At 37.9% G+C, this 415,454-nt stretch overlaps 5 protein-coding genes and 3 long non-coding RNA genes across 11 annotated transcripts; 4 read left to right on the forward strand and 4 right to left on the reverse strand.

Moving 5' to 3' along the window:
* The first annotated feature begins 19,247 nt into the window (after nt 1–19,247).
* On the forward strand, nt 19,248–290,753 carry LOC135084437 (nephrin-like). The gene is made up of 18 exons (XM_063979220.1): nt 19,248–19,259; nt 22,307–22,518; nt 208,784–208,916; nt 223,315–223,428; nt 227,598–227,683; nt 231,215–231,328; nt 236,542–236,663; nt 237,940–237,997; nt 256,491–256,642; nt 268,418–268,562; nt 271,250–271,380; nt 272,048–272,201; nt 272,731–272,825; nt 282,928–283,021; nt 283,521–283,634; nt 287,015–287,127; nt 290,407–290,590; nt 290,725–290,753. Exons 2-18 carry the CDS (start codon nt 22,419–22,421, stop codon nt 290,751–290,753), a joined length of 1,938 nt encoding a protein of 645 aa, XP_063835290.1. The 5' UTR covers nt 19,248–19,259; nt 22,307–22,418.
* On the reverse strand, nt 187,397–189,437 carry LOC135084498 (uncharacterized). The gene is made up of 3 exons (XR_010259861.1): nt 188,569–189,437; nt 188,366–188,466; nt 187,397–187,644 (listed from the first exon to the last, which is right to left on the reverse strand). It is a non-coding gene; the product is annotated as an uncharacterized LOC135084498 (long non-coding RNA).
* On the forward strand, nt 241,583–245,259 carry LOC135084455 (uncharacterized). Of its 2 annotated transcripts, XR_010259843.1 has the most exons (4): nt 241,583–241,981; nt 242,086–242,221; nt 242,308–242,469; nt 243,562–245,259. It is a non-coding gene; the product is annotated as an uncharacterized LOC135084455 (long non-coding RNA). The 2 variants fall into 2 exon arrangements; XR_010259842.1 differs by having other exon boundaries at nt 242,308–245,259.
* A 2,336-nt stretch (nt 290,754–293,089) lies between the features above and the next one.
* LOC135084622 (uncharacterized) lies at nt 293,090–293,701 on the forward strand. The gene is made up of 2 exons (XR_010259907.1): nt 293,090–293,215; nt 293,612–293,701. It is a non-coding gene; the product is annotated as an uncharacterized LOC135084622 (long non-coding RNA).
* A 78,725-nt stretch (nt 293,702–372,426) lies between these two features.
* Nucleotides 372,427–378,803, forward strand: LOC135084687 (uncharacterized). 2 transcript variants are annotated; one of them, XM_063979459.1, is made up of 2 exons: nt 372,427–372,542; nt 376,436–378,803. In XM_063979459.1, the coding sequence occupies exon 2, from the start codon at nt 376,454–376,456 to the stop codon at nt 378,785–378,787; it is 2,334 nt and encodes a 777-aa protein (XP_063835529.1). In that variant the 5' UTR covers nt 372,427–372,542; nt 376,436–376,453; the 3' UTR covers nt 378,788–378,803. The 2 variants fall into 2 exon arrangements, with proteins under 2 accessions (XP_063835529.1, XP_063835528.1); XM_063979458.1 differs by lacking the exon at nt 376,436–378,803 and adding an exon at nt 373,217–376,279.
* Nucleotides 378,804–380,362: 1,559 nt separating this feature from the next.
* Nucleotides 380,363–386,461, reverse strand: LOC135084684 (uncharacterized). Of its 2 annotated transcripts, none has more exons than XM_063979456.1 (7): nt 386,415–386,461; nt 385,676–385,789; nt 384,945–385,085; nt 383,212–384,608; nt 382,550–382,640; nt 381,999–382,072; nt 380,363–380,702 (listed from the first exon to the last, which is right to left on the reverse strand). In XM_063979456.1, exons 1-7 carry the CDS (start codon nt 386,418–386,420, stop codon nt 380,630–380,632), a joined length of 1,896 nt encoding a protein of 631 aa, XP_063835526.1. In that variant the 5' UTR covers nt 386,421–386,461; the 3' UTR covers nt 380,363–380,629. The 2 variants fall into 2 exon arrangements, with proteins under 2 accessions (XP_063835526.1, XP_063835525.1); XM_063979455.1 differs by having other exon boundaries at nt 384,858–385,085.
* Nucleotides 386,462–395,691: 9,230 nt separating this feature from the next.
* On the reverse strand, nt 395,692–399,562 carry LOC135084655 (uncharacterized). Its single transcript, XM_063979430.1, has 5 exons — nt 399,522–399,562; nt 396,941–397,063; nt 396,235–396,501; nt 396,076–396,110; nt 395,692–395,824 (listed from the first exon to the last, which is right to left on the reverse strand). Exons 1-5 carry the CDS (start codon nt 399,522–399,524, stop codon nt 395,692–395,694), a joined length of 561 nt encoding a protein of 186 aa, XP_063835500.1. The 5' UTR covers nt 399,525–399,562.
* A 5,220-nt stretch (nt 399,563–404,782) lies between these two features.
* LOC135084614 (prostamide/prostaglandin F synthase-like) lies at nt 404,783–413,868 on the reverse strand. The gene is made up of 7 exons (XM_063979384.1): nt 413,688–413,868; nt 411,266–411,361; nt 409,906–410,014; nt 409,072–409,200; nt 407,895–408,028; nt 407,515–407,589; nt 404,783–406,578 (listed from the first exon to the last, which is right to left on the reverse strand). The coding sequence occupies exons 1-7, from the start codon at nt 413,850–413,852 to the stop codon at nt 406,561–406,563; spliced, it is 726 nt and encodes a 241-aa protein (XP_063835454.1). The 5' UTR covers nt 413,853–413,868; the 3' UTR covers nt 404,783–406,560.
* Between the last annotated feature and the right edge of the window lie 1,586 nt (nt 413,869–415,454).

The following is a 415,454-nucleotide window of genomic DNA, read 5'->3' on the forward strand; positions in this document are numbered from 1 at the left end:
AGTTGTAGCGGCAACGAGAGGTGGGAATAGAGCCGTAACTAACTTTTAATAAAAAATGGATAGGTATATTATGACCTATTTCCGTGGCCGTCACTGTAACAATATATTTCGTATCACGAATTTTTTCGCCCTTTTTTACTATGAAACTTTACCTCCAGTTGCGAACTTCACAGTATCTTCCATAATGAGTTCTATCATTGTTTCGGTAAAGTATATTTTTTGTTGAAACTTTTTGGGCAAAAGTTGGGCAAAAATACACCGTCTTGTTTCTTTTTGGTACATGTTTTGGGAATACTTGCTTTATGAACAAAAGTTGAAATAATTCTAAGGAAGTAGTGGGCGGAATTACAATAAGGTTATAAAAGGGTTCTATAAAGGTTTTGGTAACTTTTGTAAAAAAATATTATGGTAAAAGCAGTCAAATACTGATAAGATCACACTGAAAGTAAAGTTAAAGTTATGAAAGTTAAGTTTCGTTTTTGTTTCTGTGTTACAACTTTAGTCGGTCGCGTCGCTCCGAAAATCGAAATCTCTTAAGTTAATAGTGATTCATCCAATTACAACACTATTTTGATACTTATCTGTATTTTTTACCTTTACATAGAGTTATAGATCACTCACACTTGTGAGAGATCACTCTTACCTTTTCAAAAGTAACAGTGATGTAGTTACAAACTACCGTGGTCGTTATCCTAGGAGGTTAGTACTGCCAAGTATGTCTACAACTCTGCAAAGTAAAAGCCGTTATCCCATGGCAGTCCGAATTTTTAATAAGCTGCCAAATCACATCAAGAACCTCCCAATTAATATATTTAAGAACCGTGTATTAAATCTTTTACTTTGCAAATGCTACTACACCGTACAGGAATATTTGACGGACAAAACTTTATAACCGAATTGACATTTTATCTTGCTGAATTTTGTATGGCCTGACTTATTATGTGAATTTATTCTCTTAGACATGGTAAATAATTGTAATTTAATTTCTCTTTGACATATACTAACTATAATTTTATATGACATCTAATACTTAATATTTAATTGATTTTTGTTAACTCTCAATTCTATGAAATTTGTTTCTGAATTGTATTTAAATTTGCATGTCTGAAAGGACTAAAAGTGCGATTATAATATTGTTCATGTTTTCATCCTTTGTTACCACTTTTTAAGCAAATAAATTATTTCTATTTCTATTTCTATAGTTTTTGCAACTCACAAAGGCGAGTACTTACTTATGTGTGTACGTGTACATGCACATAACGATGATAATGTAATGTCTATCAAAACTTTTGAATAACTTTTTAAAAAAATAAAACCGACTTCAAATGCGTGAACACAAAAAAAAAACTAAAAATTAAAAATATTGCGTATAAAAAAGTTCATCCCCAATTTTCCACCCTTGGGGGTGAAATATTTTCTTCAAATTCCACCCTTGGGGTTGTTTTTTCTATTATTAAATTTAAATGGGACCACCCTTGAGGGTTAATATTACCTTTACGCCGAAAAAAGATTTGTTCAAATCGGTTCATAATTGGCGGAGTTATCGCGTAACAAACATAGAAAAAATAAAAACATACGGGTCGAATTGAGAACCTTCTCCTTTTTTGAAGTCGGTTGAAAACCAACAGTAGCGAGCCACCACACATGTAAAGCTCACTCGCCTCCGTGAATTGTTAACTATACCAACTATATCTTAAATCGCGGTATCACCAAACAAAATCTAAATCAAAACTTCCCCATAAAATACCTAATAAAAAAATAAAAAACAACCGTTAAAAATTGAAAACAGAACGCTCAGCTTTCCAATCTCCTAAAAATCAGTTGTGCCAACCGCAAACAGCGAATATTGCACAATGGCCGCCTAACGTGTTATTTACGATGCGCACAGATTAAAAAAGCTGAAAACGGGGGATTTAGGGTTTAACCTTCGCCGCCGGATTTGCTCGGTTTAAAGTAGGATTTAATGTTAAGGAATGCGTAAATAAAATTTCAGAATTTATTATGCTAATAATCTCTAAATTATACGAGCAGAGAACACGATTTTTGCCTTTTTTTTCTCCTACTTTATAGTATTAGTTAAACAATGATAGATTCATTTTCTCTAAAAAAAAGACAGCAAGTATTTAACTGAAACTTGACGGATTTTCAACTTGTATTCACGCTTCTTTTTATCTCTAGGTAGACTTTATAATTCTGTGAAATTAATCAAAAATTTTAGACACCGCGGTTCAGAAAACTTATTAATTAGAATACCGCCATCTTACTAGATGTACGTCATCTTACTTTGTAACAAATACCTAAATATCGCGAGTAAGAAAATTAAAACTTATTTTTTATAATAGCTGTTAGTTTTCAACAAAGATGAACTCTTGAAATGCTGGTACAGATTAATAAAACAAATCTGTGCAAACATTTAAGAATAAAATAAATAAAACATTTCGTATTTTACATTTCTTTAACAAACGTTATCCATTTTCATGTAAATGGATTGTCAGTAGGGGAGACCGGGTACAATAGTACCACGGGTCAATAGTACCATCGGCGATATTTCTTCATACAAGCGACGTTAGATTGTGTGCATAGCGTCAGAATATGCGTTTTTTGTGTTTCCATCCGCTCACTAGTCGGCGGCGCTTGTGCTGAGAAACGAAGGTGTACAGGAAGGATTTTTGTTTTTTGCCCAGCCGCAGTAAGTTTTTATGTCAAATATATGAGCCCATAAGTTGCCTAATATGCTATTTGTTACCAAAGTATTGTTGTCAATAGTTTATCCAGGCTCTAAACTTTGTATCGACAGCGAATTATTGGCATTCACTGTGAAAATGACTGAATTTTAGGTGAGTTCTCTTGACTACCTACTTGGAACAATTGTACCAGTCTCCATGGGGTCAATTGTAGCGGTACAATCAACCCCGTGGTACAATTAACCCCCGGAACCTTATTTTATACTTACTACATAATATTTTAAATTGGTTTTAAAGTACCTATACTTATAATAAGATAAGTTATTATAAAACATTCACGTGGTTATTTTACATTTTTACAATTACAGGCATACCTACCTACTGAAAATATAGTCTAGGCTCATTCATAGTTGCATGCATTAAGCATTAATTAGATACATACTTAATGTGTTTTATTAAATAAGTAGATAAAAAGGTGATATAAGTACCTAAATGCCTACTTAAAATGTTTTAATATAGGTTTCTAAAACCCTTCTGAATATGTACATTTTAGCTTAATTCAGTAAGTAACTAAGTATTTGAACATTTTGTTTTAGATGCCTCGGCGTAGAGTCAAAAGTACGGATCGCGGATCAACGGATCTATTCCTTTATGAACAGGCTTATGAAAAAATCTTAAAAGGTCGAAGCAGTAGTAGGTATAAATAATCAGGGTCAATTGTACCAGGGGTCAATTGTACCCTCATACAAAAATAGATTTTTCAGTTTTGATATTTCTATCATTGTTATTATGCTTATTGTTGTTTCAGATGCAATATCCGAGCCAAATAGATGGCATATAATGTAGAAACTGTTAGTTTTTTCGTTTTTATGGAAGAAAAGTTATTGTGTAGTTTTTAAACTTAAGTGTTGATTTTTCATACTTGTTCCTAAATATTTTCGATCTCAATTAATAAAGACTTTAATAAAATAATTAATAATAATTCTATACTTTTAATAAAACCCATTCATCTATCGAATCGATTGTGAAAATAAACAAAAAAAAAAAAAAAAAAAAAAAAAAAAAAAAAAAATAAAGACTGATGATTGTAGGAGATTAAGAGAACAGAATACCAATAAAGGTGATGATTAGATAAACATAACTACTTTTACTGCCTCATATATTATTGGTACAATTGACCCGTTGTAGGGGTCAATTGTAACATGAGACATCGTACAGTTCAAATTCGTTTTTCATTAAGTATTCGAAATAATAGTTCAACTCTGCATGCTTAAATTTGTAGCTTAAGAGTCTAGTTTTTACAGCATCCTAACAGAATAAGTTACATTTCATTAGATTTCTCAATATTGAACAATTTCCAAAAAATGGTACTATTGTCCCCGGTCTACCCTAAAAATAATTCAGTTTAAAGTTTAACAATTTCTTTTGTCTGAAGGTCGTTTAACCTTTCAGTCTAAAATCTAAAATCTAGATTCAAGAATTCAGCTGAAAGCCTTTTTCAGACGCCTCGGGCCCTATACTAATGGTTTTGAAATCTTATATTGTATTCAAAATCAAATATGAATATGCAATATAGGGTCCTATATGGACAAGACGGGATTGAAAATTGAAATGTTGCCAATATTTGTGGGGTATCAAGTTTTGAATGTTAGTTTTATAATACTGCCAAAGTGTATTGTGAACGTAGATTTTGACTAAAATCTTAATAACTGAGGTTAACAATAAACTAAAACTAGCGGCCGCCCGCGACATCGTACGTGTGAATCCCGTTTTACCCCTTAGGGGTGAAGTTTCGTAAAATCCGTTCATAGTGAGCACCTACGCTACATTCTGAAAGAAACTTGACTTACTGACTTTATAAATATAGAAAATATCTATTAAATAGGTACTTTATCTTCTGAGCCTTAGTTAGGTTTTGACGAAAAAGTATTCACAAACATTACTATAAGGTCTCACAGGAGGTGGACGCACAGGGTGGCACACGAACCAATCACAGAGCTCTATTCAACTGTGCGTTGGATTTGCTGCTTCATTTAAGCAAGCATCGTTTGTGAATACGGGCGTAAAAGATTCTTCTTAACTATTCAAATAATGGAATGCCGTTTTTGCATTCGTTGAGATAAAACCGGCTAAAACTGCAAAGAACCGGTTTTTCCGAGTCATCAGCACAAACGTCTTGATCTAAGAATGTATAAGTTGGAAGATTTTTACAAGAGCCAATAGTCCTTTCATCAAACCGAGAGAACTTACAGATTCAATAAAATGCGCTTTTCGCCGCAAAAGATTTTATTTTTCTTGGAAACACACGGTTTTCTATTGGGAACTTGGACGCACGGACTCTTTCATACTCAATACTCAATTCTTTATTGCATCCATAATGTTACAGAGGTGGTATGTATGGTTTTATAAGATACAATTATGGACCCTGTCGGGCACAGCATTCTAAGAGAAGGGAAGAATTTATAAACATTTAATTAATTAATTCAATTATAATTTTAATTATTATATTATTAGTTATTAATTATTTATCATAATAGGTATAAAATTAATTTAATAATTGGTATTCATAAATCATATATCATGACAAATTGGTATTTGGTTTCCAATCTAGTTTTGCGAATAATAATGCAGGATTCTGCAAAACAGTGTACCTACCATGAGTTTACGTTAGGTGTGCTCGCTAGCGAAATCTCTATGAAGATTTTGTTTCTTGAAAGTAGCCGCTAGGGGCGCTGCACAATATGTCATACAATTAAATGTCATTTTTTTAACGCAGTCGCTAGCGAGCACACCTAACGTAAACTCATGGTAAGCACACTGGACAGTCATGGTGAACACAAGTGTGTTTGAATTTTGAATTCCAAATTCTAACGGATCGGTTTTTTGCGGGACACTGCAAACGGAACAGGCATATCAATTATTAATACACGATTATTACTATACATGATCCTGCAAAAACGGATGTCTCCGTGGGAAAGAGCCCAAACATAGCTTCGTCAAATTCAACGAAAAAACTTTTAGATTTTTCCTATAATAACAAATAATATATTAAAAATACTTGTAATTAAACTGGATCCTGTTTTTACTGGTCCAGTTTCATGACAGAACTGAATTCCAAATTCAACCGAATCGGTTTTTCGGGGTTTACAGTGTAAACGGGTTGTTTTTTCTCGTGAATATACATTTTTTTAACCCGGCGTTCCCGTCCCGATTCCACTCCCGTCCGTCCCCAAGTCGTTCGGTTTCCGCAATGAGTCAGCTCTTCTGAATAGGTAAGCTGACTGCTCCGTCGAGACGGCCATTATGGAGCCGTTTGTGACATATTGTTGCCGTCAGAAGCTGGACTTCCACGGCTTCTGCTATTAGAGAACTCAGTTTCCCATCCAGTTTTGCGGGATCCTGCATAACTGGACTGTCGTGTGAACACAGAAGTGTGTTTGAATTCCAAATTCGAATGGATCGGTTTTTTGCCGGATGTTCAAGGAATATTAATATTGTTACTAACTCTACTAATATAGTCTCTAAGTTCAAATTGTTACTAACCAAACTATGTACTGCTTTTGTCTGAAAATAAATGATTTTTATTTTATTATTATTTAATATGATGAATCCTGCAAAATACATTTCTTCCTGCATAAAATGGGATCCAGTAAGGATGTAGGAAAGGGCCATATCGACCAAGAGGCAAAATTAGTTAGTCTTTTATCACAATATTTTTCTCAATAGTTGATAGCTTTATTCTTCTTCTTGACGTGTCGACAACAAACCCATAAAGTGTCAGCCCAAAACTTTACTACAAGAGAGGCGTTGTCAGTAGCATTAATTAAATCTTTGTTTATTCTAGTGCATTCAGCAGACCCTAGCCAATGAGGGTTTTCGCGATTGAAAAATCCGCCAGATGGCAATACGTAGACGGGAGGTCCAAATGCTGCATGATTGGTTATTTTTGACATGACATTGACAGATATGTCAAAATCCACCAATCACGCAGCATTTGGACCCCTCATTCAATCCAAACGATCCTTCACAATTTGACCTTGCTAAGAATCGAACCCTGGATGCCATCTTGCCACCGTGTTGTCTCCGAATAAAAGTTTATAAGAACAAATCACCCTATCAAAACAAAGTGCGAGTTACAAGAAAATCGGTGGGAAGGGTGAGATATTGCATATGAGCTCCCGGTATTCCGGTATCAAGGATGGAATACCTCAACGTTTCCCAAACTGTTATTATCCTGAGGGCTGAGTATGAGTTTACATCAAACGTCCTCACTAGCGAGCGCGTTAAAAATATATGAAAATTACAGTTCTTGAAAGTTTCCGCTGTACAATCCGTCATACATTAAATGGCCTGCCACCACATTATTCTCCGCTTCAAGTAGAGACAATTTTAATTTTAATTAAAATGCTAAATGGTTTCCAAATAATTAGTAGCTTAGGGTAATCCTGTGCCTTATTCCACAAGGCTCATATTTACATACTTTAAGTATGTCGTGGAGTTACACCTTCCAGTTTGGGAACCGCTGGAATATATTACACGGGCACGTGATGTGGGATGAGATAGCTGTGAAGGAAGGGTTGGTATAATACTTAAGTTTGTGGTGGACAAGGATAACATTATCTTGGCGGAAATTCCGACACCTTAGGTAGGTGTAGCCTACCACAGAGTACCTAAGGCTTAGAGTAGAACGAATCCTAGACTGCATCCCACTTAACATCAGGTGCGAGTGTGGTCAAACAACTGCCTTGTTTTGTTATGCATAAAAAAAAAGACTAACGCCCGTATTCACAAACATTACTATGAGGTCTCACAGTGCGCATGGACGCACAGGGTGACACACGAACCAATTACAGAGCTCTATTCAACACAGCGTTCCATTTGCTGCGTCACTTAAGCAAGCATCGTTTGTGAATACGGGCGTAATTTGAAATGATTCAGTTTTCTACAGAAGTGCGACAAAATTGAAAGTTTTCTAAATAGACATTCTTCTGTTCTATAATACACAGGTAGGGTACTTGTACGAGTATGTGTCCTACCTAACCTGTCGCACACGTAACACCCTAGGTAACAACCACAATATGACTGACTTTTCAAATTTAAAATCAAAATTCTAATTTCATAATCGAAAAGTACGTATAAACTGTTAACTTTTCAAATAATCATCAAACTCGAAAGTGATAATAATATGAGTAAACTTAACTTTGATTACAAATTGAAGCTAAATTGTAAATCTAATTCAAAATCAAAGTCTACAAACAAATCGTCTAATCTATAAAGAAAAAATATAACCCTCCATCTAGCGCAGTCGAGTAAAAAATAAAATAAAAAACAAAATAATACAATTTTGCCCTTAAGGTGCCTTCTTTACATGTCTCCTAATCTTTTTGCCTTACCAGCGCTTCAAGACCAAAATTTGGCACGTGCTGATCAGAAACTATCCTGCTGATAAAAATCTAATGAATGAAAGGGTCATTCATTAGATTTTTATCAAACTCTATTCCCAAAATATTTTTCACATTTCTGTTGCCAATTTAGTTTATTCAAAACTCTATCCTGACAACCACAAACAAACAATTCATAGCTAATTCCAATTCTGGCTTGATTTTGTGTGTGACAGGTAAATTTATTTGTCGTTACGCTGTATTGTGGTGGGTAAATCTAGTTTAGTTCACAGTGCATGGTGAAATATGATTTGGTATGATTTACTTGCTTTTCGCGGTTGTTGTGAGTAGGAGTGGTAAATTAATTAGTAAGGTTGTGTATTTTAGTGATGATCGTACTCCTGCATGAGACTAAAAGCCCGTATTACAAACTTGCTGACCTGGCGAACTTCGTACACACCATTAGAATTCTACATTAATCATCATCATCATCATTTTCAGCCATAGAACGTCCACTGCTGAACATGATTTCCACAATGGCCGGTTGGTGGCGGAAATCTACATTATTTCTGATGAATGCAAGCGTTTATCAGAAATAATGTGAGGATTCTAATGGTGTAAGATTTTTAAATCGGTCCTGTACTCGTCAGTATCAGAGGCACAGAGCCTATTGTAAAACTAATTTTTGCCTGTATAATATTGGCGTAGAAGAACACTTCAGACTTATAATAATATAATTAAATCTTAGCCATATATTCTGTCCGGTCTAAAATAATTAATTGATTGAACTCAAAAGCCTCAATATACTTGAAATTCATTCGAGTTTTGAGCTTAGATCTCTAATCCTATTTCCCTAAAGAAGCTGTTTAAATCTTTTGACACAGTTTTCTCACTTCTTTAGTCTACAAACCTGATCTGAGCCTCATTCCTCAACCATCACTGCCCACCCAAACACAATGCAACCAAAATTTACAATGTCAATACTAAACGTCACAAAAGTTATAAAAGTCAACTTCTTTCTAAATGTCAAGTTTCCACAACCAATTTTGAACATAATTTTTAAGCAATAGAGTTCAATATTGCTTGTCAAGTTTTATTAACACGTTGACCGCCACCGCGGATTCCATACACTCATCTATATTAAGTTGTAGCTTAATTTATGTGCGGTGTGGGACGAACGCCCACGTCTGGACATAATAAAATTAGACTTATCTTGTAATTTATACGGTGTTCTCTCTATCGGATATTCGGTTGACTGTACTTAAGTGATGTTGACTCAATATTATGATCGGTGTTTGGTGGGTTAAATAGGCAAGGAAGAATCGTGGGTAATTTTGAATAGTCGGTCATTACAAACCACTGCTATACGACATGTTCTATTTGGACACCATCCCGCTATGTTACCCTAATAAAATAACTAAATAAAAGTTTTGTCGCGCCAACTTTTTACATTTTATAAATTTTGTGTCGATTAGAAAAAAAATGAAATTACTTAAGATCCCGCAAAACTGGACCACAACTGGACTGTCGTGTGAGGACGCTTTTTTTGTAATTCAAACGGATCCGTTTCTTGTGAACGTTAATATTAAAACACGTATACTGCTAAAAGGGATCCTGCAAAAAAACGATTCCTGCAAAAAATGGGACGTATCCGTGGGAACGTACAAGTCCTTATTACCTACTTATCCATGAGCCCGCTTCAAAATTAGCTACGTAATATTATGACGTCACTATAAAAGTCCCACACAGTAACGTCATGATTGTGATACTTCTATTGGTAGCTGAGTTCAAACGAAATAAGGCTCATATCAAACGATATTTTTTCTCTATCAGAATAGAAGTATCTCAATCAAGCATACTATCCAATTTCCTTGTCACTGAACTAAAATCAAAGCTGTGTTACCTGTCAAAACCTATCACCGTTACAAAGATCACACAGTACGTTAAAAGTCAATAATATACAAAGAAAATGCGTTAGACAAAAGAAGACGGGATATTTCCATTTAGTTACAAAAATAGAAATTAATCTGCTTCAGAAACGAGTTATGTTTCAATTTGTCATCGTAGCATTTGCTTTTGATAAGTTAGAGGGGGTCGAGATGATGTATAATGATGTCATCATACAGCATAAAATCTATACAAATATTATAGAGGTAAAGTTTGTGTGTTTGTATATTTGTTTAATTGTAAGGGGTAATCTCGGGATCTACTGAACCGATTTTAAAAATTCTTTCACCAATAGAAAGCCACATTATTGCTGTGTGTCATAGGTTATATAAAAAACCGAAAAATTCCACGTGGGCGATGCCGCGGGCGGAAAGCTAGTTCAAATATAAACCGGGAAAAAGCATCAAAATATTCTTCTCCTAATTTAAGGTTTTAACTAGCTCACATTCATTCAAATTTAATTTTAAAGTAGTTTTATCGTTATTTACTCCTTATTAAATAAAATAAATAAAAACCGTATTAGTAGATACTTATTAGGATTGTATTGACTATAAAAATATAGCTTCAGCATTTATCGAGCTTAAAGTGAAAGTGAATTGAACCTGTTTCCGTTAAAAGGAATTTCAAATCTCCACACACATTGAATAACCATATTCACATAGCATTTACGTTTATTCGTCTAATAACGGATAAATACGCCATTTTACTTATCCAACCCAAAGCGTAAAGTTACGGATTTTTGTTGAACTAATCTTGTAGACCGTATTGCGATTGAATAAAGTCGATTTTAGAATGACAGGCGACGCCAGCGCCGCTCCTGACACACTTTTTGTTTGGGACATAGCATAAAACGTGCTAAAAATGGTTTTGCCAAGATTTATAATGCATTTTACGATCTGCCAAAGTGCTTAAAAATACTCGTTTAAGGCGACTCGAATTTACGAAGGCACGGATGTTAAAAATGGGTGAGTACTTAGAGCAATATGAACGGTTCCGTACAATTTATTTTTGTTAAGTGACATGGTAGTTAAGGGTTATTGTCGATTTGTAACAAAGACACAAAGTCGATTTGACACTTTTGTAAGTTCCATTATATTGAAAGTAAATTCGTCATAAATAGGTATAATAATATTATGGCAATACTCTAAAATAATTTAGTACAAATTAATACAAGTGTGGTATTCGCCACACTTGTATTTTTTTCGTAAAACGCAAGACCTTCTATAATGTGTGTCAATACTGTCGTATTATAAGCACGCACTGATGATACAACAGTGCTTCAACTCAAAATGTGTCATTTTTATAATCGATTTCAAATTGATCATTGAAATAAAATATTTAACGGGAATTAAACGATTTAAAGCTAACAGACAGCGTTGCTTTATAAATATTAAAGGATTCTTAATTTTTTCTTAATTCCTGCGGATCCCCAAAATTCGGGAATGTCGCGAAGTCAAAAGTCGTTTGATGTCATGCCGTCTCATTAAATATTTTATAATCCTAAGCTTTTAACCCAAAAGCACCCCGTATGATTTACAGCGGAATTAGTAATACTCTTTCGTGATTTTTTTGAAGTTTGGAAATTAAAAACTTCTGTGGAAGTTAAAAAGGAGCATGCCGAAAATTCCTTTGCAGTGAGTTAGGACGAAAAAAAGGAAAAAAAGTTAAAAAACTAAGTGTAGACAAATACATTTACGAGTACATTAACAACCAAAGAATAAAACAAGTGAACTTTTTTTTTATGCATAACAAGGCAGGTATTTGACCACAATCTGAACAATAAACAATGAACTGAACAAGAAATAGAGATGAAAGAGAGAATCAGCTAATACACTGACTGATCAACGTTCGACTTAAACTTTTGGACCTAGATTGCTGATTTTTTTTAAAGATGTTTTTACTCTGGCCTCTTCAAGGCAAGAGTAAATAGGCCTGTAGTACCTATGTACTCGCATCATCCTAAACTGATTGATCATTCATCATCAGGTGTAATTGCACTCAATTACCTACCTGCTTTGTTCTGCATAAAAAAGACGAATAAGAAATTATTTTAAAAGAAATGATTAAGAAACGATATCGATTTTTAAAAGCTTTTTTAAACAAACTGCCAAAACCCATAAAATAAATTCATAAAATTAAATATTATATCAATTGATAAAAATAAATGGTTTATACAACATCATAGTACGAGAGTAAATAATAAACTAGTAGTGGATTGAAATATCGAGTTGATATTTGTTCCACAAAGCCAATATTTTAGCTAGAATATGCGTTGCAATGAAATTTGCAGATAAATCAAATAATGTATGTCTGTGGTTATTCTAAGAATAATGTAGTTGTATCAATATGGCTTTATTGGAGTTGTTGGGTAATATATTTTATGATAGAAAGTTTCCTAAGTAATATTATTGTGTGCAGTGTAACAATATTAGATAGTCAATGATGTAGAAGAAGTTTCGTTACAAAACAACGCTCAAAACTGGATTTAATCTCTAATAGATCCATTCATTCGTTCGTTTCAGCCAAATGACGTCCACTGCTGGACAAAGGCCTCCCCCAATTCCTTAACAAACGGTCCAACGACGCCGTATCCTAATAAATGTACGATAGAACCGTAAACGAACTAAAGTCGCTGACATGGCCCGACGGATTAGCTGAAGTGGCAATAGGTGGGGCACATAGCAAGTAGAACTGACGACCGATGGGGCAGCAGGGTTCTGGAGTGAAGGCCACGTATTGCCAAAGTACCAGCCAATCTGGAAATCATTGGGGGAGGCCTATGTCCAGCAGTGGACGTCCTATGGCTGAAATGATGATGATGATGAACAAACTTGTCTAAATATTGACAAATCTTTCGCCAAAAATTAAACAAAATTGTCAACAGAAAATATATTATTTGTGAGAGAAAATCAGAAAAATGATTTTGCTTACGAGTACGTACTTGAGACCGTTATTAGGTCGCAAAGTGAAGCTCAAGTCTAAGTGGTCTTATCAAGACTGGAGTGATTTGTTCACTGAATAAATACGAGATAAATTATTTGATATTTTATGGAACGAAATTAATTTTTATGTACTTTTATAAACACTGTAAGGAGGCTCTTAGTACCCAAGTACCCATAGTCCCTATTCACTCAAGTTTTGCTTGGTTTAGGATTAGACGGCGTAGTTGAATAAAATCCGAGGATAGTCATGATTTTAAGGATAGGACTTCAAGATAAAACGTAACAATGACTATTGGAAATAAAGTAACAAAAGAATTAAATAATTTAGAACGCAGTTTATTGAAGAAGTCCATACGGACAAAATAGAATCGCGTACAGTGCTAAAAAAACTTTTTAAACTGAACAAACATTACATTCTTCCTATACTAAGAATTTATTATCATAATGACTATTAAATAATATTCCACTTTCCAGTTTTAAAGACAATAATAAAGCTTGACAAATAAACAAATTCCCGCAAAAGAAAAAAAAATCTTTACCGCTTTCTTAGACGACAATACAAAAAAATTCGGCGACAAAAATACAAAAAAGTCGGCAGAAACCGAACAATCTTATTACTTTTATTGTGTCATTGTGGTTTGTATTTATTTATGTTTGACGTAAAGGAATGTTAAGTCGTCGGAAGTATGAATGAGTCGTGGAATTACAGGTTTTTGTGCCATTACAATAAGGGTACAACTCGAAAAAAGCCGATTTTGGGCAAAGTTTTTTCCTGTTGCTAAAAATTTGAGGTTGCATTAATATTACATACATGTTAAAACCTGCAAAATAAAACCATTTTGCAACTTGACTTACTTGACTTATGGTCCTATGTCCCCTAGATGGGGCAGAGGGCGTCCACAACAGTCCTCCATCTCGTTCTGTCTTGAGCTTCTCGCTTGATCTCGCTCCAGGTCTTGCCGATCTTCTTCGCCTCGTCCGCTACAGTGCGCCGCCAAGTTTGCCTGGGTCGACCACGTTTGCGTTTTCCTTGGGGATTCCAATCCAGAGCCTGCTTAGGGATGTGATCGGAGTCCCTTCGGAGAGTGTGGCCAATCCAGTTCCACTTGCGGCGCTTGATCTGCTGGTCGATCGGAATTTCGTGGCAGCGTTCCAATAGCTCGACGTTGGAGATTTTCTCGGGCCAGTATATGCCGAGAATTCGGCGAAGGCAGCGGTTGATGAAGACCTGCAGCTGGTGCGAGATAACCTTGGTGACCTTCCACGTTTCACACCCATAGAGCAGAACGGATTTAACGTAAACCATTTTGCAAAGAATTGTATTATTTCACGTAAGAAAAATATGTTTATTTTGCCTTTTACTTTTGTAATTAAAATCGGGTCTTCTCAAAGCAATCAGAAACATTAGTTAATTAATAACAAGCAATCATCGGAATGGGCTAATATTAATTCATACATATTTGTAATTAAAAAACAAATATGGTGGTATAGAAAAATTGAGTTGTGTGGTACAAGTAATAAGTATAATAACGTTTTGATATAGTTGGTAAAAAATGCATTGTTATTGTTACTTTCTTTCTACCACGGTCTCTAAAGAGTAAAAGTCATGACAGTAGTAGACAGACAGACATTTTTTTATGTATAGCAAGGCAGGTATTTGATCGCAATCGCAACTGGCGTTAAGTGAGATGCAGTCTAGGATGGTACATATCTGCCCTGTAAGTGCCTATTCACTCACGCCTTGAAAAGGCCCAGATTACAGTGTTCGAGAAAGACAGCAGGCAGATTTACGATACAATTACGAAATACTGAAACTTATTGATAGTTTAGCCACACGTGTGAAGCCAGGGTGACCTCTACGATTTATTTATAGAACTAACAGCGTTACAAAATTTTAATCACAATAGTATTATAAAAGGGCGTTATTCTGATCATAAAATAGAATACGGAGGTAACTCAAAAAACTCAAAATCGCTGCCGCTCGCACAAAGCACCAAACGTGATAAACGACGTGTTCCAGTAAACGCTGCGATCGTTAGTACCGTAAAAATAAATCATACGCCGCTTGTAAGTGAGCTAACATTTTGAAAATGAAAAATATTACCCCGCACCTTAATGATCAAAACATGGAAAATTTTATTGAAATTTACGCGCGCATAAGAAAATGTACGCCATGGATGTAATCAGAGGAGAGTGCTGAAATTATGGATTTTTTGTACAGGCAAAAGTGCAAGTAATAAAAGAACTTTTAAAAAGCATTTATTTTTATTTCTTATGGGCAATAATGAGGGCAAATGCTAGAAGTTAAGTAACTTTTTTACTTTTTGTGAAAAACTTTTTTAAAGGTTTACCAGTATTTTTTTTATCCACGACGAGGAAGCTCTTGGCCTGTATCTCACCTGATGGTAAGTGATGATCAGGCCGAAGGTGGAAGCGAGCTTCACCCGGAATCCTCAACCACGGAGGAACTGGCTATCTTACCTCTAACTGCCGGAACACAATAATGCTGTTAACATTGTTGTTATAGCGACAGACTTAGGTAAGATGGTGGTAGCTAGCCAGGCGGACTTAAAACAAGCCCTACCACCAACCAAACCGATCAGAAAAATCTGCCCCCACTGGGAATCGAACCCGGGACCTCTGCGTCTGAAGCAGGTGGTCTTACCACTAGACCACAGAGGCGGTTGAATGAATTACTGGTGTGTCTAGTCATTTTACTTAATGGCCATACTATTTTTACCCGACTGCGCCAGCCTTTGTTATACATACTTATACGTACTCTCTGACTATAGCCAATAGCTCTCATTGTAAAGGAGACGCGCAAAGTTTCATAACGGAATCATAAATTTGTCAAGCGTATGGCTGTATGAAGATACACATAACCTAGTAACACCATTTAATAAAATCACACTAGCAACACCATTCAAGACTTGACCACGCTTCGCCATTCTGTCTAAATTACTCTCAAACGTCTCTAAATCATTTTGAACTTCACAAAAAGACGCCATTTTTTTAAGCATTGACTCCGCTTCTTTTGTGGTTTACTGACCCTCTTGAAGTATAGAAACGTCACATCTAAATATAAAGGGAATCTTTTCTAGTTGTTATACGTGCGATTTTTCAACAAAAATTATGTTGTACCGACTATACTACAATCTACAATGCCATTTGGTGCGACACGTTACTACTAAAGGAACTTAAAGGCAATTTTGAGATATAAGTTGGTACTGTAGACACAACAGACTATACATTTTATTGAGAAAACGCTCCGTTTTACAACAAAACTGTGTAAAATCTCATAGTGATTAACGTGACGTTGTCTGTACTTGGTACAAATCTTGGACACAGTTGACAGAAATATTGTATTGCAATTCATTGGTAGTTTACTAGACCTAAATATTTAATGAAATGATTACCCAAAAAACACACTCTAATTAAAAACCTCCTTTTTTGAAGTCGGTTAAAAAGGTTTTTTAACGACTGACACGGGTCTCTAGCCGGATCGATAATGAAGCAATCGGATCCCAATCGATACAAGTGTCAATCATTAACAGTAGATGGCATTGTTGTCGCGGTGGTCGCCATTCGAGCTGCGCACGAGTGGAACGACTGTAATTGAGAAGCGCATTTTTGTTTTGTCTGTGTGGGTGTGATGTCTTATTCTTTTGTTAAAAAGCTGGCTAAAGCCCGGTCTGTGAGCACATAGAATTTTGTCCAATGACCCCAAGCTACCCATCCTTATCGCTCGCGCGTAGCAATATAATTATTGCTGTCGCGACTGTGCGACGGGCGCCCGCAGTGAGTGTGCGAGCTGTGGCCATAAGAACAATGTTAACAGCATTGTTGTGTTCCGGCAGTTAGAGGTAAGGTAGCCAGTTCCTCGGTGGTTGAGGATTCCGGGAGATGCTCGCTTCCACCTTCGGCCTGATCATCATTTACTATCAGTATCAGGTGAGATACAGGCCAAGAGCTTCCTCGTTGTGGATAAAAAAAATTAAATAAAAAATCTAAAACATCCAGTTTTTTGCAGGAACTACTTTTTGCAGGACCCCGTTTGGTAGTATACGTGTTTTAATAACGTTCATGCGAACATCCCGTTTGCAGTGTCCCTCAAAAAACCGATCCGTTCGATTTTGGATTTCGAATTTCAAACACACACGTGTATTCACACGATAGTCCAGATTTGCGGGATCCTGCAAAATTGGATTGCCGTGGGAACAAGCTCTTACTGACACACTGTGTTCTCTCCAGATCATCATCATCATTATCATCATCATCATCATCATCATCATCTCAGCCATAGGACGTCCACTGTTGAACATAGGCCTCCCCCAATGCTTTCCATGTTGCCCGGTCTCTCCAGATATCGAACCTATAACTTCTAAGTCCAACTATCCAACCACTGGGCCACTCAGCTAAATTTCCCGATAGCCATTAAACGAATGATCCGATAGCCATTAAACGAAACACTAAACAGCGGTAGTGTAAAACACTCGAGTCAATCACGCCGTTATAGACCCAATTGGACTTGAGCCGTTGTTGTCAACCGGTTTGATTCGCGTTTAGAACAGTTTTATTCAGTCTTTTCTTCAAGTGATAGGTCTTAATTATAGGCACTTAAATATACGTACTTAGTCGAGTTTTGTATAATTAATGATAGTAAGTAGGTACCTACTTAGAACGGCTGAGTAAAAAGCATGGTTGAAGTATGTCATTGAAGAACAGCAGCTCTTATAATTTTGCGATAGTAATGCCTTATTCTTAATGTTGTAATAATAATCGGGTGTAAATTAGTTTAAAATTCAAGTAATGTAGGTAGGGGTCTGACGCAGAATGTGCACTTCGCAAAATTCGCACTTTTCTACACAAACGTAGGGCTAAAGAGTTTTTGTTCTTCATTCTGCGACAGACCCTCTAAAACTTTAAGTTAAAAATATATTTATTTATCCCCTAATTTATACCTATAATGAGTACCTACCTATCGTATGATTCCGTTACAATAGTTTATGATTACCATCATAGTTATGTCCTACCTACCTACCTATACCACATAACTGCAACAGTGCCTAAATGCACCGCACGCGCTTGAGTTAATCGAGTTGATTGAGTTAAAAGCGCATTCAACTCTGCACCCTAATCGAAACCAATATCCTGCGCGATATAACTAATTAGGTACGAGTATAATGTTAGCTAGGTGTATGTGATAGCCTTTAGATTAGAACCCTATTGTTTATTAACATAGTTGTTTAGTTTAGCATTATGAATGCTATGAACACCTCTGTTTTTTAGGTAAAGCTAGGTAAGTATTTTGCTAATTTATTGGTAGGTAGGTTTCTAGGTAGGTAGGTAGGTACCTACATACAAAACGACTGCTAAACGCCATTGGTTGCTTAATAATAAAGCAGTTCTTTAAACATGTTACACGACTCTACTCAACTAAAAACTATTTAATTACGGGCTGTCAATGATTACACTTTCTTTAATTATGTCTAGTATCTGCCTAATTAATCCGTTATTTAAGTTTATCAGATAGGTAGGTACCTACCTACCTACCTATAAATACCTTCGGACTATCTCACCACATCAGAATAGTTTTTAACTTTAACCCATTATACATTTTTATGAATCCATTTCCAGTTCCTAATTTAGTAATTTCCAACATTAAAATTTGCTCATCGCACAGCATCAACAAACCATCTTAACCGTTTTTTCCTGGAGATAATAAACGCAATGCAATCCAACATCCAACTACACAAACAGAAAATGAACATAAAACGAAACGCTTAATTGACGAACCAATTGCACAACGAGTGAATAACCGCAGCGAACTTAGCTTTTTGTTTACGAAAACCAAAATAAAGCTAAAATCAGCTGACGAGATAAACGATGGCACACTGAGCACTCCATCTCTTTCTGTTTCTCTTCAAAACACATCTTGTGTCTCGCTCGCACATGTAAACAATCGTACGCGCATCCCAATTTGAAATTCGAACGAAAAGTTCTAAGTTCTAACAGTCCCAGCCGAGCGCTTGAGAAGGAAGGGTGTGTCGCGCTCTTCCAAAAAAATTACGATGTTCGCGTGAATGAAAAGTCGTTAGATGTTTAATTATCGAATTTTAAGTTGTGTGTTTAGTGTACTGTAGCACGAAAGTGCAGGATAACTTTTGGGTGGTGATTTAGAATGAAAAAAGTTGGATTTTTAGTGAAAAATAGAAGTGATTTTATGGTGAAATGTCCAAGGATTGATCTCAGTGATTGAAGTTGCATACCTATTTACCTACCTGTATAAAATACTTTTTGATAAGGTGAGGATATAAATGATTATACTTCCATTGTTTAAATGTAGCAATGTTAACCTACGGAATTCGTGATTCATTTCAAATTAAAATAGTTTTAAAATTTACGTTGGCAAGTTACAATAAAATATGGAATATGGCTGCGTCCGGCATTATAATTAAAATAATAAATTCCACTGTTGTTTCTGTAATAAGACCGTTGGTCGAAGTCCTTGTTTAATGTGAAAACACATTTTGTTACAATTCTCTTCGTTAAAATGTTTGATCCTACTTATTCCTGATATTTTAATCATAATGAATAGATTTAATAAATTAACGATTGCGTCACGAAGGTCACCTACTAGTGGTCTATAGCGCTTCCTTAGTCAGTGCCTGAGATATGGAAGCGGCAAGAGCCTTCAGGTTCAGAATGTCCAATTCCCAAAATGTCCAACGGTTTCAAAATGTCCAATTCCCAGAATGTCCAATTCCCAAAATGTCCAATTCCCGAAATGTCCAATTCCCGAAATGTCCAATTCCTGAAATGTCCAGTTCCCGAAACGTCCAATTCCCAAAATGTCCAATCTACTATTATGATGGGTTGGTTAAATAAGTCCTCATAGCCTTTCTTAAAAATTAGTAATTAATATATTTCTGTACGAATGCGTTTAGTTTTTGCAAAATCGGCATATAAACATAGAAAATTTGTATTATTTGCAAAAAGTACGTAGAAAAAAATTGTACCTACTGCACTTTGTACTCGTACAAGTATGTATAGCTATTTATATTTTTTCTTTTGACCTAAAAAGGAAAGAATAATTTGTAAATAAATAAATGATTATTTAAATTTAAGTATGGTTATTTATTAAATATTTTTAAGAAAGTCTATGAGAACTTATTTAACAAACCCATCATAATAGTAGATTGGACATTTTGGGAATTGGACGTTTCGGGAACTGGACATTTCAGGAATTGGACATTTCGGGAATTGGACATTTTGAGAATTGGACATTTTGAGAATTGGACATTCCGGGAATTGGACGTTTTGAAACCGTTGGACATTTTGGGAATTGGACATTCTGAACCTGAAGGGGCAAGAGGGTTGACTTTGGCATAAATTTTTTTTTCACGTGACAGAGCATACAAATCTGCCCTCCTAGACAAAACGCACTTTTTGATCGAATCGAAAATCGAATCCGTTAAAACTCCATACAAAAAAGGGGCTTTTCGACCACTTTTTGACTGGTTTGCGATTATAATTTGCACTTTGTCTAGACCCACTGAAGGACAATTTAAGTCACGCTGACGTTTGACGTTCCAAAACACCCTCCCGTGCCGTTCCCAAACCCCAGGCACTGACTGAGTTAAAGACCAACGTCTCGTCGAAATAAAATAATTTTCATTAATATTATTAAATGCAAATAGGTATTTCTCTTCTCATGAAATGCAAACTTCACAATAAGAGATTGATGCGGTGTCGTTCACCTTTCAAACCAGACATTCGTAAGACTTCATTATTCTTACTATTTTGTCTCGAATCCGTTGACATAAACGGGAATTCATCTAAGTGATGGACGCGAAATGAACTCCAGAGGTACCGAAATACCCTTTCGGTTATTCGCAATAGAATAATTCTGATTAAACTCCTAGTTAGGTACTATTATAGCTTACTCGATTCAAAATCGCACACACAACGGCACGTCAAGCTTGACACTGTGGCCTCTTATTTACTTGTAATAGGGGCGATTTCCCAGCAAATATGTTGATGTAGACCTACGCCAATTTTGAAAAACAAAATTAAATAAAACTTATGATGTATTGAGAAAGAAGTGTCTCATAACGTGTGGTTTACTAACTAGGTAGGTAAACGTGTGGTTTAAGTAGGTATCTGAGTGTCCAAACGTCTGGGAACAGCTCATACCCTGAGTTTGGGGCCCTTTTTGGCACAAACTCTGTTAAGTCTAGCAAATTGGAGAATAGTTGTCATTATCACTTATACCTACTACATAGATAGAGTGATTCTAGCTAGATGAAGGTTTATGTAAGTAGGTATACTTAGCACACAGTAGATAAATTATATATACTGTGCTTAGCACCACAGTAGATAAATCATACTGTGCTTAGCACCCGTGCGTAGTTACCTAGTAGGTACTTTACTATGATAATTATGATGAACTGTTTAATAAACCTACCTATTCGTATTTGAATGTACCTACCTAATTATTTGGAACATTTTCCCTTCACTAGTTCATTCATAGCTTTATGCCTATATCTAGGGGAGCAATTTTCGCCCTGTGTTTTGATAATTAATGTTAGTAGGGGGAGGGGGGGTTATAGTTCTTTGTTTTCGTGTATGGTACGAGTTTGATGGATTTATTTATTAATTTATGGTGGAGACCCTTTTATGGGAAATAATTTTGATGTGGCGTTGACAATACACAGAGTGATTAAATATTTAAGGGGGTTTTGTTTATTTACATCTTTCCCATACACGTGTTGAACACTAGTTAAATTAAAGTAACGCATTTAGTAATTATTGTAAATGACATTTTAATCCAGTGTTCAACGTGCGTGTAACTTTTTACTAGTAATTTATTATGTACTGTCATCCATTTTATAATTAACTAGCTTTTGCCCGCAGCTTCGCCTGCGTTATTTTCGGCTTGTCAAAATGTCTTTATTCATCCCTTTTCTAGCCTATGTTCATCAGGAATAATGTAGAATTCTTGTGGTGAAAGAATGTTTCAAATCGGTTCAGTAGTTTCGGAGCTTATTCAATACAAACAAACAAAAAAATGTTTTCTCTTATAATCTAGAAAGACTATTTAATAATAATAAAAATATTCGTTTTCCTTTGTATTCATCAAAGCATTGGTCTATGCATGCTTTTATATTAATTAATCAACTCACAGGAGTCGAGGCTTCAATTTCATTGTTTTTAGTGCAAAACGTCAAAAACACAAAATTTTACGTGGATCACAAAAAATATAGAGAGCATCATTTTCCATTACGAAAAATGTCATTTTATATTTAAAAGCACATTGTTACTTTTATAAATTAAATCTCTTTTGTTCCAGGCACTCACAAAACAAGTGAATATTAAGTGAAACATAAGTGAAGTGATAGTGCTAGTGATGTGCGCGCGCGCTGTGTTTACCGATATCGATACCGCGCGGTAGTGAATCGACAATGTTGCCGTCGTGGTGGCATGTGCTACCAAGTTTACTGGTTGGTCTACTCCTGCAATACTGTGTGGAGAGCCAGCAGGAGATCTTGATCGAGGAATCAGGTGAGTTTAGATTTACTATGATAATTTTAAAATACAGCAGAGTAGGTTATGGTTTACAAATAGCAAACGTTAAAAAGGGTAGCGTAGGAATTCCACCCACAAGGTGGACCGACCTCATAAAGGTAGCGCGAAGGCGCTGGATGCAGGCCGCTACCAAACGGTCATTGTGGAAATCATTAGGGGAGGCCTATGTTCAGCAGTGGACGTCCTGTGGCTGAAATGATGATGATGAAAGCCTCTGAAACCGAAACAACCAAAAGCAGAGCGAGTGTCTAGATTAAACTAAGATGTTAATTTTTCTGTCGATAAAAAAAATGTGGCTTTTTTTCCTGCAGCCTGTGTATTTATCTTGGTAATTTTGATTGAACAAATGGAGCCTTCCAGTGACTTTGCTCACTTTTACCTTAGTCCAAGGGCCAAGTCGCTGGGTTGAACTTTTATTTTTTCTTCCAATAACTGGGCCCACTAGGATTCTAGAGCAGATTTATGTTGTTATTGAAAATATCAATCCAGCGACTTGGCCCGTGGACCAAGTTAAAAGTGGGCCAAGTCACTGGAAGACTCACTAATGCGCGTTACTTAACAAACATAAAGATTTTGGAAAGGTCTTGACGTAATAATAAACTAGCAGAGTTAATATTTGATTATCTACTTTAAATAAATGTAATTTTAAGGCAACGCGGTTCAAAATTCGTTTTAAACTTGAGCATAAAAAAGCTTTTGATGGTTGTATTTCAATATTAAGGCTAATCACATACAGTACTAATCTTAAGTGTTACCTACCCTACATACATCATACATGTCCTACAAATTGAGATTTACGCGAATATTCTATAATGTTTTACGACATGGAAATAATTTCGACAGCAAATAATATTCGTGATTGTTAAATATAATTTTATAATTAACGTTACATTAATATTAAACCTAAATATTTCACATCAATTACGTTAAATGTGTCAAGATATAAATATCGTTAATAATAATTATTGTTATCTGCTCATTGAAATTAGACAGGAGGAGTTATGATATGTCTAGCTATTAATTAATTAACATCAAACTTCGTTCGCGGCGCCAATGATTTGCAAATTGAGATAGTCTTAATTATTTCTGGGTAAGTGGGTATTTATGTATCCTATGTATTATAAATTCAAGAGTTTAAAGGTCTGGAAAACGTAGTGTGGGCAGGCCCCCCACTAGGTGGACCGACGATCTGGTGAAGGTCGCGGGAGGTCTAATTTTGACGTACATTGTATAGAGTAAGCAACTTAGGACATCACTAATTTTAGTATAGCCTACAGCGCCAAAATGGCGAAACTCAAATAGGCACAGAAATATTATGAGAGCAGCCAGTCCAGTGTGTATAAATACAGGTCAGTGAGATGTACCCAGCAGAAATTGGGTTTGATCCAGAATCACCAGCCAATCAACCCATCCGTTTTGTATGTGGATTGTCTTCTGTTCACTTCTATTTTATGCTTATACTATGCTACCTCAGCAAACGTCATTCTAGCTCAGAAATATTCCAATTACTTCATTTCAAATTACGCCAGAATAAGCCGAAGGGAAGGGATTCCTGGAATTTAAAGGGAAACTTTTCATATTAGCTAGGGCTGACAACCTTCTGTTCCCGGCTTTTTGGAATTAATTCCTGTTAACGTTGAATTACGTTTGCCAACATTAATTTGTAAGTATTACGCTTTACTTTGTGTAATTCAGTTTTTATGAGATTCCGACAAGTCGCCAAAAAGGTAATATCGTTACCTATTGAGCAGTATAAAAATGAGATGAAATAGCTAGCTTTAGTTAAAGATGTATAATGTATATATGTATGTATAATGTTTTATTTAAAACTAGCTTTCCGCCCGCGGCTTTGCCCGCGTGGAATTTTGTCTGTCACAGAAAAACTTTATCGCGCGCGTCCCTGTTTCAAAAACTCAAACTATCTCTATGCTAAATTTCATCGAAATCGGTTCAGTGATTTAGGCGTGAAAGCAAGAAAGACAGAGTTAATTTCGCATTTATAATATTAGTATAGATAATGTACCTATAACCAAATTGAACTATTGAAAAATCTCACCTATCACGGTTTTACCTTTAAAGTTAAGTATGTTTGCGCCGTCAACGGATTTTAAAGAAGTTGTTTATTTATTTGCGAACCAGTGTTTTGACCAAAATGTGCTAAGTAGCAGCAGCCAGCCCTGTAAGTGACGTAATCTTTGCTTTGTAGGCGTGACGTCAGCAGACATCTAAAACGATCAAAAGTGCCGCTAGTTAAAAATAATCAGAAGGACTGTTTCAAAGTATTTATGTTTTCTTCCTTCTCTTTATTTCGTGTTTCTTAACTTTCTTATACAAACTGCACATCAAGCTAAATAATACTATGGCACTATAGAGTTATAATAGCTGTGATTTCGCCATAAACACAAGGTAAACCGACCACCTGATAAAGGTAGCAGGAAGGCGCTGGATGCAGGCCGCTACCAACCGTGCGATGTGGAAGTCATTGTGGGAGGCCTATGTTCAGCCGTGGACGTCCTGTAGCTGAAATGTTGATGATGATGATGCTGTAGTCATGTGCTGTTGTCTGTAAATTTTCAATTGTTACTAAGCACCACTGGGAAATTAAATAATGTATGTATTAGAGACATGTAATCAATCATAGCCTTCTGCCCTTTTCCTTGCACTTCGAACCAGCGTTCCCTGGATCGCGAGTTCGACACCTTCAATAACTACAGGCCAATGCAGTCTAGGATGGTATGTCTGCCCTGTAAGTTCCTATTCACCCTCGTTATGAAAAGTCCCAGATTACAGTGTTCGCATTGTCTTATACAATGCTTTGTTAAAGCTGGTGAAGCTTAGTTTGAATTCTCAGGTTCCTTGGTCAGTTATTGGTCCTACTATATCTATTTTTATTGTGTATACCCATTGAAATGTACCCTCTCAGGAATTATTCCTGTTACAAAATATGTTTTGATTGTTTATTTGTTACAGTAGATTAGGTTAATGGAAGACAGTGTTAAGTGCGAAGGCTCACCGATATTATAAAATGTATAGTTGCTTCTAATTCAGGCATCAACTTTATATACACGTGCTTGGAAAGTTTCCCGTTTTATTATTCATGGTTTGGATTAGTAGGACTGCTTTTATACAAGGAAGGGTTATTTGAATACTGTTTAGCTATCATCAGATTGTCAATCAACTGGGTAGTTGTTACCAATAATTATAAAAAACTGGAAGCATTCAATTTGCTGTCGATTTTAGTGGCGTTGAAATTAATAAATATGTACTTATTGACTTTGTGAATTGCTGTGAATAAGTTATTTACTGAACAAAGCCTCATTAAATCACCACCAGGCGAAATTGATGCCAATTGCAGACTAAGTTCAAAATAAATGAATTCTTAGTCTAATGATCAAAACCCTATAGAAACTCAAATATATGTATACTCAACCTTGAGACTAAAGAATTTTGTATGATGCGGGCTGCGTTCATTCGGACTTGACCGCAGAACGCAAGAAGTGTGGCATAGGAATTTTTAGCACCAATAATCCATAGCATTCTTTAGTACTTTGAGCCTCGTTTCACTATAAATACTAACAACCGTATTCACAAACGATGCTTGCTTAAGTGAATCAGCAAATCTAACGCACAGCATTGAATAGAGCTCTGTGATTGATTCCTGTCGTGTGTCACCCTGTGCGTCCACGCGCACTGTGAGAACTCATAGTAATGTTTGTGAATACAGGCGTCTGGCTGAGTTGCACCATCTTACTTTAACTTTGATAAACGTCAAAAAACTGTCAAACTCCATACAAAATGCACCGGTTATTGTTACGGTTAAAATAAGGTGGTGCAAATCAGCCTAAGAGGATTAAGCAATTCCAACCAAACCCGCGGCCGTATACTAGTCTGCCCATAAACCTATTCCCCAAACAATACAAAACTCACGGAAACACATTCAACATCATATGGAGCGGTTCTAAATAATTAGTATTGCAATGCGGGCTATAAACTGGTTTTTATTGCTGAAGCCATAAAGCTCAATTTAGGTATAAATAACTAACGCAAGTGAGTGTATAATAGTGCGGTCGAAGCGTCGAAAGTTTCAATATCGACATTGATTTGATGTGGGAAAACTTTTTTATAACGGCATTTTAGTTACTAGACTAGTATCTTTGTCTCCTACTATAGCTTTTAATCAAGATTCATTAAATTACATGCAAATTAAAGTATCAACTAGTAGTCTTACTACATTAGTTACTCTATAGAGAGCGTGTCAAATAGGTATATTTATATGTCACTGCACTGAACTAACTTACTTGAAACTCTAGTAAGATAAAAAGATAATATTGATTTAAATACCAATAACTGAGTTAATTACAATTGAAAACCTATAAACGAAATAAAATTGGTGAAATTAGCTAACAACTTTTAACAAACATCGATATCGATACATTATCGTGAAATTATCGACACTGTCCCAACACTACCGTGTAGGGGATTATGAAACTGGTTGTAAATGGAAATAATGGTTGAATAAAACACTAGTTATTTCGGGCAATCCAGCCGAGAGGCTTTAAATTCGGCAATTTGACCTAAATAATAAAATTAAGTGCTACCTATTTTCATTAGGGGTAACTTACCTAAGTACTGAGTAGTTGATGCGCCTATAAATTTTATTTAGGTAACGGGATGTCGCCGTAAGAACAAGACTAATTTTGACACCTCAAAAAGTACCTACTCACATAAGGTACACGGGCGCACTGGCACCGACACGCGTCTGTATTCACAAACGATGCTTGCTTAACTGAAACAGTAAATCGAACGCACAGCGTTGAATAGAGCTTTGTGATTGGTTCGTGTGTCACCCTGTGCGTCCACGCGCTCTGTGAGACCTCATAGTAATGTTTGTGAATACGGGCGTGAGTTTCTTGCGCTGCGTCTTCTCAGCACTGGCCCGGTTATTGTCCTGAAGCAGTGCTAGGGTTAAAACTGGGACGTTTGCATAAATCGTTCGTTTCAGCCGAAAGACGTCCACTGCTGGACAAAGGCCTCCCCCAAGGATTTCCACGAAGACCAATCCTGCGCCGGTCGCATCCAGGCACCTCCCGCGTCCTTGCATAAATAAATGAGTTTTATTGAAATAACTCTTCTTTAGAGTAGGCGCACACCGTTGATTTTTCGTCGGCCGATAGTTTAGTCGGGCAGTTGATCAGTATGGGAGTGCGCACACTACGCCGATTCGATTTGGCCGATTCTTCATACAATTTAAAATCGGGCACAACTATCGGCCAACTAAAAATCAACGGTGTGCGCCTACTCTTATAATAAAAAAGACATACAAAAACGAATATTAAATAAAAATTCGATTACCGTACCTCTCGCATTGTTCTATAAATAAATATTCCGTGTCCACCCCAAAAATTGGGTATTAAAACTCATTCCGAGCGTTATTACTTTCCCGCCTGCTTAATCCCGGTATTTGTACCGAAATAACTCCAATCGGTATTGTTACCGATTCAGACATATTTTGCAGACTTGTCAACCCTTATAAGCGATTGTAGAACACAAAGCATTCATTGACGTTTATTGACAAATAGCTTTTGCCCGCGGCTTCACCTGCGTGAAATTTAGTTTGTCACATATCGTCATAAATTATAGCCTATGTGTTATTCTGGGTTATAAACAATAATACTGTAAAGTTTCATCAAAATCCGTTCAGTAGTTTTTGCGTGAAAGAGTAACAAACGTCCATTGAATCTCTCCTTTCGCAGTTTAATCAGTCAATCAATAATATTAGTGTATTTAAATGTATTGTGGTGACATTAGTAGAATGTAGGTGGGTATGATATTAATGTAGGAGGGAGAACCACATATGTATAATTTATTGTTATAGCTTCTTTTGACTTATATCATCGTAATTATCATACGTTTTTACGGAATGTATTTGTAACCAGTAGTTACCGTCCACAGTGCAAAAAATATTGTGACGTCACTTTTTTCACATTCAAATAAATCCAGCTCTATTACAATACAAGTGCCATTGAAACCAAATTAATTAACCAATCACAAAAATCCATACAAATCTGGCGGGCTCGGCAAAAACTGGCGGCGAGATAATTATTCCACAAAAACGGAATCAATTTCAGAGGCAATTCAGTTGATCCGTCCATCTAAAGCGGCGGACGAAAAACTGACACCCTGTATAATGTTACTAATATGTGGCAGCCATTGCAGGGTTAAACTAGCTGGCTCGGCGAACTTCGTACCGCCTAAGGTGTCAAATGTGTAAAGTGGCGGAGTAAATACCTAATTTATTTAAACACTAGCTTTTACCCGCGGCTTCACCCGCGTGAAATTTAGTTTGTCACAGATCGTCATAAACTATAGCCTCTATGTTACTCTGGGTTATAAACAATAATACTGTAAGGTTTCATCAAAATCCGTTCAGTAGTTTTTGAGTGAAAGAGTAACAAACATCCAGAAATACAGACATCAAGACATCCAAACTTTCGCATTTATAATATTATAGTAGTCAAAACATTTTCATATCGGTCCAGTAGAAGTACTAATAATTAACTTTAAAAAAAAAAACCGACTTCAAATGCGTGAACACAAAAAAAAACTAAAAATTAAAAAAAAGTTCTATCTACCCTTGGGGGTGAAATATTTTCTTCAAATTCGCATGAAACCACCCTTTTGATAATAAGCACCTATTCAACAAAAAAATAATCGTTCAAATTGGTTCATAATCGGCGGAGATATTGCGTATAAAAACGTCATCCCCAATTTTCCACCCTTGGGGGTGAAATATTTTCTTCAAATTCGCATAAAACCACCCTTTTGATAATACCTATTCAACAAAAAAATAATCGTTCAAATTGATTTATAATCGGCGGAGATATTGCGTATAAAAAAGTTCATCACCAATTTTCCACCCTTGGGGGTTGTTTTTTCTATTATTCAATTTAAATGGGACCACCCTTGAGGTATTAGCTATACGCCGAAAAAAGATTTGTTCAAATCGGTTCATAATTGGCGGAGTTATCGCGTAACGAACCAGTGTCTCCACATTTCCCCCACCACAGCTCCCACACACACATTCAACTGTGTAAAAACAAAGCGACTGTGAGTCTACGATAACATGTGCAACCGGCTTAAAAGTGCTGTGATTGGCCAGAAGGCGTGCCTTATGGCCAATCAATGGCCGCGTTACGTGACGCACACTAAGAAAATGCTAGTGAGAGAACAAAGATAAAATGGAGTCGACAAGATATCGATACTTTAAATCGCTAGGGGCAAGGCTCGAAACTGGTTTCACAAAATGCTTATGTACGAAACCCTTTTTATTATTATACGTTATTATTAACTACTATCACGCATTTACTTTTTAATTATGGCGATCTGCGTACCGCATAATTATGTTTATCAAAAATAATGCCTATATTAGGCTTTCAACTAGCTCTTATAGTAATTACATAGTTGACAGTTACTAATTACTTCTACTGTTATTATTTTTTTTGTAAAATCTTATAATCGCAAGTAACACATCATTTTTTTATTTAAAATTACAAAATAGAAAATTATAATTTACTTCTATTTATCGATAATAGGAAACCGCATTAGAACACGAGCACGGCACTATGTTACGACCGGCACATGCGGCCGTACTGTGTATTTTCACACGACAGTGGATATCGGAAGAAATTAAATACATTGCGCAGTAGTTGAGCATGACATAAAGTGGTTGCTAACTAAATCGTCAATGTACAAGTGTGTTAGAATTTTTATCACCACTGATTTCGATATCGCAGTAACTGTTACGGCACTGAATTCGTTCGTAAAAATGTTTAGTTTTTTTTATTTATAAGCAAAATACCAATGGATTTGCAATACTGACATGTAGTAAATGACTCCATTGTTCCTGTAGTTCTTCGTTTCACTTGTTTTATTGCACGTAACGACGCATTATCCAAAATATCGGAGAACATTTCCTTAGTACGACTGAATCGCGACTAACCTAGCTACGCGGCCGATGTTCGTTTCTGGGCATATCGTGGAGACACGCGCCACGCCCCCGTTTCACATCTAAGCGCGTAACAAACATAGAAAAAAAAAACATACGGGTCGAATTGAGAACCTCCTCCTTTTTTTAAGTCGATTGAAAAGGTACTAAAATTTCACTACTTAAGCTTACACAAACTCACAATATACCTACCTACTTAACTGTTCGTTGTCCCAAAGAAAGAGGTAAAAAGCTAGATGGTTCGCTTTGTTTTGGAGATAAAATTTTCATACCAACCTGTAAATTATCATAAAACTACCTTAATATGCCAAACAATTATTTCCAGCCACCTGGCACTAAGAAAATAGTCCCACCTTAGATTAATAAAACCTAGATGGATAGTCTTCATACAAACGCTTCGTCAAGAGTGAGGCAAAAATCTTATGTCATTAGTGTCAATTTTGTTGGGGAGTGTAGACAGTGAAGGCGATTTTCCCGAAAGTAGGGAAATTTTTAATACGTTTTTAATTATTTTATAACTAACAAAAACAAAACGCATCATGTACTTACTTATTTATTGAATTCAAAGTACCTACCTAATTACAATAAGATAAATCGACTGAAAAGTCTCGATTTCATAAAAAAGGAAGTGTATTTGTACGGCGAACAATTGGGAAATAAATTTTCTTGTTACTGGTATCATTCCCGTATTTAATTTTTGAAAGCCAAATTCAAGCAAAATACGCGTCGAATCGTAGTACTTACTTATGAAATGTAACACTGGTCACTTTCTTTAGTTTTTCTGATGTATTTAGACACCCTTTCACAGCACAAACCGTCTTAATTAATTAAAAGTCGTCGGACGTGTTTACCAATTTTTCACTTTGACAGTTCATGTGACGTTTACGAGTAAGCCATTCTGGCTTACTAAAATCTGCCTCACCTTTCGTGCACTGACTATCTATCTAGGTTTTATTAATCTAAGAGTCCCACAGTATCCTAGCCAGCTCTGTATAAGCTTTAACACTTTTCACGTTATATTTCATAGGATTTCCCAGACAAAACCCTGGATTTTCGTCTCTAAGAAAGCCTTACACCCTCTATTCAGTATAAAACACAAACGATATTCAACCCTCGTCGCTTGCAATAAGATTTATAATTGTGTACGAAGTTTAAGAGTTCGTAATAGGTTAATCCGTTGGAATACCGCCAGGGGGCGCTCTTTCAAAATGGCGCCGATCATTATTCATAAGAACAAACAATCTTAATTCGATTGAATGTTGTTAAAGTAGTCAGGCGCTTTGAATTTTCAAGTGACAGGTTGTATTGTATTAATTCGGAGAACTTAAGCTTTTGGAATTCAAGAAACTACTTAGCTTCTGATGCGGGTTTGCTTGACTTTAGACAAGGGACTATTCCTATCTCTCGAAGATACCTACTCACTTTAGCGTAAAGGGCTCACCTAAAGTTATGAGGAAGACGCCGAATGCAACGCTACCAACTGGTCATTATGGATATAGATAGGGGAGTCCTATGTTCAGCAGTGGATGTCCTATGGCTGAAATGACGATGAATTGATCACTCACTGTGTCAACGGCATGTACAGCTTGATTAATTTTACACTAATCATACAGGGAAATGTTTTGATTGTTTGTTTGTATTGACTAGGCTCCGAAACTACTGAACCGATTTGGAAAATTCTTTTACCATTAGAATCCTATGTACGAGTATTATTGTGACAAACATAGACGGTACTAAGTCAGGTCAGCATCCTGTATTACTGGATCCCGCAAAACTGGATTGCCTTCTAAACGAGCCCTTAAGCTCCCGTTGACATCGCAGCAACTCTTATGTAGCCAGGATCAATATCTTGACCACTGGCCAACAAAAACTCGTCCAGTGAAAAGATAAAGATAAAAAAAAGATAAAAGATCATTTATTCACCGAGACAAGGTAATACAACAAGGTAGATGTTACAATAGTTTAATACAGTTCAGCTTATCTCACCAGCAAGCTAGTGTGTGATTATTACATTTTTTTCTTATTGACCCATGCATAGTTAAAAAAAAATCATGAAGGCAAAACTATTCAATAAATTATTTAAATACTAGCTTTCCACCCGCGGCTTCGCCCGCGTGAAATTTTGTGTCACAGAAAGAGTTTATCGCGCCCGTCCCTGTTTCAAAAACTGGGATAAAAACTATCCTATGTCCTTTCCCGGGACTCAAACTATCTCTATGCCAAATTTCATCGAGACAGACAGACAGAGTTACTTTCGCATTTATAATATTAGTATAGATGATGTTACACACTTAAACACGGGTATAAAACTACCGAAACTAATAGCTACGAGTCGAATCGTAATATTTTATCTTTGATGTTGCCTAAACTCCGATACTTGCGTGCCAAGTAGCAATTATATCGAATAAATGTATTTAATAATCGCATTTAGATGATTTTATCATGCGTTAATAGCTTTTATGACATTAGCTGTATGTATGTTAATCGGAATCGTTAAGAGTCGTACGTAGATTTGTCAAAACTTCGTTCGTTCGTTTCAGCCGAATGACACCACTGCTGGACAAAGGCCTCCCCCAAGGATTTCCACAAAGACCGGTCCTGCGCCGCCCGCATCCAGGCATCTCCCGCGATCTTCACCAGATCGTCGGTCTATCTAGCGGAAGACCTCCTGCCCACACTACGTCTTCCGAAAGTTCCGAACTTCCGACTCGTGGTCGCCACTTTGTCAAAAGTATCGGAAGTTTGTTTATACTTAAATTGTTTATACCATGAATTTTTTGATTGCTTTAGACTTTAGAGTTTCCGATGACTACTGGCACATTTTTGTGTGCATTGATCACAGGTGGACTTCAGTCCTCAAGCAGAATAGATGACTCTTATTAAATTAAACTATGCCAATATATCAGTAACTGAATAATTATTAAAAAAAATAGAACATTTTAACTGGCTGCTTTGTTTGGCTGATATTAGAAATTGGCATTGGTATTTTGCGAAAAAAGTTTGCAGTACGTAAGAGCCTTAATCAAAGTGTTAAAATATGTTCGAAATTGATGAATGACGTTGTTTATAACTTACTTGACATCAGTGTCAATGTTTAATGGAAGATAAGTGGGCAGATTTAAAATTTATGTAGTTTAAACCTACTTCACACAGACCGCATAAATGTAGCATGTGCTATTTACCATACGATACGTCTTAGTAGCTATTTCTCTACACTTCTCAGTAGGCTGACAAACACTATTGTTCCGATTTATTGATTTTGATTGGTATTGATTGTTGTATTGACGCAATAGTAGGACTGGAATACATTCATGAGCAATGTTCATCATCATCATCTTTTCAGCCATAGGACGTCCACTCCTGAACATAGCCTCCCCCAATGATTTCCACGTTGATCGGTTGTATGCGGCCTGCGTCCAGCGCCTTCCTGCTACCTTTATGATGTCGTCGGTCCACCTTGTGAGTGGACGTCTCACGCTGCGTTTTCCGGTAGGCGGCCTCAACTCCAGAACCTTGCTGCCCAAGGTACACAAAAGTTCTAATTCTTTTTTTTGCATGAAAACAATCCAGAATTTCAATTCTGAATCTTTCAAACGAATTTTAGTCAAATCCTCAACACATTTTCATAGAACATAGTCAAGGCTCCCGAACTTTATTAAAGTTGCCAGATTTCGCGAAGCTCTGGTGAAGTTTTAATTAAATTACCAATTGTGAAGTTCTCGGGTCCAATTTTTTGTAATTTATCACTAAAAATCATAGTGGAATAGACCTAATTTTCCCTTTTGTAATTAACGTCGTTCCTTATGATTAATTTTGTCAGAAGATATTGCGAAAGTTGAGGGACATTCGAATAATGGAAGGTATATATATTCTGATCGGTGAGTTTGGGAACATTAACCGTGTGGTAATGGTTCCAGCAGAATTATAATAGGACCACGCCCACTCTTCCCGTGGATTTCGTAAAAGGGACAAATAAAATATGTAAATCGGTCAAAACCACTTTTGACTGCAAAAATCAGTCAAGTGGTTTTGACTGATGCCCTTGGTCAACATCACTGACGGATTTTTTCAGTCAAAAGTGGTTTTGGACGATTAAGAGATTTGACTGTAACATGAACGTCAGACTTCCAAAACTCTTCTAATCAGTGTGGAGTGTAGGTCAAATATTCCATTTGCCTTTGGTGAATTTGAGGGAGTCTTGTTACTACAGAATACCAAAATAAATTACCTGATTATTATTTACGCGAATAATAAAGAGTAGGTACATTACGATGTGTAAGGTACTGTGGGATATGTTGCTCAACCACAATAAGGAAGCTAGATGTTAGTGCTTCCTTCCGAGCGGGTGTTATGCTCGGGGACCAAGTAGGTACAAGGTCCAATTTACACCATCTTGGTTTGTCTATATACTATACTTGGCAGGATATAAAACTCCGTCACCGCGATGCAGGTTTGTATGAGCGGCGGAGTGTGCCATAGTGTAGTAGTGACAGCGCCATCTGTTGGTACACAGTTTGTAGTGGCGTATCGTCGATGTCGCCACAGTACTTTTAGTTTGTTTCAACCAAAAGACATCCATGATCCACTGCTGGACAAAGGTCTCCCCCAAGAATTTCCAAAACGACCGCTCCTGCGCTGGCCGCATCCAGGCTCTTCCCGCGACCTTAACCAGATCGTCGGTCCACCGGCACTACGCCTTTCTATCTTTGGTCATCTCTCAAGAACTTCTCTGCCTCAATGGCCATCAGTTCTACGAGATATGTGATCACTGCAACAAAGTATGGAATGCTACAATGCGAACTGCCGTCGTATAACGTTTACTTTTAGTTAGTCTATATTTACGTTACGTCAAAAAACTTTCTCCCTTTAAAATCGAACTGATTTAATAGTTCCATTCGATGATTTATTACCGTACTCAAGTGAGTAACGAAAATAAATAACGACGTTACGTTTTACGCGCGTATTTAGTGGTTATAAATAATAAATATGGCTTTCCGGTCGAAGCGCAGATGGGTTTTGACGCACATCTTGATTTAGTTTTAAGTTATTGTAAAATCTGTACTAACAAATCTATACTTCTATACTAATATTATAAATGCGAAATTAACTCTGTCTGTCTGTATCTGTCTGTCTTGTTTTCACGCCTAAACCACTGAACCGATTTTGATGAAATTTGGCATAGAGATAGTTTGAGTCCTAGGAAAGGACATGATAGTTTTTATTCCGGTTTTTGTAACAGGAATGCGCGCGATAAAGTTTTTCTGTGTGACAGATAAAATTCCACGCGGGCGAATCCGCGGGCGGAAAGCTAGTGTGTTAATAACTCTGTCTGTCTTAAGTTAAACCACTGAACCAGTTTTGATGAAATTTTGTACAGAGATAGTTTGAGTTTCAAGGAAACACATATTAGTTGATGTCTCGGTTTTTGAACGAGAACACGCGAGATTCATGCAAGGGTGAAGTTGAAGGCATATAAGCTACTTAGTAACAAAACTTTCACAATTTTGTGACTGATTTGAAAGATTTAGTCTCATACTAAAAGTATATTAAACCGCCTCTGTGGTCTAGTGGTAAGACCACCTGCTTCAGACCCAGAAGTCCCGGGTTCGATTCCCAGTGGGGGCAAATTTTTCTGTTCGGTTTGGTTGGTGGTAGGGCTTGTTCGAAGTCCGCCTGGCTAGCTACCACCATCTTACTTAAGTCTGTCGCCATAACAACAATGTTAACAGCATTATTGTGTTCCGGCAGTTGGAGGTAAGATAGCCAGTTCCTCTGCGCTCTGTGGTTGAGGATTCCGGGTGAAGCTCGCTTCTACCTTCGGCCTGATCGTCACTTACCATCAGGCGAGATACAGGCCAAGAGCTTCCTTATTGTGGATAAAAAAAATATATTTGAAAGCGTGTAAGCTTATTCCCGAAAAAAGCCTAAGATGTATGCTTGTGTTACGAGTGAGTTCACCCCCATAGTCCAGTTGCGGCGAGATTCAAACCCATGTTCTTTGGTTTTCGACTCATCCAGTCCGAAATCTTTCACCGTTGGGCTATCGTGGCTTCAAAATTGTAGAAAATTCACTTATATGTATGTAATTACTAATTATGTACTTACTTTACTTGAACTAGCTAGAAATTTAGTTTGACACAGATCGTCATAAATATAGCCTATAATGTATTGTATTACTCTGGGTTACTGTGTAAGTTTCATCAAAATCCGTTCAGTAGTTTTTGCGTGACAGAGTAACAAACACCCAGACATCCATACAAACTTTCGCATTTACCTATAATATTAGTACATTGTAATACGTATAGCAAAGGTAACACTTCATCTAAACGTATACAATTACCCAGGATTTTCATAATCTTCATTACCCTTATCGAAACGGTCAAATTCCCAAAAAGGTCTAACCCGCTTAACGAACTAAAAATATCCCAGCCTTTAAATTATATGCCTTATTATTAAGGAAATAAGGAACCTCATTATGCAATAATGTGTTGACTGTACCCCCAAACCTGGTTTAAATTTAACTGAATTTGGACTCTGGGTGTTTGGAGAAGAGATGAAATTTGAGTGTAGATTAGGTTCATTTACGTTTCAAAATTGAAATTGTCGCTATCAACAAGCTGGGTAGGAAATTAAATTCATTGTTTTCGTGTTCGTAGACTGTGATTTTTTAGGGTTCCGTACCCATACCCATAGGGTGAAAACGGGACCCTATTACTAAGACTTCGCTGTAGTTTGTGAACCGTGATATGTATTGTAACTTTCTACTTTTCTCTATTTTTAAACCGGCAGATAGTGGTGACTGAGTTTCTTGCGGCGCTTCTTCTCAGCACTTGCCAAATGTTTGTCTCGAAGCGCTGGTAGGTAGGGCAAAAAAAGAATGAGACATGTAAATTATAGGCTCCTTAATATGAGCATTTGACGATTTGTAAGTACATGTTAATTTAATTACTCTATACGAATAAACAATTTTGATTTTGATTCAGCTTTATATTTTCGCAGATGATTTTTTTTTGTTGCCGCTATAACAACAAATACTTACCTACTAAAAATAATAAAAGTCTCCCGTACAACAAAAACGACAACGCTTGAAGTATTCATAGAATATATAGTTTTATGTTCACTTTAAAATTAAACAATTAAAATAAATATTAAAGATATTTTTTTGTACGGAACCCTTCGCGCGCGATTCCGATTCGCACTTTATAACGCGGTCTCGAATGTTGACAGAAAGGACATTTTATGGTATGATTATTATAATTATTATCTGAATGAAGCAGGAACCTTTCAAATGTTTGGGATGTATTATCAGGTGAAAGTCATTTTAAATGAATTTTCTCGGAAACGTTTTGGTTCTTTTTGTTTGTTTAGAAATAATACGGCTTAGATTTTTCTTGCCTTTTTGGATGAAGCATAATTTTTCATCTAAAATTTTATTTTAGTCTATTCTAAACGCAGCGTGGGACGTCCACCCACAAGGTGGACCGACGACCTGATAAAGGTAGCAGGAAGGCGCTGGATGCAGGCCGCTAGTCTACCAACCGTGCGATGTGGAAGTCATTGGGGGAGGCCTATGTTTAGCAGTGGACGTCCTGTGGCTGAAATGATGATGATGATGATGAAACCAATTAGGTACCTAAGTACCTTAATGTTAAATTCTACATCTTTTTTATTAATTTACCCAGGTTTTTTAACGCGATACGCGGATAGGTAATATTGAAATATTAGGTAGGTACCTGTATTTGTTTGACGTTATCACCTATCCGAGTATTGCGTTAAAACCTGTTTAAATTAATTCAATTATGCAACGCGAAAGTTTAAAATTAATTACCTACTTCTTTTTAAGTTAAAATTTAAAATTGGGTTTTTTCTTATGCTCTTCGATGCTATGTTGAATTTCTACGAGTAAAGTTACAATGTTGTTAGGTTTTCCAACAGAAAATAAAATAAAGCGCGAGCTTGTAAATACTTCTTGACTTAAGTATTGTCACAGTGACACAAAGAAAGGCTAAGTCCGCTTTAAAGTGCTGCGTTTAGCACAATAAGCTACTTACATGACAACATTGAAAATAATGTAAGAACTAACTCACAACTTAAGGACAGGATATTATTCTTTAAACTGTAATGTAAGAGAACTACTCACAACACAACTTAAGGATAGAATATTATTCTTTAAACTGTGAAGATAATATGCAATCGGTAAGAAGAAACTTTAAGGCTGAGTTGCACCATCTAACTTTGACCGTAACTATAACGTTAACCGGTGATTTGTATAGAGTTTGACATATTTTTAACGTTTGTTAAAGTCAAAGTAAGATGGTGCAACCCAGCGTAAATTTATTATATTGTACATTTCAAATTTATTTTAAACTAAATAACAACCTTTCAAAAGTCAAGTCAAAAGTGTTGGCTCCAAAATAAAATGGTTCGTGTAACACACGGTGCTCGCCAGTTCTGTTACTTGAACTTGGATTGACACGCTACCGTGTGTCTTGATTAATGGAATCGTACAAGCAGAATAAGTTGGTCTATTTATCTATCTTACTAGCTAAGGTAATCATTATCAAATAAATAATTAATGAAAGAAAATTATTGTTCAATAGTTACACAAGATAATAATCTACAGGCATCATTACATCAGGCTAACATTTCATGTTGTTGTAATAAGTATTTTGCAAAAAATATATGTAGAATATTGCCTGTGCTTGTCTGTACAGAAGATATTATGTAAATAACGTCTATGTACTCTCAAAACACAGCACTACATTATACTTGTGTCTTTAATTATCCTGCCATTGTCAAATTGATTTCCACCCCATCACATCCGAATGCGGGTAATAACACAATTTTGATACGCACCCGTTCCAGCCCTGTAACTAAGCCCTTTGAGATTCTGAGCACATACTGGAGACAGAATATACATTCCTTAGGTCATGTGATACATATGGAGGCGAGGAATGGCGAATGTTGGTAGATTTCAGTGATTATTCGTTGAGGTTTGAAGTTCAACAAGTTTTAACTGTATGCGAATACGGAGCTAGAACCTTTCGTTCCCACCGCTGCAACTCCTGTGTAGTTAGGATCTACCTTCAGCTAACTCAACCAGTGAAGACCAACTTTGTCCCAAGCCGTATGTAAATAGCACACAGAACTGACGGCAGATCGAGCAGCAAGGTTCTGGAGCGGAGGCCACGTTCTGGCAAACGCAGCATGTTGTTGTGACGTCCATCCACAAGGTGGACAGTCGACCTCATAAAGGTTAACGGGACTATTCCCACCTCTCGTTCCCACCACTGCAACTCCTGTGAAGCCAGGATCTACAGCTTGACCGCCACAAAAACCCAACCAATGAAGGTCAAGTTTGTCCCGGGGGAAAGTTAAACTGTCATTGGACCCGTAACGAAATTAATCAGAAGAACATAGGAGTTCGAAATTAAGGTTCGAATTCCCTCCATTGCAAAGCTCATAAAGGTTGTAAGAAGGCGCTGCAGCTGCCGCTACCAATCGGCCAATATGGAAATCATCCTTTCATCCACTAGGATCCTCTAACCCGATCCCCCGGGGGATTCCCGTGAACTCATCTGTTCATCAGAATCCATTTTAAATGAAAGTACATTAAGTCAATGTCCCACTGAATATTTTCCATTAGAAGCATATTGGGGACTTTGTTTTATGTTGGTTTTATGATGATGGATAATGATGAATGGCGAATGGATTCTGAAACTCTCACAAGACAGAGTGAAAGCTTTAAGTAGTCAAAGGTGTAATTGTCTTTATGGTCATAGGTAAGTATCCTTCACATATTGGCACTTACGTTTTATTTTTGGTAATTTTGCGAACTTTGTTCAACGAACTGCCTGTCCGTGTGTACGAAATAGATTAATTCCCCTATTTACTACCGTACGACGTCTCCAAATGATTGCCACCGCGTTACTAATTATGACTGTTGGAGCTCTTGAATCAAACATTTAAAATAAAGGTGACGACACACATCCCTATTAGTGTGCTTAGTCTTACCTAGGGTTGCCAACTTTTCTTTCAAAATATAAAGTACTAGCTTTCCGCCCGCGGCTTCGCCCGCGTGGAATTTTGTCTGTCACAGAAAAACTTTATCGCGCGCGTCCCTGTTTCAAAAACCGGGATGAAAACTATCCTATGTTCTTTCCCGGGACTCAAACTATCTCTATGCCAAATTTCATCAAAATCGGTTGCGAGGTTTAAGCGGGAAAGCGTAACAGACAGACAGACAGACAGACAGACAGACAGAGTTACTTTCGCATTTATAATATTAGTTGGGATATCAGAGGTCGGAGAAGGAAAACAGACAGTATTAAAAAAAAAAAACAGTATAGCTCTACATCGCGTACTTAAATGTGGTGTTGGGCATTTACTTTTAAAAATATATATGGATACTAGTGATGCTAGCTGAAAACAGTATTTTGTATACTTTATTTTTGTTCAACAGTAAAAAGTATAATTTAGTGAAAAACAGTATAATACTGTTCAAAACAGTATAGTTGGCAACCCTAGTCTTACCATGAGTTTACTCGCTAGCGACTGCGTAAAAAATTACAAGAAATGTACGACAGATTGTATGGCGCTTACTTTCAAGAACTAAAATCATTATAGACTTTTTGACGCACTTGTTAGCGATGGAGTTTAATACAACTCTTGGTAAAGCTACAGTTCCTTGCACGTGCAAACTATCATGTATACGCTAACTGGCTTTCCTGTATCCTGCAAGCGATTTGATCTTTCAGCATTTGATTTTTTAGTTGGAAATGTACACTTAGTGTGGGCAACCCACCACCACCCATGGCCATTCAAACCTTCCGGTTATAACTGGCCCAATCGCGAGAGATGCGTGCGGAACTGCGTCTTGGTGACAGGTTGCACTCTGCCGCTCGCAATGCTTGACTCCCTACAAGTTCTTTGGTCTATTCCTTTTCCCTATGAGCTACTCTCCCCGTTCTGGGGCTGCTACTATCACAAAAACGGGTGGCACCCTATGGCTCCGAACTGTTCTTAGTGTGGGCAGTGGACTGATGATCTGGTGAAGGTCGCAGGAAGAACCTGGATGCAGGCAGCGCAGGACCGGTTGTTGTGGAAATCCTTGGGGGAGGCCTTTGTCCAGCAGTGGACGTCATTTGGCTAAAATTAACGAACGAATGAATTGGAAATACAGGCATGCGAGGACACAAATTAGGGCACTTCAAGGCGCTGGATACAGGCCGCTGCCAACCGGTCATCATGAAAGTCTTCAGGGGAGGCCTATGTGGACGTCCTGTGGCTGAAATGATGATGACGAAGACGCAAATTGCATGTATCTAAATCGAAAAATCAAAATCAAAAGTATTTATTCAGTTTAGACCACAAGTGGCACTTATGAACGTCAAAATATTATTACAGAAAATAATAAAAAAAGAAAAGGTAGCCCTTATGGGGCACTTTACATGTCTCCTTATCTTTTGGGCCCTACCAGCGCTTCGAGACAAACATATGGCAAGTGCTGAGAAGAAACGCCGGAACAAAATCAGTCACTCATCTTCAATGCATATGCCATTGACAAGAATACAAGCTACTATTCTGTTTTACTCTGTGTGTCGCCACCTCTTTCCCTTATGGTACCAGGAATTTAATATTTCATTTCCACGCTGGACATTAATACAATATTAACTATACCCGACCATTTCCAGTTTTAGCGTACACTAAACCGACTAAAATCGCAACTACACTCGGCATCAAATAAATCGCACCTCCCGCAACAAGCACTTTTCAAAAGTATGCATCCTCACTTCCCACCAACATTGGTACCATTTGAAAGCCTAGTTCTAAGTTTAATTTCATTAAAGGAAAGGTTTTTACCCCAAAAATGTGTCTTTACAAGGACCCAGAGTCACTTCTTCAAAAAATAGGTAGTTACGCTTGAGCCAACTTTTATGGCTATAAAATTGTTAAGTTGGGATTAATCGCTATCCATCTGTTAAAGAGGACACGTGAGGTCATTATTTGGTTTTATAACCATAAAAATTGGTCTAATTGATCCCACAGGTGAGCCCAAAGTGAGGTCATTTTTCAAGTCACATTTATGGTATATGTTCATCATTTATTAAGAAATTAAATATGTTTTTCTTTAAGGATATTTATTGGGCTTTCAAATAACACCAATATTGTTGGAGCACCATGATTGTGTCAGAAGAAAATCTTTAAAGTTCGCGTCGCGGAAGGTGCGATTTATTTGACGTTGAGTATATATTGCATTTAACTAGTTGAATTTCAAATGAGATTTTGCATATGAAATGCGACATTAGAGCTGTAGCCAATTGTTTGTGGATTCGCGTAAATATTATTAGCGATGAATTGTTAATAATCTTCTATGATGCTGCTAAATGTACACGAAATTAAATGGGTGCTATTTGTAATGTTAAAATGCACTAACATAACCTATGTCCTATAGATAGTGTTTATTTCAACATCACTTTTATTGGTTGATGTAATAAGTTGTGTCCTAGGCCATTTTTGCACTAATAGGCTATTTTATGAGGTTCTTTTAATAGAAAAGCAACCCCATAAACGATCACTTCGTTTTTTTAAATCAGCAATAATTTGAAGGTACAACTTTTCTTAACGTTTTTTTTAATAGCTGAAAAGTCAGTCTATTGAGTTGAAAAAGTTTTGAAAACAAAGTTAAATCCATTAAAAAATTATGACGATTTTTGGCAAAAAAGTAGGTGAGAAGAATGGTTATCAACATTCCACCAGCTCGCACTAAGCGTTTCGATAACTCTTTCATAATGCGAACAGCTAGGGACTGAAATTCGCTGTCTGCTGCTGTCTTTCCTGAACACTATAATCCGGGGCTTTTCAAGGCGAGAGTGAATAGCACTTACACAGGGCAGATATGTACCGTCCTAGACTGCATCTCACATAACATCAGGTGCAATTGCGGTCAAATTTTCAAGTCTTTTATAAAAGCGAAAGGTCACTAATTGACTGACTCACTCACTCATTACGAAAACTCAGAAACTACAAGTGCTAGAAGTCTCAAATTTGGCATGGGAGTTTCTTTTAAAACGTAGATGCTCAGTAAGAACGGACTTTACGAAACTCCACCCCTAAGAGGGTAAAACGGCATCCACGCGTACGAAGTAGCGGGCGACCACTAGTTCTGCATAAAAAAATAGTTATTCTTCTTTCGAGAAGCGTTGTCACCTTCATTTTAAAGCTTGTTACAACGCTATATTACACGTCTTGTTTATTCGAGTTTAAGACCTCTTAAACTCTAAGTTTGTATCATAATTCTTCACACTTTTCTCTAAACTATATTTTGCACATTACACTGTACTTTTCGCTGCAAAGTCGCCCTTATTCCGACTACATAAGAGCCAAGATTTAGCTCAGCTCGATGGGCCACACCTTCGCTATGTTACAGCCAAAACTCATAATCGGTCAAAACCACTTTTGACTGCAAAAATCAGTCAAAAGTAGTTTTAACTGATGCCCTTGGTCAATATCACTTTTGACTGATTTTTCCAGTCAAAAGTGGTTTTGACCAAGCGCGTTAGTCAATATCACTTTTGAGTGCAAATATACAAAGTGTAATGATTAGTGAAAATTACTTAATGATAAAAATGTGTTATAAAACCATTTTAAAGTGTGACATTTTTGTGATTTGTGCATACAAAATGATCACACCTACCTTAGGTACTACTTTTATTAAATCAGGTAAAAGATAAGTAAATTATCAATTTGTCCGGTCGGATGAATAAATTTTTTTCACTCAAAAGTGGTTTTGACTAACGCGCTTGGTCAAAACCACTTTTGACTGGAAAAATCAGTCAAAAGTGGTTTTGACCGATTATGAGTTTTGACTGTAACAGCTATACAGCTCTAACTCTCAAGCCACGTTAGTTATACAGCTTAAAGCTGTATAAGACAGCAAAGCAGCAAGTTTAGTGGGCAGGTATATCGTAAACTGAAAGCTGTAGAAGTAAGAACACCCTATATGTTTGTTAGCAGCACTGCAGTGAAGCAATTTGTAACTAGGATAGTGGGTTTTGCAGAAAAGTAAAAATGGATTCTTAGGAACGTAGGAGTACAAGCAATCCAAGAAAGCAAATAGAGTTTTTTTAACCGACTTCAAAAAGGAAGAGGTTTTCAATTCGGTTGTTTTTTTAAACATAAAATATTAATAAAGACCCTCTTTTTGATCGTCGTTCAGAAGAACATACTTAAAAGTTTGTTTTGTACACAACAAAAATGTTATTTCCAAAATTGTGTTTCTTTTTTAAATATATTTATAATCTTTCAAATGCCATAAGTATTACAGATAGAGATATTTTTTTCCTGCAGTGGAGAACTGGAGTCGAAATGATCTGACCATAAATTTTATTCTTATGAAGATCATTTTAAAGTCATAGTTATAAAATCTTTTTTTAAACTGCTATGCGAGTAACCTGTGATTCAGCAAAAATGAGACAATTATCTACTCAAAATGCAAACTAGCGACCAAGCTACTCACTCACTAAAGTTTCTTCTAAATCAGGAAAAACCAAATCCCTCCAATCCCGGTTGAAACGGGGAAATCCCTAAAAATCTTACAACGCCACTAGTTTGCGCTAACTTAATTTACTGCGACACAGTTGTAAGTCCGATCACGATTGTACTCAGAACTACAGTTGTAGAACCAAATCACAATAAGACAGTGTACAATGCTGTCTGAATAAATGTATGGTTTCGAGCAACTTCAATTCTGTTTTTGTTCCGGCTTTGGTCGGTTCAAAGAAATGTAGTTCGCCAGTAGTTTATTGTGACTGTTCCCAATTTCTTCAGATTATTTATACATTGATGAATTGATGGATTTTATTTTTAGTTTATCTTCATAGAAAATGACCTTCCATGGGAAAAACATCGACAGAGTCGCTAAAAGTAGGCGCACACCGTTGATTTTTCGTCGGCCGATAGTTTAGTCGGGCAGTTGATCAGTATGGGCATGTATGGGAGTGCGCACACTACGCCGATTCGATTTGGCCGATTCTTCATACAAATTAAAATCGGGCACAACTATCGGCCAACTAAAAATCAACGGTGTGCGCCTACTCTAAAACGCGCGATTCCGATTATGCGATCGAACGCAGTCGCTAAAACGTGATTCAGCATTGATAGAGTCACAAAATCGCCGATGATAGAAGTAGCGTCTGTTGTGTGGCCCTAAGATACTCCCCTACTTGAAGGACAGACGACCTGAAGAAAATGCTGGCTAGAAAAAGCTGTAGATTTCGTGATGTCTTTAGGAAAAGCTGTCCAGCGTGATCTGCCATAGCCTGATATAGATCGTTTCATCCACGAAGACGCGCCCCACCATTCTTCTGCTAATGTTTGTGTTATCGGTACACGCTAAATTATCTATGAGTGCACACGCACACTACAGTAATGACGCTCGGATTGCTCGGATCAAACACCCCGCGCCCTGCGCTTCCCTCGACTAAAAATTGGTGGAGCGCGTCTTCGAGGATGAAACGATCTATAATTATAATGATATGCGAATATCCACACCCTTTAAAGGGTGGCATATAAATAAATCACTACAAGAACACCTATTAAACACTACTCTCTTTAAACAGTCGGATAAAAGGTACTAATAAAACAAAACCAGTCATACCCAGGGTCATATTTACCTAAACTATTGTTCTCTGAAAATGCCACCGCAGAATTCGTGATATCCACCAAGGGTCATCCCAAAGTGATACTACGTTACGTCACAACGTCCTAAGTCAATATTGTCTGTGCCATAAGGGTTGGGATGCTTCTGCCCTTTGATACAAGCGAAACTACATTCGTGGAATTTTGATAAATCGCTTTATGTACAGTCGGTAACATTTATCATTTTTAAAATCTTTCCCGAGCACTATCACTCCAAGCCTCTTCATCATCTCAGCCATAGGACGTCCACTGCTGAACATACGCCTCCCCCAATGCTTTCCATTTTGCCCGGTTGGTAGCGGACCTTTATGATGTCGTCGGTCCACCTTGTCGGTGGACGTCCCTCGCTGCGTTTTCCGGTACGCGGCCTCCTCTCCAGAACCTTGCTGCCCCATCGGCCGTCAGTTCTGCGTATTATGCCTCTTCATGGTGATAGTGAATAAGCATTTTCTGGGCAGGTATAAACCAATATAATCCAGTATAAGCCAGTATAATCCTAGACTTCATATCACTTAGTTTTAGATCTACGGTGCTACCTTGTTTTGCAAAAAATAATATAATAATATGGAAACGTTAATAAATCCGTTGATTTCAAGAAATACTGACATCATAACGCTGTCTCCCTCCACACGAAGGTTTCCCATGATTCACCCTACAATAAAAAAAGTTTTGAAAGACATATAGATATTAAACATACTCTCGTTCATATGTAGTTAGCACTTTTGTGCAGTTATGCATTGCTCTTGTTCGTACTAGTGCATACCATACTAAATTAACAAATTGAATCGGTCCAATTTAGCCTGTCTTAGGGCTTGTCCAGGGCGAATTCGCCGCGAATGTCTTCGCTCGTAGAATCATACGCGCGTTGGCGAGATATAGCAGCCAATAAATTGCGTCCACAAGACACGCGCGAGTTGAAAATACGCGCGTAAATCGCGTCATTCATACGCTCGAATTCGCGCGAAGACGTTTGCGGCGAATTCGCCCTCCTGGACAAGGCCTTATCTCAAACAAGCGATCGCATCAGGAAAACCCAGGGAAGAGGCAATTTTATAATATTTTATGGTATTTTGTTACTTTTGCGACTGACTGTACCGGTCCCAATTTATACAGACGTGTGCCAGCTATATTACAAGCATGCCCGTGGTTTCGGCCATTGTCAGTAGGTGCTTTGTTTCCAAGTTTCTAGAACATATTAGATGTACGGGTATCAACGGGCTTCATAAATTAATTTCTATCATCGCTTAAAGCTTTAACCACACCAACGCGTGCAGATCGCCATCGGCCAATGACAGGTCGCGCGACCCATGACAGTCCGCGCGACCCATGACAGTCCGCGCGACCCATGACAGTCCGCGCGACCCATGACAGTCCGCGCGACCTATCATTGCCCTTTGATCGCGCCGGCGATGGCGATCTGCACGCGTTGGTGTGGTTGAAGCTTAAGATCGGACACTAGTGGACACTCTAAATGGGACTATTCTATTCCCACCTCTCGTTCCCACCGCTGCAACTCTTGTGTAGACTAGTCAAGTGACATACTTTTTATCTGTCAAAATGCGACTCTCCCATGGATGGCTATAATATCACAAAATCTGTTTTTTTATACACAAAGAGGAAGATCTTAACCTGCGGAAACTGATGATCAGGCCGAAGGGGAATGCGAGCTTCACCCAGAATCCTCAACCACAGAGGAACTGGCTATCTTAACTCCTACTGTTGGAACACAACAAAGCGAACTAAAATGACTGAAATTTTTTTTTTTATTCAATTATTGATTTCAAATAAAATCTAATCAAAATAAGAAAATCCACACTTTTATCTCTTGACATTATTCATCACATTGTACAGTCAATGTTTTTATTTTAAGTATTTTTGAATTCAAGTTTGAATCGCAAAGATTTTAAAGATATGCAAAAATGTTACATTGTTACACATTTGATACGTTCCCACGTTGTCCGTCTTTGTTTTTTTTTACAATAACACATCCTCCTTTTGTGTCGAATTCAATCCAACAGTAAAATGTAAAAGAACTGCAACAGCACGTATTGTTTTATAAAGGAACCGGGTTTTTTCGGCTTGTTATGATGTTTTCTGAAAACACTGGAACAACAAAGAACTGAGTGAGTGACACTAGAGCAGTGGTTCTTAACCGGTGGTCCGCGGACCACTGGTGGTCCCTGGAGGCATTCCAAGTGGTCCACGAACACATCGTAATATATAAGTGACGTGACGTGATGAGTCGAGTCAACACAACGCAAACGGCGCACAGTGGGCGAGAAATCGACCTCCCCTTTCATAGGATTTTGAAAAAAAAAAGTGGTCCCTGACAAGACAGAAAGGTAAAATGGTCCCTCGTGACTAAGGTTAAGAACCACTGCACTAGAGTCACTAGCAGCAACACTGTGTGATAAAAAGAGTTGCGTGATATTATCGCCGTCACGTCTTTTTTTGCAACTATTTGACAGTTCGGACACAAAATAAGATCATCGGAGGCACTTATTGTCACGCTAAAAATGTGAACTCATGAGATATTTTCAGATTTTACGTGAGTAAAATCGTGAATGTTTATGAGAAGTAGTGCTTCAGGAACGTGGTGACTGGTTCAGTGATTGATTTATTGTACAAAACAGTGAAATAATCCTGACCCTGACACACAAATGATATCCAGTGTCATCCAAAACCGGTTTCGTTTGACAGCTCGTGGTTGTTGCTCTATTTTGAAGGAATAATAACTTTATGGTGTAGGTAGGTATTTTATGTACACGCGGGTCTCTTTGTGGACTCTAGCTGGTGTTTACAAGACTATTGGGTTTCCTAAACATGGTCTAATCCACGAATGTCATCTAACGTACTTGGCGGTCTTTACACTGTACGATTTTAACTTGTTACATGATGAAGATGACGTGCGTGTATAATAATATAAGTACTTAAATTACAGATTATTATTTACTAGCTTATACCCGCGCCGCGGCTTCACCCGCGTGAAATTTAGTTTGTCACAGATCGTCATAAATTATAGCACATTCTGGGTTATAAACAATAATACTGTAAAGTTTCATCAAAATCCGTTCAGTAGTTATTGCATGAAGGAGTAATAAAAATCCAGACATCCATACAAACTTTCGCATTTATAATATTAGTAGGAAGTAGGATAGTGGGATTCGAGCGAAGCGGAGGGCATAAGCGTCCAAAAAAAAATCTTATCGATGATTTTTAGACTACAAATTTATGGGCTTATCCTAGGCCTACTGGTACAGTCAGCGTCAAATAGTCAGTGAATCTTCTTCTTAGTCGGGCTCTCTTGCCAGAGTGGTCGTGGTGGCGCTGACGAGTTACACGGTGGGGTGTTCAATGTCATCTCCGAGGGTAGCTCTCCTGGCGATGTGCTTCCATTATTTCTGACGGCTAGAGGCGTCTCGAGTACACTGGACTCAGGTGTGATGACTATGGTGGACTCAGTGGCCTTTGTGATGGCATCTATCCAGCGGGTTGGCGATCGACCGCGTGCTCTCTTGCCTTCCACCTGGCCCTGAACTACCAGTCTCTCCATCGAGTTCTCATTTCTAGAAACGTGACCAAAGAACTTCAGTATTCGGAGTTTATTCAGCAAATCATGACACCCAAAATGCCCAAAATGGCCAAAAAGTTGACAACAGACTCTTTTTTTCTACTTTGGGTGTTGCGAACTATTTGACGGTGATTGTAAGTACGTGCCATGTAAATCCCACTATACAAAGCAAATAACGGCAAGTGTAAAGACCAAGCAACAGTATACGGTTACAATACACACATGTCAAATGTTATGTCAATTGAACTGTCACGCGTAGGCCGAATTACCGCGTCGTTAGCGCTAGTGTTGTGTTTAATTAATAATATGTTAATTCGATATCGATTTCGTTTGATGTATGCCAAATTAGCTTTTGGTTAATGTCTTAACCGAATTCAATTAGAGATTAACCCCCTTCCTAATAATGGTTAAACGCTTGTTGAACGTGACGTGATAGTGACGTTTAGTTTAATGTCATTTTACGAGTAAAGGTGGCGGTTCGCATCGCGACAGAGACAGGAGACCGAGACACGAGACCGAGGACCGCGACCGTTATTTGACTACTGACTGAACTGTCACTTATACATTGTCTAAAGTCAAGTAACGTTCGCGGTCTCGCGTCTCGGCATCCTGTCTCTGGCGAGATGCGAACCGCCACCTTAAAACGGTGTTCAACACGCGTGTAGGTAACTTTTTATTAGTAGGTAACTCTCAGACATTACATCAGGAGAATAATTAATTATGTCGAAACTGTCGAAAGTCTTGTTTTGCTAATTTATTATGTTTTTCTTTTCAGGTACTGTTTTAATGAGTATTTTGTGGAACGTATTTGGTGAGTTTGTCGCTATTTATCTATTTAACGCGGCATTTTAAACGTATAGTTGTAATAGCTGCTATTTCGCAAGAAATATAAATTTTGATGTGCTGTCGACTAGTTACTTAATTAAGTTGAGTTATTTTGAATGATCCACTTGTTTTTAACGTGATTACTATTGACAAACTGAGGCCACTATTTGGTGTCAGACTTTTTCAAACTGTCATAATATTGACTCAATTAAACCATGCAACACATCATATTTTTGCTTAAAACTTGCAAAACCAAACTAATAACTTCACAAAGACAAAAAAATCAGCAGCATCCTTATGAAACTATCACTTTATAAATATCGATATTAAACAAAAAGTGACATCACTACATCACCCTTTCTTCCACACGGATATCGTGTTACAAAGCAAAATTCCCGCCATTTCGCGCACGCTAAAATCTCCACCCGTCTCGCTCGCACTTACCATTATACCATACGTGTAAAAGAGACCGATATAGTAAGGATATATCGAAAGCTGACAAGTGTGTGCCCTGATTTAAAGGATATGGGAGGTTGATTTCTTTTTGTGTGACTAAAATGTTATTAATTTGATGTCAGATTGTTGTGTAATGGTTTTATAAGGCATATATGTTTTAAAAAGATACAAAGATTAATGAGAAATGTTTTGAAGTGATTAATTAGATAAAATAGGTCTGTGTATCTAGTAAAACTCCTATGTTCTTCTGATTAATTTCGTTGTGGGTTCAATGACAGCTTAACTTTCTCCCGGGACAAACTTGACCTTCACTAGTTGGTTTTTTATTGGCGGTCAAGCTGTAGATCCTGGCTACACAAGAGTTGCAGCAGTGGGAACGAGAGGTAGGTCGTAGGAATAGTCCCGTATTTTAGTTAAAAAAAACTAGTCGGTAATATTATTTCTTCTAGAAATCTGTCCCCTTAAAATTTCTAGAAGAGATCACTCCCTAGTGAGTGACAGGACACATTATTAAAAGAGGAACGCATCAAAAAAGCTAGATTAAAAAAAACTAGAGCACTATAGGCCTTATACAGAAGCTCAAAGTTGTACAGCGTGCTATGGAGAGGGCTATGCTCGGTGTTTCTTTACGAGATCGAATCAGAAATGAGGAGATCCGTAAACGAACTAAGTCGCTGACATAGCCCGACGGATTAGCAAGCTGAAGTGGCAATGGGCAGGGCACATAGTACGCAGAACTGACGGCCGATGGGGCAGCAAGGTTCTGGAGTGGAGATTATCTTAATTCGTTTAATCTAAATTAGATTTTTTGTTGATGTCATTTGGTTCCTAATAAATATTTTTTCTGTCTTTCTTTCTTTCGCAAAGAAGCTGCTAATCTAACTTCTTATGCGCTTTAATAAATTATTTTCATTCTCTTTGGACATTATTCAACACCGGACGAACAAACAAGTCGGAAATTTCATTAGATCCAATTAAATACAATGAACTTACAAACTGGGTAAGGGCCGAGCCACATCAACTGTTCTAAGCGTAAGAATTAATGAAATTAGGTTTGGAAAAAAATGCTTGAATTTGGTGGAGAACGATCCCGTAACCTCTGGCACAGAATAAATACAGTACTAGTTATCTCTGGCAAAATTAGCAATAAAAATACTATTCCCACATCTCGTTCCCTCCGCTGCAACTCCTGTGTAGCAGTTCTACAGCTAAACCGCTAATAAAAACCCAACCAGTGAAGGTCAAGCTTGTCCCCGGGGGAACGTTAAACTGTCATTGGACCCGCAAAGAAATTAATCAGAGGAACATAGGAGTTCGAAGTTATGGTTCGACTTCGACCTCCAGTGCAAAGCGGATGACAGGTGACAAAACAAAGGTGTAACCTGAAAAAATCTATACTATAATAATATTATAAATGCGAAAGTAACTCTGTCTGTATGTCTGTCTTGCTTTCACGTCTAAACCACTGAACCGATTTTGATGAAATTTGGCATAGAGATAGTTTGAGTCCCGGGAAAGGACATAGGATAGTTTTTGTCTCGGTGTTTGAAATAGGGACGCGCGCGATATAGTTTTTCTGTGACAGACAAAATTCTAGGGTGACAGGGCGAAGCCGCGGGCGGAAAGCTAGTAAGCAATAAAGCCAAGTTTTAAAGCAAACAGTGTAATCTGACCCTAACCAACGCTTTAAAATCCCCCCAAATAAGTTTGTAATCAAAGTATCTCTAAGATTGATTCACTTCCGTCAACTTCGGGGACAATTGATTATTCTAACCAATTTCGCAAAGAAGTTCTATTAGAGAGACAATAAGGAACTGCTGGGAACAGTAATTGATTTATAGGAAGTATTAAGGTTTGTCTACACGATGCGTATAACTGTCATTATTTGATAGTAACTGTCAAAAAGCTGGATTGACAAAGAACTTTTTTTGGCATTAAAATATGTATTACTGAGTCTCTTCATAAGAACCTGGAGAATGGATTATGCAAATAGGTCGTAGATTTGGTGGTAGGTACTTAGGTAGGTCCCAAAATTGTTGTACCGACGATCTGATGAAGGGAGTGGTTTTGGAAATACTGAGGGAGGCCTTTGTCCAGCAGTGGACTTCTTTAGGTTGAAAAGTCCTTTAAGTCGAACCTTTATCGAATTGCGGCTTTTTTATGAATCATAATCATCATCTTCATCTCGGCCACAGGACGTCCACTGCTGAAAATAGGCCTCCCCCAATGACTTCCACATCGATCGGTTGGTAGCGGCCTAGCGCCTTCTTGCTTCCTTTATCAGGTCGTCTATCCACCTTGTGGGTGTACGTCCCACGCTGCGTTTTCCGGTACGTGGCCTCCACTCCAGAACATTGCTGCCCCATAAATAATAATTCTTAATTTCATCATTCTGCTACAGCCTTAGGTCATTACTCTTTCAAACAACTTTGCGTCCTCATTTCCAAAAATACCCTCAAAAGTCTCTGAAATAGTATAATCTCTTTGAATAGCTAATCTCACAGATAAAAAATTTCCAACCTTGAATTTCTCCCCATTTTCATCGCTAATTTTAACTTCTGGCAACAAAGTGAGGGATTGATGACTGGGGAACTCGCCATGGCTATATTGAAGCAATATCTAATAAAAACTTTTTCAAAGTGCCGAAGTTCTTTCTTTTTTAGGATTAGTCTATTTTTGGGTTAACACGATTGACTTCTGAAAGTTCCGTTCATAGCCCTTGCATAGATAAAATCAAATCAAGGTGAACTGTGGCTTTTTATTGACATGATTTTAATTATTAGATCTAATAATAATAATAAATAATCTAAGAATCCGAATTACACGCACTTCTAATTCTTGTATCATCATGAAACTTGTCAATTATATGTAGATTAGATGACAATACAATATTATGGTACCATTGAGCTGGTCTGATGATGGGACTGGAAGGTGGCCATAGGAACTCCTAAACGAAACGGCGGAATCGCATCGAGTTTGGGTTCGTTCGTTGGGTTTGTCTTTTCGAGCACTTTAGTGCTAGATGATCTAAATTTTGTCCAGGGTCCTGATGATGCAGTCGAGAGATGGCCATAGGAACTCTAAACTAAGAGCGTGTTTTTAGTTTTTTAAACTATTAATTATGTAGTTTTAATAAAAGCTATTTTGCTACCAGTAGGCCTAGGATACTTTTATAGCGCCATTTTATCGATTTTACGCGATAACCCATACATTTGTCATCTAAAATCATCGATAAGATTCATCATCATCAGCCGTCCTACCCCGGCTGATGATCTGTCAGTCCACAAGGTGAAAAAATCTATCTGGTCTGAAACAATTTTTTTGTGTAGCATAAGTAACATCGAAAACTTTAAGCAAATGCTTCTTATTCATAATCTATCAGCTGCAACAACTTGTATTGAGAATTTAAGAAGAGAATTTATGTTTTTATATTGCGATGTTTGTTACAAATGTATAAGGAACTTTACAATGTTGTCTTTGTCACAATAGCACTTAATGTATATTTATGTATTTACTTGATGACCAACTTTAAGGGTAACTTCTGATACAAAACTAACGAGGCTTGACCTTAACTTGACCTAGAAATCCAATCACCCAAAAAACCACTTAATGCCCCAATAAAAACACCCACCCCCATTTCGTACATACATAAACTTTCCAGCACAATGTAGCGTGGTATGATGCAAGCAATGTACCGTGAAGCGAATATTGCTGGAAGTTTCCATATTCCCAATAGGACGCCGTTTTTTCCGAAATAGAGCAAACGGCGATAGTGATGGGCGTTGTACTTTTATTTATCGATAGATGACTATTTAAGTCTGTCACTGAAATGAAATTAGACACGATTATACATCTAATCGTGTCTAGCCAAGTCCAAGAAATAGAACTGGCGAGCAGCGCCGTGTTTAATAAGTATTACACTAACCATTTGGAGCCACTTTTGACCCCTTCATAACTCAAAGGTAGGCAGGTATTTGTACACTTTCCAAGAAAAATACGTATTTGTTTTAAAATATATTTACTAAAAAGTTCTATGTAAAAGTAACCGTAGAAGAAGCAGACAACCAAAGTTATGCCCACTCACAATAATGTATTGTAAGTTATTATGATTTTCCGTCGATAGACGTCATCATAAATTTTCATAGTATTGACTCCAAAAATACGGCGTAAATATTTAAACTTACTGCTCGTAAACTCGATAGGTAAATATCAAGTCGGTACTTTTATCGACGTTTTATCGATATTGCACGTCCCTATCTTCATGAGCACTAAGTATTGCTACTTAATCAAATTGACGTCTAATTTGTACTAAAAGACCTTCCATTTTGTTCATAACTAAAGACACAAGTTATAGGAAAACAATCGAATGAAAGTGGTATTCGATTGTGATTCGATTAGCGATGAACAATCGAGTTGGTTACTATGACAAATATTGCTTTTATAGCCAACTTCTTTGTAAAGTATCGTATGAAAGTTTTTTTCAACACAACGGTTAAAATTCGAGTCACGTATTATTTACTTTTTAGTCTAAATAAATCTTATGCTTTTTATTCGAGTTTTCAGTGTTCTGAAACTTACTTAATAAAATTAAAATTGTGAAATTCTCCAGAAAGATCTATGAAGAAGTGAAAAAACATAACCCTCCTTCTGACGCAGTCGGGTAAAAAAAATAAGAATACGTGCTAATTTTTTCTTAATTGCTATTTAGCATAAGTACAAAATTCACGAAATAACTTTTCTAAAACAGCGCATGCGGAATCCGATTCGAGTGCTTCAGAAATACACCCCGAGAACTAATTACGTGGTTTCCAGACCGCACTACGTCATCGTCACGCCCTCTAGCCGTCTCTAAATGAACTATTCCCTCTCTAATACTATTACTTAGCTTTAATAATTAAAACGTTTTTCTCACTTAATAATTCAATTCTTTCTACAGGCTAATTTGTACTAAGTAACGGCTAATATTAGTCATAGTTTCTAGTTCAAAGGTATTTTAAAGTTTATAATCCACTGCTGAACATAGGCCTCCCCCAATGCTTTCTATGTTGCCCGGTTGGTAGCGGCCGGCGTCCAGCGCCTTCCTGCTACCTTTATGATGTCGTCGGTCCACCTTGTGGGTGGACGTCCCACGCTGCGTTTTTTGGTACGCGGCCTCCACTCCAAAACCTTGCTGCCGCAACGGCCGTCAGTTCTGCGTACTTTGTGCCATGTTCAGCAGTGGACTGGACATCCTACCTATGGCTGAAATGATGATGATGATGATTTTTAATCAGCTGGTCGAAGCCCAAAGGAAACTACGTAAAAGCATTCGGAAGAAATTGGCCTACTTTACGCCGATGACTCGCGGAAAGTAATGGGAGATACGGGAGGATTTTGCGAACTAGAACGCAGCTTTTATATACCATTTAATAATGTTAGAAAAACATCTTCATTTCTTACCTTCGTTTGCGAGCAATGAGCTGATGGCAGCTGCGGCAGAAAAGTTCTAGAGTTGCGACCACGAGCCGGAAAACGTAGTGTGGGCAGGCCTCTCACTAGGTGGATCGACGATCTGGTGAAGGTCGCGGAAGGTGCCTGGGTGCGAGTGGCGCAGGACCGATCTTTGTGGAAATCCTTGGGGGAGGCCTTCTTGAATTACCTGCATTTTCTTGACTTCACCGCGCGAACATTCGCCCCTATGTTTCTTCCCAAACCCACTAAAGTCAGTAGGCATAATAATTTCTCATTATAATACCCCCATTCCGCGGGCATTGTTAGGCAATCTTTCTTTTTTATTTGCAACTAATGCCTTTTTGTTCAGGCCCAGTTTTTTGATCCATTTACCATCTTTTTTGCTGAGTGAAACTAACGAGAGAGGACGTTTTGCGTAGGCTACTCACTGCTTAGATTTCTAGAAAGACTTATATTGGCATAGATCTTTTTATAATTGAATAAAATTGCTGTTTTGGCTAAGGGTGAGGCAGTAATTGACCATGACTGTAATGTGTTGTGATTTCTTACTAAAAATAAACAGCAATAAACAAAATCACACTTGACTGCATTGAAGAATAATGGTGCGGTTAATTATAATCAATTACTGGGTATTATAAAGAATGAGTTAGCTTTTATTATATCGGCCAAAATAAATCCTTACTTATTTTCAGTTCTTTTAATGAATTTTTGCGACTTGCACATAGGGACTGTCAAGTACCATAATAAAAGTAATAGTATTTGTCGTATAATTATGCTTATCCACATAGTTAAATTATACATTTCCTTGGTTAATAACTTCTTCAAAAATATCCAACAAACCCGTATTCTATTACAAATGCACATAAGAACATCACTAAAACCACCCACCACTATCGACAATGCACACGACATGAGCACACCCCTAAAACCCAAAAAAATCTTGAAACCAAATCGGAGTAATCTATCCAACTAAACATAAAAGGGAATGCGTGTACAAACCTACAAACCTATACCTCCACAAATTCATAGAGTTGCCTGGAGGGCATCATTTTGAGAGAGGTTTTTCTTGTACGCACCAGCCTGCTTCAAATTGGAAAAAATGTGCGCAAGATATATCCTCCTGAGGTGTCCTGAGTTCCCTGCATACTTTGCGGAACCCTAAAGTTTGGTAGGGTGACCAAGTGATTGGTGTAATCGGGGAAAGTTGAGACATTTTTGGGAATGTGTGTAATAATCTTGATTCATTTTTGGGCTAAAAATTGCACTATACTACTTGGTACTAGTCGACGCTAAGAGGGTCTTTGTGTGCTTTGGGTTTCTGTTTAAAGGACGTCGCACATTTATCAACCCGGAAAGGGATCGTTATCGTGTCAACTCGTGGCGGTCAGTACTATTCTTTGTATGAAACTCCATACTGCAACACCACATTTATCCGCACCGTAACGTAAACGAAAGCTTTGACAGCGCGCGAAAGGCGATGACAGTTCCGAAAAGCGATACGGTGTTGATCCCTTTCCGAGTTGATAAGTTTGCTATGAGCTTATATCTATCTTAAGTTAAGCAGTGATAAAAGCCTTTTATCTGACTCTGATATTATGAATATCGTGTTAAATATCCGCTAAGTATTTCTTGACATACCAAGTCTTGTCGACAAAACAAATAATAATTTTCCAAAGTTATTAGTGAAATCGTCGTCCAAGAATATTTTCGTAGTCCCAGAAGCATGGTCACCCTACAGGCTAGGACGAAGGTGTGATGCGTTGTAAGTTGACGTTTTATTAGCAAGTGATGGCAGCCACGCTGGGACCTGGAGGGCTACTCTGAAACGCTGTTTACGTACTTTGTGATCTATCTGTCACCTTCGCTCATGCAGGCATCTCGCTTTGCGTGAGAGGGATGGCAACATTGGAAACTTCGGATTACGTTTTTCAGAGTAACCCCGCTGGTTTGGTTATTTAGGTCACACGGTATTCGGGCTATTTCGTTTGCGTATCAGTGTCAAATGTCAATAGATGGCGCTATTTAGATATTTACAGAAAAAGATTAAAAGTAGGGTTAGCTAGCGCTTATGTATTATTGTTTTACATCAGAACAATGTATAGTATACTGTACCTATTTTTGGACCGGAAAACACTTACCAAATGTTGACCTCGATGCGCCAGTAGGGCAAAAACAATAGATAATAAGTAATAATGAAAATTGAGGATATTTAAGAGAAAAATTGCCGATTTTCAAGCATTAATTAAATTATTCCAAACAAATAAACATTTTTGGTTTGGATCCACGCGGACAAAGGCGGGCAAAAACTAGTTACATGTTCCCTTGATACATCTATACCTTTGTTCTCAAGAAAGGGTAAATATTTCTAAATAAATACATCCCAGCGTTATCCATCGCCTTTAATTATAGCTCTTAATACATGTTTTGTCAATAATAATCCACACCTTGATAGGAAATAATAGGATGTTGTTAATAAATATCCTTTATCCAAGCATTAATGGATTCTGCTCGCACGTCTGCTACGGTTGGTCAGTCAGATCTATCGATATCGATACATTGACAGCTCGTAGCGAAATACCAAGGGATTATAAGGTTACTTCTCAGGTAAGTTGCTTCTTAGGGATGTCGTAATAGGCGAATAAGGTACAAATATGTGACATTATAATATGTGACGTACTGTGACGAACTAGTCGCTGACATAGCCCGACGGATTAGCATGCTGAAGTGGCAATGGGCAGGGCACATAGTACGCAGAACTGACGGCCGATGGGGCAGCACGGTTCTGGAGTGGAGGCCGCGTACCGGAAAACGCAGCGTGGGACGTCCACCTACAAGGTGGACCGACGACATCATAATGGTAGTAGGAAAGCGCTGGACGCAGGGCGCTACCGACAGGGTAACATGGAAAGCATTGGGGGAGGCCTATGTTCAGCAGTGGACGTCCTATAGCTGAGATGATGATGATGATGATAATGTGACTATCAGGTCCCCAACCCGTCTGGCCAGCGTGGGAAGTATAGGCCAATTCCCCATTTAAAAGTGCTTTTTTAAAGCCTACTTACAGAAATAAATGAGTTTTACTGAGTTTTATTTGCTTCTGGTAAATCAGAGGGTCGAGATCCTGTGGACTGAATGATCTGATGAGGATAATGACAAATTAGATAAATTGGTCATTAGATTCTCAATTATTGTGATCTCAAAATACATACAGCTTTTTAGAAGAATTCTTGTAAATTAATGACAAAGAATGAACACAAAAATTGCGGCGGAAAAATTTTGTGTAATTTTATGGATAAATTCTCTCTCGATATCGACACTTGCACATCACTCAACTCGTGTCATATTTCCCTGGAGAGTTCCCGATAATTTTTCCAATTAAAGTGAATGTTAAATGTGTTGCTTTATTTCTTTTGCGCAGTTGGTGAAATGCGGGAAATTGTTTACCATTAAATCGCACGTTGGGAATTATATTGCCTTCGTTTACAGTTTTCGGCAAATAAAATGGAATATTTGGGAGTGAAATGGATTTCATTAATTTTTTATGCTAAAATAATAAATATTATTAAATATGGTGTTGGCAAATTTATCTATAGCAGTTGGTTTTTGGGTGTGTCAGTACGAAAAAAATACTTTTAATAAAATGACATCTTCATCATTTCAGCCATAGGACGTCAACTGCTGAACATATGCCTCCCCCAATGATTTCCATAATGACGGAATGACCGGTTGGTAGCGGCCTGCATCTAGCGCCATCCTGCCACCTTTATGAGGTCGTCGGTCCACCGTGTGGGTGGATATGATAGTCTGTGCAAAATGTCAAAGAATATTTTGTGATTTATAAAAAAAATCTGTTATTCTCATTGTAATTTGGTTTAAAAACGTTTTTTTTTAAACTTATTACCCCTTCAGTGCTTGACAGAAAAGCTACGGAATATGCCTGAGGTATGGGAGCGGCACGGGAGGGGTGTCATTGACAGTTTGACACCCATGACAGAGCATCCGAATGAAATCTGAAGTCTCGCTGACGTTTGATGTCTCATACCTCAGGCATTGACTGAGTTAAACCATAGATCTATAGTATCTATTACATTGCTCCGTTACAATAGAGATTGGTCTTGCGGTTTAAATTACAAACCTAATAGACGCAGGATCAAATCCCGCTACGGGTTTGTACGCTATCCGGTAGCCACAATACAAGGCTTACAATATTGATTGTAGTTTAGTTCAGATATTTGGTTAATTGTTACAGTTGCGTACTCAATAATGTGAATATTGCGTAGTTAAATATTAGCTGAGTATTTATAAGGCTGATTTGCACCTCACTTTAACCGTAACTAAAACCATAACCGGTGTGATTTTTGATGTTTGCTAGTGTTGCCTGTTGTGAATTTTATTAAACTTAATTTCTGTCTACTTCAAGTAGGGTGAAAGTGCCGGTTGTGGCCGTCTTTACAATGTTTTTCCAATGTTGGAAACTTTTTTTTAACTAATGGTAAAGCATTATGAAATAAATAATATTTTTTTATGATTTATTTTTATGTTAATTATCTAGTTTTAACTAATTTATGGTCATCATTTTAAATATTACATTATTTTTTAATCTGTGCAAAAAACTTACAGTGACCACAAACGGGTTCTTTACCCTACTAAACTTAATTATTATCATCTAATCATTAACTGGCAATGCTACTAGCATTTTACCCATGAAGCCATGGCATTATAGAACTAAATTACCCCCATAATTCAATACAACTTCATCCAACTCCATTATTAATATTAGTGAACCATTGCAGTGAAATATTATTATTACTTCCTAAATTTCACTTTTGGCTAAAACTAAATCAATTATTAACTTTTGGTTTTGTGCATGCAATTTTGATCCCTATTATAATGGTGTGAAGGTGAATTTGGGATGCTAATTATCCGAGAGTGGAGGTTTCAGAACCTGAATTTGGCAAAAAGTTCATTTGGAAATTGTACAAACTTTTGAAACTAGTAATACTGAAAAATAAACATTTTTTTGTTAAAACAAATTAATTTGGTTAAAGCTGTAGATGATGACCTTTTTGACGACATTTTTTTTTATCTCTTTAATGTAATTAATGTATTTTTTTTGCCAATGATTTTTTTTACTTCTTTCTATTTAATATGAGCTCAATTTTTATACTTTAATTCAAATTCAATAATTTATTTGCTAGAATACATATCACATGATCTAATAATACATATCTTATCATTGGTTGTAATATATATACCTAAGTAAAGGTAACGTCATAAAAATAATGACTAACTCTACTGTACGAGTACTCTAACTAACGGTAACCCATCCAATGTAAAACCTAATATAAGCCATTTTTTATTTACTTTAAAATAATATGCATCTAATAGAATAATACCTGAGTTCTTAAAAAAAACATTCCAAAACTAGTCGCGAAGGAATTTGACCGAGTCATCTTATTTTCCGAGTAAAAAATCTTATATCGAATCCTGAATATTAAGCGTTAGATTCTTGGAATACATTTACAGTTCGCGTTCTAAGACCTCCCCTCCTATTCTTGGGTAACCAATTATAAACTCTATTCCTTTACCTTAAGATCGGATTTGCAGAATATATAATAACCGAAAAGTAATTGAAATTCATTGTTTGTATAGGAAAATTCGTTTTTGTTATTTGCAGTACCTACTTTTGGTTATAGAAGTGTGCGTGTTTCGTTTTCTCTTGAGTGTTGCCGTAATTTCGAGTGGTGTACTTAAAGTACAGACACCAGGCTACCTGTTTCTGGAGCAAATTTGCCCGTATAAGGTCTTGTTCCCATGGAGACAGCCTGTTTTTTCTATACAGGATGTCCCAGAATGGGTGAATTAAATTGCTAGCTAGGGGAGGTAGCTCTACTAATGTACTATCCCTAAAAAATATGAAAAAAAAAATTTGAGTTCGGATTTTTTTAAAATAAAGTGCTCAAAATCGAAATCTAGTAATTGTTTTCAAAAGTTTGTTTACAGATAAACGAAGCGATCGTGTACAATTAACATTAGTAAGAAAAAAGTACAAATAAACTCCAAACGCAGCAATTATAGCCAGATACTTAGGCAAAGAGGATTTATTTTCACTTAAAAAAAAATGTCCTTATGCGTTTTATTTTATTTTTTTCATATTTTTTAGGGATAGTACATTAGTAGAGCTACCTCCCCTATCAATTTGATTCACCCATTCTGCGACACCCTGTATATTTATATTAACCGGCAGACAGTGGTGACTGAGTTTGTTGCGGCGCATCTTCTCAGCACTTGCCAAATGTAGGTCTCGAAGCGCTGGTAGGGCAAAAATATTATGAGAAATGAAGATAGAGGCTTTGAGAGCAAAATTTTTGACTATTTGGAAGTACTATTTAAATAGTCTAAGATACAAATAAAGAAATGTTGACTTTGACTTCACGTAAGTAGACTTTGGCGTTCGTTTTGTATTTTACCAAATTTTGAATCCACATGTTAAAAAACGTAAAGTAAAAGGGACGGTAAAATGGGAATATATTTTTTAATTATTACCAAAACAGATACAGGTGAAATACGTCCCGGGAATTTCCTGGAACTCGCATAATCGGAGTTTAATTAGAACAATGGAATCCTTTGTTTGTTGCCCCCGTTTGTATAACGTATACAATGTAAATAAGGCTAGTAGAATCTCTTCTTCATCACAAAGTAGGTCGGAAAATCGTCAGAAATAAAAAATCGTGTGATTCTCACCCAGTGGACAGACGACCTCTTAAGGTAGCAGGAAGGCGCTGGATGCAGGCTGTTGCAATATGGATTTCATCACCAACAGGGCAATATGGAATTGGAGGTGGCCTATGTTCAGCAGTGGACGTCCTGTTGCTGAAATCATGATGTATATCATCAAAGTAATCTTACCTAAGTCTGTTCCGGCAGTTGGAGGTAGTTAGTTCCTCTGTGGGTCAAGATTCCAAGCGAACCTCTTTTCACTTTCGGGCTGATCATCACTTTCCAATAAGTGAGATGCATGCCAATACAAATATTATAAACTACTTAGCGGCCGCCCGCGACATCGTACGCGTGGATCCCGTTTTACCCCCTTATAGGGGCCCGTTCCCGTGGGAATTTCGGGAATTCCTTTCTTAGTGCACCTCTACGGTACCTAAGCTATGTCCCTTCCAAATTTCAAGTGCCTACGTTTAGCTGTTTAGGCTGTGCGTTGATATGTCAGTGAGTCAGTTTCTCCTTTTATATATTTAGATAAGAAAGTTTGTGAGAATGTATGAATGTTTCTTATCTTTCACTCAAAAACCAATGAAAGGATTTTGATGAAACTTTACAGTAGGTAAGTATTATATAGCTACAACAGAGTTGGTATTACTGTGACTAACTCAATTTAACGCTAAGCCGCGAGCAAAACCTAGGTCATATTAATATCTGATTGAGAGTCAGTGTACAGTACGAGTCTAAGTTTCTTACCTTTTATACAATTTCATAATCATCATAGTTTCCGCCACAAGACGTCCACTGCTGGACATAGGCCTCCCCCAATGACTTCCAGATTGGTCGGTTGGTAGCGGCCTGCATCCCAACTCCTTCTTGCAACCTTAGTGTGGTTATCCAACTTATCTAGGCTCTAGATTGGAACCCCCAAGGAAAACGCAAACGTGGTCGCCCCAAGCAAACTGGTGGCGCACTGTAGCAGACGAGGCGAAGAAGATCGGCAAGACTTGGAGCGAGATCAAACACGAAGCTCAAGACCGAACGCGATGGAGGACTGTTGTGGACGCCCTCTGCCCCATCTAGGGGACATAGGACCTTATGTCAAAGTCATACAATGTATCTTCCTTTTACTCATGTTTTCAAGTTTGGAGAGAGTCTGCTGGACTCTTTTTGCATTATGTTAATAAGATAAATAATAATTACTTATGAAAGAACAGATTAGAGACAGTAGCAACAGTATTATAAACTTTAAGGTATGTAAGTCGTGATTGACAAGATTTTATAAACAAAGTCAAAGCCAAAGCTTAATTTGAATTTGAATCTTAACTAATATAAAAAAAGTAACTTTGTATATCTGTTTGTATGAGTTTAATCACGTTCTAAAAATAAATGAAAAATAAAAATTATTTGTTTTCAGTCAAAGCAGTCCATATTTTGGTTAGTGACAATTTGATCTTTAAGACTGTGTGTGAGTTAGTAACAATGTTCTTAGAAGTATGTTTGTGGTAGGTACATAATAATGGGTTTGATAAACTATAATGACTGTATCCTACTTATTATTATAAATGATAAAGTTTGGATGTCTGGATGTTTGTTACTCTTTTACGCAAAAGCTACTGAACGGATTTTGATGAAACTTTGCAGTATTATTGTTTACAACCCAGAATAACATATAGGCTATAATTCATGACGACAATGATTTCATGTGACAAACAAAATTTCACGCGGGTGAAGCCGCGGGCAAAAGCTAGTTTATAAATACGGAACAAGCCCTACCACAAACCAAAAAGTAAAAAACTTTGCTCCCACTGGGAAGCGAACCCGAGAACTATGTATCTAAAGCAGGTGGTCTTACCATTAGATCAAATAGGTAATTAAATTACGTCGTCGAATAGAAAGACATCTGCCAAACTAATTTACCAACTTTTTACCTTATCAAAAACCGAAAAAATCTAAAAAACAGTGAAAAGAATAAATCAACACCCACGCGAGCGAGGGCCGGGTGTACAAAGGTGCTATTGTTCTATTCGTACTTTTTTGATAAAACCCGGGGTCACACAATATAAGGACCCCCCGGAGTGTGGAAGATATGGAGCCAGGAACATTTGGTTCTTTGTGAAACTGAGCTTTGGGGTTCGGTAAGAGAATTTGAGAAAATATTAAAGAATTTCTGTATTTTGTGCTTGTATTTTTTTTCAGTTATAAGACAGGTAACATCTCAAACGTATTTTTAGAAATGCCAAAGTGATCATTTTTATTGTTAGTATGGTGATAGATTGGACTTAGGAATAAAACAAGTTATCCTACTAATATTATAAATACGAAAGTTTGTATGGATGTCTGGATGTTTGTTAACTCTTTTACGCAAAAACTACTGAACGGATGTCGATGAAACTTTGCAGTATTATTGTTTATAACTCAGAATAACATATTATTACAGGCTATAATTTATGACGATCGGTCACAAACAAAATATCACCCGGGTGAAGCCGCGGGCAAAAGCTAGTTTTTAATAAAATTACAAATAGGTAGTAGTTACCTTTTAATCCAAATCAAAAAGAATAAATATTTATCTTGCAGATAAGGGATAATTTCAAGCTTTGCAAGAAAACTAACAATAGTCTACGGAACCATATAATACAACCACCTGCTTAAAAACTCTTTGACAACATTCACACTTCAAAAATAACGTCATTTATTTGTGATTTTAATAAAGAATTTAGCCAAAAATGTGAAAGAATGTATTATGATATTTATAAAAAGTTACAAGTTAATATAACATTTGGAAGAAACTTTTTTTGTGGTGTCCAACTAGTGTTGCTCGACTGTCGACAGTCCGATGTCGACACCGCTTGGCGATTGTCAGTGAAATGTACAGCGCTGTTTTACAGCTTGTAAATGTAAAGCCTGGTCCGTGAGCACGTAGAATTTTGTCCGATGACCCCAAACTACCCATCCTTATCGCTCGCGCGTAATTATTATGCTGTCGCGACACTCGCGACTGTGCGACGGGCGCCCCGCCCGCAGTGAGTGCGCGAGCGCGACAGCAACATAATTACGCGCGAGCGATAAGGATGGGTAGCTTGGGGTCATTGGACAAAATTCTACGTGCTCACAGATCAGGCTTTAGACAAATCCAATCGCTAGGCTGTATTGACATAAATACAGCCATTGTTTTCTTCCAGTCGTTTATCTTAAGTCGTTAGTCGTTAAGCTTCTGCTGCTATGTTGTGTCGTGTACAGATGACAGCATAATATCAAGCTATCTGCAACTTTTTATTCAGTTCCTTAAAACTATTTTTCTATATTAATGTGTTTAAAATAAAAAATAAGTAAGATAAAGTATAAACTCCATTGAAACAATATAAAACTTTTGTTTTACTTTTAGTAAGATTAAAATCTTTGTTTTTTAGATAAAATGTGTGTGTGATAAAAATTTACATTGAAATACTTTTAGATACTCCCATCCTATTCCTACTTATTATACTCCTAATACGAAATTAACTCTACCTGGCTCGTGCTCCTGCAGTGGACTCTAAAGGACGTCGCACATTTATCAACCCCGAAACGGATCGTAACCGTATCAACTCGAGGCGGTTAGTATTCTTTGTATGAAACTCCATACTGCAACGCACACTTATCCGCACCAAAACGCAATTGCCTCGCGGTTGACAGCGCGCGAAAGCCGATGACAGCTCGCGAAAGGCGATAAGTACCTACGGTGTTGATCCCTTTCCGAGTTGATAAGTCTGCTATCATCATCATCATCATCATCATGTCAGCCATAGGACGTCCACTTCTGAACATAGGCCTCCCCTAATGCTTTCCACGTTGATCGATTGGTAGCGGCCTGCGTCCAGCGTTTCCCTGCTACCTTTACGATGTCGTCGGTCCACCTTGTAGGTGGACGTCCCACGCTGCGCCTTCCAGTACGCGGCCTCCATTCCAGAACCTTGCTGCCCCATCGGCCGTCAGTTCTGCGTACTATGTGCCCTGCCCATTGCCACTTCAGCTGCCAAGTCTGCTATGCGTACCGGAAAACGCAGCGTGGGACATCCACCCACAAGGTGGACCGACGACGCTGGACGCAGGCCGCTACCAATCGATCAACATGGAAATTGGGGGAGGCCTGTGTTCAGCAGTGGACGTCCTATGGCTGAAATGATGATGATGAGGATGATGAAGTCTTCTATGAGCTTTACTCTACCTAATGATATTGAAGTTTGTGTTTGTTTCTAGATGGCGCTTGACTTCCAAAGATATTTATTATTATGACTTATTTGACGACCAACAGACAAAAGAAGGTAAATAACTCGTTATGTCACAATCGTCATTTGTTAAACGTAAATATTTCTTTGACCGGCACCCTACCGATCCAAAGGCCCATTACTCGCAAGTTTACCTTATTCGGAAGCTTTTGTGGGCAATTATTAATTTTTACCCCACTTATCAAGTAGCTGGGCATAAATTAAACCGTATGGGGCTATAAATAAAGACGATAACAGCTTGCAATTAGTGCGTCGTTTCTGTAAAGACGCAAATGGTGTGACAAGACAAATTGAGGTGCTCGTATTTGTTTTGGTTGAGATATAAACTATTTTGTGCATTTATGAACTAGCTTATGGCTGTGGTTTTGCTCACATTTTGGTCTGTCACAGTAGTTCTGTCACTTATGGTCTTATAGGTATCTATGCTAATGTTTTAAAGGGCAAAATTACAAAGGTTTGCATGAAAAATTAACATTAGTTGACAATACGGATTTTTCTGTGTAATTTTGTCTATCACAGAAAAACATTGTGGCGCGCATCCCTGTTTCAAAAACTGGGATAAAAACTATCCTATGTCCTTTCCCGGGACTCAAACTATATCTATGCCAAATTTCATCAAAATCGGTTCAATGGTTTAGGCGTGAAAGCAAGACAGACAGAGTTACTTTCGCATTTTATAGATTTCTCCAAAACTCAGCTTGGGCCTGAAAATGTAACAGACAGACAGTCTTACTTTTGCATATACGAGTACATTTTTGTATTTTTTTTAATGTTTTACTTACCATATTTAGTGGTTACTAATGGGGGTCTATATGAGTGGACATGTAATTTAAATAAGTGACATTTTATTAAACGATCTAAAGAAAGTAAAAAGTATAAATTAAACAGAGGCGCCTCGAAACGCCCACAAGTCTGCCATTTAATAAACTAGTTTTGTTAATTAATAAATAATAAATATAATAATAAAAATATTTATTTTCTTCACAATGGGCTTAGGTATTGAGACAATATTTGACAAGATATTAGGTACACACGACAGCACATAGTAAAGATACAAATTGACCAAACTCAGTACTTTTGTAGTATCCCACTTGATGAACCGACGACCTGGTGAAGGTGGCGCCTCGAAACGCCCACAAGTCTGCCATTTAATAAACTAGTTTTGTTAATTGACCAAACTCAGTACTTCTGTAGTATCCCACTTGATGAACCGATGACCTGGTGAAGGTCGCGGGAAGCACCTGGATGCGACCGGTCGTTATGGAAATCCTTGGGGGAGGCCTTTGTCCAGTAGTGGACGTCTTTTGGCTAAAATGAAGACTTGAGATCTTCACAAAAACATTAAAAGCTTGTTCACGGAGACATCCTGTTTTTTGCAGGAACCATTTTGCAGGATCCCCTTTAGTAGTAGGTAACTGTTCGCGATCGCGAGTGATACCCTATATAAAAATTGTGACATTGACAGTGGTGCCAACCGTCGTACACCCTATATTTTTAAGTTTCTCTCTCTGCCTTGTGGAACCGATCAGTACACAACTACACACGTCTGTTGAAATTATTTCGCATTTTTACTTCAAAATATACCTGGCCCCCCTTTGCAGCGTCCTACAAAAAATCGATCTGTTTGAATTTCAAACACACTCGCCCGTATTCACAAACATTACTATGAGGTCTCACAGTGCGCGTGAACGCACAGGGCGACACACGAACAAATCACAGAGCTCTATTCAATGCTGTGTGTTCGATTTGCTGCTTCACTTAAGCAAGCATCATTTGTAAATACGGGCGTTTGTTCTTTTGTTTACACAATACTTAGTCCAGTTTTGTAATCTTGCATTACTGGATACCGCAAAACTGGAGTGCTGTGGAAACAAACCCTTAGATGACGTCAATGTATTGGTGACGACGATCAAACTAAAACATATCTTATGTACTGCTAATAAGATTAATTTTCCAACAAACTATTCTATCCTGTACATAAGCTACTATTTACTTACATAAAACAATACCTAAGATCCACGTCAGCTGAATAAAGGTATTTGCTTGATTGCAAGTTGGTCTCATCAATATTTCAGGGTTTATTTACTTAGGATTAAACTTGTCCCGGCATTCCGCGAGATTGGCGGCAGTGTTGAAGAAACGTGTAAAGACAAAAAACAATTTTTTAGGATCAAGAAGTCGGATATGAGGACCTCTTTCTTCATAAACATCAGTTAAAATACCTTACGTATTTAAAAATGTAACAATGTTCTGTGAAAGAATAAATAAAAGTTGTAATTAAAAGATTTTTGTACAATTTAGTTAGTCTAGTATTAATGGTTCTAAATCAGGTCTCTAGTCTCTACTTACCTATTTTGATTTTGCTTCATGACGGGATTGTGTCAATAAAGTTAAATTAAGATACCTACTTTATTATTTTAACATCACTATAAACTTCATCTTTCTATTTTCACATATTTCCGTAATTTCTTTTTTTAATTTCATAGCTAACACAGACGCGCATTTAGAACATAATAATGTCTGCAAAGAGAAGCATGAAAGACTTCGTACAAATGTCTTCTAAGATCTGTAGAACATAAAGGAGAATTTCGAACTTACCTCATTTCTCACCGCTGCCGTTGCCATAAGGATATCAGATTCGGAATCGAGTCGGGACTCGAGGATATTGTGTACTTGCTTGTTCAGAGTTGGAAGTTATTCCGGAACTGTTCCAGGTCTGTTCCAAGCTCTGGAGTTACTTTGATTGAAATCTGATATTTTAGTTCAAAGTGAAGTTTCAATTGCAATAATTGTGGTTGTAACTTTATACGTGATATCGGTTTTCATTAACCAATTAAGGCCCGATTCGACCAAACATTTATGCGAGAATAACTCCTGGTATAACTGGCACATTGACAGTTTCAGTATGGGAAATATTATATACCTATTACTAAATTGGATCCTACAAAAACACAGTCCCTGCAAAAAACGGGATGTCTAAAGTAAAAGAGCCCTAAGGTGTTTTTATCACTTGGAAGTGATTGGGGAGGTGTTAAACATTTAAAAAATATTTTCGCATTTCATAAATCCTTTCATTAATTTATTTTTATTGCTTTCAATGAGCGATTTTCATTAAGAACGCAAAGATAAATTAATTAAAATCCATTTTATTGCATAAATCCGTGTAGGTACTGTACGAAGAAACAAAAGCAAAATAGATAATTTCCGAGCTCTTTTATGAACGTAAAGTGTAGCAGTGTGTGAAAATGGAATGAACAAACAATCGCTTTATCGAAAACGTATGTACAGGGTGGAATTTTTTAATGCCCCCTGGAGGGAAAGTACTCTTAATATTGTAGATAGATTTTTTTTCTCAAAGAAAGAAAACATTCCTTTATTTTTGAAAAGAAATAGAACTGCATGCAAAGATTTCCAAAAATTTGCTTGCCACACCCGGGATTCGAACCAACTAAAATCTTTTAAAAATTACATCCTGTATTTTTATTACATCGATCGTTAGGGTTAACTATAAGGATGACATTTTTCTAACAAACTTGATAAATGAAATGAAAGGAAAACCATAAAATCTTAAATTATTTTAATTACACGATCATGCGTTGGTACGATTGCATCCTAGATATCACGATAGTGAGCTGATATATTTGTCGTAAAATTCGGTAGTTACTAAGAATATATAAGAAATTGATAGTTATTCAGATGCATCATACACTTAAAATCTATATCTATACTTATAATAAATCTGTAGAGAGGTCAATTCTGTACATGAAATATATTTTCAAAATAACTATCAGGGGGTGGTTAGTGATCGATACTGATGCCAAAAATGCAATCAGTAAAATGTTTGTCTGTCTGTCTGTCTGTCTGTCTGTCCGTCTGTATGTTCCTTATAGAAACAAAAACTACTTGACGGATTTTAACGAAACTTGGTACAATTATTCTTCATACTCCTGGGCAGGTTATAGTATACTTAGGAATTCCCACGAGAACAGGAATTAGCGGGAAAATACTTTTGTATGAAAAATCTAAACCGCTTAAGTTAGACGCTTGAAATTTGGCATGTAGGTACCTTAGTAAACTTAAAGCTTAGTTACAACAAGTGATTCCCGAAATTCCCACGAGATCGGGAATTAGCGGGAAAATCCTTTTGTATGAAAAATCTAAACCGCTTAAGTTAGACGCTTGTAATTTGGCACGTAGGTACCTTAATAAACTTAAAGCTTAGTTACAACAAGGAATTCCCGAAATTCCCACGGGAACCGGAATAAGCGGGAAAATCCTTTTATATGAAAAATCTAAACCGTTTAAGATAGACGCTTGAAATTTGGCATGCATGTACCTTAGTAAACTTAAAGCTTAAAACTTAAAACTTAAAGCAGGATATTTCAAAAATCCCACGGGAACGGGAGTTAGCGGGAAAAAACATTTGTATGAAAAAATCTAAACCGCGTAAGATAGATGAAGGGGGTAAAACGGGATCCACGCGTACGAAGTCGCGGGCGGCCGCTAGTGATGTAATAAAATCAAAATATCAATGAATTCTTATGAAAATTGCAATAAAATAAATATTACTTATGACGTCCAGTGACGGGGTCAAGAACCACAGCCATATTGCCGGTGCGCATACTGCTACTGATTCATTTAGCCGCCAAAACAGTTTTTTATTGGTTAGATCGATAAGCGCACGATCAAGAGACGTCGGATTGGCGTGGAGAAACGATTTTGGCGCTAACTTATAATTTTTCAAAGAAGAAACTCACGATCGTTTCATTCAGGTGCGAAAGGGATATTGGACTTTGCCCACGGCTTTTCCCGCGTGAGGTTGAGTGTGTCACGAATCGTTGTGAATTGTAGCCCATATGTTATTCTGATGTATAAATAATAACACTGTAAAGTTTCATCAAAATCTATTTATAACTTCTTGCACTTTTAATTAATTAAGTGAAAATTTAATTAATTTATAATTATTTCACTTTTGTGTAGCATAACAGTTTGGCACTATTGTCTTGTATTTGTTATATTAATACGTAACACTAGTAGATTGTCACTGCTTTGGTTTTTGTTTTCCTTTTTTGAAAATTACTTTGCGAACAATGTTATTGGTTACATAATTAGTAATATTAATAATAGTCATTAATACTGGTATAAGCTATATTATATAATTGTTTGTTGTTCTGAATAAAATAAAATAAAATTATGTTCAGGAAATTGTATAGTATGGTAGAGAATTTGCAAAAATTTTCGAAAATCTTTGAATGCAGTTCTCTTTCTTTTCAAAAATAAAGGAATGTTTTCTTTCAGTAAAATTTTCTATCTACAGTATTGAGTATTTTCCCTCCAGGTGGCATTACAAAATTCCACCCTGTATTTATAAGGACGTTCGTTATAAATACATGTTGTATTCTTTGCATCGTTTGTTTTCTGCTACATTGATAAATGACAATATTTCTTGACACAGAAACAAACTAGGGCGGTTACTATATATTTTTGGAATAGCCTGGCTGTCTATGGCCTCGGATGATACATCGAGTAAAATACTAGGTGTAGGTACCATTTTTTTATTCTAGGAGGTTTATTTTGTGAAAATATCAATGAGGGACGGACTTACAAGGTAGACCGACGACCTCATAAAGGTAGCAAGAAGGCGCTGGATGTAGGCCGCTGCCCGCTACCAACCGGTCATCATGGAAGTCATTGGGAGCGGCCTATGTTCAGCAGTGGACGTCCTGTGGCTGAAATGATGATGACTCGATGCACGCTCGAATTAAAATCGTGATTGTCCATGCCGTCAGTTCCACTATCTTCCACGGAATTTCCATGCAATTTTGAACCAAAAAATGTGCAGTCATCTACTATCATCATCATCATCTCACTGCTGAACATAGGCCTCCCCCAATGCGTTCCAGTTGTCCAGCGCTTTCCTGCTACCTTTATGATGTCGTCGGTTCACCTTGTGGGTGGACGTACCACGCTGCGTTTTCCGTCTACCGTCACTGTGTCTTAAGTGAATGATAAAGGTGCTTCAGAGTGAAGAGTTACACGTCACCCCGAAATAGGTCAACGCTTGGAAGTGAATACAAAGAAATCCGGGCACCTGCGCGCTGGAAATTAACCTCCCACTTTAATAGCTGTAAGACAGTCTATATTAAGTAGGTTCGTTTTGAACCTACTTTTAGCAGAGCAGAAATAGGACCACCCACTCCCACTCATGGACATCGAAATGTGTATGTAACTACGCACTAGATTTCACGGTAGCAGAAAGGCGCTGGACGCAGCATGACCGGGCAACATGGAAAGCATTGGGGGAGGCCTATGTTCAGCAGTGGACGTCCTATGGCTGAGATGATGATGATGATGATTAGATTTCACGATCCGAACATTAGCTTTGTTCAACTGTACTGCAAATCATACACCTCACTTTAGTGCGACTTTGACATACAACTATACTCTGTAAGCGATCTAATGCTGCATGTTTTAATAGTTTGGTTCATCATCATCATCATTTCAGCTATAGGACGTCCACTGCTGAACATAGGCCTTCCCCAATGATTTCCACAATGGCCGGTTGGTGGCGGCCTGCATCTAGCTGCACAGTTTGGTTAGACGACAGAAATGTTTTAACACTGCAGCGAATTTTTTTTTATTTCTTTCCAAAATGGAGCATGAACTTTGTCTATGATAGCTTCTCTATCCTTTTTAACTATGGTTACATAAGTTATTTTATGAAAATACTTTCTGTCCCTTTTTTCATTGTACCCATATTCAAGCCCCGAGATGAATTCCCCTTAGATTTAATGCGAGAATTTCAACGATTGTTTTGGAAGGGAATTATTGGAGCGAAATCTTTTTTGATTTGGGCTGACAGCTGGCGTGACAACTCAATTTTGCTTAAAAAAGGGTTTGGGATCTTTGTTACTGCTCACTTAAAGACTTTTCCGCACTTTTCTTTTAATTTGCTTTATTGTTTTTTACTTTAGGTACCTTTTCGGATTTGTACTAATTGAAAAGCCTTCTTAAATATGAACTTAATGATTTTTTTACTATAGTTTTACCTCACCAGTTAATGTTGCTATAACCAGTATTAGTGGTATAAAAAGTCTATACACATTATTATTGTTGGTATACCTAGTTGACCACGCCTATACGAGTATATTATCGCCAGTATTCACAAATATTACTATGAGGTCTCACAGTGCGCGTGGACGAACAGGGTGACATATGAACCAATCACAGACCTCTATTCAATGCTGTGCGTTCGATTTGCTGCTTCACATAAGCACCGTTTGTGAATACGGGCGTATTCTACACTTGCTAGTGAACATCATAATACATATTTGCCCTTACCAGGAGTCGAACTTGCAACCGCTGCTGACAATGTCATCACGTATATTGCCAATCGAATTCGCCTCTACCAACTATTCTATCACCTGTATTCACAAACAATGCTTGCTTAAGTGAAGCTGCAAATCGAGCGCACAGCGTTGAATAGATCTCTGTGTTTGGTTCGTGTGTAACCCTGTGCGTCCACGCGCACTGTGAGGCCTCATAGTAATGTTTGTGAATAGGTACGAGTATGACCAATATTCATTTCTAAAATCGCTTGAAAAATGACGATTATTTAAACTAAATTCCAAAATCGAGTAATAGTTTCACTGGCAATTGAACCTATTGACTAAATTTGGCTCCCTTTAAAATTGGGGTAGAGCAAATTAATACCCATAATTTATTACATCAATTTTAGTCGATCCTGATATAGTTAGGTAAAAGTGGCCCAGATATCGATATGTTATGGTAGAGATCCACTAAATGGCAATTGCTATAAAATATATTAAATCTACCAAGATTTAAACTTTCACGTTCCATGTAGTACTTATTATTATTCAGTGGTTCCATTTCGACTAAAATAGAAAGACGGGTCTTAACACGACATTTATTAATGAGTTGCATTATGTACTCACGGCTTGACGACGCCGCGAGCCGCCAGTCTGCTTGTGACCACGGCTGCAGCATAGTAGAGATGGGTTATACTAGGTAAATTTGATACTAGGTGTACCTATTCCTAGTATTTATTAATACTCGATCCAAATACCTATTCCACCTAGTACGTAGTAATTTAGCATACTTGACGCGACTAGTGCGGACTAATCCACGTAATATGACTTTAAAATACATTTTTTTTTTAAAGATACAACCGTATGAATAATGCAATTAGAAATTGAATAATAATTCCTCCCTTCATACTTCAACAGGCTTAGGACTGTCAACTTAAAAGTTGGCGTATTTAAAAGATAAATATTTAAATTTCATAAAAATATTTACATATTTTTTCTTTTACATGAATATGGTTTGACTACGTTTGTGTGCGTTTGCTTCGTCGCGCTCAAATTTGTTTGGTCAGACAGAGACGGAGTGAATCTCTACGTTCGCACATAAGCTTAGTGAGAAATACTAGGTGCGCGTAGTACACGACTACGAATTACGCAATAATAACCTCTATTACTTTGATGGTAGGGTCGGAAATCGTGTAATTTATAAAATACTAGGTGGATCAAGTATTTTAAAAAATGGAATAGATGCCGCCTAGTACTGTAAAATACCTAGTGTGTGGATCTGTTCTAGTAAATACGTCTCATCTCTACAGCATAGCAGCCGAAACGTCAAGCCGTGAGTACATAAGGTAACTCATTATTAAATGTCGCATTAAGACCCGTGTCTTTCTATTTTAAATCTACCAAGATTCAACTGAGGTTCGATCCCCGCATAACACTATCGGTAACTTAAAACACTACATCATCATCATCATATCAGCCATAGGACGTCCACTGCTGAACATAGGCCTCCCGCAATGCTTTCCATGTTGTCCGGTTGGTAGCGGCCTGCGTCCAGCGCCTTCCTGCTACCTTTATGATATCGTCGGTCCACCTTGTGGGTGGACGTCCCACGCTGCGTTTTCCGGTACGCGGCTTCCACTCCAGAACTTTGCTGCAACACATATGAAGTTTAAACATTGAACACATTATGAGCCAGCCAGGGTGGGTCGATTCATCAGTGCATATCAGGCACTTAAACTTAAGCTTCCTTACTTCAAGACTAGATGGCGCTGTATAAACCGGCCAATAATACATATTATATCTTTTACTACACCACTGTCCTAATCCCCACATATCAAATTATCAGTCAGCTCAGACCTCAATAAATCTCCACAGACCAGTTCTACCCCGCATAATTATAAGGGATGTGTCCCTAGAGGAGGGTGAGGATAATCTCATGGTGATACAGTGAAGTTCGGGACAGTTCAGGAATAGTGACAAATTGCGGTTTGAACGGTCGTAAAATTACTGCTACCGATTAGTTATAAAAGTTCGGTTATTCGTTTACCGATTAATAATAAAAGTAATTTATTTAGCGATTAGTAAAGAGTCATCATCATCATTTCAGCCACAGGACATCCACTGCTGAACATAGGCCTCAGTTTGATTATGAATGTAACATTTAATTACATTTTAACGATATTTCTGTTTTTATACAAAACATGAAGGTATGTATTATAACCTCAAAGTTACAAAGCTCAAAACGGATTTTCTATAATTTGTACCAATCACAAGACATGATCTATGACTGAGGCTAAATAAATTCTTTTCGTATTATGAATCTGTCTTTATAACAACACATGTATTTTCTTTTATAACCGAGTTCGGTATTTCTATTTTACCAATAAATTCATAAACAAAACTCCTAAAAATGGACTCGCATTTGTCCAAAGCATTGTTCGTTATCAAATAAAACAAAAGAAAGATAAATCCAACATGGCGCCCCGCAGCGAACTAGTTCAAACCGAAAATATCCAGTTGAAAGCTATTAATCACGGCTAATTTGTTTTGATTGTAAAGTGCGATGTTAAATCGATGATTTATCGAGCTATCTAGAACTACAATCGATTAATTTTGTTATTATAATCGAGAGTAAAAAGAAGAAACAGATATTATGTGGTTTACTCTGAGTTTTAAAAGAGGTTTACTTTTATGTGATCAATTACTTAGAGTAGGCGCACACCGTTGATTTTTAGTTGGCCGATAGTTGTGCCCGATTTCAAATTGTATGAAGAATCGGCCAAATCAAATCGGCGTAGTGTGCGCACTCCCATACATGCCCATACTGATCAACTGCCCGACTAAACTATCGGCCGACGAAAAATCAACGGTGTGCGCTTACTCTTACTCGTATCATACCTAGGCTTATTTTGTTTTTTTTTTTCTATGAGTCGGACAAACCTTTTTAAATTAAAAGGAATTAATTTGAAAATTCTCGAGGCGACCACAGACTGGACAAGGCAAAGGCTTCAGCACTCGCTAGATAGACCGACGATCTAGTTAAGATAGTGAAATACGCTTGGACTCGGGCAGCGCAGGACCGGTCATTGTGGAAATCCTCGCTAGGAATTTTTGTCCCACAGTGGCCGTCCTTTGGCTGAAATGATGTTGATGATGATGATGATGATGACTATCAGAAAAGAAACGATAATATCTAGGCTAGTTTCCTAAAAAAAATTTTTTAGTCCGTCAATTTTAATATAAAAAAAATATTGGACACGTAAATTTTTAATTGTCAATCAAACAAATAATTACAAAGTTATATCCCACCAAAAACATTCTGTAAAAAACTAGCCAAGTCTCGATGGAGCTGCTTGTTTATCTCTAAAAAGTAATGAAATCTAGACAAAGTCGTGCCAAGTCTATGGTTCCTTACTGCGATTTCTTTATTATTATAGTTAATGTTGTGTGACTTGCTTTTATCGCCATTTAAATTTAATAATAAAAAAACAACCCCCAATGGTGGAAAATTGGGGATGAATTTTTTTATACGCAATATCTCCGCCGATTATAAACCAATTTGAACGATTATTTTTTTGTTGAATAGGTATTATCAAAAGGGTGGTTTCATGCGAATTTGAAGAAAATATTTCACCCCCAAGGGTGGAAAATTGGGGATGAACTTTTTTATACGCAATATCTCCGCCGATTATGAACCAATTTTTTTTGGTCTCAGTGTACTGCCTACCTTCAGTGGTAACATCAAGGTAATAATAGTTAACTAAAAAGCAAGAAATAAGTAAAATTTTATAAAAAAAAATAAAACCGACTCCAAAAAACCTACACTAAAACGTAGAAAAATAATTACTAATTACCTACTTATTTATTAGGACGAATTATTAATATTTATGTAGGTATACCATGATTGATACTTTTGGAGTCGGTGCAGGCAAACTTTACATGTTTCATAATCTTGGCACCGACTCCAGAAGTATCAATCATGTTATACCTACATAAATATTAATAATTCGTCCTAATAAATAAGTAGGTAATTAGTAATTATTTTTCTACGTTTTAGTGTAGGTTTTTTGGAGTCGGTTTTTTTTTTTTTATAATGATAAAGACAAGTTAGATTTCAAATAAAAACAAAAGATTTCGAAGTAAAATAATCATTTTAGTTAAAATTAAAATTGTCTCTACCTGTAGCGGAGAATAATGTTGTGGCAGGCCTTTGTTCAAACGATCATAGCAAATGTTGTGATATGGATAGAGACATGCGATTTTTGGTTTTACAAAGGTAATACGATAGAAAATTATACAAAGTAATAAAAACTACCTGTTATAGGGGCATTTTTTGGAGAAATTTATCAAATAACCAAAAAAACACGAATTTAAAAGCAGATTTTTTTCAAAAAGTATCATTTTTAATTATTTGTTGGCCTTTTTGGTGTATTTTATGTATTTTTTTAGTATCGCCTGTTATTTAGCATTATTACTGTTTTTATTTTATCAGGATATACCGCTTAGTTCAAAAGTTATTACGTTTTCTTTACAATAAGTAATTGGAAGAAAAAAAATTCTATAATTTTTTTTTAAAAAATCTCAAAAATTTTTTGACCTCTTTTTTGTCGATAAAAATAGGTCTAGTTTCATCTATTTTCATATGTACACTTTAACGTGACTCACACTGTATAATAAACGAAATCAACGAAATGCAAATTACACAACATTCAACTTAATCGACGACTTTCTCTAGAAAGGAAAAAAGTCTGGACACCGCTTGCTAGGGCTAGCGCCATCTAGCGGTGAGCGATACAGGCGAACACCACGGTGCCGGAGTAGTATTGATTATGAATGTGGTGTTACTCCAGATCTTCGATTTTCCTAGTTTTTATAGTTTTCCCTTTATGTGGCCATTAAACCCTAACTCTGTACCAAATTTCAGCTCTCTGAGTTTATGGGAAGTACTAGTTCTATTTTGATGATCATCAGTGAGTGAGTGAGTGAGTGTCGTAAATGCGAAACTTTGCTTTCGCTTAACTTCGGAACTAAATGACCTACAGACTTGAAATTTTGGATTTTAAGTATGTGATTATAGCTTACTAGATGACGAAAATTTCTGTGTTCTGGTCTTATCCAGAGGTTCTCAAATAGGGGCCTGAAAATGCGGCGAAATGGTTCCAGTAAAGGATGGTACGGCAGTGTTTGCTTCGCGCTCGACTTGGCGGGGGCACTGCCGTGCCCCCAGATTGCGTTGAAGTTCCGCACGACGTCACAAAGTGCTGCACTTTTACGCACTCACTGACGTCACGGCCCTTTTCTTTAGAACCTTGGCACGGTTTATCTCTTTACATTTTCATTAGTTTTAAAAAGTCAAAAATACGTGTCGAGTAGTTTTTGATAAGCTAACTGACGGACTAATTAAAACTCTTGCTTTTTTTCCCAGGAAACATCCCTTGGCGTCAAAAAATATTTCTGTTCTTGAGCAGTTTTCCATAGAAAAGGTCTTCAAATTCTCAACTTCAGTAAAATAAACTATTACAATATTCAACAATAAAACTTCCCAGTCGGAATAGTAGGAATAAACTGGAGGGTACCCGTGCAGAAACTTGATTTAAGTTATCTGGGGCAGGTAGGATAAGTTCTAGAACTTTTGAGACCCGCTCTGTGCTTAAGAGATTTGTTTAAGAACAGGCTTTGACATGCTAAAATATGAATGGGAAACCTTAAAGGATTGGATTTTAATGGTTTGATTCTGATAAGTATACAAGATGTCGGTTATTATTATTATTTTTTATGCATAACAAGGCAGGTATTTGACCACAATCGCACCTGATGTTAAGTGGGATGCAGTCTAGGATGGTACATATCTGCCCTGACTACCATACGGGACTATTCCCACCTCTCTTCCCCACCGCTGCAACTCCTGTGTAGCCAGGATCTGCAGCTTGACCGCCATTAAAACCCAACCAGTGAAGGTCAAGATAGTCCCGGGGAAAAGTTAACTGTCATTGGACCCGCAACGAAATTAATCAGAAGAACCTAAGAGGAGTTCGAAGAGAACTCCACGAGAAGATAATGATGTAAGAATTATCAAAATCTAGTTTGGTTTAAGAGTGACTAACGATTTAAGAGTGAATAACGATGCTTACTTAAGTGAAGCAGCAAATCGAACGCACAGCGTTGAATAGAGGTCTATGATTGGTTCGTTAATCACCCTGTGCGTCCACTGCACGTGCACTGTGAGACCTCATAGTAATGTTTGAGAATACGGGCGTAAGAACAAACATAGGTACATAGGCTGATAATGATATTATCCTCCTTTGTCTCAGTCGGGTAGAAAGGTCGCTAAAAATGTTAGCTTCGTGAATTAAAATCCTTCGTTTTCATAAAGAAATATTTCCTCAAAACCCACCAATTCTCAGTTGAAAACACAATAATCTTGAAAAATCGGCGATAAAAAGGGATTTCTTTATTCTTTTAACACGCAGTGTACGGTTCGTTAGTCACATTATAAGGGACATCTTAGATTTTTTTTTTGATCAAAGAGTGTTTTGACAAAAACCTTGAAAAGATTGAAGTGGAAAACCTTTGGACTGTTTTGTTGAATTGATCTATCTATGCTTTAAATTATTGGTTAGTATCGCAGAATAAGACAAGACAAGTACTAGTATTTCTTATAATATGCCCTTTTCAGAGTACAATACACGTCACAAATAAATTCAAATAATGCTTGCTCTACTACCTTTGGAACAACATACCGGCTGGTAGCGAGAAGAAGTGGCCGAAGAAATGCATGCCCGTTTTTACCATCGATCCCTATTTTTTAAGTGATCCCTATGAAAACATAATTCCTGCTATGTGTTACGATAGGGGTCACTTAAAAATTAGGAATTGATGGTGAAATCGGGCATCAGACATTTTTGCCAGCCATGAACGATTAAATCTTAAATTCTTTTCATTATTTATAGAAAATTTTGTAGTAAAGTGGTGAATTTTGGAAAAAAAATCGGAAATCTTTGAATGCCATTTTCTTTGAGTAACATTTTATATCTACAGTATTAAGAGTAGGTGGCATTACAAAATTCCATCCTGTATACAGACAGATACAAATCTTTGCTTAATGTTGATCGCCTCAACTCTTGCTGCGCCACCTATAATTTTCAAATAATATTTTTTTACTTCCCAGGAGGAGCCCAGAAACGTTTTTATCTACCTATCAAGCCCAATTTATTTTAACTTGACAAACAGTTGAAAATTGATGACACTGGATAAAATTATCCAGCTATCTTATTACATTGGCCACTTATTTAAGCCCTCAAAAAAAGGGAATTTCACAAATTCCGATGGCAGACCTAAAGGTCCTTGTAGATCCCCTCATTTTAATTAATGAAGAAGGGTCCTGTAATTCCTTTTTAATTTTATTAGTTATTCTGTTTCAATTTCCCTGAGCTATGTTTTTAAGGGTGTTACAGATTAAGCGGGTTTCGGGTAATCGCTGGGAAAGACATGCGTCTAACTTAATCAAGCCATTTTTAATACGATATCACGAAAAACCGCGTGAATGACTAATACTCAATTTTAAGATAAATTTTTTTTTGCAGTTTTACCTAATTATTTGAACAATATGATTATAATCAGACCACAGCACAGCAAGTTAAATACTGTGGGACCTTATGTGTCTAAATTAGGACTGATTTTGCAAATAAAATGTGTAACCGTAGTAAATTTCATGGACAAAATTGATCAACCGAATTAGAAATCCCTTCTTTCAAAATCTAAGTAATATGTATGTAAATAATAAAATCTTCGTGCGGTCCACACAGCTTATGACCGCAGTCGATGGAGGAACACTAATATGTGGTCGCGATCCTCATTAGTGAGGGGCCGAGGAAGAAGAAGAAATAAAAACTTACTTGCGTGTGTGGCGTGTAAAAAACCGCCCAATCTGTCAACTCTCACGAAAACTAGGGACGTGCTCATTTTAATTGGCGTCGGAATAATTTTTAATCTTTCCAAAGGGAAGTGGCTTCGAAAAGCATTTTCAAAGTTTCGTTCATTACGCTAAGCTGGGAATGTATTTTTAGTAAAAAATTGTAGTAAGATCTTTAGCTTCTTTTCATTAATTTTTGCTCCTCATTTATTCTTTTCTATTGTTTGGGTATAATTAAAGGTCTTTTAAACGAAAATAGCTCCTGTTTTTGTCTTTACAACATTTTCTTTTAAGGCGATTAGAGTCCTCAATCCGCGCCAAATGGGCATTTTGTAAAGCCTACTCCTCTTTTACTGCTGGATAGAAATAGTTGAAAAAAATATATGTTATACAACAGTTCAAGGACTACATTTGTGACGTTTGAATTTTCGCTACGTCTCTTTGTTTTGGATTAAAAAAATAAATACGGGACATCGATTTTTTACTTAAATTCCCTACTCCTCCAAAACGGCTATGTTAATTTAAAAGATTTTTGCACGAATAGATTAGGAATTCTTTAGTCTTTAAATGACACGTTGCGTTTTTCAATCGAACATTACTTTCATTCATAAATTTTACTTTTGATAAATTCCGAACGTTTTGCTGTTGAGGGGGCCTTCGCGGGGTGCGGGCGGCAGTCGGCCGCTGGCCTTCAGACGGGGAGGTTGTGTCACTCGCTGCAAACTGACATTAGCGATCAAAATGAATTTTTTCTTTGGCTGAGTTGCACCACCTGACGTGACCTAACTTTGACCGTAGCTTTGGCGATAACCGGTGTTTTTTGTATGGAGTTAGACAGACTTTTGACGCTTGTCAAAGTTGAAGTAAGATGGTGCAACCCAGCTTTTGTTCCACAATAGATTTTATGTCAGAATTGTTCATAGAGTACGTGCAGTCAGACGATACAATTGAATTATGACGCGCTCAGACGCTATTTTCTACCTGAATAGAATCTATTAGTGTAAAAAAACTATAATTGACTCCAAAACAACTGCACTAGATAAATACAAGTAGAAAAATTATTACGTTATTTATTTACTAGGCCTTTGCAATCAGTATCCAAATTAGGAGCTAGTCAGAATCTGTAACTTAATCGATTTACGTGAAGAAAACAATTTATATTTTTCATACTTATTAGAATTAGATTTTCAATATGTTTCTTCGCGAAAATACCACAATTAAAAATAACACCTGTAACGCCCCTGGGTCTGCGGGTGTCTATGGGCGACGGTAATCATTTACCAATAGGTGATCCGTTTGCTCGTTTGCCTCCTGTCACATTAAAAAAAATTAAGATAAAGTGGTATTGAATTGTTCTATAGAGCTTATTAAAAAATTTGGATACTGATTACAAAATTAGCCATTTTCGGAGTCGGTGGCAGCCTACCTTTTGGTGAAAACTGAAATCCTCTTATAAGGTGATGAATTTTAGGAGCATGTCATGAAACCAAAATTATTAGCATACAAGAGCTTGTTTTAAAAAAAAATATTTTTATTTATGATGGGGAATTTACTGCGGCGTAGTAGCAGAGATTTTCCGTTTGTAGATCGTAATAATTTCGAAGAATAGGGATGTTTCGTGGATAAAGCAAGAAAGTAGCAAGAGTTTGAATTAGTCCGTCGGTGAACTTACCAAAAAAAAACTCTAAATGTATTTTTCACTTTTTTAAACTTATGAAAATTTAAAGAGATGAAGCGCACCTAAGTTCATAAGATGAGGCACATGACGTCAAGGCATGCTTTTAAAATGTGGCGATTTGTGTCGTCACGCGGAATTTCATTGCATCATATCTTCGTAATTACTTGTTTAATTGACAAATAAAAATATCCTGTGTCCAATATTTTTTGATAATATAAAATTGACGGACCAAAAGTCTTTTTTTAAGAAACTAGCCTATTCCTATGGCCACATTCCAGCTCCATCATCAGACCCTGCAGTTTACCTTAGAGAATTGAAGACTCATGATTTTCAAAGTAGCGTACTTACATAACATTAGGTACTTGCTTATACAGGGTGTCCCAAAAACAATGGATAACCCTTCAACCATCGATAGGCCTCGCCATGGTCTCCCTAACGTCCAATTTGGACCCCAGTAAAAATATCACCGTTTTCAAGATTTTTAAGTTTTTGTGCATTTTTAGAAAATTGTAATGAAATTATTTAGGTATAATAATAAATAAATAACAAATCAAACGAGCCTAAACTCGATGGAATCGTTTAATCCCGGAGTTGCTATGGGGCCACTGGCATTCCAGCTCTACCATCAGATCAGCTCCATGTCATCACAATATTGCATTGTCACCCGAATTACATGTATATCCGAAATTTTAACTCAATCAATTGATGAAGGATTTCTATTAAAAAGACGTCACATTTTAGTAAAAATTCTACTCAAGCGTGGCGTATCGCGCCATTTCAACTCGATGTAGCACTGTTATTATTTAATTATGAAAGAAAATAAAAAATATGAGTCTAATATTTTCTAATTATCTGTCTGACGGACAAATAATTGAAATTTTGTCATCTAGCCTAGTTGTCGTCAGGAAGTTGGTCTAACTAATTCAGCTTGCAAGATTCCACCCGAACAAACATTTATGTAATTACCTACATACATCATAATTGCAAGCTAAATAAAAGCTTGTAATAAAGTCGGGTTTGTTCAAATTTCGAGAACGACTGAACCGACAAAAGCATTAGAAAATTTACGAAAAATAAAATAAAATTTTATCCCGTACAAAATGTTCATGGATTTTGTTATTTTTATTAAATACCTTTACGCCTGAGTTAAATGACACCGACATCAAGGTTCATCAATTTAAGTTTAAAATAATAGGCAGTAATGTATGAAGAAAGAGCTTCTATTCTGTATTTACCTATGCCCGTGTATTTTTGATCGGTGTCAAATCGGAGTTTTTGGTGCGGGGTACGCGGGTGTTGCTCGCGGCGTGAAGGTCAAACGCCCAAGGTCATTGAGGACTCTAATCGCCTTAAGATCATTTTCTTTATTGATACGATATAAGCCGTTTACTTACGCTCGTCTTCACAAACGATGCTTGCTTAAGTGAAGGAAGCATCGTTTGTGAATATGGGTAAATCGAACGCACAGCGTTGAATAGAGGTCTGTGATTGGTTCGTGTGTGACCTTGTGCGTCCACGCGCACTGTAAGACCTCATAGTAATGTTTGTGAATACGGGTGTACGTATGATTTGATCCCCTTACCTGGAAGTCTTTAAATAGACTTCGGACGCAGGTCGGCCGTAGTAAGGACAATCTGTTCAATGGGGATTCTTGGATGGCTCAAACTTGGAGTGCAGGTGTTGTTTTGTTCCCCCGTTGACGAAGCACATGATGTCGTGCCCTGCGTGCCCAAACAACTGCACGCAGGAAGATTTAATGAAGGCTACTGACATCGCCACTCTTGTAGCGGAGTTTTGGGCTGACACTGTGTAGGTTTGTTGTCGTCACGACAAGAAGAAGAATGACTTGATTATGATGATGATTAAGTAAAAGTAGTTTTTATTATGTCTAAGTAGGTCACAACTCACAGACTATATTTTGCATGTTCAAAAGCCTAAACATATTTCAGAGCGCTACGAAGCTTCGGAAATGTAATTATTCATCTTGATAAACGGCTTCAAGTGTTGAGATTCATGTGATTACTATTATGATTTAGGTGGCAATGTGCAACAGTTTATGGAGTGAAAAAAGTTATGAGTAGACTATGCAATTTGCATTAAAGATTGCTGAAATTGTTTCAAAATAACAAGACTATTTTAAGAAATGGTAAGACTATTTTGTAGTAAACTCTAAATAGTACTTATTTAAGACTAGCTTTCCGCCCGCGACTTCGCCCGCGTGGAATTTTATCTGTCACAGAAAAACTTTATGCCGCGTGTCGTGTTTCAAAAACCGGGATAAAAACTATCCTATGTCCTTTCCCGAGACTCAAACTATCTCTATGCCAAATTTCATTAAAATCGGTTTAGTGGTTTAGGCGTGAAAGCAAGACAGACAGACAGAGATACTTTCGCATTTATAATATTACTATAGATTTAAATTATTTACATACAGCTATTTTCTGTTTATTTTTTTCAGTGGGGGAAAAATTTTTGCTCGGTTTGGTTGGTGGTACCTACCTATGACTTTTTCTAAATGTGCCTATCTACCTTAGTTAGTACTACTAACTTACTTTAATACTGTCGCCATAACAACAATTTTAACAGCATTGATGTGATCCGGCAGTTGGAGGTAAGATAGCCAGTTCCTACGTGGTTGAGGATTCCGGGTGAAGCTCGCTTCCACCTTCGGCCTGATCATCACTTACCGTCAGATGAGATACCTACAGAGCTTTATCAGAGAGGATAAAAAAATGTCTTTATGAAAACTGCCTATTTGTGATGTCCTCATAGTACGCAGAACTGACGGCCGATGGGGCAGCAAGGTTCTGGAGTGGAGGCCACGTACCGGAAAACGCAGTGTGGGACGTCCACCCACAAGGTGAACCCGACATCATAAAGGTAGCAGGAAGGCGCTGGACGCAGGCCGCTACCATGGCAACATGGAAAGCATTGCGGGAAGCCTATGTTCAGCTGTGGACGTGCTATGGCTGAGATGATGATGAATGTCATCATGTTGAAAGATTAATTATTTTGAGTGAATTCAGCATAAGTTGCTGTAATCGTGACTTAACTGAATGTACAGTCGCAGAATGAAAAGGTTCGTCACCTTAGTGTCGGTTTTCGCTTGCACTAGGTACTGTAAGAGTCAAACCTGCCAACATAACAGTGCAAGAAACAGTGCTGCTAACATTTAAATAAATATGACGTTTGCTAACAAATAAGGTTTTGCTTGTTTATTTTTCTATCCCATCAGTGCAATGCAATGATGACATTGACCAATTGACAATAGTTTTTTTTATTTAATAGAAATAATAATGGCAGGTTGAACCAACAAGAAGGTTTTAGTTTATCAATCATAATAATCTTCTTGACAAGATAAATCGTCAAACAACTTTGATCTGGATAATTTTGAACTTTACTGACGAACAGTTAAAGATTATTTTCTCTAACTCGAGATTATTCTGTAACATAGTTTCAAACGGTAATATGTGCTCGCGATTCGTTGAAGGAATCAATTTGAAAACTGACGAACCTTTTCATTCCGTGACTGTACATTTTAATATGAACATAATGAGACGTTGGGATTACGTATTATGTCACACATCCTTATATTATAATGCATCGTTTCGCGTCATATCGGGGTATTTAGCGGGATAAGTCCTAAGAAACAAGCGGGGACTTTAGTAAACTTATTAATAGAATGAAAGAGAGAATAAGAACATTATTTGGCATCAACATAAATAAACTGAAACTCTGTATCTACCTACATAAATAATAAATATCCTTGGACATTTTACACTGCGCTTCTAGTCCCAAACTAAGCAAAGCTTGTACTATGGGTACTAGACAACGGATATAAACATACTTAAATACTTTTTTTTTGTAAATTCATATCTACTTATTATACATAGAAAACACCCAGTCCAATACAATCAAATATGTTTATGCACACGAATGTTTGTACTGTGCGGGAATCGAACCCGCTACCTCCGGAATAGTAGTCCGTTTCGAACCACTACACCAAACGGCCGACATAGGTTCTAGTATGGCACTAAGTTTTGACAGCCAGCAAGTAGAATGTGTATGAAATACAATACTCAATTTTCTGGACCTTCGGCGCAGGACCGGTCGTTGTGGAAATCCTTGGGGGAGGCCTTTGTCCAGCAGTGGACGTCATTTGGCAGACCCCCCACTCGATTGACCGACGATCTAGTAAAGTTCTTGGGAAGCACCTGGATGTAGGCAGTACAGGAGTGGTCGCAGAGAGATCCTTATTCAGCAGTGGACGTCTTACTTACCAACATTATAAAGAGGAAAAATTGTGTATGTTTGTAATGAATAAACTCAAAAACTACGGCACCGATTTCAAAAATTATTTAACCATAAGAAAGCTACACTATCCCCGAGTAACATAGGCTATATCTAACTTAATTTGCGCGAACAAAACCGCGGGCAAAAGCTAGTTACCCATATGCTACCCTCATAACGCAGCGTAATGGTATCCCGCGATTTTAATCAGATATTCCACCCATTTTCACACTTACACCATACATTTGCGTATTATTGAATTTTCTCCCATTCGCATAGGCTTTTAAAGCGTCTGGCGCAGAATTACTTACAGTAATTCACTTTCAACAATTACAAAGTTAATTTTTGGAAGAAACTGTGGAAGGGTTGTTAAGGACCTAAAAGGGAGAGTTTCGGATTTAATATTTTAGACGTGGTTATTATATTCAAAATGTTAAGACTGCTAATCGCTTAAAAAAATCTTAGTTTTTCCAAAATTCACTCATAATAGGAATTAATTTGAAAATCCATTATTTATTTTTGACCTTAATCGTTATCAATTAAATGAGACACCGATTTAATGCTTCATGTGACTTTCGCCAGGTCGTCGGTCCAACGAGTGGGAGGTCTGCCTGCACTTACGTCTTCTGGTCCGTGGTCACCACTCGAGAACTTTTCTGCCTCAACGGCTACTTATGCCAAGTACTAATTCCAAAACCCTTGCGTACCTACTTCTTACCATGTTACGTTATGTCACACAAAACTGACAGATGAATCAAAATTGTCGGTTAAGTTCTATCACCACGTAAGTAATTTTTTGGCAGTTATGATATTTTGATGACATTCGATAGAGAATCGAAAGACACGTCGTTTCATCTAATCTCCTGAAAAGTTGCTAAAAATGACTTACGTGGTGATAGAACTTACACGACGAAATAGGAAACCCTTTGTGAAAAGTGCCATTAAGTTATCGGAATAAGCTTGGGTTAATTGTAAACTGTCTTATAAATAATGCAAACTAACTTCGGTTCGTAGCTTTATCTGAAAATTATGAGAGAAAACTGTATAAAAAAGATACTTCGCAGTTCGTTTGGACGTAGTTTAAGAATAAAATTGATACATGCCAACATATTGGTATATTTATAGCCAATACCCTAACAAAAAAATATTGAAACCTATTTTGATTCCAGAATATCGCAATTTTCGCTACTTTACAGATGAAATAAACTGGAAATACGCTATAAATGTCAAGATACGGGTCCTTTATCTGACCTTACTGTCAAAATGAGACAATAAGATAATGTTTAAGTTCATTTGATTCAGACAATGGCCTTTAGGCAACCCGCGCACGATTCTAAGATAAGTAGGGTGGCTATGCTTTAGGATTATCCGGGATAATTTTTGAAAAAAAAGATGCCAGTTTTTGTCAGAAATTAAAAGTATTTATTTGTCAACCATAGGTAACAATATGTAGGTATTATAAATATCACTTAACACCAGGTGCAATTGCGGTCAAATACCTGTCTTGTTATGCATAAAAAACCTACACATTATAATATTTAAGAAATACTTGCTTTCGTAAATGGGACCAGACATAAAAAAATCAAAATGAAAATGCCTTTTTGTTCTTGTAGTGGCAATAGAAACAATGCCCGCTGACAGAGAAACATCTGAGGCACATTAATCGCGTCCTCATTAAGCCCGAATTTTCCAAAACCCTGGTCACCCTAAAAGTAAAGTTGAGTCCCACTCCCTATCGTCTTAACAGCTGTTTAAATAATCATTTTATTCACAATTGCTACGTTTTACACTCATTTTACTGGCAACAAATCGTGGAGTCAAGGGTCTCTTATTAAGTGGAGCGTGATGCTGAGATTTTAGATTTTGGATTACGTGCTCTAGTTAAGTCTTTATTTGTTAGTGAAATTTAATGACTCAAATAATTTAGGGGCACGAAAACTTATTTTGTGTTATTTAGTTTAAATACAATGTTGTTGAAAGAATAATGTATTGTTTATCTAAAACTTTCGTTGATTTTTAAAATCGAGATTTTAAATTGTGCTCGCTTGATGTGCTGCCAAGCCAATTTAATTAATAATTACTGCGACAGCTTCTTATTATTTGGTATCCCCAAGTGACTTGGCCCACTTTTAGCTTGGTCCACGGCTTAAGTCGCTGGATTTAATTTTTAAGTATTTTTTCTTCCAGTAACTGGGCCCAGTCTTAAGATTCTAGAGTAGATTTTTTTATTTGGTGTTTAATTTATTAATAAAACATTGAATGTGGACCCAGTTCGTTCGTTTGTTCGTTTCAGCCAAATGACGTCCACTGCTGGCCTCAAAGGCCTCCTCCAAGATTTTCCACAATGCACGGTCCTGCGCTGCCCGCATCCAGGCTCTTCCCGCGACCTTTACCAGATCGTCGGTCCACCTAGTAGGAGGCCTGCCCACGCTACGTCTTCCAGCCCGTGGTCGCCACTCGAGAACTTTTCTGCCCCAGTGGACCCAGTTACTGGAAGAAAAAATATTTAAAAATTTAATCCAATGACCAAGCCAAAAGTGGGCCAAGTCACTGGAAGACTCGTGCTGCCAACGTTATAAATAATGACCGCCACAGCTGCTTATAATTTATCCCAAAAAGTCTCAAACTAGGGACATCCCACAAATAGCGTATAAAACTACAATTCACTAAACACACTTTGTATTTAAACTGCTTAGTAAAACCTCCAAATACATTGTTATGAACCCAGCAATATACTTATATCTACTTAAAATTCAAATGTGACTTTAATAGTGGACAGGCCGCGTAAAATTAAATTATAATGCGATCAAAAAACAACACGAGACTTAACGAGAGTCGTAAGTTTGTGGCGGCCCTAATATAAGACACAGAGCAAAGAGAACAGATAGCCAATTCCGAAATTAGAAAAATAGATTTTTATTTTTTTTTCTACAACGAGGAAGCTCTTGACCTGAATCTCACCTGATGGTAAGTGATGATCAGGCCGAAGGTGGAAGCGACATTATGATGACAATTTCAAGTAAAATATCCCAACTGTTTTGGTGTTGAACTGCCAACTCGAGGGTCGCTAGTTTGATTTTAGTTGAACGTTAACTGTTGTGGTGAACCTACTCTTAACTATGAGTTACTAACAATACTTTCACAAGAGAGGGAGGAACTCCTCCAATGTTCTTTTGATTAATTTCGTTGTGGGTCCAATGACTGTTTACCTTTCCCCGGGACAAAGTTGACCTTCATTGGTTGGGTTTTATGGCGGTCAAGCTGTAGATCCTGGCTAAACAGGAGTTGCAGTGGTGGGAACGAGAGGTGGGAATAGTCCCGTAGAGAGGGAGGATTAATATGAAAAATACTATACATATTACAATACCTCGAAAACTCACTTGGTTGAAGGAATTATTTATTTTATTTATTTATTTATTTATTTAAGGATAGTACACAGCACAATATCAATCTGTATCTAATAACAATGTTTTTTAGTAGATTTTGTAGGCCAATTATGACTATCCAACATTAAACATTTCTACGAGTATATACCTTCTCGAGTGACAACCATTATGAATTTAAATATCCTACTGAAGGGAAGCTAAAACATTAATATAATTTAAACAATGATCCATCACACACTGCACCATGCATACCACAAGTTTTTTTTTTTTTTTTTTTTTTTTTTTTTTTTTTTTTTTTTTTTTTTTGCATCCTTAATGGCTGTATCGTGCGCTGCCAATGTGCTGAAGATAATTCTTGCATGGACAGCGCCCAACACAACCTAGTCTTGCTCACACATAAAGACCACCCAACACCACTAAAATATAAACATTATACCCACGCAATGCACAACCCAATATCTCCCTCATTCCTCACCATTATTAAAACATTGTTTAATATTATTTTGAAATTTATGTTTGGAGCCAACGAAAATGTCAATATGATTGAACCTATCATTATAAGTGCGTGGTATTCTAGCGAAAACGGAGTTCCGTCCATAGTTAGTGCGATGGTGCGGGACATGAAGCAAGCGAGTTTGCCTCGTGCGACGCGGGGGGGCTTTCAAAGAGATAAGCTCAACAAGCTCGGGACAGTCCAGACGCCCGCGAATGATATCGTATAGCAAGCTCATATCTAATACTGATCGACGTTCGGCTAAAGTTAAAATGTTGTAAATTCGACAAATCTCCTCGTATTCGGCGCCTATTTCAATTTTCTTACATTTAAAATTAAGATAACGAACAAATTTTTTTTGTATGTTTTCGATGCCTTTGATGTAAACATTGTAACATGGCGACCACACAGGTGCGGCATACTCTAAAATGCTACGTACATATGCAAAATACACCACCTTCAAACTGAGTGGATCTCTGAAAGGTTGACATGTACGCATGACAAAACCGAGGTTCCTGTACGCCCTACCCCTAATTATGTCTATATGGGTAGACATGAGCATTCTGCTATCAAAATAGACACCCAGATCACGGACCACCTCAGTCCTCTCTATCACAACGCCGTCCAATTGGTATGCATAGACTATAGGAGTTTTTTTTCGGGTAAAACTTATACATTGACACTTTTGAATGCTCACTGTTATTTTATTATTAGTGTAGTATTTTTGTAAGTTATTGAGATCGTATTGTAACTTTTCACAGTCTTCGATAGTTTGTATTTTCATATAAATTTTCTTATCATCAGCGTATAATACACTCGACATCAAATAAATCGCACCTCCCGCGACAAGCATTTTCAAACGTATGCTTCCCCACTTCCCACCAATATTGGCACCATTTGAAAGCCTAGTTCTAACCTTCATTTCATTAAAGGAAAGGTTTTTACCCCAAAAATGTGTCTTTAGAAGGCTCCAGAGTCACTTCTTAAAAAAATAGGTAGTTACGCTAGAGCCAACTTTTATGGCTATAAAACTGTTAAGTTGGGATTAATTGCTATCCATCTGTTAAAGAGGACACGTGAGATCATTATTTGGTTTTATAACCATAAAAATTGGTCTAATTGATCCCATAGGTGGGCGGGCCCAAAGTGAGGTATTTTTTCAAGTCACATTTATGGTATATGTTAATCATTTATTAAGAAATTAAATGTGTTTTTCTTTAAGGATATTTATTGGGCTTTCAAATAACACCAATATTGTTGGGGCACCATGATTGTGTCAGAAGAAAATCGTTAAAGTTCGCGTCGCGGAAGGTGCGGTTTATTTGATGTTGAGTATAGATGCTTCGAGTTTTTGAGAATACTGCTCATGTCATAAATGTATGCGTTGTAGAAGAGAGGGCCAAGATGAGATCCTTGGGGAATTCCAGAGGGGACAGAAACACAGTCCGATCTATAACCACCCAGAACAACCAATTGTGAACGGTTTGTAAGGTAAGAGTTAACCCAGCGCAACAAGTCGCCATGTATTCCAAGATTTTGAAGCTTCTGAAGAAGGATGCCGTGGTCCACTCGGTCAAAGGCTTTTTCAAAATCCGTATAGACCACGTCAACCTGCCCACCACCTTCCATCGCTCCAAGAACAAAGTCAGTAAACAAAGCTAAGTTAGACGTAGTAGACCGACCGCGCAGGAAGCCGTGTTGTGTCTGTGGGATGCTCTTAGCAATAGTCGAGTAAATAAATTCATATACAAGCTTCTCAAATAGTTTGCCAATGGTGTTAAGGATTGAAATAGGGCGATAATTTGTGATCAAAGACAATGATCCCTTTTTATGGATTGGGACAATCTGTGCCTTTTTCCACAAATCAGGGTAAACACATTCCCTCAGCGATCTTTTAAATAGAATTGCAATCGGAGAACAAAGACTTAATTAAATTAGAGATTATACGTCGAAGAACAAAGTAACAAATTAGTTTTTTTCCGCAGTTGCACACAAAATTAAATGTGACAAAGTTCACTATGATTAATATACAGTTTGGCAGAAGGTTAGACAAACTTCGTGGGTGTATAGGTAAGGTCATTTTAAGAATACAAGTTCGCCTATTTGACCGTAAGTGAGCTACTTTTTTTAAATTGAAGTAACACCCTGTATTTTATTAAGTTAATTAAAAATGGTAGGTGATTTCAGTGTACTTGCCTCTGAAAATGTTGGCATGGTTCCAACTATTTGTAGCCTAGTTAAAGCTGGCGTTCTTCGCTAGATTGTGTCAATGTATGCAAATCGCAAGTTTTATTACAAATTCGTTGGGATACAGGCTGTAGTCATTACGGGGATTGAATTTCACACTATCAGTGTGGAATGAGACGTCCAATTTGTTCTGTTTATTTGACTTTCGCCCTTTTTTAACGGGCGAGTGTAAATTGTAGATGCAAATGGGTTTGCTGTTTATGTTATGGCTGTGGCGAAGATTGATAATTTTGATTAATTTACTGATTGAAATACGGATTGACAATTTAGCTCCCTTAGCAAGATTTGAACTCATCATCACTTGCAATCAGCCGTTATTGGAGTAAACGTAAACGTAAAAATAATATTAGTTGTCCTATTATATGGTATTTATTTATTTATATTTATATTAGGAAGACCAGGGTTTACATAATTGTAATTTTACAATTAATAACACTTGATAACCACTTAAGAGCTAGCTCAGTATTATAAAAAATGATTATTTTAGTTTTCTCTCGAGTCTAGTGTTTTCATATTACCTACTATTGTTTGTAACATAAAGTGGTACTACGAATAATAGAGCGAGATTGCCTGCCTTTGAATACTTATTGAATCATTTCTATTTCGCTAAGTATTCTGAAGTTAATCTATTAAATACTAGCTTTCCGCCCGCGGCTTCGCCCGCGTGGAATTTCGTCTGTCACAAAAAACTTGATCGCGCGCGTCTGTCTCAAAAACCGGGAAAAATACAATCCTATGTCCTTTCCCGGGACACAAACTATCTCTATGCCAAATTTCATCAAAATCTGTTCAGTGGTTTAGACGTGAAAGTAAGACAGACAGACAAACAGAGTTACTTTCGCATTTATAATATTAGTATAGATATAGATTGTTTCAATAGTTTATTGTTACTTTTGTACCAAATAAACGTTACCTACTTTATTATACAAATTGAAACATCACAACGAATTACCTCGTCTTAGAGAAAACCCCTTTTTACCTACACCAACGATTTATTCCACCCACATGGGATCTATTTGTCTGTTTGTTTATAAATAAAGATACTATCAGATTAGCATACGGACCCCGACCGAGCTTCGTTACATTTTACATTACTTTAGTTTTATTGTGATGTAGGAAAGTAACTCTAATTTCTAAATCCATAGTAAAATTGGTCAATTAATTTTGGACTTAATGCCAAAGGATTAAAGTTCAAAGTTTAATAGATGTTTAGTTTATGGTAAGTTGACGTGCGTTATAGTGTAGGCAGTAAAGTAATTGAATGCATTCTGTAATTTAATCTTTGGTTGTTAAACTTTAAAGTTTTAGACATGAGCTTGAATAGGTAGATTGGTTTTTTGTAACATTGATAGAAAAAAACCGCACTGTAATCCCGTTTGCAGCGTCCCGCAAAATATCGAATTACAAACTCGTGTGCTCAAACGATAGTCCAAGTTTTGCCGTAGATTGCCGTTGGGACGGGCCTTCACTTATTTAGAATTTTGAAAGTGCTTTTAGAATTCAAAGTTAGTTCCTGAATTAGCCTCAGGAGGTCAGTTGCAAAACAAATAAGCATAGTATTAACGAACCTGTAAACGTACAGTAACAAAACTGTGTAAACTAGTTAGCGTTGTTAGTAACTGACCTACAAAGGTATAAGCGGCTTACATCTGGGTTTAACTACAGAATGCAATTTGTAAGCGAATTTTTCGCTTTGTTTCAGCTTTCAGTTTAAACTTTGAGAAAACTACAAAATTAATTCAATTTACTACGCAAATATGCAGCCGTAACGCGGTTCGATTGGTTTTCACTCGTACGAACGTTAGGACAGTGTTTCTCAAAGTAAGGGGTCTATTCCCACCTCTACCGCCAATAAAAACCCAACCAGTGAAGGTCAAGTTTGTCCTGTGAGAAAGTTAAACTGTCATTGGACCCGCAACGAAATTAATTAGAAGAACATTAGAAGTTCGAAACTGAGGAACGACTTCATAAGTGCGAAGCGGATGACAGATGACAGGTGACTAAGCAAAGGTAAAAAATAGGTAGTCGAATTATATACAAGATCGTTTCATCCAAAAAGACGCGCCCCACCTATTTTTGGTCGAGGGAAGCGCGGATTGCGGGCAGTTTGATCCGAGCAATCCGAGCGTCATTATTGTAGTGTGCGTGTGCACTCATGGATATTTAGCGTGTACCGATAACACTCAAACATTAGCGGAAGAATGGTGGGGCGCGTCTTCGTGGATGAAACGATCTATACCATGTAATCGTATAGGTACTATATTCGATTATAGTAGGTTCATACAGAACAATTATAAAGATTGCACATTCTCCCGGTAACTTGTTCCCACAAATTGCGAATACATTGAACTCCATCAATTAAATCGTAAAAATTAATTGTTTTCAAACGAGCTGCGCCTTAACGAAGCAATTTTAGTTTATAAAACGGTTAAGTTACGATACGGTTTTATTCCTTTTTATTGGACCGCTTTTTATTGTTCAAGTTTCTTTTTATAATGCGCCTACTGTTTTTTGTATTACACTTTACATATGTCTGAATGGACAAACATTTACCTTAATATTATCTGTGCCTTAGGTATATGTTCTTCTTCTGCCCTTTATAATGTAATATTTGAATGACAATGTCCTAGTAGAAATTCCTTGATAGATCTTGCCCATATATTTACAGGCGTATGGGAAAACAACAGCACGTTCGAATCCAGTAGAGGCATTTTAGTTTATAGATGAAACAAAAAACACTTCACCATCTGTAGTTAAATTTAATAACGACAACGCCATCTATTATCAGCATCTGGTACTTACTGTGGTATCGCGTATAACATGCCAACTTCGGCTGTCGGACATGCATGCGGCTCACCACAACCTCCGATACGTTACAACTTTATTACAAGTTCATGTAAATACGGGTCAAAGTGACCCGAAATTGTACTAATTTAATGCGGGGTTTCTATGCGGAAATCGGGAATAGTTCAATTGGGGTCAGGGGTAAATATTCGGGGCAAAATAGCACTTAAGACGACTACTTAAGATGCAATAAATAGTTTGTATAAGTTTGGGGAATATCAGGATTTTGAGGGACTTCATGTTGTGTCACAAAATTTAGATAAATTCTTCTACCGTGAACAATTTTTCAGTATAACATGACGTCCTTAGATGACATTCTTCCAATGTGTTTTTTCCTATTTAAAATAATTAACTAGTCCCAAACTTAATTGAGTAGATGACTATTTATCTACTAAAGATTTTTCTCATCATCACCTCTTTGTTTTAATAGCCTGCATATATTTAATGTGTCCTTGTTGTTTTTTTACTGTATTGTGTCTTTTTTATTGTGTCAATTACAACCTATTCTATTCTATTTTGTTTGTAATAAAACGGGTCCGTCACCTTACTGGACCGATTTAAAAAAATATTTTACCATTAGAACCCAACATTATTTCTAATGAACATAGGCGATACGAAGTTCACTGGGTCAGTTAGTAGAAAATAAACGAAAAACAAGCAGAACTAGTGATTCCTATGAACTATCGGTTTTGCTTGTTTAACTATAAAGTTTCAGGGCGTACCGATTTCAGAACTGTTTTTGAGCAAATATAATACAATGAATTTAATGTATTACTTTTATTTTTGTTGCAGGTAATGAACCAATCTCTCTCCCATCATAGAGTTTATTTAAGTGAGTAAATATAATTTATAATTACTAGTCAACGAGACTAGCTTTCCCAAGGTGGACCGACGACCTCATAAAGGTAGCAGAAAGGCGGCCGGTACCAACCGGTCATTATGGAAATCATTGGAGGAGGCCTATGTTCAGCAGTGGACGTCCTGTGGCTGAAATGATAATGATGATGACTTACTTGACTTATGGTCCTATGTCCCCTAGATGGGGCAGAGGGCGTCCACAACAGTCCTCCATCGCGTTCGGTCTTGAGCTAAGTGTTTGATCTCGCTCCAAGTCTTGCCGATCTTCTTCGCCTCGTCTGCCACAGTGCGCCGCCAAGTTTGCTAGGGGCGACCACGTTTGCGCTTTCCTTGGGGGTTCCAATCCAGAGCCTGTTTGGGGATGTGATCGGGATCCCTTCGGAGAGTGTGGCCAATCCAGTTCCACTTACGGCGCTTGATCTGCTGGTCGATCGGAATTTCGTGGCAGCGTTCCAATAGCTCGACGTTGGAGATTTTTACCTGACTGCACCAGAAGGCGTCTTTTTTATTAATATAAATTAAGTAATTAAGTAAAGAGAATGATACAGCAATGGCTCCTTTGGAAGACCAGCTTCTTGACATGCTCGTAAGGGCAGGTCAAGATATGTATTATGTTGACGCAGTGGCTTTGTAATTGTTCTTTGATTTTATTTTTTTTTACTCTCGTTGTATAGTTGTTGTCTAATATGTATTGTACTGTGTCGACAAAGTTTTTTTTATCTATGTATGTAATGATGAGTTATGCCAATATTTTCGTTATAAATAATGTGGAAAAAAATAAATGAATTGCTATCAAAATATTTGTGTTGTACCTATAATAATACATAGTCCCAGTTTCTGAAGACATTCTAAAAGATTCAGTCTCGAAAATAAACATCTCTAATAAAATCTAACATCAAAGATTTCTTTAGACCTAGTCGGTAAAAAATACAAACTGATTCTTTATAATAAACATGGCATTTAAAGTAAAAACATTTATGATAACTTTTGCAAGAAGCTCACCTTTACAATAAGATAAACTCCGAAAGTTATCTAGACAATCTCAAGTTTAGATTGACTGAAACAGATTGTCTACAGCTTTGGATCAGTCAGGCACAGCACAAATAGGTCAGCCAGCTCGACAGGTTTAAACTACATGTCTTTACGTAGCCTTTTAGAGATATATTTTTGAAGCTTAAAGGACAAAGCATACTACCCGCTTGCGCTAAGTTTGCCGGTCCGTGGAATGCGCGTCCCCTCCCTCAACCGCGATTAAACGCAATTAGTTAGTGATTAAACGCAATTAATGTGTCTTATTTCACGCAAAATACACAATTTTTATCCATAATAATAAATAAAAAATATTTTGAATATAGTTTGATAAAGTTGTAGACGCTTCCCTTCGAGTGACGTCATATTGCCAGCGGCAAACTTAAAGCGACGAACGGATAGTACTTATCAACCCGGAAAGTGATCGAAACCGTACCAACTTGAGGCAGTCAGTATTCTTTGTATGAAACTCCATACTGCAACCCACGCTTATCCGCACCGTAACGTAAACGCCTCGCCTCGCGGTTGACAGCGCGCGAAAGGCGATGACAGCTCGCGAAAGGCAATCAATACGGTGTTGATCCCTTTCCGAGTTGATAAGTCTGCTATGACTCTTACACCCGTATTCACAAACATTACTATGAGGTCTCACAGTGCGCGTGGACGCACAGGGTGACACATGAACCAATCACAGAGCTCTATTCAACGCTGTGCGTTCGATTTACTGCTTCACTTAAGCAAGCATCGTTTGTGAATACGGGCGTTAACCTGTTTATTGAGGAACTGATGTTATGTAGGTAGGTACTTATAGAGCAAAAATTCGTACAAATAGATCTGGCTGTTTTCCTCTTGCTTGTAGCAGGTCAACTTTCTAACTCGGTTTAACCTAAACTTTGAATACAAGACGAGGGCACGCCTTAATTGGCAAGTTGTAGAATAATAAAACAGGTTTCATAAACAAAACTTAATTACGACTTTTCAAAGTTAAACATATAGCCTAAGATTTATGAGTTTAATTAATTATTTAACACAACATCTGTCACGATTGGGATTATTAAGTCTAGATTCTATTTAGTCTGTCAGACAGACAATAAAAAATATTGAACACGTATTTTTTTATTTTTTTCATAATCGAATTACAGTGTTTTATTGAGTTTAAATGTCGCTTCTAAGTAAAAATTCTACATAGGCGTGACGTAACGCGTCATTTTAACTCGATGTAGCACTGTTATCATTTAATTATGAAAGAAAATAAAAAATATGAGTCTAACATTTTCTAATTATCTATCTGACGGAGAAATAATAAGTGTCATTTAGCCTATTTTTATTAATATGACCATCCGACAACTGCACGTCAAACTTAACACTGTAGCATCTTAAAAAATGCCAGTTTTCATCAACTGCGTTACCTGTAATTAAAAAATGGTAAGACTGCATCAAAAATATTACAGCTTGATGCGATTGCACTGTACAGTCAGTGTTAAATAATTTGTGACACCCAAAGTGACCAAAAAGTTTACAACACAACCTTATTCTAATTAGTACTTAAAAAAGTTTTGCGAACTTTTTGTGATGATGATGATTATTTTATTTATTATTATTTATAAACTTCCAACCCCCGTTTTACCTCCTTAAGGCTTGGTATTTCTGCTAAAGTAGGTATTTCGCGCTGTCAAAATCTGCGCGCGCAATACTTCGCCGAAGACAGCGCGCCAAAGAGCTCTCGCGGCTACACAGTATAGAAATACGCAGTTTAGAAATACGCAGTTGGTTAGGTTAGGTTGACTTCCTTCCGTTCAAGCGTCACACTCATAGCACTTTCTAATACAAATCATATCCAAGTGATACAAATTAAAACAACTTTCAAAATTTTTGGGAATATATTTTAGAATCGAATAAATTTAGAATATAACTGCCAAAGTAAACACGGTTCAAAGAGGCGTGGCGTCACCCGACCTTCCGGAAGTTCCGCGCCGGCTAAAAGAATTTCAAGATTACGTCACCCGACCTATCGGTAGATCCTCGGGAGCTTGAACGATTGGAAAAACATTTTATGATCAGTTACTCGTAGTAGCGATTATTTAGAGCTTGGCTAATAAATTATAGTTGTTGCAATTCACGAAACTTTGCATGAGGTTAATTACATTAATCAGTACACGCATCAATTTTGTTCAGTCTTTTTGTTTATTAATAAATAAAAATATCATACTAAAATTGCATACATATTTGTTTGTATTGGTCTGGGTGTTTTCTTTCCATAATTTATGTATAACGTATGTACGGGGCTCTGTATCAAAAATCACTATGAGCAATGAGCATCACACACGGTTACCTGGAGTGCATTACCGCAGCAAATTTTTTATAAATGTTGTGCTTTAGAGAGTCGAGAGTATAGCAGATAATTAGTCCATCGTGAGCAGAAATTTGTCCACTAATAGCAAAATTCGTTCAAATTATAGTTTAGGAAAAAACAGATTTTGCTGGGGTAACGTTTCAAACATTACCCTGGCAAATTTTTTTTTTTTGAAAGTCGTTCTATCCCAGAACCAAATACATGGATAGATAGCTCTTGTTGCGTAGTAATTTGTCCACGAATAGCAAAATTTGTTCGTGTTCCGGTTCTCAAGTTATTTAGAATTTTGCTGGGGTGATGTTTAGTGATGTCCCAGATCTCGTAAATAGCTCAACGCAGAAGTTTGAAAAAAATACCAATGATAGACCTTGATATGTCTAAATTAGTTCAAACATTAGTCATTGATTTGAATGATAAACACCAGTGTAATTAAAAGATTTCGAAATTCAGATAAAACGGATTTGTGAGTAAACCAGTACTCTTACAATCGAATAAAAAGGTGTAGCATGTACCCTTGGTACACCTTTATAACCACAGTAAATATAAATGATGTGGCTTTGCGCAAAAGAGAGATTTCAAGAAATCTAATTTATTTTAACAGTCTTACTTTCGTGGCCGAATACGCGATTCCCTTATAACAAGGGAACATGGCATACAATGGACAAATTAAAATGTTCCTTGAATAAGCTATCCTGTTAACTTCAGCTTTATATTACGACTTATAATAAAGTTATCGAACTGCAAAAAAATATCAGGAATTCTTCTATAAGCCGACCAAATTATAAAGGTTACAAAAAAGCGACCGTTCCATACATCTACTCCAGTTTTAAATCCGTTGACATCTGCTGCATCTGCCATATTTTTGGTTAGAAGATTCTTCCATCTTGCAGCGTAGACCTTTAGCTACAGACCTTAGACAGTATTTTTGTGAAAATTCTTACGCATGGTGGAGGAAGGGACGCTCTAGACACTCAAGTCTACAAGGAGTCACATGAACTCCAGTTTTAAATCCGTTGACATCTGCTGCATCTGCCATCTTTTTGGCTAGAAGATTCTTCTATCTTGCAGCTTAGACCTTTAGCTACAGACCTTAGACAGTATTTTTGAAACATTCTTACGCATGGTGGAGGAAGGGACGCTCTAGAGACTCAAGTCTACAAGGAGTCATATGAACTCCAGTTTTAAATCCGTTGATATCTGCTGCATCTGCCATCTTTTTGGCTAGAAGATTCTTCTATCTTACAGCTTAGACCTTTAGCTACAGACCTTAGACAGTATTTTTTATTATTTATTTGTGTCAGTGTGCTCTTCTAAAGAGTGTAAGACGATTGTATGTATGTACTATTAAAATGAAATTTTAACTCATTGGTTTTGTCTCATATTTGAGGAATGTACTATGTATCATGAGTAGAGTCTTCGTTTAACACCTTTGCTGCGGCAGTAACTTTCTAATACTTTCCATTCCTTCGGTACAAGGTCAGTAAACCTGGTATTAAAACTTACATTGTGGCGGCACAAGGCTTAAAGACCTTGTAATATTTAAGATATATTAATTTTATTTTTGGCTTCATGTTAATAGATATTGTGTTTTTTTTCTTTGAATATTAATAATAATGCATTTATTGACATACACCTGAAGGCGTTCGTGAATAACTTGTTTAGTATAAAAATTATAGCTATATTCAAAATACAAGGCTTATGCACCCTGTGCCGCACTGAAGTAGGGAAGTCTGGTGGGTATTCTAGGGATGTGAAATACAAATATCGATAGTTTAAATTAAGTTTTAATAAAAATTTAAAAAAGTAACAAACAAAGATGTTTTAATAATTTAGTCTAAATATTTTACAAATAAGACATACGTGCATAAATACTTAAATAAGCTATATTTAAAGAAAACATATTAGTTACAACTTCAAATGTTTGTCACGAAAAACATTATTTAAATTAGCAATAAATCGTGTAGCAAATTAAATTATAATCAATTTGCAGTTTTGATTTTGTTTGTTTCTCTTGACGCCATGTCGACATGTGCGTTTCTTACGAATGCGAGGCAACACTGGCTGCACGAAGCTAGCGTGGGGTACGGTACCAGGTGCGCAGGGTACAAGGTGCTTCGACCTGGTTTCGCATTGTGAAGACATTTTATTACTTCCGTGCGGTACCAGGTCTAAAAACCTGGTATTAAGGTAGGTACATCATTGGATTCTATTTTAAGAATACATCATAGATATATATTCATCACTTTCCTACACCGGACCCAATTGAAGTTATGCCTTTCGCACGACAAGGAAGACTATAATTTTCTTAGCCGCACGGTAAGCGAGACGTACACAAGGTCTATAGACCTGGTTTCGCACTCAACGTGTTAAAAGGATGCGAACGATTTAAATTTCAATAGGTAGACAAAATTGATAATTCTTAATTATCAAAAATTTAAGCTTTCTCCAGTAACACTGATATTATTATACTGTGACTCATCAAAGTCATCATTGTCAAAAATATTGACAAATCGCGAACTGTCACGGCCAAAAAACTGACACGCGTCCGTCCTCCGTAAGCGCCACCGCGCGACTGATTGAGATTGTTCAAGCCGTCATGGACGATTTTTTCCACATTTTTTAACATTGTAACTAAATAAGAAGCAAAATAAAAATTTCATCCGTTAAAAGCCCTCAAGTTATTTCTGAACTTTAGTTTAGTAAAAGATTTAGAATCTCAAATCGCTTAATTTAAAAATAAAACCATAAATAGAAAACGAATAGAGGTAACTTTGGGAATTTTTTCTATCGAGTCAACTTCATCAAATCGTGTTTCCATCCGTTAATAGCCCTAGAAAATATCTTCAACTATGCCCAATAAAAATCTTAGCCTTTAATTTTACTGTTCAGTACCTCAAAAATGAAAAATGAAAACCTCATTTTCGCCATTTTCGCTGCTACCCGGCCTTAAGGGTTAAATTTCGCAAAATCCCGACTTAGTGAGCACCTACTTTCCAAAAGGAATCAAACAAATTTTAAGACTCCTAGCTCAGTGACCTTTCGCTTTTATAATTGTGACTAAACACGTCATTTTGCTGCAATATCCAACGCGGTTTCACCTCACACGACTCTTTATCAAAAGTTTTTTGAAGAAAAAATTCAAAATGTTATTATAACCAACTGACTCCTACAAAAACACGAACCAAAAACAAAACGAAAGGAACTAAACGCTTTGTGCGAACTTTGTGTTTATTTTTCAGTGGCGTTCGCGCGATATTGCAGTAACGAAACGCAAAAAGTTATGGCCGCAAATATTTTGAGCACACTGGTCGAAATTGAGATCTATTAGGTACTGGGGATTTTTAAAAGAAGCGTTGATTATTTGCGATATGATTATACGAGTATTTGACACTCGTTTCAGCCAAATGACGTCCAGTGCTGGACAGAGGCCTCCCCCAAGGTTTTTCATAATGAACGGTCCTGCGCTGCCCGCATTCAGGTTCTTCCCGCGACCTTTACCAGATCGTTGGGCCACCTAGTAGGAGGCCTGCCCACGCTACGTCTTCCAGCCCGTGGTCGCCGCTCGAGAACTTTTCTGTGCCAGCGGCCATCAGCTAGCGAGCTATGTGCTCCGCCCACTGCCACTTGATTTTAATGATTCTGCGGGCTGTGTCAGTCACTTTGGTTCTCCTGCGGATCATTTCTAATTCGATTACGCAGAGAAATTCCGAGCATAGCACGCTCCATCGCCCGTTGGGTGACCTTGAGCCTTCCTTTGTTTGTTCAGTTTTAGCCCAGTGAATTCATTGGCTAAAATGATAATTATAAAAGAATGTAGGTACTCAGTAAGGGTCGAAATAATTGAAAGTATTAGTGTATCGTTTACCCGATATTTTAATAAAACTGGTATCGTTATCTTTAGATAATTATCTTTAATCCTGTACCATCGTTGTAATGCTCTCCCAAGCATAATTTCTAAAACAAAGTAATTATACCCTTATAATTAAAACGCGAATTTGCTTCACTTAACTTCTACCAATTAAAACCTCGTTACGAAACTTAATCAAATATTAAATTTCGATTTGGGGAAATCACAAAATTAATAAACGCCCTTTAAGAAGCGAAGTGTTATGATTTGATTAAAACAGATTTTAAATATCACTTTTATGTTTAAATTGGACCGATTGTTGAAAAGTCCTGTAAACGAGATAATCGCACGCTTTAAAGGAAAATTGATAATTTAATTAAAATCTTGAAGATCAAAAGCACATGTGGATTTAATTAATTTGTTTATGAATTTTGAGCGGAGTAATTAAGTACGGGTTGCACAATGTTTTGTGTGTGTACTGTGTACTGTGCAGATGTATACATATATGAAAGTAAACACTGTACCTTTTTGTATTTTATTAGAGTCTTCCAGTGACTTGGCCCACACACGGGCCAAGTCGTTTTATTGAATTTTTGAATACCTACTTTTTCTTCCAGTAACTGGGCCCACTAAGATTCTAGAGTAGATTATTACCTAGTGCATTTATTTATGGACTAAAAAAAATAGGTCGTGACGAAACCCAAAGTGGCCAAAAATTTGACACCAAAACCTTATTTCCAATAGGGATGTTTCCTGGGAAAAAAGCAAGAGTTTTAAATAGTCCGTCGGTTATTAAAAAATAACACGTATTTTTCACTTTTTCAAAGTAGGTACCCTAATGAAAATTGAAAGAGATTGTGCCAAAGTTCAAAAGAAGTGGCTCGTGACGACAAGGTGTGCTTAAAAGTGTAGCACTTTGGGACATCATGCGGAACTTCAACCCATCATAACTTCGTAATTACTTGATTGACAAACAAAAATATTCGCGTCCAATATTTTTTAATAAGTAATGTAATAGGGATGATGACTGGGTAATAAAATCAAAATTATATTAAAAAAAATTTTGGACACGTATTTTTTATGTCTTTTCATAATCGAATAATTACAGTATGGTATTATAATAATAATAATAATAATTTTTTTATTTATCTCTCACACACATAACATCAATTACATTGATTGATATTTACATTTAAGATGTTACACAATATTTATATTTAATTAATTAATCCTTAATTATGCTACACTGTGTGTGAGAGACTGGAGCCTGAGATAGGTTTCCGAAGAAACCCGTATTACAGGTCTCCAGAGCTCCCACCTCCAATTAGTGAAATTATATTGAGTTGAAATGTCGCGTGACGTCACTTTTTTGAGTAAAAAATCTACTCAAGCGTGACGTAACGTGCCATTTCAACTACATGTAGCACTGTTGTTATTTAATTATGAAAGAAAATAAAAAATATGAGTCTAATATTTTCTAATTATCTGTCTGACAGATAAATAATTGAAATGTCATCTAACCTATTGACGGACTAAAAGCTTTTTTTTAGGAAACTAGCCTATTGTAACAATGACGTGTTGCTAATTTTGATACTTTGGGTGTCTCCAACTATTTGACGCTGACTGTACCTACCTACTTACTTAGAAGGATCTATACTAAAATGTATCCCCAAAAGTGCTACACTTCAAACCGTGTAAAATATCAGAATGGCAGTACGTTACAGCTTCATGCAATTTCTCTACGGTTCCCGTGGGATTACATATGTATGCAATATGCTAATGCATACAAATGCAGTGTTACGGGAGTTTCTGGATATTCTGTGTTCCCTAGCTATGCGCGGTGAGATGATGAAAATATGCAATCGGAAGTTGTTAATTTATACGCTTTATAGACGGTGGACCGACGACATTATAGAGGTAGCAGGAAGGCGCTGGACGCAGGCCGCTACCAACCAGTCAGTATGGAAATCATTGGCGGAGGCCTATGTTCAGCAGTGGACGTCATGTGGCTGAAATGATGACGATGATGAAGAAGAAATGTTTTATGTGGTTTTAACGCAGTCTAGAAAGTTCTGGGGTCAATTCCCAGATGGTACAAAATCGTTTTAACAGAATGCCGATTTTTAAATCAAATTGTGTTAATCTGTACATTAAAGGGCATTCAATTTGTAATAATAAAAAAAACAATATAAAGGTGTATTCACATCACTACACTGGCCTCACGTTCCAAATGTCACACACCACGCTCGCTTCATTTATCTGAATCTATCTTAACTTTTATTCGCTTACCTCATACTGTGAAACTCGACTTTTTCTGTCCTATAAAAACTTAATGTTCCAGATAACCTGTTCAAAAATGGCTTTATCTAATAGATATGTGATCTATTATTATTATTGTTCGTACTATACTCCCAGCGGGGTCTGGACAGTCATTATAAAGGATCTATACCAGTGGTTCCCAATCTGTAGATCGCAGGAGTCAAAATATGGCACATTTATTGTCCCGAAGCAGTGGTAGGGTTATTATAGCAATACCCCAGTATGTGAAAGCGCTTTTTATCTATGAACCTACTAGCTTTTGCCCGCGGCTTCACCCGTGTGAGCCGTGTGAAATTTAGTTTGTCACATATCGTCATAAATTATAGCCTATGTTATTCTGGGTTATAAACAATACTTAATACTGTAAAGTTTCATCAAAATCCGTTCAGTAATTTTTACGTGAAAAAGTAACAAACATCCAGACAAACTTATACGGAAGACGCAAGCTCACAAACTACACTAATTCAAAAAATGTATTATCTAAAAAAACCGACTCCAAAAAAGTGCACTAAGTAGAAAAAATATTACGTTTTTTATTTATTACAAAATCCTACAATGATCGACATTCTGGAGTCGTAATTACTACTGTAATATTTGATTTGATTTTAACGGTGGAACATAGATCTTTCTCCTTTTTAGGGTTCCGTACCTCAAAAGGAAAAAACGGAACCCTTATAGGATCACTTTGTTGTCCGTCTGTCCGTCCGTCTGTCAAGACCCTTTATCTCAAGAACGCGTGAACGTATCAAGCTGAAATTCACATGAAATACTCAGGTCTATTGTCCCTTTAAGCTGTGAAAATATCAAACTTCTAAGCCAAGCCAATCAAAAGATACAGCCGATTATGTCGATATTTTCAACAAATTTTCGACACTCGCAAAGGAATCAAAACCTACAGGATACTTCCCGTAAACTCAGAATCTTGAAATTTGGCATAAAGCATTGTCATATAATGCAAATATAGGAAAAATTGCGAAAATTACATTTTTTTAGTTATATAATATAATAAAAATATTTTAATAAAATGAAACTTACTACCTTATTTCTCACGAACGAATAAAGGTATCAAATTGAAATTTATACCAAATACCTAGATCTATTGTCCCTTTAAGAAGTAAAAAAATCAAACTTCTAAGTTAACGCGATCAAAAGATACAGCAGTTTATACCGACACCTTAGACGAATTTCCGTCACACGCTAGGGAATCAAAACCTACAAGGTACTTCCTGTGAACTCAGAATCTTGAAATTCGGCACGAAGCAACGTTATATAGGTAGTACAGATAAAGTAAAAATTGCGAAAATGATAAATTTGAAGTTATATACAATTTAAAATATTATTTTTGCTTACATGACATAAAATATTTTTTTAATAATTATAAACTTACTACCTACCCTTTTTCACATGAACGCGTAGAGATATTAAAGTTGAAATTCATATCAAACACTTCTTAAATCTAATTGCCTCTAAAGAATCTCTAATTGAGAAATTCTAAATCAACGCAAAAATTCAAAACGCTGAGGTAGGTACCTACCTATAATGCAAATATAGGAAAAATAAATAAATAAAAAATAATCATACCGCATATTTTGAAATTCGCCACTACTCGCAACGGAATCAAGTAAGTAATTTGATTTAATACGTCATAAATTGTAAACCGCTACGTTTGTACGGCGGAACCCTCGGTGTGCGAGCCCGACTCGCACTTGGCCGGTTTTTTCAAGTCGGTTAGAAAGGTTTCCTATTAAAATAATAAATATACCTACAAAAAAAATTAAAATGTAAGAATTTGGCCCTTAATCCACAAAAGGTTGGGAAACCCTGATCTATACGGACGATATAGCAATAAAAAGGAACTATGGCATGAGATAGAGAAGTTTATAGGAATGTTATTGCTTTACAATTACAATAATAAGACAATACGAGGATTCCGGATTAGATTGCAAGAATGTTGGACTATAACTTTTGTTATTATGAATTAAATAATAATATCTAAGTATATTAATGTAATGGAAGGCGCTGGATGCAGGCCGCTACCAACCGTGCGATGTGGAAGTCATTGGGGGAGGCCTATGTTCAGCAGTGGACGTCCTGTGGCTGAAATAATGATGATGATGATGATGATTAATGTATTAAACGAGAAAGAGTGAGGACGGACGTTTGTTACTAATACAGGGTGGCCCAGAAGAAAGTTCACTTTTGAAAATTCAAGGAAACGAAAACTGTTCATTTTTGTAGAACTTTAACTATTGCAATTTAAAGGAAATTTAATGCAATTTATTTTAAAATTTACTTTCTTTCATAAATTTTATCGTACATGTGATTCCCTTGACGTTTACAACATTCGGTCAACATACGAAAGAGAGAGAGAAAGAGTTAGAGTTACCTCGAAATGGATTCAGGATGGATGAATGCTGCAGAGTTTTTGGATTATTAGAGTATACTCTGCTCATAAGGTAACCCCACAAAAAGTAGTCTGCTGGAATGAGATTAGCGCTTCTTAGAGGCAGTGAGATTTCACCCCTGCTTAATTGGTTTGTTGCATTGAAAGGACGATTAATTTTTGAGAGCGCTATACTGATAGGCTGAAAAGCTTTTTGATTTCAAAGCTGCAAGATTCGCAAGGCTATGACCGGAGCACTTGGTTTCATCAAGATGGGGCTACGTGTCACACTTCAAATGAGAGCATTTAGATGGTAAGAGACATGTTCCAACAAAAAAATAATTTCAGGCAGTGGTGACATCTCCTGGCCCCCAGGAAGCCCTGATCTCATTCCAGAAAATTCTTTTTTGTGGTGTTACATTAAGAATAGAGTGTACTTTTATAATCCAACAACCATGCAGCAACTGAAGCTGAGCATTCGGAAAAAAATTGAAAATGGGTTTCGAGGTAATTCTAACGAACGCATTTCAAGATTTTGAGGTATGTTGATCGAATGTTGTAAGCATCAAGGAAATCTCCTGGGCGATGTAATTAAATAAAGTTAAATTTTAAAATAAATTGCATTAAATTTCCTTTAAATTGCAATAGTAAAAGTTCTAATAAAATATACAGTTTTCGTTTCCTTGAATTTTCAAAAGTGAACTTTCTTCTGGGCCACCCTGTACCTAATACACATAATAATTGCTGGGAGGAATTCGATGATACTTTAGAATGTCTTATTATTTGAAATTCTTATATAAAAAAATTACGATTAATTTGTTAAGAAAGAGCTCAATCATATTCTAAATCCAATAGTAATATAAATGTTACTTTATTACTTTATCCTAGAGTTTAGAAAAGTCTTTCAGTATAAAAATGGTGGTAGATTTTAATATGAGGTTATTAAAAATTATAAATAATACTATAACATCAAAGGTGGACTGAGTGATCTATCAACGCACAGCCCAAACCACTGGACGGATCGGGGTGAAATTTGGCATGCTGGTAGATGTTATGACGTAAGCATCCGCTAAGAAAGTATTTTACGAAACTCCACCCCTAAGGGGGGAAAACGACATCCACGCGTACGAAGTCGCCGGCGGCCGCTAAGTAGTTAAAAATATTACCAGACTATAATAATATCATTAAATTTTAGTGTTCACCTTCACGCGATATAATCTACCAAAGTTCATAAATTTTCGGCTCTATATTCATAAATTGCGCTGAAACCCTTGAAACTTAATACTGCTTATCTCTTTATCCCGAGCTTGGCGCTGCACGCTTCCGTGCACCTTTACGGAGGATATAAACGTGTTACTTTATAGCGCTATAGTGTGTAGTTTACTATGATTAAGGCCCGGTTCCCACCAAGTCGGAGCGGAGAGGTGTTTTGAATAACCAATCCGATTCTATTATTTGCACATTCCGCTCCGCTTCTGTTCAGTGTCAATGGATCGAGCGGAGAAGTGTCGAACGCACTTGTTTTTCTATAGAATTTGACAGCGGCGGCGATGAGGCACCGCGTGGTGCGGAGCGGTGTGCTTACCATGAGTTTACGTTATGTGTGCTCGCTAGCGACTACGTAAAAAATTACATTAAATGTACGACAATATTGTGCAGCGCCCCTAGCGGCTACTTTCAAGAAATAATATCTTCATAGATTTTTTTTACGTAATCGCTAGCGTCGCACACCTAACGTAAACTCATGGAAAGCACGGTACGGTGTTTTATAGATAGCAATAGACTGACAGCTGACAGCTACGCACAGCTCACATATCTCCTCTCATCTCCTCTCCGCTCTTCTACACTCTTCTCCGCTCCGCTTTGGTGGAAATAGCCTGCCATATTCGCCGCACACTTCTCGTCTACACAACACTCCGCCTTGGTGGCTACCAGGGATATTATGGATATCTGTAACCGTAACCGAAACTTTCGGATATCCGAAATAAAAAAATATCCGAAACCGTAACCGATTCAAAAGTTTCGGATAGTTTCGGATGTAGGCAGTTTCAATTGTTTTTTGTATAGCATTTTATGTAAAGGCATAACAGCCTGATTTACCTTTATTATGCCATCTAGTATCAATTTGTATTACTTTTTATTCGATGTAGGTAATGTGTGCGGCCATGAATGAACCGTGTTGGACAACTATTGCAAATTGCATTCTAAAGGACAGATATCCGTAACCGTAACCGAAACTTTCTGATATCCGAAATAAAACAATATCCGTAGGTACCGTATCCATAACATCCCTAGTGGAAACCACGCCTTACTTTATAGCACTATAGTGTGTAGTTTACTATGATTTAGAATGGGCTATCCAGTGTAATCTTTGTTGATTAGGTCCGCCGACAAATTGGATGCATTTTTTAGTATTTTGTTGAACGAAATCGCTGTGGAATTTATTTTTATTATTAGTAAATCTTGGGTTCAAAGGATTAGTAAATTATAGTTATTACTTTGATAGTTTAGGCTGGAGATTAAGTTTTGTAGCGATATAATTTGATTATGTATATTTGATATCAAATTTTACATTTTTGTTAAAATACAACTAAAGTACAAAATGCCACGGTGTTTAGGTTAATTTGCTTGCTTAACAAGGCTCTTAAATGTTAAACTTTAGCTTATACAATTAGCTTTAGTTAGTGCCTTGGTAGTCCTATTTGGATTTTTATATAACAGATTGAAGCATGTCTAATTGTATAGGTACTTTTTGTTGTAATCGTCAATCTGTAGGTACCTAGTTGTTCACGTAGAGCCGTAGACTATAAAAATAGAGGTAGAAGGATTCGACTCCTGTAAGGAGCAAATAATTGTGAAACGAACCCAACGTACCTGATTAACGCCCGTATTCACAAACGTCACTAACTTACTATGAGGTCTCATAGTGTGCGTGGACGCACAGGGTAACACACGAACAGAGCTCTATTCAACACTGTGCGTTCGATTTGCTGCATAACTTAAGCAAGCATCGTTTGTGAATACGGGCGTAAGGTTTTTACTGAATGAAATATAAAAGTATGTCAGTCAGTTGCTTATACTAAACGCTTTTGTGTTATAGTTTCTCAAAGTTAAGTTCGTTTTTAATAAATTAATGCCTAAAATATTCATTTTCCGATATTCCAACAAAAATTCCAAGTACATTTCCAACATTAATGAAACATACTCACATCACTACGTATATTTACTGTTAAATAAAACCTTTGTTTGTATTTCTGTTCAAATGGATCGCGGATGCCGATACAAAACCCTTAGGAATAAGCCTGATTAATTATTGAGATCAGACTAGTGATGTAACGTGACCCTAAAATACCGATATCGACAATTTTACCATATTAAAATGTCGATAGTGACCATCAATATTAGTATTTCGGCGTAGCTCTCGTCATGGAATTAGCTCATTATTGGTATTTGTAGTAATAAATGAAATTTACAATGTATTTTATTGTTACTTTTAAGATCATAAACAAAATGTAGATATAGGATAACAATAAATTCCCACAGAACGCTGTTGTAACTCCTGTGCAGTCAAGCTAAAGTGACCCTTAAAACCAACTAGTGAAAGGATGAGTTTTTTAATCCAATAAACGGGACTATTCCCACCTCTCGTTCCCACCACTGCAACTCCTGTGTAGCCAGGATCTACAGCTTGACCGCCACAAAAACCCAACCAATGAAGGTCAAGTTTGTCCCGGGGGAAAGTTAAACTGTCATTGGACCCGCAACGAAATTAATCAGAAGAACATAGGAGGAGTTCGAAATTAAGGTTCGACTTCCCTCCATTGCAAAGCGGATGACAGGTGACAAACAAAGGTTTAAAAACCTTTAAGAAAAAGATTATGCACCACGGACAATAAATTAAATTAAGGGGGCCTATCTTATGAGCAATTAGCAACTACCTGCCAATAATATTTTTCACAAAATCGCTTAAAAGCACGGAAATTTTTCCTTGTCGCGACAAGATCGGTGTAATAAATTGCGGAAACAGATGTATGTTGTATTGAATTAAGCATTATATCACGTTCATGTTTCCAAAGATCACACTCCCACAAGATATGATGGGCAGACTGCTCATGACAGACATCATCAGTGGAACACTCGCAAAAAGGAGACGGAACTAGTTTGAATTCGTGAAGTTTATGTTTAAAGTTGCCATGTCCCGTGAGGAACTGCGACGAGCAATGGTCGATTTCTAACCATCGCCTAGTTAGACGTTCGCGTACATTCGGGAAGAATTTATATAAGTGACGTCCTTTGACTGACGTATCCCATCTTTTTTGCCATTCATTAAGTAAATCTTCTTCAACGACTTCTCGGGAATCAAATAATCGACTTATTTTAGAACGATCGCGGCTATTTAAGAAATCGGAGGTTATATTTTCCCTTGATGTGAAGTACATAGCCGCACGCTTTTGTACCTCTAAGTCGACCGGCAGTACACCAGCCAGGACTGGCAGAGCCTCCGTGCTCACAGTTCTGTAAGCTTTGCAAAAATCTTACAGAACTGTGAGCAGTCTTTAATCCAATAAAGTCAAAAGTCAAAGTCATACACCCCCATCATCCGTGATTTTAATCCTTAAAGTTAAATGTAATTTCCTGTAAAAATGTAATCTAATCTAAGATGCTGATTTCAATAATAACCAATAAGATTTCAATAATAACAAACAATTTCAATAATAAGTTAAGTCATTGCTTAACTCCATCCTACGTTGATACCGGTTGGCGTTGTGACATGTCCATTTCTGTGTTTAAAAAACTAACGACAGAACTTTTTACTAAAATAACATCACATCGATATCGATATTTCAAATTATATCTCATCACTACATCATATACGTTCGTCTCACTCCAACCGCTTTTCTCTTTTCGTACAATAGATTGAAAATTTTGTCCATTCCGTATATTGTTTGATGTTTTCCGATATTTGCTCATGTGAAACTTTTGTTGTATACGTATTATGTACTCGTATTTGTTATGTACAGACACATCAAGGTAAATAGTAATGTATCATAATCAATGGTGATAGGTGCGATTTTTCAGCAAATTGTTTATTAGAAATGTACTATTAGTTACTAGTTTTAGCTATTGATGACCTCATAAAGGTAGGAAGGCGCTGGATGCAGGCCGTTACCAACCGGGCGACATGGAAATCATTTGGGGAGGCCTATGTTCAGCAGTGGATGTCCTGTGGTTGAAATGATGATGAAGATGATGATGAAGATATTTATGCTGTCTTGACACCTGACATCATAGGTGAAAAAACGACATCATAAGTAGCAGGAGAGCGCTGGATGCAGGCCGCTACCAACTGGTCTATCTGGAAATCATTGCAGGAAGCCTATGTTCAGCAGTGGACGTCCTGTGTCTGAAATGACATCATTATCATTGATGAATCTGCTATTGTACTTTTCCCTTACTTTTAAGTTTATTTTACTACGATCAGGTAGTGAAAAACTCAAAACTCTAAGGTATAATTTTCGAATTGGATTCTTCGTTGAAAAAACATCAAAGGCAACGAAAAGGTACCTAATTAGCAGAATTCAATCTAACTAAACAAACGGAACGGAATTTACGAGCCATCTGACAATACCAATTAACGATTGATGGAATGAAAACAAAAAATAAAGATGTTTGTAGTGTTGGGACTTTGTCGATATAATTGAGGTAGTAATTCTGATGTAGATAATCTGATGCATTGAAAAGCTACGATAAAATCCGTTCCATTGTTTTAGCGTGAAAGAGTCACAATGTCATCAAAAACTTTCACATCTATAAATAGGTACTAGTAGGAACATAATGTAGGATTTTATCGTATTTTGTAACGCTATCTTATACCTATCACCAAAAAAAAACAAAAATAATTTATCATCATCATCATCATTTCAGCCATAGGACGTCCACTGCTGAACTTAGGCCTCCCCCAATGCTTTCCATGTTGATCGATTGGTAGCGGCCTGCGTCCAGCGCTTCCCTGCTACCTTTATGATTAATTACAATTGATAGAGAGTAACTATTCTTTTTTTAAACACGAATAGACCAGTGGACGTCAACAGGCGACGCGACCCTACCTCCATTGTAGCGACAATATTTTACTGTCCATACATTTGTCGGACAGACGCGTACAAAAGTGTTGTCGAAAATATTTTTGCGTGAAACTGTACCAAGGTTTTGTTTTTCATTTTTTAGAGCAATAGCTGGAATTTTTCGTTTGAATAGAACGAACGTACATATTTATTCAGTAGGGAAGAATTATTTGCATTTCCTTTTGTTGTATGTTAGATAGATCCATGTTTGGCACACAATAGTTGAAATAAAAATAAGCATGTTTCATAGGAGTGTGCTGAACATTATACTACATTATAAAAATATTACTCTTTTTTTTTAAAGATGTCATTTAAAAATCTGACGTCTCAATCGGACCTACCGATTTTTTAATAAAACTATTTTTAGGAATCGAACACGGGACAATTTAGATTGAGATCTCCTCCATGACAATGGTAATTTTTTCCTTAAATCATGTTAGGTGGAAAATATCAATAAAAATATTAAATGTCGTAAGAAAAGATTCGATAGGATTTCGCCCCTTAGATTCTACGTTAAATTCTCTTCATTCTCGAAATCAACAATATTGAAATTGCGAATTATTTTGTCAATTAAGAAATTCCGAGATTTCACCTAAAATATTCCGCCATCTTGATTTGTAAATCCGAAATTTATATTTACTTTAATTCTGCCAACTCGGCGTTTACATACCTAACTAACCAAATCCATGATAGTGTTAGAATTTGCGATCCAAATCAAATCCTGATAGGGTTGCCAGATGGTCGGGATTCGGGGAATTCTCCCGATTTTTTGTATAAAAAACTTATAAAACTCATTTTAGTTTTGCAAATAGGCTTCTAAAAGTAGCCTTTTTAATCTCTATGTCCTTACCGACTATGTCCTCTCGCCTCCTGAGACGTCCACTGCTGGACAAAGGCCTCCCCAAGGATTCCATAATCGGTCCAGCGCTGCCCGCATCTAGGTACTTCCCTCGACCCTCACCAGATCGTCGGTCCACGTAGTGAAAGACCAGCTCACACTACGTCTTCCGGCTGGTGGTAGTAATAAATGTGTTTAAATATTAACGTTCACACGAATATCCCATTTGAAACTGCATAATAGTCCCGAATTTTTGATTCGAATTTCAAACACACATTGTGTGCCCACTGCTGAACATAGGCCTCCCCCAATGACTTCCACATCGCACGGTTGGTAGCGGCCTGCGGTTGCAGCACTGGACGTTCTGAGGCTGAAATGATGATGAAGATGAGTGTTTACTGCATTACCAGATCCCGCAAAACTGGATTGCCGAGGGTCATTCGTTATGACAACCCTAGATACTGATATTTAACTTATCTGGCCTACCTCACAGGCAGGATAATCCGATATTGCTGTTTACTCGAGTTTACACGTGTCGATCAAACTAAGGATCATTTCTGAAAATAGACTGATATTGATCTGTCTGTTGGATTCTTGACTTGTATTTGAAGATATGAATGTCAATTGCGATAAATTGGCCGATGGTTGAGTCGGGCTGTTAATCAGTATGGAGATGTATGAAAGTGCGCACATTGGATCGGCCGATTCTTCATACAAATTAGAATCGGACCCAACTATCGGCCGACTAAAAGTCTGTAGTCTGCGCCTACGCTTATTTGGACCATAAAACAAATAACAATCATAATAATTACCCGTTAAGTAGATAATTTTGTCACGAAGTGATGGTAGAGCAAGATAAATTGGGGATTTGTATATGTGTAATTTGGACAGGAATAAACTAATCAACAACAACTTAAACAACGTTGACGATATACAAGTTTAGTCTTCAGAAATCGGCCAGTTTAAACCGGCCTTCCCCAAGGAACGATCTTTGGTACACCTTAGTAATCCCACGCCTTGAGATTGAGACCTACCTATTGCGGTATAGGTGACTGTTAGCTACATAAATGGAAAATGCTCAGCTCAAAATACGAAACTGTATTCAGATCACACAAAAAGCACAAAAGGCAAGGCAACAGAATAGTATCCAAAAAACAAGATGGCTAACACCGTTGCTAGGCTGCAGTCCAGAGACCACAGCCTAGCACCGGTGTTACCAGATCTGTCGCCAACATTCTCCCCCCTGGTAAGAACCTAGGTTCTTACCAAAGAAACTACGGCGACAGGTCTAGTTTCACAATTTTACGCGCAGGTCGACGTAGGACCCCTGCGCTAGTCCGTACGTCAGCCACTCGCACGATCCCGTCTTTCCCAGGGAATACTTTCTCGACCCTACCACGAGGCCAAACACTACGAGGAAGATTTCCGTCAGCAATAAAAACTAAGTCCCCAATATTGAGGTTGCGGTGCTGGTTTGACGATAGGCCTCGAGGTAGTAAGTCGGGAAGGTATTCCTTCACCCAACGAGACCAAAACTGGTCAGCAAGTCTGACTGCCTTCTTCCAATTTTGCCTACTAATGAGGTCCGACTCGGTAGAGGCCGGGGCTGGTAGGCATGCGTTCGCTCCAGACAAAAAATGGTTCGGAGTCAATGCCGGCGCTTCGTCGTGAGACACGGGCACGTGCGTCAGGGGCCTGGCGTTTACCACCTACTTCGGCCAGCAGCGTAGCTAGGACTTCTTCTCTAGGTGCCCTTTCCTTAAGTACAACAGCGAGGCCTCGCTTCACACTTCGCACCAACCTCTCCCAAGTGCCGCCCATGAACGGCGACGCCGGCGGTATAAATTCCCATTCGATGTTGTTGGTAGCAGCAAAGTTCCGGATGTACGTGTGGTCAATCTCGGCCCAGGCTTCCTTAAGAAGACGGTTGGCACCAACGAAGGCTGTCCCGTTGTCAGAGAGAATTTTGGTGGGACAGCCCCTCCGAGCGATAAATCTGCGGAGGGCCATAATCGCACTGTCCGCTGACAAATTCCCAACAACTTCTAAATGTACGGCCCTTGTGACCAAGCACGTGAAGAGGGCCACATACCGTTTCTCTCGCGATCTTCTGACTGCAACGTCCACCGGACCGAAATAGTCCAATCCGACGAATGAGAAAGGCCGGTGATGATGTTGTAGTCGTTCCATGGGCAGATCTCCAATCGGTGGAATTGTTGGCGTGGCTTTCCTCATCCGACACACTCGGCACTGCGAGGCGATAGAGCGAACTGCTGGCCGAAGGTGCAGAATGGCAAATCTTTGACGCAGTTCGTTCACCACTGTCTCGTTGTTCCCATGTAAGGCCCAAATGTGATAACGAGAGATGAAGAGTCTGATCGTGGGATGTCGGCCGTCCAGTATAATCGGCTCTTTACCTTCAATGGCAACTTCTGGAGCGGAACTGATTCTGCCGGTCGCCCTTAACAGGCCATCTTGGCATAACTTGGGAGCCAACTTGTTTAGCCGGCTCCTCTTTGGAATGTCCTTATTTTGCATCAGGCAGTCGAGTTCTTCGGTGAAGGAGTCGCGTTGAGTCTGCTTAAGGAGATACAACTCGGCGTTCTTGACGTCACGTGCGAGTAGCGGACGCAAACCGGGACAGCCGATTGTGTCGGCCGCGCGTGTCTCGCGTTCTCTCAGGAGACGCGTGAATTGGAAAACACGTGCGGTTGTCCTTAGTAGGCGCCGCCAATCCGAAAACCGTTCTGAAGACAAAGCAATGCAATTAATATTAACAGCCTTTTCACTGGTTTTCATTTCCTCGTCTGTAGACGTGATTTGATCGGTTTCCCGAGGCCAAGCTTCCTCTACTTGATTTAAGAAAGAGGGGCCTAGCCACCATCTATCTAGAGAGACTGAATTAGAACGAGTGGCGTCGTCTGCCACATTTAGAGCTGAAGGTACCCAACGCCATTCGTCCACATGCGTCTGCTCTGCAATTTCGCCCAACCGGTGACTAACAAAGGCTTTGTATTTACGAGAGTCACTCCTCACCCAAGCAAGAACGGTCTTTGAATCACACCAAAATACCCTACGAGAAGCTTGGCCACGGTGTTCACTACATATCGTGCCAGCTAATCTCACACCAAGCAAGGCTGCCTGGAGCTCTAGTCGAGGGATGCTGGCTGACTTTAAGGGGGCTACTCTAGACTTGCTTCCGATCAGGGCGAGATGAGTGGTACCGTCGACAAATGTAAAGCGCCAGTACGCGACGCATGCATAAGCCACCTCGCTCGCATCTGTGAACACGTGAAGTTCTTGGGTTACACACTTTGCGATAAGTTTATACGAGCGAGGTATGCTTACGGCGTGAATCGACTTAATGCGACGGTACCACTCCTCCCACTGCTCTCGCTCTGAAGGAGGAAGCAGAGCGTCCCAAGAACTTACTAGCCGCCACGTTCTTTGAAACAGGATCTTACCTCGAGTCACTATGGGTTGTAAAAGTCCCAAAGGATCATAGACACGCATGAGGTCTCTAAGAACCTGACGCTTAGTAAATTTTGAAGGCAACGGAATGTCAATATCAATTCTAAAACCAAATGTGTCGTCTCGAGGATTCCAATGCATCCCCAAGACGCGCACATCTGCCTTTTTCTGTGCACCCCCATCTAAATTGAGGTCGACATCAGTGGTATTGGTTTTGTGTAATTGAACAGGGATAAATTTCAAAGCTTCAGGGGCGTTGGACACCCAGGATCGCATCTCAAAGCCACACTGCTGGTGCACAAATTGCACATCAGCTGCTAGACGCGCTGCTGTATCTAAATCATCGCAAGAACCCAAGAAATCATCCATATAATGATCGCGAATAATAGACTCGGCAGCATTGGGATACTTATCCTGAAAGTCTTTAGCATTCCTATTTTTTATATAAATAGCCGTGAATGGGGAAGCTGATGCACCAAATATTAAAGATGACATCCTAAACTCCTTCAGCTGTCCATCCGGAGAATGCCAAATATACCGCTGGCAATCTCGATCCTCCTCCCTGATCTTAATTTGTGGAAACATCTCGCGTATGTCGCCATTTAAATCGATTTGACCCTCGCGAAACCTCATCAAAATGCCTAGCAAAGATTGTAACATGTCAGGCCCAGGGAGGATGAGCGAGTTGAGACTGACGCCCGAGGATGTAGCCGAAGCATCGTGCACTATCCTTAGCTTACCCGGCTTATTCGGGTTAGTCACCCCAAAATGGGGCAAATACCAGCGGCGCGACGACGAACTTGAGTTACCATGGCTGTCATTACATTCCTCCGCGTAACCTTTCTCAACATATGCTTCTATGTTCACCCTGTATAATTCGGCGTACTCTTTATCTTTTGCAAAACGCCTACGTAAGCCTTCAAACCTAGACAAGGCTAGACAATATGATGATGGAATATTAGGTTCGTCTTCGCGCCACGGTAGACCGACTTCGAACCTCCCATTTTCGAGCCTACGTGTTGTTGTCTCTAATATGCTGATGGCCCTAGCATCTTCCTTGTTAACTTTGTTTTCATGTTTAATGCCTAAAGAGTCTAGCTCATAATAATACTTAATGAGACTGTCCAATTTGTTGTCTGACACAATATGATTGAAAGAATGGGTAAAAAAAACGCTGCGCGGCACCTCCCCGAATACAATCCAACCTAAAGCGGTGCGAGTGGCCACCGGCTCATGCGCGTTGCCCACTCTATTCTCCCGGGAAATCAGCAAGGGCCAATCTGAGGTCCCTATAAGCACCTTAGGAGTCGCCATGCTAAAGATCAAGTCTTCAGATAAGTCCCGAAGATGATTTAAATTCGTGTCAGTAATCGTTACCTCCTGAGGTCGTAGCTTTAAATTAGGAATGGCACGAGCTTTATGGACCCGGTACGTCTCATTCCCGTGCTTGCCGCGAATATCAAAGTCGATGAATTTGACCGGAATGTTACTCGTTGTGCCAGTGATTGTATCAATAGTCATACTTTCCTCGATCCCGGTAACACCTAGCTGCTCTGCTAACTCCGAATCAAGGAGGGTTACCGTAGACCCATCATCTAAAAGAGCGAACGAATTTATTTCGCCTTTTGGGCCAGAAAGTACCACTGGTACAACTTTTAGAAGAATATTGGTTGCACACTCGCTTTTCGGCATGCAAGAATATGCGGCACCCGAACCTGCGTGATTCCGATCCATAGAAACGGAATTTGATGACAACTCACTGACTTTAGTCAAAACCTCCTTTGAAATATTTATTTCTTTTTGTTTGTCAAAAGGATTGACAGACGTTGATGTCAACGGAGTTTGACTGACGGGTGACATGACATTATTTACATTATTTACATTTTGAATTTGTGATTGCGAAAATTTACATAAATGCAGAAGTCTATGATGGAATTCTTCACATCCGTCGACTCCGCATGGCTTGGCCCTGCAGTACTTGTAATTGTGCTTGCCCCTGCGTAAACATTTTGTACAAGTTTTGTTCTCGCAAACCCATACTACCCGATCAGACACGTTTAGGGCTACGAACTTCGGGCACGTCTTGATGCCATGGTCTCCGGCAGCACAATACAAGCACTGCAAGGGCCCACCATTGCCAGGTGATGGCAAATTTGATGGTACTGCAGATGGAAACGAAACTGTGTGATGATGAGCCTGTGTAATGCGGAACGGATACGAGTTACTGCGCTGCGGATATCCAGAATGCTGTGGTGCCGCCGCCCTAGGCCTGTCGCCTTGATGTGGAGCGTTGAAGATGTCACACGGGCCGAAATTCGCTTGTTTATCGGCTTCCACCTCCAGGAAGCGCGCGAAGACTTCAATTTGCGGATGACCGGGCAGGCAGCGCTCCGCAGCGTAGTCGCACCACTTGCTTTGCAGTAGCGGGGTCAATTTTGACACTAGAATGTGAATAAGCTCTGGTGAATGTATGTAGGGTGAATTATTTAATAAATTGACTACACTAACGCAGTTTCTTACTTTGCTAGCAAAAATAGCCAATGCATTGGGATGAGTCCCAACTTTTGGTAGGCTTCTTATTGAACTAAGTTCATTAAGAACAATTTGTTGAGGCCGAGCAAAACGCGACTCTAAGGAAAGCATTACAGGCTCGGGGTCAGTAGCACATAGCAAGAGGGCAAGCACCGCCTCTTTGGCATCCCCGCACAAAGCATTGCGTAATCTTGCTATGTTCTCGCCTGCACTGAAATAGGCTTTGGTGTCATGGAATGACCGCTTAAATAAAAGCCACTCCGAGACGTGGCCGCTGAACTTGGGAAGCTCAGTGTTGCAAGCCTTTACGTTCGGTTTAGCCAATGATACCAAAGCTTCTGCCAGTTTCCTGATGTCACTTACCGGGGCCTCGCTGTCGTTACCGATATTGCTTTGCTGGGGACGCGAATCCAAATGCAGGGCCTCTTTGTGCAGCTGGCGAGTGATTTCCGGTGAACGTCGTGAGGCGTCGTGCATCTGCTCCGCAACCGGTGCAGGATGCACGGAAACATCAACCTCACCGTGTCCACACGGCAAAACCTCATCGGGCGGCTCGCTAGCTGCGACTGAAGCTGCTCCTGTAACAGTTCTCTCAACCCAGTCGGCTGTGGCTCGGCTCCTGGCACTGACTACTTCCTCTGCCTCAATAGCCGCGACAGTCGCTTCAAAAGTGGCGTCTGCGGCCTCTCGCTCAGCCGCCGCGACAGCTGCAGCAGTAGCGGCCGCGGCTGCAGCCTCCCGCTTCGCAATTTCGGCAAGATGTTGTTTGCGAGCCGCTTCCGCGGCCTTGAGGCGGGCGACTGTTGTGGCCGATGACGCAGAGGACGAGGAGCGAGCCTGACTTTTGGCCTCACGAGCCTGTGATCTTGTAAGCATTTTGTAGCAAAATAATTTAGAATTTTGAAAAACTGGTTTTTAAATCAGATCCGGCTCGAAACAGAATGTTAGCTACATAAATGGAAAATGCTCAGCTCAAAATACGAAACTGTATTCAGATCACACAAAAATCACAAAAGGCAAGGCAACAGAATAGTATCCAAAAAACAAGATGGCTAACACCGTTGCTAGGCTGCAGTCCAGAGACCACAGCCTAGCACCGGTGTTACCAGATCTGTCGCCAACAGGTGACAGTACATCAATATATCAATATAAACATTGGCCTTATGACAGTGGTGATAAGTGCCATTTTCCAACAAAAATGTTAGGAGTGATGGGTTGTCTGTACATTGAAACTTGGAAATCTATTCATTGTGAATGTTGGCTGATAGACTTAGGTATTAATAAGATCTCACAAAGCTTGTCTAACTAGCTAATGCCCGTTTTCACCATCAATCCCTAATTTTAAACATACAACTTGAAAAAAATCAAACTGCCTAAGGCGGGACTCGAACCACAACCTTCCGCTTGCCGGGCGACTGCTCTTCCAACTGAGCTGGTTGAATTTTGCAAAATCCCGTCTTAATGAGCACCTACGTTCAAAAAGGAACCCCATGCAAAATTTTAGACTCCTAGCCTTGTAGTTTCTGAGATTTCGTGATGAGTGAGTGAGTGAGTCAGTCACCTTTCGCTTTTATAGTATATCTAATCTATGATAGACAATGATAGTATTTGGGTTAACCTGTAAAATTGTGTACTTTGCAAAATCTTTGGCTCTCTTTCTTTATTTAAAAGTGATATTAAACAATAGACAATTTTCTATAATATCACTAAAAATACTGAAAAATACTTCAAAATTTTCCTCTTTTAGCAGTCAAATAAAAGTAATTCTTTTTTCCCCCAGTTTTGATGCGGTTATAAAACGAGTAAACACCCGGAAAATTCACAATACGTTCCAAAGGATTTCATTTATGTGAGCTGTTAACATAAAACACACAATATTACTATAAAAATACACAATATTACAATAAAAATACACAATATACGTATCCCTGAGGCTGATAAAGCAATTTAGCTGTATTTTCCGACTTTTTTTATGCTTTAGTGGATATTTTATTACGAGATTCGTTTATCGGTAGGAATGAACATTTCATTGTTAGTGACAATGGAATGGTATGAAATTCGACTCCATAAAAGGTTCCGATTTTTTGGAAATGTGTCCACGATTGTCCTGAATATCAGTTGATGGTAGGTACTTGAGTGATGATAAAGATAGATATTTATTTGCATCACCATAATGTAACATAGGGTGTTTAGGCTTAAAGCTAAATAGATCATTATGGACCCTGTCGGGCACTGCAATTAGGCCTTAGGACACGTTCCCACGGTAATCCAGTTTTGCGGGATCCAGTAATGTAGACTGCAAAACTGAACTATGGTGTGAACACACTGTCTAGTGGGTGTTTCAAACGGACCGTTTTTTCGCGAGACTGCAAATGGTGAGTTTGTGTGAGCGTTAATATCAAAACACATAATAATATAGTACTTACGACATCCTGCAAAACACAGTTCCTGCAAAAAAGAGGATGTCTCAGTGGGAAAGAGCCCTTACCAGGGCCGGTTCTACCGTATGGCTTTTGGACATCAGCCCAGGGCCCCGTGGACTCAAGGGGCCCCTAGCTAAGTCAAGTCAAAGTCAAAAATAGACGATAATGCGAACGAGTATAGTAGGTGGGCCCCTAAGTAGTATTAGCCCAGGGCCCACTTAATTCACGGTTCGGCCTTGGCCCTTACTGTAAAAAAAGAACTTTTAGCTACATTATGCGAATTATTTTATCCATACGAGCAATAATAAATCTGGAATGTAATTTACGGCAATTTAACCGTTCTCAATGTAAGCTATTTGTTTTGTTAAATATGTATTTTACACAATAAATATGGAGCAGATTAAATAATCAGCTTGTATAAATTAGTACGCTTCAGCAATAATTTACATTTATCGATAAATTCAGATAATCTTTGTCAAATAAATCGGTGTGATTGGATTTGGTTGGGGCCATTAAATCGGCGGGGACACCGCTACTTCATCATCATCATCTCAGCCATAGGTCCACTGCTGAACATAGGCCTCCCCCAATGCTTCCATGTTACCCGGTTGGTAGCGGCCTGCGTCCAGCGCCTTCCTGCAGCCTTTATGATGTCGTCGGTCCACTTTGTGGGTGGACGTCCCACGCTGCGTTTTCCGGTACGCGACCTCCACTCCAGAACCTTGCTGCCCCATCGGCCGTCAGCGCCACCGCTACTTATGATACTAGTAAGTCTTCCAGCGATTTAGCCCACTTTTAGGTTGGCCCACGGGCCAAGTCGCCGGATTGAAATTTTAAATATTTTTTCTTCAGATAACTGGGCCCACTCTAAAATTCTAGAGTAGATTTTGGTTGATTTAGTGTCTAATTGCCTCTGTCCATCAATTTTCAAAACCTTTGGCTGAAATCAAAAATCTTTTATCAAATTTATTTAGGTCTAATGAACGTACTTATGAACATCAAAAAGTGTGTCTCTTACACATAATGGCAAAATACTTTTACAAACACATACAATATTTCAGTAGGTACCTTAGACAATTCTCACTTCCTCTTTATAATTATTAAAGTTTATCCGCTAATTCTATGGCCCCACACTGTGAAACAGATAACCCATTAACTGGTGTAACCTATCGCTATAATTTGCCAGACGAAGCTTATTCGTAGATATGTATAACGAATAGGCTATGTCTGTCTGTGACACGACCAAGCTGGAATTGATGTAGATACAAATAGAGAAACCTGGGATATGTATACAGTTTACTAATGTATTGGTTTTATCTGTATACCTGTATTGTTACTGTTAACAATTAACCTAGAAATTAGCACGGCACTAAAGAAATATATTTAAAACTGCCACGCGGACTCGTGCTAGATGAGAGTCTTGAGGCCACCTTCTATCAACGAGAACGCGTGGTAAGTAACTTGCTTCTGAATGTATTGTAACTTCCTACTTTTTTATTTTTAAGCCGGCAGACAGTGGTGACTGAGTTTGTTGCGGCGCTTCTTCTCAGCACTTGCCAAATGTTTGTCTCGAAGCGCTGGTAGGGCAAAAAAAAGAATGAGACATGTATACTGTATAGGCTCCTTAAAAGCATTTGACGATTTGTAAGTACTAATTTAGTTAGTCTATACAAATAAAGATAATTTTGATTGATTTGATTCATTGATTATATCGAAATTAAATAACATAACATCTAAATAAAAAGACAGAGTTAAGCAATTTGGAAATTGATTCTTCTTCAAAAACACCTTATTCTACCACTGAAAGTATTGGATTTTAACAGCTGTGAAACCAATAAAAAGTTTATAGCCAATTCCCATACAATCTATGGGAAAATACATTTGGACAGCTCATAAAAAGTATATCACTCAAGTAGGTACCATATCGGAAATATGGTTTTTTGATCTTGTATTTTCTGATCATCTCTACAAATACCACATCGTTCCCACCATTGACCTATGTCAACTAAGAGCCTCATATTCTGCAAAACGATTTCAAAACCATTTTCATTTCACTCACTCATATGACAATCCACTTATGAGCAAGAAGGACCGATGCAATCAAGTACCATATTCACCTACTAATGCAAACAAAGCCTTGAATTTCCGTTTCATTCTCGCATTTTACAATTCAGATAATATGAGCAAAAGAGATACATAGAGTCGATATTTGATTCGCAAAACGCTTTTCTATTATCATAAATTAAGAAAACGATGTCTCGTAGGTGTAAGGCAAGACTTGGCTCAAATCATTTCATTTATTACGTTTATTTGTATGTTTGTTCGTAACCTAAACGTGTAGGCGTGAGAATTGTGAACTATATGTAAAATTCATGTGATATACTTGTATAAACTTCTATAAGATTGGTAGCTGTTGCAATATTATGAACTAGCGACCCGCCCCGGCTTCGCACGGGTACTAAGTATTCATATAAACCTTCCCCTTGAACAACTCTAAAAAAACGCATCAAAATCTGTTGCGTAGTTTTAAAGATCTAAGCATATGTATAGGGACAGACAACGAAAAGCAACTTTTTTTATACTAAAAGTCTGGCTCTTTAGGCCGATATCTAATATTATTAGTGACTAAACAAAGCTTCTAGTAGATTACAAAACCCGTACGAAATATTTGTGACTGACATCGAAATAATATAAACAGTACAATCTAATCAAGTTAGTAAATGCTAGTAAAATAACATAAATTCAAGAGCCTTTGTTTCTATGCGTAGGTAGCAACATTCGTATAGTAAATAATTGTTATTTATCGTTCGAACTAAAATTTACGGTTATGGAGTATTTCTAAGATGTAGTCTGCCGATTGAATAGAATTTATTTGTATAAATATGTATTTGTTTATGTTCCCAATGACAAAGTTGTTTAACGATATGACTGAATTTGAAAATTATTTATCTTTGGGTTATTTATGTCAAAAAGTCGGTTCTACTTATTAATGTTTGTTTTTTTTAACTTTTTCAGGTAAATTCTTGGATTGAAAACATGGTCCAGTTCAGTAGTTGGTGCAATGTGGTATGTTTAGAACCCATCAATATTTTTTTGTCCACGCACAATTTTTTTAATTTAGAGATAAAACGCAAAAAAATATTGTAAAAGAGCTTTCATTTAAATCGTTATTGTATGAAACAAAACAGCAATTTCACTGGTAAATATAAATTAATTCTAATTCCTATGATTTTAATTGAAACCGATTACTAATTTCCATTCATCTATACCAGTGATGTTATGGATATCCGTAACCGTAACCGAAACTATCGAATATCCGAAATATAAAAACATCCGTAACAGTAACCGAAACCGATTCAAAAGTTTCGGATAGTTTCGGATAAAGTCCATGACCGAAATTATCCGAAACTTTCAGATAATCCGAAATGATTGCATATCCGTAACCGTAACCGGTATAATAATAATATTATTCTAATATCCGTAACCGTATCCATAACCGAAACTTCATATCCGTAACATCCCTTCCTGCGATACAGACATTTCGATAGTCCATACGGTTCATAAGTGTGCAATACCTACCCCGTCCGGATCACACGCGGTGGCCGGGTATAATTGGCCCGGCCGCCACTCGATTACCGGACGAAATTAGTATCCGGGTACTATCGCTCTGTTAACACCCGGTTGATTAAGGTGCGACATAAAGTGGTATAAGTTTATAATTTTGAACTACTGCTCCTTTTATGATAGTTAAATGATTTGAAGTAGTTTTTTACTTGGTTTATATACAGTATATTATGATTACGATGTAAATAAATTTTTTTTTGTACTAGCTTTCTTTAGAACCTGTGTACCTACCATGAGTTTACGTTAGGTGTGCTCGCTAGCGAAAACGTCAAAAATCTCTATGGAGATTTTGTTTCTTGAAAGTAGCCGCTAGGGGCGCTGCACAATATGTCATACAATTAATGTCATTTTTTTACGCAGTCGCTAGCGAGCACACCTAACGTAAACTCATGGTAAGCACACTGAACACTATCCGGGCCTTTTCAAGGCGAGAGTGAATAGGCACTTACAGGGCAGATATGTAATGTACCATGCTAGATTGCATCAAATACCTGCCTTGTCATGCATAAAGAAAAAAAAACAAGTGAAAAAATCTTAAAATTAGACCCGTAATTAAGCAAATTCTACCAAAAAGTATAATAATAAATAATAAATAAATAATAAATAAATCTTTGGACAATTTCACACAGCGCCAGCTAGCCCCAAAGTAAGCAACTTAATGCTTGTGTTATGGGTGCTAACTTAACGGATATACTACTTATATACTTTTTTTTTAAATACATACATATCATACATAGTCACACCCAGACCCGTCACAGAAATTAAAATTCATCATTTCAATTTCTGCCCGGCCGGGAATTGAACCCGGGACCTCTCGGCATAGTAGTCCGTTCTGAACCACTACACCAAACGGCCGACATAACGGATAGAAATAATGGATTTGTATGTATGGAGAGAAATTATCAAATTGACGAACTGGTTTTAATATGTCTAGGATAAATTCAATATCTATTAATATCTACATCAATTTAAGAAACTTTACATTCTAACTTTTTACCACTAATCCGATAAAAACTCATAAAAACATAAAAAAATATATGACGGATTGTACAGTATGTACAACGCCCCTAGCGGAAACTTTCAAGAACTAAAATTTTCATATATTTTTTTAACGCGCTCACTAGTTTGATGTAAACAAGACTAAGCCCACCGATCTACAGTACAGAATAACAATTATACTAACGCATGTACGGTGCTAAATAACATACATTTGGAATTATTCCAATAATAACAATATTCCCAATATTTTCCAAAATACAATAAGCTATTAGGTTTCCCTGTGAATTGGATTACAAACACAACCGGGTGTAATTGGAGCGACTCGATTACGGTGCAGCGGAATTAGTATGCCGAGAGCGTGCAGACAGCACGTGAACTTGTATCTTATGTACTTACCTAATAGAGGCTGTTTTGCAACAAAATATGCGGCGGTAATAGGAGTTTCCTAAAAATATCCTTTGAACTCTAACGTATATTAATTTGAAACAAAAATATCCGGATCGGTTTTTTTCGATGACATTTTGATGGATGTATTTGATATTTAGAAAGAAAAAAAGATACATTTATTACAATGGACATTACACAAATACAGGCAATCACATAGACATGACAGTGGCACATAATACAGGAAGAAAAAATAAAAACAAGAGGAAACTGAGCAGTGCCACCCATTCACAAACAAGATGCCCACTGCAACGGGACCCTATACAGCATAATATGCCGTGGCCTATTTAACATTGTTTCTAAATAAGTCACTAAAATTTTAACCTCCTTTTTAGGGTTTTCAAACTCAATTCAAAACTAATCGAACCAATACACAACCTTTAACCTTAATAGATCCGGTCAAAATATGCATCCCATAAAGTGCGACAACGCAGCCGGGTATAATTGCGCACCGCTCGATTACCGGACGAATCAGTATGCGGGCCGGGTATTACTCACCCGACGGATTATGGTGCGACGGAAAGTGGATAGTAACCGCTGGTTAAATATTGACGTCGGCCGTTACTAGTTCAAACTAGAATAGCGTAAACTATAGTCGCAATAAATTGACTAAAGCCATTATATTTTGTCCACAAATTGAGCCCAATATTGACCTCATATCAACTGGTGGCTAATTGATAATATTTGTAATAACTTATTTAATTAATTAATAATTTTAGTCCGTCAAATACATTATCAAAAAATATTGGATACGTTACTTTTATTTGTCAATCAAGTAATTACGAAGTTATGACGCGTTGAAGTTCTGTGTGATGTCACAAAGTGCTACACTTTTAAGCACGCCTTGAGTTCACGGGCCTCTTCTTTTGAACTTTGGCGCGCTTTATCTCTTTCAATTTTCATTATTTTGTCAAAATGAAAAATACGTGTCGAGTATTTTTTTGATAAGTTAATCGACGGACTAATTCAAACTCTTGCTTTATTTCCCTATTTAAGGCATCCGTCTCATGACTGATAAATAAACAAACAAAATCACCTCAGTATATTAGTAAGTAGAATGGATCCGCATTAAAATGCACAACCCTCGATCGCCATCAGACAGCACAATTAGTATGCGGGCATTACGGAGTACGGACCCAAGGATTAGGGTGCCAAAGTGGGGCTATAGCACCCCCTGTCTGCGTTTGTTTACTTTACAACTATTGCGTGCTACGTCTGTGTAAATTTTGGTCAGTCACATTATAAAATGACGGCCGATGGGGCAGCAAGGTTCTGGAATGGAGGCCACGTACCGGAAAACGCAGCGTGCGACGTCCACCCACAAGGTGGACCGGCGACCTGATAAAGGTAGCAGGAAGGCGCTGGATGCAGGCCGCTACCAACCGTGCGATGTGGAAGTCATTGGGGGAGGCCTATGTTCAGCAGTGGACGTCCTGTGGCTGAAATGATGATGATGATGATGACATTATAAAATAGTATCGTCGTCGCCGTCGAACAACGTCGCCTTCAAAATCTGTTTTTGGGTATTAAACTACTCTAAAGTAGCTACTTTACCGACGGATGTGATTATTCTAACGCAGTACAGAGACGTGGTAGATCACCAATGAGATGGAAGGACCAGATCAAGGCCGCAACCACTTAGTTGCAGTAACCGAGAACTTGCTCGGTTAGGGAAAGTACCCGGAAAGCTGCAGTCCGCGAGGAATGGCGCCGTATTACGAGGAACATCACTCTGAATCGTGATTCAAAATGATGACCACGACCACTCTGACAAGAGTGTACCGACTGAGAAGAAGAAGAAGAAGTACAGAGACTGTTCTTTTTATCAACCCTATCGTTGATCCGTCGTTGTTCGACTACGACGACGATATATTATTATCGTTTAAACCCATAACAAAGTATCATCTTCTATTTCTCCCACATTTTCGCGTCCAAAAAGGAAACTTCCTGTGTTTTTTTTTTCTGAAACCCTCCCACTTACTTATATCAGGGTATTTATATAGGTCTAATATCTCACATGACAGGTGCGATTGCGGTACCTGCCTTGTTCTGCATAAAAAAAATATTTCGCGCACAAAGCTACTTGACATATTTTGATGAAACTTTATTGTTATCATCATCATCATCTTATAGGACGTCCACTGCTGAACATAAGCCTCACCCAATGCTTTCCATGCTGCCCGGTTGGTATTATATTATACTTTTAAATGTATGCAGTCAAAGTCACGTGCGTAGTAAAACAAAAAAGTAAATAATTACAATACAGACTACTAATCCCCAAAAGCTTCCCGAACAATAATTTGAACTGCGGGCGGATGCGGATTGACCACAGATAAAAGATATCAACTCACGTATCTGTTGAAAGGTGCCTACACATTTAGTCGATTTGCCGAATGTTATTGCAACTTGATGTGATGTAACTTTGTGTGCCTACTCTTTAACTAATTAATACTTTATCAATAATTTAATTGCTTCCATTATTAATATTCTAGTAACGATTGATGTTTTATGTTAAAATTACTTTCAAGCTTATAATGTAAAATCACAAAATGTTTGTTAATGGGATTTTACAATACTAAAATACATCAAAATAGGACTTTTATCTCATACGCAAATATTTATAAACATTTTTCTATCGAAAAAAAAACAATAGGGTAAAACCTTTTCAAGAGAATTACAAATATTTGTATTACGCGACCACACCAGGTGGCTGTCAATACTTGAAATGTGTCGGCACCCTAAAGCACAGCTTTACTGGACATAAATGAAATAATCCATGTTCTCCATGGAGCGTGTGACACCCGCATACTAATAACGTATGTGTGTTGAATGTAACGGTAATATTAATTGTTTTCTAAATAATTATAGAAGCAGATAAAAGAAAATAGAACTTATAGATATTACGTTCATTTTTAAAGAAAGAAAGAAAGAAACATTTATTGCAATGGACATGACAAAAGAGGTAAATAAAAGAAAAAGCAAACAAGACAGAGGTAGCACATAAAACATACAATGAAAGAGTAGTATAGTAATATAAGTAAACTGAGCAGTGCCACCCTGTCGCACAGCGATGCCCATCGCAATGGGACCCCCACTCAGTATATGCCGTGGCCCATGATGAGGAAGGCCACGACACTGGTTTTCAGTGTGCCCCATGCCGAGTGGAAGTCACGGACACTAACCTATACTGCATAACTTTTTACTTTTACTTTTTACCAAGTAGGCGAAATGCACTATCCCGCCAAACAGGACTGTCGTGTGAACACACAGTCTCCCGTATTCACAAACGTTACTAAGTATGAGGTCTCGCAGAGACGTGGACGCTCAAGGTGATACACGAACCAATCACAGAGATCTATTCAACGCTGTGCGTTCAATTTGCTGCTTCACTTAAGCAAGCATCTTTTGGGAATACGGACAAGTGCATTTGAAACTCGAAATACAAATTCTAACGGATCGGTTTTTTGTGGGACACTGCAAGCAGGAACGTGTGAACCAGTGAACGTATAGACGTATACCTACTAAACGGGATCCTGCAAAAACTGTTCCTGCATAAAACGGGATGTCTCCGTGGAAACGAGCCCTAACTAACAATATTGCTGCAGCATGTTTCACCGCATGCAGTGTACGAACAAATTGGCGGCACGGTCCAGCGCAGTGAAATTACAGATGTGTGTTCCCTTATTAACCTTTAACCGACGACGTGATTTTTTTGTCACGCCGTCTGCGACGTGCGGTCTGTGGGACCGCTATACTGTTTACTCAAAAAGTAATCATTTTTTGTATAAAAGTATATTGGTTTTATATTTTTTGAGAACATTATAGTATTACAAATAAACATACGTATAATTTTCGAGGAATCAATGTTTATTTTTTATTTAAATATGGCAAAAACTTTTTTGACCCTTAATTTAATTGAAATTACACTAGAGCTCAAAAATACCTATATAACTTGTAAATTTTAATAAAAGCAAGAAAAACTATAGTCCTTCCTAAATATAGTGAACATAATGATTAAAAAAAAATGACACGTACAAACAATACATGCACAAAAAAAATTGACGTAGGGTAAACATGAGGCACAATCATGACATTTTTTTTACCACATGCCAAGCATTTTCGGTATCATAGGTAACACCTGTAAGATAATTTCGTTTTCAATTTAGGTGGACTAAAATGTACGTCTTTTTTGCAGCTGGTGCAATGACATCAGGCTGATTTGGCATGTCAGAGCCTAGAATACATGTCACTGTTTGCTTTACCGCCCGTTTCGCGGTATTTTTTTACAGACTACTATTTTTTACATAATATTATGTTCAAATATCAATATATCATTAGGAAATGTCTTTACTTAGGTTGTGGTGGCCCAGGATCCATCATTTTTACGAAAAATGAGTCGTCTAAAACAAAAACGTAAGTTTCAGTATGGTACAAAAAAGTCACGTAGTCTGCGACGTGCGGTCCCACAGACCGCTGTTGAACTTTAAATCGAATTATCTTATTAAAACTGCCCTCGTAGATGTAACCACTACCTGTAATGGCGTTTGGGCAACTAAACTCGAAGGTACTGAGACGCTCGGGACACAGGAGTAAGTAGAACATTGCAATCTAGAAATTTCAAAAACCGGAGCGGTCTGTGAGACCGCACGTCGTCGGTTAAAGGTTAATCATCGCACTGCATTCTATGGGAGATTGGACGTCCAGCTCACGGTGCAGTTAAGTGAAAGGTACTTAGCATCCATGGGGTATGGTATAGGCTATTAGGCATTCCTGACAAACGGTTGCAACGTTGGTAATAAAAATAGATTCTACTTCGTGGTTTGTGGCATTTTTATCACGACTAGCGGCCGCCCGCGACTTCGTACGCTTGGATCCTGTTTTACCCCCATAGGAGTGGAGTTTCGTAAAATCCTTTCTTAGCGAATGCCGACGTCATAACATCTACCTGCATGCCAAATTTCAGCCCGATCCGTCTAGTGGTTTGGGCTGTGCGTTGATAGATCACTATGTCAGTCAGTCAGTCAGTCAGTCAGACTCAGTCACCTTTAACTTCTTTCTTTCTTCTTATATAACTTGTAATGCCAAAATGGTCAATTCTAGAAATGGAGATTCGCTAGTAACTATAATACCCTTCTCGCAATGATAAATGATCAAAGTGCTAACTTCTTTAGTGGTAACAACTTCTAGGGTAATAATCTCGGATTGCATCACAGTAATATTCTTACTCTGAATACAAACAACTTTCTCCCCAAATAAAGGGTATTTGGTATACATCGATGACATGACAATAAATACACGTGAACCTCATAACCATTCACTGTTGTAGATGCTACAACAAGTCACCCACTTTACGTTTTCGATACATCGGAATCATAATCGATGATTGTTATTCGACTCAGGTCCGGAATCGATTTACGATGGGTACAATCCGAGCGGAACGTTACGATTCGTGCGTGATACGGACATTACATCGTTGTCATAAACATGATTATAGGTTTTGGCAAGGCGCAATAACAGTAAGGTAGTTCGTTCGTTCGTTCGTTTCAGCCGAAAGACGTCCACTGCTGGACAAAGGCCTCCCCCAAGGATTTCCACAAAGACCGTTCCTGCGCCGCTTGCATCCAGGTACTTCCCGCGACCTTCACCAGATCGTCGGTCCACCTAGTGGGAGGCCTGCCCACGCTACGTCTTCCAGCTCGTGGTCGCCACTCAAGAACTTGCCTGCCCCAGCGGCCATCAGCTCTTCGAGCTATGTGCCCCGCCCACTGCCACTTGATTTTAGCGATTCTGCGGGCTATGTCAGTCACTCTGGTTCTCTGGTAAGGTAGTACCAGTGGGTCATACAAAGTTGGATCCATTCGATACGTAGTGTTGGGCTGGATACTCAAATGGGACACACTAATCGATCGGTTTAAGGTACATTTTCGATACAATCACGCCCACATTACAACTAGAGACACCCCGTTTTTTATAGGAACTGTATTTACATGATCCTGTTTAGTAATGTACGTCTTTAATATTAACATTCACAGGAAAATCCCGTTTTCAGTGCTCCACAAAAAACCGATCCATTCGGATTTGGGATTTCAATTTCAAACACACACTTGTGTGGTCATTTTGCGGGGATCCCGCAAAAATGGATCGCCGTAGGAAAGAGCCCTCAAGATATTCGAGGAGGAGTATGGTAGGTTTAGTATGATGTATTGATTACGCTAGTCAATTTAAAAAATCAAATCAAAATCTTTATTTGTATAGATTAATTAAATTAGTAGGTACTTACAAATCGTCAAACGCTCTTAAGGAGCCTATACATGTCTCATTCTTTTTTTGCCCTACCAGCGCTTCGAGACAAACACAACAATTGAGTTCCTAACTATAAATTGACGTTACGGGTTCCCTTTGCCATACAAAATGGAGAGTCTCATTTACAGCACATAAAAAGTAGGTCAATTGACAAGTTACCTAAATGGTAACTACCGTAATATAATATGTCTGTCCCAAAAATTTGCTCCTAGAATAACAAAATTTACTTTATCCTAACTATAAGGAAAATGTCTGACAAACAAATATCCTTCCCGGACACGCCAATTACTCCTGTCATTGTATATTTAATTAAATGTAAGGGTCTCCTTCTAAGGTTTCGCAGTAGATGGAATCTCAACCCATACAAACGTTCCTTAAACGAATGATTGAATGGTATCGAGATCATCGTTATTTCCAATATTCGAATGATTACTCGAATCGGTATCGAGTCCTCTCACGCATTTATACAGGGTGTTAAAGATGTTAACTAGTGTGATTTTTTTAATAAAAAAAAACTAGCGTCTGGCCGCGACTTCGTACGCGTGTATCCCGTTTTACCCCCTTAGGGTTGAATTTTGCAAAATCCCGTCCCGAGCACTTACTTCCTAAAAGGTTCCCCTATGCAAAATTTGAGTACAGAGTGACTGACATAGCTCGCAGAATCGCTAAATCAAGTGGCAGTGGGCGGGGCACATAGCTCATAGAGCTGATGGCCGCTGGGGCAGGAAAGTTCTTGAGTGGCGACCACGAGCCGGAAGACGTAGCGAAATTTTGAAACGTCAAGACAGTGGCGAAAATAAAAACTAACAACCTAGTATTGAATGTAAATTTAATCAATTATATGGTTGTCCAACATGCAAATAATCGGAATTAATAATCCAGTATTAACAGTAGCGCCCTCCTAACAATGCAATTCAAATCTTGTTTCCTGACATGTATTTATTGTATTGTTACTGTCATGGTATATGAAAAACAACTACGAGTAAAATAAATATTTTGAGTTGTAAAAATATGTAAAATCTAAGACTAAATGTAGCAATAATAATAATTAACATAACTTTAAGAACAAGAACTTTTGCACGTCGCATGCGACAGAATATGCTGGAATTAACTAAATTAACACCAATCTGTAACCATGTTCTTGCAAATAAATGATTTTATTATTATTATTATTATAATGTCACAGCTGAGACGGTTCAGTGTGGGACATCTATAGTAGTTTTACACAATTCTCCAGTCAAACTTTGAGGTTACATGACGTATCTTGATCCCATAAGAACAATACACCACGAGCTTGAGAGGGTTAACATGTACAGAACATCGTTTAACCCGCAAAAGCCTGGGGCCTTATGCGCCCGCATGGAAAGTTTCGGTCCGAATTTCCCACAAAAATTCGAATTTCGGGGAGTTTCTGCATTTAACTGGCGACTCCTACGTCCTAGGGGGCTTGGCTTTGAACGAGTTAATGAACCTTCTATTTGCAGTCGGGTTATAGCAATCCGGTTTTGCGGGACCCAGTAATGTAGGATCCCGCAAAACTGGACATAAGTGTGTGTTTGAAATTCAGATTCCAATTCGGTTTCGGGTATTTGCGGGACACTGCAAACAACTATATAGATGTTCGTTCGTTTCAGCCAAATGACGTCCTCTGCTGGACAAAGGCTTTCTATAATTAAGGGCTTGCGCTGCCCGCATCCAGGTTCTTCCCGCGACCTTTACCAGATCGTCGGTCCACCTAGTAGGAGGCCTGCCTACACTACGTCTACAACGAGCACATAGATGTTCATGTGAATAGAATAGTTAGTATAAATCACATCTATAGTCTGGTCTGCGAGCACGTAAATATTCGCACGTTCATAATCAAACTGTCACTATACAAAAAAGTCGATTTTTCAGGAAAAGCATTTGAAATACTCAAATTTTAAAACCTTTGCAAAGTGTGCAAAATGTTCTTAAATGTTTTGTTTTTTGTTAAATACCAGTAGTGGCTTGTTTGGCTTTTACGGGAATATAATTATCTTTCAAATTATCATAATGGTTTATTTAATACTAGCTTTCCGCCCGCGGCTTCGCCCGCGTGGAATTTTGTCTGTCACAGAAAAACTTTATCGCGCGCGTCCCTGTTTCAAAAACCGGGATAAAAACTATCCTATGTTCTTTCCCGGGACTCAAACTATCTCTATGCCAAATTTCATCAAAATCGGTTGCGAGGTTTAAGCGGGAAAGCGTAACAGACAGACAGACAGACAGACAGACAGAGTTACTTTCGCATTTATAATATTAGTTGGGATTTAATTTTTTCCCTAAAAATAGTGTCACTTTTCCACTAAAATTGAGACAGTGACAGTTTTCAATTAAAAACACGTTAATGTTGTATTATTAATTCCGGTAGAAATGTCACTATTTTCATATAAATTTGACGATGAAAGATTAAAAAATGATTATTATTAAATAAAACTAACATAGAAAAATCAGTAATTTTAATGAACTTAAAACTTTATAATTTGGATTAAGTGGTACCTATGGTAACAGTAATAAATGTAAATTCTCGATCAGAAATAAATACGTTACACACATGAAATTACTATAAAATTACATCACATAAATCAACTTCTTAGAAAATAAGGTACTCTTTTGTTCAGGCAGCCTTTAAACAACAAGAACTTGATGACTTCGATGAACTTGACGAACTAGATAGTGATTTTTATGGGAAAAGGGCTCAGAGAAATAGGTTTAAATTCTGGATCATTATCCAGCGGCCATTACCTCTGCGAGCTATGTGCCCCGGCCATTGCCACTTGATTTTAGCGATTCTGCGGGCTATGTCGGTCACTTTGGTTCTCCTGTGGATCTCCTCATTTCTGATTCAATCACGTAGGGAAACTAACTGAGCATCGCACACTCCATCACCTTTTGGGTGACCTCTCAGATCCATAAAATATCACTGGCAAAACACACTGATCAAAGACTTTTGTCTTGAGGCACTACGGTATTTCGGACGTGAGAATATCACTAAGCTTCCCGAACGCTGCCCAGCCGAGTTGGATTGACGATTGACCTTTTTTCGAAGTTGGACCTACGTAACTGGACTGTTTGTCCCAGGTATACATAAATTGTCAACAAACTTTCGAGTGTAGAGTCTCCAGATGAGTGGATACTACATGGACATTTGACATGTTTTTTGTCCTGTCCATATTCATTTTCAGGCCCACTTGTTGAGAGGCTCTACTTAGGCCATCGAGCATTATGCCTAGATCTTCCACAGTCTCAGCCATGATTACGACATCGTCCGCAAATCGAAGGTGGATGATGTACTCGTTGATATTTATGCTAAATCCGCTCCAGTCCAGAAGCTTGAAAACAACTTCCAGGGCGGTGTTGAACAGTATCGGAGATATTATGACGTCTCCCTGTCTCACCCCTTGCTGCAACTGGATGAGTTTCGAGTCCTGATCCTGGAGACGAACCGACATTGTGGCGTTTTCGTACAAGCCTTTCAACACTTCGATGTATCTATAGTCAATTTGGCACTGTTGGAGAGACTGTAGCACTGCTCAGATCTCGATCGAATCCAAGGCATTTTCATTTCTTTATAGTTACTTTTGTGAAGCCTCAATGTAACCTTGTTGGTGATCGAATAAATAAATAAATAGTCCACAAACGCTAGATAAAGTAGTAATTACCTTGATAATTTCTTTGATTTTACTAGTGTTTGGATTGACTGGTGGCATTTTTGTTAGCTGTTAAAAAAAATTATAACTACTTTAATCATTTAAAAATCTTTCTTGTTGTTTTAATATTACACAATTTGGATAAACACAATATTCTACGAAGTGATGGAACAATCTTCTTAAAAATGTAAGAGAAATTATTGTCACTTTTTGTTTTAAGGCGTTTTTCGTATTACTTTATTGTGACTTATCTTAATGATTTGGAGTAAAAGCGTCTTTATGCTAAAAATGACGTTTTTAAACATAGAGTCCACATAACTATCACGGCGTGCCCGTCCAGTTCCCGTCACTACTAAAAACGTGTCACTGTTACTCACAACATATGCCGGTTTCCCCATTAAACTCCATAACGTCACTAGTGATATCTGCCGAACTATTTGAGTTTTAAGCGTGGGATTTTTACAGCATGCACTTTTCGCGGAGCTCTGATAGATGGCGTTGTTAACTCAATTTCTCCCAATTTCGTATAGTGACGGTTTGATTATGAACGTGCGATTATTTGTCCAATGACCCAAGCTACCTATCCTTATCGTTCGCGCATAATTATTTTGCTGTCACTCTTGCACACTCACTGCGGGCACCCGTCGCACAGTCGCAACGGCAATAGTATAATTACGCGCGAGCGATAAGGATGGGTAGCTTGTGGTCATTGGACAAAAATCTACGTGCTCACAGACCGGGCTTTATATTATTAAACGAATTCCTGCAAAAAAAACGGGAAGTTGCCGTGAGAACAAGACCTAACGCGGCTTCGCCCAGCTGTGGGATAATCTAGTAAAAATAAAACAGAATTACCACCATTAGCTTGTTGTGAACCATTTGCGTTTTTAGCATGCGCATCACGTCTTACTCTGTCGCCATTTTTAACTTAAACGACTTTTATGTACTGTCAGAAGAAAAGATCTCAAAAAGAGCGAAAAATTTATCTTTTAAAGATTACAGAACTTGGTGAAATTTAAATTAAGATTTGATCATTTCATTTCTCTTGTTATTTATAATTTTCAAAAAGTATTTTGAGGTGTTTTTAATCACGATAACAGTATTAAATTAAAAAACGAATTACAATAAAGTTCACTTAAAACTATCGAGGTAAAGATTTTGAAGGAAGTTTTTGTTTTAATAGATATATTTTATCCGAATACTTATAGAATAATATATTCTAAAGCCTGGTCCGTGAGCACGTAGAATCCCGTCCAATGACCCCAAGCTGCCTCCTTGTCGCTCGCACGTAATTATGTTGCTGTCGCACTCGCACAGTCACTGCGAGCGCGCGTCGCACAGTCGCGACAGCAATATAATTACGCGCGAGCGATAAGGATGGGTAGCTTGGGGTCATTGGACGGGATTCTACGTGCTCACGGACCAGGCTTTACACCACACAAGATAAGAAAGGAAAAAAGGAAGAAATATACAAAAGATAGACAAAGAAAGGCCGTTGGGATAGAATAGTTCTCGAGTGGCGATCACGAGCCGGAAGACGTAGTGTGGGCAGGCCCCCACTAGGTGAACCGACGATCTGGTGAAGGTCGCGGGAGGTGCCTGGATGCGGGCGGCGCAGGACCGGTCTTTGTGGAAATCCTTGGGGGAGGCCTTTGTCCAGCAGTGGACGTCATTCGGCTGAAACGAACGATGCAAAAGATACGGTACAATTTCGAAATATTATTAGAAAAATTTAATATTCCACAATCCATTAAAATGGAATAACAATAGGCTTAATCACAATATTGTACTCGCCATGGTTCCCATTTACTCGTAAAATTAAATCCGAATAGATAAAATGGTTTACATTTAACAAAAGATCGCAACTGCAAAATTAATTTCATGAAAGCTTTGAAATATTTATTCCCTATACCCAAAATTCAAAACGAAATCACCAGTACAATGTGTTGTATCATAAATCTGTCAGTATAATCACAGAATAATAATAAGTACTACGTACAGAAGTTTTACTTCGCGAAGGTATTTAAAAAAAATTATGCTCAATGTTATTAACAATATGGTGTAATTTAGCCTGTCTCAAGAGTCAAGCACCATTTTGTTGACAAACGTCAGTGATCGGCACTGCGCCGAAGCTATAGGGCTGACTTCGGTAAAATGATGTGACGTGAGGTGCCAAACTGCGGAAAATGGCGGAGGAAATACATGATTTAGCATGAATTATCATGAATAATATTAACTAATTATTTACCTCTCAGTGTCTTGAGGCAACTTAAAAAAGTACATTCTGTGTTTTTATTATTATTTAGGCAGTTAAATACTGCACAGTATTTAGTACACCATTTTCTTTACTTTCTTCCATCATACACAAGAATACGCGTGCGTGAGTCAATGTTCGCTCGTATGTGAGGCCTTGTCGAATAGTACCCTGTAGGTGGGCCATCGTGCGTGTTTTGTTTTCGATGTAAACTCGCGGAGATGAACAGGCCTGGTATAATGCAAACTATAGGCCTTTGTTAATCATAATGCTTTCAAATGACTGCGTACTTAGTTACAGTTAATTTAACATTTCAATGGATTAGTTACCAGTGTTTTTCAACCTTTTTCATGACGCCTAGTATGAAAAAATATTTTGCGACCCCCCGACCGCTCGCTTTTTTTTCATGGTTATGTAACAAAGATGTTGTAGGAATCGAATATTTCAATCCATACAACATTTATGCATCTTTACTGTTTTTTTACTGAGGTAGTTTTTACGACCTCTCGCGACCCCCCTATAGAGGCTTGGCGACCCCCCAGGGGGTCGCGACCCACAGATTGAAAAACACTGAGTTAGACAGTGGTACACTGTCAGTTTGTTTACGGTACGTTGTGGATAGAGGTGTTCGTTGCAGCGGTCAGTATTCTTTTCACACAAATAATACTGACCGCCTCGAGTTGATACGGTTACGATCCGTTTCCGGGTTGATAAATGTGCGACGTCCTTTAATGGTAAAACTTTTTTTGCCAACCCTACACCTTCCATCTTCAAGTCAATTTAGTCTGATTGATGGTGACGTTTCCTTTAATTATTACAATAAATAATGACTCGTTCGATTTGCTACTTTATTCATTAATTTGATTTAATGAATATCATTTTTCATGTTACCATAATGTCAGATTTTATATGCCGCCTGACATTTGACGTGACTTGATAATAATATGACTTCAAAGTTTAATAACCAGGTCTAGCGTTTAACTAAGTCAGTGCCTGAGGTCAGGGATGTTATGGATATCCGTAACCGTAACCGAAACTTTCGGATATCCGAAAATAAAAACATATCCGGAACCGTAACCGAAACCGGTATAATATTATTCCTATATCTGTAACCGTATCCATAACCGAAACTACATATCCATAACATCCCTACCTGAGGTATGGGTGGGTGTTTTTAAGACGTCAAACGTCAACGAAACTTCAGATGTGCTTCAGAATTGTATGCTCTGTCACGTCATTATGTCAATGTCACCCCTCCCATACCTCAAACTTAGTACTTTCACACATTACCGCTTTATGCAAAGTTCATGTCCTCCTAGAGGTCGCTACTGTAAAAGTCAAAGTCTGTGAACTCTGACCTTGCAATAAAACATAATGTACGATCTGGTGCGTTATTAAAAAGTATGAAGGCGCCATTTTTGATGAATCTCGTGGCGCGTATCAAGTAGGTATATTACTTTAGTTAGAGTTTATAACTCACTTTTTAGGGTTCCGTAGCCAAATGGCAAAAAACGGAACCCTTATAGATTCGTCATGTCTGTCTGTCCGTCCGTCCGTCCGTCCGTCCGTCCGTCCGTCTGTCCGTCCGTATGTCACAGCCATTTTTTTCCGAAACTATAAGAGCTATACTGTTGAAACTTGGTAAGTAGATATATTCTGTGAACCGCATTAAGATTTTGATGCAAAAATAAAAAAATAATAATAAATATTGGGGGCTCCCCATACTTAGAACTGAAACTCAAATTTTTTTTTTCATCAAACACATACGTGTGGGGTATCTATGGATAGGTCTTCAAAAATGATATCGAGGTTTCTAAAATACTTTTTTTCTAAACCGAATAGTTTGCGTGACAGACGCTTCCAAAGTGGAAAAAAGTTGGTCCACCCCCCTCTAACTTCTAAAATAAGAAAATGAAAAATCTAAAAAAAACATATGATGTACATTACTATAAAAACTACCAACGAAAATTGTTTTGAACGAGATCTAGTAAGTAGTTTTTTTTTAATACCTCGTAAATCGTAAACCGCTTATAACCGCGTAATCTTGCATACTAATAACTTAAATAAAAAATAATAATTTTAATTTCATAAATCAATGGTACGGAACCCTTTGTGCGTGAGTCCGACACGCACTTGGCCGGTTTTTTTATGTTAGAATTTCGTAAAAAAAGGCTCCATGTCATTAGTTCCAGAACGGCATAAAGCGGGAAAATTACATGACTTTAAGCTATGAGAAAAAAAAACTTTGACATTTGTAAAAAAATCCTAATTTAGCTCCAAATTGTACAGAAGAGAGAGAAACTGTTTTTGAAGATTAATTTGAAGACTAAATCTAGAAAAAGTAAATAATAATATAAATTCAAAAAAACAAACTATAAAATGTTGGTTAAATTGCTTAAACTTACTCATGGTGCAAGGTGGAAGTGATCTCACTCGATTATTTCTAAACTATCTATCAAACGCTATTAAGAGCCATTTCACAAAAATATTCCGCGCGAATTTAGGTAAAAGCTGTCAACGCAACGTCAAAAGAGTAAAAAGAACGCTGAAATGGACAAAAAAATCTTGAGCCGTGACCGTATTAAGACTTGATTTAAGTTATTAATTTTAAGGTAGAATGAGGTATTCAAACTTGATTAATTAATTTAAATTTTTAATAGAGTTTATTAAGTCTTTTATATTTCGATTTATAATGAAACACGAATAGGTATAATATGTAAAATATATATTAAGTACAAAATAAAGACAGTCACATAGTGAAAAATAAATCTGCCCCCTTACAGCTCCATCATCGGACCCTGGATAAGAAATATTCGTCAAGGCGAATCACACAAGCCCAAACTCCATATGGTTCTATTGTTTTGTTACGGAGGTGGCCATTGCATCTCCTCCAGATCCATTATCAGACAGAGCTAAGAAATAAATAAATAAATATTATTATAAGTAAACAAATAACTAAAATAATTCATCTTACTATCTTACTTTTTACTAGTCTTACTAATATTATAAATACGAAAGTTTGTGTGGATGTCTGGATGTTTGTTACACTTTCACGCAAAAACTACTGAACAGATTTTGATGAAACTTTACAGTACAGTACAGCAGTACTAGGCAGTCTGTGTTCAACTATCACTCGGGTCGGACGTTCCTATCGCAAGACCTTTGGTTCACTCAGTTCCGATACGACTCTAGTGCTGTGTGTAATTATTTTCGTTAATACACTGAGTTTATTAATTTGTACGAGTGGATTTCATTTTGCCTGAGACCTACGCCATGAACCCTGAACCAGAAGACCCTGTCGCCAGCGACAGCGACGCTCATCCATCCCTGGCGTCGACCAGAATAACAATGTATAGGCTATAATTTATGACGATCTGTGACAAACTAAATTTCAAGCGGGTGAAGCCGCGGGCAATACTACATATTTCATACTAGCTTTTTGCCCGCGACTTCTTCTGCGATGAAGTGGAAAATGGTTCTAATAGAATTAAAATATTCTAAGAAAATTAATTTTGTTAAATGATTATATTTTTTGATATAAAATCTACACATCATTATGTTTAAATATTTGAATACTTACAAAATTATGAGATCTTTCTAAAACAAAATTAAAACACTACACCTGCCGCAGATTTCTTTGTAAACAATGTTTTTTTGTTTTTCCTTCAGGTGCTAAAATCACCAGGCTATTGTGTGCGCATACTCTGGAGTATTCCACATACAACTGGTCGTCGGAAAAGCATAGATTTCCATTAAGTCTACTCCCGCTACCATATGGAACTCCGCTAAAACTCGTGAGGGCGCCAACACTTGCTTTTGTATCGAAAATTAGTATGAGCAGCTGCGCACGCGGTTGCCCGTTGCAGGCTCTATGCAACCACACTATTTTAAACCGTGGTCCCTAAGCATGAGATGGGAAACTGCACTCTCTTGAATTCTCTTGAATTTGATGGTGTTAGGGGAATCCTAGGAATGAATACAGACTTTTCAATGGAATCTCCTCATCAATATTGCGAAATTGCGAGTTGCAATGCAATGTTACGTTTTCACTTGTTATTTTATTGTAATCTGACCTTGATTTTTCAAACACGTGTCAAAAAAAAATTAAAATCAAAAGTACTAAGGAATATTTCATTGATATCAACTTAGAAACAAGCACAGATCACAGAAACTAAAGGGAAATGGTGACAAGGGACAAATTGGAACATATTGCTTGTGAAAGCAATGATGACAGTAGCGACGTCATTATGTAAACAGTTTATATTGCTTGCATAGTACTAAAGATTATTCGAACGTTGAATACTGATACCGCAACGGATAATGAGCAAATAATTTGATTTCTTTGTGTGTGTGAATTTCTAATACGACACTGAGTTTCGAACTCAGCGCATTACTTAGCATCTCTCTATATTTCTATCAACCAAGTTATCTCCAAAATAACATTCCACACCTTTTTAACCTAGTCAGGTAATAATTTTAATAAAATACGAAGCACGTCATCTATCAATAGGATATATTATGTATATTTTAGAAGTTAATAAATTAGGTATGCATAAAATATAAACACTTTAGAAGTTTAGTTAAATCGTAGAATTTCTGGAAAACAAGTACCTACTAAAATCGTACTGAAAAAAAAAGTATTAACATGTTATCTAATGTAAATCAACTCAAACACCAATATTCTGCAAAAACACTTTTATTAATATTTAGCTACATTACCTACACAATCTCACCATCGTAATAATTATTATAGCTCAATTTTCTATAGTGAAATCATATTTATTAATAATTGAAATGATACTTTACTCTTTTACAATATTACCAATTTAAAATAAAAATCACTTATAAAAATAATAATTGTACTTTGTTTTTTTTTAAATAATAATAGCTTTCAGCAAGACAAGGTGAGTGTTACTAGCTCGACGCTTCGACAAGGAATGATCGAGTGGCCACTCGTTGTTCGAATGACGTCTCGGTGTCGCCCTCTAGCGGCGGCAAATTGTACTTCCGGGCGGAAACGACTGTGGCGACAACACTAATTTATTTATTAAACGTCGAATTTTATCAAAGATTTTGGACTAAAGTTTTTGAAAATATTTTATAGCCTACATAGAAAAAAATTAGGATTCTAAATCGTGAAAGAAATTTTTTTCGGAGCCTATTGCCTCCAAACAAACAAACAAACAATTAAATCTTTCCTCTTTTATTAGTATAGATTTAACAACAAAACAAAACGCTTCTTTTTCTTCTTCACGAAACAAAACTCAAAGCGGATAAATAAATAAACAAATCTTTGGACAATTTCACAGCGCCATCTAGTCCAAAAGTAGGCAACCAATATGCTTGTGTTAAGGGTGCTATCATAATGGATATACTTTTTTATAATTTATTTATTAAATTAAATACATGATACCTACATATTATACATAGTTACACCCAGATCCGTCAAAGAAATTAAAATTCATCATTTCAATTTCTGCTCGGCCGGCCGACTCGAAACAGCCTCTCGGCATAGTATCAAATGTATTTGGTCGCCGTACAAATCACCGCTTTACGACACGAACGCACGTAAACGTCACGGCGCACTGTGGTCAATTTTCAAACTTTAGCGGTAGAAAATTCAACTTTATCAATGTGAAGGTAATCCGAAAAATAAACGATATTTCTATTTTAGGGTTAGTTGTTTACATTATAAAGAAATATCATCAGTGTACTCTTATCGGTTCCTAAGATTCATTAATTTAAAGTTAATAATCTGTGTGATGTAGTATTTCTATTTGAAGATAGACGGATTTGTGCGAATTTTCTTTTGTTATTTGCTAAATACCTATCCAATAGTGAGTTTAGTAAAAAATGGTTATAATTAGTGAAGGTCAGTACATTCTATTTTCATATTAACAATTTAAAATCGGGCAGATTTTCATATCATAAATAAATAGGGAATTTGACTACCGTTTTTATACATATTTAGCAGATAAAAAGGAACATACGTTTTTAGGAACTAATTAGAAATAAAAACTTTTGTTATTTGGTCATAGGCTGAAGTGTTACCTATTCAAAAATATCAGTTTTATTTGCAGAAATTTGCAGTTTCATTGGATTTTTTCAATTTTTTAGACAATGGAAGTGCTATCAAAAACATGGAATCATTTGAATTATTATCAAAAAATCCTCCGATGAAGCTGATGTCCAAGAATAGCAAAGATTTATTGTTCAACTTTATTTTAGACTCTATTGGAGTATCAGAATTGAACATAACAAACCAAAATTTTTTTCAAAATGCAATTCATAATTTTTGTACAATTACTTCAAGATTGTGGCTGAAATCAGCTCAAAACAGTAAAAAATTTCGAAATATCACCTTCACATGGCTTCATAGGATTTTATGAGTGTCTGTTACATATTTCGTAAAAAATACAATAAGAAATTAACAAGCTCGTGGCGAAATAAGCAAGAAATTGTAGCAGAAAGAAAAGTACACATTCAAACTTAATTCAAGGAGTAACTTGGTTTGCTAGTTGATGTTTCTAAGCCTGGGTTCGGGAACAGCAATGATGGCAATACTGCTAGATGCTTCTTTGCTAATCCGGGTAAGTATATCGTCAAATATTACCGGAATTGATAGAGATCTAATTGAGAGGTTCTGTATCATCTTAAAAACCCTTATCTCTGGTTACAAAATAAATAGCGTCAAATTCGGAGAATATGCTAAAGACACTGCTATGAAATATGTTGATCTTTATAATTGGTATTCTATGACACCAACCGTTTATAAAGTTTTAGTACACGGCGAAAACATCATAGACAATTTCATACTACCAATCGGCATGCTCGGAGACGACGCGCAAGAAAGTCGCCATAAAGACACCAGAAAAATGACCAGAAAACTAAACAATGAAGATCTCATTAAAATACTGTTTCTATCTTCAGATACCATCATGTCTGATATGAGATATATAACCGTGAATAATAAGAACACCTTGTCAGCTGAAGTTCTAAATTTGTTACAAGAACCAGAAGTCGTAATCATTGAGGGATGACTTTTACATACCTAAATTATATATAAAATAAAAGTATTTAACGTTTAAGCATGATATTCTATATAATATAATTAAGTACCCCTAAATTCTTAAAATTGACCACTGTGCGGCGGGAAAAATGACACAGGTCCTGCCTTGACGGGCGCTCGCGCCATACTAATCGATGTCGGCTTGCGCATTGTAATTTATACTGATATTCACATCAATATTTTGACAAAGTGGTTACTAATATTTAAACAATAACTGTAGAAATTAATTCTACAATGAATATTCTTTATTTTGGGATACTTTTATTGCAGTTTATACTGTGTTTTTAAACCAAAAACCACGATCAAAATGTGACGTTAATCTTCAAATTTGCCAAATTATTTTTAGATTTTACTCAATAATGGTAATGAAATTCAAGAATCTATTTCATTAATGGACTACAAGAATATATGTCCGATGATTACTATATATTTTTAAGCTTATTATATGAGCATAAATAATAGATACAGGACTTTGAAAATGAGTCTGCGGCAATTTTTTCGTAAAATGGTTGTGGGAGATGGGGCACTGTGAATTAAGCAAAAGAGTTTTAGTAAATCCGTTTCATTAATGGTCAACAACAAGGATTGACCTATCTTTCGCAGTTATTAAATAATCTCTGGGTGTTGCTTAAGATAGTAATTCATGCTTCCAAAATCTTAGAAATTCGCACGAAAATGTAAAATGGCTCTTAACAATAGTCACAGAATAAAGTGGATCCTATAATTAAATTTTTCCAGCTTCCATACATTTAGTACACCCACACAATATTGGAAGTTTTAAAAATATACTTCGGCATAGACACATAAATTACACAGAAGCAGATATTTATATTGCCTAGTATAAATAACTGCCAAATTACGTTTCCCGTACATCAATAAACCAATTTACCAAAACATTGAATAATTAACCTTTTAAATCGTAATTTCAACCAAAACAAACTGTATTTCTCACCACAACTGAAAAGCGTTAAATCCTCCATAGCAGGGTTGGCGAACCTATGGCAAGAGCCACAATATTAAGAATTTAATCAATAAAATGATCACTAAATAGCCCGGAAAGAAAACCAATTCCCTCGGTGTAACCCATTAGCTCTAATAGTAAGTGCAAACCTGTGGCACTTCAACAAAAAAAAAAGATATTTAGGGCACGCCGCCAATCAAAAAATTCACTATGAAATAAAAATACAAATCTGTTTTGAATAAGGGCTATCATATTCGCGATCATCAGTTCACTTCAGTCACTGTAGAGCAAGGGTTCCCAAACGTGGCTAGCAAAAGAGTGGCTAATGGCTAAGACAATGGCGTCAACTGGTAACCGCAGAAAGGGTAGAAAAACCATTAAAATTGTAATCATTAGAGAGGCGCTTATGTAAGGTCCTGTCATTCGCCAATAGCGCCATCTGTACGATACCCCTCATTGATAGCATTAGGTGTCTTCTTCTTGTCGTGTCCACAACAAACCTACACAGTGTCAGCCCAAAACTCCGCCACAAGAGTGGCGTTGTCAGTAGCATGCATTAAATCTTCCTGCGTGCAGTTGTTTGGGCTCTCAGGGCACGACATCATGTTCTTCGTCGACTGGGGAACAAAACCACACTTGGACTCCAAGTTTGAGCCATCCAAGAATCGCCACCTGAACAGCAATAGGTTTTATTTGATGACACTATTGATGGATCTATGATGACTTCATCATTTTTTTTATAGAAAAGTGGCACATTGTTTAAAGGTTCGCCACCCCTGCTTCTATAGCATAATATTTCGTTAATTAATATAATAAATACAAAACAGCACAGTGTCCACAGTTTAATTGCTTTTCAAATTTATAACCCGAAAGTTTTTGACTCTGCTTTGATATTTATGATCCGAACTTCCAAACTTAGGTACCTACTCTTTTGTTTGTGAATCGGGGGTTTTTAAGTAATCTGGGAAGTAAAGTATTTATGGAGAAATCTATGATGACAAGGGCTATATTTCACCGGGACACCATGGCGGCGCAACCAGTCGCCGCCACTCGCCGGCTACCAAAAAAATGTATGCAGCTCTATAGAGAGTTACTCACCTGGTGCACAGTAAATATATGAGCTAAAGCAGTACGGAAACTAAGCCCTTTCGTAGAGTTAAATACCTACACTTCAACTGAGTGTTAGGGTTGTCACTCTTAATATTTATATATTTAATAAGGTTTTTACTTACCTACTTAGTTTATTTATTAAAACGTTTTTTTGGGGTTATTTAATAATCTGATACGTAATTTATTTATTAAATATATAAAATATTTGACTAAGTAGTTAAAAAAATATTAAATTAGGTACAATTCATCACTTAGTACAAACCGCGTTGAGCAAATTACTTTATCAAATAGAACACACAAATTGTTAAGAAGCGGAATTACGTAATTTAAAAATAACTATTACAAAATCAGATGTAAGCATTTTATTTAAAAAGTAATATTTAATCATTTTTACCATTCAGAATTATTAGGAAGTTTAAAAAATAAAAGTTCTGGTTTTGAAGATGCCGAGTTAAAGTAGCCGTATACTACGCAATACACTCGTGGCATGTTTTTAAAAATACAGCGGACAGCGCATGCAATAAAATTATTATTAAAAACGCAACGCGCGCGACACTCGCGACGGATGGACTGCGAGGTTCGCTTAGAGCTCGTGTAAAGCGTGCGTCTGTGTGCGTGAGTCTGATTTCGAGCGTTTGTATGAAGCTTCCGTACTGTTTGATTTATCTACTGTGCCTGGTGTCCGTTTGGTTGCGCAAAGCTGTATACATTTTGTTGGTAGCGGCGACTGGTTGCGCCGCCATGGTGTCCCGGTGAAATATAGCCCTAAAAGCGAAAGGTCACTGCCTGACTCCCTCATCACGAAATATCAGAAACTACAAGTGCTTGGAGTCTCAAATTTTACATGGGGGTTCCTTTTAGAACGTAGCTGCGCACTAAGACGGGATTTTGCAATTCAACCATTAAGAGGGTAAAACCGGATCCACGCATACAAAGTCATGGGCGGCCGCTAGTTAAAACTAAAAATCAATCGCAAGTAAAATCCCACTTTTAGCACCGTATAGGCTCATTTGCTGGAAAGAGATATTCGACCACTTATTGGTGTCTCTTTTTAGCACAGTGGGTAGCATTTAGTCTTGCGAGGTAAGTAGGTACTCATCATCTTTCATAAGTCCACTGTTAAACATAAGCCTCACCCAAAGCTCGATATCCAGCCACCCATATTCTTAAGTTCGTCGGTCCATCGAACAAGTTTACCTAATAGTCCTATGCTATGTTCACCGAGAACCTTTCGTCGGTTCTCCGACAAACATGGCCGCTAAGTGATGTCAAAATAATAGAATCCGTGCCTGTACATGTCACATATCATATCCGCGATAGCAAATTACATATCGGTTCCACAACATATCAACATTTCGTACACGTTGACGCTCCGTAATAATTTTATCAAAGGACTCCTTCGGGGGCAAAAAGCAATGATATTTCCACAAACACAACCCTCGACAAGAGCCTTATCCTCATGTGAATTAGGTGTAATATCGAATGGCATTAATATAGAAATCCAACGCATATTTGTCACAACATCTCCAAATGAAAATCGGTCCCAGAAAAGGAACATTATAGTGATATTTGGGTACATTTTGCGACGTATTTCGTACGTGTGAGGGTTTTAAAACGGATTGCGTAGGGCTGCCACGTGTCCGGATCTCCGGGTACGCGTAATCGGTTGGTTGGAATCCGGACAAATTGCGGTGTCCGGATCTGGGTCGGTGAATTCGGTGTAAACGCTAACAAGGTCGATTATGTATTAAATTACAATGCGATCGGGCCCTTTGTGGTTTCACTCCAATAACGTTGAATTTGTGCAAACAAGAAGCGCCATGTAGCACAAGGTCTAAAGTCATCTGTCAGTTAAATATCCTTTTTATGCCCATTACGTTTGCTGAGATGTTTTACTAGAATATCTAGAACACCCGCTTACTCCACCTTTAGTGAATTTTAGTAATTTAAAAAAATGTTTAAATAATTTGCATTCACAAAATGTTGTATATCAATTTGTTTTAGTAGAAAGTAGATATCTTGACCTCTCATTATTCTACTTCTAATTTCTCCGATCCACGGGAAGATCTACTCTTTTATCTATTCTACTTTGCCAGGCCTACACGGCTAAACTTTGCCAGACTTACGGCTAAACTTAGCCAGGCCTACGGTTAAATCTTCTCTTCTTGTCGTGTCGACAACAAACCTACACAGTGTTAGCCCAAAACTGCTACAAGACTCGCGTTGTCAGTAGCATTCATTATTCAATATTCCTGCGTGAATTAGTTGTTTTTAGGCATGACAAGACCGCATCACACCTGGTGTTAAGTGAGATGCGGTCTCGGATGGTACATATCTGCCCTGTATGTAAGTGCCTATTCACTCTCGCCTTGAAAAGGCCCGGATTATAGTGTTCAGGAAAGACAGCAATTGTCAATATCCGGACATAAACATGTCAAAATAAAAGCTCATTAATTTGTGGCAGCCCTACGACTTCTGCGGTAAGGTCAAAGCTCGTGTGGCCAGCCCAGTATTAAGGGCGAGATTCAATATTAGATGTGCGACGAAAGTAAATAGAAGGGTCTTGAATATGATTAGAATTTGTGCCAATGATAATGGGAGGTCGAGTTATTGAGTATCCATTCTATTGCCCGTGGGATTACTCGGGAATGGAGATTCGGCAAGGATTTATGTTGATGTATAATTTTCATGGGATCTTGTTTTATTGTGAGTTATAATAACCCTGGTGGCAGACTTAAAGAGCTGGTAGAAGCGTCTGATATCAATATAGGTTTAATAATTTGCAAGGAGCTATAACCATTTTCAAGGGATCTTGTTGTAATGTGAGATATTAATTCTTTTGTCAGATTTTGACGCCACGCGCCATAGTGTCTGACATCAATTAGGCCGACGGCTGTACATTTACCCCTAAGTATGGATTATCTTTCTTTTCAAAGTAATCGATCTGGTTGAGAAAGATTAAATAATACATTTTCCTGATCAAACTAGAAAAGAAACACAATGACATTGTGTTTTTAATATATTGCGTCTCATCTGGGATTCGAATTTGAAACCTCTGAGAATCGAAAGTGATCAACTGTTCTAGCCATTGGCTAGACAGGTCGAAGTGTGATAATTTAGGATTTTAAGTAAGATAAACCTAATGCTAGCAAGAATCTCAAAAAAACAATATCTTTCATCATCATAATCATTTCAGCCACAGGACGTCCACTGCTGAACATAGGCCTCTCGCAATAACTTCCACGTCGCACGATTGGTAGCGGCATGTATCCAGCGCCTTCCTGCTACCTTTACCAGGTCGTCGGTCTACCTTGTGGGTGGACGTCCCATTATATTATTTTCCAACATTTCTGAAAAAGAAATCTGGCGCATGTATTTTTTCACATCCTGTATATTATCAGCAATACCGTTATCCCACGAAACTATTTGTCAATACAACCATTTATTAGGCTGGTTGCGGTCATAAACGTCGATGTTATTGATGAAGTAGCGCGCAGTAAGAATACCGATTATTTGGTATTTCTAAGGCGTATTCACGATCATTACTATGAGGTCTCACAATGTAAACGCGCAGGGTGACACACGAACCAATTACAGAGCTCTATTCAAATTCAACGCTGTGCGTTAGATTTGCTGCTTCACTTAAACAAGCATCGTTTGTGAATACGGGCGTTAATGTGTTATGTTCTACTGTTATGTTTAAATACCTTTATGTCTTTGTGTGACGTCATTATAATACCTAAATCTTTCTTTCTTTTTCACAAAGTTTTTGTGTATTTTTTCATCACTGTATTTTCTTGATTCGCAAATTGATTGTCCCCACTTTTCCCCCATCAGTCCATTACACGAGGCCCACTATCTCCCACTATTGAACCCCTATTATACGGCGCTGTCAATCCCGGGATTACCTGCTTTAATTTCATCGGACATTGATGTATTGTCGGAGACATTCGTGGTGAAATATACCCTAGCTCAAGAAGTACAGATAGCGCAGGTTTTTTGACTTTTTATAGCTAAAGCAAAAATAGTTGACGATAAATGAACTAAATGTAATAATAATAGGGATGATTTTGTATTGATAACGCTAAATGTATACGATTTTATTTTTTATTAAAAAAATAATTATTTCCTTTTTTTTAAACTTCTTCGTTCTAAATTAGATTTGATTGGAAGTAGGTCTCTGGGGCTTACCATTTGTTGATTTATGTGACGATAGATGTCTTTAATTTTGTTATTTTAACGCTGTACAAACTAGCTTTACAAAATTGTGAGAAACTATCCTACTCTCTAAAAAAAACTTGTTCAAAATCCAATTAAATATTCATTTTTAAATCTCTAGTAAAATACCAAATTGAAAAAGCCCTATAGTGTTTCATAGTCTCCCCAAACTTTCTGAAGGTTCGATTTAGACAGTCGCAAATTTTCTCCCGTTGGCCAATTCAAATGGCCTGGCTGTTCTATCTTCGCTATACAATACACTTTGGGGATCAATAAAATAAACCGTGATCGGGGTGTTTAAGAGGAAAGGCTTCTACCCTTAATAGTCTAAACTGGAACGATTTATTTGCGGACGATTTGTGAAGAAAGTACTAAAATGGATGAACTTTCATCAATACACTCTGGTTTGATGAAATATTTTACGTAATTATTACCATCTGTGCCCGGGACTTTGATAAATATTTTCCGTTTTTTGCAACATTTGTCTTTAATACTACTCCGCCCCTATTGGATGTAGGGTGATGTTATATAGCCTAAAGCCTTCCTCGATACATGGGCTATCCAACACAAAAATAATTTTTCAAATTGGATCTGTAGTTCCTGAGATTAGCGCGTTCAAGCAAACAAAGAAACAAACTCTTCAGCTTTATAATATTTGCATTCTTGGACTCATGGGCCCAATTTATTGTTGTACTTAAAACTGACAACTACAGTTAAGTAGATACTTCATACGCACTATTAAGTAAGTACCTAGCACTTAATATCAGTTAATATACTAAATGAATATAAATTTTCATTACCCGACTTAAAACAAATCATTAAACGCAACTTTTTTTCATTTTCAAACTTCATTTAATAAATAATAACAAAAAAATACTTATTTTACTGAATTAACTTGACATAATTTTGCTTGGACATGCTAAAATTTGCATACTTTAAAGTCTTGCCACAAAAAAGGTTTAAAGCCTGTATTTTATGTTAATTTCTTGCAATTACTGTAATCAAGTCAAGACATGGTCCCGGCGTTGTTTATTTAAATATTTAACGGCATTTAATGTCACACACTGTCCCACAGACATTGCGCTGAGTTCGACTGGTGGTGACATTTTATTGTTGTTTCTTTAAAATTCATTCAGTAGTTTTTTCTTGATGCGTGCGCCGAACATCATACGTGAGCTTGATATTATTCTGTAACTCGACTTTCGCCTGGCGCGGCCACATAAAAATCCTAACAAAATCCGGACAAGACAAACATGTCTGGTTGAAGCCGGACACCTGGCAACCTTTAACAGGTCACTTACACCCTATGAGGTTTAGATTTATTTATTTGTAAAATGTCCGTTTTTATTAGCGCAAGCTATTCCTTTGAGTGCACAAGGAACTGGCTTCACTTGGATACTGTTTTACACTGAGTGGCAATGACAGGAACCCAATAACTCAGTTATTTGTATTGCGGTCGCTTCTTGGTCCAGTGACTGCGATATCGAGTGACCGGTCATCCGATATTTGTATTAATGCTGGAGTATTGCGATAAATTATCATTTTCATTGATTACATTTAAATTCATTATTTTATATGTATGTTACGGTTAATGTGATAAATTGAAAATTATTAATAATAACCGGTTATTATGAATAATTACCGACAGTCGCGGTAAAAGTGATAAATTAATCACATTTAACAGTGATTATTTAATAATTCAACCTTAGTACTAACAAATTTCATAAAAGAGAACAACATCTTGTGTACCTGGTCGTGTACAGCCAAACTTTTGAACGTTTTGATATCATATATTAATATAATTTGGCATAATGAGTTTGGAATGTTTCTTGCATAATATTACTTTTCCATGATGCCTATAACATAATGTTTTGATTTAAAGTGAAAAATAGGTTAAGGTGCGGCGGGGGTGGCCCTTGGGCCACCCCTAAGCCGCCTATTTAGTTTTATACACACATAAATGACCTCATATTAATCACATTTACCAAATCATGCGGTAATTATTCATAATAACCGGCGATTATTCATAATTTTCACATTTATCACTTTGACCGTAACATGTATACCAAGGCTCATAAACCTTAGTTTTGTCACCTGTCATCCGCTTTACACTGGAGAAAAGTCGAACCTTAACTTCGAACTCGTATGTTCTACTGATTAATTTCATTGCGGGTCCAATGGCAGTTTAACTTTCAGGGACAAACTTGACCTTCACTGGTTGGGTTGTTATTGGCGGTCAAGCTGTAGATCCTGGCTACACAGGAGTTGCAGCGGTGGGAATAGTCCCATATATCAAAGTCGAAAACTGTAATAGTACCTATACCTACTAGATTTAAAAAACGATTTGAGATTTAAATACTATTAGTAAAATACAACACGACTAATAAACGATTATACTTAAATATACACACGGTAGCGTGTCAAGCCAAGTTCAAGTAACATTATATATCACCTACTTATTACCAAAAAAAGATATCATGTCCTAAAACTAATTCTGCTTCAAAACTTCAAGCCACCAAAAATAAAGAGTCCACAAGGCTAGCCCAAAATGTATGGATCCGAACATTACCATAGAGTTATGAATCTGAGCTGACCTAACTGCGAAATTAACTATAAATATGTATGAACTTCATGATTATGTAACGTCTGACAACTTGTCAGCCATTTTTGGCAACGTACCCTTTGACGGAGTGCGCATAACTAAATTATAGACTAAGAGCTAGTGAACGCCAGACCTACGTCATTTTATAAAAGCTGAAAGTTTGTCAGCGTATGCTCTCAATATAAGTTAGAATGCTGGTGAATCATGAAGTTTGGGTCATCGTGGCTTTAGCAGCTATCGTAAAAAAATTGTGACGTAAAGCCAGCTAGAGAATAAGCAAGCATCGTTTGTGAATACGGGCGCAAGTCTAAGTAGTATAGGTACTCAAAACGTCTTACACTCACAAGATGGACAGATGACCTTATAAGGGCTTGTTCCCACGGAGACATTCTGTTTTTTGCAGGATCTTGTTTAATAGAATAAAGTATAAGTGTTTTAATAAAATTCACACGAACGTCCCGTTTTCAGTCTCCCGCAAAAAAATTGTAATTTGAATTCCATAAGTCAAGTTTGTGGAAATCCTTGGGGGAGGCCTTTGTCCAGAAGTGGACGTCTTTCGGCTGAAACGAACGAACGAAGTCAAGTTTTCCTGGACCCTGCATTACTGGATCCCGCAAAACTGAATTACTGTGGAAATGAGCCCTTTTTTTTTTTTTTTTTTCGTCAGGAAATGCATGAAATTGCATACCCACTGGCCCGGGGAAACCAGTGGGTTATGTAAGGCTCTCCCTGCCAGATGGGCAGGGCCTACTCACTAAAACCTGACGGTGTCCTCCCGAAGTCTTTGGGACGGTGCTGCGAGTTATTGTCCGAGCTAGATGGCCTAGACATTCTTTCGCGGCTCCGCCCCAGACAGTGGCTCGCTCTGTTTGAGCAAGCGACGACTGGCTTCAGGGGAGTAGTACCTCCCCTGGTCTTCGCTAACGGTGCGCGTGAACACATGCGCGCGCCGCCGCCACGGGTCCTCCTTTAGCGGCCACCAAACACCCCCGTGTCTAGTGCCCGAGGACCCTTAAGAGGGGGCATGGAGATGGTAGTGTCTCCTGCGGTGTCCTGGACGTCGGCGACGGTTCGGTGGAGCGTCAGGCGAGGCCTCTCGCTCCCTCTCCGCCGCTTCTTTCTGCGACATGACCTCCTCGAAGAAGTGGAGCACCGCATGCCATGCATCTGGGCTCTCTAGCATACGAGGCAGGATGGCCCGTAAGGAGAGATCTTGTCCTACCTGTTCCACGAGGATTTCGCGCTCTGCCACCCAAGCTTGGCACACTTCGAGTGTGTGCTGCGCGGAATCCTCGATGCCCTCTCGACAATGCCAGCAATTGGCACTTTGCTCCCGTCCTATCCGAAATAGATAGTCGCCGAAACAGCCGTGGCCAGTTAGTATTTGGGTCGCTCTATAAGAGAGACGACCGTGTTGCCGCCGTACCCACTCCTCCAACACCGGATGTATGGCGCTTATGGTACGACGGCCTGCTTTGCTCTGGGCCAGACGGCGCTTCCATGTCTCTATGGCGACATCTTCATGTCTCGTCCTCTGTGCCTCAATCTCTCTGGGTGCTGGTCGCTGATCCTGAGCTCTTTGGTCTCCTCGCCACTGAAAAACTGCGGCGAGGACCAGGGAGTCGAGATCCCAGGGTAGGGTTCCGGCTAAGGCCAGGGCTGCGTCTGTCGAGATGGTGCGGTAACCTCGCACCACTCTTGTTGCCATGAGCCGTTGGACAGCAAGGAGCCTTTTGGCGTTATCTCCAGGAAGGGCGTCAAACCACACAGGGGCTCCATAAAGGGCCATGGAGCGGACGACGCCCATATATAGCTTCCGACACAATCTGTCTGGGCCTCCGGTATTGGGGAGCAAACGACTAAGCGCTCCTGCGGTGGTCACCAATTTCGGTACAAGGCTCTTGAAATGTGCCTGAAATCCCCAGCGGCTGTCTAGTGTCAGGCCAAGGTACCGCATTGAACGTCCTACGGGTATGCAGGTGCCTCCCACGATCAGGTGGGCTCCATCCGGTGGCGCCTGTCGGGCCTTATAAAAACAGATGGCTTCGGATTTTTCAAGCGCTACCTGTAGGCCTAACTCTCTCATCCGTCTAACTACTATTGCTACGCCAGCCGTCGCTCGGCGTGATGCTTCAGCGTAGTCGCATCCACGGGCTGTCACTAGGGTGTCGTCAGCGTAGCATGTCACGCCGACTCCTGTGATAAGTCGCCCTCGGAGGACCCAGTCAAATCCCAAGTTCCACAAGAGCGGTCCTAAAACTGACCCCTGTGGAACTCCACACGACATACTTTGGCGAAGGAGGCCACGCTGCGTCTGGCAGATGACTTCTCGGTTTGCCAGGTAGTCGGCTACCACTTTCTGCAAGTAGGCAGGCACTCCATGATGTATGAGGGCCTGTCTAATGCATGCCCACGGCAGCAGAGTGTTGAATGCGTTAGCAATATCTAATGACACCGCTAGAAGCACTCCGCCGCGGGCAATTTGCTTCTCTGCAATCTCCTTCACCCGAAGAATGGCGTTAATGGTGGAACGCTCTGCACGGAATCCAAATTGTTGCGGCGAGAGATTGGGCCCCACATTGTCAAGGTGCCGGACGAGACGCGATTGGATGACACGCTCCAAGAGCTTCCCACCCTCGTCTAATAGCACTATAGGTCTATATCCCGATGGCGAATCAGCTGGCCGTCCCGCTTTAGGCAGGAGAACTAGTCTGCCGATCTTCCAAGCCATGGGAAACTTGCCCTGTTCTAGACAGGCGCTGAAAAGGCGCCGTAAGCGTTCTCCAAGTGCCACAGACGAGACGACCCACGCTTTTCCGGGGATCCCGTCCGGACCAGGTGCTTTGTTTTTGCTACGCAGCCGTAATATGGCTGCGCCAAGCTCCCCCTCTGATACGGGTACTGGTGCTTCAGTAGAGGCTACTGGGTGGGGCCTCATGGCTGGTGGGGTGTGTTCCGCCCGAGATGGGAACAGGGTGGAGATAACTGAGCCCAGTAACGCCGGCTCCATGGTCTCCGTCACTGGAGGCGCCCATGGTCGAAGTTTGCCCCTCGCTACGCGGTATGGTCGTCCCCACGGATCACGGTTTAGTGAGTCCAGCATCTCTTTCCGGGCCTGAACTTTGGCTTTTGCGATGGCCACTCTAAGGGGCTTTCTTGGCCTGGCGGTAGGTCTCGTAAAGGGTATCATCTAGTGTAGTATCGCGACGCCGCCTTCGTCGATGATTGGAAGACTCCCGCTGTGCGGCAATAGCGGCTCTGCGCAGTTCTGCAATGTCCTCCGACCACCAATAGACTTGACGTTTGGGGGGAGGCGGGCCAGCCCGGGGCATTGAGGCATCACAGATATCTACCATAGCCTCCCGGAACCATGCTACCTCCCGCTCTACTTCTACCTCTTCTCTGCCAACTGGGCTCCAAGCCTTGACAAGGGCAGCTTCCTTCATCATGTCTCTATCCAGGCTCGTCAGTTTCCAACGCCGGAAAATGTTCGCCCGAGGTGGGCTAGGCGCTAGCGTGCTTGTGTTAGAGGCAGAGACGTCAAAAGTGATATATCGGTGATCCGATAATGACTCTGCCTCCGTCATGACCCTCCAGGCAGTGACCCGATGCGCCATTGTAGGGCTGGCGAATGAAATATCTACTATCGATTCGCCCTGCGGTCGCACGCATGTGGACTCGGTCCCAGTATTAAGAACTGACAACCCTTGTACGACGGCCCAGTCACGCAAGATGGTTCCGCGAACATCCGTCAGCCTTGCGCCCCAAGCCGTGGCTTTGGCATTGAAGTCTCCCGCCACAAGAGAAGGGAGCGAATGCTGTTGAAGGACGACACCCAATCCGTCAAGGTCAGCCTCGAATTCAGCAACACTTCGACTGGGAGGAAAGTAGACTCCCGCCACAAGTAGCTCTCCACACTTGGCGACTACGAAGCCGTCCCCTCGTGCTATTAAATCGGGTTTGTGTGTGCCAGACATTAAAATAGCCACTAATTGGCTTTGGTCAGAAGCCCATTTGTCCACATTAGGTGGGATTGTGTAGGGCTCTGAAATTATAGCCAGATCAATGGACCACTCTACCATATGCTGCATCAGAAGATCTTGTGCCGCGATGCAGTGGTTAATATTCACCTGCAGGACTTTTATGGCCATTTTATTTATCGGTAGTGTCCATTTCCTCCATCGCGCCTAGCTCTGGCGAGGGCTTAGAAGCCGGAATTACACCGGTTCCATCCTTGCCCCTTCCTCGTCGAGTCCTGGGCGGGGAGCAGCTTTTACTCCCCACTTTATGCTCCGAGCCTTTACCCGCCTCTACGCATAGTGGGCAGAATGGGGTTGCGGAGCAGTCCCTGCTTTTGTGACCGGGTTTACCGCAGCGGTAGCAAAGATTGCTGCGATCCACCTGGGATTGGCATTGTGCGCCAATATGACCTGACCCTAGGCAGCGGTAGCAGCGCTGGGGCTTAGCCGGTAGCACTTTGACCTGAGCTGAAACCCAACCTACCAGCAGTCGACGCTTTGATATTTCGCTTGCCGCTGCCACTGGTACCTTAACTATCGTTGATCCACTTCCAGAGAAGGACTCCCTGATTGAGCCCACTTTGATGACCTCCAGAGCACAGTTGGCCGCTTTCGCGATTGCGGCCGCCACTTCATCCACTGTAATGGAGTCATCTAGACCTGAGATACGTACATCCACTGTTTTAACAGGCCTAGAGACGCGCACATCCTCCTTGGGGAGCACTTCGCGTAGCTTTTCTGCGAGTGCGTCTGCTTTCTCACCACTAGTGACACCAGGGATCTCCAGTAGTTTCCCCCCGGTTTTCGCTTTCTTGAAGCGGAGTCCGGAAATGCCGAGTTCCTCAATGTTGATTTGGGCTCTTGCGTCCCGGATCAAATGCTCAAAGTTAGTGCCCTTCTCCTTTGCCTCCGGCTGCAAAGTCAACAGTATCGCTGCTGAGCGCGGCGGACGAAGTTTGGGTGTCGCCTTCTGAATACGCGTCCCAGGGCCTGTTGACTGAGCGTCAGTTCTTTGTGGTTGCCCACCTACCTTCTTTTTCCCGCGCTTTACCACCGTGGTCCGTGGAAATGAGCCCTTACACAACCTAAAATCAAATGTAACACTTGACACACGATATCGCTCTTATCTTTTACAGGATAAGAGCTACTTTTGCACTGCAACTGTTTACTATTAGTATACCAACTGCACTTAATGGAGATTCCTGCAATTATTAACGCATATTAAGCTTTAACTTAAAGGCAATTAAGTTCACATTAGCACGCAAACAGATTCCTAGTTGTAAATCACCACCAATTGATAACGGCCGATTGCGGTCATAAATTACAATATACAGGGTGTAGTGATAAATTATGATTCATCTTGACAGCACTTCAAAGTAAATATTTTTGTTGAAGAATAGCTTTTATTACCACTGTATAAGATGCCTCAATATTTAGCTTGACGTGCTGTTGACAGTAAAATAAAGTGGCGCCATAACTAATTTGTATCAATTTAGTGTTTAAAAAGACTTGATAGTTAAGTGGGAAAAATTGCACTCATGATCCATTAAGATACTCATTCTTACATTACATTGTTTCAATTTTAGTTAACTAATAAATATCTAGACACACGGTAGCGTGTCAAGCCAAGTTCAAGTAACAGAACTGGCGAGCAGCACCGTGTGTAATATTACATTAGCTTAATGAACTGTAGAAACATAAGACTCATATGAATATAAGATTAAATAATAAAACGCGTAGTGCCTTTATGTGTAGAGTATAGCAGAGTGATAACTTGTAAAATAAGCTACGAGGTTTCCGGCTACTGGGACCGCAATTAACTGGGACGGCGGTCCCAGTCGCTGGATGCATAATAATTAAATATTTTTCTTCTAGCGACTAGGAGCACTCATTGATAACTTAAAAAAATATATTACACCAGCCAAAATCGGTACAGTAGGTACTAAAATTTATGAGTGGTCCCGGGACTGCGGTCCCAGTCACCGGAAACCTCCATGCGACGAGCGAAGACAGAGAAAGAAGGTGTCTTGAAACACGCCTAGATGTCCAGGCCCAGCTTGAGGCTGTTGATCACGATATTAGCCTCCAATTTTAAACTAGAGAAGACAGTAGTAAAAGAGCACAATAACTCGTACCTGTCATTGTGTAGAAACTCTTTAAGAAAGCTATATTTATTTTGTTCAGTTGCTTGTTTTCTTAAATAAAAATAACTTATTAATTCGTCTAAGTCTTGCATGTACAGTCGCAGAATGAAAAGGTTCGTCACCTTAGTGTCGGTTTTCGCTTGCACTAGGTACTGTAAGAGTCAAACCTGCCAACATAACAGTGCAAGAAACAGTGCTGCTAACATTTAAATAAATATGACGTTTGCTGACGAATAAGGTTTTGCTTGTTTAATTTTCATGCAATGTTACAAAATGTAGTTTTTTTTTATTTAATAGAAATAATAATGGCAGGCTGAACCAACAAGAAGGTTTTAGTTTATCAATAATAATAATCTTGACAAGATAAATCGTCAAACAACTATGATCTGAATAATTTTGAACTTTACTGACGAACAGTTAAAGATTATTTTCTCTAACTCGAGATTATTCTGTAATATAGTTTCAAAAGGTATGTGCTTTAAAAAATATGTGCTCGCGATTCGTTGAAGGAATCAATTTGAAAACTGACGAACCTTTTCATTCCGTGAGTGTACATACTTGTACTTGACTTTACTCACCTACAAGTAAAAACCGGCCAAGTGCGTGTCGGACTCACGCACATAGGGTTCCGTACCATTGATTTATGAATTTAATTATTATTATTTAATTTAAGTTATTTGTATGAAAGATTATGCGGTAATAAGCGGTTTACGTTTTACGAGGTATTAAAAAAAACTACTTACTAAATCTCAATAATTTTCGTTGGTAGTTTTTATAGTAATGTACAGTCACGGAAACTTTTTTACAGCTTTTTTGAAACTATGTTACAGAATAATCTCGAGTTAGAGAAAATAATCTTTAACTGTTCGTCAGTAAAGTTCAAAATTATTCAGATCAAAGTTGTTTGACGATTTATCTTGTCAAGAAGATTATTATGATTGAGAAACTAAAACCTTCTTGTTGGTTCAACCTGCCATTATTATTTCTATTAAATAAAAAAAACTATTGTCAATTGGTCAATGTCATCATTGCATTGCACTGTGATGGGATAGAAAAATAAACAAGCAAAACCTTATTTGTTAGCAAACGTCATATTTATTTAAATGTTAGCAGCACTGTTTCTTGCACTGTTATGTTGGCAGGTTTGACTCTTACAGTACCTAGTGCAAGCGAAAACCGACACTAAGGTGACGAACCTTTTTATTCTGCGACTGTACATCATATGTTTTTTTTAGATTTTTCATTTTCTTATTTTAGAAGTTAGACCAACTTTTTTCCACTTTGGAAGCGTCTGTCACGCAAACTATTCGGTTTAGAAAAAAAGTATTTTAGAAACCTCGATATCATTTTTGAAGACCTATCTATAGATATCCCACACGTATGTTTTTGATGAAAAAAAAAATTTTTGAGTTTCAGTTCTAAGTATGGGGAGCCCCCAATATTTATTATTATTTTTTTTATTTTTGCATCAAAATCTTAATGCGGTTCACAGAATACATCTACCTACCAAGTTTCAACAGTATAGCTCTTATAGTTTCGGAAAAAAATGGCTGTGACATACGGACAGACAGAGAGACATGACGAATCTATAAGGGTTCCGTTTTTTGCCATTTGGCTACGGAACCCTAAAAATTAAAATGTATAAGTTTATTGGCAGGTTAATAGCGACGTAATTAATTTCTCCCTGTATAAGTTTTCCAAAATATCCCAATAACTCGGCACGATTAGTAGACTCGAGTTAATTTTCAACCTGCATGCATGGTGGCAGTGCTTGTAGGGTCAGCAAGTAAACTAGATGAATTTTTAAAGTGAGTGAGTAGTAAAACTACAAGAAACTAGCTGAAACGAGGAAAAGCATTTCGCTAGGAAAGGATTCTTTAAAAAAGAAATTCAGAGAGAAGAGACGAATTGATTTGAACATCAACATAACCACTAGACCATTATTTCTTTCCAGATATGAAAAATATTTATATAGCATCTATAATAACATACGCCCTAGATACATAGGTATGAAACTATTTTTAAAACTTGAAAAATTTTCATTGTCTCAGGAGAGAATAGAAGCCACAACCGTTTGCTTACCGAACGACTGCTCCTACCACTGACCGACAGAGACATTGGGCAATCCATGGCTTCAATTTCCACTTAAAGGACGCAGCACACTTATCAACCCCGAAAGGGATCGTATCGTAACCATATCAACTTGAGGCGGTCAGTATTCTTTGTACGAAACTCCATACTGCAAAGCACACAGTCTTATCCGCACCGTACTTAAAACGTAAATGTCTCGCTCGATAGCGCGCGAGAGGCGATAACAGTTCACGAAAGGCGATACGGTGTTGAATTGTTGATACCTTTCCGATTTGATAAGTCTGCTATGACCTTTAGACTATCGTTTCTTTCGAGTTCAAAATTAGTTTGAAAAATTTCTAGAACTGGTGTTACATGTATTTTTTCACAACTAACATTTTTCTGCGAACCGTACCAGCTCCAAGTTAATTACTGTTAAATAAGTAAACAAGTTAATTGGAAATAATTCCCGTAGCGTAAACAAGCGCCTCCTTTGACTGGTTTAATTGGGTTCGGTTGAAGCATCTGTAATACCAAAATTACAGTTAGTTCGAAAAATTGCCGCCATCTTGTCGCGATGTTTTGAATGCAGCCACAGATAATATAGCCCTGAAAGTCCAATTAGTTTTTAATCTATACTAACTAGCGGCCGCCAGCGACTTCGTACGCGTAAAAACATAGACTTTCAAACAAACTTCCAACCCCCGTTTTACCCCCTTAGGGGTGGAGATTCGTAAAATCCGTTTTTTGCGGACTTCTGCACGCTATAAGGAACCTACCCCGTTTTACCCCGGGACAAACTTGGCCTTCACTGGTTGGGTTGTTATTGGCGGTCAAGCTGTAGATCCTGGCTACACAGGAGTTGCATGTGGGAATAGTCCCGTTGGTGGTGTCGCTAAGAGATGGGATAAGTGGGAGAACGTGCTTTGTGGCATTCCTTCCTCCGACAGGCTTATTTATTTATGTCCAGCTGTGGACTGCCAAATGACGCTTAATATGTAAGTCTAGATATTAGCACGTCACTACCTTGTTTAATATACCACGCAATCTTGTATACCCATTCTTATGATACACCATACAAGAATGCATGGTAAATTCAGTGAACTGCTCCTGAATCGAATGTACCTACTACTACTATTTCCATTTATTTATATTAACCGGCAGACAGTGGTGACTGAGTTTGTTGCGGCGCTTCTTCTCAGCACTTGCCAAATGTTGGTCTCGAAGCGCTGGTAGGGTAAAAAGATTATGAGACATGTAGAGGCTCCTTAAGAGCATATGACGATTTGTAAGAACTATTTATTAGTCTAAACAAATAAAGAAATTTTGACTTTGACTTTGACTTTGACGGGCTAGTAGAGACATCTCACGTCATATTTTGCAGCAATAATGTGTAGTCTGTTGTACTGTTTAAAGGATGTAGCACACTTATCAACCCGGAAAGGGATCGTAACCGTATCAACTCGAGACGGTCAGTATTCTTTATTTATATGAAACTCCATACTAACAACGTAACGCCTCGCCTCGCGTTTGACAGCGCGCGAAAGACGATACCACAGTCTGTAGATAACTGTGACGATACGGTGTTGGGACTTCTTGGCGGGAATCTGAAGCGTCATGTTAGCGGTTTTGTTTTATTTCCTCAAATTCGTGTTTGGGCGACTATTAATGTGTAATAATGGTGGATTATTAACCATTAAGTGTTCGTGAACGTGCATGAGTGTGGGCGAGTGAGGCAGAACAGTGCATCGTGATTCTTCTGGTTCTCTCAAGTTGTCCATACGAGGTCTCAGTAAAGCACCACAACTTTACTGAGACTCAAAGGGTGGGAAGGGGTATCATCTATCATCCTTCATTATATCATTACTTGATCTCATTTTGTAACTCGTATCACATAAATACTTGAAAATGGCACAAATCAAGTCGACCTCGACGTGAATTGCCAACATCATCAAAAAAGAAGAAGAAGAAGAAGATACGGTGTTGATCCCTTTCCGAGTTGATAAAGCCACGTTTTCACTAGGGGACATGTCGCGGAGACAAGTCGTCCGACATTCACGTAGGGGAAGCCCGGGCAAACCGAATAACCCAGGTAAAGCGGATAAGCGATTTTTCTGGAACACAATAAGAGATGGCTTTACAAGTTGCGGCTGCGTAGGCGAGTGACCCCTCTGACTACGCCATGACAGTTGATTCAAAGCGACTGGTGCCTTTCGTTTATTTTTGTGACAAAAAAATTGTTTAGTGTATTTTTCTTACGATTTTCGATCAGGTTTGTTCTCATTTCATTTGTTTTTACTGTTAGCTAACCCAAGAACGATTTAGTTTTGCAGATTAACAATGTTTTCTACTAATGTTTGTGATATTAGTATTACATTAAACCGGTATTGAAATGTTAAGAAAAGGCATGTTTAGAAATACACGTTTTGGGCAAAGCGGATAGGGCAAAGCGGATAACTTATCCTTGTATGAGTAACTTTTATTTTATTTTTCTTTTCAGAACAGTGTTTAAGTATAAACGTAAAACAAACAAGTAACGTAAATGGTATTAACTTCTACACCAATTAAAAGCAAACAAGCAATAAAATACAAAAAAAATGATAGTAAGGTTGATCCACCCATAGAGGACTGGATCCAATGCTCAGAGTGTCACCGTTGGGCTCATTAAAATTGTACGTTATATAATGGACTTGACAGTTATTTCTGCGATGACTGTCAGGAGTTACTGCCTAATCCGCTATACCCGACGTAGCTTATCCACTTTACCCGACCGGGTCGGGTAAAGCGGATAATGGAAGAGGTTTAGAAAAAGTAAAAGTTAAGTATGAAGATATTATATTTTTCTACTTTTAACTTTACAATTGCAATTGTGATTATATGTGCCATAAATGAAAAATAAAGGTTGTTCCTAAGTTAAGTATTTCTGTGTTATTTTTTTGTTTTTCCTTAACTTATCCGCGCTGCCCGGGCTTCCCCTAGTTTGTCTCTGCAACTTTGTCCCTCGACATGACTGTCGGGCGACTGTCGAGGGACACGAAGATCGCGCATGTCGACGCTCGCAGAGCATCGACAAGCGACAAGTCTCGCGACCCGTAGATGTCACAAGAGGGGGACATCGCGCGGGACACGTGAATTTCGTGTCGGGCGACTCTGTCAACAAATGTCTCCTAGTGAAAATGCGGCTTAAGTCTGCTATGATCTGTAATCCCAAGCATTTTTTAGATGTTGCATGTAGTTGTAAACGCAAATTGATCCAGAAACCTGTTCATAATCCCGTCAGGTGTCTAAATCCGTCCACCAACAAGTTGCCACAGAATATCCGAATATTTGGAGCAGAACCGAAATATCACGTGACAAATATACTAATCTAAACATGATACTTGAAATTAATACTCGACTCGAAGCGCGAATATTGAAGGGCTTGATAGGATGTGCGATAGTCGATACTAAATACTAATGTATCGATACTGGGGAATTTGAATGTAATTACTATACATAGTATTTAAAAATGATACGCTAATCTATGGTACAAGCCGGAAGACGCAGCGTGGGCAGGCCTCCCACTAGGTGGATCGACGATCTGGTGAAGGTCGCGGGAGGTGCCTGGATGCGAGCGGCGCAGGACCGGTCTTTGTGGAAATCCTTGGGGGAGGCCTTTGTCCAGCAGTGAACGTCTTTTGGCTGAAACGAACGAATCTATGGTCACTTTTTTGTACTGTGTGTAATTGAGTTGATTACAAAAGAGGTGCAATAAAGAAAATAAACATTTTTACAAAATCCGTTAAGTACCGCTGTTGGACTTTTGCCTTATTCTAGCCTATTATTTTTCTGGCAGCTAATATCATAAATAGACCATGGAGTCTGATTTTTGAAAGATGCGTTAGATATCTTATGATGACTTAACCTCCTGAGCTAGGATACGCGCCTTGATACAATCTTATCGATGATTTTAGACGTCAAAATGTATGGACTGATCGCGTAAAATCGATAAAATGGCGAGAGGAATGCTAACCGCGGCGCGTTTCCTAAGCCTATGTCACGAATAATGCTATTTTACTTGCAGGCTTCTCTGCTTTGAAATTGGAGGCTGACTTCAAACTATTTTGCAGATCACATCGATATCGATATTGAGTAAACAAACAACTAGGCACATCACTAATAATGTAGGGTTCGATCGAGAAATAATTGTCCTAATTAATTTTAATCCTATTATCGGTTGGATTAGTGTGATGTTAATGAAACTTGTGTGGAATTATAATTATTATCAATTACAGTTAGTAAAAGCTGGAGCTTGGAATGTCGTAAACAAATATCTAAGAATTCAGGCTGATTGGTGGACCGACGACATCATAAAGGTGGCAGGAAGGCGCTAGACGCAGGCCGCTACCAATCGAGCAACATGGAAAGCATTGGGGGAGGCCTATGTTCAGCAGTGGACGTCCTATGGCTGAGATGATGATGATGATGATTAGGCTGATTACAGCTTTCATTTAGGACTCTACAATGATGTTTGAAGTAAAGGTGTAGCGCTTGACTGAGTCAGTGCCTGAAATTGTGACGTCAAACGTCTAAGAGACTTAAGATGTGTTTCAAACTTGTATGACAGAGACATCATATTAGGTATATTGTCACCTCGCTATCGTTCGTTCGTTCGTTTCAGCCAAATGACGTCCACTGCTGGACAAAGGCCTCCTCCAAGGTTTTCCACAACGCACGGTCCTGCGCTGCCCGCATCCAGGCTCTTCCCGCGACCTTTACCAGATCGTCGGTCCACCTAGTAGGAGGCCTGCCCACGCTACGTCTTCCAGCCCGTGGTCGCCACTCGAGAACTTTTCTGCCCCAACGGCCATCGTCTCTACGAGCTATGTGCCCCGCCCACTGCCACTTGATTTTAGCAATTCTGCGAGCTATGTCGGTCACTTTGGTTCTCCTGCGGATCTCCTCATTTCGCTTCCTCACCTTTCCTCGCCTTTCCTCACCTCGCTATGCGCTAGACATATTAGAAGATGGCTAAACATTGCTCTCACAAACCCGAAATAAGGAAAAGGCCTCCCAAAACGAACATAAGGAAAGGAAAAAGCACCAATGGTGACGTGAACTATTCAATACAAAAAAATATTTTGTCATTATTGTATTAAAATGATTTTTTTCTCAAAATTACCTCCCATTGTTATAATAAATTAAAAGATATTATAATAGAGTGAATACTTTTAAGTTAAAGCAATCGTCATACAACACAAACAATCGTACAAAAGTGTCAAAAACTGGTACGCACTTAAATATTAAGTTAGGTACACATAAGGTGACCATGAGCTATGTTATACTGTGGAAAAAATCCTTGTGGTTCGGGCAGATAGCCGTGTGGTTTTGGCAAATAGAATAGAAAAAGAACACTCCACCACTCTTCCCGTAGATGTCGTAAGTGGCAACTATGGAAAAAATGCGAACATCAGGCCTCCCCAACCCGATTGGCCAGCTTGGGAAGTGTGGGTAAAATCCTCCACTTGCCTCTGGTAAATTGGGTAGAGTCATATTCCACAGTGAAGACTAAATGACCTGATGATGATGAAAAATGACCAGCTAAAAGCAAACCGACAATCTTCTGTCCTATTGAGTAGTGTCAAACGCTGCAAAGAACGCAAAGTTATCATCGAATTATGATAATGACGTCCGGATACCCCTTTAAATAAATAATTATAAATAAATAAAGAAGCGCAGCGTAGGACATCCACCCACAAGGTGGACCGACGATCTCATAAAGGTAGCAGGTAGGGATTGCAATCCGGTCCGGCGGATCCGGTAATCCGGCGGATCCGGTGTGTTTTTGGACCTACCGGATCCGGTGAGTCGGCGCCGGATCCGGTGGCGGATCCGGTAAAGCAGAAAATACGCGAACGTGAAATGGGAAAGTCGAGCGCGCGCGCATTTGCCAGATCGCTAGACGTGTCGCAACACTACATTGCATGTTCCTTTGCAAAAAAATAATGCTTCTTGTTTTATTGTTTCTTAGGAGTCAGATTGTTTCTTAAAAAGAACTGAAGTTGAATTTATAAGTACAAATTTAAAAGACTGTTTTGTTGATTTAAGTCTGTGTAGATTTTATTAATAAGAGTTTAATAGTATTATTACTTAAGTACTTTCAGATACTTTACATTTTACTTTACATACCTACAGCAATAAGTGAGAGTCAGACTGATTACTAACTTTATTATTTCGAATTTTCATAATTTTATTAGTACAAATGGTACTTACCAAAAATTACAATTAATAGGTACCGAAAAATATAAATAAAAGTAACTTTATTTTCCATAAATACGTATTTTATTTTTCTTTTTATGTACTATTATCAAAACTAAAAATCACTAATTACTAGACCAAGTAACTTTGCAATCCGGCCGGATTGAAAATGATACCGGATTGCAATCCCTAGTAGCAGGATGGCGCTGGATGCAGGCCCATTCGACAACTGGCCATTGTGGAAATCATTGGGGGAGGCTTCATCAGCAGTGGACGTCCTATGGCTGAAATAATGATGATGATGATGATGAAATACATAAAGGGATCATCACGGGGATGCTCAAAAATCCTCTGAATGTCAAGACCATGTTCCTGCATGTCAAGACCCTGGCCCTTCATGTCAAGACCACGGCCTTGCATGATGTTTTAATACACTTGTAGTATTTTCATAAACATTAAACATTTGTAGTATTTCTACAATAACTGAGTAAATAAATTACTTGCGAATTTGTAATAAGAAAATTGTATTCATTTAGTTAATTCTATTGTATTTACAAGTCAAGAAAACGAAGCATTGAACTTGAATGAAATCTGTCTCGGTTTTGTCCTAATTAGAGGTCACCCGAGCTGTGTTAGACGCTAGAGACGGCCGTTTTTGGCCGAAGCCGAATTTTAAGCCGATAATTTGCTTTTGCTGTTAACTTCGATGATCTAAATCATATAGATTTAGATCTGATAGCTTCTAGCTGATAAATATTTTTTTGAATACACTGTTACGTCAACTTTGCTAAAAGATATTTTATTGGTCAGGACAGACGCCTCATTAAGTATCTATTAAGTATAAAACATAAAACGAAATTAGGTACCTACATTTAAATTAAAGTAAGACATTTCAACAATATGACACAGTAAACTAAACTATCACAAACTTAGTTTTGGTTGACCGCTACTCAATAGACAGATGTCCTCGAACGAGGTCGAGGAAAAATATCTAGCAGTGACTGAATAAAAAAAACAGAAGACTGTGCTTTGTTGTGCTCCTTTAAATGCATAATCAACAGTCGACTGATATTGTCTAAAATGAAAGAAAAAATGTAACGTTTATTACAAAAGTTCACCATTGTTTACCTACTTGAAAAAAAAACAATATTGTTCTAAGAGAATTTTAGTCGAAATCAAAAGTTAGGCTAAAAGTTTTTGGCCGAAAGTGGACGAAGCCGAACCTTTATTTTGACAGTAGATGCCTGCTATTCAGAATAGGGCTACTCAAATATTTATGCTAAGTAATAGCAGTTTTGGAAGAAAGGCAAAATGGAATGTTTTGAGAGAATTCGCCTCGAAGCCTGCTTTTGTTGGGATATCAAATAAAATTGTCGTAAGGTTGTGTTTCCCATGAAAAATCTATGAGTAGTGCAGTTCTTAGTGGAGAAAATTCCTTAGTTTTAAAATACTAGCTTTTGCCCGCGTCTTCGTTCGCGTGAAAATTATTTTGTTGCAGAAAGAGAGACTTACTTGACACTTATCGTTGTAATTAGACCGATTAACTTAATCTAAATATATAAAAACCGGCCAAGTGCGAGTCGGACTCGCGCACCGAGGGTTCCGTACCATTGATTTATGAAATTAAAATTATTATTTTTTATTTAAGTTATTAGTATGAAAGATTACGCGGTAATAAGCGGTTTACGATTTACGAGGTATTAAAAAAAACTACTTACTAGATCTCGTTCAAAACAATTTTCGTTGGTAGTTTTTACACATACAGGGTGACTTTTGTATCAGTATCCAAATTTTTTCCTGACATTAGGTATCGTTTATAGATGTCATTTTTAATAAAAAATAGGTAGGTAAAATTTTAACAACAACTATTTTTTTCCTAACCAATTAATAACGTAGTGTGGTTACCGCGTTTAGCGCGTAAACATTTTGCGGGAGAGCTGGTCGAGCGGAGAGCTGGCAACGTGTGGCAACGCTCGACCGGCCGGCCTGGCCGCGCGCGCGGCGCATCAATCAGTCAGTCGCCCGCGCAACCCATTACGAGACGCGCGTATCGCTGCGCGCGCCGATCGTTCCGTCGCGCGGTCAACGTAATGATGTATTCGCAGCGCGAGTGTTATGAAATGGTTCTGTGCTACATTTTAAGTGGAGAGAGTTTGAACCGGGCCCAGAGGAATACCTCGACTTCGTAACCAAGGACTAAACCCAACAGTGCCAAACCGGTGAACGATTTTAGCGGCAAACTGAAGCAAGATCCGCGAGCAAGTAGGTAAGTCTAAGTACCTACACGAGACGCGAAGTGCGAAATGACACTGTAGTTTTAAATAAACTCATCAAAGACAATGTACAAAAGCGTGCAAGTCTGTCTGGAGAAAAATGGTATGCACTTTGGGCAATTATTAAAATACCTATTCATAATTTGTTGTGTTAGTTTTTAGTTAGGTTAGGTAGGTTTGGTAAGCAATCTCAATTATTGCACATGAAAATAATGATGAACTTTTTAAATACCCCCGAAACACAAGAAAAGTAGTGTTACGTCGGTAATTTTATCTCGGTGATTTTATTTTGTTTTTGATAGCGTAATTATTGTCGTAGGTATTTAATTTTTCTACCATACATTAGTAAGTCTGTTTAATTAAAACTAATTACCACTTTGAAATCTTTTGCATTTTGACGGTCCTAAGCCCGTGAAAGTATGAAGGGAAAATCGACAACTTATGAATCGTATCGCAATCTTAGATTAATAAAACCTAGATAGATAGTCAGTGCACGAAAGGTGAGGCAGTTTTTAGGGAGCCGGCACGGCTTACCCGTAAACGTCACATGAACTGTCAAAGTGAAAAATTGGTAAACACGTCCGACGAATTTTAATTAATTAAAACGGTTTGTGCTGTGAAAGGGTGTCTAAAATACATCAGAAAAACGAAAGAAAGTGACCAGTGTTACATTTCATCAGTAAGTACTACAATTCGACGTTTATTTTGCTTGAATTTGGCTTTCAAAAATTAAATACGGGAATGATACCAGTAACAAGAAAATTTATTTCCCAATTGTTCGCCGTAAAAATACACTTCCTTTTTTATGAAATTGAGACTTTTAAGTCGATTTATCTTATTGTTATTAGGTAGGTACTTTGAATTCAATAAATAAGTAAGTACATGATGCGTTTTGTTTTTGTTAATTATAAAATAATTAAAAACGTATTAAAAATTTCCCTTATTTCGGGAAAATCGCCTTCACTGTCTACACTCCCCAACAAAATTGACACTAATGACATAAGATTTTTGCCTCACTCTTGACGAAGCGTTTGTATGAAGACTATCCATCTAGGTTTTATTAATCTAAGATCGCAATGAATGAAATGCGGCGCGGGCAGGCGCGTAAGTGTGTGCGTGCATAAGCGAGTGAGCCGTGACCATGGTGTAAGTGTTTTTTCAGACTGTTTCTGGGTGCTTTATTTTGACATTTTTGTACTGGACGATACAAAAATAAAAAATACGTGTTTTGTCTTTCGCTTCATAGATTATTATATTCAAATTTGGATACTGATACAAAAGTCACCCTGTATAGTACACATAGTGCGCAGAACTGACGGCCGATGGGGCAGCAAGGTTCTGGAATGGAGACCGCGTACCGGAAGGCGCAGCGTGGGACGTCCACCTACAAGGTGGACCGACGACATCGTGAAGGTAGCAGGGAAGCGCTGGATGCAGGCCGCTACCAATCGATCAATGTGGAAAGCATTAGGGGAGGCCTATGTTCAGCAGTGGACGTCCTATGGCTGACATGATGATGATGATGGTAGTTTTTATAGTAATGTACATCATTTATGTTTTTTTTTTTAGGATTTTTCATTCTCTTTTTTTAGAAGTTAGAGGGGACCAACTTTTTTCCACTTTGGAAGCGTCTGTCACGCAATGTGGGGAGTCCCCAATATTTATTATTATTATTTTATTTTTGCATCAAAATCTTAATGCGGTTCACAGAATACATCTACTTTCCAAGTTTCAACAGGACAGGAGGCCAACGAGACACTACACACACTTCTATGTATATTGCACATTCTTAATATTATGATTATGATACTAAGATAGGATGTTTATCACATGTAAATATGTAGTTTCCAATATATTAAGACCCTTTTATATACTCTGTCCATTACGTACTAAGTAATGCAAGTGACCTACTATTATAATATTCTTGATTGACATCCATATTTTGGAATGTAGACGTCGAAAATTATTGGGAATTCAATATCAAACGCCAATTTTCATCAAAAAATGTTTTCTAGACTAAAATTGGGTCTCAATGTAACTAGACTTCTGAAATTGGGAACTCCTTAACTACGTTATAAAACCTAATACATTTTATAAAATGCTAAACGGGTGGGTTGCACCATCTTACTTTGACAGTAACTATGACGATAACTAGTGCTTTTTGTATGGAGTTTGACAGATTTTTGACGTTTGTCAAAGTTAAAGTAAGATGGTGCAACCAAGCCTAAGTAGGCCAGGCACTATGACGGTTATAATGTGTCAAAGCTACTTCTATATGGACAGAATTAATGTTAGTACCTAATATTAATAAATAATTATAACAGGGTCTGGTCCGCTGTCATGTCATCATCACCATTTCAGCCACAGGACGTCCACTGCTGAACATAGACCTCCCCCAATGATTTCCAGGTTGACCGTTTGGTAGCGGTCTGAATCCAGCGCCTTCCTGCTACCTTTATGAGGTCGTCTGTCTATGTGGACGTCCCGCGCTGCGCTATGCGGTACTGGCTTCCACTCTAGAACTTTGCTGCCCCATCAGCCGTTAGTTCTGGTAATTTATAAAACCCAATACATTAAGCCTAGGCGCAGACCACCGACTTTTAGTTGGCCGATTGTAAATGTGCACACTGGCTCACCGTCACACCAAGCGTCTCACTGCGGCACGTCCGTACTCGTCGGCGTCTGCCGTACGACTGACTCGTCCCACTCGTAACGACGTCACGTGACTGCCTATCACTTGTGTACGTGAGACAGCGTATTGTATCTATCTAGTACGTAGATACAAACACTACATCCCTTCCTTGTTAATAAATTTTAATGAAAGTTTTTGTCAAGTAAATGTAAGGTTAATTATTGTAATAGAAGTATGGAAAAGATCGCTATACCGCGATAACAGCGACTGAATTATTGTACTCATACGTCTCACTCTCTTTTTTTTTCTTTTAATATTTATTATACATTACTTTAATAAACATCCAATTTCAGTTACGTTCAATTAATGCAAATAAGTTAATTTGAATTTAGTAAACAACAAGGCTACCTAACAGATCCGGGTTACATCCCATTTAAAGGATATCAGTTGCCTGAAAAAAAAATACATCCAATTTAGTGGATATCATAGGTACATCCAATTTAATGGACATCATGGTACATCCAATTTAATGGATATCAGGGTACATTCAATGTAATGGATATCAGGGTACGTCCAATTTAATGGATATCAAGGGTACATCCAATTGAATGGATATCAGGGTACATCCAATTTAATGGATATCATGGTACGTCCAATTTAATGGATATCAGATATCAGGGTACGTCCAATTTAATGGATATCAGGGTACGTTCAATTTAATGGATATCAGGGTACATCCAAATTCATGAATATCAGAGTACATTTAATTAAATAGATATCAGGAGTACGTCAAATTTAATGAATATCAGGGTACATACAATTGAATGGATATCGGGGGTACGTCCAATTTAATTGATATCAGGTGTACATTAAATTTAATGGATATCAGTGTACATCAAATTTAATGGATATCAGTGAAACCTACCAAAACTATGTAAGACCACTTATGTACCTGGAATTATGCAAATAATAAAATCTGATTTGATTTGATTTGATTAGATTTGATCCAATTGAATGGATAACAGGGTACATCCAATTTAATGGATATCACGGCTACATCCAATTGAATGGATATCAGGGTACATCCAATTTAATGGATATCAGTGTACATCCAATTTAATGGATATCAGGGTACATACAATTTAATTGATATCACGGGTACATCCAATTGAATGGATATCAGGGTACTTCCAATTTAATGGATATCAGTTGTCTGAAAAAAAAAACATCCAATTTAATGGATATCAGTTGTCTGAAAAAAAAATACATCCAATTGAATGGATATCAGGGTACATCCAATTGAATGGATATCACGGGTACATCCAATTGAATGGATATCAGGGTACATCCAATTTAATGGATATCAGTGTACATCCAATTGAATGGATATCAGGGTACATCCAATTTAATGGATATCACGGTACATCCAATTTAATGGATATCAGTTGCCTGAAAAAAAATACATCCAATTTAATGGATATCACAGGTACATCCAATTGAATGGATATCAGGGTACATCCAATTTAATGGATATCAGTGTACATCCAATTGAATGGATATCAGGGTACATCCAATTTAATGGATATCAGTGTACATCCAATTGAATGAGCATCAAGCGATGATCTCTTCTCTTGTCGGCGTCAGGAGTGAAAGTCAGTTCGATCCATCTTGCTATGATCATTATGGCTCTGCGGAAACGCGTCCAACGGTGATGTGCCGATTCGCCTCCAGGTGCCGCGCCCGTATTCCAGTTTAGTGCACGCGCTCACGACTGTCTGCAACACGGCCATCCTGCGCGACATGCGTCCTCGTATGTTCCTTTGAAAAACTAAGAAGCCAGCCAGTATCCGCTCGGCCAATCTTTCTTCATGAAATATAAAATATGTATGCTTTCAGAGCAAGAAAACTAAACTTTTAGTACCTACTACTAGTTACTCTTTCAAATAAAACCCATCTAACTAAATATCTTATGTTACTAACTTGTAACCATAGCCTATTTTAAGCTACTTAGCTTTTACGATTCCAATCAACTACTAATAACAATTCCAAATAATTGTAACATTGAAGATCACTGAGATCCACAAATCATTGAGCAAAATTACCAAAATTTTCTCTAAAATATCAATTAAACAACAGTGGCCTAATTCACGTATTTTGACACATCGTCCGACGTCCTAATGAAAACAGTTCTAAATCGATAGGATCCCAACTCAGCGGTTTGTCATTTGACGTTTAATCACTTGAACCAAATTTCAAAATAGGTAATAGGTGAATACTGCCGAGACTACGATTGAATACGCATAAAAACGAAATCAAAACAAAATCGGGCGATTAACACGTGAATACGAAAAGTGACACCAGCGATCAAATCGCTTGCATGCCGTTGAAGTTTTGTTACGTGAATACGGCTACAGGCTCGGGAACCTAAGTCAACCAGTCAAACAGTCAATGGCTTTATGATCTTTGCTAAACACAGCAAGATCCGACTGCACCACCCAGAAGTATCTCACCTCAGAACATCTCCCCTTTTCGCTCGCAGCTTGGTTGGCTTCCCATCAGACAGCGTAGATATCTTCGTTCACTTTGTATGCTTCATTCGATTCTCTCCAATCCTGACTCTCCATCTTATTTAAAAGATAAATTTCAGTACCTCCACTCCACTCACAATAGAAATCTTCGCTCTAGTCAGACTCTTCAGCCTTGCCACCCCTCATCATAGCACCGGCTTCATGTCCAACTCTTTCCTAGTCTCCGCTGTACCGCCTTACTCTTTCTACATGACCCGTGGTTGACTGGCAGAGAATGCCATCCGGCATTAAGTCGCCACAGTGCATTGTTAGTTTGTGTGCTGAAGTTTAAATAAATAAATAAATATCGCACTACCGAATTCCAACTGGCTACTCAGGGCAAACACCACCCTCTACCAGAATACAGCCACAATATTCTAGTACGGTCTCCCCTCTTAAGACCTTACTACTCAGCAAGATCCGACTAAACCACCCAGGAGTACCGTACTATTGCACCACACTATCCGCAGATACCACAGGCAAACACTTATTTCCACCGAGCTACGCTACGGCATCCTGGTACAGTCTCCAACCCAACGAATTGAGAACATCCAATCCAACTATTCTTCACTTACAATTACAAAGATACTGGGCCCTCAGGCATCTTCCTATCACGGTCATGTTGCATACTCAATACACGCTTGTTATTAGGAATCCCAAACACAAACTACGTTCTCCAAATCGCCTGCCAAGCGCGAAGACTTATGACAAAACCTTGCACCAAAGTGGAAGAGGCTGCTGGTCTATACCAGCAGCAGACCTCAAAGGTCTGTTGATGATGATGATAAGAGGATATAAATTATTGAATCGTTTAATGTAAATCCGCAGGTGCTCTTTACGCTCATTATTCTAGCGCTTAAGCAATGTTTATAACTAATGTTTTATCAGTTTATTTCTAGTATAAATCATTTAATTGATAATTAGCATATTTATCAGTAAATGAATTGTAATTCTTAACGAAAATAACGTTCTTCTTAAACCAGAAACCGTGAGGGACTTCAAAGATTTGAAACTATCATATTTTACTTGTGTGTAATCTTGTAGTTGTATTGTAATTTACTAACGTAGATTCTAAGAACTTTGTTACTAATACTTTTATGGCCCATGCTTGAAATAAATAACTTTTATTTTATTTATTCAAGGGTATTTGAAACTTTATCGATGAATCTCAAAATTATGCCTGATTTCGGGATTCAATTCAAGCTTATTTAAGAAAATATTATTGTGTGTAAAACATTATCTTTTCTTAAATATTTCAAACTTAAAAGGAATGTACAAGTACCAAAATATCAAGTACCTAGTATCTTCCTGCCTATATACAATTAAGTGCTGTTGAAGCATTGTTTAATAAATAAAATTAAATATGTTGTAAACCATTTTCATTTATGAAATAAAACATTTCATTTTTCATTTTCACTTTTTATTCCCAATTCAACATTTAACAAATTATATGCAAGATAAGTAAACATTTTATTCTTTAGGTACTCATCAGATTTTAGAGCGCTGACACTAAAACTGTTGCATTTATTTTCACTCCACTAATACTTTTCCTTCTTTTTTTTTTTTTTTTTTCATAGTAAGTATTCCCATTGAATTACATTTAAAGAACATTGAATAATTAATTAAACTAATTTAATTTACATTTAACATTTACAGTAAACATTATACCGCTTTATCCAATTTAATGAAAACACTCTTTTTTTCACACATACAATTTTACGACTTGCTCAAATTGCCTAAGGTGGTACATGTCATACACACCAGCCTGTCGGGTGACTAATCCAACTACGAGCCACTTACACATCGGGCAACTCGTCCTTATAAGTGTTCTACGGCTAGCGTTGTTCCATCAAATATTCTTAACACAATGCCGGTGACCCCATACTAAATTACACGGTCATTAATTCAATGAATTAATTAAACAACGATAAAGGTGGTCAATATACGCACATATCATTGCTAAAAATGTGTTAAGTATGATTTTTGTCAGATTAAAATTGCCCTATGTTTGTATTGCCCAATGGCACCAGATGTCTTTTGTAAACTATGTTTTGAGTAGTTAAATATACTGCCGCTATCGTAAAATGCCTCCAAAAACAAATCGTTTTCTATTAAATGCCCAAAAGAAAAAAAAACGAATAATATTGGTAAATAAACATCAAAGGAACCCTGGCGGAACCGCCACCAACAAGCCCGGACCAAACTCAGAATCTGTCACTATGGATATCCTCAGGGGAAGCATCCATCTAGCAGACAACGTCCTCTGGCTAAACGCAAGTTCTACCCTGCTGGGACCGCGCTCTTGTAGAAAGATCTTAGATTCGATTGCTTACCTTGAATATTCAAAACGATTACAATTTACCATCTGTTCCATCCGATCGATTTTCATTGTTTTATTTGCAGCACAATAAGAGCAATGAATGCTATATGAAATGGTGACAATCCACTAGTAGGCCTTCAAAGAAGCGCTTCATGCACTCCACCCGTGAAGTCACGGTGAGAGCCAGTGACAACAACACTTATTTCTGTGTCTAAATGACGATAACATTTCTGAGGTAACCAGATCAGTCATGCGGCTTAGACTAGATTTATGTGAAAACAAGACTGGCGAGCCAGACTCCACCATCATTGTTTAAATTACTACTTAAGAACTATAAAAGGACTCCCTTTTCACCAATTCTTCCACCTGTACCGGACCCCGTTGACCAATTGCTGGATCCACTTTTAATTGTGCAATATAATACTACAAATATACCGCCGCAGAACGTTATTCGATTCTTTCTTTTTATAAATACCGAATGCTGGGACGCCGTCGACATTAACAGCGTTTAACTTCATGTGAGTAGGTATGTCTATTCTCATACATAAAGTACTAAGTTATACGTTAAAAATCTAGACAAACTGGTGGAAGTAGTTTATGTTATAAACAACATTAAAATTCGTAGATACGCTTTACCATAGGTCTGATTACTTTTCTTTTTATTTATTTTTATTTTATTTTGTTTTGGCCGATTTCTGCTGAATACTTATTTATTTCTAATATCGCTACTTATTATCACCAATCACTTTATTGCTATTTTCAAGCTGATAATAAGTATGTATTTCTAATAAAATCTGATTTTATAATGATAAAAACCAAAATGTTTTCGCCTGCTAACTTGACTATTCTCATACAACAAAATAATTATGCCCTTTCCAAAGCAGAATAATCGTTATTTTATCCATAACTCGATGAAATCAGACACATTAGTACTGAACTTTAATTATTATGGCAGGTTTGTTACAAATTAATTATTATTTCAAAATATGTATTTTACTGACCTTTTATTTTCCTTATTTTTCAAAAAATGTGTATTTATCCTCGTCGCCACTTGTAAATGTGCACACTGGCTCACCGTCACACCAAGCGTCTCACTGCGGCACGTCCGTACTCGTCGGCGTCTGCCGTACGACTGACTCGTCCCACTCGTAACGACGTCACGTGACTGCCTATCACTTGTGTACGTGAGACAGCGTATTGTATCTATCTAGTACGTAGATACAAACACTACACCGATAGTTAAACCCAATTCTAATTTATATGAGGAATCGGCCGATATCAAATCGGTGTAATGTGCGCACTTTCATACATCTCCATACTGAGTAACAGCCCGACCCAACTATCGGCCAACTAAAAGTCGGCGGTCTGCGCCTAGGCTAAATGGATGTAGCTTAGCAGTTTACGAAAATGTAACAGACAGACATTCTCTTTTGTATATTAGGATAGATCACGGCAATACTATTATTACTGATCGCGAACCCTTTCGACGTTGACGGCCTGAAATATTAAACCCTTTCACTATTGGAGTGCTCTAAATTGTTTAAGGGCAGGGCCAAAGGGGAATGCGCATATTTTTTATTGAGTAGGACAGTATTGGAGGAATCAAATCAACGGGGTTCGGATTGTGTGGTCTAAGTTACACTCTGTAAGGCTTTAGTTTTTTGATCCTGCATTACTGTATCCCGCAGAACTGGACTACCTTAGGCACGAGTCTTGAATGTTAAATTTAAAACACGTATATTACTAAACAGGACCCTGCAAAAAACGGGATGTCCATGGGAAAGAGCCTGGTCCATATCATGTCCTACCGTTCATTTTTATTAATAAAAAATCGACTGCCCCTGTTGGAATTTGAACCCAAAACTTTCTGCTTGCAGGACGATCACTCCAACCACTGAGCTAAAGAGACATCGTGCTATAAAATAGGAGATATGGACTGATGAAGCAATGCTGGCACTCAAGTACTCGTATACCTACTTAAATGCATTTAATTTTTTTGTGGTATGTTGTTTGTGAAAATCTTTGGGAAAGGCCTCCCAAAGATAAGACAAATGACGTCATTTGGCTGAAACGAACAAACTTATTATTATAATAACTAATACTGATTAATTGAACACTCTCTTATAACTTGAGACGCAGTAAAAACGGAATTTCACTAGGTACATAATAAGGGGGTAATCTTCAATTTTCTTCACGGAATCTTTATTAAAGAAAACATGTGGCTGATATATAAGGATTATTCTCTCGTCCCTGATTCCAGAGGGATGGGTAAATATTCCAGAAATTCCATTCCCCTTTGACGGGATGATGATGTTGGAATTGGGAGATTTTCCCATAAAGCTGCCGAAAATGTGATTCTAATAATATTGTTTACATCCTCGCCCTTTGGCGAAATGGGGTTTTGTTTTTGTTTTAATATTTCAAGTGTTAGCGTTCATTAGATATGACAAACATAGGGAGGTAGGTATTTACTAAAAAAATATTTATAATAGTAATTAACCCGTTATCTGCCCTCGCGGTTGGTGGGTATGAAATTTTACTGATGAAAAAAACTTTATTAGCCAAATTAATTCCCTTGTTTAAGTTTTTGCACACAGTTTCAGTTGTGTATTAAAACTGATGAAATTGTTATATTCATTTAGGGTGCTTTTCACTAATTGTTGTTTAATTTACAGGATGAAATTGAAATCGTTGACTTCCTTAAAGACAAATAATTTTATTGTTTTATTCTTCTAGTCGTGTCGACAACAAACCTATCGAAAACTCCGCTACAAAAATGGCGTCGGTTGTCGGTAGCATTCTTTAAATCTTTAATTATTTTGTAGAATACCTACAGTTGTTAATTTATATAATAACCTACAATTACCTAAAAACAAAACCATCCTTTCCTAATCATCATCCTCACAAACATCCTATGTTCCCATTACGTCATGAGCGGCGTATTTGCATACTCGTGGAAGTCATTATGAATTTCCATGCTAAGTTCTCTTTAATGAAATTCTTAAGGAATACACGTACTCGAATATCAAGTTAAAAAGGCAGTGAAGGGGTTAATGACAATGGAATTACCTAGTTAATTATACGTATTATTATTAAGTACGTCTGTACTTTTTATCGATCTAGTTTTATCTATGAACTAGAGCATTTTTTCGAGTATTTCTATGTATTGTAACGTTCGTATGGATAGTACAATACAGTTAAATGTACGACGTTTGGTTCGTGCTCGAAACCCTGCGTGATCGAATCAGAAATGAGATCCGCAGGAGAACCAAAGTAACCGATAGCTCGCAGAATTGCTAAAATCAAGTGGCAGTGGGCGGGGCACATAGCTCGTAGAGACGATGGCCGTTGGAGCAGAAAGGTTTTCGAGTGGCGACCACGGGCTAAAAGACGTAGCGTGGGCAGGCCTCCTACTAGGTGGACCGACGATCTGGTAAAGGTCGCGGGAAGAGCCTGGATGCGGGCAGCGCAGGGCCGTTCATTGTGGAAAGCCTTGGGGGAGGCCTTTGTCCAGCAGTGGACGTCATTTGGCTGAAACGAACGAATAGCAAATTAGTTATAAATTATATTCGTAATAAATCAAGAATTATTACGCAGATTACGTTAATATGATAATATCCTTGTCAAGAGCTCAATCTTATTAAGATTCTAAACACCATCATTATCAAGTGAACCATCAAATCCAAAAACCATGCTGGTTAACTTTATAGCCCCATCGGCGCGGGGGTGAAATAAAAAACCCTTATTGGACCAGGAATAGCTTTATAGACCCCCGTGGTGGGTCGTAAATAAAGCTAAGTCGTAATTTTCCCCAAACTTTTATCGTTGAAATGTGTATTTTGAGTTTGGCGAAATAAATAAGTTTCGGTTAGGATTTTTGGTCTTTTGGCAGGTGTTATATACAGTACTAATTAGGTACTATTTTTGTAAGCTGTAAAGATTTAGTACCTGAATAGTGTAAATAAGTAATTTTTGCCGGAGCAAAATAAAAATAATTATTTAAATTGATAACAATTTATTGTGGTTGACACAAATATTTAAAAAGAAAAAATAAGGGATGGGTCGTTGGGCCGTTTGGTTGGTACAGACTAAAAATACTAGACTAAGATCAGCGCGCTAATATCACCACTCGGCTCAACCCCCTTCGCACCCGTCGGGCGCAGCAAGCGTCCGGCACTGCGGGACAGCCGGTGCCAAACACCTGATAGCCGGTGCCAACAGAGCAGCCGGTACCATACACCTCCTATTGTACAATAAAAAATTATATTATACAAACAGCACAACAGCAAAAACAATTTAAAAACAATAATCCATCGCTCTCGAGGATGGAGCAAATGTAACAACACAACAACAAAATCCAATGATAATACTTCACAATGGTAAATTTATTTAGGAACTAACATTTTGGTAAAATGTAATCTTTGTAATTATTACATCATCGACCTTCACAAAGCGAACTAAAAATACTTAACACAACAAAATCCATTGATAATACTTCACAATGGTAAATTTATTTAGGAACTAACATTTTGGTAAAATGTAATCTTTGTAATTATTACATCATCGACCTTCACAAAGCGAACTAAAAATACTTAACACAACAAAATCCATTGATAATACTTCACAATGGTAAATTTATTTAGGAACTAACATTTTGGTAAAATGTAATCTTTGTAATTATTACATCATCAACCTTCACAAAGCGAACTAAAAATACTTAACACAACAAAATCCATTGATAATACTTCACAATGGTAAATTTATTTAAGAATTTACTTTTTGGTAAAATGTAATCATTGTGGGTAATCTACTTTTTCAAAGTAAACTAAAATAATTGACAAGCTCAATAGAAAACGGAACCAACCTATGAAGTAGGGTAGCCCAGGACCGAGTGCCACGTTTCTAATAATTTATCCTAACTCAGCGGAGAGGTGGATGAGTTTGAAGAAGAAACCACAACATACCTGCTATGGAGGCAACGTCAGCAACAACAGACAGCAACAATAGACAGCAACAGCAGACAGCGCAGAGGCTCGCCACCGAGCACTGCCCAACCACACACAATCTGCGAATAACAACCACGTGCATTGGTTAACAATGCCGCCAATGCAAACAACAAAATAACAAGAAGAAACTCAAGGTAATCCTTGGAATAGGACCTGCTTACCTTCAACAGTAATAAAACTCAGCACGTGGCAGTGAGTCCACAAAATCGGCGAACAGCGGGATTTCGGTGTCCAACCGGAATTCCTTTATTTCAACAACAATAATCTGCGTGTTCTGCCCGTTTGAGTTGGGAATGGCACATTTAGGGCCGACTCAGAATGCCACAACACCACACACTAACGAACTTCCGTCCAAGAGCACGGCCAGCCGAGCAAAGGGAAAGGTCACTCCAAAAAGCGCCGGTCATCACCCGTGACTTGTGGTCCGAATCGAACCCAACAATAACAAACCATAAAAATGTTTCTTCGTTTTTATTTTTTATTTCTTTTTCTAATAAGTTCTATTTGAGTCAACCAGCCTCTTATTGAATAATTTTGATATGAGAACTCACAAAACTGCTCCTCCGATTTAAATTTAATTAATTTATTTAACGTTTAGAAACAGAAGAAACGTCACTCATAATATTCGGACCGTCTCCCGCGCGTTTCGTTTCGCTCAGAATATGTCAAATTTCTAGAACGTTCCGAACCCATGATCGATCAAGATACATTACAATGTTATTTTAATATAAACATTGAGGAAAATACTAGAAATAGCTAGAATTTAAATTAAAGAGCCTAAATATTAAGTTTTATAAAAATTTAGTGTTGAATATTTAATTTCATTATACATTTCTTCTATACTAAAAGAATGGAACGTAACGCATTGATCTGTCAAACGGAGACATTCAAAAAGTGAGGTTATTTATTGCTCCGTGTACCAAAACAATGTAATTAATTTTAATAGAAGTTAATCAAAACTCAGTGAATCACTAACAATGACACAATCAAGTGACAAAGGAAATACTGCGCACTTTGTAATATGTGACCTTACGGTCAGTTGGAATGTTTGTTTGTGGAAATCGGTAAGTATTCAATCTTGCCAAGAAAAAAAAGTGTTACAATAGGTAGTAAGTAAATTTAATGTTTCAAAGGGTTATTTTGGGTACTAAACAGGTACTATTTTTTGAGACGTTGAAAAGATATTTGACAAGTGATAACCATGACATAGCTGCAAAGGTCAAGCTCAAATAATAAATAAATAAAACTTAAAGTCTGAAACAAACGCCCGTATTCACAAACATTACTATGAGCTCTCACAATGCGCGTGGACGCACAGGGTGACACACGAACCAATCACAGAGCTCTATTCAACGCTGTGCTTGATGTGCTGCTTCACTAAAGCAAGTATCGTTTGTGAATACGGATGAAAGAAGATTTCGACGCTTAAATAAGTACTTCTATGAGTATTGATTATATCACTAAATTGAACATTTGAACAATTATAATTTTAACTTCATCTAACATCTTCATCTAATCTAAAAAAATAATCTCCTTTCCAAAGACATATTTTACCATGAAACCATACGTTTTTTATGTCCAAACTCTTAACGACCCCCATAACATAACTTAAGGGTAATCCCCGACATTAAATCTTATCAAAGCCGTAAAAACAATAAAAAGACCGATTTTCTATTATAATGCTCCTAAATACTTCGTAAAAAGCCCCTAAAGGAGTTTATTCGCTATGAAAGATTAATATAAGAAGCTGTTCGGTGTTAATAATGCCTTTTAAATTGAGTAATTTTTATTTAAAGTAGTTTCAAAGATGTCCATTGTAAGATTCGAACCTACGACCGAAACTATCATTGTAACCCCACGTGTTTCGCCGATGGAAATGTAAAATATCTTTAGAAAAAGAATAAAATTATATTTTGTCCAACAAAGCTTATAGGTTCTATGCTGAAAGGAAAACATTAGAAAGAAGGAATTTGACGTCCAATATAAAACACTAGTTAGCTATACCCGGCGAACTTCGTACCTCCTATATTCAGGATTCTAAAAGAGAAAGTGTTTTTAAAATCGGTCCAGTTCATTTCGGAGCTTGTTCAATGCAAAACGCACAATTAATTTAATAAAAACTGTCAAAAAACTAGTTTTATTTTTGCAAGTAGGCTTTTATAAAGTACTTTTACTAATCTTTGTTCTCTACAATATTAAGGTAGATCTAACTGTGGTGCAAACTTGGAAATATTTTTTTTATCTTTCCATAAATTCGTACACAAAAAAATCTCAACTATTTTCCAAGTAAATTAACCTGAATTGATTAAAAATTTATACTTATATATAGCCTATTTATAGCCTTACCAAGAATCTTGTGAAACCTCCAGAATCCAAGAACGCTCATTAGCGTCATTCTGACACTATTTCAACATTAAAAACCGTCAAATGACATTCTTCTACACGCTCCAGATTGTTAATAAACACATTGTGATATCTAACAAAAATATCTCAACATATCTCCTGATACATCCCAAATATCTGAAGAGCCGTAACTATCTGAATGGGCAGCGTTTGACAGGCCGCCATTTTTTATGGTTCCGCAGTGACAGTTTTAAAACCATCTTGAATTTATTGTTAAAGAATTATATCGTAATTTTTATGTTAGCAATAAAAGTAATGGGTATATTTTTCTCAAATCCCATTTCAAAAAAGATTTTTATTCCGGTAAATAAATGCAATAAGATTCCGATTTTTATTCGGATAAATATTTAACCCATTATAGACTGAGTTTTCTTAAAGTGTCAGATTTTTGTTTTTTTGAAATATGTTCATAATTATGGTCTACATAATGCTATACAAGCATTAAAAAAAATATTCGACCTGTAATCTGGAAAAAAAATGCTGGTACCATATGGTACCGCTAGCCTCTTACCGTGTCAGTTGGTTAAAACATAACTTTATCATGGACTTTATAAAAATTGGGTAAATTATATATTTTATTATTATTATAATATGTATTAATATACAAACAAATAACAGGAGTGATATTAAATGTAAAAAAGCTGTATATTGGGTAAGCAATATTCATTTTTATCTTTGAATATTCAAAAATTTGGAATGGAGCTTGGCATTGCACGCTGCACATAGCCCCACGTTACATTTTCTATACTCTGATATTGTTCGAGAGACGCAATTATCTTGAGTTTGTTCTATAAATTTCTGCTTCGTCTTGGGACCTTCATCGTCCTCCAAAACTGCCAATGTTTGTGAAAGTTACATCTAAAATAAATAAAAAACCATGGTTTTGTAAAGTATAGGAAACTATTTTACTTTATCTTCCTGTATACCATATATACCATTGAATATATCACATACTTCCCAATAAATACAGTAAAAACTAAAAATCATAAAATAATTAAAAAGACACGGTAAGCGGCTAGCGGTACCGTACGGTACCAGTAATTTTGACATACAATATTTCCCATTATTATTACCAATCGACGTAATTTTACACCATTTCACAATAAAAGCACTTATGGAGAATACAAGATTGTAACTAAATCAGTATTTCACTATCACACAAAAAAAATATGATCACTTGCTTTTATGGCGCGTCAATTTTTAAGAGAAAATTTTGATGCGCTCACTTCAATCATCACTTACACACAACTGAAAAGAATAACTGTCAATTTTTATTCCTATTAGCATAGACCATATCTATTGGCTATGATTTGCATCAATCAGAGCACTGCATCTTTTCACGTGTTAATGTATAGAGCCAAATTAAAACACACAAAAAAGTGGTACCATATGGGACCGCTAGTCTATAATGGGTTAATGTGTAAATTATACGTACACGTTATTTATTTCAACTTCTTACATTAATTATGAGTAAAAATTTACTAGCATTAAAGTATTTTTTAGTGTATTAGTTACTTTGTGCGTAAATAATGTTGTTGAGAAAGCTCTTATCTAAATAAATACCACACTTTCTTATTACCACGAACCCCACTCATATTTAGCTAAAAGGATACACAGATATTTAAATTAAAAGCAAACTTAATCGTACACAGCTGACAAAGCCACATAAACACCCATTTGCATATTAATTAAACCCAAATTAACACTTTAAAGTACGGAACCCGCACCTTTACCCTGCTCATTATTATTCCAGAAAAATAATGATTCGACCGATTTTTGGAACGATTATCTCGATTCTAGGATAACACAACACTATTAAGGATCGGGAACACCTGGCGAGCGCTTTATTCTAATTAGTGAAGTGACAGCTGAGTTATGGGGCCGATTAAATATATCGATGTCGAGTTCGGGTGTCGTTAGTTATGTGGTTACCGTGATAAATGTGTTGATATAGATAATTGAGACGCTGTGTGGTTCGATTTGTGTTGATTTGTTTTCGTAAACAGTTCAAAAGGTGTAAAAGGTTTTACACACTCATTTCTAAAATGCAATTTTTTTAAATACGATTTAATTTATTTGTTGCAGTAAGTGAGCAGTACAACAGATACACATTTTTCTTGCAAAATCTCATTTATAACAACTACATAACATACATAATATCAAGCTTGATTTGTCCTCGTCGATATATTTTTTACAGAAAAAACTAACATCACAGCATGTGGTTAAAAAAAATGGCAATAACTTAGAAGCAACACGCGAATGACAAAAATTTCTTTAAATTTAAATATAAATATCGATATCGACAAATTAATACACCCATCACATCCCTACTCATAGACAGCCGATCGTAAAACTGTGCTACAAAAGCATTCCTCCGGCGTCGCTTAATTCGTGTATAGCGATGCCCATGCGCAGGTCAATATAGCACAAGGAATTATCATGAAATAGAAGTGACAGACGAAAAGATAATAATTATTTGGCACCCGTTTTGTGATTTTGATTTTATGATGCAATTTTTTATAGGTATCAACAATACTTTTTTTTTTACTAAAGCTTAAAATTCTTGAAAACGTAGACAAGGACACTAATGATTTAGTAAGTCAATGTAGAGCGATCATTATGGTATTGCCTCAAAAAAAACTGTTCTTCAGATTCGCTATAATTTTGGGCTTAAAAAACGTCTTAATGTGTAACGACTTAATATTATGCCAACACATATTAAAAATTAAATCTAAAAAAAATAAACAAATTTAATTTCCAATAAATGCAATAGGTACGCTCAAAATTTCATCCAAACTACGCTTACCACTTCCATTCGTTCTACTCTTTGATTTAAGAAAAAATGGCTTCTCTGGTAGTCATAAAAGAACTGGGTTTTGCCAATATTAAATCCCTTATTATGCGCAAGCGTTGAAAATTACACATAACTTGAGTTTCATTGTTGTACAGTCAAGCGAAAATTTATTGAAAATTGAACCTTAGCACTAAAGGAATAAAGTGGAATTTTATTTTGAGGTCTGCGTCCAGGACTGTACAGTCACGGTGTAAAATGCGATTTTAAACCTTAAATGTCTACTGTAAAGAATTTACGAATTCAAATGAATGAGCTTTTGAAATACAGGGTGTTGTATTGTTGACAAAGAAGTAAAAATATAAACAAGATACGGTAATCAAAATTCGATTTTTAACTTCGAATCTTTTGATTTTGTTTGTTTTTTGTAAGTGGGCTTTCAAAAATCACTTACACGTCCTAGTATTACTTTAACCCTACCACTGCTTCGGGACAATAAATGGACCAGTGCTGAGAAGAAGCAGCGCCAGAAACTCACTCACTATTGTCCTCCTCTTTTTTATTAAGGGTTTTAAAGATACGGTGTACGCTGTAAGTCTGCCATATCTAAAACAAAACCAATAGAACTTTACATACTAATGTATCGGATCATCATCATCGTTTCAGCTGAACTGCTGCTGAACATAGGCCTCCCCCAATCCTTCCACTTCGACCGGTTGGTAGCGGCCTGCATCGAGCGGCTTCGTGCTACCTTTATGAGTCTTCGATCCACCTTGTGGGTGGACGTTCCACGCTACGTGATCAATCCTCGGTAATTTTTAACTAAACACCCTGTATTATGTGTTTTGATCGTGACTGTACGCTTAGAATTTTGCAATCCTCGAAAACCTTTACACGGTAAATTGTACATTCTTTGAACGTACACACAATGTCACACACACAATACAACACAATAAGTGGTATTTATGTATAAATTCTTCGGTCATTCTATATTTAATGCGAGAAATTCATTCAGATTTGAGTTTTAGAAGAAAAAAGTCGACTATGTACTCTGTTATTTCTCTCTCTACTTACTCTCATATAGGGTGTAAAATATTTGGTATTGTATTTTTCTGACACAGAATTTATTTTTGTGTGCATAATTACCGTAGGTTTTATTCTTACTTTTAAAGTCTATACCTATTGTCTTATCATTCTCACTTATCCCACTTAATAAAACATATTTTTGGATAATTTCCTTTATCCTCAATTTCAAACTAATAAATTAATTGAATCAAAGCTGAATCGAACTGTCGCCAATTAATTAACTAATTAAAGGTCAAAGAACATCCAATCCTCTAATTGGGAATCATTTGAACCTTTGTTAAGTTAATTTTCCAGTTCCAATAAAAGGTTTAGTTGAAATTACATTTTGAAGTAGCTTTTCCGGGTTTATTTATTTAGAAACAAACAGAAATCAATGATTTTCTGATTGATGGTGATTTATATGTATTTAATTAAGGCAAAAACAGATTACAAATCATGGCTTACATACATAAAATATTAGTTTTCTATTGATTTATTTTTCAAAACTTCCTTGTACGATTTTTCATTATTGTTTAATGATAATTTTTTTCTGTGCGCATTCATTTTTTCTTATCCTTAAAAATAACTAATTCTTAGGCTGAGTTGCACCACCTAACTTTCACCGTAACTTAACGATGCCCGGTGTTTGAAGTTTGACAGACTTTTGACGTTTGTTAAAGTAAGATGGTGCAACCCAGCTTTAGGAAACTAGCAGTCAGTAAAACACAGTTCTACAGTTTATTATGCTATGTGTCTTTTAGAGACACAAAACCCACAAAATGCTTCTTTAAAATAGGACATTTCACATGGTTTTAAATTTTTATAAACTTTTTTTGTCTTAACCAGTTCCATTATAATGAATGGAAACCACGTTTACTTTTAACTATAAATCTTAACATAAATAAACAAGTTTGAATTAAACTGTCTCAGGAAGTTAAAATAACTAACAGTCGCCGTAAGACTATTGTGCGTACGCGCATGAATCAAACCCTTTTACTTTTTGCCTTTGTTGTAGCACAAATAGTAGAGCCAACACACTTTGGTTTAACTTTTTGTTTTATTTGTAAGTGCTGTTTATAATCAGTAATCTTTAATTTTGCACAATATTTTTGGGTATTTGTATTATTAAAAAACTCGAGTCCATAACTACCTACCTATTTATCTGTCTATGAAAAATTCATACTTTTTTAAATTAAGTCATTTTTCAATATTACAGGGAAAAATACACAGAACACAGAAAGAGGTATGTTCTGTGGAAAAATGCAAATCCGAACTTAGTGAAAATATTATCTAATTACAGTTATCGTAATTCATCATTATTTCAGCCATAGGACGTCCACTGCTTAACATAGGCCTCCCCCAATGACTTCCACATCGCACGGTTGGTAGCGGCCTGCATCTAGCGCCTTCCTGCTACCTTTATCAGGTCGTTGGTCCACCTTGTGGGTAGACGTCTCATGCTGCGTTTTCCGGTACGCGGCCTCCATTCCAGAACCTTGCTGCTTGCTTATCGTACCTATAAAGTTTAAATATACCAGAAGCCCACAGCGTGCAGCGCAGCAATCACATGGTATTTTTCAGACCAAGCCAGGTTAATATTTGACCGCTATCACAACTGTTGTTAAGTGAGTGAGATATTGATATTGTAAAATTGTTGTACGCTTTAATAAATTGTTGAGCTGGTTTTCTCTTTGAGCTACGTTCGATCAGGTATAATAATTCCTGTGTTATCCTGCCCGGATCAACATACGTTCTGATCGTTCTTCCTTTATTGATATTCATTCTATTCAAATGAGAGTTTGCAATTAAAACGTTTTATTTTTTACTGGAAGGATATGGGTAAAAGATAAAATGTATTGGAATGGATCACAATATTACTGCTGTTGTACTGTACAATTTGTTAAAAGCTGACAAATTTGACTGCGTTTCTTTTGCCATTTCTTTTCAGTGTTCATCATTTTTTTACCACTAACGCCCATATTTACAAACGATGCTTGCTTAAGTGAAGCAGCAAGTCGAACGTACAGCGTTGAATAGAGTTCTGTGTTTGGTTAATGTGTCACCCTGTGCGTCCACGCGCACTGTGAGACCTCATAGTAATGTTGTGAATAAAACCCGTCGGTGTCCACCGGAGCCGAATCAAACGGAACCGCGAGTTATTGTCCTAGCTCGGACATTCGTCCGCAGCTCCGTCTCAGGCTAGAGTCTTCTACAGCGAGCCTCTACGACTTCGAGGGTCCCCCATTCCCCTAAACCGATGGTTTTTATACAGGTTTTCTTCTCGTGGTCCTGGTGTACCAGAATCCCGGCCCGCCATAGGGGGTTACGATCTGCTCTATGCCGTTGCTCAGTCAGCTCTGCCACAAAATATTTTGTAAAACTAAGACGTGTTAATAAGTGCCCTGAAAAGGGCCTATTTAAGTATCTATCTATCTATCTATGTCAGCCTTTGGGTTCGCCTTCGAACATAGGCCTCCTCTTCAACCCTCCACCGTTTTCTGTCCCTGGCCACACGCATCCAGTTCACTCCAGCCTGCTGCCGCTATTTAAGTATACTAACTAATAAATACTATCACGGTGCGTTGAAACTGAATCGTTTCAAAGTTATATATTAAAATTTAATCAGATAAAAATGCCGCACATCACTACGTGATTAACCCATTAACCCTCCAGTACACTCAAGATGGCTGGCAGTACATTTTCGACTTATCTGTGAACAGAACTCCAATTCCTACATGAAACAACCATATCATTTCCATTCTTATCTCAGTAAGCACCCTGCAAAGAGTCGAACTAAAACCCAGAGCCAATAACTGACATCTGACTTTGATGACGTCATTAGATTACAAATGGCCGCCGTCGCTCCGTTTTACGCACCATTCGAAATACATTAATTCACGCGTTTTATTGTCAGTATTATGTGGAACGTAGGGTTGCCAGGTCCAAAAACACAAAAGCCGAACTCTGTGCTTCATTTGGCAACACACAATTAGACACAATTAGTGTCATATAATATCACGAGTGATTACTATCATCATCGGTTGCCTAGATCCTGATGCGTGAGCTTGATAATTATTCTGTAGCTCGACTTTCGTCTGGCGTGGCAGCCACATACATACACACGGCACAGGCAGCGGCACACACACACAAAAGCCGGACGGGCCAATATTTGGCCGGACAAGACCGTAAAACGCCAAACATGTCCGGCTGAAGCCGGACACCTGGCAACCCTAGTTGAACGGGATGGGGCAACGTTATGAGATCGGTATTCGGGTGTTTGGTTGCATTTCATTGATTTTAGGGGAATTTTATTACTTTATTAAGTCGAGGCCTTTGATTACTTTGATTTATGGAGACCTTGGCCTTTGATTTTATGTTGTGGTTCGGCGCAGTGGTTGACCATAGTTCACAGGTTCGATTCCTGTACAAATCGAAATTAAGTCTGCGAGCATTTACCCATTTTGTTGGTGATTTATTACGGGCGCATAATTTTGCCATTATAGTCGTTTTAGGAAACCATTTCACTCACAATTTTACTTTCAACAGCTCGTGTAGTATCATCATCGTCATCATTTCAGCCACAGAACGTCCACCGCTGAACATAGGCCTCCCGCAATGACTTCCAGATTGGCCGGTTGGTAGCGGTCTGCATCCAGCGCCTTCCTGCTACCTTCATGAAGTTGCTTGTCCACCTTTTAAATCCTACGCTGCGCTCACCCGTCGACCGTGGTCGTCTAGTATAGATACTTAAACCTTTAACGGGCATAATAAGTCCAAATTTTTCATCCTCTCTGGTCCCTAAGACAAAGTTAGGAAGGAATAAAGTTCAAAATATGGTGGGAACTATATTCCCACTGCCGTATAAAGGGTTAAAAGTCTTGGCAGATGATACTGCAATTTCAAAAGATAGCTTATCCTTGAATCATTCGCAAAAGATAAGTTATTTATCACCGCTAAACCACAGGCCGCGGTCCCTGCGGCGCCTGCGCATCTCACAGACCGCGAATTACCGTAAAGGTTCGGCCAAACCAACGCGATCACACGCGATCAGCCGGCGTGCAGCGATGGCGATCAATGCATTTAAGTCTGGTCGCCATCGCTGCACGCCGGCTGATCGCGCGTGATCGCGTTGGTTTGGCCGAACCCTTAATCATGTGAAACGCATCGCATCGGTCTGCGGTAGCATCGAATACACCCTTTTTATCGATTTTATCGATGAATCGTTAAGAAGATGACGAAGACAAAATAATAAATGATGTAAAGGAGAATAATAAAGACCAATATAATGTTGTGAAAAATACTTGTAGAGGTTCAAACATGTGAAAAAGGAACTATAAATACATACACGCACGCCTTCTGGCGCCGTAGAGTAAAAACCAGGGATGTTATGGATATCCGTAACCGTACCCGAAACTTTCGGGTAGGGGAGACTGGGGCTGGTCCTAACAAATTTTGATTTGAGCGTAATATTTTCTAAACTGCTTTAGCAAGAAACATGGTTTTTTGGTACGTGATGTCAAATTTAATGAGCTTTACGTAAAGTACAACAAAATGTATATAATAATTACCATATCTGAGAAAAATCGAGTTTTGCCAAACAAGTCACTTGTTAGATCTTACCCCCGGTTTGGGGTTGGTTTTAACATCGCTGGGGAAAGTTTTAACAGCGGGGGTAAGAAATGATTTATAGTTGGGAATGGGATTTTGGCTAAGATAAACAACAAAATAATAATCAATGTTTATTAGAAACACTAATAAAATTAAATGCGGTTCCTTACCGTTCATAAAATAAACAGAAAACTTAAATTTTATTAGTTAGATAAACTGACTCACTCAATCAGCATTACTCAAATCAAAGAACAAAAAATAATTTTTGATCATCAAATGACCATTGAAATTCGGATCCTTACCGTTTAAACATGTGTAATAAACTTAAAACTTACTAAATCTATCTTTATCAAATAAAATAACAAAAAAAATACTCCTCTAATAAATCAACATACAACTTTGGTTATAAAAGTCAGTCTTACTCAATGTTCGAGGCAAATATTAACGCGTTAGAACCTACCCCGTGCATTTTGTTAAAACCAACCCCACGACCTCATTTTGCACAAAATTATTGTTTTTCTTTTACCGGTTATATTTTCGATTAAAACTTTGAAATTAATGAAAAATACAATAAATTCGGATTTATGCAATACCAAAGCCAATTTTCTACGATACATATTTAAAGAGTAATGCAAAAAATTAAACACGTAAAAAAGTTCATTTTCCTGTGAAATTGGAGGCGTCTGACGCAACCTGCTCCCGTGACGCTTGGCCGGCAACTGACAGGTCGAGACACGTTCGCGCTTATTCGTAGGCACAAAGTGCGTTGGAATTAGCGTGGTAAGTCGAATAGGTTCTATGTAATTACGCTGTTAGTATTTACCCCTGTTAAAACCAGCCCCAGTCTCCCCTATCAGAAATAAAAAAATATCCGTAACCGATTCAAAAGTTTCGGATAATTTCGGATGCAGGCAGTTTAAAATGGTTTTTTTTTGTATAGCATTATAAAGGCATAATAGCCTGATCTACCTTTATAATGCCTTTATAATAGTATAAATTTTTATTTATATTATGAAAAATGTTTTACTTCTTATTCTCAGACCTACTGTATTCATTAGATCTAAGAATAGGCATTTTGTGTATCTCATCATCATCATCATTATTATTTCAGCCACAGGACGTCCACTGCCGAACACAGTCCTCCTCCCCCAATGTTAGTTTGGGACTAGAAGCGCAGTGTAAAATGTCCAAGGATATATTTATTTAAAAAAAAAAAAGGATTTCCACAATGGCCGGTTGGTGGCGGCCTGCATCCAGCTCCATACCGCTACTTTAAATAGGTACCTTTAATTACCTTTATGAGGTCTGCCTTTGTGTATCTACAGGGTGTTTGGTAAATGGGTATATGAGCCGACACTAACCCATGTTAACATGGGCATATAATTAATGGTATGGTGAAGTCAGAAATTTGATATCATCATTTGAATTTTTTAAATTTTCATACAAAATAAATTTAAAAAAATCCGATTTGTATGAAAATTAAAATAATTAAAATTATGATATCAATTTTCTGACTTCACCATACCATTTATATGCACATGTTAACATGGGCTAGTGTCGGCTCATATACCCATTTACCTAACACCCTGTATAATACATAATATTTATTATACATAGGTAGGTACATAGAAAATTTCATAAGGATCAGTCGAGCTGTTTCGGAGTTTTGTTACACACATTGCGACACGATAATTTTATACAATAAAATTACCGTATTTCATGAATTCTTGGTACTGTGATATAATGTAAATAGTCTAGATTTCTCATAAAATTTCACTAAACTGCATCCGTAAATAGTCTAGGAAGATTTTACTAGTTCATTTTACATTTCCTTAAAGCATCATTCTGCCATATTTGGACAAACATAAACGGATAAGTATTTATTTATTTATTTATTTATTTGTAAAAGGTATACAAATAGCTTACATCCTAAGTTATGTTCTAGCAGTATCGATTTTGATATTTAGCTATAAAAGATGTTTTTATTAGGACAATACTTGGTACAAATAGCTTTTTGCCCGTACTCACAAACATTACTAGTCTCACAGTGTCAGTGAGCGTGGAAGCAGAGGGTGACACACGAACCAATCACAGAGCTCTACTCAACCTCAACGCTGTGCGTTCGATTTGCTGCTTTACTTAAGCAAGCATCGTTTGTGAATACGGGCGTTTTTCTAATACTTTTTATGATCCTGTGTTATTAGAAATTATCTAACTCGGCGAACTTCGTACCGCCTAAGTTCATTAGCATCTATACTAAATGTGAAAGTAACTCTGTCTGTCTGTCTTGCTTTCACACCTAAACCACTAAACCGATTTTCATGAAATTTGGCATAGAGATAGTTTGAGTCCCTGGAAAGGACATAGGATAGTTTCTATCCCGGTTTTTGAAACAGGGACGCGCGATAAAGTTTTTCTGTGACGGACAAAATTCTACGCGGGCGACGCCGCGGGCGGAAAGCTAGTAGATTATAACCATGGAACTTCCATTAAAACGGTAAAATAAAGACCGGTAGTTTATTACCTATAATACCGGTATTAACCTACAAGTGATTTTATATCGCTTCCTTTAATTATATTATATCATTTGTGTAAATTAAACCGCAGTTTGTAAAGCCAATAAGTAATATATTGTGTGCAATAAATGTATGAAATTTATCACTTAATATGAAATTATTTGATCGGGTCTCGTTTCTGTATAAATAAATGTGAATTGAGCAGGTTCACTCTTATTAATTCACTAGCGGCCGTCCGCGACTTCGTACGTGTGGATCCCGTTTTACCCTCTTAGGGGTGGTGGAGTTTCGTAAAATCCTTTCTTAGCGGATGCCTACGTCATAACATCTACCTGCATGCCAAATTTCAGCGCGATCCGTCCAGTGGTTTGGGCTGTGCGTTGATAGATCACTATGTCAGTCAGTCACCTTTGAGAGTTATATAATATTTAGATGCAAGGCTCTTAGTGTATAATAGAGGTCAAGCGCATAACTGAGTCAGTGCCTGAAGTATGGGAGTGGCACGGGAGGGGTGACATAATGAGGGCTATCGTTTTTATACTTAACAGTTGGCACCCCTGGCGATTGACAGGACCTTACTCTACAGTGGCGCCATCTTGATGAGTGCAAATACGATAGTCCTCCTACCACTTTAGCGCTCACAAGTTGACGCCACTGTCTTCGCTACTAGCAAGTGACAGGACCTTACTCTACAGTGGCGCTAACTGGTGAGCGCTAAAACGATAGCCCTCATTATGACGTGACTGGGCATACAAGTCTGAAGCAGACGTTTGACGTCATAAAAACACCCCCCGTTCTTCAGATGACTTCAGATGTGCTTCAGACTTGTATCTGTGCTTGTATGCTCTGTCACGTCATATTATGTCACCCATGTGTATGTGTCGCTCCCATACCTCAGGCATACAGGGTGGAAACGATAAGTGATCTCACTCGATTATTTCTAAACTATACAAGATATCGAAAAACTGTTTACTGATCCTGAAAGTGCTTCACGAGCTCTATCCAACGGTATCAATAACAGTTTACAAAATAAACTGGATCTATCCGAAAATTCAATATTTCCAGCTTCCATAAATTTAGTAAAACCACTTAATATTAAAAACTATACCAGATACCCAAAAACTGGTTACTGGTATAAGTCACAAAATAAACTGGATCTATTCAAAATTTAATGTTTCCGACTTCCATACATTTAGTTCTGCCACAGTCATGGCACTCATGTCTTGATAACATTATAGCAAGTAAAGCCTAGAATAAATAATTTCCATGAATAATTTCAAATAATAATGCATTTTACGAGTTCATTTTAAGTGTAAACACTAATATTAATATTGTGTGGCTGGCATACATTTAGTATGGTGGCTGAAAACATTGAACTTTCGGATAGATCCAGTTAATTATGTAACCTTTTATTGATACCGTTAGAAAGAGCTCGTGAAGCACTTTCAGGATCATTAACCCGTTTTTCGATATCTTGTGTAGTTTAGAAATAATCGAGTGAGATCACTTAACGTTTCCACCCTGTATACAGTACCTGCTGTATACTGGTAGTGTGTCATCATCATCATTCCAGCCATAGGACGTCCACTGCTGAACATAGGCCTCCCCCAATGATTTCCACAATGGTCGGTTGGTGACGGCCTGCATACAGCGCATTCTTGCTACCTTTATGAGGTCATCGGTCCACCTTGTTACCCCTACGCTCTCGCGCTGCGCTTTCCTGTACGGTAATGAGTATACTACATTTAATGAAGGAGTTGTCTGTAAGAGATCGTTTGCTAGTATAAAACCATTTCAAAAGTTTGCTTTTATAACAAAACTATTAAAACTAAAGTTTTCTCTACTTATGCTAAAGTAATCTCCCAAGAGATACCTTTAATAGCGTGCCAGTTAAAACTTAAACTGTCTTAACTATTACTTGAAACCCTTAAGTTTATGGCTCATAGTTTTCATGGTTTGGATCCAAATGGCGCTGTTACAAGTTATTTGAAGTAATTAATAGTTGAAGGTATTAATTAAAGTGTGACGTAAAATAATGACTAATTGACAGGCGCCATTTAAAAAAATCGGTCAGTCAATCATTTTCCAATTGACACTGGCACAAATAAACGAGGGTTTAACCTCTTAGGCCCAGTTTTTTTTAATCCGTACTTAAAGTAACTGTTTTTTGCTAATAATAGTTAAATATTAACAAAATGTAAAGTAATAGTTAAAAAATGTACTAAAAGTCAAGCTAACCATTGTTGGAAAAACATTTTTTCTGATATTTAACCACTTGTCATTTGACATCTGTCAAATTTAACTATTGGATATTTTAACCACGGATCAAAAAACTGGTTCTTAGAGGTACTACTAAATAAAAAAAAGAAGAAAAGTATTTTATTTATTACTAGCTTTTGCCCGCGGCTTCACCCGCGTGAAATTTCGTTTGTCACAGATCGTCATAAATTATAGCCTATATGTTATTCTGGGTTATAAACAATAATACTGTAAAGTTTCATCAAAATCCGTTCAGTAGTTATTGCGTGAAAGAGTAACAGACATCCAAACTTTCGCATTTATAATATTACTAGCTGTGCCCGCGACTTCGTCCGCGTGGAATAATGACTTTGGGTAGGCACTTTTAATAATTTAGTCTAATTATTTAACAAATAGCTTTTGCCCGCGACTTCGTCCGCGGAGAAGTCGAAAACGTTCTCATACGATTTTTAAATGTTTTTAACGTTATTATCTAAATGTTTGAATACTTATAAAATATAAAAATCTTGAAGGTTAAATAAACATGAAAATAAATTTTTCTTATATTTTATGAATATGCAGCTCGGCCTTTGATCCGGTGAAAGTTACTCGGTGGTATTATCTTTTTACAACGAAATCGAAAACTGTATTATTGGTAAACTTTTTATTTATTTTCCTACGGGTGCTAGAATCACCAAACTTCTAGCATGCCACTGGCCGTGGGAGAAGGAGCTTTTCCTCAAGACTACTCCCACGACCTCAAGGGCCTCCGCCAAAACTCTCGCGCGAAAACAGGTGCCCGCGGCATGACCGTCATGCATTACTATGCATTGTTAGGCGAGCGCACGCAGCGGGCACCCACTCCGAGGTTAAGTGGAGGCCCCTAGAGTATGATAGTCTGTAACATGACATGATTGTAAAAAAAATGCACTAATGAGTAGGTAATTAATATCAACTTTGAAGCAAATCACCACTAAAATAACTTTCTACCCCTTTTTAACATAGTTAGGGGGTGCATTTCACTAAAATACGAAACACATCTTCCATTAATTCTGTTATAGAATGCTTATGCGAAATTTGAAGTAGATTGAACGAAGGAATCTCGTTATCCCATACAAACTTTGCCACCCCTTTTTACCTCCTTAGGGGTAGAATTTTGGAAAATCCTTTCTTATCAGATGCTTACGTCTTACAAAGAACACACCGTCCAAGTTTCAGGTCTCTACGATCAGCGATTTAGGCTGTGCATTGATCCATCAGTGGCGCGCGCAGTACTTGATCATTATTTTGCTGCGATGATATTTTAAAACTGCGATATCTCCTAAGATATTTATTGAAATCGAATGGTGTAAAGGCCAAGTATGTTTAAAATTAAATACTTGTGATGAATAACTTATTTATTTGGATAAGGATTAATATCATGTTTATGAAAAAACCTCCGCAAATAATGCATTAATATAAAACAGATTTCTTTTTGTATAAAAAGGGTTACTATGAGCCAACCTTAAAAGATAGACATATACTATCGCGGACTTTTTTTTAGAACTTTTAAAGGGGAACAATCCTGTCATACATGATTTTTGCGAAACTTTAACCGTTTACGCAGCGTCAGCTCTCAAAAGGAAAAAAATCACTGATTTGAAACATTCTTCATTGGTGCTCCGCTCCTATTGGTCTTAGCGTGATGATATATAGCCTAAAGCCTTCAGGAACTGACGGGCTATCCAACACAAAAAGAATTTTTCAAATCGGTCCAGTAGTTCCTGAGATTAGCGCGTTCAACCAAACAAACAAACAAACAAACAAACAAACAAACTCTTCAGCTTTATAATATTATATAGTAATATAGTAATATAGTATAGATAAGTAGGATAGGACACTGCGTTTATTCTAGTTTTTATCAGTTCTCCGACAAATATGGTCGCCCTTGCTACATCCCAATCCCAACTAATATTATAAATGCGAAAGTAACTCTGTCTGTCTGTCTGTCTGTTACGCTTTCCCGCTTAAACCTCGCAACCGATTTTGATGAAATTTGGCATAGAGATAGTTTGAGTCCCGGGAAAGAACATAGGATAGTTTTTATCCCGGTTTTTGAAACAGGGACGCGCGCGATAAAGTTTTTCTGTGACAGACAAAATTCCACGCGGGCGAAGCCGCGGGCGGAAAGCTAGTTTTACATAATCAGATCAACCATGCTTTTTTTCAATTAGGTACCTTCCATAATATCGAAGCATACTTAAATCAATCCTTTTCTCCTTAATTATGGAGAAAAAGCTACTTAAAGGTGTATTAAAATCCATCGAAGGTGTACCATGTAAGTTGAAGCTTGTAATTTTAGTTAAGATAAGCATCTATGTATTTATAATTTTATGATATGCATGGAATGTACATTTTTGATATAAGAAATATCCCTTTTTATTGTACAGTCGCCACGTCATATTAAAGATTTTCATTGCAAAATGGCATCAATTACAACTACATAAGATATTCTTCCGTCTCTTCGTCCTAAAATTGGGTACCTAATGTCCGTTTTCACCATCAATCCCTAATTCTTATGTGACCCCTATGATAACACATATCAGAAATATTTATAGGGGTCACTTAAAAATTAGGGATTGATGGTGAAAACGGGCATAAGGCTCTTTGTCATTATGACACCATGGTGGTGCCATTAGTTCTGCCTCTTTTAACTTGTACAGGTAAATACTTGGAGGGTACTTTGTTTTCGCTTGGTTGCGCAACCATATGTTGCTAGGGCAACAAAATGTAGATATTTGGTATGGTAGCTTAAGACACCACAGTGTCGCGCCCGGTGTGGCGCCACTATGGTGTCATGGTAGTATTACCGTGATGGTGTCCTAATGAGATGACCTAAACTTAGCATGATATTTTCAAGTAAAAATACACCACTTAACCCTTTCTCAACATTCTTACATTCATTCCAAAACGAAAAAATACAGGGTGATTTTAAAACGCGATCAGCATCACGGTATCCAAGCTATCATCAAGTTTTGCCGGGGGCGGTCAAAGTTAGACGTACGGCCGGTAAATACGGGCTTCATCCGGCGGGTCTGGTGTCAAAGTGGCGAAACAACACTTTGCAATTTTCTTTTGAAGATTACAAGGTTTTAGTAACGGAGAGAGTTAATTTTGGGGTCTTTGCTTTTTATTGCACGTGTTAAAGGATACTTATAGCGGAATTCAAGCCTTTAATATGGTTCAAATTGGCTACATAAGTGGGTGCGTATTTTTTTCTTTACGGTCTTTATTGCTTTTTGAATCATGACAATATTTATTAAACTTTTACACGTCATGGCCTCAGTTGCACCATCTTAATTTTAAGCGTAATTAACTGATGTTTTTGTATCGATTATGACAGAATTTTGACGTATGTTAAAAATAAAGTAAGATGCAACTTGTATTTATTGTAATTGTCTTTTATACTTGTTAATTAATGAAAAAAAAACTGTTTATCAAATAAAAATAAAAAAAAACCAACCGAATTGAGAACCTCCTTTTTGAAGTCGGTTAAAATGCATTTCACCAAATACTTAACGCCAACACAAGCCAATAAGGCGATAAAAATCACACTCCCAACTCACAAACTTGGTAGCATAAACGTTATCTCTCCCAATAAATATCCGTTCAAAATTACACACTAAAAGGATTTATTATTTTAATGCCAGTATCTGTTATAACCCTGTATACGATGATAGGCTGTCGAACTGTCAATGTAATAAGGGAGGCTTGTTTAAAACGCTTTTGTTCTTTTTTGATTTGAAAATCGAATGGAACGTGTTTTTAACGAGCGTTTTATTTGTCTGTGGGATAAGGATAGGTTTAGTTCAAGGTTATTGTCTGTGGTGGGAATCTGTTCGATTTTTAAAATAAGACGCGACTTTATTGTTAATAATTGAATTAATACATATTCATTTTCCTGGTGATTAAACACATTGCGGGACTTTATCGACGTACGAGAAGTCCAGTTTTGTTTTGTTTTTATATTACTACTTTAGCTTGTTTTCGATTCCAAAAGGCCCTCATTTTATCAATTTGACGAATGATTGGCAACGAATGTCCTGTATTCTTATTTCAAATTGGTGTAATTCTTTTTTTTTTCTTATTATTATTTTAATGGCGTATACTTGATCACTTGATTCGCCATTGTCATGTGTTTAAAGAACCACGGTGGACGGTAGAGTTTGAATTTTGCCCGGTAATAGGATAATTTATTCCATTTTTTATTGTTTGTTTTTTTTTTCTTATTGCAGTGCCATTATAAACTTACATGGCATAACGCTTAGAGTAGGCGCACACCGTTGATTTTTCGTCGGCCGATAGTTTAGCCGGGCAGTTGATCAGTATGGGCATGTATGGGAGTGCGCACACTACGCCGATTCGATTTGGCCGATTCTTCATACAAATTAAAATCGGGCACAACTATCGGCTAACTAAAAATCAACGGTGTGCGCCTACTCTTACTGTCCACCAAGAAGTCCTTGTTATTTCGATTTGAAAAACGTTCTATAGGTATTCTCATTTCAAATAGTCGTAACTCTTTTGTCTTTTTTACAGCGACCACCGTTTTATACAATTTGAAGAAGGAATGAGCCAATTCTTAATTCAAATTGTCACAACTCTTTTGTTTTGTTTCTTTTTCCCGCCAAGAAGTTCAACCTTTTTTTTTTCTGGCACGCACCAACCTTTTTTTTTATTATCGTTCTTAATTCAAACTCTTTTGTTTTGTTCCAGCTGCCATCGAGTCATTACACGCGCCTACCGGCGGCGGCGTGGAGTTGCCATGCGACATCACCCCAGCGCTACCCGACGACACAGTCGGGCTGGTGATATGGTACAAGCAGGGGCACGACACGCCCATATACTCGTGAGTATTTTTATTTATATATATTGAAAATTTTCTGCACGTTTTACAGGGTTCCCCCGCCAAATAAGATGGCGATGTAAATAGCGTTAACAGCCTGGTCATAACTATTAACTTATTTGTGATCTAAAATCATCATCTCATTGTAACTTACTGATGATATGGTACGATCAGGGGCACGACACACCCATATAGGTACTCGTGAGTATTTTTGAACAGCCTAGCTGTAATATTAATCTAGCCTAGCCGTATTATTATATCTAATCTGTAAGTACCCTAAGACCAATGCTTGGTACTCTTTTACTCAGACATTTTATACCAATGCTGGGCCAAGATTTTCCCCTATTGTCTGCCCGGCGACAAAGTCGGGCTGGTGATATGGTACAAGCCGAGGCACGACACGCCCATATACACGTGAGTATTTTTATACAGGTTATCTAAATCTACAGAGTGGAATTTTGTAATGCCACCTGGAGGGAAAGTACTCTTAATATTGTAGATATAATTTTTTTCTCAAAGAAAACATTCCTTTGTTTTTGAAAAGAAATAGAACTCTTTCTTTTCAAAAATAAAGGCGACTTCGAACGCGTGGATCCCGCTTTACCTCCTTAGGGGTGGAGTTTCGTAAAATCCTTTCTTAGCGGATGCCTACGTCATAACATCTACCTGCATGCCAAATTTCAGCCTGATCCGTCCAGTGGTTTGGGCTGTGCGTTGATAGATAACTATATCAGTCAGTCACCTTTGAGTTATAATTTAGATGAGCATAGTTGCAAACAACACTGCAAACTAATATTTACCTGCCAACCTAACTATTACTCGATAACATCAAACAATTTCAATCTCAGTCCACATGCAAATACGTTACATTCTCCAAACCATACGACTTTAACGCACAAACTTTTTATTATTACTACCGAAGTTAGCAAATTGTATTGGATTCTCGCACTTTTTAACCCTCGTATAATGTTAACCTGATCCGGTCTTGGTTTACAACTTTGATGTTTTAAAACTATAGTTGCCACGAATTATGGGGAAAAAGCATGGAAGCGTGCCAATTATTGGAGATTAAGGTTTAAAAAAGCATTTATAGATAGTTTCATCCACGAAGACGCGCCCCACCAATTTTTGGTCGAGGGAAGCGCGGGGTGCGGAGAGTTTGATCCGAGCAACCCGAGCGTCATTATTGTAGTGTGCGTGTGCACTCATGGATGATTTAGCGTGTACCGATAACACTCAAAAATTCGCGGAAGAATGGTGGGGCGCGTCTTCGTGGATGAAACTATCTAATGAGTAGACGATGCCCACTTTGGACGCATGGTCTCATAATACCCGCCTATTTAAAGTTACCAACAATTCTTTCCCAAATAATTTTATACAGTTTACGATTTGCTATTTGTTTTTAAAGGCACATACATTTTATAGAAGGGCTGGAAGACGTACTGTGGCCAAGCCCAGGTCACCGATGATCTGGTGAAGATCGCGGGAAGCACCTGGATGCGGGCAACGCAGGACCGGTCGTTATGGAAATCCTTGGGGGAGGCCTTTGTCCAGCAGTGGACGTCATTTTGCTGAAACGAACGAAAACTTAACGAATTTGCCGTAAGTTTAAAACGGCTAAACATTATCTTGGTGAAGAATAATCCTATTTTTTTAGAAAATAATGTGTTCTTCACTCGTCGTTAAGTATGTAACGTGACATATCAATTAATATAAGTACCCCAGCACCAAAAAGATCCCTTCCCATCGTCGAATCACTTAGCATATTTAATTGAAAGGATTTACATACAAGATGTTCGAAGTTTTGAAACTATTTAAGATGTCACTGATATCTGTGACTTTGCTCTTAGTCTCTCTCATTTAATCTAAATAAATAAATAACTAGGAATACTAGAAAGTACATTTTAACCAACTAGAAATATCATTTTTGTAACTTTTGTAGAACCGCATATTAAATAATTGATTTGTCAAATTATTGTTTATGGTCAGGTTTCGCTGTCACGTGCCAAATTCCACTTACAACCCTCCGATGCTTCGATTTGATCCTTTCCAATAAATGTGATTCATTTTTGACATTACAACATACATACTAATGTCACAATGGATTAGCGTACACAAAACAGACGAAGATCTGATCTACTTTTGACTTAAAATAACGAGATGCATGATGTAGAAAATGGGGTTTGGTTTGGTGTTGTGTACCTGCATAATAATAGCTCTATCTGATCCCAGAGTACAATTACGTCAACCAAAACTACCACCCTGTATACAATCAAGATTATATCCCATCCGAGCGGTCTTTTTGATTCGAACTGGGTCAATCCGGGATTTGTACATCCAGGATTAAATGCATTAACGCAGGAATGTTTGTGTTAACGCATCCTTTATCTGATGGGAGATAATGTGAGCCACCGGGATCCCAGTTAGTTTAATCGGGTATTGACTTGTCGGTGAAATAAAAAGAAATGTAGACGAATTGAGAAAATGCTCCTTTATTTAAAACTGGGTTTCACCATCTTAATTTAACTTTGACAAACGTCAAAAATCTGTCAAACTCTTTACGAAAAACGCCGGTTATAGGTAAAGTTTCGGTCAAAGTTAGGTGGTGCAACTCAGCCTAAGGCCCAGTTTTTTTATTCATAGTTAAAATAACTAATTGTTAAATTTTGCTACTAATGGTTAAATATTAACAAAATGTAAACTAACCTAGTTAAAAAATGTACCTACTAAAAGTCAAGCTAACCATCGTTCGAAAAACATTTTTTACTGATATTTAAACCACTTGTCATTTGTCAAATTTGACAATTGGTTATTTTAACTACGAATCAAAAAACTGGGCCTAAGTCGGTTAAAGTTGGTTGATGGTTGACGCGTAAAAAAGAAGAAATTAGTCTAGGGCCCAAAGTTCTGTATACCTACTTAGGGGTCGAAATTAATTACATAATTTAAAAAAAACTAAATTTCGGCCCATCGACAGTCTTCTTGCGCTGCAGCTTCTAAGCACTGGCCCTTTTATTGTCCCGAAGCAGTGGTAGGGTTAATTACACAAAAATAATATGAGTAGTATTTCGTCTTTGACGTCGTAGTTCTGTCAAAGAACTAATTCGCATTTACAAATAAATGGTTCACATTTTGATAGATGATAAGGTCAAAGGTAAATTATATAGAACGATAGCTAATTTAATTTCACGCACGAAACCACGTCAAAATACACGATCAAATGCGTAACAAGATAATCATGGCTTATGTAAATTAGGCGGCCATTTTGCGGGTCACGTTCACAAGATGGCGTCTGTCAAACGCGCTTTGATCTTGCCGACAACCGACAAGATGTTAATATGACAGCTCAATTCCAAAGTCGTGCAGTCGACATTCTAGATTAATTTACGCCCGTATTCACAAACGATGCTTGCTTAAGTGAAGCAGCAAATCGCACGCACAGCGTCGAATAGAGCTTTGTGATTGGTTCGTGTGTAACCCTGTGCGTCCACGCGCACTGTGAGACCTCATAGTAAATGTATGTGAATACGAGTCTTAGAGACGATTTGATAGCTAGATAATAATAATTAATTATTTATGAGATGTTGTTCAATACTTTAAGAAAAACTAAGATACAAAAAATATTTGCTAGGAGTATTTTCTTGGGAATTAGTAAGTATTAATTAGTACATAATTAAGAATCCCCAGTGTAACTAAATATTTGAAACACATTTTGATTTTTGTGATTAAAAGAAGAAAAATCTGACAGGCTGAAGGCATTTTCTAGGTTAACTCTAAACTCCCATATATTTTGAATTTAAAAAAGTTTTAAATAAATGTCTTATTTTCTTGTAGCCTGATATTCCTATAAGGTTGTTGTTTAATTTGAAATTAAGGGACATTGCAAGTCTTCTATCTTATGTATTACAGAGGAAATAAATACAGTTTTTTTGACATAATTAGGCATCAAACCAGGCGCCAAGTCCCTCAAAGACAAGATTCGAACTCTCAGCATTAATACTATGCCGTATTCCACATAGCATGTCATGAGATATCGCATTATACATAATGCAAATATTTCGTATGTAATAGTGTTGTAGAGCAATATCGATATCGATGAAAAATGTTCTTAAACTTACTAATTGATACTTTGGACACTAGCGACAGAAGTAATTAAAAACTATCGATTTTTGGCTTGGCACAAACTTACGAGTGTCTTGCGCAAAATTATTTTATAAGTTAACGAGAGATCGACTGTGATAGAAAAATAAAATACTAAATGAATTAGACATTATGACTCAAGTTTATCGTCCTTTTATGCAATACTCATTACCTAAACCGCTTAAGTTAGACGCTTGATATTTGGCATGCAGGTACCTTAGTAAACTTAAAGTTTAGTTACAACAGGATGTTGCAAAATTTCCACGGGAACGGGAGTTAGCGCGAAATAACATTTGTATAAAAAAATCTAAACCACGTAAGATAGATGAAGGGGGTAAAACGGGATCCACGCGTACGAAGTCGCAGGCGGCCGCTAGTTATACTATATGGTCCTAAAGTTGTTACAATATTATCGATATAGGTATCAAACTTTAAACTATTGTGTACATCACTAGTACTAACTTCCCAGTTTGTCTTCAGTTTAAGCACTGACAGACGTACTTAGTATTGATCTAGGCGCAAATCTAGCCCAAACTTGGGACTAACTTAGATAGATGTGGCTCAGATATTGCATATCTATGCATTATACTAATCTCCAAATTCGGATGCACACGAAGTTTGTGTTTGCTAGTTCGAATCCTGAAAGGGGCAAGTACTTATCTACTTGGGATGAGTACTTTTGAAAAGCTTCTTCTGAACTGTAGAATATTCTGGTAGATCTCTCTCTCTACCTACAAGGTAGACCGACGATCCTATAAAGGTAGCAGGAAGGCACTGGATGCAGGCTGTTACCAACCGGTCATTATGGAAATCATTGGGAGAGACCTATGTTCAGCAGTGGACGTCCTATGGCTGAAATGATGATGATGGTGATGATGACGAGATCCCTCGGATCTCTAGTAGATCTCTCTCCTATGGCACTGAAACATGGCCTTTCACTATAGGCCCATGCTCGGTGTTTCTTTACGAGCAGAGCTGGCCAATCTGGAAATCATTGAAAGAGGCCTACACAGGGTGTTCCAGAATGGGTGAATCAAACTGCTAGGGGAGTTATCTCTACAAATGTACTATCCCTAAAAAATATTTAAAAAAAATTTGAGTTCGGAATTTATTTTTAAATAAAGTGCTCTAAACTTGAAATCTAGTCATTATTTTCAAAAGTTTGTTTACAGATAAACGATGCGATCATGTACAATTAATATTAGTAAGAAAAAAGTACAAATAAACTCCAAATGCAGCAATTATAGCCAGATACATGGGCAAAGATGATTTATTTTCACTTAAAAAATTTTTTTTTTTTTTGTTTTCTTATGCGCTTTATTTCTTTTTCATATTTTTTAGACATTAGTAAAGCTACCTCCCCTAGCAGTTTGATTCACCCATTCTGGGACACCCTGTATTAACTATGTTCGGCACTGGACGTCATCGGTCCACCTAGTGGGAGGTCTACCCACATTGCATTTTCCAGTTTGTGGTGGTCATTCGAGAACTTTTCTGCCCCAATAGCTATCAATTCAACGAGCTATACCTACCTACCTTCTTACAACTACGATAATTCTAGAAAACTTGTACCTATTATTCAAGTGTTCTGAAAATGATAAGGTAAATACTAAATAAGTTTCTATTGTGCCCACAACAATGTGATTCAGTCCATTAGGAGGAATATCTTGTGCCTCTGTTGTGATAGCTTGGAATACTTGACTTTTGGTAGTAAGGAGTGAACAGACACTTCATAGCTGTAACAAAAAAATTTTTGAGATTTTTAAAAGTAGTATACGGGACTATTCCCACCTCTCTTTCCCACCACTCCAACTCCTGTGTAGCCAGGATCTACAGCTTGACCGCCAATAAAAACCCAACCTGTGAAGGTCAAGTTTGTCCCAAGGGAAAGTTAAACTGTCATTGGACCCGCAACGAAATTAATCAGAAGAACATAGAAGGGGTTCGAAGTTAATGTTCGACAGCCGTGACGTCACATCGACGCTCTGAAACGGACGGGGCGAACACGGGGAATTGCGCAGTTCGCTCGATCGGGTTGTAACTTGTAACTTTGGTGATCGCGACCAAAGCCATACCACCACTTGTGCCCCCCCTAGGACGCTGCCGCCCCTAGACCGCGGCCTATACGGCCTATTGAGAAATCCAAGACTGGCACCACATATCAACAAGCTTTCTTGCTTGTCATAAATGGGCAGTCTGTTCTATTCGCTCTGTGTCTTGGCGAAGTTTCACAATACACGGCCTAAGAAGTCCAAATTCACCCCACTTCCATAAGTATCGGGATCTTCTAGTTAGAGTTGGTATTTGCGAATATAAAGGAATTTCTTGAAAGTCTTACCGCGAGTTTATGTTTTAGATACGCAAAATAAACATTTAATTTAAAGATGTAAAGGTCTAATTTTGCTTGAAATTTAATGAAAATAAATTAAAATAGACTTAGATACGCCCACAAGGTAGACTGACGACCTTATGAAGGTTACAAATGCTAAAAGCTCTACTAGCCAGCCAATCTGAAAATCATTGGGGGAGGGCTATGTTTTGCTTTACATATTAGCCTATTGCCTGTAAAAATTGTATAAATTTGTGTTTTCTCTGTAAGTGGATTTGTAAATTCTTTTGAAAAAAATAAATGTCTTAAACCGTAAAAATAGTAACTCTATGTTGGAGCTTTAGGTTTGTAGTCTTTGTAGGATACACACACACAATGTATTCAAAATATGAGCTCATTATCCACTGCGGTATCAGAACTCAACGTCCGAATAATTCAAATTCAAATTCAAAATTCAAAATTTATTTATTGGTAACAAGAAAATTTTTACATGAAAAAGCGTGTACGATAATAGCCGCAATAGTTTCAGAGAACTGTGGTGCGACTACTAACGCCCACTTCCGTAAAAATATTCCATAAACATACTACTTTAGGCGTGCTGTATGTATGTGTGTGATGTGTGTATGTGTGTGGTGTGTGTATGTGTGTGGTATGTGTATTTGTGTGTTGTAAGAGTGTGTTGGCTTTAATAATATAGAATAGAAGGAACCCAAGCTACCTGTTTAAGAGATTTTCAATCAAAATAATCTTTAGTACGTCGACGTCACTGCTGTCATCATTGCTTACACGAGCAATGTGTTCTGTTTTTGGGCATATTGCTGCGACACCGGCCACGCCCCCTTGTCACATCTACCTTTAGTTTCTGTAATCTGTGATATTAACCTAAACACAAAGTTTTTATCCCTGTCTTACTAGCTACGAACATTCATTCTTTCAGCCATTATCGGCTTAAAGGCAATCACATTAAGGACTCTCCCAGGAAATGACCGCCATTTCTTTCAGCGACTAAAGTAATACCATAGATTATAGCTGAAATCTAATTAGCTCACACAATGACCGAGGAAACTCGTGAGACAACAATACCTTTTGTGTTGGCTGTACATTGTACAGTTAACTACAAATAAAAGTAGTTTTTGAACGCAATAAAGGTGTACAGTAGGTTCCATCTTTAAAATTATTTTAAAAAACTGATAAAAATGGACGGTTGAACACTTTTTCAGGTTGAGAACTCTTTTAAATAGGTATATTTACTTCAAGGGCAAAAACACCAAGTTCGCGATAATTTATTCTTTTGGAAAAACATTAATATTAAGTTTAATTAATTATTTTCAGTAAGTTTGCTTTTAAAGTTTATTTTACAAGTGTCATCATATTTCTTTTTTTGTTCTTATTCTATGTGTGGTCTTAATCATCATCATTTCAGCCATAGGACGTCCACTGCTGAACATAGGCCTCCCCTAATGCTTTCCACGTTGATCGATTGGTAGCGGCCTGCATCCAGCGCTTCCCTGCTACCTTTACGATGTCGTCGGTCCACCTTGTACAATAAAATGTTCTAATATTGTTATTCTCTAAATTTTCTTAGCTATGCGCTAATATTTTTTAAAATCATTTACGGGCATTTTGGGTAGGTACAATTATGTGTTAGTTGTGAGAAGAAACAGTACAAAAACCTCAGAGTTGTGTAGTTTTTCAATAAATTTACAAGATTATGATTATTACTGTTGAAAAAGAAAAAAGGTTACTGCCATTATTTGCCACCCTTATCTCCCAAGGCTGGAGGATTATTAAACCACATCAGTTAAATCTGTTTAAAACAAAACGTATAACTTTTGCGCTGCGAACTGTACTATCGTTGACATTTAAACGCTACCTTTTGTAGCGAAGTAATTATTATGAGTTCTTTTGTTAGAAACTTTCGCGTGTAAATGATAAACTAATAACTAAAATTAGTTAGTTTGGGGTTGAACGAAGAATACGCCTTTGAACAAGCTGAACAAAGAATACCTTGGCTATGCGCGCACGGGTGACTTTTTGTCACCGTGACACCTGAGTACTTTATAATATTCAGTTAAAAGTTTGTGTTTATTTGGTTGAACGCGCTATTCTCAAGAACTAACTGCAGCTCTTCGAGTGAGCACGTGACCTTTTTAGGAATACGGTATTTGACACAAAAAGACATTTGACATACTTTTTATGACCTGTCAAAGCGACAGTGGCGGCGTAGCATGGGTTGGCTTGGCACCCGGAGTGATTCTCCGATTGGTCCGATAAATAAATAAAAAAAAAATGATGATGAACCCATTTGGGTCATCGCGCTACGACCAATAAGAACAGATCATCAATAAAAATTGTTGCGAAAACGGGAAAAATATTGAATCTATTTTCACGTGTAGTATTTCAGTGGACTTAGGTGACATTTCATCCGAAAAAATCTCATTCGCGGATGAGTTGTCTCCCTTTCAAAATTGTTAGGTGTCGAATCATCCGCAAAATATTTATCTTCGGATGAAATGTCACCTAAGTCCATAGAAATTTCATAGAAGACTTAGGTGACATTTTATCCGAAAATATCTCATCCGCGGATTTTTCATTACCTTTGTCTTTTCCATTCTTAGCATTTAATTAAATTAAATAGGTATATTTCGGATTAGACGACACTTCCAAGTTAGAAACGATGACGTTTCACCCGAAGATAAATATTTTGCGGATGATTCGACACCTAACAATTTTGAAAGGGAGACAACTCATCCGCGAATGAGATTTTTTCGGATGAAATGTCACCTAAGTATTTCAGTGCAGCTATTTCGTAATAAGAGCCAAACATGTCATTCGCTCGCACCTCAATTCAAACCACGTATATCCCCCATAACTAAGCCATCAAAACCCATGCTTACCATTACATCTCAACAATGAGCCGCGTGAGATCAAACGATGGGCTTACTGTCGATCATGACTGGGGGATTTGAAGGAGACGTCAGTTAAACTGATTGTCAGGTAAGGCGCGACGTGCAGTGACGCGCTAGTGTTGGTTTAGAAGGCGCAACACAGATAAAAATTAGGTATTAATAAGTAAGTAATAAATAAGATATTTTTAAAAGAGACATCAGTTACCCTGATTGTCAGGTAAGGCGCGACGTACAGTGACGCGCTAGTGTTGGTTTAGAAGTCGCAACACAAATAAAAATTTAAATATTTTTTAATTTTTGTATTTTAAGTAGAATAAAGGTCAAAGCAGACTTATCAACTCGGAAAGGGATCAACAAGGTATCGCCTTTCGCGAGCTGTCATTGCCTTTCGCGCGCTGTCTACCGCGAGGCGAGGCGTTTACGTTACGGTGCGGATAGTGTGCGTTGCAGTATGGAGTTTCATACAAAGAATACTGACCGCCTAGAGTTGATACGGTTATAATACATAGAATAATATGCCTTTAGTCAATCAATCAATCTATCAATCCATTATTTTTTTGTCTGTAATTGAATTAAAGTGAGAAAAATAAAGCAAAACCCATAAAAATAGCATGGTTTTACTGTAAAATAGTTTTAATTTTATGGTAATCTGAAACCCTTCTCGGATTCGTAATATTTTTATGGCATAAATAATGGCGTAAATTGCCATAATAACATGAGAAGTCGTCGCCTTGTCGAGTATAATTACGTTTTACAAGTTCATACCATAATTTTTTCATACATTTATGCTATTTTACTGTGCGTTCACACGAATGTTTCGGTAGAAGTAACGTAAGACGCTTGCTTGATGGACCGACCACCTCATTGAGAAAATAGTTGTTAGCGAATGGATGAAAAAAAGCGAGAGAACCTGCTTTGTGGCGCTCCTTGAGACTTATGAAAGTCTGAAATAAATTATTTATTATTATTATTATTGTTGTTCTGTTTTATTAAACCTCGAAGAAAGATAATTTCTCCGGTGTCGACGGCTGACTCACGGGCCTAGGCCAAGTATTATGTCCAGCAGTGGACATGTTTTGTGGCGTTCCTTGTAGAAGCTTTCGTCCAGCTGTGGACTACCATAGACTGAAATGATGATGATGATGATGACAACAATGCCTTAAGTTATCTTGGTATGGCCTTGGGCTCTCTCAACCTATGGTTTTTGAGTTATTATTTCACACATCACAGTTTTTGAGCAATTATTGATTAATTTACCGAATTACAGAAAAAAAAGATTTATCACATAAAATCGACATAGCTCCATACTGAAACAAGTCTACATGCTGATAAAAGACTGAGAGTCTATGATCATTTTTTATAGAGCAATTAGTAATAGATGGGAAATAAAATCTCGGAAAATCCAAAAACCATATTTTGTATCCCCCCATCCATCCATCCAGAATTTTCTCCATCCTCACAAACTTTCAGATTTATAATATTAGTAGATAATTTTTGTATTAAGTTTTCGGTCTTAATCTTTCACTTAAGAGTTCCGGCTCAAGTCTTTCAAACCCCAGTGTGCGTTGTCCATAATCCATATCCATAAAATATTTTCGTCGGTCTGTTTGTAATGTAACACCGTTGCGATTAGCTCCGGCGTTTAACAAGTTACTAGTTAAGTACAGTTGGACTGATAAAAACTAATATTGATTTTATTAATTAGAATAACTTAATGAAAGGTATTTTTAAGTTTAATGGGGCACAAATTAAAAATGATACTTTCATTAAAACACTGGCAAAAGAAAACAATAAAAAGTAGACCCAAAAAGTGAGATGAGATGCGCCACGCGATGCTAAGTCATATGAACATAAATTAAAAAAAGGAATACCTACATAAGTACTTAAAAATATTGGAATTAATCAATTCAAGGTCGGCCGTTAATAATTACAATTATTAACATTCAAAACATACCTTCTAAATAATTTAAACATACTAAACCTTACTTGAAAATATTTTTTACGAGATAACCCGTTAGCGCCTCAAAGTTTGTAAAATGCTTTTTTGAAAATGTGCCTAATATGTTTCGGACTTCTTAATTTTTAAATAAGTATTATTTTATTTAACCCAGATACTCCTGAAACTTTTTATCCTTGTCAATTTTTATAAATTTTTAGTATGTTTCTAAATAGAGGTCAAGTATCCACAGAAAAATTTTAGAAAAATTCTTGGTCAACTGGAAAAGCCGGAAAATGGGTGGTGTTTTAACACCTGGTCGGAGAATGGACTACTACTACGTGAAAAAATTATACTATGATTTTGTTAGGTTTAAGAGTTAAAAACGAGTTGTAAGTTATACACATTTATTTAAAAAATACCAAAATCTTATTCAGAGGAGGTAGGAGGATGGTGGAGACATAAATCATAACCCAGGATACTTTAGTACGTGGCGCATTTTTTACATCAAATTGATTTTTTCTTGCAAATTTTACATGTCAGTTGCATGTAGTACTCGTAAGTACAGTAGTACGAGTATGTACTCGTCTACGGGTCTACCGGGTCTACGGAGCTTACATCCCTATGTACATACATAGGGATGTAAGCTCCGTAGACCCTGGTTGTGGCGCCATTCTTCATAAATATTTTTTGGCACAAACTTTAACAGAAGGTACTTGCACTATATTGCATTGTTGTAATAATTGTGATTGCGGTAGGTACTTTCATGGCAGAAGAACTAGCTGCATTGGAGGCATCATTAGATTCATTTCGTCTTACTTTAAAAAATTCAGAAAGCGGAATGTTATCCTCTTTGTCTGAAGAAGACTTGTCGTACTGTACTTCTGCCTCGGCTCTAAGTTGAGAACCTGGTAATTCACGAAAAATAGCAATAGAAAACTTACACGCTATAAGTAACTATAGTTAGATAAACGGAAGCAGGCTACAGGTTAGCATATAGCAGGTATTTTGTAAGGTAACGTGGTCTTCTTCACCAGAATCTTCATCTGTTGCTTCTGCATTAGCATTTTCTGGTGGTAAAATTGCTATGTAATTCTGTATCTGATCTGATCAAACTATATCAATGTTTTCTAATATTTCCACTATTTCGTGAAGTCTCAGCGGTCTTTTATATCGTGGTCTAAACTTTTAATGAATATACAAGTTAGACGTCGATTATGCGACCAGGTGTTAAAACACCGATCGTAATTTTGTCATAAAAAGTCTCAAAAATGTAAAGCTTTTCAAAAACATAAGTTTATAGTTTTGTAGCTAACAGTAGTACCTAAAATAATAACTAGTATAATCTGAGGTATTACTAGCAAGTTTATGAAATATCTTAGCTTTTATATGACGTTTTTGCACAAAACTAAATAACAGAATTCAAAATAGTAAAATACTAACAAAATAAAGCAAATATGCGATATCGAACATACTCAATTACAGCTTGATTCGTAATGAAGAGAAAATACAAGGAACAGTAAATAAATTCTCGATATTTTTATAATTTATCTGAGGATATTCCGAACTACTTTTTAGCGGTGTTATAACACCTGGTAGGAGTAAGTGGGTTAAGCGTGCTAATATGCTCGGAGTTTCTCTGCGTGATCGAATCAGAAATGAGGAGATAGCCCGCAGAATCTCTAAAATCAAAAGGCATTGGGCGGGGCACATAGCTCGTAGAGCTGATGGCCGCTGGGGCAGGAAAGTTCTTGAGTGGCGACCCGAGCCGGAAGATGCAGCGTAGGCAGGCCTCCCACTAGGTGCACCGACGATCTGGTGATGGTCGTGGGAGGTGCTTGGATGCAGCAGTGGACGTCTTTCGGCTGAAACGAACGAACTAACAATTTACTATTATTTCAATATCTTTGCGGCCGACTGTACATGGTTAACTGATATTTATGCGACTTTAATGTTAGTCGTTTATAACTAAGTTGCCCGGGAAATCCCGGATTCGATAGTTCGTTTATTTATTGGGAATTCGCACGAACGTTCGGAAGTTTAAAATGGTTACGAATTATGATAGAGCACGAATAGTTTGGAATTACTCTAGTGGGATTCGAACCCGTTAATTAATCTATACTAATGTATGTGAAAGTAGTTTGTAACGTCGATTTCCGATTATTTTAGAATAGAGAGAAATTGGACCTTGTGTGTCACGAAAATGCTGGCTAGCTACCACCATCTTACCTAAGTCTGTCGCCATAACAACAATGTTAACAGCATTGTTGTGTTCCGGCAGTTAGAGGTAAGATAGCCAGTTCCTCCGTGGTTGAGGATTCCGGGTGAAGCTCGCTTCCACCCTCGGCCTGATCGTCACTTACCATCAGGTGAGATACAAGCCAAGAACTTCCTGAATTACTTGACTTGACTTGACTTATGGTCCTATGTCCCCTAGATGGGGCAGAGGGCGTCCACAACAGTCCTCCATCGCGTTCGGTCTTGAGGTATGTGTTTGATCTCGCTCCAAGTCTTGCCGATCTTCTTCGCCTCGTCTGCCACAGTGCGCCGCCAAGTTTGCTTGGGGCGACCACGTTTGCGTTTTCCTTGGGGGTTCCAATCCAGAGCCTGCTTGGGGATGTGATCGGGATCCCTTCGGAGAGTGTGGCCAATCCAGTTCCACTTGCGGCGCTTGATCTGCTGGTCGATCGGAATTTCGTGGCAGCGTTCCAATAGCTCGATGTTGGAGATTTTCTCAGGCCAGTAAATGCCGAGAATTCGGCGAAGGCAGCGGTTGACGAAGACCTGCAGCTGGTGCGAGATGACCTTGGTGACCTTCCACGTTTCACACCCATAGGGTACAAGAACTTCCTCGTTGTGGATAAAACATATAAAAAAAACTTAGAGAGCGTTTAAAAGCCGTGGGCAACATCTAGTCAGGAACTTGTTCAATGGTTCAGGCATGAAATGGTAAAATTCTGAGTTGTTGTATTAACATAAGTCACCTAAGGGATTGGAACTTACATCCATTAACTTATAATGTACTACGTACAGTAATATTACTTCAATGCTTACATCAGAGTTTCATAACTATTATTTTGTTCGCAGATTGGACACGAGAGAGGGCAGGCCGTCACACTGGTCGGATTCCTCCACGCTGGGAGTGAGAGCCACGTTCAGGAGTGACACGTTGCCTGCTGTTCTCATCCTCACCAAGCTAAGGTAATCAATCGTCTTTTCTTTATGATGGCCCTTTTATATTGCGACTTTTTGCAGCAATACAGACGCGATGCAGTCGCAATGCAGCATCGATACAGTCGCAAGACACACACGCGATAAAAAAGCAGCACTGCCTTAGCGTGATTGTAAAAGGTTTATATCGCTGCAAAAAGTCGCTATGTGTAAGCTCCCAGGGTCTCACATAGCAAATCTACTGAAAAGGCCAATATTTTGGTCCAAAATGCTGTTAGTGGCAGTAGCCATATTCTGTCGAAGAATCGACGAAAAATAAAGCAAATTAGTTGTGAAACTTATCTCGGAGAACAAAATAGGACGCTCATCTGCTCGATAGACCGACGACTTCAAGAAGTGAGCTGGCAACGGTTGAATTACAAAAGCGGGTGATCGTTCTTTTTGCTATCCTAGGTCCCCCAAGGTTTACGGCCAGCAGTGGACTGTTGAAATAGTGATAATAACAATCAAAGCTAGCAAAATATTGTCAATCAATCAAATTAAAGCTAAGCAGTTATGCGTAGCAAAATTAATAATTCTTTTCACCAAAAAAATCCAACCACGATCCGTGTAGCTTCAACCACGTTCCCCACAGTCAATCATATAAACTATGTCCCTAAATCTCTTTTAACCCAAATCCCTACTGTCCAGCAGATCTATAAATGTACAGTCAACAGCACATAAAGCATTACTACTTACGGGACTATTCCCACTTCTCGTTCCCACCGCTGCAACTCCTGTGTAACCAGGATCTACAGCTTGACCGCCAGTAAAAACCCAACCAGTGAAGGTCAAGTTTGTCGCGGGGGAAGTTCAACTGTCATAGGACTCGCAACGAAATTAATCAACTTCACTACAGAAGATGCCACAGACTGTACAGTCAGCGTCCCATAGTTTGTGATACTCAAAGTGGTCAAAAAGACAACACAACCTTAATCCAATCACAACAAAGACGTGTTGCGAAGTTTTTGGCTAACTAATGCCCTGAGTTCGAAACCCAGTGTCGCATTAGAAATTCACACACACAAAGTAATCAAAATGAAAACAATACATCGCGAAGAGTGTGTGTCATGCACACACATGTATTCTGTTAGTTTGAATATGCTCATTAAGTATCCACTGCGGTATCAGTACTCAACGTTCGAATAATCTTTAGCACTAACGTCGCTGTCATAATTGCTGTCACGAGCAATGTGTTCTGTTTTTGGGCATATTGCTGCCCTTTTTTTTTAGCCCTTTAGTTTTTGTGATCTATGGGTGTTACGAACTATTTGACGCCGACTGTACCATCTAATTTTAAGCTGCACCCTACGATAAATATCACGGACCGTGCTCAATTATTAAAAGGTTTCAGCCCCGTGAAATATTAATTCGGTCGTGCTCACGTGATGTATCGATACATAGCGAAATGCTTGGATCGCTGATTTTGTTATAAATAATGCATTTCCCTAACCGGAGGTAATTTTGTATGATGTGCGTGGTGTGAGCGAAAAGAGGTTAAAGGTTGCACGTAGAAAGTCACTTGCATAAAGTACACTGCCTTTCAATCTTCTTCTTCTTGTCGTGTCGACAACAAACCTACACAGTTACAGCCCAAAACTCCGCCACAAGAGTGGCGTTGTCAGTAGCCTTAATTAAATCTTCCTGCGTGCAGTTGTTTGGGCACGCAGGGCACGGCATCATGTGCTTCGTCGACTGGGGAACAAATTCAATTCAATTCAATTCAATTTATTCATTGAAAGATAACAATGATCCACAAAACTTGCACCTAGAATCCCCACCTGAACGGATTGAATCCATTCTTACCTACCCTGAATCACAATTGCCAAATTTTTTCACTTAAAAGGATACTTTTGTTTTGTAACGAATAAACTCAAAAACTACTTGACCGATTTCAAAAAAGCCGCGGGTAAAAGCTCTATTGAAGTAAGATTCATTTCATTTCAATTGCGAAGAAAGCAACCTTTTTGGGCTTTTCAAGAGTCAAACTCGATTATGATGTATGAAAATAACTAAAGTGTTTGAGAATTTTTGTCCTTTGAAGGGCAAAAGATACTGTGCTTCTTCTTCCCTTTTCTTTTCTTTTTTATTATTTACTATATTTTGACGTTTATAAGTGCCACTTGTGGTCTAAACTGAATAAATATTTTTGATTTTGATTTATGATTTTAAAAGGTCTTCTGATGGATTCCAATGGTGGTAGAAGTTGCTTATTATTTTATCTACTGTCTATCTTATACAAAACGGTTTCGCTACAGCTTGTCATATGGTACACAGAAAAGCTATAAGCTTTTCAAAACTAAGAAGTTATGTACATACCTGTGGCCAAAAATAAACTGGCATTAGGGTTGCTACTTCGCAGTCAAGTGGTAGTAGAATAAGTACGTCACATTCTAGGTAGGTATTTTTTTTTAATTGTGTACAAATTTTAAAACGTATGCCATAGGATTAGCGATCAAAGTTTCAAATTAATTATAAAAAGTTGTGCTCAATTTTTCCATGTTTTTTTTTTCGATTGATCTTTAAATTAAACTGTGATTTTATTTTATTCTCAATTCAACATTATAAAAATTTTATAGCTTTAACGAGATCCTTCTTAAACCACCGCAAAGCAAACAACTTTAAATATCAATCGATCCAACACTTGTGCACGTGACAAAGGCGATCGGTTTTACATTTTGGGGTTCCGTATGATAAGAAATAAAGGCTAAAGTTTTATTGAGTAGATGAACCCTTATCGTGAACAGTTGCAACAGACTGAAGACTTTTAATTATTTATTTATTTACTAGCTTTTGCCCGCGGCTTCACCCGCGTGAAATTTAGTTTGTCACAGTAAGTTTCATCAAAATCCGTTCAGTAGTTTTTGCGTAAAAGAGTAACAAACATCCATCCAGACATTCAGACATCCAAACTTTCGCATTTATAATATTAGTAGGATAGTAGGATTTAATAGGTATTTGCATATTAACATAAAGTTAAGAAATATAGAATGTCCTGTTGAACTCATCTCTCAGGGTGGAAACAATAAGTGATCTCACTCGATTATTTCTAAACATCGAAAAACTGGTTACTCATCCTGAAAGTGCTTCACGAGCTCCATAAAATGGTATCAATAAATAGGTTACAGAATAAACTGGGTCTATCCGAAAATCCGACAAATAAAAAAAAACATTGAAATTTAAAAGTTTAATGCCCGTTTTCACCATCAATCCCCAATTTTTAAGTGACCTTTATGAAAACAAAATGCCTGTTATGTGTTACAATGGGGGTCACTTAAAAATTAGGGATTGATGGGGAAAACGGGCATATAACTGTCTTTCTTTACTACGGAACCCTCTTTCCTTCGTCGATAACCATTTGACCCTCTTTTTGTTCTAACCTAGGCTCTTTGACGGTAACTGGGGCATGTAACTAGATACTTTTGATACCTTTGAAGGGATCTTAACCCTTTGTACGCCATACCATAGATTAATCGCCGGTTTGTGTGGGATTTGATTGTTTATGGGAGGTTAAGAAATTAGATCTATATTGTATAAGTAATACAATATGGGTTGAGAAAGAATCTTTATTCGATTGACCTACATTTTCGTTGGCACTTGATTTGGTATTGTACTCGTAATTTGGTAAATAATTTATTCGATATGTTATTGGGAAATGGAATACTGTTTTTGGCACAATTTTGCTTGGTAATTTTGGTAAACCAAACTTTGTTGAACGATTCACAAAACGAAATCTGTGTATAAATAGAAAGCTAAAATAAATTTAGTAAAAGAAAAAAAAAACAGTAAAATTGGCTCAGAAAAATATTACATAATAAAGTTTTATGCCCGTATTCACAAACATTACTATGAGGTCTCACAGTGCGCGTGGACGCAAGGGTGACACACGAACCAATCACAGAGCTCTATTCAACGCTGTGCGTTCGATTTGCTGCTTCACTTAAGCAAGTAGAATGAAGAATATTTTTTTTTTCATCATCATCATCATCTCAGCCATAGGACGTCCACTGCTGAACATAGGCCTCCCCCAATGCTTTCCATGCTGCCCGGTTGGTAGCGGCCTGCGTCCAGCTCCTTTCTGCTACCTTTATGATGTCGTCGGTCCACCTTGTGGGTGGACAGTTGTGGAGGATTTTTTTAATTGTTTTATTTGTTAACAGGCCAGAGGACAGTGGGCAGTACCGCTGCAGAGTGGACTTCATGAAGTCTCCAACGAAGAACACGAGGCTCAACCTCACTGTCTTGAGTAAGTATTATACAATGCAGACGAGAGCACATCAAACTTGTTTAAAACTCATCTTTATTATACATCATAAAATTGACATTATAGATCGTGACATCCACGAAGACGCGCCCCACCAATTTTTGGTCTCGGTCGGGGAGTTTTATCCGAGCAATCCGAGCATCATTATTGTAGTGTGCGTGTGCAATTATGGATAATTTAGTGTGTACCGATAACACTCAAACATTAGCGGAAGAATGGTGGGGCGCGTCTTCGTGGATGTAACCTATTCTTATTACTTATTGTGTCCCAAAATTGTGGCAAACTTAGTAGCATTGGGACGGTTAGAACCGGTAAAAGATGGAGTAAACGGTTTCTTGAAAGAACACCACATCTCAGTTATCATAGTGTAGAGTGCCCCTCTGTTCGATGGACTGACGACCTCAAGTAGCATACCCCAGTTGTTAACATTGAGTGGAAATATACAGGGTGGAAACTGGAAACGATAAGTGATCTCACTGGATTATTTCTAAACTATTCAAGATATCAAAAAACTAGTTACTGATCCTGAAAGTGGTTCATGAGATCTATCAAACGGTATCAATATTAGGTTACAGAATAAACTGGATCTATCCGAAAATTCGGTGTTTTCAGCCTGATACTTGGGGTATTTTCTAGGAAATAGAACATTATAACTCTACCCTATCTGAGGGCTAAATAAATATGTTATTGTATTTCGCAATGAAAACTTATAGTACATAAGTTATAGTATATTTTTTAATGTCACCTATGTGTACCTATAGGTATGCAGTTTGAAAGAACGAAGACATGAAATAGTAAAATTTTTGATAAGCTTACAAGAATCCCGAAAAACTATGTCAAATTCAAAAGTATCATAACAACCCACATTAAACTTCCTCGTACAAAAGGGTGAGACAAGCAACCCCTAGCCGACATTTCCGCAAAGTTTCCACGGAAAAACTTTCCCATCAGTATATTCCGAAAGAACATCTACATAAAAGAAGTTCCCAATATAAATCCTTATTACATGGTTTCCCCTATCTCGCTAAATATCTCAGACAACACCTATAAAGTTAGCTAGGGGAGACCGAGGAGAGTTGTGACATCGTCTATTTTTTAACCTATTAGGCTGGTTGTAGAGTCACGCTGAGGCACGCTGACCGTCAGCGCTGACAGCCGAAATGTATGAAGCGTCGGTGCCAAGCGATCAGTGTCACTCGCGAACGTTCCCTTCAATTACATACATATTGATCTGTCAGCGCCGACGATCAGCGAGCGGTCAGCGCGATTCTAAAAAGCCCGCAACAGCCGACGACCTCATAAAGGTAGCAGGAAGGCGCTGGATGCAGACCGCTACCAACCGGCCATTATGGAAATCATTGGGGGAGGCCTTTGTTCAGCAGCGGACGTCCTGTGGCTGAAACGATAATGATGATGACCTCGCAATAGCGCGGATTTGTTGGCTCGAAACTTGAACTAAAAAACGCGCGTTTTGCAGTTTGCGGTCTGCGGCCCGTCTTGGATTTGTACCTTTACGAGCTCGCTAGCAGTTAATAAGTCCCGAAAAATCGACAATTTTACAACTCGCCCCAGTCTCCCCTCCTCGTAGACTCAGTGGGATACGATCAAATGGTCACCATAAATCAGGGTAGTCAAGGACACAGAATAGTTCTTTAGACGCCTAGTGTGGGGGTACGTGGGAAAATAGAGAGACTTGGCCCTTTTCACACGTCCCGGTTGCCGGCTAACAGGCGCCGGGTACCCGGTGGTGAAGTGTATGGGCATGCTGGATTAATTACGCCGGTACATGTGAAAGCTACGTACCATGCCCATACACTTCACCACCGGATACCCGGCGCCGGTTAGCCGGCAACCGGGACCTGTGAAAAGGGCCTTAGTTAGGCTGGCGTTTGATGATAGCGAGACAGAGACATGCTGATACTCCTTTGTTTCTTGATGATTCGTGAATTAGATTTTCTTATCTCTTACATCGCGTTCTATCTTCTGGTTCTAGTACAGTCAGCGTCAAAGAGTTCGAGACACCCAAAGTGGTCAAAAAGTTCGCAACACGTCTTTGTTACAACTGGAATAAGGTTGTGCTGTCAACATTTTGGCCACTTTGGGTGTCATGTATTATTTGACACTGACTGTACGAGTATTTGAAATTTTGAATCGTGAATTTTAGATGCTACATCATGTTGTGCCGTCGCGTTTCCTTTCGGAAATGAAGGTACTAAGTTTTGCATAAGTGGTTCAATCGCTAAGTCAGACCTTACCTTAAAGTTATCGCAATAGATCAAGAGGAAGGTTCATTATGTATAGGTACACTAGCATCCGTGCGAAGCCGGGGCAGGTCGCAAGTCTACAAGATTTTATTCAATTCTAAGCTATGCTTATAATTTATGTAGTTTGTGAACTACTTGTGATTGGATCTTAATGTTAATTTAATTTATTAACATTAGTTGGAGCTATTAATTTCAAAAGTCCAATAAACATAATAATTATAAATACACGGAACCCAAACATACACCCAGTGTAACAGCCCAATTCCCTTCATCAAGTAAAAGTTATTTTGTGAAAAGAATTCGTGATTGCCGTATACTTACTTGTGGCTTTATCGTGTTTCGTAATAGCTTTTGAATTCTTTCAGTAAAGTCTAGAAACTAGATTAAATCTCCAATTGTTTGTGTCGAAAACAAGCATGTATTTATTTTAGAGATTCTAGATTGAAACTGTCTGCTCACCTTGAAATGTTCTTTGTAAGATATTATTTTGTTAGTAAATAAGAAAGGGTTTTTATGATGTTGTTTCATTCTGTCCTCTATTTCACCTCTTTTAAGATTTATTATCTTTTAAGATTATTTATCTTTTAAAATCTTTTAAAGTTAGCTTTCTAAGGTTGTTTCAGGATTTTTTTTTTATAGGTCTAGCTATAGACTCTAGCTCTTAACTGGGTCAGCCTGAAGTATGGGAGACGTATACAGAAAGAAAGCTGGAAACTTATAAGCGCTTACCGGCGCTTGACAGCGCTGGTAACCCGCGCAGGAAAATATATGAACGCGCGCCGATAAGCACTGAACGGCGCCGACAAGTTTCAACCCGCGCTGGTCAGCGCTGGACGCTGCCATATAAAATGCCATTCAACTTGCTTCCTTTGTGAACGAAAGGACCAGAGCGCTGACAAGCGCTGGTAAGCGCTTATAAGTTTCCAGCTTTCTTTCTGTATATGGCCGGCGCGGCCTGACACTGGAGGGTGTTAGTAAATATATTCTTTGGCTTATATGCTTTGATACGTCAAACGTCACCCCCCCCCCCCCCCTGTGCCGTTCCCATATCTCAGGCACTCACTCACTTCAAAGTCAAAGTCGAATACGAATTCCAGTCCCTAGGTGTTCACAATATAAAAGAGTCAACGGTGAGTTTAGTGTGAGCTGGTAGAATGTTGACAATGTAGGGATAGTACGCTAACCTGCGTCTTGTTCCCTTGAAGGAAGGTTTATTTGTGAAACATTAATTCCACTCTCTCCTTCACAGTTCCACCTGAGAGGCTGATCATCCTGAACCAGGATGGCAATGAGATCAGAAGCGGCGTCATCGGGCCCTACGACGAGGGGACAGAGGTCAACCTCACCTGTGTGGCGGTTGGTGGTAAGTAATAATCATCTGTGGTCTGTAGAAAAGTTAAGGGAAAGGAAATTAAGGTTTACTCGTTGGAAAAAAAACCCATAAAGTCACACTGGCACTGATCACAGATAGCACCTTTAATATCAGGATATAAGAGACTAGCTTTCCGCCCGCGGCTTCGCCCGCGTGGAATTTTGTCTGTCACAGAAAACATTTATCGCGCGCGTCCCTGTTTCAAAAACCAAGATAAAAACTATCCTCAACTCAAACTATCTCTATGCCAAATTTCATCAAAATCGGTTCAGTGGTTTAGGCGTGAAAGCGAGACAGACAGACAGAGTTACTTTCGCATTTATAATATTAGTATGGATTTCATTATAAAGAATCAATATCAAAATTTGTTAAGTAATCTAAAGTCTACAGTAAGAAAATACAGGGTGACCTTAAACATAGTTTATTTATAAAACATTCTTTAACACTTCTTCTAGTATCTGTTTGAAATAAATAAACTATTTTACTTCTCTATTTCTAAAACAATAAGGCTGTGACTTGTTACAAAATACACGATAAAAACACATCCAAATTGAATCGCTCAGGTATTCTGAGAGAATACCGCAACGTCACACGGCATGCATGGTGATTCTATGGGTTTCGGTGATTTTCCGTGGAATTTGAGGAAGGACGACACACGTCAGGAACTTTGGGACCTCTGCCGTGTTACACCTGTGTGTGTCATGGTGTAATCTATGTGATAACCCTTGTGCAGATGTGGTTTGGATTGTCATCCATGCCATAGATCTTCTAATTTTTTAAACCGATAGTTAAACATCACCGCCAAACTGGTGGTTATATTTCAAAAAACCTGCTAAGGTTTTTCGAAGAGCTGCACTTTTTTTGCCCTACTGGCCATTCTAGATAAACATTTTTGGCAAGTTCTGAGAAGTAAAGTATTTAGTAAAAATAAGTAAAACGTCTGAATGGTGCCCAGAATATGATTTCAATAAATCCAAAATTTTTATTTGTTAAGGTCAGGTCGCCTGTTTACGTCCAATGTCCTATTTGCCCTTTAATAAACTATTATTTAAAAATAGTGAAAATTAACTGTATCTCCTCACAAATATAAAAAAGCCTTCTATAAATATTGAAATGGCAGGACAGGTGATTCGCTAAGTATTATTTTCGACACAAATAAGTAGGTAAGCCGTAAACACATGACCTTAATATCTCAGCATTAAAACCTAAGTAATACTGTTTTGACAGCCCTGAAAATAGTTCTCTGTAACATTGATTAACTATGTTTCGGAGAAAACCAATGAGCAACCGAACAAGTTGCCAGTTGAAAAACATTCGCTAATTCTTTCCAACTCTCGCTTCTACCAATTAAGCAGAAAGTTTCTATGTAGTTGTAAACAATTTCTGTTACTAGTGGATTTTTTTGTCGATGAATTAGATACCGAACTCATAAAAAAACTTTTAAAACTCATTTATTTTTGTAAGTTGGCTTTTAAAAAGCACTTTTCCAACTGTTATCAATATTTTAACCTACACGTTATACCAGACCTGTTCATCTCCGCGAGTTTACATCGAAAACAAAACACGCACGATGGCCCACCTACAGGATACTATTCGACAAGGCCTCACATACGAGCGAACATTGACTCACGCACGCGTATTCTTGTGTATGATGGAAGAAAATAAAGAAAATGGTGTACTAAATACTGTGCAGTATTTAACTGCCTAAATAATAAAAAAAACACAGAATGTACTTTTTTAAGTTGCCTCAAGACACTGAGAGGCAAATAAGTAGTTAATATTATTCATGATAATTCATGCTAAATCACGTATTTCCTCCGCCATTTTCCGCAGTTTGGCACCTCTCGTCACATCATTTTACCGAAGTCAGCCCTATAGCTTCGGCGCAGTGCCGATCACTGACGTTTGTCAACAAAATGGTGCTTGACTCTTGAGACAGGCTAAATTACACCATATTGTTAATGACATTGAGCATACATTTTTTTAAATACCTTCGCGAAGTAAAACTTCTGTACGTAGTACTTATTATTATTCTGTGGTTATACATACATTGTACCTACCATGAAGACCATACCAAACTTAAGGAGAAACTAGACTTATTAGATGACCATTTAGACAAAAAATACCTAAATAAAAGTGTTATCGTTTCAGATATGCCTAATATTTTAAAAACCTGCTTATTAATTTGAACGCACAACAACAAGATAAGTATAGGCCCAAAACGAGGGATTTTAAAAAATCCATTGTACCACTCTAGACTGCATTTAGTAGGTACACAAACACCCGAATTCACAAACGATACTTGCTTAAGTGAAGCAGCAAATCGAACGCACAGCGTTGAATAGAGCTCTGTGATTGGTTCGTGTGTCACCCTGTGCGTCCACGTGCACTGTGAGACCATAGTAATGTTTGTGAATACAGGCGTAAGCATCAGATAGGATTGCGGTCAAATAGCTGGCATTTTTTGCATAAAACAATTAATTTTCCTACAAGTGCTTTTGTTTTCACAAATTCCTATTGCCGAAATTATTCTAATAAAACACTTCAATTCTCCCGCGCAGTGAATTCATTCACCCCAACTCCTAACCCCTTTACCCTCTCAATCGAAAGCATGAAAAATTGAAATTGGTGTAATTCATTCAACAAAACATCGATATTACCACTCATCGCTCGGCAATCAATCCCGCCCCTATTGTTTTTGCAATTAAAAATACGCAAAAATGGTGGGAAATTCTTTGTTTGCCGCCCTTTATTCCTGCTGTATTGTTTCATTAAATCTGTTGTTCTGAGCATGACCTAACCCCGATCAACTGTCATGGAGTCGAGTCTGCTCCCGGGGGTGTTTGAAGCGAAAAATGTCCGTTTCACGCATGCTGGGGGATGGTACAAGTCAAAATATATATTTGTTTTTAATAATTCCATGGAAAATTGCTGAAATTTGCAACGATAAGTGATCTCACTGTGTAGTTTTTAATATTATGAGGCTGTACCAAACGTATGGAAGCCGGAAAATTTTAATTTTCAGATAGTTCCAATTTATTCTGTAACCTTTTATTGGTACTGTTTGAAAGAGCTCGTGTAGCGCGTTCAAGATCAGTAACCAGTTTTTCGATGTATAGTTTAATAATCGAGTGAGATCACTTATCGTTTCCACCCTGTATGTTACGTTATGTAATATGGACCTGGGTCAAAATTAAATACAAAAATACACCATATTAAATCTCCAGGCATACCCAAAATCATCGCTTCAGCTCCACACTTGCAACTTTCACCCCTTGACAAGGGTACCGTGGTTTTGTTCTACACGCTTTTTTCCCCCGTTATTCCCCATTCCCCACTTTTGGGGTTTCGCAACAATTTTCGTGGTTTGTTAACGACAATGCCGGGGTACACTCGGGTTTTTAATTTGATTTAGGTGACTCCCGGTCAGGGATGTTATGGATATCCGTAACCGTAACCGAAACTTTCGGATATCCGAAATAAAAAAATATCCGAAACCGTAACCGTAACCGATTCAAAAGTTCGGATAGTTTCGGATGTAGGTCAGATGTCAGTAGATGTCAGTTTAAATTGTTTTTTTGTATAGCATTTTAAGTAACGGCATAACAGCCTGATTTACCTTTATAATACCATCTAGTATCAATTTTAATTTTTTATTAACTTTTTATTCGATGTAAAGTGTGCGGCCATGAATGAACCGTGTTGGACAACTATTGCAAATTGCATTCAAAAGCACAGATATCCGTAACCGTAACCGAAACTTTCGGATATCCGAAATAAAAAAATCCGTAACCGTAACCGAAACCGGTATAATATTATTCTTATATCCGTAACCGTATCCATAACTGAAACTACATATCCATAACATCCCTACTCCCGGTGTAGCCGAAACCTGTGACAACTGTGTGTTGATAGCATTTCAAAGTATTAAATTAACTTGGGTCTAATTGGTTTAACCTAATGTTTCTGGGAAAATGTGATTCAAACGTTTAAATGAAGTTAGGTCTGAAAATGAATCTGAGTTTTTGCTTTTCTTCTCTTATATTCCATAGGTTCAAACTTTATAAGACAGAGAAAAATAGTTTGATTTCAACCGTGGCGTTAACTATAAACTATGTATAATATTTATGTATTTAAAAAAAAAAAAAGTATATAAGTAGTATATCCGTTAAGCTAGCACCCATAACACAAGCATTAAGTTGCTTACTTTGGGGCTAACTGGCGCTGTGTGAAATTGTCCAAAGATTTATTTATTTATTTATTTATAAAGTACATTATTATACGTCACCTAAAAATCTCTTGCCGTGCTGTGCAAATAATGTGCGCCTTCCCTAAGAGGTATAGGTCTACAGTACTATTTTAAGCTGTATTTTAAAATTACTTTTTTAATATTGATTGATTGTTGTTGGACGGGCTGCGCCCTTTTTACCCGACTGCGTGGCGCAAAGGAGTAGTAATGTGTTTATTTCAACTGTCATCCGCAGAATACGAGTGTCAGTGGTCGTGACGCGCTCTCTGCCGTATACTGAGCAATAACATTTTGGTGCCAGTACCAGTTAGACCCCTCGCCCACGGCGACTTTTTGTAGCGATTCTGTCGCGCGTTCGCATCGGTTAAAAGTCGCAATGCGGTCGCTAGTTGTGCCACATAAACCCTGTTCTGTCGCGATGCAAACGCAATACCGTTGCGCTTCTGTCGCGAACGTGAATGTAAAAGTTCTTTTTAAAAGCCTATTATTTGCAAAAATAAATTCTCTCCCCGACGTCGTCTGATACGGTCGCGCGTTTACATTGATACGGTTGCGCTGTTGTAGCGCATTAGTATCGCGTTGGCATCGCTTCTGTAGTGCGTTGCAAGTGCGACTAACGCGCGTTAGTAACGATGCTGTCGCTCGTTTCGAAACGCGCGACAGCATCACTGCAAAAAGTCGCCGTGGGCAAGAACCCTAATATATGTTTAGCTTTTAAATATTCTTCCTTTCTGTATGGCGATTATCACACTGCACCGCGCTCCGCCGCGGAACGCGGGACGACAGATTTAATCATTGTATGCAAGTACCTTAGTTTGTATAGAAAACACGCGCGGCACAACACACTGACAACGCGTCTGCGCGCGGGATTTTTTATATATAATCACGCGTTCCGCACGCGGTGCAGTGTGATAATTGTCTATTTCTAATTTACCTAACCTCTTTTTCTTCTCAGGTCGCCCAACCGCCAGGGTGTCGTGGTGGAAGTCCCATGCCCTCCTGGCCAACTCGGAGGCGCGGGCCTCCGTGTCCTTTCGGCTGCAGAGGTCCGACTATGGAACTGACATCACTTGCCAAGTAAGTTGACATTAAATACAGAAACTGATAGGAGCGATTTCGCAATTCGGAAATGTAGATTGTAAAGCTGATGGCCGTAGGTGTAGAAAAGATTTTAAATAACGTCTAAGGACCGTGTGGGCTTCCCACTCGGTTGACCGACGATTTGACGAAGGTTGCGGAAAGCACCTAGATGTCGCTATGGATATTCCTTGTAAACATTATTATAGGTCGCGGTACGGTCGGTACTCACAATGACGTAATATTTGAATTTACAGGAACAAATAATTAAATATCTAAAAACTAGTTACCTCGCTCTTGCTAAATATAACTAATGTGACTGTGCAAGAAAGACAAAAACCCTTATTAGTCAAACTACGCAAGACGTCAGCGCGGGGAGCGTATACAGATACATAATTACAGTGAATTATATAAATAAATAAATAAACACTAAAATAATCTTTTCTTGTGTTGATCACCCCAACTCTTGCTGCGCGACCTATAGCGCCCTTTTTCACATTATTTAAATACCTTTAATACTGTGTTATTTAGGAGTGGATAGTTAGACAATTTTGTGGTATGGTAAAAGATATAACTCAGAAAAATCACATAGTGATAAATGGTCCATTCTTTCATACGGAACCGTAAATATGTAGACGAGTTCGGTACTTTAACTAACTCCCATACAAACTTGTGGAAGAGAAAAGTTGTGCGATACAGAAACTCATTCGATATAGTGAATTTGTTGTGCGCAAACGTGTCTTGTTACTTTGACGACGTTGCCCTAGATACGCAGAACTTGGGCAAACTCGATAAAATTTCATAATTCTTGTTGCTTTCATTCTTTCTTATTTTGTTGTATCAATTAAGTGACACTGCTTATAATATTTTCGCACTCATAAAAAACCGAAGTCCGATGATAAAATGACCTAGAATGTATTCACAAACATTACTATGAGGTCTCACAGTGCACGTGGACGCACATGGTGACACATGAACCAATCACCGAGCTCTTTTCAACGCTGTGCGTTTGACTTGCTGCTTCACTTAAGCAAGCGTCGTTTGTGAATACGGGCGTAGTCTGTTTTGTTTCTTAGTATTCAAAGATGAATAAATCATCCAGTACTTTTCTAGGAATATAATAAATCTATCACAGAAACCGTACAAAACAAGGAATATTCATATATCACGACACTGACACAAAGGAATAAAACATTACAGATCCTCCTATTGAAAGGGAAGTGTATTTAATCATCTCATACATCACATATTAATATCTTGTGCCATTTGTTCACAGGCGGTGACAGATCCCTCAATATCGCCGGTGTCGGAAAACCTATCCATCGACATTAATCGTAAGTACTTATCTTTGGTTCTCAACCTTTTTATATTTATTTTTAGTGTACTCTTCACCCAACAGATGGCGCTGACACATACATGACTATACCTGCATCGCGGTTTCAGAGTTTTCTGCATTGACAAGTAACATTATAGGACCTTGGTCCCCGAACACAACAGCTATTATAGATTCTTTAGTGTGGTTGATCATCAAATCCCAAATAGAACGTATGCCTACCTACTAGGATTTAAAGGGAGAATGACACACAGACAGAGTAATTTCCACATAATCAGTATTTTATGGGTTAGTAAGTAGCGGACTCCTGAAAAGTTGCACTATCAATAAGCGTAGGTCCTAAGAGTTTCTCATAATGATGACCCTACTTTTAATTACAATTTTACGCGTAAATCCTTGTCACATTATTATTTATCAGCTGCCCGGCGAACTTCGTACCGTCTATGTTCATTAGAAATAATGTAGGATTCTAATGGTGAAAGAATTTTTCAAATCGGTCCAGCAGTTTTGGAGCCTATTCAATACAAACAAACAATCAAATCTTTCCTCTTTATAATAGTGTAGATAGGCTGTTTTTGATTCCCTCCAAACAAAACATTCTAACCTACTTTTTCTCTCCAATTCCTAACTGTAAGCTCTCTACAAGTTAAAACTCGACTCCTACTTGAGATTGCCTTAACTTATCTTCTTTGGAGTCAGGACACTCGAGTTTCTTATTAAACATTAATTACTGAAACTTTACCACGGACTTCCGGACTATAGGACTAAAAAATACAAGACGGCCGAGGGTTTGCCGGAGTGAGGATGCAACTTTAAATTGGTTGAGGGATTTAAGACTAGTCGTCTGGTCACCTAGTCTAGTCTAGTTATACATATAGGCAGCACTAACCCCCTTATTAATAAAATATTACTATTTAAATCAAAGATGTAACGGCTAAATAATGTAATAATAAATAAATAAATACATAAAAATAAAAGTTACACCGACTTACACCCTAGTTGAACTCTGGCTTAAATTGTCATTTAGTATGGAAATGTCATTTTAATCCAAGGTTCATCTTAGGTGTAACTTTTTATTAATAAGGGGGTAAAGAGTTTTATTGAGGAATCAGCACTGTTTTGATTTGAATGGAAGTGTTTTTATTGAAAAACAATACTCGTACCTATTACCTAAACACGCCAAAAGACGCCAGTCTTAACAGTTCTGAGCTATAAAATTAAAATGATAATTAAAATTATAATTAAAATGATAATTAAAATAGAGACTAATGTTCTCATTCTATCTAACAGTGGTTAAGTTGGTTACTTTTAGAGTCCAAATTCGGAAGTCCTTGGTTTGATTCCCAATGGGTCACTCTTTAAATAATTATTTTAATACATAATCATTTTGAGGTCGTACAAAAGGCCCTATCAATTTGTCATTCCTAGACAATTTTTAAGCCAAACAAAAGAACCAAACATTTTTCATTATTACTTCTTATTTTCAAGCGGACCCCTAAAAATGTTATCCAGCCCTTATATTATCACTGCTCATCTCCTATAATCTTTGATTGACGTATCATTACCAAAAACGGGATAGCTATGGATGAGTCGCCATTTTTATCGTCCCCTCCCACTCGCACTTAGCGGGGTTGTCACCTGTCTCTTTCGCACGATGTCAGGATTATTATGTCGATATGAGATGTATGATATTGTATCTGAAGGTACTGGCATGCACAGAAGTGTTACGGATTTTTGTGAAAGAAAAAATTCAATATTTTATTGAGAAATTGGGATTTGTTTTTTTAGTAAAATATTTTTTCGTCCTCAATAAAAAAAGTTTCAATATTGTTTTCAATGCATTATGTATTTCAAATCTATTAATTAAGTAAGTAGTACCTACTTCAAATTCCAAGGTTTAAGTGTCCCTAAAAGTATTTCTCCCAATGATAAGGACGAAACTCATCTATTTCACAGTTTATTAAATACTTGAGATCATTCCAAGAGTTTTATTTCAAACGATTTAAACTAATATTGTCTTATTTTAAACAAACATACATCAATTCCGGCCTATTAACACCAAAATACCGCATAGCATTCTAAAGATAGCAATCGGACGAATTCACGAAAATCAAATACACACGTCTTCTTCCAAAATGTCATAGACTACTTACCTCATCGGACTCCGCATAGTTCACAGCAGAAAACGTGTTTCGGATGAGGAGAAGAAAATACATTTTGAAAGAAAGAAAGAAGAAATGTTTATTCAGTATCATCGACAATACTTTAATCTATCTTTTTTATTATTTTTATGTGAGTTGAAGTAAATGGAGTGCTGTCATGACCTTTTCACTGTTATGAAGTCAGAAGTTTACATTTATCATCATCACACACAATAGTTTGTCTCAAAAGAGATAACTCTCAGAAAAACATTTCGTACAGCGCACAATCTTACGAATACTCATCATACCAAAGTTTTTCATAGGAATTTCCTTATTAATTTAACTTTAAAAAATACAGAAGCCGGCATTCTAGATAAGCATTCCACCTTATTTAGTGGTAACAGGTGCTATTTTGTAACACAAATGTAGTTTAATGTGCTGTCAACTTCTTAGCGATGTCTATGCCACAAATTGGTCTGTCTCATTCGTGACTCGAACCGCGTTCCCGATCGGTCTGTCACCGAAGATCCTAATCCGGCCCTCTAATTGACACCTTGATGTAGAGGTGGGCGCCGATATATAATTGGCCGGCGGCGGCGCGCCGACTTTTTGACTTCGGCGGCGGCGGCGTCGGCGGCGTGACCTTGTTTGACCTTTATTCATTAGGCATTTTTTTAAAAAATCTGCTTTTTTAGTATGTGTCGTCAAGACTAATCAGGTGATTTGCAGTTGGTTGGGGTTTGACACGGTAGAGCTACTAGAGCAGTGGTTTACCCTAGAAATTAGCTCTCTTGATCATAGATACTTTGATATTTGGATAGCAGGTTTGGCTGAGATCAGGTTTTCGTGTATTTCCTAAAGGCGAGCGTACCAATGTAATAATAATAATAATAATAATAAATAATAAATAACTTTATTAACACACATTACAAAAAACAATACAACAGATTTTAAAAGAAAAAGACGAATGCATGTTAATAGGGCGCCCGCTCAGTTTTAGTTGGGACACCTTATAGGATGTCCCGACACTGATTTTCAGCGGGAAGCCCTATTAGCTACTGCGCATCCCTACCGGCGAGCCTGCTGGTGTAAAAGGAAAATAATGTTAATATAAATTTAAATTTAAAACTAAAACAGCACAGAAGGGATACGCAGCAACTATTAGTCGCGGGGTACGTGGACACGAACATAAACCAATACTAATAATAATATAACACAGACACAATTCGATAATTATCAGGAAGAAATTATTTAAAACATTTAACATAAAATTTACAATAAAAAGTTATTTCCATTACATACTTACAAACACGGACAATACAATAAAATTGTACCAATCCTATGTCTTCTCCACTTCACGCGAGGCAACTCAAGGAACAAAGATAGTGAAGTGAAAAAAACAAAGAGAAGAGAAAAAAAAAAAATGAACGAAAAAGAACTGACATGTCAAACGTGACAGTGTGTCGTTCAAATAACGATTCGACAAAATAAAAATAAAAATTAACCTACCACCGACAGAGTGAAAAATCACTTTCTTTGGCTACCACGGATTTGATTGTGAATTGTGATTGCTACCTTCCAAGCGGTAAATGGAAAAAATCAAGATGGTCCACGTAGTAATGATGTGGCAAGCATGTGTCCTGAGGATTACACCCAATGTATTACTTTCCTCTATGGGATTGACGTTCTCACACTAATAACGATAACAACCCTTTAATGCGTGGCTGGGAACTATATACGACTGCGTCAATCAAAGATTATAATATTATATTTGGATTGCGCACTAACTATAACAAGATGAGGCCGCCAGTGACGCTCAACGACCGTTCGCGCAGGAATTAATGGTATGTGAAGTTCATCAGTTATTCCACCGTTTAGTATCTATGCCAATAAATTCTCGTGCAAATAAACCGAACGGAGAAAGAAATTGGTTTGAAAATACTTCCAGCGCGCGACCGGGGTGATGGCGGCCCATCTAATCGGCCACAGAGACACCCACCCAACGCGAGTGCGATCCTCACTGGTGCCGGGACGACGCAGACAGGCCAGCTGCTGCCAATACACGCGACGCGCATGCACTCAAGGTAAGTGAAACACGTTCACTATCCGCCTTCTGCAGAATTAACATGATTCTTTTTAGTGCGAGTCTAAAAGTGTTTTTAAATTGCAGGGCGCGCAACGGCGGTGGCAGGTCGTTCCAGCACCGCGAGGCCGCATACCTGAAGGATCCACGGAATGCCATGGTGCGATGTTTCGGAGTTGCAAATATGCGGGTGCAAGATCTTTTTTGATATCTGCTATGACTCTGAGCCCATTCCAGCTTATTAAGCAGGTAACTAGGTCTCATTTTAGTAATGACTCCGAACAACATTACTGCAAGGTGTAGCTTTCTACGTGCCTCCATTTTGAGCATGTTAGCGGCATTGAGAAAAGGGGTTATATGAGATCGGGGGGGAACCATGAAGCAAAAACGGGCACATGCATTTTGCACCCTCTGTATAAGGCGAGCAGATCTGGACAGCAGGCATGACCCATACACTGTGTCGCAGTAGTTTAGTCTACTTAAGACCAGCGATTCACACAATGTTACTCTAATTCTTTCACTGAGGTATGGTCTCAGCCTGTAAAGAAGCTTTAGTCGGTAAAAGCAATTACGGGCGCACTCAGCAACATGATTTTCGAACCTCAATTGACTGTCAAAGGTTAATCCAAGGTTTTTTGCTCTATCAACCAACTCCAACGGCTCACCATTTATCATTACTCTGCTACTACCATTAACATTAATTTGGATTTTTAACTTCTCAATATTTTTAGTGGTTCCAATTAACATTAATTTAGATTTTTGGGGATTGAGAACAAGGCAATTTGAGTTACACCAATCAGATATCATATTTAGCTCTTCATTGGCCTTAGCTACAGCATTAACGTAGTCATATGGTGCAAAAGACAGATATAACTGTAAGTCATCCGCATATAAGTGGTAATGGCAGGTAGCAATACAATTTGTTATATCAGCACTGTACAATATGTATAAAATTGGTCCTAGTATTGATCCCTGTGGGACACCACGACGCAGGGGCTCCAACCGTGACCTCAATATAGTGCCATCTTTTTTTTTTAGTTCTACTATTTGAGATCTCCCCGTTAGGTAACTATGGAACCACTTAGTTGTACTATTATCCAGGCCGTAGTAGCTTAACTTAGACAATAGGAGCGGTATATTTATTGAATCAAACGCTCTGGAGAAGTCAAGTAGCATCAACATAGAGACTTGTCCCTTGTCCTGAGCCGTGAGAAGATTGTCGATCACATCAGCCAGAGCAGTCGCCGTACCATGTCCCCCTCGGAAGCCAGATTGATAGTTGGGAAGGATGTCATTATTTTCAAGATACTTTGTCAGTTGATCGCAAACTATTTTTTCCAGAATCTTTGAGAGACACGGCAGAATGCTGATGGGCCGGAGGTCCCGAACCGTGGTAGGGTGACTGGTTTTAGGCAGAGGTTTGACGACTGCCACCTTCCAGCACTCAGGAAACACGCTCCCTTGAATAGACATGTTCACCATATCTGTAATAGACTCAAGAGAGTAAGGAAGCGTCATCAACACCATGTCCAATGTAATACCATCGATACCCTGAGCATGTGATTTCAGTGACTTAATAGTTTTTAACACAACATCACTGTCCACAGAACGTAACGAGAAACCGGCAGAGGCATTAAATCTATGATGCTCATAGTAAGTTAGTTGGGAGATGTTAACCCCATTCTCGCCCGGCACATCTAGAAAGTGTGAATTTATTGTGTTTGGGTCAGTGAAAGTCTGTGAGAGGTCAGCTGTGTCCTTTTTACTTGTTAAAACTGAATTCTTTAAGTTTTTCCACAGTGTCCCTGAGTCTGATATTTTACTATTGATGTGTTGTGTAAAGTAGCAAGACTTTTCCCTATGAATAGCCTTTATCACCAGGTTTTTCATCCGTCCATAAGCATCCCTGAGGGCTGCGGTCCCGATCCTTTTATATTTTCTGTGATAGTTGTCCCTGATGCGCATCATATCCCTAATCGTGTCCGTCAGCCATGGATGGGGAGGGTGTTTAAATTTGCGTGTTTTTAAGGGTGCATGAAGGTCCATGAGGCCTGTGACACAACCGGTGAAGGCAACGACAAGACTGTTTACAGTATCACAACGTTTTAGGCTGTGCCAATCTATAGCGCAGAGATCTCGATCAAGTAGTTCCTGGACCACATCACCAAGCGGCCTGTAGGTGACCCAGAGTGGGGTCGGCCTTTCTGTCTTAATCCTAAGCTCCGCCACCAGCATGGCATGACCACCCAAATCAGGCGAGTGCTTCACCGTGACACGCAGGGCCTTTACATCGGTACATATGAGGTCGATCAGGGTACTACTGTGGTCCGTGAAGTGCGTAGGTTCCGTAACTAATTGCTTGAGATTAAGACCATGTATATATTGCTTCAAGGCTCCACATCTGCCGCCACCATCATCATCCAGAAGGTTGATGTTAAAGTCACCAGTCAGGACTAGTCCTCCATACCCAGTGAAAGAGGCAACAGACTCGGCGACGGCGTCCAGAAATATGTCAATATCCTGCCAGGGCGGCCTATAAGCAGTGCCAATAACGATGGCCTGCCCGTTCACGCGCACAGAGATCCACATCTGCTCGACCGATCCCACAGTGATAGGGTGAGGACATACTCTTACATTTAGACTCTTGCGAACATAAAAACCGACTCCGCCCCCCCGACCCCTCCTCACATGGGCCGGTCTGGGAGTATGTTTCAGGCGGTAGCCCGCCAGCTTAGGAGCTCGCTCCTCCTCCCCCGGTCTCAACCAAGTCTCATTTATGGCCATAACATCTGGGCTCAAATCCTCCATAGCCGCTAGGAATTCATCATGCCTTGTGCACAGTGACCCAGCATTGAACAGTCCCACCATTAAGTTTTTCAACCCAAGGCCTGTAAAGGTTGTGGAATAATCAAACACCAATAGGTCAATGTAACTGTAGCAATCCCAAAACCAATGCCTCCACTGTACTTATATAGTGACTTACCATAAGTAATAAAAATGTGATTTGTAATAAAATAAAAATTAAATTGATACAACCAATGATTTTTTCCTTTAAATGTTATCCCCATATTAACAGTATTAAATAAAGTGCAAATCGATATCAAAACAATTAATGTTGCGTGAATGACCACATTGACATTGTGTACTGTACAGAATATTTGACAAATATGCATAAAATATATGAGCCCTAATTTCACCTTCCAGAAATCTAAAAGTCATAAACCAGGAGCTCCAAATACTCTGGCGAAATCATCAAGGGATCGAAGATGGAAGACCTGCGATCCGTCACTCCTACGAACGAAGACACGCCCTCGTCTCGTCCAAGAGTATCTCCACTGCTGCTTGCGACACTCCTCACGCACCCGGTAGAACAGCTGCCGATTGGAGCGGGTCAGGCGCTCGTTGATGTACACCCGGCCGCCGCCCTCGCCCGTAGCACCGCGACGCACGCGCGCGGCCCGCAGCAGGTCGTCGCGCAGCTGGCGGCGCGCCAGGCGCACCACCACGCGGCGCGGGCGGGCCCCGCCGGTCTCGGCCGGGGGCGCACCCACGCGCTCCGCGAACACGACGTCCCGCTCCTCCAGGGTCACCCCGAGGCGGCCGGCGAGCACGGCGACGTCGTGAAAGACGTTCCCGCCCTTCTCGTCCGGGAGGCCTCCGATCTCCAGGTCCGCGAGGAGCGCGTCCTGGTCGCGGTCGTTGAGCTCCAGCTTGAGCTCGGCGACGGTCCGCTCCAGCGCCGCGACGACTCCCGACCCGGCGCCGGTGCCCGCCTCCGTCTGCACGCGCCCCACCGCCTCCAGCCTCTTCTCGACCTCGTCCAGGCGCTCCGCGTTCGCGTGCCCGACGCCCGTGAGGCAGACCTCGATGGTGTCCATCCGCTTGTCCAGAGCGCTCGTGCGGCTCTCGCAGCGGTCTAATCTGCCGGACAGCGCCGACACCTCATCTTTGAGCGCGCCCATCTGCTCCCTCAACGCTTGAAGCTCGGATGTGAAGACCTCCCTGAAGTGCCTGATCTCCAGTGTGAGCGCCTGGATGTCCGACACCTCGACGGTCATATTTAGCGCGGTGTCATTTTGGTCGTCGAGCCCCTGCTCCGGCAAGGTGGTGTCCAGCTGCATGGGGCTGAGATCAGAGGCGCCGCGTCGCTGCGTGACGTACTCAGGCGAAATTCGGACCGGCGTGTTAGTGTTGTCGGTCTTGGGCTGCTTGCTTTTACACGAGACGCACCTCCAGTTAGCCCGGTGGTCCCCGGTCAGCGTATTATAGAAGCGCTGCTCCGAAACTCCGGCGCATTCTAGGTCATAAGAGTCCCGGCATAGGCTGCACACCAAGAACCTCCGGTCCTCAATTTTCTTTAAACAGCCACTGCAGTTTTTTATGTTCTTCTTTCCCTTAGGCGACATTTTGCAAGAGAAAAAAAAAATAAGTAAAAAAAAAAATAAAAAATAAAAAACAAAAAATATTTTGATGTTGAGAATTGAACCCACAGTTCCTGCGTTATAGTTCGCTAGTCCAACGGCTATCCAACCGCGCCACCGTGTCACTTACGCTGTCGGTCCAATTTGACACCTATGTAAATAGTGGCGCGAAAGGTCGTTGAGCCGGTCAGCTGTTGAGTTCGATGTACCCGACACAAAACACAAAACAGATGTTTGCACCGATCACTTCACAGCTTTTGGTCCGATCACAATTATAGTTTTACACAGTTATTTCTTAGTTTTTCACGGAGATAATACTTTCACTAATGTGTCTTATTCACTATTCAATTAATATGGGTTTCGGAGAATAAAAATGATGTTTAGTATTTTTAAATTGAGTAAATACACGGAGCACGATACGAACGTGACGGCAGCGTCACGTACCCCCCCAATGTGCTCTTAACGTGTATTTTTGAGCTCTTTGGAGACACACAGTTAATGATGGATTAGCTGACTGTCGGTCGACCAAAGTTAGATGCCATAATATTATGTTCAGATCTGTTTTATTTATATTTATGGTCTTTCCATGTCATCCTACGGTTCAGTTTTTAATGCAGGTTGATTGCAGCAATGTGTCGAGGTCTAGATTGGCCGGAAAATAAGTTGATGACGTCTTAAATGATAATATGGTGAGACTTCGGGGCTTGCTTACATGCGCCACTTGGTCAGCCAAGCATTATTGGCATTTAGCTGACTTTGCAACAGTCTAGTCGCTTTAAGATCACAGTTACATTTGAGGAAAGCCGCAACTTTCTGGTGTCTGGGCTGCTTTACTAGTAAATGTTGTAGAATACCGGACCAAGTACAGAGACCTGGGGTACTCCAGCTCTGCAGCTAAAAAGAGAGGATTTTATCACGGAGTTTGATTTAAAACTGTCTGTCACTGAGATAAGACTCCATCAGTAGGTAGTAGAAGTGTGCTGGAAGATACTTTTTAATTTCATAGAGTAGTCCTTTATGCTAAACCCAGCTGAAGCCGCAGCGAAAGCAGCCGTCCAGGGTTCTTTATTTTTCAAACATTGTACTGATTATGGTTGGTATGGTTTCTGCCAAAATTTATGGTCGAGTATACTATATTACATGGGTCATACTTAGGCCAGGGAATAAACGAGCAGGAATGATCCTTTCTCATAATTTTAACGATACATACAAATGTCAGATTAATTGAGCGATAGGAGGAGATTTCGTAAGGCGACTTGTCAGGCTTATGGATCATTTCCAAGGTTAAGAGACTTGCGAGAATCTCACTCGGTGTGTCATTGTCAAGACCATGGACTGCATGGTGATCAGATCAAATGAAGGTGCTTTACGAGGGTCCATTTTGGCTATTTCTTTAGCTTAGCCAACTCTCTTAGCGTTCGTTTATTCGTTTCAGCCGAAAGACGTCCACTGCTGGAGAAAGGCCTCCCCCAAAGACTGCTCGCATCCAGGTACCTCCCGCGACCTTCACCAAATCGTCGGTCCACCTAGTGGGAGGCCTGCCCACGCTACGTCTTCCGGCTCGTGGTTGCCACTCAAGAACTTTCCTGCCCCAGTGGCCATCAGCTCTACGAGCTATGTGCCCCGCCCACTTTTAGCGATTTTAGCGATTCTGCGGGCTATGTCAGTCACTTTGGTCCTCCTGTGTCTTTCGTCCTTTCTTAGCGTAGTAGGAATCAATCTTCTACTTTTAACTTGAGGAGGAACTCCTCAGATAGGTACAGATGTCCAGAAGCAGCATATGAAAAGATGCAAAATGGGCCCTCTCAAATCACAATGGGAAGGTTTGGGAGCCTAGAATGGCGGGAGATTGTAAAGAGGCGAGTCCGCGAGTTCAAAGTGCAGCGCACACCTGAACTCGACGCGAAACGCGATGATGCAAATCTCGTCCATCTGCCGCCATTCACTATAATTAATGTTGGCGGCGTGCTCAGATACTCTCAATGTGCGAGGAGTTTGCCGCGAAGATCGGCTATGTAAGCTATATTCGGGCGCACCAGCGCCGCAAAGACAGCTAAGTCGAAGTGATCACCATGACCAAAATCGGTCGGATGAATCATCATCATCAGTAGGAATCAAAGGCAGGCATAGCTGTAAGTCTCGAATCAAGTTCAATACTTGATCTTATTTTTTTAATTGAATTGTGGATTTTTTGGATGATCCGTTTAAATCGTTAGGTTTAAATAAACCGGCTTGTCATGTAGCAAAGGTCTGAGATTTTTCTTGTCAGTTCGCACTCATGTATTACCGGACTTAATAGGCGGAGAACACTTTGAGGGATGTACTTTGTTGCCTTCCAGAGTTTGTGGTTCCCATATGCATTCCGAGACAAATTTGCCAATCTCTGTGTGAGTGATTCTCTTAAAGTATAGTCCAATAGTGTAGGTTGTCTGCCAGACGAAGGCGGCGATTTTTTCTTGACAGCAAGAGGGAGCTGCGCCTCTCGCGATCAATTATTTACTAGACCAAGCAGCAACTTGAATAATGTACTAGATTAACTGTTAATATAGTTAGTATTAAGTTATTCAATCAATTTATTAGTATATCAACGGCATTAAGTTCGCCTTGCGTACCAATTTATATGGCATTAAAGAATAAATATTATAGTTAGTTCTTCTGCGTTCGAAACACAAATCCAGAAAGTACAGTATAGGAGAGGAATAAATTGCAAATAGTTGGTACAAAATCAGTATCGGCGCGCCGACAGCTGGTCGTCGGCGGCGGCGGCGTGAAAAAATTCGCGGCGGCGGCGGCGCGCCGGCGTGGCGCCCACCTCTACCTTGATGTAGTTCTTCCCAGGAATAGGCGAGAGGTTAATTTTTATCTGGAAACCAGGTCGTTTCTTAATTTAATAATATGTGGCTGTTCCAAATGTATGGAAGCTGAAAACATTGAATTTTGGGATAGATCCAGTTTATTCTGTAACCTATAATTACCGTTTGAAAGAGCTCGTGAAGCACTTTCAGGAGCAGTAACCAGTTTTTCGATATTTTGTATAGTTAATATTTTGTACTTATTGTTTCCACCCTGTATAAATAGCTAGCTTTTGACGCGTGGAAAAAAAACGAGACAGGAGATATTCTTAGAATATAAAATAAGTTTTGTCGCGTATAAAAAACTAGGCAGACGAATTTCTTAGAATTTATAATATTTAAACTAAATAACTGCTTATAAGGCGAATGATTACACTATTTTATAACTCAAGAACGACTGGACTGAAAAATGATCAGATTTTTTATAAAATGTCGGAAAAATACGAAGAAAACGTTTTGATTAACTAAATTAGTTTTGGTACTCCGTCTTCTGCAATTGACAGCTAACGTCAAACGCGGTTATAAAACCATAAATCCTATCTCTCCTAATAAAATATGACATTTATTACGCGGTACGAAATTCGCGGGGTCAGCTATTAACTTATTATATGCTGAAGTGTCAAGTTTAAGGTAATCCACCTTCTTCTCTTTTTTTCATAAAAAATTAGGTAAAAAAATAGCAAAGCAATTTCTTCGCGACTGTACACGTACCGAACATAATTGCTTTCTCAAGTATGGCCGACGTCTCCAAGTGTCGACGTTTTGGCACTAGCCCGAAAGGTTATTACATAATAATCAATATAAAAATGATCATTACTTTACCTTTTCATGTTAAAGTTCATTAAAAATGTAATTACTTACCTTAAACATGTTAAAGTTCATTAAAAATGTACATAATTGCGAATTACTGCAGCGTTTTTTGAATGACAAGAGATTTATTAACATCGGTAATTGTTTGACGTATTCCTGATTACTGTGTAATTAAATTAAATAAATATCCTTTTTTTGGCCATTTAACACTGCTGTATCTATTCCTAAACTTATCAAAACTTTAATGTATGGGTACCAGACCAGAGGGCTTAGTGTGAGTTTACATCGCGCGTAAAAAATGACATTAAATGGACGACGGATTGTACAGCGACCCTAGCGGATAAAATCAAGAACTAAAATCTTCATTGTTTTTTTTGACAGGCTCACTAGTGAAGACGTTTGATGTAAACTCACACTAAACCCTCTGATTACGGTTACCTATAAACTTAACAGTAAAGTTAATAACAGAAAGCTTGTGCATAAAAAATACATGAAATGTATGACAGATTGTCCCTATAGATCCCTAGCGGATACTTTCAAATTACAATAAATATGTATTAAAGCTACACAAGATATCGTTATTATAAATAATAATTAGTTAATTATGCATTTATAAAATTGTTTTGTGCAAAACAGCCCTAGTATAAATTGACTTCTCGTACATGTTTCAAGAACTGTTGTTTCCTTGAACTGTACTCGTATGTAAACTCCTTTAAAATACCAAATCTTACAAAACGACTGAAACCTAATTGCTCGTAAATTACAAATATTTGTTTCAACAATTCCACAAACATTTGAAAATAGGTTAAACATAAACGCAAAGATTCGAAGAAAAACCGAAGGGGGTGGGGGGTGGGGTCGTTAGTCAACAAGGAAATGAAATATGGAATAAGTTTCACGAAAGGGGTATACGCTCTATAAACTCGGCCATAGACACAGTATAGCGAGAACAGACAGCCCATTTGAATAGAGATTCTGCTAAATTGATTGTTGGGTTGTAAATTGAAAGCTGAGATTGTAGTTTCGAGTCAGGAGATGTTAGTCAAGACTCAAAGTCTTAATTGATCATCATCATTTCTTCAGCCACAGGACGCTGCGTTTTCCAGAACCTTGCTGCCCCATCGGCCGTCAGTTCTGTGTACTAGTGCCCTGCTCATTGCCACATCAGCATGCTAAATTCCTATTAACTGTTAATTTACTTTCTTGTTAATTTCCAATCATTAATAATTGCTGTGAATTTTGCGGTTTTTTCGTGCTATAATTTTGTATGATGCATATTATAAAAACTAGCGGCCGCTTCTACTTCGTACGCGTGGATCCCGTTTTACCCCCTTAGGGGTGGAGTTTCGTAAAATCCTTTCTTAGCGGATGCCTCATAATATCTAACTGCATGCCAAATTTCAGCCCGATCCGTGCAGTGGTTTGGGCTGTGCGTTGATAGATCACTATGTCAGTCAGTCAGTCAGTCACCTTGGAGTTATATTATATTTAGATATGCATCATAAACGAAATAGAGACTCCTTTGCGTCGCGCGATCGGGTAAAATGACACAAGACCTTAAATATTATGCTTGCGCAACATCGGGGATGTATCTTATGTATTTACCGTTTTATTCTGACTGTGGCGGGGCGATTGTATTTCATTACACGCTAACAACTTTGGGCCAGCTATGTTTTATCTATTTTCAGCGATTTATATATGAATCCGTGGTTTATATCGCTAATGGGTGAATACTGGTTTTAAAACTTTCAACGAGTTTTTGATAGTGATATTTTACTAAAATATTTCAGTTATATGAGACTAAATTCTGCATGTGACTGCACTCGCGGGTTTTGGAAGTGATTTATACATTTAATCCAACTTTTACATTATTTTCTTATTTACTTGAATGTTTATTACGGTTGACTTTAAATAAACGATAGGCGGATGATATGGACGACATTACCGATGATCTGTCATCCACTTTATACTTTGTGGAAGTCAAACCTTAACTTTGAACTCCTTCTATGTTCTTCTGAATAATTTAGTTGTGCCAATAACAGTTTAACTTTCCCCCGGGACAAACTTGACCTTCACTAGTTGGGTTTTTATTGGCGATCAAGCTGTAGATCCTGGCTACACAGGAGTTGCAGCGGTGGGAACGAGAGGTGGGTATAGTCGCGTAATGTGCGCACTTCCATACATGTCCATCCATACTGATTAACAGCCCGACCCAACTATCGGCCGACTAAAACTCTGTAGTCTGCGGGGAGTTAAATGCCCATTTTCACCATCAATCCCTAATTTTTAAGTGACCCGTATGAAAACAAAAATCCTGGTGTTACCATAGGGGTCACTTAAAAATGAGGGATTAATGGTGAAAACGGGCATAAGTCTAACTCTCACGGGTGAAGTCACAAAAGCTAGTTAAATAACAGCAATTTGAAAACGTTTTAGGCCATTTATTTATTGTAGAAATGAAACAACAACCGCTTTTAGTGTTACATTAACACTATGTTTTGATCTTAAAGCCTTAGGCACAAACGTCTGTTAAAATTGCTTCGGAAAGTTCTAAGAATGGAATAACAAGTTCTCGCCAAATAGTATAAATTCCCACCGTCCAATTAACCGCGGTTTAAATTGCCTTATCAATCAATCAAAACCACAACACCGCTTATTATAAGAGCGAAATTCGCACCTCAAATGCCTTAACACTAACCTAACAATACCATAAAAATCAACAAGGTTGAAGCCATAAAACAGTAAAAATAAAGTTCACTTTCCAATGTCGGTCTTAACCCTAAAATTCGGAGTACAAAAAAACGGCGTGATTGTCTAAAGTGGTACAAAAAAGCCCTCCAAATAGTAGAGGTTAACCCTTTCTAAAGATCAGTAGATGGTATAAAAGAAACACAATGGGGGTATTTAAGAGCCCTTGTTTTAAAAGATTGGGTCGCCCGATAGCGTTGTAAATTGGAAAGAAAAATGAACGCGTTTTTAAGGGCAAAGGGGCAAAGGTGGCAAGATTTTTATTTGCACTTTGAAAAATTAGAAATCTTTGGCTGCCAGCTGCGTTATTCTGTGACTGCGGTGGCACGTTTGAATCCCGCGAGGGTCAAATTTGAAATTATAGGTTTTTGTACTCGCTCAACGGTTGGATTGGAATGTGCAGGTGTCAAAATGTCCATACGGACCGGCTGTTAGTGTGGCAAAAAGTATGAACGTCAAAAAGTCCCAGTGTCAAAATGTACATTATTACCATTGTTATTACATTATTACCATATACCTGGTGTGATTTTAATTTAGTTTTATCATATTTTGTGTAGATGCCTACTTATTTATTATTGTTATTACTAGCTGTGTTACATACACGCGTTAATTACCTACGTATGGCATTTACCAAATCGCTATAATAAAATATAGCTAGGAATCGAACACCTAACCCTCAGATAAAAGGCGTCATTTTTCCCACCAAGTTATCGCGCCTCTAAATAATTTTAATCACCACTTTTAAAACATATGCAAGTAATTTAATTTGAGCCCTGTCAAGCGCAGTAGCCACGTCAATCAACAGAGAAATAAAATTAAAATTCAACGAACAAAATGAAAACTGGACATCTCTCGCCTTTTAAGGGGTGTTTACGTCAACTGTATTTCACGATCACGAAATAGGCGACGAACGTTCATGTGCCATAAAAATTACAGATGGTAAAGGAATCGTTTTTTCCTTGGTTTCTCTGTACAATTATATTAATAAAAACAATCACCGTACTTACTACTTTACTTAGATGTCAGTAAAAATTAATAAAATTTATTCCTTTAACGTCTACTAAATTTTAACGCACAAGAGATAAAATGTCAAAAAGGTAGCTGTCAGTTAAGCGCTCTGGCTGGTCGTTGCGGGAAATTCATGGAGGAAACATTTGCCCAGGTGTGGACAGCTTTTGGGTGAAACGATCGAAGTGTCTCTCTACATGTCTCTTTATCTTTTAGTTAGATCAACAGGCGTTTCAAGATTTACAGAATGTGGAAAATGGCATATTATAATAGGCATAATATCTCACTTATTTTAACGGTGTTCTTGCGTGTGAACGTGTGAGCATGACGCTTTAATCTGTCATATTTAACGGTGTTCTTGCGTGTGAACGTGACGCTTGTATGACACTTCAATCTGTCATATTTTCTGACGAAAACGCCCCTTAAAACACCATATTAAGTCATTCCCCCTTTACTCACTGATGGATGGTTTTCTGATATCCATATGTAAATCAGTTTTAATTTACTTAATGGAGTTCCGGCGATGGGAATTAATGAAGCCTTTTTCTGATCAAAATCATTAAAATTCAATTTTGTTTTGTTGGGGCACGCGGGTGGGAAGTATGGTGAAAGATTTGATGGTGTTTTATGGGGTTCTTGATAATATAAATTATTTACTTATGTGAATTTTGTAATAATTAGCTATGAATGAAAATTGTGATATTTGGATAGGGTTGGTTATTGAAATTAAAAATGTAGAGAAAGAAATTAAAATTACTTTAATTTAACCGACAATTTTATTAAGTATTACTAAAAATTCAAATAGCTAAATTGTTAATTTTAGATTTTTAGGTCATTCATATATTTTGTTCCTTTAGATCCCAAACTATACCTGGATATGATTCCATATCATCAACTCAATTTTCAATATCTTGTAGTTTTGTTCCGTATCGATAATAAATAAATCGAACACTGTCACATCACTAAAACCCTTTTAAGCAAGCAAGGCTGCCTTAATTTGATCCCTTGAGGTTACCAGTTTATTATACTTTAACAGTATTTTTGAGGTACTAAGGCGATAATTCGATATCTATTTACTAACAAAAAATAGAGACGCATCTTACAAAACTTGGCTCAAAATTCCAATAAATAACAAGCATAGATCACAGGGTAGAATGTCTTAAAAAAATTACTTTAGCATAGCTCTAGAATTCCAACCTATAAAAGCGAAAGGCATGACAAATTGACTGACTGACTCACTCATCACGAAATCTCAGAAACTACAAGTACTAAGTCTCAAATGCACGGGGGCTCCTTTTAGAACGTAGGTGCTCACTAAGAATGGATTTTACGAAACTCCACCCCTAAGGGGGTAAAACGGGATCCACGCGTACAAAGTTGCGGGCGGCCGCTAGTAATCGATATTTATTTATTTATTTGTAATAGGTATACAAACAGTTTACAGTCTAGGCTTAATCTTAAAGAAAAAGTGTTAATTACATACTGGACCGTAAGCCAAAATTAGTATACACAGCATGATAAATTAAATTATAAGTACTATGTAGTACTTATTATTATTCTGTGCAAAAATAAATACAGTTCTAACTTAACTCTAACAGTTACAACACAATATTATGAAACTTTATTAGATATTTTATACCTAAAAACTTTTTAATAAGGAAATCGCTCTTTTTTTAAACCATTGTTGGTAAAGATTTTTATGGATGGAGTTTGATGTTTTGACACTATTAAGTCATCTTCATCATGTTTTGCTCCTCCGGCCTCCCTAACCCGTCTGACCAGTGTGGAGGAGTGTAGACCAAATCCTCCCCTTTGCCTCTGTACAGATTATTCTGTCTTGACGGTCTTTATCAAATTAAATATTTTATTTTAAAGGCCGCCTATGGCCAAACTCCTTGGCCGCGCGGCTGGCCGGTGAGAAACTTCTTTTTAAATTAATTTGTACTTTTCGATTGTTTTTTGTCTTTTTTTCTTCTCTCTTTACTTTTCACAAAATCTAGCTATTTTAATGTGAATTTATAAATTAAGTAGGTATAATTAATTATGTATGTCAGACTCATCATATTTTGTATCTGCTACTGCTGTGCCCGCGACTTAGTACCTACGCGTGAAAATAGTTTGAAGAATTTTTCCCGGTTTCGCAATATTGTTCGATGATGGTTCGCTCCTTGGTGAATTGTACTTCAACCTTCAGTGTGCTTACCATGAGTTTACGTTGGGTGTCCTCGCTAGCGATTGGATCAAACAAATCTATGAAGATTTTAGTTCATGAAAGTAGCCGCTAGGGGCGCTGTACACTTTGTCATACATGTAATTTTTTACGCAGTCGCTAGCGAGCACACCTGACGTAAACTTATGGCAAGAAAACTGATGATTATGAAGATTAAGGTTATTTTAATCACAAACAATAACTTTATCCCTTTATCCCCAGTGCGACCCCTCTGGGTCCGTCTTCAAGGAGGGAAGCGCCCTCTGGTGGCTGGCCAGAGCACCGAGCTGGTCTGCCAGGCTGTGGGGGCCAGGCCGAAGCCCAACATATCCTGGTGGAAGGGAGGAACGAGGCTGAAGACTGTGAGAGAAACCGTAAGTACTATTTTTCAATACAAATTACTAATATTCCTGTCTACCCCTGGTAAGCTAAATATGCTTGTTGAATTAATTTAAAAAGGTTTTAACGCGCGGATAGGTAACATTTTTTTTTATCCACTACGAGGAAGGTTTTGGCCTGTATCTCACCTGATGGTAAGTGATGATCAGGCTGAAGGTGGAAGCGAGCTTCACCCGGAATCCTCAACCACGGAGGAACTGGCATCTTACTTCTAACTGCCGGAACACAACAATGCTGTTAACATTGTTGTTTTGGCGACAGACTTAGGTAAAATGGTGGTAGCTAGCCAGGCGGACTTAGAACAAGCCCTACCACCAACCAAACCGAACAGAAAAATCTGCCCCCACTGAACTGAATTATTGTCTAGATACCCAAAAAGTTAAATTAAATCTTATTAAATTAACTTTAAGCTGCTGCTAAGTCCTTAAACTCTCCACATGCCACAATACAGAAAAATAAATAAAGCTCTACCAAATCGTTTGAAAAGTTTTATTGATATCGGTCTATCATATCAATAATTCAACTGATGGATAACTCCCACAGCTGAAATACTTTTTATTGTTTTATATCGGTCATTTCCGCATCCATAAATCTATATGGTTTTCATAAAAACTTTGGATTTTATTCACTTTGAGTCTAGTGATTTAAATAATCATCTGACAGTTTGATTGTTGCTACAGTACAGTTGAGGCAGTAGCTTTTCCATACTCAAAAGTCATAGGGTTCGATTCTAAACATAGTTATTAAATTTGTCTGGCATTAACAGTCGTCTCTCGATTTAAATCTATGCTTCTATACTAATCTATACCAATATTATAAATGCGAAAGTAACTCTGTCTGTCTTTCTGTTTTTCTGTGCTTTCGTGAAAGCAAGACAGGCGTGCCTAAACCACTGAACCGATTTTGATAAATACATAGACATATGGCATAGAGATAGTTTGAGTCCCGGGAAAGGACTGGCTAAGTTAAGCGCTAAGCCTATGAATCTGCCATTGTCGTTATACCTAGTCGGCCATTTTTATTTCTATTGTGTGATTTTATTGGTATAGTTTACACTGTCTAAATCAAACGCTTTGACAATCAATCATGGCTCTGACAAAGTTATTTGATCGATTTCCCAAATACCATTTTATTCGGTTCAGTTCCTCTTTTAATTAACTTTTTTCCTAACACAGTGGTGGGTTTTGTCGATTTGCCATAGAGAAAAGCGTGTGGAAATTCGTCACACTCTCGTGACAAATTCATCATAATCATTTCAGCTACTGGACGTCCACTGCTGAACATAGAATAACCCCAATGATTTCCGGATTGGCCGGTTCGTAGCGGCCTGGATCCAGCGCCTCCCTGCTACCTTTAAAAGGTCGTGCCTTTTCTTTACTAATTCACATTTTTGACGAATTTGTTTGATTGATTGAATTAAAACCTTTACTGGAGTGGTTCATTCATATTTTAAGACTGCTCTTTTGTTTTGTTCAAGTTCCTGTTCCACAAAGAAAGGTCGTATCACATATTTTGGCAATAAGTAGTCATTCTTGAGTATAACAGAGCCAAGCTCAAAACTCAATTATGAAGCATAAACTGAGAGTTGAATAAATATTAAGACTAACAGAGCAGAATATCCTTTGCAAAATGAAACTCTAGCTTCCATAATCCACACCATCGTCTATTTTATTTATTACACACTAACGAACCTGAAGACGGTTTTCATCGACTGTTTTGGTCCAATTATCGACTATGCTACATCACTATGACTTTCCCTCCATTGTTGTTGAAGTTTATGACTCCCAAATTAGTATTTTAACTGCAGTTGGAATAGTTTGTGCTGGGGAAACATACTGTAATTAAATAGGTGTTATTTGATTGTGTGTGTACCTAAGTGCTTACAATGAAAATGTCTGTGTAGTCACAAATAGTGAAGTGTGTCATCACTTCATTATTTGTCACACTTCATTTCAAGAGATCGCTTCATAGCGATAAGACCGCCTAGTTGTACCTTGTGTGTTCCTTTTCTTTCTGTTATGTTCTTTGGTGTGCAATAAAGTGTATTTATTATTATTATTCATTATTTGTGACTACAAGAAGTTTGTAAGCTGTAAAAAGTTCGATTTTGAACATTCTTTCACTTCAGTGTGCTTGCTATGAGTTTACGTTAGGTGTGCTCGCTAGTGAGTATGTTAAAAAAAATATATGAAGTGTTTAGTTCTTGAAAGTAGCCGCTAGGGGCGCAACGGTACAACCTGTCATACATTTAATTTAATTTTTTTACGCAGTCGCTAAGCACACGTAACGAATTCAATTATGTTAAGCACACAGAAAGCTAGGCACATAAGTCCTGAGTGACATATGCTCGACATGCTCGTATTCACAAACATTACTATAAGGTCTCACAGTGCGCGTGGACGCACAGGGTAACACACGAACCAATCACAGAGCTCTATTCAACGCTTTGAATTCGATTTGCCGCTTCACTTAAGCAAGCACCGTTTGTGAATAAAGGCGATAGGCTTATCGTTCAGTGACAGACCTGATATCTCAGGTTTATTTAATACAAGCTAAAACTGCCTGTAGTTAATAAAATTATTATACTTGATACTTTTGCATCTAAACATTACGTCATAACATCACTCCTAACCAAAATACTCTCACGTTACATTTTTAATACCCACGTCAAAGAACACCCACGACACCGTTAGCAAATGTAATTTGAATTTAATTTGTTACCTATAAAACACATGCGGTACCGTACGTGATTCTGCGGTCTCACGAGACGTGTCAGGTATAACAGTGTGTTTACTGTGGTAAGCTGAAGCGGACTGGAATGGCAGTACTAGGGTTATGGTCGATTTGACACAAAGTTGATTCGTAACAGTTTTGTAACGTGCGAAATGTGTTTTGGAGACCTTCTGCATCAGAGACTTAATGATGGTGATAACTAATTCGTTTTCTAAAGTTTTAAAGACTAAAAAGTGATCTGCCGCTATTACTACCAAAACCATGCTTTAGATACCTACATCAAGATATGAAGATGGCATTATCTTCTTGTTTACAAAAAAATTTGCAATTTTTGTGTTTGTGATTTCACTCTCCATGATAGCCAGACGGATTTTTTTTATGCAAAACAAGGCAGGTTTTTTTTTTTAAAAAAAGATTATTAGTAATTTGTTATTACACAAATTACTAATACTCCCGTTAGCCCCTCGTACTAAGCTAAATATGCTTGTGTCACGAGTGAGCTCACCACAATAGTCGAGCGGCGGCGGGGACCGAACCCGCGTTCCCCGGATCACGAGTCGGCCAGTCCGACCCCTTCACCGTTCGGCTATCGTGGCATTGGCCATTACCTTCCACCAAGGTGGAGCGGAGCGGAGAAATATTTTTTGAGTAACCGTATCAGATTGAATTCTGTCAATTTCATTCAATTTAAATGACATCTGATTGGTTCTTCACAACATTTCTCCGCTCTGGGCCTTAGTCGCAGTTGTTTTACGTAGGCCCGCTCCCTCTACCGCTTATGAATGTAAACAACACCGAGAAGATGTGTGAAACCTTCTGGTTACGTGGAAATCTTTTAACGTATACTCAGAGGTAATGCACACAGATGTTTTGGGAAAGGTTTTTAGCTCTAAGAATAGTTACAGGTAAGTAAAGTGTGAAGCTTTAGGGTCTGAAATGGGAATAGTTGATATTTCTCTCAGCTTGTTTATGTGCAAATGTTGAATATTTTAATAATAGACCTTAATGCATATACGAGTAGATATTTTAGGATTTTAGGTTCATCATAATTTAGAGTTAAAATAAGGCGTCGAGCTGAACTTTATTCTCAAACCATCAAAATCATTTCAGGTAGTCTTTCTCACTCTCTATCTTTGAACATTATCATTTTACAAGACGGATCTACTATAATTACTTTAGTAGGTACATAGAAATAAATTCTCAATTCTGTGTAACCATACAAATACTTAATAGGCACCTACTCGTTCTTAGTTCTACGTACCGTATTTTCACGGATTTGGATCGTAATCGTATTGATATCGGACGTACACCTCTCTAACGTATCTGGGGGCACGGCAGTGCCCCCACCAAGTCGAGCAAAAAAGCGGCACGGCCGTACCATCCTTTTCTCGAAGCAATTCAGGCCATTTTCGACCACCTGTAACTTCGTTGTGGATAAAACTAGAAGGCTGAATTTTCATTAGCTGTGCAGGCATTGTAAAGACACGGTATATTTAAAATTTCATTCAATTTGAACCAGTAGTTTAAGAATTATAACGGGTCAAAGTTACTTAATTTTGTCACTCACTGACTCACTGACTCACTGACTCACTGACTGACTCACCGATCATCAAAATTCTAAGGCACTTCTAGCAGACCTAGAAGCTTCAAATTTGGAATATAAGTAGTGTTTGGTGTATGAATCAAGGAAAAACTAAAATATTTGGGGGCACGGTAGTGCAACCGCCAAGTCGAGTAAAATTTTTCAATTTCGGTCCAGTTTTCTAGATACATAACTGCTGTCTACAAAATACAAAAAGAAATGAGATTTGGGGGCACGGTAGTGCAACCGCCAAGTCGAGTAAAATTTTTCAATTTCGGTCCAGTTTTCTAGATACATAACTGCTGTCTACAAAATACAAAAAGAAATGAGATCCCATCAAAAACAATACTTGTCAAAAAAACCAAGTCTCGCAACTCAGTTGTTCTACGGTAAAAAGTTGTGAGATCCATGTAATACCAAGTCCAGGCCAGGAAATCTTTAACGTTTTACATAAATATATTGACTTGGCCAACGCATGAAAACACGTGTAAATTAAATTATTTAGTGCGATGGCCAAGTCAATATATTTATGTAAAACGTTAAAGATTTCCTGGCCTGGACTTGGTATTACATGGATCTCACAACTTTTTACCGTAGAACAACTGAGTTGCGAGACTTGGTTTTTTTGACAAGTATTGTTTTTGATGGGATCCTATTTACACTATCACAAAATAGGAACTCTATTGAATTGAGAACCAGTTCAAACCAGACCAGAACCAGTTTAAACTAGACCATGAATCGTAACTGGGATCACGTAGCCAACATTATTTTCCTTGAAATTCTTTTAAAGCGGATATTATGCCAAATATGAATCATTTCAGCCATTAATGGAACCATCGAGATAACGGCAAAATGGCGTCTAGTGTCCATTCATTCATTCTTAAGTCATTAGGAGAAAAGTTTTCAGGTTTTTTTTTCAACTAAGTACATTAAGGTAGGTAACCTAGGTATGTAGGTAAGGTTGCTGGAAGGCGCTGGAAGTCCTTGGGGGTGGCCTATGTTCAGCAGTGGACGCCCTATGGCTGAGATGATGATGATGACATTAAGGTAAGCAGTGGCATCGTGTGTAATCGTTTCGTTCTTCAGCAAAATGATGTCCACAGCTGGACAAAGGCCTCCCCCAAGGACTTCCACGACTCTATAACATCAGACCCTTGGGTGCTCTGCGGTCTGCGGTCACGTCAAAGAAAACGTAGCCCACATCATAAACAGCATTGTCGATCTAATCTCTATACATTGTGTATTGATGCGGTCTGACCGTGAGCAACAAATGCAATCCGCAACCTTGGCACGACCGTTGACAGTGGGACAAGGTGGACCGACGACTTGATAAAGGTAGCAGGAAGGCGCTGGACGCAGGCCGCTACCAACCGTGCGATGTGGAAGGCGTTGAGGGAGGCCTATGTTCAGCAGTGGACATCCTGTGGCTGAAATGATGATGATGACCGTTGAGAGATTGCCTTGCCCTGATAGTTGACCGATTGCCCTGATGACAAAGTTTGCGTTCACTTTGACCTGACCGCAGACCGCAGAACGCATGCAGTGTGGCAAATCCTTAACATCCCACCTGAGTAAGTCGCTAGAAAATAGAAAAGTCGGATGTGTCTATAAATGTAGATTTACCGACCAAACTAAAGCTCGTAAACTAGCGAAATCGCTTCTAGAACCATTCCAGGCATCTAAAAAACTGATAGCCTCGTATTTTAGTTGAAAACTGCTTGTTTGTTATGTCCATAGTTCAAAAGGTAATCAAAAATGATTGAACGAGGTTTATTTAGGTCGTGCTTTAATGGTTTTCGTTTTATAAGCGTTTCATTTGGGGTGTCTGAAAAGTGTTGCTAAAATCGAAATTCGTGTTTTAATAATGCCTCTATTATTCGTGATGATAGAGTGAGATATAGGTTCTTACACCCGTAATCACAAACTATACTTGCTTAAGTGAAGCAGCAAATCGAACGCACAATGTTGAATAGAGCTCTGTGTGATTGGATCATGTGTCACCCTGTGGTGTCTACACGCACTGTGAGACCTCATAGTAATGTTTGTGAATACGGGCGTTAGTTTTATTTCCAGATGAGACAATCGTAGTGTGAAATTACATTACTTGTGTAGGTATTAGTTAAAATAACGAAGAAGAACGAATAAAGATTTCCCTTATTTTCAATGACAGAGTCACCGAAGTCTGCAACCTTTGTTTTCATCTCAAATAACTATCTAAAACTTTTAGGCAAACTGTAAAACTGGTCCTTTATTTTTAAACTAGCTGACTTGTTCTGTCAATCGTTGGATGGAAAAAAGATGAGTTTTTTTACGTTTTTCTGGGAAAATTTAATCCTTTATAAAAATCTTTTCCGAATTAAGCGCTTAGCAATACATCTAGCGATTTTATTTTGATATATATTGTTTTAATACCCTAATTAATTTAAAATTATTCGTAGTTAGACAGAACCTATGAGCTGTATTTACTTACCAATTAGGTTTTTAACTATGTACAGCTGAAATGTTTTTATTTCCTTAATTACTTTCCTGTCCATAACCAATCGCAATTTTTCACTGCTATGAAAGTTTCCTAGAAGCAATTGTTATTTAAAAATTAATAAGCTCATTAAAAGTCCATCATTGGCCATCATTGGCAGTAATTACATTGCGGGATATTGGACCAAATAGTCCATTATTGGCTGTCACGGGTGACAGCTCAACCGTGGCTTTCTGATAGCTACAATACAGGGTGGAAACGATAAGTGATCTCACTCGATTATTTCTAAACTATACAAGATATCGAAAAACTGATTACTGATCCTGAAAGTGCTTCACGAGCTCTTTCAAACGATATCAGTAATAGGTTACAGAATTAACTGGATCTATCCGAAAATTCAATGTTTTCAGCCTCCATACTAAATGTATGCTACTATGCCAGCCACATAATATTAGAAATATTTTTTTTTTTGTTTTAAATAATAAACACTTAAAATTAACTCGTAAATTGCATTCTTTTTTTTAATTATTCATAGAAAACATTGGTTTTAGGCTTTACTTGCTATAATATTATCAAGACATGAGTGCCATGACTGTGGCAGTACTAAATATATGGAAGCTGGAAACATTGAATCTTCGGATAGATCCAGTTTGTTTTATAACTTATTATTGGTACCATTGGATGGAGCTCGTGATTCAATTTCAGGATCAGTAATCAGTTTTTGGATATCTTGTATAGTTTTTAATATACTGTAGTTTTACTAAATGTATGGAGACTGGAAACACTGAATTTTCAGATAGATCCAGTTTATTTTGTAACCTATTTATTGGTACCGTTGGATAGAGCTCGTGAAGCAATTTCAGGATCAGTAACCAGTTTTTGGATATCTTGTATAGTTTAGAAATAATCGAGTGAGATCACTTATCGTTTCCACCCTGTATATCTATTGATGTAAAAGGTAATTTAAATGTCTGCTACATTGGCATACTTCATTGCCATCATAATCTTTGTCGGCTCTAAATTATAAATAACTTGAAAAAATCGAAATGCCTAAGAGGCGACTTAGAGACTACACATCAAACAGAGAACGCGCAGCAGCGCTCTCTGAAAAACATCATTTTTTTAAACTGCGATCTCCAACCTGCCTGCCAAGCGTGGGGATTATGGCAAAACCCTCCACTATAGTGGAGGAGGCTCATAGTCCAGCAGTGGACTGTAAAGGGCTGTTTATGATGATGAAGACGGCTCTTCCATCTGACCTACTTATCTCTGAATGAACCTTTGTAAGTTCTTCTTCATTTCCTAGTGCCGTCCACTGCTGGACAAAGGCTTCCTCAAGGATTTCCACATCGTCATCGTCGTCAGTCCATCGATTTCATGCTTAGACTAATAAAAATTTGGATAGTGAAAACCGGAAGCTTCGGCGTGAAAGCTCTATTCTAACTATTGTAGATTGTATGTACTGGTCCTAGTGAAAAAACCAATTGATTTTTGAATTCATTAGCCAGTAGACACAACTTTATTTATGCACATACATAAAATATGACATACATCTCTAGTAAATGATAAATTACTAACGGGATTTGACAAGAAAACACTTTCATAAAGGTAAACAGATATTTACCCTCCCGACGTTTCAACTCGTTTGCACGAGTCATGGTCGCGGGCAGATCCCGTAATAGTGATAATTTATCTCTTGTATGTAGTTAAAATGTAACAGTTACATGTTTAGATACTATATGTTTAGATCCGACTACGCAACGGATTTTGATGCGGTTTTTTTTAATAAATAGTGATTTAAGAGGAAGGTTTATACAGTACTAGCGGCCGCCCGCGACTTCTTACGCGTGAATCCCGTTTTGCCCTCTTAGGGGTGGAGTTTCGTAAAATCCGTTCTTAGTGAGCACCTACGTTACGTACTAAAAGGAACCCCCATGCAAAATTTCTGACTCTTAGCATTTGTAGTTTATGAGATTTCATGATGAGTGAGTCAGCAGTGACCTTACGCTTTTATAAATATAGATGAAACAGAGTATCCGTGCGAAACCGGGGCGGGTCACTAGTTCGGAAATAAAGTCCCAATCTGCACCAGAACACACAAAAGTTATTTTTTCCGTTTCTTTTAGGCATTCGGTGCCAATGAGCGAGGCGATGAAATACGGTGCAAAAATTCATGGCCCACCAGCCGTCCAGTTAGGGTTCCGTAGGAAAATAGTTGACTTTTGTGTAATGCCTAGTTTTTCAGGAAAAATAAAGTCTGAAGGACTATTCCTAAGTAATCAGTGAATCCATTAGACTTTTGAACAATATCTAAAAAATCTACTTTTTGGGACATTGCTTCTGTTTGGGTTTGATAGATGCTAAGTAAATACACCTGCCACTAAATTATTGTTATATTTTATCTTTAACAACATTATGAAATGTGCAACTTTGCGTCATTTATTTTAAAATTCTTTGGAAACCACATTCTTACGAATAAAACGCTGTCATAAAAATATTTTGGGTATTTTGGAAATTTTTACTTCTACGGAACCCTACTAAATATGCACTACCCTCTAACTTTTATTGGCGCACAGAATTCTGGGAGTAACCGTGACTTTTTTGACTTCGTTCTTTTGTGTTTTTTCCGACTGCACATGGATTTCAGTCTACAACCAATCAGAGATTTTCATTGCAAAAACGCACCTTATTTCCACTGTATAAGAGCTGGTATTTAAGTTGATGTGCCTGAGTTTTCAAAAACCATTGGTTTGTCGTTTACTAAGATTTACACCCAAATTTCTGAGATTTGAGCCTTTTAAAGGCTTTTTGCGTATTTACAGAAGTAATTTGAGTCGTACCAAGAAAAGTTTGCTTTAAATTATTAACGATTTTCAATGTAATTTTGTAAACGTTTTGAAGAACTAATTTGGCACGTGAGTGTACTGTAAATTCTAGTTACAGTAATAACTTATTTTACTAAAGCAAAGCTTGTACTATGAAAACCAAATGCATACTACGTACTTAAATATATTTTTGGAAATATGTAACCTACCTAGTACCTACGTATACGTCTTCTACGTGACCGCCTCAAGAAAAACAAACCTACCTATACCCATCTATACTAATAATAAATCTGTAGAGGTCAATTCTGTACATGAAATAATATATTTTTAAAATAACTATCAGGGGGTGATTAGTGATCGATACTGAGGCCAAAAATGCGTGGCCGAGTCCCCCAGTTTTCGACGCACCCGTGGTCGACGCCCCCGGTAAGTTAAATTCGATTTGAAGCAATTTTTAATCAAATGTACAGTCAGGCACAAAAATGTTTACAAACGAATAAATATTTATTAGGCCAGTAGAATACCTACAAAAGTTTTTTGTTTCTTACTACTGCTGGTTTTGGGTTAAAATTTTGCTCCCAGATTGCATAAATAGCATCAAACATGCATAGTTTAGTATAATAATTAGCTTGTGAAACTTTTTTCGTTGACTGTACTTAGTGCAAAAGCCGAAAAAAATATGATATTAAATTTATTTAAATCGGGGGCGTCCACCACGGGTGCGTCAAATACTGGGGGACTCAGCCACGGACCCAAAAATCCAATCAGTAAAATTTTTGTCTGTCTGTCTGTATGTCTGTCTGTGTGTATGTTCCTTATAGAAACAAAAACTACTAGACGGATTTTAACGAAACTTGGTACAATTATTCTTCATACTCCTTGGCAGGTTATAGTATACTTAGGAATTCCCACGGGAACGGGAATTAGTGGGAAAATCCTTTTGTATGAAAAATCTAAACCGCTTAAGTTAGACGCTTGAAATTTGGCATGCAGGTACCTTAGAAAACTTAAAGCTCAGTTACAACAGGATATTGCAAAATTCCCACGGGAACGGGAGTTAGCGGGAAAAAACAATTGTATGAAAAAATCTAATCCGCGTGATAGATGAAGGGGGTAAAACGGGATCCACGCTTACGAAGGCGCGGGCGGTCGCTAGTTATAAAATAAAAACCTAGACAAACAGGTGCACCATAAAAGTCTTTGTAGCATTGTTCGAGGTTAAAAGAACCCGATGACATCTAGAATAAAATTATTTTTAAAGAAGTTGTGTGTTAAAACTATTGAGGCACTGAGGAACTATTTAAGATAGAGGGAATATAGTTCCCACTTCATTTTTAACCTTATTCCTGTCTATAGTCAAAACAATAAAACCCTATTGCAACTATTTACATAATAAATATTGTAGGTATAGGAAAGTATACTAAAGCCCGGTCCGTAAGCGCACGCACTTTAATGCATTACAATTTATTATTATTATTATTATGTACACACACACAGTTTTGTTTTTTAAATATTATCTTTTCATTTATAAATATCTTATCACATCTTTTCTACTTCGTCTATATCGTATATTATTATTTTCTACTACGTCTGTATTTACACTTAAAATTATTATTTATGTATGTATATTTTATGCAGTATAGGTTAGTGTCCGTGACTCTCACTCGGCATGGGGCACACTGAAAACCAGCGTCGTGGCCTCCCTCACCGGGGGCCACGGCATATGCTGAGTGGGGTCCCATTGCGATGGGCATCGCTGTGCGACAGGGTGGCACTGCTTAGTTTACTTGCTCTTTCATTGTATGTTTTATGTCACCTGTCTTATTTGCTTTTTTTTTTTTATTTTACATCTTTTGTCTTTTGTGATGTCCATGGCAATAAACATCTTTCTTTCTTTCTTTCTTTCTTAAGCACGTAGAATTTTGTCCAATGACCCCTAGCTACCCATCCTTATCGCTCGCGCGTAATTATATTGTTGTCGCGACTGTGCGACTGGCACCCGCAGTTAGTGTGCGAGCGCGATAGCAACATAATTACGCGCGAGCGATAAGGATGGGTAGCTAGGGGTGATTGGACAAAATTCTACGTGCTCACGGACCAGTCTTATAGTTCTCAAACCTCCCTCCTCTTCCAGACCTCACCAGACGGCAACATCACCAGCAGCATCCTGACCTTCACGCCTGCCATCGACGACGCAGGCCGGGTGCTGTCCTGCAGAGCAGTCCAGCCTACACTGGCCCATTCCACCCATGAGGACGGGTGGAAGATGGAAATACAACGTGAGTATCGGTGGAGACTGGAGATCCAAAGTCGCTGACATAGACCGACAGATTAGCTGCTGAAGTGGCAATGGGCAGGGTATAGTACGCAGAACTGACGGCCGATGGGGCAGTAAGGTTCTGGAATGGAGGTCACGTACTGGTTCACTCGCAAAGTGGACCGACGACCTTACAAGGGTAGCATTAACAAAAGCCATCCTCTAATTTTTAGATTGCCCGGTTGGTAGCGGCCTGCATCCAGCGCCTTCCTGCTACCTTTATGAGGTAGTCAGTCCACCTTTAGTACTAGTAATAGAGCAGTTTTACTTGTAACAGAACAATGATCACGTTTTAGTGTCAGTGTCACTTTTTCACGAACCAAACGTTTTCATTCTTGAACGTTACATTACGTAGAAAAGCCTTAGTCTATATTCACCTTTATAAGATGGCGTCGACTAGAACAGCTGTTTTATTAAACGAACAAATATTCCTTTAATTCCAACGACTTTAACGACGTATATTTAAGGTTAACTTTACTTCAACCTTCATTCCAGTTCATCCTAGGTTAGTCCAGCTATAACGTTTAATGGGGCAAGCTCATTCCATCTGAAAACTGCACTGAAAGCCATTAAGACATAAGAAATAGCTTCAAAGTAATCGCGTAATGGCTGGATAACAGCTTTTACATTATGGCGATCTTAAGATGTCTTGTATACTCTAAAAGCTGTCTAGAAACTTAATTCATAATCTACCAAAGATCCCAACTTGTTAATTGTTAGAATTACGATCATTTTTTTAGAGAAATCACGAAAATTTTGAATAAAAAGGTTGAGGTTTTAGGTTGAAGGAATTTTGAAAAAGTAGACTACGGAATCCTAAAATTGGAATGTTTAGGTAAAATAAAATAAAACTCGTATTTTTAAAATAACGTAAGTACCTATATTTGTTTTATAACCTTACTTTTGAGTGCACTCAGTTTTATTTTCATTTTTAATAACTCGACCATAGCAATTCGCTATCAGGTGAATGAGACAAACAAATAGTTCTGCTTAATTTCATTAAAATCACCACAATAATATACCAAATAACTGTGTCTGGTGTAATCAAATTAAGTGTATTTATTTGCTTAATTGGCACCAAATACAAGGTAAACCAAAGCTCATATAAAAGCATCATCATGAGAGCAAACAAGCAATTTTACATGTAATTATATTGATTGTTGAATTTCGTGTTATCTGTTGTTTTTTTGCAAAATTTTCCAGTGTGCATTTTTTCATTAAATAGTAGATAAGGTAAAGATTCTGAAACGTCAAGTGGCAAGAATCGAAAGTAACGCCCGTATTCACAAACGATGCTTGTTTAAGTGAATCAGCAAATCGAACGCACAGCGTTGAATGGAGCTCTGTGATTGGTTCGTGTGTCACCCTGTGCGTCTACGCGCACTGGGAGACCTCTTAGTAATGTTTGTGAATTCGGGCGTAACAAATCCAGTATTAGTTAGTAGCGCCCTCCTGTAAATGTCATATAAGGGTCACTTCAGTGTCGTCCTACTATAAAATGCCACACTGCTTCTTCTTCTTCTTGTCGTGTCGACAACAAACCTACACAGCGTCAGCTCAAAACTCCGCCACAAGAGTGGCGTTGTCAGTAGCCTTCATTAAATCTTCCTGCGTTCAGTTGTTTGGGCACGCGGGGCACAACATCATGTGCTTCATCGACTGGGGAACAAACCCACACTTGCACTCCAAGTTTGAGCCATCCAAGAATCCCCACCTACTAAACAGATTGTCCTTACTAAGACCGACCTGCGTCTGAAGTCTATTTAAAGATTTCCATGTAGGCCAGGGGAGCTCATGTCCAGGCGGAGGACTCTCAGACATGGGACGATAGGGGAGGGAAGATCAGCTCTCTCACGCCATAACCTGTAACTCTCTTTCGTCTTCTCGTCCGCTTCTTCACTAGACCATTTAACAGTAGTAGGTTTAATACTGGGACGCGTAAAAGTGCTTTTAAAAAGCCTTTTTTCTGTCTTCTGTACATACATAGAAGTTAACATTTCGATGGGTGCCTGGAACAAAGCCGCAATAGCCATAGCAGCAGTTTTCCGATTAAGTGATTTTAGTAAACTGCGGGTCCCTATACACCTTTTGAATTTTTTTCAGAATTTTATCTTTGAAACTGCCTGATTTACCAAAAGCACTATGGATATTGAATCGTTATTCCCATTCACCATTTAAAATTTGTTGACCGGAATAATCGTGCCATATACAATGTTAAAACTTTTATTTAAATCTTCTACAAGCAAACGGCTATTACTGTATCCTTCAGATCAGCGCCCGAGGCTGCAATACACTATTGCTGTTTGATTAATTGCACACTTTTTACCGGAATAAAACCACAATGGACTCTTACGGAACCGACTTTCAATGTATGAAGCGGCAAATGTATTTCTACCTTTTTTAAAGTATATTCTAAGCACTATAACCTTATGCACATTCAATGTTACTCCAGAAAAAATAACGCATCGTTTGATATACAAACCGTTTTGATACGCCTCGTAGTTTAGAATTATTCAAAATTGACACTAAATCTCGTCTCCTGTAAAATTGTGTTTTGTCGATTGCGGCTTTGTTCCAGGCACCCATCGATTTGATGGTCACACAAAAGATGTGTAAATCAAGTAAACAAGCAAATAATTTCTCCCACAGATCTACCCGTTGTAAAACTGGAATTGGGAGCCAATCTGGATGCCAGCAAGGTGGTGGAAGGATCCGACGTGTACTTAGACTGCAGGGTGCGAGCGAACCCGTGGCACACGCATGTATACTTCACTCATAACGTAAGTAAATTTTGAGCCTTGAAATTCATTTAATCTCAGTATGTTGGCTTTTGTAGACACGTCTTTACATATTTTTTTATAACTCTGACCCTACCTTTTGGGGAATAATGTGGGCTAGCCCTAAGAAGAATCAGTGCAAGAAACTGGGTCCCTATTTTCAGCCTCTTCTTCAAAAATTTATTAGATTAAGTACATGCACGAGCTAGCAGATCAAAATAATATTATTGAAGTTATAAGAATACATAATTTCTGCAATATTCGTTCTCTCGTTTTAGTATAAAATCGTTCACTGCTGGACATAGGCCTCCCCCATGGATTTCCACGTCTTGCGTTATAGTCAGTAATAGTTTGTTGCAAATTAATTAATATGACTTTATTAATCCCACGGTGCAATAATAAAACCAGGTCTAGGAGTCCCCTGGACTACCAACCTTGAAGACTGACTTCCCTATGCGATATTTGTCTGTCCATTCCTCCCAGGGGAAGTACCTAGTAAAGCCAAACCCAGGTGTCATAAAGATCCCAACTGGATGACCAACCTTTTATCCGCTACAATATTTACCTGTTCTCCCTAGGGTGCAATAGTCAAGCCAGGCCCAGGCGTTCTCCTGGTCAAACAACCATGAATCTTTACCATCAAACTATATTTATGTGTCCATTCTCCCAGGGTGCAATAGTGAAGCCAGGCCCAGGAGTTCTCCTGGCCAACCAGAGCCTGGTCCTCCAGCATGTGTCAAGGAAGGCTGCCGGTGCTTACGTGTGCTCAGCAAGGAACGGGCTGGGAGAGGGATCCAGTGAGAATCTCATGCTGGACGTGAAATGTGAGTGTTTAGGATTCTACAAACCAGAAAGTAACTTAAAATCATTGTAAAAGAAAAGATCAGTTGTGATATCATTGATCAAGAAAGATAAAAAACACATAAATTTTCTTTGCGTCGAGCAGTCGGGTAAAACGATACAAGGATCTAAACTTTGTGTTCATTTTTGGGTGATGACAAAATATCCCGATGTCTGCCTGCATCTCAATATTAATCGCATATTGCATGGCAAACAATGAAGGATAGTTAAATTTTGTTATTTTTTATACGAAGATGATTTTCAATTTCACCGTTAGTCATATAGTGTTAAATATTCTTGAGGTACGACGAATAAATCCCACGTACCTATACCATGACACCCTGTATGTATATGTAACGTATGAGAGGGAGAGTCCAATGATAGGCGAACATCAGCGAACGAACGCGAGCAACGTTCTGCTTGCGAATTTTTATTCTTCAAAATGATTTCTTCTGATATAATTGAATGTTTTTATTGGTATTTAATATCAATGCTATTCTTTCTTTTGCACAGTTACACCGACCTGCAAGTCGAACCAGCCAGTGGTGTTACGTGCCGCGAGAGGGGAAATGATCGACATCGAATGCGATTTGGATGCCAACCCTAAGGTAAGGCCATGTTAAACACTGGCATCTTATGTAGTTGTAATATGGGGCATTTTTCAACAAAAATGCATGATGACGTGCTCTCGACTGTTCGTTTCAGCCAAAGAACGTCTACTGCTGGACAAAGATCTCCCCTAAGGATTTCCACAAAGACCGCTCCTGCGCTACCCGTTGCAGGTACTTCCCGCGATCTTCACTAGATCTTCGGTCTTTGATCTTCGTCTGGCCCGTGGTCGCCACTCAAGAACTTTTGTCCCCCAACGGTCATACTGATATAATACAGGCTGTCCTCGTCCCTGCTTCTCACTTGATTTAAAGTGATGATCAGGCCGAAGACGAAAGCGAGTTTCACCCGGAATCCTCAACCACAGAGGAAGTCTAACTGCCGGAACACTGCAATGTTGATAACTTTCTTAAAATGATGTATCTGTTTTATTAATATCTATGAAAAATGGCAACACCGTATTTCTATAAACGGTTGCCATACCTACGTAATAAAATGAAACCGCCATTCCTCGCAAATACCAGCATTTCTCATTTTATCGTTAATGTTAATGCGAAACTCCACAATTCAACGGGCAAATAAGTACTTTACCGTATTTGCGGTCGAAATATGTTTATTTTGCGAAGACTGTGTATTATTTGATGCATTTAATATACAGAATGTTACAAACATTTTCAGATCTCAAAGGGGATGATTCTCATGATGATCAAAATCAATTATAGTTCTTGCAACTCACGAAGGCGAGTGAGTTTTACTTGTGTAAAACTTGTGTACATGCACATAACGACATAGTGTAATGTCTATCAAAACTTTTGGAAAACGAACAGTTACCGAGCCACCACACATGTAAAGCTCACTCGCCTTCGTGAATTGCAACAACTATAAGTCAAAAGTCTACAAGCGTTTTCAAGAGTCATTACGAATCGTCTCGCTCGCAGGCTCGACGACTTCCAGCCTCCCGAACAAGCCGGTTTCCGAAAAGGCTTTAGTACCATAGACCACATACATACGCTAAGGCAGATTATACAGAAGACCGAGGAGTATAATCAACCACTTTGCTTGGCGTTTGTGGATTATGAGAAAGCCTTCGATTCGGTCGAGACCTGGGCAGTGCTACAGTCTCTCCAAAGGTGCCAAATTGACTATCAATATATCGAAGTGTTGAGGGGTTTGTACAAAAACGCCACAATGTCGGTCCGCCTCCAGGATCGGGACTCGAAACCTATCCAGTTGCAGCGAGGGGTAAGACAGGGAGACGTCATATCTCCAAAACTGTTTACCACCGCCCTGGAAGATGTCTTCAAGCTTCTGGACTGGAACGGATTTGGCATAAATATCAACGGCGAGTACATCACCCACCTTCGATTCGCGGACGATATCGTAGTCATGGCTGAGACCTTGGAGGATCTAGGCACAATGCTCGATGGCCTCAGTAGAGCCTCTCAACAAGTGGGCCTCAGAATGAACATGGACAAGACAAAAATCATGTCTAATGTCCGTGTTGCACCCACTCCTCTGAAGGTTGGAGATTCTACACTCGAAGTTGTTGACAATTATGTATACCTGGGACAAACAGTCCAGTTAGGTAGGTCCAACTTCGAGAAAGAGGTCAATCGTCGAATCCAACTCGGATGGGCAGCGTTCGGGAAGCTTCGCCATATACTCACGTCCGAAATACCGCAGTGTCTCAAGTCGAAAGTATTCGACCAATGCGTGTTGCCAGTGATGGTATACGGATCTGAGACGTGGTCGCTTACTATGGGCCTCATAAGAAGGCTCAAGGTCACCCAAAGGGCGATGGAGCGGGCTATGCTCGGAGTTTCCCTGCGTGATCGAATCAGAAATGAGGAGATCCGCAGGAGAACCAAAGTAACCGACATAGCTCGTAGAATTGCTAAAATTAAGTGGCAGTGGGCGGGGCACATAGCTCGTAGAGACGATGGCCGTTGGGGCAGGAAAGTTCTCGAGTGGCGACCACGGGCTGGAAGACGTAGCGTGGGCAGGCTGAGGCAGACGCTACTAGGTGGACCGACGATCTGGTAAAGGTCGCGGGAAGAGCCTGGATGCGGGCAGCGCAGGACCGTTCATTGTGGAAAACCTTGGGGGAGGCCTTTGTCCAGCAGTGGACGTCATTTGGCTGAAACGATAAGTCAAAAATCGATGTAGAAAATTGCTTCTTTAAGCATTCAAAGTTCGATCGATTCCCTCTTTTCCACTAAACACCGCGATCGAGGGTCCCTCCCCGTCTGATAAAAAAAAAACAGTAGAATTCCAAAAAATATAACATTAATAACTTGAAAGATGCAACTCTTAAAGGCTAAACATTTCAATAACTGCAAACATTTATCTAGTTCATTTAGTTCACCACTAATAAAACTGCCTAAAATGTCCAACGAAATTTTAATTACGTTTCCACATACACCCTGTATGTTACGTCATCCCTTTGTCCAAGTTATTCCAATTTGGATTTCCCGGTGTTTTTAAAGGGACACACAGTTGCTCTAATTGCAAACCGGTTTTCGGGATTGGTGAAAATAGAGAAGTTCCCGGCTTAACCCGCTCCGTATAACCGGGTGGCCCGATAAATTGGACGTTTTCCAGGGCTCTCGTGTATGACTTTTGAGTGTTGCAAATATGCTACTTTTGAGTATTTGCCACAAGATAGACCGAAGACATCATAGTTGCAGGTAACCGGTCATTATGGAAATCATTGGGGAAGTTATGTCAGAGTAAATACAAATGAGTAGGTCATCTTCATAGAAACGCACCGAGCGCGGTTTGTATGTGAGCGCGCCAATACGTATGCGGCGCGCACGCACACACTGACAAAATTTAGCGTGGATTAGCGGGGTGTTGCGCTGATAACCTACTCATTTGTATTTACTCTGGTTATGTTCAGCAGTGGAAGTCCTATGGCTGATATGATAATGATGAAGTATTGATCAAATATACTTTGTGGAACATCTTTATGAAGGCAGACGTGTCACATATTGGTAACTAGCTTTTGCTCTCGTGAATTTTCTATCATAGAAAGACTTTTGCCCGCTTTCGCCATCAATCACGAATTTTTCAGTGACCCCTATGGTAACACTTATCACTACTTATCAGGCATTTTGTTTTCATAGTGGTCACTCAAAAATTAGGGATTGGTGGTGAAAACGGGCATTAGTCTCCCTTGCAAATACCGAGTAAAAACTATCCTACATTTTATATTGTTATCTCACCTCTTTCCCACCACTGCAACTCCTGATAGCCAGGATCTACAGCTTGGCCTCCAATGAAACCCAACCAGTGAAGGCTAGTAGTCCCAGGAGATAGCTAACTGTCTTGGAACCCGCAACGAAATTAACCAAAGGAATATGTTCTAAAACAAACTAAGTATCTTTATGGCAAAAGAAAGACGGATAGACGACGATACTTTTTAGACCGCCTCTGTGGTCTAGTGGTAAGACCACCTGCTTCAGACGCAGAGGTCCCGGGTTCCATTCCCAGAGCGGGCAGATTTTTCTGTTCGGTTTGGTTGGTGGTAGGGCTTGTTCCTGGCTAGCTACCACCATCTTACCTAAGTCTGTCGCCATAAGAACAATGTTAACAGCATTGTTGTGTTCCGGCAGTTAGAGGTATTAAGATAGCTAGTTCCTCCGTGGTTGAGGATTCCGGGTGAAGCTCGCTTCCACCTTCGGCCTGATCATCACTTACCATCAGGTGAGACACAGGCCAAGAGCTTCCTCGTTGTGGATAAAAAAAAACTTTCGCATTCTAGTAGGGAATTTAGTGCAATGATTTGTATGGAGACCCCTCCACTTTGGTATAGAAGGCTCATTTTTGCACCAGTTGTTCTTTGGGTGCTCCTGAGTAGATTTCCGTCGGTAGACATCGGGAGCCCCCCCTGTGGTAGCAGGGGGAGGGGGGGCAAGTTTCCTACTGCCGCGCTTCACTTTAAGGCCCATATCTTCAAAACTATAGGTATTAGGGCAAGTGTGGTGTCATTTTCGGGTAATTAAAGGATAGCGAATTCATTTCTAGAACAAACTTTTTGCCTTTTCATACAAAAAAATAGAAATATTGAGAAAAAATCACAAAAACCAAAAAGTATTTTTTTAAATAAACGTCGTTTACTTTTAAACCATTGGAGATAATCTAATAAAAAAAATATTTTCTGAAAGCTACATTTACCAGGATTATAAATATATACCATTGTATGGTACTTTTTTCGAAAAAAGTAGGTGATAAATTTTTTTTCTTCAGGACACAGCGGGCGAATTTTACTGCGCGTCGGAAAAAAATATTTATTTTATCCATGAATTCATACTATTTGGTTCATAAGCAAGTAAGGATTATTATTTTAGAATTTATTTATAGTTCCTGGCACATCAAGCTAACATGATTTGTATTTTTTCTTCAATTAATTTTGAACTCTATGTGTAAGACATAAGGTTGAAAATAGCTTAAAGACATTTTAATATTGAAAATATCATAAGAAGAAAGAAGTAAATAAAGAACTTGAATTTGTCTAAACGTCTAATTATTATTTTAATTAACACTTTCTACATACTATTGTACCAGTGATTTAACGGAAAGGTAAGTGTGAGGAAAGTGAGGATTGATAATCATAGTACGGAAGATTATTTTTAGCACAAAGGCTACGGCTGTGACCATTATAGTTGTTTGTTCAGACAGCACCAGCTTCTGCACTACTTCTTGCACTTACATATTATATCTCACCATTTTCAGGCAAGCTTCGGCAGCTACAGGCAAATCGGTCCATGTAGGCTCCATGTTGCTATCGTCTCTGGTCCACCCCCAACCAGTCGGGTAAAGGGAAGACTGAGTCGGTTGCTTGCAACTGACCCTATACGCGAACCCCTTGATACACTGCCAGTAGCCAATGCTGATACAAAGCTGTCTGGGTTATTTTATGTAGGGCCACACCTAAGCGTAGTCCACAGCGAGCCATTAGGATCTTTATTCTCCCTTTTTTATTCCCTATCATTCAAAAAAATCCTATTCATTAGTTAGGTGAATTAAGCGTCTGAGTGAAAGCCAGCTAATAGTATTCTGATGCCGGATATGCTGACCCAAGCAGACACTAGACCTCCTTACAGTATTAAGTGTTTCATGGACCCCACATGTATTCGAAATGCTCGAGAGCTTCTGTTGTTAGGCCCATTTTGTGGGACATGTGGTTTGCTCCCCAGTTTGCGTACCTGTAATTGCTTGGGCTTACGTTTAATGAGTTTTCTTCATGACCCTGTATTTCCCTATAGGAATGATTTGGAGAGGCTTATATCGCGTTGAAGCTTTCCCATTCAGCCCTGTGCTTCTTGGATATGGCCATATTATGGCCATGAGGTATGCTTTTAGATAAAGATACTATCAGTTCTGACCCAATAGGTATCGTCTCTGACCCTTGTCTCGCTAGACTGTCGGCTCTCTCATTGCATTCGATCCTTGTATGTCCAGTATTGTCCAGGTATCCCACATCAGGTACACTTTGTCATGCCTTCTGAGTTTGTTCATCTTTAAGATTGCATCTAGAATAATTTTAGACTCAACCTTCACTGAGGCGATGGCTTTGTTTGAGTGCTGCCTGGCTGTGGCTCAGGATGTAAATATTGCGTTTTTTACACCCCTGTTTTTAGTGCACACATAATTATAGCGTATAATTTAGTTGAAATACTGTAGCAAACCTTCTTAAACGTTCACTGTGTTCGTGTTTACAGTAGACGCCCGCTCCCGTTCCGAAGGCCATCTTGGCTTGGAGCTGTCAGTAAACCAGATTAGGCTGTTCTGTTGGGATTTTGGTCCTCTTTTCTGGTCGTCCCTTGTTCAAGATCTATCCACTTATTAGCTTAATCCACTGTTTTCTTTTCACTTATCATATTAATCCACTCGTATTGTTTTAGATCAACTACCTCCTGCTAATACTACATGCTTGACTATGAACGAGTGCTGTAAGTGCCCACAAACCTAGGCAGTTTTGTATCAGAATCGGCTACGGGCAGTATATCAAGGGCAGTAATCATGTTCTTATGATTTTTTCAAGTTATTTAAAATTTAGTAGGTATATCAAGGGGTTCGCGTATAGAGTCAGTTGCAAGCAACCGACTCAGTCTTCCCTTTACCCGACTGGTTGGGGGTGGACCAGAGTCGATAGCAACATGGAGCCTACATGGACCGATTTGCCTGTAGCTGCCGAAGCTTGCCTGAAAATGGTGAGATGTAAGTGCAAGAAGTAGTGCAGAAGCTGGTGCTGTCTGAACAAACAACTATAATGGTCTCAGCCGTAGCCTTTGTGCTAAAAATAATCTTCCGTACTATGATTATCAATCCTCACTTTCCTCACACTTACCTTTCCGTTAAATCACTGGTACAATAGTATGTAGAAAGTGTTAATTAAAATAATTATAATAATCATTAGACGTTTAGACAAATTCAAGTTCTTTATTTAGTTCTTTCTTCTTATGATATTTTCAATATTAAAATGTCTTTAAGCTATTTTCAACCTTATGTCTTACACATAGAGTTCAAAATTAATTGAAGAAAAAATACAAATCATGTTAGCTTGATGTGCCAGGAACTATAAATAAATTCTAAAATAATAATCCTTACTTGCTTATGAACCAAATAGTATGAATTCATGGATAAAATAAAAATTTTTTTCCGACGCGCAGTAAAATTCGCCCGCTGTGTCCTGAAGAAAAAAATTTTTTCACCTACTTTTTTCGAAAAAAGTACCATACAATGGTATATATTTATAATCCTGGTAAATGTAGCTTTCAGAACATATTTTTTTTATTAGATTATCTCCAATGGTTTAAAAGTAAACGACGTTTATTTAAAAAAATACTTTTTGGTTTTTGTGATTTTTTCTCAATATTTCTATTTTTTTGTATGAAAAGGCAAAACGTTTGTTCTAGAAATGAATTCGCCATCCTTTAATTACTCGAAAATGACACCACACTTGCCCTAATGCCTATAGTTTTGAAGATATGGGCCTTAAAGTGAAGCGCGGCAGAAGGAAACTTGCCCCCCCTCCCCCTGCTACCACAGGGGGGGCTCCCGATGTCTACCGACGGAAATCTACTCAGGAGCACCCAAAGAACAACTGGTGCAAAAATGAGCCTTCTATACCAAAGTGGAGGGGTTCTTGCACTAAATTCCGTACTATTCATTACTAACGAGCAAAAAGCTTTTTTATTCCTTGAAGCCTTGCCTTTCAATAACAATTTATTGAAAGTAAAATGTTTTTTCGTATACGATAACGTCAAAGTCTCTATTATATTATACGATTTTTGTAACAAGAACACAGTGGATTTTCCTACGCAAGTGTTTAAGATGGAGTAAATTAACATCAGAAACAAATAAATCTTAATTTCTTACATAAAACATGAGGATTTAATGAAACAATTACTGAAACGGAGAGTATACTTTACAAAGAGCAGCCAACATGCCTGATTATATGTAGATCGTTTCACCCACCACTTTTTGGTCGATGGAACCGCTGGGTGCGGGGAGTTGGATCCTCCCTATACTATGACAGAGGTCGCGGGTTCGATTCCCGCATATAATATTATATTTTACAATGTTCTTTAAATAATGAAACGCTGAATTGCTAAACTCAAGTGGTAGTGGGTAGAGCACATAACTCGTAGAGTTGAGGGCTTAGTGTGAGTTTACATCAAAGGTCTACTAGCGAGCGCGTTAAAAAAATATATGAAGATTTTAGTTCTTGAAAGATTCCGCTAGGGGCGCTGTACAATCCGTCATACATTTACATAATGTAAATTCGTACTCATACGTAAACTCACACTACGCTCCCTGAGTTGGGGCAGAAAAGCTCTCAAGAGGTGACCACGGGCTGGAAGACGTAGTGTGGTGGACTAATGATCTGGTAGAGAGCTGAAAGACCGGATGTTGTGGAAATCTTTGGAGGCCTTTGTCCAGCAGTGAACATCATTTGGCTGAAACTAACGAACGAAACGGCCGAGCCTCATATTTAAAAAACATCGTTATTTTTTACTAAGATGTAGATTGTAGAGATTGTAAAGGTAAGGCTTAATAGTGTGAGGCTTGTGATCTAAGCTTTTAAAGTGAGCCATAATATTATGGTCTCGTCTTAGGCAAAATTTTACTTGAAAACATTTTCCGTGGGATAACACAATTAAAACAAGAATCAATACTCACAAATAGAACAGAAATGTCGAGTAATTCAAAACTAGTAATTTCTAAGGTTGCACCACCTAACTTTAACCGTAACTATAACGATAACCTGTGCTTTTTGTATGGAGTTTGTTAGATGTTTGACGTCTGTTAAAGTTAAAGTAAGATGGTGCATCCCAGCCTAACGCCCGTATAGTACTTATTATTATTCTGTGCCCGTATTCAAACGATGCTTTCTTAAGTGAAGCAGCAAATCGAACGCACAGTGTTGAATAAATCTCTGTGACTGGTTCGTGTGGTGACCCTATGCGTCCACGCGCACTGTGAGACCTCAAGAGCTTCCTCGTTGTGGATAAAAAAATAAAAAAAAAAAAAAAAAAGTAATGTTTGTGAATACGGGTGTTAAAAGCTTTTAATTAAGTACATTACACCTACAAGAAAGGACTGCAACAAAACTGCCCAAAACAGTCATCAAATATGTCGGTTTAATAATCTTATTAAGCCGAGATTTCTAGCATTATTCGCATGCAATTTCTACGTAAATCCGTATTCATGTTTATTGTACCTGAACAAAGGAAGGCATACATTGTTTTAATTTGTTTGCCGATCTCATACCTCGTATTGATCGTGCATCGAAACAGAGTTTCGAATAATTACAGGTTTTCAATTGATTCGATGCAGAGAGGAAGTTATGTACACAGCGTTTGCTATTATTTCATTAAAGATTCATTTTATCCACTAACTTGGAAAAAACTTGCCTCAGATGGGAAGTGAACATGACTTTTCGCTTTCTGGTTGAATTGCTCTGCTATATGGTGCGGACATTCTTTAGATGGCAGCGCGAAAACCTTTCCTTTGCGTATCGAATATAAGTTCGTTAAGAACAGACGGTGAAACGCAACTGCAACGAAACTGCAACGTTGTGATGATTCTGATGAATGAAACTGAAACTGAAAGTTTCAAACTGGTCACGTCATGTGTGGTCTCTCAACGGACGCTATGGCAGAAACTTAGATGCAACTCAAAAGTAACTAACAGTTGCAGTTTCGTTGCAGTTGCGTTTCACCGTCTGTTCTGGGCCTTAGGGAGGCTGTATTAGGATAAGCTTTATTAGATTACTTCAAATGATTTTCAATAAGGCGACAGTTGGTAACAACAGCTGTACCTTCAACTCTACTTTTAGGTCATATTACAAAAAAGTTAAACGCTTGTTGAGCACTGGTTTAAAATGACATTTCCATACAAATCCTTCTTTCATCTTCTCGTTCTTAATCAATAAAAGTTATTTTCTAAATAAGATTTGAAGAAGAAGCTCAAAGTTGCACAGCGTGCTATGGAAAGGGCTATGCTCGGTGTTTCTTTACGAGTTTGAATCAGAAATGAAGAGATCCGTAAAGGAAGTAAAGTCGATGACATAGCCCGACGGATTAGATAGCTGAAATGGTGATGGGCAGGGCACATAGTACGCAGAACTGACGGCCGATGGGGCAGCAAGGTTCTGGAGTGGAGGCCGCGTACTGGAAAACGCAACGTGTGACGTCCACCCACAAGGTGGACCAACAACATCGTGGTCGCATAGCTGAGATGATGATGATGAATTTATTTATTTATTTATTTATTTATTTATTTATTTGACATTTAGAAATTAATGTATAATTTATTACTATTTAATTAATTTTTAGTCTGCACTCTGTATTAATTTTAACTGTGGAAACTTTGCTGATTTCTGTCCTATTTTTTTTGTGCGATTATTTGTCTGTATATCAAAATTGTTTGTTTCCCTAATATAAATAAATAAATAAAATAAATGAAATAAGATTTAAATTAACAATTCTTTTCAATTCAACCGGGCAACATGGAAAACATTGGGGAGGCCTTTGTTCAGCAGTGGACGTCCTATGGCTGAGATGATGATGATAACAATGGTTTTGTCCACAGGATGCCATGTTCTACCACTGGTGGTTCAACAGCTCAGCGCACACCAAGCATGAGCTCACCACGTCTCCTGCTACCTCTGCTAATAGCTCACCTGGTAAGTGTAAGAATACTTATCTCTGGATAGAATTGAATAAATAAGTTTTATCAAGTTCTGGGCCAAAAAATCATAGCCGATACCTAAGCGGACATGGACTTTATTCTACTGAAGAATTTTAGGCTGTGAATAGTAAAAAAATCTGGGTAAGAAAGAAAAGTGGGGAAGGGAAGGAGAGGTAGGTACTTCGGTAGAGTAGAACAAATAGCGCATAGGTAAAAATAAAGGCAGCAGGAAAGTGCTGTATGCCAGGCCGCTACCTATTCATTATGGTAATCATTGAGGGAGGCCTATGTTCAATAGTAGACGTCCTGTGACTTAAATGATGATGATGATGACAGTAGAACAAGACCACCCCCATGTCCCCCATTCTTCCCGTAGATGTAAAAGCGTTTAAGGAGTGTAGTTTAAATCCTACATTTACCTCTGGTATATTAGAGAGGGTAGTTCCTGCAGTGGAGACTAAATGACCTGATGATGATGAGGGTATTCTCCTCAGGTGTCTTCACGTACATGGTGAACACGTCATCGGACTACGGCTGGGTGCAGTGCTCGGGGACCAACTCCGTGGGTAGGCAGACGAAACCCTGCCTCTTCCATATCCTGCCTGCTGGTAAGTGTTACTTTAAGAATTAAGGTCCATAGCACACGTATCAACCCAGAAAGGGGTCAACACTTTCGCCGCGAGGCGAGGCGTTTACGTTACGGTGCGTACAAAGAAAACTGACCGCCTCGAGTTGATACGGTTACGATTTGTTGCCTGGTTGAAAAGTGTGCTCCGTCCTTTAAGGTGAATACTCTAGCATTTAATGTAATTGTAATAGGTTCTATTATGCAATAAACGTGTAATCTGATGTGCTATCGTTGGTACACTATTAATGTAGGTAAAGTAACACAACGTTTTATCGGTATTATAAAGCGATCTGAGTTAGGGCTCTTCTCCACCAAGACATCCCGTTTTTTACAGAAACTGCTTTTTACAGTATCCCGTTTAGTAGCTTTTTAATATTAACATTCAAATGAACATCCCATTTGGAGTAGCCCGCTAAAAACCAGTCTGTTCGAATTTGAAATTCGGATTTCAAACAATCTTTTGCGGGATCCAGTAATCCAAAACTGGATTGCCGTGAGAAAAGGCCCTTTAACTTGTAAGCTCAGATCAGAACAGCCTTTCTAGTAGAGAAGATGGCACATCAAGCTAATAACTGTGTAGTTTTATTCAGTTGTAATTAGAGAGCTTTTGCAACAAAAATATAAAAGCACTGTCGGCTACATACATAATTTTGCTAAGTATAATCAACATAACGTATTACAACTCATACAATTTTCATACCCATATGTAGATTCCGCAAAAAATATGGCAACAATTTCAAAAAGAGCGCCGCGTGTACATTTTCGGTATTGCCACTAGCAATTCAAATGACAACAGAGTCTGGCCTGACTCCAACACTTAGGGTTGCCAGTTCAAAAGTAGAACTTGATTAAATCAACCGTGATATTTTCAATACGTACCCAGAACTTGTTTTGCAGCCAATTTTTGGAGGGATTTGAATTTTTGATGTAGAATAGGAACTTTTTTGTTAGTTATTGTTTGAATAGTTTGATACACAGTATGGGCATGTTCCCACGGAGACATCGCTGTTTTGCAAGAACCGTTTTTTGTAGGATCCCGTTTTACAAAACATATACGTTTATGTTTTACTACTGTATACGTGTTTTAATAATAAAACGTTCACACGAACATCCCGTTTGCACTTTGCAGTCTCGCAAAAAACATACACGTTTAAATTTTTTGTAATTCGAATTTTTCAAATTCAAATTCAAAACGTTTATTTCATATTTCTCATGACAGTCCAGTTTTGCGGGATCCTGCATTACTGGACAAAACTGGATTGCCGTGGGAACGAGCCCTAATCTCTATTTCAAACTATTTAAAAACGCTACAATTTTTGTAGATGGTCGTGCGCTAGTTTTATTTCTAGGAATTCATAAATTACAAGCCACTGATTGTTATCAACAAAACACTGCTTAATTGTCTGTATGCACTGCACGCTATTGTTCAAACTAAATACTAATTCATACTTGAAAAACTACCCCCTGCACACTGGCCCATTAAATTGTTCCGAAGCAGTGGTAGGGTTAGTATACAGGGACGTGTAAAACGCGCTTTTCAAAAGTCTATTTGCAGAAAATAATCTACTTTCATGACTTTTCATAGCTTCCATTGGTGAAAATTGCAATGTTTTCTGCATTTTTAGTAAAATTTTACTTTTAATTTACTCAAGGTATTGTTAACCCAGTTTTACAGTTTTTTTTTTTGTTATTTGGTTTTCTGAATAAAGAAAAAAAATCATAAATAAACAAAATAAAAAAGAAACACAGTGTCTATTTTATGCATTCTGTAGAACACAAAATATTTATAGAATACTTAGTTAACAATGGATAGCCATTTATACAACAAAAAGAAGAATCATTAGCTATTTTTAGAATACCTTAAAACTTTTGTGTTTAGAAAATTTAAAAAAATGTTTACCATCGCTGATGGCCTAAATTATGTTAATTTCCTATTTCTATTTTTCCTCATGGCAACCCTAAACAGTATTACAGCAAAAACTTTTAGGTTACCAAGCTATTATATTAATGTCATCGGATTCACCACCCCTGTAATTAAATTTCGCGTGCTAGACAAAAATGGCGGCGTTTTTGGCTGATGAATTTAAAATATTTTTCCTACTCGTCATTTTTTGACAAGCTGTCCAGTGAAACGTGGACAGCATGTGATCATAGTGATAGGGTAATAGCATATTTAGTGGTACACTTGCAATTGGTTTAAGAATCTCGGTCAATTATCTAGATCAGTGGTTGTCTGGGCTACGACTCATCAAATACAAGTTCTCAAACTCGGGACCCACCTATAGGATAATTACCGTTACCAACATACCTAAATAAAGGACTTTCCAAATTACAATCCGTTCGGGCGGCTGACAGTCGCACCCTGTCCAGCGGTTGGATCGGTAGGGTGGTGTGGTGGCCTACAGGCATACCATTCGCCATTCAGATTGAGGTATCTTGATTCTTGTCTTGTCAGCAGAAGGAATTCCTATGAATCCCTTTCATCTGGTACTCTAATAACTAATTTAAAAGAAATACGTTTGTATGAGAAGCTCACCAATTCTCTTTATATCGATTTCTTAGTAAAAGGATATACTTACACGAGATCTGTATTACTATTAATAAAGACCGTATAAATGAGGAAAACTATTTCCACACCATAACGTTTTCCAAGAACAATTTCTCTCTAAATTCTTCCGTCTTCGGTGAAAAAGTAAAGGGGAAAATATATGGAAACCCCGTGATTTCCCACGTGTCATGTCACACGTCCTTCTACAGTGTCACGTCAAGCTGGGCGACGAATGAAACAGAAACCGGCAATTATCAAAGTAATATAGCCACAAGCTAACGTTTTAATGCTAGTCGTTGATAGCTGTCTGTGTATCCAGTTATTTAAGTTGACACTGATAAAAAAGTAATGCTTACAATAAACTGAACTATAGTTCGTTCGCTGTAGCATGGTGCAGGTGACAGATTTTTCTGTTCGGTTTGGTTGGTGGTAGGGCTTGTTCTAAGTCCGCCTGGCTAGCTACCACCATCTTACCTAAGTCTGTCGCCATAACAATAATGTTAACAGCATTGTTGTGTTCCGGCAGTTAGAGGTAAGATAGCCAGTTCCTCCGTGGTTGAGGATTCCGGGTGAAGCTCGCTTCCACCTTCGGCCTGATCATCACTTACCATCAGGTTAGATACAGGCCAAGAGCTTCCTCGTTGTGGATAAAAAAAAAATACCGAATTGTCATATCATTCGTAACAGGTTACAGTGTCAGGACACTGCCTATTGGCCATATTGGACGTAAAGAATAGTACATCCCTTCTGAAGTGATTCGGTTACAAACATTCCACCATGTTTTTTTATTAATAAATTTTTCTTCCTCACAGACAAACCATCAGCAGTGAAGGCGTGTGAGATCACTAACGTCACTTACGACTCCTTAACCCTCAACTGCACTCCTGGTCATGATGGCGGCATCCGACAGTCGTTCCTTCTGCAGGTAAGTATTTGCTATTTATACCAAAAACATTTTCACATAGGTGCCAAGACGAGGCCGTATGGCTCGCACTACTATGAAGTTATAAGACTTCATAGAGCCACAATAATTTTAACTCTACACGTAAGTCAAAATATGTGGCATGGCCGTTTTGCTGTCGACTTATGGGAGAGATGAATTCATTCACTATTTAATAAATACTGGGTCATTTAGAGGTAGGTACTTTAGTCAAAACAAAATAAAAATCATATTTATATAATTAATATTTTAAAAAAATAGCGGAAACAAAGTAAAAAGAAGTACCTACAAGCTGTTAAAAATCATATCGATACCTTCAGGTTCAATTGTCGTATAAACCAAAACCCTACTTTTCAGGAGAGCCAAAAAATTTTTGATTTTTTTTTTAATAAAAAATTCGTAACTTTTTTATTTGAGAAGTTATAAAAAAATGTCCAAGAGAAAACATTTTTCAATTTTTGCGATGAAAAAGTCAAAATATTTAAAAAATAGGCATCTTCAGTAGTTTTAAAGTTAGCTTGGAGTTACGTCGTTGAAAAAGGCACTCGGTGGTTTATACGACCCATTATATTTGACCTAAAAATAACTCTTTACGTCGTATTTGAATTTTTTGTAAACACGAGACTGAAATTGATGGCTTAAAGACCATTAGATGTATTTTTTTGGTTTATATACCCATTGATAAAGTGAGTTATTCAAATGTATTATTAAAACTATGTATGTAAATAATGTATTGTTTACTATTTCCAGGCTTTTGTTGTTTAGAGAATTTGCACAAAGATATTTAACAGTGTAAAAAATATATTTGGTTGAGGTAGAAATAATAAATTTGCTTGCATACGAAAAATATCATTTTTTTTTACAATTTTGCAGGAAAATTATGGCAAAACAAATAATATTTCTAATAATTCTAAACAAAACTAATCACCATAAATTTTGAACAAAAAAATACAATTACAGCAAAACATTAAGACAGCTTTCCTGGTTCTCTGCTGACGCATATTGATTTCGTTTGGTTATGATAAATTTTGCATGAAGAGAAGAGCCCCAGTATGCTCAGGAGAAGGATTTGTAATTTTTTGAGAATTTCTCTAAGGAATTTATATCTTTACAAGAAACCCAAATTTAAATTACAGCTAAAAGTAACCACTACTGGCAACAATTAAAAGTTGGAGTACTTGTAAAGTAATAAACTATTACAGAACATCTCAAAAGGGTATAAAATGATGACACTATGGCTTGTTTTCTTTGTTTAAAAGTCTTGAATTCATCACATTTAGTCGAGATCAATAGGCTAGATGACAAAATTTAAATTATTTGTCCGTCAAACAGATAATTAGAAAATATGAGACTCATATTTTTTATTTTCTTTCATAATTTAATAATATCAGTGCTACATCGAGTTGAAATGGCGCGATACGTCACTCTTGAGTAGAATTTTTACTCAAAAGTGACGTCACGCGACATTTCAACTCAATATAATACAGTAATTCTTCGATTATGGGAAAAATTAAAGTATGAGTCTAAATTTTCTAATTCTCTGTCTGACGGACTAAATAGAGTTTCGATTTCATGACCCGGTCATCATTACTATTCACGGATGTACTGGACCTGGAAAGCAACCTTATATATCTAGTTATTATCTTTAAAAGTAGAAACAATCAACTTTCTTTACTTTATAAATAAGAAAAACTTACTTACTGTACATACATACATATGTGATGCAATAAATAAATGAATATGAATATGAAACAGATAATTACCATATTGAATACGTGGACTTACGACTTTGAATCTGGACATAAAACGCCATGTCTTTAGGCGTAAAAACCATTTTCAATTACGAGAGAGTTTTACGTCCTGGCTTAAAAAAATGTATGGTTGATACATCTTAGCAAAAATACCAAAAACAAGCGTTCGGTTTTTACACTGTTTATAAGGTATTTATTTATCTTTTACGCTATAGTTTTTTGGGGCGTATAAACATTTTTTTAGCGAATTTCAATATTTCGAATATACAGCTCGATAGAGAAAAAAATTCTGATTAAAATGGTATATATAACTCGATTTGGCCAAAATGGTTTATACGACAATTGAACCTGAAGGTGTCGATATGCTGCTTTTACACTGCGCGGAAATTAGCCAAGTCAAGTCAAAAAAACAGTGGGGTGGGGATGAAAAATGTATGAATTTCATCCCCACTCCTCTGTTTTTTTGACTTGACTCGTCTAATTTCCGCATAGTGTAAATCCGCCAATAGCGAGGACGTTTTCCAGTAACTAACTTTCAATAAACAAACAGAAGGAAAGAAGAATAAATAAATAATAAATTACTTACATCGTTTTATCTATCGATCTCATTTAAAAGGCCTTAATGTGTTTTGACTACAGCCTTTGCGGGACTCTCAACACATTACTCTTGCTTGGTCTCTTCAATGATTTATCAACAACTTACTGAACAATCTCAGCTTAGCCCAGACTACGAGTATAAGTACCTCTTTCATAAAACAATGCCATAATTCTTACACCCAGTTACGTTAACCATCGTTAAGTAAACCGTATCCTTACCCCTTAACGCAAGGGGCCGGCAATTCCCCCCACACGAAACTGTCACATTGGATTAGTTGTTTACTTGTCTTCTAAGATTATATTTGTTTTTTCTTACCCGTTGCCGATGAATTGGGGTCTTAGCCAGCTGATTTATTGCCCCGTTTCGGTGTATCTCACTTATTTATTAAAATGAAACGATGTGTGTTTTTGTTTGAGTAAACGGAGCATCGCAGTGTGAAGCAAGATTTTGGAACACGGATTTTTTGGAAAATATTAGGATATCAAGGTAGCGCTGCCGTCGAACGCATTAAAAAAAGATAAATTTTACAAACACTTTGTGCCTATTATTGTTTATCTTTTCCAATCTTAAAAGTAGGCCAAAGTTAAAACGTAAACCTTTACATGTTTAGACTGCGCACATTATCTGGACGACAAGGTGACGAATAATAATGTAATTTATAGTTTTAACACCCTTCGATATTCCTAAGCATGCAGCGGCATGCTAAATTAAACCATTAACATTGCAATTCAACAGTATCATTAAAACTATAATGAATATTCGTCACCTAAAAATCCATTACCGTGCCATCCCGAAAATGTGCGCAGTCCCTTAGGGTATGTCTGCACGTGGAAAAAAACTTTAGAGGGTCGTGCTCCTGCAATGGAGACTAGACACCTGACGATGAAGAAGCTTCTCAACTGTATCTTTGTCCAGGTCTTCGACATGGCCACCGGTCTCCTTCTCCGAAACATCAGCAACGACGAGCCAGAGTTCGAAGTCGGGGGGCTATCAGCAAGCATGTCCCTTGCCGTGTCAGTGCGAGCCTTCAACAAGAAGGGCTCTAGCGAACCGCTGACCCTGACGTCCAGTTTGCTGAAGTACCCTCAACGGCACACAGGTTAGTATTTATTTACAGGTTTCACAATAGGTAAAGGTATTAAGGATTCAAGCTGTGTGCCCCGCTGACTGCCATTTAAGTTTTGCACTGCAATTTCAGTATCGGCTATACCGGTTATATTGGTCCTCCTACAGTGCTTCTCATATCTGATTCGATGACGTAAGCAGTTAGGTAGTAGGCATGCAGGACTGGTGGAAAATCCTGTTAAGTCCAGTAATGGAACATTTTGGTTGAAACGTTGATTCCGAAAGATGTTCATGTACAGTCGCGGAATGAAAAGGTTCGTCACCTTAGTGTCGGTTTTCGCTTGCACTAATAGGTACTGTGAGAGTCAAACCTGCCAACATAACAGTGCAAGAAACAGTGCTGCTAACATTTAAATAAATATGACGTTTGCTAACGAATAAGGTTTTGCTTGTTTATTTTTCTATCCCATCAGTGTGCAATGCAATGATGACATTGACCAATTGACAATAGTTTTTTTTATTTAAAAGAAATAATAATGGCAGTTTGAACCAACAAGAAGGTTTTAGTTTATCAATCTTAATAATCTTCTTGACAAGATAAATCGTCAAACAACTTTGATCTGAATAATTTTGAACTTTACTGACGAACAGTTAAAGATTATTTTCTCTAACTCGAGATTATTCTGTAACATAGTTTCAAAAGGTAATATGTGCTCGCGATTCGTTGAAGGAATCAATTTGAAAACTGACGAACCTTTTCATTCCGTGACTGTACATGTGTCTTCCTGATAAAAATCAATAATATTAAACCTACCTAGGACAAAAAAAACTAACTCCATAAAACTATTTTATTGCTTACTAGTTTAAGCACTTTTATCTGTTAGGTAAGTAGGTATTTGTCAATTTTAACGATTTCTTCGTAATAACTATATACTACCTACGATACAAATGTTGTTTGTTTAAAGGATTTTTTATTTAAAGGAAATCAAACCCAATCAAGTAGCTTTATTGCCTCAGTTTCGATTACCTGCATTACACAAGCGTCCCGTGGTACAGTAAAGCCAGCGTGTCCACTAGGTCAGATTGAATTAGTGCCTCTAAGTGCGTGCTCTGCGAACTAATGGCCGTTAATGAAGACGCAGACTAATGAGGCTGTAGACGCCGCTATTTGTAGGAAAAGTCTTATTTCTTATTATATTTTATCTAAAATAAAGGTATAATCTTTCATCACTCATTACGAGGTACACCATAGATATTTTACCCTACTAATATTACAAATCATTGAGGATGGATGTTTGTTAGTTATGGTCTCTTTCACGTAAAAACTACTAAATGGATTTAATGGACTAATGCCCGTTTTCACCATCAATCCCTAATTTTGAAGTGACCCCTGTGGTAACACTTAACAGGAATTTTGTTTAAATAGGGGTCACTTAAAAATTAGGGATTGATGGTGAAAACGGGCATTAGTGTCCAGTTTTAAAGTACACGATGCGTTACGACAGCGATGCGACGCGTCGCCTAGGCACACTGTACCTACACGTTTGCAGCGCCGCACCGCAACGCATCGTGTGCTTTGTCTCTAAAGTTTGATTAGATACTAATGCCCTTGGCTGTGTGATTCTCTCAGAGTAGAGTAGGATCACCTTCTCTTCCCATGGATGTCGTTAACTATAGGACAAATACGCGAACATCAGCACTTCCCAACCCGCCTGCCCAGCATGGGAAGTGTAGTCCAAATTCTCCATCTGTCTCTGATATTTATAAGATAAGATAAGATAAGATAATACTTTATTGCCTCGTTTTTAAATGCTTTACAAACATAGAAATATAAACAAAAAAAATACATTAAAAAACATAAGAGGCAAAAGGATGAGGCTCAGCATATGCGAGGTCAAGCATACCCCACCCCGCGCTTTATAGAGGGTCGTGTTCGCTCCAATCAGGGATGTTATGGATATCCGTAACCGTAACCGTAACTTTCGGATATCCGAAATAAAAAAATATCCGTAACCGTAACCGGTGTAATATTATTCCTATATCCTTAACCGTATCCATAACCGAAACTACATATCCATAACATCCCTAGTTCCAATCCAGTTAGTTGTCCCAATAGGTACTCTAGTCCAGCGGTTCCCGAAAGGTGGTCCGCGGAACCCTGGGGTTCCGTGGAAAGGCCGCAAGGGTTCTGTAAAAAATATTATCCCACGTTTCGTGACTGACGTTGTTCGCTCGCACCGACTTGTTTACGCACAAGGGAGGGGCAGGGCATGCGGGCGGAGTAGTACGGGGGTTCCGCTAGGAAAAGTATAATCAATTAGGGTTCCTTGGCAAAAAAAAATTTGGGAAACCCTGCTCTAGTCAAGCTTCTCTGGCGACCAAACTGATCCTGTGGCTAGTAGGAGTTGAAGAGGTACGAATAAGAGAAGGGGTAGTCTTTATAGCACACCACAACAAATAAAAATACATAATATTGTACAGATGGATCTAAAAAAATTCTAGAAACTCAAAGCATTAATTTTGTCCTCAGCGCAAGTCCCAGTGAAAGTGGAGTTAACAACAGTGCTGATAGTCGTGCTGTGTGCTGTTGGTGTTATTGCTGCTGTAACAGCCGCATCAGCTGCTGTGTTCTGCTGTCGGTACTGCCATGAGAGGGACAGTAAGTACCTAACAACCTTACGGCTGCAGTGGAGGCCATATACACCCACAAGACAGACGACCTTACAAAGGTAGTAGGAAGGCGTTGGATGTAGGCCGCTACTAAGTGGAAATCATTGGGAGAGGCCTATGCCCAGCAATGGATGTCCTATGGCTGAAATGATGATGGATAAACTTTACGACTACTGATACCTAGTGGTTTTGTGTACTGCGAGTGTGATGTAAGTCTCTACTTCTGTGTTATAATGCCAAATTGTATTGAAATGGATAGTAAGTTTGTTTCCTCTCCATCTGCTGCTGAAATTCTTTTCATATTTTAACTTATTTGGTATGTAGTTAGTTTAGTTCTCATTGATTAAATCTTTAGATCCATGAACACCTGTTTCGTTCCTTCCAGATAAAAATGAGAAGGACAAACGCCAGCAAGATGAAACGTCAAATATACCACTGACAGGCACTAAAGAGACAGAAAGCGTTGATAGCTTAGGTAAGTCCCTACTGGTATCCCTAAAAAAATTGTAAAGTGAAATACTTAGGATTTTTATTCAGATACAAGTAACAGCTACTGGTTACTTAAAAAGTCGATTCCAAAGTTTATACCATTCCTTTTAAGTAACAAACATAATCAAACATTAACTTAACAAGTAATTGAACTCAACATTACTACTATTTGAGATGTAAACAGGTCAACTGCTCATTTTTCTCGGTCCACCCAAGTGTTAACTTCGTTGGTACCAAAATCTTACTAATATTATTAATGCGAAAGTTTGTATGGATGTCTGGCTGGATGTTAACATGTTTGTTACTCTTTCACGCAAAAAATACTGAAAGGATTTTGATGAAACTTTACAGTATTATTGTTTAACAAATAGGCTATCTATAATTTATGACTAGACAACGGATATAACATACTAAAATACATTTTTTGTCATTAATGCCACTAATATCCTATTTCTTTTCAGACAAAAACCCCGATATCATCCCGCTAGACGGCAAAATAAGCGACAGCTGTTCGAACAAGTCGTCGACCACAGACTACAGTTCCATCCGACCTTTAATTTCCAAAACCCCATCCGACAAATACGACATTCCTCCAAACTGTGACAGATTCTACGACCACAGCATAGAACCCTGCAACCAGTATATCCAGGTTAGTTTTGAAAATTACTAAAGCTTAATTTGACTGACCGTCAAATTGGTCAAAAACGGCCAAAAACGGTCATTATCGGTCAATTTGATTTCAATAATAATTTATTTAGTACTTTTTTAAGCTTTTTCTAAGATTTTGTGATTGATAAAAGTCTACATTTCTTAATTAAAACTTGTAATGATTTATTATACAGGGTGGCCCAGAAAGAAATTCACTTATGAAAATTCAAGGAAAAAAAATCTGTGTAATTTTGTAGAACTTTATTCATTACAATTCAAAGAAAATGAAATGGAATTTTTTATTAAATTTACCTTTATTAAATTACATCGTCCAGGAGATTTCCTTGACGCTTACAATATTCGATCAACATGCATCAAAATCTTGAAATGCGTTCGTTAGAATTACCTCGAAACTTATTTTCCATTTTTTGCCGAATGTTCAGCTTCAGTTGCTGCATGGTTGTTGGATTATAAAAGTATACTCTATTCTTAAGGTAACACCACAAAAAGGAGTTTTCTGGAGTGAGATCAGGACTTCCTGGTGGCCAGGAGATGTCACCCCTGCCTGAAATTATTTTTTTGTGGGAACATGTCTCTTACCATCCAAATGCTCTCATTTGAAGTTTGACACGTAGCCCGATCTTGATGAAACCAAGTGCTTGTCATAGCCTTGCGAATCTTGACACTTTGAAATCTAGAAGCCTTTCAGCATGCCAGTATAGCGCTCTCAAAAATTAATCATCCTTTCGATGCAACAAACCAATTAAGCAGGTGTGAAATCTCATTGCCACTAAGAAGCCCTTATCTCATTCCAGCAGACTTCTTTTTGTGGGGTTACGTTATGAGCAGTGTATACTCTAATAATCCAAAAACTCTGCAGCGTTCATCCATCCTGAATCCATTTAGAGGTAACTCTAACGAAAGTTTTCCAAAATTTGTATGCATGTTGACCGAATGTTGTAAATGTCAAGGGAATCACTATGTACGATCAAATTTAAAAAGAAAGTAAATTTAAAAATAAATTGCATGAAATTTCCTTTAAATTGCAATAATTAAAGTTCTACAAAAATGTATAGTTTTCGTTTCCTTAAATTTTCAAAAGTGAATTTTCTTCTGGGCCACCCTGTAGTTAAAAAAAATCAAACTTCTGAATTTAAACAATAATAGTGTTTTGTAATTATTTATTCTGCTTTCTTTCCCTACGCAATTTCCCCGCACCCTGCTAACGTTCCTTCATTTAAAATTGTTTATTAAATAAAATTATTCGGTGGTAATACAGTAATATTTTAGTCAAATTGACTGAATTTGACAGTAAATGACCGGTCATTTATGGTTTTTGACGATCGTGACCGGTCAGATTCAGTAAATTTACATCTCTAATCCAGGTTCGACCAGACTACCGCGTTCGACCTACGTACCAGCCTATGCCGATGGCCAACCTTGGGCCCAGTATACAAAGCTTGGGGCCAATGAGCAGTTTGCACATGAACGTTGGGCCAAACGATTGCCACAGGCCGTACGATAAGGTGTATGAAGATTGGCTGAAGTATAAGAATGCTTTGCCTTTGAACACTACGGGTTTGGTAAGTGTCTTAAAATAATATGCTTAATACTACTTGATGGAATTTGATGAAGCTTCACAATGTAGGTACCTTAGTTAGTTCATACCAACAATTTCACTTGCTTTTTAAGAGCTGTCAAAATGTCATCATTTTTTCAATGAAGTTACTAACTCAATCAACTACTATTTTATTGTACAGAAGCTACTATAATCAGTTTGTGTTAAAATAATTGGAATTTGACCATTTATAACTTTTTAAAAGCAAAATCTCTAGGTCTAGAGTTTTAGATATTTATGATTCATTCTTAAGCTACGAACTCTATGTACTATCTTTGTTTGAGTCTTCCAGTGACTTGGCCCAGTTTTAGCTTGGTCCACGGTCCAAGTCTCTGGTTTGAATTTTTAATTGTTTTTTCGTCCAGTGACTGGGCCCACCTTTATGATTCTAGAGGAGTTTTTTGTTAATTTGGTGTTTAAATTATTAATAAAACATTGAAGGTGGGCCAAGTCACTGAAAGAAAATCTATTTAAAAAATCAAACCAGTGCCTTGGCCCGTGGACCAAGCTAAAAGTGGGCCAAGTCACTATGAGGCTCCTTTGTCTCTCTAACGCCAGTATTCACAAATGATGCTTGCTTAAATGAACTCACAGCGTTGAATAGAACTCTGTGATTGGTTCGTATGTCACCCTGTGCGTGCACGCGCACTGTGAGACCTCATAGTAATGTGAATACGGGAGTTATTTTGGTAACAAATGTTTTACTTTCTTTCCACCAGCTGCCACCAGAACAACTAATGCCGCCCGAGCTCTACGCATCCCCGCCATCTTTATACAGCAACCCCAGCAGAAACCCCCTAAATCTGGCCCAGATGCCAGAACTGGAACCCAGGTACCACCTGGAAAGACTGCAGGACTCCAGGAGTTGTTCCAATTCGCCACCAGTGAGGTTCAATACTGAGAACACCAGTGCTTACTACAGCAAAGGCGTGATGGATAGAACTACTAACACTTTGCCACATTTGAAAAGTAGGTTAAATGGTAAGTAATTTTTGTAATTTTCCAAAAAAAATCTTTAATCTTCTTTAATAAAAAAAATAATAATCGCAAAATGTGTTGGTAAGCGTACCTATAACTCAACAACGCCTGAACCAATTTTACCAATATTTTTTAAATGTTTGTTGAAGTCCGAGGACGGTTTTAACGGCTAGAAAAATTCGAAAAATTTCCGGGAAAACCCCGGGCGAAGACGCGGGCGGAAAGCTAGTAAAAAAATAAATAAAAAGGTAAAAAGACAAAGAACATTAAAGGCTGAGTTGCGCCATCTTACTTTAATTTTAACAAACGTCAAAAGTGGGTATAGTCCCGTAAACGACAAAAGTCTGTCAAATTCCATACAAAAAGCACAGGTTATTTTTATAGTTACCGTTAAAGTTAGGTGGTGCAACTCAGCCTAAACAAAAACACCGGTTAGAGTTATAGTTACGGTTAAAGTTATGATGGTGCAAACGAGGCTTATGTTGCAAAAATAAAGTTAAGTTAGTATCAAACTCTCAAAAACAGCATAATATTTTTATACTGCCAGATAGAAAAAAATAATTGTTATTTTTCATTAAAAAATACTCAGAAAATATTTGGTTTTACTAATGCCCATTTTCACCATCAATCCCTAATTTTTAATTGTTCTGTCCCCAGGAAATTCAACGAATCAAGGCGACAAAACTAGTGCAACGAAATCAACAGACACCAACCTAGAACATGTAACAATCACAAACCAGGAGTGTGGTTGAGTGAAGCGAACAGTGAAGTTTTCACTGCATTCTGACTAGTGAATTGTGTGACTAAGTGAATTGTAAGTGATAAGTGACAGTGCAGCCACCCGTCCGAAGAATTCAGTTGGAATAACATTGTTTTACTTTAGTTGACTACTGTGAAAATTTAGACTATGTATTTTATGCAAAATATTTTTTTAATTTATTTTCAAAATTGTAATTACATTTGAAAAGTGTACTTAGTTGATTTCAGTATAAAAAAATAAGGACACTGCCATGTAGATGATATCGATTTTAAATGTTTGGTAATTATTATTTTTATAGCCTGACCAGGAACATAAAAACCCTCGCCATGTTGCGGAAAATTAATGGTACTAATTTCTTTTAATGGCAACAGTAACTGAAAACTTCATTGACATGTCACCTTGCATGTCAGTCTATTGCTGTCAAAGTGTAAACAAACTTTATTTTAAATGTGCGCAATTGATTTTGTGAATTAAATTGCTAAAATCTTTTTATAGTCGTGAAAGAAAAGTGGTTCACAATGTGTTAAAGTATTTGTCGAGGAGAAATACTAAGGGTTCGGACAATATTTTCATTGAATAATGTTTCCGACAAAGGTTGTCAAATTGACTGACATGTTTATCGTATAGTACAGTCAACTATGAAAATTAGCTGTGGTTTGTTTCAACTACCTATTTTAAAGTTTTTTGTCACTTTGTAAGTATTGAATTTTATGGAATTGGGAAAGAAGTACCGAGTTTGAAGCGTTCATGAGCAGACATTGTCGTTGAATATTCAAGTTCAGAATTTGATTATTGATGAATAATAATAAAATCCTACTTGCTCGATTGATGGTTTCATTTAATTTATTTAAACCAGTTTACCTATAATATAATAAGTTTTTGTTAATTTATGAAAATATTAAATAAGCCTATAATCCTGAATCCTGATACATAAAGTTAGCCTATTAATTTAATACAGGTACGACTGTACCCAGTGTTGCACTATCAAATGCAATTGAAGCGCCTCTATGCCAGGGTTTTTATGTTCCTGGTCAGGCTATAACATGCTTAAAATTATATTCAGGTTCTCCTTTAGATAACTGGTTTTATCAAGCAAGAACTAAAGAGTGGTCAATTGCATAACCAACCTTACGCACCTGTTTCGATTTATCTTTGTTTTTCATTGCCACAAAGTATTATAGTAAAAATAAGATTATTGTATTTTTGAGATCATGGGACTTAGCTAAATATTTTTACATCAATGTTCCAGAGAAGAATGTTTTAAATACTACCCCTATTTCTAGTGCAGTCACAGACTACATTATTAATTGATTTGAACGTTCTAAAGGACTGTGAAAATAGATTTGTTCAAGTTGAATGCAATCTGGAAATTCTAATTCTATCAAGTGAAACTTCATTAATTAATTCATTTGTGTCTCTTTAATAATGATTGACCACTGTGCCTCTAGAAGTCTAGACAATGGGACTTTTTGTTTCGTAATCTCTTTGATCTATGAAAAAATGTGTACGTGAATTTATCGAATCGAAATAGAGAAGGAAAGCTAGACAGAATGTATCTTACGTGAATCTCTAAATAGACGTCACAAAATGTTTACAATGACAATGTAATTATTTTAATTATTATGGTGTGTTTACCAAAATGATTATTTAAAGCCAATGATCAAGTTATTTCCAATTAATTTATACACGATGACAAAAAATAAAAACTTTATAAAATGTAATTAGTTTATTCTTGCCCTAATTTTACAAAAATGTGTTACTAATTTTACTTTAAGTATTATTATTGAAAATTATTTATGTTTGTTAAATATCCGCCATTTTGATTATAGTACTTAGACATTTTTGCAGCAGTACCTAATAATCATGCAGTGTTTCAATAAAGTCAATTTATGAGTAGATAAATGAATAGTTTTGATTTTGCATCTTCCAAAAAGATGTATAAGACTGAATTATCTAATGTTACATAAAAGTAGATAAAAAATACCCCGATTATTAAATTAAATTTATACGATTAATTACTAAAATAGTTTTTTTAATGTGTAATCAGTTCGTCGGTGTTATTCTTATTCGATGAAGACTACAGCGCTGATTTGCTAAAAATTATGTTCATTAGAACATAATTTTAGTTTGTAATTAAAATAGAGTAATCTTACAAGCTGACTGTAGTTTTAATAATACACAAATGTGTTGTGAATGTAAATAGTGTACATAATTAAATGTAATTACTTTTAAGTATGTTATACGAAGAGTTGCCATACTAGTTACAATTAGATTACACATTCAATGTATGGAAACTAATTACATAAGATACATTTTAATAAATCGAGCTTTTATTTTATTGGAATGGAGATGTTTTAGTTTGAAATAAATAAATGATTGTATTTGCTGTCAATGCTTATTTTGCGATCGTTGTAAAATAATTATTTTTGCCAATGTAATTATTCTGCCTCCGAATTGATTTCGAATTATTTTTTGAGTTACCATAATAATTGTCTGCTAAAAAGAATATTAAATAATAATCAAACTTGATTTTAATAATAACACAATTTGCCACTTTGAAAGTGAAAATCATGCACATTTTATGGAAAAATATTATGTGAACATAAAATATAAATCTTGGAGTGTTATATGCTTACTTGCGAAGGTTTAAGCCGTGTTTTTTAAATATAAATTCTATATAAATGATTATAAATATTATTGTGATATTAATATTGGCATGTTGACATAGTTCAATTGAGCAAGTATCAATGCAGTTTGATCGCGCTATAAAAGTCTTTCATTTTTTAATACCTTACGAATCAGTCAGTTGATTAATATTCGTGCTTATTTACTTTTTTACGATATGTAAAAAATAGTACAAGACTAGATTTTTATCGATTTTAAATCTCAGTGCAATTGTCAACAAAATCGTTAAGTAACTTCTTCGCTTCGACAGAAAAATATTTAATATCTGAAACACCAGCTAAAAGAATATTTCATTTGACAATAAGTTGCTTGATATTAACCAATCTGTTTTTTGAGGGTTTTTTGAATAAAACTGTAAATTTTATTACAATATTAGTTTACGTACCTAATTAGTTTCATTAATTTAAAAAGTCTTAACATTTACACGCATACAAATGTGTAGAAAAGTTTTGTTATAAAATTTGACGTTAAATTTAATAATTTTGTTGACAATTGTACGCAATTCGCCTAAAGTGTTTGTTTAATATTACTTTGTACCACAAAAGCGAAATTATGTAAGCGAAATTAGTTTCTTGTGATGTAAAGTTCTTTTCAAGATAATAAATGTGGGTTTTTAAATTAAAATGTCTTTCCATTTGTATAGCCTTTCTTTTATTTCCACTCGAAACGGGAAGCTAAAATTTAAGTTGTATTTTGTTGTCAGAAGAAAGCTAGATAACTGATGGCCCGGTGGCATATTGATATACATGGGTCCTAGGTTCTACTCCCATACCTCATATATTTTATACGATCATGCAAATCATAGAGAAATAAAATGTACCTACCTACATATTTATAATATTATCATATTTTATTATTGCGGAGTTCTTATGGCTACCTACCAGCTCACTTACACATGCACATAGGTTTCAGCTCAATGGGAATCCGGGAAATGGGTCAATTTTTGACAACAAACAGACACCAGACATGTGAAAGCAAAAGCTTGATAAATGATTTTTTTTTTCTCATTTTTGTATGTGTTCTCAGGTCTTCCTCGAGTTATAAAAAACTTGATACCAAGTTGGAAAAACTTGGTACAGTCAGCATCAAATAGTACGTGACACCCAAAGTGGCCAAAAAGTTGACAACACTATCGTGTTGCGAACTACGTTGGCTACATTGCGTGTCACGAACTATTTGAAGCTGACTGTACTCATTCATCATCATCATCATCTCAGCCATAGGACGTCCACTGCTGAACATAGGCCTCCCCCAATGCTTTCCATGTTGCCCGGTTGGTAGCGGCCTGCGTCCAGCGCCTTCCTGCTACCTTTATGATGTCGTCGGTCCACCTTGTAGGTGGACGTCCCACGCTGCGTTTTCCGGTACGCGGCCTCCACTCCAGAACCTTGCTGCCCCATCGGCCGTCAGTTCTGCGTACTATGTGCCCAGCCCATTGCCACTTCAGCTTGCTAATCCGTCGGGCTATGTCAGCGACTTTAGTTCGTTTACGGATTCATTAGTGAACCAAAAACCTAATAACTTAACTATTACTTTACATTATTAGCTCTGCCTATACTACTTAAAAACCATGTAATTTTTCGGCTCTTTCCCATAGTAATCCCACGATACCCGTGATTCTAGTCATAGATGACGAATTTATATGGGAACGTTAAACAATATTGTTTACACACGTCCGTTCCTAATTGAGTAAACTTATTTAAGTGTTTGTCTTAGTTTATTATTTGTTTAGGTCTGCATTCGGTAGACGGGTGTAGTAAGCAGGCGAAAATTTACATATAAATGTCAATAACGATGACTTTAAACAATTCATTATACCTACAGGCAATTAATTTGAAATCTTTGAATCTATACTAATATTATAAATGCGAAAGTAACTCTATCTGTCTCGCTTTCGTGCCTAAATCAGTGAACCGATTTTGATGAAATTTGGCATAGAGATAGTTTGAGTCCTGGGAAAGGACATGATAGTTTTTATCCCGGTTTTTGAAACAGGGACGCGCGCGATAAAGTTTTTCTGTGACAGACAAAATTCTACGCGGGCGAAGCCATTAAATGAATCAAATTAAGCCAATGGAAGATTATAATTATGTATTTACCGACTGATTAGCAAGTTGAAGTGGCAATAGGCAGGGCACAGCACGCAGAACTGATGATCTATGGGGCACTTACGCCCGTATTCACAAACGATACTTGCTTAAGTGAAGCAGCAAATCGATCGCACAGCGTTGAATAGAGCTCTGTGATTGGTTTGTGTGTCACTCTGTGCGTCCACGCGCACTGTGAGACCTCACAGTAATGTTTGTGAATACGAGCGTAAATCTAAAACTTAAGAATTATCTATTTGTACTAAATTAGGTATAAACGGTTATAAAGATCCTTTCAAGAATTGAATTGGATAAAACTAAGTTGAAACGCTGAAAAGAAGCTAGTGGTGTTAAAAATGAACAGACAATGGCGACAACATTAATATTATTCAGATGTGGGGTGACCATTGTTTCAAAATAGTGGACAAATCAAAATTTTTTTTATAACTATTTTACAAGCGGTAAAAAAAATTCGACTTTTAAATAAATATTCCTCAGAGTTTGCCGCCTGTAGACAATGTTGAACTATATTAAAAATTTTGATTCGTTAAAGTCGCACACATTTACCGTTTACTTACTAAAAAAAATGACGACGTACCATCGAGACTGGTAGAGAATACTAAATACACAGATGTACAAAAAAAAAGTTTATCACAGTAAATGTTGTTTATGTTTCAGCTTGTTGATGGAAATAGTAGGTACTTAGAGTATGATTTAAAAATACGCAAATATCTGAACTTATAAAAATGTTTTATGCAATCAAATAAATAAATAATATAATTGGAAAACATTATTTAATTGGCTATTTTAGTTTAATTCTGTTCAACGCGTTTTGAATTCACAAAACTGAAACTTAAGTCCTCAAAAAATCCCTAAAACATCCGAATTCATACCCACCCTACCAGGGTTGTATAAATAAAACAGATAATACAATCTTATCTGCGGCTGTGTTTCTGAATTACAAGCCCGGGTTATTTTCTGCACTGCTGACCGCTGCGCAAAACGTCCTAAGTTCAGTTTTAACATAACTGAATTTTCTTTTAAGGGCGTTTTGTTACGGTGCCTTGGGCAAAGAGAAATCAGACCGTGAACGGTTAAAGATTTTCGTAGCAATCAAATTCAATTATGAATAAAACTTTTATCATTAAATTAAAAAAAAGAGGTCTGATGACTTATGGTTCGGACATAGGCCTTAGACAGAAGCTCGAAGTTGCACAGCGTGCTATAGAGAGGGCTATGCTCAGTGTTTCTTTACGAGATCGAATCAGAAATGAGGAGATCCGTAAACGAACTAAAGTCGCTGACATAACCCGACGCATTAGCAAGTTGAAGTGGCAATGGGCTGGGCACATTGTACGCAGAACTGACGGCCGATGGGGCAGCAAGGTTCTAGAGTGGAGGCCATGTACCGGAAAGCGCAGCGTAGGACGTCCACCCACAAGGTGGACCGACGACATCATAAAGGTAGCAGGAAGGCGCTGGACGCAGGCCGCTACCAACCGGGCAACATGGAAAGCATTGGGGGAGGCCTATGTTCAGTCCTATGGCTGAGATGATGATGATGATGATGATAAAGAGAGGTCATGCAAGGTATTTCAGTCAGTGGCGTCCACTGCTGGACGTAACTCTTCAAGAAAACGGGGCTATTCCCACCTCTCTCGTTCCCACCATTGTGACTCCTGTATAGCCAGGATCTACAGCTAGACCGCCAATAAAAACCCAACCAGTGAAAGTCCAAACTCTCCAAAAAGTGTTACACAGCACGACGAGTTCCTGGTTTTTTCATGAAGTTACTTCTATCCAGCTATAGTTTTGAAATCGTCGGTACATTGAGCAGGAGGTCCATAACTAGTAGGTGAACTGTAAACTGACACCCGTATACACAAACGATGCTTGCTTAAGTGAAGCAGCAAATCGAACGCACAGCGTTGAATAGAGCTCTGTGATTGGTTCGTGTGTCACCCTGTGAGTCCACGCGCATTGTGAGACCTCATAGCAGTTTGTGAATACGGGCGAAAAAACTTTATTGGTAACTTATTGGTTTTGAATACTTATTTAATAAATTTTGTACCAGTATTTCAATCAGTTTGCTAAGTAGCTATACTTAGTACTCAAGTTTTTCGTTACCAAATTACTCTATGACCTTGTGTAATGATTTTAGAATGTATATCGTATTTTATAGGTACGATTGGTTGCTTATAAATAGTTATTGTAACAACTTTAGTAGAATTTAGAAACCCATTATTAAATTAAAATACTTTATTTGATTACTTCCTGGACATGTTACAGATATTAGAACGATTTTTTAATTAATTCTGTATTGTATTCGATTGTCTCATATTATTGTTTAATTTACATTAATTTTAGAATTTTTATTGTATATAATTTGCTATTTTAGAAATAAAAATAAACTAAATTAATAATTAGGTAATGCAATTGACTACTTCCGGGGCATGCCGTCGATAAGTCGTTTGAATTTGACGAATGGAAGGGGAAGCTACCTTTTGCTGGCATGCCACCGGACAGACAGTTCGATTTGAGCTTTCAAACAAGATGTACTTATTAGTAAGAAGTAATGTTGAAATTATTATTGTGTAAATCAGTGGTGTAGAAATACATACTTGAACAAGTCTTCGATTGGTTTTTCTTCACATCGGAAGCGGGAGTGTGATCCACATCTTCAGCCCACAGACAAAGGTACGTAGCAATATATTTTTAAAAGAACATAGTAAAAATTTTGTACAAAAGACTTTGATAGTAAGTATTAAAAATTATTATTTTTGGATAAAATATGAAATAGCTTATTATTTAGAAGCAATTACTTATCTACTTCGATTTTGAAGTGTACCTATGTTGGAATCTTGTGTGCTATATTATGTCTCGTATATGGTCGGGGCTATTCTCCGGCGGAACGGACATAATACGAAGCACATTTGTATTCAAACTATTATGTTCGTATATGATGGGGTTACCCTCTGATGATACTAACATAATGAAACTGATGCCTGTAAGACTATGAAATGCATGTTCGAATCTTGTGTGCTGTAGTGCGTCTCGTACACAGATATAGATATCTGTGGTCTCGTATATGGTCGGGGCTATTCTCCGGCGGAACGGGCGTAATACGGAGCACATTGTATTCAAATTATTACGTTCGTATATGATGGGGGCTACCCTCTGATAATATGAACTTAATAAAATTTTATTATACAGACCGGTTAAGTGTGTTGGTTTATTTGCGTTAAGGACTAGTTAAGTGTGCATAATGTTACACCTTGAAAATGTTGGCTAAACTGCTGTATTGCCATCATAACCTGCAGAGTCAGCATTTTCACGATGCAGCGAGCCTGAACCTCCAGTTCGGAGGCGCAGTTCAGACCGGGCATCCATCCAGTAAGGACCTCTAACTTTCGGGCATTCAAAATAGAGTCAGTTCGGATATTCAAAGTAAAATTCTGTGTTTAAAGTAAACGTATTTCAGTTAATAAAAAATAATTGTTTTTTAAAAAGACATTTTAATATCCCGTCATAACATTGGTGTCAGCGAGAAGGGATGTAAAAGTACATCTCAAGGACGTCTCCAAGTGTGCAAAAATAATCAGCAGTGCCACGCATCCAACATCGTCATCACCCGAACTATCATAGCCCAGTGTCCGTCATCATCATCATCGTCGTCATCATCGTCGTCATCCCGGTTTGGACTCATCATCATCCAGAGGCCGGAAGTATCCCGGTTCATCCAAAGCCGAAATTATCCCGGCTCTCCAGTGGTCGCGCATCGCTCTTCTATATCCCGCTGTATCCTGCTCTGCAAGTCGTGTCTACGTGTCCAGTGTCAACAAGTTCAACTACAGTGTTCCAGTTCCAAGGTCAACACTTCGAATCCCGTTTAGTGCATCGTAAAATGAAGTGCATCATCCTGTGAGTTAAAACAACTTTTTATTTACTTCGGTTCAAGATCTAATTCAGTGATAAATTCAACAACATCCAGTGAATAATTTTTAGAAAAATAACTATATCATAGCATTAACATTATTCATTAGAGTAACAACATATTAAATTAAACTTTGTACTTAATTAATATCTGTTCCTGTAAGTAAGTGTTAGTCAAAACAAGCGTCGCCTCGTCCGGCGCCCACGCATTCACATACCTTCGTTATCGCTGTACTCGCCGCTCGCAGTGTCTTCAAACCAGGTGGCTAAATTAAACAATATTTTTATACAGGGTCTCTTCGTAAATTTATTTTGTTTGTGTGTCGGTTTTTATTACAGATTTTCCTCGTCAATTTTACGTAATCATTCAATTATTGTGCTCTTATATTATTTTTTGTCGTGTTCATTGTTTTCAGCAAGTTAAAATATTTCATAAATAATATTCATCAATTCAGTAATACATTAAATTAAAAATGCCGCCAAAACCAGAAACCGAAACGTCAGAGGAGAAATTAGACATATCAGTTTTGTTCAAATTTATTAAACCATTCGACGGAAAACGCGAAAATCTAAATTCATTTCTAAGTAACTGCAATAATGCCAACTCTCTCGCACATTCAACACAAAAGCCGATTTTATTTAAATATATATTGAGCCAGCTCGAAGGCAAGGCTGAGGTAGCTTGCTCTATAAAAGACTTCGACAGTTGGGACCAGCTCAGTGAATTCCTGAAAACCCAATTCGGAGAAAAGAAGCACTACACTCACCTCCTTGCTGAATTACAGGAATGTAGGCAGTCAAATTCTGAGCCCGTTAATCAATTCGGGTTACGGATTGAAACTTGCCTTTCAAAATTATTAACAGAAATCACACTATCCAATAAAAAATCAAAAGAATTAGTCGGAAAAATCGCTGCAATGGAAGATTTAGCTCTCCATACCTTCCTTCTGGGATTAACACCCAAAATCTCAAATATTATCAGAATGAAAGAACCCGCAACATTAAATGAAGCCGTAAACCTAGCCATTTCAGAAGAAAAGATCCAAAAATTGATGACCCGCCATAATCCTGCTCCTGTGGCCGGGCCATCACCGCGTCCCCGATTTAACAATACGGGAAATAATTTATTTAGACCCACAATAAATAATATTCAAAATCCCAATCAAAATCCTAACCAAAACCCAAATTTCTGCAGATATTGCAAAAACCAAGGTCACACAATTGAAAACTGTCGAAGGAGAGAATACAATAACAACCGCTTCAAGTTTTCTCAAAATCCGACGCAAAATTCCAGTCGTCCAAGCTTTAATCAGAACCAGAGATCTAGAACGTCTCAACCAGCACGCGTTCATTGCGTTGAAAATTCCGAATATCCTGATCCTGAAATTCAACCCTATATTTATGAGGACACAACAATTCAACAGCCCGAAGACGATGACCAAATCCCAACAAATCATTTAAACGAGTAGTGGGCTCACGCAGGTGTCTCGTGCAGCCCAAATTTACGACCTTAGCGCGACCCTATTCTATCAACGGCACCATCAATCATACAAAAATCCAGGACCACACGGGTAACCAGCCCCAAGCAAGTGTCCAATCCTACAAAATCCAGGACCACACGGGTAACCAGCCCCAAGCAAGTGTCCAATCCTCCAAAATCCAGGACCACACGGGTAACCAGCCCCAAGCAAGTGTCCAATCCTCCAAAATCCAGGACCACACGGGTAACCAGCCCCAAGCAAGTGTCCAATCCTCCAAAATCCAGGACCACACGGGTAACCAGCCCCAAGCAAGTGTCCAATCCTCCAAAATCCAGGACCACACGGGTAACCAGCCCCAAGCAAGTGTCCAATTCTCCAAAATCCAGGACCACACGGGTAACCAGCCCCAAACAAGTGTCCATTCAAATATCAAAACAGAAAAGTATATACCCACAATTCCTAAATCCTGTAAGGATACAAACAAAGAAGTCTACGAAATCCTAACTGATCCTACAAAAAAATCGTTACCACATGTGCTAATCCAAACATCAGTATCTGATATACCTCTATGTCTACTAGTTGACTCAGGTTCTTCCATCAGTCTTTTGAAAAGAACTTCAATTCTAAATCGACCCAAAATAATCAGAGAACCTATTCAGATCAAAGGAATTGATCCTGTAGAAAAACCAACTCCAACTCTTGGACATCTAAATTTAACTCTTTATTTGTCTGATAAAATCCCTTGTAATTATATTAATTACAAATTCCACATAGTTAAAGATATTCACCTCCCCTACGATGGAATCATTGGAAACGATTTCCTCAGCAATTTAAAATGTAATATTAATTACAACAAAAATATCCTTATGATCAATCAATTCAATTTGAATCTTTACTTCAATGACCCCGTGTACGTGATTCCACCACGATCAGAAACCGTCATTGAATGTTCCGTATTAAATCCAGATGTAAAAGAAGGACTTGTTCTTGACCAACATATTTCTGACCAATTGTTTGTTGCAAATTGTGTAACAAAAGTAAAACAAAATCACAGAATCAATATTTCAATTTTGAATACATCCGAAAACCCAACAACCGTTAACTCGAACCTGAAACTAAAACTTACTCCCTTGGAAGAACCTATCAAAGACAATGTCGAACCAATTAATTCTCAATTCTCTAATTCCTATGACTGTTTCGAACGGACTCAAAAAGTTCTACAACTCCTCCGTACATCTCATATGAATAAAGAAGAAATTGAAGCTCTTCATGAAATCTGCTCTACGTATTCAGATATTTTTCATCTTCCTAACGAAAAACTTACCTATACTGACGCTATAAAACATGATATCACGACAACTTCTCAAAATCCTATTCACGTCAAATCGTACAGATTCCCAGAATGTCACAAATCAGAAGTTGATACTCAAATCAATAAGATGCTCAATGATGGAATCATCAAACCTTCCAATTCTCCATGGTCATCCCCTATATGGGTGGTCCCCAAAAAGCTCGATGCATCCGGACAACGCAAATGGCGCGTCGTTGTCGATTATAGAAAATTGAACGATATTACCATTGGTGATACATATCCCCTACCTCAAATTAATGAAATATTAGATCAACTTGGAAATAGCAAATATTTCTCAACCTTAGACCTAGCCTCAGGTTTCCATCAAATTAAATTAAATGAAAACGATGCGCCCAAAACAGCATTCAATATTCCTCAAGGGCATTACGAGTTCACCAGAATGCCCTTCGGCCTCAAAAACGCACCTTCAACCTTTCAGCGATTAATGAATACCGCCCTATCCGGACTCAATGGTATACAATGCTTCGTTTACCTTGATGATATTGTCATTTATTCACCAGATTTAAATTCACACGTAAATAATTTAGCGTCAGTATTCCACAAACTTCGGAAATTCAATTTAAAACTACAACCAGATAAGTGTGAGTTCCTCAGAAAGGAAGTCACTTATCTTGGTCATGTAATAACAAATGAAGGTGTCAAACCGAATCCAGACAAGATTAAAGCAGTTACTGAATTCCCCATTCCTGAATCCCCAAAAGATGTCAAATCCTTCCTCGGGCTCGTTTCTTATTATAGAAGATTTATTCCAGAATTTTCAAAGATTGCCAAACCACTTACTTCTTTATTAAAGAAAGACGAACCTTTTATATGGGAAAATCCTCAACAACTTGCTTTCGATGAACTAAAGCAAAAACTTACCACTGCTCCTATCTTATCCTACCCAGATTTCAGTCAGCCATTTAACCTTACCTGTGATGCATCCAACCACGCGATCTCCGCAATCCTGTCCCAAGGTCCCATTGGAAAAGATCAACCAGTAGCATATGCGTCCCGAACCTTGAACAAAGCGGAATGTAATTACAGTGTAACGGAGAAAGAATGTTTAGCAATCGTGTGGGGAACTAAAGTTTTCCGTCCATACTTATATGGGCACCGTTTCAAAATTTTAACGGATCACAAGCCTCTCAAATGGCTCTTCAATTGTAAAGATCCTGGATCAAAATTAGTCCGATGGCGACTCAAACTCGAAGAGTTTGATTATGAGATCGAATATAAAAAGGGTAGAGTTAACAGTAACGCTGATGCGTTATCCCGCTATCCAGTAAATCCCGTACAACATTCAACTGAGCCACAGAATTTTCACAACGATGATCCTCCTGTTTCTTCCAGTAATCGAGATCCTCCACTTAATGATCCAGCACCATCCCAAGATCCTTTGCTCGACATTAATCTTGATGATTTCGGACTCCTTGAAATCAGCCCTCATAGTGATGATCTCAACGTTGATTTCGACGTCTTAGAAATTCCCTCTCCACAACCTGATACCTTACCTGTCGAAACACCAGGTCCTGCCGCTCGTCCACCGCCATCAGCCAATACCGGTTCTCCCGTCTCGTCACCTTCTCACGCTACCGCACCTGAAACAGAAAATATAAATATTAATGAACATAATGTACAAAACAGTAACTACAGTCAATTTCTTAAAGCAATTGGAGATAAAAATAAATCTTTTGACACAAACATTTTGGAACATAATGAAAGTTTAACTAAAAGTAACTGTTCAATAATACTTATCCCCACTTCATTGGATTTAGATGACTCAAATCCGTATGTGCAAGAAATCTTATCCAAAGTAGATGATCCAAACTCCTATGTTGCAGCTGAAAAAGAACTTTTTAGATATCAAAAAATCCCTTGTAATAATAAAATATATTATTTCATTTTCACAAAAGTACATTACTTTGACGAAGCAACTTACCCCGATATATTCCGAACATTAGAAAATGTAAAAACTGAACTACTATCCGAGGCTCATGTTTCACAATTCGCTATATCAGATTTCAAAAATGCGTTTGAAAAACATTCTTTTGTCAAAATTTATAATATGCTAACATACCTTTTTAACAACACTTCTGTCTCTGTAAATATATACCATAACAACATTATTTATCCTACACCCAGTGAGATCTCAAAGATCATGAAAGAGAACCATGATATTCCTATTGCCGGACACCTTGGTACTGAAAGAATGCTCAATAGAATTAGAGAAAGATATTATTGGAAAAACATGAAATCAGACATAGAACACTACGTAAAAAACTGCTCAGCCTGTCAATCCAACAAAGCCTTAAGACAGATTAATCGTGCACCCATGCAAATAACAACAACATCCACACGTCCTTTTGAACGGGTTAGTCTCGATATAGTAGGTCCCTTGCCTGAAGCTGGACTTAACAAGTTACGATACATACTCACTCTACAGGACGATTTAACAAAATTCTCTATAGCATACCCCATTTCCAACGCAACAGCTGAAGAAACCTGCGAATGTCTAGTTCATTTCATATCACTTTTTGGAATTCCAAAGTCTATATTAACTGATCAGGGCACAAACTTTACTGCAGAACTTTTCAAGAAAACGTGTGAATTTCTGAAAATAAAACAAATTTGGTCAGCTCCATACCATCCACAAACACAAGGTGCTCTAGAGCGGAGCCACAGTACCCTCAAAGAGTACCTTAAATCATATGTTAATGATAATGAAACCAATTGGCATAGATTTGTTTATACAGCCATGCTCTCTTACAATAGTGCAGTTCACTCTACAACTAAGTTTACACCATATGAATTAGTTTTTGGGCACAAACCCTTCATTCCAGATTCAGTATATGATCTACGAGAAGACCTCACATACCCTGAATATATTAAAACACTTCATCACCGACTTAAGGTTTCCCGCCAAAAAGCAATAGAAAATATAACATCCTCCAAAGAAAGATCTAAAACATATTATGATCAACATGTCCGTGCAGTGAAGTACAAAATTGGTGATTTTGTTTACCTTAAAAATCACCCCCGGCTAGGCAAAGCCTTAGCCCCGATATGGAAAGGGCCGTATAAGGTCGTAAAAATACACGGAGGAAACACCTTATCGATACTTATCAATCGTCGACATGTGAAGCATCACTACGACGAACTGAAGCTTGCAAACCCAAGCTTAGTTAGTTAGGACTGCCCTTAAGGCATTTTATTTTAATATAAGAATTAGTCTTAACTAATTCTCTCCTTCTATTATTATAATTATAACATGTAGTTTTATATTATATTACAGAACGGTTTCAATCAGCCTCACCATTGTCGCTTCAGATATAGTGCAACAGATAGACGAGAATCCAGGAATTTACTTCGACCCAATTGGAACAGTTAGAATCACCAGTGATGACCTTCACGTTTTGGTTCCGGTAGACATAGCATATATAAAACCTCACATAGACAATATAAATTCCATCCTGGGAACTGCTAGGTATCTTTGCCAACAAAATGATTATATTTCAGATATTGAATGTAATAGTTTATTACAACCCCTGGTTTCAAGACTCAGTGACATAAAACGAGATTATAGTTCTATCTCACATTTGATTTCAAATCGCGATAAAAGATCAGCCTGGTTCGCCGGAATTGGAACCGCTTTTAAACAAATAATCGGTACAATGGACGAAGACGACGCTATTAAATATGGTAACGCCATTCAAACCCTTCAACGTAATGATAAAAAACTTGCATCATTACTTAAGGACAACATCTTAATGACTAGTACGGCACTTTTGCATTACAATGAAACCATAACAGCCATTACCGTAAATGAAGCACGTTTGAATGACGCTATTGAAAATTTGTCAACTAGTGTTAAGAACCTATCTGTAGTTTCTAATAAGTTAATAATAGAATCCAAAATGGATATAGTCTGTAATGAACTATACTCAAGTTTACTTACTTTATCATTCAAAATTGACGATTTGGTTAATGCAATAATGTTTACTAAAAGTCACTCTCTTCATCCATCTATTCTTACACCAAAACAATTTTATGATGAATTAATAAATAGTGTCAGAAATTTACCGAAATACCAAGAGTTGCCCATAAGTCTAAGTTTGGAAACTGTTCATAATTTAATAGATGTTTCAAAATTAAATTGTTATTACACTATAAATAAAATTGTTTTTGTAATTAAAATACCATTAGTTCATGGAATTGAGTATAATCTGTATAAACCTTTACCGATACCAGTACCACATAATAAAGAAAATCCAGATACATTTGCCATGATTGTGCCTTTCTGTAATTATGTAGCTGTAAGTAGAGATAAGTTAACATATGTATGTAGCAGAGATATTGGGGAATGCGCTAAACCAAATAACCAAGTTTATATATGCGGCGATCTAAACGTTTTGTCTGTACAACATACACCTATTTGTGAAACTGAAATGTTATTAAAAGTAGTAAATAAATTGCCGCAACAATGTAAATCAAAGTTAATTTATGGTCAAATAGACATCTGGCAAGAATTGAAGGGCAACCGATGGATATTTGTTGAAAGTGAACCTACTAAACTTACCGTAGAGTGTGGTTCCCAAGTTACAGAGACTAAATTATCAGGTACAGGCATCCTTAATTTACAATCTGGATGTATTGCCTTTTGCAAGAATAGAGAATTAATTGCTAAATCTAATTTAAATTTTACAATAAATATAAAATATTCAGATTTTAATTTAATTAAAGATAACTGTTGCAATGTAGAAAAGCTTAAATTGTTACAAGAAAAAACGAAACCTCTTAAATTAACTGATGTTAAATTGAAAAAACTTTTAACTGTCGATAATAACCAGATAGTAACAGATGTTGATAAAATTTTAAATGAACCTAGCCCATTAATTGTATATGATTCGCATTACCCCATTCTCACTTATTGTGTAACTATTGTAATCTTTATAATTTTAATTTTTATATTTTATAAAAAGCTTATTAGTAAATGCCCGAAATTTAGTTACAAGATTGGAAATAACTCTAATAGTAATGATAATGATTCGGAAAATGCTCAAGAATTAGCAGAAATACCTGCTCCAAGAATTAGAATATTATCCTGAAACTTCGCAAATAGCGTAAGTTTCATCTTAAACGGGGGGCTGTTACACCTTGAAAATGTTGGCTAAACTGCTGTATTGCCATCATAACCTGCAGAGTCAGCATTTTCACGATGCAGCGAGCCTGAACCTCCAGTTCGGAGGCGCAGTTCAGACCGGGCATCCATCCAGTAAGGACCTCTAACTTTCGGGCATTCAAAATAGAGTCAGTTCGGATATTCAAAGTAAAATTCTGTGTTTAAAGTAAACGTATTTCAGTTAATAAAAAATAATTGTTTTTTAAAAAGACATTTTAATATCCCGTCATAACAATAAGAAGCCTAGCCATGTAGGTGTGCTAGTGAAGCCGAGCCATGTAGGTGTGCTCGTGAAGCCGAGCCATGTAGGTGTGCTCGTGAAGCCGAGCCATGTAGGTGTGCTCGTGAAGCCTAGCCATGTAGGTGTGCTAGTGAAGCCTAGCCATGTAGGTGTGCTAGTGAAGCCGAGCCATGTAGGTGTGCTCATGAAGCCGAGCCATGTAGGTGTGCTCGTGAAGCCGAGCCATGTAGGTGTGCTCGTGAAACCTAGCCATGTAGGTGTGCTAGTGAAGCCTAGCCATGTAGGTGTGCTAGTGAAGCCGAGCCATGTAGGTGTGCTCGTGAAGCCGAGCCATGTAGGTGTGCTCGTGAAGCCGAGCCATGTAGGTGTGCTCGTGAAGCCTAGCCATGTAGGTGTGCTAGTGAAGCCTAGCCATGTAGGTGTGCTAGTGAAGCCGAGCCATGTAGAAAGAAGAAAGAAGAAGATTCGATTGTCTCATATTATTGTTTAATTTACATTAATTTTAGAATTTTTATTGTATATAATTTGCTATTTTAGAAATAAAAATAAACTAAATTAATAATTAGGTAATGCAATTGACTACTTCCGGGGCATGCCGTCGATAAGTCGTTTGAATTTGACGAATGGAAGGGGAAGCTACCTTTTGCTGGCATGCCACCGGACAGACAGTTCGATTTGAGCTTTCAAACAAGATGTACTTATTAGTAAGAAGTAATGTTGAAATTATTATTGTGTAAATCAGTGGTGTAGAAATACATACTTGAACAAGTCTTCGATTGGTTTTTCTTCACATCGGAAGCGGGAGTGTGATCCACATCTTCAGCCCACAGACAAAGGTACGTAGCAATATATTTTTAAAAGAACATAGTAAAAATTTTGTACAAAAGACTTTGATAGTAAGTATTAAAAATTATTATTTTTGGATAAAATATGAAATAGCTTATTATTTAGAAGCAATTACTTATCTACTTCGATTTTGAAGTGTACCTATGTTGGAATCTTGTGTGCTATATTATGTCTCGTATATGGTCGGGGCTATTCTCCGGCGGAACGGACATAATACGAAGCACATTTGTATTCAAACTATTATGTTCGTATATGATGGGGTTACCCTCTGATGATACTAACATAATGAAACTGATGCCTGTAAGACTATGAAATGCATGTTCGAATCTTGTGTGCTGTCGTGCGTCTCGTATATGGTCGGGGCTATTCTCCGGCGGAACGGGCGTAATACGGAGCACATTGTATTCAAATTATTACGTTCGTATATGATGGGGGCTACCCTCTGATAATATGAACTTAATAAAATTTTATTATACAGACCGGTTAAGTGTGTTGGTTTATTTGCGTTAAGGACTAGTTAAGTGTGCATAAGAAGCCTAGCCATGTAGGTGTGCTAGTGAAGCCGAGCCATGTAGGTGTGCTCGTGAAGCCGAGCCATGTAGGTGTGCTCGTGAAGCCGAGCCATGTAGGTGTGCTCGTGAAGCCTAGCCATGTAGGTGTGCTAGTGAAGCCTAGCCATGTAGGTGTGCTAGTGAAGCCGAGCCATGTAGGTGTGCTCATGAAGCCGAGCCATGTAGGTGTGCTCGTGAAGCCGAGCCATGTAGGTGTGCTCGTGAAACCTAGCCATGTAGGTGTGCTAGTGAAGCCTAGCCATGTAGGTGTGCTAGTGAAGCCGAGCCATGTAGGTGTGCTCGTGAAGCCGAGCCATGTAGGTGTGCTCGTGAAGCCTAGCCATGTAGGTGTGCTAGTGAAGCCTAGCCATGTAGGTGTGCTAGTGAAGCCGAGCCATGTAGGTGTGCTCGTGAAGCCGAGCCATGTAGGTGTGCTCGTGAAGCCTAGCCATGTAGGTGTGCTAGTGAAGCCTAGCCATGTAGGTGTGCTAGTGAAGCCTAGCCATGTAGGTGTGCTAGTGAAGCCGAGTCATGTAGGTGTGCTCGTGAAGCCGAGCCATGTAGGTGTGCTCGTGAAGCCTAGCCATGTAGGTGTGCTAGTGAAGCCTAGCCATGTAGGTGTGCTAGTGAAGCCGAGCCATGTAGGCGCGCTCGTGAAGCTTAGCCATGTAGGCGCGCTCGTGAAGCTTAGCCATGTAGGCGCGCTCGTGAAGCCTAGCCATGTAGGTGCGCTCGTAAAGCCTAGCCATGTAGGTGCGCTCGTGAAGCCTAGCCATGTAGGTAGGCTAACTATGATGCAAGCATATTTAACCTTGTAACTGAAGCATGGTTATGATCATTATATTGCAATTTTAAGTGAGACACAGCCAATTATATTATAACAGACCGATTGAGTTTGTCGTTGTCTATTTTCGTTATGGAATGTTTAAGTATGCTACGTTCTGACAGAGATAATTTAATATATTAAGGTCCAATTCGACCAAACGTTTATCCGATAATAACTCCTGGTATAACTGGCACATTGACAGCTTCAGTAAGGGAAATATGACAAATGTTGATTATCTGATGATTTATTTTGAGATTAATATTTATCCTTGTTTTAGCCGAATCCACACTAAGTATATTAATTCGTTAAGATAGTGTCAACCTTCATAAATTTAGTATTTATGCATTATATAACGTACTGCAATATGGATTGTAAACTGGCTATATGCACCTCAGTTACCAGGCTAATTGCGCCTTCAGTTTATCAGACTAGATGTGCCTTAAGTATACGAGGCTAGATGCGCTTGTTGTTTTCCAAACTAGATGTGCCCACAAAGTACTCGTGCAGCCAGAAGCGCCTGTAATTACTCGTACAAAGTTAGACACGTTTCTAATATTAAGCTAGATGTCGCTTTATTATTAATATTATAGATTTGATAGATCGATCATTAAAGTACATTTAAGCTGTAGGGACAAGTTTATATTAGCACAAACGACTTGAATAATATGTGATCAATCTAACACTACCAACATTATTCTCGTAAGTCGAGTATTTTATCATACGAAGTGTGATCTGATACGCTTCTTCTCAGCACTTGCCAAATTTTTGTCTCGAAGCGCTGGTAGGGCAAAAGTATGTATAGGCTCCTTAAGCGCAATTAAAGATTTGTAAGTAATAATTAACCGCTTGAGTCCCAGACGGCATTAATGTATGTCATAACAATTGATTATTTATCTATTGTGTCTAGATTCGCGGGCCTTGAAGGATTAAATTAATTAGTCTAAACGAATAAAGATAATTTTATTTTGATTTTATTTTACGATCCGAAGTTTTCCTGAGCTAGTAATAAATAAGGTTCGGTTCATAATTATTGTAGTCATAATTATGCAGGCAACAGATTTATGTAGTTGTAATAGACGCTATTTTTGCAACAAGTACCTACTCGAGGTTTGGTGAAAAGACACTTTTTATTTATTCAATACGTAAATGCTATGTAGGATTTACTGGAGCTATGTATGTTCCACCACTAGTGTAGCGGCCATGTGTGCTGTTATGGAGCTATGTATGTTCCACAACTAGTTTGGGCTAAGTGTGTCCTTGATTTTAATTATGAAGTATTAGCGGCCAAGTGTGCCAATGGGCAAAGTGTGTCCTCGATTTTAATTATGAAATATTAGCGGCCAAGTGTGCCGATGGGCCAAGTGTGTCCTTGATTTGAATTATGAAGTATTAGCGGCCAAGTGAGCCGATGGGCATGCGTCCTTGATCCTTGATTTTAATTATGAAGCGTTAGCAGTGTGTCCATAGTCGGTATTAGTTTCTATTCTTAACTTGATGACTAACTTTTAGCCTTTTCAGTTTTTTTTTTTTATGTAATGAATACCCACCTAATATTGACGGGCTATGTATGCCCATTTAGGGGATTTACTGGGTGTGCTTGCTGACTTCCTGTAAGATTTTGCTGGTATGTCAAGAGAGCCATCCAGTCGTCACAAAAGTTGTGCATAAAGGTTACACTGAGTAAAACACAAACATAAAATCTTTATTTGCGAAGAATCAGTAAAATAGTTACAAGTAACAGTGAAATTACCATGACTTGCTTAGAGAGCATAAAATAATTGTCAAACAATAGATTATTAGATTCTAATCTTGATTTTGGATCAAACTTGAGTTTAATATGATATGAACATAGCCCCATGAAATGTTGAGTTGATGCTTGTCGTACAGTTTATTCCGTCGAGAACTTTATTTCACAGTTGAAGACAATGACGTTTGAAGATGAAACCGGTACACCACCCGGGACGCCCGTCAGCCGACGACGAAATAAGCGAACTAAGCCGATGAAGTTGTCTTCGTCGTCCAGTAAGAAGGCGTCATCACGATCGTCTTCCATGGGACGAAGGTCGCAGGAAGAAGCAGAACCACACGAGGTTCGTGACATATGTATAGACTCTTGTGAAAAAGTTTTGAAATTATTCAAATTCAAATTATTTATTGCTTACTGAATGGCAATTTGTAATAGTGTAAATTACTTACAGGAGCTTAAAAACTTAATTACCTGAGTGGTATCGCAATAGAGTAGGTGGCTATACTGGCTATACTATAAACTATAAACATTGGTTGTAGTAATATTATTTAATAAACAACTTATAAGATAACTTGGATTAAGGTTGATAGCCGACTATAGTAGTTGTTAGATATAATCATATTTTTATGGTCAATTATTGTATACGTTAAGAAGTAATTCTTTCAATAATACTAATAATGTAATTAATTACTGAATTCAGGGCGTAAATGGATGCGCTGTTAGATAGTTGGAATGATTTTATAATATAGTCCGAATGAGAAAATAAGTAGTACAATTCTCATTGCAAAAGTTAGTTAACCTAGCAAGAGAATCATGAACGTTTGAGGAATTTTTGAATCTTAATTCTTGAAAGAATAAAAGCTTACGTGATTATTTTATGACGAACTAGGATGGATAAATAGGCGTGAAATAACAGAACTCAAAGACTTAACCAGTTTTTGGATCTCACTAAAGCCAGTTTATTTCGCAAATAATCGATCATAGGATCACTCAGCTCCAAAGATAAGATAAGTTCTAAGAAATACCGGTAGTGGCAATAATGGACAAGTTTGCAGTTTACCTATTTTTCTTTCAATAAAACTTGAAAATATAAGTAAAACTAATAATAATTGTGAAAGAATCATGAAAATATATCTACAAATACAAAAGTTACAGGACCCTAAAGTTGCGCATAACAAAATAATATTCGCGCCATTTTGATCGGATTAGTCACTACAGTCATTCGGAGTACAAACAGTAAATCACCCCTGGTCCAGTACTTTTGACAGATCCAATTTTTTTTTTTAAATCTAGTGTCTACGTTTTCACTCAATTTTCTTTCTTAGTAAAATTGTGTAACTTTTTTGATATATCCAAGACCTGACCATAAATAAAAAGAAAAAAAAAAAGACTTCGACATTATAGTGTCATTCTCCACAATGCATTAGGGTGATAAGCATTTTGATTAAAAAACTTGAACAGGTGGTTGACGTCAGCGTCACGGCACCGCCTATGTTTAAGTTCCACGCAAAAATATGGAAGTAAATTAAATAATTAATTTCTGTCATTTCTTGTCTGTATTTCAAAAATAACTTCACTGGCTTTTTAGTTTTGGTCTATATTTGATTCCCATTCAGTGAAATGTAATGTTTTCAACATCACGAAACTTCTCCATTATAACTCTGTGGTGTGTTTTAACAGCCGTTTGATAGATGTGGCCTATGCAATTGATTAGACTACGAAAACTACGCCTGTGAGTTTCAAAAGGCCTATTCTTTCAATGTCTAACACTAACCGTATTGAAAATGACACTGGAGAAAAACCCGTGCTTAAATTTTTGTGATAAAAACACTTTTTACGCAAAACTGATGTTGATGTTTGACGAAGCATATTAATAATATTTTTAATTGTTGTAAAAGATTTGGCCAATTATTATCGTTCTTACCTCTAGATTATAAGCTAATATTATAAGCATGAATGTCGATAAGATTGACGTTATTGCTGTGTTAGTGATCAATAATGTACAAGTATATACAGACCACTGACAATAATCAAAACTGCCATTTCCCACGGTTTTAAGGAAAGTTCTAACATTCTATTAAGGTCCTGATCAGAATAATTTTCGAAAACTACGAAGACTTTTTGGAACTTCTTGTTACCGATACAATAGGAATACAATACAAGCGTACTAATTTCAGTTTTACCGAGAGTAGTTAATACATAACGGCAGAGAAGACGTTGTTAGTTATGTCTCCTAGTTCAATAACACTTCAGACAAATATTTTTATAGCTAGAACAATGTCATATCCAAATCACGTTATTGAAGCATAGTTTCACAACAGAATACTAATATGGTAGGTAAGACACACTCTGACACAATCGTAGATGCGATTTTGTGAGGGACGTTCGTTATACAACTGAAAACAAAAAGCACAAAGCTTCTGTCAAAGTTCGTTGGTCCCTATAAAGTGACAAATTTAGGGAACGATAAGATAGCTGGTGTTAAAAGTTTAAAAAGGGAGGGTAAACTTTATACGACTGTGAATGCGACCGAAAAAAATCGAGCTCATGTTGAGGCTTTAGAAAAAGATGATTCCAATTAAAGTACTTACATTGATAAATAATTAACAGTATGCTCTCTGTAGGAGTAATAGACATTAAGAAAGTTACTATGTATAGTACCCAATCAGGTGTGCATAATACCTAAATTACTTAGGACTAGTTTTTAAGTACAACAAATAAAATTAAGGATTTTTTTTTCTCTTCCTTTTTTTTTTAAACATTTGCACATGATATAACTTATTATTTGCAAGTTGTCAAAAGTTGTTTAAATATGATTCGTATTGTTTCAAAAATTATTGGTAATGATTTTAGAATATCTTTATTAGACGTGACTACAAGGCCGAATGTAATGATTTTATTTTTATGAGACGTGTATGCCAGGAGGCATCACGGTGACGGATGGCCGAATGTAATGATTTTAGAATGTATATCGTATTTTATAGGTACGATTGGTTGCTTATAAATAGTTATTGTAACAACTTTAGTAGAATTTAGAAACCCATTATTAAATTAAAATACTTTATTTGATTACTTCCTGGACATGTTACAGATATTAGAACGATTTTTTAATTAATTCTGTATTGTATTCGATTGTCTCATATTATTGTTTAATTTACATTAATTTTAGAATTTTTATTGTATATAATTTGCTATTTTAGAAATAAAAATAAACTAAATTAATAATTAGGTAATGCAATTGACTACTTCCGGGGCATGCCGTCGATAAGTCGTTTGAATTTGACGAATGGAAGGGGAAGCTACCTTTTGCTGGCATGCCACCGGACAGACAGTTCGATTTGAGCTTTCAAACAAGATGTACTTATTAGTAAGAAGTAATGTTGAAATTATTATTGTGTAAATCAGTGGTGTAGAAATACATACTTGAACAAGTCTTCGATTGGTTTTTCTTCACACTTGTTTTTGTGAATTCCCAGAAAATTAATTTTCTAAGTTACCGGCTTCACGCCCCTCCCTCAGAATGATCTAAGCGATAATTAATTATGTGCCTTTGTTTATTACAAACCATAGACAGCGTATAATGGCGGAATTTTAACAAGGACTGCTCTTATTAATTATTTTGATAAAATCTCGCCTCTCAAAATGGTAATAGGCCGGAAGACTGTAAAGTCGTTAGATAATACTTTCTGTTTAGTTTTGAATCACAAAAATGGAAATTAACGCCCGTATTCACAAACGATGCTTGTTTTTTTATATGTGACTGCAGGCAAACGAGCAGACGGATCACTGGTAATCACGGATCAGATGGTAAGTGATTTGATAAGTGATTAGCGTCGATGCTTAAGTAAAGCATCAAATCGAACGCATTGATCTATGATTGATTCATGTGTCACCCTGTGTACACGCGCACTGTGAAATCTCATAGTAATGTTTGTTAATATGGGCGTAAGGCAGCATAGACAGACATATTCAATTTAAGCAAAGTAATTAGGTAGGCAAGTACTTTTTTTTAATCCACAACGAGGAAGCTCTTGGCCTGTACCTCACCTGATGGTAAGTGATGATCAGGCCGAAGGTGGAAGCGAGCTTCACCCGGAATCCTCAACCACGGAGGTACTGGCTATCTTACCTTTAACTGCCGGAACGCAACAATGCTGTTAACATTGTTGTTATGGCGACAGACTTAGGTAAGATAGTGGTAGCTAGCTAGGTGGTGGTGGTGGTAACTTACCTAAAGAAACATGTGAATGTGTAAAAACTTTCCCGCTTAACTCAGTCAATGCCTGGGGTATGGGAGAGGCATGAGAGGGGACACTGACATTATTAAACGTGACAAGGCATACAAATCTAAAGCCTCGCCGACGTTTGACCGTCACAAAATCACCCTCCCATACGTCAAGCAGGGTACTCATCTAGCCGTGTAGCACGAGCCCGCTGCGAGCTGCTTGCGCGTGGTTCGCAGGGAGATCGCAGCGACCCGCCGAGTGGCGGTATCACTGCGAGCGCAAAGGCGGCTCGTAGTAGGATCCAGGAGCTCGCAGATACGCGATGACCGTGGACGAGCCGTACTCACTTGAAGGTGGTTACGTTAGTCATGCTACGTTACGTGCTACATGGCAGGCACCTTTATTTAATAATTTTTCATTGCAAATTGTATTTACAAATTACAAATTGTTTTTTATAAAAAAAAATATAATAACTTTATTTAGGTATTTTCTTGCCAGCTACATCGTTTATTTGTATGAGATAATAATACAAACCTGCCTAAGGGCTATAATTTCACCGGGACACCATGGCGGCGCAACCAGTCGCCGCTACCAAAAAAATGTATGCAGCTTTGCGCAACCAAACGGTCACCAGGTGAGTAACTCTCTAAGAGCTGCATACATTGTGTTGGTAGCCGGCGACTGGTTGCGCCGCCATGGTGTCCCGGTGAAATATAGCCCTAAAGGTAGGATTACAATCCCAACCCACCAAATATTATCTTGATTACCCCCAATCGCTCCTGTAATTTCCCAAAACGATCTCAAAATGACCGATACAGTTTGCAAATCGATCGGTTAGTTTTAACGATCATCGATTTACGAAATCTCGATCGTAATGCTCTTTGATCGATATTTTAATGGCGTCGTAAATTTGGTGTAATTTGGATCAACACTGTTCTGCTTGACAGTCGGTTATTTCCATAATATTATACTCGTAAATAAATAAATATAAAGATACTAGCTTTCCGCCCGCGGCTTCGCCCGCGTGAAATTTAGTTTGTCACAGATCGTCATAATTATAGCCAATATGTTAATCTAGGTTATAAACAATAATACTGTAAAGTTTCATCAAAATCCGTTCAGTAGTTTTTGCGTGAAAGAGTAACAAACATCCAGACATCCAAACTTTCGAATTTATAATATTAAGTAGGATTTATTGAAGGAAGATTAGGCTGTCTTTGGCAAGGTACTCGTATCTTGGTAATCATCGACACTCAATTCAAGTCTTAGGGCTCGTACACAAAAACACGATGCGACGTCGTGTCGTGTTGCTACGACGAGCAAGCAATACATCGACTTCTAAAAATGACTCTCGTTATTCATAACTAGCGACCCGCCCCGGCTTTGTACGGGTACTAAGTATACATATAAACCTTCCTCTTGAATCATTCTATCTATTAAAAAAACAGTATCAAAATCCGTTGCGTAGTTTTAAAGATCTAAGCATACATAGGGATAGGCAGAAAGCTACTTTGTTTTATATTATGTGATTATTAAAAGAAATGGATGTATCCAGTATCTTCTGTGTATTTATTCATCTTTTTAATATCAGCATGAGGAGAACACGTCTAATATCCATTGTCGAGATTGACTGTGTCCGACCAAACGACGAAATCGTGGCTCGTACCACATCGTGAAACGATGCCGCGTCGTACCACAATGCGACATCGGATCGTGTTAATGTGTACGAGTCTTATTTTTTAACTTCAGTTGATAATAGTCATGTAACTGTCCGTGCTTAGAAAATGACCTCCCAATTCGTTTGAAAGATTTTATTCTCCAAAGGGACCCTAAGGCCGTTGATATCACAGTACTGTTTAGCCCCCAGCTCCAATAATGACGTTCAATAAACTTGTAAAGACATTGACATTGCTGTATTAAGGATCGCGAGGTCATCCCTCTATCGCCTGAGGGATATAAGTACTACAATAACTTGTTCTATTAGGTACCTACAGCGAAAGACTTTTCAGTAAGAACGTCCCGATCTGAATCCGTGAAAATACGGTCCAGAGTAGTGAAACTATGGGTGTATGTATCCGATTTTCGTCATTTTTCAAGGTAGTTTTCTAGATCTGTATTTTGACGGATTCGGATTGGATATAGTGCGAAACACTTCTAAATATGTATAGATCGTTTCATCCACGTAGACGCACCCCACCATTCTTCCTCTAATGTTTGAGTGTTAGCAACTGCTAGTTACTTTTGAGTTGCATCTAAGTTTCTGCCATACTTAGCGTCCGTTGAGAGACCACACATGACGCGACCAGTTTGAAACTTTCAGTTTCAGTTTCATTCATAAGAATCATCAGAAAGTTGCAGTTTCGTTGCAGTTGCGTTTCACCGTCTGTTCTGGGCCTTACTGATACACGCTACAATAATGACGCTCGGATTGCTCGGATCAAACTCCCCGCACCGCGGTTCACTCGACCAAAAATTGGTGGGGCGCGTCTTCGTGTATGAAACGATCTATCCTAGTACACAAGCTAATAAAAAGCTGTTTAATTTCAGTATAAGACTTGTAACAGAGCGCGAGCGCTACCTAAAATTACTTTAATATAAAATGCGCACGTTAATTAATTTATGCGCACGTAAAATAAATGAGTGTTAGCGCAAATTGTTTCATAATACGCTCGTAGACATAATTTTGTTAGTTAGCCATACGAGTATAACGAAGGTTCATTAGTGACTATAATAGATTACCTTTAGTTATATAAAATAAAGTAAATATGTAAAAGTAAACTTTACTTGTCGATGATCATGCAATAAATTGTTGAGTATAAAGTTCATTTTCCCCTACAGGTCACGGTACAATCTACGATCACGGTGCCACACTACTGATCCATTTGGCTTTCTTTGCTGTCTTAGCCTAGACGCAGACCACCGACTTTTAGTCGGCCGATAGTTGGGTCCGATTTTAATTTGTAGGAAAATCCAATCGGTGTAATGTGCGCACTTCCATACACGCCCATACTCTTAGCCCATAGGCCCATACTGATTAAAACTGCCCGACTAAACTATCGGCCGAGAAAAACTTGATGGTCTGCGCCTAGGCTCCAGTCTTATGACAGCTAAATTAAAAATAGACTTTCACAAGTTGTAAATTAGGAACATTTCTGTTAGTAACCGACTTAGCCAAATGCGTCACCAACCGGTAACTGGGGCAGATCCTGGCCTTAATTCTAGCTCTATTTCAAGATTAAACGCACACTCCGCTGTAAGAAATAAATCTAGTAATTTAAACTAGTGCTACAAAAGACGTAGGAGCAGTAGGTTCAGACTAAATGAATCCACGTTGTTGAACACCTTCATTGTAAAACCCTTTTCAGAATTTTTACTTGTCCGAATATAGCTTTCTCTACTGTGGACGAAACGTCAAACCAAATAATGTTTTTCCCAAGAAGAAAGACCCTAATCAAAACTTTGTGACTCATCGAAATAGACAATATTTTTTCCAGTTTTTGGAAAACAGACTCGCAGTAAAAACTATCTGTGACTCATCGAAATAGACGTGGACGTCGCATGTAAAACCTAGTTAAAGTTGGTAAAGATGACTGAGTTTCTTCCGTCACTTCTTCTCAGCACCAGCTGATTATGTTGTCCCGAGGTCTGTTTGTCATCAAGTTTAAAAAATGTATGAAAATTTTAGTTCTTGAAAGTTTCGCTAGGGGCGCTGAACAATCCGTCATACATCAAATGCGCTCACTAGTGAGCGCGTTTGATCTAAACTCATACTACACCCTCAGAAGTGGTGGTAGGGCAAGCTATATTTGGGACGTGTACCTATAAATTGGCCTGAAAAGGGCTTCCATACTAATGCAGTCTACACACCAACATGAGTCGTCGACTTTTGACATGTTGTTAAAAGCCAAGTCATCGACACGGTTGATCGACTTTTCAAATAAAGCCACCAACAGCCTGTGTAGAGGCATAATAAAAATCTTGAGTAAGTAAAAAAACTGTGTTAAGTGTGATTATTGTAAATGTGACCCAATAGAGTTATGAGAAGTAAGATTTTAGTGAAAATCGACTTCGTTGCTTTACTTTATTTAAACGATCCCAATTTACTGTTTAGCTGTATAATAATGAAGGTAAATGGCCCTACTTCATACACCTTATTTACCACAATCCAACACAGTGGGGATCACGGAATTTTCCAGAAAGGCATTTTCTGGGAAAGTTCAAAATAATAAATAGCAAGCGTAAGAGCTTCGCAGCGACTAACATACAGGCATTTTTCACTTACAAAATACTAAATTGCTAAAGCATAACCGGCTGGCCGTTACACTGAAGCGTAACGCGGAAATAATGTTTTATTCGAGAGAACATTCGTTGGCTTGAACACGATTTTAAGGTTTTTAATTAATCCTAAGGTTTTATTTATGTAGTAGATGTGTATCAATAAAAGTTGAGTATTTTCTTTCACTTAAGTTTTATTTTGTTTTGTACTCCGCTGTTTTGTGCATCGCGGTAACGTAGTAAACCTCGGCAGGTTACAAAAAAATAGATTTTCAGTTAATATTCTATTTGCGTTGGCTTAGTAAGTATTGTATGATCACATCAACATAAAATATCGCAACAAAATTCTGATCTTCAACCTCATATTGATGGCATAAGGTGCTCAATGTGCTCATATTAATGCTTCGTAGAAATTCATCATTTTCTAATATGTTGGCGACTGTGTTGACAGAGAATGGATTAAAATCACACCTAAGCCTAGGCGCAGACCAGCGACTTTTAGTTGGCCGATAGTTAGTTGTTAATCAGTATGGAGATTTATCAAAGTGTGCACATTACTCCGATTTGGTATCGGCCGATTCTTCATACAAATTAAAATCGGGCCCAATTATTGGCCAACTAAAAATCGGTGGTCTGCGCCTAGGCTAAGTAGTAAACTAGTGCACAGGATTTTCCGAAATTCTCGCTTTCACTTCGGTGTCAATAAGACCTAAAGCCGCGCGCACATGAAGTTGCTTTCGAGTTATTGTCGCCTCCTCCTGTTGTGTTTGATAAATCATCAAGTATTCCCGAAGGCTTTGTTGTAAAGCTTAGCTTACACTATATTGTTAGTTCAGAGACAAACTTAACGCTCAGTTCAAGTGCTTATTCTTCAAATTCAAATTCAAATTTTTTATTGCTTATTAAGTGTTTACAATTGGGTCTTAATCTAAACAATGAGCTTATAACTTAATAACCCATTAATGGGTATTGCAATATTAGTGGTGAGAGAGGACTAGTCTAACTCTAAACTTAGGTCTAGCAACTTACATTATGAGATACCGTATCTTAAAAGTGTTTGTTTACTATTAAAGAATTCATCTAATGTATAAAAGCAGTTGGTAATTTTAATTTTTTTTTAATTGGTTTTTGAAAATTTTGAATTTAGTTTGGTTTTTTACTAGGTACTAGGTATGGGAGGGTGTTTTTGTAACATCAAACTCCAGCGAAACTTCAGATCTTCCGATTTATATGATCTGTCACGTCATAATATGTCCGTGTCATCCCGTGCCGCTCCCATACCTCAGGCTCTGACTGAGTTAAGTTACCATTAGTTACGACGACTAAAAAGAAAGAAGAATAAACTAATTTGTAAGGCCTTCCACTAAATGGACCGACGATCTGGGCAAGGTTTTAAGAGGTTTTAGGACCTGAATGCGAGCAGGGTAGGGCCCGTCCTTATGAAAATCATTGGGAGAGACTTTTGTCCAGCAGTAGACATCCTTTGGTAGTCCAAGTCAAATCCGAAATGCTAGCCATTTCTTTCTCATCATATTTATAGAAATATTTTTTTGACGTTCTTACGTCAAATGCCATTACGGACGAGTCATTTTACGACATCATTTGATAAAGGGAACAGAAATATAATGTAGCCTAAGCTTAAGTTTTACTTAGGAGTAAGACTTTTATATTCCACGCTCTGTTAAATTCGATGTCTACAACGTTTATATTATAACTAGGCTAAAGTAGGTAAATCCCCCATTTACGTGACATGCGAGTCTATTTGGCATTGCAGCATCATCATCATCAAATCACGATTTAGCATCTACACGCTGGTCGCTGACCAGATAGGTTGGAGACTGTTCCCTCCCACCTCTCGTTCCCACCGCTGCAACTCCTGTGTAGCCAGGATCTGCAGCTTAACCGCCAATAAAAACCCTCAATGAAGGTCAAGTTTGTCCCGGGGGAAAGTTAAACTGTCATTGGACCCGCAACGTAATTAATCAGAAAAACATAGAAGGAGTTCGAAGTTCAAAGACTCTCCAGTGCAAAGCTGATGACAGGAGACAAAACAAAGGTTTAAGCAACGGGTTAGGGAAGCCTGATAGTCATTTTTGCACACTCGTAGCATTTTCAATACCAAATTTTCACCTCTTCAGGTTAAAAACTAACCATTGAGAGGCTGAATAGCAAAACATCGTTAGTGGAGAACAGTAATTTTTCGTCGAGTGCTATCTTATCAACGGGGATCTGTCGATCCATCACTTTCGCAGACTTGAGTAATTTAAACTTTTTCCTTACGCACTTTTGTGGGGTTTACACGATGCGACTATTGGAACAGAAACGGTAGATGTTAATTCTGAAACTATGTATTAATAGCTCTCGTTCCCACAGTACTCGTTTCCGTCATGTGTGGCCAGGATTTGCAGCTTGACCAACTCCAACTAGTGAAGGCCAATTTTGTACTGGGGTAATTAAGGGTACCTAAATTCCAGCACCTACCTGCATTCCAGAACCTTGCTGCCCTATCGGCTGTCAACTCTGAGTACTTTGTACTCTGCCCATTGCCACATTAGCTTGCTAATCCATCGCGTCATGCACGACTTTAGTTTCGTTAACAGATCTACTCATTTCGATTAGCCCTCATAAACGCCGAGTATAATTAAATAGCCCTCTCCATACAGCACGCTGTATGTTCACATGTAACGCGCGTTAACGCAGGTCAACGCGGAATTAAATTAACAAAGAGTTCATATGACAAGCGCTAACGCGCGTTGCGAGGAGGTAGGGGATAGAGCTTAGAAAATGGACGTGATGGAAGCGCGCGCTCATCTGAACAGTAACAGTCAACGGACGTTACATAGCTGTCAAAGCGTCATAGCATGACGTGATCGGTTGTATGTAAATACTACGACGTCTAGTCGCGCGATTTGAAAACGCGCGTCAAAATTTTGCCATCTGAACATAGCCTTATTACAATCATTACATCTTACAATATGAAGATGTAAATCGCACAGTGTACAACCGCCCAGTCTATTTTAACCCCCTTTGCCGCCCAGTGAGGAGCCTACGTCAAAGTGATTCTTGATTTATGCTCTGAAGACTTTTTAGGCCACAAACTCATTTGAGGCTTTGTTTCTATTGAGAACGAGCATTTGAGCACTCAATTTATTGAGTAAAATTACTTGTATTACTCGTAAATAGTGTTTGTTTAAGCTTCTGCAGAATACCAGTGGTCGTGACGCGCTCTCTGCCGTCACGGCTTATACTGAGCAGGCCATTTTGATGTGTGTACTCTGTTTTTTAGACTTTAAGTTGCTATTTATTTGTAATGCTAGCATCAAATAAATAATGTTCTTTTTTTCCTTCTTTAAACAATAGTTATTCCTACCCCACAACGATACGTAGGAATAAAGACATTCTTGGATATTTCACAAAATAAATAAAATAAAGATTTCATCATCATCATCATCATCATCTCAGCCATAGGACGTCCAGCCAAACTTAGCAAATACGGGAACGAAACGAGGGATAGAAATAGGTACTTAAATGTCTTTTTAATACCAAAAGTAAATACCTACTTATAAAAAATCCACAGACAGACACAAACTATTTAATTATAGGTACAATGTGTATGGTAGTTTTTCACGAATTCCTGATCTCTAGGGATAGTTGTCAATGCCCGTTTGCACCATCAATCCCTAATTTTTAAGTGACCCCTATGGTAACTATGGTAAATGTCTTTTAACTCTAAATAACCGCTCTACTAAGTATCGCCTGAATCGGTCGTTTAAATGACGTATTATGGTAAAGTCCTTAACTCTAATCGTAATCGTAATAAAAGATATGTGCCTGAAATTACTTTTTTACCTTTTTAGATAATGTTTAGTCCCTTTTTACGTTTGCCTTTACAACTCGCGTCCACTTGATATAAAAGTATATGAGCCATATTATTAACCATACCTCGCCAGTTATAGGGCTGGACGATAGACGATAGTCTTATACAGGGTGTACCAAAAACCTCACTATGGTCACATTGGTCACTCTAATATAAAATGTTGACCAGGAAAATATCACGGTTTTCGAGACATTTAAGTTTTTTGTATTTTTAGAAAATTGACACCTGCGATTGCGATGCGAGATTACGAATTATTTTCCTTTTCTTCTTTTTCATTTTTCTAAAATACATTGGAACTAGTTTTTGGGACACCCTGTGTATATACATCACAGTATATAGCAGCCTTGCATCGTATTTTACAGCTATCTTACAGTTAAGCAACCTACACCACGGTTAGTATTTCTCATTATGACTTTTCATTGACCTGTAGTGGTCTGAGTCCCACTGCTGGGCTTACTTTGATGATAAAAACGTTAAAATATCCAGTAAAACGTTAAAAAATAATTGTTATTTTATATTAAGTCCCAAAACCGATTTTTAATTGTACCGACGACAGCACTTTAAGCTGTAACTGTACTATCATCATCATCATTTCATCCATAGGACGTCCACAGCTGAACATAGGCCTCCCCCAATGATTTCCACAATGGCCGGTTGGTGGCGGCTTGCATCCAGCGCTTTCCTGCTATATCTTTGTCATTTTATATCAAGTCACAATCACAAAAGAGTTATTTTCAATTGTACGACGACAGCGACCACGGGCTGGAAGAGGTAGCGTAGGCAGGCCTCCTACTAGGTGGACCGACGATCTAGTGAAGGTCGCGGGAGGTCCTGAATGCGGGCAGCGCAGGACCGGTCTTAGTGGAAAACCTTGGGGGAGGATTTTGTACAGCAGTGGACGTCTGAAACGAACGAACGAACGATATCAAGTCACTAAACAGTTATTTTCAATTGTATCGACAACGGCACTTTAAGCTTAACACTGTAATCTTTAGGCAGTTAAAAAAGCTACGCTTTTCCGACGAAATTGTGTCCCTACTTTGTAATGTTTATTGAAAATAATATCTCCAAAGAACAATAAACGTATCTTTGCATAAATAAAAAGTGGGACGGTTTTTATTTTTCATAAAAACAGCTGTAAAATAAAAAGTTATCACCACCGTACGTGAGCCTGAGAATGCTTGGCGCATACAAATTCGAGTCTTAAAATATGAGGGTATTCGCTGAAAGCCTGACCAACTGTTTTGTGTTTGAGCTGTTCTGTCAATAGGTACGAACGTGCTTAGGGCTTTTGAATATTTTAAGGCGGCATAACATGCTACTTTAGTATTGTATGTAGTTGTAATAAGCGATTTTGCAACGAAGAGTGTAGCTTTTTTTGTAGCAACGAAGAAGCTCTCACATGATGAAAAGTGATGATCAGGCCGAAGGTGGAAGTGGGCTTCACCCGAAATTCTCAATCTCAGAGGAACTGGCTATCTCACCTCTAATTGTCGGAACACAATATTGATGGGCTGATAAAATGGCGTCTCTACATGTAGAGAACATATTTTGTAGGTGCTTTCACCCATGCTTATACTGAAATAATGAATGCCATAACATTGTTTTTTTGAAAATGTAGAAAAATCTTAAAACTACAGAATAAATATTAATTTTGACCCCTGCAGAAAAAGAGCGGGGTTTTAAGTTTGACATTGTAATGTGGCATCGGAGCTGCCAAGTGGATGGACCGATTTTAATATTTTTTAAGGAGACCCAATCCAAATATCTGTTACGTTTTAAAAACTACTAACACAGATTCTTAACTTTTTGAAAGCCATGAAATTAACTTCTCCTAAGTCAGGTTACCCTTTCAAATTGCATAGCCTACATAAAATCATCCATAATCAACGTATTCAGCAGGGCTGTTACTTTTACGTATTTTCAGGTATATCTGTCCTCGTTGCTCATACTGTCACCTCGCTTCGTACGATAGAGACGGATACATTCGAAACTTCGGATAACGTTGTAGAGACGACCCTTAATAATATCTTCTCTAACAATGGTCCAGTCCTATATTTATTTCCCAACTCTTATAATTTACCGCAAACGATCGCGGCAAGTATGAAAGTTATCGCCGTATAAACAATATAAATGATGTAATACGCAGTGATTTACCGCCATGTCGATAATGTTAAGGTTTTTCTCGTTGTGGATGAAATATAAACTTTTGCGATAGAGCTTTTCTCTGTCTGTATAATAAGAGACATACTTTCAATATGTACCTATTAAAACAAAGCATTTAACTATACTAAAGTCTTAGTAAGTTAGTTGTGTCAGTGAAACTTCGCAGGCTTGTATGCTCATTCACGTCATATGGTACTGTATTAATACACTGCGGCCCGCCCCGGTTTCGCACGGTTGCAATGGAATTTTCCGGCTTTTCTCTTCTATAATATGCATGTTTTATACCTATAAAAAACCTTCCTCTTGAGTCACTCTGTCTATTAAAAATCGCATCAAAATCCTTTGCAATTTCGTTGCGGGTTCCTTTGACAGTTTATATTTATTTATTTAAAGGCACAACCCGTATTGTTGTATAACTTTCCCCCGGGACGAACTTAACCTTCACTGGTTGGGTTTTTATTGGCGATTACGTAGATCCTGGTTACACAGGAGTTGCAGTGGTGGGAACGAGAAGTGGGAATTGCTTTTTGTTTTATCGAAGCAACATATTGGTCCTTCGAGCCGGATTCCTGAAACCGCCTATGCCGAGCTTGAACAATTGCTCTCTATATCCTTCAACTTGTACCACCAGAAGACAGATGTAGACCATTATTCCAGCTGATAGATACCGTTTTCGCCGATATGCGGAATGTTAATCTGGACTAAGAACTATTAGAAGAAGGTCATTAGAACATTTATTTGTTTTTATGTTTATTCAAGGCCATTATGGAAATTTGGGGGAGGCCTATATTCATCAGTCGTCCTATGGCTGAAATGATGATGATGAAATACGTTAATAAACCGTACCTACTTGACCGTGTCGATTGTTCGTCGTAGATTCCCACGATACGACGTTTCATCGTCAAACGATGCTTCTTAGCACGATTCGTCGTCGTATAGTGTTTATGTGTACGAGCCACTTAGTTCAAACCCCCTGAAGACAAAATAGCTGCGTCAGTGTGAGCCAAGTGCATAGATCGTTTCATCCACGAAGACGCGCCCCACCAATTTTAGGCCTCGGTCGCGCGTTGTGCGGTAGTTTGATCCGAGCAATCCGAGCGTCATTATTGTAGTGCATGTGCACTCATGGATAATTTAGCGTGTACCGATAGCACTCAAACATTAGCGGAAGAATGGTGGGGCGCGTCTTCGTGGATGAATGATCCATACCAAAGTTTAAGTCCTCCATTTTAATGCAAAATCATCCCTATTGCAATTACATAAGAAGCCACAGTGATAAGCTTGATGTGCTGTCTTCTGTACACACAAGATAAAGGCCAGCACACACGCTATCTGCCTGAACAGTCACCATTAATTAGGGCGAGTCCACACGTCACAGTGCGCGCGACATTGACTAACGCCAACGTATTATACGAATATACAGGGTGTTAGGTAAATGGGTATATGAGCCGACACTAGTCCATGTTAACATGGGCATATAAATGTTATGGCGAAGTCAGAAATTTGATAACATCATTTTTTTTTTAATTTTCATACAAAATATTTTTTATAAAATCCGATTTGTATGAAAATTTAAATAATTAAAATGAAGATATCAATTTTCTGACTTCACTATACCATTTATATGCCCATGTTAACATGGGCTAGTGTCGGCTCATATACCCATTTACCTAACACCCTGTATACGTATGAATATGTAATCTATTCACTTTCTGGTGAGCTTGGAGATGTATATTAAATGATAAGAGAGGGAAAGTTAAGGAAAATAATGTAAATAACGCAAAATAAATTGCAGTGAGTTGAGTTGATGAGTTTTGGGTCACAGTCAGTTGACTTTGTAGCGTTCTCGCTCAAATTTGGTTAGTTAGTTACTTGTACAAAATATGTTTCATACAAAGTTTGTTTAAAAAACATTCTCTACAATTAACTTGAGACATTTGAAGAAAAAGTGATTCTTGTGACATGAGATTTTATGAGATTATTTCAAATATTAAAATAGTAATTAATTAATCTTTAATAATTAATTAATTAATTAAATTTCTGTGACGGGTCTGGGTGTTACTATGTATAATATGTATGTATTTAAAAAAAAAGTATATATAGGTAAGTAGTATATCCGTTAAGCTAGCACCCATAACACAAGCATATTAATTGCTTACTTTGGGGCTAGATGGCGCCGTGTGAGATTGTCCAAAGATATTAAAAAAAAAATCTATGATACCATAACAAAACTACAAGATTTAATAAATGTATACGTGTATGGAATAGCGGACGCTACAAACACAGGCATTTTTCAGGTTCCAATATCCCAACTAATATTATAAATGCGAAAGTAACTCTGTCTGTCTGTCTGTCTGTTACGCTTTCCCGCTTAAACCTCGCAACCGATTTTGATGAAATTTGGCATAGAGATAGTTTGAGTCCCGGGAAAGAACATAGGATAGTTTTTATCCCGGTTTTTGAAACAGGGACGCGCGCGATAAAGTTTTTCTGTGACAGACAAAATTCCACGCGGGCGAAGCCGCGGGCGGAAAGCTAGTACTTAATAAATCAAGAAACTTTGTAAACGAAATTGACCTTTTTTGGCTTATTTGACTGGTCTATCATTTTAAATGCATACCAAGCGATTCGTAACGCAAACCAAAAGTACGGTAGGTGTGTCTCTACCCTACTCTCTACCTACTTAAGTATTTCCGATCTACCCTCACTCTGCATTTGATGTCTTTATTAAATATGTCAGCACTTACAATTTCTACGCATGACGCATCGCATGATAAGTATTTTCGTGACACAAGATGGATGTAATTTTTCATACAAAACGAGTGCACTTATGTAATATGTTATACGGTGATGTGACGTCACTGATGACGTCAGAGCCTTTGTATGACGCACTTTAGTAGGGTTATCAAGTTGATATACCAGCCAGATTCCAGAGAAGTTTAATATCTTATTTGAAAGCAAATGTTTCAATATTTTGTGTTAAAATGAAGATTTGATATTTAAAATGAAAGGAAAACTATTTCTGCCGCTGGTAAATCTGATTAATTTAATATTCCAAAGTAGCTTTGTTAACAACAAGTCAAGGTTACAAAGCTTATCTATGTTCCACAAGAACGTTTCTTAGAAAATAGACCTTTTTATTTGTCTTGATTAATTTTTTGTGGGTCTAATGATAGTTTTTTTTTATTCTTTATTTGATTTGGGGCTTATATCCACATGGATATGTCAGCCCCATTGTATCTTCACTTACAAACAACATAATAATTATAATTATACTTAACATAAAAACAAGTCAAAATAGGTATTTAGGTAGATAAGTATTTATGATGATTAGCTAAGTACCTAAATATAAAAAAAGTCTAATTATCATTATTATTATTGTAACTCTCCAGGGAGAAACTCGAGTCTTTTAGAATTGGCTGTCAATGAAAGATTTATCTTAGTTTCACTTCTGGTAAAAAGATATAATTAAATTAAGTATAAAAAACCATTCTTGATGCGGGGAACGCAGAAAATACTTAGAGGAGGCCTTTGTTCAGCAGTGGATGTCATTTCAAATTCAAATTCAAATTCAAAATATTTATTGCTAATAGCGTTAAAGCAAATGAGCTGCTGTCATAGTGACATTGACGTAATGTCAATGTCACAATAGAAACGTCAGATTAGACTGACGCGAGTGGACGACTCCCGCGCTTTTGTGCGTGATGAATGAATGTGCGTGAAAGTTAAGTGTCCAGTGTTTTATTTATGAGAATAGTGCCCACTTTCACCATCAATCCCTAATTTTTGAGTGACTCCTGTGTAAACAAAATTCCTGTTATTTGTTACCATAAGGGTCACATAAAAATTAGGGATTGATGGTGTAAACGGGCATAGATCTACCGGCCTCTAACCACACTCTAACACTAATTAATTAGTATCGTTATACCCTCTACGACCTGCAAAACCTCTAACAACCTCATTTCCATTAATAAACAATAACAAATACGTAATGAATATAAATATTGCATGAAATATTAATGCGGCCAAATATCTGGATGTTGTACGCCTCCATTTGTGAAGGAATAATACGAATGCCTGTCATTTGTTACGCTCAGATTTGCCGAGCGGTGTAGGTCGAGGGCCAGGCAGGGTGCTTAATTAATTAATCGCTGACATAACAACGTGGCTTCTCATTATAGGTCTTATAAATAAGCTCAAACTTGCACAGCGTGCTATGGAGAAATGGAGAGGGCTATGCTCGGTGTTTCTCTACGAGACGAACTAAAGCCGCTGACATAGCCCGACGGATTAGCAAGCTGAAGTGGCGATGGGCAGGGCACATAGTACGCAGAACTGACGACCGATGGGGCAACAAGGTTCTAGATTGGAGTCCACTTACCGGAAAGTGCAGCGTAGGACGTCCACCCACAAGGTGAACCGACGACCTCATTTAACAGGAAGGCGAAACCGATCATTATGGAAATCGTTTGGGGGAGGCCTATGTTCAGCAGTTGACGTCCTATGGTGGATATGATGATAATATGTAGAAATGTTTAATGTTGGATAGTCATAATTGGCCTACAAAATCTACTAAAAAACATTGTTATTACAGATTGATATTGTGCTGTGTACTACCTATCCTTAAATAAATAAAATAAATTTGATGAAATTTTGTATCATCATTTTTGAAAAAAATATTTTCATACAAATAATGTTGACATAGGCTAGTGTCAGCTGGATATACCTTTAACCTAACACCTTGTATCTTGTATACCACATGTGCACAGAAAAGACACAAACAAACTAGAAATCTTTCGTGAATTTCAACGGCAACTCGTATTCACAATCTTTACAATCTGCACATTCGTTCGCTTCAATATTTTGGATGTTCGCCAAATAGGACTCTCTCAAGCAATCACTTTTGTTGTAGAGATTAAACAGACAAAGTAATAAAATATGTAGGCCAGAGAATTTAAGTTGGATCCGTCTAATTTATTAATGTGACAGTTGGTGAGGATGTATGTACCTATTATTATACCCTTTCAAGAAAAAAATACTGGACAAAGATGATAGGTACTTTACAGTATTATTGGATACAAAAGATTAACTTAAAGGCTATCTCCATTTACAGAATCCCGGGTGAAGTCGCAGGAAAAAGATTTAATTTATGTCTGTGAACAAGCGTTAGTTCATGCCAGAAAATTGGACATTTATGGTTTTCTTGAGACTTAGAATAATTGTGTTGGCTAGCCAGACGGACTATCCGTATCACCAACCAAACCGATCAGTAAAAATCCCCCTCTAAGACCCGTGATCTCTGGATCTGAGTCAGCTTTACCTGTAGACCACACAGGTGGTCATAGAGACCCGGGTTCTTTTTGCTTACGGGACCCTTGACCTTCACTAGTTGGGTTTTTATTGGCAGTCAAGCTGTAGATCCTGGCTACACAGGAGTTGCAGCGGTGGGAACGAAAGGTTAGATAGAATAAGTCCAGTTCCGGGACCCTATCCCCTAGCCTATACTCGCTCTGTGGCTCTATGGCGCGTCAGAAATTAATGAAACCGTCGATGTAACAAGTGCGGCGGCCATTACAACAGGGAAAACCGCCGGCATTACTTATAGCGTAACTAATTTGAAAGGAAAGAGAGTTTTTAACTGCCGGCTTTGATGGAAAATGTTACGGTCAGATACTTGGCTGTTAAAATAAAGAAACATTATAAAACCTTGGACATTTGACATTCCTAAAGTAAGTTCTTATACTCCTAAACTTTTCTGATAAAATAATAAAATAGTTCTAGCAGCAAAGATACACTACATACATAGATGGACAATGCACAGTGCTGGATTAATACTACTTGATGCCACAGAAGTGTGGATTTCTTATTGTAAGGCCTTAAGAAGTATAAATCCGTAGTCTTCTTTACAGCTTCTATTAACAAAGACTTAAATATAAAAAAATTAAAACCTAAAGCTCAAATCTAGAGCTGAAGATGTGGATATTAAAATCCTTCTACCCTCAGATATTAGTGTCGCGTCGCGTCGTGACAAAATCTATAAGCGTCGGCAAAAAGCCGGCGGCGCTGCAATATAAGTTACTGGGCCAATACTACACTAGTCGCGGACTTTTTGTTCTTGAGACGGTGCGTTTACACTGCACGATTGGGATAAAGAAAATTCTAACACGATTTGGAAAGAACATCGTGAAATATCGTAAAAAATACTGAGAAATGGTTATCGTTTCAGCCAAATGACGTTCACTGCAAAGACTTCCCCCAAGGATTTCTATAACGACCGATCCGCATCCAAATCCTTTCCGCGACCTTCAGAAATGGTTAAGACAAGCGAATAGTCATTTACAATTTAGTAAACACTTATTTCTATTACTCTCTCGAGTGTTTATAACTATGCTATGTAGAGTTTAAAATTATTGATATCGGTTTTTCAAATAAAAAGTTTTAAAAGACTACACACTATTTCCATGCTTTTGCTTTTTTATGATACTGCTGTAGCTGTATGCCAAAAAAACGATCGTCAATTTGTCATGCGAATCCATAGTTTTCTAACTTAATAAAATAAATATTCAGTATTCACAGCAACAGCATTGAGTAATTTTGAGTATCTTTATTTATATCGTATCGTGTAAATCGTACTTCTACAGTTAGACAGCAGTGCGATGAAAAAAATTGGCTCCCGACTCCACAATACGAGAGTTCAGATACTTGGTGTTTGCAGACGCGAATAAGTATTGCATAGTTTGCTTTGTGGCTTACAAGAACGCTGCTTCAGTTCTAAACCTAGAAACTTGTCTGGTTTAAAATAAGGAGGAAAAAGATCTAGATAGATTTCTATAGGAAGAAGTTTCTTTCCCACTACTTTTTAGCACCAGCCCTTAATATGTTGTCCCAAAGTGGTAGTAGTGCAAGCTATATTTGGGACGTGTGTAAGCGCCCTGGAATGAACCTAAGTACTAAATAAAATCTTTAACTTTTACTAAGCAATGGCTTTCAGGTAGACGTATGTTCTACTAGCTTTTGCCCGCGGCTTCACATATGTTAATGTGGGTTATAAAAAATAGTACTGTAAAGTTTCATGAAAATCCGTTCAGTAGTTTTTGCGTGAAAGAGTAACAAACATCCAGACATCCATACAAACTTTCGCATTTATAATATTAGTAGGATTTGTGCCTAGCGTGGTTGGTAAAATGTGGGCTTTAAGCAAGCTATGAGAGAATATGCAGAAAGAAATACTTACATATGATTTCTAGTTTTGGACGACAGGTTCTCTGACTGATTCCCGTGTCAAACCCCTGTAATGCCCGAATTTGACATCAAACACCCAACAATAGAAAATGTAAAAAGCCCGACACTGAGATGATGGCCCAACGATAGAATTTAAAAATCTTTCTCAGAACTTATCACATCTTCAAGCCTTGTTATTGCAGATTATTAAATTCACTTACAGAAACACTTCACAGAATCATTATGCGCTTTAATTACACTAATACAGTATTATTATAACCACATCTTGAAAATAACACGGTTCCTTATTCCTTGCGCAAATCGTAAAATTATCATACATTTACAAGCAAATCGGGGTAAATTGACTGCCCTGTCGATTACTGGTAACACTGGCTAGTACAAAAAGAACCGCCTCTAAAGTCTAAGGCTGGGTTGCACCACCCAACTTTGACCGTAACTTTGACTATAACCGGTGCTTTTTGTATGGATTTTGACACATTTTTGACGTTTGTCAAAGTCAAAGTAAGATGGTGCAACCCAGCCTAAAGCTTCAACCACACCAACGCGTGCAGATCGCCATCGCTGGCGCGATCATAGGCCAATGACAGGTCGCGCGACCCATGACAGTTCACGCGACCTGTCATTGGCTTATGAAGGTGTGGTTGAAGCATAAGTAAGTATAATACGGGATAGTCCATAAAAAAGTCTGTACAGAAGCCCTAAGGTCTAGAGACAAACTGAACAACTTAGTGAACAAAGTTGATATAAAATTATTTGGAACGAGCTTCAACATCATCAGAGTCATTATTCTCCTTTGCAGAAGGTGACTCTAATTTACCAGATATAAATTAAGTATTGCCGATGGGGCAGCAAGGTTCTTGAATGGAGGCCTCGTACCGGAAAGCGCAGCGTAGAACGTCCACCCACAAGGTGGACCGACGACCTCATAAAGGTAGCGGGAAGGCGCTGGATGGAGGCCGCCACCAACCGGCCATTGTGGATATCATTGGGTGAGGCCTATGTTCAGCAGTGGACGTCCTATGGCTGAAAATGATGATGATGAAATTGAGGATTTGGCATACACTATTAATACTGGTCATGGTCATATTATTTTGAACTAGCCTAGGTTATATGGCATCATACTGCAAGTTCGGGATGTCCCTTCTTCCTATCCATTGTAATTTTATACTTATAAAACCTACCACAAAAGGGTTTTTGCGTGTTGGTTTGAAAATGTGTTTAAATATAACTCAAAGTCAAAGTCAAAATTTCTTTATTTGTATAAACTATTTAAATAGTAGGACTTACAAATGGTCAAATATTTTGCTGTTAAGGAGCCTCTACATGTCTCATAATCTTTTTACCCTACAAGCGCTTAACCAACATTTGGCAAGTACTGAGAAGAAGCGCCGCAACAAACTCAGTAACTAAACCAAACTAAATTAGAACTCCTAGTACCTATTATAGAAGTTTCTAATAAATATGTAGTTGCTGTTCTCTCCAGGCTAGCTCTTCGTACCCGGCGGCTTCCAGACGTGTAATTTAAATCAATAAAGGAGCACTACTTGGGGAGTTGCAATTGCAAGTTAATTTTGATGATGGCCCTTAAATCAGGGTTGTCAACTGTATCAAGCAAGATACTGTTCTGAAAATATTATCTTACTAACATTAATTAATTTTATTTCTCTCAGGAGTTCAATCTGTGGCCACTGGCTTATAACTTATGCCTCTCAATGTATTAAATTCAAATTCAAAGCTTTTGAAAATCATTTTTAGCTTACATTTTTTTTTATTGATAGGTACTTTTATTTAGTCCAATATTACCTAAACTGTATCAATCAACAACACTTTATTGATGAAATTAAAAACCAAAAACTAAACTGAATAAAAATTTAAAACGCCTCTAAAATATTACACGGCAAAGTCCCGGTGATGTATTTGCCTCCATTGAAACGGTAGGCGCTGTACAAAAAAAGCTCCGAACAAATTGTCGGTATAAACTTTTAATTAAACCGCTTGCAGAAATGAATATTTTGGACAACCCTACTTAATGACTCTCTGTGGTACCGTTTACGCGATACACGATACATTAATGTAACATTTGTCGTTATTTTAACATAAAAAATGGTGTCCCAAAAAATTTTGTAAAACAAGGTTTTGTAAAAAAAACGCACAACACACAGAAAGATTACAAAATGAATAAGTTAAGCTAAAAAAATGACTTATTTTCAAAATAATAATTACTAGTTCCATGTAAACGCCTCGCTACGCAGCGGCGATACGGTGTTGATCACTTTGCGGGTTGATAAGTGTTCGTTCGTTCGTTTCAGCCAAAAGACGTCCACTGCTGGACAAAGGCCTCCCCCAGGGTTTTCCTCAAATACCTTCGCCGGCCGCATCCAGGCACCTCCTGGCCACCAGATCGTCTTTCCACCTGCCCACACTACGTCTTCCGGCTCGTGGTCGCCACTCGAGAACTTTTCTGTACCAGCGGCCATCAGCTCTGCAAGCTATGTGCTCCGGGCGGGGGACTGCCACTTGACTTACTTGACTTATGGTCCTATGTCCCCTAGATGGGGCAGAGGGCGTCAACAACAGTCCTCCATCTCGTTCGGTCTTGAGCTTCTCGCTTGATCTCGCTCCAGGTCTTGCCGATCTTCTTCGCCTCGTCCGCTACAGTGCGCCGCCAAGTTTGCCTGGGTCGACCACGTTTCTGCGCACTGCCACTTGATTTTAGCGATTTTGCGGCCTATGTCAGTCACTTTGATATAATGATGATGATGATGATGATTAAACTAAAAAAAAGCGAATCAATATAACAAGGCTCTAGTTTTTTGCACCAGGGCATTTGGGGCACTAGCATTGAAGCGTAGCCTACTTAATAATGAGTCAAAGTCTAACAATAATTAATTACAGCAGGCTCACGTCACCATCTGACGTTTTATCGCAAATTGACAGAATTCCTCGCAGCCCTAGCTTAATGGCACTCTGACTATAAAGGCGATTGATGGTGTTTTAAGCCGCGGAAAATTAAAATGTATCGCGCCTTTTGACTGACTTCTGATGTAACATACAGGGTGTTCAGGAAAAGTAGAATAGGTCTAACTTAACGCTTAACTCAGTCAGTATGGGATGGTAGATGATAGGTATGGCAGCGGCACGGGGTGATTTGACGTAATGATAATGACAGAGCATACCAAATCTGAAGTCTCGCTGATATTTAACGTGACAAAAAACACCTTTTCGTGACACTCCCATACCTCAGACACTGACGTGCACTGACTGAGTTACGCGGTAGACCTACCGATTACATTTTAAATAAACAACTTGAAAAAATTTAAAAAATCCAAATTACCTACACCTAGAATGGAATTTAAACTAGGTAAGCAATTCGATTTGATCTCAAGCAAATGTTGAAGTGTTTCTTTTGATTGATGGAATTTAAGTTTAAAAATATTACCCTTAAAAACTAAAACTCAACTACGACAAAAACGACGCTGAAAAAGTATAAAACAAGATTTTCAGAATACTGAACTGAACAAAGTTGCTAATGTAGTTGCATAGTAATTTTCATGTTTGGAAAACCGCAGTCACACGTTGTCAAAGTGCTGCGGTAGGTAGGTATATGTAACGTGCGACTACGCCTTTCCAAACATTAAAATTACTATGCAACTAACTACATTAGCAACATTGTTCAGATCAGTATTCTGAAAATCTTGTTTTATACTTTTTCAGCGTCGTTTTTTGTCGTAGTTGGGTTTTAGTTTTTTTAATTTTTATTTATTATTTGTACTATTTTGGTGTTAAAGTGTATTTGTGGCGCATAATAATAACAAACGTTAAATTGATGAACTAATAAGTAGTAAAGAAGCTATGAACGAAAAGATGTGAATTATATGCAATCAGCCCATGAATACAGGTAAAGTCACAAGCAAATGCTAGTAATATATTATATATGTTCAAAATGTACAAGTAAAGCGCTTTCAAATGATACCAAACACGGCATATTTATCTTAACTTTATTTTTTTACTCTGTATGTTTTGTCTGCTAGAGGACGCCACATTAGATTTTGTGAAACCCCATATAGCCTATAACCAGCGGACAATTAAGACGCTCCTAATGATATATCATTTGTCGAATTCTGATAAGAAGTATAGAAGTTACGAGGGAACAGATGAACATACATACATACATAGCCTGTCAAAATCATAACCCTCCTTTTGCTTTGCCGTAGTCGGGTAAAAATAATGCCCAATCTGAGGTATATTCGAGTATAAGTAGTCTGATTTTAGATTAATAATTATAAAAACATTTGCCTCTTTCCTTTCCCGTTACCGATTTCTTAAGAGCGTTTACGCGAAGCGCGGCGTTTCAAGGGGCATCATTGGAAATGATTCGCGCGCGGCGTTTTTTAATAGTTTCCAAATGTTTATAGCAAAACAATAACAATGAATTATATATCTTTTCAAATTAAATATTTTAAAGAAGATGTTATTTTATTATATTAAGCTATTTTTATGTTGAATTAAAGAAGAATAATGGTGTAAAAATCACTTTGATTTTTGGGTATTTCACGTTTTTTTAATTTGTGATTTCTTATTGTAAAATGCTTAAATCTAAAAATTTTCTCAGATAACTATTTGCCCAAGGATCTATGCTATAGGATATAAATGTGTGTTAAATCGTTTTCACAGTATTTTTATAAAAATTTCAGCTTGTAAACTGACGCTAAAGTGGAAATTTACAAAACCTGTGTGGACTTATCTTGATAGAATTCTTAAATACTAAACTAATCGCAATATTTTCTCAATTAACTATTTAGACGACGAAATTGCCTAACTATTTATGCCTATAACATATTTGTAATATTACTGGTTAATGATTGTAACGAGTTGAAAAAGTACTGTTTTTGCGCCAATCGGCGTAAACGCTCTTAAGCTTACTTATTCGATTACAACTTTTATAAAGTCGGTAATTTGAGCGTTAGCTTTTGAAATCGCGAATAATCTTAATAACAGCATAAATAAGATTTACTCTTAGAAACGGAAAAAGTTTAGATTGCCTCTCGATATTTGGCGAGGCTGTGTACCACAGTAGAGACTTTGTTCAGTAGGTCAGCAGCGAACAGCTAGGGACTGGAATTCGCTGTCTGCTGCTGTCTTTCCTTATCTTCAAGGCGAGAGTGAATAGGCACTTATATTAACATCGTTCGTTCGTTCGTTTAGCCGAAAGACGTCCTCTGCTGAACAAAGGCCTCCCCTAAGGATTTCCACAAAGACCGGTTCTGCGCCGCTCGCATCCAGGCACCTCCAACGACCTTCACCAGATCGTCGGTCCAACTAGTGGGTGGCCTGCCCACGCTACGTCTTCCGGCTTGTGGTCGCCACTCAAGAACTTTCCTGCCCCAGCGGCCATCAGCTCTACGAGGTATGTGCCCCGCCCACTGCCACTTGATTTTAGCGATTCTGCGGGCTATGTCAGGCACTTTGGTTCTCCTACGGATCTCCTCATTTCTTATTTGATCACGCAGATATTAACTTACAGGGCAGATATGTACCATCCTAGAATACATCTCATTCAACATCAGGTGTGATTGGAGTCATATACCAGCTTTGTTCTGAATAAAAAAGGTATACTTAAAATAATTATTATCATTATTGCGCAGGACCGGTCGTACTCATCCTTCGGGGAGGCCTCTGTCCAGCAGTGTATGTCATTTGGCTGAAACTAACGAACTAGGGCATTTTTTTAATTGTTGAGCTTTATTACGAGCTTTCTTCTTCAACCACTCATCATCATCTCAGCCATAGGACGTCCACAGCTGAACATAGGCCTCCCCCAATGCTTTCCATGTTTTTACAAGTCAACAATAACAAGGCTTTTCAGTCTTCAATTCTTGTATTAGGGGTCATTACTGTCTCAATCTCTAATTTTGTTGAAATGGGAAGTTATTACCATTCCTAACACTATTCAAAATATCCCGTAGACTTTATTACCAACGCGTTAAAGCCCAAAGTTCAATGGCAAGAGCTTTTCTGAAAGCTTTCGGTAAGTTTGTTTGAAATGTATGTTCTCCCGTGAGATGATGGATGGCTTAAAGTTGAACAACAATTTCCTTCGAGTTCTTTAATATTCACGTTTCTTGTATGAACCGTCGTTAATATTAAAAAATATTATAATTTAATTTTTAGGGTTCCCTAAAGGATACTCTGTTAATTAGCCTCCGCTTTCTGGCTGTCATTGGACTGTAAGGCTGAGTTGCATCACCTTACTTTAACTTTGACAAACGTCAAAAATCTATCAAACTCCATACAAAATGCACCGGTTATCGTCATAGTTACCGTTAAAGTTAGGTGGTGCAACTCAGCCTAAGGATAGTTGTGATTCAACTGTTGAAGTTTTCAAAATTTTAATATTTAGGGTGTCTTCACCAACTTTCGGAGCCGTTTTTGGCAGACTTGGATTTTTTTAACATTGGTTTAACGTACCTAACTGTAGATGCTAATTGTACAGTAGGTATTTGTTTTTTTGTCGCTTTCAATAATGCTTGACCGACACATAATATTCAATAGGTAGCTATTATTTTACCTTATGGCTGACCTCTTCCTAGGAACTTTTTCCTATTTTTTAAGCAGCCAGTCATTTTCCTATGGACGTCAGTCCATCGAACAAGTGAGTTGTATTCTACGTTTGCCGAAAAAATAACTAATTAAATTTCCATTATATGTTAAACGGGCAAATAACAGCTGATTTATTTATAAGACAAACCATTTGAATGTGGTATGCCCAACCAATGCAATACAATCGCGATGGGGCATCTAATATCGAATGGTATCCTATGTCTCGCAGGAATTTCTAATAAAAACCGTTATTCACAAATGGGATCGCGTACACGATAAAGGCAGGGGTGCGAAACATATTGGTTTTCGTTTAAAAATATTCTTACATTTTGAAAACTCTAAAAAACGGAGGCGATTCGCCGTCGGCGAAGCCAATAAAAAGGGTTATGGTTTTATCAGTTTAAATATGAGGAATTATAAAACGAGCGACTAAAAAAAAACTTAGCGAATGATGATGGCATACTGTTTTAATACTCTGAGCGGTATGAATTTGAGTAAGCGAAAAATTAACCAAATTAACGACGAATATTGATCAATAATAAAATCCAGAACGAGCTTACAAAATGTGGGTTTTGTTTATTACATTTCAGACATAAAAATACTATCCGGGCGACTAAATTACTAAGTGAGCGACTAGAAATACAGAGAGGGCAACTTTAATATGAAGATACATTACATTTTTCTAATTGAGGTTTTACTGAACGAACTACAAAAAAGTTAATTCTAAGCAAAGTTTTGTGAGCTGCTTTATTAATGATTATTGGTTACTGATATTATATTTGAGGTCTCATGTTTTTTATTTTGATACGCTTTATTAATGAAAACTACAGATTGTTACAGCGCGCGAATTCGAATGGGGGCGGGGCGACTGTCCCGAATTTTTAACAAAATATGTATGCAAACACGTTTTGGGTCTAGCAATTCGGCTCAAACTAACAACACCGCCACTGGAAGCAAAACTGATACCTATTGGACAAAAAAGAAAACAAGGCCGGCCCGCTAAGTCCAAGCCAGCACTTATCATACAGTGACGATGAGTAGGTAGAGCTCCTCAATCCTCATAGGTACCAATGAACCTTATTAATAAGATTACTTTTTTTTGGGTCGACAGAAGCGACTTATTTTATTTTCTTTTTTTTTTTTGTTGATTCGATTTAAGAAAATACAAATTTATTTCATTTTTCGTAATACATTGTTTCATTTGATTACCTACCCTTAAATTTTAATGATTTATTTTTTTCGCTACTAGAATAGTGTTCCGTCAAATATTTATTTCATAAGATCATTTTTTATTTAAATGTGGGCTCATAATACGCTGCTCATAATAGTATTTTTCAAAGTAGTTTTTGCATTCGAAACACTTCATTAAAGTTAAAAATACCGCTCAGTATAAAAAAAGCATTTGCCAAATATTGAAAAAAATGCAGGACCTAACGTTGACACTCAATCAAATATTAGGTCGCTCAAATATTATGAAGCTTCTCATTTTGTATTTTAAGGAACTAAATTTTTTTTGTAAGTTGCTATTTTTTGATTTTTCGTCACTCGCACTCAGTCGCTCACTTAGTAATTATTTAGCCCACATTAATTATTTTTGACACTTACAACATAAATTTACAGTCACTCGTTTAAATACTACCCTTTAAATATGTAGGTATTTTTATTATTGTAGGTAGGGTAGGTACAGTACTAGCCCAGAATTTACTTTTTTGCGGATTTTTTATTGCTAATTGACTATTAGATACCATAAATACATACATAAATTGAAGTCAGCATGTGAACATCAAATATTATTAAAATGGAGACGGGGCCTATTTAAAATGTGTTCCACTTTTTTATCGATGTCATTGTTTCATTGTAAAGAAACTATTCTTTTCTTTCCTTGTACCTAAATGCATAAGTACCTACTGAAACCTATGTTTAATTGCAATCTAATAATCACTAAAACTGTTAAATCTCTGTAAAGGATAACTGAGTTAATTTATACACGCGTATTTTTCAGCACAAATAGCATAAAACAACATCGTGCTTTAACGTAAAAGTGATTTAGGAAAATATTTAGCACCCCTGAAATAAAGCTTAGCGCTTAATAGATATTTTCTCGCGAGAAGTATTTCAATTTGTACGCTCACATCAACTAAGCTAAAACCTTTGCTTCTAATATTGCTGATAGATTTTTATTTTTAGCCTTTTAATACATAAAATTAATGCGTGCCATTTAAAATGATTAAGCTCTTTCAAGTTGCCAAGCTACAAGTGTTATCCATTCAATAAATACAGCAGCTTTATTAAATTACTTTTGAGTGAAAATGGTAGGTACATACTTTCTACATTTTAAAATAGGCTTCGATTTCAGCATTTACCTACTGTATTATGATTGCTAACTGTAATGACCCATTCAAAAGAGTGATTCGTTTAAACAGTAATGGACAGTGATCTATACTTATCTATAAAAGCGAATGGTCACTGATTGACTGACTGACTGACTGACTCACTCACTCATCACGAAATCTCAGAAACTACAAGTGCTAGGAGTTTCAAATTTTGCATGGGGGTTCCTTTTAGAATGTAGGTGCTCACCAAGACGGGATTTTGCAAAATTCAACTCCTAAGGGGGTCTCCTAAGTCGCGGGCGGCGCTAGTTTTAAATAATATAAAATAAACACAATTGGACGTGAATAGGCGAAATGACCCTACGTCCTAAGGATTAAAATCAACCTTAAGAGCCATTTCACAAAAATATTCCGCGCGAATTTAGGTAAAAGCTGTCAACGCAACGTCAAAAGAGTAAAAAGAACGCTGAAATGGACAAAAAAATCTTGAGCCGTGACCGTATTAAGACTTGATTTAAGTTATTAATTTTAAGGTAGAATGAGGTATTCAAACTTGATTAATTAATTTAAATTTTTAATAGAGTTTATTAAGTCTTTTATATTTCGATTCATAATGAAACACGAATAGGTATAATATGTAAAATATATATTAAGTACAAAATAAAGACAGTCACATAGTGAAAAATAAATCTGCCCCCTTACAGCTCCATCATCGGACCCTGGATACGAATAATGAAACACGAATAGGTATAATATGTAAAATATATTAAGTACAAAATAAAGACAGTCACATAGTGAAAAAAAAAATCTGCCCCCTTACAGCTCCATCATCGGACCCTGGATACGAAATATTCGTCAAGGCGAATCACACAAGCCCAAACTCCATAGGGTTCTATTGTTTTATTACGGAGGTGGCCATTGCATCTCCTCCAGATCCATTATCAGACAGAGCTAAGAAATAAATAAATAAATATTATTATAAGTAAACAAATAACTAAAATAATTCATCTTACTATCTTACTTTTTACTAGTCTTACTAATATTATAAATACGAAAGTTTGTGTGGATGTCTAGATGTTTGTTACACTTTCACGCAAAAACTAAATATAAAATAAATAAATAAAAACTACTGAACAAATTTTGATGAAACTTTACAGTACAGTACAGCAGTACTAGGCAGTCTGTGTTCAACTATCACTCGGGTCGGACGTTCCTATCGCAAGACCTTTGGTTCACTCAGTTCCGATACGACTCTAGTGCTGTGTGTAATTATTTTCGTGAATACACTGAGTTTATTAAATTCTACGAGTGGATTTCATTTTGCCTGAGACCTACGCCATGAACCCTGAACCAGAAGACCCTGTCGCCAGCGACAGCGACGCTCATCCATCCCTGGCGTCGACCAGAATAACAATGTATAGGCTATAATTTATGACGATCTGTGACAAACTAAATTTCAAGCGGGTGAAGCCGTGGGCAATACTACATAATTTTTCATACTAGCTTTTTGCCCGCGACTTCTTCTGCGATGAAGTGGAAAATGGTTCTAATAGAATTAAAATATTCTAAGAAAATTAATTTTGTTAAATGATTATATTTTTTGATATAAAATCTACACATCATTATGTTTAAATATTTGAATACTTACAAAATTATGAGATCTTTCTAAAACAAAATTAAAACACTACACCTGCCGCAGATTTCTTTGTAAACAATGTTTTTTTGTTTTTCCTTCAGGTGCTAAAATCACCAGGCTATTGTGTGCGCATACTCTGGAGTATTCCACATACAACTGGTCGTCGGAGAAGCATAGATTTCCATTAAGTCTACTCCCGCTACCATATGGAACTCCGCTAAAACTCGTGAGGGCGCCAACACTTGCTTTTGTATCGAAAATTAGTATGAGCAGCTGCGCACGCGGTTGCCCGTTGCAGGCTCTATGCAACCACACTATTTTAAACCGTGGTCCCTAAGCATGAGATGGGAAACTGCACTCTCTTGAATTCTCTTGAATTTGATGGTGTTAGGGGAATCCTAGGAATGAATACAGACTTTCCAATGGAATCTCCTCATCAATATTGCGAAATTGCGAGTTGCAATGCAATGTTACGTTTTCACTTGTTATTTTATTGTAATCTGACCTTGATTTTTCAAACACGTGTCAAAATAAAAAAAATAATTTAAATCAAAAGTACTAAGGAATATTTCATTGATATCAACTTAGAAACAAGCACAGATCACAGAAACTAAAGGGAAATGTGACAAGGGACAAATTGGAACATATTGCTTGTGAAAGCAATGATGACTGTAGCGACGTCATTATGAAACAGTTTATATTGCTTGCATAGTACTAAAGATTATTCGAACGTTGAATACTGATACCGCAATGTATAATGAGCACATAATTTGATTTCTTTGTGTGTGTGAATTTCTAATACGACACTGAGTTTCGAACTCAGCGCATTACTTAGCATCTCTCTATATTTCTATGGAACCAAGTTATCTCCAAAATAACATTCCACACCCTTTTAACCTAGTCAGGTAATAATTTTAATAAAATACGAAGCACGTCATCTATCAATAGGATATATGTATATTTTAGAAGTTAATAAATTATGCATAAAATATAAACACTTTAGAAGTTTAGTTAAATCGTAGAATTTCTGAAAAACAAGTACTAAAATCGTACTGGAAAAAAAAGTATTAATATGTTATCTAATTTATTTATTAAACGTCGAATTTTATCAAAGATTTTGGACTAAAGTTTTTGAAAATATTTTATAGCCTACATAGAAAAAAATTAGGATTCTAAATCGTGAAAGACATTTTTTTCGGAGCCTATTGCCTCCAAACAAACAAACAAACAATTAAATCTTTCCTCTTTTATTAGTATAGATTTAACAACAAAACAAAACGCTTCTTTTTCTTTTTCACGAAACAAAACTCAAAGCGGATAAATAAATAAACAAATCTTTGGACAATTTCACAGCGCCACCTAGTCCAAAAGTAGGCAACCAATATGCTTGTGTTAAGGGTGCTATCATAATGGATATACTTTTTTATAATTTATTTATTAAATTAAATACATGGTACCTACATATTATACATAGTTACACCCAGATCCGTCAAAGAAATTAAAATTCATCATTTCAATTTCTGCTCGGCCGGCCGACTCGAAACAGCCTCTCGGCATAGTATCAAATGTATTTGGTCGCCGTAAAAATCACCGCTTTACGACACGAACGCACGTAAACGTCACGGCGGGAAAAATGACACAGGTCCTGCCTTGACGGGCGCTCGCGCCATACTAATCGATGTCGGCTTGCGCATTGTAATTTATACTGATATTCACATCAATATTTCGACAAAGTGGTTACTAATATTTAAACAATAACTGTAGAAATTAATTCTACAATGAATATTCTTTATTTTGGGATACTTTTATTGCAGTTATTGATGTGTTTTTAAACCAAAAACCACGATCAAAATGTGACGTTAATCTTCAAATTTGCCAAATTATTTTTAGATTTTACTCAATAATGGTAATGAAATTCAAGAATCTATTTCATTAATGGACTACAAGAATATATGTCCGATGATTACTATATATTTTTAAGCTTATTATATGAGCATAAATAATAGATACAGGACTTTGAAAATGAGTCTGCGGCAATTTTTTCGTAAAATGGTTGTGGGAGATGGGGCACTGTGAATTAAGCAAAAGAGTTTTAGTAAATCCGTTTCATTAATGGTCAACAATAAGGATTGACCTATCTTTCGCAGTTATTAAATAATCTCTGGGTGTTGCTTAAGATAGTAATTCATGCTTCCAAAATCTTAGAAATTCGCACGAAAATGTAAAATGGCTCTTAAGTAAACAGACATGATGAAAATTACCGAAAAACCAACCTCACGAATAGAAATGTAGAACTAAATCGCTGAAAAACTTCACGAATAGCTGAAAAAGGAAACCAAAAGCAATTTGCTTTTAAATGGCCTGGAATTGTCGTTATTTCGTAGATCGCGAGTAAACTGGCGATAGTGAGAGAGATATGGCGAGAAACGCCTTATTACAAAGTATAGGCTTGGGGACATATATGGAACTTATTTTGTTACAAGTAAGTTTTGTTAAAAAGAAAAAAAAATATTCGGTACCAAAAATAAAAAACAATAAGTACAAATCAACATAAAGAGCATTTACAGTCATTTATGGTTCAGGCTGTAAAAAGGACGAGTCTTAAAGGGTCTGACTTATTTTTAAGTCCGGTTAATTTAAGTTACGTCCAATTTCCTTTTGTAAACCGGAAAATTGTATAATTTCTTTATAAGCTTTCATCGACTCCAAAAATATCAATCATGATTTTTCCTTATAAATAAATTAACGTTTTATATTTTTGCATTTTTGTGGTATCTTTTGTTGTTCGTATTTTTTCGGAAATAGAATTTTTAAAAATAATGAGTTAACCTATGTTCTAAAGCATGCTATTAATAATTATATGGCTGGATATGTGAAACTGTAATTAACCTAAGATCCTGAATGTACAATAAATTATTCTTGATAATCAATGCAAATAAATTATTCTTGATTCTTGATTCGAATATTTGAACCCAAATTCGGCTAGGCTGAATCTTTTGAATCGTATAAGTTGATTTTTTTAAAGTTTTTTTCATAGATACCTTTACTTTTTTAGCGTTCATTGTTTCTGATTGACTTACGAACGTATTTAATTTCTTCCAAAAAAAAGCATTCGTGTGCGAGTCCCACTCACACTTGGACAGTCTTTATTTCGTTAATTACCAGATCAGTCTCCTGGCCTAGCCAAGTCTCATGACACACCAATTTAAACCTCAACGAAGTTCCGTACAGTTTCACAACTTCATACAATTCCTTAACGTTAGGGGAGACCGAGGAGAGTTGTAACAGAGGAGAGTTGTGACATTGATGATTTTTTGTAACTTATTTAACTACTAGCGAGCTCGTAACAGTGGACGTTTTAGTTCAATTCTCGAGCTACCAAATGCGCGCTGTTGCGAGCTCGCTGAAAGTATAGGTTTCTGAAAATCGACAATGTCATAACCACAGATCACAGAAAGGGAGATGTGAAAAGGGGGCGGGGCCAGTGTCGCAGCAATATGCCCAAAAACAGAACACATTACTCGCGACAGCAATGATGACTGCAGCGACTTCATAATGTAAACAGTTTACATTGCTTGCGTAGTACCAAAGGTATTCGAATGTTGAGACTGATACATCATACAGCAGTGGATAATGAGCACATATTTTGATTACTTTGTGTGTTTGAATTTCTAATGCTACACTGAATTTCAAATTCAGCGCTTTAGTTGGCATTATGTCTCTATATCTCTATGATCAAAATTCTCCTCCGTTACAACTCTCCACGGTCTCCCCATCCCACTATTTTGGAGGAAAGTCTCGTCGCTTAGTACTTTAAATGTTTCGTTATTAAACACCAAGTTATTAACTGTAGGTACAGTCAGCCTCAAATAGTTCGTTCGACACCCAAAGTTGCAAAAAGTTGACAACACAAAAACGTCTTGAACTGTTGAGGCTGCGAACTTATTGCCTACTTTGGGTATTACGAACTACAATTATATGACGCTGACTGTACTAAGTAAAGTCTTCACTTGTAAGGTTTCTTGGAAGAAAATTCCTATATAGAAAACGGGATTCATGTGGGATGGAAGCTTGAACTTTCGCTAGCGAGAATGCGGAAGGATAATTAATTAAATATTAGTTTCTAATCTCTATTCGGCTCTCTCTTTCTCTATTTTTGTCACAGAGACTGACATTTTTCATGATTAATTTTTTTTGTAAATATTTAAGTATGGTGACGTCTTCAAAAAGCGACTACAAGACAAACATGCGAACATCAGGTTTCCCCAACACTTCTGGCCAGCGTGGAGAGTGTAGGCGAAGTCCTCCATTTGCCTCTAGCAAATTAGAGGTTCGTGCTCCTAGTAGAGACTAAATGAGCTGATTCATCATCATCAGATGTGAATTACAAAGTGACTGGGTTTCGTAGCCTATTCTTAGCACTAGTCCATTGTCCTGAAGCAGTCATAGGGCTTAAATGGGACCTGTAAAAGCGCTCTTTAAAAGCCTAATCATGTCACTGACTGACTCACTCATCACGAAATCTCAGAAACTATACCACCTACAAACTTGAAATTTGACTAGAAGTTTGCTTATAGTGTGTAGACATCCCCTAAGAACGGATTTTACCAACTCCATCCCTAAGGGGGTAAAACGGGATCCACGCGTACGAAGTTGCGGGCGGCTGCTAGTATTTAATAAAAGGCTATGATTATATTAAGGGTAAGACTATAACCAACTACGTTAACCCAGGCTATCATATCCATCTGTTAAGCCGTTAATACCTTCAGCGGACCGCGACACAGCCGCTTCCGGCGTGACGATCGCGACAACTTCCGGTAGCAGCGGAACTTCCGGCGTGCCTCCAAACAAAGCGGATTATAGATAGAGAAAACACTGTAATAGCATTCAGATAAGAACGAAACGGGGAAACTTGTTGGGAATGTGTTTTCTTGAGAAATTACGTTTTTACCGCCTGAAAATAGCACACGGAAAGCAAAAGTTTTATATGCAATAAACCGGGAGTTTAAAATAAACTGAACTAACGATTCGGCATTCGAGTTCAGAGAGCTTTCACGATAATAATGTGAACTGTAAAATTCTAGTAAAATAGTGCATTAAATGATCATAAAAAGGCAATACGCTCATTCATTACTAATAATAAATTCGTCAGTACGAGAGCGAGATTAAGGCTGAGTTACACCACCTAATAACTTTGAACGTAAGGCCCAGAACAGACGGTGAAACGCAACTGCAACGAAACTGCAACTTTCTGATGATTCTGATGAATGAAACTGAAACTGAAAGTTTCAAACTGGTCGCGTCATGTGTGGTCTCTCAACGGACGCTATGGCAGAAACTTAGATGCAACTCAAAAGTAACTAGCAGTTGCAGTTTCGTTGCAGTTGCGTTTCACCGTCTGTTCTGGGCCTAACTACGAGTATAACGATAACCGGCGTATTTTGACTTTAACAAACGTCAAAAATCTATCAAGCTCCATAAGCTTGATAGATTTTTGACGTTTGTTAAAGTCAAAGTAAGATGGTGCAACCCAGCCTAAGGTTTTTAATTTTTCAGAAAAAAATACAAACTTAGACAATAACAACTAAACTTATAAAATAGATAAATTAACTTTTTCCTATCTACCCTAGCATTCGTAGTGGTTAGTTTTATTTCGAAGTAAGTCAATAGAATAATAAAGACTTAACTAATTTGAAACCCCTGATTTTCATCGATGAAACTTAATACAGTTCACAGCTAACTTTATCTGTAGGTAAGTATGCCGCGCATATACCCGTATTCACAAACGATGCTTGCTTAAGTGAAGCAGCAAATCGAACGCACAGCGTTGAATAGAGCTCTATAATTGGTTAATGTGTCACCCTGTGCGTCCACGCGCACTGTGAGACCTCATAGTAATGTTTGTGATTACGAGCGATAATATCCTGGATAGGTATAATACATATTTTATAAAAATAATCAAATCAATGAATGGTACAAAAGGGTGATAATTAAATAAGTCGTTTCCAGTGTAAATTATTAAATACAATGTTTTAACTGAAACTCACGAAGGAACAAAGAATCTGATTATGCATCCAACTGGAAATACGTAGAAATGTCATTAGGGTAGTTCGGAATATTTTCAGCTGGCAACATTAATCGAGTTTTATTCACTGCCGGGCCTTTCGAGGTGGAAAGGTGTGATAATTTGAGATGTAAATACATTTTGTTTGTTGATAAATGATTTTACTGTAATTAAGAGTACTTCGCGGAATATTGAACAAAGAAATATCATTTGTTAAACTTTCCAGCAATTTGGCTGTCGATTAAAATATTTACCGAAACTTTTACCCGACTGAGGAAATGAGAGTTATTTTTTTAAGACTATGTATGTTCTATACTCTAGAGACCAATTAGAAGGATAATTTAGACCATTTTTAAACCATAACCGGTGTTTTTTGTATGGAGTTTGACAGATTTTTGACTTTCGTCTAAGTTAAAGTAAGATGGTGCAACCCAGCCTAAGTTGCGCCATATTACTTTATCAGTAACTATAACCATAACAGATGTTGACAGATTTCCTTCGAGTTATCTCGCATTCGACATTCAACGTGTTAACGTTAACCCGTATGGTTTATTCACACCACAAAGCTCGTTTATTACTAGTACTCTAGAGTCAGAGCAAACAGTCGGTACGATTGGCTTGCCGGCCTTGTCGCAATTATTGTCCGGCGTCCGGACTAAAACAACATGTAGGGTGTCCATAGATACTGAAGTTGTGGGATAAGATATGATTGGAAATGTTTATATGAGGTTTTACCGTCTGAAATCCATAATAGATGGCTCACGTGACAGTCAAATTAATAGGGTTTTAAGCTGGTTTGCACCATCTTACTACAACTGTAACAAACGTTAAAAATATGTCTAAGTTTCATACAAAAACATCGATTACCGTTATACTTACGGTCAAAGTTAGGTGGTGCTACTTAACCTTAGAGTTTTAAAGTTAATTGACTATTTTTCAGTCATACATAAAAATACAGAGAAAACAGACTTTTGCAGTTTATACTGTCTTTAATTGCGAGTTTGTATTTCTACAACGTAAAGTGTTTTTTAAATGCCTACTTGCAAAAGTAAAATGAGTTTTAACGACCGGTTCTGCACTGCCCACGCCCGCATCCAGGTACTTCCTCGACCTTCAACAAATCGTCGGTCCACCCAGTGGAAGGCCAGCCTACACTACGTCTTCCGGCCCTATGTATTTATGCTGAATAATAAATATCTACGTCAAAATGTTTTTCTCGCTCGATATAAAAAAGGAATTATCTAAACACAGACTTCTAAATTAACTCGACTGTGGTTACGCATCTAGAAGTCACTGACATTGCGCCTGCATCAAATAACTGATCATGCTTTTCTGTTCTCAAAGTCCTGGCTTAGTCCTAGACGTGTGGAGACCCTACTCTAAGCCTGGAGGCGTTGATTGAACGCGTCTTAGGTATAGTCGATGCACAAGAGTACAAAACACTAGCCTTTGCATCAGTGCATCAAGATATAGCTTAATGTCAAATCACTCTTAGTTGGGGAGGAGGCCTGATATTCGCATGTTTGTCCCTTAGAGGCCTTATACGAGACATCCATGGGAAATGTAGAGTAGTCCTACCCTACTCTGCTACACGGTTGAACAACTGAATACTTATATACTTCACACTAATCACACTAAGAGTAGGCGCACACCGTTGATTTTTCGTCGGCCGATAGTTTAGTCGGGCAGTTGATCAGTATGGGCATGTATGGGAGTGCGCACACTACGCCGATGCGATTTGACCGATTCTTTATACAATTTAAAATCGGGCACAACTATCGGCCAACTAAAAATCAACGGTGTGCGCATACTCTAACGCATTCACAAACGCATTCACAAACGCATTCATAACGTATTCACAAACGATGCTTGCTTAAATGAAGCAGAAAATTGAACGCACAGCGTTGAATAGAGCTCTGCGATTGGTTCGTGTGTCACCTTGTGCGTCCACGCGCACTGTGAGACCTCATATAGTAATGTTTGTGAAGACGGGCGTAATATTCTAAAGGCGAAAGTTTGCGAGTGTGTATGTTTGTTACTTCTTCACGTCTAAATGGCTGGCAATTTAGTAAAATTTGGTACATGGTATTGGTGGCTACGTTTTACCGCGGGTAACACCGCAAGGCACAGCTAGTAGATACTATAAAAGAAATTGGAAAAAGTTCAACCAACGCTACGTTTTTATTTAAAGAAATATGCAGTCCTTAAGTACGTTCGCTATATTCATTGGTTTTTCACACTAGCTGATCCAAATAGGTACAGCTCGTAATATGTGCTTATTATACCAATGTTTGTGCCAAATCTGTTCCCGAACTGTGCTGGGAGTTGTTTTCGACAAATAGTATAATTAGGTCTGCTATGGCGGCAAGTTTTTGAATTATCTTTATGCTTCAGCTCTGTAAACTAAGTACAGTCAACAAAATAGTTCGTGACGCCCAAAGTAACCAAAAAGTTCGCAACAGCGTATCGTTCGTTCACTGCTGGACAAAGGCCTCCCCAAAGGATATCCACAAAGACCGGTCCTGCGCCGCTCGCATCCAGGCACCTCCCGCGACCTTCACCAGATCGTCGGTCCACCCAGTGGGAGGCCTGCCCACGCTACGTCTTCCGGCTCGTGGTCGCCACTCAAGAACTTTCCTGCCCCAGTGGCCATCAGCTCTACGAGAATAAAGAATTCGAATTTGACAAGTTAAAGTATTTGTGGTCCTTATCACTTGTTCCTTACTTAACCAAATAGAATATTCAACGTCTAAATGTAACAAAGGCTCAGAAAAAAGTCCGCCCACGTCCTGAAATAAACTTTCCAGTTAAAGTTAGACCGGAAAGTTAAAGGTGTGAATTTTATTGAAGGACCGAGGAAATTCTACGTACTTATTATAACTTCATAGGCGTACAAATTCTTATAAATATTTTTTTAATCTTTAATAAGGCAGTGGGAATATATTTCCCACCATATTTTGAACCTTATTCGCTTGTGTTAAGGTCCAAAAATGATGAAAAAATTTGATTGTTGTGACTGAACACTCTACAAAACTAAGCGCGCTTCTGTTGCAAAATCCAAAACATTGAAGGAAATTATGAAAGATTTGAAGTAAATAGGATTATTCTGTGAAAAGCGTTTGTTTGACTGTGAAAGGAAAAAGTTTAGAAATAGGTAATTGTATTGTAATTGACAGGATATTGGTAATATCAGGCCTCCCAGTGGGTTAAGGTAGTTGCATTTTGAATCTTTTTCTAAAGATTTACGAGTACTTTAGTTGGAAATGAAGTAGTTACTTTGTGGCAGGTTGACTGTAAAGATAACACAAGACACAACACCATTTCACCATCTTAAACAGTAGTAACAGGTGCAATAATATAACCGCCTCTGTGGTCTAGTGGTAAGACCACCTGCTTCAGACGCAGAGGTCCCGGGTTCGATTCCCAGTGGGGGCAGATTTTTCTGTTCGGTTTGGTTGGTGGTAGGGCTTGTTCTAAGTCCGCCTGGCTAGCTACCACCATCTTACCTAAGTCTGTCGCCATAACAACAATGTTAACAGCATTATTGTGTTCCGGCAGTTAGAGGTAAGATAGCCAGTTCCTCCGTGGTTGAGGATTCCGGGTGAAGCTCGCTTCCACCTTCGGCCTGATCATCACTTACCATCAGGTGAGATACAGGCCAATAGCTTCCTCGTTGTGGATAAAAAAAAAAAAAAAAAAAAATTTAAAGCAAATCGTAGTAGGTATTATAGATTTTGTACAACTATACAAGTTTTATTTCTCTCGGGAGTTATAAATCCAAATGCTTATTTTTTAACATATATAAAATCATGTCTAAACGAGTCAATGATAATATTATAAATGATTTATTTTTTTTCCGTATGACTGTACCGATTTTGGCTTGAATAATATAATTTATTGTTATCTATGAGTGGTCCCAGTTGCCGGAAGAAAATTATTTAATTTTTACGGATCTGGCGACTGGGACCGCGGTCCCAGTAAATTGCGGTCCCAGTCGCCGGAAGCCTCTAAATAGAGGACTAGCTGTGCCCGCGACTTCGTTTACGTGAAACCCCGTTTTTGCATCATTTTTAGTTCCTGAGATTAGCGCGAGCTTTATAATATTAGTATAGATTACATGTTATGTTAAAAAATAAGCATAAAAATTCGACTGCCTCTGATGGACCTTTTGCTAGAGGGAAGACAGATCATCGTCTAAACGCTTCTTTCTACGCTTTCCGTTCACCAATCTCCGTTGAATTAACTCAATTTATTGTCTACTAGCTTTCCGCCCGCGGCTTCGCCCGCGTGGAATTTTGTCTGTCACAGAAAAACTTTATCGCGCGCGTCCCTGTTTCAAAAACCGGGATAAAAACTATCCTATGTTCTTTCCCGGGACTCAAACTATCTCTATGCCAAATTTCATCAAAATCGGTTGCGAGGTTTAAGCGGGAAAGCGTAACAGACAGACAGACAGACAGACAGACAGACAGACAGACAGACAGACAGACAGACAGACAGAGTTACTTTCGCATTTATAATATTAGTTGGGATGGCGAAAAGTTTGGAAGCCATCGTTTTATTTATGGAACCGAGTGGCCATTTTAAAACAATATGGAGCCGGATTGTTCCGTTTGAGTTGCTAACGAGTTTCAAAGACAACAGCGGAGTTTTCGTTGGAAATAAGTGCTTAGGTCTCGGTTGACTGGACGAGGCTGGAAAGGGACAGCAAGAAATTGAGGGAAGGTACTTTTTCAATTCATAAAAAAATCAATCCAGTATACCTATACATGCGGACCGGAAGACGTAAGTAGCGTGGGCAGGCCTCCCACTAGGAGGACCGACGATCTGGTGAAGGTCACGGGAGGTACCTGGATGCTGGCGGCGTAGGACCGGTTTTTGCGGAAATCCTTGGGGGAGGCCTTTGTCCAGCAGTGGACGTCTTTCGGCTGAAACGTTCGTACGTTCGATATAGCATCATTCCAGAGTTCCATAGAATAATTGCTCAGTTTGGAACCAGATGGCGCTGTGAAAAAGGCCAAAGGATATTTTCATTTATTAACAACTCTTCGCACTACCAAAACATAATTATAAAACTGGAACAAAAGTGCCAGTAAGCAACCTTTTTTCCTCGATAGCAAAATTCACGAGTTAAACTTCACAGTAAAACTTTAGCGAAGTTCTTGACTTTAGAGTTTTTGCGAGTGCCAAGAACTGTGCTCTAGATCTTTTTGTAGAGTAGAGGCTACTTTAGCAGTTAGGGATCACCTAACTGCTAAAAAGCAATTCAGGAATTATCCATCACCCCTTTCCAATCGAGATGCAACTCTCTTGAACTAATCTTTGGTTTTACGAAAATAGAGGATTTGCAAAGAGAGGAGCTCGTAGAGACGATGGCCGTTGGGGCAGGAAAGTTCTCGAGTGGCGACCACGGGCTGGAAGACGTAGCGTGGGCAGGCCTCCTACTAAGTGGACCAACGATCTGGTAAAGGTCGCGGGAAAAGCCTGGATACGGGCAGCGTATGACCGTTCATTGTGGAAAACCTTGGGGGAGGCCTTTGCACGAGCAGGAATTGGACGTCATTTGGCTGAAACGAACGAACGAAGAGGATTTGGTGCACGCTGGCCGGACGGGTTGGGAAAGAAAATTATGTAACATGTTATTACTTAATATTAACTTCACTGTGCGAGAGAAGCGATTTTGGAATATAACTACTACGAATATTTTCTTTGTTACTTTATTTAAAAGATTCGGTTCACTCATAATCAAGTCCTGTACAAAGAAACAGTTTATCTTCTATCTTCTATATAAATAAAAATGAATTGATGTTCGTTAGTCTGATTAAAACTCGAGAACGGCTGGGCCGATTGAGCTGATTTTGGTTTTAAAATGTTTGCGGAAAGCTAGTTTTCAATATTTTTGAGTGTTGTTTTTTAGTACTTTTTCCTCTCTGTATATTTTGTCCACTTTGGCGTGGACATCACGTAGCCAAAGTGTGGTCTAGGTTATGAGAGAGAGCCTTTTGTTCTTGTGGTTACAATAAAAGTTAGATGTGTACTTTGTGTTGCTTATAGACCTATTTCTTTCTTTCTTTCTTTCTATTCTCGATCGACTGACTCCCTAATGAAAATGTTCATAAAAAATTTACTCTTTGCAATTAAGATTTCGTATTCACGTATCGCATTTTTTTTTTGTTGTTAAAGCACATTGTATGGACGATAGTTTCAACAGAAAGAAAATGTATGAATGTATAGCGCACAGGACGCTTGATCATCTTTTCACCATAGTAAAATAAGTATTTGCATGTATGTACCTAATAAATTAGTTATTTACCACAGAGTTTTCCGAGCATCTTCACAAACAACTTGACTTTAACAAAAGCGATTAGAAAGAAACACGAATCAAAAGCAAAGAAATAGTATTGATATGAAAATATATTTTATTTTGGTAACATACATTCGTAACATTACATTTTCTTATGCCTTGGACCGACAATCGGAGTCACGGTCGCATTGCACAAGACGCATCGCCTCCGAATAGCAATAAAGAGCTTGACTTGGCAACCCGCGGTATGGGCATTACCGATTCGGTGTTACTCCGATTGTAAAACAAATTCAAACTGCATTAAAATAATTAGATATTTCACGCAGGGGCGTCGCTATCGCCGTATGACTAGCTGTGCCCGCGACGTGACGCGTGAAAATAGTTTGAATAATATTTCCCATTTTTGCAACATTTTTCTTTACTGCTCTGCCCTTATTGGCTGTAGGGTGATGTTATGTAGCCTGTAGCCTACCTCGGTAAATGGGCTATCCAACACAAAAATTTTTTTCAAATCGGACCAGTATTTGTTGAGATTACCAGTATTGTGCGTTCAGGATTTTTACACCCTGTACAACAACATCGAAAACAGAAGAGTGGGATTAATGATTCGGAAAAACAGTTTCGGGGTTTCGTAAAAAAAAATGTAGGTTAGGTTATAAATTAGTTATGCCAAATTGTTTTAGTTTTGTGTTGAGGTAATCATGTTTTTGCATTATATTACAGAAGTATATACCACTTAAGAAGTGCACCACGTACCGAGACGTCCACCCACAAGGTGGACCGACGACCTGATAAAGGTAGCAGGAAGGCGCTGGATACAGACCGCTACCAACCGTGCGATGTGGAAGTCATTGCTCGAGGCCTATGTTCAGCAGTGGACGTCCTGTGGCTGAAATTATGATGATGATGATGATGACAGAAGTACTTATGTGGCTTCTGTAAAAAACTTTTGTATTAGCATAGAGCTAACTAAACTACATTTTAATTTATTTCGACCACCCACCGTTGACTCAAGGTCGCGTCGCAGAACCGCATACCAAAGAAAGAGTGCGGTATGGCGTTTGACCGTATTATGGGCAATACCGACATGCGTTATTTCACCACGAGGCAATTGTCAAATGAATTTTAATTGTGGTTAAACGTGTTGGCAACACGACAGCTATATAAATAAAAATATATCGCGAAATGTGTTACTCAATTGGATATTGTCGCCATTTTTTTGTTTACCTATTTCAAAGTCGTTAATAATCTCATTGTAAAGCTGTTTTAAAGCTGAATAACTTGTATAGTTAGTTTTTTGAATAGTTCTATAAGAGCTTATTAAAATTTGGAAATTGTTTACAAAGTAACCCTGTATAATAATAAAGTTTACAATATCAGTCCAAGATTCTTCCAATTTCCAAACGAACGGGAACCCATCTCAAATCGTCGACCCAATAGTAAAATCCAATATGACTGGAGAAATAAAGGACTAAAGTATAAGGAAGTAAAAAGTGTATTTTGTGACAGGCCACCACCCGTAAGTAGTTCTGAAATAAAATCTTGGCACCCGTCTTTGGATTGGGCAAGTGTAAGTTGTAGGAGTTGGCGGTAGACGAGGATTTTCAATTTGGAGCAAGAATATGATTAGATTGAGGGTAGCTTAGAAGCTTTCCTTGATAAAAAGTTTCTGCATTCGTTGACTTTAAAATCATTGTGTCATAGTTTAGTCTTCATGGCAGGAGCACGACCCACTCTAATGTACTAGAGACGAATAAAGGATTTGACCTACGGATGTAGGGGGTCCCACGCAGGCCAGGCTGGTTCAGAAGATCTGATGTTCCCTTAGTCGCCTTTGACAACTTCCACGGAAAGATACAAAAAAAGTAAAGTACCTACAATAGAACCACCGTGAGGGTGCTCTTTCTTTTTCTTGGCGAAGGCCTTGATCCAGCAGTAGATATATTTTGGCTGAAATGAACGAATTATTTCTTTATGTCGGGGAAAAACGCATTAATTTGCATACCTAACCTGCATGGATAGAGTAGGTTATCTGGTGCTCACCAAGTCAGAAGGACAAGTCATGTATACCCAAAAAGAAACCCCGGTTCCGGAACCAAACGACATCCTATTGACAGAAAGAGTGAAAGTTTTGAGAATGGATGATTGTTGAGAAGGATGATGAGCCGCAGGAAAATACTTAGTTTTATTTATTCATAGATTTTTTCACATAAACTTACGCCACACGGTTAAGTTGTGCAAAACAGGCCAAGTGTGTCGTTCACGACGGCAAGGCATCGTACAGCGCCACCTATATCTAAACCGACGTGCAAACTAAGGCATCAAGGTAAACACTGTGCCGTCTTATGTAGTTACGATAAAAATGTATAGTCATATATGTGGTACGTGTACATAAAAATATGTAATTTATTTAAAGTTTCTAGCAAGAACAGCCAACAGGCGAAAATAAGCGCGGTCACAAGCAAAGATAGGAGTCATTTTTAATGCAAATAGGTTGAGCCAAATGATTTTAACTATCGAATACAATTCTCAGTTTGACGTTTTTTGAACGGTTATGATGACCTTATAGGCTTATAGATTCACGCAATAGTGGAGCCATGCCTCTTCGGAAACCTAACTACAAAACGAACCGTTCGAAAACCTAACTTTTTGCAAACCTAATGCCCGTTTTCACCATCAATCCCTAATTTTTAAGTGACTCCTATGGTAAAAATTAACAGGGTCACATAAAAATTAGGGATTGATGGTGAAAACAGGCATAACTCTTCTAAAAACGCACTATTCAAAAACCTAACTCTTCGAAAACCAAACCTTTTGCTAACCTAAGTTTACGTATTTACCTATCTTTCTGTAAACCTAACTCAGTCTCTTTTTTTCGAAAACCTAACTGTTACTTCGATAGTGAGTGTAGTGGAAGTTAATAAAGAAAAGAGTGGACTGTATAAAATTAATTGTCTATTCGGTATAAATTTACAATAATATCGATACCGTTTAGTGTAAAGTCGTTGAAGAGAGTGCGTCAGGATCGTCTTCTTCGATGTTCGCTCGCGAACCGAACATTGCTCGTTCGTTCGCCGAACTCCGGTCACGCCGCCCGCGGGCAATGTCCGTGAGTAGACAAAAATGCAACACTTTAAAATGCAACTTTCATTGATTAAGAAAGGGTATTCTAAATAAACATTTCCTGAACACACGATACCCGCCATTTTTGTTCGACAAACACTTTTTGTGCGATGACGTATTTTAAACGGAAAACGTAGGATCTTTGGGATTTCTGCCAGTTTTGCCGTATTTGTGTTACAAACAGGGATGTTAAGGATATGAAGTTTCGGTTATGGATACGGTTACGGATATTAGAATAATATTATACCGAACTAAAGTCGCTGACATAGCCCGACGGATCAGCAAGCTGAAGTGGCAGTGGGCAGGGCACATAGTACGCAGAACTGACGGCCGATGGGGCAGCAAGGTTCTGGAATGGAGGCCACGTACCGGAAAACGCAGCGTGGGACGTCCACCCACAAGGTGGACCGACGACCTGATAAAGGTAGCGGGAAGGCGCTGGATGCAGGCCGCTACCAACCGTGCGATGTGGAAGTCATTGGGGGAGGCCTATGTTCAGCAGTGGACGTCCTGTGGCTGAAATGATGATGATGATGATGATTATACCGGTTTCGGTTACGTTTAGGGATATTTTTTTATATCCGATATCCGAAAGTTTCGGATAATTTCGGTCACGGATGTTAGAATTTTAAAAATGTAAAATTCAAATAGTAAGATGCTCCGCGAACCACATAGCCACTTTATGTAACTATGACGACACCTATGATAGGTAAAACAGGCGGGGATAATAAATGGTGCCAGGAATGCCAGACAAGTAACAAATATTAAAAATATTAAGATTTAGGACTCCGCCTTTATCCAAAACTATCGGGAACTTTTTAATCGGTTACGGTTACGGATATTTTTTATTTCGGATATCCGATAGTTTCGGTTACGGTTACGGCTATCCATAACATCCCTATACAAGTGTCGGTTAGTTTGTTTTCTGAGAATTTAGTTGTTTGTTGAGCACACACAAAGGATTTTTATTTCTTTAAAAAATTGGAAAAAAAATTATTTGCTTTAAAAAATGGTTCGTTTCAGCCAAAAACATCCACTGCTGCACAAAGATTGATAGAAAGATTTCAACACACCGGTCCTGCGCTGCCCGCATCCAGGTACCTCCCGCGACCTTCACCAGATCGTGGGTACCACAAATGGTATTTTGATAGTATTTTTTGCAGGTTTCAGTGATTCTTACATTATTTCATTGGGTTATTGTCGTTTTTATACAAAGTAGGCCACATTGTCGCAGAGAAAGCGCTACTTTCAGACACAATAAACATAAGCTTTCAAATATGAAACATACAAAAGTGTGACCTCTCTACTTTGTTACAAATTGTTTTATCCATTTAGTTTTAATTAAGTTTGTTGAAAACAGTATGATTTTGCTTTAATTAAAACAAGTTTTTGCATATTACCCAAAGTTTTGGTTTATATTCTGCAGAGACCAGCTAATATGACCAGCATAATCTTGTGTTCAACTAAAAACAGTCTGGACAGCGGGTCCCTGGCAAAGTTTAAAAGCCGAGGCAATATCCATCGCGGTTTTTGAGTAGGGTGAACAAATATTATTAATTTTGTAGCACAGAGACATCATTAGCACAGTCGTACTTTAGCTTGTTCGTTCGTTTCAGTACAGACGTCCACTGCAGGACTTACATACTTTGGTAGAATATTACTTCTTCTGTCACTATGTTTATAAATACATAATTACTAGGAACCAAAAAGGGAATCACAGTAAATTTGCACTCAATATAAAAATAAACTTATCATCATTGAAAACTTGGTCGTACATTAGTAGGTACTCTACATACTATAAATTACTGGTGCTCAATTTCTGAGTTTCATTTCACACTACATTACTTGATCGATGTATTAAATTGGCGGTCAAACTGTAGATCCCAAACACATTTGCAGTGGTGGGAAGACGTAGTAAAAAGTGGGAATTCCCACGCTATCCTACTAAAATAATTATCCCATGGTCGCCCTACAGTAGGTTCTAACTTTACTCATATACGTAAAACTGGGGTAGACTCAAAAGTGTTGAACTAGTCTGCATAACGAGCGATTATTGAAAACTGTGGCTCGATCGAATCTGTTTAGCTTTCCAATGAATTGGTTTCGCCGATAGTTCATAAGTTTCAGTTAGATGTGGGTTACACTCGTAGGTATAATACAGTTTTTATTCAAATAGAGTAAACTCTCTACAATGTAGAGAGAATGTAGAATCTACATTATCTATTACCTATGTACCTACCTTCTCGCAAATGTTCACCAAATCTTACGTGGTGAGAAGGGAGGTCCAGGCAATAGTATCAAGTAATTTATTTTTCGGAAAATGCACCGTGAGACGTCCACCCACAAGGTGGACCGACCACATCGTAAAGGTAGCAGGAAGGAGCTGGATGCAGGCCGCTACCAACCGTGCGATGTGGAAGTCATTGGGGAAGGCCTATGTTCAGCAGTGGACGTCCTGTGGCTGAAATGATGATGGATGATGATGAATCATACTAGCCTTCTGAAATCAAAACAAGAGCACACAATGTATTTAACAAAACCCGTCTGCGTTTAAAAAACAAAACGCAATCTTGTTTTTAAACCCTTTTTGTTGTTGGCTCTCGCTTGACATTTCAGTGGCATTTTCACGAGGGATTAGTGCTTTTCAGTTTTCAGTACATTGTCAGGTCACGTCCGGATTGGCGAACCACGTGGTTTTTTTGCTATCTAAACCCAATTTTTTGGAAGCGTTTTACGTGTTTTCGTGGAAAATTCAAAGTTTTGCGGTTTTACGTAGCGAGCGGTGGAATTTAAACAATGTTAACCTATTTTCAGGACAGGTATGACTTATTTTTGAGTTAAAACTTATTCCAGCTGTTACAAGGGCGTGTGGAAAATAGGCAAACAGCGCCTACCTAGAAAACTATGTTTTGTAGATGAGAGTAGTTAAAAAGTTTATTTACAGGTAGGTACATGTAAACGAACTTACGTACCGTAAACTTAGGGTTTATCAACTAAAAGGTACCTTACCTACACATACTACATACACTTAGGTGTACTCTTACTTCGATTAAATACCCTATTGCCTACCTCGGTATAAAACGTATGCATACCATTAGAACCGTTGTAATACTCGTATATTTATTATGTACATCATATGACATTTTATGTAGGTATTTTATCTAGGACATAAATAATGCGTAACACGAGCATATATTTAACTTAGCACGAGTGGGTAACGGGACTAAAAAATCATGTTTTTTTGTATTTACAGTAACTCGACGCCAATTTCAGTGTTTTCATTCGTCCTAGCCAGTTCTTTTCCCACCTACCTTCGCCCTACTCTGTAACATAGTATGTATATGTAGTATATACCTAGTATATGCTCGCACTTCGCTTTTATGACCACCCTGGCAGGTGACGGCCGTATATTACGAGTTTTACTGTCCCAGCGAAATATATTGCGAAGGGCAAAAAGACATTTTGATGTATTCTCCACTAGATGTATGTGAAGTAGTATATAAATTGCTAAGCGGACCGACATTATGATTATTTTAAAATGTGCTTGCCCTCAGCTTCGGTCGTAAAGGTTCAGCCAAATCAACGCGTGGAGCCTGCGAGCGCGATGGCGATGGCGATTAGAGGTCAGGTATGAATTTGTAGCGATGAGTTCACATCAACGCGTCATTGGTCGCGGCGATCTATGCACGCGCAGTGATCACCATGCTGCACGTGCACGCGTTGGTTTGGCGGAAGCTTAAAAGATTACAATAAATAAAAAGAAATTAAGCGCAGGACACTATCTAACTGTACCTATTTTTCTAAAATTGAAGTAGCCTAATTAACTCTAAAACAGCTTTAAAATTGTTCCAGCCACTGTAAGCTGGAGTCGTTTAGAAATACATAGATTAATCACGAAATCTCAGAAACTAGGTTTCTTATAGGGTGTAGACATCCTGTAAGAACGGATTTTACGAAACTCCACTGGGTGTAAAACGAGGTTTACAAAGTATAAAAGTCCACGCATATAAATACAAAGTTGGATAGAAGGCTGGATAGGATTTCATGCAATTTGTAAATCTAAGTTAAAAATATAGTAAAATACGTGCCAAATCCCTGCAATTCTTTCTGTTGTTGTCTCTAAAACATCATATTAAATATGTAAACAGACTTAGCTCTCTCTCTCTATCGCATCGAATGGGCAATCCAATAATAGAAAAGGGCATAAATAAAATGGCGGACAAATCCTAGTAATTAGGTTAAGAGCATCCCTCCCCCCTCTATTTTCTGAACAAGTGTTTATAAAATTGCTAGTTGATACACGTATGGATTTGCAGCAGAATATTTAATACGTTGTTTCATACAAAGTAATTGGTTTTAGGGGAGTCATGAATTGATACATATTTTATGCAATACCCGTAGATATAATTATAAATAATTTGAAAATATCGAACTGCCTAAGGCGGGAGTCGAACCCTTGACCATTCGATTGACGGGTGACTGTTCTTGTACACTACGTAGGTACGTAGTAGTTTTACTTCAACGGGGTAGGTCTTGGCCTGCATTTCACCTGATAGAAACTGATGATCAGGCCAAAATTGGAAGCGAGCTTCACCCGCGGAATCCTTAACATTATCTTACCTCTAACTGCCGAAATATTTTCGTCCACTGGGAATCGAACTCGGGACCTCTGTGTCGGAGATATGTGGTCTTACCACTAAACCACAGAAGGAATATTTCAAAATCTACAAACTTTTATTAGTTAGCTTTTAGGACAGTGAAAAACGTCCATTATTTTAACTGTCTTTTAAAGAGGTAATAAATTAAACTACCTTTAAGTTATACATGGTGCCAATGAATACTTATTTCAACTGCGATATATCATTATAAAATAAAGTATTCGTCTATTATTCGCCACAACAGCTCATTTTAATTCTATTGTCATGACATTCACGAATACCATTTATTCTGACAAGGGTCACAAATTACTCGTTCAATTTACAATGGAATCAATAAGAAAACAAGTATGGAAAATTCCAGTGTTCCACACAAATATTCCGTGGACCCGCTCGCTGGCCACATATTAAATTCCAGAGAAAAATCTCCAGCGAAAGATGTATGTTGGAAAATAAATGAATTGTGGTAACGAGTAGTACCTACCTAGCCTAGCGTTGTTGCTATCTTAATATGGCCATGCCCCCATGTAGAGCCACCGTGTAGAGAGTTACTCCAGAAATCTACCATATTATGGTTTTTGGGCTTCAGCCCAGGGCCGCGTAAAAAACTTATAAAACTCATTGATTTATGCAAGTAGGCTTTTAAAAGCACTTTTACACGTCCCAGTATTACCCCTACCACTGCTTCAGGACAATAAATGGGCCAGTGCTGAGAAGAAGCAGCGCAAGAAACTCAGTCACTATTGATACGTGGATTCAAGGGCCCCCAGCTAATGTCAAGTCAAAGTCAAAGATAGACGATGAGGCGAAAGCGTATAGTAGGTGGGCCCCTAAGTAGTATAAATAAGCCCAGGGCCCCCTAAACTCACGGTCCGGCCCTGAGTGACTGTCTCGACTTGGAAGTTCTAGATTTGATTCTCAAGTGAGATAACACAGCAGTGGACGTCCTGTGGCTGAAATGATGATGATGATAACATAATGTAAAGCACCTACTCCGGTATTCACAAACCATGCATAAGTGAAGCAGCAACGCTAGTGAAGTCGAACGCACAGCGTTGAATAGAGCTCTGTGATTAGTTCGTGTGTGTCATTCTGCCTCTCTATATTGTCTATGAATAGGTTTTTGGGACCCTATGCGTTCACGGGCACTGTGAGTACTCTATTTATTTATCTGTTTTTTAACCTTTCAGATGTAGATTAAAATCCTCCTTTTTCTTTCAGTAAAATCCTCCATCGTAAATCTAGCATCGTCATTTAAAAAAGTCAAATGACAGAATAGATGAAAACTTGTCAAAATTTTTCACAAAAATTTCGATATGACTTTTGCAAGCTACGAATAAATTGTTAATTTTAAATTGTTATTGTAAAATGACTTGATTGGAACACAAATTTGTGAGTACCTACATTATTTGTACATATTCATGAAGTTACAGTTTATGAAATCTAAAGGATTTGTCACGCTGGATGCGGTCTGCGGTCTGGTCAAAGTGAACGCAGCCCGCAACATTCTCGTTCAAGGCAATCGGTCAGCTTCTGAGGCAACGTCTTGTTATTTTATTCGACAAGTCATACTTGTGATTTTGCGTGTATTCGTTAGGTTACAAAGGTCAAACTGGTCGTGCAGATACCCAACTGCCTGCCCACAACGCTGACCGCAGAACGCATTCCGTGTGGCAAATCCATAATATGGACCAGTAGATACCTACTATAAATACCGAGATATGAATAATTTGCGCAATTAAGTTAAAAAATTACTAATAGGTATAATTTGCAACTATAACACGAAAAACATAAACACTCTTCATGATTTGCCAATATTTCATAAACATTTCAATCAAAAGAAACCCAATAAATTGCCCGTTTTATTTGGCCAATGGAACAGAAACCACAAAAAAGCCATTAAAATCGCCGCATTCATTCGTTTTTCGGATTCGAAAACGCGTAACCGTATTCCAAATAAAGTTTACCGATAAAAATACCGCAGTCGTTATTTTTAACACAGTGATAAAGTGTTCAATACCTCAAGATTTGAACTGATGAATAGAGAATAACATTTTTGATTACAGAAGACACGGAATCGGAGTTAGAAGATTCAGAACACCAGAATGGGCAAGCAAACTGCCAATGGGACCAAAAACAGCAAGACAGACACTAAAGTTTTGTTCAAGAAATCCAACATCACAATCCAGACTCATTCTAGGACATGCTCTGATGCTTTTCAAGTGGCCAGAAGTGGTGTTTTACAGATAAAGAAAAAGCTATCTAAAACTAATGATTATTACACAGAAGGAGACAAAGTTAAGAGGGATTTGAGCGTGGAAACAGGGTTCTGTATACTAAGAAGGTATTACAAAAGTAAACACAAGAAAGATAAGTGCTCTGTTCAAGCGTCCACCGCTAAATCTAAATGTTCTACTGTGGCTGATACAGAAATGGACACGGGCGATGAATTCAAGCCGGACGCGAGCGCTTGTGGTGACAGTAGAAACAAATTTGAAATTGTCAATCAAATTAATCCCCCTAATATTGACATAACAGCAATGATGGTTGACAATTTGAAGAGTTTGCTCAATGATTGGATTAGGAAACATGTTTTGGAAGATGCTGAAACTAAGAAAAAGCTTATAGACGTTTTGGATTCGATACTTCATTCTCTTGGAGCTAAGATATCCAGCACTAGGTCTTCGTGCTCTACGTATATTGTTGAAAGAAATGGCGAAGGCTACAAAGTGAGAAACAAGAAAACCGCAACCAATTCCATCACTTGCCAGTATTGTAAGCATAAGCAAACTTCTCTGATAACACATAGAAGCAGCAGCGTACTCTTTCGAAAATACTCACGATTTACAATACCCTTCCCGTACAAACATTTGCGAATAATATCAACTTTGAGCATCCCAAGGAATTTGTACAGAAAAGAGAAAATGAAAAGGAAAGATATGGTTCACAAAGTTAAGAAGCCGCCAAAGAAGAATGTTTTATTGTCTGAGAACAAGAAAGAAAAGAAAGTCGTTATTAACGTATCCAGCTGCGATACTTCGCCAACTTCTAAGAAGAGTGTAGTCAGATGTTCGAAGACTCACGAAAAAACTCAAAGCAAAAGAAAAGGAGTCGTATTCGTACCGCAAATGATTTACAAAAGCACTACAGAGTACACGTCAACTACTGAAGTTGAAGATAGCAACAAAAGAGAGGGAAAGAAAGAAATTAATTTAGATACAATGCCGAGTCTTGTCAAAAGTATTTATGCTGATGACCCCGCTAATGTAACAAGCACAGATAAAATCACCGCACAGCACAATAGAAACGACAATTTTACCATGACAGAACATACATACATGTCTCGACCTAATGAAAAAGTAGGCAATAGCGTATCAAATGTCCAATTTCATGAAGCTAAATATGAGTGTTGTAAGCAAAACGTAAATGGTCCTAAAATTACAAAAAGGAGATATGAAAGTCATTCAAATGTAAATTACATAAACAATAGTCTTGAATTTCCGAACATCACAGCTCCTAAAGCATCTAAACATTCAGACAATATAACAGCTAAATCTAAACGTTATAAGATAAATTCAAAGATTTCGAGACGATCAAAGTTTGTATTTCGCAAAATGACACCATGGGTAAAGTATGAAAATATAAAATACAAACAATTCACATACTTGTACAGAAAAATAAATAGTAAACATCTAACATCAGAAAATGAATTATTGAATCATTTCCGAAATGTATTCAAGTACTTTGCTAACTATGAAGGAAATAGAAATATTAAACTTGAAATTCATTGTAACGTTTATCCGCTTTTCGAACCTGAAGAAAAGAAATCTAAGGCCGGTAATGAAGAGTTTCAAGATAACGAACTTCAAATGACAAATCCAACTATTTGTAACTTGGACACTGAAAAAGTAGAAAACGCTATTGAATATGAAGAAAAATCAGAGCATAGTATTAAAGAAACCGACATTAGTCCTGAAATCATACCTTTACTTGATGGCGCAGCTAGTCAAGAAAAATATATATTTAAAAATGACAATTCTACTAGTAAATCTGAAGATACAATAAAATACGCTGAGAGTGTTGATCATGGTACAACAATGACTGGTTTGGAGGTATCTAAAGAACTCAATGAACTAAAAGTTGCTATTAGAGATTTATCAGCGACGGCCGAAATGATTGTGAGCGAACATCTAAAAAGAAAGAATGAAGAGAAACCTCAGAAGGAACATACTAATAATTCAACCCATACTGATTCTAAAAAGTTGCTCGATAACGCAAATGAAATAAAACTCTCTAATGTATCAAAAGGCATACAATTTTCAAACACAGTAGCAAAAGGTCAGCTGGTGTCTGGTATAAAATTATCCAAAGAACCAAAGAGATTGGAAGAATTTGCAAATAGGCTAAAGAAGAAGAGTTCGTCTTATCATGTTATAGACAGTGAATCGGTCCTCAAAGTAACAGACATGACGTCAGGTCAAATGAACCCGAAAGTAGCGAATCAGCCAAAGCTAAAGAAGTCAAAATCTCTCCTACAACTAACAACAGAAGCGAATAAGCAAAGATTATTGGCATTCTTCTGTGATGAATGTCGAAGAAATGACAAAATTATTTACAATCTTAGCAGAACATCTAGGAATTCAGTTTCCCCAAAAGGTTCACCATGTAAACTGAAATATTGCAAGCAGTCAGAAAGTGAGAATAAAATATTTATCCCTGTGAAACTGTCGCAGGACAGCTATCCAGGCTGTAACCATCAATATTGTTCATCAGCATACGTAGATATCGACAGACCTACTATCACAGTAAAGAAACGAAGTGGCTTGCCTTTTTGGGAGGGATGCCTTTACTGTATACTTCTGTGGATCCCACTAGTTGTTATTATTTACTTATTTTATGATTATGTTCTTAAAGACGTGTTCAAACCAGCTTCTAACGCTGCAGCAAAAGGTACCGGTACAGGTACAGGTACAGGTAAAGGTAAATCATTTGCTGTGGATCCGAACCCGATTCCGCTTGTTCAGAACCAAACAACTTCACGTTTCTTATTGAAACTGTCTGATTTTGGTTTTTGATTGTTTTGTAGTTTGTAATTGTTAATTTATTGTGAAATAAAAGTTTAAATTCAATCCTCTGGTTTTAATTTATATTATTTTGTTTTAATCAAACGTTAGGATATGCACATTACACACACAGCACTAAAATTTTATTTTATATCAATAAGGACCTAGTATTAATTGTTATTAAAATAAACAACAGCCATTTATGACAACTATCTATTTCAGGAAAGTAAAGCAACCAAAATGCACGCTATGAAAGATACATTCGACGAAAACCAAAAAAAGACTAACAAAAGGCCAAAATCTTCCACACGTTTTCCCAAACAAATGCCTTCGTATATCGTAGCTTTTGCTGTCCATGAGACCTACGATGACATTGCTACAGCCCAACAAATGATTTGTAACAAACGAAGCCTCCAAAGTAGTGCAGGTTCTGTTTCCCCGGCTTTGTCTTCAAAAACTATAACTATAGATCAGAATTCGACACAAAAGTTAGTTGACGCTGTCTATTCAGAACACAAAGACGAAACTAAAATCATTATCGATGAAGATACGAATGACAAAAACGATGATGATGTCCAAAATGAACTCCCTGAAATAAAAGACTATTTAATAGTTGATAACGAAGAGGAGAATGACATCAATAACAAAGATAGTATAGTGAACTTAGTTGAATCCAACAATAAAATTGATATGGTTAAACCTGTACACAAAACAGATTCTAATAAATCGGAAAATGAGGATGAGTTTGAGGCAATCAAAAAGCCAAAGACATGCGTCAGCAAATTATCGAAAAGAAAGCGCCAGAATCAATACAGGATTAGAAATGTAGATTTCAAGTATAAGAAATCTCTGAAGAGAGCTGAGAAAGTCTGTAAAAGATCGGCTAAAATTAAGGAAACTTTCTATTCGAATTCAGTATCTAAAGTAGTTTCTCGAGCTTCACTCTTGAAGAGTGTTCCTGCGAAGGTGAATATTATTGACACTACTGACTCTATTTTAATGTCGGATGATGAAAACAACAATAATGGTTCTCTACAATCATCACCTTCCACCACAAAGAAATCGTTCATAAGTTACTCCAGCCAAGACACTTTGAGGCAACAAGGAAGCACGTCTTCTTCAAGAAACGAAGGTATGGGTAGCATCAATACTGTGAACTCCGTGATCAAATTACCTTCTGAGAATAAACTGCCTTACAAAACAGAAGTCATAAATGTTTCTGTAGCAGTTGCCTCTTATCCAACCAAGAGCAAAGATCTAGTCATAAAAACGTCTAGAACAGAACCGTATCGCTCAATGTATAACGAAGATTTGATGAGCACGGAAACATTGGTACAAGCGACACATTTGCTTACATCAGAATCGACTTCCAGTGATACTTCAGAGAATATTTACTCAGACGGTAATAATCAAAACAGCGATAGAACCTTAAAACCGATAGCAACTAGTGAAAACACTTACGTGGTTGGTTCCTCTGATGATTCAAGTATGCGCTCTGAAGAAACTTTAGCGCCGAATTCGGAGACATTCATGTTTGCTGAAAGTTTGAGACCTAACTTTCCACTCTTTGAAAAATCTGATAAAGAAAAATTAATCAACAGACCGGGCCTCCTGGATACTGTTATCAATATGGGAATTTTTCCCGAAATCAATGCATCAACGAGCTCAGCTGTTAATTTTACTAATAAGTTAAACAACGTATTTGTAACTGGAGACACTGGAAAATACCTGAACCCTAAATTCAAAGGAGATCAGCCTTTAGAAAACGTGAAAGAAACATCGAAACATGTTTTGAAGAAATCTTTTGATGCTGAACCTGAATTAAATGCAATAAAAAACCTGGATCTACCTAATGAGTCTGCTATAAAAGCAATCATTAATGACAATGATAAAGTAGACAATAAGTACTGTTCCGGGGAAATTGGAAATTATCCATCAAACATGTCAGAGCTTTGGGATCGACTAGTCATGGTTGTAGACACTGCTGTTAAAAGACTAGAGAACTCGCTGACTGAAAAAATTATAAATGAAATGCGAAAGACTTTTACGACATTCGAGCAAACAAATCGAGTAGCTAAAGAGGAAATTCATGTAATCGAGGTTGATAAAGAAAAAGGGGATACGGTATTGAACGTAGAAGTATCTGGTAAAGAAGAAAATAAAACTGAAATGGACGAAATCCTCCAATGTGATTTGGTTGGCAATCAAGTAATAGATAATATCATGATGAAACTAAGCGTCGAAGGGCCGAAGACGACTATTCCAGGGACTACAAGTAAGTCGTTTATAAAAATTAAAAGGCCTAAGATTTTTAGAGATTATTTCGAAGTTTTGAAACCCCCTGTCGTTGAGAGCGCTGTCGTAGAAGGAATGAAAGGTGATACAGTTACTGTTTCTACAACTACCCCCAGTGAGATAGAAGAAGTGCAGTCTTTTAATCGAGTGAAGTCGTTTCTGTCTGGCCCCCTGACGTTCGTTAGAGAGAACATGTTGGTGATAACCAGTGTGCCCGCGTTCTTTGTTGTTCTGTTATGTTTTTATGGTCTTATTTTTTTGGTAATGAAGCCTTGGTGAAGTTTTACTGTAAGTATTTTGTTTTATTTTTATTCCTATTTGTACTCGTTGTAGTAAAGGTTTTGTAGAGCTAGATAAAATTAAACTATAGGTCTAGCACGTAACTCAATTAGTGCATGAGGTATGGGAGCGGCACGGGAGGGTGTTTTTGGTTACGTCAAATGTCAGTGAGACATCAGATTTCTAGGCTCTGTCACCTGATGATAATATCAGAGGAAATACAAATGAGTAGGTCATCTTCATCGAAACGCACCGAGCGCGGTTTGTATGTGAGCGCGCCAATACGTATGCGGCGCGCACGCACGTCGCACACACTGAAATTTAGCGTGGATTAGCGGGGTGTTGCGCCGCATACGTATTGGCGCGCTCACATACAAACCGCGCTCGGTGCGTTTCTATGAAGATGACCTACTCATTTGTATTTCTTTTTGATGATGTTGGCAATACACGTCGAGGTCGACTTGATTTGTGCCATTTTCAAGTATTTATGTGATTACGAGTTGCAAAATGAGATCAAGTAATGATTTAATGAAGGATGATAGATGATACCCCTTCCCACCCCTTGAGTCTCAGTAAAGTTGTGGTGCTTTACTGAGACCTCCTATGGACAACTTGACAGAACCAGAAGAATCACGATGCACTGTTTTGCTTCACTTGCCCACACTCATGCACGTTCACGAACACTTAATGGTTAATAATCCACCATTTTCGTTCGTTCGTTCGTTTCAGCCAAATGACGTCCACTGCTGGACAAAGGCCTCCTCCAAGGTTTTCCACAATGCACGGTCCTGCGCTGCCCGCATCCAGGCTCTTCCCGCGACCTTTACGAGATCGTCGGTCCACCTAGTAGGAGGCCTGCCCACGCTACGTCTTCCAGCCCGTGGTCGCCACTCGAGAACTTTTCTGCCCCAACGGCCATCGTCTCTACGAGCTATGTGCCCCGCCCATGGGCCTCATAAGAAGGCTCAAGGTCACCCAAAGGGCGATGGAGCGGGCCATGCTTGGAGTTTCCCTGCGTGATCGAATCAGAAATGAGGAGATCCGCAGGAGAACCAAAGTGACCGACATAGCTTGCAGAATTGCTAAAATCCACCATTATTACACATTAATAGTCGCCCAAACACGAATTTGAGGAAATAAAACAAAACCGCTAACATGACGCTTCAGATTCCCGCCAAGAAGTCCTCATTTGTATTTACTCTGATAATATCAAAATCACCCCTCCCGTGCTGCTCTCATACTTCAGGCACTGCTCTGACTGAGTTCATCTCTAGACCTTATTATAAAGCTTAAAATTTATGTGAACTTCGCCATGAAGGATTTCATTTTATCATAAACTAGCTGACCCGGCGAACTTTGTTCCGCCTTAATGGCAATAAATAAGCAGACTTTTTTTTAATTTCGAACGGGATAAAAAGTATCCTATGTCCTTCTCCTGGCTCTAAACTACCTCCCTGACAATTTTCAGCTAAATCGGTTCAGCCGTTCTTGAGTTATAAGTGGAGTAACTAACACGACTTTCTTTTATATATATAGATAGATAATTTTAAGGAATTACGAAATGACATACCACAGTTTTTCTTAAATAATATTTATTTTCATCGTTTTGAGATAATATTTCAGACTTTAACAATAAATTAATAAATATTAAAAGCAAGCAAGTAAAGAAAATCCGAAACGAAACAAAAAAGTTAAATAAGGCAACTGAAGTTTAAAACACTCATTGATAAGATAAATAAATACGTTATTTTAATAATAATAGCAGAGAGAGTATCAGACTCAGTTCATTTAAGTATTATTTATGACTTCAAGTTTTGTTCTTGGGCTAGAACGAGGTGTAGTTTAGTTTTGTTCTTGAGCTAGTACAAGGTGTCCAGAGCGGTCCAATGTGAAGAGAGGGCGAACTCTACGGCTCCTGAAACGAAAATATTATATTGTTCGTTAAAAAAACGGATAAACAGACTACTTAAATTATCAAAAAAATATTATTTCCTTGTTATTCTGTGAAATTAGATGAAATTGCAATGAGTCTTGCATCACTATTACATCGATAAAAATATTTCGGAAAAATATTCTGCAATTTTAGATTGCTAACCTCCATTCATATACAGAGTGTTAGGTAAGTAATATTTGACTCTACCAGGGTTTCATGAAAAAAGCTCTATGTTTTTTAACTATAGAGATTTTTTCTTGGTTTAAAATACCATACCAGGGATGACAGAAAAAGTAAGTCAATAACTCGAGTTTTATAAAATTTAATATTAATCTATAATAAAAATGAATCGCAAAATGTAGCGCACAAAGCGCATAACTCAACAACGCCTGGACCAAAATTTTAACAATTCTTTTTTTAAATGCTCGTTGAAATCCAAGGATGATTTTTACGGCGAGAAAAATTCGGTTAATTTCCGGGAGAATCCAGGGCGAAGCCGCGGGTGGAAAGCTAGTAAGTTTATAAAATTACTTGCACACCCAGTATACCTACATAGACAGAAGTTAACGATCGAAGAGAGCTTTTTGGCCGCGTGTGAGCTTCGAACTTCTGCCCACTAACTTGGAAGCTTACTTCAATATTTAAATTTTCCGGATGTAAAATATTAGCTTTTTCCCGCAACGAAAATAAATTCGTTATTCGCTTGCACTGCGGTTTTTCAAAGCTTGGTTTGGATAGGAAAATATTTTTCAAGACCGATTTTTTTTTATTGAAGACAAAAAATAAAGCTAAAAACTACGGCATCTTGCGTACTAAATAATAATAAAGAAGACATTCATTTTCTTAATTATTTGACATTAATTTTATTAGTATATTGAATCCTAATTTTTGCACGTCTGCGAGCAGACTAAACACATCCTACTTTAATATTGTCACCCTGTATTACTGTGTTTTTAGCAAATAAACGTTTTGAATTTGAATTTGAAAAAAATTGAATTTGACCTATTTTGCATGTTCTTATGAATGAAATTGATAAATTGATTGACTAATAAATTATATCTAAGGACAAACTTAATAATATTAATAGTCGGCCTGTATGTAATGATTTTAGGCAGATTAAACTAAAATTCTAAGGACGAACTTTCCTATAATATTAAATAGTCAACCTGTATGTAATTACACTCATAAGATTTTAGGCAGATTAAAACTAACTACAGTATCTGTAAGTACCCCACACAAAGTTATATTTTTTAATTAGGTCATAATATTTTTTCTTACCTCAATTTAGCACTTTTTCTTCTGCTAGACGCAAACGCGTTAGCCACTGCGACGGAACCATTATCTTCGGATTGCTAAAAAGATAAATATTCATTTTAATTAGAATCCTACATCAAAGAAAATAACTTCAGTTTTTCATAAGGTAACAAGTGGAAAACTTTATTTATTGTCTAACCAAACTGACCATACAACTTAAGACGTGTGCTTAGTGGGAATTTCCAACGGCTTTGATATTGGGAAGAGATCACAGTTTGATGCTAGACTATCTTGCATGCCAAAACTTTAAGGCAGGTGCCCAATCTTTGAATGAAATATGACTTCTAAAACGTAGAACATGAAAATTGCAAATCAAGACAAATCAAACGGTTTCAATCACATGAGTTCCTAAATTCCACTTGACCAATCAATATATTCCACTACATCATCATAAACTTGACCTTCATTGGTTGGGTTTTTATTGGCGGTTAAGCTGTAGATCCTGGCTACACAGGAGTTGCAGCGGTGGGAACGAGAGGTGGGAATAGTCCCGTACATCATCATAGGATACTAACCTCCTCTGCGTCGGTGGGGGTTTGAGGGTCGGCAGACTGACTCGGCACTGGCACTGGTGCTCCGTACCTCGTGAACATGCGAGGCTGGGTCCTGGACAAAAGACGGGCTTGGATTAATTATCAGGTCATTTGGTCTTAACTGCAGGAGCACGACCCTCTCTTATTTACCAAATCGTCACTCCTATTTGAAACGAACTTTTGGAACCTAATTCTACTATGCTGGATAATAGAATTAGGATCTCTCTCACTTTTACCGTGGATATCGTAAAAAGCGCATATGGGTTCTTTAAAATATTAACAATTGCTAGCTGGTAAGCACAGTAAAAGTTCAATCTTGCAAAACTTGCAATATTAAATTAAAGAAAACAATCGAATAGCGTACCTAATGTAAATCTCAATTTCAGATTTCACTTCAAAATTAAACTTCTTATTTATGTCCGGCAATATTAGAGAATCAGATCACGAACACATTCTAATAATACATCAAAATTACATCGATCATATCGAACATTCGATCCTCAAGATGATTCATATCATTGTTCAACCGATGCATGTCCACAAATGCTAATTTGAGACCTTTGTTGTGTCCCATTAACATATCCTTTAGTTACGTGACCGAAAACATGGTTAGATCATTTAAATTCAATAGAGTTTCCACTGACCTTGCACCAAATGCCGTAGCCACTGCTACTGATGTGGCACCATCATCCTCGTTGTTTTCATCATCAGAGTCCTCTTTGTCATTCTGGTTTACATCATTGCCTTGCTGGTTGATGTCAAGACCACTTTGCAGGGAATCCTGTCCTTGGAACTGAGGTATTTGCTGCTGCTGACCAATCATGAATTGCTGACCCTGGTACACTTGCTGAGGTATCTGCTGTTGAGGATTTTGGAATTGTTGTGGAGCCAAATACATTTGCTGGGGAATTTGACCTTGTTGAGTGTTTTGGTATTGCTGCGGATCTAGGTACACTTGCTGAGGTATTTGCGCTTGTTGCTGATCGTTCTGGAATTGCTGTGGGTTTTGGTAAGCTTGCTGAGGAATCTGCACTTGCTGCTGACCATTCTGGAATTGGTTTTGGTCCACAAACTGCTGTTGGACGTAGCCGTTTTGGTATTGCTGGGGATTAACAAACTGTGGTTGGGCATAACTGGTTTGGGGCTGGCTAATTTGCTGAGGACTTTGATACTGAACGAGAGGGTTTGGATAATTTACTAGTTGAGCCTGGGGTAAGAATGCATTCTGCTGTTCCTGGGGCTGTACTTGAGGGGGTTGGTAGACCACTTCTTGCGGTTGATAACTTTGTTGGTAGACGAACTGAGGTTGCTGCTGGGTATTCTGCTCATCATCTTCTTCAGCTTCTTGTTTGGGCTGATTATACTGATCCTGGTTTATATTCTGTGGCTGCACCACAACAGGTTGACCTTGAGAGAAGCTTTGGGGATTCTGAGCGACGATTGGCTGGTATTGGTTATTGATGAACGGTTGAGGGTTTTGGGGAATGAAGCCAGCGTTAGCTGGCTCCTGTTGGCTTGCGACTAATAGTGCAGGGTTCTGTGGAGCGAAGCCTTGGCTTTGGATTCTCTGCAAATATTGTTGTTGAGCTAAAACTGACGGGAGAGCAGCAAAATGGGTTTGCGCGTCATACCCAGCCACTTGCTTTTGGGAAGGCTCCTGCTGAATTGGCTGGTAGTATAAAGGTGCTCTGATCTGACTGAATTGTTGGAAAGGAACAAACTGGGGCTGAAGTTGCAGCTGAGCTAACGAACTAAGGAACAGTTCTCCTGGGTATTCTTGGATCTTCTGCTTTGTTACTTCAACTGAGACCTTTTCTTTTTTGTCATCTGATTTCTTGTTGTCTAGAGTTTCACCCTCATTGAGATCAAGTTCAGTGGTAGATTCAGTAGAGGTCGGTTCAGTGGTGCTGGTAGAACTTTCTGTAGCGAATTGTCTGGGGACTTGAGGAGTAGTGAACTGATTAGCCCGATTCCTTGCTTGAGCTGCTTCTAGCTGTCTCTGTCTTTCGTATTCGCGGTATTGTTCTTGCTGGTATTGGTACTGTAACAAATTGAAATCGCAATTAATTTATAGAATAAGAGGAGCTGACCTTAACAGAATGTCTGCTGTATCATCTATTTCATCATCATCAACTTATGCTAGCCCCTTTTGGACCTAAGCCTCATTTACACGCCATTTTGCCCTAACTTCGGCTTGTTGCCTCCAGTTTCTGCTTAATACTATCGTCTACTTATCTAGCTAGTGTAAATGCCAAGGGAAAGAAAATGTTGTTTTAATCATGAAACCGACCTGCGCTTGCTTGTAACTGTCGTCTAAGTTCCTAATATCGGTGTTGAAGTTCTGTCCAACGTATTCCTGGCCATTGATCGGGGATACCTGGAAAATTGGCTGCTGTTCCAAGTTTGGCAGGCCCTGGACTGAGACATCTTCTTCGGGGATGCCGTAGGATGTGCTGGGAGGTTGGGGCCTTCGGGGTTCCACTGGTGGTAGGTACTCTTGCTGTTGTTTCTGGATGTTCTGGAAGACAAGATATTGTGTCTGGTAAATATGAAATGTGGTGCCGGTTTTTCGAAAAAAATCATTGGTTTTGAATGACTTAGTTTCGATTAGTAAAAATCTTTTTTGACAATTTAGAAAACAAGCACAAAATTCTGCCTCTGAATTTATTGGATTACTCAATTATAAAAATTAATTACACCTTGATAGTTCTATAATGTGGAATATATGTAAAACTTGGTAAATATTTACTCAGTTAGTGTTTTTCTATGGAGTGTATTCGATAGACTGGCACATTTTGACTGGCACACTGACTTTTTACACAAAATGGATAGTGATATAGGTAGGTAATAGATGGGTACGGGACTATTCCCACCTCTCGTTCCCACCGCTGCAACTCCTATGTAGCCAGGATCTACAGCTTGACCGTCAATAAAAACCCAACCAATGAAGCTCAACTTTGTCCCGGGGGATAGTTAAACTGTCATTGGACCCGCAACGAATTTTATCAGAAAAACATAGAAGGAGTTCGAAGTCAAGGCTCGACTTCCATCCAGTGCAAAGCCGACTACTACTAGCCTAGAAAGGTGGATAACTCTCATCATACTAACCTTTTGAGGGAGCTCAAAAGCCGGACCAGCAGGTCTGAACCCGCTGGGAGGGTAGGGAGCAGGCGCCTCCGCCCACACTCCACTCAGCAGGAGAGGTATCACAGCCAACAGTTCCTGGGGAGAGACCAGGGTCAGCACTTGTTTTATCAGACATTAAAATTTACCTAATTGTTTAACAAAGACTGCCTTGATGGCCTTAAGCTATGACAAGCCGCGGAAATAATAATAATATGTATCCCACATCGGTACATACGTTTGAAAACCAATGACATTTTCATTAGGGATTAAATTGAGCCTGGTTAATGTATAAATAAATTGGTCCACTGGCTTACATTACAAAGTTATTTGTGTTGAAACTACATTATTATTTTGATCCAAAAGGGCATGGAAAATTGTTAATTTCTTTTGGCATTCATTTGAAATTATGTGAATAATTTTTTTAAGTATGCAAATAAACAATTTGCATTATAAAAGTTTGTCTGACTTATATTATCCTACACGAATTAAGACCAAAATGTAGAGTCAAAATTTTAATATCGGTAAATGGTAAATTATGTTAGTTTGTAAAGGTATCCAATGGATATGGATCGTAAAGCCCTTCAAATTAACAAAACACAAACTAAAAAATCCCAAAAATTGCCACAGCTCCAACCAAACTCAGCACTCAGCAGTCCCAAAATTAGCACATCCAAAAAAAACTTTAAATTCACACAGCCACAAATCACAAACGTGTAATCACCTTCATTTTCGGTCACTTTCGCTTGTTGTATTGCTCACGCGCATCGCTTTTATAGACAATAGAACTTTGAATTGACATTCAAAACGCGCGCAAAATCGTCCTTTGATACATAGTAGAAATAAAAGCAGTAACCTCACTTTGAGAGATAAATGTGATTTTGACCAAGGTGTGCAAGTGCACTTCGTGGATCACTTGTAATTCCTCCAGGGACCACAAATGGTCCGCGAACCACCGGTTAAGAACCACTGATCTAGGCAGTCCAGTGACGTCAGCACATTTTTGTTGAAAAATAGACTCTATTTCTTTAAGCAAGGTATTTATTAAGACCATATCATATTATTAGGGCAACTCATTAGAAAACTATTCTAGAGAAAATGAACCTACCGAACCCATTTCAATTATGTGACATATCACGAGAACTGTCATTGTCATATTGATATCGGACTTTAGACTTTATTTATAGGGATTAGAAGATATTTTAGAGAGACACGGTGTTGCTGGTCAGCTCCAAATATTTGGAATAAGGTTTTTAAGGTGACGCTATCATGTTAGGTTACGTTTACAATGGAAATTAATGAAGAGGGTGCAATATACAGGGTGTTTTCCATAGATGATCAAACAAAAAGGATTGATTTGCCTACGGGCAGACCACTGACTTTTAGTTGGCCGATAGTTGGGCCCGATTTTAAATTGTATGAAGAATCGGCCGATACCAAATTGGTGTAATGTGCGCACTTTCATACATCTCCATTTACTGATTAACAGCCCTAGGTACCCAACTATCGGCCAACAAAGATATACTTGAGATACATAATACGTAATGTAACAAAATTGCCAAAAACTACACGGATTATATTACTTCTATGTTATTGGCTCGAACCAATAATAGTAAAGCCAATATTGGCTCCGAAGTAAATTGAGGTTTGTTTTTTTACGTTCTCGGAAATATTCTCTCCAAAATTAAAATTCATTTGGAAACTTTCTGGAAAGCCACAAACATTTTAACTGTCAAACTAGCAACTCTAGCGAAACTAATTTTATCAGAATCGAATCTAAACTGGGTCTTTGCGCCAGAATTGATGTGTTTTTAAGGTTTCCCGCGAAAACATTCGATGGAATCGAATACAGACCACTAAGGTATAGACTCCGTGTGGTAAATTTTTACAAGACAGTATCAAAAAACATTTAAAGACTTATCAACTCGGAAAGGGACCAACACCTTATCGCTTTTCGCGAGCTGTCAACGCCTTTCACACGCTGTCAACCGCGAGGCGAGGCGTTTACGTTACGGTGTGGATAAATGTGCGTGTAGAGTTTCATACAAAGAATACTGACGCATAATACATAAAGATTAGTACAAGGACAAACATTGGGAAGGAACTGGTACCTATAATACAGGCTCGGCCTAGTTTAGGTACTAGTACATTGTGTACCACTTAATGTCACCTAAAAAAAGTCCCTAGTTTTAGTGGTCAATGCTGGCCGTCGGCACCGACACATGCCATTATGACCCGTTCAGCACTACTATTAACGCTCGTTTTTCTATGACGCCCGACCGCTGCTCCGTTGAATGGACGTACGAGTGATATTGTCGGTGTTGACGGTAGTCAGCAAAAATGTTCACAGTTTGTTTTTTGTTTCTGTATTAGTTAAGGTATACAAGTGTAAATGTTAATGTATGTTTTAAATTCAATAAATTATTTGTAAAAATTATTTGTATTTGACTGCCTCGAGTTGATACGGTTACGATCCCTTTCCGGGTGGATAAATGAGCTACGTCCTTTAAATAAACTCTAATTGACAAAATCGCGTATTTTAGGAATGGATCTATAGCGAAGTCTGCCCTAGGGCCCTAGAGCTACTTTTCTAAGCCAAGACCCACAACACTTCAGACTCCCTCTAGTTCATGGTCAACCCAGAGCCCCCGTTTTTTCGTATTCCCAGTCTTCATTTATATTAAATAGGATAGGTTTATTTTTTCATAAAGATTTCATATGTGGTTCCACTAATGGCAAACATCCTGGGAACTTCGCCAAGTCCTAATTTTATTTACTGTCTTTAAACTTTGGCTAGTACCTACTTCTTCTTATTCGCTGCTCTTAGCAGAGCGGTCCTGGGTTACGTCGTAGCGTTCACATCGATTGTAGAAGCTGATACAGCTCTCCACACGATCTCCCGCCTTCTCTCCCTGTTGGAAGACTGTCATACTCTATCTCATCTTTATCATCATCACCATTTCAGCCCTAGGACGTCCACTGCTGAACATAGGCCTCCCCCAATGATTTCCACAATGGCCGTTTGGTAACGGCCTGCATCCAGCGCCTTCCTGCTACCTTTATAAGGTTGTCCAACTTGCGGGTGGACGTCCTACGCTGCGTTTTCCGGTACGTGGCCTCCACTCCAGAAGCTTGCTGCCCCATCAGCCGTCAGTTCTGCGTACTATGTGCCCTGCCCATTGCCTTTGTCATTGCCTGCAAATCATATCTTGGGGTTCCACTGCCACTGTTATTACAAAATAAAATGAAATAATTGTGAAAAAAATAGAATAGATGACAAACAGTGAAGCGCTGATTAAGTGATTTTTTGAGACATAAAAATGCCGGTAGAGCCCTTGAGACATTATTTTATATTTTTTTAATTATTTTTACGGTAATCTACATCTTATGACGCAACTTTTTAGGGGTCTTGTGTAGCGAAAATATAAAAAAAGATATTTCGGGACACCCTACTGCCCATTGCCACTACAGCTTTCTATATCTTCTGTCTTTGGCTCTAGTTTGTCTATGAAAACACCTAATGGACGCTTTCAGAGGTAATTCTTGAAATGTGAAGACTGCATTCGGCGCTTTCTTTCAGCGCTACGTTGTCACTGACAGGAGATAAGGCGACGGCTAAAAAGTACTTAATAAATAAAAGATTAAAATGCTTTCGCGGTGGGTTCATGCTTTTAAAGCAGCGAACTGTTTTTAAAAGGTTATTTTCTGAATGCTGGATTATTTATTTGTAAAACATAAGGCAAACTTCGTCGTACTGTATATTGTAGCATCAATCGTTCCAGTAGTTCCAGAACCTTACAAACAGTCAAATCTTTCCTCGTATTATAATATCTAAATGGGCTCAATATTTAGAATTAATAATCCTATATGTGAATAATATAGAATCAGACAGTAGGCTCTCTACAATTTCCTCCTAAAGCTGTCACCTCAGGTCAGAGGTTCTCAGTAGTTAGTTTAAAAAGGCAGTAATATTGCTCTCAAATCAACTTCAAACAAAGGAAGAAGTTTTAAATTCATTTATTTGTATGTTCACCAACTTCTCCATCAATTTTATGAATTGTTTATTTAATTGAGTTTTGAGTTGAACTCTATCGCATTAAAGCCAATGCGCAGACCACCGATTTTTTGTTGGCCGATAGTTGGGCCCGATTCTAATTTTTATGAAGAATCAGCCGATACCAAATCGGTGTAATGTGCGCACTTTCATACATCTCCATACTGTTTAACAGCCCGACCCAACTATCGGCCAACTAAAAGTAGGCTAATCTAAATATACCTATATAACTTAAAGGTGACTGACTGACTGACATAGTGATCTATCAACCAACGCACAGCCCAAACCACTGGACGGATCGGGCTGAAAGAAGAACGGTCACGCCCCATACAAAAAAAACCCAGACCCGACAGAAACGAGACATACCTCAGTTTTTTTGTCATGTCTTAATTAGTTAAATTATATATTTTTTATATTCGAAATCTATGTATAACACCAAAATATTACCCTTTGTTTTTGTTCAGGCGTTATACAAAAACTAATACAAAATGCCTATTTATCACCAAAATTGGTAAACGTATGTACCTAAATGTCTATTACAGCTGCTATGGAATGTATCTAGGTGACCTGGAGATACAACCGGATTATACAGGGTGGTTATACATATGGAACGATAAGTGATCTCACTCGATTATTTCTAAACTATACAAGATACCGAAAAACTAGTTACTGATTCTGAAAGTGCTTCACGAGCTCTTTCAAATGGTACCAATAATAGGTTACAGATTATGGAAGCTGGTAACATTGAATTTTTAGATTTTGTAACTTCTCGTTTCCACCCTGTATAATCCGGCTGTATCTCTAGGTCACCTAGATACATTCCATAGCAGCTATTTAGGTACATACATTTACCAATTTTGGTGATAAATAGGCATTTTGTATTAGTTTTTGTATGACGCCTGAACAAAAACAAAGGGTAATAATTTGGTGTTATACATAGATTTCGAATATAAAAAATATATAATTTAACTAATTAAGACATGACAAAAAACTGAGGTATGTCTCGTTTCTGTCGGGCCTGGGTCACAGATGACCGTTCTTCTTTGGCATGCAGGTTAGATGTTATGACGTAGGCATCCGCTAAGAAAGGATTTTACGAAACTCCACTCCTTAGGGGGTAAAACGGGATCCACGCGTACGAAATCGCGGGAAAACTAACTAGGCTTATTGGACAGAGGCTTCTACGCTTAACTTTATTGTGTAGCATTTTAATGTCTAATTTCGATGCCTATGGTTCTATTAACACCGTTTGTGGTCAAGTACGCGTATAAATCTTAATAGTGTGGAAACGTTAGTGGATTTACACTATTTTACAAACAACTGTGTAACATTCGGACCAACGTTTTGGGGGGTGGTGTAAAGGGAAGCGATATAGCGTGAAAATATGGGAGAAAACATTAGGTAGGTATCTTGTTTGGCACTAGGGACTACTTAACACAAATACTTACTCATAATGCTGTGTGTGTGTTAATAATCTATTACTTAATTCTACTTTCTATTCCTGATACATAATATCTAGCAAATAAGATTGCTAAATTGAGGCCTGTTAATTTTAAAACATTTCTTTCCTTTCGGAAATGAATAATGTTCTATTTATTACCATAGGTCACGTTGATACACCATAGTATGAGTTGTCAAAAGGTAGGGTGGTGATTTCAGAGCAAAAAATTTTCACGGCTAGAGCCTAGAATGAAGTGCTTTTTTTATTAAAGTTTATTAAGAACTTGTGTCTTGAAATTAATTATCAATGAATCACGTTAACACACAATTTCGCGACTCCAAGCTCCTTGGACCACAAATCGCGGCTAGGGTCGCGTTCCGATTACGATTCACCGCTCGTCGAGGTCAATACCGGTCCGTGCGCGAACTCCAAAGAGAATCGGATGGAAATTACGGAAAATTATCGAAAATATTTCGACCATTGATATTTAAATTTGGTGTGAGGAAGGACAGTTTTTAGAGGGAAAATACTATTTTACTATAGGTCTAGCTTACTCAGTCAGTGCCTGAGTTATAGGAGCGGCACGGGAGGGGTGACATTGACATATTTTATGACTAGCTTTCCGCCCGCGGGTTCGCCCGCCTGGAATTTTGTCTGTCACAGAAAAACTTTATCGCGCGCGTCCCTGTTTCAAAAACCGGGATAAAAACTATCCTATGTCCTTTCCCGGTACTCAAACTATCTCTATGCCAAATTTCATCAAAATCGGTTCAGTAAAGCGTGACAGACAGACAGACAGACAGGCCGACAGACAGAGTTACTTTCGCATTTATAATATTAGTATAGATAGTATAGAAGTATAGATGTGACTGGGCATACAAATCTGAAGTCTCGCTGACGTTTGACCGTCACAAAATCACCCGTCCGTGCCCATATCTCAGGCACCGACTGAGTCAATAAACGCTAGGCCACGGTAATAATATCATAAGTATTACCGTGGCTAGGCCTATAGCTTAGCCCAGCCTTTCCCAAAGTGGGCGATAACGCCCCCTTGTGGGCGCTGCAGGCATAAAGGGGGGCGTAAGAGACCCCGGAAAAAATCGGGGCATTGTGTAGAGGCTTGGGAGGCGATTTATAATATCATCTACTAGGAGGACTCTTAGACACCGACTGAGCATTTGACTCTTGAAATTTAATGGGGGCGCTCAAAAGAATTTATTCTCAAAGTGGGCAGTAGACAAAATACCTAAGTTTGGGAACCGCTGGCTTAGCCAAATATCTTTTTGGCCAGCGCTGGAATCACCGCACGCACGGCACGAAATTTTAGTTTTCTTTGTACGATTTCACATTCGAGACTATTCCCACCTCTCGTTCCCACCTGCAACTCCTGTGTAGTCAGGATCTACAGCTTGTCTAAAAACCCAACCAGTCAAGGTCAATCATCACTGGACCCGCAACGAAATTAATGAGAAGAACATAGAAAGAGTGTAATGCCAGCATTCAGACAGTGGACGTGTACCTTTAAAAAATATCTAAATTCTGTAATTTGTTACTTATTTGAAATGATTCCATGATTTTTTCTAATTTTTCTCTTCGTAAAAAGAGTCAAGGGAATTTCCATGGACCTAAACGAATATTTCTAGCATACCCAACAGACATCCTGTATTCCTGTCCTTATAAAAAATATTAAAAACATTCAGTTTGCCCCGAATTTGAAATGATTCCAGGAAAAAATTATCAAGAGAAGTTCCTAGAGATAATATTTTAAGCAAATTGGTCCAGCTGTTGTCGAGTTTTGTGCCTAGCAACATATTTAGCGCTACATTTTTATTTATTATAACCGATTTGGGAGTAGTTCGACATACGTACAGTATTATTTAATTTTATGTATACGCATGAATGAACATGCTCTGTCTGTATAGATGTTTTCTAAATACTTTATAGAGTATAGCGCTTAAAAAACACATAAAAACATAACCCTCCTTCTGGCGCAGTCGAGTAAAATGACTAAGTAGAGCTTTATAACTATACTTACTACATAAGTACCTATGTACTTGGTTACGAAAATTGCTACCAACAGAAATCAAACTCGAAATCCCATCTGGCGCCAGATTGTTAGGTATCTGCAGGCAAAATTACTTAACACATTTCAAAAGCAAAACTTCAAAAACAACTCACTTCATTGCAAACTATAGAAACATAGACTTTACATCAGTAAACTGCAGCAGGTCAACTAAGACCCAAGCTCTTTCCATACACAATGCAGTAATCCAACTGGAGTTATTTCCCTAATAAGCTAGCCTTATGGTGCTAATACGTCGGCTAATTACCTAATCAGAACAAAAGCTTGATATGAAGGTAGTTTCATACAAACCAGCGCTGGCGGTGTTCCAAGCCCATTCATTGTGCTATTTGGCATGAGGCCCATGTAGTATTTAATCTGTGAAGGTTAAAGGATCTCCTGTTTTAGGCATAAACTAGTATGGAGAGCTTAAGTGGCATATTGGCTGTGTGCTAGAACTAGCTTATGCTTGCGGCTTTATTTGCATTTTTATCTATCACAGGGAGAGCGGCGAGCGCTTCTTCTCAGCAAAGTTGCCAAATGTTGGTCTCGAAGCGCTGGTAGGGTAAAAATATTATGATACATGTAGAGGCTCCTTAAGAGCAAAATCTTTGACGATTTGTAAGTTACTATTTAAAAAATCTATACCTACAAATAAAGAAATTTTGACTTTGACTTTGATTCTTTTGATCAGGCAAGGTCGTAAAATTTAAACTAACATCTTCATTCTTTTTCCTTGATTTCTTAAGATTAAGGCTGAGTTGCACCACTTCTTTAACCGTAACCGGAGTTTTTGTATGGAGTTTGATAGACTTGACGTTTGTTATAGTTAAAGTAAGATGGCAATGGGCGGGGAACATAGCTCGTAGAGCTGATGGCCGCTGGGGCAGGAAAGTTCTTGAGTGGCGACCACGAGCCGGAAGACGTAGCGTGGGCAGGCCTCCCACTAGGTGGGCCGATGATCTGATGAAGGTCGCGGGAGGTGCCTGGATGCGAGCGGCGCAGGACCGGTCTTTGTGGAAATCGTGGGGGGAGGCCTTTGTCCAGCAGTGGACGTCTCCCGGCTGAAACGAACGAACGAAAGTAAGATGATGTAACCCAGCCTAAATAATTTTCCTACCCTAATCCGTTTGACCAGCTGCAGCGCGGCAGCGTAGGGAGTGTAAGCCAAATCCGCCATTTGCCTGTGGTAAAATAGAGAGACTTCTGTAGTGGAGTTCAAAATGTCCTGATGATGATGATGATGAAAAATTATGAATAGTGAAGTCCAGAAATGACGACTTCCTTAATACAAATATAAATGTAAAACCTTTAAAATTCCTAAAGAACCAAAATAATTCACTCTCTTGACTTTGTTGCCAAAAAAGTGTGTGTTCCCAAATTCAACTTATTTCTATAGCTATCAAAATCCTGTATCCTTACCTACTTACTCGTACGTAACTCGTGAAATGTAACAAACAGAAAGACAGAGTGACTTTGGCATTAGACTAACGTTTTAGCCTATTATTTGCTAATCCTTCTGGTACCAAGAAACGAAGGATGCTTGTCTCGAAACTATATAAAATCTTAGAAGTTTTATGACTTTATTGGTATGCAGTATGCTATTAAGTTATTAATGGTGTGTAGTTTGTGGAAAGAAATATTGATTATGAAATGGATTTCTAACTTCTAGATATATCGTTAAATCCTGGCTAGAAAGAACATTTATAGGGTAGTTAATTTTAATTTGGCAGTAAGTACCTATTTTTGCGTGAGAAGTCTAGTTCAATTTGGCCAGTCAGTAAAATATTCTCATATTTTTAATGAGCAAATAAGTACTTACTGCAGCAGTATTTCAGGATTAATGTTTAAAGGACTACCTAGGTAGGGTAGGTAATAAGACGTACCTGCCATACAGGATATATAGTACCTTATTAAAGTGAGCGACAAAATATGACACTAGATAAGTATGATTTATTTAGAAAATAACAAAGGACCATTCTGTCGACTGTACCTCAGGAATACGATATCCACGGGAAGAGTGGGAGTGCGGAGCATTCTGTCGGAACCACACGGCACCTAACAAACATATCCAAGTAGGTAATCGTAGGTTACTTCACAAATTGAGAAGGTCACTGACTGACTCACTCATTACGAAATCTACAAGTGCTATGAGTCTCAAATTTTGCATGAGGGTTCCTTTTAGAACGTAGGTGCTCACTAAGACGGGATTTCGCGAAATTCAAACACTAAGGCTGAGTTGCACCACCTAACTTTTACGGTAACTACGACGATTACCTGTGGTTTTTGTATGGAGTTTGACAGATTTTGACGTTTGTCAAAGTTAAAGTAAGATGGTGCAACCCAGCCTAAGAGGGTAAAACGGGATCCACGCGTAGAAGTCGCGGGCGGCCGCTAGTTGGAAAATACATAAAAGAGCTTTGTTATTACACTATGTTGTATTTTCAATAAAATGCATTATAATTGAGCAGTTCGCTTTCTTCCACGATCGTCTTCGCAGGTTCCGACCAAATCCCTTCAACTTCGAAGACCTTCTCTTCCCCTGTCAAAAACGCGAAGTAGCCATCTTCTTTTCCCCTGAAAAGAGTGACAAAATACTACACAATATTACTCAAGAATTAAAACAGTGTCATCATAACACCGATTTAGCACTTATAACTGGTAAAGTTATAATTATGTTTGGTCACTTTCTCTAAAAAATAATTTCACTGAAAAATAAATGAAAATATTTTTTTACGAATAGGAGGTGAAGGGGTTATATTCCGTAAATTAAGGGTTGTTTACCCTTCTTTTTGAAGTTTAAAAATAACAATCTGATCAACGCTTACCCTGATTCGTCCCGTGTTTCTTCAACGTCACTCGCCTGAAACCAATACAAGAGCATTTGCTGTAAAACGTTTTTTTTTTTCATAAGTTCGTTAGATTTTTGAAATATTTTTTTTACAGAATTGCCTTTAGCTAGACTATTTCCATTTTCTGTCATGTACCTGTAAACTAGTGATCTCACTATCCGTATTCACCATCAGCTCCGACAAATACTGAGTGACGTGGTCCTCTCTATCAGCCACGTCGACGTCATCATCACACCCCGTGCAGTTCTTGTGGTAGTCCTCGAAGATATCCCTTATCTCTCTCCTTCCAAAGATAAAGTCGTATTTCTGTCTCGTTCTCGCTTCGGCTCGGTCTGGCCTGAACTGTTCCCTGAAGTCTGGAAACGCGTCTTCGTTGATAGCCGCTTTGGATAGGAAACATAACTGGAAAAAGGAAAATAGATGTTTATGGGACGATGGTAAATCATTTGATCAAAGTTGAGCCATTTGACCTGATAAATCAGAGCAAGGAAGAGACCTATTCAGTCCTTGACTTGATCATTCATAGCCACGATAGCCCAACGGTGAATTGGTCGGACTGGCCGACTCGAGATCCGAGGAACGCTGTGGTTCGAATCCCATCGCCGCCGCTCGACTATTGTGGTGAGCCCACTCGGTACTCCAGAAAAATTGCTAGCAATTCGCATTTTTGTATTTAAATATCTACCACACAACCCGACTGACTAAAGTAGAAAGTGAGGGTCAAATCCTTCTATTTGCCTCTAGCCTCTAATATTGCGAGGGTCTTGCTCTACAGTAGAAACTACCTGCCATCTACTCTTTCTTTCTGTGTAAAAAATTACCTGATTTTTGTAATAAATACCTCAAAATCACCTCCCTCGTAGCAAGGCCTAGCGTGGGCCACCTCCAACGCCGCTATGAGCACCATAACCAGATGGGTGGCCGAACTCTGACTGACTTGATGATGGGTAGCGTGCTTCATAGACTGTAATAATATAATAAACCAACTGTTTGTAACAGATCAATGAATGAAAGCGACAATAAGTAGACCATAACGGCAAGATTCCCAAATTAAAGATTTGAGGGTAATTAGTTGGATCCCTTGCTTGGACGAATATCCGCTGTCGACTGCAGGACTATTTTTTTAAAAGAATAAATTAGGAATTTGTGAATACAAATGACTAATAATCATGTTAACCCCTCGTAGGAAGCTGAAATGCTTGTGTTACGAGTGGATTCACCACAGTATGTCTACCGCTAACGGGGGTCGAACCCGCGTTCCTCGGATCACAAGGTCCTTACTATAAGTCCCTCGAGATCCCTATTCTGTTTAAGGTCACAGTAGATCAGGTCACCTTTGCATAATTAAGCCATTCTGAATCTATTTCAAAGATAAATTATTGAGAAATTGCACAAAATCTTCTCGTAATTATTCTAATTATCTTGTTAATTAAGTTCATAGATTAACCTGTTTATAAAAGTCTGCTTTGCTTCATGGCAAAAACATTCGATAACAGTACCTACCTACTCAAACTTATGCAAATAAATAACACGTTTAATCTTACTAGGTAGGTACTTACCCGAATTTTAATAGAGTTATTATGACTTTCTATTTATTAAAAATCAAAAAATAAAAATCAAAAATATTTATTCAGTTTAGACCACAAGTGGCACTTATGAACGAATTACTTACACAGGCCATGCAAAAAAATACGATTGTATAAATACGATGCATCGTTCATACAAAGAGCAAGACTATCATCATCATCATCATCTCAGCCATAGGACGTCCACTGCTGAACATAGGCCTCCCCCAATGCTTTCCATGCTGTCCGGTTGGTAATAGCGGCCTGCGTACAGCGCCTTCCTGCTACCTTTATGATGTCATTGGTCCACCTTGTGGGTGGACGTCTCACGCTGCGTTTTCCGGTACGTGACCTCCACTCCAGAACCTTGCTGAGCACTCCAGAAGAGCAAGACTGGCGTTCTTTAGTTCTCTAGTATTTTATACATTTATAAATCAACATCCAAATGCTAAACTCTATCTAACTACTCAATCGTTCGCTAGATATCATAATACCCTATGAGCATGAGCGGGGTGGTAATATGTAATAGGTGTACGTACGTAAATACAGGGCCGTGTTCTCGGGGGAAAATGAGAAATCCTACACTTAATTATGTAGAATTTTCATACGAATGGATGGAGTAGAAAATGGGCTCAAGAAATACTTTTTTGGTCGATGGTTTAATCGTTTGAACATGAAAGTGCGCACACCGATTTGATATCAATCAACGAGTAAGATAAGGTCCTATTAGTACTTACTTAAAGGACCGACGATCTGGTGAATGTTGGGAGAAGCGCTTGGATGTGGGCAACACAGGAACGTTGTGGAAATCTTTGGGGGAAACCTTTGTCCAGTAGTGGACGTCTTTTTTAACAACGAACGAAGCCCTTAGCGGTTGCGCCAGTAGCGCCAACTAGTGAGCGCAAATTTTAATATAGACCTTAAGTTAGCCTACACATTGTAACTTTTTTCAACGATACAAAAATGCGCGTTTTACGCGGCTGCATCGCGATTGTATCGCTGCTTTTAGTATCGCGTGTAAAGGTTATCATCTTGCGGCTGTATCGAAGCTGCATCGCGACTGAATCGCTTTTGTATTGCTGCAAATTGTTAAATGTAAGAACACGGCCAGATTCCCATCTACCATATGGCTTTTTGGGCTTTAGCCCAGTGCCACGTGTATTCAAGGGGCCCCCCAGCTAAGTCAAATCAAATTTTTAACTGTCTCATTTTTTTCTATACTTTGAATGGTAAAAGGTGGGCCCCTAGGTAGTATTAGTCCAGGGCCCCTAAACTCACGGTCCGACCCTATGTAGGGCCCTAATAGAACCTGAATATACCCCTGGCTATTCGCAATGATGAGTATTTGATATCAATTCACACGTCAGCCACCCATCACAATTGCAAATATGCATTCCACTGCAGGTAGGCGCCAGGCGTGAGCAGCCTGTTCAAATATGAGCTGTATTTGATAGGATTTTAGGTCTTTTTCACGACTAACTTATAAAGAGTTTAATAGCTTATTTGGAGAATTTGGAGGAATCGGTATCAGAGGTATCAGTCACATAAGGAAAAAATCTTGTATTGTCTCTACATAATTATAAAAGAAAGTCCGAAGCCGTGCGCCGTGTCTGCTGTCAGTTCGTGATAAGCTGACAAGCTACTGAACGGATTTTCATGCGGTTTTCACCAATAGATAAAGTGATTCATTAGGAAGGTTTAGGTACTTAATTTGTCCAGGTGAAAAACGTCACTTAGGTGTTTAGGTAGGTAGGTACTAATGGTAGATTGATAACACTGATTAGGTAATAAATAAGTAAGCATTACTTACCTTTATATTTAGCTGACGCCTGGTCTTATAATAAAAATGTTTCTCACCATTAGACCCAGCTCGTCCGCGCGAACTAAAGCGGGCAGATCGATTACACGCTAAAAGTTAAACAATACAACGAAACTCATCTCGTTGGTTTGTTTGTAAAACATGTAGTTTAGGCCCTCGGCATACGGTGCGACTTTGTCTTGGTAGAGAAAAATATTCTCATTCGTTATTAAAATTTATTAAATTAGCGAATTGAGTCGCTTCTCAAACTAAATTTCAAATAAACAACTTGAAAAAATCGAACTCCTAAGGCGGGACTCGAACCCACGACCTTCCGCTTGCCGGGCGACTGCTCTTCCAACTGAGTGGGTTCGAGTCCCGCTTCACAGCTTGACGGCCAACAGAATACATTCTCATTGTATTCTAAGAAATCAAGAAATCGATATACCTTCCAGGGAAGGTCCTGTTCTCCATCTCAACTGAGGGAAATTAATCACACAGAGTAACCGCTACCACAAAACGGGGACCTCTGAGTCCGGGTCAGGTGATCTTACCACTAGACCACAGAGGCAGTTAGTGCACATATTCAAAATCTGCAAAAATTACTACAGACAGGGCCGGACCGTGAGTTTAGGGGGCTGTTTTGCATTACTAACCGTCTATTTTTTACTTTGACTTGACTAGAATTGCCCCCTTGAATCCACGGGGCCCTGGACTGTAGCCCAAAAAATGCCATAATGGTAGATCAGGCCCTGACTACGGAGCATTTCATCATCAGATCATTAGTCTCTCTTGCAGGAGCATAACGGTAGTTTATCAGAGACAAGCGAAAGATTTGACGTATCATCATCATCATCAGGTCACATATGCCCGTTTTCACCATCAATCCTTAATTTTTAAGAGACCCATTTGAAAACAAAATTCCTTATATGTGTTTGTTACCATAGGGGTCACTTAAAAATTAGGGATTGATGGTGAAAACGGGTATTAGTCTCCACTGCAGGAGCATGACCCTCTAATTTGCAAAGGCAAATGGAGGATTTGGCTTACACTCCCCACGCTGGCCAGATGGGTTGGAATTTGATGTATTAAGTATTTTTATTTTTAATGTTTTGTTTTGCACTATTTTGTAGCGTGTGTGCAGCCTGCCTAACTCCCACGTTTAATGTGCATCCGCATGTTTACACTACACCCGAATATCGTGTTGTAAAATACTCAATACGTTATCTCACACAGTCACACTTATTTAAAAATGTACGAGTAGGTATGTTACTTTTCAAACAGTTCCCAAATTTTCAGGAAGCAATCTCTCGTGATAATGTTTATGCCGGCTGACGCCGTTTTCCATACTCTTTGCATAGTTTGCATGCACACAACTACTTACCTTAGCCACATCATGTGTCTTAAGAGCTAAGGCTCTTGGTCTGCAAGCTGCATTACTATGGGGTCCGAGGATACCCCCTAGCATTAGCAATTATACTAGTGATGGCAACTGCTATAAAAGCAATCCTGCATATTGACTATGGTCTCTGACAATATGATTGATTAGTAAAATTCTACCTGTTTCAGTTTTGTTGTTGTTTCCTCCGGGTCTTCATATTTTAACTTACCAAGTAGGTTCGTTCGTTTGTTTCAGCCAAATGACGTCCACTGCTAGACAAGGCAGCAAGCAAGTGGTGCAAGCAGTGGTAAGGACTGGAATGGAGGCCATGTACCATGTAAGCGCAGCGTGTGACGTCCACCCACAAGGTGGACATTATGGTCTTATACATAGAGGTTGTAGGAAAACGCTGGATGCAGGCCAATCTGGAAATCATTGGGAGAGGCCTGTGAGCATCCTATGACTGAAATGATGATGATGATGGAAAGATTAATATTATTATGTAGGTGTGACCTACTCACTCAGTGTGACCGACAAAAGACAATGTTTATGTTTTTACTGATATCTACTTACTTACAATGACCTTCGACAATAACTTTTATTTTTATCTTAACTGCATTGACACAGTCATCGAGTGATAATACGAGTACCTAAGTTGTAATTGTTAAAAATAACAAGGTCATAATATTGATGAATGCTTTTTAGCGATAAACTGCTTTTTAGGGTTCCGTAGTCCTGACAAGGAACCCATATTTTTCTGCTGGTTCTGATGCAAAACTTTGCAAAGTTTCATCATACCTCGAATGCATCATGGAGGCATAATAGATGCTCTTCTTCAAGAAAGGAGATAACACCTTACTGAAGTATTACAGACCCATCTCGCTTCTGAGCCCTGTCTACAAGCTGTTTTCGAGGGTCATCACGAATCGTCTCGTGCGTAGTTTAGATGACTTCCAGCCTCCCGAACAAGCCGGTTTCTGAAAAGGTTTTGGTACCATAGACCACATCCATACGCTGCGACAGGTTATACAGAAGACTGAGTAGTATAACTTGTCACTATGCTTGGCGTTCGTGGACTATGAGAAGGCCTTCGATTTGATCGAAACCTACGCAGTTTGCAGTATCTCCAACGGTGCTGTATAGTTTCAGTAAATGGAGGTGCTGAAGTGCTTGTAGGGAAACGCCACCATGTTGGTCCTATTACAAGAGCAGAGCACGAGGACGATTCCACTACAGCGAGGTGTAAGGCAGGGAGATGTTATTTGTCCGAAACTTTTCACTGCATTAGAAGACGCTTTCAAACTCTTGGAATGGAAAGGATTCGGTATAAACCAATAGATTTTGCATGACAGCAAATATAATTAGGGGAGACCGAGGAGTTGTAACAGAGGTGAGTTGTAACAAAGTCAATTTCTCTCAACCTATGACATTTATCGAGTTAAGTAGTGATCTGTTTGCGTGAAATTACCAGCTCGCTAACTGACATAGGTGAAGAGAAATCGGCTTTGTTATAACTAACCTCTGTTACAAATCTCCTCGATCTCCCCTATCGGTTTTAACCACATATTTAAGCTGAAAAAGATAAATTAATGGATGATTTAATATCCCGACGTCGTTGATAAAAAGTTTGTAAACAATATGCGATAATTCAATACGTATTGTCTGAGCACGAGACGAGTCGTATTTGGCTCCAAATATTTACTTCTACTAGTTGTGTTTGAGTTTCGAGTGATTTAATTGTGAAAATTATTTAAGTTTTCAAATATCACGACTAAATTTTGCAGCATTTTTGTAGTGTTTCACCAGTGGTGGCTTATGAAATAATTTCAAGTACAAGTAAGTACATAACCTACCTAAGTAATTGTAACTCTTTAAAGTACCTACCTAAGTACCTATGTTATTGAAAAAGAAATGGTTCTACCTAATGAGTAGGTATTAATTTTTGGTCTAAAAATAACTCTTATTATTACCATTTTATCCAGAATTAAGTCCGAAAAACAATATTTTTTATTCAAGAAAGACTGACCGTCCACTTCGATAAGATTTTCTGCGTCATTCTGTTATTTAATTTTATCATGCCCCATAACTTGCAGTTTCATTGGAACTTATTTATTAATACCTATTTATCTTACTTAGATTCACATTTATTTTAAAGTAGGTATACAATTATTACTATTCCACTGTTTCCAGTGTTACGGAGAAATACTATTGTCTTGAAAACATTGTATTGTAACGATATTATACAGGGTGGAATTTTGTAATGCCACCTGGAGGGAAAGTACTCTTAATATTGTAGATAGAATTTTTTTCTCAAAGAAAACATTCCTTTATTTTTGAAAAGAAATAGAACTGCATTCAAATATTTCCAAAAATTTGCTTGCCACTCCCGGGAATCGAACAAACTAAAATCTGTTAAAAATTACATCCTGTATATTTATTACATTGATCATTAGGGTTAAGTATAAGGATAAAATCTCTCTAACAAACTTGATAAATCAAATGAAAGGATAACCATGAAATCTTAAGTTTTTTTTTATTATGTAGGTACAGAAAATTTTATGGTATTGTATGGTAGTGAATTTTCGAAAAAAATTCGAATATCTTTCTTTTCACAAATAAAGGAATGTTTCCTTTCAGTAAAATTTCCTATCTACAGTATTAAGAGTATTTTCCCTCCAGGTGGCATTACAAAATTCCACCCTGTATTTTGTAGGTTTTTGTATTGTCTATGACGCCCGTGTGAGGTAGGTCAAGGTAGATTAGATACGTTAGTGTGAGAATAAATACCTACCTACACCGAATATATTATTTATAGAAGGCCCATTTGTTTGAAAGATAAAATTGGCGAACGATATTCTGCCTATTCATTATTTATTCACTTATAGCCAATTTAGGTCTGAGATTTATTAATACCCTTTATTTTCCAGATTTAAAATGAAATCAGCAATAATAACACTGTCGCTAATAACGACGTTTTTGGCACCAGCTTCAGCCGTTTGCCACGCGTGTTTCGACCATGTGTGCTACACCCGAAAGAAGGTTTTCGAAGGCGCCCAACTGTCGGGTCAGATCGCCATAGATCGTATGGACAACTTGCTGCATCTCCATTACAAAGACATAAGAAACACAGACTATACAGCAGTAGTGGACCTCAATTTTGATAATCTGAAGATGAATACTTTGCCTGTCGCATACTCTTTCGCACGAGCCATTAACCAACACACAGGAGAAGTGTATTTCTCTGGAACTAAAGGCATTTACAAGTACAGTACGATGACGAAACAAACTGAACGATTCGCTCATTTCAGCAAAACTATCTGGCACATGCAATTTAAGGATAAGTTGTATTTTTCTGAATACCAAAAACAGGGATTGCATTATATTGATGGTAATCGTACAGTGTGCATTTCTGCTTTGACAGATTATGTCATTGATGATTTTATAGTGGACAAATTCGATGATATTTATTTTACGAGCGACTATTTAGTTTATAGGTTGAAAAAGGGGGCGACCAAACCGTGTCTGTTCAGTAAAATTCTTTATTCTTTGTCCACTGACAAAAATGATAACGCCCACTTTTTGGACGCTAACACTAGAACGTTGTATTACCTAGATTATCCGCGTGATTTGTTGATAGAATTAGGTATGTTTGACGTGGGTACTGTGGTGTTCAGAATGGTGTTTGACATTGTCAACGATATAATATACTGTGACGCGGCTGATGACAAAGTGTACCTTCTGTACCCGAATTACGCTCGCTGTTCTTTGACCAAAAAAACTGGGGATAGTAAACCACAGTACTCAATTAATTAAAAATATGTTAACTAATTTTAAGTACTACTATTATTAAATTAATTTTGTTAAAATTGTGTGTTTGGTTTGTTATAATTTATATTCGCGAATGACGTGTGATTGCAATTTATTTTAAATAATAAAACATTTTGTAAATATCAAGCCTTTATTACTTGTTGTGCTCATAATGTTATGTAATCATTTACATTATAATTTTAATTACGTAGGATATATTGTCATGGAATCAATTGATTTAATATTATACTTGTTTAAAAAAAGAAAACGATGTAACTGTGAAATTTAAGACCAGAAGATGATCCAGTGTTGCCAGTATACAAAATGTTCTCTCGTGTGGTTGCCAGTTACAAAATAATAAAAACAAATAAGTATAAAATAAATCAATCGCTTTTGGAATGTTTTAAACTAAGTATATGTTCGAAGTAAGTAAGTAAATTGTAAACATTAAATATATTTATGTTTCACATTAACTTGAATTTACATATCACAAGCATACGATATAGACATTTAAGAATAAACTGTATATTATAAATAACGTTTTTTAATTCTACCGAATAACAATTTTTTAACCCCAATATAAGAATAAAGCAACTGGAATAACAATTTTTAAACCCAATAACATTAAGAACAATTTAAATTTAATTTAAATTTAATTTCGTTAATGGTTCAACCATTTGAAAAAATACTTGGCAATTTAAATTTTACACTTACCTAAAAAGGAAAATAGGGCCAAGTGTCAAATAAGGCCAAGGTTTTAAAGAAAAATACTTATTAATAAAAAAAAGAAAACTGTGTTATAGCAGTGATTCAGGAACGAATGCTGTCTCTTTTCTACATAATCCGTTTTAACTGTACTAGTGAGAGACAAAAAGTATTTAGTAAAAACGGTGATATAACACAGTTTTTTATTACCCAAGTTTAATCAGTCCATAAAAGCCGCGGCCTGACTACAAGCGTTGATATGTCTATTTATTCGAGACTATAATGACTGCAGGGTTATGTACTACGAGAAGATTATATTGTTTTATATTGATGGTGTCGATAGAGACATCAGACGTTAGTTTTAATCGTATCGTAACCTATTTAAACAGAACTCTTGCAATCAAGCCACAGCCTTACACTACCAATATCACCACACCCATAAATTAACGCTAGAATTTCAATAAATTGTATAAAAACATCAAAATATTAATACAAAACTTACGATATAAAAAAAAAACAGTACGATTCAATTCCGTTGCTGGTTTCAAACAGTAGTCGGAAGACCGTTAACCCTTTACATGGTAATGGGAACATAGTTCCCACTATTACCATTTCCTCTAGAATAATTCCTCATTTTGGTCTTGAAAACTAAATAACTTTTCTTAGATTTTTAGACCAAAAAAATGTTTTTAACTGATTTTCTTCCACCATTTTCAGCACCATTCGATATGTTGTCCCGAAGTTAGTAGGACAAGCTACATTTGCGACGTTTTTAAGTGTCCCACATACTGATAATGTAATAATTTGGAAGACAAAATCCTGTGAGTTTAAGTGCCGTACTAATAAAGTTTGTGTGGATGTCTGCAATCCAGACTCTGGTTGCATGTTTGTTATTCTTTCACGCGAAAACTACGGAACGGATTTTGATCAAACTTTACAGTATATTGAATATAACTCAGAATAACATAATAGGCTATAATTTATAACGATCTGTGACAATAATTTCACGCGGGCAAAACCGCGGGCACCTCTAGCAAAAAATAATTAAAATTCCAAAGCCAAAAGTCTAAAATACCGTGTGAAACCAGCAACGAACCTCACCACGTCGACTATACTGCTACACCTTGCTATGCTTGCAACGCCGCTCTGTCCATATCGTGTGTATAGGGGCCAGAGAGTGGCGCTCCAGTGTCCTCAGCCATTCCTTAGGGCGCAGCCTCTGTCTGGAAAGCGGACAGGTGTGATGCCAGGGTTAGTTTGGGCTAACTACTTTGTTTTTGGGGTTTATTAAAGGTATAGACCGTTACACTTCTGACACAAGCAAATATTTAGCCATTTAGAGCGCTAATATGCCTTATGGCAACCCACTTGTTACTAGCGTTCTTTTAAAAGAACGCTAGTTTTTACATAAATATTTTTACTAATGTGGGTAGTGTAAACTATTTTTATGTGCAACATTTGAAAGATGAGGTGTGTCGCAGTACTACTCTTATAAGTACACTGACGTAAATAACTATAAAGTTTTGGAGCGATTGTTTTGAGATAAATTTATCATGACTGATTTAAGGTAAGTGATAGAAAAAGTGAATTCCGTAACAAGTGGGTTAAGTTCGCCTAATGTTAATATTTTTGGCATTGAAGTATAAATAAATAAATAAATAAATAATAAGTAACTAGTCTTAACCCTTTAACATTCATAACATAAACCAATTTTTCATTGTTTTTGGACCTTAAGACAATCAAAATGTGGTGGGAACTATATTCCCACTGCCTTATAAAGGCATAAGATCCAAATCTAAATATTTATGATTATGTTTAGCCTAAATTAGGCAAACAAATACTTGAATTTGATTGTACTTGGACGAGATATAACGGATAGGAAATATAAGTGATTTAGAGAGGAATCACGAATTACTAGTGTTTTTAAATATTTATGCCCGTGTCAAAAAATTAATAATACCAATAAATAGACCAAGTACGTAGCTAAAACTATGAACGAAAACCTTTTAAAATGTGACAACATATCTGTGTCTTGCCATTAATTTAATGAAATAATTATTAACAGGAGCATACGCTTCGCGAATTCGGCTCGCGCGTATACGCTCGCGAACGAACGCTCGCAAGCGAATGCTCCCTATGTAACATAGTTAAATACGTACATTGCACTCTCCCCTTTCCTCAGGTTTCTTGTTAGCCATCGTCTCAGGGTTGTACTCGTTCTCAAGACCAAACGTCTGAAATAAAAAACATTGAATTTCATACATATTCGACCTCTTACCGTATTCAAATAAACTATAGTGGTCAATTAATCAATTGTTCTTGTTGTGAAGCTATTCTTTTTATGACGCTAGTTTTTTAACACGAAAAAAAAGTCATTAAATTTTCATTTATACAAATGATATTAAATTTTCACGTAAACAACAAAATAAGCACTTAAACCCATTCAAGCAAATAACTCTTGATTAACAATATTTTTTTTTAAACTAGCTACACCAATTTAAAAAACTGGCAACACTATCACGGGGGCTTATCTACCTACCTTCAAAATGTCCAAATTGGACATATGCTCCCCCGGCCCTTGCTGTGCGAAGTGATGGAGCACCTTTCCCCCCTTTTCCATCATCAGTGCCCCACCTGTCTGCACCCAATCACCCTTCAAATCACCCCCGAGGCCTAATTACAAAAATACATACTAATTACAACACTATACGACATTACGACCACAGCAAACCCATCTTTTGAGATTAAAAATCCGTTTTATGAGATTCGAAACTCATTTTTGAGATTAAAAACCCAACCTTTGAGATTAAAAATCCATCTTTTGATATTAAACCCCCATCTTTTGAGATTAAAACGCATCTTTTGATATTCAAAACGCATCTTTTGGGATTAAAAACCCATCTTTTGATATTCAAACCCCATCTTTTGAGATTAAAACGCATCTTTTGAGATTCAAAATGCACTTTTTGAGATTCAAAACCCATTTTTGAGATTGAAAACCCATTTAAAAAAAATTAAAATCCCATCTTTTTAGATTAAAACCCCACCTTTTGAGATTAAAAATCCATCTTTTGAGATTAAAAACCCATCTTTGCTGCAGTCGGTCAAGAAATACACGTAAATGAAACCTCAAGCAGTTCAATGTTGCACATCCGTTCGGTCGGACAGTTCTGCACGTAGTGATGCATTAGGCGGCCATTTTGAAATAGCACGCAGCCGCCATTTTGTAACCCGTCGCCGATTAGATCGGTTTCCAAACCTGCGGTTGGTATTTGGTTACTTTCTGGAGGTTTTCATCATCATTTCAGCCACAGGACGTCCACTGCTCAACTTAGGCCTCCCCCAAAGTTATCTACTAGTCAATTTTTTGCTATTTTCACTTAATTGGTGTGTTAGCAGATGCGCAGTTTAAAGGTCCTGGTTCGATTCTTGGACGGGGCAATTTATTGGTGGTTCTCGTTCTGGATTACCATAGTATTCCAGCTTCTGCATACAGAAGGTCGCGGTTTAAATCCCGAAAACATTTGTGTTTTCTAATTACTAACAATATGACAAAATTATTTGCAAGAAAAGTTTTTTTTTATGTGACAGGAGGCAAACGAGCAAACGGATCACCTGATGGTAAGTGATTACCGTCGCCCATAGACACCCGCAGTCTAGTATAGTTAAGTACCCATTATTAAGGCACATTTCAGGAATACGTTTCTTGAGCTTACCCATGCTGCGGCCTTTAGCAATGGCCTCGCGTGACTGCTTCCACAGCAGGGACGTGAGGATCGTGACGAGGTTGAACCGCTTGAAGCCGAGTTGCTGGTACGTCGCGATGTTCTCTACGTAGTACAGGTCTGTAATGGATGAAATACATATGTTATAAATGGATGGCACATAGCTCGTAGAGACGATGGCCATTGGGGCAGAAAAATTCTCGAGTGGCGACCACGGGCTGGAAGACGTAGCGTGGGTAAGCCTCCTATTATGTGGACCGACGATCTGTTTAAGGTCACGGGAGGAGCCTGGTTGCGGGCAGCGCAGGACCGTTCATCGTGGAAAACCTTGGGAGATGCCTTTGTCCAGCAGTGGACGTCATTTGGCTGAAACGAACGAAATGGATAATGTGATGCTAAAACGCTTGTTCGTTTCATTAAGTAACGTCCACTGCTGGACAAAGGCCTCTTTCAAAGATTTTTTGGTACACTTCCCGCAACCTCAAATACCTGCCTTGCCATGCATAAAAAAAAAGAAAGAAAATACCTTCACTAGATCGTTTGGTTGGAGGCTTGCCTAAATTACGTTTTCCGGTCCGTGGTTGCTACTCAAGAACTTTTCAACCCAAACGGCTGTCAGTTCTAGCTGTGCTCCTCTTATTGCCACTTAAGTTTGGCAATTCGGGGGGCTATAACCGGTAGGTACTTTGATTCTCCTACGGATTTCCTCATTTCTGATCGGGTCGAAAATGCGTTGTGTCACATTAGCATCGCGAAATTCAATTCGTTCATCCATCGTCTTATGGTTCTTATGAAAATTCGTACAAATTGTAAAATGTATGTTACCTCCATCGAAGAATTTCCCGTCAACGAATTCCTTGGAGCCGGCCTCCTCGACACCGATGCCGACCAGCTTGATGTTATGCTTGGACAGAATGGGGGCTATCTCTCCAAGCTGTAATACAGGAAAAAGTAGCATTAACCACATGGGTCCTTTACGAGATTGTCAGTCCACCGCTCAATCATCATCATCATTTCAGCCATATCTTATGGCCACTGCTGAACATAGGCCTCCCTCAATATTCATAATGACCGATTGGTAGCGGTCTCCATCCAGCGCCTTTCTGCTACCTTTATGAGATCGTCGGTCCACTGCTCAATACTCATATTGAAATAATTACAATAAATATAATGACTAGAGATGGGCCGACTAGTCGCCGACTAGTCGGGAAAGCCGACTATTCGGCATCATTTGTAGTCGGCCGACTAGTGACGACTATTCGGCAAAATATGCCGATTATAATCGGCGCATTACAAATTAAATATATGAATGAAATAAAACTCATAATCACCAAGATGATTATGGGGTAGACCAAGGGCGTTTCTCTAAACCACTTTCGACTGCAAAAATCAGTAAAAAGTGGTTTCACCAGATTTAGAATTTTGGCAATCAGTCTAAATTCATACAAAGTTAAGATTAGTTAAAATTACCATGAAATCATCAAATGTGTAAAGTTTATGTAATTTCTCCATATAAAAATTATGACTTTTTTTTTGGGAAAATATACATGGAATTGCATACCTATCCTGCGGGGAAGTGGTAGATTATGTGGGGCTCCTCTCATCGGAAGGATGAGGAATACCCACATAAATAATAGCCCCTGCTGGGTGGGCCCTGCTTATCTGACGGTGGTTAGTCCGTGCTCTGCAGGCGGGGGTACCCCCACGTCCCCAGCTCGCTGACCATCGCCGTGGAGGGTGGAGAGGAATCAGTGGGCCTAGGATGCGTGCCGAGATAAGCGCAATTTTGCCCATACATTTTGACGTCGACAAGTAAGAATAATATCAGGGCGCGCATCCTAACCCAGCAGGAGGCGATCATAATTATTGTCACCTCCTCTGACCCCTCCGCCGTCGAAAATTATGACATCTACCTCAGGTACTGTTAGGTGATTGTAATGTTGCTTTTTATTTTTTATCATATTAAAAAATCTCATTTCTTAAGAAGTTACCTATATTTATCTCTTAAGATAATCTAGATATTCTTTTTTCTTTGAGAAATCTAGATATTATTCTTTGGACAAGTAGGTATTAGAATGATCGGCATTGCCGATTAGTCGGCCGACTAGTCGGCAATTTGAAAACCGATTAGTCGGCTAGTCGGTTAGTCGGCAAAGACCATAGTCGGCCCATCACTAATAATGACCTCTTTAGCCCACAGCCTGCAGAACATGCATCCCCAGCGACGGAAGAAGATGACGGCCACGTTTTGGTCCTCCCAGAAACTCTTCAGCTCTTTCACCTGAAACAAAACACAGTCCAGACATAAGCTATAAGTATTAGGGGTTTTAAACTTACATGTTGTTTACTGTAAAAGATTTTGGGTTTCAGTTAAAAAATGATTATTTTGAGCTGTGTGTGTATGTATAGATCATTTCATCCACGAAGACGCGCCCCACCAATTTTTGGTCGAGGGAAGCGCGGGGTGCACGGAGTTTGATCCGAGCAATCCGAGCGTCATTATTGTAGTGTGCGTGTGCACTCATGGATGATTTAGCGTGTACCGATAACACTCTTAAACATTAGCGGAAGAATGGTGAGGCGCGTCTTCGTGGATAAAACGATCTATAGCAGGGTTGCATGATTTAAATCAAGTTGATTTAAATCACGATTTTTATTACATGATTTTTTTAATAAAAATCATTGATTTAAATCAATGACCGAAAATGGAATTAATGAAAGGCTGGGAGTTAATATTAATCAACTGTAATGTTCGAAAACAATGTTAATATTAGGTGTTAATGTATGAAATTGTCGTTTTGTATGGAGAATCTGAAAAATTTAATTTTTCCATACAATCACATTTGCGATTTTTCAGATAACCACATAATTAACTTTTTTTGGCGGTGTTGCCTGCTCCATACATCAATTCTACGTAAATAAAAATGTATTTCGCAGAACCTAATAAAAATCAAAAAAATAAAATTAATCAAAAAAATCGTGATTTTTTTTAAAAAAATCTGATTTTTTTGATTAAAATAAAAAAATCGTGATTTTTATCCACCCTGATCTATAGTTATTGTATGAAAAAAATATTTGACAAAATCCTTTTTAAAAAAAGTAAAGTGACAATCATTAACAGCAGTACACTGTCGCGGCGTCCTAACTCCAGCCCTGTTTGACATTAAAGTATCCACATTCCACATTCTGCCAAAACAATTCGGCGCTATAGCGCGACGTCAAGCTAACATTAGCGCGCGCTAGGTAGCGTTCTATTTGGCGAAGTCTCTGAAATACATACATATGTATTGCCTAAATATAAGAAAAATATTTACTGTGTTTAAATTACAGTTTCAAGCTCAATACAACAATACTCAACATTTTATTACATCCATTATGTACTTAAAATTAGAACATTATGGGCTACATTATTTCTAGATGTCATTTATCTTTAACCCTTATTTTTCATTGTTTTTTGGATGCTAAGACAAGGGAACAAAGTTCAAAATATAGTGGGAAATATATTCCCACTGCCATATAAAGGGTTAAATAAAACAGTTATTTAACTTGTTACTATAGGATTTATCTTTGCTATAAAGCCTTTTATCTAGCTAGGAGAAAAACATTGACACCATAAATATCTTCTTATCAACGTTACTTGAGAAAGGTGACAGCAATAAATATAAGAAAAGCAATAACATGATCAATTGGTGTTATCTGAAAGTCGTATATGTATGGACGGAATGTTTTTATAATTTCTTTTATACATTATTTACATACATCATATCAATGCAAATGTCCGATGTTTGCATAATACATATTCCTTTAAAAGGTATAAAACAGGTTTGTTTAAACAGAAAGCTTTAATTTGCATTTGATCTCAATTGAACAGAAAAAATACAGAAAACATTCAAACGTAAATGTTGTGCAATAAAGTATACAAATGGTTCGTTGGTTTGAAACGGACAATGAAGTAACAACACTGTAGAAACATGACTAATGATGTTGTTGATTTCATGCAATATGACGAAATTCGTTTTGAGTTCTGCAATTGGCGTAAAAGATGACCACTGCCTATAGCTAAAATGTGGATATTTTGTTTAAGTTTTATTGTGAAATTAATTTATGAACCTCCCTTTATCCATATGAAGAAGTAATTAGGACATCGGCAAACCTTAAAGTCATCAAATACAACACTCAAACAACATCCTTGTTTGCTTTTATTTTTCCAGTAGTTTCTAATAAGTTCTTTGTGACAAAGCATAGCTGCAATCCCACACACACTATCCTAAGATGTTTACTTACAAGTACTGTCATCTCATACAACTCACACAGATGTAACAAGGAAAGATGCATCATATACTGTTAATTACTGCATTTGTACTCCTAATCTCAGTTCACGCTCGACTTGAATTGCTAATTAATGCATAATACCTACAAGGAGTGAAATAGTTCATACAAACGTTATACATAAGTGGTTAAGCCGGTTTTCACATCCCACTTGCGATTAGAGTTATCTGAGCTAGCATTTAGACTAGAAAATTCGAACTTATCAATTTATCACACAATTAGATCTAGATTAGAAACAAAAAAAGGAAAGTTTATGAAAAGAATTAAATTGAAAGTACCTCTCCATTGGCGACGCTCTTCACTTTTTGGGCGCCGATTGCATTAATATCGATGGACATCTTCGATACACTTCTGTTGATCGTTGAATATACAAAAACTAAACTTCGCAAGCGACTGCCGCTAAAGAAATGAACGGGAAATGACGAGAAAGAAAATAAAAACATTCGCAATCCAACAGGCAATACGCACAGATATGGAATAGAGTAGATACAGCAAGTTGCTAGTCAAAGCGTGCCATTCCGATATGTCCAAATGGACATACATGGTCGAGTGATGTTCATGTAATCCGATTACAACAATCGGATACGATGATTTTACGAGGACAGTAGTACGAACACGGTAGAGAGAAGAAATTATTTACGGATTGAGAATTGTAATTAACAGCAACGAGTAACAAATATGTAATTAATTAAAATAAAGTAGCAGAAGAAGAATTATAAAACAAGTAATATCAGTGATCGCGGAAGACAGAGTGCACTGTATAACGTCGAAATATACAAATCAAGAAGTTAGGTCAGTGATCGCAGTATACACTATTACTACTATGTATACGACGCCCGAGATTTTGTCGTTTAGAAATATCTTCAACTAGGTACCTGACTTAGCTTTATGAAAAAAAAACGTATTGGCAAAACTACGCATTTTTACATTTATTAAAAATAAAAAGCTTGAGTAAAATAGTCTTTATTTTATGAAAGTAGGTCATTTACTTACTAGGATATTTAAAAGTATGGAATTAAGTATGAATTACTAGTAGTACTATTTAACATAATGGAATAACGATCATTACTTTCATAAACATTAGGCACAACAAAAATATTATTTGCAAATTAATAATGTAGAATTGTAGAATAACGTCTACCACTACATAATTATTTTAATCCACAGTCAGACTAGCTATAAAAGACAATGCCGGAAATTGGCGTCTTTTTTTTTTCGCGCGGCCATCGACCAAACTTTGTTTTTTGATTACAAAATAGTGTAATAAATCAAACTTACTATGACATGTATACCTCTAAACTCAGTCTGAACTGAGTTACAAGCATTAGAAGTTTGATGATTTTCATACTAGATTTGCTTTTTGCGCGCAAAGTTTTGTAAGAAATTGCAACAAACTAGTGAGATTGTATGTGTAAACAAACAATACCATCCATTAAAGGCTCCAGACATCAGTATGGAGCAGAATCAGCGCAATAAAAAAATAGCGCAATATTTTGTTGCAATTTCTTACAAAACTTGCGCACAAAAAGCAAATCTAGTATGAAAATCATCAAACTTCTAATGCTCGTAACTCAGTTCAGACTGAGTTTAGAGGTATACATGCCATAGTAAGTTTGGTTTATTACACTATTTTGTAATCAAAAAACAAAGTTTGATCGATGGCCGCGCGAAAAAAAAAAGACGCCACTTTCCATACAAAATCTGGCATTGCCATTTAACAAAATATCAGTTTTATCGGAATTAATTATTTTTTGAATCGAGTCACACGTTATCATTCGATGACTTTGCGAATGCAGTACGATGATACGATTACTTTTACGTTGCGGCAATCACTAAAATTCGCTAAAATGACACTAATGACGTTTAAAAAGTGGCACGCTCGGCTTCATACAAATTTTGACACATGCTGCATCTATCCTTATCTGTGGGCAATACGGCAAAATTGACAGCAATTTTGACAGTAATGACAGGTAAGTGCGTGACAAATTTTACTTTTTTTTAATAAAACGTTGCATGGGAACATAAAAAGTAATGAATATGCGCTA

The sequence above is a fragment of the Ostrinia nubilalis genome, chromosome 26 (genome assembly GCF_963855985.1).
Source record: "Ostrinia nubilalis chromosome 26, ilOstNubi1.1, whole genome shotgun sequence".
Taxonomy (NCBI): Eukaryota; Metazoa; Arthropoda; class Insecta; order Lepidoptera; family Crambidae; genus Ostrinia; species Ostrinia nubilalis.

What these genes read in the sequence shown, in the direction of transcription:
- LOC135084437 (XM_063979220.1), top strand. Translation starts at nt 22,419, where the DNA reads ATGTTGCCGTCGTGGTGGCATGTGCTACCAAGTTTACTGGTTGGTCTA. An exon ending in CACCTGTGTGGCGGTTGGTG is followed by an intron (nt 231,329 to 236,541) that starts GTAAGTAATAAT and finishes TTTTCTTCTCAG; the next exon opens with GTCGCCCAACCGCCAGGGTG. An exon ending in CTTCCATATCCTGCCTGCTG is followed by an intron (nt 283,635 to 287,014) that starts GTAAGTGTTACT and finishes TCTTCCTCACAG; the next exon opens with ACAAACCATCAGCAGTGAAG.
- LOC135084687 (XM_063979458.1), top strand. Translation starts at nt 373,256, where the DNA reads ATGGGCAAGCAAACTGCCAATGGGACCAAAAACAGCAAGACAGACACT.
- LOC135084684 (XM_063979455.1), bottom strand. An exon ending in CTTTTGAGCTCCCTCAAAAG is followed by an intron (nt 385,086 to 385,675) that starts GTTAGTATGATG and finishes CTTGTCTTCCAG; the next exon opens with AACATCCAGAAACAACAGCA. An exon ending in ACAGTTACAAGCAAGCGCAG is followed by an intron (nt 384,609 to 384,857) that starts GTCGGTTTCATG and finishes AATTTGTTACAG; the next exon opens with TACCAATACCAGCAAGAACA.
- LOC135084655 (XM_063979430.1), bottom strand. An exon ending in ACGAGGGAGGTGATTTTGAG is followed by an intron (nt 396,502 to 396,940) that starts GTATTTATTACA and finishes TCCTTTTTCCAG; the next exon opens with TTATGTTTCCTATCCAAAGC. An exon ending in GAAACACGGGACGAATCAGG is followed by an intron (nt 395,825 to 396,075) that starts GTAAGCGTTGAT and finishes CACTCTTTTCAG; the next exon opens with GGGAAAAGAAGATGGCTACT.
- LOC135084614 (XM_063979384.1), bottom strand. Translation starts at nt 413,852, where the DNA reads ATGTTTTTATTTTCTTTCTCGTCATTTCCCGTTCATTTCTTTAGCGGC. An exon ending in GCAGGCTGTGGGCTAAAGAG is followed by an intron (nt 410,015 to 411,265) that starts GTCATTATTAGT and finishes CCTGTATTACAG; the next exon opens with CTTGGAGAGATAGCCCCCAT. An exon ending in CCAATTTGGACATTTTGAAG is followed by an intron (nt 407,590 to 407,894) that starts GTAGGTAGATAA and finishes TTTTTATTTCAG; the next exon opens with ACGTTTGGTCTTGAGAACGA.